Source organism: Pleurodeles waltl, chromosome 9 (assembly GCF_031143425.1).
Source record: "Pleurodeles waltl isolate 20211129_DDA chromosome 9, aPleWal1.hap1.20221129, whole genome shotgun sequence".
Lineage (NCBI taxonomy): Eukaryota > Metazoa > Chordata > Amphibia > Caudata > Salamandridae > Pleurodeles > Pleurodeles waltl.
Genome location: NC_090448.1, coordinates 125,461,862 through 126,038,577, shown reverse-complemented (window position 1 = coordinate 126,038,577; position 576,716 = coordinate 125,461,862). Strand labels below are relative to the sequence as shown.

The window sequence follows — 576,716 nt, the reverse complement described above, 5'->3', positions numbered from 1 at the left end:
ATGGAAGATTTTCAGGGTCACAAAAAGAAGAACATATAAAGGGTGATAACAAATTTTAGTTACAATATAAATCATTTGTTGATGGTACCATACTCATTTTAGGAACTGGGGGGTGTTCCAAGGTGATTTTACCCTGCTGCGATTTCATGACTCATGTCTGAGAGAAAACTTTTTTCTCATTTCTTTTTATAGATTTTTCTATAGAGGGGTTAGAAGGTGCTCCAGAAGATAAAATGAGAGCATATTCACACTAACTTTCTCAGCCATATGAGAATGAAGTCTAAAATTATCTGTAACACATGTACTTCCAACAGAAGCAGCCTGCTAGTTGATTCCCTTGTGTTCTACTGCAGCCTCCCAGAGTGTTATAAAGAACAACTAGAGTGCTAACAGTCTTACCTATGACAAAGTTTGGCACACCTGAAGCCATCTTGATTTAATCAAATTGGTAAAACTTAAAATGTTTAATTTCGAAAGGAACAAAATGAGGGGGTTCATTTTGTCATAGAAATTATGGATAGTGCTGTAGATAGAAAAAAGAGGCCATGTTTTCAGTGAGTACTCAAATATCTTTCTCTTGTATTTCCTTAAAACATTCTGACATGAGGAATGAAACATGCACTTTCAGCACCAGCAGCAGACTGCCAGTTAACTCCCTGGTGATCAGAAATTTTAAAAAAAGGAAAACAACGTTGATAAAAGAATGTTGTTTGGTACTAATGTTCTCAAGTTTTACAGAGTTCTTAGGAACTAATCTATCTATGTTTCTGCAAAGAATTAAAACAAGAATTTGAAATGCAATAGGTTTCGCATTTTCTTGAGTTAGAGCTATTGGCATTGTAAATTCACAACTGGATTTTTCTTGCCACATAAATTGATCAACCCTGCCTCATAATTGTGTCTTTTCCTGAAATATAATTCCAGTGGCCTTGCATATAACTAAAGCACTTTCATTTACCTTCTTCCTCTAGCTTAGAACATAAACAATTATCATATAAACCTTTATCAGAAATAAAATGTTGGCATTAGCCTGCATTGCTCAAAACACCATAACACAAATATCATTTCCGACGGATTGGAGGGTGAAGGGAAAGAGGAAGTCAGAAGTAGAGATGAAGAGGACAAGTGGCATAGTAATGGTATCCTGGGCCACTGAGTAAGCAAGGAAAATGGTTGACAGCAATTTCGGTAGGGAAATATAGCTGTAATTAGAGTTGAGTGGGGTCTGTAGATCTCTGGGCCGCTGTGCCACTGCACCTGTTACTCCATTGATACCTAGGCCTCAGGAGAGAAAGCGGATGGGGCAGAAAAAGAGAAGTGAAAGGAATGCAACAGACAGAAGAAAGAAAGAGAAGGGGTCAGAAAGAAATAAAAGAAAGAAGGGAAAGAAAGAACAGGAAAATGAAAACACAACTAAGAGAAACAATAGAGCAAACATGTGAGACAAAAGAAAAAAAGGGAAGGAAGCTAGCGAACGAAAGATGAAGAAGAAAAGAGGAAAAATAATGAAAGAAGTGTGAAAAGAAAGAGAAAAATGAACATTAGAGAAAAAAGAGAGATGGTGAGAGAAACGACCAGCAAAACAACCAGGACATGTATGTACTGACACATTTCCCACAGACACAGAATGGAAAAACCACTTTGACACTTCGGGCACGACAAGTAACTTGTATCTGGTACACACATAGGGGGAAAAGAGGGATTTACAGTTAAATGTGAATTGACAGATAAAGCTAGGAAAAACACCATAGAAAGGAAGGAAGGAAGGCCTAAAAAAAGTGAAAGGATGTATATCGAGTCAAAGGAAAGAGCAAATAAAAAAGACAAAAACAATGAAGGGAAGAGAAAAGATAGTGACAGAATGAACGCCTAATGAAGAAAAAAGAGGAACGAAACAGGGAAAGAAATTTACAAGTGTTTGCAAGTTTGAAAGAGGAGGTAGCAACAGGAAGAGGTAAATAAAAAAGGGAGAGAAGTAGAAATAAACAGGTGAAAGAAAGAGCAAAACTTAACGTGTGGATTTTAAGAGCTGAAAAGAGAAAAGTGGGTGAGAAAGAAAACATTGAGAGTAAACAGAGTAAAGGAAAGAACGGAGTGAGATAGGTGAAACAGACCCTCCCAAATAAATATGACAGCTAAAAATAGACTTAATTGGCTCCCCCACGTCCTCAAACAGAAGTCAGAGTTTGGAACAGCAGGGGACGTTGCAGAACAGCAGGAGGTGCAGCAGCGGGGTTATATGTGAACCGCAATACAGCAATATTGGGTCCTTAAGATCAGGATTGGGGGTATAGACGGAGCTGTGTCCCGGCCCAGTGCCAGGCAGTGGATCCAGAATGAGAAATGGAGCACTGTGTAATTCCTGGTATTGGAATAATGGGGCACTGCAGGTTAAGGTTGAGGTGCACTGATGAAGTTGTATGTGGGCTGCCGTACTGGAATAGTAACGGGCGCACACGGTTAGAAGTGAGGTATCTTAATGGACCCATGTGTGGAACCTAGTATTGGTGTGACAGTGTTGCTGAATGTTAGACTGGGGGTGTTCTGGTGAAGCTGCAAGTGGGGCCCAGCGTGGGATTTGCATTGCCTCTGAACCACAGAAGCGAGGAGTCCTGAAGGGTGTGTGTGTGAGCCTCAGTACTGAGATGATACGTGCACCGAATGTTAGAATTGATGGATTCTGGTGGAGCTGTGGTGGTTCCCATCAACAGTGGTGCTGGATGTTAGAATTTAGGTGCACTGGCTGATCTGAGTTTTGCTCTTTTAGGTGCAGTATTGGCTTGGCAGTGGGACCAAATATTAGACTTGAGCTGCTGTAACAGAACTGTATATGAGCGGTGTCACGGTATAGGAAAGGAAGTGACCTCACCGGGGTAGAACTGAGATGCACTGATGGAGCTGCATGCGAGGTTCGAGTACTGGAACAGCAGTGTGCACTGAATGTAAGAACTGAGGGGTGGGGTTCTGGCACTGGCACAGCTGATGGCTTGGAGTGTGTAAACTGAGGTGCACTGATGGAGCTGTGCACGAGGTCCCGGTACTGGAACAGCAGTGTGTGTACTGACTGTAAGAACTGAGGTGCTCTGGCAGACAGCATGTGTGGGGTTCTGGCAGTGGCACAGCTGAGGGCCTGGAGTGTGTGAACCGAGTTGCACTAATGGAGCTGCGCATGATGTCCCAGTACTGTAACAGCAGTGTGTGTACTGACTGTAAGAACTGAGGTGCTCTGGAAGACAGTGGGTGTGGGGTTCTGGCACTGGGACAGCTGAGGGCCTGGAGTGTGTGAACTGAGGTGCACTGATGGATCTGTGTGCGAGCTCCCAGTACTGGAACAGCAGTGTGTGTACTGACTGTAAGAATTGAGGAGCTCCAGCAGACAGCATGTGTGGGGTTTTGGCACTGGCACAGCTCAGGGCCTGGAGAATATGAACAGAGGTGCACAGATGGAGCTGTGCGCTAGGTCCCAGTACTGGAACAGCAATGTGTGTATTGAACTGTAAGAACTGAGGTGCTCTGGCCGACACTGTATGTGGGGTTCTGGCACTGTCACAGCTAAGGCCCCAGAGTGTATCACCTGAGGTGCACTGATGGAGCTGCGCATGAGGGATCCTCCGCCCTTGCTCTCAGCACCAGGGACCATAGGCAGGCATACTCTGTAAAGAAAATCCAAGCCAAGGAACGACAGGAGCCAGGCAGCTGAGAGAGGGTGCAGAGACCCACAAAGACCAAATGTGACCAGGATAACAGCCTGATTCATAGCCTTGTTTAAAGCTAAGCTAAACTCAGAGCAAAAATACCTTGGAAATGAAAGCAGAAGCTTACCTGGACAGCAGCAGGAAATGAAGTTTAAAAAAACTCCCTCACAGACCAGATAAACAGGACAAAGTGTAATTATACAGTAGTTGGCCCCTGCTCCCACAAAGAAGAAGGAGGTACAAAGGGGCATGACTGACCACTAGCAAACAAGGATTTTTAAATGACACTAAAATTAAGAAATTGAAGAGCTTGAAGCCCACAGAAGAAGTATACCTAAAAGTATACAAGAGATTATACACTTACGCTTGACCTAAAAAGAAGCGTGCAACTCTCCAATATTGCGTCATAGAGCCATGTTGTCAAATTAAAGTACAGTTCCAGCCCTGCTATTTGCAGTGCTCAAAACAGAAAAATCTGCTGCGCTTATTCCTCTCCTAGAATACAACCATCTTACCATTTTTCCCTAAAATGACAATGCGCTTCACAACTTCCTTAACAGCACATGTTTAACGAGGAACTAAAAAATCTAGAACTAAAATCTAACAGGCAATCTGAAGGAGAAAGAATCAAAGAAAGTTGTCAAATACGAAATATGCAAATACATATCACCATAGTATAAGTACAGTTAATTCTCCATTTGGAACACTCGTGTGGTTTTCGCAAGCCCTTCTCTTGCTATTTGTCATAGTGTTCTGAAGGTTGCATTAGTTGTTCTCACTCTCTTTCTTAGTTTAAAGAAGCTTTATTGAAATGATTTTGGCAAAAGTACATCACAATGAACATGCTTATTACTTAAATGAAAATTACAAACCAAACTGTATGCAACAGTATGAAATACAGCTTAATGGTTAATAAACAGGCAATTCACTATAGAACTAGTGACCAGTAAAAGGAACTAAATAAAAGAGTACCTTAATAATATCGCAATTTATATTTTGTGTTTTTTGGGAAGGAGAGGGGAGAGAAAAAAGAAGAGAGTACAGGAAGAGAGAGAAAAAGATGAGAAAAGGAATACTCAAGTTATACAACCTTACAGAACACAGTTATTTTTATAATAATATCAGTTTCCCTCTGTCACAGATTTCTCTTGCCACAATTTACTTGCGTTTCCCTGAGATATCACTAGATGGCGGCAAATGAAAAGGAAAGTAATTTCGAAAACAGAACACACGACAATAGGCAACAGGACATGTACCTGAAATAATGTATGTTTTGCGATAGTCAGGCCGAATCTATCAGTTTGAGTGAAGAGAAAAAAGTATTCTTTCCTACCAGCCAATACTTACACACCATTTTCACCTAAAGATTTCAGTAAAATGTAACTAAAACCAAAATGGGCTGCTGCCACTACTAGCATACTAGAGATGGAAGACTGGGGAATCTGTCATTCACTTTAGGTCAAACTAGGAGCTCGAAACGATGTTCCATGAAATTTCCATTTAAAATTAAATGTATTGAGACAGTTTAGTCCATATAAAAAGGAAATACTCATCGTCCACATGAAAAGCTACATAAGGTTTTTCCGGGGGACCAGCCTCCTTTGCCTGCTTAGTGCGTGGAGTCTGGCGAACCGTAATCTTGCTACACAGCTCAGGTCACCTCCAAGCAGTGTAAACCGAAAAGCATCTTGTGTAATTTGACTTACTATTTTGTATCCTAGTCGATAATTAATGTTTCAGCTACATATACTCCTCTTAAATGTTTGTTAGCACGTAGTTGCGAAGTTGCCGAATGTCGTTTTGGGATTACTTACCAATAATCTTTATTACTCAGAGTCTAGTTCTTCATCGTCACACTTATCAATAGTGACGTCCCACCATCCCCACGGACAGGCACTGGCAAGAATATAAAACCACACAGAACAATGCGCACTGAAATCTTTAATGCAAACAAAGTATTCACCGATACCATAAAACAGAAATAACCATCCACTTAGACTTCTCAAGGGGGGACAGAAAAGAAACAAACCATGCTCACCAATACTGCGTCACACAGCCATGTTGTAAAAATAAAGTACAATTCCAGCACCTGCTATTTGCAGTGCTCAAGACATCAAAATCAGCTGCGCTCATTCCTCTCCCTGGTATACAACCACCATTCCACTTTCCGCCTAAAATTACCATGAGCTTCACATCTTCCTTAACTGCACATATTTAATGAAGGCTCAAAAAATCTAGGACTAAAAGCTAAGAGGCAATCCGAAGGAGAAAGAAGCAAAGAAAGTTGTCAAATACGAAATATGCAAATACAATTCACCATAGTATATGTACAGTTAATCCTCCATTTGGAACATTTGCATGGTTTTGCAAGCCCTTCTCTTGCTATTTTTTATAGTATTCTGTAGGTTGCATTAGTTGCCCTCACTCTCTTTATTAGTTTAAAGAAGCTTTATTGAAATTATTTTGGCAAAAGTACATCACAATAAACATGCCTATTACTTAAATGAAAATGAGAAACCAAACTTAATGCAGGAGTATGAAATACAGCTTAACGATTAATAAACATGCAATTCACTATAGAAATAGAGACCAATAAAAGGAACTATATAAAGGAGTACCTTAATAAAATCGCAATTTATATTTTGATTTTTTGGGGGGAAGGGCGGAGGTCAAAGGAAAAAAATAGAGTACAGGAAGAGGGAGAATAAGACGAGAAAAGGAATACATAAGTTATACAACCTTACAGATAACAGTTATTTTTACAATATTAGTTGCCCTCTTTGTCACAGATTTGTCTTGACACAATTTACTTGTGTTTCCCTACAGTATCACTAGATGGCGGCACCTGGACAGGAAAGTAATTGCGAAACTCGTACTATCAGAGTGGGGGTTTACAAAGGGCAGTAACAGTGTTGGAAACAGGCCCGGCCCGAGCATCAGGAACAGTAGACCCAAAAGAAGTAGTACAAGCCTGAAGCCTGTAGTAAGTAACAAAAGTGTCAAGAGTTGCCCAAGTAGCTGCCCTGAAATTTACAACAAGGGAAACTCCTTACATTTGGCCCATGTGACCGTAATACCCCTTGCGGAATGACACTGGAAAGCAAATGGAACGAGACCGCCACAAAATTCAGAGGGTAATCAAATGCCAACTTAATACATTCACTATTCATGGAAACAGAAGGCTTACTGCCCTCAGACTGGTGTGTGCTATATGGTTTGTGAAAAATAAACTTTCAGATTGGGAAGATGGTTCTAACTGGGACAATACAAGCTTCTATGGCTTACCAGAAAAGGCTGAGAGAGTAGATATGAACAGTTTCCTAACAGACATCCTACTGAGAGTAGAACACATATCTTCCTCAGAACCTGTACATTTCCAAAGAGTCCATAGGATCACATACAGAACACAACATCAAAGGGCTGGACTTGTCTCATCATCACCTGCTTCTTGCAACATCAATATACATGAGCAATACTTCAAACCGCAAAGAAAAAGAGCAGGCAATTTCTCTTTAAAGTTGGCCCCATACCTATCTCAGTGGACTACTAATATGAGGCAAGTGTCTGGAGCGAAATGTTGGTGGCGCTGCGGCCCAAAGTACGACATTGGGATATTATGTATTGACTACTCAACCCTGCAGTTATCATCATAACTGTACTTAGGAAGACCGCAGACTACCTGATGACCTGGATAACAGTCTGGAAATGCCAGACAACCATGTATTGGAAACTGCCACTAGTCCTGATTCTGAACAGTTGCATGAGGCCCAAGACCCACATTCTCAAAGCCACCCAAGCCCTGAAACCCTGGGATGTCCCAGGTCATCTGACAGCTGGCCTGAATCAGACTGTAGAGACTTTTACAAAGGACATGGGCAGTTCCTGATTACCCCCGAAGGACGGCCATTAGATCCTTTTTGCATGTGTGTATCTATACCATGCCTTACTTCCCTGACATTTTTACCCAAGGTGGATCAGTGTGGGATCCCACCATTGGCAGGTCCTTATTAAATATCCCACCTACTCTGGAACTGCTGAGATGACATGGCCACCAATACTTTTGAGGCTGTTTTCTGGACAATACTACATTTCCTACGATAAACCTGTCCCCACTGTGTACATAGATGATGATGCTAAGGACTGCCCGCATACTAGATGCTTAAAGGATATGCTATGCCACCTTGTTACTGCCAAAGTTATTTTTATGATCAAATAGCTGCAAGCATATCTCCAGATGCTTATGCAGGTTCACCCCACATCTTAAAGTAACTTTGCCAGAGAAGACTGCAGAGCAACCATATTTCTGTATTGAGAAGTTATCTGCTTTTGCTCTTCCTCGCTCCTACAACATAGAATAAGGGAATATGACAGCTGCTATTACCTTGTTCCCTAGACCTACTTACAGTATCATACCTCTTGGTGGGCACTTACTTGTTCAGCAGGGGTGAACTCCTTGTTCAAATGTGATTAAATATCAAGCATTTCCACTCAACCAGTATGTTGGTTGTTCCTCTTTCCCCTGATCTGCAACTCACTACTCCATCTCACCAATTGAACATACTCTGTCGGCTAGGCTACTTTCTAGTCTATCCTACCCAGAGTTGTTGAAATTGTTTTGTCATTGTATTGTGTTTATACTGCTGACAAGCACTTTTTTACAAGGCATCTGACAATACCACTTTCATTCACCAGTCTAGCATCTAAAACCGCCTTTAAACACAGTTCATATTTTGTATAGGTTACCTGTTTTGGGAGGACACAGTCCTGACCACATTGCCCCCATCTTCGCCGACCCTGTATGTTGTTGCCAAGTCACCCGACTAAGGCACTTTTACTCATCTCAGTAACCATTGATGCTTTATCACACTACTGAAAAAATTAAAAAGTACTACATTATCAAACATACTAACATTGCACTTTTGTAAGAGACATTCCTGTCTTAGAAGAAATCATAGAAATTGACTGTATGCTGCTGTGGTGAGCAGTAGTCCCAATAGTACACTCCAAGGGACTCCCAATAATGATTTCATAGCCCAAAAAATATGGGGTAGCCTATCTTTTCCAAACTGCTCTTTGATACAAAATCCTTCACCTATGGTGAGATCATGATGGCAGGTAGGCATTTGTAAAACTGACAACATTCAGCGGATCACTGATGGTGGGGACTGTATACACAACACGTTTTCTGTCATATCAATATTAGTTGGATCTGGACCTGCACCAGTTGTCATCAGAGGGGACTGGAATCTCAGCCAAGATCCCATACCCAGAAACTCTGGGAATAAATAATGTGGGAGTTTTACAGTGACACCGCGTACTCCAACAAGGCCACACATGCACAAATCCAAAACCTCATTTCATGGAATATTAGAGGTTTAAATAACCCTAAAAAATTAGACAACTACATGGCTACCTTGTTAGGCATGACATTTCCATTGTGGTGCCACAAGAAACGCACCTGAGGGATACTGACTCCAGACAGTTCTCTAATAAATGACGAAACAAGTGTTATTTTGCAGCCTACAGCTTCTACTGGGTGGGGGGCATTTTGTTGTGGAGCTCGAAAACCAAAGGGCCTTTAGAGGCTCTGGTGGTAGGTTATGGTCACGTGCGCTTTGAATGACTTATCCACGTATGGGGATATATTACTGAAACCTCTAACATATTTCGCAAAATCAAGGCTTTATGCCAGTAAAATATGAGGCAAATAGCAATTGGGTGGGGATTTTAACTTTATCGCAGATCATCAGAAGGAAAGATCCCGGGAGACAATAGCCCTCTCTAATGACATCCCGGAAGTGCTGAGATATGAAATCGACACGTTAGACCTTAATGACACATGGAGGTAGAAGTATGGGGAGGCGCAGGCATATTCCTTTTATTCTACAGATCATGACTCTGCTTCCAGGATAGATTTCTGACTGTGCAGTACGTAGCCTGTGCGCAGCCAGAAGACTCTTCTGGATTGTAGAGTCCAGCTGGACTCATTCTAGTGTTTCTGCCAGCCACTCTGCTGAGGGCTGGTCTTGCTTGTGTAGCCTACACCCACCCAACACAGGCGTCACCAGTCAGGTGACCCTGCCAATAAAAGGGGCCGGGCGCACGTGCCTGAGGCCAGTTCAGTACTACCCTACCACCATGTCTGCGTCACCTCATTTACGAGCATGAGGGCCTAGGGCCCCACATTACAATGGCGACGAGTGGGATCTGCAACCCCACGTGGTTGCAGACATGAACCTACGACGGAGCAATGGGTGGAGGAAAGAGGAAAAGTGAAGCCGTCGCAGCCCCAGTCCCACTGGAGTAAAAGAAGGGGGTGAGTGATGCTGATAAGCGCGTCCCGCAGCACTGCAAAAACGGCTGCGGGCGCCGAAAATAAAGCGCTACGAAGCGCGCTGGCCTGTTGTCCCCAGCCCAAGAAAACAAAATGCCCTGAGGCCGCACCCGCCCCCCCAAAAGTCGGACGCAGCGCGGCCCGCAGCGTGAGAGAAAGCTGCTGGGTCCGCGCGGTATGTGGGGGAAATGGCGCTGTCGCGCGCCGTGAAAAAAAAACAACAAAAGAAGAGAATGTGCCAAATATGGCCGGGGCCGGTCGCCCCCTGAAAAGAATGCGGTCCGCAGCGTGTCAGGCTGCTGCGGCCGCGTGTGAAAATATGGTGCGATCGAGCACCAAGAATGACAAAGAATGAAGACAATGACCGGGGGCCGTTTCCACTTGTCGTTTTGAAGTGGTGCTGTTGCGCGCCATGCGCCGACAGAGGAAGTGCCCAATTGTGCCGGGCGGTCGCCCCCTTGTCATTTTTAAAGCATGGTGCACTCGCGCACCAAAGAAGATTTGCCCAGGGTCGCCCCCACCTCGAAAATGCCGGCAAAACGGCTGCAGCCCGGAGAACTGCTGCGGCCGCAACGGTGCTACCAGGCACCAGGGAAAAGAAATTAAAATGCCCAGGGGCTCCCCCCTGGTCCTGGCAGTAATTGAAGAAAGTGGTGCAGACACGCACCGAAATAATTTAAAATAATATGGTGCAGACACGCACCAGGTGTCCAGGGCCGCGCCCCCACCTCACAGCAACTGAATGAAGAAGTGAGGTGCTCACACGCACCTAGAAAAGAAAAAAAACAGTACCCGGAGCCCCCAACCCCCTCACTAAAATTCGTGCCATCTGCACGCCTCTTCAAACGAGGCTGTGCAGTTTTAGAAGGAAAAAAAAAGTGGACAGAAGAAAAAAAAAGAGGAAGAGAAAAGGGGAAGATGAGAAAGAAAATATATAAACTTGCACTTACCTGCAGCCCCCACCAGCATGACGGAGTCCTCCCAGCAGCACGCCCTCCTCACCGGCATCTGTTGAAACAAACGAGGCCGGTAACAGGAAAGACCGTCTTGAAGCTAGGAAAAAAAGTGCACTACTGGCATCCAGTGGCCAGAGTTGGTATTGCACCCTATTTCTGTTTTAAAGATAAAGCAAGCTTGGATGAAGGAAAGTTTACAGCAGCACCTTCAGAAAGTGACTGCTCCAAACCAAGAGTGCGCCCGTGGACAGAATTGGCGCAGAAGACGGAAACGGCGAAGAAGAAGGAAGCGACGCTGTAAAAGGGAAGGAGAAGACTGCAGCTGCCCTAGCCAAGCTGCAACAGTGAGAAACGGACGCCAGTGCCACGTGAGATACGAAGAGAGCGCGCATGGTCTGCGCAGCCCCTGGCGGTCGTCCGCCGCCACCGACGAGATAACGCCACATGCCCCAGCAGTGATGGACATCACCGCAGGACAAGAAAGGGACATGCCAGGCGTTGCCACAGGACGCCCAGAAAAAAAAAAGAGACTGACACGTGCGCAGCGTGCACAGAGAGCTGCGCCAGAGAATGTGACGACATAGGTAAAAGTCTGTGAAGATGGAGAGAGTACCCGAGAGCGTGACGTAACGCACGGGAAAAGAGGCCATGTCAGCTGGCCGCGCAGCGATGGAAGATGGCCACTGTTGGCCCATCAGTGAGCAGGTCATCTGAACTGACCGACCCTGCCAGAGCAGATGGCAGGAGTGAGCGCCGTAACAGCGCAGCCTCAAGGCGCAAGAATGGCGCCATCGAGTGAAGAGAAGGAGAAGAGAGAGGTCCACCAAGAGGATCCGGGAACGGACCAGACCGGGTGAGGTCTGCCTGAAGAGCAGATCATGTCCTACCCGCAGGACTCAGCCTGTGAGAGGCTGCGACCGAGCAAGATGCACCAGAGGAGGTGCAGTGATAGGTCCATGTGACGCAGCATGCGACCTGTGGCACAACGCCACATCGCGGACGAAGAGGACGATGTACCAGCAGAGGTGCAGCGCAAGGTCCATGTGCCGCAACATGTGACCTGTGGCACGATGCCACAGCAAGGAGAAGAGAGAGTGGCACGATGCCAACAAGAAATGAGGAGAGGAGTGTGACAGACCGGTCACACCACAGATCAACTCCATCGCAGGTGTGAAAGTGGAAGGAAGTAGAGTGACACAACTGAGGACTCGTGCGAGCAGATGAGGAGGTACCCATCAGTACAAGACAGTCACCGGGGTGAGCAGACGTCACTGAAGACAGCGATGCGGGTGGTCCCCCACGCTTCCCAGTACGACCGACCTGTCACCGGCTGCTTGGCTGTGATGGCATCCCTGACGCCGACTGCACAGGCCACACAAGACCCGCCGTGGCCACTAAGTCCATCAAATGGTCCTTCCACTGACGAAGCCGCCGCCACCTGTTTGATCTGCAAAACGATGAAAAACATCATCATGATGAGGTGCATCGCCCAATCAGCGAAGGAGGAGCACAGCACCACCTGAGTGGAGACAGTCAGCAACAAGAACCGATGCTGACAAGGCATGTCTGGCAACGTAGAAACTTATCATCTGAACACTTGCCATGAGCACTGTGAACCAGACGCCTGCCGGTGAGAGCAGACCAGATCATTTGGACCATCCACCCTTGGGGTTGCACAAGACTAGGACGTGGCCCTGTTGGGAGTTCAGAGAGACTCCTTTGGCGTGGCCGATGTTGGCCCGCACAGCCCACGCAGTCCCGTCGCAATCCAGGGACAAGGGCCTCCAACAAATTCCTGTGAGAGCGGAATATCGCTGAGAGAGAATGCATCTGAGACAGCTCCACGTCAGGCATCCGGAAGCACGGAGGTCTCATATCGAGAGACTGGTCACCTGAAGACTTTGCACTATGGCCAGAGCACCTGAATCCGGATGGCTCGAGCAAGCGGACCCTGCATCAACAACCCTTGTGGCTCCATGCGAGACTAGGATGTGGTCCTGTAGGCTGTTCCTCTGAGACTTCTTTGCTGGGCCTGAGATAGGCAAGCACAGTCCACACAGTTCCGTGGAAGCCCGTGAAAGGGCCTCGAGGAGACTCCTGCTTGATGGAGATCTGGCACGAGAGGGAAGACTGCCGCTTCTCTGCCGCTGGACTCCCAGGTGCCCCAGGCCGTCACGTCATCTGCAGTCTGAGGAGGTAGACAATCTCCAGAGTCAGAATGCCGTCCAGAACTGTGTACAGTGGACTCCCCACTGCTCGAGATGCACCTGCATCAGAAACTGTAAATAGACTTTGACCACATGAGCCCAGGCAGGACCCGATCGACTATATCCAGTGAACTGTGAGGTCGTGGACAAGCAACTGAAGTATCTGGACTTCATCCACACCGTGTTCGTGCCCAGCTGTACCTGGTTAAATTATGGACTCGTGCGGAGGTGTCCGGGTGCTCCCAGCTGCACCATGTCCACTGCAATTCTGCAGTCTGCCTTTTCGAGGCCGAGAGACTGATTGTGGTGCTTTGATATTGTTTCTTTTACAGGTTGGACTTTTGTTTGGTTCCTCAATAAAGTTTGGGAGGGATGTAGAGTCCAGCTGGACTCATTCTAGTGTTTCTGCCAGCCACTCTGCTGAGGGCTGGTCTTGCTTGTGTAGCCTACACCCACCCAACACAGGCGTCACCAGTCAGGTGACCCTGCCAATAAAAGGGGCCGGGCGCACGTGCCTGAGGCCAGTTCAGTACTACCCTACCACCGTGTCTGCGTCACCTCATTTACGAGCATGAGGGCCTAGGGCCCCACATTACATGGATGACGAGCACTGGATAGTCTATAAAACCAATCGCCTGTGAAGCCGCATCTCACGTACTTAGCGTGTAGACTCCTGGGGATTTTGTTCTTGGACGTTAGGGGGCTCCGTATTTAGGGCAAAGGAAGCCCGGTCAATTAGCGAATAATTCTTTTTATGGAATATAGACTAAGTAGACGTGCTCCATATTGTGGCGTAACTTACCTGGAGCCCCCGCAAAGAATAGTGTGGAGGCCCTCCGCACTCACTCATGAGCTCTCAGGGTAGGGTGCTCTGGTGAGGGTGGGGCCCAGGAGCTCAGCCTCACCCAGCACCGCAGGGGCTGCTGGGCCATTTGATACGCCACTGTGCATAGCGAAGTAGACTGGCAAACTGAAGGCAATATTTACTATGTTGTGTGAGCTGGAGAAAAAGCTTACAATTTTGGAAGGCGGGCTCACTAATAACGAGGACGCAGCAGTAAAGGCGGCCAGTTATTTAACACTGCTGGCATTTCGACAAACAGTAAACAGTGAGGCAAGGTTTCTGGAGAAGAAGGAACGGGACCAGTGGCGTAACAAAACCCCCGCAGACCCTGCGGTGCGGGGTGCCTCTGAGCTCCAGGGGCTCCCCTCAGCACAGTACCCTGGCCTGAGAGCTCCTGAGCGAGCTCAGAGGGGGCCCCTTCATGTACTTTGCAGGAGCCTCCCCCCCACCCCCTCAGGTTTCGTTACACCACTGATAGTCTGGCTAGCGGTGTTGCATAGAATGAAAACGAATAGAGAAAATAATGCAGTTATATGTGATGTCTTACACAGGCATGGGCAAGAAGGGTATTTGCTGTTTGGATATTAAACAAGGCTACTGGAATTATGCAACTATGCAGCTGCTTCATTTTCTGGATTTTTTATGAATTTGGCACTTAACTTGTCAACTGCTGCAAAAGCTAGAGATTTTAGCAAAAAAAAAAAATTCTAGCTCAAAGGTTATTAAACTCTCAGCCAGACATGTTGCCCTGCAGTGGAAAGCCCTGTGGAAACGTTGACTAGTCACCTTTCTATTGCTTTTACTGTATTTGTATGTTAAAGTGGAAAAAATGAGGTCAACCCTCAGGTCAGGCAGTGTTAACATGTTAACAAATGAATACAATTATAAAGTGTTAGTATCACAAAATTAGCCAAATTACACTGTGTAATTTGCTGCATAATATAGTCAACCCTGTTGCATAATCTGGTCCTTTTTATGCTGCATAATTCCTATGGCCCTCGTAATAAATTTAAATTACTTGCTGAAGGGTGCGCAGTCAGTGTAAGAGATGTTGTTACCTTTTCAATTAATCTCCTTGGATTTATATAACTGATATTGCCTACTAACTCATCCTTTAGTTTATTGCATATGCAGGGGACACCATGCCTACATTTAACTATGTTAAGCAGGTCTACCAATTTGTAAGTCTGCTTGTGTGTGAAATTTCATTGTCTGCAGCAGCTAATGTGTGACATTTTCAGGCTTCATGTTTGACACTGAGGGACACCTTAGGGAAAACTTTGTCTTTGACTCAACCAAATAATGTTTGACACATGTAGCAGGAATTTTCCCTGAGGCACCTTCAAAGACCCTTTGCGGGTAACTTTCCCTAACTGTGCCAGGAATTATACCAAGCAATACAAATTGACTGCATTCAGGCCTCTAAATATATCCTGATTCCCTTTTTAATTACCTTATGGGTCCCTGCCATTATCATCACTTGCCCAGTGAAATCATATATTTGGTCCCCTTCTTCGCCAAACCATAGACACTGTTTTGGTATCACTGACTGCCTTGTTAAAGGAAGGATTTTTCTTTGGAAACCTAAGTAAAAATCTAAAATTGCCAATGCAGCTGTACATCCCGGTTATGAGAGCTATCAGTATGAAAACAAAAACAGCTTCCATGCTTCATATGTGTACAATTCACCATCTATATGACCTTACACAGTTATCTCACATATTTCCATTTCAGGAGTTATCAGTTGATACATTGCATTCTGGTACTTGTAGTCCTGCCTATAATGTGAAAAGCAAAATTGCATGAACTCAAAAAAGATACATTTGACAAGAGAGAGGATGAGATCTCTGCTTTACAATCCTGCAACTTAATGTGGTTATTTAAATATTGAATTCATTGAATCTTTTTGTGTAATGCAGAGGCAATTCACTTTGTTGACTTTGCAAGTATTTCAGTCAAGCTGGTCACTTTAGTTTTTCAATGCTGTTATTTTATTGGTATATACATGTGCAAATTACTTAAAAAATATATGTAGTGCATATTGCTTTGTTGCTTGTAACTTTTGCTTGACATGTTATTCAAAACATGATGATGGAAACAAGAACTCTATGGTTCCATCCAGATCCTTTAATAGACAAATTGTGAAATCACTTGCAATGACTAGCATTTAATGTCCTGAACAACATTTCCCTCCTTATGAGTATATACTTTAAACCATTAATGTAAGAAGGAGGTATTTTAAGATGTGTTATACAGCTGCCCAATTGACATCTGACTGATAACTTAAGCAAAGATAGAAAAGCCATTTTCAAATGAATACAGATTATTTCATATAAGGTTCTACTTTAAAATTGTGTGCAGGCCTTGGCGGAATTTTAAAATGTGAAGAACAGGCTGGCATTTTTCTATGGGAAAGGTGGCCAGTCTACCTCTGCTCCAATCAGTCCTATTCTGCTTCTTCCCCTCTACATAAAGCAGTGCTCTCTCAAGGGCCTCTCTCTCAGGGCCCCTGCCCACACTTTTCTAAGGTGTCTGGCAGACTCAGACTGAAGAGAAACTAATATGTTCTTATTTTGTTTCTCTTCAATACTAAGTCAGCACAGTGATCTGCGAGCATGATGTACACTGCAGCTACTTTAGAGAGACACACTGAACAGGCAAGCTGGGGGGGTCCTCTTCTTGTAAAGAAGACTGTCCCGCACCATGGTGGGTGTGGGGGTGTCCATTACGCCCCTGCCATATTGATTATCAGTGAATATTGTCAGCCTCAATTGGTCCAAAAGATAACATACTCTGGCAAGAAAGACCATTTCTGTCTACTACTTGTGCAGAAGTGACAACATGGAGCCAGGAAGCATCCACTACATTCTGAATTGAGCAGAGAGCATGCGCTGCTCTCAGTTCCCCTGTGTTATTTCTTAAACATGAGCCATCAACAAACAGTACATAGTTTAGCTCATCAAGATGTTTATCCTTAAAGTCAGGTCTTGGTTTGGTGCATACTTATGTGACATTGATACAGTCATTGTCAATCTCTTCCCTATCAACTTCATTTTCAGGCAATGGTAACAGTATAGCTGGATTATAGGTCTGACATCTTTTCAAAATTACATTTTCAGCCACCAAAATCACTTGGTCATACTTGGTGAGGCTACTATTTGTCTTGTTCTGAGTTTTTGTTCAGGTGAGCAAAATCACTACTGAATGTAGGACCATCACTATACTCTTGCTTCTCTCAATACTAACACTAACCACTGCAACCGCTTTAAGGCAGCCAGGCAGTCCTGAGGTTACAGGGTCAAGGGCGGTCGAAAAAGTAAGTCACAGGTCAACAAGAGCCTCCTTGCATTTGAGTAAGCACTGAGAGAGTATAGCCCTCCCTCTCACTGCAAAACAACATGAACATTTTACTGTAATCTGGCATTCCTATTGCTGGGGCATAACAAAGACTCTCACTCAGCTCTAGTAACACTCTTAAGCAACCTTTATGCCTTGGAAGCAGATCAGGCACATCATTGTGCATCAGCCTCAGTATTGGCTTAGCCGCTTAAGAAAAGCTGGGTATCTACTGTCTATAGTAGTCCACCATTCCCAGAAACATTCTCACTTCTCTCTGCATTTTAGGTTGATTCATTTTCAGAATGGTAGAAATTCTCTCTCTTGTGACACCTTTCTTGTTTCCTTCTCATTGAAATACCCTAGGTACTGAACCTCTTTTTGACAATACAATACTGCAATTTGTCTTGAGGCACTTAGGGCCTGATTCTAACTTTGGAGGACGGTGTTAAACCGTCCCAAAAGTGGCGGATATACCACCTACCATATTACGAGTCCATTATATCCTATGGAACTCGTAATACGGTAGGTGGTATATCCGCCACTTTTGGGACGGTTTAACACCGTCCTCCAAAGTTAGAATCAGGCCCTTAGTGCCCAATCTCAGCCAAATGATTTAGCAGAGCAATCGTATCCTGTTTACAGGCTTCATGACACCATAAGCAGCTCGTCAGTGTAGTGCACATGAATTGAGGCATTTCTACTGACACAAGATTCTTTTTCAAGATCTGATTAAAAATCAAAGGGTTCTCTGTATACCCTTGTGGGACCTACGACCATGCCAAAACTTTATTTTGGAATCAAAATGAAAATAGAAAATGGTGATTCTTATGCAAGGAAATTGAAAAGACAGCATGAGAAAGATTGACCACAGTGACCAATTCACAATCACAGGGGATGTGAAGCAAACTTGTAGCTCGATTCAGTACCACAGGGCAACATGAATAACAATATTGCTCATCCTTCTAAGATCCTGCACTCTGTACTTGCTATTAGGCTTCTACAAGCCCATGATTGGTGAGCTGCACGGGCTCCCCACTGTTCCTCTTCGAATTCCCTGTTGTATCATTGACTCAATCACAGGAGTACTTCCAGCCATTGTCATTTTCCAGACAAGTTATACACCTTTAATAAATGTGATGTCCTGTCTAGAAAAACACACACTTTGGGTTTCACAGTATCTCTTAAATCAGGAAGTAAATCAACTACTGTCCTCATAGGAAACAACATTATTGTTTTTCCTTTTCCATGACTGGTCGTTTTGAATTCACCATCCTCATCATGTGCTTGAAACTCAACACCATCAGGTGTACAGTATATTGTACAATTTACCTTGCACAAAACATCTCCCCCCAACAGGTTTGCAGGACTGGATCCACAGATAACACATTGGTGATCTTCCTCAAATAAGCCTATTTTTACAGGGACTTTCTCTGACAAAGGATTAGTTATTTATTTGTAACACTTAAAACTTGGATCTGTTTTCTAGAGAGGGATAGGCCTGGAAACTCTACTATTCTAACAGCAGATCTGGTAGCACCAGTATCAATCAGAAATTACATTTGGTGGCCATTTACCTTACCTTCTATGAATGGGCCACTCTAGTCTACCTCTAAGACTATGCCAAGCACACAATTTTCCTCCCTCTGTGGAACTGTTTTTGTGAATTGTCAGAGTAGAAACTTTCATTCTCAAACATGGTGTACTGTTGAACTGGATTCTGATTAGGATTTGGGTTTACTCCTGGGGTTTGATTTTCTATCTTTTTTTTTTTATTGAGCAGATGCAAAATGTAAGAATAATACAAAAAATATGATATATTCTTATATTACATCATCCAGAACTTCTATAATACGTAAGTGACTATAGGCGATGCTTATACTACTACTTTTCATAACATATCATATCCTAAATACATCCTCTTCCTCGAAAGTTGGTCCCCAAATATCCCTAAACTTGCGACCTGCACCTATTCTTTGTGCGTAAAGTTTTTCCCTTGCACAAACCACCTTCATTTTTGCCTTCCAGGCTTCAAATGTAGGGTGGGCTGATGATTTCCAAGCTTGTAAAATCAGTGATTTTGCAATCAATGAGGCTTAAAAGAACAGCTGTTTTGCTCGCAACCTTAAATCCGGATGTTCCAAAATACCAAAAAGAGTCCCCAAAGAGTCTGGGACAAGTACACACCGTAGCTTTCTGCTAATCCATAGAAAAACTTTATCCGAAAAATCAATAAGCTTGGGACAAGTAAAACACATATGCAACCAGTCCCCTGATTTATCCTTACAGAGCGGACAATAACCTGAGACAGTTGAGAATACTTTTTTAATTTGAGCTGGAGTGAGTTAAAGCATCCATTTTGTGAAAATAGCCATTCTTTTAAAATTAGCACCCCTAACTGCCTTGTGCGATGTGCTATTAAAATACCTCCACATTTTCGACTCGATCCTACATCCAGTGGACTTTTCCATCTTTGTAAAAAAAAACAGGAAAGTACTTACGTTGCTCCCTGGGTTTTAAGGATCCAATACCAATTGCCTAGTCCCCTCTGGTTCCTGTAGAATGCCTGCGAGATAAGAGAGGGGGGTTGATCAACTAAGGAAGTATGAGAAAGCAAAAGATGGCGAATCTGGAGCTAAGAATATTTTAAGAAGTCAGGAATAGGTGCTCCACTCTGACATTGATCCCAAGTTTTGACTTGGTTGACTATTAAAAAGTCAGAAAAGCTGGTAAACTCGGAATTTGACCATTGGTTTAAATGTGCAGGGATCAAATTTAGGCCCGCTATCCCTGCCTGGGTCAAAGACATTTTGGGAAAAAACCTAGGAATTTGATACTTTTCTCGAAAATGAGAGAGCCTAGCGTAAAGTTTGGTAGGAAGTTTGTATCTAGTGCTTTTGGGTTGCCACAGAAATGTGAGAAAAGGAGCTAACTGGCAACCATTCTCTATTAGCATGACATTAAAATAGAAGCTAGAGTTAGGGAATATGGTTGCTTTAGAAACCAAATCCATAATGCAGAATCATAATATTTTCTAAAGTTTGGAAGGGCCAGTCCTCCATCTTCAACTATAAGAGAAAGAGTCTCCAACTGAGCTCTTGGTTTTTTATTGGCCCATACAAACTGGCATAATAATACATTAAGTTCTTTAAAGGAGGTTTGATGGATTTTGAAGAACATGCTAGAAAAAATAAACAAAAGAAGAGGGAGGATCATCATTTTGACCAGAGCTACACGTCCAAAAATTGATAATGGAGAGGCTTGCCATTTTTTAAGTAAATGTTGCACTTTCTTAACCGTAGGGAGATAAGTTAGACCAAAAAGTTCTGAAACATTGAGGGAGACATAGATACCCAGATATCTTACGGGACGACGAAGATGCTGGACTTGCATCTCTAATGAAAGCACATTCTCAGTGGTGTTAAACAATAGGGCTTCTGATTTGGAGTGGTTAATCCTATACCCTCCCAGTCTGTAAAGGCCATTCTTTTGGCCTGGGTCATGGGAGAAAGAATAGAGGCCTCTTGATGCATAGCCGCCACTAAGGGTTCGATGAACAGCGCAAAAAGCACAGAGGAAAGAGGGCATCCTTGGCGCGTACCCCACTGGACTTGCAGAGCTCCTGCTATACGTGAATTGATAAGAAGTCAACTGCCTGAATTAAGAAATTAGTATTTGTTGCTAGCAGCCTACCCGGGAGAAAGCCACACTGGTCTCCATGAATAAGATCCTGTGCTACTAAAGTCAATCTTTGTGCCAATATCTTAGCTAGAAACTTATAGTCAGAATTTAGTAAACTGATCGGACGATATGAATCCAGTTTCTGGAATGGCTTATCTTTTTTCAGAAAACTAGTCACCGTAGCTCTTGTAAAGGATGCAGTTATGTCCGCCCCCTGAAGGATACTATTATACAAGACAACGAGATACCCGGCGATCTGATCAACAATTATTTTATACCATCCTACCCGCAAGCCTTCCTACTTTGTGAGGCCATTATTGCCTCTTTTACCTCAACGAGTGAAATGGGAGATATAAGATTTGCCCGAGCAGATGAATCCAGACTGGGTAATGTTATTGAATCCAAATACTGCTTAATTTGCTGGACGTTAGATGGAATGGGACAAGCATATATTTTGGAATAATGAGAAACAAAAACCCTTTCAATATCTTCCGAATGGTTTAAGAGCGTACCAGTCCCCTCATCAAAAATAGATTTAAAGGCATTTTTTGTTTACAGACCTGGCCAGAAATGTACCTACGTGCTCACTTTCTTTGTACCAATTCTGAAGACTTTTATGTTGGTTAACTACCTCATGCGATAAGAAGTAGTCGCTCAGCGTAGACTGTGCCCTTCATAATCTTAACAACACCTACGCATTTCGGGAAGACCGAAGGGCACTTTGCTCTTGGTTGAGTTCTAGTTGGAGCATGTTAACTTTTTGCTTACTACATTTAACCAAAAAAGCCTTGTAAGATATAGTTTCTCCTCTTATATGCGCTTTAAGTGTTTCCCAAATAAAGAATGGAGATGCTGAGTCTTTGTTAATCTTGAGAAAGTTAGTAACAGAAGTTTTAAGAATCTGAAGCCATCCTTCGTCTACCAGCAATGATTTAGCAGAGCTCCAACGTGGACTAACTCCCAGCCTGCCAGAAACATTTAGATTGAACTGGGTGTTGAAAGGTCCGAGAACTATTGGCATTTCTATAAGAATTGTTTTGGGGAAGAAGAAATGAGGTTAAAATTAAGTCTATTCTAGAAGCCGTATTATATATATTTTTTAAATACGTATAGTTATGGTCCTGTGGATGGTCAGCCCTCCACGTATCAACCAATGCCAGGTCCAAGATAATTTTACAGAGCCACTGAAAGACTTTAGGTTTATTCTGCTTCTCATTTTTACGAGAAGAATCAATCTGTAGATCTGGAATAACATTGAAGTCTCCTCCAATTATAAAAAGGCCAGGAAGTACACTTAAGACCTTGCAAAGACTCTGGAAAGGAGTAGGATCGTCCCCTATTGGGCCACAAAATCTAGCCAGATGAATATGATTATCTGAAATGAGAGTACTAATCACAACCCAACGTGCCTTTGGATCCCGATAGACCTGATATACCATCCCGGAAAACTCTTTAGACACCGAAATGGCTACCGCTCGAACAGCGGCGTTAGCCGAGGCATAGTAGGCTTGAGCAATAAAATTAGTCCTAAGCCAGTTGAGTAATGCAGTGAACTTCACTTGATTATTAGTGCCATTAATATTACAAGAAATGACTCTTAATTCATCAGATGGCCCCCTTTTACCAAAAGTAGTCATCCTGTGTCACTATCTTGAGTATTTCCCATGTAGGTTCTTTATAGGGATAGTGTTGTCGTCTACTTTGCCCTCTACTCTTTTTCCCCACCCTAGTGCGCCCCCCCCCAACTAGAGGCGGGATCTCCCCTCCCCCTTCCTGGCAGGTCCAACCCGTAATGACCCCACAAAACAGTGCATCACCCCCCACCCCCAATTCCTCACCCACATACCCGACACTAGAGTGCATTGACGTGGCACCCCTAGAGCCCTGATCTTCAAGAGAGCAGCCAGGTGGTGGAACAAAGACTACAGTAAACGAGCAGAAACCAAGTGCAGCGCCGATATCAACCAACTCATGTCAGTGAAATATCCTAAATGGCATTATCACTTCCCCCTCCCCTCGCCTTCCCTCAGCTCCTCCCCACGCATCTCACCTTCCCTGTACCTCTTGCCAAGGCCTATTATCCTTTAAGACCTAATTTTCTAAACAGGTATCCAAATATAAGAACCTGCGGAACCAAGAAAACATAAGTACACAAACATGCAATGTCAGAGCACCAATACATCGATAATATACAAAATATGAAATAGTCCCCAAGACACGATCTGCCATGCTGGTCATATAGACTTTTCCTCATCTTGTTGGCCTGTTTTTCATTTTTATTTCGTAATTTTTTTTCCTTCTCGTTCTTCACGAGCCACCTCCTTGCTTTTTTAAAAGCTCCAAAAAGTTCCTTGTTTCCTGAATGTTCTGGAAGACTTTCACTTGTCTCTTATACAGTACTATACTATATAGAGTTTCGCTATTTGCACGATACCAGCCGGAGCCCCCAATCTTTTGAAACTGTCTATTAATCCAACAAACTCACGACGTCGGTGGGCTGCTGCCACTGACATGTCGAAAACACACAGAAGCTAAAGCCATTGTCCAGCTTAAATTCACGTGCTTTCCTAGCTTGAGAGAGAATTTGCTCCTTGATTCTATAGTCACCAAAATTGACCAAAATGGTACAAGGATTCTTTGAGTTAGCAGGACGAATAAATGGTACCCTATGAGCCCTTATAATTGATGAATCCCCTTCCGTTTTTGCCCTATCCAGAAGGGTTGCTTTACGGATGAGCTTAGAGACCACCTTGGTCACAGATGAGGCTGTTTCGATCTCCTCAGGGACCCCTACAAATCTAAGGTTTGAGCACCGTGATCTGTTCTCCATCTCATCAAGTTTGATTTGGAGGTCCTCTAGTTCAGATTGGATCTGAGATATTGAAGTTTCCACTTGGTTTTCGACATCATCTAAGTCAGAGACCTTCTGGCCCACCTGTGACACTCGAGTCAAGAGAAGAGTTAGATGAGGGTTTAGTTGATTAAGCGGGTCCTTTGTCCCACTGTGAGTCTCTTCCTGAGATAATTTTATAGCTGGAACTCAACTAAGATCTGTCCCATCAGCTCCTCCATTGTTGCAGTGCCATTTGTTGCCCCTACTGTGCTGACCACAATGAGGGGTTTATGCAAAGAACTGGGGGACGATGGCATAATATTAGTTTCGGAGCTAACTGAGATTGGGTCGAATACCCTTGGACAAGACCCACACGACACCAGAAAAGAGGCAATGACAGGAGGTACTCCGATGTTTGTTGCCATTTCTTTGCCTGGAGGAGTTGTTTTCTCAAGCCCTCCCTCATTTAATAAGCCCCCTTCAATCACTTCGAGTGATCCTTGAACATTACTACTGACATTTGAAAACAGCGGACAAGCAGGTTTCGCCATAGGTTTCCCTTTGTGTTGAGGGGATGTCGTAGAGCAGACCAGAGGGAAGTTGCCTAGTAACACTAGAGTTGGTAATAGAGAGGGAGACACACTTGCCGAACCGATTTTAAGGTGTTGGTCAGCAGGCCGCAGTTCTGGTTGCGCAGAGCTTTCCACAGTGCTAGGATCCAGCATGGCTGAGAGACCCGACGAAGAAGGTGAAAGATCCTGGAACCCAGCACAATCTCTTAAAGAACCTGCTAAGTCTTGTTGGTGAGAACTATGTCTATATCTGCCTGTAGCAGGGGTCGGGGTTTAGATTTTGGTCCTTTCGTGTTCTTGCCCACTGTCTATGCTTTAAACCCTCCATCCCGGGTCATACTTTTCAGTGTAAACTGAGGAAAAACTGGGACCCTGAGGTGGAGATGAAGCCAGAACGGAGCCGAGATGAGGCCAAGAAGACTGGAGGGGATGGCAGCCAGAACAATTAACGTGGATACCCTAAGTTCGGGGGACAGAGATAAAACAAAAGGCAGAGGTACCAGGGGGCACCTGGGGCAACAAGCCGCATTTGGGTGAACGCGAACCGCTTCCATCGCACTCCTAGCCCATGCAGGTGAGCTTCAAGATGAGCCCGGCTGGAAACCAGATCCCAATAATGGCCGAAATTTTAGGGGGCAACAAAAGTCTAGGGTATGGTACTTTCTTCTTCAGGGCAGGCTATGTGCACAGCGAAAGTTACAGCTTCACAGCATTATTGGAGCAGTCCTGAGGTCGAGAGGCATTTGATGGCTAACTGTATAATGCCCCCCCTGTCATATATGGCACACATTGTCTCCTTTTTTTTTGCCCTACTGACATCCGCTTATTTCTGCTTCCTTCTGTTTTTTGGTCCTTAAATTGGTGCAGGGCGAAAGTTATCTCCCCAAAGTAGTCCCCAGAGTAATCCTCTCACACTGGTCTCCAAAAATACCCCCAAACTGGTCTGGTGGACTTTCCTGCACTGCCACCCTCAGCCTCTCAGCACACGTTATCACACTCTCCAATACTGTGCCTTCACTTATCTGTGTGTGTCCGAAGTCTGTACATGTTCGTGTCCTCAAAAATTGTTAGACAAACGATGGGGGGGGGGCTGCCTTCCAGAAAAGAAACCGTCTCTGTAGGGAAGAACTCCAGTGTACCTACGCTCCCCCGATGGCCGAGGAGCTGTGCTCCTCCTGCACCTCTTGATGCGCTCAACTGAACATGTTATCCGTGCGAGAAGACCGTTGACTTAAAAATGTGTATACTGGCTTTTGAACAATAAAAGGTTGCATTGGAGGTATATCTCAACCTCGCGGCAGCTCCTAGAATGGGGGGGAATATCGCCAACGCAGCCGCTAGAGATCAATGCGGCACGATCCCTGGCGCGTCTCGTCCGTCCGCCATTAGACTGCTCCGTGCGGGCTTTCAGTCAAGGAGCTTGACAGGAGCTCCATGTGACCGGCTTGCTTGGGGTGGTTTGATTTTCATTGAAACTAGGGCTATTCATTTCTGCATTGGCATTGGAGCTTGTGGAACTCGCATCATTGGGGCTTGTGACTGATTCGGATTTAGCATTCTCTAAACTGACACATTCTGCATTTGAGGCAATTTGACATTTCACATTCACCAACTACTCTATTGGTGTTCTGTTGACATTCCATCTTCCAATGCCCAATCTTATACAATAATAACAAGGAGTTGATCTCTTCAATGCTGCAACATCTACATCAGAATTCGAATCAACTGAAACACCAAGACCTCTGCCTTGAGAAACACAACTTCTACCTTGAATTATGTGACTTCTGCCTGGATAACTAAGACCTTGCATTCCATCACCATTTCCTGCATACAGCTGGTTTTGAAAATCTTTCTGTGCCAACTTTGCCTTAGCAAGCATAAATTTATCTTTAAGCCTTTTCAGCTTCATCACTTGCTCATCACTGCAATATTTAGCATTGCTAGAAATGGGATCTTTGTTTGGCAGTCAGTTTGCACTCTGTCCAAGCAGCGACCCTCACTCTAGCCAGGAAAAGGGAGATACACTCCTGAGACAACCCCTGCTCACCCCCTCGGTAGTTTGGCACAAGCAGTCAGGCTTATCTCAAAGACAATGTGTAAGGTATTTGTACCTACACACACGGTAATACAGTGAAAACACAACAAAATGGACACCACTCCAGTTTAGAAAAATAGGTCATATTTATCTAAATCGAACAAGACCAAAATTACAAAACTCCAACATACACAAGTCAATATATGAATTTTCAAAAGAGTAAGAGTCTCACTCCAAAGGAAACAATGTAAATGTTGATTTTACACAAAGTACCTGGTTTGTGTAAAAAATAAAGCTGCACAGGCAAGAGTGCATCAGAAACGTCAGCGATGCGTCGATTCCGTACTTGCAAGTGAGACCGTGTGTTGTTTCTTCTCTGATAGGGTAGGCAATGCATTGTTTTCCTCTCCTGCAAGAGAACAATGCATCGATTTCTGGACAGGGCACCTCAGATCCACGCGGGTTCACCATGATTTTGGCACCTAGTGATGATGGAGGAGAAATCTAGCTGCACAGTGTTGGAAAACTGAGATGTGTGAGGTTTGCATCATTATCAGCAGCCGCAAGAAGTGTGTTGCGTTCTTTTTCCAGCTGTGATGCGTCGATCTCCCAGCCGCGATGCAAGTGGGGCATCGATTTTAGCCGCGAGCAGGTGGCGCGTTGTTTTTCAGCCGCGTTGCAGGTGGTGCATCAAGCTTTTCCCCACATGTTGTTACGTGCGTGGATTTCAGTCCTTGTTCTGCCAACTTCACCTCCCAAGGTCCCAGGGACTGGATAGGGCACTGTTTGGCAGGGCAGGAGTTTCAGCAGAGAGTCCAGATGCTGGCAGAGGAAATCTTTGATGGTCCTGAGACTTCAAAACAGGAGGCAAGCTCAGTTCAAGCCCTTGGAGATTCTTCACAAGCAGGAATATACCATGAAGTCCAGTCTTTGTCCTCTTTCAGACAGAAGCAGCAACTGCAGGCTAACCCAGAAAAGCACGGTCACAGGCAAAGGGGCAGTACTCCTTGTCCAGCTCTTCAGCTCTTCTCCTTGGCAGAGGTGCCTCTTTATTCCAGAAGTAATAACAAAATCTGGGGTTTTGGGTCCACTACTTATACCCCTTTCTGCCTTTCAAGTAGGCAAACTTCAAAGGAAAATCTCTGTTGGTCACAAGATCCTGCCTTGCCTAAGCCAGGCCCCAGACACACACCAGGGGGTTGAAGACTGCATTGTCAGGGCAGGCACAGCCCATTCAGGTGTAAGTAACCACTCCTCCCTCCCCTCTAGCCCAGATTCAGTTTCTCCTGTCCCTCTAATCTCAGGAGACGCAGCAAAACATGGGGCAAAATCTCATTATAAAAAAGTCCTATCTCTCCTTGGGTAATCAGAGCTGTGAAAACAAATTTCCTTCCCTCTCTTAAAGATTTACATTCTGCGGTGGATTCTAAGCAATCATTTGTAAATTCTGCAACATAGGGATGAACCCTGTTGCAGTCCCTCCACCTACACCTCCTGGAACAGCAAGGATCGGTCAATGATTACCGGTGCAGGTGCAACAGGAATGGCTAAAGTTTAGGCAGGTATTACGTGCAGATTTGGAATAGGAACAGGCTCAACAGGGGCAGGAACAACTGTGGGAGCCACCGTAATATCTGTCTTGGTAGGAATAGTTATAATGGGTAAGGTTGCAGGTAGCCCCTCAACCAGAATTGTATTCGGATCAACAGTGGCAATAGCAACAGTATTACTACTGGTAGTGGTACCAAGTTGATCAATTGACTGGGCAGTATAAGGCTGTGGTGGTAAACACAACAAAGCATCTAAGGGCTCATAACTCGGGTTGCTACCATTGCTAAATGCCTTTGCGGTATCAGCATCTTCAGCTCCCTGTTTTCTTTTCTTTTTAGACTTTTCAGTTGTCAGTACAGAGTACATTCTAGATCCCGCAACTACACAGCTCCTCCATCTTTGCTGTTCTTCACCCATTGTTTAATTTGTAAATGAAAGAATGCCAGTGTGCAAAGCTCTCCTCTGAAACATGCAGCAGCTGCAAATAAATGTGTGAGCACAGAATACTTAGACTGCATAAACCTAAAGCCATCTTAAGCCTCTTTAATCCATTTAAAGCCACTCCACACCCCTACAGATCACTCATGCAGCTACCTGCTTTCTCCCTTTGTGACTCGCTTCCGTATTCCTCTTCCTCCTGTTTCACATTTGTGTGTTTTCCCTCTTTTGCTCACAGGAAATGCCTGATGCAAGAAAAAAAGGGTCAACCCCCAAAAATAAGTGCCCGTGGCCCCCACCGACAACCACCAGCTCAAATTAAGCACTGTCTTCATCCCACTTTCCATCAATATAATTATGCACTACTTTCTTAGCTTTATTCTGATATTTCTCTTTCTCCCTAACATGTGCAGCACACTCCCAAACATTTAAATCTTCATATTGTGGAGGTCTAGGAAGTGGTTTCATATCACACAATTTTTCCCTTAAATTCTCAATAACCCCCAAATGAAATGTGCCATATTGTAGACATCTTAGAGCTCCTTTTTCAGTGATCATATGGGATTGAGGAAGCCACAAACAGTTGTAGCCCTACGTTTGTTGCCATGTAATGACCTGGCACACCTTCCAGTGGAGCTTCCTCACCTTAACAGACAGAAACTAGAACATCACCAAATCCGTAAAGCCTCTAAAACAGTTCATGACTACAAAGATTTAGCTTTGAAATAAGCAAATCTCAATTCAAAATATGCAGGATTTTAATCCAGATCACAATTCAGTTTAGATCTCCACCTGCACCCAATCCCGTTGCAGTTCCTTCTCCATGGACCTATCACAGTGACACTTGCTGACACAACAACCAAACCCAGCACCTCACTTGACACCAACTGACCTAACCCAGCACAGCACTCTCTGACATGATCCTCACTCTCTGTAGCAGTTCACCCGCCTTTACAATTTTTTATGTGCCAATTTCCACAAACACTAAAGCTACACAAATAACAAATCTCCTGCCTGCTCTATGAAAGAATTCAAAGTAACCACTCACACACAAAACAGCTGGAAATAGTACTTACCCTCTTCCACATGCACACACAGATGAATTCTTGCTCCACTGTGATATCACTCTGAATAATGCAGCTTCCCCTCTCAAAAAAAGGGTCTACCGGCACCAATGACTAATACTACATTCACAATAATCAGTTACATGTCCCTATCTCAATTGGAAGGTTGGTGGTACTTTACGAATCAACACAACAAAATTTAGCAGGCAAGCTTTACAACAACATACTTTTTATCTATCTTACCTTATCTTATTTTATTTTATCATGGGATCTTGGACTGCGAGGAGCTCTGTAACAATTTCAACTGCTCAACATCAAACACATGTGCACACTTACACAACTAAACCATGAACATCACCACAATGTAAAACACAATCAAACAATCAATCAACAGCATTTGTAAAGCGCAACATTGTCACCCCTAGGGATATCTGGGTGCTGTGTCTCTGTCGAAGAGTCAGGTATTGAGTCTTTTCCTGAAGTCTGCCAGCGATGGGGCTGTACAGAACTGGAGGGGAAGGACTTTCCAGTTCTTTGCAATGATGTAGCAGTAGGAGCGGCCACTGCTGAGGATGCAACAGATGCAGGGGTGTATGTAAGTGTGAGAGAGGAGGAGCACAGGTGTCTAGAGGGTTGGTGGAAGTTGAGTCAATGTTTGAGGTAGGGAGGTCCTAGGTCGTGGAGGGCTTTGTAGGCGTGCATGAGAATATTGAACTGGTATCTTTTCTGCATGGGGAGCCAGTGGAGGTCTCTCAGATGGGGGGCAATGTGGATTCATTTGTGGAGGTCCAGGATGAGTCTGTCTGCAATGTTCTGAATGGTCTGGAGTCTTCTAAGGAGCTAGGTGAAGATGCCTGCATAGAGGGTGTTGCCATAGTTTAGGCGGCTGGTGATGAGGGCCTGGGTGAAGGTCTTTCTGGTGTTGGTTGGGATCCATCTGACGTTTCTGCAGAAAATGGCAAGTGTATGGAAGCAGGAGGAGGCAACTGCGTGAACTTGTCGTTTTATGGTCATTTGGCTGTCAAGGATGATGCTGCGGTTGCGTGCATGGTCAATTGATGTGGGTCTGAGTTCCACAGGCCACCAGCTGTGGTCCAATGCAGAGATGTTCCTCCTGAAAGAAGATCAGTACTACAGTTTTGTCGGAGTTGACCTGGAGGCAGTTGTCTCTCATCCATCCAGCTACATTGGTCATGGTGCTGCAGAGGTTAGTTTTGGTGTTGGAGGGGTCCTTGGTGAGTGAGAGGATCAGTTGAGTGTCATCTGCTTAGGAGATTATGTTGAGTCCATGGGATCTGATAACTTCTGCGAGTCGTGTCATGTAGATGTTATACAGGGTTAGGCTGAGGGATGATCCTTATGGTATGCCGCATATGATGTTTTTGGGTAGAGAGGTGAAGGCTGGCAATCGGATGCTCTGTGTGCGTTCTGTAAGGAAGGAGGCGAGCCACTTGAGGGCGTCTTGCTGTATCCCTATGTTGTGAAGTCTGCTGATGAGGGGTTTGTAGGAGACTGTGTCGAACGCCGCCAGGAGGTTGAGGAGGATCAGGGCCACTGTTTCTCCATGGTGAGGAGTGTTCTGATGTCGTCAGTGGTGGCGATCAGCGCAGTCTCAGTGTTGTGATTGGCACGGAATCCTGATTGGGAGGCATCTAGTAGTTTGTTTTGTTCCAGGAATTTGGGGAGCTGCTGTTTTATGGATTTCTCAAGAACATTGGCCAGGTAGGGGAGCAGGAATATCAGACGATAATTTTTTAGATCGTTGGAGTCGGCAGAGGCTTTCTTTAGGAGGGGTCTGACGTCTGGGTGTTTCCATCTGTCCAGAAAGGTTGCTGTGGAGATGTTTAGGATGCTTGTGAGTTGCATATTAATTGGGTTCATTGTGATGTTGTACTGGTGGTAAGGACAGGGATCGGTGGGTGCCCCAGGTTGGATGGAAGACATGATGGCTGAGGTGGTCAGGGCTGTGAGTGGTGAACAGACGGTGATGGTTTGGCTCGTGTTGGCTGGTTGGTTCAGGTCATCGGGTATGAGGGTGGCGGGTTGGATGTTGAAATTGTTTTAGATGTTGGTGATCTTGCTGTGGAAGTAGTCTGAGAGAATGTTGCAGAGTTCTTGGGAGGGGTGCGTGGTGTTCTCTACACAACCTTGACACAACACCGTAAGCTAGATATAAACAATTGTGATGCACAGTCCTATTAATACTCACACCTTTACCACTGCAAACACCTCGAGTACCACCAATACCGCTGATCTTCAAAGTTGGGCCATTAACTTTAGGGATATGGTCAATGTAGACTAGGGGCAAACTCAGATATGATATAAATTATCCGGAGCTTTCTAGCTCCTTCTCTCCCATGACATAATCGTCACACTGCTACCACTTGCCAGAGTAGAGATTCTTAAATCTTAATCAATAAGTATGCTGGTCACACAAACCCCACCACAGGTCATATGAGCCTTTGTTTGTCGACGTGAAGAGGTGATTAGAAGCTAGAATTTACATGTGTCACCATAAACTGTAAAAACCATTAGGCTCCACAGGAAAATGGCAGAATTAATGGAAATAGGTTTAAAGGGTTTCAATTAACAATTTTAGTCAGATTAAAATCATTTGGCAATAAGATTTTTAGATCTTAAGTATAATCACTACAAATTTAAATTGTCTTAAAGCCGGTCTTTTAATTATATGAAATACCCAGAATATTCAAAAAGTGAGTTCCACAAAGGAAAACACCTAATCTAATCTAAGAAAAATAAGTTGAAAAAGCCATTTGTTTAGTAAAATAAATGAGCTGTCACCTTCAGAAATACAGGCAAGGGTTTCTGATGAGAGAATGAAAATTCTTAGGCAGTAAGCTTTTGCACTCAAATTATTCCGGAACATAACAGGAAGGACCCCATGATGAAGCATGCCACCAAGGTGCAAGCCTGGTGGGTGAGCGTTACACAAGAAAAAGTAAAGTGTGTTTTTATCTGTAGAGAGTTGAATTGAACCAACTGAGTAGAGATCTATTTTTCTCTAAACATAAATGCGGTCACCCCCAATGTACAGCTCATGAGCAACATGTTGTTCATAGCACCCTAAAATGTTTCTGGCCACATGAGCCAGGCGTCAACATTTTTTTGTCACACTAGGCAGTTATTTATATTCATTTTGAAAGGGAGGATGAGAGTCGTTCCTATTAGTGTTACCTCTGCACCACTACTCCCAGCCACTTGTTCTATGTGGGATAATGTGGCAGAATACAGAGGTACCTGAATCCCAGGACCTAAAGCACAAAGGCTGGATAACCTTTAATGGCATGTGGTTCTAGAACTGCAAGCTTCCTGGTAAGGACATCACAGGAATCATGAACAGGAAGCATACGATGACTGCTAGAGAGCAAAGCATTTTCCTAAGAAGATGAGAGAGACCAAAATAATGCATTGCTCCTCTTGCCTCTTCGCATTAGACCTGCCATTGCCCTTGCCTTGCCAGTGTTAATGCGTGCGTTCTCCTATTGATTGCAGACTATAGAGTGGAATACATGGTCCGAACTGGACAACATAAACACCATTAGGATTTGGACCGTAGTAAAGCTCTTTAGTCAGGGAACCAAGCCCTGCTAGCCAGATTCATGGAAACACCAGAGACAGGGTTACCTGGAGAATTTATTATGTGTACATATTGGGTGCATTATAGAAAAGAGAAAGGTTTGTTTGCTGCTGTATTATAAATGAATGCAAAAGTGGACCCATAAGGACTGTATGGGAACTTTAAAAGTAAATGAGCTGTCTACAAGAGGTGGGCTAACTGGTGTAGGAAAGTACAGCTTGGTCGGTAGGGGCTCCTGCCCCCACTGGACTCTGCTTTGTCTTCTGGACTTGGTCCGCTCTTTCCACAGGTCCTCTTCTTCAGGAATCCACTGTTGGTTTCTTGCAGTCATCTCTGGGTTTTGTAATTCTCTTCTTTACTTCTGAGTGGGTGTTCTGGGGAAATTCTAGTAATTTGCTCCTGCATTCTTGGTTGCTGGGGGGTGTTGTGGTACTTACCTTTGTGCTTTACTGGTACCCCAGCAACCCCATACACACTACACTTACCTGGGTGGGTGTGACACTCTCACATCCCATTGTTTTAGTATATGGTTTGTGCTCCCCCTAGGTCCACTATTCTCCATTGTGTTTTACACTATTTGCACTGTTTTCTAACTACTCGTATGCCTATTTCTGGCAACTAGTGTATATAACATGTGTATTACGTACCTCCTAAGGGAGTATTGCCTCTATAGTAATTTTGTTGTTGTGCTACCATAATAAAGTACCTTTATGTGACACTGAGTGCATTCTTTCATGTGTGTAAGTGCTGTGTGACTACAGTGGTACTTCATGAGCTTTGCATGTCCAGAGATAAGCCTTGGCTGTTCATTCACAGCTACCTCGAGAGACCCTGGCTTCTAGACACTGACTTCACTTCATTAAGAGGGGATACCTGGAACTGGTATAAGGGGTAAGTACCATAGGTACCCATCACACACCAGGCCAGCTTTCTACAACTGAGCATTGTGGAATTTTAAAAAAGACTATTCCCATTGAAGAGCTTGTAAATTCAACTAATTGAATAGTTATTCAAAACTGTAAAGTGATTGCTGTAGCATTTTGGAAAATAGCAAGGAGTGCTAGTTGAGTATTGCTGGAGATGTATTGCAACCTAGAAAGTGTGTAAATTGAGGCATAACCTTCAATGTTAAGTTGAATGATTGGAAATTACGTATGCACTGCTTCCTCTCTTTAATTTGTGTTTCTGGCCTGATGTCTCATGAACTTTGCCACAGACTGAAGCATACTAAAGACGCCAACCCCAAATATACTCTATCTAAATTGTTTGCAAAGGTTCTGCTAGGGCAGCACTTGCTAATGTGGACCTGGGATTGTTCTAGCTACCAATCAGGGTTTCGGGTTGACAACGGGTAAAAGTAACATATTATTAATTATTCAATTGTACATTAACAGTGAAAGTGCTTTTTATGATGCCTTTTGAATCGTGGTCAGTTTGGGAAATGTCAAGCAGAAAGGTTTCTCCACAATTCAATATGAATACCAGGCAGCTTAGAAAGCTGCATTGACCGCCTCACTTACCTGCTGCAGGACCCGTGCTTATTAGTGGATTCTGTAGAATCATGTTATAAAATTCTAAAAGTATGCACTTGGAGGAGGGATAGTGTAATTCCTAAGAGCAGAAATCAATCAAGTCAAGTCAAAGAAGTCTTTATTCGATATTTCATCATAAAACATGCTACACGTGATAATACTTATAAAATTGTCAGTGCTAATGATTATAACAATAAATACAATATTTCATAAAAGCTACTAAGAACGTAATAAATCTATCTAATGCATCATTTGTTAAATATTTTAACATAATAATAAAAAGGAGTACATTACTTTAAAAAGGCTCAGTTCTAAAATTCAGGATAATTTACTTATCTAAAACATGTAGCTGTTTTAGTGATTCAAAACGAATTATCCATGCCCACCCCAGGAATTTGGCCACCCCTATTGCCATAGTAGGTGAAGGATCAGTTTTAAGGATCCTACAAGCAGTCTCGGCCGATTGTGTGCCCAGACTTTTGCATAGGGGTACCAACCACTTCTTCCTTGGGGCAGCATATAATGGACAAACAAAAAACAAATGGCTCACATTTTCCCGCATTTCAGTACACAATGGGCATTTATCTGGGCCACCAGTACCCCAGGTGGAGGTTAAACACCTTAATGGTAATGAGCCCACTCTAACTTGGTGATATAATTTACGGTCCATGGGTTTTGTTATAACATCCCAGTACTTTTCAATTGCAGAGGCATCTTTCACGTGTAAAAATGTTGTTGTAAGGGAACTACCTATAAGGGATGAGTGTCTTGTGCCTACCACCCATTCCCAATATAGTTGTTTCAGCACTTTTTTTGAAGGAAAGGTAGCTGAGTCAGGGTTGTGCCAAAGGGCACCTAGACCCATGGCACAAAGAGTGGTTCTAACACCCTTAAACCAGCCAATCTTAACAGATCCTAGGGTGTCCCTTACCTCGAGACATGCTTTCGCAGATAATAACAGCTCTGGGGTAGACCACAACCTCCGCCAGAAGGCCAAGGGCCGAAATCTGGCTTGGTCTTCCACCGGTTGGAGCCCAAGGTCATAAAGGAGCGGAATACGTGGGGATGACCTCGGAAGACCAACCGCCCCTCTTGTAAATCTGTTTTGGGCAAGCATCAGTCGGTCCAGTTTGCTATAACCCCAAAGCTCTGCCCCATACAAGACTGAGGGAAGAATGTTTGACCCATAGATTTCCATAAGTGGGGACATCGGGCGGTTAAATGATCTTTTATATTCCTTAAGAAGGGCTCCGCCTAGTTGAGCATGTTTAAGTGCTTGGATATCAATCTGGGGTTTCCAACTAAAATTGTCACTAAAATGCACACCCAGATATGTAAATTCATTAGTTTGCTCAAGAATAGCATCACACATTTTGACCCTTGCCACAGTTTGTGTTCGACCTCTTAGTACCATAAATTTTGTTTTAGAAACATTTACTTCTAGCTCATTCTCGTCACAAAATAACTCAAATCTGAGTAGGGCCTGTTGGAGCCCTTGCCTAGTCTTTGATAATAACAAGGTATCATCCGCGAACATGAGCAATGGTACTTTCATTCCCGCTATCTGGGGAGCATCCGTGGGATGTGTTGCAAAATATTTGGTAACCCCGTTAATAAACAGGGAAAACAAAGTGGGAGCCAGGACACATCCTTGTCTAACACCTTTCAAAACATGGAACCTGTCCGTAACCTCGCCAGGCTTACCCCAGCGGACTTGGGCATAGGTGTGTGCATGAAGATTCACTAGGAGTCGCACTAGAGCCCTGGGCATTCCCTGTTCCAGTATGCAATCCCATAATTTAGGCCTAGGAACCAAGTCGAATGCAGATCTTAGATCCACAAAAGCTGCATATAACTTGCCCTTACCCAAAAAAACTGTTTTCCAATATAAGAGGGCAAAACGAAAGGCTTGATCAAGGGTGCTTACATGAGGTCTAAAGCCCGCCTGCAACGGAGTCAAAATATCTGTTGGAGACATGACAGGACAGGAGCATTCTACAAAATTTGAGGTAAAACCCCAGAGTAAAATTCTTTTTGATCCTCCCACTTGTTCACAATATTACAGGCCAACTATGCTATAAAATGCACCAACTGGCACAAAACCTCCCACAATAATCCTTGGGGACAACTCCAGCCAAAGATAAAGTGTTCTTCACACTCTGCCATATTGTGTCCATATTTCTTGGACCATTCCTTGTTGCTAGACCAATATGTTGTTATCCTCTAGATGTACCTGGCATTTCTTGGGGAGAACACACAACTCTTTGATCTTTTAACACTACTAACTTTTGGGCAACAATGAATGTATAATATATTTTTATTTATTATTTGCAACTACATTTTTTCAAATGTCTCTTGGCAGTAGACTCTCCACACCTCCGTGGAAAATCATAGTAAATCCCAACAAGACTGTACCAATGTCTACAACATTTATCTTGTGTCACCATTTTCCAAATACCTATCGGGCAGCCACCTCCCTTGTAGAGTGGTCTTTGATTACTTCAAACTGTGATCAGTTTTTCTAGAGCAAGTTTAGAATTCTTTGTTTACCATTATTTTTGAGAAATCCATTGAAAAGAAATCACACCAGCTCTAAACTGGAATTAAAATTATATAAATTATGACTCCCCTATATTGGATTTTGAAATACACAATTTATCACCAGAGAGCACTTAGTCCTGTTTCACTGTATGTGATCGATTTAGATATTATGCACATTACACAGCTTTTTGATGCTTCTATCACTTGACCAGCCCAGATGTGACCAAAAGTTCTCTTTTGGTTTGGATGTCACTCACTATTTCATCTGACACTCAAATATTGCTCATTGCTCCTAAAGGCTGAGTCACCTGCACTAGACAGTATCTGTACCAGTTTGCTGAGGAACATTTATCTAAAATGATTAAAGCGTTGTTACTGATTTACTGTCAGATATGTCTATCAAAGAAAAGCCATAACCATTGCCTCTTGTCATAATAAAATCTAAACCTCTTCTCATAGTAGTGAGGGTGATTTTTCATGGTCCCTGATCGAAAATATGTATCATTTTTCAATTAATCAATCAATCAATCAATCAATCATAATACATGTAAAGCAGGACTAGTCACCTGCTAGGGTCTCAAGGCGCAGTAAGTGAGAGTTTGTTGATGAACAGAGGGGATCAGGTGAAGAGCCAAGTTTTGAGGACCTTTCTGAATTGCGATAGAGTGGGAGATTTTCTGAGGTGGATGGGAAGAGAGTTCCAGGTCTTGGCGGTGTGGTGGGAGAAGGATCTTCCTCCGGCTGTGGCCTTCCGGATGCGTGGAATGGCGGCGAGTGTGAGGTCAGTGAAGTGGAGCTGTCTAGTGGGCGTGTAGAAGTGGAGTCTTTGGTTGAGGTATTCTGGTCCGGTGTTGTGGAGGGCTTTGTAGGCGTGCATGTGATTCTCTTGTCTATTGGGAGCCAGTGCAGGTCTCTCAGTAGAACAGAGGTGTGGCTGTGTTTGGGGGTGTTCATGATGAGACGGGCGGAGGCGTTCTGGATGCGTTGCAGTCTTTTCTGTATCTTGGTGGTGGTTCCCGCGTAGAGTGCGTTGCCGTAGTCTAGGCGGCTTCTGACGAGGACCTGGGTAACTGTTCTTTTGGATTCGTTGGGATCCATTTGAAGATCTTCCGGAGCATGCACATGGTGTTGAAGCAGGTGGAGGAGACTGCAATGACTTGGCGGTTCATCAAGAGTGCTGAGTCCAGGCGAGGTTGCAGGCCTGGTCGGTGGAGACCGGAGCACTTCCGAGGGCAGTGGGCCACCAGGAGATGTCCCAGGCTGAGGGGTTGTTGCCGATGACAAAGACTTCTGTTTTTTCGGTATTAAGCTTGACGCAGATCTCCTTTATCCAGGTGGCGACTGACCTCATTCCGTTATGGAAGTTGGTTTTGGCTGTGTGCAGGTCGCTGGTGGGGGAGATGATTAGCTGAGTGTCGTCGGCGTATGAGATGATGTTGAGTGCGTGGTTTCTGGCGATGGTGGCTAGGTGGGCCATGTAGAGGTTGAAGAGAGTGGAGCTCAGAGGAGCCTTGAGGGAAGCCGCAGATGATCTTGGTGGCCTCTGAGTACAAGGGGGGAGTCAGACTCTTTGGATCCTGTCAGAGAGGAAGGAGGTGATCCATTTTAGTGCTTTGTCTCAGATGCCGGCGTCGTGGAGACGAGTCTGTAGCATACGGTGGGAGATGGTGTCAAAGGCGGCAGACAGGTCGAGGAGGATGAGAGCTGCGGTCTCACCCCTGTCTAGGACGATGCGGATGTCATCTGTGGCGGCGTGGAGGGCAGTCTTGGTGCTGTGGTTGCTACGGAAGCCTGGCCTTGAGGGGTCCAGGATGTTGTTGAGTTCGATGTGTCTGGTGAGTTGTCCGTTGACAGCCTTTTCGATGACCTTAGCTGGGAAGGGGAGCAGAGAGATGGGCCGGACGTTCTTGTGGTCGTCTGGGTCTGGGGTGGATTTCTTCAGTAAGGGCTTGATTTCGGCGTGTTTCCAGATTTCTGGGAAGGTGGCCGGTTCGAAGAAGCAGTTGATGATGTGCCGGAGTTTGGGTGCGATGATGCTGCTTGCTTGTTGAAGATGTGGTGGGGGAGGGATCGGAGGGAGAGCTGGATTGGATGGAGTTCATGATGTTGAGGGTTTCTTCGGCGGAGATGTTGGCCCAACAAAGCAGGTGGTGGGGATTTGGAGGAGCTTTGTGGTGAATATGCTGGTGGTGGGCATGGAAAGGTCCTGAGTCAGGAAGATGTGGTAGTTGTCTGCTATCTTGCGGTGGAAGTAGGTGGAGATGTTATTGCAGATTTCTTGTGAGGGAGGATATCCGTGGAGTTTGCTCTGGGATTAGTCATTTCACTAATGATCGCGAAGAGTTCCTTGCTGCTGTGTGCATTGTTGTTGATGTGTTCCTGGAAGGCGTTTCTCTAGGTGGTCCTAATGAGATGGTGGTGTGTTTTTATGGCTTTTTTTAAGGCTTTGTGGTTGGTGGGGGTCTTTTCGGTGTGCCATTTTCTTTCGACGCATCTGCAGTTTTGTTTGGACTCCTTGAGGGACGGGGTGAACCAATCGGCTTTCGTTGATATGCGCCTGTTGGAGGGTTTGTTGATGGGGTCTAAGGTGTTGGTGCAGTCTGAGATGCAGTTGATGAGGTTTTGGGCAGCTGTGTTAGTGTCAAGGATGTCTTGGGGAGGTGAGTTGTTGAGGCTGGTGAGTAGCTGGTCCTTGGTGATTTTGTTCCAGCTCCTGCAGGGGGTAGGTGATTGAGGTGTCGGTTGGGGTTTTTGCTGAAGGTAAAGTGGATACCATGGTGGTCAGTCCATTGGAGTTCGGTGATGTGGCTAATGGAGATGCGGTTGCGGGCGGTGAAGATGGGGTCGAGTGTGTGTCCGGCGGAATGGGTTGGCAAGGTGATGAGTTGCTTGAGTTCAAGGTTGGCGAGGTTTTCGAGCAGCGTTGTGGAGTTGTTGTCATTGGGGTTCTCCAGGTGGAAGTTGAGGTCTCCGAGGAGAATGTAGTCCTTGGAAACGAGTGCATGGGTGATGGAGAGGTCAGCGATGGTGTCGCAAAATGTGGGTTGGGGGCCCGGCGGCCTGTAGATGAGGGTGCCCCGCAGATTGGGATTAGGGTTGTTCCAAACTGGTAGTGGAGGAGGTCCATGTTGGTTGTGGAGTCTTCGGTGCTGGTAGAGAGACCCAGGAACTCTTAGTGGACAATGGCAATGCCTCCCCCGGGGCAGTTTGTGCGGTCTAAGCGGATGATCTTGTAGTCACCTGGGATGGCGATGGCAATGTCTGGAGCCGAGGAGGGCTTAAGCCAGGTGTCTGTGAGGAAGGCGACGTCCGGGAATGTGGTGTCCATGAGGTTCCAGAGTTCGATGGCGTGCCTGTGGATGGAGAGAGTGTTGATCAGGATACATCTGTGGTTGTGTTCTGTTTTGTGGGTCCTCGGGTGAGCTTCAGTGACAGAGGCTGGTGAATTTGCAGTGGCGACAGGTGAAGGGTCCCTTTGTGTTGCTTGGTGATGCCTGCATACAGTTGTTGTCGTGTCCCGGGTTGAGAGCGACGAGTGCTGCTGGCGTATAGCGGTGGTGGGCGAGAGGTCCAGGGGTCCTGGCGCTGGTCGCTGCTTCAGGGCGGCTTTGACACGCCAGTGGCACAGTGGCACAGTGGCTGCCATTAAGTAGGGAGGGGAGGACAGTTGAGAGCGGGAACACCGCGAAAAAGGGGAGCGGGCTGCAGGTGCGAGGAGAATGAGAGAGAGGAGGGGGTGGGGCCGCAGGGGCAGCAGCGACGGGGAGAGTGAGAGAGAGGAGAGGGAGAGAGAGATGCAAGAATGAGAGGAGTGAGGAGAAAAACGAGGAAAGGATAGAGGAAAGCGCAGAAAGCAAAAGGCACAAAAACAGCACACAAAAGAAAAAACTGAGGAGAAAAGAGAAAGGAGGCAAAGGGCAGCCCAGCACTCTCCCACTAGACACCAGAGATGAGGCGCAGGCAGAAGCCAACAGGTGGAGGTTGCCTCAAACTTCTGACCAAGGTCAGAGTTCAAGTCAGAACAGGCTTCCACTTACTAGTGGAGCTACGCGGAGGCAGAGCAGTTCACTGACCAGGTCAGTGAGGTTGCTCACTGGCTAATGCTAAATTTTCTAGGAGGAGCGTTTCTAGTTGCCTCTGTGTAATGGGATATAACATTCCCAGTCCTGGGCTTTTCTTTTGCAAATCATTCTCTTCTGGTGTATTTGTCCAATCTGTTTAACTGAAAGGAACCAAAGCCAAAACTTACAGAATGCCCTGCTTTGTTCATTGCTAGCCCATGATACTGAACATGCTGCCCTGGCAACATGAAGAGCGTGTGACTTACCAGCCAGAGCTGTCAACTTTGGAGCTGGGGAACCAGGTTCTAGTCTTGGCATCGGCTTAACATCCTGTGATTCTGGGCAAATCACTTAATCTCCCTGCACCTACTAAGAAATGAATGTGTCCTTGTGTAATGTAACTGGTGCTCCAATACCTTCAGGTTGAGTTTGTGCTATATAAAACAACAAAAAATAAGAGATATTGCTAGTCCCTAGGAACTCACTAGGTAGTATTTTTCATTTTAGATGCCTTATTGAATATATACAATCATACGTCCAATAGAAACAACCACCATAGCTGCACAACAGATCATATTAGCCAGTTCAGTGTCATCTTTACTAAAAGCACTAAGCTTGCCTGGACATACATAGCTCCTAAGTTTCCCACAGTTTTCTATTCATGAATATCTGTTCCAGGCATTTTTTTTTTGTTGCATCCTGTGATTTGTAGTCCTGTTTAGAATGGCTTAAATAAGACTACAAGCCCCGGGATGCAAAGCAAAAGTTTGGATTAGAGTAATTAGCCACACCTAGAACAGGGAATCTTGGCAGGACTGGATTTATAACGTCACTTTTCGCACTATAACAGGTCTGAGGAAGGACAAAAACAGGTCTGGCTGAAAGTCATGCTCGTGGCTTTCCGCTAGCACAAAGAAATTATACAATAAAAACGAATTTACTCTACGAATTTTCATTTCAGCCTACGGGTACCAATGTGCACTATGATAGAAGTGTTAACATTCTTCCTTGTAGTCTGTAGTCAGTTTTCAATATACTCTGCCCAATAAAAAACTCACTGAATCCGAAAATACACAGATCCTGAAATGTATATGTTGCCCTTATAAACCTTAAGTGTCATAGTTGTTGTTTTGTTTTTTCTTAGACTAGCGTGGGACCAAACTCCCAGGACAAAACAAAATCCCATACGAGCGCATTAGTTAGCGGAAAACCGTTTGGCCCAATCAGAAATGACTGTTCATTGAGCGCTTGCTGATTGTGTCTTGCTCTCAGGTGTGTTCTCGATTTTAAAATGAGAACCATGAAGGTTTTTTTCTTTTTTTTGTTCTCTCTTCTGTGGCGAGAGGATAGGATACCTAGGCGGAGCGTCAACGTTTGTTAAAAGGGTGATTTCTTTTCACGATGGAGATTTTTCAACTTATTGGTAGGTGCCCAATTTGGAACAGCATCGAAAAACAGGTTATATTGGCAAACATGTCAAAGACGTTTTTTGTGCAAAAAGTAGTGTGCGTTTCCTAGAGGTGGTTGAATTGTGCGTTTGCAGTGATAAGCAACACAATGTAGTTGTTCTAGGAACATTGCCCTGTTTTGTATCACAAACGTACCCCCCCCCCCCTCCACCCCCATATCCAAGGTCTCTTAGAATGCCTCGTCGATAATCAAAGGGTTTAGTCTGAACCGGAGGTGCTGAAGGGCGGGCCATGACGGGCGCTGTTTCCAGTCCCGAGCTTTCGCATGAAACTAAATGAATTCTGGGTGTTGGCGTCTTATTTTGATTTCATTAAACTATTTATACCAGCACCCTTTCAGCGGCATTCCCAGTCCACCACTTCGAAAAGTCACCAACAATAGGCGTTTTACTTTCTTTGTTGTCTGCTTTGCTTTTGCGATGTAGTCCCCATTCATCCCACGGTACCTTTAAAACAATTATTTGCGGTTAAAAAGGTCGGGATTGGTGACTGTGTGCGCAATGGCCTAGAGTTAGGGCGCCCCCCCCCCCCCCTCTCCCCCCCCCAGGTGGATGTCCCAGCGCACCTCAATGGCTTACATCAGTCTTAGAGGACTATCCCGCCTGTTGCGAGAGGGCCTTTAGCGACCGGTATAGCCTCGGGCAGGAGGGCTACAAGGCTGTTGGACATTACTCACTGAAGGTAGAATATCGTAAATTAAAAAAGGAGAAACTAAGACAAATATTAAATTTTTGGAGTAGAAGTCCTATACCAATCATTACAGGCCCTGCACTACTTCCTAGTCTTCAGTGGAGCTCTGAACATAAACATGTTCTATCACAGCATTTTAGCCCCCTGCCGAGGGATACGCCGGTTGTTAAAGGTCCTGTAGTCTGCAGCTCCTTTATGGAAGATGAGGACCTTTAACAACTAGTATAGCCGGAGGCAGAGGGGCTATAAGTTTCTAGAACTTTCCGCCCAATAAGAGTACACTCTTCTAAGTTAAAAAGAGAGAAACCGAAATGCAAACCTGGGCTTACAATACCAGCCATTGTTAGCCCAGAGCTACTGTATCATCTTCAATGGAGCTCTCAACATTCCAGTGTCCTAAAATGGCACTAGTATTGGTGAGAAACTATTTAGTAGTTGATTTGTTTGTTCTTCTGGCCCTTGGTTGAAGTTTGATACTGGAGGAAATTATATGAAAATCAGAAGCACAGTTTGTGTTCTCAGTCACAGACTTACAGGATAACACAGCAAATGCGTGGCTCAGGGTACCTATGAAGACCAAGGGCCAGATGTGCATAGCTTTTTTTGTGCTCACAAACAACCTGTTTGCGATCGCAAAAAAGCTTTTTTGTGTGTACAAACCCCATTTTTGGATTCACTAACCCATTACCGAATCGCAAAATTGATTTGAGATCCGATGTTAGAAAGGGATGTGCTAAGGACGTCACTTCCTAATAGTGACTTGCAGAGGGATATTAGAATATTTTGCGACTGAAATGCGGTGGCAGATCATTCAGTTTACCACCAACTTCAAGTTTGTGATAGCCCATTCACACCCTTTCCACTTTATTTGTGTGTTAAAAGTTTTTTTTTTTTTTTTTAACACTGCCTGCTCTTAAACAATTTAAGATCTTTTCTATTTGTTTCTGAAACCTTTTCCTTAAAGGCAAATTGGCTGCATTTAAAAAAAAAAAAAAAAAAAAAAAAATCCCTTTATTTAAAAGTAAACAAACATGGGCCACCATCTCTGTGTTTTTAGCAATACCAAATGACTCGCAAATTGCAACCTACCCCATTAATATTGAAGTAGGTCAATTGTGACCCACTAGTAATCGCAAAGATTGTAAAGCTCACTGTTGTGCATAGCGGTTTGCGATTTTCTAATAGCAAATCACAAAAATTATTAGCGAATTGCACACCCAAAGGTACTTACACCTGGCCCCAAGTTCCTTTTTAGATGCCACATTAGCACTTTGATGCAGCTGAATTCTACTCATGAAGCATCATGCTTGCTTTCATCTCACTCAACCTCTGCAAAACTACCATGCAAAGTGTTGCATTGTGTGCCCGTTTGAAAGATGTCCAAATGATTTGATATGAATGAGGTCACCTGAGGATTTATGTAATTCATCCTAAGGATCAGTTGAAAATTATAAAATAAAAACCTTGTTTGTTTGATCAGAAATGGGAACAATGACGTGGCTCCTAGAGAGCAAGTAGCTAAATAGGATTACTAGGGTGTTACCTGGTGCAGTGCGTGAAAACATAACCAGACCAGGCTTGTGGGAGGTAGCGAAAGTAGGCCTCTTAGTACCCCAAGTCCTGCAGAAGATCGTGCATGCTGCACAGCAATAAATTAGTGATCCTCATTCTTCCCCCTTTTATAGAAATGAGATAACATAATTGAAAATATAAAGATTTTGTGCAGATTGAGTGCTATAGGACCCTGCAATTTATTTTGTTCTACTGAGGCGTAAAGTAGTCCATTGCTTGGCTTCAAGTGTTTAGGTTTTGAGCTTGCTTTCCTAATTGCACGCCATTCTAAGTGTTTGTGAATGAAACGGGTTAATCTAACAAGTTCACAATGAATATGTAATTTAAGGTAAAGATATCATGTCAGTATAACCTGAGTGGCTGTACCACTGAGAGGTCAAACACTTGTACAACTGTATGACTAGGAGCTGTATTGTGCTTATGATGGTGCTTCTTAAAGCGCACTTTTAAGTAATTGACATGTCTCGCGAATGTTGCACTGTCAAGCCAGACCTAAAAAGGGTACCTTTCCTGTGACTTATAGGTAATGCACTTTTTATTTCTAGTCTCTATAGAATTTTCCCATCGACTGTGTGATGAGAATAGAGCAAATGTGTAATCAATAAGTAATGAATTTAAATCATGAATAACCGACCCCATAGTTAGTTGCATGTGACATGGCTCCTGTATAAAGATCAAACCAAATGAAAAGCACTTATTGAAATGTAATTAAGTGTCGTTTTTTTTTTTTTTTGTTTTTTTTTAAATTGAATAACGTGCAGCTGATAGCTGTAATCAAGTGGGAGGTGGAAGGAGGGAGTAACATTGACTCGAAATAGTGATATTCAATCAGTGGAGAAGATACATCACCTACATATCCCTGTTTTACATTTCCCTGGCCCAGCTGGGAATAACAAGGGCCTATCATGAGAAAAATAATAGTCTGACAACATTCTTTTTCTTTGACTGCCCTCTATGTATTTCATGGAAACTCTGCAACGTTGCTCTGACTGACTTAAGTCAGTAGTACCTTTCACAAAGTGAGTCCGTTCTGGGCCTGAATACTTGTCCGGGTTTTCCAGACTTCTGCATCTTTTGATTTCTGGTTGCTTACGGTCAGTATCACTCATCTCTACCTGTTCTTGGTCTTTTGGCTCCTCTAGTTATTCCCTCTAATAGTCTCTGGCCTTTTTGATCTTGTCAGAACTCTACACGCATTTTCATTCCTTGCTGATGTGTCTTCGTGATGCACTCACTCCTTCAAGGAACTTGGTTCAGCAGCACACATTCACCTTTGGAGTATGGATTTCTCATTCATGCTTCTCCTGCTTCATCTTAAATTGGCTGTGCACAGGTTTCTGTGAGTTTATTCTCTGTTCTCCAGAGCTTGTTGATGACTTAGACTATGGCTGACACTACGAATTTGCTGTTTCTCTGCTGGAGGTTCTGATGCTGCTTTGGGGCTCTGTTCTGTCTTACTGCTCAGTAAGATTGTTGCTGAGGGCTCTCATGTAGAACCTCTTCTTCCTATGATGCCTCTCAACACCGAGAATCGAGTTGGACTCTGAGACTCGGTGTGGGTTGTCCCCACTTCTGCTTGTTTTGCGCTCTTATGTGAGGCCTGCATCCAGTTCAGCAGGACTGGTCGGTTCTCAGCAATGTTGGTCACAAGGATTACTTGATGAGCTCCCCTCTAGCAGGCTTCCTGACAGGACTTGGGCACTTGCTTCTTCATGAAAACCTGGTCACCTGGGTTCAAATCGTGACGCGGTTTGGATCGTGCTACTGGAGCGGTCAAGTCAACCTGATGATGGATAGAACACACCACATCATCAAGTCTTCTGTAATAGTTGAACTATGTCCTCTGCAATATTCTCAAGTGCAGAAAAGGAATAAATATCATGGTCTTCTCAATCAGGGTTTTGTGTGTGTGGGGGGGGGGGGGGGCGGTGTTTATAGTCCTGTACTTTACAGTTAGGGTTCTGGATCCTCGTAAGTACCAGCAGGAGTGCATCAGGCCGTTTGAGTGGTGGAGGCACATGCTTTTGGCAGTTTAGCTTTAATCGTGGAATTGACCCTCTCTACAACTCCTGATGTTTCCAGCCTATAACTGCAATGAAACTGAGTCAATGTCTAAGACTGTTAATAACAGCTGCACAACCTTATTTTTAAAGTTTCAAGATAAACAGGAATGGCAAACCTCCTGATCAACCCCCTTAAGAATAGATTGGCCATTTTCAGGTGGTTGCATCTCCTAGTCAGATATGCCTCTACCCAGCGTGAAAACAACTGCAAGGATAAACCACAGCAGGGCAGCTCCAAGAAATCTATTTGAATATGGTGGAATCGGCTGTCTGAATTGTGACTCATGCCCACAATGGTCTTTTCACCATCATTGACTTCTTTGACATAAATTCTGCACAGTGGCAGAGCAGTGTGGGTTGGATCTGTACCATTGAAAGGTCTGCAGCATTCAATGCCTGCCAGCATACATTGGACCATGTAGGTGTTGACCCATAGCCAGCAGCATGGAATTGGGCAAAATTGGTTTTTAATCATTAAACGCCCAAATCTCACTGGCATAGCTCACATAACTTGCCTTTCCCCTTTTTTTGGTTTCTATTTCAGGTGAATCATTCTGGCGCTCACTAAAGGTATGCAAAGTGTTCAATAATCAGGGCCAGCTTTAGGGTGGTGGAATCTAGGTAAGACCAGGTGCTTACCTGGATTGGGGGGGCGCTGACCTTAGGGGGGGGGGGCGCTGTGTTTAGCAAGAACTTATGAAACTTGCGATTTAAAAGCACTTGCTGAAAACCTTGTGCGTCCATCCTTCAGGAAACCATTAAAAAGTCAAGATACCTCTTGTGAATAATGTTCCTGCTAGGGAGAGACACAAGTTTTGTACAGCTTTGACTGGCCATAAAGTAGTGTAGCGGGTTAATATGCCTGTTGCAAAGAACAGGTCTGTATTCTATGTGGGCAGCTGAGTTGATTAGTAAAGGCAGCCTTTACAAGCGCTTTAAAATGAATGTATGTGAAGGGGGGGATATGGAGAGGTGAGGGGCACATTTGCCAGGTGGTAGTGAGTGAATCCGAGGAAGTGGTCATGGCTTGGTTGGGGAACAAAAAACGTTGCAAAGAGTGCCACCAGCGCTTAAGCCAGCCCTGTCAATAACTTTTTGGTAATGGTTTCATTTTCATTACATGGTTAATCCAAATAAAGTGTCTTGAGCTCTGTAGCAAGACCTGGCCATCTTACACATAATGATTTCCAGTAGTAACAACATAATTACTATTCCTGTGGGTATCACTTCTATGTCCCTGGTAAACTGGAGTGTATTCAACAAATTCAGAAAGTACAGGCTATTTCCTATGGATTAACCATAGGAGGTCAAGAAACCTCTGTGACCACAGTTGTAAAAAGTCATGCACCGCTCTAAATCTATATTGCTATTATAAATGGTAACCCTCAGTCTGTCAGACATTGCATTGCCTTTTTAAGGCTATCCACTTCGGTACTTGTGCAGAGATTACATAGCACAGGTAAGATGCTTCCACAACATAATTTGTGGTACAAACTGCATTTGCTCCTCTTAAGATACCACGTCTGTCTCTCAAGCAAGAGCCATCTACAAATTGTGAGTGAGATCCGTTCAAGTAGCACATACATAATGTCTGTTTGTTGCACAACTCATTCACATCAACACAGCTCTGCTCAAACTCATCCTCTTCAGAACCACTGTCTGGAATGGGTAAAATGGTAGCTAGATTGAGCCTGTTGCAACATCTTAAAGACATTCTCTGTTGACAAAAGCTTATTTAGTAAAGCAAGTGCTCGTCATGTGTTGAGTTTGAGTGTCGGTTAAAAACGTTTCAGTTGAATGAGGAACCATTAGTGAGTGGGTACCCCATCACAATACCCTCACTATGCTGCATGCTCAAACCAGCAGTGACTACTGATTATTTTAAACAACCAGGAAGCGTGGCAGCAACTCAATCAATCAGATTTGTAAAGCGCACTACTCACCCATGAGGGTCTCAAGGTGCTGGGGGGGGAAGGCGGCGGAGGCGGCATGCTGCTACTGCCTGAACAGCCAGGTCTTGAGAAGTTTCCTGAAGGTAAGGAGGTCTTTGCTCTGGCGCAGGTGGGTGGGAAGAGTGTTCCACGTTTTGTCGGCGAGGTGCAAGAATGATCTACCGCAGGTTGTAGTTCTGCAGCTGCGTAGGACGGTTGCGAGGACAAGGTCAGCGGATCGGAGATGCTGGGTCGGGGTGTAGAAGGAGTAGACTGTTGAGGTATTCTGGTCCGATGTTGTGCAGTGCGTTGAGTGTGGGTGATGAGTTTGAAGGTGATTCTCTTGTTGACTGGGAGCCAGTGCAGGGTTTTCAGGTGGTCTGTGATGTGGCGGGGGTGTCCAAAATGAGGTGTTCTGGATGTGTTGCAGCCTCTTCTGGAATTTGTCCGTGGGTCCTGCGTAGAGGCCATTGCCGTAGTCCAGTTTTCTGCTTACAAGGGCTTGGGTGACTGTTCTTCTGGTTTCGGTGGGTATCCATTTGCACATGTTGCAGAGCATGCGGAGGGTGTTTGAAGCAGGAGGAGTAGATGGTGTTGACTTGCTGAGTTATGGATAGTGAGGGCTTCAGGATGAATCCTAGGTTGCATGCGTGGTCGGTGGGAGTTGAGCAGTTCCGAAAGTGGCAGGCCACCAGGAGTCATCCCATGCAGAGGGGGTGGAGCCGAAGATGAGAAATTCCATCTTGTCGGAATTGAGTTTGAGGCAGCTGCTCTTCATCCATTTGGCAATGGCCTTCATTCCTTCGTGGAGGTAGGTCTTGGCGGAGTCCTTGGTGAGGGAGAGTATCAGCTGGGTGTTCTCAGCGTATGAGTTGATGAGGTTGTGGGATCAGGCAATGTTAGCGAGCGGGGCCATGTAGATGTTGAAGAGGGTCGAAACCCAGGGGTACACCACAGATGATTTTGGTGGCCTCTGAGCAGAATGGGGGAGGGAGGCGGACTCTCTGCGTTCTGCCGGTGAGAAATGAGGTGACCCAGTCCAGGGCTCTGTCGCGGATTCCAGCATTGAGGTGTGAGCGTAGGGTCTGGTGTCAGCTGAAAAATGTTACTAATGTTTTGCTTCCGAGCTTCTGTGCCAATACATAGAACCCACCCATCACATTAACCACAGTACAGGGTCAATTTTTTATGTTGCAGTCTGGCATTCCTAGAGCAGGCACACTACAGAGTACATTTTCGACCTCTAGAAAGATTTATATGTATTCTAGTCACGTTGCCCAGAGACTGGGTCCAGGCACCAAATGGCTAAGGCAAGCAAGTGCCAACTTTCTAAAACTGGCATATTCAAAATTGCAATTACACATCTGGCTTCACTATAAATTAGGATTTTTCATTACAATTCCAGAGACTCTAAACACGAACTGATTACCTGTTCCCATTTGGGCAATACTTGTACAGTGTAAGGTAGCTCCGATGTTACCCTATGGCAGAGCTAGGCCTTGCAGTAGTGAAAAATTAATTTAAGGGATTTTCTCTACCAGAACATGCAAAAATTAAAAGTACATGTGCTACTTTTTAAATACATTGCACCCTGCACTCTGGGCTGACAAGGGGTCTTTCCTACTGGTAACATGTATTCAAAAGGAAGGTTTGGGCCTGGCAAGAGGTTTTCCTTGCCAGGTCATACTGCAAGATTAGTCTGCCTTTTCAGCCTGTGTAGAGGTATAAAGTGCTACTTCAGTGGGACAATCAGTGCTGCAGTCTCACAAGTAGCATTTTGTTTGCAGGGCATATGTAGTGTCACTTTAATAGTTACTGTGTGTGTGTGTAAGTAAATTAAATGTTCCAATTGGTTACAAGCCAATCTAACATATTTAGGGCAAGAGCACAAGCACTTTAGTACTGGGTATCTGTGGGAAAGTGTGCAGAGTCCTAAGGACAGCAAAAAGGAAGTCAGCAAAAATAAGAAGTCTGAAAGCAAGCAGTTATGGTGAAAACGATGCCCAGTCTAAGAGTGCATGAACTTAAACCACAGCTTTATATTGCAATTGCATTTAGCACATCATGTATAAGCAAAGTCGCACAGTGCTAGTCCTCATTCATGTCTCAAATGGTAGTACAGCGATTCAAATTAAGAACAATTCATGACACTACAGTCTGTCAAACTACAAGTTCCAACATGCACCACTGTGTTTATCCTTTATTCACACCCTAACCTAATGCATGTGCAATACCTATTGATATTCACAAAAAATGCTCCACTAACTCGGGCCCACTTGCCATCACTCCGCACGGCATTCTAGGAATCTGGAATGCAGATCAGATCAAGGGTCCATTTAAATCTCTGGGCAAGAGCTGCTGATCCATAAAAAGGTACGGTTTCTAGTCTTCAAATCTAAATTACCTACACAGCTCCAATTTGAACCAAACTGGTGTTAATCCCTTAATGAATTTTCTGGTGCTGGTTGAACCTGTGCCTCAAAGCATTCTAAATGACAGTTTTCAGTTTTGACACTTTCAAGTCAATGAAGTCTTTATTCGATATTTCATCATAAAAGACATGCTACACGTCAAAATACTTATACAATTATCAGTGCTAACGATAAAAACAATAAATACAATATTTCATAAAAGCTACTAAGAACGTATTAAATCTACTAATGCTTCTTTTGTTAAATATTTTAACATATTAAAAAGAAAAAAGAGTACATTACTTTGAAAACTCAGTTCTAAGGTTCAAGATAATTTACTTATCTAAAACATGTAGCTGTTTTAATAGTTCAGAACGAATTATCCATGCCCACCCCAGGAATTTGGCCACCCCTATTGCTATAATAGGTGAAAGATCAGTTGTAAGGATCCTACAAGCAGTCTCGGCCGATTGTGTGCCCAGACTTTTACATAGGGGAACCAACCACTTCTTCCTTGGGGCAGCATATAATGGACAGACAAAGAACAAGTGGCTCACATTTTCCCGCATTTCAGTACACAATGGGCATTTATCTGGGCCTCCCGTGCCCCAGGTTGAGGTTAAACACCTTAATGGTATTGAGCCCACTCTAACTTGGTGATATAATTTGCGGTCCATAGGTTTTGTAATAACATCCCAGTACTTTTCAATTGCTGAGACATCTTTCACGTGTACAAATGTTGTTGTAAGGGAACTACCTATAAGGGATGAGTGTCTTATACCTATCACCCATTCCCAATATAGTTGTTTCAGCTCCTTTTTTGAAGGAAAAGTAGCTGAGTCTGGTTTGTGCCAAAGGGCACCTAGACCCATGGCACAAAGGGTGGTTCTAACACCCTTAAACCAACCAATCTTATCGGATCCTAGGGTGTCCCTTACCTCGAGGCATGCTTTCGCATATAATAACAGCTCTGGGGTAGACCACAACCTCTGCCAGAAGGCCAAGGGCCGAAATCTGGCTTGATCTTCCACCGGTTGGAGCCCAAGGTCATAAAGGAGCGGGATGCGTGGAGATGACCTCGGAAGACCAACCGCCCCTCTTACAAATCTGTTTTGGGCCAGCATCAGTCGGTCCAGATTACTATAACCCCAAAGCTCAGCCCCATACAAGACTGAGGGAAGAATTTTTGACCCATAGATTTCCATAAGTGGGGACATCGGGCGGGTAAATGATCTTTTATATTCCTTAAGAAGGGCACCACCTAATTGAACATGTTTAAGTGCTTGGATATCAATCTGGGGTTTCCAACTAAAATTATCACTAAAATGCACACCCAGATATGTAAATTCATTAGTTTGCTCAAGAATAGCACCACCCATTTTAACCCTTGCCACAGTTTTTGTTCGACCTCTTAGTACCATGAATTTTGTTTTAGAAACATTTACTTCTAGCTCATGCTCGACACAAAATAACTCAAATCTGAGTAGGGCCTGCTGGAGCCCTTGCCTAGTCTTTGATAATAACAAGGTGTCATCCGCGAACATGAGCAATGGTACTTTCATTCCCGCTATCTGGGGAGAATCCGTGGGATGTGTTGCAAAATATTTGGTAACCCTGTTAATAAACAGGGAAAACAAAGTGGGAGCCAGGACACATCCTTGTCTAACACCTTTCAAAACATGGAACCTGTCCGTAACCTCGCCAGGCTTACCCCAGCGGACTTGGGCATAAGTGTGTGCATGAAGATTCATTAAGAGTCACACTAGAGCCCTGGGCATTCCCTGTTCCAGTATGCAATCCCATAATTTAGTCCTAGGGACCAAGTCGAATGCAGATCTTAGATCCACAAAAGCTGCATACAACTTGCCCTTACCCAAAAAAACTGTTTTCCAATATAAAAGGGCAAAGCGAAAGGCTTGATCAAGGGTGCTTACGTGAGGTCTAAAACCCGCCTGCAACGGAGTCAAAATATCTGAGTCTGTTAGCCATTCCTGTATCCTCCCTAAAATGAGGCGCGCTATGATTTTTTGGATCGCATCAATAAGGCTGATCGGCCGGTAATTTGAGGGTACTGAGCGATCACCTTTCTTGTATATAGGAAGGATTTCTGCCCCATACAATGAGTCAGGAATTTTAGCGCCAGCTTCAACTGCATTTGCCAGGTGGAATATATAAGGTACCCACAGGTCCTGGTCTTCCAAAAAAATGTCAGCTGGAATACCATCAGGGCCAGGGGCCCTCCCTTTGGGAAGGTTTTGCAGGCAATTGATAACTTCAGTAACTGAGAACATTAACGGCTCGACGGGCTCAAGACAGTAGGGTATAGTCACTTCTACTGTATGACACTTAAACTGATCCTCAAATTTTTACCCACTGATGATTAGAGACAGATGCTGGGCTATAGTGGGCATCCTGCGAGATACCCCATTTTATGAGGTACCAAAACTGTTGCATATTGCGTTTACCACAGGCTTCTGACAACATAAGCCAGCGTTCCTCGTCCCACTTTTGTTTTGCTTTGCGTTTTGCCTCATTATAGAGTTTTCTACAAGATCTAATCTGGCTATAATTTTTGTTTTTAATAGCCTCGAAGAGAACTCTTTTTGTCTTGCTACACTCTTTATCAAACCAGGCAGTGGATGAGTATTTCTTGGTCCTAGGTTGTTTAGGGATAAATTTAATGAACAACTTTTTGAGTTCCTGAAACAAGTCAGAATGGGTACGTATAAATTCGCTGTTAATCTCGTCCTGTAAGCCACAATTGTTTAAAAGCTCCACAGAACTAGACACTAAGGTTCCTATCGCCCTGCGGGCCCCAGCGTCCACAGCTATTTTGGGCCAGCGTACCCTGCGCGTATCATTGCTCACAATGACCTCTTTTTCTGTTATATTAGGACCGCTGCCCTCAGACCTCTGAAAGCTGGAATCCCTTAAGGTCAAAACCAGCGGGTCATGATCGCTCTCTGGGCGTTCCGTAACTAACATATCAACAACTGCAGACCACTGCCTCACATCGACCAAAATATAGTCGATGCGACTACTGTGTCTGCCGTTGTTGAACGTATGCCTGCCCTTCCTATCTGACTTGACGCTACCATTAACAGCTCTTAGACCCATATCCAGGCATAGCCCCTTGATATAGGTGGCTGAGCTCGACCTCTTAGCAATCGGAGGTATCTCGAGTTGGGGGATACCCCAGGATAGATCCTCATCCTCGGTGAGCGGGCCGTCCTCAATACCCAAAGGCTCAAAACAAGTATTAAAATCCCCCATCACAATCTTGTGGCCATCGGTCGTTGTTCCTGATAGAATGTCGTTCAACAGGAGGAGGGTCGGAGAGACCCTTCCTCCCTGGAGGCCCCTGACATAAATATTAACCAACAGGATGTTTGTACCTTGGTTGGACTTTATCTTTAAGGCAATTATGTCTGGACTATCAATTGTCACTTCTTCAACTCTTACACCCGCACTTTGGCGGACCCAAATGGTAAGACCTCCAACAGGACGCCCTTTCTGGCCCCTAATTGCTGGCTTGCTAAAGTTCAGATACCCCACCCGAAATATCGGTGTGATAGCCCATGTTTCCTGGAATGCAATTATATCGCCCTGATCTATGAAGTCCCTCCAATCAGGAATACACTGGCTGGACTCCAGACCGGCTATATTCCAGGATATATACCTTGATAACATATCAACAGGCTCAGCTAGAGCAGAGGGTGAGTCCATACTAAAATTGGGTAATGCAGACACTGTACCAGCAGGGGTAGTGTCAGGATTATTACTTTGATCTGTGACAATAGCCTTCCAATTTATATCTTCTATGTGGGGGGATTTCAATAAAGTTAAGTTAACTATTTCTTCTCTACCGATGAGTCAATCATTCTCATCTAGGCAGGATAACGGCCCATATCTCCCGGCAGTAATCAAGGGTTCAATGCTTTCTGATGCGAACCAACCCCTTGGAGGGTTAATGACATTTTTGTTAATCTGGGAAGGCACCTTCACCTCGGGATACACCGTAGGATAAAAATCTGGTAGTTCCACGTAACTATTGGTCCATCTGCAAGTTGCGGGCACCAGCCTCTCAAAAATGGGACCACATTAGTACTCCTAAAATTAACAATTACCAGATCACCTGGGATATCTTTAGTCATGTGGCCTAGCCAACCCACCCTTCTAACATTTAGGATTTTACCATCAATGGTAGGGGGGAGGGGTCTATTCCTAGAAAGCCAGAAGGCTACTTTGTTTTTTAAATCATTGTAACCTTCTTTTTTGCCTGAACTAAGTTCTGGGACTCCTGACAATATACATACGAATGGAGCGGCCTCCGGTGGGAGATCAATCCTAACATTATAATTATTGTTGTACTCTCTTGCTTCCTGATGGACTCGAGTTGGTTGTGGCCTACCCTCTAGGGACCCTCAAATCACTGCGGGTACCCTAGGTATAGTGGGCTCCGCCTCCAAACTTGTTTCGTTACATGGGGCTTTGTCTTACACTGCTGCCCGCGGGTATTGCCTGCTCAACACAATTTCCAGATGGTGAATCTAGAGGTACCGTTAGTACATCTGCTGGTGTCGAAGTTGCTTGTACCCTCAGACTATGAACCTCTTGGGTAAGTACTTCAATTTTCAACAATAGTGTGCTAAAAATTTCAGCCATTTTTGTCGCTAACTTATCCTCTACTGTTGCCAGTATATTTTCTATATACTGCCTGTTATGACAGCAACCCACTGGCTTATCAGATCCCCCGTCTAAACCTTTCGTTTTAGTAGTATGGGCTTTTGCTTCGAGGGGCTTTCGAGAATTGCTGACCTTCCCCACTCCTCTTTTGCCCAACGACTTTCTACAAGCCCTAACTGCTCTTACTGGTTGGGGGGGGGGGAGTCTCTGCCATAACCACGGGGCTGAATGGGCTCACGCCAATTATACCCGTTGAGTCTAAGGGATTAGAGTGTATCTGTGCCTCAATAAGTATCATATCCTTATCAGTGTTGGGGCCCAGATCCTCAAAAGTAGACACTATATGTGGGGAGGAACTAGGGAGTGTCTGAATGGGGGAAACCTCCTTTCCCTAAGGAGACTCTGCGATCGCTATTAATCTTTTTAACCACCTTAACCAGGTAGTTATCAAGCGTAGTAGCCCCTAGATTTTTGGCGGAGTAATTAGTTAGCCATCATAGGTTGGTTGCAGTAAATACCACCAGCTATAATTCAGCTATAATTCAGCAACACAAAACACAAAACCGCGTAATCAAGATGTAATACAGCTATTTACAGTTTAGGCAGAGTCCTGTACCCAGTCCAGTCTCTTCAAGCCTCTGAGGGCCCGTCCTTTGCCCTTTGCCCGGGCTTAGCGCGCGTCCCGCAGTGCGGTGTACCTTGTTGCAATTTAAAGGCCCGGGGGGCGTAACAGCACTTTCGCGCCACTTGGCGCACAGGAAACCCAGAGGATTCTGGGTATTGTAGTCCTCCCAGCGTGTTTTAGCAGGCAGCCTACAACGGCGGCTAGTTGCGGTAGACCCAGTCTGACAGCCCTGTGTCCTTGATCGACCAACTGTAGGCTTGAAGAAGGTGACTGTACAGAGAAGTTTTGTCCTGCACTGGATCGAGGCTCAGCAGGCCGCTGTTGTGGAGAGGGTGATTCTCGGATGGTTTCCCACTAGATTACAGAGACGATCAAGTTCAAGATCACGGAGGTCCCGGGTCTCCGCTCCCAGCCCCTCCTGCACCCCCCCAGGAAGGCTTTCTCGCGCTTACACGCGCTCCTCCAGGCCCCCCTTGCTCCTGAGCCCATCCTTCAGGCAGTCGAGGACGTGGATGACACTGGAGTGCAGCGCCTGCACGGCCGCGGTGGCTTCTCTCCTCTCAAAATCCCTCGAAGCGCAACTCGTGGGACCCCGCACAATCCACGGAGGGCGCAGCTAAGGGCGGCGCACAGAGGGACGAGGAGGGCAGAGCCTATCCGTGCACAGGGGGTCCGTGCATACGAGCCCTGGACGCAGTCATGAAGGAGACGTCTTCTGTTCTCCTCAAGATGCGCGTTACTATTCGGGACAAGACAGTTACTCAGCGTGCAAGGGGAGGACTGAGGACTCCTCAGCTTCCTGTCACCGGCCGCATGAACTTTCCCCCGTGCACGCGTGGGGTGGTGGACTGACTGACTACACCGGTGGTTCTGTCAAGCGGCGGCCCACAGGTTGGGGTGACAGTCTGCAGGGGGGGGCGTCTTACCAGGGGCAGGTGGAGGGAACGCCTGGGGCTGACTCCAGGAGTTCTGTGGGGACGACCCCCTGTCTCCCACCACGGGCGCCTCAGGGGGCTCCTCGGGCTCCTCAGGCACGCCTTTCCGCTGCCTGTGCAATTTCTTGCCGCTGCCCTGCAACTTCCTTCGGTGGCGGCGGCAGTAACGGCAGCGTTCGGACTCCGCGGCAGTACGGCAGCGTTCGTTCTCCCTACGGCAGCGTTCGTTCAAACCCATTTAGTCCTATAAAAATGACCCTGCGAAGGATTAAATCTTGAAGATTTATTGTGAGTATAGGTCATACAGGAAAAAAGTATTACTGGTCAAAACTGAAAAACAATCCAAGAGCTCAAAGTTCAGGTCAGCGAAATATAGAGTAGGAGAGCAATCCCGCATGGATTTGCCTCCTAAAATCATTAAGAAAGGACTCTCTGCATATCCAAATAAAGATTTTAAGGGTTCTGAACAACATATTTCATACGTTCAATATAATTTACACAGTTCCTATTAAATAGACCAATCGGAGCTAAACAAGTGAAACAGTTGAAAGATACATTTCTGAAGACTCTCATAATACTACATATGGAGCTTCTCACTGATGCCTCTTGTATCAGAACAAATATTGCTCAATTTTGTATATTTCTGATAAGACAGCTAGGCAAGCATGTACAGTTTTACTGAAATTACATTTTACTATTCTTGCAAAGCTTGTCTTGCCTTTTGAAACTTCATTCTAACAATATTCCTTAAACATGAAAAATATAATTTTGTCCACATGATCCATGCACAATTTTATTATTGTTCCATTTGTTGTGGTCTCTGACAGCCATGGAATCTAGCCTGGAGGTGGGGTTGGGCCATAGGGGGTGTAGGAGGAGTGGTGGTGGGATCTAAAGAGCGCATGTCAGTTTGGCCAGCCAAACCAACATACCCACTTACGTTTCTCACGTGGCTGTGTTGTACAGCCGGGTGGAGAAATGGCACAAACCACCTGTGCTTGAGCGAGCATCACACCAGCCAGCTCAGGCCAATCCCAGTGCTGCTCTCATGCTTGGTGTAGCATGAGCAGTGTCTGGATTGGGAGCCTTTGCTTTGGGCCCTAGTGACTGACTGCTGGGAGGATGAGGAGCCTGTGGCGGCTGGTGCCGGGACTGGAACGGCCAGTACATTTTTTTTTTTTTTTTTTTCCTCACCATACAAACCCCTAGTCTCCCCCCACACACATCTTTTGAATGGCGGCAGCAGACACTGGTTGCAGGACACTTAAAGCAAATCTCGCACAATGGAATATGGTGCCTAAAACTTATGTTAGCTAGTGCTCGAGTTTAGCTGTTACAAAACATTTTTGTTCATGGGAAAACAAAAATGGCAACTGTGCTTCCTTTTTCGCCTCAACATTACTGATCAATATTAGGAAGGAATTTTTAAATGGTCAGAGAATGTACCCTATTTCGGACAAGGCATCTCTACAGCCCCCACACCACTTCTTCCTTGTTTTTTATTGAGTCAAATACGAGAACATTAACTTAAGATTGCCAGGACAGAGATATGAAGTTGTGGATATATAGGCATAAAGAATATTGTACTTATAAATGCATATTAAACATGTAAATGAATTAGGCATATACAGCAATATAGTATCAAAGACTCCGTTTGAATAAAGAAAGGGAGAGGGAGAAGAGCTATAGGGATAGAAAAAGGAATCCAGTGATAGCCATGTGGAGAGAGAGGTAATAGACATTAGTTACAGCAAATGTAAGATGAAATAAGTATAAGAAAAACAGGAAATATATTGACATTTTCAAGAAGGAGAAAAATCTATTTCCTTCGCAGTGCGTGAGATAGTTACTTAATGGTAGCCATAGCTGATGACGTTTGAAGAGTTCCTATTGAATCAAGCTTGTAGCTGTCAAGTCTGATAACATACAGAATTCCATCACTGTCTGAGAGTAATGTTCTCCGAAGATTTCCAGTTAGAAGTAATAAGAGATTGCAATAGAAAGCAAAAGGTCCACCAATTTTCCAAGAGGCCTGAAAGAACTCCAGATATCGTGTATGCCACCCAAAAATAGTAATTCATATGACCTTGGTAAGGAGATCTGAGCTATTGCTGAAATGCGAGACCATATTGAGGACCAAAAAGTAGATAGGGATGGACAAGAAAAAAAACAAGTGAAAGTCAGTACCCTGCTGAGTGTGGCAGTGCCAACCATTGTCATTTTGTGCAAGTTTGAGTTTGTAAAGGCATACAGGCGTGAAGAAAAGTCTATTATAAAAAAAAATAGGGTCTGCGTTGAGGCTTGCAGTGGAATGTATCTTATACCATATTCTATCCCATAAAAAACTTGGTCAAACACCAAGATCTGATTCCCACAATGTCTCAATAGGTGATTTGAGTCTAGGTGAAACAGATGTTCTTAAAAGTTTACAAATTTCAGCTGCCCTAGGATAGTTAGAAGTTACAATCAGGTGTGGAGATGATGCAAGAGAAGAATGATTATGATGTATAAGTTTGAGGGCCTCTTGGACCAGAGTAGAAAGAATGATATATTGGGATTTCATGTGAATAGGGAGATTATAAATTGCTTAGAGAGTAGTAAAACGGATGAGTCTTTATGATATAATTGGGAAATGAGAATACCTTTAGCCATCCAAGCCTTCCAACACAAGGTTTTATCTTGTTTCCGAAGAGAACTATTGTGCCAAATAGGACTGTTAAGGAATTGATTAATGGGGGTGAGATGCAAAATAAAAAAAGGTTTCAGTAAGTTGACTGAATGGGAGATAGTTCTGGGCAACCAGAATATTGGTGGGGTTAGACATAAATATAATATGTTTATGGGAAAAGGGAGAAATAAATGTTTCTTCCAAAGAGAACCATAGCTTTTGAGGGGCATCATTGAGTGTAGATAAATAGGGAAGTATTTGCTTAATGCCAAAAGATTTGTGATAAGTTAAAAAGTCAGGAAAATTAACTCCACCTTGTACTTTAGGAAGTTTTAATTTAGAGAGAGAGATTCGAGATTGTTTACCATTCCACAGGAACTTGGATAGAATTTTATCAATTGAACTAAAAAATAGTTTAGGTATCTTAATAGGAAGTATCATAAGGAAGAATTAAATGATAGGGAGAAGCATCATCTTAATGGTGTCCAAGCGGCCCCACCACGTGAGATATAACAGACCATTTCTGTGTGAGATCTAAAAGCTTTGCAGATAAGATTTCTAAATTAGTCTGTAATGTATCCTTGAGAGTAGTGCAGTACCATACCCCCAGGCATTTAATCTTAGAAGAATTCCAAGATAATCCTGCATCAAGGAATGCAGAGCCAGTGCAATGAGCATTAAGTGGTAAGACCACAGTTTTGTCTCTTACGTTTATAGCCAGATACATCAGAATAGAAGTTGAGCTCATGCAGGAAGAGAAGTGTCCAGGTGAGACGTGAACAAAAGAATATCAGCATATGCCATAAATTTGATGTGTGCATTATTAATTTGAAACCCTGTGAATTGTTCAGATGTTTTTAATTGGTATAGAAAAGGTTCAAGAGCCAAAATAAATAGTAAAGGAGATAATGGGCATCCCTGACGAGTACCCCTTTTAAGAGGGGGGGGAAGATCTGATACCATGTTTTAACCGAGGAACATGGTGAGGAATAAAGAATGGATACTAAGGGGCATATTTATACTCTGTTTGCGCCGGAATTGCTTCATTTTTTTTGACGCAATTCCGACGCAAAACTAACTCCATATTTATACTTTGGCGTTAGACGCGTCTAGCGCCAAAGTCCATGGAGTTTGCGTAATTTTTTAGCGTGGACACCTACTTTGCGTTAATGATATGCAAGGTAGGCGTTCCCGTCTAAAAAGACTCCGAGGCATGTGCGCCGTATTTACACTCCCGGGCAAAACTCACGCCCGGGAGTGGGCGGGTCAAAAAAAATGACGTCCAGCCGCTTTTGCGCCGTTTTTTAGCACCTGGACAAGGCAGGCGTTAAGGGACCTGTGGGCTCGGAAGGAGCCCAGAGGTGCCCTCCCATGCCCCCAGGGACACCCCTTGCCCACCCCAGGAGGACACCCAAGGATGGAGGGACCCATCCCAGGGACATGAAGGTAAGTTCAGGTAAGTTTTTTTTTTTTATTTTTTTTTTTTTTTTGTGGCATAGGGGGGCCTGATTTGTGTCCCCCCTACATGCCAATATGCCCAATGACCATGCCCAGGGGACAGAAGTCCCCTGGGCATGGCCAATCGGGCAAGGGGGCATGACCCCTGTCTTTGCTGAGACAGGAGTCATTTCAATGGGGGTTGGGAGTCAGAAAAAATGGCGCAAATCGGGTTGAGGTGAAAAATTTGCCTCAGCCTGACTTGCCCCATTTTTTGGCGCCCAAGCTCCATATTCCCCTACGCCGGCGCTGCCTGGTGTACGTCATTTTTTTCACGCACACCAGGCAGAGCCGGCGGCTAACGCCGGCTAACGTCATTGAATAAATACAGCGCCCGCATGGTGCTTCAGTATGGCGTTAGCCGGCGCTAATTTTTTGGGCGCAAAACTGCGTTAGCGCAGTTTTGCGTCAAAAAGTATAAATATGGCCCTAAATGTCGGAATTTAGTACCTAGTCCATGCCATTCCAACGCCTTCAACAAGAAACCCCAGTAGACCCTATCGAAGGCCTTTTCCGCATCCAATGATAAAGCTGCCAGAAGAATCTTAAGTAGATGCCTTGTTGATGATATTTAAAAAACGTACGGAAATTATCTGCTACATTTCTATTAGGGATAAAACCAGATTGATGAGAATCAATAAGGTCAGGTATATATGGGAGTAAACGGAGAGCTAAAACTTTGGCATGGTTTACAATCAGTATTAAAGATATGGGTCTATAATTTTTACAGTGAGTCACATCATTATCTTTTTTGGGAATAAGACCAATCATGGCCTCCGTAAATGAGCCAGATGCAGGACCTGACATTATAAAGTGATAAAGTAATTGAAAGAGTTTGGGGAAGAGAGACTTGGCAAACTGAAGAAAGAATTCTACTGTGAGGCCATCTGGGCCTGGAGCCTTACCCTTAGGGAGAGATTATAAAGCTGTACATAGTTAGGTAAGTTGTAGGGGTTGGTCTAAAGATGAGGTCAATCTGCAATGGATCTCTTGGTTTGAGATTAGAGAAATATTGGTTGAGAGATTCAACTGTTGGTGTGTGTTCGGGACTGTACAGGTCCTTATAGTAAGAAGCGAAGCACAATGCTATATCTTTATCTCTAAAGTGTTTAACACCATTATCTGTGATAGATTTAATAGTGGTTTTTTTCTTTTCTTTGTTTCAAATAGCGAGCTAGAAGAGAACCAGCTTTATTGTTACCACCATAATATCTGGCATTTATTTTCAGGAGGGTGCTGCATGCTTGTTCAGGGGTATATTGGTTAAATTCCATTTTAGCTGAGACTAGTGCTTCAAGATGTGATTTAATAGTTTTGGGAGTATAGTATTCATGTTCTAGGGACTTTATATTTTCAAGGATGGAAGTAGATTTTTGTTGGACTTTTTTTTTTTTTTTTTGAGTGAGCGTAACTTATGATGAAACCCCTAGAGGCTGCTTTTTGAATGCATCCCACACAAAATTAAATGATAGTTGATCACTATCGTGGATGTGGCAGTATTCTTCTATAAACTTACTGTAGGAAGCGATAAAAGTAGCATCAGAAATTAGTGTTATACCTCCATGAAGATGTTTTAGAACCATTAAGAAAAAGATCAAGGTCAGTTATCATAGGTGCATGATCTGAGATCAAAATAGCACCGATTTCAGAGTTGACCATATGTTGTAATAAACCTTTACTCAAAGATCTAATCAAGCCTAGAATGGGAATGGTGGGTAGGAGAATAAAGAGTATTCCAAGAGGTCGGGATTGCCGATTCTCCAGGAATCGGAGAGAATGCTATAAAATAAAGTTTTTAAAAGCTTTGTGGGAGGCATGTGGAATGAAACGTGACGTGGAACGTCTGTCCAAAAATGGATCTGGTTGCAGTCACCACCTATTAGTAAAATGTTTGAGGCATGTTCAGAGACAATATGTGAAAGATTCTTCCAAAAAGTTGGATCTGGATGTGTGGGGCTGTATATATTTAGGATAGTAATAGAAATATTGTCAATTGTAAATGTAACAAGTACCCAGCGACCTTCTGTATCTTGATGCTGTGAAATTATGGTGGGTTTGAGAGATTTATGACAGAGTATAATTACCCCATTCTTGTTTGTGGTGGAAGGGGAGTAGAAAATGTCCCCCCTCATTATTATTATTTTTTTTTTGTTTTTTTAAGCTTAATTGCCTCCGTCGTTGAGGTGAGTCTCTAGCAACAAAGCAATGTGGCATTTCAAACGAGATAGGTGAGATAAGACACGCTGACATTTAATGGGGTGTTTAAGCCCCTTAACATTCCAAGTAACAGTTCTAAGTTGCATAACAAGGAGTATTAAACAACTGCTGTAACAAGGAAAAAACTAGGCATATCAATTTTGCAAAAGCAAAGAAATGGGAAAGAAACAAGATAGTAAAGAAGAGGAGGAAGATGACCTCTAGAAGTTGTGTATATACAGGGATGTGGCAATACAGGGCCTGATGTCCATGAAAGCTAAAGAAGACAAGATAGAAAGTAAATACCCTGAAAGGTAGAGGGACAGCTAAGAACCTGAAAAGACGGACAAGAGTGGCTCCAGCACAAGAAAAGTATTAGATATTAAAACATATGAAGGAGAGTTTCATGGAAGAAAACAAAAATATACAAACGAGAATGTACCATTCAGGAGACCAAATAACGTAATACCTACAGTTCAAGTGTGACATGAAGAACAATAAAAATCAAACCTTACCAGTGGAACGTGTAGGAGAACAATTTGGATGGTGAGAAAGGGATACGGTTGGGAAAGGAACATGAGGATTGCACAAAGAACACTATCTAAAAGGGGAGAAAAAAAAATACAGAGAACGAAAGCCATGGATATAAATACTAAACATAACCATTACTATTAAGCTGTCCAGGAAAAAAGGATATTAAAGACAAATTAAGTTATATCTTAAAGTAATTGCAGATGCTCCTAGTTCCATTGCTTCTGTTTTGTGTTGGTTAATAAGTTTGTAGTGCCAAAGGTTCCTCAAACGAGTAAGATTTGTCCTTGAATGTTATTTTGAAAAGGCATGGGTGAAGACCATATGGCATATTCAAGGATTTGAGTTGTGGGTGTAAGTCCAAAAACTGTTTGCGATGTGCAGCTGTAGCAGGCGAGAAGTCTTGTGTGAAAAACACTTTATGACCGGACCATAGCAGAGAGCCCATTTTTTTTGGCTTCAGAGTGTATTTGCATCAAGTCAGTAAATTGGAGAAAGAGAATAATAATGCCTCTAGGATGTGCACAAGGGCCAGTTGAAGTATGTGGACCTAAATGATGTGCCTGTTGGATAGAGAGGGGAGAAGTAGAAGGCAAGCGAAGAATTGAAGGTATTGCTGTTTGAAGGAATGCAATCATGTTAGCCTTCCGAACCTTCTGGAATCCCAAAAAGGCGAAGATTATTTCTCCTATTTCTATTTTCTAAGTTTTCAATAAGCCTTTTAAGTTGGGCTATGTCCTTGGAGATCTGAGGACTGACAGTGTTCAATCGTCAAGGTTACTGACTCTCTCTTCCAGAGTACAAATTTGTTGTTCGTGTTGGGACCATTGCTCCTCAATACGTTGCAAAGAGGCATTAGTGTCCATCATGAAGGGCTTTAATGCACGCAATTCCTCCATGACTTCATCTAGAGTAAGATGTGTAGGTGATTTTTGAGGGAGGATCAAGGTCTTTTTTGGGGGGTGCTTGACGTAGGTGTTAGATGGTTTTTTCGCAATTGCGCCAGCAGCATGAGATGAAAAGGCGCTATCCTTTAAAAAGTCTGTAGCACTATCCATTTTTAAAGCTGATGGTAGAGAAGATTTTGTTGTGTGCGCACCACTTGAAGAGGATTATTAGACTTGGAGGAAGAGGATGATTGGCTGCTCTGAGAATTATGTGGTCTCCCAATAAAAGCCAGCAGCAATTTGTTAATAGGAAGCCAGTAATGTGGAGGTGATGATGAAATTATATTACGATGAGAAGCTGCTGCGAGAAGTTTCCAACGACAGAGCAAAATATATATATATATATATATATATATATATATATATATATATATATATATATATATATATATATATATATAAAAAATCCTAAATTATTCTCTCAGAATAGGCATGACAGAATACCACAAGAATTTACCATGTTATGAAGAGCAATTTAAAGGAGCTCCTTGACGACAAGAGCTGCCAGGAATACTGAAAGTTGAAAACCTCAGCTAAATGTGTTTTGAAGAGAGGTCAGAAGGTAATAAACATTCCATTGCAGAGGAAATTAGACTTGTAGAATGACATCCGGGCAAGCAGTTAAGTCAAATAGAAACATCTCTGTGAAAGTTTAGGTTTGTGCAGAAGCTTATGGAGTGAAAGCAAATGACGCAGATAATTACCTCAGGCCCTCACATGAAGTCTCTGAAATGACTTCAAAACTCCATGTCTCTGTAAGATAAAGGCATATTTATGCAGCGGCAGAGCTCCAGTGCTCAAAAATGCTGAAGAAATTAACCATTTTGAAGTGAAAACATCTCCTCCTTCCAGGAAGTGCTGAAGCCTCACGGAGCTCTAAAGAGCAGCGGCCTTCTTGTGTGACCTCCAGCCACACCCCCCCACACCACTTCTAACCACTCAACTCAGTAAACTTAATCATTAGCTGACTTTTTAATGAAATGATAGTGGCACCTGTGAGCATTGAATCCACTAGGATGTAAAGCAGCAACTACAAAGAATGCGTAGTCATATGAGTGTGTGTGTGTGTGTGTATATGTATATATGTGTATACGTAAAAGACATATTGCGTTCCATGTGAAGAGCTGCCTGATGACATGGGGAGCAGAGCCTTATTCTTGGTATTTCCAAAGTAAAATAGCATTGGTAGAGCCAGAAGCTCCGCACCATGTTTTAAAGGCAAGACCTATTGGCTTTGCTAATGTATGCTTCTCAAATGGAAGGGACATGTTGAATATTGTCAATGCACTTCACTTTTCCAATGTTCTATGATGTGACAGACCAATTTCAGTTAATCCTTGAAGAAACGAACAGTTTGACTCCACTTCATAACTCTAGTACCCCGAAAGGCCTTTGTTTTAGACACCAATACAAACCAGCATTTGCAATGCAACGGGTCTCACATTTCTCAGAGTTAGAGCTATCAGCAGTTGTAAACTCCCAACCAGACTTTTCTTGCCTCATTAAATGGACAGAAAAAACTAGCCCGATCGTGCTGCTAAACCAGCGAGATCATGCTGTGAAAAAACAGAAAAGGTAGTCCACAAACCAGACGGAAAACAGCGAGCCTCGTATGTTTTCAGTACTTGATCGCTGCGCTCGAGGAGGGCTAACCACCGGAAAAGGCATGACATATGCATGCCTTCCACTACTGAAAGCAAGCCGATTTTTAAAAGGCAAGCCCACGAGCCAATGAGAGACACTGACATGGGCGGGGCTCCGAGCTCTCTTCTGACTACTACAGCGTCTCGCAAGCGCATGCTACACAGACTCGACCCTAAAAAGTGCTAATTGAATCAAGTGAGATTGTTTTTGAGATTTAATTTTGTTCTCTCAGTTTGCCAGAATCCTTCTTTCAATGAGTCACTCCCACCTACACACCCTGTGCTTGGGGTCCTGCTTTCCTCTGCTTGCCCTCAGTACCACACTCTATGCAACCTTAAGCTACTTCTTGCCACACTACCTTACTCTGGTACAGCTACCCCCTTTCTCCCTATTCTGGGCATTACTGATGTTTCCCAACATCTTTTGAACACAGAGTAGTCAAAATAATTGATGTTGCCCATTTGGGTGATATTCTGGTTAGAATAGCTTTTTGCATGCCTTTATGACAACTGCTATACCTTCTAATAAATGTGTACCCTACATACATGACTGACTTGGAAAGACATCCAGCAAAGTAAACATTTGGTAGGAATTTGCCAATAAGTGCCTGCTACCAGCGCCCTCCCAGTGACTAACCCATTGTACTACATTATACTCAATGACCGACTGTGCAGCTAAGCTACACATTAAAGTGACTTTATCTGAAGGGAAGCAGAGGTCTCCAACCTTTTCTGTAATAAGAGCTACTAATGTTCAATGAGAATCATGTCAAGCTACTAATATCAGTGTTGCAAAGTGACCACATAAGGTGAGATTAACTTAGTGACTACCCTATATAAGACTGCCATTGGTGATCACGTTAGTGTATGTGGCAAAGATATCTATTTAGTATGCCACATATGGGTAATACAAAACAGCCCTCATTGCAAAGCCCCTGTCACCAAACTTACTATAAGAGTAATAGCTTCCCGAGCTTCACGTTTTATCACTCAAATATCAGCTTTAATTATACTTTGGAAATTCAAAAGTTTTTTTCTCAGAACAGAAGTTTAAGAGTTCTGAAAATACACACATTTTCATTTCGAATATGCTTTTCAATGTTGGTATCCATGTGAAGTCTACCAAGCAAAAGCCTCTAAATGGGGAGACTGGGCTGAACATAGGGAGCAACATCCAGGTAGTCGGAGAGCTACCGGCAGCTCACAAGTTTGTTGTGGAAGCCTGATAAAAGGTTAATGAACATCAGTAATTGAGTACCCTAGTGCTGGTCATCCAAACTGAGCTGTTGAAATGCTGCTAGTACTGGGTTTGAATAGAATCGGATGGCTTCCTTCATAAGGCGGTGATTGAAAATGTGGTCGACACAGAGTAAAGTCTGGCAGGAGTTGGTCCTAGTAGCTTGAAAGCCTGATGCTGTTTAATATCCGTAAATGGGCTACTTCAAAATGTGAATCAGAAGGTAGTATGATAGAAATTGCTGTTTTAGGTGGATCTAGTTACCAAGATCTCTTGTTTCTATTCTAGGTTCAATGTTTCAAACCTCTTCTCAATTGCCTGATAATTCTATGACTCAGGACAAAAATGTGTCCCTTCCTGGAGGAAACCTTCAGTCTGGGTCTTGGGCAGGAACACTTTTGTTTGACGGAAGAGCTGGTGGGTCCAAGATCAGCAAAGAGGATATTGGAGCTCCTTGTGACTTCAAGTAAGTGACCAGTTTTAAGATGAACTGTCTTTCAGATGGAGTACATTGAAGGATCGACATTGACCTTGTAATCCCTGGCAACCTGCAGGAGCTCTTCAGTGCACGATCAGATGCCTGTCCTATAAGCCTTACATTTCGTTGCATGATTGTACATTTTGGACACTACATGAGAGATGGGTCTCATGGAGACTACAAGTAAGCGGTGGCCTAAAATAGCATTTTGTGAAATCGTTTTTTGGCACAACATGCTTGGTTAGTGGGGAGCAAGAAATGAGGTTGAAGGGAGCAATAGTCTGACAAAAAGTGAGTATATTGTATTGCCAAAGTGGTGAAAAAAAAGGCCCCTATCATTCGAGGTTGCTCCAGCCTTTATCCCCTAACCAAAACCTCATACTTGAGAAGAAGAGTCGGAAGAGGGGTGAGGTATAACAATTACAATTTATTTTATTTATGATTTGGAACTGGACTGAGGTCCACATAAAAGAAGAAAGCAGAAAAATCACATTTACCATTTACATCTAGCTGAGAACCACATAAAATTTACAATATTGGTGAGCAGAAGGTCAGATCTGCAATTTACACTTTACATCCAATCGAGTACCAAAAGGTGAGATAAATGAAAAATAGTGAGATGTTGCATCAAAATCCTATGCCACCTGACATGCCTTACAACGAAAGTTTCTTAAAATAAGCTTAAAACAATAAAAAAAAAATATATATATATATATTTTAAAACCAAAACTTTCATTCGGAGGATCAAACAGGGCTTGGAGAAACTCGGGCACTGACAATAGAGAAAACTGAAGACTAATTGAATCTAGCCATTTACGCCGAAATGAGGCAAGAGAAGGGCAGACAAATAATAGATGGTGTAAATCTTGGGAATCCGCCAGACAGAAGTTACTCTTTTGCAGTACCGTACCATTTTGCCAATAGTGTATTCAAAGGGAGCAATTCCTGTCGGGGCAGCGTCCAAAAGCGCCTAACTCTATGAGGGATGTTCCAAGTGAAGTACGGTTGTGTTTTTTTTATTACTAGAGTGTTAACTATATTTGCAAAAAAACTTCTTTTTTTTTTTTTTTTTTTACAGCACCCCAAGTCTTGGCGGAAGCTCAAGGCCCACGTTGCACTCTTCAAAGTCACCCTCAAGAGCAATGGGGAGAGTTCTAGAACTTGGCTGCGATCTAGCTCCAGCATCTCCGGGGCAGTAGAAAAATTCTTACAAAAGGCAAATTTGGGCTTGCTATTATCTAAAAAAAAAAAAAGTTTTCTTCAGAAATTATCTTAGTGTTTTCCTCACTCTTTAAGATTGAGGTAGCCAATCGTATAACCCCCGCTAATCCTTGAGCATACGCGCTTCGAAGTATAAGGCGAACCCTTAACCTGTCCTTCAGCGGTAGCAGGTGCATTTGACTCTGAAGAAAGATCAGGGCAATGTCGTTAGGCAAGACCTTACACGTGATAAGGTCACAATAGGTTTTGCACGATAAGGTGATGCAGGGAGATCCCCAACACCGCACAGCTTACTCCATTTTCTTTTGTATTTGTTTTCTAATGATGCGTTTAATATATTCTGACTTGAATAGGGGCACTGTCCAGAAAATGTGCCAAATTCCCTGTCTTCTTGTGGAAAGGAACAGTGGTGTTAATATAATGGGGGCCAGATGGCTCCTGTGCCCTGGTGCGTTTCTTATTGCCACCTTCATTCACACGCCCAGTGCCACAGCACCACAGCTGCCTTTGATGCCGCAGTAGTATCAGCCTTACTTCTTTTGGAAACCGGCCTGAAGCCAGCACTGTTAGTTGTGCGAGGACCGGGTCACACTGCTTATTGAAATAAAAATAAAAAAATCCTCCAAGGAAAGAACATAGCAATACTAGCATCGAGGCATATAGTGGTATCGCCATGCTCAGCTAGCTCTTCAATAATGGAGGCAGTGGCTTTAAAAGCGATAAATTAATTTTACTGCACAAGTGAGGCCCTGAAGAACTGCAGGCCAGGGGCATATTGCCCCCTACCTTTGCCACGGGAAATCCTGACTGCTGTAGGGATTATTATTAAAGGAACCTGCACCCCCGGACGTCAGGAATATCATGGAAAACATTTATGCGAGATGGCTGACCCGAGAGGATGTTGCTTTTATTTTGCTAGAAAGTCAACCGTGTTTGAAGATACTTCTGTCAGACCGTCGTAAAATTAGTCTGCACCACAATTCCTTTTTATTCTTCATCCTTCAACAAAGAAGTCCTCTCCATTGATCAGCTGTTCTTTAACAGTCCTATGTTGCTTAAGGCAGCTACTTATTTATATTTTATTTTTAAGCAGCTAAATGAGAAATGAAACGCACAAGGTAAACCCAGTGATTACTGAAGCGAGTTTCCTGGCAGTAGACTAGTTTAACTGTAGTTTCCTGCTCAGGCCCACTTACTTTTAAAAGAAGTTCATGCTGGTCCTCCATTTTCAACAAGTCCTTTTAGTAGCAAAATTAGTCCTAGTTGGTGCGTACATTGTTGTAACCTTCAGTTCTGGAGTTGAAGCAAGTTATTCCTGCTAGCTGCAAAAACATGGAGAGCAAACTCTAAAGTATTGGAATATTTCAAGAATACCCCTCAGGAATTTCTTTCAAACGCAGGGGCGGCTCCTCCATGGGGGCGGGGGAGTTCTGAGCAGCGTCCTGATTGGTAGAGGGCAGGCTGGGAGCCTGTGCCTGCAGTTGACGAGGCACAGAGGAGCGGTGCGCGGCGGAGAAGGTTAATTTTTATTTTAATTTTTTTTTATTTTAATTTTTATTTTTTAATTTTTTTAACCCCACCCCTTCCCCCACACACTGCCCTGCCCCTTCACCTTGCAGTGAGCTGCTCCTGCTCAAACCTTCAGATTTTTTTTTTTTGATTTTTTTTTTCCATGGCATTATTGACATAATTCAGGGCATGCATTACACCAACTACTTTTAAATTTCAGAAGCCACTTCTGATTTTGTATCTATTTAGCATTTAATGGTCAAGGCGGTGCTCTGTGGACCTGTGGGAACTGACTTATAAAGGGACGTAATAAGGTAAGTCACTAAACTAATTTAAGGTGGTGCTCAGTTTCCTTCTCTTGACATCCCTAATCTTTCTCTGCTACCCCCTGCCGCAGAGGGTAGCAGAGAGGCAACAGTGAGGCAGTTGCAACTGGGGGTGGGGACCTCATTTGTTCACGGAGTGCCACAGAATGTTATAGATCAGGGTGGACCAGTTAATATTTGGCTGGTAACCCATGGTGTGACCTCAAAATGTGGTCAAAGGTTGCAAAGGTGTCTCGCCCAGTGAACCCTGAACTGGGCAGAGGAGATAAAGGCCTTACTTGTGGCAGAGTGGAGCTGGTCCTTTGGGGGCACACAAACAATACTGATGGTGATACTAACGGGTACATAGCGCGCTTTATAAATTATTGATTGATATGAGAAAGTCTGCCCTGGAACATGAGACCCTGTAGCCCAAGATTTCTGCTTGCTGAGAGCAGATCACTGCAAACCGGCGGACAGGGTGACTGAAATGGAATCTGTTATCCCTGCTACTACAAACAGCAATAAAGGAGGAGGAACACACATCAAGGTGCTGGTAAAGGCTGTGGCAGACCTGGAGAGTAAGCTAGATGATGCTGAGTGGCGCTCCCTCTGCACCAACATATGCCTGGTGGGAGTCCTGCAGAGGGCCCAGGGCCCATGCAGAAGCTGTTTCCCGGGCTGCCCTTGTTGGTGCTGGAGCAGAGAACATTCAACTGGTTTGAAGCAGGAAGGGTGGATGGGGATCCTGGCCTTCCTCCAGCACCTGGGGCCCAGCCAAGGGCAATTGTAGCCCAGTTGTTGTACAAGTGGCAAGGAAACATGGGCCATGGTCGCTGAAGGGTGGGGCAAAGCTGGAACAAGATCACCGGCAACCAGCTCACCACCTTCCTCAGCCAGAACCCCCCCACCAGCTCAACGGACCCCAACGAAGCCGCCAACAACCTCACACAGTGGATCACCAACTGCGCAGACGCCCTCGCACCACTGAAGAAGAACCCCCCCCAGCAGACGCAGCAGCAAGAAAGCCTCCTGGTTCACCGACGAGCTCATCACCTCCAAGAAGAACTGCCGCTCCCTGGAGAACACCTGGCGCACCAACCAGACCACAGACAACATGACGGCCCTCAAACACGCCACCCGCAAACACCACCAACTGATCCGCGCCACAAAGAAGACAGCCTTCAAGGAACGACTGGACAACAACACCCACAACAGCAAGGAACTCTTCAACATCGTCAAAGAGCTCTCCAACCCCGACGCCGGAAACAATGACATCACTCCCTCGCAAGACCTCTGCGACTCCCTCGCAGCCTTCTTCCACGACAAGATCGCCAACATTCACAACAGCTTCGGCCCACCAACCACAAACCCCACCACCGAACCGATGCCCCCCACCTCCACCCTCCGCACCTGGACCCCAGTCAGCACCGAAGACACAACACGCACAATGAACACCATCCACTCCGGATCCCCTACGGACCCCTGCCCACACCACATCTTCAACACGGCCGACCACATCATCGCACCCCACCTCCGTGACATCGTCAACGCCTCCTTCAACACCGCCACCTTCCCGGAGTGCTGGAAACACGCCGAGATCAGTGCCCTGCTGAAGAAACCAACTGCAGACCCCTCCGACCTCAAGAACTACCGCCCCATCTCGCTCCTCCCGTTTCCTGCCAAAGTCATCGAGAAGACCGTCAACAGACAGCTAGCTGCCTTCCTCGAGACCAACGGATCCCTCGACCACTCGCAATCCGGCTTCCGAGCCAACCACAGCACGGAGACCGCCCTCATCGCAGCCACAGACGACATCAGATCCCTAATGGACAATGGGGAAACTGCGGCCCTCATCCTCCTGGACCTCTCCGCAGCGTTCGACACTGTCTGCCACCGCACCCTGGTACAGCGCCTGAACAACACCGGCATCCAGGAGAAGGCCCTGGAGTGGATCACCTCATTCCTCGCCGGAAGAACCCAGAGAGTCCGCCTCCCCCCGTTCAGGTCAGCGGCCACCGAAGTCATCTGCGGAGTTCCACAAGGGTCATCGCTCAGCCCCACCCTCTTCAACGTCTATATGAGCCCCCTCGCAACCATCGCACGTCAACACAACCTCAAGATCATCACCTACGCCGACGACACCCAGCTGATCCTCTCCCTCACCAGCGACCCGGACGCCGCCAGAGCCAGCCTACACGAAGGGATGAAAGACGTCGCCGAATGGATGAAGAACAGCCGCCTGAAACTGAACTCAGACAAGACGGAGGTCCTCATCCTGGGATCATCACCATCCGCCTGGGACGACTCCTGGTGGCCACCCGCCCTGGGAGCCACCCCCAAGCCAACGGACCACGCTTGCAACCTAGGCTTCGTCCTGGACTCCTCCCTCTCGATGACCCGACAAGTCAACGCCGTCTCATCTTCATGCTTCAACACCCTGCGCATGCTTCGAAAGATCTTCCGGTGGATCCCCACCGAGACCAGGAAGACGGTCACCCAGGCCCTCGTCACCAGTCGGCTGGACTACGGGAACGCCCTCTACGCCGGCACCGCCGCCAAACTCCAGAAGAAACTCCAACGGATCCAGAACGCCTCAGCACGACTCATCCTGGACATCCCCCGACACAGCCACATCTCCGAACACCTGAGAGACCTGCACTGGCTCCCCGTCAACAAAAGAATCACGTTCCGACTCCTCACCCACGCACACAAGGCCCTCCACGACCTGGGCCCCAAGTTCCTCAACAGCCGCCTGACCTTCCACAAGCCCACCCGCCAGCTCCGCTCCGCCAGCCTTGCTCTCGCCACCGTCCCCCTTCTCCTACCTGGCAGCCAAGACATGGAACTCCCTCCCCATCCACCTCCGGACAACGCAAGACCATCTCGCCTTCAGGAAGCAACTCAAGACCTGGCTGTTCGAGCAGTAGCGTTCCCCCCCCCCCCCCCCAGTGCCTTGAGACCCTCCGGGTGAGCAGTGCGCTATACAAATGCCTTTGATTGATTGAGTCTAAACATATACCTGAACTAAACAGTGGCAATGCATAAATAAGGGGAATCCTTCCTGAGAGTGATATGTCACCTCTGGCACCTGAACATTACTGGCTCGTGGCCCACTCTGGATTCTCCAGAGGGTCGAGGGGAATGGGAGTAATGGTATAAAGAAACTCTGCATTTGCAGGCTACCAACATGTGGGTGGACCCCTCAGGGCTGTTACGCAGCCAAAAGGAGCAACTGGAACAGCATGGGGTTGTTGGCCTCCTGGTACTTCTCCCCCGGGACTGCAGAGAGACTGGTTGGTGAAGCTAAGCAAATGGATTACAAATATACCTGAAGCCCTGCTACCAGTGGTGGGAAAGAGGGTTAGAACCTCAACCGAACCCTTATGGGGGACATGGACCAAGTGACCAGTTCTGGGATCACCCAGAGGGTGAACACCCAGTTGGGTGACTTCCTAGATGTGACCAGGCTGGCCGACTTATGGAGGGCCCGAAACTGATCAATGATGACAATACGTTTTCAACTCAATACAACCAATATCTAGATTGGACTACCAATTGGTGCTGCACCATGTGGTGGGAAACTTTGGGACCACAGAATACCTCCCCAGGAGCATCTTGGACCGCATCCCAATGGCATCACTCCAGATGGGAATGCCAGACCTCATAGAGGCTGGAGAATGGACCTGTGGGAACTGACTTATAAAGGGAAGTAATAAGGTAAGTCACTAAACTAATTTAAGGAAAATAAAGGGACAGTGAACTCTAACATTATGGTGTGGGACGTGTACAAGACTGTACTGAGAGGGCACCTAACAGCCTATGTAATGGGAGGAAAGAGAAAGGGACTAATCATGCAGAAAGTTGGAGGATAAACTCTCTGGCGGAGTGGAATGTGTTGCGCCCCCCACAGATGAGGGGGCACTCAGGGAGGAATGCCAGAGTCTCTGCCAACAAGAAGCAAGGCAGCCCTTCAGAACGAAGCAGGGAAAAATGTAGGGGTTGGAAAACGAAGTGGGCAAGCTACTGGCCTGGCTGGCCAGAAAGGAGGAGGACCGAAGATGGATACATAGTGCCATCCCCCGGGGGCAATTGGGTGGAGACCCTGTGAGAAACTGCATAGGCCTTCACAGACCACCTGTGCAGTGTTTATGGCTCCAAACAGGGAGCTAACCTTCCAGAGGTAGAGAATTTTGTGACAGACCTCCCAGTTTCCAATTTGGAGGAGGAAGCAAGCAGGTCCGTAAAAATGGGAATGAAGGCTGAAGAAATCTCCCAGGCAGTAACCCAACCAAAGAGCCAGAAAGCACGGGGCGCAAATGGCTTTCCTCTGGAATTCTATAAAAGTGTGAAATCTTTCATAGTGTCCAAGAAAGATGTTTGAGGAAGTCCTGCAGAACTTGATCCTATCCAGGGATTTGAGGCAAGAAGACATAGGCCTTATCCCCAAAGAGGGATAAGCAGCAGGAGATTGCTTCTTGCAGGCTTATTTCTCTGCTGAACATGGAAACAAATGTCCTGGCCAAGGTGATGGCACCCAGACTCATGAGGGTGGTAAACACAATCATCCCTGATTAGTCTGACTTTGTGCCTTGTAGAATAACCAAACCTATTCTTTGATGGTGGTTTGGCTGGATGAGATCAAATTGCCAAGCCTCTGGTGCTCCTTTCACTGGATGCTGAGTAGGTGTTTGATTCAGTGGAGTTGACCTACTTAATGGTAGACCTGTGGAAGATGGGCTTGGGGTGCTGTATCTGAAATGGCTGTCATGGATCCATGTGAATGGGGCATGGTTGAGGGAATTTAGGCTTGGTGATGGCACCAGGCATGGGATATCACTTTCCTGCTTCTGTTCACACTTGTGATTGAGCCCATGGCATTCTGGATCTGGGGTGATTCCCCCTGCTCAGAGGTTTAAAATGGGACCATGAGTGGGCAGACGTAATCTTGCTAAACACACTGAGTTTGCTGTATATGGGAGACCCGGTGTGTTTGATTCACCGGGGTCCATCACATCCTTTGTGTTTGAAGTATGCCAGGATACAAATAAATTGGACTAAACCCATTGCTTACCCCATGATAGGATGGACCCTACCCAGTGAGTGGGGCTGCCTTCTAAGATGGGAACAAACTGGGTTCAAGTATCTGGGCATCTATGTAATCTGGCAGACAAGTCTTTTTTTTTTTTTCTGGGAAAATCTGGGGCACAGCTTACATGACAAAGGGGCAGTCTCACTGGAGATAGCTGTGTTTATGATCTAGGCTATGTGGCCCTCTACAAAATGATCTACCTTCCCAAGTTCTTGGATGCCCACTGAGAATTGCCCTGTCTGGAAACCGTGGGGGTGGGGAGAGTGTGGAGTGGGGCACACCATCCTTAACATGAAGTTGTACTACTGGGTGGATAGCTACAAGAAATGACTGGGCATACAGGACCCTGCAAGAGCCATTGATATACGCACACAGAAGGGCTATGAACCCTGAGGGCTAAATCAGTGGCTGTGTGGGATGGGCAAGTGCAACTCACTGTCAAACCAGACAGCACAGATGGTTACGATATGGTGAAGCAACAGTAGCACTGGGCTGGAAGGACTGAGTGACACTGGAGACTCTGCAGCGCTCACTCTCCTGAAGAAAGTGGAGGGGCACAGGAAATGGGACCTATTGGGCATCTCTAAAGTGGGGGACATCTGGAAGGGAGGTAGGGGAAGTAGCCTGCTCCCTGAGCTTCAGGCCCAATTTGAACTGTTGGGGGGGAGGGATCAATATCTCTCCTGTCAACAGGTGAAACACATCCTGTGAGGAAGGACCTTCTCCACAGTATCGAGGAGGAAACTCCATTACAGTGGAAAGTACTGTTGGCCCCATTACACAAACATTAAGTACTGGAAATCTGTCTCTCTGATCATTATTTTTTTTTAAATTTTATGGATGCCCTATTCAATAAATAGTAGCTTAACCTGGGGAGACTGGAGGGTAACTCGTGGGGGGAGCTGGTCAGTACCCACTAGCAATCCAGGTGGGCTCCTGGATGGTACAGCAGAAGTTGTTGCACAGGGTATACTGTACACACTCCTTTATAAAAATAAAAAACTATTGGACTACTGGGACAAGGTGAAAGGCAGGATATCATCAGTTCTGGATTGTTCCGTTACTTTCACCCCACAATTGATGATGGGTATCTGGGAGAAGAAGGCACTGGATAGATCTAAACTCAGTTCAGTAACGTGACATTGATGGTGGCCAGGAAGGATGGGATCTGGCACTGTGGGGTAGCCAATTTTCCCACAGTGGCAGAATAGTCGGCGAACATGGATTGGCCTATGAGAGCAGCTAAGGTGGTGTACTTTGCTAATGGTTTACCACACAGAGAAGATGTATGGGCCCTGTGGACTGAGACAGCAGATGGCCTGGATATGGAGGAGTCGTAGGTGGACAGCATGAGGGCGATAATGGAGGCAAGATGTATCGTAGTGAGGGGGTGGAGGGAGAACCTTGAACAGCTAGGGAGAAACTGGTATTCAATGCTGTAAGACGTAGCCAGGAACGTGGGGGACCTTACCGGAAGAAGGAAGGGGGTTCAGTGCTGCATTGGATGTGCTGCTTGCTATGACCACTCCATTAAAAATCTTTAAAAAAAAAAAAAAAAAGGCATGTCAAGTTCTGCTCTCCCAGCTTTTAGGGGCAAGCAGAGTTGTGTAACGTGTTCTCTTTTTTTTTTTTTTTTTTTTTTTTTAAACGTATACCAGTGATGGGTACATAAACACATGCTTGTTGCCCCTTTTGGAGTGATTTTATTACTCTAGTATTAGAAAGCAAGATTAGCACAGCCCATCAAGACCATTCCGGATATACTGTCCTACATTGCTTTAATTTGTTAAAAAAAAAAAAAAAAAAAAAGTACCGGGGCTCTTGTCAGTGCCACTGCAGCTTGCACCACACATTACCAGTGCAATGCTGCCATTGATACTAACAACATAATTACTAACCATCACACTTATAGAAGTGTGACATTTTGGGCTATTCCAGGCCCACGAAGCTGTAAGAATGGCTTGGGTGACAAGCAAATCATTTTTACGTATATTGAGTTAATAAACTGTTGTTGTCATCTGTCACTATCCGTGCTGACAAATTACTGCCGTTGCTGAGCACCAGGAACTACTGGCTCAAATTAGTCACTGATCAGTGTATTTTAAGGTCCTTAAAATGGGTCATTTGTATTGTACAGACAATTACTAGAGACTTTTGCTATAATGTAGTTATTACACTAGGTCTCAGTGATCTTGGGTTTCCCTTGTTAACTAATACTATTAACTCTTTTCGCAACACTGAGTAAGTCTACATTATGATCAGACGTTTGACTGATGGATGCCAGACTCCTTGACCTTCAGCACTGTTTAAATTAAATGTGGCTACCATATGACGGTTCAAAGCCCAATGATACAACTTTGTGCTTTTATTTTTATTTTTATTTTTTTTTATTTTATTTTTTTTTCCTCAAAACTTAGGAAGCTCTGGAAAGTTGGAAGCGCAAATTAGATTTTGTTGTATGGGTGGTCTTGGGAGCCCAGTGTTGTAGCAGGAAACATTTCCAGTTGCAGCTCAGGGCTTTGAGGGCTACCACTGTTTGGCAATGTTTCCCTGCTCTGAGAACAAGGTCACCACCTCTTCCCCTGTAGACCCTTCAAAGTTTCATCTTTGAAGCCAAAGGCGATGGATACCACCCCTACCCCCACCCTTCATAGGCAGTGCATTCTGTGTAGGGATATCATAGCTAGCTGTCTGGGATTCAATTTTCCTTTAAATGTTTTTATGTTGCAGAGTCCAACTTTGCGTGCCTTTAGAAAGGTTGAAGTTTCCTGGCACGTGTCCCCACGTTGCAGAAGAGGTTAAAACTTCTCTCGACCTCTAGAGTGGTGTGAAATATAGGATTGTAACTAGCCAAAAGTCCCTAATGTTACAGTTCTTAAAATGCTTTGGCTTTTACAAGTAGTTAACGGCTGACTTTTTTTGGTCACACATGATCTTAAAGGGCCGTTTTACGTAGCCACTTTTAGCAGTTTGTTACTTTTTTATTTTTTTTAAAAGGGGGAAATTCGCCTCAAAATACAAATAAACAGAGGCTGGTAAATGCCTATGGATTTGTTTAGATTGACTGAAAAACGTCTCCTGATGCAGGTGCATTTTCTTGCATCTTCACTAACTTGTTTTGTTCTCTAATGTAACTGACAGATTAAACTACTGATGTCATCTGTGAAATGTTGTCAATCACTGAAGACTGGTAATGCTGGTTAATTGAACTCAAAGGTGACGATAGTGAAGTCAACTGGAAGAAACCTTAGCAGTTCAAGAAAATATACCCTAACGAAAAGCGTAAAGAGGTTTTTTAAAGGTAGAATGTTACACGCTAAAATGTAGGGGTGCAAAGTGTGTTTTAAAATCCCTTTTGTGCAATTGCCAAAAGCTTAAACATTACACTAAGTGCAGATCCTGGCATTCAGCATTATATTTCACCATCGCATCCATTTTGGTCAAACGTGTTATAAACAGTTGCTTGCATTCGGGACATTCACATTGTTCCTGTGCTCCAGAGAAAGGATTTCTTACTAATCTGGTTTAAATATGACCCTATTGTCATTTCGAGAATTGCGTGTAATACCAGAAATTACACACGTTTACACCAGCATAACTAAATTTTCAGCTAGGCTTAATCCCAAATACAGTTCTAAACCAAAGACCAATCCAGTTTTTCCAAAACATACAGATAAAGTAAATATTGCATTAAAACGTATTTATTTTACCAAAGATAAAATTGGTCTTGAGAACTGAAGGGCCACACCGTCAGAAGCCATTAAATCCCACATGTTGAATTGATCAATGCCTAACCTTTTTTGTGTGCTTGTCTATGAAACGAGACAGGTCATATAACTACAGTTTATCCGATTGTTTTCAGTTGTGTAGGATTCTACATCTGTGCTACCATAATCCCTTGCTGGACATCTTGTTTATGGGGTTTTGCGCACACTAAAGTAACTTTGTGCTTATTCTCCATATACTACTATCAATAAAATGACTGGTCAAAGAAGTTTCTGCTTTTAACTTGCTGATGTTTTTTTTTTTTTTCCAGACATGTCGCTCACATTGGGTGGGAATCCCGTTTTGCAACGGTAGGTGCTTGTGAACTAATTCATTAATCACTTTCAGAATGCAGTTGATTAACCCTGAACCGAACCAATGACACTCCTGACAATTGTTCCAGTCTGCCCAGCTTTTGAATGTCTTTTCCCTAATATTTCTGGTAGATCCGGTAGAAACCTGTAGGAGTCTTTAAATGAAACTGAAGGTGGGAGAAATCAGCCTCTCTGGTTCTTGAAAGCAGAACGATGGAATTCTAGATAATACTCCAGTACTTTTAGTTGCAGTCTTATCCTTAGGAAGTCTAGGTGGTCAACACTGCTCAATTAGTCACTTATGAAAGTTTAAATCCAGAAAATCAAAACTGTCAACTACAGGAGATCCAGGAAGGCCGACTTCCATAGACTCAATTGTTTGACTTGAGATGGTGAAAGATGTGGCAACATGTAGTGCAGGAGGATAAAATGTCATGCTGAATGGCATCTTACTGGATTATACAGTGCGCAATCAAAGTCCAATGTGGTACACCTGAATAAGTTGCAGAGGTATTCAGTGAAATGCTAAAATATGCATTGGTACAGAAGTAAAGAAGCATGACTATACGATGTGAGTGAGTAGCGTGAAATTTGCACGTATGTGAGGCCCAGTGCAGTATACTGAGGAAGCTTCTATTTGATGAAACAAAATGTATTCTGGGCTGGTCCATAAAAGTAACGTCTCCAGCCACGCTTGTGTTAATTTGATAGTCTTAATATGTCTTTACTCCCACTAGGAGTTAAGCATCCACTGCACTGAGTTGTAGCCTTCCTAAAGCAGGTTTCAAAGCAAACAAGAGTTGCCCTTTTTCGAGCAATTTCCCCACCACTGACATGGTCCCTACTTTTATTCAGACCCAGACACCGCCTTTGAAGTGCGTACTAGTGGTGAAATCCCGGGCCTCAAGGTTTGCAGCACACTGCGGAGGTTTCTGGAGACCTCGAAATATGGAAATTCAGGAGTTAAACTTACTACGAATAGTTAAAATGCCCCAATTTTAGTTAAAAACAAATTTGATTTCTGACGAATATTTGTGACACCTAGACTTAAACAGAAAAATGTACACACTAAAACAATATCACACTGGATTTTAATTCCTAGGAGTCTGATGGATAACCCATTTAGGATGCGGAAGACACTAGTGATGGAGCCAGCTTGGGTGGGGGGGGGGGGGGGGGGGAAGACTAGTGAGACCAGGAGTATAGCGCCTATTATAGTGGGTGCAGTTGCAACAGGGCCAAATTAACCCAAATAGTTGCTTTATTTTAGTAATCTAACTGCAGTCAAATTAGCCGTTTTGCCTGCTTGCAAAAGGGCCTATGGCATCTTTGCTATGCTACTGAGTGGAAAGTGGTGCCACCCTTGGCTTCCCTATTCCTTGGTATGCCCCAACATCTACAGGACCTCCTCAATCCCAACATCCCACCTTTCACCCCCATATGGGAACCTGCCCGTCTATGAAGATGTTTGTTTTTGTTAAAGCAGACCTACATCTCAAAGACTCGCCCTGTGCTTCACATACTGTGACTGAAGGCATAGGTCAGGCAGCCCCTGCAGCATGAATGGCCTGAGACGTCACTCGGTGAGTATGAATGGAGCCTGTGTGGGCAGGCTCAGGAAGTTTTCCGCCACGTCTAGGGTCAGGATTGTGCAGGAGTGAATGTACCCATGACTGTATACTAGTGTGAGCAAGTGGGTGTATACCTTTGCATGTTCATGTCCGGCCACATTGCTCCAAAGGCCAGCAGCAAGCTTCTTTCCACAGATAGCCCTGCACCGAGTGCAGTCCCACACATTTTTGATGCAAGTCACCTGCAGTCTGTTATGCCCCTCTAGTGAGGGCCTCCCTCAACCTGTTAACCCAGTGCTTAATTTGTAAAAATAAATTAATAAATAGCCAGGGCCCTAATCAGGAGGCTGCTGCAGCTTGCACCACCCATTGCCCCCGCCAGCACCGCCAATGACTGAACTACCACAACTACTAACCATTGCACCAAACAAGTGTGACAATTCAGATGATTCCAGGCCCCTTAAGCAATACAAATGACTCCAGCAGTAGATGTTAGTATTTTTTTTTTTAATGTATATTGAATTAATTATTTAGATTTACAATGCCACCATGTGGCAAGCTCTCATAAGTGCTAGTGTTGACAATGAAGTGCCGGTGCTGAGCACCAGAAACCACCGGATCAAATTCAGCACTGAGATGGACCCTGATCTTTCCTGCCCGAGGCCTCCATACCTCACCATGTCAGTCTTCCCACTGCACCCTGTTTATTCTGAAGGGACCCCTTGATAAAGAAGGGAAGGACACTGATAGACAGAAAACACCCCAACATCTTGCAGTCTGTCCAGCGTTTGAGAATGTCTGCATCCACACAGCAGTATCTCCAATTTGGTTTGGTCATGGCTAAGGGTAAATTGGGTGCACCTAGCCGGGCATGCAGCGAACTTCTGACACTAGTGGGGTGTTAACCATTGATCCAGTGTATGTCTCTGGTCAAGGCTCCTTCGACTCTTGTAAGTGTACAAGGAGAGCTGGTTCAGTGATCTCTTGCAGAAGTCTCAAAAGTAACTGTGCATGGGGGGTGGGCATGGTCAGGTCTGGTGGCTTAGTGAACTAATGCATCCACTGCAGGACCCTGTGTTTGAACTCATGGTCACAGGTTTAAATTCCGGCGGGTCCACTCTGCTTTTCATCCAAGTTCTAAGGTCGATAAAATGAGTACCATTGAGTTGGGTAACAATAAACATCTGTTCAGCGCCAAGATGCCTTCGGGTGAACGAGCGCTTTACAAATACACGTTATGTTTCCTTTAAATGTCTCATCTATATTTATTTTCTCTTTCAATAAAATGCTATGAACCTGAAGATTCAAGAAGCTGTTTGGAGACTGGGAGTGGGTCTCCTGTATGGGGAGGAAGGGTCTTCTGTATAGCCAGTAACCCACTGTATCTTGTCTGGGTTACAGCAAGTCTTCCTTTCTAATTTGTCAAGTGAGATCCATCTGCCTCCTGCACACGAACGTGGGTTGCCAATTTAGTTCCATATAATAGTTGAGAGGCAGGAATCCTTTGTTGCTACTGCAAGATATACATTAAAATGTACACGATTTTCCAAGTTGTATGTACGATTTATTAACGCCACGTGTTTACTGTGGGTGCTGTAAAACAATAGACTGTTCTAAAAAAAAATCCTGGACTCATTTATGGAATTTTGATTATTTTCACAGGATGCTCCTGGAGTATGTATGTAAACAATTCCAGTGCTTGTGGAGATGAGCATCTCCTAACTTTTTCTCCACTGGGAAATTGATTTTCTTTTCCGAGAGACCCTCCCTCCCTTTTCCCTACAGGCTTAGGAAGTTTGGATGTGTTCAATTCTTTCCTACGTACACAAGAACTTGCTCCAGGCTTTCCCTGGGGTACATCTCTGACCAATTCTAGGGTGGGGAAATTTTGGGAGAAGTTTGTGGATGGCCACAAATGTATATGTTGGCAGTCGTTCACAAACTTACGTTAAACATGCTTTTAGCTGTCCCACCCCCACCCCCTCACCCACCCCTTAAGTGGGATTGAATATCGCACTGTTGTGGGGTAATATGAGTGAGTAAATAGATATCGTATTGTTGGGCCAACTTTGAGTGCAAACGGCAGGGCTTAGGACTCCTAGGCCTCAAAACATACATTTTCAATCGCAAATTGCTTAGTGAATCTTGACTTCATTACATGTACTCTTTTTTTTTTTTTAACTCTGCTATATTTCATACAATGAGTTTTATTGCTTATAGCTTGTTCTCAGGGACCCCAAAGCCTCCTGCTGTGAGTATTATGCTGTGTTCCGAAACACACCATAAACTCTTTAATCTTCAGGTCTTTACTCACAATAGAAATGCCTTCCTTCATACTTTATTCGCCACATCACCATAGTTTCCCACGTTGCACTTTGTGTAGACGTTGCTGGATATCCATGCCAGACCCTACATGTTCTGGTTGTGTTGTTTCATGTTGCAATTGCGTTCGTTCAATAAATTGAGTATGCTGCCGAATTCTATCATGGTTTCCCAAATACTCTTCTTGGTCTCCAGTTCTACCTTGGCTCTCAAGCTAGGATCACTACACTGTGGTGCAGTTGTATGCCATGCACTGTGAATCTGAAGTCCCCTTAGCGCAACTGTTCCTGAGCTCGGAAAAACACAAATTTGAGTTTGTGTTCTCAGGATATCTTCCCTGTAACAAGTTTTGTATGTTGTGTTCTCGAGTTTCACAGACTAGCTTGTGCGGGTCAGTGATCTGTCAACTGAATCACAACCGCTTGGTTCAATCCGCTGTTTCCTCGTGTGAAAGTTTGTATATTATTGGATTGCTACAATGCACAAGTGAAGTCGGTGAACTGAGACCATCAGTTTATCGATCATCAGTTCTCTTTTTGTGTGCTATTTGCAATCCATGGTAACGCTTTGCACGGATGGGGCAGGGTGGTACCGATTTCATTACAAGATCAGAGGCTAGCATTGTCTTCTAATGCCACTCCTACAGCAGCTCTTTCAAATAATGCATATTACCATACCAACTGTTCTAGAATGAGAGCAAAACACACTATATAAGCCCACAACTTGGAATGTTCTCTTTTAAATGCTGGAACTGCACAGAGAAGTAATCATTGCAGTATGCGCTTATAAATTGTAGAGAATGAGATTGGTTTGAAGTGAATTATGATTATTTTTTTGGGTGCTTTGACAGCTGACGCTTTATTCTCTTCAGTCTGTGATTACGCCCGAGTTGAGGGTTTCATGTTGTATGCTGGTGATATCTCCAGGTCCCACTCTGTGGATGATGCTGAGCTCCGGCTGCGATAGGACTGGGGTGACCCTGGCATGCGGGGGGATATGGGTGGCAGGCCGTGAGCATGTAGGACTGAGGCAATGCAGTGGAAAGAGTAGTAACCTGTAGGGGCATAAGAGGGGCTTGTCTTGTGACTGATGCTGGGAGAGAAGGTTCCAATGTTTTATTATGGCAGAGAGTTGATGTAAACTGAGGGGACATTTTGTGCGGAGATTAAACCTTCAGGGAGAAAAGACTAGTAGGGGCAGATTGCAGAGAAAACATGTTTAGGAGCAGAGAGCACACGAGCGTGTGAATCTCCTGTGAGAATTAAAGGAGACGGGGACAGGTACTGCAACTGAATAAAGATGAAATAAAATAGTTTGTCCTTTTATATTACAGAAGAAATGGGGCACAGCTGGCGGCTTCAGGATGACGGTATGTTACCAGTAGTGACGGGAGCAAAGGATAACCAATAGAATAGTTCAATCTGTCAAGTGCAGCCCTAAATGTCCTCAAGGCTGATCAGTCTTCCTCTCCTATTGTGCCGAGTGTTGTGGCTCTTGACTGGTCTGGTTTCTTTCGCAATCCAGACCCTGTTAGTATTGCTTCTCCTTTGCTGCGTAGCAGATGATTGTGCCTCTCGCTATATGAATTTCGTACTTCGTCTGGCTTAAAGCAGGGTAATGAAGTCTCCAATACTTTCCTTATGGGGGGAGTGGGGGGGAAACAAAAATAGTGCTGTACAGTTTTATATAAAGGGTTTGTGGATCACCCGGTCGTGTACTACTCTCCAACACCTAGGATGCCTGAAATAAGAGCATATGCTGTGGCTTTAAAAGGTAGTTGGTAACAGCAGGATAAGAGCCTGGACTGTTCTCATGGAGCACCTCCAGCAGTGGCTTTGAACGGGAGTTGCGTTGTTTTTTTTTTCTCATTGTTCTTTGCAACTTTTTTTAGCAGTGCAGAGGAGGTAAGCCCTGGCATCCGTGTTGGAAGTGTCTCCTCCAGAAGTGCAGTTGGAGGTCACGTATACCGTTGTATCTCGCTGTTTCTTGCAGAGTTATCTTCAGGGTCCATTATGAGAATCTAAACTCTACTGAGGCCTGAAAAAAGGGCTTTTCTTATGTCCTCCTCCAATAAGAATCCAAGAATTCCCTATTATAGTATCGTTGACTACTGGTGTGTAAAGAGACCAACAAATAAGTACTCGGAATACCTTTATTTTCAGTTAGTTTCCTGGCGTCCAGAGTTGTTTACCCTTGTATGGCTGGGCATTGTTGAGTGCGCCTCAAACACTGAATCCTCTCCTGGGCTGGAAAGCTTTTGTAGGTGACATTTCATTGTCTTTTTACAGGATGTTATCTATAGAAGCATCTCACCTTGCCATTCCTCATCTTGCGTTGCTCTTCATATTTACATCAATTTAATCTGTATTTTGTGGTGGTGTGAGGGACTGGGGTCTCCATTATTAAACAAGTGTTCACTTTGGGCCTCAACGTCTCATTTAGGGGTGTTGTGTACATAACATGTCTTTTTTTTTTTTTTTCTTTTTTTTTTTTTTCTCATCCTGGATAGTCAACATATTGCATTTTTTGACTTTGGCACTGCCATCTCCTATTTCTGTGTACTCTATTGTTCCTCCAGCCCCCTCTTTTCTGTTTTGGTAGGCGAGGCTGTGAGCTACACCATCAAGTTATTTGCGATGCACAATTATTAATACTGTATAGCGGTCTGCAGATACCCCTAGGCATCTCAAGCCAGGTGCCAGCATATTGGGACCATGGCTGGCTCAATGACGTGCACCTCTAGCATAATATTGGTAATTTCTGGTATTTTGTGACATCCCTGAAACTTTGGTGCTAGCCCCTGATTTAATTTCCACCCATGTTATAATGAAGATTCCACTCGGGTCTGTGGCACTGTTGTACATCCTTTGCATGATGATCCATCTGCCATATTGATGGTGTATTTTATATTCTCATACTTTTTGCATCCATGTCAGTGATGCCCACACTTGGCAAATACAACCCTTTGCATAATAAAGGGTCATCATAATGACCATTCTTGACATATTGGTGTTTCGCTGCAAGATTTTGTCGACCCATGGTGTGGTGGCTCTACAATAAAAATTGTAAATATTAGCGTATTGTTGGCCTTTTTGGTGCAATGGTGTCCATAATTAGCAGGTTGTTACCCTTGCATAGTTACAAGTCTTTGCACCATTGTCCACTCAAATGGTATGGTCCTGTTGGCTGCTCTAGATTATATAGGGTGAAAATACCGGACATGTAATAGACATTAATTTTATGTGATGAGTATACATGTACACCTAAGGCAACCCTTGACCATGCTTCTGCAGGCAGGTCGCTCCCTGCTCCTCCGCCCAGCGCCACCTCACCGTCCGTTCCCTGGTTTGTAAGTATTCCCCTGCCACTGCGTCCCCTGCAGCCCCTCCCGCCTCCCCCCTCCTCCTCACTGTCCATTTTCTGTTTCCGAGGATTCCCCTGCCACTGCGTCCCCTGCAGCCCCTCCTCCTCCTCGTCACCGTTCTTTTTCGGTTTCTTCCAAGGATTCCCCTGCGTCCACTGCGGCCTCCCCTCCCCCACCTTCCCATTTGTCTAGCCTTCCCTCCTCCCAGCTGCCACTCCCTCCCTCCCCCCCATTTATGGCAGGCGTGCCAAAGGCAAGCCCGTCTGTGCCAAGACCGTGCCCAGCGCCTGTCCCCCTGGCCTTCTCAAACAAACCTACTCCCCCTCACCCTCCACTCACTCAACCCAGGCCCTTGCCCCACCTGCACCCTTTCCAGCCCCACACACATTCATGGCCCCTTCACCTGCCTCACCTGTCAGTGACCCCACCCCGACAACAAACACACCACCCCAACACAATGCACACCACCCCACAACCAGAACACACCCGCAACAACACCCTCATGCACCACACCAACACCACCCACCTCAAATACCTGCTCCTCAACACCCGCTCCCTTCACAAACATGCCATAGAACTCTGGGACCTCATCCCATCACACTCACCTAACATCGCCTTCCTCATGGAAACCTGGACCAACCGCTCCTCGGAACCCGACATAGCCATCGCCACCCCCAAGGGATACAAACACCAACGCAAAGACCACCTCAACAGGCCAGGGGGTGGCATCGCCATCCTACACAGGGACACCATCAAAGTCACCACCAGCTCCAAAGACACTATTGACAACACAGAACACATGCACTTCCTAATCCACATTAACAACAACTCCACCCTCGGAGGTACACTAATCTACAGACCACCAGGCCCCGCCTTCTGCGACACCATCGCCGACACAATCAGCTCGCATGCCCTCACCTCCACAGACTATATCCTCCTCAGTGATTTCAACTTCCACTTGGAGAACCTACAAGACCACAACTCCACATCCCTCATAGACAACCTAACCAACCTTGGACTCAAACAACTGATCACTGCACCCACCCAGCAGGACACACGCTTGATGCAATTTTCACCTCAAGCCAACACATAGCCTACACCCACACCACCGAACTCCTCTGGACTGACCACCTCTACGTCCACTTCTCCTTCGCCAAACCCCCCACACACCACCATCAACACACCCTACCGCATGTGGGAAAAGATCCCCACAGAACGCCTGAACTCCCAACTGGCTCACACACCCCCTCCCCCCCCCCCCCCCCCCCCACCACACCAATGACCCCAACACAGGAGCACACAACCTCTAGAAATGGATCACTACCTGCGCAGACACACTAGCCCCCCTCAGAAAACACATCGCCACCCGCAACATCAAGAACGCCCCATGGTTCACTCCCGATCTCCAAGACTCCAAGCTCAAATGCCGCCAAGCGGAGAAAATATGGCCACAAGAACACTCTACAACCAACTTCTCCACCCTCAAAGCCACCATTCGAACCCATCACCAACTCCTACGCACGCCAAAAGAGACCACTACAAGATACGCCTTGACGACAACTCTCAAAACAGCAAAGAACTTCTCACCATCATTAACAAACTAGCCAAAGCCAGCAACATAGACTCTTCTCACACACAGAGCCCCTATGTGACGCCCTCTCCAACCACTTCCACCACAAAATCCTGGACATCAACAGCTTCATACCACACACACCCACCACACACACCCCTCACTCACCCAACTCCACCCCCACTCATGACCCCCCCCACCACACGCACCACCTGGGCCCCCACCACACACGAAGAAACCGAAAAAAACATGAACTCCGGATCCCCCTCGGACCCCTGTCCACATCGCATCTACAACAAAGCCAGCCCAACCATCGCCCCCATACTCCGTGATATAATCAACTCCTCCTTCGACTCTGCCACCTACCCAGACCCCTGGAAGCACGCGGAAATCACTGCTCTCCTAAAAATAAATTTAAAAAAAAGTCAACCCAGAGATCCTCTCCAACTATCGCTCCATCTCCCTCCTCCCTTTCCCCGCCAAGGTCGCTGAGAAACTAGTCAACACCCACCTATCCCACTACCTTGAAGAAAACACTCTTGACCCCTAACAATCCGGGTTCTGCAAGAACCACAGCATGGAAACCGCCCTCATCGCATGCACTGACGACATTAGGACCAAAGGCGAGACAGTCTCACTCATCCTCCTAGACCTCTCCGCAGCCTTTGACACTGTGCCACCACACACTCCGCACACGCCTCCACAACATAGGAATTCGCCACAAATCCATAGACTGGCTCACTTCCTTCCTCACTGACTGGACCCAGAGAGTCTGCCTCCCACCTTTCCAAAAAAAAATCCTTCAAATGGATTCCTCTAGAGACCAGGAAGACAGTCACCCATGCACTCATCAGCAGACTAGACTACGATAACGCCCTCTATGCCGGCACCACACTCAAACTCGCATGCAAACTCCAAAGAATCCAGAATACAGCCACACGTCTCGTCCTTGGCCTCCCCTGCCACAAACGAATCTCACCACACCTCAAAACCCTTCACTGGCTCCCCATAAACAAGAGAATCACATTCAAGATCCTCATCCACGCTTACAAATCCCTCCACCACCGGCCCGACATACCTGAACTTCCACACTCCCACCCGCAACCTCTGATCAGCCAACCTCGCCCTAGCCAGAGTCCCCCGCATCTAACGCACAACCACAGGAGGCAGGTCCTTCTCCTACCTTGCCCCCCCCCCCCCCAAAAAAAACCTGGAACTCTCTCCCCACCAAGCTGTGCAAAACCAAAGACGACCTACTCTTCAGGAAGAACCTCAAAACATGGTTGTTCGAACAATGACCCTCCTGACAAACGTGTATTAAGTGTTATTTTATGGCCGGTTGATGTGCTGTGTGTGTGTGTATATATATATATATATATATATATATATATATACACACACACACACTTCTTAGTATCCCTTACCACATTGTGCAAATTGTATGCAGTAGGAAACCAGATTCTATGTATCTATTTGCCCCAGGTCACTATTTGGCTTAATCTGGGCTTTCCCTTGTTTATGTGATGTCCTAATCTGCCTGTGTGACAGATATTTGGGAATGACGCTTGAATTAGGTCAAAGTAGATGGGTCTTTGTAAAGGCATTATTTTGGCACTTTATGTTAAATAAGCAAAAATGGGAAACTTGTATTTGATCGCGAAGTGTGCATACTTATTTAAACGCACACGCTGGTTTGTCCTTGGTGCTAGTGTCGCGTAGGCTCTCATTCTAATGAGACTAATGGATTTTGAGCAGCAAGATCGTCCACAGTGTGGGAGACTGAGTCTGACCCACAGTGGATGACACTTGTCGCTCCAAATCTGGGCTTTGCTCCGGCTAACTAGCAGTGCCTCTTACCTTCCCAAGAGGTAGACGATTGGGCAGCCGAGCGCATGACATATTGGTACTTCTCAGGGAAGTCGTGGTCACTCAGGTCACAACCGGTTCTCTCATACACAGTGCGGTCTCATATAAATGACAATGAAAGCAGTATACGTTTTAAAGATTGGTTTAATAAAACAACTGCATTTTGGATAGCAAAGCATGAGCTGCGATAACCAGAACTGCACAACAGAACAATATTAGAATAGTGAAGCATTAGAATAATGCTATCATAGTGTCACTAAAATCGATTGGACTATTCCTTATCTAAATCATTTTTTGAGCACAGCATGTTAAGCTCTAATCCTGCCTTTCAGGTTCTCCCGGGAGGACATCAACCCTCATACCTGAGCAAAGGCCTGTGATCTGCGTCAGAATCTGCAGCGGACCATTCAGCATACAGTTGTGGTTCCCTGTCTGGAATCTCCCTCTTGACGTGTACTAGGACTAGAAAGTGTTTTTCTAACTAACACAGCAGATGCTCTAAGAAAATGTCCCTACGTCAGGATATGTATTTTTTACGAATGTTGGAGACTAAACTTCTACCTCGTTTACCGGCAATGTACCAGACTGTATCCTTGACTGAAGCACAGGGTGATCAAGAATGTGTTGTTTGAGAACACAGTGCTGAACTAAGCAAAACAGTTTGATAGAAGAAATTAAAACAAGACCATAAAAACGGGTTATTGTAAAAATAATGCTAAGCTGAATAAAATATATCTAGGTCAAGGTGCACAGCTGCCTAGTGTATTAAACTAACGTCCCAACAACTATACTTAAAAATGGCTACACAACACTAGTACATACTTCCTGCTAGGGACTTTATTCTATTCTGGTGGAGATATTTAATCTTGAAATCAGGACTAGTCTTTCAGGGCTAAGCCTGTAAGATGTAGAATGGTAGTGTTAACAAGTCCCTTTATGATTTATTACACATCAGGACTCGTTTTAGGCCAATGAATCTTTTGACCCAGTTGAGACACACCTTAGGACAAGATAGCTAATCAATGTCAATAAATCAATGTCACCAATATTTATCATGACAATGCATTTCACTTTAGTCAGTCATTAATCAATTCAAAGACGCTACCATGACCTTTCAGCCATGCATAACCACACCTTTAGTAGAATTTTATGAGTTTATTCCCTATTAATTAGTCTAATAGCAAATGCGTTAATCTCAACACCAAGGAACACAATAGCATAGTCACGATATGGCAACTTTAATAAGCTTTCATTAAAGCGAGAATCACAAACATCAGAACATAACACGGCGTGAACATAGATCAATTTAGCAGAGTGTCAATAACGCATCAGTTCAACAAAGCATAATCTCGGTCGTTTATCTATTTGCGTCAGTTTGGTGAACACCTGTCCTAACCACTGATTAGCATTCGCATGTTGGGCTTCATGCAAAACAATTTAGAACACCAATTTGGAAAACATCTAGCTAAGGTCTCTGTCAAAATTAAGCAGTTGGTACCTTGAAAGGAAAAGCAAACAGACAAATCACAATCGCATTGTCATAATTACCCTCCAGTTTAGGTCAGCGCACAGGTTCAGTCTTCGTCCTCAGGACTTCAGTCAAATCGCCATCAGTCAGAACTCGGCTCCGGGGCAAAAGGGCACTTTCCTCATAAGGAGGTAAAGTGAAAAATTGACAATCTAAGGGCTAGGATGGTTTTAAGTAAAGCAATAAGTCACCGAACAGAGTGATGGAGTTTCTGGATAAAATTAATAGCATTCCCTACCTAATTCCAAATGACTCCTCGTGACATGGGTTTTTATCCCTTTTTTGTTGTACATTCCCCCAAAATTCTATTGGTCATCTATTATACCCCACTATCTTTAACCTATAAAAATACACATTAGGTAATCTTACTCTTCACCCCATATTTTACAACTTTTTGATTGGTCTTCATAATTGACGTCTTCAGAGGTGGTACGTCTGGTATGATTTCATCCTTCTGTAATTCTTTGCACATCTTTTGGTCAGCAGTTCCATTGTCTTCACCGGTTTGAATGACCTTGTACATTACAGTAATCTACACTGTTTCAATTTACTTTTAATATTTAGTCTGCAGACAAGGGAAAATGATGGGAACGGATCTAACATGGTTACATTCATCTTCCAAGTTGAAAAAGAATAAGCAGGGTCATTGTCCCCTTGTGAGTCAGCACACTGGAAAATAGAAAAATTCATTTAATATGAGAGCCAGGGCAGCTAAGCTTCGGCTCATGCTAACTTAAGGCCTATGAGGATTTCAATACAGATTTAATAACGCGAATATTAGTATAAACTTTTTAAAACCTATTATAAACATTTTGGTCATTATTATTAGTCTATGTATACATTGGTGGCCACTCATCGTGGTCACTATTCAAGTGCACGTCTAAGCAAAATTACTATTATAGTTTCTATGCGGCATCATCACACACTGATTCATAAACATTTCATGTTCATACATATTATATAAGCTACGCTCTCTGTCCCTCTTCTGACGTTCGTCATCACAAACCGTTCCTTTAACCTTTCACTTTAATTTTTCACTTAATGCATATTGCGCATTTTCAACATCTTGTCCCTTGTGTGAGCTCTCCCAAATTTCATTAAACATTTTCTCCCTTTCACTTTCCTCATTCCTTTGGTTTCTTTGTCCAATTTCTTTAGATTTTATCATTAATTTTGCATGCTCCCCATAATCCTAATAGACAGGCCAGAACAATTAATAGACCCCCTAATATTTTTGCAAGTACCCATTCCAAATATTGCTAAACCAGCTCCCTACTCTGGCAATTCCCTTTCCAAATTTCTCCCACACTCCAGGTTCCTTCAGATCTGCACTATCCTTAGTTAAGTTAGTAAGCATACCTCTTTACTATTATCTGGTATATATGAGCAACAATGACACTCGTTGAGCATCTTGCAGACCCCCCCCCCCCCCCCCACTCTGCTAAAAGAATGTCTAAAGCAAGCTGATTTTGAAGAGTCATACCTCTTTCCACAGCAAGTTCAGTATCCATCAGGAGTATAGCCCCTGTAAAAATTTGTCAGCATGTTATCCACAATAGTAGACAACTTTTGTATCTTTATGGAGTTTAGAAAAACCCCTACTGAAGGAATTATGGCTCCAAATATGTCACCAACGACAGCAGCCGCTGTCTCTCGTTTTTGCCTAGTATGTTGTAATTCAGACATTTTAGGTATTTGCTTTAAATCATCAATCTGGTAAATCTTTGGGAAGACTATCCCCAAATAACATGTCCCATACCATCCCTTAGGGAGACGGTAATAAGCATTAAGTCCATAGATGTAATAGATCCCAGGGATCGCTGGATCCTGTCCATTTAACATGAATGTCCATTTACTCTGAAACAAAAACACGTCTGCATTCACTCGTTCCCACAAATAGTTTCATGCTCAGATTTTGGTGTGTGTGTGTGTATGTATGTATGTATATGTATATATACACACAAAGCCTTCCTACATTTAATGCATCTATAGCTAGTTTGCCTTGCGTCTTTATTGCAGTGTAAGCATAATCATTTGCATATGTGCGTTTCTCTAGCCCCTTTTCTAATCTTTCTTTTAATGCTTGCGTCTCATCGGTGTGATCTAAAAAAAACTTTTCTCTACAGGTGTCAATAAGCAAGTCAGATTGTTGCGGTGTGCATAAGCTGTCCCAAATGTAAGCGTTGGTTCAAAGAAACCTCTCACAAATTTTATACTATGCTCCTTAGCTAGCTTGTTCAGAAACTCAATCGCAGGCACAAAAGAAAACACAACATCCAAATTTGAATAGAAATATTGCACATGCTCTTGATTATAGAATCTTGTTAATAGCAAGCTACAACTTATCCCGTAGGTTAGTGGAAGGCTATGGTAAGTGACCCCTTCTTGCACTGATGAAGGAATCTTTGTGCACACAACAGGTTTTTGCATCCATGGTCTCAACCTACTCATTCAGCAAGCGATAGACATTAGTGGAAAGTTCCCCCTTTGAGTTAGTTCCCTCATGCAAGTGTTTTGCATCCTGCTCAAACTTTTCCCGGGGTGTTAATGTTGTAGTCTCAGGTTTTGAAGCATTATTAGTCACTTTCTTTTCCATCCACGGCATTCCCACAATCCCTCCCACAATTATTATTGCACACACAATACCTAATATAAGACTCCACCAGCCACACACCTTACCCTTCTTGTTACTACCTGTATTATAAGCCATGTCTGTAAAGAATCAGATTGCAAAACAACAATCAACTTGAGGACGAGAATTTTTTTTTTCTTCTTTTTTTTCCTTGATGCAAAAGTCTCTCTGCGTGTATTTACAGCGTTTCACTCACTCCAGGACCCTCTTGTCAAATCAGGTTAGCAGCTTGTCATAATCGGGTTCTCAGTCAAATCAGGTTATCTGTGTCGCATCCGGTAATTTATAAGTCTTCTTTAGTTTTCAGTTTTCCATTTTAACAGTCTTTCTTTTGAGTTATTTCAGGTACCATAGTATTGGCCTGGTACTTCTCGATCAAAACAGAATGCTAAGATTTCTTGTTGCCATTCAGATGTTTCATATGCCCACTCAGGACCTGCGTACCTTCTATTTGCGGTTCTCTTTCTTTTCAATCTGCGTTCACCTTGCAATTCTCCTTCACTCAGATCCTCTATTCGGGATGTATCAGTTTCTTCTGTTATTGTTTCACCTGGTACACTCCTCTCTTTTGCAGCCTGTCTCTCTGGCCAGTTATCTCCTTTATGCGTCTTCCTGTTTGTCCTTTCAGGACGCTGAACAGCACCCTCCTCTTGTAGTATGGTGTTTTTTCTTGATGGACCTGCAACTGGCTCAGGGGATGCCGGTGTACTTTGATCTTTCTACTATTTCGCCGCCTTCTTCCTCTTCTTCTGGATCTGTAACGGGTTCAAGTTCTAACCTGTATCAGTCTGCTTCTGGGAGAACCTCTCCTTGACTTAGTTCTCCTGCTGCCTCTACTGAGATGGGCTCTCCTGCAGTCTCAGTTCTCTTGGCTATTTTCAGGCCCTGAGACTTCCCTCTCTGGAACTGTTGAGACGGAAACTTCAAGTTCTTCATCAGTTGGACAGGTTACCTTCTTTGTATGGCTTGCATGTATCCGGTTTGGAATGCCTGCACATTTTACAGCAGTGGTTGTTGTCAATATTACTTGATATGGCCCCTTCCAGCGCGGCTCCAAACACTACTTTCTCATGTGCTTCTTGACAACCACCCAGTCACTGGCTTGCAGGGTGTGACCTGGATCGCTGATCGGTGGCAGTGTGTTAGCTTCCACCTGGTGAGAAAAAGCTAATCACATCAGCCAAGCCTTTGCAGTAGTCCAGCACCATATCATTCGTGATATTCACAAGAGCATTTGCAGGTACTGCGGGCAGCCTCATAGCTCTGCCAATAAGTATCTTGTGTGTTGATAGCCCTGTCTTCTTATCAGGGGTGTTCCTCATAGACATCAGCACTAAGGGCAATGCATCTGGCCATTTCATATTGGTAGCTGCGCAAATCTTCGCCATTCTCGATTTTAAAGTACCATTCATTTGCTCTACTAGTCCTGATGCTTCGGGGCGGTAGCTGTAATGCAGCTTCTGTTCAATGTCTAATGCGGCACACAAGAGCTTAATCACCTCATTGTCGAAGTGTCTGCCCCTATCTGATTCTATAGAGACTGGAAACCCAAACCTGGGTATTAGTTCCCTAAGCAGCAGCTTTGCAACTGTAAGACTGTCGTTTCTACATGTGGGGTAAGCTTCAATCCAGTGGCTGAAAACACAATCACCAACACGTATCTCAATCCTCCACAAACAGGCATTTCAATTAAATCCATTTGCATCTTGCTAAATGGACCACCAGCTCTCCCTATGTGGCTTAGTTACCACAGTCCCTTTTCCGGCATTCATCTGTTGACAGATGATGCACCTGTGACAGGTAACCTCTGCGGCATGTCTGAACTTTGGGTTAAACCAATCGATTTTGAATGACCTGATCATTGCATCTCTCCCAAGATGAGCCTGTCCATGTTAGAGCCTCGCAAATTGTGACAGAAGACTGGCAAAACTAATTTCCCCTCCTCTGAGACCCAAAAGTCATCAGCCCTTTGTACACATTGCATTCTCTGCCAGGAGCGTTTTTCCTCTTTGCTAGCACGACCCTGTAGTGTTTTTAGCTCATCTAGGGCCAGATGTAGGAAACTAAAAATTTGCGAGTTCGTGCGACTCGCAAAATGTGAGTCTCAAATCGAAATGCAGGCGAAACATCGCCCAAATAGCGACTCTCACCCGGAGTCGCAACGCAGTGTGCAAGGCCGCCGATTGCGAGGTCGCTTTTTGCGACCGTGCAAAAAACAAACTCGCAATTTGCGAGTAGGTGTCGCAAATTGCGAGTTGCACGTAAATTGATTACAGGTGCTGCAGAACACTCCAGAAACCACTCCAGAACACTCTGGAAACACTTTCTAGCACATGATGATGACATCACAGCCAGGAAGTTTACTAATACACCTGGGAGGAGGGAGGACCACACCCTTTTATAACTGCTGAACTGCACACAGGACAAACAGCAGCTGCCATGGAAGGAACTCCAAGGAAGAGAAAATTGAAGTTCTCAGAGAGGGAGCTGGAAGTGCTGACAGACGAATGCTGTCAGCACTATGACGACTTATTTGGGAAGGCAGCCCTAAATGTGCCTGAAGCCACCAAGAGACAGCTGTGGCAGGACATCCAGGACAAAATAAATTCCCTGGGGGTGAGCCACAGGAGCATTGATATAAAAAAAAAAAAAAAGTGGTATGACCTCTGCTCCCGGACCAAAGAGAGGGTGGCTGAAAGGCTCCGGGAGATGAGAGGCACAGGAGGGGGACCATCGTCAGTGCCACCACCCACACCCCTGGAAGAAAGGGTGGAGGAAACCCTGGAGCAGGAGGCAGTATCTGGATTTGGGGACCTGGACACCTCAGAGCCCAGCACATCAACCGGTGAGTACCATGGGACATGCCTGTACCCCTATCAATGCCATACCCCCACCCACCATGTACACAGGTGCATGCTCAACCAAGATAGCTCCATTTCAGGGTAGCAAACACCAGAATGATGCATTATGGGAAATGTAGTCAAGTAGGCAGTTCATAGTCAAATGTTTATTAGGAAGTGTGCAACAGATAGTAGACACTGACAGTGTGTTCCCCATGTCCCACAGGTCTCCCACAAGACACCAGCACTACTCAAATAAGCCAGCCCCATGAGGACACCTCAGGGCCCGTCAGCACTCCCACCTGCACAGCCAACATCATCCCTGCAGTATCCACCCCGGCTGCAACTGTGTCCCAAGAGGCTGCGCCAGCAACAGGCAGGAGTGAGACAGTGGAACAGAGGGCAGACACCGCTGCGCATGCGACGCAGGTCCACGACATCAGGGCTGCAGTCTGCATCCGGCCAACAACCTCCCAGCACCAGTGAGGCACATCTGCTGCGTGGTCAGAGCCTACAAAATAGAATTTTAGGGAGGATTAGTGGTGTGCTGCACCGCTTCGTGCGCAATAACGAGGCCAGCATGCAGCAACTGAACTCCAGGATGGACATGATATGCACGAACACTGGGGACCTTGCCCTAGCCATGAGGGAACTGGCGGGAAGACTACTGGCCCAGGCCGAGGTTGGGCGGCGCAGGGCCCGTCAGCTCATCCACAGACTAGACAGGATGGCCACATCCATCGGCAGGCTGGCTATGAACACCACAGGCCTGTCTAGGAGGACAGTTGGCCTGCAGGTGGAAATGGGCCATTTCGCAGGGGATGTGGCTAGGGGCTTGGGACGTCTCACCCACGTCATAGACTTGATGGAGGCCCGCCATCTGTCCAGGGGCACAGGGGAAACGCCCCAGGACAGTGAGGAGGGCTCAACAGTGAGCAGTGTCTCTGCCACTGACCATAGGGTGCTCAGGAGTACCAGGCAGAGCACAGCAGAGGCACCAGGGACCAGCCAGGCTGGCAGGAGGCGCAGAAGGCCATAGAGATTACCCTGGTCCTGTTGAAGTGGCACATGACGTCAATGTGCCACATGCCTGGTTTGCATTTTCATGCCCATGGACATTCATTACTTGTATATAGTTCTATTTCTGCACTAATTAAATAGTTATTTTGTTCCACTTAACAAATGGTGTTTTTGGTCAATAGGTGAGTATGGTTGGAATTGACACGTACCTTCCAAAGTATTGGTTAGCGATGTGTTCCTGTCTCAGTCTGCCTTGATTAGCTATACTCCGATCCCTATGATGGCGATGTGGTTGTTCTTGCTCTTCATCATCAGGATCTGGGTCTGCAGGGGTGAGAGGTAGCCCACGTCGTGTGGCTATGTTGTGGAGGATGGCGCATGCGACCACAATTTTGAATGCTGTAATGGGGGTATACTGGAGGGCACCTCCACTGCGGTGGAGGCATCGGAATCTTGCTTTCAGGAGTCCAAAGGTGCGCTCTATGATGTTCCTGGTCCTCTTATGTGCATTGTTGTATCGCCTCTCGCATTCATTGCTGGGTGTTAAAAACGGAGTCATGATCCATGGCCTTAGAGCATATGCACTGTCACCTGTTGGGCACAAAAAGTACACTGTTAGAAAGTCCTGGTTGGTGTGCACAGTGACCTGTGTGTATGTCTGCAAGGTGTCTGTAGCTCTACCTAGGAGGTATCCGTCTCCAAATTCCCCACGTTCCAGGCATTGATGTATCCCACTATGTCTAAAAATGTATGAGTCATGGGTACTGCCTGGAAACTTGGCTACAATGTCAGTGATGACATAATGGGCGTCACAAACAACCTGAATATTCAGTGAGTGGGTACACTTTCTGTTGCGGAAAATATGTTCCAGGTTTCCAGGGGGACATATTTGAATGTGTCCCATCTACACATCCTATGACATGGGGAAAGTTTGCAATCCTGTAAAAGTCCAGCTTGGTGCTGTTTATTTCTGCCTCATTCCTTGGTAGGTATATGAAGCGTGCCATGTGCGTGACTAAGGCATCTAGGAAGGCCCTGAGGAATCTTGACACTGCACTTTGGGATACCCCACCTGCCACAGCAATGACCCCCTGATAGCTCCCTGAGGCCAAGAGGTGCAGTGTAGCATAGCACTTGCACATGCGTAGGGATGGCGCAGCCACGCAGAGTCTGGTGTTCTAGCTGTGGTTTCAGTAAACCAATTAATTCTAGTATGGCTGCGCTGCTAAGGCGATATTTATCATATATCTCATCCTCAGTTTGCTGAAAAAGAGTCTGCCTTGTTCTATATATCTTCTGTCTGTGGCCCCTCCTCCTCTGCTGTGCGGCGTGGACTCTCCTCCTCACTGCTATCAGGTATATCTCCACTATCTTGAGTAACCCAGATGCTTTCTGGGTCTCCTTTTATACTTTGGTTGTGGTTACCACCTGCTCTGAGTTAGTGGTAAATGGGACATGCAAACTGGGCTTTTTGCGACTAGTCGCAATTTGCGAGTTGCAATTGCATAAGCTTTGTGACTCGCAATTTGCGACTTGCTATTTGCGGGACGCAAAATGGGGGTGCAAATTTTGCGAGTCGCAAACGGTTTGCATCGCTTTTTGCAAGTCGGAAATGGGGTTTTTGCATCCCATTTCCGACTTTGCATTGTAGCAAATAGCGATTCGGGCCATTTGTGACTCGCAAAACTTTGCTACATCTGGCCCGTAGTGTATCGACCATCCTTAATGCGAGGTTCAGGCATGTCATTTTCAGTTTGCGGTAACAATTCCCACTGATCCTTGAACAATTTACAGTTCAATGCCCAAAACCTCGCGACTTGATCTGCATAGCCGTTTCCCATGGACACAGTCTTGTGACTTAACGTGAGCATTGCATTTCACCACGGCAATTTCTGCATGTAACAAATCCTTAATTTGTTCACCATTTTTCACAGGGGAACCAGAGGTCATGAAGCCTCTCTGTGACCACAATTGGCCAAAATCATGTACAATTCCAAAATCATATCTGCTGTCAGTATAGATAGTGACACTCATATTTTCAGCTGCGTGGCATGCCTTAGTAAGGGCAATTAGCTCTGCCACTTGTGCGGAATACACTTTCTCGAGCCAGGAAGCTTTGATGATACCAGCTATGGTACATACAGCGTAACCAGCTCTCAGCAGTCCAACGGAGTCTCTCAAACAAGATCCATCAACAAACATAATGCAGTCATTTTCCTTTAACTGCGTATCTTGAATATCAGGTCGGGGCTTGGTGCATAGTTCTGTTACCTCAAGACAATCATGCTCCACTTCCTCTTCATTATTAACCTCTGTATTCTCGACAGGAAGTAGGGTTGCCGGGTTCAATACAGTACATGGCTTCAGTGAAACATTAGGTGACCCCAATATAATTGTCTCGTATCTGGTGAGACTGGCATTTGTCATGTGCTGGGTTTTGGTTTGAGTCAACAAAATTTCAACTGAATGCGGAACCATTACTGTTAGGTGATGTCCCATCACTATGCCTTCACACTGTGTGAGGCTTTGACCAACTGCAAGCAGCCCGGTAAGGCTGCTGCGACGGGGTCCAAGGTAGCTGAAAAATATGCTCCAGGACGATTTGCACCTCCATGGACCTGTGTAAGACAGACTAAGAACAAGCATCACGTTCATGACAAAACAGTAGAAACTGCTTCGTATAATCGGGCATACCCAAAGCTGGTGCTCTGCACATGCACTCTCTCAATTCCATGAATAACTCCACCTCTTCCTTGGATAAAGCTATGGTATACAGCTCATCCTTAATCTCTTTGCCCATCCGCTTTATCAATGGTTTTGAGATCATCGAGGTTGGGTATCCACTGGCGACAGTTGTCCACCATTCCCAAAAACATCCTGACATCTCTTGGTTGTCGGAGGGTTCATTTACAAAATAGCAGTCACCCTTTCATTCGATATTCTCCTGGACCCTTTCTCAATCAAGTGTCCTAAGTATTTCACCTCTTTCTGACAGTACTGCAGCTTCGTTTGCGACACTTTGTCCGTTCTTTACCAAATGATTCAGTAAGGCAATTGTCATATTTAGTCATCTTTTGTCCTGGACGCAATCAGCAAATCGTCAATGTACTATACTAGAGTTGAATTGAAAGGCAGTACTAGGGACTCTAAGTCTTTTTTCATCATCTGATTAAAGATGGACGGTGATTCAGAAAACCCTTGAGGAATTCTGCACCAACTGCACACTTTGTCCAGGAATTTGAAACTGAATAAAAACTGGCTGTCCTCATGAAGAGGTATCGAAGAAAGCTTGTGACAGGTCTACAACGGTGAACCATTCGGCATCACACGGGACCTGAAACATAATCACTGCTGGATTGGGCAGTATGGGGCAACACTTTACCACAATCTCGTTTTATTTTTCTTAAGTCCTGCACAATTCGAACCTTCCCACAAGTCTTTATCAGACCCATTATCAGTGAATTACATGGGCTGCTCAACACTTCCTTCAGGACTCCTTGCTTTACAAAGTCCGCAATTATTTGTGCCACCTGGATAAGAACATCTTGTGCCATGTGATATTGTGGCACCTGGGGAAACACTGCATTTGGCTTCCTTTGTACTTTAACTGGTTCTACACCTTTTCAGTCCCACTTCTTTTCCTGTCAAATCCCACACTTTCTCTGTCACCGTTCCCTGTAACTCGGCAGGTAAGTCACTGTAAGCATTGGGAACAATGTAATCAAAGGGTAATCTTCATTTGCAGTTTCTGTCTCTAATTCTGCGACCTGACCGTCTCCTTCATCATCACTGTTTGTCTGCACCTCAATTCCATCACTGGAACATGTAATCGAACATTTCGTCTTGCACAGTAAGTCTCTTCCCAGTAGGGATACTGGACTTGAATCGCAGACTACAAACTTATGCAGTCCCTGGAAGTTGCCAATCTCAACTTGCACTGGATCTGTAATTGGATTTGTCAAGTACTGGTTTGCTACTCCGACCACCCTTATGTACGCCCTGAAAGTGGCAATTTCGGAACTTCTGCACTCCGGAGCGTGTAGCTCCGGTATCAACCAAGAATGAAACCTTGTGACCCATCACCTTTCCCTCTACATGGAGTCCCCTCTGATCTACCTCTAGGGACGCTGCAAGCCTGCACTCTTCACTGTCTGAACTGTCATCCGACAATTTCTCATTCATTCCATCTTCACCACGCAATGGGAATTGCTGTACTGTATTTTGACTCATCACCTGACCTGTGACCTGCTGAGGAAGCATCACCTGTTGCTGTCCCATCAGAGCCATTGGTAATTGCATTTGCTGTCTAGGTACCATGGGAATCTGCTGTTGTACCTGCTGCGCGTTAAACCAGCGCAAATGCAGCATTTGCATTTGCTGCATGGGCTGTAACCCCTGCATCTGTACCATGTTTTGAAAATTCGGGTTTTGATTTCTCAATTTTGGACCTCTCATATTTTGTAGTGTACCAACATTAGTGTTTTGTTGAACAACACCATCCTGCACCATATTTGGGCATTCCCGCTTCCAATGCCCCACTCCCCCGCACGCGTGACATGGTGACATCTTTTTCATCCTTTGCGTGTCATTTTGAACCACAACAGTATTTAAGTCTGGACCGCGAAAACCTCAACCTCTTGGTTGTGCCTGAAACATGCCATTCCCTTGCGGTTGCTGCTGTATCATATGTTGAATTCCATTTCCCTGTATTCCTGCCTGAGCCGCCCTTATTTGCATCACCATCACTTTCTCCTCCAACTTTTTCTGCTTCAGTTCAATCTCGTCACTACAGTATTTCGCATATTGCAATACCTCATCAATCTGCTTCGCTTGCCAACAGATCAAATGATTCTTGATCATCTGGCTAACCTCTGGTTCAGCCCTTCAACAAATCTGAACACGAGATGGTTCATGTCTTTCGGCTCAATGGTCTCAGTACCACTAATGTTTGAATGCCTTCAACAATCTCTCATAGTAAGCATGTATTGATTCCTTAACCTCCTGTGTGGTCGGTCGATTTTCTGCCAATCAGTCACTTTCGGCGACACTTTCTGCTTCAAAAACTCAATCACCTTATGATAGTACTTCATCACTTCCTCAGAGGGTGCTCCGGTCACCTTATCCCTTGCCGGCTCCTTCGTCGGCCAGTCTACCCCTCTCTTGCACTCTAGCCATAAGTCGGGCAGAACAATAATCTCAAACAAGGTATTAAAGTCTTCCTAGAGACACTTTGCAAGCTTCACAAACCTATCTGTTCGTTGGTACCACTCGATCAGTTTCTCCCTCAACCTGGGATAATCATTAGTAAAAGATAGGATGTCTCCTTGGGACCAAAGTACATGAATTAAAACTCCACCAGCTGTTTCTCTCATCAGTAATATCTTTACTGATTCTGAATCTGGTGTGGTTTTAGTTTTACTCTAACCCGGGCTGTCACCTTTCTCCTTGTCTCTTTTCTTAGCCCATCTGCCTTCCCATTTTTCTAATGCTCTCCAGATTTGCGCACTTTGCAATATTTCCTTTAGATGCGATTTCATTCTGGCAGACCTCATATGCTCAATCTTTTGAATCGAAGTCTAACCTGTAACTTCTTTTCAAATGTTTAGTGTTCTCAATATCAATGTTGTACTTGTCTGCCAGGTTTGCTAATTTCTGATGTACCTTGCCTACTTTAGTAATCTTAGGGCACAGATATCTCAATTCCGCTTCTGTGTATGACTCTAATCTGTTTACCCCCATTGTCCCTTCCACTAATTCAGCAGCTTCCACGCCCAGTCTCACAAAGTTCAAGTAATCATCTTTCTCTGACCTTTCTGGTTCTACTGTAGTCTTTTGCGAAGCATAGGTCTTCTCTAACCACTCATTCAACTGTTGTACCGTAAAACCTTGCAGTGAAATGTTCCCTGCATGCATCATGGGCGACTGTGAAGCGTTCGTACTTATTGTCTGTGGGGTTAACACCCCTAGCCCTGCCTGTCTCATTGCTTCCAACGGTGCTTCAACTGGGCTAAGGTCTATCAAAGACCTTGGTTTTTCAACCGCTTGTTCTCCTGGGGCCATTAACTGAGGGGTTCCTATGGACCCTCCTCTTAGCACATCTTGGGCCATTACTCCCTGATCACATACACCAGGCTTACCTTGTGCATACAATAGCACCGGTGGACCAACAGTAATTGGCAATGATATTGCAGCTGTTGTCTGACCTGGTCCTAAACCTTGTGGAGCAGCGACTCCAAAGGTCTGATCCAGTGAAGCCGGGGCAGGTATTAATGGAGGTCCAGCTGCTAGGTTATATCCCGGTATTAGTTGTGGGTGCGGCTGGGGTAGCAATTGCGGAGTTGACTCAATCTGCTCTAACCTAGATTTTGTATATATCTGGTCTGGTGGCACTATCAGATTTGTAGTAGTCTCTAGTACTGGGACGTCTGGATAGATTCTCTGTATCTGTGGTGGAGGTTGCAACTGTATCTGCATGTCTGGCGCAGTGGGTACACGGACACCATTCTGTATCAAAGCTGTATCACTAGTCTGTGCTGTATCAGTAACTCCCTTCTCCTGCGTCTGGTTCCCAGGACCCGTACAGGTGCTCGGGACCTTATCGCTTACCGCATAAGATGGTGGACGATCATGTAATATTCGATCCATAAATTCTTCATCGTCTGAATCATCTTCTTCCCAAGATCTTAGTTTCTTTAGGCTTACTAGCGTCTGTCTGTTTTCCCTATGGCTTTCTTTCCCTGCGTCTCATCTCCCCGTGTTATTGCTGGGAACAATTTTAATCCATCAACTATTCCCAGTCTCCACATTTTGCTCATTATCCCACCTAGCTTCCGCATAAGTTTTTTTTTTTTTTTTTTTTTTTTTTTTTTTTTCCCTGCCCTTTTTATTATTCTTTGGAATTTTTCTTGTCTGTTTAAGGGCCATTAAATCCCAAATCGCTAAAGCCTCATACTGAGCTGGCCTCAGAGGTGGCTTCTGTACACTTAACATCCACCTTAGATTTTCTAGAACTCTCATATTGAACGTCCCATGACCTGGGAAAGCCAAACATCCCTCTTTTTCTGTCAATTTGCACCACTGTTTCATCCATAAACAAGGCGTGACACCTTTTTCCTCCATAACTATGTAAGCCGGAGTTCCCTCAGGCGGTGTAGGCTCCCCTTCACTCGCCATAATGTATGCATCTCCTTTCAGAGCACTCTTAAAAGCCTTGACAAAATTCATTTTTACGTTTTTCTTATTTGTATTTAATCAGAAAGTGACTTTAGTTCCCAGGACACTTCACCCACCTTTCTCAACCTATTGCCTCTCACGGACAGCAGCCAATCCGTGCATGACCCCTCTTGACCCCTCTCGGCAACTGACCTATCTCAGCACGGCACCACTGACGTCACACTCACACACTGCAGCGGACAGTCTTGCGGCTCGTCCGCCCCTCACTGGATTCACACCGAACTAATGCAAAAATTACTGCGAGCACCTTTAACACAATTTGCCGGTTTACTACAGGAAGGGTAACACATTCGCTTTAGAACATTAGAGATTTCACTTAACGCCTCGGCCGCTACTCTCTCCTTCTCAGTTCCCGCACCCACAAGCAGAATTCGACCCACAAATCCTACTCTCGACTTGTCAATGGTTCGTCCTAGTGCACTTTAGAACTTGCCAAATCTCCATCGAAGTTTCACACATACAATTTGACTCACTCGACTTGTCAACCACGCCCGAGTGACCTATTAAACCGCACAAATTACAACATAAACCCAAGTGTCTCCACACTTGTCAATATACTCCGGAGTCTTAGACCACAATGGGTCCGTACATGAACAACCAACCACGTGGATAATTTTGAGCACAAAGCGCCACACATATGAAGTACGCTGACTTCCCTACTCTCATACTGCAGAGTATGCCCACTCCTACTAAAACATTTACCTGGCCTAGATACACTCAAACTTCACAAATCACCTGCAAAATGCATGAGCTGAGCAAGTGCAAATCCTACACCAATCATACTATGATGCCGAGAACATTCCCAACTCACTTAGGTAGGCTCCGAGATTCCAGGAAAGTCATGGTGAATTTAGAAACACATCATACCTCCAATTTGCATTCTCAGTAAAACAATTTAAACAATGATTCTCTGTCCTAGGGCCCCAAAGGGCCAAACTGTCGCTCTGCTACCAGAACTGTTAACGCGTCCCTTTATAATTTATTACACATCAGGACTCGTTTTAGGCCAATGAATCTTTTGACCCAGTTCAGAGACACCTTAGGACGAGATAGCTAATCAATATGTCAATCAAGACATCAATAATGTCCGCAATATTTATCACGACAATGCATTTCACTTTAGTCAGTCATTAATCAATTCAAAGACGCTACCATGACCTTTCAGCCATGAATAACCACACCTTGTTTAGTATTTTATGAGTTTATTCCCTATTAATTACAGTCTAATAGCAAATGCGTTAATCTCAACACCAAGAAACATAATACCATAGTCACGAAATGGCAACTTTGATAAGCTTTCATTAAAGCGAGAATCACAAACATCAGAACATAACACGGCGTGAACATAGATCAATTTAGCAGTGTCAATAACGCGTCAGTTCAACAAAGCATAATCTCGGTCGTTTGTCTATTTGCGTCAGTTTGGTGAACACCTGTCCTAACCACTGATTAGCATTTGCATGTTGGGCTTCATGCAAAACTATTTAGAACACCAATTTGGAAAACATCTAGCTAAGGTCTCTGTCAAAAGCAAGCAGTTGGTACCTAAAAAGGAAAAGCAAACCGACAAATCACAATCGCATTGTCATGATTACCCTCCAAAGTTTAGGTCCGCGCACAGGTTCAGTCTTCGTCCTCAGGACTTCAGTCAAACCGCCATCAGTCAGACAGAACTCCGCTCCGGGGCAAAAGGGCACTTTTCTCATAAGGAGGTAAAGTGAAAAATTGACAATCTAAGGGCTAGGATGTTTTTAAGTAAAGCAATAAGACACCAAACAGAGTGACAGTTTCTGGATAAAATCAATAGCATTCCCTACCTAATTCCAAATGACTCCTCGTGACATGGGTTTTTATCCCTTTTTCGTTGCACATTCCCCCAAAATTCTATTGGTCATCTATTACACCCCCACTATCTTTAAACTATCAAAATACACATTAGGTAATCCTACTTCACCCCATATTTTACAAGTTTTTGATTGGTCTTCATAATTGACATCTTCAGAGGTGGTACGTCCGGTATGATTTCATCCTTCTGTAATTCTTTGCACATCTTTTGGTCAGCAGTTCCATTGTCTTCACCGGTTTGAATGACCTTGTACATTAAATTAATCTACACTGTTTCAATTTACTTTTAACATTTAGGGGGTCATTACAACATTGGCGGTAATAGCCGCTTACCGCCGTGCAGAAGACCGCCAAAACACCGCCGCGGAATTCAGCCACAGCTATTATGACACACATCTCGGAATCCGCCGAAATACAGACACCCACACAAGTCCGCCACACCAAAGGTCAGTGTTAAAGTGGCGAAAACAAAACCTCCACGCCAACAGAAACACGCCCATGCTATTACGACACACGAATCCACGCGGCGGTCTTTCAACCGCGGTATTCCATTGGCGGTACACACCGCTGTGCTCAAAATACACACACATCTCCAAAACACCGCCACATTGGAAAATTCCAAATACACACACCTGATACACATACAAACACCACTACCACACACCCAACACAATATAAAACACACACCCACAAACCCCTACGACCAAAAATTATTGACGAAGGCCAGAGAGCACAGAATAGACAATACCACCACACAGAGGTACACAACACCATCACCCACACAACATCCACGCACAAAACACCACACACCACTACACTCATCACCACATACGCCACATCACACACACCACCCCATGGCACGCCAAAGACACCCCCGCTTTTCCAAGGAGGAGCTCGGGGTCATGGTGGAGGAAATCGTACGGGTAGAGCCACATCTATTTGGATCACAGGTGCAGCACACCTCCATAGCCAGGAAGATGGAGCTATGGCGCAGAATCGTCAACAGGGTCAACGCTGTGGGACAACACCCAAGAAATCGGGAGGACATCAGGAAGAGGTGGAACGACCTACGGGGGAAGGTGCGTTCAGCGGTCTCCGGCACAACATCGCGGTACAGCGGACTGGCGGCGGACACCCACCTCCTCCCCCCCACAACTAACCTGGGAGGAGCAAGTCTTGACCATCATGCATCAAGAGGGCCTCGGAGGAGTCGGTGGAGGAATGGACACTGGTAAGTCAAATCTCAACTATCATATCCCCCACCCTACCTGCATGCTATCACACCCCCACCCACACTCCCTCCCCTATCACTCAAACTCCTCACTAATGTACTAAGAACACAAACCACACATCCCAACAACAAGCCCTGCATGACACAACTAAGCATGGTCACCCCTCACCAAAGCATGCTCACTGCACATACCCAGAACAACCCCCTAACCATCATCACACAAGCCCCCACACAGGAATGCTAGCACTGGGGTACACGCTCTCCCACCAATTGCACACCATGCTACACACATGCCCAGTCCAGACACCGCCATGGCAAAGCACCGCTGAACAGGGCATGCACCGGGGAAGAATGAAATGTCCGCCACATCAAGCATAGTTATCCCATGTGCAGGTGGGACAGGGACAGTACAGGAACTTCCACGGGGAGACTAATCCAGTCTGGGCACCAGTCCCCCTCCAGAACCAGTGGAGGCTGTTATCTACTTTGGAAACTGTGGCTTTGCACTCCCCAGGATGGAATAGTGGGCAACCCACCCACTGTAGAGACTTGAGACTGTGGCTTTGCACTCCCCAGGATGGAACAGTGGGCATGGAGCCCCGTCGTGGATCTGGGTTTGCACTCCTCCGGCTGAGGTGTTACCCCCCCCTCCCCCCTTCCCTTCCCCCTGTGGTGCCTGTAGTCTTTCTATCTGATGCCCCGGCAGTGTTCTCTCCGTGTGTGGACTGGTATCTTTTGTGGGTCTCGCCCATGCATTTTTGGACTAGTGGTGCACGGACATTTATATGTGCGTATCTGCACTACTTCTCAGAATGTATATACTTTTGTATGGTTTGCTAATATATCTGTATATTTTTGAGACATGTATATTGATACATTACAATGTTTGGACAGATTTCGTTTTGTCTTTGCTTTCTTCCGGAGGGGTTGTGGGTTGTTACTGTGCTGTTTGGACATGCATTGGTGTGTTGTAATATGCGAGGGTGGGGGTGTTGCGTGTGTGTCCCCCTAACTTTTGCCTCCCCCCCCCCCCCCCCCCCTTCCGTCATAGGTGCAGTACTCACTGTTGTCGCCGGCGCAGGCGTTGGTCTTCGTAGATGAGTAGGAATGCAAGGGCCGGTAGGATTTGGAGCTCCGGATCCATGGAGTCCTCCTTCCTTGTGGGATGTGTTCAGGTGAGCGTTTCCCATAGAAACTGTTTCCGCCGTGTTTTTATCCACGGAGAATCTGCCCCGGAAAAGGTGGCGGATTGCCGGGTTGTGATACTATGGGCGGTACATTGTCTTCTGCCTGTCTGTTGGCGGTGACCGCCGCGCTACTTGTCTGTACCGCCGTGGTGGGCGGTGTTTTAAAGTGGCTGTCTATGTTGGCGGTTTCCGCCACGGTCATGATTCCCTTTTTTTTGTTTTTCGCCGGCCTGTTTGTGGTATTACCGCCGCTTTAACACCGTCCGCCAGGGTTGTAATGACCCCCTTAGTCTGTAGACGAGGGAAAATGATGGGAACGGATCTAACATTGTTACATTCATCTTCCAAGTTGAAAAAGAATAAGCAGGGTCATGTCCCCTTGTGAGTCAGCACACTGGAAAATAGAAAAATGCATTTAATGAGAGCCAGGGCAGCTAAGCTTCGGCTCATGCTAACTTAAGGCCTATGAGGATTTCAATACAGATTTAATAACGCTAATATTAGTATAAACCTATTTAAACATAATATAACCATTTTGGTCATTATTATTAGTCTATGTATACATTGGTAGCCACTCATCGTGGTCACTATTCAAGCGCACGTCTAAGCAAAATTACTATTAGTTTCTATGCGGCATCATCCCACACTGATTCATAAACATTTCATGTTAATATAGATTATATAAGCTACGCTCTCTCAGTAGTTCTGATGAAAAAGCTCTTCAGATCTACCTGTGCGGTGTGCATACTGAGTTTTTTTTTTTTCTCTCTAACTTTCCAACTCTGTATAGCATTTAGACTGCTAGCCATCAGATAAAACCGACCATCTAAGTGGAAAGAATGGTAAGTAGAAATTAAATTTGCGTATTACTTTTACAAAACGACCCTGCGATATTGCTACAGCTTTAACTGCATCAAACTCTGTCCCTATCATCATTTTTGATGAAGATGTACTGAAATATGCAGTTTTGGCCCAGTGTCTCGCTTTTTTTTGGATGGTGAATTGCAAATCTAAAAAGTGGGGGTCCGGTTTGTTTGCCCCACAAAGTACAGAGCTGTTTCAGGAGTGTCCCTTCAGACGCTATGGCTGTGTAATCCATTTAGGAAGTAATTGTGCACTGTAATATACAATTTAGTTTAATTATAAATGTTTGAGGTCCCCACAACAATTATTGCTGGCTTACTTCTCTCACTTGCTGTCTGCAGTTTGTGTTTTGGGCACATCACTTTGAGAATGGGCCTACAGACCAACAAGAACACTTCATTCTAGGTTGAGTTTCATTTTGTGTGTGTTTGTATATATGCATGAATTCATTCCCTAATGGCACTAGCCACTAGTTAGTTAGGACCTAGTTTCTATAGAAAAGTGTGATTTGTTTTGCTAATATCTTTGGCACTGTTTGATGAATCTTCACAAAATTGTCCCAAAAAATACAACCCTCACTTCAGTTGCTGCCTTAAGTTTCGGGGGTCATCCCTGAGGCGAGGGCCAGGAGGGAGCTAATATGCTTTCCCCATGTGTTTATCAATAGAAATTTTGAACTGGAATAGAGCCTGAGCCACTGGATGGAACTAGACAAACTTCGGCAGGTAGGTAGCTCTTGGTTCAGAATGCACCCTTTTTGTTTGGTGTAAATCCGTTGAGTAGCTTTTGAGAAATGAAGAAAAAAACAAATGTGTGTGATTTAAAAAAAAAAAATATATATATATATATATATATATATATATATATATATATATATATATATATACACTCTGCAAATCCTCCTGGTAAGATATGATTGGGTGCGAACACTTCAACAAGGAAGTGTTGGCAGCCATCTTGGGATTCTGCGTCCCAGGAAAAGATTTAAAAAAAAGAAAAGGGGCCAGGGTAGGTATACCCTGATCTCTTACCTCTGGTGCTGGGGTAGGGGGATGCACCTGAACTCTTCTGCAGAGTGACACCAGAGCTTTTTTTATTTTAATGTATTCTTTTTGCTTTTCAGTGAGTCGCAGTGGATCTGTCATATTAAAACATGACTAACTGTTGGAGCTGCAAAGACAGGAACTGGAGAATCAGGTTTGAGGCCTGGCATTGGCGGGGGTCCCGCACTCGTTAAATAAAGCCCACCCCTGGGGACATCAACATTTTGAATCCAGGGCTCTGCCCACCCCCTTCCCCCACAGCCGCAGGGAGTGCTACGTCTCCAGGGCCAAAGTTAACCAAATGTGGTGGGGGTGGGGGGGTGTAATGCCTCGCCCCTCTGCAGCCCTGGGGACCACCAGCTCCCTGGGGCTATATTTAAATAAGATAAGGTGTCCGTTGTGGACCCCCTGTGTGGCCCTAGAGACTGCCACCCCTTCCAGAGCCAGCTCCTGTTTGCTCTCACTTGGTGGGAGCTTTGACATCTCCTGCCAATTGAGGAGCTGTCAAACAGCTCTTGCTTGCAGAAAGCTACGTTTTCATCTGTTTCCCTGCAAATGTGCATACAGGGAAACCAATGAAAACATGGCTCCTGCAAGCAAGGAGCTGATGTTTAAAGCACCTCGGCTGGTTGAAGATCCTTCACCTACCTTACAGCAAAGAGCTGGAACACCCTGCACCCCAGGGAGTCACAATCTCTACCACAATTCGGGATGGGCCTTAAGATCTGGCGCTCAGAGGAGAAACCCCCATAGTGCCTTGAGACCCTTACGGGTGAGTAGTTTATAAACCCTGATTTGATTCAATTAGAAATTCACCTGTTATAGTTAGTTACATCAAGTAACTATAGCTTGTGCCCTAAGGTAACTAACTCGTGCCCCCATGCACTGGTAATTACCCCTCAAATTACGGCACTGATGACATCAATGTAATATTTTCAGTAAATCATTTGACCAAAAAAAAACTGCATGGCAGGGGTGCGAGTTAAAGTTACTTGAGAACTAGAAGCGGTGAATTTCTATGGTTTTGTACATTTAAAATGTGAGCCTAACTATAATGTCACCGTAACCTTTGTGTGTTTAAGTGAATAAGTGTGTATGTGCATGTGTATACAAATATGGTGGCAGTGGCATCAGTGTAGTTATGGTTAAGTCAGAGATCTCATAGGAAAATATTTTTGTGGCGTCGGTGCCATACAAAACTTTAATAAAAATCTATCCACTTTGAGTTCTTCATTACAAGCTGTTATGTAGATCCATCAATAAGGGGCCAAGAAAGAGTTGTCACTAAAGTTCCACTTCCCAGTTTGATTTCCAGACACATCTTAGCTATTTTTTTTTTTCTGTATCAAAAAACAAACTCACCAAATTTGTCAGAAGGTTGAAGTTTACTCAAGGAAGTGCCTTATCTTGGTTTACACGTAAATCCATTCAGTTAATTTAAAAAATAAACATTAGAAAGGTGCGCCTGTTGGGCATGAAGAAGTTACATTTTAGAGATTTTAACAGTTGGTTCATGGAGGATCCATGATGTCTGCAACATTGACTACTATGGCACTCTGCATTAGGCTGTTAAAGAAATATATATATTCCTCCCCCCCCCCCCCCCCCCCCCCCCCATGGAAGCACTTTTCCTGTCAACTATTTTGGTACTATGGATTTAAAGATGGATCTGCGGTACTGGAATGATTTGATTGGCTGGCTGGAACACTTAGGGAATATGTTGCAGGGTGCAGGTAATCTTTTTGCAGTTACATTTGAAACTGATACTTTTTTTTGGCGGGGGGTGGATCCTCAGATTCCAGAATGACCCTTAGTACAACAGAACTAGCCTCTGCACTACAGTACTTGTAAGTTTCCCATACCTGGTACTGCAAACTCAAGGCATACATCACAGATCCCATTTTAGCCTACTGAAGGGTCTGCTGCACCAGTACCATAAACCATGTTAGGGTTTTTGACGCTTGACAAAGACTACACCCTTTGTTGCCTGTAGTAAACGTTCAATGCACCTAGCCAAAAGGATTGTACAGCAGCTGTGTAAGAAGAGTTGCATAAACGTTTTCCAGAGGTGGTGTTATCAAATGATAGCTGTGCCTAAATCATTGCCTTCCTAAAGTATAACAATTTAATCTAGTTGCTGACCTGATGGAATGCTTTCCATCAAAGTTACAGGTTGATATAATTTCATTCTGTGGGATGTCAGTCCACAATAGTCTACTTTATATCATTTTCAGTGTTGTAGGATCTAGCATACTCAAGGCCCCAGTAGACCAAGGAGTGGCCATCTATCTACACCCTAACCCTGATGTTGGAGTCCTTAAATAGTTGCAGAATGAGAGGTTTCACCAAGAAGCAATGATTGGAATAGAAAACCGTGATTATGAGGTATTTCCATTGGAGTTGGCAGAACTCTGAAGTAGAACAAAATGTTTTACAATAAGTGTTACTGGGGAAACCAATAGATTGGGGTTATGCCTTGCAAAAGAAGCTTCTCCTTAACTTTGCAAGTGGACATCATGCAATGCAAATCCTGGTCTTTAGCATGAGTGGCTTAAAATCATAATGTGATAACCTGGGCTACTAATGATATTTAAAGATGCCATTTCCCAAAAAACAGGCTTTGTATGGTGAGCTTTTGACCAAACTAGAATCTGAGAACAAGCTCTGCTCTGATCACTTTGGAAACTGGGATACAGAAGAAAGACTTGTTTGGTAACGATTAAGGTTGTCAAGTGCTATCAAGGTTGTCAAGTTCTATCAGTGTCCTTGCTTGCAACAAATAAAAAAAAAAAATTTAAAAAAAAAACTTACCTCAAAGTTCCAAACGTTGAGAAACGAGCATCCAACCACTGCGCAGACAGCATTTTGCATCCGAGACCACAGAAGTCTACTCGGAGCAGTGCTGATCAAATATTTCAAAATGGCAATGTCCTAAAAACAGCCATGAGTTTACAGCCTCATCCTGAGCTGAGATAGGTGAAGGAAAGAAAAGTAATCAGTACTTGGTGCAATCAAGATGGGACTACATCGATCTCTTCTCTGGACACCTGAGGGATGATTGAGCATTTGAGAGCAATTTATTCAAATGAGACTGAAGTACAACAGAGGAGAGCAGCAAAGTTGAAAAACGGCGGCGGAGGAAGGCTTGCAAGCTCAGGAACAAGAGAATAATTGAAGATTCAAGATTTTTGCAACCTGTTGTACAAAGTGTGTGTATGTAAGTATACACATGCACACTCGGGAGAAGAAAACAGAAGAGTAATTGATACACTTTTGAACAGTCAACTCAAAATATACCATTGGAGGTTCTTTGACAGTCCTGCACAGTAATTTCAATACAGAAAATTAAAATCAATTACTGAAAAAAGTGAAAGGTCTGTAACTAAAAGAAATGAATGCCAAAAAAAAAGTTGGTTAGAAAAATAAACTATAAACCTGAAATAATAAACAGTTCAATTGAACAAGCAAAACAATGTGCACTGTGGATAGATTGCCCTTGGCATCTAGCACCAGCCCAGTGGCACATCCTTGTTGCAAACAGCCAGGAGCCATGCACAGTTTGGGCAGTGCATGTGGAGGATGGAATGTATGGGCGCAAGGCCTGACCAGAGGATAGTCCCTGCAGCTTAATCGAATGTACACTGTTCAGGCCATGTGTAGGGGTGGCTGGGGAGCGGGGGGGGGGGGGGGGTTGGGGGTTGCAGCTCACTGAAGAGCACCTGGCCTCTGGAGGCCAGGCCATGTGGACTTCACCCCTGCTGCACAGGGATGAAGTGTGTGTATGTATATGGATGTGTATGTATATATGTGTGTGTATATGTGTATATGTATGTGTGTGTAAGATATATATATATAATCACGTTCCGGCCAAAGCATCGAAGCGCTCGAAAGGGAGAGGTGTCGGAAGAAGTTAGCGGGGGAACAGCCAGGTTTTAACAAGCCTCCTGAAAGTCAAGAAATTGTGTTCCTTTCTTATACATAACGGGAGGGAATTCCAGCATTTAGCTGCTTCCACTGTATATGCCTTATCTCCCCATCTAACTTTGCATGTCCGAGGGCCCTGGATCAGATAGGATCTTGAAGATCTAAGTTGACGGTTAGGCTTATACCAACTTAGCCTAGAGGAAAGATAATTCGGACTGCTTCGGCCTTATAAGTCAGACCTAGGGTTTTAAACCGGATTCGATTCGCTACTGGTAACCAGTGCAATAATTTCAGACTGTCACTAGCAGAAGCCAAGCGCGGAAGGTCAAGTATAAGGCGGGCAGCTGTATTCTGGATAAGCTGAAGCTTCTTAAGTGATGTCTTGTCTAAGTTAAGCATTAAAGCATTGCAGTAATCCAGCTTTGACATAACCAATGCTAACATAACTGACTCTCCACTCCCTTTGCAGGTAAGGGAGAATCCTTTTTCAAAATGTTCAGTCTCCAGAAGCAAGTTCTAACTACTTGAGTGACATGCATCTTAAAAGAGTATTATCAAAAAGCACACCCAAATTTATAGTGGTATCAATAGGGGCCGGAAGTGTACCACATTCTGACTGCCACCAACAGGTGTTCCACAGTCATTTGGCTGATCCAAAGCATAGTATTTCAGTTATCGCTATTTAATTTAAGCCAGTTTGAGTCCTCCATCTGACTTCTTGCATGCATTTCCTAAATCGATCGGCCACTTCCTCCCATATGTGTATGTGTGTATGTGTGTGTATATATATATATATATATATATATATATATATATATATATATATGTGTAGATATATATATATATATATATATATATATGTAGATATATATATATATATATATATATGTAGATATATATATATATATATATATGTAGATATATATGTATATGTAGATATATATATATATATGTATATGTAGATATATATATATATATATATGTATGTAGATATATATATATATATATATATATATATATATATATATATATATATATATGTATATGTATGTAGATATATATATATATGTATGTAGATAGATGTGTGTATATATCTCGCTATCTCTATCTCAAAGGTTCTATTAGACTCATTCATAGTTTTACCATTCGGAGCAATCGCTGGTAATAGAACATGAACTTTCATCATAAATAGATCTGAAAGGGTTAGTGTTACATTGTACTTATAATCAACTTTTTTTTAATTGTATTTCTCCGTGTACTTTCGTAATTTACAACATTAATATATAAACATGTAAATAAAGCTGTTCGGACTTTACTCAACACGTAGTCAAATGTTTTTTACTCTAGCGTTTTTTTTTTTTCCCCTCTACAATTCTAGTAGAGAAACGAGTCCCAAGTAGTCCTCTCTGACCTGTTTTAGATATCACCGGCATAATTTATGGCCTTTTAAAGCGCCTTAAGGGTTTGCTTCCTGAAAGAAAACGGAGGAACAGTTTCAGTTCTGTGGTGCTCACATGGCTTTCCCATTTGGTTTAATCCCATAGGTTTTGTACCTTTTTCCTACTTATTTCAATCTACCTGCCTTGAACAAACCTGAGGCAGTCAGTTCTGTGGTATTCTCTCTCCCTTCTAGAAGACTGAATAAAACAACTTTAAATAGACAGTAGTGGTACTCTTCTCTTTCCTGTGCCCCTACCAATTTCACTAATTGGTAATCAGTCGTGACCTGTCCAAGTACTATCAGACTCCTGGTAGGATGTGGGAGTGACTCCCTCCTGAAATGTCTGTCTGCTTTAAAGGGAATTATCTTTTCTGTACATCAGTGTTTCTCACATGGCTAGTGGCATAATCCCTCCATTACCCTGGGAAATGAGTGGAAAGCATGCTATACACTGAGGACCTGTGTGGTGCCTGGTAAAGATGGCCTTTTGGAACCAATTGTGCAGTCATTGGGTGCATGCTGAGAAGAGCTCTTGAGAGGCTTGATTGGGACCATGCAGCTTTGTACACCCGCCCCTTCACCTCTGAGTGCAACAGGGTCCTGGGAGGCAGCGCAGGCAAGGGATCAGACTTCCAGGCAAGTAACTGAGTTGCACTACCACATATTGACTTCAGTGCCTGAGGAAGAGGGTAGGCACTAGTGCTGGCATAGATCAAGGCAGAATGGACAACCTAATACTGGCATGTAGTCTGTATCAGCCCTGCAAGTGAGGCACATTAATTGGGAAAATGTGCCATGCCTACATCAGTTTGCCTCCCACTCGTGTCCTGGACTCTTACCCACCACCTCCCTTTCACCAGCAAGGGCATCCTCCAGTGCAATCAGTAACGTTGGCACAAGTGAAGGGAATGGAGGAGGAGCAGGCTGCGCCATCGCAGGACTATGCGTCGCTTGCACAAGCACAGTTCCATATATGGCCTGTCTTTGCAATGGAGCAATGCCATTTCCAAAAGTGCAAGACTTAATCTGCATACGGGTCATTCATTATAGCAAATGAAAACGCATAGGAAGCTTCATAGTTCTGCACTGCAGTATAAACTCTCCCAACAGTACTTGTCTGCTGCAGCAACAAAATGGTCCCATCACTGCTAGAACAGAGCTCCATATGCCGTGAATAGCAATTCAGGCGACTAGTAGCTGCTGAATATGGGACCAACCAATACCTGCGGAATATGGGATGCAGCTAACCATGGCTGAGAATGCTGACCATTTGCCACTTGAATAATGTAGATATTTGCGTTTTTTTCAGCCTACAGCTCAAACCTCTAAGGTAGCCCACCCACCCCCTCTTCCACCCTCCTCTGCATCCCCAGAGAGAATTTTGAAATCCGAGTAAATGCATAATGTAAGTACTTAACTAGTAAAAGCACAAAACCACTATTTAGATAAACCAAATTCTGGAAGTGACTATTGCTGTCATTGATCAAATCCCTCCTTACTAAACACATTAAAGTTGGAAATCGGCTACTTGTGGGCAGTAAGAGAAGCTCTCTTGCACTACTTGAAATGTGCTGCATATACCTCAGTCCACTGGCGGGGGCGTCATTTTGCATGTTTTGTATAGGGTCTTGAAGTCCGAAAAGGCCATCCCTGCTGTTTTCTCAGTGTTGTGTTAATTGTTCCAGAATAGTACAAGAGCTTCCTTCTGTAATGTATAGTGCTTGTCTGGTTTTGAAATGGATGCCCTTTCGTTTGTGGGTGTTTGCTTGTAAGTAGGCAGAGGATAAGTAAATTAAAGTATGGTCTTTGGGAGAAAGTAGAAGAGAGAAAACCAGTGGCCAGTATCTGGCCCCACGCTCACTGTTGGCACTGTTTTTGTGCATTAGCATCATAGTATTTGTAGGTGGTGGAGGGCCCTTCACAAGGGGTATGTTAAGTATGTAAATGCACATCCACCATTGGAGGTGGTCTCTACAGCACCCATGTGCACACCTCTCGTACGCAAGCTCTTCTTGGATTGACACTACATGCATGCTTTTTCCTTGGTGGTGCATAGACCACACATCTCCTTCACTTCTCCACTGGGCTCCAGCTGTTCACATGATTTAATTGAAAGGTCTCCAATGTACGTGTGACCATGCCCCAATGTATAGGTCATGTATGCACTCTACTCATTTAGTATTGCAGAAGAAACTCCTGTTTTGTGTGCAAGGAGTGGACTGTATAATCTGACCATATTGTCAGTCGTTGTACAGCAGCAGAAAAAGTTGGCTTTTTTTTTTTGCGCCGTTGTGCACCCATTTTGTGGTACCAGATTTGACTATTTTGGCTGGATACGTTTTGCTTCACATAAGATCTTAAATGGATTCAATGAACGGCTAAAGAGGAATGTTACAGTAGTTTGAATTTGGTTCTTTGAATGCTTTGGTTTTTTCTGAAGGAACTGTGACAATAAATGTGATTTATTTTTTTCCAATAGTATATTGTGAATTCAGATACGCAGATTCTCTTCAGCAGAGCTGGCATTGGAGAAGAGCATTTGAAGGATCGAAGAACTTCCAAAAGGATTTTTGAGATTCTTGAAAGAAAAGGAGGAATGGAAGCTGTGCGACAAGAGGCCTTGAGCTTAGGTAGGGGGGTTCTCAAAAGTTGTTTACGTTGAGTTACTTGAACTTAACTGTTCGTTTGTTAAATTTAGCTTCAAATAGCAGGTCTGATCTACAACTTCCATGTTATTAATAAACCTTAATGTTCGTGTACGGGCAGGCTGATGAATGAATAGTGCAGGCTGGTTCGGGCAGTGATGGTTGGAGTTAACTAAAAGGGTGTGAGTTCTTGGGTTGGTTGAAGGAGCAATGTAATGTACAACCAGATGCTTCCATATTGGAGGGGGTAGGGAGGTCCTAGTGTAGGAGGTTTGGACAGCCCTCTGTAGAACAGATAATAGCAGGCCCTAGAGTGAAGGGGCTTGGCTAGAGGGGAAAGGGACTGCAAAGAGGACTGGACACACCTGGTCCCAGCATAAGAGGCGTAATGGCAAAAATTAGAACAAACTATGACCTCGGAAACACCATCCCTTCCACTATGTAAACTGTGTTGGTTGTTTAGTGGAAGGAGAGAACACAATACTCTACATCATATGTACACGTAATCACTAGATATTCATGAAGACCTGCGACTGACATCTGGTGGAAATAGAACTCAGTTCCCGGGATGTTTCTTTTGGTTGGGGGACTGGGAGTCAAAAACAAAGTGCAAAAAGTCTTTTTTTTATATAGGACCATCTGATGTTCATCAGTGGCATAACAAAGGCCCCACGGTGCATGTGGACCTCCCCTGTCGAATGCCACTCAGACCACTGCCTAAACTAGTCAGCTCTTCCAGGTGCCGAGCCTGGTGAATCGAACAGTAGTGTGTGTTTTTTTTTTTTTTTTTTTTTTTTTTTTTCTTTCCTTTGGGTGGCAAACCAACAGTAGCCTGTCATGTGCATCCAAAATAAATGGCTTGGCTGCAATGCTGATCGGTCATGGTCTCCAAGACCTGCGATGTGCTACCTATGGGCTCCAGGTGTGTCTGTGGGCCAAGGAGCAGAGTCGCACTTCCTTCAAATATCTGGGCTGTCTATACAGGTAGGAGTTAGGATCCGGGGGACTCGTGGGCAATTCTATGGGTAATTTTTGTGCCCTCCAGTGTCTAAACTCAGTGTGTGTGATGGGGGACAGCAGATACAAATATATCAAGAGTCACATTTACCTTCATGAGCATATTAACATCCACCTTCTATGCCTGTCGTAAAGAGATCTGTTGGTGAAATATAATCCCCATTCTTGTGGTTCATGGTTTCTGCCTGTAGCCTCCTTTTTCCCAGTCTGGACAAATGCACCTGCAAAAACATCCCTCGCAGCTTAGTAGTAGGAAAGTAATAGGTTATCTCTGAGATTAACTGTTAAAGTACTTTGTGGGAGGAGGTGGAGGGACTTTGCAGAGGTTGTGGCTTTGAAATACTCTACCCTCACCCACCCCCTCAGCTCCCCACCCCCTCAGCTCCCCAACACCTCTACTTTAAATGGGCTCCAGTCAAAGGTTGCAACCAATAACATTTACAGCAGGTGAAAGATACTTTAGCAACAGCCTCTTGTTAATTATTTTGCCATTGTTTCTTGCATCATAGGTAGTTATGCAAGAAATCTGATGGCAAATCTACTCTTGCCTGCAATATGCATGCAATTTAAGTTCTGAAACCAGAATCTGCTCAACTCGCAAAATTTTCAAAAGGAATAATTTACTGTCAAAACTTCACTATCCATAGCCTCAGATCACCCATACTGCTAGCTAGTCTGTGCATGCTGTAGACCAAGCCTGGGAGACGAGGCTTTGTAGGCGTTGCCCATCTGCATTGACTGGCGTGAGCAGTATCCACTCGCTCACAAAGGCAGAGCAGTTGGTGTGTGGATAGTTTGTCCACACTGAGATCAAGAATTCTTTGTCTACAGGGAAACGTGGACGCTTACCCCTTCTTATGGGACACCTACAAAAGTAGCAGAAAGACCTATGCGCTCGGGGCTCTTACTGTCATTGGAAAGTGAAAGTGAATCCTTGGTGTAAAGACTTTGAAACTGGCAAGGGGCAGTGCAACACTACCTGCTAGAAACTTGCAGAAAATGTATCAACTATTCATCTGCACAATCTCTCGTCCCTCTTAGAAGTTGAGTACCACCACCTCGCACAACTGCCCATATTTGCAAGTGCTAGGACTAGAAGTCAAACACCCTAAAGTAGTGATGGGAGGAATGCTTGCAATTTGTATAACCACTGGCAATCGCTTGGTAGCATTCCACCATCTTTCCTTGGCCCTCCATGCCATATCGGATTACACCCAGTCATTTGCAAATCAGTCTTGACCCTACTCCAATAGGAGCAGTTCAGCCTGAACTGCCAAGCTAGGTCCTCTCTGACCTTGAACACAAGCAACCTGCTGCACCAATGGAAAGCTACACCTCTGCCTCTAGAACAGGGTTCCTTGTTCAACTAACTGCATGTTTATTGGTAGATTGTGGATCATGCTCCAGGAGTCCAAGTCCCACAATTCACCTATTTTGATTTTCTGGCCAAAGCTTTATAGTGGGACACATTCTATGGACCTATTAGGTGCATAGTTTGGGTGTCATTCCTGGCTGTAGATTAATGCTGTAAATGGAGAGAACAAACAAACTGCTCTTATTACTTGCATAAAGTTTGCACGTCTCTAGACGACTACTATCCTCAGTGGTACCAAAGTAAATGGCCAAAGGTAGTTCGCCCAATCATAAGGGAGTATGCAACACAAAAAAAATGTTTCAGTAAAACTAAACCTACCCTAGGGTCTTCATTTGGTTTGATAGGCATCATGCCTAGCAGATAACTCATGTTCAAGTTGATGTCCTGGCTCTTGATCAGATACAACTGAAAGTATTGGATTATCTGAGGCAGAACAGTCAAATCTGGAATCAGTTCATAGACTGATCACTGGATCATCAACACACTTGCTTCATCGCCAAAAGAGACTGGGAAGAGGCTTGCATAAAATTATTCCAGGATGCTTGCAACAAAGGCCTGGCTGTCTCAACCCAACTTAATTGGCTGGCAAGGTATTTGAGCAATTTATAGTCTGACGAAATTGGAGCCTGATGTATCAAATGGTCTTACCTAACTAAGTCTGAGGAAGTTGTTGGTACATAAGAGCCTAGCAGTCATGGGCAGTTTAGTTCTGAAAGTGTGGTCTGTGGCTAGCTCATTTGTAAACTTAGACGGCCCACTTCAGGACTTGAGAAAATAAAAAAAAAATATTGAGACCTGAAGGTCGAGTAACTTGAATAATCTACTTGACCATACCTGTAATGTACTTGACCCGTAAACTGGTTTCAAATTGTGTGATCTAGGCAAATGTTTGTTTATTCACCTTTTTCTTCATTCTCATGAGTGTACCTTCAAATATGTGAGCTCAGCATTTCTGCTGTACAACAAACCTATTTGTTTGATTAAATTGACTAAACATGTGCTCCATGTATAAAAGGAATCTAGTCCGCATATAGGGGACACATGATCCATTACTTGCCTCTTAGTTTACTAACAGCATTGTTACCAGGTCAGGAGTATTTATAGGTTAATGTATAAACACTCACTTAATAAATATATTACTAAAGCAGGATGTGTGCCACACACTGTCCTATACAGACTGGAAATGTCCCAAAAAAACCTTCCCACTAACTTGCAGCTTTACTGATGTAACGATGTGTGTTAAAATCTGAAAATTGGGTTTCTTTGCACATCACCAAGTAAAGTGTTCTGATTTGTTTTCATGCTATTAAAATACTTTTTTTCATCACACAAGTACAAACAATGGGCTTTCACGACTACTGAAATTTATTTTGAAATGTTTGTACAGGTAACTTAGCTTTTTAAATGTTGTGTGTTAGGAAAAATCTGACCAATCCTGGAGCTCTGCAGTCAGAAGGGAAATTAATTGTAAGGCAAACTGACTTTTGACCTCAGCCTCTGAACAGAGCAAATGTGACCAGAACAAGATTTAAAGGCGTCTTTATTGCTCCTTCACTTTGACTTGACAGAACACTTGTTTTGTCACCTCACCAGAAGGGGCGAAGAGGTCCTAAAAACAGCTCAACCTCATAAAATCTGACTCCTGCCAAGTTGGGGACCAGATTTTTCAAGGCCTGTGCTTGGGTGCTGTTGTGCCGCCTTCAAAACTCTGGGGTGAATTTCCCTGGTGGTCCAATTAAGGTTTTATTTACAATAATGACCTAAAACAATGTCTAAGAAAGTATCCAGAAACCTGTAGCAGGAAATAGTACTTGTATCTTGATCCACTGTTACTGAAAGTGTGCTTGTTGCTTTTGAAATCCACTTGGTATTTGTATTGACTTGTTTTTGGATCCAATCGTGTAACTATAGTCACTTATGGTAGAGGGTGATATTTAAATTGGTGCATTTCAGCAGAATCACTTGTTAAAGGATTTTGCTTTCATAGATTTTCATTCAAAAGAAGGGGGCAAGGCAGGGACACAGGGGATGAATTACTGGCAGCATTACTTACCTGGGCTTATCTTCAGCTTTGCCTTTTACCCTCCTTTCTAAGTCTAGTCCTTAGAGCCTGTGGTTTGGATATCACAAGGTGGTATGGAATGTCAGCCCATTTGTGTCTCCTCTACCTTGGCCCTTGTCCTTTGACTTCAGGACTTGGTAATTTATGATGCATGTCTTGTAATGCTGTGTTGAAAGGAGCAAATGTTTATGTATGCTTTTTTGGCAAGCCATTTTATTGTTTTATATTAACAGACTGAAAACAAACCTGTCTGGATCAAAATAGTATTGCAAGTTCATGACACTTGCAAATATAACAGTGGTCACATAGCCATCTAGGCAGAGGTGCCAGAGATGCAGGTGTTAACATCAACGTCCTCTCCAGATCCAAATCAATTTCCCTCCGATCTATGGATGTGTCCAAGATCACTTCAAGTATTTCAGAACTTTAAATCAGTCTTAAGAACTGCACATCCTCTCATCTTTATAATAAATTGTCATGGACTGTGAATTGGCCTATGCCAATGCATCTATTCTGCATAGATCCTGGACCCTCTAACGAGGGAATCAAGATGTCTTTCTACCTGGATCAAACAAAAATACATTTAGCGGTAATGTTTCGGTCTCGCCTGCCAGCGGCACATACGCAGTCTCTGCAGGGGTATTTTCTTTGTTAAATAAAGATCTTCAAGCCCACAAATAGCGTGCCATTCACTGGCTTCATTGTCACTATCCTTTACTGCCTCATAACTTGTCGGCAATTGCTAAGCGTCACTTGCTTTTCTTTCTGTGGCGCACCAGCACTGATTCCTTTCTCTTGATTAGTGTCTGTCCGCTGTTTGCACTGTGGTTGAGGAACTACATTATTGCCCATCTGTGGTTCCTGTCCGCACAGACCTTCTGCATGTTGCTTCTTTCCCACCCTCCCCTCATTTAATAAACACCTCCCCTTTTAAATGTATTGGGTTGTAAATAGTTGGGTACATGTGCTTTAAGTCTGGTATGTTGAAGTGTTTGTTGGATTTCACTTGGGAGTTGTGCATACACATGCAGACAAACGCACTCTAGTCTCTGTCTTAAAGAGATTTTGAAGAAAAAGTTATTTTGCAAAATATTAAAATTACCCCTCGCAATCTAGACCATCTAGACTTCTCTCCCTTACTACTGCTCATAAAGCCCCAGCCCTGTTTCTCACATAATGTATTTGAATCAGAATGATTGTTGGAAATATGAAGCACGCACCTCTTCAATCTTACTGAGCAAGGTATGCCCCGTCCTCAGTATTGTTGCTCCACTCATCACCCCTGCCTGTCTTTGTTGCTTGCCCGCAACCCAACAGCTCTGTCCTTGCTGCCCATCCCACCTGAAAGAGCCATAATACACTAAGACCGCAACAGCAAATCTGGCAGAGGCATCACCATCTTCAAGGAAACTAACCACTGCACCATCAGACAACAACCCAATGCCCCTCTTGGAGCACCTCCACTTCTGGCTCCAGACCAATGCAAACACCACTATACAAGGCACCCTTGCATACAGACCCCCAAGATTATGCCCAGCCTTCTGTGATGCGATCATCAACCTCATCGCCCCCCCAGCCCCCACCATTGACTCCGTCAATCTCAATTTCCACCTTAACAACCCAAACACCAACTATACTTCCCCTCAGGGAACCACAGCAACATTGGCCTCACCCAACTGGTCACCAAACCCACACACAATGGACACAATCTTCACTTCTAGCGACATATTTCACCCACGTGACTGAACTCACCTGGACTGACCATGTCCACTTTACCATCTCCAACACTATCAGCACAGAACTAGCCCGCTCCCTCAGTACCTCCTTCACAGCAACATGCAGAGGTCAGACCCTCCACTGACATCCCCCTCCCACCCCCCACCCTCATGACCTCATACTACAGACTAAGCTCCCTGCTCCTCTTCCTGGCAAGTGTTTGAGAGCCACCAATCAACAGCGGACTACCTCGAACAAAACCACCTTCTCTACACCTACATGTAGGCATTCAAAAAAACATCCTTAAGTGGGTCACCTCTTTCATCTCAGGCTGCACGCAGAGAATCTGCCTTCCTCCCTTCACTTCTACACCCAAGAACATAACCTGTGGTGTACCAATGATCCTTCCTCAGCCCAACCCTCTTCAGTCTACAGGCATTTCTCACCCCTCCCACCCCCAACTTTGCAGACATTGTCAGACTCTACGGACTCCATATAGTCTCCTATGCCAATGACACTCGACTAATCCTTGAACTCACTGAAGACCCCCCCCACTACACCGAAGTCAATTTCAACAATGTAGCAACATGGATGAAAAACAGTTTCAAACTAAACAAGGACAAAACGGAAGTCCTGATCTTCGGGAACACATCTGTATGGAATCACAATTGATGACCAGCAGAACTAACACCCTCTCTCCGACCACGCATGAAACCTCTATCATCCTCAACTTCTAACTATCCATGACTTGACAAGTAAACGGTCACCACCTCCTGCTTCTAGATCCTCTGTATTCTCCACTGAATCTTCAAATGGAGCCCTACTGACACTCCCTAGTCAACTGCTGCTTCAACTATGGCAACCCCCTCTATGCCAAAGTGTCCTCCCAGCTACTTAAGACTCCAGACTCTACAGAACACGGAGGTCTGACTCCTCTTCATCCTCCCCAAGCATCACCCAACACCTCAGGAGCATCCACTGGCTCCCCGTCCTGAAGAGATGCCAATTCAGAATCCTCATACTCTCATAGAAGGCTCTCCACAACCTAGTGCTGTCCTACATTAACCATTGACTGAGCTTCTATGTCCCGGCAAGGCAACAACGATCCACCTTGCTAAACCTTGCACACACACCCCATACATCCATTGCAGCTCCAGCAGAGTCCTCTTTCTCCTACACAGCAGCCAAGTAATAGAACAACTTGCCCCTCCACTTCCCTTCCTGGCAGATTTCAGAAGGAGACTTAAGACGTGGCTTTTTGATGGAGACATGGCACCCTCAGCACCCAGAAATCCTTGGGGGTGACAAGTCCTACGCTTTACAAATAATATGACTGACTGATAGGATACTGCGCCAACACTGGCTGTGTCATAGTGCTTTTTCTAATTTTAATTTTATCCATGTTGTACAGCCGCATTACTGTACAACATGACTTGAAGGCATTATCACAGCCAGTACCTCTTGCAAAGGTGTTTGTTGGTTTTGCCAATTGCATTAAGATTTGGGTACAGTCAAGTATACAATGTTTTAAATGTACAGTTAGGCGAATTAACTGTTTTGGTGGTTCCATGTTTAAGGGTAATTATTTAGGGATTCGAATTTATTTTGCAGTAATTAAGTTCAAGGCCCTGCTTGTTTCCATTTTAAATATCTCGCCTTCGCCCAAAGTTAATTTATTTGTGATCTGTAGATGGCAGTGTTCTGCCAGCTAAATGTTTTTTCTGTATTTATTTCACGTCTGGCTGGAGAGCGACGATGTTTGCTTACCTATTGTTCCTAGTTAGTTAACATATAGTGGGCTTGAGCCTTAAATGCATTCAGAGTATCTCTTCACCTCTGGCTCTTGCCTGTCTGTATCACTCTCCAGAGGCTGCTTTTCAAGCTTGCAAATTAAAAGTGCGCTAACTGATAAAGAATAGGTCATCTAATAGATTAATTCTACTTGAAAGGAATCCCTTATTGTATTTCTGTCAATGTGGCAGGCTTTTCTGGGCTCAAACATGCAACCCAGACCTATTGCGTTTGCCAGTGCTTTATTTTACAGGAAGATCTCTTAAGGGAACCGCCTTCTTGTAGTACTCATCTTTAACTATTTTAATTTTCCCTGAACTCTGTTTCACCTTCGTTTTATCTTCCTAAATGTATTTAGATTTTTGCATCCCGAGGTTACTGAACTGGAAATAGCACGTTGTCCTACAGCTTTACACACTACTCCATCCCAGATTCCCAGACTCTTACTAAAGGGCATGTTCATATCCCATGCAGTAAATCTGCTTTGTCAAAATTCAATCTAGGGAAGTAAATGCACGATGTGGGTATATGCAGTGCCTTGCAGGCCTGTATTTTGCTCTTAATGGGCGTTTCCACTGTAAATTTAAATCTTGAGTTAATCTGATTACTAGTGGGCGGCGGGCACGCTCGTATACGAACAATGGGTATTCAGTGTAATTTTGCGTTATCACTAGCTTGTAGGGGGTCACGTGGCACTGCAGAGTGCTACTTGCACAAAGCGATGACTCCACCTCTAATCATGACAATTGCATCAGAATTGTCATAGAAGCAACCCCGTGTGGCTCTGGCAAAGAACAGTGTTCCCTCTCCACCAACGAACTTTTGCTTCCACAAGTATTATAACATAACTGAATCCAACCCCCTTCAGTTTTCGGCCACTTAACACTCACCTAGTTAACACAGCTTTTCTGTACAGGCCCACAACTGTCTGTAAACCCTATGAAGGTGCATTTTGATAAAATGTGATTTTCTTCAGTGGCGTTCATATGGCCTATTACCATATTTGTGACACACGAGGCTCCATTTTATTTTTCCTTTATTAGCAAAAAGATGCATAGTTCCAAATTTCCATGGCAGCCAGCAGTCTGTTCATGATTGGATCTTCGTCAGACTTGTGTAGTAAATGTGCAGGCACTCTTGTGGCCAAGACAAAGGTGGGCAAACGTAACTTTCCTTTCACTCGATTTACAGCGAGCTGTGCTCTTGTTCTTTCCTTCCCAAATTCAGTGAACTACCCCAGTTCCCTGAAGATAACCCTGGGCATCTGGCACATCATTTGCTGAAACACATGTAAGGACTTTGAGGGTACGGGCTTCTTCCCTAACCCGATCCTGTGCAATCTTCAGCAGTAAAGAAGGCCAAACAAAAGATCAGATTTCCTGACTAGTCAATTACTTTCTTCATAATCAGCTCAATTATTAACTGATTATAGATGACCATTTTAATATCCAAATTCCTTACTGTGCCATTCTATTCCCAGATTTTGTAGCTAAACTTCCTCAACCACACGAAGGCCTGACATAGACCTTCACAAGGAATGTTTCCAATAATGGAAAAGATGACCCTGTTGCTTCAACTGGACCAATCCGTGATCCACATGAAGTCCCACATTGAGTTGTCACCCATCACTATCCTCTGTTCAAACAGGCCCTTGAGACAGCTGTCTCTACAGCCCCAGAGTGCATTTTTTTTTTTTTTTTTTTGGTTGGGGGGGGGGGGGGGGGGAAGACTGTGGACATACTGTTAAATAATCTTCATGACCCTGTCACATGTAGTCTCCTTTGCTATCCTGATCCTCGCCATATTTTGTGTACAAGTATGCCCATGGCCACTGGAATTGTGGCAGGGTAGTATTAACTCATGTGGCAGGCTTGACTAATGCACAAGAAAAAGGCAAATTGTGCAGCATAAGGTAGCACATTATTTCATAGCATAACCTCATTTTATTGTTTTTAGATTGTAACTCTTGGAGTATCTTTTGTCTCATTTAGTACAGTATCAAGCAAATGCAGAAAGAAGCAACAAAGACGACCAGATAACCTTAGTGAATGACCTTCTGCTGCACATAGACAAATGTTGTCATGTGTTTAGTAACTTTTGCTACATTTGGGCTAGAATTTTTTATTTTTTTTTGTTAATCTACGGATTGTGGCAAATGCAGAAAACCCATAATTATTTGGAAAAGCTGTGGCATCTCATAATTCCAGTAGCCCCAACTACTGACTACTCTGAACCTAGAAAGGAAGAACTGACACTGAACTTCAAGTCTCATGTCAAACGCCTTCTCAATGTTGAATGACACCTTTGTTTAAATCTCAAATATTTCAAATGAGCCAACCAATGGAATTTGAGTAATACCTTATGAAGCACAATTCTGGACTGCAGGTACTAATCTCTGCATGATCCTTGAAAGCAGTAGACGGGATGTAACTGGAAAGTTACTGATTCATTTCTATGGCATGCGGTCTGTTTACATCACTATTCATATGCCCTACAGACCTTAAGAAGGCCAACCCCCTACTTAAGTGACCCTCATTCTCCTCAACAGCATCCAAGGAACAGCATGCTACTGGATGAACTCTTTTCCTCATAGGAACAATCCAAAGAGTCAGATTGCCACATTTCATGTCCGAGCCTAAGAACTTGACATGTGGAGTCTGCCAGGAATCATACCTCATCCTGACACTGTCCAGGGTCTACCTGGCACATCTTGGCAGCATCATCCGATCCCAAGATATCGGCATCTCCTACGACCATGACAGCAAACTCATCCGCTTCCTGACGGACAAGACCACCAGAACCAACTTCAACTGCATGACTGTAGTAGCAGATTAGATGATCACTAACTACATGAATCTCAATTCCAACAAGACAGAATTACTAGTCTGCAAAAGTAAGATGTCACCATGGGACTCTACCCAGTGGCTGCTGGAGCTAGGATGAAGACCTACCGACCACCCAAGAAACCTGGGAATCATCGTAGACGACAAACTCAACATGATGGCATAAGTCAATGCAGGGAACGCCCTCTGCTTATACATGCTATGAATGATCTTCAGGTGACTGCCACAGAACACCAGACAGACTATCACACATACTCAAGAGCATGCTTGACTACAACGCATGCTATACTAGAATCTCTAAGCAAGTACTAAACAGACTTCTGACCATCAAAAAGCCACTACAAGAAACCTACTATACATCGGTTACCGCACCCACATCACACCTCCGGTCAAGGAGCTTCACTGGCTCATCTCAAGCGCAGCCAGTTTAAACTGCTCACGCACACAAGCCTTGCATATCCCTGGACAAGCATACCTAAACAGCTGCATACTTTCATCAGACTTCCAGACACCTACCCTCTCCCTCGCACTCAATTGCACACACCCTCGCATTTACAAAGACCGAGCAGGAGGTTGCTCACTCTCCTACATCACACCCACAACATGGAACGACCTCCACAAAACAGTCTCCTCCTCGCTTCTTTAACTCCTCAAGAGGCTGAAGACCTGGCTCTTTGAATAACTTTGGAGACTACACACCTGCTGAAGCACCTGGATACTCACGGATGACTATTAGTCCTTACAGTCATAACATAACAACCCCAACCTCTGCTCTAGAAGGCCAGCCCATCTTGAATGAGAAGCACAGGATAAAAACTGCTTCATAGGTTGCAATATATATATATATATATATATATATATATATATATATATATATATATATATATATATATTTTTTTTTTTTTTTTCAGAATAATCTAGGTAACTTACTTTTTTTTTCCCCTGTTGATTTCTTTACTATTTTGGAGCCATGACTCAAATAATTAGCCTTGTTTAGTTTTGTGTACATATTTCTTTTCTTCTGTATATTGCTAATTGTGTTTTTAAAGAAATTGCCATACCAAGTAAGTACTTTTAACTGCATGACATCCTGAACATGGCCAGAGTTCTTGTATTCTATACTCTATATTCTTGGCTTGTATGAACATCCTGTAAAGTTGAGCACTATCTCTTCATGTCTGCCCAGTGCACCAATGAAAGTTGCCACATCTGGCCATGAGCAGTACATAGCATAATTCAGTGGATGATATTTTGACTTGTAGCAACAATGGCCAACTACTCTAACAAAGTTCTTACATTGTATGAAGGGTGTGGAAATTATTTTCCACTTTGCACTACCAACTTAAGTGCTATGTTAATCTTATGCCATCTCCTCCTCAAATAACATACATCAAACCACTTCTAAATACTTAGCTGCAAAGTGAACCCATGCCAATTGTGACTCTTTCCAGTTTGTTCTTTTGGCCAAAAACACTTTATTGGACAGTCCTCTGCATCTACTCCTGACATGTTCTGCTCCCTTGCCTGCTTCAAAATGAGCCCTGTCTTTTGAACTGCACCGCAACCTTCTAAGGCAGTTTATAAACCTAAGTTTGCCATGATGGTCTGAGTTTAACATAAACCCAATGGTCTAACTACAGGATCTTTCAGTCAACCAGTGGAAACGTGGCTCCCCTGGATGCTTGTGCTGCACCACTGAGGTAAGCAGACCATGGATAGTGGCATGTCTTCCTCACTGTTCCCATTGCTGCCCAGTCCGAGATGGCATGGGACAGGCAACCTGTGCCAACACTGGCCTAGACGAAGATTGATCAGTAAACTAAGGCTATCTATCAGTAGCCCTGGGGGTGCTGGAGCCCCACCATCTATGCCCCCTATGTTCTCCCCTCACACTGACATCTCTACTTTCCTTAAGGTGATTCAAGACTTAAAGGAGGTGGTTGAAACTAAGTAGGTGAGATCCAAATGGATGTGTCCTTGTTACACCATGACCGCTGTAATCACTAGTCCGGTGACAGAGGCTTAGACTAGTGTCCACAGTGGTCCACAAAGAGGTGATGGCCACCCTCAAGCTCCAGGTCTTCCAATTACTTTCCAAGACATCGTCACTTTAAGAGTGAGATGAAGATGCAGAAAACCGGTTCCAGAGTAATCACTTTTGGTTTGTTGGATTTCCAGAAGGACACTTTCGGCATGGTGGCAAGGACGTGTTGCTGGAGGATTAGCTGTGGTCCTTAATCCCTGCTGACACTGTCCCTGTGGTTTGTGGTGGAAAGGACATAGGTCCCTGGTGAGACTGCATCCCCTGATTACCCCCAACCACTAAGTATGCATACTCGACCACAGAGACCTGAAGGCTATCGTCAGATAAGCCAGATTACACCGAGACCTGAGTTTTCAAAACATGAAGATCATGGTCTCCCTTGACTCTACCCAGGCAGTCCAGCAGTACGGATGCTCTTTAGGCTGTTAAGCAAAAGCTGTGGGCTCTCATGCATTCGCTTCTTCCTGGCATAGTTAAGTGATATTCAACTCTCCTAACTACTTTTTTGATACCCAGGAGCAGTCCTGGGAATGGTGTGCAGAGAGGCAAATGCTTTGGCTATCTGGTGGACCTAGGGAGGTTGTTTCACTGACTAGGGGAGGCACTCATTTCTGCGATTAGAAGGGGCAGAGCTGCACAGATAATCTAGCCTTCGTATCTTCACATGTTTCTCTACATCATCTTGTTTTGCTATTGGGTTTTACGTTATGGTTGTACTGTTGCAATATAACAATAATTGCTGTTAGGCACCGTGATCTTAGTGTTGGGGGCCATCTGGGAGCTTATGGAGAGCTCTATGTCCCGTTTGATTGTGGCTGTGTGGGGTTAGAGTGACAGGTGCTTCTGGGGTAAAAGTATAGAGTGGTGGAAGTTGAGGGGGGGTTTACATTTGTGACCATGCACTTTGACCATTTTCTCCCACATCAAATGCTCACATTCTGGAGTACAGACTCCGGCACCCCATCAGTGTTGTGTCCCACTGACCTCCTTCTACGATGGCTGGGTCCCACCTGACTGCTTCCTTTGCCAGTTGAAATCCTATCTTGGAATGTCAACAGCCTGCTAGCTCATTATGTGGTTGGGCTTTCCAAGATATGTGACATGATCCCAACCAGCAATTGGTCTCCAAGAAACTCACCTGCTGAGCACGCACTGCCCCTTCTTGAATTGCTTCGGATGTGATAGTGTACCATGCAGGGTTTTCCTGGATAGCGGCCATCTTGCTATACGAGTTTACTATTGGTGGAGGGCAGGCACTTCAAATTCCTTTTGGTCCAAGTTACCCCAGCTACAGCCCACACTACAAGCACTTTGGTCCCTTCTGCTGACCCTTTCCCATGGCATCACGCTGGTGGTGAGTGACTTATATTCTGTTCCTGCCACTTTTGGCCCTTCCCTGCTGGGGGTGGGGGAGGGAGGGTGTTCAAGCACACTCCTGTCTTTGTCCTGGTTGGACTCTATGGGGCTTTGTGATGTATGGAGAATGTGGCACTCCCAGAGCGTGCCTATACCCACGCATCAATGGCCCACAGGACCCTGTTGTGCATTAACCAGATTAGATTCTGGCAACTGATTTCCTCCAACTTGGAGACTGGGACCCTTCTCCAAGGTATATAGGACCATGCCCCCTTTCTTCAGTTTGCCGCCCTCATCACTGCATCCATGCTGTGCATTGACACCTGGTATCTCACTGACCAGGACTGCTCAGACATTATTGAAAGAAAGCTAGTCTTATTTCGAGGTGAACCAGGGCACAATGGGCTTTGCCGGTACTCTGAGTAGCCAGCAATCCATCCCTTAGTGGGTTGATCGAAGGGTTTGTCTGGGGTAAGATGGTGCAAAAACTTTGGCCATTTCCCTAGAGCAGCGGTGTGTTGTCTGCCCTCCACTGACTTAGACCTTAACTATGAACAGTGAGATAAATCCAGAAAGCTCTTGTACAGGCTGGGCACCAAGGTTGTCTCCTCCAGAGTGGTGCTCTTAGAGACAAGGGATGCCTCCATGAGCAGGCTCCAGAGGTGGCACAAATTTTTGCAGACTGTTATGGTACACTTCATACAAGGATGCCCTACCCTGAAAACCACCCGCCCTCCAACTCAAGACCCCCCCCCCCCCCCACCCCAGGTGTCACCTCACCTGAGGGTCTGGGTCTCTGTGAGGACATTGGCTAATTGGCTGATTTACAGTGTGGATCAGGAGGTGCTCTGGCTTCTGACAGATTCCCAGTTTGAGTATCTCCAGCAATTTAGGCCTCTCCTACGTCCCCCCCCCTTCTTAGCACTGTACACAGGCTGTGGACGTTCCCTCAGGGAAGGATGCAGCAACAGTTTTTGTGATAACTAAGCCAGACCAGTCGTTGATAGATGCCAATCACACGGTCCATCTCCCAAGTTAAGATGTCAAAGTTTTTTAGCTAATTGACTGTGCTGTACCCTGATCAATTTGGCTTTATGCCAAACAGAGGCTCTCTGTATCAAATCCAGAGGGTCCAGGTCCACCGATTTGATGCCCCTCTGCGCTACTTAGTCTATTTCAAAAAGGCTTTTGATGCAGTTGATTGGTCCTTCTTGGATGCAGTGTTGTGGAGAACAGGGCTGGGGCCTCATTTTCGTACACTTGTCAGTCTTCTCTATACTAATCCAGCTGCCCAGGTCCGGGTTAACCAGAGCCTTTTACTGCCCTTCCTGATTTGCAGAGATGTCCGCCAAGGCTGTCCCCTCGTCTTTTATTTGCCCTGGCTATTTATCCCTTGACATGCCTCTTTCAGTGCAACGCTTGTGTTTGGAGGGGGTTTGCGGTCCTGGTATGGGGGACACGTGATGAGCACATAGCACTATATGCCAATGACATTTTGATGGTGTTGGCAAACCTGCAGACCTCGGTCTAGGTTGACTGGAAGTTCCAAATTTATTTGGAGAGGCCTCTAAGCTCCCAATAGACAAATCCAAGTCCCTATTGGTTCCGAATGCAGACAGTTGTTCCTGGTGATCTGCGATCCCGACGCGTCTCTTGTCCTTCAAATACTTAGGCATTTTTAGCTTATGCCTTTTAGACCTGGCCTGGAACCTCAACCTGACCCATTGCATAACAGGATGAATTAGAATCTGCAGCAGCTGAGCTGGTCTGGGTAAGTGGCCTGATGTAAAATTGGGGGGGGGGGTGCAGATAGAGCATTCGTGACAGAGATTGGTGGGCCCATCAGGAATGGCCCATAAATCGGGCTCAAGGTCAAATGATTTTAATCATGTATTGCATTACTGTGCAAGATTGTAGATGGTCATGTTGTGCCTTGGTTGTTGCTGCAGAATCAAAAAAATTGGTTATCAAAACAAAAGTTGCAAATTTTACTTCCTTTTATTCTGTTGTCTGCCCCAAAGATTTTACAATTCTGTATTTAATCCACTGTGGTCTAATGGCTTTTTTTTTCCTCCCCCTGTACATATGTGCCTTAAGCATGTGAGCTAACTGCACAACAGCGATGACTGACTGTAATAACACGGACATCAAAACGAATGTTTCTTTGGGATTCTGGAAGAGCAAAGATGTAGGCAAGATTTATGAAACAATAGTTACTTGTAGAGAAACAGTTCCACGTACTTGCTGAGCACACAAGCGATTTCCTGTCATTGTACCTTCTCCCAGGAATGAACATGCCAGGACCATTCATTGTGTGCTTCCTCATTCACAGAAAACTGTTGGATAAGGACTGCATTAGGGATGTGGCATCCTCGGGGGGCAGATAATTTAACAGAACCTGGAGACTTGGTTCATGGATTAAAAAGCAATGATTTTATCATTTCTGGAGCTTACAGGGTCACTCTTGAACATGAAAATGTCAACAGTGCCAAATGTAAGTGCAAATAGGTTCAGCGATAAGATGAACGCCAACTCCTAGAAATCGCCAGTCAACAAGAAATGTCAAGTAGACCCATTAAGCAGGAAAAGGCATTGGGAGGTCTTGGCTAGATCAGATGTTGTACTAACCACCAGTGGAGTCCTAAATAGTAACTGGATATAATGTAAACAAATGTATGGTTAGAGATGGGGTGGTCAGGGCTATAGAAGTGGCAATGTGACATCGGCAAGCTGTGGAGCAGTACTACTGGAGCATTTCTGGAAGACTGGGAATAAGCAAAACCCATATACAGGGAGTGCAGAATTATTAGGCAAATGAGTATTTTGACCACATCATCCTCTTTATGCATGTTGTCTTACTCCAAGCTGTATAGGCTCGAAAGCCTACTACCAATTAAGCATATTAGGTGATGTGCATCTCTGTAATGAGAAGGGGTGTGGTCTAATGACATCAACACCCTATATCAGGTGTGCATAATTATTAGGCAACTTCCTTTCCTTTGGCAAAATGGGTCAAAAGAAGGACTTGACAGGCTCAGAAAAGTCAAAAATAGTGAGATATCTTGCAGAGGGATGCAGCACTCTTAAAATTGCAAAGCTTCTGAAGCGTGATCATCGAACAATCAAGCGTTTCATTCAAAATAGTCAACAGGGTCGCAAGAAGCGTGTGGAAAAACCAAGGCGCAAAATAACTGCCCATGAACTGAGAAAAGTCAAGCGTGCAGCTGCTACGATGCCACTTGCCACCAGTTTGGCCATATTTCAGAGCTGCAACATCACTGGAGTGCCCAAAAGCACAAGGTGTGCAATACTCAGAGACCTGGCCAAGGTAAGAAAGGCTGAAAGACGACAACCACTGAACAAGACACACAAGCTGAAACGTCAAGACTGGGCCAAGAAATATCTCAAGACTGATTTTTCTAAGGTTTTATGGACTGATGAAATGAGAGTGAGTCTTGATGGGCCAGATGGATGGGCCCGTGGCTGGATTGGTAAAGGGCAGAGAGAGCTCCAGTCCGACTCAGACGCCAGCAAGGTGGAGGTGGAGTACTGGTTTGGGCTGGTATCATCAAAGATGAGCTTGTGGGGCCTTTTTGGGTTGAGGATGGAGTCAAGCTCAACTCCCAGTCCTACTGCCAGTTCCTGGAAGACACCTTCTTCAAGCAGTGGTACAGGAAGAAGTCTGCATCCTTCAAGAAAAACATGATTTTCATGCAGGACAATGCTCCATCACACGCGTCCAAGTACTCCACAGCGTGGCTGGCAAGAAAGGGTATAAAAGAAGGAAATCTAATGACATGGCCTCCTTGTTCACCTGATCTGAACCCCATTGAGAACCTGTGGTCCATCAAATGTGAGATTTACAAGGAGGGAAAACAGTACACCTCTCTGAACAGTGTCTGGGAGGCTGTGGTTGCTGCTGCACGCAATGTTGATGGTGAACAGATCAAAACACTGACAGAATCCATGGATGGCAGGCTTTTGAGTGTCCTTGCAAAGAAAGGTGGCTATATTGGTCACTGATTTGTTTTTGTTTTGTTTTTGAATGTCAGAAATGTATATTTGTGAATGTTGAGATGTTATATTGGTTTCACTGGTAATAATAAATAATTGAAATGGGTATATATTTTTTTTGTTAAGTTGCCTAATAATTATGCACAGTGATAGTCACCTGCACACACAGATATCCCCCTAACATAGCTAAAACTAAAAACAAACTAAAAACTACTTCCAAAAATATTCAGCTTTGATATTAATGAGTTTTTTGGGTTCATTGAGAACATGGTTGTTGTTCAATAATAAAATTAATCATCAAAAATACAACTTGCCTAATAATTCTGCACTCCCTGTACAGAAGGAAACAAATGTATGCCCAAGTACTGTGACTGGAACAAACCACACAGAATGAGGCAAGCGTACAGATTTTACTTGAACACATGGTGGGGCCAGTGACTGCACAGGAGGCAACTGTAGGTTGTGACAAGATATTGAGTTTTGGAAATGGGGCAATATCCGGACATGGGCGTGCTGAGAATGAGTGATACTGGAAAGTGTTTCAACTGATTAAAAAGGATCAACCAATTGTTGTTCGTGTCTGTAAATACTGGTCATGTTAAAATTCACATATATGAAGGCATTCTAAATGAGACAGAAGGATATCTATACTGTCATAATTTCTCATTTTATCTACAGTAACCACCTAGCACCAATGGTGTTGCAGAGGGGCTATCAAACAAGATGCACTATTATTTAAGACACCAGCCAAAAGCCTCAACGTCCCAGAGATAACCCACCATATCACAATTGCCTTCACTACAAACTTGGTTTAAATTTAGTTACCTAACCTGGATTAGTCTCAATCACTGGTTTAAGTGCAAATGGATACTGGAGAATGCCACTGGGACATCTGAATATTACCCCATGCTCATTGGGCATTGGCAAGCCATCCATGCACAGACTTGTCAAAAGACATGAGAAATAAAGTTCATCAGTTAATGGGGCCCAATTCCCTCTACGTAGCTCCAGGTAGGTTCTCTACTCCAAGAAAAGCATTTACCTAGCTCTCCTCACTTAAATCAAGCACCAGGCTTTAACATACAAAATAGTCATTGCCTTGATTCCAAAATCCAAGTAACATTAATTTGACTATTCTTACCAATAGATTGGGAGTTACAGTACCCTCCGGTTCCATTCTGCATGTCAGAGCCTGATTCTGTTGATTTTTATAAGGGTAGGGCTTCACTTTTGTGTAGCTCTGACACCTTATTCTTAAATTAACCTACTGTTGGTACCTATGTGAATCACACCCTGACAAGCAAACCACATTGCTCTTATTTACCCCAATACACTTTGCCAGTAAGCTTTTCTCAAATAACTCGGAGCCTTATCTGTAAGTACTTGATCATGCCTAGCTGGCCTGTACCCAATTTGGGTATCAAACCTGACCCATAATGGATCGGCAGGTCCTTGTAGTGAGTCTCCTCCACCATCTTTCTCATACATTAATCTAATGACTAGAACACACAGATTCAAGAACAGCTGAAGTTCTACATAAATTACTTTCAGGACTTGTCTCCTTTCAATTAAGTTTGAGGAAGCCCTGAAAGAATGAGCCTTACTTGAGCCTCTATGGTTGAAACAAACCCAATACAGGGCACAGCTTACTTCACTTTATAGCTACTTCACAGGTTTTGCCAAAACTCCCAATTCTCCAATAAGAGTGAAGCAGTGAATTTAAAAGATCAATGAGATTCAAGGCCTCCTTGTTGTTACTATTCAAAGTTGTGAAAGATATTTTTTTTAAATTCAAAATTATTTCTGCACTTTGGCTTACAAACATGAGGGTTTTTTTTCTCTCTACAGCTTTATCAGATGAATCGAGATCAATTAATTCATCGGAATTGTCCGCTGCAGACAATTCAGGAGATGCGATGAGTGCATCAGTGCTGCCAACTCTTCAGTTAACTCATTGCTCCTCAATTAACTCCCTTCCTCCACCTCAATCATTACCTTCCTTTGATAATGCTGAGGTTGCTTCAGATCATATTCCTCCTCCACCTGCTTTAGAATGTTGTACTTCATATTCTGCCCGGTTTTCTACAGATCCTCCCTGTAACCGTGATGTCATGGATTCTGTCCAAATTCAGCCACCACCGCTTTCAAATTCTCTTGGTTGCCTTGCAGTTGACTCGGTCCCCATGATTCCTCCACCACCACCACCTCCACCTCTTCCATTTGTCAAAAATCAGACCTCTGTTGGTTCTCTGACTCTACCACATCCACCCCCTTTCTCTAATTGTCCACTGGTTGAGCCCCCCAATCCCCTACCACTTGCACCAGCAGAGCAAAATGCTTTCTCCGTTGATAAATGCCTGCATTCAACACACCATTGCAGTATCTGTCTTTCACCACCATCCTCTCCTCCTTACATTCCTTCTTTTCCGGTTGACTCTTCAACTCGGTTTCCATCACCTCTTGATGATTTACAGTCTGATAACCCCAGACTGTTTCCTCGACCTCTAAACCCAACCCAGGCGGAAAGATCGGGGTGTCCAAAAGAAAAGAGTGAGACAGCCAGTGAAAAGCAAATGGACCAGCCTGGATTACTGGAACAGATCCGGCGAGGCATGGTGCTGAAAGCTGTGCATGTGGACGTTAAGGTAAAACTTGATTAACTTTGAGATGGGTATGTTTCTTAGTGTGGCAAAGACACCACATTTAAAGGTCCTTTTAGTTAAGGAATAAGCTAACCAAGGACACTAGTGATTAAGGTACTACATAAATTATGGTGCTGCCCTATAGATCCCAGAAATGCGACGGACTGCATCCATTAATTTGGCTCTGTATGCCAATGCACAGGCTATTTGGCATGCTAGTAATGAAGCCATCCATTCGTCATGATCTACACTGTTGCCTTTCTTTCGTTTGTTGAAATTGAACTTCTGCACGTTTTTGTTGGAAAAAAATTTAATTACACTGACACAGTAGGATATTCACTTCTCTGTGATATTGCATTCACGATTCACAAATGGGCTTTAAGCACTAATCTGCTGGGGATTGTAAATGTCTCGTATGACTGAAGGTAACTTTAGATGAGAAGGATGTGCAGGAACACACTGCAGTCGGGAGTTTTGTCAGGGTTGCATGCTGATTGGTGCTGAGATGCTGATAATACAAGTTAGTGATCAACATTGTTGCAAATTTTTCTGCATACCAGTTGCTTTACTAAAATGAGTTTTTTAGAACAGTGTTTCGCAATCTGTGGTCCGCGGACACCTGGGGGTCTGCAGCACTTACTCGGGTGGGGGAAACTGGGTCCAGGACTCATTACAAAAAACACCAGATTAGTAAAGTGCAAATGCATAAAGTAAAACAGAAACTTAAAACCCACTGTAAATATGAAGGAACCTGAAATCGGATGCTAAAAATTAAGTTTGCATCCTTACCTTGATTTGTGGGAGCAGCAAGTAAAGCAAAATGAATCTAGTATGGACGACTGTCCTCAAATGAAGTATGGCAAATGCTGTACAAACGGAGCATGCTTGGAGCAAAAGAGGCAACATTATATGATAGCATACCTCATATCACTTTGTCTTTTAAAAAATTAATCTAGACTTTTCTTTTGTATTTTTATTTTTATTTTTTACATTTGTCTTCTAAGAAATTCGATATTTGTTTGTAAATCAAATATTTCATAAATCACGTATTTATGCATTTGTTTCTGTGTTTTGAGGTTGAAATAGAAATTTGTTTTAGAGATTCACTGGGGGTGCACAGAAGGCAAAAGATTAGAGAATCTACCAATCAGTTGTGGATGACATCAGCGTAAGCACAGAGGTCTAGGCGTGTAGTGTTTGGCTAAACAATTGGCATTACAAGAAAGCTTTTCGATAGAGGTGTGCTTTTAAAAAGGACTCGCAATTACCCTGTGGCCATGGCAATATAAGCTAGAGACCACTTTTTTTTTTTTCTGCTTTTTTTTTTGTTCCTAAGTTGGCTGAAGCAGCATGGTGACAGTCTATATTCTTGATGACTGATGCATCTTCAGGTTCTCGTTGAGCCAAACCTCGGTCTTTGATTGCCTGTTTTGGGACAGGTAGTACTGGACCTAAAGTATCAGGCCCACGCCGCCAATCCTTAGTCCAAAGTTTGGGCTGGTTACCCAAGCTTCTGCTTGATGCGAACTGTCCAGATATGAAAGGCCTGAAGGCCCAACATTGAGTAGCTGATTTTCATTAACCACTTTAAGGATCAGTCTCTGACTCATAATATTTTACCTGTCCAAGTACCTTCCTACTTTACAAATTTCCTCCCGTTGAACCCCTTGACCACGTGTTTACCGTCTACATACCAAATGCGTGTATTTCTATTTTTTCCCTCCCTCACTGGAATTCCCTACATCACTTCAGTGCCTCTGCCTCCAGCTTGAAAGTATTATGCTGCAAGTGGTCCATATTCCCACCTGCTCAGGTTTGTGCACACAGCCGTAGTACTCAAATAGGTATGTTAAATAAATTACCTTCCTGCTGCCTCACAGCAAATATCATTTCATTTAAGGATGCCGAAGCTAATATGCCACGGTATACTGAAGTCTAACCTGAAGTTTGTTTATCGTAGGTAACTGGAGTGAAGGATACAAGTTCTCGCCCTCCCACTGAAAATAACGGGATTGTTTCAGCACTTATGGATGTGATTCAGAAGAGGCATTTAGCCTGTCAGATTTCCTGTAGGTATTCGTAATTCTACAATGATACGACTTGTGCGTTACTTATTCAATGTCTTTTTTTGTTGTTTTTTTTTCTTTTGTTTAAATTTCCTTTGGATTATCATAATTTAGTGGCGTTATGCCTTGGTCTATATTTACCTGTGTGCAGTAGTGCTGCGTTTTGTGACTATCAGACTGGTGACTGCCACTAGAGAGCTTTCTTCTGAATTATAAGAACTAGGAATAATGGTTCATATCCCACGCCAAAGGCAAACTTTAAAGTAGCTCAACTTTCTTTTGGGTTCTCTCATTGTGTGTTTTTGGAGGATGTGGAAGGACGATACACTTTTCCACATCCAAATGTTAATTATCCCTTACAAATATTGCATTTTTTTTGTTTTGTTTTTGTGGCTAATCAGATAGGCAAGGCAACTGAGGTCAAACTGGGGAACTGGTCAACTGGATTGGGGGGGGGGGGAGGGGTGGAAATCTGATCAGAGGCAATGGCCCTCACACACCCAAAAGTGTCATGCTTAATCGGGCAGCTCCTCATTGGGCTTGCTCTGCAATGCCCAACAGGCCCCTCGAGGGAGATTTTTGCCACATATATTTAAAGTTGGGTGCTGTGAGTGTAGGGTGGTGAAGTGAGTGATTAAAAATGTCTAAGGGGTACCTAATCTATCTCAGTACATTGGGCCCCTTGGCAGGAGTAAAAGGGTGGCTGTCCTTGGGACTAATTATCTTTGACAGCACATAAAATGTGAATCGGGGTCAACCTGTTTCTAGCCTGTGCCTAAACTCGTTTGGGAACCAATGTTCATGTAGAACCCAATCAAAGTCAAAATGTGAGTGATGTACCTACTATGGTCCAGGACACTGAAGATCTGACCAATATGGGGGAAGAGGTGCCCCTTAGGTGTGGGCAGAGGACCGCGCTCTGCTGCAAGAAAATAAAGTGGTCCAATACTTTTGAACTACCTACCTCTGCAGGCTGACAGCTTCCACCTCCCTCTCCCCTTTTCTTTCACTGAAGGAGCAGCACACTGTTTTGGCTATGAAAATTAAGCGTTGCCAGTGAGTGAAGACTCAAATCTTTGTGCTTAAAACAGTGGGCTGGTTTGCCACCTTTGCTCTAGGTGAGGTCTCTCCACATAATTTTATTCCTTACTACTTCAGGCTGCATGGAATTTGTTTCAGAGCTAGAGTGCTCTTCCTTGCTGGCACTAAGGAATGTCTGGAGTGTCAGTGGGAAAACACAGTAGTTGTCACTTAAACTGAGTTTCCCACATTGATTTATAAAAAAAACAAAACAATTGTGCATTTCCCATGTTAATTCCCGTAAGAGCTCTGAACATAACTACAGCCCAAGCTGCTGGATGGAATTACACCAGATTTGGCAGAAAGCTAGATTTTGTTCCACAGATAATGTTTTGGGTTATATGGTGTAAATCTGTTCAGTAGTTTTTTTGAGATATTAAAGGGAAAGTGCATTTGTAGATCTGTGACGACTACGCAAATAATGACTGACTAGTGCACGAAGCTGCAGAACGCTGATTGGCTGCCAACACTTAAAACCAGGAAGTGTTTGGAGCCATCTTGGGACTCTGCTTCAGCCACGTCCCCAAAAAAAAGTGAGGGGGGGGGGAAAGAGGTCAGGGTAGGTACACCCTGACCCCTTAGCTCAGGTACAGGGGGACCCAGCCAGGGCAAAAAACGCTTTTTGATGGCTGAAAATTTACTGCAGGGGCATCTTGAAACAAAGAAGGGTGTATGCCCCCCTTTTTGGGCATTTTGATGCCCCAGGGACTGGCTACTCCCTTGGGCTTTGACTACAATGAAGGAGCTGCACTGCCCACCAACTCTCTTGCAGCCCCAGGCACCACTACCACCTCCCTGGGACTAGTTTACGTTGAAGAGGGGGTCATGTGGCCCCTTGTGGAGCCTCCTCCCCCACCCCCCCGGCTGGCTCCTGCTATATCAAGGAGTGCCAGGGAAATAGCTGTTTGCTGTGACTTGGTGGGAGCTTTGACAGTTTAGCCAAGTCAGAGCAAACACTTCACTTTCTGCCAGTGAGAGCTGTCCAATAACGTGCAGGGAAATGTATAAAAACATTGCTCCCACAAGCAGCTATGTATAGCTGCTCCCTGCTTGTTGGAGCAATGCTGGCTCCCGCAGGATGTGGGAAGCTGGCTAGGACTGGGGGCCTTCAGGCTCCCGCTGCGCTTCTGTAAAGGAATGGACGAGAGGGGGAGAATTATTGCAATGGTCTCTCCATACAATGACTTCAGTCAGACTAGCAAGTTGTTTAGTAAGAATGTTAGTTATGTTTGGATACAGATGGCGGGGGCGTGAGTTAGTTACCTTTGGGCACGAGTGAGTTCCTTGACAACTCTCGCCCTGTCATGCTCCGTTGCTTTTTCTTTTTTTTTTTTTTGTCAAATTTTCCTGCAGATATTACATTGATAATATCAATGATGTTGTTGAAGATATCAGGAGTGCTGCAACTTGTGGGGTAATTAAGAGTACATGGCGAGGGCGGAAGTTAGTTACCTTAGAGTTCTCAAATAACTAACTCATGCCCTAACTATAAAAGGTGAATTTCTATGGTTTTGTATGTTTAAAATGTGAGCCCAACTGAAATGTCCCTGTAACCTTTGTTTTTTGTGTGTGTGTGGGTATGTGTGTGTGTGTGTGGATATGTGTGTGTGTGGATATGTGTGTATGTATACAATAGCTTAATGAAGCTGGCTGCTTTTTATGAAAATACTCAGTTGGAAAGAGCTGAGCTTATCCCATTCCTAACCAAATAGTGAAGTACTTCAGTTTATTCTTGAAGTGATTGTAGGTTAAAAAAAAATGTTTTTGTAACCTTTGTCTTACTATAGTTCTAATGTAAAAATCTGGTGTTTGGCTCACAGTTGCATAGAGTGACATATACAATATATCTTGGGCTGAGGAGGCCAGAGGTCTCTGGAAGCATCGTAGTTCTACTGACTGGTATGCTTTAGTACTCCACCTCCAAGCAGCAGCCAAAGACTATCCACGCCCACTATTAGTGGGCTGGGGCATGCAAAGTTGTCCAGCTCCATGGCCCTTGATGCTGCCCAGACCTGCATCTGTATTGGTCCAACCTATTGTATTGCCTTATGATACCCCCACTCTCACTAGGATTTTGGGCAGCCTTCTAGCTCTTCTCACCTCACTGATATTAGCTGCGTCCTATTCCTCCCCCACCCAGTCAAGTTTTTGGACCGCCTTCTAGCTCTTCTTTCCTAACTCGTAATAGCTGTACCCGACCCCTCTGCGCGCCTTCTTTGATTTCCACATGAGCAGGCATGCAGGCACATTTTGCTATTGTAGGCTTACTAGTTCACTGTGTCTGTTATGGCAATGATCTACTTACCCCCATGATAATGAGTAATCACTTTTTACAACGTGTTCTTTAGGTTTTTTTAAATGATGGCTCCTTTGTTACAGTTCTTATTTGCTATATCCTACGGAGGTAATGATAATGCTAAGCAGGTGATACGATCAGATGATGTAAATGTCTCCGTTGTATCTTCTACACAGTTGTTGGTACCCACAATTGCACCAATATAACTATCAATTGCTAATGGGTAAATATTGCGTTGTTATGCCAGTACCCGTAGGGTTAAAAATGCAAAAAGAAATGAAAAGATGTATTGTGGCTTCAATATTTCGGGCCAGCCCACTTCAAATGACCAAAAAGGTTGAGGTTCAACAAATCAAATTCCAATGCTGGTGCTCTACATTTATATTTATTTTTATATATATATTACATTTACAAAAAAAAAATCTATATCCTGAAGCTGCTACTGCCTCCACGAACAGTGTGAGGGGTTCTGATGATGGGGGGGGAGAAGCAGAAAGGGATGGAGAATCTTCTTGGAGGGACGGTGTCTCATAAGTGTATGTGTAGAAGTAGGCAGTCATCTGTTTGGGGTCTCAGACGTTGCATATGGGCTGAATGGTCACTGTTGTGTTCTCCCGAAACACCCCTGCCATGCTGTATGTCTTTTCCCCAAAACTGCTATTTTGTTCATCATAAAAATGAAAAGAAATGAAAACATAGTTTACAAAAAAAAAAGTGAAATCCTAGCCATAGGCAACAGATCCTTGTTTGAGTTACTAAATGGGTGCACCAAGGGACATTTATCTCTGGCAGTACATCATAAGTCAGAACTAGCAGACCGAGTTTCCTGTATGCCTTTCGTGCATATATATATATATTTTTTTTTTGGGGTGGCGATCAACTGGGGCAGATGCAACTCCTATTAACTTTGTATGAGCATTTTGGATTCCTGTACTTGTATAGGTGTTTCCAAACATGTAGATGATGAACTATGAGTAGTTAATAGGAGAAGAACGTGATTGTATTGTTTCTTCATAGCAACTGACTTTACACTTCAAAAGTGAAAGCTAGTAGTGCTTTATATATGCTGCCATAAAAACTGTACACTGACATCTCCCTTCCGGATACAGAATACTGTAAACAAATGTACTGTCAACTCAACATGGAAAAATAAACAACTTTTCAGCTTACTTAGAACTAATATTTGACATGTGTCCAAATCCACTTTTATTTCCACAGTATAGGCACTAAATGTATGGAAAATTGAACAGTAATGACTAAAGTATTGTTACAGTGTCCGTCCCGTCTTTGAATGCTTATTTATAAGGGGACACAATAGAGGCTCTGATAGACCTTTTGACTACGTTTAGAGTGATTCCACCAAAAGTCCTTACTCCGTCCTAATACAACATTACAATCAAACATCGACAAATATCTTTGGATTCAATGATTGTCATGCACCATGACACATTTAGTCATGAATAACCACTTGTTTTTTCTATTTTTAGTAAAAGTTACAATATTTATTTTCCTAAATTAACAATGCTAATCACGTAAATCAATCTCAAAATCAGCTGGTAGATATACACAAACTCTGGTTGACCAAATCTTCTAAAGAATCTCAGTTTAGCTAACACATTGACTTTCAGGCATTCCAAAATCATGGTACAAATCAACAACAAGAATTGTGCATTTAAAATAGCATACATTTAGATTCAGCAAATGAACAATATAAATTATTTTAATAATAACTTTAGCATCTCCAGTGTTTCCCTATCTACTATTTAGAGCAGAATAGCATGTTTGGGCTTAACACAATTTTTTTTAATCAACAGTTAATTTGGAAAACATCTAACCATGGCTCTAACAAACAGCGGTTTGTACACAGAAACAAAATCTAAAATCTATAACCAAAACACCTCTCCTCAATATGGATCAGCAAGCCGCGATTCTGTCAGTTGGACATCAGTCTGCTCATCTTCAGCAAAGGGCCATGAAAGAGAATGGCTCAGACACAGGTGTTTCTAAGAAATCTGAACCATTTAAGAAGCAATCTCTAAGGGGCAGCATCAATCATTTAGCCATCAGGCTTCAAATTTCAAATTAAGAATAAAGTCATAAGGAACTGCTCAGCTCTTCAATCAGAACCTCTATGGAGGAAATCACAGTAGAAAAGGCGCACTTCTCTGTACTTTCGGGCTAAGTTAGACTCTCCTAAAGAACTTCCCACATTACCATTGGTCAGAAAATCGTTCGTTTACAGTCAGTCCAATAAGAATTAAACCCTAAATCTATGATGTAACTAAACGGTCTTTCACACGATGATTGGTTCCTCTTCTGTTCCCATCGTCAGGCTCATCAGGTAATTTTCTTGTATCCATTTGCACTCTAGTCAGTGTGTCCTTTGTTTCCTGGGAACATCGCTGTCTTGCTCATTAAACTATACAGAGTAACAAGTAGTAATACAGAACATTCTAGCAAGCAGTTCTCATGAGAAAGTTAGAGATGTATTGTTCATAAAGTGTTGACCAAACGTTAAGCAGAATTCTTTATTTCCTGAACATACATTCTCACGATTTTATTCAGGCATTGCAATTTAATAGGAGGTTGTGCAAAACTAGGCCTAAATCTTGCTAACTTAGGCCTACGATTAATAAGCAAATGCATAACATCAACCATTACTATAACCTACAACTACAATTTTCTATATACATACTTTGAAAAATAAATATGCATTCTCTAAAAGCATTACGTATTTCATGACAGCCACTCAAGCGGGCACATTTTCCAAGCCCCCAATATTTTCTTAGTTTAATTCTATGTAGATTCTCAACTCCTAACATAAAATTCATTAGTAATAAATTCAGTGTCCAGTTTCTCCACCTGTGCTTTACCCACTTAGGTGGCAGCTGGATTAGGAGCATTAGCCTGCACTAATAACTATTTTCATTTGCCTAGCTAAATTTAAAACCATGAACTCGATTTATGGTAGTTACCTTTCACCCTGCAGATGCTGAGATTCTGTGACGTGCCCCAAGCATAATTGGTCAACTCTAAAGGATATTTCGATTCAGTAAGTAGGCTAAGGAGAGGCTGGCTCATTTAACGACCTCAAGTGGTTGTGAAGTGTGGTAACTAGAGAATGACTTTGGCTCCTTGTTGTGGATGTAATGTGAGCAGAATGAGTTTGTGAACCCCATTACAATCTAGGTTCTAAAATGTGCTTCAATTACCATACCACCCCCGCATCGTTTTCACACAACAGTCGTATAAATGGGTCAACTTACTTTATATTCAACACTGGCTGTATTTAAGGGTTGGAGCCCAAGAATAAAGTGTACTGTGAGATCATGTGTGAATTGGACAGATCATGGGGCTATGGGAGCACAATGTTTTGTGCACTGTGGCGAAGCTCCATCCCACAGCCCAACAAGACCCCCCAAGGCAGTTTTACTAAGGGTAACTTTCAGCAAGTTTTTGGTTGCTTGGTCTGAGCAGAACAGCAATCCTTGGTGAAGATATATGTAATAAGCCACATAAGCAATACAGCTAAAAGAAATTAGTTAACTATTTTGACACTGCTAACCAGTGCAAGTGCTTGATCTCGCTCCCTAACACATGATGGATTGGATTATAAACAGTTGGCATACCCAATTTACTTGTAAGTCCCTAGTAAAATGGCACCGCCTCTGAGCACTTTCCCACTGCTTACCAGTGCTAAAGCACGTGCTCACTTCTTAAAACGTGGTACCATTGGCTAATCCCGAATTAACACATTCAGTTTACTTATGTGCTTAGTAAAGTGGTACTACCTGTTCGTGGGTCCTGTAACTTAATTGCTACTGATGGGCCTGCATCACTGATTGTGCCACCCACTTAAGTAGCCCTTCAAAAATATCTCGGACCTGCCTTTAAAACTGCCCACACAGGCTCTGCAAACTGCCATTTTAACTTGTCAAAATACACCTTTAGCCAGGCCCAAACCTTCCTTTTTAATACATGTCACCCCTAGGGTAGACCCGAGACTAATTTGGGACTGTAACTGATCCATGCACCATCGCAGTAAGCCTTAGCTTTTGACTTTAACCCGGTTCAGCGTGACCAGATAGGTGTAGATGGAATTTAATTCTTGTAGGCGCTATACTGCAGTTTATTCTTTAAAAGTTCATAAAACCAATTCTACTTATTGGATTTTTGCCATTTTTTTTATTACATTAAGCTCTTTTTTTTTTTAACTTGTGTCGGATCTTCTTGTGTGATGTTTTCACTGTTTTACTGTTTGAAGTGTTGCACAAATACTTTACGCATTGCCTCGAAGTTAAGCCTGACTGCTCTGTGGCAAGCTACCAGGGGAGGGACGATAGGTTATTTTGGAGTTTGCTTGTGCTTTAACTTGTCTAGGGTTGTGGTTGCTGCATGACCAGGGCTTAAACCTTGTAAACCAGTAACCCATTTTCCAACCGAAGTATAGAAGGCTCCTAGGATTCAACAATGGTTATGCTGGAATACTGCACTTTCAGACTGGATTAAAAGAAATGAGAAGATTAAGTTGGTGCTGCAAAGCCTTGGATAAACCAATGCACAATGTTTGAGCGCAGGGACGGTTTACATTTTCCCAGTACCATAAATGCAATGTCTCCAATTGGGCAGCTGGTTCCCTAGAGTATACGAGCTTTGCTTTAGGCACCCTGTGAAGCCATGCCCCTAGCAGGCAAACCATGATTTCTAAGACAGTTTCATGAACTGTCTCCAGTAACCCTCAAACACTCTTTTAGAAGCAGGGATTCGGGATGGAAGACCTGTCCTTGTTTTCCATCAGGAGGGTAAAACTTTATGGGTTTTTTCTCCTGCAAAAGCAGGGAAATCCTGATCTTTGCCTGCACTTCAGGGCATGGGTTGACTTGAAGCGGGCTCCATTACCATGTAAAGAGTACAGTTATAATGCAGGGCACCCATAGTCCTGTCCTTTAATTTCCTGAATGTGTCCCCACCTCCATCTTCCCTTTAGGGCATGTTTGGGGAGTGCCTTGCAGCAGATGAAATATTTTTTAAAAGACTTTTGTACAAATTGCTGAGCTGTTATAAAACCCCAGAGCCTCTCCTTGGTTACTAGGATTATGTTTTCAACAAAGGAAAGCTAGCATCTGTCATGTCTTGTATGTATGTATGATGGAACCTTTTTTGATTCTGAAAGACTCCATTGAAGGACGATGTACGATTTAGAACATAGTGAAGTAAATGCAGGTTTAGAATGATGACCAAGAGGCCAGCACATTGCAGGGCCAGACTATGGGTATGTATGGAACTAAGCCTGATTTCTGGCAGAGGGAGTCAGTCAATCCTTTGAACAGTTGTAATGCTATGTATTTCCTAAAACCACCACCCTTCAATACTGGCAAAAAGCTGAATTTGGTTGATAGATGGACTGCTTGGATAGAGATTCGAGGATTTCATTGATCAGAAATATAAAGATTATCAAATACCACCAGAATCTTGCTGTGATGGTGTAAAGGCCTAAAGAAAATGCTGCAAACTGATGAAGTTGCATACTGGCAAATTTAAAGAAGCCTTGAATCAAGTTCAGCACGGTGCCAAACGTAGATTACATTTTCAGTCAAAGATATTTGGTGAAACCATAGATGAGTTTGTTGAGAGACTGGATATACTCAAATACTGCAGAATCAAAAAGTTTAATGACAAAGATGAAATATGTCTCTTATGGATAGATGTTTGTCAGATTTATTCAGCCAATGAATGCTGACAAACTTAGTCTGAAGCAGGTTCACATTGCTGCCAAAGCTTAAGAGCGTGCTGATCAACAGGCTGCTGACCTGGAGGCTGGAGGTGCCCAAAGAAGTGAGTTAGTAGGCTTTAATATGAAAATCAGAAATACAAAGCTGAAGGACACAAGGTGATGTCTCCATTGAAAAAGATGTTTTGTTTCTGATGTGGATTGTCCTTTCCATACAAACGAAAATGTCCTGCCTTTGGACAGATATGCAGAGGCTGTGGTCAAGAATTATTTTGACTGTTTGCAAGGCAAAAGAAAAAGTGCATCACTGTGAGGACACCAAACTAAGTCATTTGCCATCTGAATCACAGTAGAAAAGTGTCAGTATCGAATGAAAGTAAAGATGACTGCTATTTCTGCATTTACCACAGAAATGCACCCATGTTTGACTTGGCAGCATGTGAAGAGAAGTAACTGTCAAAGAAAGGTTGACTTGAGCAAGCACCCTAGTCATTCAAACATTATCCAAAGATTACACTGAAAATAAACGGTTGAGCAATACCCTTTATCATCAACAGCAGTGCGATTGATAAATATGCCTGAGGAGAAATATAACTAATTGGCTCCACTACCACAACTGATGCCATAAAGAAACAAAAAAAAATGGCCCTATCGATGCCTTTGAAATGTAAAAGGTTCATTCATAGTGAGTATGACACACAAGAAAATATAAGTGCAAGCACCCATTCACACACTTCAAGGTTCAGCATCAAGTGCCTGTCTGCTCATTTTCAGCACAGCTCCTGATATGGGACAGATATCAGTGAATTACAATGTGAATGGTTATCACAAAATAGTAAGTCCGTTCCCTTCATTATTTCATTGGTTAGGAAACTTAAGACTATGAAACTACAGTTCTTTATCAAGGAGGATGTTCATCCTCTTGCTCAAAGACACAGAAGATTAGCATTTCACTTACATTACTTAGGCATGATATCATTGAGCGTGCTTATAGTCCAACGCAATGGGTTTCTCCCATAGTGGTAGTTCCCAAAAAGGACCGAGAAGTAACTGTATGCATCTGCGTGGGTATGTCGAGTGAAAAAGGTAATGGAAAGAACGACATCCAGGTCTGCACATTGCTGACATAAAACAGCTGAAGGGTGTGAAAGTCTTCTCACCTTGACTTTAAATAATCTAGATCAGCAGTTGGAACTCAAGGAGAATTGCAGGTACATTACAACCTTTTTTTAATTTTTTTACATATATTGGTCTATTTTGATACAAAAGACTGTTTTGGTGTGTCATAAGCTGCACAGATTTGTTGAGACCTCATTAGACATCACACAACATGTTGTAAATGCTTTCAACTATAGTGATGATCTATTGGTTTTCAGAGCTACACAGAAGAAACGCGAAAAAGCTTTAAGAAAAGTATGTTTACTTGTTGATTCAAGTTTAATGCTAAATGCTGAGAAATGTGACTTCCAAAAGACACATCTAAAACTCTTTGGCCATATCTTTTCTAATGGGAGGGGCATGACACCCGATCCAGCGAAGGTATAAGTGTTGTCAACTGCTAGCCCCCTTTTCCCCCCTCCCCTCACAAGGTATATCTATGTTGCCTTATTTCCTTGGCATGGCCAGGTACTGTTCAAGATGTATACAAGACTTTGCCACTGTGACATGTGACTTTGCCTCAGCTCCATTGAGAGTTGATGAAGAAAAATTTCATTTCACTGGTCACATGAATGCAAGCAAAGTTTTAAGAGAATTAAACAAGCTATTGAAAATGCTACCGAAATGGCATATTTTGATCTAAAGCTATATATAGAACTTGTTGTTGAACCTAGCCCAGTTGGATTACGCGTCATCCTTGCACAACATAGTGGACTGCCAAATGCTTTAGGACTTATTGTAGCCTATGAAAGTAAACGTTTGTTCCATTCTGAACATGCTTATTCACAACCTTTAAAGGAAAGTTTAACAGTGGAGTGGGCTTGTCAACATGTGTTTCTTTATGGAAAACATTTCACATTTGTGACATGTCATCAAGCATTGCTGACTCTTCTTGGCAATGCAAAAGCCAAGATGCTGCCATGAATTGAATGTTGAGTTCTACAATTGCAAGAGTATAACTACACAATAGTGCATTGTCTAGGAAAAGATCAGAACCCTGCCAACTAATTCTCAAGAGTGCCTATTCAATGTCAAGGTACCACATTTAAAACTGCGGAAGCCTACATAAATTTTATTGTGAAATCCTACATCAGCTGCCTTTTCATTCGAATAAACTGTCACTGCCATGAGTCAAGATAGTGACATGTTGAAATAGGATATTATTACATATCGGTCACGTTAGCCTACTCTACCTCTTACCGGGGACAGCGAGTATCAGAAGTAGAAAAATGTCAAAGATGAACTGTCAGTGACACAAGACGGAATTATCCTGAGAGGTTCAAGAATTGTCATTCCAGAGAGTCTGCGACAGCAGATAATTGAAGTGGCCCATGAAGGACATTGTGGAATAGTTGCCACTAAACAAGCTCTCCAAGATAGTCTGGTGTCCTCATCTCGATGAACAAGTTTAAAAAAAAAAGAAAATAGAAAATGTTAAACCGTCATCTATGTAACTGTCATCAAACGTCAACACCCCTTGAACATGTCAGAGCTGCCAAAGAGTGCTTCCGAAAGGACAGCTGTTGAGTCTTTCAGTCTACTTGACAGGGGACATCACCTGATGGTGATTGTACACAAACTCACTCCCATTAAGTGAAGATCTCTTGTCCATCACTCAGGCCAGAGTCATTGAGCGAATAGATGGTATCTTTTGTGACATGGGGCATTCCTGCAATTTTGAAAACTGACAATGGCCCACCAGACTTCCTCCGGCTGCTTAATGTGAAGCATCAGAAGAGCACACTTCTTTGGATACAGGCCAACAGCCTTGTTGAACATTTCATGAGTATGTTAAAGCTGTTCAGCATGCTACAGTAGAGAAGTTCAACCTCAAGACTGTCCTACATTCTACTTTCCATGCTTACTGTTTGACTCCTCACTCGACCACAGGTGAAAGCCGTGCAACGTTGATATTTGGGAGAGATGTAATTACCAAGTTACCTAATTGGGCCAACACCAGATCAAAAACTGTTAGATATGTACAACAGACTTGGGCTATGCTAACAAACGGCAATGTGCAAAGAACATTATCTTCACACAAGGAGAGTGCTTGTCCGTTAGACACAATGACTTAAATCTCATGCTCCTTTTGATGCTGAGCCAGTTAACATTTTAACCAGCAAAGGGCACTTGGTGACTGCCCAAACATACAGGAAAATCTATCATGCGAGTTTCCTTCAAACATGCGGCTCAATGCTAGTCGGACACTAATGCCAATGTAGAGACTGGCTCACAGAGAAATTTGAGATCATAGACTGCCTTTGCTCCTACATCGCCGAAACAGATTATGGACGCTCTGATAATGATTCCGAATTTCCAAGGACACCCTTCCCGGACTAGTCATCAAAGCACCAAGAAGGCTCCTTCAATTATAATGTGAATGTTAGTGGTTTTTTATTTATTTATTTTAGTCAACAGAATGTGAGATGTCTTGTGAGTATGTATGATGGAACCTTTTTGGATCCTGAAAGACTCTGTAGAATGAGGGGACAAATTTTAGAACATGATGGAGAGAGTTTACAGTTACACGCTGAAAAATAAAGATGTGTAATACATAGCTCCTCATGTTGCAATGATCTTTATGAACATGGGGTGAAAGCTGGAAATGTTTGGTGTCAGCAGGTGGATTTCCTGCAGTCTAAATTATGCAGCTAAAAACTAGACTCTCCTGTACTAGATGAAATCGCAAAATAAAATGGATAGAGTGAAACTTTTCAAACACTCACCCCCCCCCCCAGTCAGATCTGGGTTTAATCCATTGTTTTGCTCGCCACATCACCCCAGTTTGGACCCAGCCATATGCAAATCAGTCTTGACCCTGCTCCCCATGGGATCAGTCCAGCCCAAACTGCCAAGCCAGGTCCTCCCTGGTCCAGAAACCAGCATCCTGGGACTGGTTTCAGAGTATTGTCCCTCATCAGCTAGGCTAGCTTCACTTCAGTGGTCAGCAAGCAAGGAATTCACATCTAAGCGTACCCTAGCCACTTAGGCCGTACATAGCAAAATCATGAAATAAAAAGAACAGTGTTGAAACTTCATGTACTCACCCCCGGTCAGATCTGGGTTTAATCCTTCCAGATCTGTGACTAGGGGTGAGTGTGTGAATTTTCAACACTCCATCCATTTTATTTTGTGGTGTTGTGTACTAGAGGACCCATGTCCTTGCAAATGCCTGAAGCATCGGTGGAAATGTTCAATTGATGTTTATAGTGAAATGGTCTGTAGTGTTTTAATGAGTTGGTGCTAAAAGCACCATTTAGCATGATGTGTAAAGCAAGCAACTATATATTGCATGTGTGCGAGGACGCTGTTCTGACTCCAAGTTACTGTGATCCAGCCCCTCTATTTTTAAAACTAACTTATTATTATTGGTGCAATTTTGAAATATTGGTTTCACTTTTTTATTTTTTTTATATTTTTAGCTGTTTTGTGCTGTGCATACTTTTAATTCCCCCTCTGCCTTCTTGGATCATCATTATTTGACTAGCAGTCTCCTGTTGTGGTGGGAGAGCTTGTCCCTTGCGCTGCCCACTTCCTGGTTGAGAGCAAGGTGGGCAAGCTAGTCCCTCTCCAATTTAGAATGACTATATATTGTGCATGTGTGCACAGGCACGCCCTGGGCATGCCAAAGGCAAGCCTATCTGTGCTTGGACTGTGCCTTGCGAAAGGGCCCCTCTAAAGTCTTTCTTCTGAGTCTGAACCATAACTGTAGGCTCCTTCCTTGTGCTCCTTTTGAGTTTAATAACCTATAGTAGAAATTGTACATGCAATGCCTGTGGCCTTAGGGTTCCTTATCCTTTTGGCGAAGTGGGGAAATTAACTAGTATCTAATCCCTAGCTGAAAGAGCAGTTAGTAAGGGGTGGGGAAACACATGTAGGGAGAACATGTTAATGCTGGGTCCCTGTGCAAGGACAACAGTTTGCACAATTTGTTAACATTTGACCTGGATTGTGTTTTTGTTCCAGAGACCGGTCCTGGCTTGACTGAGACCGTTCCCTTGGGTTATGCTATCCTCAGACTAGATGTGGTGGGCAGACCTGGAGGTGGTCTAGCCATCGTACACAAGTTGAAATATAATTGCCACATTGCACTGCTCCCATGTGCTGGCCTATGAGAAATTTCATTTCTCCATCCAAATTTCTACCACTGAACCATCTTAATATACAGATCTCCGGGCCACAGGTCTTTCTTCCCACCTGAAATTGCTAACCTGATTGAAACATATCTAGGCAAAAAAAAGGTCACTCTTATGGGAGACTTTCTCTTTCATCTAGAGAACCATGGAGTGTGGACTCAAGAACACTGCTGGATACCTTGGCCTCATCTGGACTAACTCTGCTACACATATAGCAGAATATACTCTAAATCTGGTTTTCTCTAATGATGTCAGACTCTGTACAAGAGGTATTACACCTATCATGGTCAGACAGTCATGCAGTAGCTTTCACCCTTGCGTGCTCTTCCACTCTGATTAAATACACTTCACAAACCATCATGACTCTTAAAATAAACTGGAAGGTGGTTTTGGCAGAATCCTTAAGTGCTTTCAGCAGCAAATGTTGGTTTGAGGCTGATGTTGCTGATTTGGGATCTGCCAAACTAGCAGCTTGGCTGAGCTCTGCATCTAAGTTGGCCGTGCCCTTCAGTCAAACCCTGTAGGACGAGACCCACAGCCCCATGGTATACAGAAAGTCTAAGACTTTTGAGGCAGACCTGCCATTGGCAGGAAAGAGGGTGGAGAAAACAGTATGACAACCAAGGCAAACTTTTATATAAGAACACCATTGGAGAGTATAAAAAGGCTATTGAAGAAAAGTCTTCTATATGGAAACCTTAATCCGCAAGCTTATCTAAAGAGCTCTTTAAAGTTATCCACCAGCTTGGATTCCTGCAGGCTTCCTCAGAAATTGAGGGCTCAACTGAGCTCTGTAACAAGTTGGCAGGATACTTTGATTTGAAGGTTACTAATATCTATAAAGAATTTGCACCGGGTAAGTTAGGAGTTTCCAGACACTGGTATCACTGCTGCATTGCAGCAGAGCTGCTACCTCAGTAGGCTGGCAGAGGTATCATTTGATACCTCAGTCCTGCTCCCCTTAACTCTAAATCAGACACTTGCCTCCTTAACCTGAACTTGGGATCTCCGTTTGAGCAGTGTCCCTTAAGGTGACCACTGACAGAACAATTGTCCCACCTGTAACGACTGTTATAAATAAAGCAATTAACTTTGGGTGCTATCCACAGCTGTGGAAAGAGGCAGCGGTTCGGCCTCTTCACAAACCTAACCTTGACCCCATTGACTTGAACTAATGTTTTATCTCCCTGCTCCCTACACAGGCTAAGATTCTGGAAAAGCATCTACTGGCACATGTGGAGCAACAGGGACTGCTGGGCCCACCTCATTTTGGTTTTAGAAGCAATCCTGGTAAGGAAACTGCCCTTTATTTTGGTAACAGATGGCATCAGGTGACTCGTTAATGCAGGGCAGGCTGCAGCTCTGATCCTGTTGGATCTCAGTGTCATTTGGCACCATCTCTCCCACCTTACTTACCAGGTGTCTGCAGGCTTTGGGTATATGGGATCTGGCTTTGAAATTGCTAATCTCTTAGAAGGGGTCTGATTCAAATTTGTTGTCCATCATCTGGGATCCGTCTACTTGTCATGTAGGGTTCCTCTGGGATCCTCCCTGAGCCTTAAGCTATTATACTTGTACATCTCTCCCCTGGCCAGTCATATGTTGATGAGACACAGATCATCATATCAATTTCAAAGGACATGGATGCCACTCGGGCAATCTTCAGTAACTGTATAAAGGAGGTAGCCTTGTGGTTTGCAAGAATTACCTTAAGCTGAATGGTGATAGGACTGTGGTGTTGATGTTTGGGAGCCAATCACGTATGTGGAACCAGAACTTGTGGCCAGATAATCAGGGGACATTACCCACCCCTGAAAAATCAGCAAACACCCAGGAGTTATCATGGGAATTACCTATCTTTTGATCTTCAGGTCAAAGACAGTGGTGACCTGTTTTGGATCATTAGAACCCTAAATAAGATTTTTCCTTTCATCCCTTTCCTGACACAAGTGGCCTTATCACTCATCTAGGACAGACTTTTATAATGCAATATCTAAATGCCAATATGCCAACCCTAGCCAAACTGCAACCGGTGCAAACTGTGGCGGCAAAGCTGACACACATTCTGAAATGTCAGTCTCAAAATATTTGTGTGAACTTCACTGGCTTCCTACACATAAGCTGGTCACATTTAAATCAAATAGTATTGTATATAGAGCACTATATAGTGCCATCCCAGGGGGAATTAAAGCCATGTTCCAGTGGTATCCTCCTTGCAGACTACTTCAATTGGCAGTTCATAATCTAGTTGACATCCCAAAAGTCGGGCGGAAGAGATGGGGAGGCAAAGCAGCTGTCAAGATCTGGAATTCCCTTCCCCTTCACTTAACTGATATGAAACTGTATGCCTCTTTAGGAAGGTCTTAAACCTAGCTTTTCTCACTATAACCTGGCCAGGATAGTGGAGAGTTGTATTCCTTGAATTGGCATTTACTGTCCTGACACCTTTGGTTATTGTTGGCCTTTACAAATTAATCTCATTCATTCAAAGCCAACTCCACTCGAATGACCTCTTTCCTTTTTGGACATTATCCACTGTACTTTTCACCATTTGCTGCTCTTTGGCTATCCCCAGGCTTCCTCCTCCTCCCCTCCCCCACCAATCCAGCTTTGTAAATTACTTTCCCTTATTGTTTTGATGCTGACTCGTATTTTGTTTCTACCCCCTCCCTATCTTGTGCTAATTTCCATCTTCCCAACCCTATTGCGTTTCCTCCTTCGTCACTTCAGCACTCCATTGGTGGTCTTGACACCAAAAGCCCCCTAATTCTAAATCCTTTCCTACCCACACCCTCCCACACTTTTCCCCCAGTTTCTGTGGTCAGTCTGCATCAGATCTGGTCCATTCTCTCACCCACTCCATTTCTCCTGTCCCTTCCCATCTGGATGCCTGCTTGGTCTACTCCCCTGTTCAACTGTTCTTAAACCAGTGTTGTACAGATCCATCTCCGTTCCTAGTCTTACGTTTCATAAAGTATTTCAGCAGGTGTGTGGAATTAAAGCTCTGCTTTCCCTACTGTAATTAACATTGGTTTCATTGTACTTGCATTTTATTTTTGTGTCTTTTGATTTGCTGACCTTTATGTATACAGTTATGCATTGTTTTTATGCCTCATTTTAATTCCTCAGTGGTCCTGGTTCATGTCTAAACTAATGCTTTTTGTGCTCGTTTGGAGAGCAAATGTGGTTTGCTTGAAATTGCATGTACTACACTTGCAATTGTCTGCTTTCAGACACCTTCAAGACAACTCTGCTCATCCGGACTCCTACGTTCACACATCCCACGCATACAGCAACTACACATACGAGCCTCCTCCTCACTTCTTGAATGCCACATGAAGCTGAAGACCTTGTTTTTCGAGTAGTACCATTAGGCCCTGGGTTTAGCGAGGCTCTCACTTGGCCAGCAGCAGAATATAGAGTGGAGGCTCCTTTGATATGGCGGAGTGTCTAGCACACCCCCCCCCCCCCCCGTCAGCAGCTGTTCACCTTTTACTACAAAATGATGATAAACTGTCTTTTTGTAGTAAAAAAAAAAGAGGGGGGGGGCAATTGGGGATGACCGCCCTGGAGGGGAGTGCACAGAGCCCTCCCCTCAGTGAGCATGTATGTTTGGCCAGCTGTCTCAGGCCAGTCAAACACATACGTGTTTTTTTTTTTTTTTTTTTTTTTTTATTTAACCGGCACACATCCCAGACCCTACTACACCCCGCCCCATTTAACCCCAGCGAGCCATGACTGCCAGGATACCCCCTCCTGTATTGGTGCGCTCTAAAAATTGGCATAACATTGTAGGAGTAGAGTTCAACAATTAACTGCTGTGACAGTCTTTCAGGGTGGAACTAATTTACATAGAACATTAGCGCTAAAAGCAGCGGAGATGTTTACTTGATGTGTGAGGGGGATGTTTAATGTCATAGTAAATCCATGAGGTAATGGCGCTTTGTGCCTTTTTTATTTTTTATTTGCATTTGCCTATTCATTAAATATGTTGCATTCTTTTTTCCATTAGATGATGAGTTGGAAAGCGACGAAGGGTGGGACGATTAAAAAAACAAATGAAATAGGAGTATCCAGAGCAGACGGAAATGGAACACGGTTGATGGGTGCTTGAAATTGTGTATAAACACTCCACAGTATGGCCTTTGGAACTGTATTGGATGTCTTCAAGTGCTTCATTCTGGGAATTCTTCCTTCATCGTGGTGTTCTAGCAAATTGATAAACTGGGAGATAAATTTATGTTGACAATAAAATATATATTTTAAGTTTTGTTAAAGGGAGGTCTCAATATTTATACTGTCACTAATTTATTTATACATGGCTCCAGCACTTTAGATTTAGTTTTTGGTCTAATGAACGATTGCATATTTAAAGTTTGACGTTATGTATTTAAAATTATATATTAAACAATAAAAGCATTTCAGTTGGTCTATTGCTTGTATTTTTTTTTTTTAAAGGGAGTACATTGTGTTGATTTGAGTAGTATTAGTGCTGCAGGCTTGCAGCCCTGGGGCTAATTGTATGCCCCTCCCCACCCCACCCCCAGCAGATAAAAGGCTGAGCACGTGCAATAGGATGCACACTGCAGCAACAGGATGCATGCATTTCAGCAGCGTGGATACAACTTTGAGCTGTCTTCCAACTAGAATGTAAATATTACTCTAGCCTGGTTTTTAGTACTATATTTTATTAACTTAAATACAGTTTATAGCACGCAGAACACTTAATACAAACCTGGTGGTAACAGATTACAAATTCTACTCCATTTCTACCTCTCACTAAGCGAACAGCTTAATTCTTTGGCAAACAGTTCGTAACGAGGAACCAGGTATTTAGCCAACAGTAGGGAGCCGAGAACAAAAGACAGGGGAAGAATGGAGGCCGGGTTGAATTCAGGACAATAAGGAACAAGTCAACCGGGGGAGCTACTGGAGGGGAGGGGAGTCAATAAGGCAATTCGCATGATGAGAGGCTGAGTCAGTACTCTTCAGCTATTGGCTGAAGAGGGACAACCGCTGACTGGCAAGAGTGTGGGTCATTCTGAACATCTGCTCTGTCCCAACCTTCTTGGAAGTTCTTCACTGCTGGTCCAAACTATCCTGTCTCCTGCTCTAACAAGCTGTTCTAAGGGTTTCATTGTTGCCAACAGCAATTTGGATCCTGCTCTACACTTCCCGCTTTATATCTGGGTTACAGCAATTTCGGCTTTGGCGCTGCCCTGCCTGCACTGTGTAGCCACTTTTTTTTTTTTCTCCTGGTACCCTATGTAATGGGTTTCACAAGCTGCTATATAGTGTTATTTTGACTGTGAAACCTCATTGCAACCATCATGACTTGGTACCACTGCCACAATTACTAACAATACCACAATTACAAAGAGCATGCTCTTTATAACCACTACATCCTTCAGCACCATGACATTTTCATGTGTTTGCATGTAGGAACATTTTATGTGTAAAGGAGTGATGGAGGTGTGTGCCATCAATCATAAAAAGGAAAACTACTTTCTTTGCCAATGATTCAAATACATATTATTTATATATATATATATATATTTCCAATAAATAATTGGACGGATTCGTAGAAAATAGTGCATTATAAAGCAGTATGTGTCAGGAACATTACTTAAAACTGAAGAGACGTTTGCAGAGGGAAGTTGGCTTTTGGGGGGAGGCATTACCACTGAATTTCTAGTGATGTTAGGCAAATGTACATTTTGATATATAACTGTCCCTTGTTTTGGGCCAAAAATGTAATGGATTTAAAACCTTTTTTAAGTGCTTTATTTGGAAATATGTTTTGTTTAAGCATTACACTGACTCAAATTTTAACTTGTTCGTAGGCCCTTTGCAAGGAATGTAGCTTCAAATTAGTGTGGCTTAATGCACGTTAGATCACTTGATCGATAGTGGATCAAACTGACATACAGATTTATGGCTTAGTGTACCGCCCCCCACTCACCACACCGTTTTTGACCACTCCACATAATGGTTTTTTTCTCATCGCAACTGTAATAGAGTTAAATAAAGCAAACTGGTACATTACTGGTAGGTGCATTGCTTATTAGTATAAATAAGCCCTTTCAAGCAGGTAGTTATGTTCTACACTTTGGCAGTTAGGTTTCAGATTTACCATTCCATAAGACTTACCCCACAATTGCACCCCCCCACCCTGACCACTTCCACCACCCCCCAGCCCCGTATCACTTATGGATGAGTGCCACACTGATCCCGGTAGTTTCCCAATTGTCTGGACCGTTCAAGCTCTAATATAGTCATATATACACATACATGCACCCCTTCAGGCCCCTTCTCCAGGTATCAATATCTTGGACCTTGCTGTTGCTCATTCGCTGGTTATGTCCCTACTGGCTATATATATATAAGACCTAGGGTTTAGAAGGCATTTCTATATTTGGGGAAATCAGTCTTCCTTCTATCACTAGAATAGCTTTATATAGGATTGGTGTTGTATAGATACCTGTGAATGCGGTCATTTAGTTGTACTTTGAGAATACCTCGATTGTGGTCCGCTCCAAGACGATTTGAATGAAAGTACCCCATTTAGCCTATGAATATATGGATTTTTTTATTTATTAGGTACAATAACTCAAATGCTGGACTGTATGGAAACCTCCCTACATATGGCCATTGCTTCATCCCAGTTATTGTCCCCAGGTATGCTGAGCCTAGTAGCTCACATATATCGGTCTCAAAGTGTTTAGCTTGTTACAGGTATGGGTTACATATCTCCTAGAAAGTGTTCCTTTTCATTTTTTCGGTCAATACTTCGGTTTTAAGTGGGGAGTATTCCTAAATAACACCTCACACCATAGCTGCTCTAGGCTTGTCAGATTTTAAGATAATGGAAGTTCTCTGTTAACTTAAATTCTGCTTATATATCAAATAAATTGCATGCATTTTTGTCCTATTTTTGCTAGCTCTCTAAATATTGTGCTTGTCAAAGGAGTTTTATTATCTTACTTTCCAGCCCACATATTTTAGTCCCAATTTCCCACATCAGTGAGTGTGTATATTTGCCCACTACAGCTATAAATTATTTTGTGGCCGTGTCCTTGATAACTGGGTCCTCAGTACAGTGTCAATATCTCCAGGAGCCAATATTGGATAGCCTATATTTTTTTTTACTAAGTGGTCGAGATGTAATTAAAAAAGAGAAGCTTTGGCCTAAAGGTCCTATGGTAGAAACCTAATATTGCCAAGTTATTTTAATTAACCTGTATCTGTACATCTTAACCTGCATGTGAAGGTGAGGAGCAGCTAAATATCCCACTCTTGGGACATTTCTAGCTGTCTATGCATCAAGGATCAGGGGTCCTGCAATTATCCAGGCTGTCTCTGTATATAGTGATATGTAGTCCAGTATTTAATAGTGCCAGTAGCATTCCCTGGTCAAGTCACATCTGGTCTAGCACACGAAAGGCATAAGAACCAGGGCAAATAACACCAGGCAGTCATCGCTACCGCATTTCTCTTCCAGATTAGAGCCCATTCCAAAGATCTTTCCATCCACTGTGATCACCAGAATCGGTTTTGTACATCACAAGCTAAAAACCTGCTAAATAAATATCTTGTAGGATTCTAAAGAGGAAGCACAGTATCTAGGTCGAGATTGGGGAGGACGGCGGGGGTCAAGCTGACCATATTGGTTATTAAATAATTTTATTTGGAGACTGTTTAAGATGTGGAACTTCCTTGGTTGGACTTGCCAATTATTGTTCCAATCTTTAAAATCTTCTTGCAAACTTTAGCTATCCACTTCAAGCGGTCTTGAAACATCTAATTTCACATAGTATTTCCTCATCCAATTGCACCTTACCAATAAAATCCTATAGATTATTCTAGGTTATAAATCATATCTTCACTTATATGCCATCCCCCAGCATCTTTATTACACATATCCACCTGGACCCTTTCTCATCTAATAAGCCAACCGTTTACTTTCCTACTTCAATCCTGCATTCATAAACCTTCTACAATCCGTTATAGACACTACCAGTGTTTGCAGGCCTTTACTTGTATTAGTCTTTCAGCAGGGCAAGGGCTCACCATTCATGTTGACTTGCAGCCACTGTAGAGTACCACTGCCACTAGAATGGTTGACTCTTCCCTAAATGAGTTATCGGTCTGTTCCAATGGGTGAGGCAGGATATTGCTAGTCCCCAGAGTGCTGATACAACCTTCCCACAGTCACACTACAGTCCACTGACGCTTCATTTTCAGTTGGAGCAATAAAGGTGTACCTCCAGAGTCATGGCCAAGGGTTGAGTTTTTAAGTGGTTCTTGAGTTGGAATTGCTGATGTTTATAGCACTGTAGTAAATGCTGCCCGTATGCCTCTGGGTGTTTTCCACCTACCTAGTAGATTTCTGTAAAGGTTTTTGTTCCGGGTGATGGGACACTTGTATGTGTTGCATCCAAAAGTTAGACTTAACCAATCACTAAATCTCAAAAGGGAGGATGTTTTATAAGCCTCGGCTTCACTCGTGATTTTTTTAAACTTGGCAAAGAAATCCATTTAATGGAAGATGAAAACCAATTGAAATTTGCCACTGATCTATTTCACTTGGTATATTTGACCTGGAGTGTCTTCAGGACTGTTTTGGTGTAATTATTTAAAGGGAAGAGTAGTGGGGCAGAACTGTGAAATAGACCGCTTGACCATGTCATTTAACTGTAACGTAAGTGTCGAGGCCAAGTAGGAGTTGATGCTCCAAAATAAACATGCAAATCATGCATTGCATGCATAATGTCCAGTACCTAAACTGCAACTTTGTTGCAATGTAGCAGCAAATGTTCATTTAATAGGTTGTCAATTACACTCTACAGTAATGAGTCTTGTGACCAGTTAAAATGAAAACCTTACATGCTATTCACTCCTGGAAAAATTGACTTAAAGTTAGGTCCTAACCTTTAAGACTTTGTGCTAATCACATTGCTGACGGTCTCAGGGAAGGGAAGCATTTGCATCGATGGGTGACAGTCACGATCCTCACAAATGAACATTAGCAATGTCCACAATGACAGTAGAATGTCGGCGGAACGGAAACGCCTACATCAGTGACAATATGGGAAGAGGCTAAACGTAGTGTGAATTTGACTGATCTGCATACGTATGGTTTTGATCGAATATATAGTGATAATAGAGGAACTTGACTCTATTTGCCTTGAAGAACATTTTGAAACGTGGATTAGATATTGTAATTGTGAGAACAGAGTAAAGACTAGTTTAGTGGAATAAACTTGTTTGGAAGAGAGAGGTACCAATACATTTCAAATGATAATGATCTAATGACGGTTTTGGTCTGAAGGGTTTAGAAAGGTCTGTTGACGAGAAACAGTCTGCAGAAATTAGATAAGGTGTATACATAATTAATGTTATGCATAGATGTCATTTAGTTATGGACCAATAAACTTTAGTGTTCTGTAAACTCTCTGGCTCTAAGAATGTCTATCGAACATATTCTCCAGTGGGATAGGGATGAATCACTCAAGTCTCCTGCCTTCTTTCGAAGTTCAGTAATTAAAATTGCTTCTGCCCCTGTTATCCTGGATTTCCAGCTAGACAGCCCATTTGACAATCACCTTAGTTCTAATTCCATGTTCTTAGTATTTTCTCTGCCTTGTCCATTACTGTCAGCTGTGTTATTAGAAACAATCTTTACAGGATCATGCCGCTCAACAGCTTGTGCCTGCTTGTGAATTTTGCCCAATAACTTGTTTAAAAAATAAAAAAAACTTTGAGGTTGATGTGCACCGCCAGATCTGTTACTGCTGGATCCTAGCTATCCTGATCGTTTTTGTTAGAAGTTGGGTCTCTAGTTGGCAGAGGCATGCACCCTGTCCAAGCAGAGACCAACATCCCAGTCAGGGTAAGTCTGATACACACACTAAATTAACCTGTGCTCACCCTCTGGAGGCTTAGCGCAGCAATAAGACAACGTCCGAGGCAATGTATAAAGTACTTGTGCAGCCCTTAATTACAGTGACGGTGAAAGACACCACAAAAAACTCGACACCAGTTTAGAAAACTACAGAATGTTTGAGTAGAATATGACCAAAAATGACACATGCAATATGTAGAGAGATTAATTTTTAAAGATTAAACTAAATATAATGCTTAGAAGCCACTAGCTGTCAAAAGGTTACTTGAGGTCATGAGAGACCGGTGCTAATCCAAAGTTCAGGCTGACCGCAATGGAGGCTAGGTTTGCTACAGATCCCATGCAGATTCTGCTGAACAAGTACTGTGTATGGAGCAAGCACTGAGGAGCGACTGCATAACCGCATTATTTTGCACAGTCTGGTCACTGTCGTTTAGCCTCAGTCTGGTCCCATGTCTGTGGTGAACTCTGTAGAAATTAATAAAAGGTGTTGTTGAGCTGCGCAGAGTGGTGGTGTCATGCAGGCTGTGGATCTGCTACCGTTGGGCAGCCTCTGCATCAAACGGGTGATGTCTGTTCCAACCAGTGCAGGGGTGAGCATGTGGGGTTTTACAGAAAACTGCTGTAGAACCCACTTCTGAAGCCCAGGATTTGGGGGTGGGAGGGAGGTGAGAGGGAAAGCACCTCAGGCAAGTGTAGGACTCAGATTGCAGAGTCAAGCAGCACCAAGAGAGCTGCAGGCAGTCTTTGTAGTCCCTGACACTGCAGGGAACCGGAGCAAGCCAACAAGCCCTTGGAGAATCTTGGGTTTAAGGATGTAGGTAACAGGTCTCAATCAAGGTAAGAAGCAGCAGGCCTGAAAATCAAGTAGCAAAGTGGAAGTCCCTCCTACAGTACACAGCAAGCATTGCAGTTAGAGTGGCAGTCCTTCCTGGCAGCACAGCAATCCTTCCTAGCAGAATGTCCTTGGTTCCAGGAGAGTTCTGCTTTGGTGAGGTTTGGGGTCCCGCACTTGTATTCAAATGTGCCTTTGAAGTGGGAGAAACTTCAGAGGCATTTGAAGATCACAAGGTTTGTTCCCTGGCTTCAGACACTCTACAGGGTGATATGCAGCCCTGTGTGAGAAGAGAACCACAGCCCTATTTAGGTGTCGACACCTCCCTCCCACCTAGCCCTGGAAGATCAATCAGCCTAGTGATGGGCCATAAGGATGCAAATATCACACCCCAGCTCCTGTGTGTGGCTGTCTAGAGGAAATGCACAAAGGACAGCTGTCATCCACCCCAGACGTGTGTTCAGAGACAGAGGCACGGAATTGTTGAAGTAAAAAGATACCAGCTGTCTAAAAGTGGCTTTTTCAGACTTGCAATTTAAAAAATGGACTACATCATAAGTTGGTATTTTAAGTTGAGTCCAGAGACACCAAACGCAAAATGTCTATCTTTTCCCAATTGGGAGTTGCAGTTAAAGGTTGCTTCAGGGTAACCCCAATATTTACCTATGGGAGATATGGGCCTTGCAGTATTGAAAAAGGAATTGCATGTTTTTTTTATTTTATTTTTTAAATAACTACCTGGACATGTTAAACTTAAAGGTACATAACCAATGTTTTAAATACACTGCACCCTGTCCTTCGGGCTAAGCAGGGCCCATCTCAGAGGTGACATAAGTAATAAGGAGGGGTTGGGACTGGACTGGCAAGTAGGTGCACTTGCCAGGTTGAAATGGTAGTTCAAAACTGCCACACAGGCTCTGCAATGGTAGGCCTGAGACATGTTCACAGGGTTACTGTAGTGGGTGGCACATTCTGTGCTGCAGGTCCACTAATTTTACAGGACCTGGGAACCTATAGCACACTTTACAAGTGACTTACAAGTAAATAAAATATGCCAATTGTGGATAAGCCAATATAACCAAGTTTAGAGTACTGAGCACCTGCACTGGTTAGCAGTGGTAAAGTGCCCAGAATCCTAAAGCCAGCAATAAGGTCAGAAAAACAGGTTAGAAGGCAAAGTGTCAGGGCCCCCTAGCCAAGGCTGCCAGGTCTGACAATTTTGTAATGCCCACATTTCTAATACACGCAGAATGCATTTGATTAATGTAACCTCCAACAGGTAAAGCAAGAAAGTGGAAAAGTGACAGGTACTTATTTCTTTGGCTTATGTCTAGACCTGTTCGGTCCAAACATCTAATCTACAATTCATTTTTTTCCTAGCTTAATGTGTTAAGTTATATAGATCTTTGTTTTTAGTTTGTACGCTGACTACCCTGTATGTCTTCAGTGCTACTCTCAGTGCTGGTATATTCACACCAGTAGAAATCATGGAATAGTTCTTGAGTCCAGCTACTCCTAATCAAGATCAACTAAATCCATAATTCACTGGCAATATACATATTTTATTGAACAAACATGCAATTGTACATGGCATCGAAAAAGTAATTGTTCTGAAGTACTGTATCTAATTTTAGAGCTTTCATTATTGTTTAAGCCCAGTGCCTGCTGAAGGTTAACATTTCATTGAAGTATGTTACTGACTCAATTGTGACATATGCTGGCATAATGCAAACTGGTGTCTACATGTAGACCAAAGGGTCAACAATAATAAAGGTAGTATTGAACGCGGATCATACACATGTACAAATACTTAAAAGAGTGCAATATGAGGATTCTTGAATCTTATGTTTTGTTAAATATCTTAGGTCTTCTAGACCTACCAGGGCTGAATGGTGGGAGAAGCAGATTAAAACAAAGTACATATAAAACTTCTTGAACATCACTGAAGCGTTAGATGACGCATATGAGTATTAATTCTGTTTAGCTCCATTCAAGGTATGTGAAGTGAAGGATGAGAGATTTGCACAGTATCTATCCAGACTTGTAGGATCTTTCCCAGTGTACAGAATGTAACCATGGTACCTTTTGCAGGATCTGCCCAAATAACTATAAGCAATCTACATGACTTAAGCTGTACATCATAAAGCTTAAAATACAGGCATTTACGTGCCCAATGAGAAAATGTGATAGACGCCTTAGATGTTTGCTGGGGGATTTGCCAGTCAATATTAACCCACTGCAAAGGAAGCTTTTCTTTCTTTAAATAGAAGGATGAAAGGTTGGAATACCCTTATGGCTTTCAGATTTGTTAGCCAGAGGATACATTGTCATGCAGTGGATTTGCTACTCACTAATGTACAGGACAGGTTAAAAGGTTTCTCTCAAATGAGTAGTGTACAAAACTTACATCACAGAAATGTGACTGGTGGCAACTCCCACCCCCCCCCAATGGTCTTCCACCTAGAGATGTGCCACTCCACCTCCTCTGCCCTCGCAGCCTATGTCGCCATTGTCTGACCTACCTGCTGGGTCAAACAACACTGAGGCCCTCATTACAAGTTTGGCGGTCTTCTCAGAAGACTGGGGGTGGAGGCTGCCAAAAGACTGCGTGTGTTGGTGGTATCCCGACTGCTGTATTACGAGAGCCGCTTACTGAAGACTGCCCAAAAACAGCCCCAAATCTGACACCGCCTGGCCAACCAAGGGTGGGAGAGAGGTGGTCCCAGCACTGCGGTCATTGCACGGTGGAAAACCATTGGGGGTGCGAACCACTGTGGTCAAAAACCCATCTTGGCCTGAACACCACACCACACCACATTGGACAGTATGAATACCCCACACCTCAGGCTCATACACACACCCACAATCCTTTGCAACTACAACCACAGATGGGCACAGCGAGGACCCACAAACCGATTACTTAGCACAGATACACCATAGGCACATATACACTTCACACACGGCACACAACTATACCATCAGCACTACACACATCACAACTGCACACACACACTACAACGCACGAGCACACAAACACTACAACGTACAAGCACACAAACCTAAGCATCCCACACACCTCCATCTAGACCCAAACACTCCACCCTTGTACATAACCCCCCCCATACCACTTCACTGCCACCATGCCCCCTCAAAAGCAACCACGATTCACAGATGAAGAGTTGAGGGCCATGGTCGTTGAAATCGTCAGTGTAGAGCCACAACTGTTGGGAGCACAGGTCCAGCAAACATCCGTAGCCAGGAAAATGGAGTTATGGCAGAGGATTGTCGACAGGGTAAACTCAGTGGGCAACCATCCACGTAAAGGGAGGACTTCAGGAAGAGGTGGGACGGCCTACGGGGGAAGGTGCATTCCATGGCATCCAGATAACAGATTGCCATCAACAAGAATGGTGGTGGGCTCCTACCTCCTCTTCCGGGGCTCACATCGTGGAAGGAGAAGGTCTTGGCCATCCTGAGGGCCTGAATGGAATAACCGGAGGACTGGACTCCGGTAAGTCACTAACACTCCCCTGGCACCAAGGACTCCTGTACAGCATGCGTCCCCACCACCCTATTACTCCCCAATTCACCCCATCTTACACTTACTCCCCACCCAATCACCTAATGCCCCTATGCATGCCACACCACGGCCACTATCCCCACACAGTCCCTCCCTAGTGCATGGATAGCACTCACAGTGGCAAACACTACAACTCCCACAATGCATTACTCCCTACACAAAAAAGCTGCTATTCCCACTTCACAGTGGAACACCTGTACGTAAAACCATACCTCCAGCTACACCAACTGGATGCTTCGACTGCGTACTACTGCATGGCAATGACAGCAGTGCAATCCACTATCCACACCCCTCAATGGAACATAGAACCAATGTCACAATCCTTCACCCACAAACAATGTCTGCAGTGCTGTATCTGTCATTGCCATCACTGGGAAGCAAGTCAAGCCACTCTATGCATCAGATAACGATATGAACATGTACACCTCCACAATCTATCTCACTCCCGCTCCATCCACAGGTATCCCTACCACTGCCACCCTGTAGAGGATGCCAGAGACAGACAGCCTGCTGCAGGATAAAGGCCCGAGTGAGGACTACTACTCTGGATGTCTGGACATTGACAACTTACCTGGCCCATCTGGGACAACTGGTCAGTCCACCACCAGCCTCACCCTACCCACATCTGAGCTTCCCCCGCCACTCCCTGTGGCAAAAGCTGTACAGCCAACCTGTCCCCAAACCTGTGTCCCAAGGACTGGTAAATCGACAGTGTGTCCCACAGTACAGAGACTACCCCTCACACCCAAGACGTTAAAGGTCTTGGTGTAACTGGGAGTGGGCACATCAACACAGGGTGCCAGGGGCAGTGGGAGGGTACCTGTGGACCAAGGGATGGGGCCCCCAAGGAAAACAACTGGCCTGGAGGCCATCTCCCAAGTCCTGGGAGCATACCAGCAATCCCAGGACAAGATGAGCCAGATATTCTCCACCTTGCATGAGAACCAGAGGCTGCAGAGGGAATACCACCAGAAGGCAATGCAGTAATGGCAGGCTCACAATGCCACCATTGCAGGGGTATTCAAGAAACTAACAACCATCCTGCGTGCATCCTTCACCCACCAGCAGGCCCCCTTCCACTAGCCACATACCAACTGAGTTATCCACTTCTGCCGCAGCTAGTGGAATGGAGGCCCTGCCAGAGGACTCACAGGCCGCTAGCACCCATCCCTCTGTAGCTAAAGAACCCCCACGCAAACTAGGTCATTCATCCATCCAGATATCCTGCATGACATGATGCCAAGACCAAAACCACTGCCAGCAAATGACCCTCTCGTGAACATTCTCCCTTGTGTGCAACTGGCACACCCTGCTGACTGTCCACTGTCATGGCTCCATTTTCCCAAGGCCCTTGGATACTGGACCTGTACTACTTGCAGCTGCGCCAACTGCTCTGATGATGTCATCCACCAGGACCCCACTCATCACCTATTGCTCTTGAGAATCACATCAAACACCATTGAGCACAGCTACTGCTTATGTGTCTTTATTGTGACAAGTAAGAGATTATGTAGTACAGTAAGATGGGCAGAAGGGGGAGCAGTGTGCAGCAAGTTTGATAGTAGAACAGACCTATTCTGAAATCCTGTGTCAAGGGAGCCACAAGTCTAACCAGGAACCAGAGTAGCACCACCTAAGTGACTTGCAAATATACAGAGACAGGGACACCCATCACAGTAGGATTCTATGTTACCCACTCAACACACATGCGGTACATTGTAGTCCTCTTGAGCGGGAATTGGCAAGTGAAATGTTAACACACATAACCATGGCAGAGTCACATTTTCTAAACATTCATTCCCAAAGGTCGATCCCTCACAGATGACATTACACAACTAAAGCCAAATTCAACTGTCAGTATGTTAGGTTGCATATTAGTCTATTGTGTACAGTGAGGATAAGTAGCTATGCTGATAACACTACATTGGTTGGCAGTCCTTTTGCTGTTGACGTAGCATTACTGGGAACATATAACATGCCCAATCCTTTGCAGGTGTGATGCTAGCTAACAGCAAAGTAAACATAGCTCTGACGTTTGAACAGTAACAGCTCCCCTGATGGCACACACCAGGAGGAGCAATGACACAAGGCAGACAGGAGTAAAGTACACATACAATACAGTTTTCACATACCTGAAATTCATTGGAAATATTGGTGGATCAACTCTGTTCTAGAGTCTGCTGCATTCTCATTATATGCCTCCTCATCACTTTCTATGTCACCATCAGCCACTAGTCCAGCTGCCACCTCCTCAACATGAAGTGATGGTATGCGCTGTCTTAGGGGCCAGATTGTGTAGCATGCAGCAGACAACATCGATCTGGCAGATCTTTAGTGGTCTGTAGAGCAGGACACCCCCTGAGATGTGTAGACACTGGAATCTATCCTTCAATAGCCCAAAGGTCCTCTCAGTGTCACGCCTCATCCTGCTGTGGGCCTCATTGAAATAGTTTTCCCCCCTCTGTTGTCGAGTATCTCACTGGTGTCAGCAGTCATGGAAGATTAGGGTAGCCGGAGTCACCTGTGTGCACAAAGGTTGTACCTTTCACAATACTGATAGGGACACAATGTAGAATGTGAAGAGAGGTGACATTATAGATGCACACATACTATTGGATACTTACAAATGAGCCAGGCACTCTCTATAGTTGTGCCATCATGTGTGGGATGTTGCTGTTCCTCAGAAAGGAGGAGTCCTGCACGGATCGAGGAAACTTGGCCGTCACTTGGGAGATACACTGGTCAGTGAGACACACCACCTGGACATTTAAGGAGTATGTTTTTCCTGTTCCTGTACACTTGTTCATTGACCCTGGCAGGAAACAAAGCAATGTGGGTACCATCTATGGCCCCTATCACATGAGGAACATGTCCCATATCATAGTCAGCTTTAACAGTGGGCAAATCCGCACGTTGGGGGAACCTGATATAGCTGTCCAGGTGTTTGAGTAAGGCGCACAGTACATCCTTCAACACAGGTATTATGTATGGCAGGCAAGAGATCCTGCGTCACCTGGGTACACAGTCCCATGATGGTCTGACGGTTCAGACGATACATCTGGATGATGTGCCTCTATTCCAGGGTAGCAAGATTGACTAGGGTCGGGTACACAGGTGCATGTCTCATTCTCACCATAGCACGGTATCATGGAATACGAGAGAGGAAAAGCCACAGGTTGATGTTGACAGTTCACATGCCCCCTAACACTATACACACAATAGTAATGTGTGCATAACGCTGAAGTATGCACAAACCATTTGGGCATGTAGACTGAACGTGTATGCCATCCTAGATTACTGTTGCAGTCCCTGACAAACAGCTTGCTACACACGAAACATGTGACACTTCCATTTAACAACACCCTATTCCCTCAGGTAATAAGGTTATGTAAATATTTAACATAGAGATATGGTTAATCCGTCTATGAGGCAGCAAGTGACTGCACAGGTCCTGTCATTGTCATCAGCCCATCTAACTACGCTGTACATGAATGTCACGTGTAAACCCAGCTTGGATGTGTGAAAATAGTCAATCTATGCACTTGTCACTACAATTTATCCATGATGCAAATATTATTCACCTGCAATACACTGACGACATGTAAAATGGCAGCCGCCTGTCCTGCATGCACAGATGGAAGTTACCTCATTCTGCCAGTGTTAGTCGTATGGCGGTAGGCAAGTGCAACCGCTGTGAAACTCCTCCTTGGATAACATTCTAGCCTATGGGAGGCTGGGGGCAATGATGATCGCCGCAGGTGGTGACGGTCGTGTACGCGGCGGCTGTGACTGCCATTTTCTGTTGCCTAGCTCACTTGACTCCTGACACTCGTGCAATCAAGACCTCCACTGCGAGAGCTTCTGTGTACTGTCTCTGGGAGCCATAATGTCACGTCCTGCAGGAGATACGGCCCCTGGCTTCACCCAGAAGAAGTTGGAGAAGCTAGTGGATGGGGTCCTACCCCTCTATGGACAGTTGTACGGGGCACCAGAGCAGCAGGTGAGTGTAATGTTACATTCCTGCCTGATGGTGGTGTGTGTGAGTGAGGCTGAAAACCATTGTGACGATGCATACGGAGTGGATGCATGCAGGTGGCAAAGGAGTTGGTGGTTTGTGCCGTTAAGACACGTTAGTGTGGGCATGAAATGTGTCTGATGTGTGAAGTTCACTGCTGTTGCTGTGATGCCACTCTACATGTCTTTCTCCTTCTGTCTGTGTCACCCATGCAGGTCAGCGCCCATCAGACGAAGGGGATTTGGTGTGCCAGCGGCAGGCAAGTGTGGACCCTGGGGGTCCGCAGCCGGCAGAGCGCTCTCTGCAGAAAGCAGTGGGAGGACCTGAGGTGCTGGGCCCATAAGACCTCTGAGGCCCAGCTGGGGATGTCCTCCCAACGAGGGAGGGATGCGCATTGGACCCTGACCCCCCTAATGGCCTGCACTATGGCGGTGGCCTACCCTGAGGTGGATGGACACTTGAGGACAGCACAGCAGCCCTAAGGGGGTAAGTACACACTCACACCTTGCTAATGTTAGGCTTCTATGGGTTTGGGTAGCCTACTATTGGGAAGGTGTAGTGTAGACCATTGGTAAATGCACATCACCTATGGATATCAGCCACCCTGGTAGGATTAGTATCAATTATGTGTGTCAATACCATGCAGACAGTGACTTACTAGGGGACTAATTCCATGTTTGGGTTTGTCTGGACACCATGCACATCTTTTGAGAGACCAGCTCCTTCCATCAGCATCCATATACCTGAGGTGTTGGGGCATTGCCAAGCATTGTCATCAGTATTACTCTGTCACTATGGCAGATGCAATTTGTGAGTTCTCAGTCAGCTGTTTTTCACTGAATGCGTAGATGGCTGCAGGGGGCCAAGAAATTACTGACCAAATTTCTAATGGATTTGTGAGCATGCTACCTTACAAGGCAGGAGTCGGTTGAGTAAAGAGTACAGTATATGTCCATGTAAACGACCATGGGAAGTACTATGCAACTGTGCATTGTTAGCCCCTTCAAGTCAATGTGTGCCAATGTTCCCACGTTAGTAGGTTTGTTCAGCATCGATTTTGCTTCACCTATGATTTCCAACAGTTATGTATGTCAATGTAAAGGCATGCCCTGGCAAGGCATAGCAGCAGAAAAATATGTTGTTACTCTAAGTGAATGATGGGTAGGTATTGACCGATTCTACCCTTTCTTTCTCTTCCACCCTCCTTCTTCTCCTCTGTTTTTGTGTGCATCAGCATCATCAGGCGAAGAAGAAAGGGGTACTGGCGGGTGGGGACCCAGGAGATTGACCCCAGCTGAGCCGAGGAGACTGGTGGGACGGAGGGCGAGGGGAGTGCCACGAGGGAGACCAGTTCTTCAACATCCTCTTTGGATTCCTCCTCCGGTGGAAGCTTCCTGGCGGTGGTGGACCCATCTGGGACAAGCCCAGAACCATCCTTGCCCACCACCCTCCTTACCAGCACTGCCCTAACTGTAGCTACCCACCCAGATGCCCGTGCCCGCTCACCCAGGAGGGTGGGAGGGTGGGCATCTCCTTTACCACAGGCACTGTTGCCCCAGTCAGCCCGCTGCCCTCAATGAGGAGGCTATTGACCTTCTGAGGTCTATATCTGTGGGACAGTCCACCATCGTCAATTCCATCCAGAGACTGACATCACAGATGCAGCAGACCAATGCCTACCCGGAAGGCATTCACGGTGCCGTGACTGCCCTGCAGAGATCCTTTCAGGCTTTGGCCTCCTCATTGATGGCAGCCAGTGTCCCTTTGTCTTCCGCCCCCCCAGCTACCTATGCCCAATCCCACACCCCTCTCACCACACCCATCCAGGCATGCAGTCAGACCACCATTCATCCACCTCAACAGACATAGTTCGCAAAGACAAACACAGGCACCAAAAATCCCACCACTCCCAGATCCAGCTACAAGTCCCACTCCCAGATCCAGCTACAAGTCCCACTCCCAGATCCAGCTACAAGTCCCCTCATTCCCACCATCACCACAATAGCAGACCCGCATACATCCACCCCATACACCACATGCGCACTCACCATGACTACCAACACCCTCACATGCAGCACATTCACCTCTCCTGAAGGCACCACCCCAACAGATACTCACACATTCACCCTGGCATTTCCCTGAATGTCCTCCCTCCTTCCAAGACACCTAAACGCCTACACTCACCCATCCAACAGACAACCAGCACACACATGACTTCCACCCACGCACCTGCACCCCAGACATCTACATGTACACACCTCACAAGCACTCCCTCTTCCTTTCACTCTTTTCCCATAACCGCCCTTGTGTCCCTGAAAAAAGATTCCTTTATGTGTTTTCCCTGTTCCCTCATACTGTCCCAGCCTGTGGTTCCCCCAAGTGCCCTGTTACCATCCCCAAACCGAGTCCTTCCACCTCCCAGTCCTCCCATGCCCCCCTTGTACTGCCCGTGCCCCTCCCCCTGCAAAAAATACAACCCCCACCAAACTGGTCAGCCCTCCAAAACCCAAGGGCCCTCCCCTAAAGCCAAAACTAAACCCAAGCCCCCCAAACCTAAACCCAAGTTAAAGGACTCTTTACCCCCCATCCCAAGCCCCCACTTCTGCCCCCCTCACCCGTGAGGTGCCTGCCCATTGATGCCCCTGCCATGTGGAGGCCACTTTGCAGTCAGGAGTCAAGTTGAGACCAGACAGTTTGCCCAGTGTGCCTGGGGAACTCAAAACTTTTGGACTGGCCAGTAGGCCTATATTGTATATAGTTTATTTTCTCTCTTACATATTTACATCAGTATATCTGCACCACAGTACCACTGGTGTGGAGGGTAACAAACTTGTCCTGCCTTTCTTCCACATGTATGTGTTGTATTTGTGTGATTTGGTGGGTGAGTTCTGTTTATGTGATTGTGTAGCAGCATGCGTTGTGTAGGTAACTTGTGCTATGGACTTGTGATGGTGTTGTGTGGTAGTGGTGTGTGTGTGTAGTGATGCATCTGTGATGTGCTTTGTGTTGTTGGGTGGACGTGGCGTGTGATCTGACAGGTTGTTTGGTTGTGTCCTGTTACATGTTGCTGCCAGTATATGTTGTCCTGTGGAGGTGTGCGGTGTGCCTCTCTGCCAATGTGTTTGTGTGATTGCGATGGTGTTGTTGTTGTGTGACTTAGTGATGTTGTGTATGAATGTCAGTGGCTGTGGTGTGTGTGTGTGCGGTGTGGTGTGTGAATGGCATGTGTATGTTCACCGTGGTGTATGTTTGTGTGTATGTAGGTGTGTTTGGGTGTGTGGTCATCGCTAGCCAGGTGTCCCGAGTGTGCTTGGCAGATGTTCTTACGGTTGTTGTCTTCATTGCCGTCACTGGCTCTGAAGTTGTATGGCCAGCAGTAGCAGTGGAAAGACTTCAAGTTCCATGGCGGCTGCAGACATGTCTGTGTTCCTGAAGGTGAGTGTCTCCTTTTGAATTGTTCAATTCCGCCAGGCTTTTCATGGTGGTGCGACCACCCCAGAGATCCTGCCAGTGTGCACCCTTGTAATATGCTCAACGGAAACATGATCTCCGCTGTCCTGGTGATGCCTACCACCGGCTGAGGTGGTTCTCAGCGCTGGCGGTACTGGCAGTGTATTTGCTGTGTTCCTTTCGGATCACCGCCATGTTCATTTTATGGTGGTCTACTCTAATGGCCTCGCGGTGGTGTGACCGCCACAGCCGGCTTGGAGGTCTGGGGACCGCCAAACTTGTAATGAGAGCCTGAATTTAAAACTCTTGCAGAATCTGCCCCGTTCCTTTCAATGATGCAGTTTTACGGTGCTCACAAAACGCAAGAGGCTGTCATTTCTGCCAATGTGGACAAAATACTTCTATCAAGTTCCTTTTTGTGCAGATGCTACAGTTTTGAGGAGTGGATGTTCTAATTACCAATATGCTGGCTATGGGTCTAACAAAAAAGGTGCTTTGCACACCTTTGTGTTTCAGAAGTTCATGACCCCCTGCATTCGCAGCTGGTTATGATAGGTCAACCCTGTGAACTAGCACACATGATGCAGCACCAAGCAAGGAAAACTTTTGTATCCTTCATTTTTAGTTTTTCATGTACTGCATAGCTCAGGAGGCTTCCATTACTAATGCATGTGTAGCACAAAAGGAAACACGCATTGGCAAAGCCAATAGGTCTCGCTACGCAAGAGCTCTTGGCTTTGCCAATGTGTTTTAGCCATGTTGTACACCAGCATGACTGCTGTTCACCATGGCTAAACGTTAATAGCACAGAGGAGAGTGGCATGGAGTGTTGTGGACTGGCAGAGAGTGTTATGTGTTGGAGAGGTATAGAGTGGAGTCGCGTAGAGTGGCATACACGGATGTGGCATAAAGTAGAGTGGACTGGTGTAAAGTGCATTGGCATAGTGTTGCAGAGTATAGTGGTGTAAAGTGCAGTGATATTGAATTCAACAGTGTACAATGCAGTGTCATAGAATACAGTGGTGTAGAGTTGAGTGGTGCAGAGTAGAGTGGCGCATAGAGGAGTGGCATAGAGTGGAGTAGTGCAGAGTAGAGTGAAGTGTTGTAAAGTAGTATAGAGAGCAGTGGCGTAGAGTACAATGATGTGGAGTACAGTGGCATAGAGTGCACTTGTGTAGAGTGCATCGGCGTAGAGTGGCACATAACGGCGTAGAGTGGCATAGAGTAGATTGTTTTGAGTAAATTTAAGTGGTATAGAGTGGAGGCTTGCAGGGTAGAGTGCAATTGCGTAGAGGCAAAGAGTGTAATGGTGTAGAGTGAAATGAAGATTGGATTGGCATAGAGTGCATGGACATAGAGTTGCGTGTTACAGGATAAAGGTGAATGGCATAGAGTGGAGTGCCGTATCGTGGAGTTGTGCAGAGTAGATTGGTGTGGCCTAGACTGGTGTAAAGTCCAGTGGTGTAGTGTAGAGTTACAGAGTGCATTGGTGTAGAGTGGTACAGGGTAGAGTAGAGGGGCACAGGGTTAAGTGGAGTGGTGCCAAGTAAAGTGGCATGGAGTGATGCAGAGTAGAGAGCAGTGATGCAGTGCATAGTAGAGTGGAGTATTCAAGGTGTGTTAGCACACGGCCATTGCAGACAACATATTTTCATTTGCAATGACCATTACATTTCCACAGGCATACAGTTTTACTAATAAAACTATAGTGCACAGAAGAAACCGTTTGGAAATTGCATCACCTTGTGTACTGATTTGTTTTGATCCTAGTAAAGTATTTGTTTCCAACACACCTCAGAAATAACAAAAAATATGCTTCTTTAGTGTTCCTAATTCTGATATCTTCTGAAATACTTACACAGTTCAATTAAATGTTGTGTGCTAGAAAAGAAAACGAATTCCTACCCCCCACTTTATCCAGCAAGATTGTCACATAAATCCTCTCACTATCAAGTCAGAGTGGAAAAATAGAAAACAAGTGCCCTCTGAAGACAGCACCTGATATTTGACCTTGGTCTTTCAATGTACAAAAGTGAGGAAATAAGAACAAGATTTACTGGCCATTTTACACAAAGGGAGCATTTGGAAGGATATTGTAAATAAGGTTTGCGCAAGGGAAGGTGTGTACTCAAGCAGGACAGTCTAAAATAAACAAAGCTAGAAAATGGAAAGCAAGAAAATATGAGTTACAGACCACAAACCCAATGGCAAGCAATGGGCAATGCATTTCTAGGTCAGCTTTCTGAATGTCCCCAAGAAATCTTAGCAAACCAGACAACTGGGCTGTCTGGTAGGCTTCGACCTAAAACGCCAATGGCAAGCAAGGGTTACAGTGTATTCCTAGGTCAGCTTTCTGAATGTCCTCAAGATGTCTTTAGAAAACCAGACAGCTGTGCTGCCTGGTAGACTTCGACCTAAAAAGTTCTTGTCTATCTTTGTGGACTTGTGCGACTGCTTGTCCATTAAAATACTGAAGTGTCATATCTGCCAGTGCAACCTCTCAATGGGTAACTCAAGCTCATTCCGACCAATGTCTTAGTGGTTTACCTTTACCCCTTTCCTCTGTGTAGATTGCATAACAAATTAGATCGGTAGCTGCTACAGAAGACTAACATGAAGAAAAGTATAATGCTTCAGAGAGCAACACGGAACTGATGTCGTAGGTGATCTGTTCTAATGAACACGTCGAGAACATGTCTTGGCAAGAGTGTCATCAAGGCTTAATAAAAAGAAAGGAAAAGAAAAAAATACGAGTCCCAACATTTCTCTTCAGAGTCACAATGAGATGGTTGCCAAACACTAAAGGTGCCTAGACTTGAGTCCACCTCATGCTTCTTGCTTAAGACATCATCAGCTTCCTGTCTTTTTACATCACTCCTATGGGTTCCGTGTTATCTTTTTTTTCCTTTTTCACTGTTGTCATGTCTTTCTTCGTCCTCCCTTTTTGCCATTATTTCTCTTGTGGTGGGTCATAGACTGGTGATGAAATATGATTCCCACTCCCCAAACATGAGTGCGGGTGCGAGTGTCCAGAATAGCAACATAATATTCAGAACGAAACAACTCGCAAACAGGAAGCGGTGGATTCCGATAACCTGATTGCTCCTGCCTGACGGGTTTTGGCTCCTGCATTCACTTCTAAGGATGTTTTTTTACATTAGTCACGCGCCCACAAACGTGTTGTAGTTGTATTATTTACTGAATGATGGCACGATACACACATCAGTGAGAGTTGGAAGGATTTAGTGTGTGCTACCCTGGGAGTAGATGTTGAAATTCTCAGTCCGTGGACCGTGTTGGCCAGTGATCATTTCTCAGCTTCTTCTTTACGTGTCAAGCAGATGAAACTGGTAACTTAAGTAAAATAAACGCGGCCAGTAGCGTAGCAAGGGCGATATGTGCCTTTATGCAAGTAAGGAAAATGGCCCTTCAGACCTCAGCTTTAGGCAGTAAAATACCGACGTATGTGTGGTTCAGAGGGCCCCTCACCCACTGGGTCCTGGTGCCACTGCACCTGTGATGGTGAAGGCTGTGGAAGAGCATGGGGGCAATGGAATGGGGCAATATCGGTGGGATCTTTTGGCACGTTTCCCTCTAACTCCCTGCTCTTTTAGTCACTGCCGGTGTGCTGCATGTCACCAAAGCACTTCACCAGCAAACAATTCATAGGTTCAACCATAGTGCAACAGCAGGGATGCAACTAGACCTGTACTGGGCGGGGGAAGGCGCAAACAGTTTGCATGTTAATCAGTAGCAGTAAAATATTAATGAGCAATTCCATGTTTGTAAACATCTGGCAATAGTTCATGAATAAAAACTAGTTGCAACTTATACTTATGACATTTTAACAAATGGCATAAGAGAATTTCTTGGGAATTTTTGGGTGAGGTGAGTTACCTGAAGGACAAGATTCTTGTTTAAAGGTTTCTAAATTCATTAATCGGACTAGTAGTAGGTGTGATGGACCTAAATAGAAACAGAATTTAAAAAGGTTTTAGAGTAAATATCATGTGAGGAAGAGAGTTTGCTACAGACATTCGTTGGTTCGCCGTGATGTAGCAGACAGGGGTAAAGGCACAATATATAGACTTGGCAATCCTAATACCAACTTCATTTGAGAGGCATAGTACATGATTTTCCGAACAGGAAATAGACATTCCATGAGAGTAACACATGTTCTTGATATTTTCCATTTCAATCCGTGTCCTTCCTGCTAACAGAACCCTCTGCTTCTCTGCTTCTTAAACCATGGTTTAAGTCCTTATGTTTCTAAACGTGATAGTCCCTGTTCTCCTATTGGTTCTCCCTCCAACTCTCACCATATTCAGCTACAGGTACACAGCCAAATTGAAACACTAACGAAAAGCTCATGAGATGTCAGACTGTGGACAGTGAAGAGGAGCCTTTGAAGGGCTCTATCTGTCCTTCTCTAGTATAGTAGGGCCCCTTAGGGGCTCTATCGGACCTTCTCTAGTCTGCCTAAATAGTTTAAGTAGTATATTTAACTCACTTTCATTTTTTGATACTCACTGTTTACTGTCACCAACTTCTTATTTCTTTCCTCTGCTGGCCGCTCTAGCCCTCCTTTACTTCCCATTATTTCTCTTTTTTGCTTTTCTCCCAACACGTTTAGTTAGATACTTGGGATGAACCACCCATCCACCACTGCTGTGGTGTCCAGTGAGAAATCAGTCTCTTGGGGAAAACCACACCACTGCAAATGTTTCTACCTCCATTCATCTGTCTTATCTCCTCATTTACCTTCACTTTGACCATCTTTTCCATCTCTTCGGTTCTCCCACCCTCAGTGTTTTGAGGTGACCTTCTAGTGGCTTATAGAGCTATACAAGCTAGCAACAAAAGATCTTAGGTCAATATGTTTTAACTTTAAAGCACTAATGGGTTTCTTTGTAAGGTGACCTCTGTGCCTCTTTCTTGTTCTATTATTGTTACTCTGGGTATAAATCCCTCTCACTTTGTGCCTCGCACACGCCTGTGCACAGCAGCAGATGGGAAATAAGGTAATGCCTCATAGGAGAATGTAATCTCTTATCCTCCACCAAACATTCCTGATGTTGCTTGCAATGGTGCACTCTGGGAGGCAGAATTCCATGATCTTGTGATAAAGGTTCCTGGTAGGGCATTTGGTCATGGAGATAAAGTTGAGATAGATACATTTGTGCCCTCTTTGTAGGTTGGTTTGTAGGTCCTGTTCAGTTGTTTGAGACACGTTTTGGTATGTTGCCTTTTGGATTTCTTTCTTTTAGCCTTGGAGTAGAGAGAATTCTCTTCATACTGTGTTTTTGAACTCAAGGATTCTAGCTAGATCATTTGGTGGCATGAATACATTAACCTAATTGACTCTGATCAAGAGCCAAATGTGTCAGTTATTTCATAGGGCAAGGCAAGCTTTTCCTTATTTGAGGTACAAGGCAAGATAAAGTGGTACAGATTAGAAAGGAAAATGGTCTGAGTAGGTGATATCAAGATGAGTGAGTATTCCTCGGTCTGCAGTGATAGGTAAGAGCCATTGCTTTGCTTTTAGTGGAAGCGAGATGAATGCTGAGAATACTGTGGAGGTCTACAAGGTTCTCTAGTGCAGTGAATAATTTGCATTTAGGATTGCTGCTTCCACTGATGTAAGCACTCATAAAAATAGTATTTTGATCTTGTTAGACTGAAGGATTTGTGATCTGTTCAGTGAATTCTGATTAGAGCTTTGGTGGGATGTTGGTTATATGTAGGTAGCCTGTGAAGGGTGGTGATGAAGCAAGAACACAGTAGAGCTACTGAAGAGTGTAAAAGGTTGTTGTAGGTGTGTATTTTCAGATGAGGGAGTCTTTCTAGATGATGATACCACCATTCTCTATCAGCTGCCTCCCATCCTAAATCGCAGCATCACCTTTGGTAGTAGGGATTCAATAATAGACTAGGCATAATAATTAAGACAGGTGTTCAGAATAATCAAGCCCACATTCCTTAATGTAATATTCGTGGTCGATTGTCAGAGCACTGATAAATATTGGGTAAGAACGCTGACGCAAAATTCTTAAATTTGTAAACTTGTAAACTCTTTATTCCTCTGTTACTACTCTGTTACTTATTTGATGAATTCATAATGTTGTAGATATTTTTCACTGTTTTTTTAAAAACGCATAATCATTTATTTTTAGTGTGCTACGGGATCGTACATTTTAAAATTTGCATTTCTGCAGGGGAGGAAGGTGGGGAACGAAGGTTTCTCCAGGGCACTTTTCGCTTACTACGAGTTTATTACAGGGGATAAAGGGCCTGTTAGAGCCTGAATTTAACCTGACAGTGTCGGCCATATTTAAGCAATCTTTTTGGTGATTGAGGACGTCAGACCAGTCTTCTTTTCTGGTGCCTTGCCCCCTAGTTCAGCTCATGTGCTAGCAAACTATATTTAGCCAGGATACACCGCGGACGCAAAGCAGGCACTTCTAAGGCAAGACTGTCTGCACCCATCCGTGCATGAAAGGGTCCAGGGGCCAGAGATAGCCCTGACCACAATAAAAACATTTCTGCATACAATATACAGGGGCACAGCTCAGAAGTTACATGCCCAAATCATGCTGTGATTGGGTGGAGGAGTTTCCTCTTCCTTTAGCTGATGGATGGAGCCACAGGTACTGTAGTTGGGAACCTAAGAAATCCTCCAATATTGACCGCACAGACGGTCCTACAGGAACCCTGAAGAGTGACCCTTCGAGGGAGGTGGAAACAGCCACTCATAACCTTTTAAGATGTGGGTTGATCAACATCTGCTCATGTTTGAGCACAGTTTGGAGATAAGGGAAATCATGTGTGGAATCCAGATTGGATTGCTTTTTCCTGACAGTGACCTGGGCCAGAGCTGACTCTGACCCACAGCTCTGCCTATAGGTTATGGTGTAGAGAGACTAGACAGGCAAGATAGGAGACGAGGTGGTGTGGTGATTATTTTTCAAACACAACTTGGGCTGTAGTATAGATTCATTAATGATCACTTCAGATATTTGTGAAGGTGGTTACTTTAAGATCAAAAAAGGGAATTTACTAAGGATAGATGGGCTCCTAGTCTATCGTCCACCTGGACCCAAGAAAAAATTCCTAGAGAATTGGTCCCATATTATTGAACCGTTAACCTCCACGAATCACAGTTTAATTCTAGGAGATTTTAACTTTCACTTGGAGAATAAGGAAGATGGTGACACCATTGCCCTCCTGGACTATATGACCTGTTTTGGTTGGAATCCAGGGATTACCTCAAATACTCATACTAGGGGCCATATACTGGATGGCATTTTCTCCACTCAGGAGTTTATCACAGTAGGGAAGTTGAGGAAGCTGGGCTGGACAGATCAGAGCCTGATACCCTCTGAAGTAAAACACAGGAGAGGGAAGGAATCCAAGCAGACTCTCACTACTCCCAGTAGAAAATGGAACCACATTAAAAAAAAGGCTATCACCCTAGCTTTAGAGAGATGTCAGGAGAAGCTTGAGGGAAGTCTTGGATCGTGAGAGGCAGTCTTTGACTCCTGGGTTAAAGAAGCAATCAATATGGCAGCCCCTTTGAGGGAAATCAAACCTAAATCGAAGAAAAAGGTTTCAGCCCCATGGTATACTGAAGAGCTTAAGGCACTCCAGAGGGCAGTTAGAAGACAGGAAATGAAAGTAAAAATGTATCCTGGACCACTAGAAAGAAGAAAATTCAGAAAACTATGGGGAATATACAAAAGTGCTATAAAACGTGCCAAGTCATGCTATTTCTCCCAGTAAATCAAAAGTTGAGGCAATGCCCTCAAAGAGCTGTTTAAAGTAGTAAAGGCACTAGCCGCCCCTATCTGCTATCAGGAGTTGGAAAACTCACAGAATTTCTGTGACAGTGTAGCTATTTTCTTCAAAGATAAGATCATGAAGATATATGCCGAATTCTCAGCCCCCCCTTCTGACTCTAGGAGTACAGGTCACTGAGTCCAATGATGAAATAGCTTGGAGAGCAATGCTGGCTAAATTTACACCCTTAACTGTGAACATTATCAACTCCCCTCTATCAAGGACTCACTCTGGTTCCCCAAATGATCCCTATACCCCCAGAGTACGGCAAATGGTCAGCGAATTCATAGCAGCGCCATTAGAAAAGATCTACGCAGAAGTTCTGGAATCAGGAAAGTTTCCTACCACTTAGAAAGAGACTGTTATCATGCCCATTAAAAAAAAAAAAAAGCCAAGAGGAGATCCAGAAGATCTTAAAAATATTGCTCTCCTACTGATGCTGGCTAAATTGTTAGAAAAGCATATCAATGAAGAACTTGTTACTTTTCTGCTGGCACATGATCGATTGGCTATCTCCCAACATGGATTCTGGAAACATTATGGAACGGAGTCCACCTTACTTGTTACCACAGATATTATAAGAAAACAGGTGGATCAGGAAGGGGGTGCTATTCGCCCCAGATACTGATACACCGCCTATCCCAGGTAGGCCTGAGAGGCTCAGCTTTGAGGATTCTGGAGACGTTTCTCCAAGAGAGAATATTGTCAGTCAAGTGTGGGGATGGCCGCTCAGCCCCTTACCAGCTCACCAGTGTGGTTCCCCAGGGATCATCTTTGAGTCCAACCCTCTTTGATCTGTATGTTGCCCCTCTGTCTAAACTGGTTCGATCTTTTGACTTCCAGGTGTCCTCAAATGCTGACGACCCCCAAATTATTGTTAGCATTCTAGACAATGTTCACATTACAGCTGACAGGTTTCAAACCTGCATGAGAGAAGTCAATAAGTGGATGTACCAAAACTGGCTAAAAATGAATGGAGACAAAACCGAAGTTATAGTCTTCGGTGTGAATACCACCCTTTGGAATCAAAACTGGTGGCCCGAGACATGTGGGACACTACCTACACCATCACCCCCTGTCAGGAATCTCGGGGTTATTTGCAATTCAGCATTAACTTTTGATGCCCAGGTAAATAAAGGTATTAACACATGCTTCTGGCTAATTAAAATTAGAAAGGAAGTCCTGCCATTTATACCACAGGAACTCAGAGTGACCGTAACCCTGGCTCTTGTTGTGTCCAGAGTGGACTACTGTAATGTCCTATACCTGAATATTAACCAACTATCATTAAAAAAGCTTCAACTTGTTCAAAATTCAGCCGCCTGACTGATGCTCGGGTTATCCAGGATTTCTTCCATTAAGGGGGCATGAGGAAGCTGCACTAGCTTCTAATTAGGAAACGTATAAGACGCTGTGGCCCGTATTTATACTCCGTCTGCGCCGAATTAGCGTAGTTTTTTCCGACGCAAATTCGGCGCAAAACTAACGCCATATTTATACTTTGGCGTTAGACGCGTCTAGCGCCAAAGTATGGGCAAATAGCGTCATTTTTTTGCGTGAACGCCTTCCTTGCGTTAATGAGATGCAAGGAAGGCGTTCCCGTCTAAAAAAATGACGGCGACGCAAATGCATCGTATTTATACTCCCGGGCAAAAATCACGCCCGGGAGTTGGCGGGTCAAAAAACCCCGCATTTGTGCCACTATTTAACGCCTGGGTCAGGGTAGGCGTTAAGGGGCCTGTGGGCTCAAAATGAGCCCACAGGTGCCCTCCCCTGCCCCCAGGGACCCCCCCTGCCACCCCTGCCCACCCCAGGAGGACACCCAAGGATGGAGGGACCCACCCCAGGGACATTCAGGTAAGTTCAGGTAAGTATAATTTTTTATATTTTTTAATTTTTTTTGGTGGCATAGGGGGGCCTTATTTGTGCCCCCCTACATGCCACTATGCCCAATGACCATTCCCAGGGGACATAAGTCCCCTGGGCATGGCCATTGGGCAAGGGGGCATGACTCCTGTCTTTACTAAGACAGGAGTCATTTAAATGGCGTCTGGGCGTCAAAAAAAATGGCGCAAATCGGGTTGAGGCGATTTTTTTGCCTCAACCTGACTTGCCCCATTTTAAGACGCCCTAACGCCATTTTCCCCCTACGCCGGCGCTGCCTGGTCTACGTGGGTTTTTTCCACGCACACCAGGCAGCGCCGGTCTGCTAGCGCCGGCTAACGCCATTCCATAAATATGGCGCTTCAGAATGGCGTTAGACGGCGCTAAATTTTTTTACGCTAAACTGCGTTAGCGCAGTTTAGCGTCAAAAAGTATAAATATGGGCCTGTGTTTGGCGCATAAAGCTCTTCATTCCCAGGGTTCAGGATACTTACAAACTGCAATCAATTGGTTTATAGCTAGTCGCTCACTAAGATCACTAAATCTCAAAATGGAAAGGGGCAAAAAAGTGAAATGGGGGGATAGGACTTTATTAATAGCAGCGGCTAAATTATGGAATTCTCTTCTAATTGAGATGAGAAGAATCTCATCCTTGCTTCCATTTCGCAAGCAACTCAGGACTTGGCTATTTGCCCTTGGATCTTGGAATAGCTCTGGCCTTCTTACCTGTTTAGGGCTTTGATACCACTGGTCTAAATGCGCTCTACAAGAAACATAAATACAAATTAAAGTTGCGTAATTTCAATAAATGTTGAAATGTTTTAATAAAGTTCACAAAATTTTGAATGTGGTCCTGGGATGCACACATGCTTATGTATGTGAAGTGTATTGAGAACTGCTCAGGTACTCAGTTCTAAAGTTACTTTTTAGATAGTGTTAAGCTCTATTATATGTCTAGTTTGTGAATGTTAGAAATGCAGGACTGGGTGCAGTAAATCTTTTTCTACACTGGATGGCCCCTTTAGACTAAAATGTTTTTAAACAAAATGTTCACCTTATTTAACATGATCATACATAAACTTTTCAGACCAAGTGCACAGTAAAAATGGTAAATACTGCCTCATCATTTTAAGAAAAGCACTTCAAATGTGCCTAGACTTAAGTTAAGGTGTGAATTGGAAGAACAAATTGATGTTCAGTGAGCAAACAGAAAAAGCAACATGCTGTATTTCACAAAGCTACCTGTTAGAAATGAGGTCTCTAGTTGGCAGTGGTTTGCACCCTGTCCAAGTAGGGACCCTCACTCTAGTCAGGGTAAGAGAGTCACACAGTTAAGATAACCCCTGCTCAACACCCTGGTAGCTTGGCACAAGCCGTCAGGCTTATCTCAGAGGCAAGGTGTGAAGTATGTGTATACACACACACACACACACACACACACACACACACAGTATCACAGTGAAAACACCACAAAAGTACTCCACACCAGTGTAGTAAAATAGCCAATATTTATCTGAATATAACAAGACCAAAATGAAATCCAACATACACAAGTGAAGATACAATGTTTTAAAGATTAAACCTAAGTATAGCGCTTAGAAACACAAACTCCAACTGGGACTATGACGGTATCTTGACAGTCGTTCCCAATAGTCCGACGCCACTCGTGAGAGTTTGGCCTGCTCATGGAAGTGCACTGACCCAGGTACAGTTTGTCAAAAAGAAGGACTTTGCACAGAGTCTGGAAGGTGAGGAATCTCTGGAGCCTGTCCCGCGTTGGTTCCTTACTGCTACTGGGAAAGTGAGGTGTTGGTTCCTTACTGCTAGGCAGGGGAGATGAGGTGTTGGTTCCTTATGATTGCAGGGGAGGTGATGCGGCGTTGGTTCCTTATGATCTGGTGGGATCAATGAATCCAGCAGGTCAAGATGAGAGGCTTCAACTTTGAGGGGTAGCGATCACACCACAGGGCCACAGGTGCTGTGGTGGAGTTGGGTGTCACAGGCATTGGTGACTCTGCACTCAGGACTCATGCTGTGGAGGGACTTCAGAGGAGCTGCAGTGACGTTGGCCCTGTGGTGTTGGTTGAGGTAGTTACGCTTATCGGGGACCACGGTCCTGGTGCAGCAGGGAGTCGGACAGCGGCGCTGGTTCCGAAGTCGCTCTAGAGTTGATGTGCTTGTTTCAAGACCTCACCCCCAAGGGCAAAGAACTGGATTTGGCATCACTTGGCAAGTCAGGGCTCTCTGCAAGAGAGCCCAGGTGGTGGTAGGTGAAGTCTTTGATGTTCCTGAGACTTCTTAACAGGAGGCAAGCTCAATCCAAGCCCTTGGAGAACCTTTGGAAGCAGGATGTAGAAAGCAAAGTCCAGACATTTTACTACCAGGACAGAAGCAGGAGGCCAGCATAGCAAAGCAACAGGCAGAGTAGCAGTCCCTACTACAGCATCCAGTTCTTCCTGGCAGAATGTCCTCGGTCCAGAATGATTCTAACTTTGTGGGGTCATAGGTCCAGTACTTATATATATTTCTGCCTTTGAAGTAGGCAAACTTCAAAGAGAAGTAGTGTGCAAGATCCTGCCTTTCCTGCCCTAGCCCCAGACACACTTCAGGGGGTAGGAGACTGCTTCGTGTAAAGACAGGCACAGCCCTAGTCAGGTGCATGTGTCTGCTCCTCCCACCACTCTAGCTCAGGAAACCCTATCAGGATATGCAGGGCACACTTCAGCTCCCTTTGTGTGACTGTCTAGAGTGAATTCCAAACAGCCCAACTGTCATCCTGACCTTGATGTGTATGTCACAGCCAGACAGAGGCACAGAATGGTTAAGCAAGAAAATGCCCACTTTCTAAAAGTGCCATTTTCAAACTTAGCATTTAAAAAACAACTTCCCCAAAATATATATCTTTACATTGTGAGTTCAGAGACCCTAAATTCCATATCTTTATCTGCTCCCAATGGGAAATTACACGTATAAGATATTTCAAGGCAATCCCAATGTTACCCTGTGGGAGAGAAAGTTCTTGCAATAGTGAAAAACAAATTTAGCAGTATTTCACTATCGGGCATGTAAACCACACCAGTGCATGTACTACCTTTTAAATACACTGCACCCTGCCCATGGGGCTGCCTTGGGCTTACCTTAGGGGTGACTTGCACGTAGCAAAAGGGACGGTTTGGGCCTGGGAAGTGGGTGCACTTGCCAGGTCGAACTGGCAGTTCAAAATTGCACACAAAGACACTGCACTGGCAAGTCTGAGACATGTTTACAAGGCTCTTCAGGTGGGTGGCACAATCAGTGCTGCAGGCCTGCTAGTAGCATTTAATTTACAGGCCCTGGGCTTACATGATGCACTATTCTAGGGACTTGCTAGTAAATAAATTATGCCAATCATGGATGAAACAGTCACCAATACCATTGAGACAGAGAGCACTTGCTCTTTAGCACTGGTCAGCAGTGGTAAAGTGTCCAGAGTCCTAAAGCCAGCAAAAACGAAATTTAGCACATGATCAAAAGCAGGAGGTCAGAAGCCAAAAAGACAGGGGAAACCACGCCAAGAGCTGACAGGTCTAACACTACCAACAATACAATTTTGGTTATCGTCCAATAAACATGTCAGCATTTGCTTAGCTATCTTGAACATCTAAATTGTGGTTAATTAAATGTATATTTTCTCTAAAGAATGTACATTCAGCTAAACAAATATGTTTTTAATATTTTTACTGCACAATATAAAAGTAATCCAGATTTGCATAAACTCTATCTGACACAATTCAAGAACAGCCAGTTCTTCACAGAACAGCTATGTAATACTGTCCAAAAAATGACATCAGTATCTGTCAGAAGCAGCTGAGAGCGTAGGAAAAATTAAAGCACAGAAGAAAGTAACAATTACGTAATTGCTTCAAATGAGACAGGAAAACCCCCTTTCTCTCATTAGTCTAGGGGTAAAATCACTGTTAGCTTCATTGTCAGAATAAGTGCTACGATCGGATGCCCTCTCCAGTGTATTGGTCACTCCTTCTAACTTGCTTGGGCTCCATGATTAAACACAAGTGGAATCAGTAAGGAACTTCCTAACTACACTCACCCTCCTCAATAGGTAGCAGAGCAGAATACCAGAAGGAAGAAGAAAAGTTTGGATGCATTGGTTCCTTTCTGAAAATCTGCCTCTCCTTCTGCCTTCTCTTGGTCATTCTACTCAGATCATGGAAGAGCAAAATTTGATTGCCTCAAAACTTGAGTTCACCTTGTTTTGCCACAGCATGGGTCTCTTTTTGTAAAGCATAACCCAATTCCATCTTCATAAAAATGTATTATCCAGCATGTTAGCAACCATAAAAGTCAAACAAAGTAAAAAATAATAATTATAATTTTAAAAGATATATAGATATTTACAGAATAATAAAATTCACAAGTGTTGGGGCAACATAATACAGAACTAACTATGATAATTAAAACATTAAAACATTGTTTTCTGCGACCGTACAGTAGCTTTAAAAAAATGCACCAACATTAAAAATCACTTCCTCATTATTTAAAAGTAGTAAAAATCTGAACTCAAATCTGCATTATCTAATTGCAGAACAATACTTCTTTAAAATTGCCGCCAAAAACATTCTAGTATATCGTAATTAAAACGTACAAAAAAACATAAAATGATGCATTGTCTGTTCAGAGACATCATCACATGGGCAGGGCAAAGATTTGAGACTGCGTGTTTGTCCCATTGGAAAACAAAGTAAGTATTTGACAGTATCAGATCTAAAGCGAAGAAGCAGAGAATGTTCCCACCTATTATGAACAAGCCAAATATAATAAGTAAAGTGGTTGAAATCCCTTGAATCCGAATATTTGCCCAAGTTTGCCCTCCCTACAAAACTTCTTAGCCGCTCAGATTCCATAAGCTGATAAAAAATGCCCTCGCCACAGACTTTTTCCTTATGGAAACACATGGGAAAGGATCAGAGCAACAAGACTCCATTCCCAGGCGCTTAAATACAAAGTTAACATAGCTAATTCAAGGGATTTGCAAACACTTATCCAGGGAGAGACAATCCATTATTATTTCTTTAGTTAAAATAGCCTCTGGGTTATTCCAGATTGAGAGACAGAGTACGACTGTTCAAACCCAAATCAGGTCCTCACGATAAAGCAGCTCAAGCTCTTTATGATTAATGTAAGTAGCGGCAGATACAGGGAGAGCTAAGTCTATGAAGGAATCTATTTTCTTCTTTTTGAATAGCATTACAATTCGAAATGCCCCAGACCTCAGCACTATATGTGGCAATCGGTAAACACTGGGATTTATAAATGTGGAGCAATGACATTAGTGAACCGCCTCCTGAGGGTTGGGGAAGGCTACATAAAGCCCCATTAGCCTTGGAAAAAGTTGCAGTGCAATGGGTGGTGTTTAGTGGCCAAGAGCCTTGAGCTGAAAAACGATACTTTAATACAGGAAGGTGCTCTTACTATTCAAGGAGTTAGGACCAATGGTCAATGTAGTAATCGGTTTACACTTAGGGCCACACAACATACTATGGGACTTGGTGAAATTAGTCCTGGGTGTAGCAAAGTCCTCCTTTTTGCCCTGGTCACCCCAAAAGGTTTTGGACAGATTCTGGTGTTTGCTGACTCTTGACAATGCCCTGGGTACTGTTTACCAGTCCCTGGGCCAGTGCTGTGTGTAAAGTGGATATGCAAATTAGGCTAAGTATAATTGGCAGTATCAAACTACCTATACGTTCCTAGTATATGGTACGGCATGTAGGTTTAGGGACCCCAGCATAGGTAGTGCATCCATAGGTGCACTGCTGATGTGCCCAGTGTCATTTTAAAGGCAGGCCTGCCTTGTTGGCCACTTTTAAACTAAACTTATATGCAAATTCGACTTTGGAATTAAAAGTAATTCCAAAGTCTTAAACTACCTTATTAGTCACCCACCCCCTGAGGTATGCCCTAAGTGCCCCTAGGGTTGGGTGTCATGTAGCTATAAGCAAGGACCTTATACAAATTGTTTTATAACCCCTGGTGAGGTAAATAGCCAAATTTGTTTTTCCCTCACTGTAGTGATGGGCTCCATAGGCTAAAATGGGAAGACTTTATTCTAATTAATAGAGTCCCCATAGGAGCCAGATAATTAGTTTGATACCAAACTTGAAATGTTATCATAAATCCAATTTGCCATTGTTGGATATAATATAACTAGTTCAGGAAAAAAGTTTTAAAACTCTACCTGAAAGTTGCCAACTTCAGCTCTGTAGTACCCTTCTCTGATTGGCAAGCCTCTGGTAGCCTGGCAAGGCTGCCTTGATGAGGTGTGAAGTGGACTGGGCTCAACACAAAGGAAGTGCTTGGGGGAGGAGATTTGCCTCAGCAGATGGTGAAACAGGATGGGGGGAGAGCAGACAAACTGGTCTTCGGAGGAGGGAAGGATATTTGGAGCAGCTCGGGACCTCCTCTATTTCCTGCAACCCCAGACAACCAGGTGCCCCTTGATTAGATTAGGAGAGGGAAAAGAGGGGTGTGTTAAGGATTTTTAGCCACACCAGTGGGTGAGCTAAGCATGATCTCACCTCCCAAATTCAGTTTCAGCAATGTTGGATTTTTAAAGAATGTTGCTCCCTGGGATTGATTATTTGCCACACTTCTCAGGAAGTGGTCATCCATGGGGGTAGTGGCCTGCCTGTGATTGGACAGTTGCCCCCTTACTTTTCACCCCAAGAGCAAGGATAAATATGGCAGAGCTGCACCCACACCCCGGATCCCTGTAAGGAATAACATCAGAAGAAAAAGTACTGCCCTGCTGGACCCCTGGCCTGTAACTGGATACTGCACCCTGAAGGTCTGCACCAGCTGCACACTTTGGCTTCACCCCAAGATGGACTTTGCCTGTGCTTCAACTGGTTCAAGAAGGGACTCTCTGATTGCTACAGGTAAACAATAGCTAACCACAGTTCCCTGCATCAAATCCTGAAGAAACTGTCCAGTGGTCATTTTGGAGTTTGAGCCCGGTGCATTCTGGGAGTTAGAGTCCTAGCCCTCAAGTAACAACTCAGAGCTTATGGAACCTTGGGGTGAGCTGTGGACTCCTAGGGGACCGTCAAAGACCTTCCAGAAGAAGTTCCAGCAGTTTGGAGAAGATTGGAGAGATTTTGGTAAAAAGCTCCACAAAAGGACTGACCCGCCGTCGAGAGTGAAGCCGGCTTTTGTTGGCCGCGACCCAGCCTGACTTGTAGGTTCATCCCGCTGAAAAGCTACGGAGCCCCAGACTTCCAGGACCTCACAGGGGGCTCCTGGAAAGGCAATCCGATGATGTGGACTCAAAATCAGCTTGCTGTGGAGGATCATCCGACATCAGAGAGAAAAAGCTCCAAAAAAGTGACAAATTCTAAATGTAAAAAGTTGACCTGGACTTCCCGCACAGCGTATCCGAGGAGGGCTCCAAGGACGTCAGTTTAAGTTTCAGCTTTGGCCCAGACGAAGATTTCCATCCTCAAAAATCATCTAAATCCGAAGGTAGAATTCTTCACCAAGGTTTCCCGTGACGGGTATTCAAAGAAAGCTCCAGGGAGGTCGGATCGGATTGGAGACTTTGTCCTGCTGAACAAAATCTTCAAGAAAAAGACTAAAGGCCTCATTACGAGTTTGGCAGAGGGGATTACTCCATCACAAACATGACAGATATCCCGTCCGCCATATTCTAAGTTTTATAGGATATAATGGAACTTGTAATACGGCGGGCGGGATATCCGTCACATTTGTGATGGAGTTTCCCCTTCGCCAAACTCGTAATGAGGCCCTAAGTCAGAAGATAAACTTTTGACTGAGGCCTCCTGCTTGCTGTAGCCGAACAGCGCTCCATTGTGGTCGGCCTGAAACTTTGACTTTGCCCTGGTCGAGGTGCGACCAGATTCCCGAGTGGCACTTTTAGTTTCTAAGCGTTAAAAAACATTAATTCTTTCAAAATTCATATCTCCGGTTCCCCTCATCTGATTTTATTTGCTTTGGTGTCAAATTAAAGATAAAAATATTTCCTATTTTTATTAATTGGTTTTGTATTTTTAAACTGATTCCTGTGTTTTATTTCATTACTGTTTTGTGATACTTGAATGCTTTACACACTTTATACCTGATTATGGGTTCAGCGGACGGTTCACAACATCCACCAAACTTCCAACGGGGAGGTTGCCGCCATACTTGCTATCTCCCTGCCGAGTCCATTAAGAGTTTCCCCGCTAGGTCAGCGGGCGGAAACCTGAGTTTCCAAGCACTGGCCTAGCGGCAAACCGCCTACAGCATTGTCTCTGGCTTGTAATCGAGCCAGCAGCAATGATGTAGGATGCCCCTGGGGCTGATGCACCTGCTCTTTGCCAGCCTTCCCATGGTGGGGTACTGCCATAAATTGGCTGGTAGAGAACGAGGTCGTAATCCCCAGGGCCACGCTGTCCTGGTGGATTAGGACCCCTGCAACCGCCAGCACCGCCGGAATCTCTAATCCTGCCAGTGCTGGCGGTCTCACTGCGGCACGACCGCCAGAGTTAAAATATGTTGCTCGGATATCGCATTGGTGGCAGTACAATTGCCACCAGCGAGTCTGGTGGTCTAGTGACCGCCACACTCATAATGGGGGTCTTTGTCTCCTAAGTTAAACTTTGTTGCTCATTGCCAAGCTACCAAGGGTTGAACTGTGGTTAATTTATTAAGACCTAACTGGACCTAGTGGGAGTTAGTGGCCTATTGCTAAGTGTAGATACTTACCTGCCCTTACCAATAATCCACTTTCCAACACTGAGGTCAAGCAAGATGTGAAATTAACGAAAGTGAGCAAAGGAAGCGCAGCACTTTCGGAGTCTGGGCCATAAGCACCGCATCGTCTGCATACAAGAGTGCTGGAATTAGCTTTTCCACAATTATTAGGACATCTTGAGTGGCACCTATGAGTGAAAAATGCCAGTAGTTTATTTATAAAATAAACAAAAGAGGGGCCAACAAACAGTCCTCTCTGATGCTGCAGTGGATTTCAATATCTCCAGAAACCTTCCCCTGCTGACTGATACGGACTCTTGCCTTCATTCTCTCATGCAGGTATGCTAAAAAATGTACCAAAATGACTTCAAGTCCCCGGTCAATCAGTGTGTGCCATAATTTATCTCTGCTTGCACAGTCAAATGCCAAGGTCAAGTCTGTGAATGCAAGATACATAGGTGAATGTTTAGCCACTGTATATTTACCTAGCACCAGGTTAAGATTAAAGCATTGTTCTATAGTGGCTAATTTACATCTGAACCCAAAATGACACCCACTTAAAGTAGACCTTGCGTCCATCCACTCCATGATCCTATTGTATATAATCCAGCCCAGTATTTTAGCAGTACTATCTATAAGAGAGATTGGTCTATAACATGACAGGGGCGGGCGGTCACCCTTTTTAAAGATGGGGACTATGATTGATGTTCGCCATAAACAAGGTAGGGTAGTAGGCGGCAGGCCATTAAACATTTTTGTGAGGAGTGGGGCCCAGAAGGAAGCATTAGATTTAATCAAGTCAATGGCTACCCCATCAGGGCTGGGTGCCTTGCTACTTTTACTTATATCGTGATTTTGACCTCTGACAACGTAACAAAAAAACTAATGACAAATCAACTCCAAAGGTTGCAGCTGAGAGCGGTGCTGCATAAATTGCTCTAAAATACTCCTCCCACTTACTACGAGTAGTATGATAAGAGATTGTTGAGTGAGTCCAAATGTTAGTCTTAAATTCAGAAACAGTGGTCCAAAGCAACTTACAACTGCCCTGGTGCGAGGCCTGTAGAAGTGATTCCCATCGCATAGCGACAACTCTATACCGGCGCTTGGTAAGAATTGATTTATATGTCTTATGTAAACCACACACTAAGCCGGCATCCCTAGGCTTGACCATTAATGCAGTGTGATTGGCTCTATTAGCTGCAGAGTACTCGACATTAAACCATCTGGTATTGTCGGAAATTGGTTTTTCAGATATGAGTAAACTCTCCTCAATTTTGCCACATAATTTGATAAATACCTCCACCAGGTGAGTGCCATGAGAAACCCAATTCAACAATCATTGTTCCAGCCCTGTGAGCTCCTGCTTTGGACCCCCCATAGGAAGTCTAGAAGCTTTATGTTCCCTTAATTCAGGACCCCTCTATTTTGAGGACCTCCGATTGTATGACATTCTGCAGAGTGGCTGCCATATCTTCCACTTGTTTCAGGGGTCGAAAGCCCAACACACTGCACCTATTAGCTCTCAGTCTCAGACTCCATGTGTGTCATGACCACAGAATGTTGTCTAGGACAGTGGCATTTGGTTGAGTTTCTTAATGGCACACATATCCAAAGCACTCTACTGCAGTCAGTCTCTTTTCAGGTGTTCAAACTCTGATTTTGGTGCTTGCAATCCTTAAAGCCAAGTCCTTGAAGAGATGTTCCATTTGTAATTACTTCTTGTCTAGACTGACGCACTCAAGCTTTTCAAACGTTTCATAGTGAATGCCTCACATTGGGTCATATAGGCAGCCATTGTCTGCTCTCCTTCTCTGCCATGTCACAGGAGACATTTGGCTTTGAAGATTGCTGCTGACATAAATCATATTTGTCCCAAATAGTTCTAGATGTCTGTTCCTTGGGATGCATAATGTGTTGTTGCTAAAAATGACAAAAGATTTAGAAGTGGCCACAAATGCTAGCTCTGGGTCAAGCAGGCACCTAGTTTTCTACATGGGTTCAAATGACTCCCTTCTCAATATATTTCATTCAAAATGTCCTGGGCTCTACACCTCTTAGCATGTCTCAGACGGTATCGCTAAAGTCTCCCCCTGCATGTACCAATTACCGTTGCCATACCGGTCGATGGAATGCAGGAACCCAGTCGGGCTGGCACACTGGGTACATGGGCCTGAAACCAGCTACACTCGCTTAGGTCTGTAATTGGGTGGAGAAGCTTTCCCAGACTTTTCTGGATTCGCACTGCTGTTGGGCACCCCACTGGGGTGCTGCTGTTTACTGTACCCAACTCCTCGGCACCATTTTGATTAGTCTTCAGTGGGCCAGCGTCCAGGTATTCCTGCGGTCAGGCCCTGGTCGGTAGAATCAGTTTGTAATAAATGATGTATCCATGCTACCCTTTGTTCCTGCACGCAGACTCAACCTATGCCGAGTAATCTAAGGCCTGCTTCTGTGCTATTTGGTCCCAAAGTGGAAGCATCATAGGAGACTCGGAAATGCAGCCCCACACTTACAAACTAACTGAGATTCAGTCTATTCAATATACTCTGAAACAGCATAGTACATTTAGGCCCATATTTATACTTTTTGACGCAAAACTGCGCCATCGCAGTTTTGCGTCAAAAAAATTTGCGCCGTCTAACGCCATTTGGATGCGCCATTCGGGCGTCAAATTTATACTTTGACGTACGGCGGCGCAACCAACAGGTGGGAGTCATTATTTCGTGACACAAACAGCGTCGGTCTGTCGTAAGGCAAACCCACGTAAAAGTGACGCAAATCACTGTGGGTCGATTTACGACAGCGCTATCGTGAATACGCCGTTTTTTTTCACGCTATTGCGTGACATTTTTGCGCGAAAACTGCACTTACAGGAGAGGAGACCCAAAATGGATCCCAGATGCCCCAACAGACCCCAGGAGGATGAGAGCAGACCAGGACCCAGCCAGGAGGAAGCACACAGGAACCAGGACATGTTAAAGAAAAAAAGAAAGTGTCGCTTCAGTGCAGAGGAGCAGGAAATCCTGGTGAAAGAGGTGACGGAACACCAGCACCAACTTTTCATATCCTCAAAATTGCCTCTCAGTAGGAGAGAGGCCATCTGGAAAGAAATTGTGGACAAGATAAACAGTGTGGCTGAAGAACGCCGGACAGTCACCGAGTGTAAGAAACGCTGGCATGACTGTAAACGTAGGACCAAAGAGAAAATGGCCAGGAACAGGAAGGCAGCAATGCAGACTGGAGGGGGGAGTCCAGCACAACAGGAGGCTCTGGACCACATGGAGGAGATGGTCGCAGCCGTCATCCCAGAGGAGATCGTCACAGGGATACAAGGACTGGACAGCGCAGACTACCACGACACTACGCACATGCAGGGTAAGTCGCATGGGGAATTACAATGCAATAATGGGGACTGTAAGCAGGGGGGGGATACCTACTACACAATGCATGTAACTTAGCACATATATGAAGTGGCATGGGGAAAGGGGCACGGCAGGGGGGAATGCCCAGTACTGACCATAGCCGGGGCACGACAAAATACTGCCACCACTACAGTCCTATGGGGACATCCTGTAATTACAACAAGAGAGCCAAGGGAAACCAGTGACAGGTGGGAAGGACACTACCCTGAATCCACATCCAGGCACTTGTTTTGCACAAACTATTCCCCATCAACTAGGTCCCTACCTGTAATGCAGTAGCAAATACAACAACTGCAACTTAACTGCCACCACAGTTGACAATAACACCTCTCATCTCTGGGCAGCTATAGTACCAAATGGCAGGAACCCCACCCTGGAACATACATTCCTAAATTAGGGGGTGAGGATGACATCTGCAACTACTCCTAGAAATAAGACAAAGCTACCAGTACACTTAAATGCCGAATGTCCATAACTGACACATACATAAGCCTAAGTAAACAGCAATAGGAGCCACACAGCACTAACGACACACACATGCTGCATACGTCAGGGTCCCTCACGTGCCTGCCTAACAATGCTACATCACAAATGTCATACTGCTCAGACAACAACATTGACGAGGGGACACAGGCAACTGGTCAATGAAACACATCTGCACAGTCTAACCAAAAAATAGGACATTCATACGATAAACAGGCCAATCCAGTAAGACACACATGAGACCCCATCAGATACAAACATCAACAGTGTTTACATCCATACCACATCCTAACATTGACATACATAGGTCATGCCACCTAACATGTACAGATCATGCAATGTGAATAAAAAGTGTATGGTGCAGGGCCTGTGAGGCAAGTGTGCTGGCAGGGCAGTCACAACACCCACAGTCAGTCAAAGTGTAGCGTGGCAAGTGAAACGTATACTTTGCGCAATAGCCTCAGGCTGGAGGCCTTTGTGCATCTTACCCTGAATGTACTTATACTCATTTGCTCACATCTAAGTGCCTCAGAGCACTTTGCACTAAATGAATCTCATTGCCCTTCCTATCAGTTAATGTAGCAAATAGTCAGTCCTAAGGTGTTGGCAATTAGTCAAATCACCCTGTTTTGCCTACTTCTGCACTGGAGTTTGCCAGAACATATTCACTCTGTGGCCCAGTCAAGGATACCGTCTGGTTCGTTGATGATAGATGTGGTAGGGGTTAAGGTTTGCCATTCCTGCGTAGGGAAACTTTGTCATCACAATGACATATGTCTTTTAAATTCACTTCCTCGTCCCAAGACACGCATGGGGGAGTTTACAAACAGAAAATCACATCTAGATGCTGCCTGCCTTGCTGCTGATGCACAACCAGATCCCAGCCCATTCCTCTGATATGAGGGATGATGTCTCCCCTGTGATTCAGACAGCCAAGCTCCAAACTTAACATGCAGTGCTATATATAGAACAAGCAGAGGGAGAGTAGAAACTGTTAGGCACCATGATAGCTGTGTACCAATGTATTACTCTCCTGCGGACTATTTCAGTTCTAACTGTGTGTATTGTTTTGGTTATTGGGGCTCACACCGAAATTCCTACAAGTCAGTTGTACAATGAAACTTCATATCCAACAAATACTGTCTGTGTCATTTGTGTATGGGAACATACCAGAAAAGATAGAAATGTGTAGGACCTGAGTGACCACCACTTCCCTGAGAAGTCCCAAAGATGTCATGGGCTTGGACTTCTAAACATTCCTCTGTTGTGGGAGACCAGAGGCACTGCTAGTCTGTCTGAGCTAAATACAATATCTGGGTGACAGAGTTATTTACAAGTGGGTCAAACTTAGTCCCCCACACCATTAGCTATCCTGCTGCCTAGAAAGCCAAGAATCACATGTAGGATAATGAGAGCCCACCCAAACAAATGTCCCTCCATAACAATAGTGAAACACCGAGGGAGGAGTAGGACAAAAAAATGCATATTCCAAAATAATTACAAATCAACACCTAGAGATGTCCTGGCAGGCATGTCTGATAGCTCCATATCATATATGTGACACACAGGTGGGCCATAGGCCTACAACAATGCCCTATGACAGACAGCAGATACCAAGACAAAATCAGAGTACAAAGTAAAGGCATCCAAAGGCTTGTATCTTAGTGCTAAATGATCTCAACACAGACACACTAATTGTACCCTGTTTCTTTGCAGAGGAACACGGATCTCCTGCCGATATGCCTGTCCATGAGTTCCCTGATGACATGGATGACGAGAACATCAACCTCACACAAGAGACCATTGACATGGTCCTCGAAAGCCTCCAAACCCCCCCTTCAGTAACAAGGAGGAGCCAAGATGAAGCAGCCACCACAGTAGAACCACCCGCCACCCCAATTGTAAGACCTGCCAGCTCCAACACAGCTGAGGACTCTGACGACACTGGCACCAGCTTCGAAAGAACAGTCGTTGGGGTCCAGCGGGAGCTGGCCAAGGAGGTGCGGGTGGGGATGCAAACTATGGCAGCCAGCCTTGAGGGGGTGCGTTCGTGCATGCTGTCAACTGCTGATCAGGCAGCTGCAATGCAAGCCAGAACATCGCTGTTGGAGGAACTTTTAGTAACACAGAAGGCAATCTGCACAGCTGTCATCCAGTTGACCAAACAACTCCAACAGCAAGCCAGTCAGCGTGTGCACGAATGCAACATCGAACCCCTCAGGGCAGACCTGGCTGCCTACCATCGGGATGTGGCTGCCATTCTGAAAAACCAGCACGCTCTCCTTGCTGCAGTACTGCCCTTCATAACTGGACAGGGATCAGCCCCCGGGATGTCTGCCTCCATGTCTTTTGACACTGAGGTGTGTGTTGCCCCTTCAAAACCAACAACAACAAGGACACACCAGGCAACACACACATCAGAAGAAGAAGACATGGAACAGATAACATTCACACGCAAGAGTACCCGGAAGCCCTAGTCCCTGCACCATGCCCCACTCTGACCAAGGTCCTACGTTTTGACACATGCCAGCCTCACTCCAACTACCCTCAATGACTGTTCGGCAATCTACTGTTTAACTTGTCCACATTGGCTGTAAATGTTTCTCTCCTACCATTTGGCAATTCCTGTTCCTCTGCACCATCTGTGACATCACCCCAGCATGTCAGGAGCATCATCCACACCCTGTAAATAGGATCACCATTTAAGAATGCACCAGAACGGACTCACCTAACATTGTTAATGGACTTTTTGCACTACTCCACCTAAAAATAAATATCACTTGCACACCAATTGTGTCTCTGTGTCATTTCACACTTCAACTGTGCAGTACATAACTCCAAAGTGGCTGTGTGGCAACCATGTTGATTCTCTAGACTACTGTCCTGATTTCATGTCTACTGAAACATCTGTGCAGTGGCCAGGATTGCATCATAGCTTTACTAGACTGAGGAAAATAACTGATGTAGGGACTAAGCACACACAATCATGCTGTGTTGGACAGAATGAGGCCCCATCCATAGCTATTCTAGACAACTAATGGTGGATGAGAAATGTAGGCACCTTGCGATACTAACACAATACATTATGCTGTAAAATGAAAGGAATGATAACCAAATTACACTGCATCAATCACCCTTACAGCGTATACTACCATGAAGGAAAGTCATGCTCAAGCAGTACACACATGATGTAGGTCAGCAATGACAGCAACAAGACAAGAGTGTGAACAAATACTCATCTACAAAGCTCTCCCTGAACTTCACAATGCTGTCCGACCTATCTATTTACCTACAAAATCAACTCTGGAAGCACTCTTTGTGAAGTAGGATACATACCAACCCCAAATCTTGATGATCTATGCACACTACCAATGGTGGCTCTCCCACACGGTGGATACTTACCAAGTTAGCACACGGGTAGCTGGCATGTTAAACCTCAATAGCCTGGGGATAGCGAGCATAGGACACAAATGTCATACTAAAACTTTCTGCTACACTGATGTCAAGGCCATGAAAAGGTAGCACCTAACGCATCTGGTAAAGGGTTAACAATTTTTTTATTTCAAATAAGTAAGAAAAGAGGCAACTAAGGGAAAGATAAACCTACACTAATCTAACCTGACTACTACTAACCCACAACTGTCCCTAACTAACCTAAGCTAAACTTACTCTACACATGTAACGAAACGATCTAAACATCAACCCCCCACCCACCATTATGAGACAAGACACATGCAGGACAACACTTACTAACCTACACACATACTATACTATCCTAAACAAACATATATTTTTTTTTTTTTTTTTTTTTAATCAAACAGGAATCCCAACATTGCCCCCCACCCACCCACCCACACAAAAATATTAGATAGAAAGTATAAGGACCCCCCACCCTCTTACCTAACACTAACTAAGCTAATTACCTATACTTATCCTACAACTAACCCCCCAAACCCAACTAACAGTATGAAAAGAGGAAAGAGGGGAGAGGGGAGGGGTAAAAGTTCAGGAGGGCAAAATAACTAAGGATTTGCCCTCTGAAGTGTGCGCCGGATGGAGCGCACCTTCTTTTTAACCTCCGCCATGTCCTCCGTCAGGTTGTCAACCTTTTGAATTAACCTGTCCAGTTTCCTAGACAATGCCTGGAAGGCTGCAGGGTCAATTGGAGGGTCACTGCTGGTCTGCGTGCCGGTGGAGGTGGAGATTGTTGCTGGAGTGGAGTGGCCACGGGACAGCCCTGCTCCCAACACACGGCTGGGTCCAGGTCTTGAGGAAGATGGCTGGTCCGTCGCTGGGTCCCCTTGGGCAGACCTGGTGGTTATAGGTGGCACCGTTGGTGGAGCCTGTGGTGTGGCATACCACGCCCCGGAGGCCCGTTCCGAATTGTATCTGCGGGCCATCCTCCGATACCCACACTGCACCTGCAGGATGTGCCTGTACCTCATTGCACGGCGCTCAAACTGGTTGCGAGCTGCGGCACTCAGGTTTGCAGCTGTGAAGGGAAAAGGCAAATATTGAGCATAGAATTTACAGTGGGTTGAATACCACAATGGGTAATTTGACCATTACTAGCAATGTATTGGTTGCAGCAATTGTTACAACATATGTCACGGGAAGGCTCAGAGGAAGTACATGTGAATCATGCATACTGAAGGGCATATCACATATAGCATATCCATGTCTCTACATGATGGATGACATCACCCTAAACTACTCCTACAATTCATACCTAAGCCATTATACATTATGGCACCAGCTCGTCCGCATACTGACTTCACTACATATGTCATTCGATGTGATAAGAATCACACTCCTCACTCAATGGCATTTCGAAATAGTTGTGTGCTAAGATTGAACCCCTGGCCATGAATCATATGTCGACACTATGGGCCAGATGTAGGAATTGATGGGAAATCAACTAGCAAATTGCAAAGCTGAACGGTGTCTCTGACACCGTCTGCGAGTCACTATGGGGTCCCGAAATCCCACCTCATGAACATCAATGATGTGGGTTCCAACTTGCACCACCTTAGCAACTATGGGCACTCACGGGGATGGAGGCCTGCTGGGAACAGCAGAACTCCATAGACGTGACTGCTTTTAAATGAAGCAAGTTATTTTTCACCAAGTGTAGGCCCTTTATCTGAAAGGAAAATGAGCTGCGATTTGTTTAAATTCACAACAATTGATTGTTCGTAATTTACACAATAATTATTGCTCCCCTAGACCACTGGCTGTTTTGTGCAGGAGTATTTTGGTCCACTCACAAAGGTGAAGGTTCACAATGAGGACCCCTTCCAGTCAGCAAGTTGGTTAGCAGCCACTTCAAGTGGATGATAACAGCTACTCACTTTGCAACCACGTACTCGCTAGCAAATGGGATTGCCTAACACTGTGATTTGCAAGTAGGGCTGGTAAACTCCTTTATTTTTTTACTTTAGAAAAGCATTTTGCGAATATGTACATGACCACCAAAAACATTTCGGATTAGGAAACAGACGTTTGCAACTCACTAACATCAAATTATGCTATTTGCAATGTGGAGACATTTTGCTACATCTGGACCTAGGTACAAACTCAAGTCACAAAAGGTGTTAAGTACGTGTAACATACTGGTTGCTACAGTCCTAGGTACCCTGTTTCACAGTAACATCCCAGTCTTTGTGGGTGGTGTGGGAAGAACAAACAACAATCCCATGATCAATGCACAACCAGGAGTGTACACAAAGTGCAACAAGCATGTGCCTTCACACACAACACCTATGAAGGGCTAGCAACACGTTGGAGTCAGCCCAACCTTGTCACATCCCAGGTCCACACATGTCAAAATGATATGACTTAGCCAAACATAACATACTATTAGTGAGGCATGTTTTACAACACACACAGAGGAGGTAGAACACCCATTCACATGATTCAACAGAACACCTAGGCCATTGCACTCAAGTCACACACACTTCGAGGTCACCTTGTGGAAGTACATGCCCCCGGAAGATCCGACCTACAGTGTACACAGTCCATCCTCAACTAGGAAGAAGCACTTGTCATCGAAGCCATGTGCCTAAGCTATCTGGGAGACTGTCAGTCTGATATGCTGACTCAGTTAATGGCAAGTTCCTGACCAAGTCTAACATTGACCAGTGTGTTCAAAATGAGTCATGCTATTCCCAATAGTCGCACTAATTGAATGACCTACTGCCCCTCAATCTGAGAGATGACTAGGGATTGCTTTACCGAAACATTATTCCAATTTGATATCACACCAAAACAACAAAGCCAATGAACGGCCAGCACATCATATCATGAATTGTCCTGAACACACAGTAATCCATCATGCTTCATTTCCAAACAATGTAAATAGCACTTAGGCAACACTCACTGTAGGTATCGGGGTCGTCAAAATGGGCTACCTCACCAACGGTGTACGGGGCTGGTCCACCTGTAAAGCATGAAAGGAAGATTATACTCAGACTGGGTGAACAGACAAATAATTTCTGTTACACTGACAGTGTGTGAATATTACATGGTAATGATACACTTTCACACATGCTCATCCTGCCTGGCTGACTTTGTATTCTAGATTATCATTGGATGAGTCTCCTGCTCCAGTGACACACCCTACTACACTCATGCAGTGGCCAGGACAGTCATGTGTCGTCCAAGTTACTCCTCCATTAGTAGGCCCGAACAATCATGTGATCCATACATCTCAGCATGTGCATCCCAGAGAGAAACATTTCACAACTGGTTCCATGAGGACTGCATGACCACTCACAATCAAACAGGCTATGGGGACAGGTTCAACACACAGCAACCAGACACACATGTGACATATGTGTGGACAACATGACTAACTTCATGTGACGTGAAGGCAACACACAGGTGTTGCATCATCATGTGTTTGCAATTTTCGGTCTAGCTATGGCGTCTACATATGTAGGTATGTTGTTTCTACATGACGTACTCACTGGCCATTATGACCAGTAGAGTACAAATTGAGCAGTTCACGTGTTGCTTTTCAGACACAAATGCAACACTACATTCCATGCAGCTACAGCCATCTGGTATGTGTTGCAAAGATAAGGCATCGGCCTGGTAGCATAGGTCTTCATACACACCCGGCAACAAATACACATTTGGACACATATGTATACCTTTGTAGCGCAGCATTTGCATCATTTTGTGACGCAGAGAGGGGGCTACTTAGCAAAATACAAATAGATGTTGCATTTTACTGCTGTTATTGGGTGTACATGTGTAGCAAAAATGGGGATTTATGTGTATGCCCATGGGCCTAGGTTTCCCTAGTATAACACGCAGTCAGCTACTTATTTTGCAGATTGGCTACCAATCATCACATGTTCACGCACACATTCCTATTATTCCCATGTAATTGATTATTACTCACCAACATAGCCACCAATCCGGAGTCCCAGGTGGTCCAGCAGGTCCTGTTCCCTGCTGATCAGATCTGCCCAGCGGTGCTTGAGTTGATGGACATTCCTCATACTCCCGTAGACCCGGACCAGGTGATGGCGCACCTTCTCCCAACGTATTTTCCTCACCTCCGTGTGATACCCCTGTATCACACGGCCCCCAGCCTCCAGCATCAGTGGGAGGAAATGGCTTACGAGCCATATGAAGCCCCCCAATTCGTCCTCACCCATCCTGGACAGGCGAGGCCTACCTGACATGATGCGAGGTGTAAAAAAGTACCAAAGAAAAATGAAAGAAAAAGTGGGAAATGGGGAAAGGTAGAGGTGTGAAAGAAAAAGAAGAAGGAGAAAAATAGCCCAACTAACACCCCAAACTATGCTACCCACAACAGACTCCCACAGACAATACAAACTATCACAGGTATAGACAAAACAACACTAAACAGACTGAGACAATGTTTGACAACAATAAAAGATTGACACAAAGACAAAATACAAGGCACACAGGACACTAAAGCAGTAAAACACAGGACCACACCTTTCACACAACCACACAGTCTAGATAACTCTGAGACTGCAAAGTGAAAGTGAAAGTCAACTCCCAGTACAGATTTGGTAAACAGGATATCCTATTACATCACTTCCTGCATAAAATGGCCGCCGTTTTTATTTTCGCGTAATGCGTCATATTTTCACGCATACACAGATGTGCGTCATATTTTTTTGACGCATTACAGTGCACATGATGCGGAGTGTAAAAATATGCTATGAATATTAATATTTCAAATTGTACACGAGATGACCAACATATTGTGCATGTAGCGTCAATTACACCACGCATACATCATGGGCGTCGTTTTTTTTACACGTACAGTGGTGCACATGATGCGGAGTCAAAAAATATGATATGAATATTAATAATTGATAATGTACATGAGATGACCAACATATTGTGCATATAGCGTCATTTTGACCACGCATACATCATGTGCGTGGTTTTTATTACACGTACAGTGGTGCACATGATGCGGAGTCAAAAAATATGATATGAATATTAATAATTGATAATGTACATGAGATGACCAACATATTGTGCATATAGCGTCATTTTGACCACGCATACATCATGTGCGTGGTTTTTATTACACGTACAGTGGTGCACATGATGCGGAGTCAAAAAAAATGCTATGAATATTAATAATTAATACTGTACATGAAATGAGCAATATATTGTGCATATAGCGTCATTTGGACCACGCATACATCATGTGCGTGGTTTTTATTACACGTACAGTAGTGCACATGATGCAGAGTCAAAAATATTGTGGATGTAAATAATAATTTGAAGGTGAAATATCAAGACACTTTTGGATACATTTGTATCTGACTCTGCATTGTGTGCACTCATGTACATGAACAAATTATGACGGCCATGCTGTATGCGTAGAATATGGAGCAAATTGATCCAAATGTCTTCATGTGTTTAGCTTTGGAAAGGTGATTTGTCATGGTAAAACGGTGCGATGTGAGACACATTTGTGTTTGTATCTGACAAATGTCCGTACTTTTATGTATAGACGGCCTTCACACTGTGATGTTTGGGATACGTTAACTAATGTATTGACCATATTTGACAACATATTTGGTGTAATTGCTGATGGCTATTTTGAAATGAGGTTTTTGACACCATTATGTATTCCGTCTCCAAAATGTCCCCACCTTTATGATGGGGATGCTTTTATCTGTAGTCCTAACAGGGAGTGGGAGAGTCACTTTCAGTTTTTAGGGGGCTGACCATGTCCCATTATGATTTTGTGTTTCATATTAGTGTAGGACTTGTGACATTGAGGCCACATATGTGCCTTATGCATGTGTTTAGTTCACAAGTACATGATTCCTGTATGTTTTGGGGGTGGTAGAGGTGGAGTTAGTCCCCCAGCACCCTAGGATTTGACCATCCAGAATAGCTACTGTATCCATGGAGTATTTTTATCATATCCTGGCAAACCTGCAGCAGCGGGCAAATGTAAGGCCATATGGTATGAATGACTGTTGACCATTCATTCATCTCATTAGCCCATTTGACGTTTGCAGTATTGATGATTTGGAGCTAAGTTGCATACCATTTTCATATGACTAAGGGGGTCATTCTGACCGCGGCGGGCGGCGGTCGCCGCCCGCCAAGCGGTTCCCGCCGAAAGACCGCGGCGGTCATTCTGGCTTTCCCACTGGGCTGGCGGGCAACCGCCAAAAGTCCGCCCGCCAGCCCAGCGGGAAACACCCTTCCCACGAGGACGCCGGCTCAGAATGGAGCCGGCGGAGTGGGAAGGTGCGACGGGTGCAGTTGCACCCGTGGCGAATTTCTGTGTCTGCAAAGCAGACACTGAAATTCTTTGTGGGTCCCTCTTACGGGGGACCCTGCAGTGCCCATGCCATTGCCATGGGCACTGCAGGGGCCCCCAGGGGCCCCGCGGCACCCCCTACCGCCATCCTGTTCCTGGCGGAAGACCCGCCAGGAACAGGATGGCGGTAGGTGGTGTCAGAATCCCCATGGCGGCGGAGCGCGCTCCGCCGCCATGGCAGATTCTCAAGGGCAGCGGGAAGTCCGTTTCTGGCCGCGGCTGAACCGCCGCGGTCAGAATGCCCATCGGTGCACCGCCAGCCTGTTGGCGGTGCTACCGCCGACCTCCGCCAGGGCGGTAATTACCGCCAGGGTCCGAATGACCCCCTAAGTTTGCAAGACTCTCAGCGTTCACGATGTGATAATGCGAAGATTGTTTTGCTTGTCTGTGTCCCTTTCTGCATAAACTGGTTTAGTGTCATGTTACAATCTTCCTGCTAGGTTCAAACTGGGACACAACTGTGATGGTCTACTTTCAAATATTAGGTTGGTTGTATGACATATGTGTACATGTGTGTGGGAATGTGGATCCAGTATGACCTGTCTGTGTGTATGTTGTCACTGTAACTTCAAGGTCTCCTCCTGAGTTAGTGGCAGCTGATGTTGTTGCAATTGTGTATTGCTCACATCATACACTTGAGAGAAGCCATTGATGACATGTTCACGTACACATGGATGGTCCCACCCTGTCTCTGAACCCGTGTGATGTGACTTTCAAATGATCTCCAATTTTGGGCTGGATGAGAGACTGTTTCAGTTGTTTGGATCCAGCATGTCTAATTGTCACATTTGTACTCTTGTTGGGCTCTGTGTATGGTAATGTAACATGTCACATCCTACCCTCTGTGCATACAGTTGTGATGTTTATTTTTGGTGTGATGATTTTTAATGGCATTCTTGATCAATGAGACGACATTCATCTTCAGCTATTTCAAACTAAAGGTGGTCAGAAATGAATAGGCCAAAGCATGATGTGGTGTTTGTGATCTGTGTTTATTTACAAGTGTGGAATACAAGGGATTATAATGACTTAAGTAAAAAAATTGTTCACAAGCTGTTGGCGCCTACGCACTCCTGCTGCGGTGTTAGGTTGTTCCCCCTCCTGTTGCAGGCCAGCATCCTCCTCATCATCATCCTCAGGCATGTCTGGGTCCGGTTCAAGGAGGGGAATGTTCCTTTGTACACAAATATTGTGTAATATGGCACAAGTGAGTATAATTTTGCATACCATCTCTGGGGAGTATAGTAGGCTTCCGCCAGTGATGTCAAGGCAGCGGAACCTTGACTTTAGGATCCCAAAGGTCCTCTCCACAATGCTGCGTGTCCTCTTGTGGGCGTCATTGTATGCCCGCTCAGCAGCAGTATTTGGGTTCCCATATGGTGTCATTATCCAAGGCTGGATGCCATACCCCTGATCAGCTGAAAGAGAAACACAGAATGGTATCAATTAGATGTAGGAGGCACTGTTGTACGTATCTTTGATGGCAGTAGTTGTGTTGTGTTGTCTGTGACTATTTTGTGTACTAATGTGACAACCTATGGTTGTTGGTGGAAAATTTGGCATTGTTTTTTTTCCTTGGCTGAGCAAGTGTTTGTTGTCTAACTGTTTGTCAGCAGGATGTATTGGTTTCTCAAGTACAGTGTGCCCTCCCTTGCATTGTGACTTGTGACACAGGTGTCCGTGTGTCCTCACTGGGGGTGTGATGATAGTTCCATGCAGAGTTGAAACATGAAAGGGTATTAGAAACGTCCATATGAACATAGCCAGGCCATCCCATCCCTTAAAACTTATGCATTGTATTAGTGTACAGGTTATTGTGAGACTTCCAATTTGCAAGGTGACATTTAGGCAACCACAGTCATGAATGTTTTCACACTAAGCTGTGGAATAAATTCAAATGTGTGAGAGGTTCAATGGTGACTTGTGACACATGGCTAGTGATGTGAGTACCTCAGTGTGTTCCTGTCTAGGTGTTGCTATTGTGGTGTATGTGTTGTTTATCCTAGAGGGTTTCTGTGCAGTGAGTATATAAGTAGATTTTTGTCCTTACCAACAAGTAGTCCATTGCCATACCGTCCATCCTGGAAGTGTTGGTTGATGGTGCAGTGACGGAAGATGAATGCATCATGTACACTCCCAGGATATTTAGCCACGATGTTGCTGATCAGTCCTTGGTGATCGACTATGGCCTGCACGTTGATGGAATGTGTGTGCTTCCTGTTGCGGTACAGGTGTTCACTCGCAGCAGGTGGCACAAGGCGTACGTGTGTGCAGTCGATTGCACCAAGGACGTGTGGAAAGCCACTGATGGCGTAGAACCCCTGTTTTGTTTCCTGCTGCTTCTGCAGTGTGTTAGGGAAGCAGATGTGGTGGGGTGTCAGTCCAATGATGGCATCCAGTACTTTAGGCAGGAATGCGGAGAAAGATGGTTGTGAGATTCCACCAACCAGGGCACCAGTTGTCTGAAAGGAGCCACTTGCCAGCATGTGAAGTACGGCAAGCAGCTTTGTTTCTGTTGGGATAGTGCGTGGAGTCACTAAAGTGGGGGCCAATTGCTGTTCAATATTTGTCAGCAGCTGCTGAATGGCCTGCCAGTTCAACCGGTACCTCTGGATGATGTCTCGTTCCCTGAGGCCATGCAGGGTTGTTCTTGGGCGGAATATCCTCTCCTGCCTTCTGCGCTGTCTTTGGGGTCCCTGCTGTTGTTGTTGTGGCTGCTGTTGTTGCTGCAGGGCTCTGCGTCTACGTGCACGTTGAAGAAAAAGCACCTCCATGTCTCCCTGTTGCTGCTCTGCTGCTCTGTTGTTTGTTCTGTGTGTTCTGATTAAGTACAGGTGTGTTTGCCCCATTTTAACGCCTGCCCTGACCCAGGCGTTAAAATGTCACGCTATTCATGCTTTGCGCCATTTTTTTGCGCCGCCTGCCGCTCGGGAGTGATTTTTGCCCTGGAGCATAAATACCACGCACCGCTATGTGCGTCTGTTTTTAGACGGGAACGCCTTCCTTGCATCTCATTAACGCAAGGAAGGCGTTCACGCAAAAAAATGACGCTATTTGCCAATACTTTGGCGCTAGACGCGTCTAACGCCAAAGTATAAATATGGCGTTAGTTTTGCGCCGAATTTGCGTCGAAAAAAACGACGCACATTCGGCGCAAACGGAGTATAAATACGGGCCTTAACCCATAAATGTACAACTGCAGCAATGAATGCAGTTTGACCTATTCATTTATATTTAGAGACCTAAATGTACATTCGGAGGGTGGATGTACTAGATTGCATCTACAGGAGTCAACTAAACATGTTAAAAGTGACCATGTAATAAAAAGCCATATTGATACAGAAAAAAAATGCAGTATTAGACGCAAATTCACGTTGCTATAAACATTGTAAGGACACATCTTCAAACAGAATAACACTTGACGGCGTAACACTTAAATTAATCAACTCAGTCACTATCACCGATTTTTGCCTGTGATGCTTCCTCCGTTACTCCCCATCAAGGTGTTTTTTCCATAAAACTTATTATGGTAAAACTGTTAACTAATTCGGATTGATCACAAGAACTGCACAGCACATTCTATATGCATTGCTGAGGATAAATTAAGACATTTAACACTATAATTTACTAAATGTCCTATTGTCATCTCAATGATATTCATTTTGTCAGAAGGATGAAAGGCTAAGATGCCCCTGCTGAGATTTAAGCTGTGACCTTCAGTTTGCACGTGGGCCCCTGCAGAAGGTGCAGTGCTGGTGCATGAATACATATACCCACATAAAGAGCACTTGGCCACCCTGTGCATTATGGACAATGTTGAATACAACTTAGTAAAATGTTGTAGGTAAGAATTTTTAATCATGGCAATGCAGCCTTCCATCATTCTGACCTAAGTAAATTGAGAACTATCACTCTGTGCAATAGTAACACATGAAACTTCCAGCACTTAATAATGACAGAAGTGGAGTGTGAAGCTTTGAATAGAACTCCAACAGATAGGGTCGGATTGGCAAAATGGGCAGTCATCGAATGAGCAAGTCACTTGGGGCACGGCCTGCAGTGCTTTTTGGTGTTTGCTGGTAGGCGCTTGGAAACTGTTACTGGCAGCATTCAGCATCCTCCAATGTCTCTCTCTCTCTCTACCCCAATCATGACCGCACAATTGAGTGTCCGCATAAAACACTGCACCACACCATTATCTTGTGGCTATTGAAGCATTATTTTCCTATGCTTGATGTTTAGGTTCTGGAGATATACCTGGAATTACTGTCCCTGGAATGGTGGGCCGTTGTCTGTTTTGATCTCTTCAGGGATGCCCAGCAACGCAAATATCTTCTCTAGCACGGGTCTGACATTTCCAAAAGCTGTCGGCCTTACCAGTTCCACTGCCGGGAACTTGTTGTGCCTATCCAATAGGACAGCTGTGAGTCACCCATCCAGGAAACTCCTGAAATCCATGGTTATGGACGACCATGTATGTAGACTGGCTTCCTCTGGAATGACGGGTGCTGTCAGTGGGTCACCACTAGTGATGGCACATGAGTGGCAGTCTCTTACTTTCTCATCAACTAGTTTGTCCATCCCTGGAAACCACACCTTGTCCCTGGGGCGGACCATAGTTTTGGCATTGCCCTGATATCCTTAGTGAGCGAATTCAACAACCTGCACTCAAAGACTGCCAGGGATCACGATCTGGCAGCCTCACAGCCGCCAGACTCCTTCACCCACACTGAGTTCATCACACACTCACCACATCTGGTTTATGGCCATTTGATTTCGGTAGTGAGTTGTCGAGCTCCATATAGATAGTTGCACCATTGACGCTTCTGGAGTGCCTCCTTGGCTTTCTATATATAGATGTCTGCTGTCGTCGCTTCTTGGATTACTGCTAGGGAAAGAGCCTGTGGGCAGGCATTCTCGACCATCATTCTCATGATTGTTTCTGCGCCTTTGTCTTCTTCAGTGTGTGTGGTCATCTCAGGTAGGAGAGGGTGTCATGAGAGGTAGTATGCTGGGTTGTTCGTCCCTGGCCTGTGCACCACTTCAAATGAATACTGTTGCAGTAGAACAGCCCATGTTAAATTGGTGGTGGCCCATTCCTGGTGGTTCAGCGAACAAAGGAACCAGTAGCTTGTGGTCAGTCACCACCACAAACTTCTGACTGCAGGGGTAGAGGTGGAAATGTCTGCATGCCCATCTGATAGCCAGGGCTTCACGCTCTATTAGGGCATATCTGGTTTCAACACAAAAGAGCGCTTGGCTCGCATTGGTGATTATGCATGCTTCTCTTGAAGCAGGACCACTCCTAGACCCACCAGACTAGCATCCACCACCAGTTCAATTCAGCATTTGGGACTGAAGTATGCCATCATGGCATCACGTAAGAGTGCATGTTTCACTTCTCCAAACGCTTTTGCTGCCATGCAACTCTACTCCCATGGACAGTCATGGTTTGTCAGGTTGCAGGACATGCAGCGGCTCTGACAGAGTGGCCAGATTGGGATAAAGGGTCTGCAGTAATTGGCTATCCATAGTAAACTGTGTACTTCAGAAGCATTACGTGGGACTGCTGCTGATTTGATGGCTACCAATTTCCTGGGGGTCAATCTGCTAGCCTTTGCTGGAAAAAAAAAATACGAAGAACTCCACTGAGTTAGTGTAAAAGGAACACTGCTGGCGGTGCAGTCAGGCCATGGTCAACTAGGCATTTCAAGGAGGCTCTCAGCCTCATGTGATGATCTTCCAGGGCAGCCGTGGCCCATCCTTTGCGGCTGAGGTGCCACGCCCTCCCACCTCTTGCCACTCAAGAAGAGTGTCTGTCAGGCTGAGCAAAGGGCAGCCTGACAGACATGCTTCATTTTTTGGTCAGGCAGCCAGGAGCTAGATATGTGCTATTTGCGCAGGCTCCCGGCTGCCTGAGCTGAACTTTGCTGGGCTGAAGAAGTCACAGCCCTGTGGTCGTGACCTCTTCAGCCTCGAGGCCCTGCCCCTGACGAGGGCGACCATCACTGATTGCTTTGGACCTGAGACTTCAGTTTGAAGCCCTGAAGCGCCCAGGGCTGAATGTCAATAAGAGAGTGTGGTGGGGTCAGCAGTCTCACTGACCCCATCCCACTCTGTGACAATTTGGGACTGCTGCCTTCCCCCACTGGCTGACCTTAGGTTAGTCAGTGAGGGAAGGCAGCGGTCCCAACCCTCCTGGGACCTCTGAGGAAGAGCTGAAGGTAAGTGTGTGTTTGTGTCTTTTGTTTTTAATGAATGTTTGGTGCGTGCGTTCATGTATGTTTATATATTTGATAATGAGTGTTGTGAATGGATGTGTGTGTGCGTGCGTTTGTGAATGAATGGATGTGTTTGCATGTGTGTCTGTGTATCCCGCCTGCCCCCCTCCCTCCTAAAATTACCAGCCGCCCCTGTTCCAAGGTGTTGGAGAAGATGAATATGTCATCACTCACATTTATCATTCCAACCAGCCCTGACTGAGTTTTACGAATTGCATACTGGAAACCGGCTGCTGAAGATATTCCAAAATGTAGGCGTCGATACCAGTGGAGAACTATGAGGGTTGAAAATGTGTAGGAGGCTGGACTGGCTTGTAGTGAGTACCAAGGGGTACTTGCACCTTGCACCAGGCCCAGTTATCCCTTATTAGTGTATAGGGTGTCTAGCAGCATAGGCTGATAGATAATGGTAGCTTAGCAGAGCAGCTTAGGCTGAACTAGGAGGCGAGTGAAGCTCCTACAGTACCACTAATGTCACTTGCACAATATCATAAGAAAACACAATACACAGTTATACTAAAAATAAAGGTACTTTATTTTTATGACAATATGCCAAAGTATCTCAGAGTGTACCCTCAGTGAGAGGATAGGAAATATACACAAGATATATGTACACAATACCAAAAATATGCAGTATAGTCTTAGAAAACAGTGCAAACAATGTATAGTTACAATAGGATGCAATGGGGACACATAGGGATAGGGGCAACACAAACCATATACTCCAAAAGTGGAATGCGAACCACGAATGGACCCCAAACCTATGTGACCTTGTAGAGGGTCGCTGGGACTATTAGAAAATAGTGAGGGTTAGAAAAATAGCCTACCCCAAGACCCTGAAAAGTGAGTGCAAAGTGCACTGAAGTTCCCCAAAGGACAAAGAAGTCGTGATAGGGGAATACTGCAGGAAAGACACAAACCAGCAATGCAACAACAATGGATTTCCAGTCGAGGGTACCTATGGAACAAGGGGACCAAGTCCAAAAGTCACAAGCAAGTCGGAGATGGGCAGATGCCCAGGAAATGCCAGCTGTGGGTGCAAAGAAGCTTCTACTGGACAGAAGAAGCTTAGGTTTCTGCAGGAACGACAAGGGCTAGAGACTTTCCCTTTGAAGGACGGATCCCTCACGCCATGGAAAGTTGTGCAGAAGTGTTTTCCCGCCAAAAGACGGCCAACAAGCCTTGCTAGCTGCAAATCGTGCGGTTGGTGTTTTTGGACACTGCTGTGGCCCAGGAAGGACCAGGATGTCGCAAATTGCACTAGGAGATAGAGGGGACGTCGAGCAAGACAAGGAGCCCTCTCAGCAGCAGGTAGCACCCAGAGAAGTGCCAGAAACAGGCACTACAAGGATGTGTGAAACGGTGCTCACCCGAAGTTACACAAAGGAGTCCCACGTCGCCGGAGACCAACTTAGAAAGTCTGCAATGCAGGTTAGAGTGCCGTGGACCCAGGCTTGGCTGTGCACAAAGGATTTCCGCCGGAAGTGCACAGAGGCCGGAGTAGCTGCAAAAGTCGCGGTTCCCAGCAATGCAGTCTGGCGTGGGGAGGCAAGGACTTACCTCCACCAAACTTGGACTGAAGAGTCACTGGACTGTGGGGGTCACTTGGACATAGTTGCTGGATTCGAGGGACCTCGCTCGTCGGGCTGAGAGGAGACCCAAGGGACCGTTAATGCAGCTTTTTGGTGCCTGCGGTTGCAGGGGGAAGATTCTGTCGACCCACGGGAGATTTCTTCAGAGCTTCTAGTGCAGAGAGGAGGCAGACTACCCCCACAGCATGCACCACCAGGAAAACAGTCGAGAAGGCGGCAGGATCAGCGTTACAGAGTTGCAGTAGTCGTCTTTGCTACTATGTTGCAGTTTTGCAGGCTTCCAGCGCGGTCAGCAGTCGATTCCTTGGCAGAAGGTGAAGAGAGAGATGCAGAGGAACTCGGATGAGCTCTTGCATTCGTTATCTCAAGTTTCCCCAGAGACAGAGACCCTAAATAGCCAGAAAAGAGGGTTTGGCTACCTAGGAGAGAGGATAGGCTAGCAATACCTGAAGGAGCCTATCAGAAGGAGTCTCTGACATCACCTGGTGGCACTGGCCACTCAGAGCAGTCCAGTGTGCCAGCAGCACCTCTGTTTCCAAGATGGCAGAGGTCTGGAGCACACTGGAGGAACTCTGGACACCTCCCAGGGGAGGTGAAGGTCAGGGGAGTGGTCACTCCCCTTTCCTTTGTCCAGTTTCACACCAGAGCAGGGCTAAGGGGTCCCTGAACCGGTGTAGACTGGCTTATGCAGAAATGGGCACCAAAAGTGCCCATGAAAGCATTTCCAGAGGCTGGGGGAGGCTACTCCTCCCCTGCCTTCACACCATTTTCCAAAGGGAGAGGGTGTAACACCCTCTCTCAGAGGAAGTCCTTTGTTCTGCCATCCTGGGACAAGCCTGGCTTGACCCCAGGAGGGCAGAAACCTGTCTGAGGGGTTGGCAGCAGCACCAGCTACAGTGAAACCCCAGGAAAGGCAGTTTGGCAGTACCAGGGTCTGTGCTACAGACCACTGGGATCATGGGATTGTGCCAACTATGCCAGGATGGCATAGAGGGGGCAATTCCATGATCATAGACATGTTACATGGCCATATTCGGAGTTACCATTGTGAAGCTACATATAGGTAGTGACCTATATGTAGTGCACGCGTGTAATGGTGTCCCCGCACTCACAAAGTCAGGGGAATTGGCCCTGAACAATGTGGGGGCACCTTGGCTAGTGCCAGGGTGCCCTCACACTAAGTAACTTTGCACCTAACCTTTACCAGGTAAAGGTTAGACATATAGGTGACTTATAAGTTACTTAAGTGCAGTGTAAAATGGCTGTGAAATAACGTGGACGTTATTTCACTCAGGCTGCAGTGGCAGGCCTGTGTAAGAATTGTCAGAGCTCCCTATGGGTGGCAAAAGAAATGCTGCAGCCCATAGGGATCTCCTGGAACCCCAATACCCTGGGTACCTCAGTACCATATACTAGGGAATTATAAGGGTGTTCCAGTAAGCCAATGTAAATTGGTAAAATTGGTCACTAGCCTGTTAGTGACAATTTGAAAGAAATGAGAGAGCATAACCACTGAGGTTCTGGATAGCAGAGCCTCAGTGAGACAGTTAGTCACTACACAGGTAACACATTCAGGCACACTTATGAGCACTGGGGCCCTGGATGACAGGGTCCCAGTGACACATACAACTAAAACAACATATATACAGTGAAAAATGGGGGTAACATGCCAGGCAAGATGGTACTTTCCTACAAAATGTCATGCTATATCGCTCACTGAGTCGAGCATGAGCTGGTGGTTTCCAGCGTTCAAGTCAATCTTGGAGAACCAGTGGCCTCTGTTTCAATCTGTTACTATGTAGTCATCCATAGTTGTGATGTGTCTCTCGTGACAGATTGCCTTGTTAGGTAACCTCATAACTTCACTGAGTTTAATGGCCCCTGGTTGTTTTGGTTTAGGGGCTATCACAAGGGGCGACACCCATGTAGTCAGCCCAGACAATTTCTCTATGACACCCAACTGCTCCACTTCCTTCTCACCAAGCGGGCACAGGTGAAACAACACTCATAGACCTACTGACCGCACCGTCTTGTCAATGTGAGGTCTGACTTTCACTCAACTCAGGCATCCTAGACCCCTGAACAGTTCTGGGAATTCTGCCAATATGTTGTCGGCGTGAGACAGATGTATTCATCAGGCAAAAAAGATCAGGCCTATGTTCTCTGCAGTGTAGCACCCTACTGGCATGCCCGTTTCTTCTCTTGCCACATGGAACCTGTCTCACGTCTTTGTGCCTTCGCTCTCGACAATTACCTTGACTACACCTTTAAGAGGGATGGGGTCCGTGCCTTCATAGGTGTAGATTTTAGGTTTTGTCAGCATGATGGTAGGTCATGGAACCTATTTGTGGAACTGAGACTTATTCATTGCATTCACAGACGCCCCGGTGTCGATGAGGGCTGTGATTTCAATTCCTCCAATTGCACCTTTACACATGGGTGGTGGTCTTTTCCGCTGGTTGTCCCTGCCAATAAACGATGTGGTGAACACCGCTTCACCATCATCATCTTCTGGACAATGGGCAACCATCGCTTGTTGTTCAGAATAACAGTCCTTGCCATCATCGATGGACCACTGATGGAGTGTCGGTCAATGTCAGCCTCAGTAGCTGGAGCTTGATGTTGGGCCGCTGCTATGGTGCACTTTGGCAAAATGGTTGGGGTGGCCACACTTCAGGTAGGGCTTCCCTTGCGCCGGGCACACACTTGGTATGCGGTGCACCATGCCTCGGTTGCTGCAAAATTTGTCACCTTGTTTTGGAGTGGTGGTCTGTTGGAGCCGCGCAGGGTGGTGCTGGATGGCATCAACTTGTTCCTCTTTGATCTTTATGGCTTTCGGAGTTGCTGATGGACTAGCTCCACGTGAGAAAGCAGCTGCCCCCATGTCCTCAGCTCGGCTGTTCGCCAACTCATGGGATCTAGCCAAGATCAGGATGTCTACCAGTGTGATTTTGGGTGGGCGCAGGATTTGGTTTCTCAGGTCGGATGAGCAGCAACCTTGTATAATTTGGGTCCTGATTTCATCAGCTCTGTCAGTTGTTGTGCAGGTGCTCAACCGTGCATAGAATGTGTTGAATGGCTCATCTTGCCTTGCCTCAACTTGAATCTCTCACAGTCAGGATTTAGTTGAGGATCAAAACGTCTATTTAGGGCAGCTACCGCGGCATCAAAGTCATTGTAATTTCTGGCGTTAGGGAGCATTTTGAATAAATCATAAAGTTTGGCACGTCTCAAATGCAGAATCATTGAACTCTTAACTGCGCCATCAGTTTCGTGGATTGCGCAAAAGTAATGTTCCAGGCATCCTATTCACTGCCGCCACCGCTCAGCGGCCATCGCAGGGTCTGGAAGTTGACTAAATGACAGAAGCGCAGCGATTGCTGCATGCGTGCAGCATTGTGGCGGGGAAGACATGTTCTGTGCTCAATGTGGTCACTGTAATAGACGCACGTCTCCCAAGTAATGTTCAGTCAATTAGTCGCTTGTGTTGTGTCTTCTTCTGTTGCTTCCCTTTCTTTCTTGTTTTCTTTTTTTTCTTCCTCTTCTCTACTTCTGCAACACTGCATCTCTATTGCAATTCTCTGGAAACTGTGACCATCTTTTCTTTCTTTTTTTTAATGCTTTATCCTTTCTTATGTGGGGCACAACAGCATGGTACAGCAATACAAATGCCTCTCCCTGCCGCTTGCAACCAATGTGAGCGAGTCTTCCTGCTGGAGAGCGCTTGCATGTGGCAACGTGCATTGACAAGGCTCATACGCAAGTGCAGCGGTATGACGGGCTGCCACGAGGTTGCAGGACAGGCCTCTTCCGCTGCCATGGAGACCGCCGCATGGGCTCACCACTCTTTCCAGGCCGCGCCTTGATGTTCAACTCAATGCCGGGTTTGATTCTAAGCGGCAGGCCCTGCTAGGCCCTGGTGGACTGCAGCACAGCATGACAGGGCAACTCTACTCCGCACTAGGCAACTGGCTGGCAGGCGCCATTCAGCTCTCTGCACATCCCACTGAGAGGTAGGTACTCTCACACACAGAGGGCACGCTGGCCTCATTGCCAATGTAGCGGTTGCAACAGACTACTCGTACTCCCATAGGCCGCGTGGTCTTAGTTGGCAAATAATACACACACATATGCATGTGTATAGGTATATCGTCGACAGACCATGAGCGATTGAAGGCCTAATATTTATACCATAGTGCTGAGCCCAGCCTTCTGGCTGCATGCTCGAAACATTGTATCGTAGAGGCAGGGTGGCCCTCTACATAGCCCACTCAAAACATAGCAAAGTCTTTCACCTGATGCCTCCTGCACCAGACCTTCCCACTCAGGCCACAGTGGGCGGGAGGGGTGTGCAAAGGAAAAGAGGCCTCAGCTGGAAGACCACGTCAGGTGGGTTGGCGGATATTGGCCCATTTTCACCCCAGCCTGGCAAGCTCAAATTTCATTAACCTAACGTCACCTGCCCAGTTTTTCACAGAGCAACCATGTGCTTGCTGAAAAGATATTTGTTTTGTTCAGTCATAGTTTTGACTCATAATCAGTCAGCACAGAGGATTAATGTGCCTGCTGCAAAGCACAACATGTATCTTTCAGATCACCGATTTGAAATGTATGTAGATAGCTTAGTGGGTTACTCTTTTTTGTTACAGAGCTCCTTTTGTTACTTGTAGTTCATGTGCTGTAATCTCTTCACAGTGCCACAGTGAGCTATGACCCAGCATCAAACAAACTGGAAAACATGGACTTAGAAACTCATTGATTTTTCTTTTAATCAATCTTTCTTTATTATGAGATTGCCAAAAGGGTTTTTGGGGTAGTAATAAAGTATTATTAGTACAGACAACCCAACCACGATTTCTATTTTAAACTGTGACTTTGTTTCTCCAGACCAGGGCCCGTATTTATACTTTTTTTAGCGCCGCATTTGCGCCGCTTTTTGGCGCAAAACGGCGCAAACCTACAAAATACAATGGTATTTTGCAAGTTTGCGCCGTTTTTGCGTCAAAAAACGACGCAAATGCGGCGCAAAAAAAGTATAAATACGGGCCCAAGAGCTCTAAATATAAAATGCCAACCAATAATGAAGATATATGACTCCTGCACCTTGTAACACTCATTGTCTCATGTAACATTTCCTAAGTATTAGTTTACACACATGCATGATTCATTGTATGTGTACAGTTTGTGAGAGTGATGCAAGTCACTTTGACACCCTACACAGGGATAAAGAATGCTTTAAAATAATTAAAATGAGAAAATATAAAAAAAAAATTGAAATAGGTGCTGAGCAAGCTAAACACCTTGACTTCAAATCTTAGTTCCTCGTAGGTGTTTGTGAAGTGATAAGCTGAGTGCCTTTCTTTGCATCCATTGCATTGACATCTAGGTATTAGGCTACAGAGAGCTCCCAGCCAAAATGAGGCTCCACAGTTCCTGCTGGTGTCAGGACAGAGTGGCAGGTCGGGGTTGCATGGGGGCGGGGGAGCTGCACAACACGAACACACAAAAAAACACCCAACGGACAAACACAAACAAAAAACAAAAGAACTTGCCTGCCGCATCAACACTCTTCTGCCCCTCTCCACTGCAGCACAGGCTCCCCAACTCCCCTGTGGCCAATCCAGATGCTGCTGGCAGCATGAGAGCAGTACTGGGATTGGCCTGAGCGTCCTGGCTTTGTGCTCCCAGAGAGACTGCAAGGCTGTGCCTGCTGTCTCCAACCCCGCAGCGCAGCTCACCTTGGAGACAACTCAGTGAGCATGTCGGTTTGGCCGTCCTGAAACAGCTGGAAAAGCCCACATGTGCACTGATAGCAGTGAACACCACTCCCCCTCTGTGCGTATCACTGTGGTGGCCCTGTCCGCAAGACTCGGCCTGACCCTCAGATCTTGAAAAATGAAATGATAATAAATCTGTTTTATTATCATTTTATTTTTCAACTTTTGAGGCTGCTGGTCGGGGGGAGGAGCTCCTCCACCATAGCAGAAGGACCGCCACTGAGACTCCATTATAAACAGAGCTGATGGCCCTTTACGTGAGGCATTTGTGTTAGGACTTTCTGGAAATGAAAATATGAAACCTCCCTCACCCCTTGCTGGTTGGTGCTCCCAACAGAAAGCAGACAGCAGCTCCCAACAGAAAGCGGTCAACATGCAGGCATTGCTGAATGTGTCCCGGTGTCTGCAAATCATATTGGAACATATTCAGCATATTTCACTAGGACCTGCCCAGCACCCAAATCTATTCTTTCAATAACCACTGTCAGATCCATGATCCAGCTAGATTCCCCTCATTTCCTGCACTCTGGAACCAACTCAATGGTAGTCATCAGCATGGGTATTATGAAAGGCTATGAGGTTAAACACAGATACCCACAGTGGATGCATTAGCCCACTGCACTGCCAGGCCTTGCTTCTCATCGACTCTGACAGGCTGTGAAGATGTCATGAAGGAGAGGTTTCTCTGTGCTTTAAAGTGTGATAGGTATCTGGCGTGGGTCAAACCAAGAGAGAGCACAAGCCTGCCTGCAACTTGCTCCTTCTTGCCTGGAGGCGGACTTACCTGGCCCACCCATTGCCTCAGTGACCTGGTGCAGTCCAGGCCTGCCACCTATCGATAGCATTGACACCTTACCCGTGGGTTTCTTTTTCTTACACTGCCAGCTCATAATTTGTTGCTGAGCTGGGATCTGCCAAAGCCTTTTATCTACAGCATGTCAGTAATGTGGAGGTCTTAGGCCAGACAGAGCCCTGTGGCCAAAGCTAGGACTTGGCCAGTTTTGGTCAATTTTTCTGATGGTGGGTGAAAGAGCCTGCATGTGCCAGAGCCAGACATCGGTCAGATTTACTGCCTCAGACTGCAGCAAGGGTAGGCATATATTTTATTATAGCTCTAGTGAACAATAGGTTATTATTCACTACGTTTTTTTTAACAAAATGACAAGGTTTAATCAGTGCTTAATTTGTAGATAGAAAAGTGCCGGTGCTCAGATCTCTTTTCTGAAACACGCGGCTGCTGCATCTAAATGTGTGAGCACGGAATACAGAGGCAGCGTAATCCTGAAGCCATCTCGGGCCTCTTTAATCCATTTAAAGCCACTCCCAGCGCTTCAGCTCACTCTTGCAGCTTTCTACTTTCTCCCTTTGTGACGCTTTTTCGTTTTTCCCTTTTTCCGTCTTTCCCATATGTGTCTTTTGCTCTCCGCAAATGCTTGAGGCAGAAGACTAAGCCCCGGCCCTCAAAAATAAGTGCCGGTGCTCCGCACCGGAAACAACAAGCACAAATTAAGCACTGGTTTTAATCATGGAAACTCCTCTGTAGCGAATTAGAAAATGTACAGAATTTCAGAGCCGCTTTTTCTCTCGTTTTTGTGATATTGTGATAGGCTATTTTCCCAGAGATCTCAACATAACCTCTTTTACCCCTTGGCTTTGTAGAAGATTTCTGATTTCAGTGGCATAACGAAACTTGAGGGGACCCCAGTGCAAGGTACATGGAGGTGCCCTTGTGCAGACTCGGTAAGGAGCTACCAGGCCAGGCTACTGTACTTGGTGTGGGGGGTGGGGGGGGAGCTGGAACTTGCTCCCTCGTCCCCCATAGCGCGGATGCCTTTGTTATGCCACTGTGCTTTTATGTGATAATCAGGGTCGCGGTCAGAGTTGATTCGGAGAAGGATTCTCACTAAGGCGTTGACACTGCAAGTAAGTATTCAGTTTTTATCGTTGCATTGATTTCAGTTTGACCAATGTGACTCCTACACATTTCTTCAATTCTAACCAAGCGAAGTTTTGAGAAACGTAGCACTCTTCGATGTGTGGGCCACCTTTTGGGGTGCTCGGGCCTATTTTAAGTCCAAATCCGACCCTGCTGTCAGACCCCCTTCCGTGTTTGGTGTGCACCTGACATAGTGAGCCGAACTTCAACCCAGAACTCAAATGATCCCAAGCCACTTGAGCCTATATCTTTCGCATAGTGTGCCACATAAGTCATATATTTAAGGTCACGACCAGTGACTCTGAGGGTGATAAACCAGCTTTATGAAAATCTGGCACTTCAACTCCTCATCAGGGGTAGCAGCACTATATAAGTACAATTGCAATACAATATAGTGCTTCAATAGCTTTGAATTTGCAGGGGTGTCTGGGTCATGCCTTCCTGGAAGTCCCCGAGCAATCCACCATTTTGCACAAGTCGACTGAATCTTATTGCATTTTCGCGAAGCAATCCCAAGTGAACCTGTGTTGTTGGCAAGCAATATTTATGTATGAATTATATTCCTGGAGTCCAAGATGGCTGTTCTCGTGTAAGCGTCAACGTGGGAAAATGAGTCTTTTCACAAGTAGACTCGAGGTTGTCTACTGTTGTATGCAAGGAAAATGTTCCCAGATACTTATAACTCGTTTTGTATTGCGCATTGTGCCACACTTCTGCCATTTCTTAACGTTGTGAATGTCGTGTTATGGTAACTCCGTTTGATAATGTTCAGCCCAACTAGGGCGAATTTAAGATCAATTGGACTTGCAAACACATCACCTAAAATACGCAGCAGATGTTAGCAGTGAGCGTTAATTCATTTAGCCATTTTGCCAACCGTCAGCTATATTGCGGGAAAAGAAGTACAGCGGATTAAAATTAAACATATAAGTGTGCCCACTTCTTTCACAGACAGTGTTTTCCACATTTTAACCTACGGAGATACTGTAGGTTCACTTGGTGCCAGGAAGTCGAATGCACACCTACCTTTGTCAATGAATTGCACAATTTATCCACAAGGAACTTTATCCCTGCAGCTTCATGGGACAAACACGGACTGCAAAAGAGCTTCTTACGTGGTTTAGCAGGGGGAACTGTTAAGTATACACAGAGCAGTATTTTTACTCTCTTGGGGATTATATTGCAAGCATCTGACACCAGCGCTAAAGAAGTGACCTCTGATCTGACCTTTTGACCAGGAAGAGCAAGAATGTGCACCCTGTTGCGCAGACTGAGCACGTGTACAAACGTGGATATGTGATCTGGTCCAGACAGCAAAGCTTCTTGGGCGCATGAGAACTGCCCGAGCAGTATTGTGTGTTCGTGTTAGAAGGAGGAGACATTCGGTATTATGTGTGTGCTGGTTTTAAAGGGAGAAGTGGTCTTGTCTGATGTGTGGATGTTGATATCAGCACCTGTATCCATCCATCCTATGTGCTAGAATGAGATCCTTAAGCCCCATGATGTGTCCAACCAAGAGTGGGGATTCGCCCTGTTCATGATGAGGGGTTCATGTTACTGTCTGCTAATATTTTTTACTTGAAGTTGCAACCTCTTTATCTCAAAGAGTCTACAGAAAACCCACTACCCTCCAGTATATTTCCATCAATTAATGAATGCCCAAATTCTGATGACTAGTAACAATGGATAATTTTAAATCAAGCATCTGTTTTATTTGTACTCAATATGTGGTTGTGTGTGGCATTTCTCTTCTGCTCTCCAAATGTTGATTACTTTGCAACAGAAAGACCCAAATGAGGCTAAGGTCATCTAAGCTTGTTGAGTAATTGTGAGACTTGACCTTTCTTATAAATTAGGATATAAGTCTGAGAATTGAACTGGAACCTCTGAATTTAACTTGGGCTCGTGTTGGGTTGGCTGAAAGATGTGTATGTTTTCAGTCAGGACAAGTAATTCCTTCTAGTAAATTCTCGTGTGTTTAACAGTTTTTGGGGTGTTTCTTAGCTGTAAAACACACACTCGGTCTCGTCAGGTGTCGAACGCTGAACAATAACTCTATCCTGCAGGGAAATTAAAATAAGTAATCTTCTTTGAAAGAGAGTGGGCACGGTGACTATTACCACTGATACGTGGATGAAGAGAAGGTTGCTTCAAACCAAGGCCACACCGTCGTGTTTACAAATACAGATTGCACGATCTCACAAAACATTCTTCACATGTTATGTCCTTTAAATCCCTCATGAATATATGACCGTGAATTACTTTTTCCCTCCTTTTAGAGGCACCTCTCCTTCCATTCAGTATGTCTCGTTGGATATAAACTTCTCCAAATCTCATGGCTGCCTGGCACACAGAAATCATTTGCTTCTCACAGAGCCCCATCTAATGAACTCCCCTAAGTCAATAATGCACTACAAAGAAGCTGGCGTAAATGCATAGAATGGTTTCTTTTAGCATGCAAGACTACCCCACTAACCAATGGACTGGCCACTGTCTCTGGGCTCCTGGATAGTGTGCTACTCACTGTAAAGCGCTTAATCGCCTCGAAAGGGGTAATAAGCGCTATAAAAACACAATTTCCATTTCAAGCAGAATAAGAGCGTTTATGCCAGAAGTAGGTGAAATCGATTAGTACCTTTCAAGTGGGTGGTGGATGGTAAGTGTGCTGCTAGACGCTGGTGGTATTTACTCTTTTTTTTAAATGAATAATATTGTTCTGACCCTACAAACTGGAGTACTGGCCAGTTAATAATCCCCCTGCCTGCATGCCTGAAGAAACTCTGGATTTATCATATCTCAGTGCGCCATTGCTCATTTCAGAAGTCTTGGCTCTTGACAAAGTCCCAAACTGTTTACATGTGGGAGAAATCGAGACAAGTAACAGCGCACGCTTTCTACCCAAAAGTCCTAAAGTACACACAGAGAGACTCCTCCACAAGGTAATTCACGAGGGCAGGAATGCACATTTTCAGGCAACCTACGGATCGGGTGTGGAACTGAATCCATAAACAGGGCAGCAAAGGGCCTTTTTAACAATGCAACAATTTGCTCTTGGCAGAGATTCGGTAGCTAATTATGCCACACTTAGCACATGGTCATTTAAAATGGGTGCGTGGCCACCTCGGGTTAATGATGAAGCCTGTGCCATGGGTACAACACTCTTTTTTCCCTTTCATCCCATGAACAATGCCAGACATGCACAGCATGAAAAAAATGCATGTTATGTTGGAGGGGAAAGCGCTATGGGTGCCAGATCCATGTTAAGCGGGGATACCGAGGTGGGTTGTGAAGGTTCTGACTTCCGAGACAGACTCCTTAGCTGTGAATTGTATGTAGTTTCCTATAGCTATACAAAAAAATGTGCAGTCTCCTGGTGGCCATATACCAAAAAAGAGGAAATACTAGATCCATTGTGACTTATTCTTGTAATGAGCACAAGTGGCTGAAGCGGGGTAGACCCACAACGACCAATGGCTAACAAGGCCTGACTTAAAGGCTCTTTCTTTATATTTCTGTTGTTTTTGATGACATGAGCTCAGGTAAGAGCTAAAGCTGTGTCCAACCAGCCCTAAAAGGGATAGGCCAAAAGAAACATATCAGAAAGAAGGGAGAGTGTGGCTTGGGTAGGTGCAGAGACTGAGTTTGGGTGGATAACTGTAAACAACGGCTCTGTACTCAGTATGGGTCCTGTGTGTGGAGTGCCTGTGGAGGGGTAAAGCAGAGATGATATGAGCACAGCATGGCCGAGGGCGTGCAGACTATGGCCTGATGACTGCACAGTTTGGCAGGGAGTTGGAAGAGTATTAGTGATGGTCAGAAGGGCCTGGCCCAATCTGGGTAACGTGGCTGATCACCCACAGTTTGGCGTATTACACCAGAGCTTTTTTGTGGATGCATAGAGAATGGCTGAGTGTGTTTAAGGATTGAAGGGGAAAATGCAGAGGGGGGAAGGGTGTAAAGTGAGACCTTGGTTAAGGGATCTCAGAAGGTGGCACAGAACACTTCTCTGGCTAATTTTAGGTAGCAGCTTCTTCGTTTGTAACATTGGTTCCTTGGAGTACAGATGCAAGGGACACCTCCGGCTAACAAAAATATCTTAATTTCAAACACTGGGGATCTGAATAAAATCTTCCCTGCATCACTAATCTTCTGTAATAATAATTGTCACCTTTAAACATAGTATTTAATTTAAAAGTCTGCCTTGGGAATGTGGTGGTGTGATCACTGTTGCTTCAGGACATTCTACACAAATGACTGCAGACTGCATATGCATTCAGACTAAGACAGGATGCACTCAAACTCCAGCACGTGAAATCATTGACCACAAACAAAACTCCCATGTAGATATTTGCTTACATTTGTCTTAAATATTCATCATTAACTTGGCTAGTGTATCTTATCACTAGACTTTCTAAACTCCTGGTAGAAGCCCTGCTGAATTCTTGTAGTTTGTCTTTTTTACACTGTTGACAGGTGTACAGTGAGCTCCTGACAGGCTATAGTAAGTTCTACCTTCTTACATTCTGTCAACTTTAACTTTCTTCTGCATCAAGGGGTCTGCTGGCCCCCGATCTCAAAAACGAGATACCAATTATGCAGGGGCTGGGGCGTGTTTGAAGAATTTGTTCAACACATCTCTTGATTCTGTCCTGCCTTGCTACAGGAGTCGAAAGCACTTTAAGGCCAGAATGGAACAAACTAGGAATGCGTAGGTGCCGGCAGGCAATTATTAACTCCCAACCCCTGACAATTCCATCCTGTACATCCGGTTGGTCAAGTTTGTGTCCCTAGGGCCAAAAAGTTAAGCCTGGCAATGATATAATTTGGTGTGGCCCCAGTCACCAGTTCAAGCACTTAACTGGACCTCCCGCAGCAGCAACTGTATATTATGGCAAACGTTTACAGTCAATTGTCTCAAGGTCAAGGACTTTGTCCCTGTCTGCTCCCTGCTACAGTGCCGTTCACCTGATTTTTGCATAGAGTTCGACCTAGTCTACAAAATCTCTTGGCACTGTGGGGACAGCGTTGTAAATGCGCTTTGCGCTTTATGTAATTACTAAAGATGAGCGACCTGACACGTGCTAGTCCTCACAGGGAGCTTTCGAGCACCGCCATTACCTCCCGTCCCTCCCTCGCCTTCCTTTTAACCAATGAGGCTTCCTGCCTCCCTTCCCCTTTTAAACCCCCCCCACCCCTACCACCTCCTGTTTTTTCTGTCTAGCCCACGCTAGACTTACCTTTCTCTTCCCTCCACGACAGGGCCTGGGGGGCGTCGATTCCTGCACTCCTCGGGGCGCGGGGCTCCTCGTGGTGTGCTCTGGCCAGTCGCATCTTTTACAAGCAGGCGGGGCTGCTCGTGAGACGCGTCCTGGGAGTCGGCTGACGAAGTCAGTCGGCTCTTTGCGGCTGGGGCGTCCATTTCCTCGGCCCGCAGAGCCGCGCAGAGGTGCCGGTGGGCATTTTCGGGCTTCAGGACTGGTAGGACGGGCGTTCTGCCCGCATTTTTAACTAAATTCTTTAATTGTAAGTGCTGTTTGAATCTACCATGCCGAAGGTTCCTGCAAAACGACGCAGGATTGTTTCTTCCTCCTCCTCAGGGGAGGAGGGTGCTGCTGACATTTCAATCCCTGGGGGTCACCGGGTTCCGGGTGGTGGTGCTGCGCCACTCATGTCCAGGGAGGAGGTGCAGGACATGATAGAGGTGGCTGTTTCTAGGGCTCTCCAGGCAGGGATGGCCAGGCCTACCCGGTCTAAAGCTTCACATCCACCTACTACTGCAGAGAGGTCCTCCTCGGATGATGAGGAGGGGGCGGCTCCATCTACTTCCTCTGGGGGGAAATATGTCTCCAGGGAAGAGATGTGGGAGGTGATGGCACATGTACGGGACAATTTAGGTTTTCCAGTGTTTCAGCCTACGAGCTCTGACTCCACTTGTTCCCGCAGTATCGGACGCCTTCTAAGTTTGCCATGCCTTTTCAGGGACCTGTGAGGTATATGGTGTTTCGGGAATGGAAGGATGTGGATAAAGCTCAAGTTCCACGATTCCTTCAGAAACTTTATTTGCTAGAGGGGGAGTATGTACCGCCTTCCTCTGTTCACCTGGATTCAATTTTGGCTACCCTGAATGGCAAGACGGCTGTCAATCCAGAGGATTGTGTGCCTACTGATGCCACGGACCGTGAGGTGGATTCTGGGCTCAAGAGGGCTTTTGCGGCTGAGAATCTGGCCCTGAGAGCAGGTATATATTCTGCTTATGCGGCCCAGTCGTTGGTACAGGACTTTGATAAACTGGCAGTTGCTGTTCAGGAAGGTGCGGAGTGCTCAAAACTTCTGGCTGGTATGGAGCAACAGGCCAGGTTGCTGGCGGACGTATCATCGGATGTGGTCCGTACTTCGGCTCTGGCATCTGGGGCTTTGATTGGGGCCCGTAGGTCCCTCTGGTTGCGGTCATGGAAGGCGGATCCTGGGGAGAAGTCTGCTCTCCTGAGAGCCCTTTGAGGGTCGTAGCTTGTTTGGAGATCAATTGCCTTCAATGCTTTCCAAGGCGTTTAAGGAAAGGAAGCATGCCTTACCTTATAAAGGGGGATCTGCTTCTGGCAAAGGGTGGAAGAAGCATTCTCGTTCTTCTCCCAAGATGGATGCAAAATCTTTTTCTTTCAGGGAACGTCGTTTTCAGCCTCGTTTTTCCCCTAAGAAAGCTGCTCCTTCGAACCGGGGTGGGTTCAAGAAGGGGTCCTGACAATCACTGTGGGCCTGGCATAGGGCAGGTTGGGGGAAGGCTGAGACAAGTTCTTTCCGCTTGGCAGTAGAATGTCAGTGATCATTGGGTGCTGGACATTGTGGCCAATGGTTACGTCATAGATTTCGATGTGGTGCCTCCAGATTCGGGGGTGTGTCCCACTCCTCTGCCTGCGGTTGGGGCACAGAGAGAGGCGTTGTTGGACGGAGTTCGGGACTTACTTTTGAAAGGGGCCATTTCCCGCGTTCCTCTAGAAGAAAGGGGTCAGGGCACTTATTCTGTCTTGTTTCTAGTTCAGAAGGTTTCAGGGGTTTTTTGGCCTGTGCTCAATCTGAAAGGAGTGAATGCTTGGATCAAGACAGTGCATTTCCGCATGCTGTCAATTCAGACTATTTTTCCGATGGTCAGTCAGGGGGATTTTCTGGTGTGGCTGGATCTGCAGGATGCATACCTACATGTGCCTGTGGCAAAGACTTCTCAGCGGTTCCTACAGTTTGCTGTAGGTCTGGAACATTATCAGTTTTGTGTACTGCCTTTCGGCCTCAAGTCTTCTCCCCGGATTTTTACAAAGGTGCTGGCCCCCCTGGTGGCTTTTCTGCATTCAAAAGGGGTGTTTATTCATCCGTATCTGGACGACATCCTAATACATTCACCCTCGCAGGGCCGGTTGCGGAGGCAGGTGGCCCGGGTTCTGGTGGTCCTGCAAAACCACGGGTTTTTGATCAACTGGGGGAGGCAGATTTGGTCCCGTCCCAAGATCTGGTTTTTCTAGGGGCTCGATTTCGGACTCTTCTCGGTTTGGAGACAGTGTCAGAGAAGAGGTTAGGTGTACTCCAGTCCATGGTGAGGGAGGTCGTGTTGCAGTCTGCCCCCCGGGCGCTTCTATGGTTCCGTCAACAAGGTAATTTGGCGCCCGTAATATTTCTGGTTCCTTGGGCACGATTCCATCTTCTTTGCTTGATGACGTGGTTCCTGAGAAGGTGGGCGCCAGGGTCTGGTTCTCTGATGACCGGGATTCCGGGGTCAGGGTTGATTCGCAGGGAGTTGAGATGGTGGTTGGGGTCCAATCATCTTCGGGTATGGGTGTCTTTGTCTCCTCTGAGCCCAGTGGTGGTAACAACGGATGCCAGTCTCTCAGGATGGGGTGGTTGGATGGGGTCAGCACATATTCAGGGATTTTGGACCCCGCTGGAGGCCAATCGATCGTCGAATTGGCGCGAGTTGAAGGCAGTGTTGTTGGCTCTGATTCATTTCCAGGGTCCCTGAAGGGAGTTGCGGTTCTTATTCGGACAAACAACTTAGTAGCCAAGGCTTATGTTAACCGACAGGGGGGGACCAGGTTGAGGGCTTTGTTCAGTCTGGCCAGGAAGACTTTTTTGTGGGCTCAGGAATGGGTTCCTTCTCTCCGGGCTACCTACATTCGGGGGGTGGTCAATGTTCGGGCGGATCTGCTGAGCAGGGTGATTCCTTCCTCACAACTTTTCTCCCTCCGGAGGTCGCTGTTTCTTCATCTTGTTCGTCTCTGGGGTCTTCCGGTGCTGGATGTGTTTGCGTCCCCGGAGAATGCGAAACTCAGTCACTTCTGCTCCCGGTTTTGGTGTCCTCAGGCTTGGGAGGTGGACGGGATGTCGTGTCCTTGGCCTCGGGGCCTTTTGTACACTTTCCCGCCATTTCAGCTGATCCGGTCCTTTCTGTTGAGGGTGAGGCATCTGGGTGCCAGGGTTATCTTGGTTGCGCCCCATTGGCCGAGGGCAAATTGGTTTCCATTGCTGCAGCTGATGGCATACGGTCGGATGTGGCCTCTTCCTCTTTGTCCGTCTCCCCTGGAGTTTCCTTGCTTCTCGATGGGGTCGTTGAGGAGGTTACACTTGACAACCTGGAAGTTGAACGCCGGGGTTTGACAGGTCTGGGGGTACCAGTGGCTTTGAGTTCTACTTTACTGGCTTCAAGGCGGCGTTCCACTTTGATTTCGTTTGGTAGACAGTTGAAGGTTTTTTCTTCTTGGTGCTGCCGGCATAAATTGGATCCTACCTTCACTTCTATTTTTGATGTGATGCAATTTTTACAGGATGGTGCCCAATTGGGATTGTCGGTGGCTTCTCTGCGGGTGCAGTGGACGGCTATTCAGGCGTTTAGGGGTTCTTGGCGTAATCTGCCGGATGAGGGTCATTTGATGCCTAGATTTTTTCAGGGGCCTCTTAATTTGTTTCCTCGCCCTGTACGTTCTTTTCCTTCCTGGGATCTTTCTTTAGTTTTGGATGCGTTGACTGCTGCCCCTTTTGAACCTCTGGGGGACTGTGGCTTGCACCATCTTTCTTTGAAGACGTTCGTTTTGGTGGCCATTACTTCGGCCCACCGTTTAGGGAAATTGGGGGCCATGGCCTGTTCTTTTCCTTTTTGTAAAGTTTTTCAGGATCGGGTGGTTCTTGTTCCGGTTCCTTCTTTTATTTCGAAAGTTAATTCTTCTTTCCATGCTCGCCAGGAGATCATCCTTCCTTCATTTTGTCCGAATCCCTCCTCGGATGAGGAGGTTCGTTTACATTCTTTAGATGTGCGCATGGCGTTGTTGGAGTATCTGCGTGTGGTGGCTCCTTTCCGTAAAGGTGATTTGCTTTTTGTGAATTTCGGTCCGGCCCGGAAGGGTGAGAAGCCTTCCACGGCGTCATTGAGTCGGTGGGTGAGATCTTTGATTCTGTTGGCATATTCATTGAAAAGGGTGGCTCCTCCCCAGGGGATTCAGGGCCGTTCTACGAGGGGTATGGCGGCTACAGTGGCTGAGCTTCAGGGGACTTCGGTGGTGGAGATTTGCAGGGCCGCCACTTGGGCCTCTCCTTCAACGTTTGTTCGGCATTATAGGCTGACGGACTTGGGTAGTTTGGAGTCGGTGTTGGGTCACCGGGTCTTATCCTCTATGAGGTAATAGGGGTAGGGTCTCGGTGGTCTGTGTGCATTATAATAAACTTCTTGCAACTCAGTGTCCGTCTCCTGTGTTTTTCTTGCTATGTCTCATTGGTTAAAAGGAAGGCGAGGGAGGGACGGGAGGTAATGCGTCCATTTCTTATGATAATGGCATTACTCCTAGTCCTACTCCCTTGCCTTCCTTTCCGTTACCTCCCGCCCCCCTGGTACGGACTGTCTGAGTTGCTGCTTGGGCTTATTTTTGTACAGGAGGTGGTAGGGGTGGGTGGGGGTTTAAAAGGGGAAGCCTCATTGGTTAAAAGGAAGGCGAGGGATTAGGACTAGGAGTAATGCCATTATCGTAAGAAATGGACGCATTATTTTCTTTCGTCTTCTTTTGTTCTGAACCTCTCACTTTGTGATCAGCATTATCTGGCATAGGCTGCCTGTGCTTGCATAATTGTCTCATGCTGTCTTTAATGTCGGTTTGCTTGTCGTGGCTTCCAGCATCTTGAGTAAGCGAGGATCTAGCTCCATGAGGGAGGATCACGCTCCTGCACTGTGCCTCTGCCCATAGAAATCTGCCGCTTTCCATACATTGCTGCTTGCACTTCGCTCTTATCAGAATCAGCTCTATCGACAGTAGCAAAATGTAAAAGAGGGGCTAGCTCCTGGTGGAACTGTCAGGCTCTTGTGCCCAGCTCCTGCTGATAAGTCTGCTGCTATTTTTATACTCTACTTTGCACTCTGTTTTCATTAGTCATCGGAGCAGCTTTCGGCTCCAGTGGTGCTGACAAAATGTGAAATGTTTGTAAGTCATTTGTTTTGTATTTTAACCTCTCTCCTATGACTATTGATAATAATGGTGTATCGTCTGCTGTTACAGTGCCTTGTAAATCATCTAATTTGGAGTTTTTCAACATTGATCATGCTATCACAGATTGTAATGGTTTTAAGTAATCTAACAATAAACATATTATTATGAATGAGAAACCAATTTGTCAGGTGTTTGAAAGACCTGTATCCCATATTTTCTCTCTCCCTCACTTGGCCAGTGTGGCATTTTCTACATTGTACGTTGTTATATAATATTCTGTACAATATTTTCATGCTCACCAGCTTTATACGCAAGTCTTCTTTAACATAAACCCGAAAAGGTTTCCAACTTTGGGCAGATTTTAGAAAAGGCACTACATTACATGCAGCGCCACTTTTCTTGTGGACCCTTGCGCCCCTTACCACCACCATGTGTGTAACATATTGAAAATACGGAGCACCATGTTGCAGGGTAGGTGGCAATAGTGTCAGAATTTCTGCTGCTAGTGATGTAGTGTTCAGGGTTAGCACAAAAATGTTGGCGCTAACCCTGAACAGTACATAGCGGCCAATTAAAAACAATAGCATGCCCTCTTTTAACGTCTGCTCTGCGCAGGTGTTAAAAATGCTGAAAAAAATGAGGCAAAGAAATCTTTTAGATTTCTTTGCGCTGTTTTTTGGCCCCCCTAATAGGGAACGACCCGCTTGCGTACATTAAGCCTGGTGCAGGAATAATGTGGCGCAAGGGGTTACAAAGTGGCGCAATGCGTGCATTGCGACACTTTGTAAATATGGCACGGCGATTTTGGCCTTGTTGGGCCAGATTAGCGTAAAAAAAATGAAGCTAATGTGATGCAAGGAGGCGCTAGTGGCTCTTAAATATGCCTCCTGGTTTTTGGAGTTTCCCCTCTTTGCCGATATACATTCCATACTGCAGATTTAAGAGACAAGCTCCAACTCCTTCTTTTCAGCTTTGCTTTTTGAGTTTCCTCTCTTTGCCTAGTATACAGTCCATGTTGCATATTTAAGGGAGAAGCTCCAACGCCTCCTTTCCTCTACCCATCAGCTTTGGAATGCATTTCTTCAGACCATTCCTGGCTGAGCTGTAAGAAGCCAGCCTCTTCTCTGTCAAGAGGTGCAAGGCACAATCTTCACTCCATGCTCCTGACGGTTCTTCTCTCCCGCAAGCCTTCAAGTGACACTAAAAGACTGCTTACTTCCAATATATTATCTCAGCTAATCGTCACAACATTTCTTTGCTCATTGTTAAAGCTCTCATCCTTGCCAAGTAACAGATGGCACAAGAATGTAAACAGGAGATAATAATGCATTTCTCTCTGTAGCCAACCAAAAGACAGGAAAAGATTTTTAGGAAAATAGGAATGGAAAACGATGGACATTAACAATATATGCACATGTGTTGATTGTCTTTATTTGTTCACGGAATGAAGAAGCATTGGCAAAGTCAATAGGTTTCACCTACGTGAGAGCTGGTGGCTTTGCCAATGACTTTTACCAGGTTGTACAGAAGTGTGGAGTGGCACAGAGTGGAGTGGTGCAGAGCAGAGTGGTTTAGAGTGAAGTAGATTGCAGGGCTTAGAGTGGAGTGGCATAGAGTGGTTTAGACTGGCTTAGAGTACAGTGGTGTAGAGTGAAGTGGCATAGAGCAGAGTGCAGTGGGGTAGACGAGAGGTATGGCATAGAGATCAAAATTGGAGTAGAGGGAGTGGCATGGCGTAGAGTGGTGTACAGTGGCGTAAAGTGGCATAGAGTGGAGTGGCATAGAGTGGCTTGGAATGGCACAGAATAGAGTGGCATAGAGTGAAGTGGCATTGAGTAGAGTGGCATTGTGTGGAGTGGGGTAGACTGGCATAGAGTAGCACTGTGTGGAGTGAAGTGGCGTGGAGTTTTGTGGTGTAGAGGAATACAGTGGAGTAGCACAGAGAAGGGTAGAGTTGACTGGCATAGAGTGCAGTGCAGTGTAGAGTGGTGCAGAGTAGATTGTAGTGTCATAGAGTGGTATAGGGTATAGTGATGTAGAATGCAGTGTCATAGAGTGGTGCAGGGTAGAGTAGAGTGGCACATAATGCCCTGGTGTAGAGTGCAGGTGCATAGGGTGCAGTGGCCTAGAGTGCAGTAGCACAGAGTGGTGCAAAATAGTACAGAGTGGTGTGGAGTACAGTGGGGTAGAGTGTAGTGGCATAGAGTAGATAGCAGAGGCGTAGAGTGGTGCCGAGTAGAGTTGCATAGAGCATAGTGGTGTAGAGCGCAGTGGCATAGAGTGGTGCAGAGTAGAGTAGACTGGCATATAGTGCAGTGGTGTAAAGTGGTTTAAAGTAGAGTGGCATAGAGTGCAGTGGCATTGAGTAGAGTGGTGCACAGTAGAGCAGAATGGCATGGAATGGAGTGGTGCAGAGTAGATTGCAGTGGCATAGAATGCAGTGCTGTAAAGTTGTGCAGAGTACAATGGTGTAGAGTGCAGTGGCATCGACTGGTGTACAGTTCAGTGGCATAGAGTAGCGTGATGTAGAGTAGTGTGGTGTAGAGTGGTGGAGAGTACAGTAGAGTGCCGTAGAGTGCAGTGGCATAGGTTGCAGTGGTGACAAGTAGAGAAGAGTGGCGTAGAATGCAGTGGTGTAGAGTGCAGTGACGTAGAGTAGAGTGGTGTGGACTAGAGTGGCTTTAAGTGTTTAGGTTAGAAGGCAGTGGCATAGAGTGGTGTAGAGTAAAGTGGCATATAGCGCACGGCTGTCAAATGCACTGGCATACAGTAGAGTCATGTAGAGTGCAGAGGTATAAAGTAGAGTGGTGCAAAGCAGACCCGAGTGGTGTGGAGTACAGTGAGATAGAGTACAGTGGCATAGAGTATAGTGGTGCTGGATAGAGAGCAGTGGTGTGGAGTCATGCGGAGTAGACTGGCATGAAGTGCAGCGGCATCAACTGGTGTAGAGTGCATTGGTATAGAATAGAGGGTGCAAAGTACAGTACAGTGGCATAGAGTGCTTTGTCATAGAGTGCAGTGGCACAAGTAGAGTACAGTGACATAAAGTGCAGTGGTGTAGAGGGCAGTGGCATAGAATAGAGTTGTGAAGAGTAGAGTGCAGTGGCTTAGAGTGGAGTGGCATAGAGTAGAATAGAGTGGTGTAGAGTGCAGTGGCATAGAGGGGTGCAGAGTAGAGTGGCATAGAGTGCACTGGTGTAAAGTGGTGCAAAGTAGAGTAGAGTGGTGTAGAGAACCGTGGCACATAGAATAATAGTATAGAGTGCAGTAGCATGTAGCACAGAGTAGAGAGGTGCAGAGTAGAGTGGTGTGGCATAAAGTGCAGCAGAGTAGAGTGTAGTGGCATATAGAGTAATGGCTAGAGTGATGCAGAGTAGAATGACAGACTGAAGTGGCATAGAGTGCAGTGGTGTAATGTGGTGTAAAGTAATGAAGATTGCTGGGGCATACAGTGCAGTGGTGTAAAGTAGAATCGTGCAGAGTAGAGTGTAGTGGCACAGAGTAGAGTGGAACAGAGTGGAGTGCAGCTGTGTAGAGTATAGTGGTGTAGAGTAGAGTGGCACAGAGTAGCTTAGAGAGGTGTAGAGTGTAGTGGTGCAGAGTTGAGTTGCATAGAGTGCAGTGACAGAGTGGCATTGAGTGCAGTTTTGTGGAGTCTTGTAAAATACAGTGGCATAGAGTGCAGTGGTGTAAAGTAGAATTGTGCAGAGTAGAGTGCAGTGGCATAGAGTAGAGTGGTGCAGAGTAGAGTGCACTGGTGTAGAGTGCAGTGTCTTAGAGTGGTGCAGAGTAGAACAGAGTGCAGTAGTGTACAGTAAAGTAGTGCAGAATAGAGTAGCATCAACAGCGGTGGTGTGGAGTGGTGAAGAGAGGAGTGCAGTGGCATAGAGTGTAGTAGCACAGAACAGAGTGGCATAGAGTATAGTGGAATATACTGCAGTGATGTAGAGTAGAGTGGTGCAGAGAAGAGTTCAGTGGTATAAGATGCAGTGGCACAGAGTGGTGCAGAGTAGCATGTGTTGAGTGAGTAGAGTGGTGCAGAGCAGAGTGCAGTAATGTTGAGTGCAGTGCTGTAGAGAATTTCCATAGAGTGGAGTGGCATAGAATAAAGTAGTGCAGTAGTATGTATATTGGCCCAGAGAAGAGCAGAGTGGTGTAGAGTGCAGTGGCTTAGAGTAAAGTGGTGTAGACTAGAGTGGCTTATAATACAGTGGTGCGGAGCAGAGTACAGTGGCATAGAGTAGAGTGGTGTAGAGTAGAGTGCAGTAGCATATAGTAGAGTGCAGTGGTGTAGAATAGAGTACAGTGGTATGGAGTGCAGTGGCATAGAGTACAAGCTAGGAGATGGAGGGAAAAGAAGCAACATGGAAGGGGGACAGCTCAGAGGGTGTAGAAGTTATATGGATGGGGACACGGAGACAGACTGAAAACACACTCATATGGAGTGCTTGAATGCAAAAAAGTAGCTTAAAAAATGGAAGCAATGGGTGGACACAAGAAACTTGGTCAATGCTCCAGGGACGGGCCACAAGAAGAGGACATGAAGCCCACATGCCCTGACAAATGAAGCAAAGCAAATGAGAGCAATGCTGAAGCTAATACATGGTAAGCTATGGACAGGCTGTAAGCCCTTTGTGTGTAAATGTGAGAAAGTCCTCCTTTGATCATGTTCACCCCAAGGTTTTCTGACTGATACTGATGGTAACTGACCCTGACCATCCCCTGGACTCTGCTAAACAGGCCCAGGGCCACTGCTCTGAATACAAGGCATATGGTAAAGTGGCACAATTACAACTGACAATGAAAGACACCTATAAGTCCCTAGTAGCTAATAGGGCAAGGGGGTCCAAACTACCTATGAGTCCCTAGTATATGATAGGGCAGGGAAGTACAGAGGGCCAGTAGATTTCCTGTACTGGAGTGTACACTGCTATGGTGTCTGCTGTCATATTTAAAGGCAGCCCTGCCTTGCAGACTGTTTTTAAAAGAAAATGTGTGCAAATTTGACTTTGGAATTTAAGGTACTTCCAAAGTGATAATCTATCTAATTGTTACATATAAGACATCTATAAGGGCTCCCCTAGATGCCTCAGGGGTGGGCTGCCATGTAACTATAAGCAGGAACAGCACAAAATATATTTTATATGCCCTGATGAGGAAAAAAATGCACTTTCATTTTTCCTCATTGCAGATACATAGCTCCATAGGCTAAAATGTGAATATTTTCCATAAGCTTAAGTATTGTTAAGAGGGAACTAATTGTGTCATGAAAGGACTCAAAAGAACTGTAATGATAAATCCAACACTTGCCATTGTTGAATTTATCATAACTAGTATAGAAAATAAGTTATAAGACTTTATTTTCTGTAAGCCAATTTCCAGCCTGGTAGTGGCCTCTCCTCATTTGTCAGCTGTAACATGATTAGCCAGGCTTCTTTGGTGAGGTGATAAGTGGCCTGCACTGAGGAGAGGTTATCTGATAGGGGAGGTTGGCAGGTGCTGTGGCCAGGAGGAGGGCTACATAAATTGAACTGGGCTTCAAAGCAAGCAGAACAAAGAGGAATGTCAGCCAGGCTGCCATCTCACCCTATATCCCACAGATAGATAGCAAGCCCAGGAAAGCAATTTACCGATGTCCAGAGGGGGAGTGTTAATAGAAATGAGCCGCCACACCAGAAGCTTGGTTTAGCTAGGTCTTGCTGCACTGGAGACAAATCGTCCATCTTGGAATTTTAAAGTTCAGTGCTTTATAGGACAAGAAAATTCCACACTTTGGAGGAAGCTGTCATGCTTTTGGGTGGCACTCTGTAGCTCACTGGACCAGGCTGCTCCCCTGCCTGCCCCCAAAGATGATTGAATAAAAGTGGCTGATCTGCTGCCTGAAACCACAAGAAGAAGAAAGACTGCCCTGCTGGAACCCTGCTCTGCAACCCATAGGACTGCACACTGAAGTACTGCTCCTGTTGTACACTGGATCAAACGACATAAGGACTTTGCCCTGCTTCAAAAATAACTCAGAAGTGGACTCCCTGAAAGCAACAGGTTAAAAGGGCTGCCTGGACCAACAGTCACCAAAGTCCCCAGCCTGGAGTGCGTCCAGTAGACCTTTGAAGGATTTGGCCAAGTGCAATTTGGGAATTGTGGTCCTCAACTTCCAAGGACCATCTCAGAGATTCTAGATCCTTGGATTTGTGTTTTCAGCACTTTGATCTCAGGAAGAAGTTCCAGAACTTTGGAGAAGTTTGGAGAAACTTTTGGAAAAAGCTCCATAAGTGGACCCCCTCGCCATCGTGAGTCAAGCCAACTACCTTTAACCACGACCCGGCCAGGATTTCAGGTTCATCCCACTGAAAGCTCCAAGGCTCCAGACTTCCAGGATTTGACCAGAGTCCCGCAGGAAAGTGGTCCGACGACATTGCATTGAAATTGGCTGGTTGAGGAGGACCGCACTTCGTTGAGAAAGAAAAGCTCCAGAAAAGTTTCTAAGTGCGAAGGTAAAATTTTGACTGAGGCCTCCCACTCAGTGTATTAGAGCAGGGCTCTATGAATTTCTAAGCACTAGAAAGCACATTTTTTATTTAATCTTAAAAAATTCATAACTCTGGCTCCCTATATAGGATTTTTTGTTTTGGTGTCATTTTAATGATAAAAATATTTACTATTTATATAAATTGGTTTGGGATTTTTATTGTGTGTTGTGTCTTACTTATTTACTGTATTGGTGTATTTAAATGCTTTACGTACTTGTCTCTTAAGGTAAGTCTGCCTGCTTGTTGCCAAGCTACCAGGGGTTGAGCCAGGGATTGATGTTTTGAGACCTTGACTGGACCTAACATTGGGGTGAGAGCCTTACTGCTAGTGGTAGGTGCGTACTTGCCTCCACTAATAACCAGCCTCCAACAGTAAACAAAAGTCTTGCAGAGTCAGCCCGTGCGCCGTCTAGGAGAAACCTAATAAAAAGTGCATCTCGTAGTTGTGCATCCAGAGCACAGTTGATTGAACACTTCGCATATGCTGACTCCTAATAAAATATTCAGTGTCACTCTTCCTTAGTGAGAGCCTCGAGTCTTAGCAGCTATAGTATCTTGGATTGTGGATAACAGCAACGCAGTAATTAGTGGGGTGGGGAAAATTACAGGATCTTGACCGCACCACATCTTGCTAGAAGGAAAGGTGACTATCTTTCTTGAAAACAAGAGGAGTGACATCTCTCTTGTTTGAGGAGGGAGTGTCTTTGTCTGTGACCATCTCAGGGAGTGAAACCAGTACAGCTCCATGAGAGTTAGGATTGCAGTTTCTAAGGTGGAGGTTCCCACTGTCTGTATTAGTTGGTATTGCAGTTTATAAGGTGAGGGTAACCAGTGTCTGGGGTTACACAAAATAGAGGTCACAATACATTCTCTGCATTACACAGACACACAATCCTGTCATTCCTGGTGGTAAACAGCTACACATAGAAATCACTCGAAAATTAGTGGTAAAGGGCCTTTGATTGGGGCTGGCTCAAGATCAAGGTTAGTAAAGGCAGCTGGCTTTGGCACCAGAATCAGGGAGTTCCTGATTTACGCAATTATAAAAGGATGCTCCTGTGCTAAGGGGTAAGCACCAAAATGACACTTTATCTAAGTCAGCAAATATTCTCTCATCGCCTCTGCTTATGGTATACCCTATTTGAAAATAATCTTATTGGCACTGGTTTAATATGGACATACATGCCACCTAGTTCAGCTCGCTGACTTGTTTAAATGGCAATCTTTCAATTAAGTTCCTCATGAGTCCAAACAAACGAGAATATGCCATGAGATTGGACCCATACAAAGTCCCAGTAGAAGCAAGTTGTACCTTCAACTATGTCTACTGTATACCACACCCCCTTGTACATCCAGCACTTTAATGATTTGCATCTATATTTACACTACTTTAAAAAACATGAATTAATTTTACATACACAAATACATACAATATATCACCTTGAAATAGTGTTCCTTATTGCCAGTGGAACATCTAGAAGACAGCTGCCTAGAAAGCCACTGTAAGGAGGTTACAACATTGCCCTGACAAGGAATACGTTTGAAGCCTGGTTCAGGTGGGAAGGCAAAATGTCACTTTACTGTGAGCAACACAGAGCCTTGTACCGCCAACTGGTAAGACATGCCTTAATGTTTTGAGATTGAAAGGAGCAGTGTGCATCAAAATGCCATGATTTTGTTTTCTTGTTATCCTAAGGTATTTGAAGGTTTTATTTTATATTTCGGCACATGGAATGTTTTGACTTAAAATGGTAGAATTAATCATGGCCACCGAGAAGACCTCTCGCAGCATTCCATTCTATTATATTTTTGCTCATCTGTACCATTACAGATGGGGCCCAACTACTTGCAAATTTCACCTCACCACGAAGGCACGCACTATTCTAAAGTGCCATGTCCCATCCCATGCTTGAATTCCCACTCGGAGAAGTGACCCAGCAGTTCGAGCTTGTTTTCTCTTATCCCTTTTGGGGGGGGAAGCCATGGTTTTCATATAGATCGCACCAGTTTGTAATGGCACACACCAGCAAGCTAATAATTCAAGGGAAAGCTTTTCAGAATTGTCACCAGTGTTTAAGATCAATTCTTATTCTTTCCAGACATCATGTTTTTTTTATTTGTACTTGTATTGCAAGTTTTTGTTTTACTACTTGGTAACATAGATTACTTTTCCGAACAGTGCTGGCCAGTTTTTGCCCGGATTAAGGTTTAAAGGGTAACGCATCAAACGATCAGTCATAGAGAAAGAAGACGGGCAAAAGAACATATGGAATGTATGTCGGAAGGACGACTGGCGGAACAACAAATGCCTGAACAACGAGGTCGGAACAACTACCTCGTTGTTACCACTAATGCCTTTGCCACAATTGCCTTAACAACGATTTTTCGTTGTAAAGGCATTCCTGGTAAAGGCATTAGTGATAGGTATGCATTGCTCCTGCATGAGTCCCTCCCCAACCCCCTACCCCCACCCCTAAAAATTACCACGACTCCCCCACCCCCTTCCTAAAACCACACCAAACCCCCACCCTTGCCCCTAAAACTACCCCAACCCCCCACTTCCTCCCTAATATTACCCCAACCCCCACCCTACCCCCAAAACCTAAAACACCCCAACCCCCACCCCATCCATGAAACCTAAAGTACCCCAACCCCCACCCCTAAAACTACTCTGAGCACCCCACCCTGCCCCTAAACCTAAACCCCACCAACCCCCCCACCCTGCCCCTAAAATTACCCGACCCCCCAAACCAACCCCTAAAACCACCCCAAACCCCACCCCTAACACAACCCCAACCCCCACCCCATCCCTAAAACCTAAATTACCCCAACCCCCACCCCTAAAACCACCCCAACCCCCACCCCTAAAACAACCCCAAACCCCACCCGCCCCTAAAACTAAAAATACCCCGACCCCCACCCCGCCCATAAAACCAAAACCCCAACCCCCCACCCCTGCCCCTAAAACTGAAAATACCCCAACCCCCCACCCCGCCCCTAAATCTAAAACCCCGACCCCCCACCCCTAAAACAGAAAATACCCCGACCCCCCACCCCCACCCCTAAAACTAAAACCCCAACCCCCCCACCCCACCCCAATTACCTGAGTCGTCGCCTTGTCGCGTCGTCCTCCTCAGCCAACTTCCTTGTTTGTGCCTTAACCACGCATGTGCGTTGTTCAGCACATGCGTGGTTAAGGCACAAAACAACAAAGTCGTGGTTAAGGAAAGCGTAGTTCCGCTTTCGTTGCCCACGACTTCGTTGTTCTGGAGTCGGCCTTCAGGGCGTTTCCTGAACATATGTGCACACACACTAGAGAGCAGGAGGGAAGGCAGATAAGCGGGGTAAGTGGGTAACATTCATGAAGTTGTTTGGTAGGTTTGAAAATCCCAACTGGGCAGCTCTCCCCGACCTTTGTATAATCCCCTATTCAGCTGCATGTTGCTTAAAAAGCAGGGTGCAATGACTGGTGCCCTCCTGCAGTTAACGTGTTCCTACCAAGGACTCTTGAACGAGAAAAACGAGACCCAGAGGTCTTTACCCACTGTAGTCCTCCTAGGAGCCAGGGACGTTTCACTGCTTGTGGAACCACCCATTAAGTAAAGGAAAATACCCAGCAGCAGCACATTTCAGGGAAATTTGAGATAAAAAGTAGAAAAGAGAACATGGATGAGAAAAGGTACTCATAATGCTTATTTAAGGAGCAGTCACTGCCACTGGGTTGTTTTGACTGGTGTCTTAAGTAATTGAAAATCTGGAGCCAAGGCCGGCAATCTATTTTTGACGCCCCTCCACCCCATGCCCGCTTCTTTGTTTTTCCTCACTACCAGCTGACAAAAGTTCCCCTCATCACTCCATGGCCCCTCTCTCACATGCCTTTCATTTGTTTTACAGTTCAGGTAAAGGTTGGCTTCACTAACCCACTCAGCTACCCACATAATATACATACCTGTTCTTTGCAGCAGGAATGTTAACCCTCTGCGCTACTTTATGGAGTTAAAACTGTCACTAGACAAAACTCCGATCTCTCTCTCTCTAGCAGGAACATTAATCACAAGAGATATCTTGACATTTTAATTACTCCCTGAAGGTTGGGCGCACTAGTAACTTTTCAGCAGGTGCTTTTAAATCGCACGTTTTGTATGTTAATGCAAAACACAGTGCCCCCCCTGAGGTCAGCGCCCTCCCATCCAGGTCAGCACCCAGTGCGGCTGCAATGCCCTAAAGCCGGCTCTGGCTGGAGCAGTGCTATTTTAACTCTCTAGATAGTGGTAAATGGCTCCTTGTTGCAAGAACTTTCAAGGCCTGTACTACTTTTAGTTGGAAATGTAGTGTAGGAGGCTGGACTGGCTTGTAGTGAGTACCAAGGGGTACTTGCACCTTGCACCAGGCCCAGTTATCCCTTATCAGTGTATAGGGTGTCTAGCAGCTTAGGCTGATAGATAATGGTAGCTTAGCAGAGCAGCTTAGGCTGAACTAGGAGACGTGTGAAGCTACTACAGTACCACTTAGTGTCATATGCACAATATCATAAGAAAACACAATACACAGTTATACTAAAAATAAAGGTACTTTATTTTTATGACAATATGCCAAAGTATCTTAGAGTGTACCCTCAGTGAGAGGATAGGAAATATACACAAGATATATATACACAATAGCAAAAATATGCAGTATAGTCTTAGAAAACAGTGCAAACAATGTATAGTTACAATAGGATGCAATGGGGAAACATAGGGATAGGGGCAACACAAACCATATACTCCAGAAGTGGAATGCGAACCACGAATGGACCCCAAACCTATGTGACCTTGTAGAGGGTTGCTGGGACTATTAGAAAATAGTGAGAGTTAGAAAAATAACCCTCCCCAAGACCCTGAAAAGTGAGTGCAAAGTGCACCAAAGTTCCCCTAAGGACAAAATAGTCGTGTTAGAGGGAAAATGCAAGGAAAACACAAATCAGCAATGCAACAACGATGGATTCCTGACTGAGGGTACCTGTGGAACAAGGGGACCAAGTCCAAAAGTCACAAGCAGCTCGGAGATGGGCAGATGCCCAAGAAATGCCAGCGGTTGGGGCAAAGAAGCTCTTACTAGGCTGAAGAACTGTGAATACTGCAGGAACGACAAGGGCTAGAGACTTCCCCTTTGGAGGATGGATCCCCCACGCCTTGGAGAGTCGTGCAGAAGTGTTTTCCCACCGGATGGACACCAACAAGCCTTGCTACACGCAAATCGTGCGTTTGGCGTTTTTGGACGCTGCTGGGGCCCAGGAGGGACCAGGAGGTCGCAAATTGGACCTGCAGAGAGAGGAGACGTCGAGCAAGACAAAGAGCCCTCACTGAAGCAGGTAGCACCCGGAGAAGTGCCAGAAACAGGCACTACGAGGATGCGTGAAACGGTGCTCGCCGAAGTTGCACAAAGGAGTCCCACGTCGCCGGAGACCAACTTAGAAAGTCGTGCAATGCAGGTTAGAGTGCCGTGGACCCAGGCTTGGCTGTGCACGAAGGATTTCCGCCGGAAGTGCACAGGGGCCGGAGTAGCTTGCAAAGTCGCGGTTCCCAGCAATGCAGCCCAGCGAGGTGAGGCAAGGACTTACCTCCACCAAACTTGGGCTGAAGAGTCACTGGACTGTGGGGGTCACTTGGACGGTGTCGCTGGATTCGAGGGACCTCGCTCGTCGTGCTGAGAGGAGACCCAAGGGACCGGAAATGCAGCTTTTTGGTGCCTGCGGTTGCAGGGGGAAGATTCCGTCGACCCACGGGAGATTTCTTCGGAGCTTCTGGTGCAGAGAGGAGGCAGACTACCCCCACAGCATGCACAAGCAGGAAAACAGTCGAGAAGGCGGCAGGATCAGCGTTACAGAGTTGCAGTAGTCGTCTTTGCTACTATGTTGCAGGTTTGCAGGCTTCCAGCGCGGTCAGCGGTCGATTCCTTATCAGAAGGTGAAGAGGGAGATGCAGAGGAACTCGGCTGAGCTCATGCATTCGTTATCTAAAGTTTCCCCAGAGACAGAGACCCTAAATAGCCAGAAAAGAGGGTTTGGCTACCTAGGAGAGAGGAAAGGCTACTAACACCTGAAGGAGCCTATCACAAGGAGTCTCTGACGTCACCTGGTGGCACTGGCCACTCAGAGCAGTCCAGTGTGCCAGCAGCACCTCTGTTTCCAAGATGGCAGAGGTCTGGAGCACACTGGAGGAGCTCTGGACACCTCCCAGGGGAGGTGCAGGTCAGGGGAGTGGTCACTCCCCTTTCCTTTGTCCAGTTTCGCGCCAGAGCAGGGGCTAAGGGGTCCCTGAACTGGTGTAGACTGGCTTATGCAGAATTGGGCACCTCTGTGCCCAACAAAGCATTTCCAGAGGCTGGGGGAGGCTACTCCTCCCCTGCCTTCACACCATTTTCCAAAGGGAGAGGGTGTCACACCCTCTCTCAGAGGAAGTTCTTTGTTCTGCCATCCTGGGCCAGGCCTGGCTGGACCCCAGGAGGGCAGCTGCCTGTCTGAGGGGTTGGCAGCAGCAGCAGCTGCAGTGAAACCCCAGGAAGGGCAGTCTGGCAGTACCAGGGTCTGTGCTACAGACCACTGGGATCATGGAATTGTACCAACAATGCCAGGATGGCATAGAGGGGGCAATTCCATGATCATAGACATGTTACATGGCCATATTCGGAGTTACCATGGTGAAGCTACATATAGGTAGTGACCTATATGTAGGGCACGCGTGTAATGGTGTCCCCGCACTCACAAAGTTCAGTGAATTGGCTCTGAACAATGTGGGGGCACCTTGGCTAGTGCCAGGGTGCCCTCACACTAAGTAACTTTGCACCTAACCTTTACCAGGTAAAGGTTAGACATATAGGTGACTTATAAGTTACTTAAGTGCAGTGTAAAATGGCTGTGAAATAACGTGGACGTTATTTCACTCAGGCTGCAGTGGCAGGCCTGTGTAAGAATTGTCAGAGCTCCCTATGGGTGGCAAAAGAAATGCTGCAGCCCATAGGGATCTCCTGGAACCCCAATACCCTGGGTACCTCAGTACCATATACTAGGGAATTATAAGGGTGTTCCAGTAAGCCAATGTAAATTGGTAAAAATGGTCACTAGCCTGTCAGTGACAATTTGAAAGTAATGAGAGAGCATAACCACCGAGGTTCTGGTTAGCAGAGCCTCAGTGAGACAGTTAGGCACCACACAGGGAACATATACATGCACACCTATGAGCACTGGGGCCCTGTGTGACAGGGTCCCAGTGACACATACATATAGGCCACAAACCTATGAGCACTGGGGTCCTGACCAGCAGGATCCCAGTGACACATAACAACCATACTGAAAACATGGTGTTTTCACTATGAGCACTGAGGCCTGGCTATCAGGATCCCAGTGAGACAGTGAAAACAGTGACAAACACCCTGACATACACTCACAAACAGGCCAAAAGTGGGGGTAACAAGGCTAGAAAGAGGCTACCTTCTCACACAACCCCCCCCCAAACGAAGGACAATAAGGCTAACCTTGGCCAGTTGAGACTTTATTGTCTAAGTGGTGATAAGTAGAGAGTAGCTCTGCAATAGACTGGTTACTCCCTTTATCATCCACTATATGGTTACTTCCCTGTGGGGATGTAAACCACCCTGTTTGAAGTTTTTTAGCTAAGCAACAATGTGAAGATGTATTTTCAGAGTTTCTATCAGTAAGTTTTAGTTTAGAGCAGTGGGAATTGTCCACTGAACCTATTTGTAGTGATGGAAATGCCAGACAGGGATGCTGTCTCAGAAAAGCCATAGCTGGGCAAAAACTTTGTCCATCTGGCTGGAAGAGAGAACAGGGATGCTGTTTCTCTTGAGTTGGAGCAGGGCAGGGATGCTGTCCTATGAGCTCCACACTAGGGCAGGGATGCTGTCCTAAGTGTTGTGAGGTAGTGCAGGGTTTCTGCACTAAAGTTTCTCTGGGAGGGTTGGAGGGATGCTCCATGTTAACTAAAATGGTGCTGTTTTTCTCACCAATGTTAGTTATCCCACAGAGAGGTACTTCCACCTCAGGGAGTCCAGCTTTTCCAGCTGATGATTCCCTTGGAACAGGTGCCACCCCAGGAGAGGTTTCTCCCACCACAGGAATAGTATCCTGAATGGTAGGGTGGTTAGGGGATACTGTGATACCCTTTTTACCTGTTGATGAAGAGGGATCCTGAGTTTTCAGGCCTTCTCTCCTTTGCTTTTTCATTTCACTTGAAATGAGAGGGAACAATTCCTCAGGGATGCCCAGCATGGCTGCATGGGCATAAAACTCTACATGAGCCCAACCTGCGGCCTCTAGGTCATTACCTAAGAGACAGTCTACAGGTAAGCTAGGTGATACCACCACCTGCTTAGGGCCAGTAACTCCACCCCAACTAAACTGAATTATAGCTAAGGGAAGAAACTTAGTGGAGTTATGGACATCAATAATCTTATACTGTTGTCCAATGATGTGTTGTTCAGGAGGCACTAGGTTTTCAGTCACCAAAGTGAAACTGGCACCTGTGTCCCTGTAGGCCAAGGCCTCAACACCATTTATTGAAACTGTCTGCCTGTACTTATCCATTGTAAGGGGACAAGCAGCCAGTGTGGCAAGGCCAATGCCACTAGGTGTGACAGAAACTGTCTTGGGACTGATTACATCAGTTTCCACTATGGACCCATAAGTGAACCCAACTACACCCTTTGCTTGACTGTTGCCAGCAGTCCCACCACTAGTACCACTACTGCTAGGGGCACTAGAGCTTGATGTATTAGTGGTGGTAGGCTCAGGGGGTTTACCTGGACAGGACTTATCCCCTGGCCTATGGCCTCTATTTTTACACACAAAGCACCAAGGCTTTTTAATGTGTGCAGGTTGGGAAGAAGAGGAAGAATTTGTTTTATCCCCACCCTCTGAAGAGTGTTTAAGATTTGAAGTGGGATCTTTGGTTTTACCCTTATCCCCATGCTTATCTTGAGATTTTTCACCATCTTTCTTCTTATTGCCATCTTTGTCACCCCCTGTATGAACTTTTCTGTTCACCCTTGTTCTGACCCATTTGTCTGCCTTCTTTCCCAATTCTTGGGGAGAGGTCAGATCAGAGTCTACCAGGTACTGGTGCAACAAATCAGATACACAATTATTAAGTATATGCTCTCTCAGGATTGTGTTATACAGGCTTTCATAATCAGTAACTTTACTGCCATGTAACCACCCCTCCAAGGCCTTCACTGAATGGTCAATGAAATCAACCCAGTCTTGTGAAGACTCCTTTTTGGTCTCTCTGAACTTTATCCTGTATTGTTCAGTGGTTAAGCCATAACCATCCAGGAGTGCATTCTTAAGAACTGTAAAATTATTGGCATCATTTTCTTTCACAGTAAGGAGTCTATCCCTACCCTTTCCACTAAATGATAGCCATAGGATAGCAGCCCACTGCTTTTGAGGGACATCCTGTACAACACAGGCCCTCTCAAGTGCAGCAAACCACTTGTTAATGTCATCCCCCTCCTTATAAGGGGGAACTATCTTGTGCAGATTCCTGGAATCATGCTCTTTTGCAGGATGACTATGGGGAATACTGCTGCTGCCACCATGGGTATCTAAACCCAACTTCTGTCTTTCCTTCTCTAATTCTAAAGACTGTCTATCCAAATCCAGCTGTTGCTTCTTGAGCTTCAGTCTGGTTTGTTCCACTCTCAATCTATTGAGCTCCCTTTCTAACAATCTGTCATCAGGGTGGGTGGGAGGGACATTTCTAGATACAGAGGTATGATGGGAATGAACAGAAGGAGACCTGTCTCTTACAGAGGGCACCCTAACAGCTTGGCTAACAGTATAATGTGAGAGCACACCATCAGTATGGTGTGATTCAACCTCTGTACCAACTATGCTAGACTGTCTAGTAATGGGCAGGCTGATAAGTTTCTTTCCTGAACCTTTTCCTGGGGGAGTCCCTGGATCAGATTGAGAACCATTAGCTACTTTTTCTACAGATTGGGCACTTATGGCCTTATCCTGTACTCTAAGCATATTAATTAACAGTTCTAAGGAAGGATTCTTCCCTACACTCAAACCTCTCTCTATGCAGAGACTCCTTGCTCCTTTCCAGCTAAGGTGATCATATGCAAGTTTGGACAGTTCAACTTTTTGGCCTGTGCCAGACATTTTTAGAGAGAGTTAAAGTGATAGACAAAGAGAAAAAAGTTTTCAGAACTTTTTGGAAAGACAGAAAAAACTTTTTAAACTTATAAGAACTTTTTGAAAGTTTAGAAGTACTTTTCAGCACTTAGAAAAGAGTGAAAAGAGGAAATGCAAAACTTTTTGGCTATGTGTATATACACTGACCTTGTTTTGTATATTTTTCTCTCATGAAAAGTACAATGACAAGAGTGGTAAGTAGTCTCAAAGCACTTATCCCACCGCTGCACAACCAATGTAGGAGGCTGGACTGGCTTGTAGTGAGTACCAAGGGGTACTTGCACCTTGCACCAGGCCCAGTTATCCCTTATCAGTGTATAGGGTGTCTAGCAGCTTAGGCTGATAGATAATGGTAGCTTAGCAGAGCAGCTTAGGCTGAACTAGGAGACGTGTGAAGCTACTACAGTACCACTTAGTGTCATATGCACAATATCATAAGAAAACACAATACACAGTTATACTAAAAATAAAGGTACTTTATTTTTATGACAATATGCCAAAGTATCTTAGAGTGTACCCTCAGTGAGAGGATAGGAAATATACACAAGATATATATACACAATAGCAAAAATATGCAGTATAGTCTTAGAAAACAGTGCAAACAATGTATAGTTACAATAGGATGCAATGGGGAAACATAGGGATAGGGGCAACACAAACCATATACTCCAGAAGTGGAATGCGAACCACGAATGGACCCCAAACCTATGTGACCTTGTAGAGGGTTGCTGGGACTATTAGAAAATAGTGAGAGTTAGAAAAATAACCCTCCCCAAGACCCTGAAAAGTGAGTGCAAAGTGCACCAAAGTTCCCCTAAGGACAAAATAGTCGTGTTAGAGGGAAAATGCAAGGAAAACACAAATCAGCAATGCAACAACGATGGATTCCTGACTGAGGGTACCTGTGGAACAAGGGGACCAAGTCCAAAAGTCACAAGCAGCTCGGAGATGGGCAGATGCCCAAGAAATGCCAGCGGTTGGGGCAAAGAAGCTCTTACTAGGCTGAAGAACTGTGAATACTGCAGGAACGACAAGGGCTAGAGACTTCCCCTTTGGAGGATGGATCCCCCACGCCTTGGAGAGTCGTGCAGAAGTGTTTTCCCACCGGATGGACACCAACAAGCCTTGCTACACGCAAATCGTGCGTTTGGCGTTTTTGGACGCTGCTGGGGCCCAGGAGGGACCAGGAGGTCGCAAATTGGACCTGCAGAGAGAGGGGACGTCGAGCAAGACAAAGAGCCCTCACTGAAGCAGGTAGCACCCGGAGAAGTGCCAGAAACAGGCACTACGAGGATGCGTGAAACGGTGCTCGCCGAAGTTGCACAAAGGAGTCCCACGTCGCCGGAGACCAACTTAGAAAGTCGTGCAATGCAGGTTAGAGTGCCGTGGACCCAGGCTTGGCTGTGCACGAAGGATTTCCGCCGGAAGTGCACAGGGGCCGGAGTAGCTTGCAAAGTCGCGGTTCCCAGCAATGCAGCCCAGCGAGGTGAGGCAAGGACTTACCTCCACCAAACTTGGGCTGAAGAGTCACTGGACTGTGGGGGTCACTTGGACGGTGTCGCTGGATTCGAGGGACCTCGCTCGTCGTGCTGAGAGGAGACCCAAGGGACCGGAAATGCAGCTTTTTGGTGCCTGCGGTTGCAGGGGGAAGATTCCGTCGACCCACGGGAGATTTCTTCGGAGCTTCTGGTGCAGAGAGGAGGCAGACTACCCCCACAGCATGCACAAGCAGGAAAACAGTCGAGAAGGCGGCAGGATCAGCGTTACAGAGTTGCAGTAGTCGTCTTTGCTACTATGTTGCAGGTTTGCAGGCTTCCAGCGCGGTCAGCGGTCGATTCCTTATCAGAAGGTGAAGAGGGAGATGCAGAGGAACTCGGCTGAGCTCATGCATTCGTTATCTAAAGTTTCCCCAGAGACAGAGACCCTAAATAGCCAGAAAAGAGGGTTTGGCTACCTAGGAGAGAGGAAAGGCTACTAACACCTGAAGGAGCCTATCACAAGGAGTCTCTGACGTCACCTGGTGGCACTGGCCACTCAGAGCAGTCCAGTGTGCCAGCAGCACCTCTGTTTCCAAGATGGCAGAGGTCTGGAGCACACTGGAGGAGCTCTGGACACCTCCCAGGGGAGGTGCAGGTCAGGGGAGTGGTCACTCCCCTTTCCTTTGTCCAGTTTCGCGCCAGAGCAGGGGCTAAGGGGTCCCTGAACCGGTGTAGACTGGCTTATGCAGAATTGGGCACCTCTGTGCCCAACAAAGCATTTCCAGAGGCTGGGGGAGGCTACTCCTCCCCTGCCTTCACACCATTTTCCAAAGGGAGAGGGTGTCACACCCTCTCTCAGAGGAAGTTCTTTGTTCTGCCATCCTGGGCCAGGCCTGGCTGGACCCCAGGAGGGCAGCTGCCTGTCTGAGGGGTTGGCAGCAGCAGCAGCTGCAGTGAAACCCCAGGAAGGGCAGTCTGGCAGTACCAGGGTCTGTGCTACAGACCACTGGGATCATGGAATTGTACCAACAATGCCAGGATGGCATAGAGGGGGCAATTCCATGATCATAGACATGTTACATGGCCATATTCGGAGTTACCATGGTGAAGCTACATATAGGTAGTGACCTATATGTAGGGCACGCGTGTAATGGTGTCCCCGCACTCACAAAGTTCAGTGAATTGGCTCTGAACAATGTGGGGGCACCTTGGCTAGTGCCAGGGTGCCCTCACACTAAGTAACTTTGCACCTAACCTTTACCAGGTAAAGGTTAGACATATAGGTGACTTATAAGTTACTTAAGTGCAGTGTAAAATGGCTGTGAAATAACGTGGACGTTATTTCACTCAGGCTGCAGTGGCAGGCCTGTGTAAGAATTGTCAGAGCTCCCTATGGGTGGCAAAAGAAATGCTGCAGCCCATAGGGATCTCCTGGAACCCCAATACCCTGGGTACCTCAGTACCATATACTAGGGAATTATAAGGGTGTTCCAGTAAGCCAATGTAAATTGGTAAAAATGGTCACTAGCCTGTCAGTGACAATTTGAAAGTAATGAGAGAGCATAACCACCGAGGTTCTGGTTAGCAGAGCCTCAGTGAGACAGTTAGGCACCACACAGGGAACATATACATGCACACCTATGAGCACTGGGGCCCTGTGTGACAGGGTCCCAGTGACACATACATATAGGCCACAAACCTATGAGCACTGGGGTCCTGACCAGCAGGATCCCAGTGACACATAACAACCATACTGAAAACATGGTGTTTTCACTATGAGCACTGAGGCCTGGCTATCAGGATCCCAGTGAGACAGTGAAAACAGTGACAAACACCCTGACATACACTCACAAACAGGCCAAAAGTGGGGGTAACAAGGCTAGAAAGAGGCTACCTTCTCACATGTAGCACAATTTGTTGACATATCTAGAGTAAATTAAGGAACATCTTAGAATAACATGCAGAATAACATCAGCAAAGTAACATAAAAACAATCATTTACAATGCAATGGGTCTCATGTTTACTCGAGTTAGAGCTATTCGCGTTGTAAATTCCTAACTGGACTTACGAATCGATTCAAAGTGCCTCGGCCGCCATGAGCATGAGCATGAAGGGGAGACACAAAAGGAAAAAGAAGTTCGCTCACAATCAACTGTATCGGCAAACGTGCATTTATCCGCGTAACAGGGTCGATGTCCAAGGCTGTAACAAAACTGCTCCAAGGAGAGACAAACGTATAGCATTTACCAATGATAACAAAGTATTTTTGAAAGGCAAGCCCACAAATGAGTGATAGTGATGGGTGTGTGGTACACGTGGTTAAAAGCCCATAGATAGATTACAACAGGTAAGAGCACTTATGTGCTCGACCTAGACAGAACTCTACACAACTGTAGTACAACACAACAAAATCACATTGCAATAATGCAAGACAAAAACACAGCAGCACAAAATACAACAGATAACATCACCATCAAAACCAAATGCCACTCAACAAATGTACTCAAATCCTCTTGTCACACATTACCACCCCCAGACTCCTGTTCATAATACGGTAGTAAAAGATGTTCGGAGCTATCACGACTTCAACCTACTGCCAAGAACATGAAATAGTATCAGTCAAAAATCTTTTGTGCTTTGTCCTCTAATTCTACCAGCCAAGCATACATCTAACTTTGACCTCCCACCATCTCTAAGGTACTCATTATGAGTGGGCCATCATTACAAATGGAATGATAAATTATGAGTTTGTTTGTAAATATGAGCAGGTCCAACCTGCCCATTTTTTTGGGTGGAAAATGTCTAGTAAATACCAGAACTTCCAGATGTGTGTGGTAAGCACCTCAAATTAGAATGTTATTCTCTAAAATTTTGAGATATATGATAATTATTTCTACTGAAAAATACGGAACATGTCCGTGTTGGTTTTCATTCGGTGCAATAAATATCACATCCAATAATAGTCAACTTGAAATGAGGGCAATGTTCATCTACCCAGAGAAGTAAAACAAGCTTCAGCAATGTAACAGGTCTGAATTGCCTACAGTGCATTCACATAACTGAAGGTAGCTACAGATGCACAGAGGGCACACACACACTCAAAACACAAACTTGTTCATTCACACACACTGTATGTATACATGCACCTCACAGGCAGTGTAAGCAGGTTCCAATGCAGGAAAGGACACTGCCTGTGTGGCGCATATAAATATGGCGTATAGGCAGGGCCACTGGAATTATGCAATTCTGCGGGCCACTGTGTTTCACATAATTATGAATTTGCCGCATGATCCATCATCTATTGCATAAACAGCCGATTTTAACAAAAAAAAACGTTTCTGGCTGAAACGGATCAAATGTTACCAAAAACATGGCAGCACGTGTTCCTGCACACTGGAAGGTCCCAGCAAAGGATGACTGGTCATCATTCAGTTGCTTATTCATGGATTTGGGTGTTAAATTAGTACTAATAAGGTGAAAAATGTACACAGATAGTGATCCCATTTGTAAAGCTGACAAAATAATAGAGTAATTCTATCTCAAAATGTGCTGCATTATGCAGCGTGATTTTCATTTTCTTGCTGCATAATTTAGTCAATCTTTCTGCATAATTTGACTCTACTTAGCCACCTAATTCCAGTAGCCCTTTGTATATATGCATGTAGATTTTTTGTGTTGTGTGTGCATCAGTAAACGTTGCTCTTTGTGCACAGGTCTGTCTCCACATTTATCATACTGTGCATGTTCTGCAGACAACGTTGTGGCAAACCCAATAGGTGTCACCTTTGAAAGAGCTATTGGCTTTGCCAATGTGTTTTAGCCATGATGTATACCAATGTGGCTGCTATTCAGCATGTCTAAAAGTTAGTGGCATAGAAGAGAGTGGTGTGGAGTTTCTTTGATTGGAATGGCAAAAAGTGGAGTGGCATAGATTGGAGTTGCAAAGAATAGAGCACAGTAGAGAGGCAGTGAGTACAGTGGACTGGTGTAGAGTGCATTTGCATAGAGTGTTGCAGAGTATACTGGCATAGAGTTCAGCAGCATAGAATTCAGTGGCGTACAACGCAGCCCCATAGAATGCAGTGGTGTAGATTAGAGTATTGCACAGTAGAGTGCAAGGGAGTAGAGTGCAGTGGTGCAGAGTGGAGTGGTGTATAGTAGAGTGGCATATAGTACAGTTGCTTAGACTGGAGTGGTACAGGATAGAGCATGATGGAATAGAGTGCACTGGTGCAAAGTAGAATATAGTGCTGTAGAGTGCAGTGGGGGTGCAGTGGCATAGAGTGCAGTGACATAGAATGGAGTGCTACAGAGTGCAGTGGTGTAGAGTGTAGTGATGCAGAGTAGAGTGCAATAGTGTTGAGTAGAGTTCCATGGCATAGAGAGCAGTATTGTAGAGTGCAGTGGCATAGAGTGCATTGGAGTAAAGTGCAGGAGCGTGGAGTAGAGAGGTGTTAAGTAGAGTGGCATAGAGTTCAACAGTGTAGAGTAAAGTGCAGCAGAGTAGAGTGCAGTGGTGTGGCATAGAATAGAGTGGACTGGTGTAGAGTGCATCGGCGTAGAGCAGGGGTCTTCAACCTAGGGGGAGGGCACCCCAATGGGGCCTCAAGTGATCCCAGAGGTGCGCCAGGCACTGGACAAAAAAGCATTATACAGATAACAGTGATTTGTTTTAAGCAGAAACATGTTAGTGCATTTTAAAAAAGGTATCCATACTTAACTCCAATGTTTAATTAATTCTAGACATATTTAAACATTGCCATCTTAATAAAATAATTGTGAAAACTTCTGAGGAGGGCCAATGATTTTTATTTTTCAACTCGGGGTCGCAATATAAAAAAGTTTGAAAACCACTGAGTAGAGTGCTGCAGAGTATAGTATTATAGGATGCCACTGCATAGAATTCAGCTGCTTACAATGCAGAGCTCTGGAATGCAATTGCTTGGAATGGTACATAATAGAGCGCAGTGGTGTAGAGTGAAGTGGTGCAGAGTAGAGTGGCTTAGACTGCAGTGGCATACTGTCCAGTGGTGTAGAGTGCGGTGGTTCAGCCTAGAGTGGCAGAGAGTGCAGGGGTATAGAATGGTGCAGAATGGAGTAGCATAGAGTGGAGTAAAGTCGAGTGCAGTGATGTACAGTGGAGTGATACAGAATGCAGTGGCATAGAGTGCAGTGATGCAGAGTAGGGTCTCATAGACTGCAGTGGTGTACAGTAGGATAGAGTGCATTGGTGTAGAGTAGAGAGGCACAGAGTACAGTATTGCAGACTAGAGTGCGGTGTAGAGTGCAGTGGCATAGAATGCAATGGTGCAGAGTAGATTAAAGTGGTGAATAGTGGATTGGCGTAGAGTGCCGGTGCTTGGCATTGAAAAAAGTACAGTGCATTGGCATAGAGTGTATTGGCATAGAGTGCAGTAGCATAGAATACAGTGCTGCAAAGTGGCGTGGAGTGGCATAGAGTGGAGTTGTGCAGAATAGATTGAAGTGGCCTAGACTAGAGTGGTGTAGAGTGCAGTGGTGAAGAGCACAGTGGTGTAGAGGAGAGTGAATTAGAGTGCATGGGCACAGAGTAGAGTGGTGCAGAGTAGAGTAGAGAGGCATAGAGTGAAGCAACGCAGAGTGCAATGGTGTAGGATTAAGGGTCAGATGTAGCAAGCCGTTTGCATGTCGCAAACTGCGAAAAACGCAGTTTGCGCCATGCAAACGGCCTCCGCGATGCTCATTCCCAAATTGCGAGTCAGTACCAACTCGCAATTTGGGAATGCGACTCGCAAATAGGAAGGGGTGTTCCCTTCCTATTTGCGACTCGCATCGCAATTCAGACTTGCTTTGTGACCGCGAATGCGGTCGTAAAGCAACTCGCAGTTACCACCAGTGTCACACTGGTGGTAACTCATTCGCAAAAGGGAAGGGGTCCCCATGGGACCCCTTCCCCTTTGTGAATGTCGACAAAAATATTTTTTCAGAGCAGGTAGTGGTCCTATGGACCACTGCCTACTCTGAAAAAACGAAACCAAATGGTTTTGGTATTTTTTTCATTTTGCAACTCGTTTTCCTTTAAGTAAACCGGCTGCAAAATGAAAAAAAAAACTGCTTTATTTAAAAAGCAGTCACAGACATGGAGGTCTGCTGACTTCAGCAGGCCACCATCTCTGTGAGTGCAGGGACTCGCTATGGGGTCGCAAAAAGCGACCCACCTCATTAATATTAATGAGGTGGGTCTTTGCGACCCATAGCGAGTCGCAGAAGGTGTCTGAGACACCATTCTGCATATGCTTTTGCGAGTCTGAAATTGCGAGTCACACCGACTCGCAATTTCAGACTCGCAAAAGCATATCTTGCTACATCTGGCCCTAAGTTGTGCAGAGTGGAATACAGTGCAGTGATGCAGACTGCAGAAGCATAAAGTGGTGTAAAGTGGAGTGGTGCAGAGTAGAGTGAAGTAGCATAGAGTTGTGGCTCAGAGTGGAATATGAATGGTGTGGTGAAATGCTGCCATTACAGAGAACACATTGTAAATTGAAATGACCATCATTTGGATAGACATAGAGTTTTAATACTAAAATTATAAAGCACACAATGTGTGAAAGTGACATCACCCGGTGTATTGATTTATTTTGATCATATTAAAGTATTTGTTTACAACACCGTTTATGATTATTTTTTAAAACGTGCTTTGTGTGTTCCTAATACTGATATATTCTATAATATTTGGGAAGTTAATGTTAATGTTGTTGTGCTAAATAATAAAATAACTTTTCCTATCCCCAGTATCCAGCAAGATTGTCACCTAAATCTTTGAAGGCAGAGGGGAAAAGTAAACACCAAACTCCCTTGGAAGACAAAGCCTGACAGTTGACCTCTGTCTTTGAACGCACAGCTGTGTTTTAAAATATGTATACTGCACCTTCTGTACCACATGAGGTAAATATAGCACAAATACGCAAAGGTAATTTGGTTAAAGAATGGAAATAAATCCACATTCTACGTTACCATAATTTTATTTTTGCAAACATACTGTTAATATACGATGTTGCATTGGCATTTTAAAACGTGCCTCGCTCATTACAACCAATAAATTTGCGGTATGAATGCATTAAGTTCGTTACTAATCACCGCTGTAGTTTTGCTGCTCTGTGTGTTTCGTACAAGAACATCTTGTATGAACATAATGGGATGAAGGTTTCAGTCGGCATTACCTAACATGACAGTAAGCGGTTTAAATTGTCCAGTGTCTTGCATCCGTCTCTATAATAGATTAAGAAGGAAGGCTTCTGCAGTGGTCAGCAGTAGGTTCCACAACTGTGGTGCGGCTATGACACGGCAATGAGAAGGTTAACTAAATATTACAATAAAATCAAGCTGGAGGATCAACAGCATGTGTGTGCCTTTCAATCTGGTGCACCTACAATTATTATGTCAACGCATTATATTTGCCTCAGTTTCACCTTTGCCTTGGTTTAATCTTTGCCTCGGTTTCATCTTCGCCTCAGTTTCATCTTTCCTCTTCTGCACAAGGTATGGGAATGTTTATGAGAACTCACAAGTATGAAAGCCCACACTGAGGATTAATACAAAGTGATAATGTATGTATTTAGTGAATAATATGGAGGGTTGTAAACAAGTTCAGCGAGCAGGTGAGCTCGCCATGGTCTGGAATAGCAGGAGGGTGTGGCGTGAGGGGATGTGTGTGTGTGTTGGGGGTGGGGAGGTTAGGGTGCTCATGACTGGGGGATAACTCTGCTGTTTCCCACCATTGCCGCCTCAAGGAGCTCCGCACAAACAGCTATTTACATATTTTGCGCCATCATATTATTGAATTCACAAGGCATCAACTCCTTGCCACTTTAAGTTTATTACTCCCTGAGTACAGCTGATTCGAGCCAGAAGATGGCTCAGTGAATGGATGAATGAACGAAGGCTTTAAAATTGTTATGAGTGCACTATATCAAGATCCGCCCCTTCCTTCTCCTCATATGTGTCTGCTCACCTCTTCTTTGTGACATCAAAATAGTGCAGGGAACCAAAACATTGGGTTTTGAGAGAGAGAAAGAGAGGGAAAGACTGATTCCAGCAGACAGGTGGTTGGAATACCTGTAACTGAGTAGTAGGAGGAACAAAGGTGATGCGACTGAACAGGAGCGGAGGGGCTGCAACTTCCCTACCAAACAGGTAGGATACACCTTAAGTAGTAAGTATATATACAATCACAATGAACAAATCAAGCAATTCAGGAATTGGATTTACCCAGTGCAGCCTGCAGGTAGACTGTACCTAGCCTCCTGGCATACCAGGAATCCTTCCCAAGAACTAAATAAGAATTGGCGGACGGTGCAGCAATGGTAGGAAGAAGACTACAAGTAGTAGCCAGAGCAGGAACCACGCAACTAAATTTCATAGTCCAAACAGATAGCGATCGATTGAACCAAGGAAGGGCAAAAACAACATAGGTGTAGGGACAAACGGCATGGTGCGAACTGCAGCGAAAATGAAGGAGCCGTAACATCCATTGTTGACAGATGCCTACTTAAGGCCTTGGAAGGTCTTTATACAACTCTACCTGAATTCAGGGTGGTTCCCCTGCAATGGCAAAGGAGCGCCACCCCAGTAGCTCAAAGCCAGCAGCTGAAAAAAAAAAAAACAATATCTTCTTATTGTTTTATTTTTCAGCTGCTGGCTGAGCCAGCATGTGTAGGGAGGGGCGGGGCTGGGCCTGGCCATGGGAGGGAGGTAGTACGAGGAGTGCAGTGCACGAAGTGCGCATGTCAGTTGGGCCGGCCGCCTTAGGCTGGCCAAACTGAAATGCGCACTTAGGTTTCTCCAACTCGGCTGTGTTGCACAGCCGGGTTGGTGAAACTGCACAGACTCCCGTGCACTGTCTGAGTAGTAGATCAAGCTGTTCAGACCAATCCTGGTGCTGCTCTCATGCTAGGTATAGCATGAGAGCAGCACCAGGATTGTGTGGGGAGCCTGTGCTGGTATCCCAGGGACTGCTGGGACACCAACACCATTGGGAGGGAAGAGGAGCGAGGCGGCCAGTAGCAGACAGGTGAGTTTAAAAAAAAAAATATTTTAATGTTTCTCTCCCACCCCAGTCCTCCCCCTGGCCCGCCTCCCTCTTGAGATTTGTGGCAGCCACCACTGCCTAAATTGATCAGCAAAGGATTTTCACTGTCCCTAGCTCCAGAGTGGCTGGTGTAGTGTACTGAACTATAATGTTCTGAAAGATTTTGGCCTGCATGTGTGTAGATTCTACTGACTTGTTCTCCAATTTCCCTATGAATGATGCTGTTTAGGTTTCTTTTGGAATTGAACATCTGGTGACTCGAGAATATTATTGGCTTAGGCACTATGTAAAAAAGCATTGGCAAAGCTGATAGGTCTTGCACATGACACTTATTGGCTTTGCCAATGCTTGCTATGTCTTCCCAGAAGGGGGCCTTGTGAGTGCAAGCAGGTGGCCATCTTGGAATGGGTTTTTGTTTTCAGAAATATAATTCAAAGGTGGCCATTGGGCATACATGCCCAGCCACAGAAGCCATTTTGGAATTAACTTTCTCGAAACAACAAGAAAAACCATTCCATTATGGCCATCACACATTGACTCACATTGTTGGCCATCTTGGAATGATTTTCAATCCATTTATGGGTGCTGATGCAGAGGCAGGTGGTGACTGAAAAAAAGTGGTCTGGCGGACCAGCAGGTACTTTGAGGGGCAAATAATTTATAAAAATAGATGGAGGAATATTAGACACTCAGGCACTACAAATGAAGCTTCTGTCATCAATAGTGAAAGGATAACATTTATCCAATCAAAAAAACATTGAGGCCAAAGTGCACCATGGGTGAGACTGACACAAAAACTGGAAGGAAAGCCATTGGAGCAGGGAACTGAAATAGTTGTAAAAAAGCCACTGAATCAGGAGCAAGAGGCAGGGACAAGGCCCACTCTCAGTCTCTGTCAGATTGAACTCATCTACTGTACACAATCCAACTGAACCAATCCTCTTTTACATATCTCACCACCCCACTAAAGGCCATATACTTTGCTGGCCAATGACCACATACTGAGGATCAATGGTAAACACAGGGAAAGGGGATTGAGATAAGGGAGAAAACAGAGGCACAGGCAAGGACGTCTAGTATAAACAGGTGCACTGGGTGTCGCCCTTCCAAACCTGGTGGATAAACCAAAGGATTGGAAGAAACACCACATAGCTAGCAATAACTTGTGCTTGCTGGTAGACGTATTGCACAAGAACGCTCTATCTTGAAAAAACTAAAACAACGTGGCAAACTAATTAAAAACGTGCAGTATATAGAAGGGGAATTTCTCCTTGCCCCAACTTGATTTGGCCACACACTTATAGGTCCTGCAACCCGTGCTGTATGCAGATACATGAACAACACGCTCTGAAAAGTGATCGAGGATGCTTGAGGATGTTCATTAAAGAGCCTTGACCCACATAAAATCGACAAGGGTGCATTGTTGAAGACCCTACGCTATATTTTGTGGTTGAAAATAATACTCGATCACACACACACACACTCCTGGCCGCCTCTGCTTTTCATCCTTTAAAGATCAATAAAATTAGTTCTGCTGACTGAAGTTCTAAAAAACAAGTTAGTTACACTACTTTATGGGCATTGAAGATGCAAGCTTTTGATCTATAAATGACAACGCCACTTATTTTCATGTAGCTGCTGCATTAGTTTGCCTATACCTGACTGACTTCTCGATCCAGTGATGCACTCGTGTCGCATTCCAGCCTCACGGCAGGGCCCAGGAATTTCACATTCCAATAAAGAAGTGAGTGTACAATTTATTCAGAATATAGAGCACTCTGAAACTATCCCCTTTGCTCTATATCCTTTCTGTGTCTGGTTCACTGGGCGCAGCTGGCTGTGCCCTGAAAGAAAGCTCTGGCTCCTGAATAAGAGGGGGTATCAATTACAGAGGCATATGCAAGCCTACTAATCAGCCCTTGGCAGAGAAGGCTGGTTGGGCTATACAATAAAGGATAGCATGCTCTGAGACCCATTCCAGAGGAAAATGTCCAATGTTTGTCAAGATATACTATACTATACTATATACATATGCATTATACTTCACTCTAAGAATCCATCTTGTTTCTTTCCTTGGTTACCACTTACTAGCATATACAACCCCATTATTTCATAATAATAATAATTTATTGACGTAAATACCATACATTACTACAATAAGAAATACCTAAATATGTCAGAACACATTTCTGGAGAGAAGAAGTATTAAATCTGAACAAGACATAAATAATAATATACGTTTAATATAAACAATATTGGAATATTGTACTATAAAAGTAATAACATTTTTAATATGTTTAATGAAGAAAGAAACAAAAGAGAAGAGATATATATTATGTAATGCAGAAGTGAGAATCACAAACTTGGGTCATAGCAACCATATGTTCTGTGAGGAATTCAAGGAGGTTCAAAAACTGTTATCAGTTTTGGAGTGAAAAGTCTTTTGTTTTAAAAGGAAAGATGTGAGAGGCAGCCACAGCTTATCTTTTTTAATTATCAGTTAAGTAGTGTTAGCAATTACATGGTCCATTCTATAATCATAGCAAATTAAGTTCCACCAACCAACCACTGAACTGTTTGTGGTATAATTCCAGTTTGATGTTATAATTTGCAGTGCCTTAGCAATAAGTAAATTGATACATTTACCAGTCATAATCTGGGACTGCCATAAGGAAGAGGAACTACCCAAGCAAATATGTAGGTTATTAAAAGGTATGTTGGTAGACAAAATCTTATACATTTTTTCCCAGACTTGCAACCAACATGTTTTAACTAAAGGACAATCAAATTGTGCATAAATCACTGTTTTCCTGGGAACATGGCCAACATTTGTTGTCTGTGTTACTTTGAATACATGAAGATCTATAGGAGTGTAATAAAGTATGTTATAAAAGCAAAATAATGTTTGGATTGTACTTGCTGATTGGGATGTTGTATGGAGTTTTGACCATACTTTTTTCCATGTGTGCAAAGGAAACACTTTGTTAAAATCATGTTCCCATGTTAATCCTGATTTAGATTTTGGTCTCTCAATGTGGGAATTAACGATAATTTGGTATATGAAGGATGCCTTTACCTGTGAGGAAAAGTTGTAAGATTGAGAGGAGGCTTGTGTATGGGAAGGTGAGGGTGAAGGTTGGGAGAACATTTTATGGAGAATGCTTTTGAGGTGTTGATACTGAGCAGCATAGTGGGTGGATATATTAATTTTTGTTGTTGAATATGTTGAAAGTGAAGAGGGTCTTTATCTGAGACGAAATGATCCAAGGTTATAATACCTTTATGTATCCATTCTTTCCAGGAGAGAACTCAATTATTCAATTCACTATCTTTATTGTACCATATAGGGGTTTGTTTGAGATTCTCCTGTGGAGATTTAGAACTGATGAGGAGGGGCATGACAATAAAGATAGAGTGAGTAATTATTGGTGAAAGGAAGTATTTAGGGAATTTCATAAAACAAATTGCATCTGTAAGTAAAAAAGGTGTGATCTGTGAATGTTCTAATTGACTCCATAAGGTGGTATGGTCTTGTGAAGTGTAAGAAATGGATGTCCAGATTTGTTTTAAAGTAAAAGTGAAATGATATTTCTTGAGATTTGGAAAATCAATTCCTCCATCATCTCTAGATTTCTGTAGTTTGGTTAATGAAATACGTGATTTACCTTTGTTACATAAAAAAATGGTAAATAATATATTGACAGCTTTAATACAAACAAGAGGGAGTGTAACTGGAAGCATGGACAAATAAAAAATCTACCTTGGGCAACATCATAATTTTGATTGTGGCTAGTCTTCCCTACCAATATAAATACAAGGGGTACTATCTATTGGACATTTTTAAAATCTTTGACTTAACTAAGATTAATTTGGATAGTGTCTTTAATGGAGTTAGAGTATAAATGCCTAAACATTTGATACTTTTAGGATTCCAAGTAAAACCAGTATTTTTAAACATGTCAGATAAACAATAAATGTTTAATGGCATAACATCTGATTTATCTACACTGAGTTTATAGCTTAAGACATTGGAGTATTCTTGTAACAGATGAAAGAATTCAGGTATAGTATTTTTGGGATTTGAGATGAAAAGCAAAATGTCATCAGCATATGCTGTGAATTTAATCTCTAAATCTTGGTGCTTGAAACCAGAAATAAAAAAGGGTTCAAGGGCTAATATAAATAAAAGAGGTGAGAGTGGAGTGGACATCCTTGACTGGTACCTCTTTGTAATGGAGATATTGAGAATGGTTGTCATTAACAAAAATAGAGGTAGAGGGTGAAGAATATGGTAGGTGGATACATTTGAGAATATGTGGACTGAAGCCATGCCACTTTAGTGCCCCAAACGTAAAGTCCCAACTATCACGATCAAAGGCTTTTTCCACATCCAAAGTTATAACAGCTATGGGATTAGTAGACTTAGTGGTTAAGTGGATATATTAAGAAAAGTTCTTTAGTTATCTGAAAAGTATCTTCCCATTATAAAAAGTGATTGGTGCTTGTCTATTAAGTGTGGGATGAATTGACTGATGCGTAGGGCTCATATTTTTGCAAACATTTTACAGTCAGTGTTTATAAGGGATATAGGTCTGTAGTTTCCACATTTGGATACATCTTTATCCTTTCTAGGAATTTCACATAACATTGCTTTTGAAAAGGTACCCTTTGCTTGACCATGTATTAATAAATATTGAATAAGAAATGATAATTTAGGAATTAAATGGATGCAAATTTAGAATAAAATGAAACTGAAAAACCATCTCTGGTCCAGGGGCTTTATCATGTGGAAGTTTGGTGCTGGCAGTTTTTATTTCTGCCTTGGAGATCTCAGAATCCAAAGTATACAAGTCAACTTTGTGTTCCACTGATTTAGGAATAGATTGGAAGAAAGCATCTAAATCATTCATAGTGGGAGTACTTTCTGGGGTATATAGTGTGGTATAATAATCAATAAAACATTCCAAAAGTTTTGAATCTTTGGTGTGTCTACTTCCGTGTTTATCTGTTATGACAGTGATCCTAGATTTTTGGTTTTTCATTTTTAAATAAGATGCCAATAATCTGCAGTCCTGTTCCTAACCCCCATAAAATTTGGAATTTATTTTACGCAGGGCACCACAAGCTTTTTCCCAAGATTGTTTGTTATATTGTAGTTTAGTTATGATTACTCTGGATAAAGTATCTTTTATTGGAAGAAAAGTATTCATGTCTGAGAGTTATAATCATTTGTGAATAATGGAGAGGATTCCCTAGGGTTTTTTTCTTTTTGGGTGCAACATAGTCTACAACAAAACCCCTAGCTGTGGTATTGAAAGCATCCCAGGCCTCAAACAAAAATCCTAAAAATGTTGCTAGACCTGTAGTTTGAGTAGTTAACTGTAATGTGCTTGACCCGGAAACAGGTCTCAAGTTGTGTGATCCTAGGCAAATATTGTATTTTACAGTCACCCTTTTCTTCATTCTCACATGAGTGCACCTTCAAATATGTGAGTTCAGCATTTCTGCTGCAACAAAATCCTCTTTTGTTTGATGAAATACACTAAATATTTGCTCCATGTATAATACATCTAATCCACATATAGGGCACACATGATCGATGCATGACTTGTCTCTTAGTTTACTAATAGCTTGCCATCAGGGCAGGAGGGTTTCTCAGTTTATGTTTAAACACTCACTTTTAATAAGTACATTGCTAAAGCATGATGTGGTAGTGCATTGTCATTTAAAAACAGTAAATCTCCAAGAAATGACCAAAATCCTTCCCTCTAACTTGCAGCTTTACAGATAAAACTAGTGTATTAGCAGTAATCTGTGAACATTGGGTTTCAGAAAACATATTTATCATTTGCACATCACCAAGTAGTGGTTTGACTTTTTTCATCCTGTTAAAATATTTTTTTCCTCAAATAGAAGTATAAAAATGGTCTTTCACAGCTGCTGAAATATATTTTGAAATGTTTGTAAAGTTGACTGAGTTATATAAATGTTGTGTGTTAGGAAACACATGATACTGCCAGCCTTTCATTTCACACAGTTCAGACAGTTCATCTTTCAAAATCCTGGAACTTGGCAGTCACAAGGAAGAGTATTTGCATTGCAAGAAAACAAACTGGCTTTTGACCTCTGTCTCTGAAAACAGCAAATGTGACAAGAATAAGATTTAAAGGCATCTTAATTGCTAATTCAGTTTCTGACTGAACACCTGTTCTTTGTCCACTCGCCAGAAGGGGCGAGTAGGTTCTACAAATAGCATGACCTCATAAAATATGACTTGTCATAGCGAGTGGTCGAGTAGATTTTTCGATCCCAGCAATCCCATATAAAATTCATCTGACTGTCTGAGGATAGATTATTAGTAAAACATTCTTCAGCAAACACTGTAATTTGTTCAATGAATAACTTATCTTGTAAAAGAGCCTCATTAAAAAAAAGAGATTTGACAATGGGGAGCTGTTTGGGCCTTCTAAATCAAAAATTACTGGGGTATGATCAGATATAAGGATCAACACTGTCTCAGCATGCAAAATTGACTGAAGGATATTTTGTCAAGGAATGTGTAATCCATTCTAGAATATGAGTGATGAACCGGGGAACAAAATGTAAATTCTAATACATCTGGATGTGTGATTCTCCATACATCTATCAATCCTCTGAAGGAAATTGATTGATGGAAAGCTTTCTGCATTTTAGTAGGAGTGTATTGAGTCAAGAACGATGGTCAACAAAGGGGTCCATTAGTTGATTACAATCACCCCCTACCACAAGGTTATCGGATGTACCTATGATAATAGAGAAGAAAAATTAACCCAAAATGAACTTCAACTCCAACAGGACCATAAACATTACATATGGAAAAAGTGTACCATTGATCTTAAGGGTCAATAGAATCAATCTACCTGCATAATCTTTAACCTCTTTTATGACCTGTATTTGTAGGGATTTGTGAAACCAGATTATTACACCATTTTTAGGTTGAGCAGAGCAGCTCGCAAGCGCTGCTTTTCCGACGTGTTAGTATGTATATGGGCTTTTAGCCACACCCACTGCACGCCCATCACTATCACTCATTTATGGGCTTGCCTTTCAAAAAACATTTTTGGGGTTGGTAAATGCTTTACGTTTGTCCCTCCTTGGGACGGTTTAGTTGCCACCTTGGACATCGCACCTGTTACATGGCTTATTGCACTTTTGCCGATGCGTTTGACTGCGAGCGAACTTCTTTATCCTTTTGTGTGCTGCTTCACGCTGATGCTGTGGCGCTTTGAATTGGCTCGCTTATGTGAAACTGTATTACTTTACATTCTCAATTTATGTGGTAAGAAAAGTCCGGTTTGGAGTTTACAACGCTAATAGCAGTGAGAATTTGGTGCCTGTAAAAACAAATTAAAGGTTAAGGGCGCTACACAGTTCAAATCAATTTTTGCTGAGTTCCATAGCATTTCCCTTGTGAGATATAAATTGTTTCAAATCAAATGGGATATCAAAAGTAGTTGTTCTGTCTCTGAAGGTAACTTTGAAGACACAAGGATGAATAAAGCCATATCGTGCATTCATAGATCTCAAGCCTGGTGTTAGGTCTAGAAATTAATGTCTTCTGTTGACAGTCGCCCTGGATACATCCTGACTGAAGAAAATCTTTTTTGCCAGACCATAACATTTGTTTGCGTTATTTAGCACCTGTTAGAACTGTCATCAAATCTGAAAATTGTAGAAAGAGAGCAATAATTCCTCTTGGTTTGGAAGACGTAGATGGTTGTGGTGAACCAATGCGGTGAGGCCGTAGGATATTGAAGGCAGTGGTATCCAGTCACCTAACGATCTTTGGAATGTGGATTTGCAAAAATGTGATCATTTCCTGACCTTCAGAACCTTCCAGAATGCCATATGTGTGTAGATTGTTGCGCCTGTTATGATTTTCTAAATCTTCTGTCTGTTTTTCAAACAGGCTGAGTTCTCTAGTCAAGCTGTCAACCTTGGTTAGGATGTCTTGAACATCACCACCAAAGGTTGTATTAGCTTCAGTTCTTCCATAATATCCTCCAATGTTAGAGGCAAGGCAGATTTAGTGGACGAGGATGGGTCCTTCTTACCTTTCTTGTTGGCATTGCACCTAGATCCCTCACGGCCATTAGTGGTGGAAGAAGAGGAAGTTAGGGTTTTTGAAGCATGTGGGGCCTCCATTTTGGTGCCACTGTTAATAGTTGATACACTAAATTGTTTTATTCTTGTACAATGTCTTCAAAAAATAACGTATAGGTGCCCAGTCAGAGACATATAATGGTAGATCCAAAAATTTCCAAAATCATTGAAATAATGAGGACCAGCATGAGAGGATATGCAATTAAAAAACATATGTATCTTTAAGCAGGATATGACTGAAGGATTTTGATGAAATTAGTAACCAGAGCAATTTAAAGTGTCAACATAAGTGTGGATAGTACCACATTTTCATTTTTTTTTATTTTATATTGATTTTTTTGAGGAATAGAATAAAAAGACATGCTGAACGACGTGCTGAACAAGATCCAAAATGGCCACTTCAATTGTGTGGCAATGGGAGTGGCGGGCAAAAGTAATAAAACTCTGTTAAAAACCAGAGTTATGAAAAAAAACCTCACTCAGCCACTCCTGCTGGTTCGCATGTCTTTGCCGTTTGATCTGTGCTTGTCAGCTGTCATGTAACCAGTCCTGTGCAGAAAAACGTCCTCAGCATCTCGGGGAGGTCGCTAGCTAGCAGTCTCCTTGTCTGCTCCTGCGCGCCATCTACAACCCCATTTTTAAGAGGTCAGATAAATCTTCAAGAAACCAGTACAACGTTTATTTAAATCAAAAATATGACTATCGGAATACTTACCTGTATCCCAATGTCCATTAAAACAATCCTGTAGGAGGCAAAAGAGTATGGCAAAGAAAATGTAGGATCCATGTAGCTATGTCCTAGCCGCATCAACATTGTCTCATCATGGCCTAGCACAGGGTGCTGTGAACCATGAGGAAAGTTATGCTTGTGAATCGAATATGGCTGTCGTCTCTCTAGATCACATGAGAGTTTGTGGCTTGCTGGGAATTGTAGATCTGATAGAGACTTCTAGTTGCAGATTCCTTTCCTTAGAAATTTCCTCCAGGCGTCAGACTGGATACGGAGATTTTTCTTCGAGCAATACCCTTGCGCGTCGGTAGGTGGTGTCGGTCGACTCCGCAGGCGTCGTAGGCATCGTGGTCGCCGTGATGACGTCAGGAGTAGTACATAGATGCCGCCCTCGCGCAGTGACGTCAGTTCTTTTCTTTCCGCGCCACGCCCTGATCCAGAGAGAGCTACCCTAGGCTATCTTTTGGCCGAATTCGACCGTTTTGTCGAGTGTTTTGTGTGTGACTTTGGTGCGTCGAGGATGTCTCAAAAGACCGGGTTCAAGCCATGTGAGGACTGCCATCGGACGATGTCGGTGACGGATCCTCATTGCATTTGTCTGTGGTGCCTCGAGCGCAACCACAACCCGAAGTCGTGCTCTGAGTGTTGGGCCATGCACACGAAGGCTTTGAGGGAGCAGTCCCTAAAGGTAATGGCGGCCCAGCACTTGACTCTGCATAGGTCCCGGTCTCGCTTGAGAGGAAGGTCTCGAGATCGGTCACGGAGTCATCACCACTCGTCTTCTTCTAAATCCTCGGGTCAAGGTAAGAAGAAGAAGAAGCCGAAGAAGTCCCATCGCTCTCCGACTTCGCCTCGTCGCTCGGCCGACGCGACGCAGGAAGAGTGTCCACGCACTAGGCCTCTGTCCTCAGAACCTGCGTCTGGGTCGGCTTCACCCTTCCCTGAGTTTCCTGGAGCCGGAGCGACCCCCGCCCAACTAAAAGAGTTTTAAGAGGCCATGTGCCTCATATTTGGGCGGGTGTACCCGATACGGTGCCTTTGGGCTCAAGGGGTTTGCGCCGGCAGCTTCGGCCCCAGCCACCGAGGTCACCTCCGGATCCATGCGTGGATCCGCACTGGCGCCAGTAGCACCCTCGAGACCTTCCCCAGGTCGATCATCGACACTCCCGACGTTGGTGGTGCCCACTATTGACGTCGACCCGATTCTTATCCCTTACGACTCGGAGTCGGAGCGGCGTCAGCCGACATCGCCTTCGGCTTCGGTGGGGCCTATTAGCCCCAGACCGGATTCGGACCCTTTTTCCTATGGGTACGAATATGGGGAGGAAATGGAGGGGTCCCTGGACCGTTATGAATACCAGGATGACCCTGTTATGGACTGGGCACAGGAACTGGGCGAAGGCAGTGGTCTGGATACGTCTCCTGACGCTGGCATGCTGTCTCCTCCTACTGTGGCTACGGCGGAGGGAGCAACTTATGGTATGGTGGTCAGTAGGGCAGCTGAGCTCCTCGGCCTTGAGCTTCCTACTGTAGAGGTCAGGTCTAATCTCCTGATGGAGGTGCTTCAGCCTGGGGCTTCTACTTCAGAACCCCTTTTACCATTTAATGAAGCCCTCACAGATGTCCTTTTGGGTACATGGTCCAAACCCAACACCGGCGCTCCTGTGAATAGGACTATTGCACGCCGCAATCGGCCCGCTCCGAACAACCCTAAATTCCTGTCCCAACACCCTACGCCTGAGAGTCTTGTTATCCAGGCTTCCTCTTCTTCAGGCACGTTCCCTTCCGCACCCCCGGATCGGGAATCCAAAAGGCTGGAACAATTTGGCAAGAAGTTGTTTTCTTCCTCCAGTCTAGTGCTGCTGTCTGAGAACACCACAAGCCTTTGGGCCGTTATACCCACTCCCTGTGGGATAAGGTTGCGCAAGTCCTGCTGCAGATACCGGAGGAGGCCCGTGCTATTGTCTCCCAAGCAGTGAACGATGGGAGAGATGCTGCAAAGTTCACAATCCGTTGTGTTCTTGACACAACCGACTCTCTGGGCAGATTAGTTGCAACGACAGTGGCCTTACGGCGCCACGCCTGGTTACGCACTTCTGGTTTCTCTGGGCATGTCCAGCAGTCACTCATGGACATGCCTTTTGATGGCACCCGTCTTTTCGGAGACAAAGCGGACTCGACCTTGGGGAGATTCAAGGATTCCTGGTCTACAGCTCGGTCCCTCAGTCTTTCCTCGGCCTCTCGCCCACCTCAGTCCGCTTTTCACCCCTTTCGTGGACATGGAAGGGGCGCCCTGTTGCGTCCTCCATACAGTCACTGTGCCACGCACGCTGGCCAGCTTATGCGTGGCTGAGGACGCGGAATCCCACGTGGCCGTGGGACAGGGAACCAGAGGTCTGTCCAGTCCACCTCTGCCCTGCTGCAGCCTCCAAACCCTCCTAGTCCGTCCCCTCACTCCTGCCCATTTGGTGGCAGGATTCGCCATCACCTGCCCCACTGGGAACATATCACTACCGACCTGTGGGTTTTGCAGATCGTTCAAAAGGGCTACTCCCTCACTTTTGAATCTGCTCCACCACACATGCCACCATCCTTCAATCACCTTCTGGAGGATCATTTGGCACTTCTCTGCCAGGAAGTCTTGGCCAAGGGAACTAGAGAAAAGGTTCCTGTGCCAGAAGTAGGTTGTGGTTGTTATTCCCGCTACTTTCTGATACCAAAGAAGGACAAGGGCTTACGTCCTATCCTAGAACTTTGGGACCTGAACTACTTCCTCAAGAAGGAGAAATTCAAAATGCTCATCCTGGCTCAGGTTCTGTCTGCCCTAGACCCAGGAGACTGGATGGTAGTGTTGGACTTGCAGGATGCTTATTTCCACATCCCCATCCTGCCGGCTCAGAGACGCTACCTACGATTCGTGGTAGGTCACGGGCACTTTCAGTTTACTGTGCTCCCCTTCGGCCTTACCAGCGCCCCTCAGGTGTTCACGAAAGTGATGGCAGTGGTTGTAGCTCATCTGCGCAGGTTAGAGGTCTCACTCTTCCACAACCTCGACGAATGGCTGTTGAATGCGGACTCACCGCAGAAAGTCGTCTCCCACCTTCAGACTTCGGCGAACCTCCTGCACACGCTGGGGTTCACTATCAACGTGACAAAGTCACACCTGACTCCCTCTCAGTCGCTCCCTTTTATCAGGGCAGTTCTGGACACAGTGCAGTATCGAGCTTATCCTCCCGACAAACGAGTCCAAGACATTCAGGCTATGATTCAGAGAGAGATTGACTCTGAGGCTGCTGGGCCTCATGGCCTCCTGCATCCTGCTAGTAACCCATGCCAGATGGCATATGCGGGCTATGCAGTGGGACCTGAAGTTCCAGTGGGTGCAGCATCAGGGGAATCTATCAGACCTGGTCCAGATTTCAGAGGGAACTGCGAAAGACCTGCAATGGTGGCTTTCAAATCCAAATTGGGTCCACGGCAGATCCCTCTCCCTCCCCCAACCAGATCTCTCTATAGTGACAGATGCTTCACTTCTGGGTTGGGGTGGCCACATGGGAGAGGCGGAGATCAGAGGCCTCTGGTCTCTGGCGGAGTCCGGACTCCATGTAAATCTGCTGGAGCTCCGGGTGATCAGGCTTGCGTTGAAAGCATTTCTTCCCTCTCTCAAAGGGAAAGTAGTGCAGGTGTTCACGGACAATACTACTGCCATGTGGTACTCAAACAAACAGGGCGGAGTAGGGTCCTGGACCCTTTTTCAGGAGGCACTACGTCTCTGGACATGGCAGGAACATCAGGGCATTACCCTGATGGTTCAAGATCTAGCGGGATCCCTCAACGCCAGAGCAGACAAGCTCAGCCGTCGATGCACAGCCGATCATGAACGGGGTCTCCATACTGAGGTGGCGCAAGGTCTCTTTCAGCGGTGGGGAGAGCCTTGGTTAGATCTGTTCGCCTCTGCAGAGAACGCGCAAATGTCAGCTGTGTTGGGCGTTGGAGTTTCCAAGGCGGCACTCGCCCGCAGACGCTTTTCATCTCGAGTGGAGCTCCGGCCTCCTTTACACCTTCCTGCCTATCCCCCTTCTGCCCAGAGTTCTCAATAAAATCAAGAACGACCGGGCCCAGGTCATCTTGGTGGCTCCGGACTGGGCTCGAAGAGTGTGGTATCCAGAGCTATTGATCATGTCCATCGATCCTCCACTCAGACTGCCTCTTTCGGCGGATGTTCTGTCACAGCAACAGGGGACGGTTCTTCACCCGAACCTGTCCAACCTCCGCCTTCATGCGTGGAGACTGAACGGCAACAGGTAACAGCTTTTGCCCTTCCACCCGAAGACTGCAATGTTATCTTGGCAGCCAGGCAACCATCGACTAAAACTGTATACATCTGTTGTTGGAATCTGTTCATTCTTTCTTTAGCCCAGAAGGGCTCTGCTTTGGGCACCCTTAAAGGGTATTTATCTGCCATTTCCGCCTTTCTTAAGCTACCTGATCAGCCCTCACTCTTTAAATCTCCTAGTGTGAGTAGGTTCTTAAATGGGCTCACCTACTTATTTCCTCACACTCCATTTATCATGCCTCAGTGGGACCTTAATCTTGTACTCACTTATTTAATGTGTACCCCCTTTGAGCCAATACATAATTGTCCCTTGCGGCTCCTCACCTTCAAAAATGCCTTTTTAGTCGCTATCACCTCTGCTCGCAGGGTGAGTGAGCTTCAGGCCCTTTCCTCAAAACCAAGATACTTGTCTGTACATCCTGACAAAGTAGTGTTACGCACTAGAGCTTCCTTCCTTCCTAAGGTGGTTACACCATTTCATGTAGGCCTGTCCATCAATTTGCCTACCTTCTATGCACCCCCACATCCTTCCCATGAGGAGGAGAGACTCCACCGTCTGGACCCAAAAAGAGCGTTGACGTTCTACCTCAATCGTACTTAAGACTTCCGGGTGGACGCTCAACTCTTCGTTGGCTATGTCGGTGCAAAAAAAGGGAAGGCGGTGCAAAAGCATACCATCTCATGATGGGTGCTCCTTTGCATCAAAATGTGCTATGCTTTGGCCAAAAAGCAACCTCCTGAATGCTTGCGTGCTCATTCCACCAGAGCAACTGCTGCTTCCTCTGCGTTAGCACGTGGAGTTCCTGCCCTGGATATCTGCTAGGCAGCTATGTGGGCATCCCTGCACACGTTTGCTAAGCATTACTGCCTGGATAGTCAGGTCCGTTGAGATGGCTATTTTGGTCATTTGGTCCTGCAGGACTTTCTAGTATGATCTTGGTTCGCAGCCCACCACTGAGGATGGCATTGCTTGGGTATTTATTCTAAGGTAAGGAATCTGCAACCAGAAGTCTCTATCAGATGTACAAGTTACTTACCTTCGGTAACAAAATATCTGGTAGAGGCATATTCTAGTTGCAGATTCCTTACCGCCCACCCATCCTCCCCGCTTTTGAACTGATTTCTAGGGACAAGGATTCCCCCTTTTAGGTCCTTAGCTCTGGCACACCAATCTCAGTGTTCTTAGCGGCTCTGCACTCTGGCGTGGAAAGTCGTTAAAAGAAGCTGACATCACTGCACAAGGGCGCTGTCTATGTACTATTCCCAATGTCATCACAGCGACCACGACACCTTCGATGCCTGCGGAGTCGACCGACTCCACCTACCGACGCACAAGGGTATTGCTCAAAGAAAAATCTCCAGATCCAGTCTGATGCCTGGGGAAAAATTCTACGGTAAGGAATCTGCAACTAGAATATGTCTCTACCAGATATTTTGTTACCGAAGGTAAGTAACTTGTACTTCATTGCCAGCATACTGCCATGCAGTGTATCCTTCTATCCTGCACATTCATCCCAGACAGCACCAGCACTCCATGATGACCATCTGTGTTTCCATCACTGAATGGAACGTAACATGAGAGAGTTTGGAGTACTGGTTACCTTCAACACCAGGATGTAAACAATACTTCCGGCCCTGCTTCTTGATAGTCTGTATTAGGAACAACAGTAATAAGTTGTGAAGAAATGAAATACACGGGTTCTCCACTTCAGTAAATGAGTTTATTCTCAATGACCCCGCTACCATAATATTAATTTCACATGAAGTCCTTCAATAACCTGGATGGTTGTCTCACCCTTACACTGACTCTTTTTATTATGCCCTCACTCTTACACTTTTCTTTTTCTTTTTTTTCCAGTCACTCTTCTCCATTTCGTTCCTTTTCAGCCATTCATTTATTTCTACTTTCGAACATCTCACCATCTTTCTCACATTCCACCAGTTACTGTCCGATAGCTTAACGCAATTTCCCTTCACCTTCAAACAAAATTAATATTGTGGTAGTGGAAGTTAGTCGCTAGTTGCTAGTAGTAGTATATGTTTGTTGTTTATTGTAGGATTGGGGATGTGTTGTATTGTACCTAGAAATGGAAAAGTAATAGAACCCGGCTGTCACCCGGCAACAGGTAGAGGGATTCTAGAAGGGAGAGACGGCAGTTAGGTGGAGGAGTCGTGGATGACAGCCGGGCGGGGTCGTTGAGAATAAACTCATTTACTGAAGTGGAGAACCCGTGTATTTCATTTCTTCACAACTTATTATTGGTGACGAGGGAACCTGTGTACGACCCTGACCCGGTGAAGGATGTGAAGAGCAGCGCTGGAAGTGCCGAAGATTTACTGGTGAAGAGAAAAGCGTCAGCATTCGGAATATCGGCAAGTTCGTTGATTTGATTGTAGGTGAGTGCAAAGCTGCGAAGACTAATATTTAAAAAATATATATAAAAGAGGAAGTAACCAGCGCAGCACAGTCAAAACGTAGCGGTTGCTAAGCAACGCTAGGCAATGCGCGTGCAACGAACTGAGAGGATTAACGCAGCACGGTTAACACGCAGCGGTTGCTAGGCAACGATAGGCGACGCGTGTGCAACGGACTGAGTTGCTTAAAAGTGTAACGCGGAGCAACTATAAATATATATATTTTTTAAAACAAACGTGCAAGTAAAGAAAGGAGATCGCTTTTAGTTTAATTATGGGCAAACTGAATGATACAGTGTAAATAAGTGAAGAACAGCACAGAGACACATTGCGGCTATATTGACAGAGTGTGTGATACAGTGTAAATATGTGAAAAACAGTACAAAGACAGCTTATACAGTTGTATAAGCGTACGAAATACAGTGTAAATAATTAGGAAAATATAACAGGCAGTACAAGGATAAGAAGTATAAGCAAACATGGCAACACACTCCATTATTCCACCACCTGCATTTTTACAACTCACTTGTGAACCCTGCATGGCCTGGGAAGATTGGAAGGACGCTTTCATGACATACTTAGAGGCCTTTGGAGGGGAGATGTATGTTGAAAAAAGAAAGTTGGCGATATTAAAGCATTGTCTGGGGGTGGAAGGAAGGAAGGTTTTGAAAACTTTACCAGTACAAGACACACAAGCAGGAGATTCAGATCATGAGGAAGATGTATATGAAAATGCCATGAAATTGTTGGAGGAAAATTACGGAAGGAAAATCAACATTGTAGTAGAGCGACATAATTTTTTTTCGTGCGCCCAGAAACCGGATGAAACAATTGATCAGTTTGTCAATAGTCTACGAAGACTAGCCATTTCTTGCAAATTTAGAGATATGCATGATGAAATCATTCGGGACCAGTTCATTAACAGGGTGAAGGAGGTGAAGATACAGGAGAAGTTGTTGAGTTTAAAGAATCCGACATTGGATAAGACAGTGGAAGTTGCAAGACATGTGGAAAGCACATCTCGATATGTTAAGGAACTTAACAACACAAGTAATATTAAGGAACAAAACATAGTAGGAGAAGTACGGTATTCTAATAAGTATACAAAGAAATTTGAAGATAACATGGGGAAGAGAAAGGAATGCTTCAGATGTGGAAGTGGTAAACACCTAGCAGAAGCAAAAAATTGTCCAGCCATAAACACGAGGTGTTTCAAATGCAAGAAGATGGGACATTTTGCTAGGGTGTGCAGAATGTCTAACGAAAACAAATTCAGGAAGTCTGTAAATGCAGTAAGAAGAGATGGACAAGAGGATAGTAGCACTAGTGAAGATGAGTTGGAGGTCTTAGTTGTGGAGGAAGGAGCTACAACAGTGTGCACTCAACTTGGAAGTAAAACCAAGGAATATAAACCACCTAAGTGTGTTGTAGAGATAAATGGGAAACAGACACACATGTGGGCGGACTCATGTTCACCATTCACTTTAATCGACGAACAGGTATGGGGTGACTTGAAAGACAACAAACTTAAACCCACGGATGTACTACCGGAAGGGTATAGTGGTGGCAAACTGCCGGTATTAGGTTATTTTGAAGCAGAGCTAAGATTTAAAGATAGAAAAACACAAGGAAAGGTGTATGTTGTGCAACAAGGACGATCATTACTAGGGTGGAAGGAGCAACGTGCGTTGGGCATAGTATTGGACCCCAATCATCCCGAACAAGTGTTGTTAACAAAGGGAAGCAGAGATGGGAAGTGGATAGCTGCTTATCTGGAGCTGTTTAAGGAAAAGTTGGGTTGCCTCAAGGGTTTTCAACACCGGATAATTTTAAGAAAAGACGCTGTGCCAAAGGTGCACAAGGCACGGACAGTACCGTTAGCGCTGAAGGAAAAATTAAAGGAGGAACTTCATAGACTGTGTAAGGTCGGTGTAATTGAACCGATAGAAGTGTCTGAGTGGTTAAGTCCTATAGTAATAGCCAGAAAACCTGACGGCAGAATCCTCATGTGCGTGGACTTGAGGGACCTGAATAACAACATATTGATTGACCGGTACCCATTACCAAGAATACATGAAATTTTGGCTAATGTTCGAGGTGGAAAATATTTTACCACGCTGGATTTATCGAATGCGTACCACCAAGTGTGTTTGTCAAGGGAATCCCGACATTTAACGTCTTTCATTACATCAGAAGGGGCGTTCCAATTTGTTAGGATGCCGTTTGGCTTGGCATCCGCTTCTGCCGTGTTTCAGAGGGTAATGCAAAAATATTTGAACAATGTTAGTAACACACTAGTGTTCCAGGACGATGTACTAATTTGGGGTGATAGTGAACAAGCGCATGATGAGGTACTGGAAAAAGTGTTGAAGAAGTTGGAGAAAGCTGGCCTTACCATCAGTAGGAACAAGTGCAAGTTTGGAGTAGAAGAAGTGGAATATTTGGGACACACACTAAATCAACAAGGGGTTAAACCAAAAAGGAAGTTAATGGACGCCATTGCAAATGCCCCTGCACCACAAAACAAAGATCAACTGAGGTCAGTCCTAGGTTTGGCTGAGTACTACACAAAGTTTGTGGATCACTTTGCTGGGAAAGTACATGTGCTAAGGGAGTTAATGAAAAAAGGCTGCCATTTTCAATGGTCCAGCGAGTGTCAAGAAGCATTCGAAATGATTAAAGAAGCAATTGTGAAGGCCATCACGTTGAAACCTTATGACCCGGACGATGAGACAATAATTGTGGCAGATGCCAGTAATTACGGGTTAGGAGCAGCATTATTGCAAAGACATGAAGGAAGAGAGAGAGTAGTGGCGTTTGCGTCACGCACGTTGAAGGGAGCAGAACCGACGTACTCTACCATTGAGAAAGAGGTCTTGGCATGCTGGTGGAGTGTGCAGCATTTCCGTGTATATGTATGGGGCACGGAGTTTGAGCTGCGAACAGATCACAAACCATTGATTGACATTTTTACCACCAAAGGAGCTAGTAGAGCTACACCAAGAATTGCAAAATGGATGTATAGACTGCAAGAATACACATTTAGAATGAAATATGTACCGGGGATAAAGAACATAAGTGCAGACGGTTGCCGGTGATTGATGATGAGGTGTGTGAAGAACATGAGTGGGTGGTGGCGGACATATCAGAAGCAGGGTGTGCCATAAGTCGAGAGGAATGGGAGAATGCTGTACGGGAAGATATGTCAATGAACAAGATAATGAAGGAGTTACCTTTGGTTAAAAAAAAACGTTTGGATGTTGATATGGGTGAGTTTAAGCAGGTGTGGGAGGAATTGTCGGTTATGGATGGTGCACCCTTTCCCTGACCTGTTCAATATCAACCATTTTTCTTTTACTTTTACCCATCCACGCGGGCACAGCCATGGCACAGGGTATCCTACCTTTCATCAGCATAAACGGGGTCTCACCCGTCACACTATGAGGTGTAGTTCTATAATTCCACAGCATATCCCTGATTTGGGACTTCCATGATGAATTGTTATATAGGGCTAATTGAATAGTTTCTCCCAGTACTCGGTTAAACCGTTCCACCATACCATTTCCCCTGGCATGATACACAGGTGTCCTACAATGCTTGATTCCCCACCTTCTGAGAAAATTCAAGAATTCGCTCGAAGTGAATTGTGGTCCGTTATCACTAATCATTTCTCCAGGACAACCTTCCCTTCTAAATATTTCCTCACAAAATGCAATGACATTACTTGACTTCGCCTCCCTCACAAACGCTACCTCTGGCCATTTAGAATAATAATCCATCATAACTATAGCATACCTATCACGACATCCTAAACATTCAAATGGACCACAAATGTCAATGGCTACTCTGTACCACGCTTTTTCCGGTAACTCTTGCGATTTAATCGTTGTTTCTAACAACACATGCGACTTGTCGCTTGACATACATGCCACACAATTTCTCACATACCTTTCAATTTGCTTATCCATCCCTGGCCACCAAAAATCCACCTGCACCTTCCTTTTCATAGCAGACATGCCTCCATGCCCTTCATGCATCAACCTTAATACTCTTTCTTTCAGACCACCGGCACCACCAATTTGTTTCCTCTTCTCAACAAACAGGTCTGTCTGTCAGCAGACATTTAAAGATGTCTGAAGACCAAAAAATGAGGATGAAAGGCTGAGTTGGTCATGATGGAATTCAGATGTGTCCTGCTGGTCACGCCAACATCAACTTCCAGTGCTTAACTCTTTTGCAATCTCCCTGTTAAGGTTTACTGCAAGCTTTTTCACATTTGGGTGTTTAGGTGGCAGCAGTATTTTGCCCGTTGTAATTTGCTGCAAAGTTTTCGTTATGTAATGTGGGAATGCTGCATTTTGGTAATGCATTACTACTGATTCATTTAAAATCAGAGGAACATTAGGAAAGCAGAGTAATCCAGTTACAGCACACTTTTCATATTTCCTCTCTCGAACAATCTTGTCTAGACATGGACTTTAGGGGTAGATTACAATTTGCTATATCAAAGCAGGATGTGGTTAAGGAAGGTGTCATTACAGATGACAAAGTAAAGCAGTGAGAAAGGGGAAGTGAGGCAATGTCCCTAGGTTATGGGCAGTTTGTATGGATACTGTAGGTCGCATATTAGAGAGTAAGCGTTCGACCTCAGGTATACTTTTAGTATACATTTTTTGGCTTCAAGCTATTTCATTTGTTGGTTGCAGTGTCCTTTAAAACATCTTGCTCACTAATGGCCAGTTCTGCCTTTTTCTCCCTCCTTTTTCTGTTGTAGAGCATGACCAACTACTGTATTATTCCACTTTGGTTTCTTTATCTGTTGCTGTGACAGACTATTTTTGTTATTTCTTTGGTGATCCCCTTTCACTGTGAGTGTTGTAGGCTGGTAGCTGCCTGCGTTTTATTGTAGCATTCCGTTCCTCCCTTCTCCTATGTCGCTGACATATGTTTTGCCTTTATTCCAGTGCTGTCCTTGTTTACCGCTGGCTCCTAAAATAAACTTATTTTACAAATAAAACATCCAGTCATTTAGCTCACTGCTCATGAAAGCCACAATATGCCCTTTCTGGTAGAATGTAGCTAAACCTAGAAGCAATACTGTTGCTTATCCTCGCATCGCATCTCAAGTATCTCTCTCCAGGGCCCCTCCCTGCCCGCACTCACGACATCACACGCAGGGCATCGCTTACCTCCTTTATTGGGCCATAAATCTTCTCAGGTTGCTCTGCTCATTTAAATGAGAGGCAAGAATGCTTGCAAGACTTTCCATTCTGTTAAAATAAAAACAAAACAGTTTTCCAGCCTTATTTTCCATTTTCTGTTCAGACTTTACACAATGACAGGGAGTGCAGTCATCTCATCTCTCTTCAAGGGTTTGTGGTTTCTGATATCAGTAGCCGCCAGTGACCACCAAAACATGGCAGGAAAAGATGAAATTATGAGACAGGGTTGACCAGTTTATGTGGCAAGAAAAGTCCAGTTCTGAATTTAAAATGTCAAACGCTCTAACTCTAGAAAATGCTTATTTTTCTTGCAGCAGGACTTCTGTTCTCAATCCTCGGGTCTTCTTTGTCACTGGTCTTCTTTTGTCCATCAAATCTGATCTGCAGGTCTAGGGATGCCCACTAAATACTGGCTTTAGGGGGAAGTTAGAGGAGTACCTTAGGGTGGCTACACCCACTATGTGACCTCTTCATGAGGGGGGAGGTCACATCCCTAACCCTGATTGGCTAATTTCCTACCAAGCAAGATGGAGGAAACTGAAATGGAGACGTCTACTCACCTGCTACATGAGGGGTGGTGCAGGCAGAGGGTGGCCACTCCTCCTAGTCTTTGTGCATTTTCCCACTGTTGCTCCCATGAAAAGTGGGATTTTGCAACAGAGGTGGCTATCTGCTGCTAGGGGATCCTGTCTCAAGGGCGGCAAGCCCTCTGAAGCTCACAGGCAGGGCAGTGCAAATTCCTGGGGGAGGAGATGTAACACCTCTGCCCAGGAACGGCTTTGTTTCCTGGTCCCAGAGAGCAAAGACCTTCACCCTAGGGATCCAGAATCTTGTCTGGTGGTGGCAGGCTGGTTGGGACCAGCCAGCAACCATGCACGGGCTAGTTAGCTTTGCAGGGGTAACCTCTAAGGTGGCTCATAAATACATTTTGCAAAAAATCCAATAGTGTTACCAGTGTGGATTTGTTGTTCTGAGTTGTTTGATACCAAACAACCCAGAACACAGATTGGCCTTCATGTAGCTGTGAAACTCGTACTGACCAGTGTCCAGCATGTGCGTTTAAAATGGCCTCTGTACACTTGCTATGTTCCCAGGTTTGCAAAGGACACAGTAGGAGCATACTGCTCATGCACCTATGCGCACACATGCATAATAGTGCACTCTGCCTTAGGCTGTAAGTCCTACCGGAGGGATGGCTTATCTATATTGCATGCAGTGTGTAGTGGCCAGGTCAAACAGGCTGTGTGCCAGGTCATAGTTGCAATTTAGGATTGCACCAGGAAACTCAGCCAGCAATGGCAGGGCTGAGTGCACTTGAATGCAGAGTCCCAGAGGGTGGCACAATCTGTGATGCTGCCCTCAGGTGCCTACCCTTAGTACCTCATGCCCTGGGGGACCTAAGTGCCATTTAGTAGGGACTTATAGTGGCCACTACAGGTGTCTACATCTGTTTCAATGAATCACAACAGTTTTGGGGAAAGAGATCTGGCCATGGGAGCCTGTTTAGCAGGGGCCCAGGGTACTCACAACTTTAAAACCACTTCATATACCTGGCAAAAATTGGGGGGCTAACGATGTCGCACCATCATTTTGAGTGGCCTTATGAAATTCTTTTATGTGGACAGTGGGACAGCACTAAAAAGACTGAATATGTTCTCAGTTACTTTTTATTATGTGTTTCCCCATTCCTTGTCCCTTTCTTTCCATTGTAGGTTTGACGCTTGCCCGATTTCCCTATACTATGTCCTCTCATTTCATTCTTGATCCACTCACCTTTACTTCTTTTAATTCAAATCAGAATAATGACTATATTGCATCCTAAGCATGTAAGGGAGGATGTCTTCCACCTAAAGTTAAATAAACAGCGCATTGATACCATCTGAAGCAGTGTGCTTTATATCAAGGCAAAATAATTAATAATAAGACCAATGCCTGGAACCTTCTAGGCACTGCAGAGAAAACAATCTACAAACAAGTACCATTCAGTGACATGAGCAGCTCAGGCGGCATGTCGCATAGGAAGGGGATGGGGTATTAAACAGTTTTCTGCATCTTAATTTAGTTTAAGTTGATCCAAGACCAAGAGGCAAGGAAAGTTCTTTAGCTGTAGAGCCAGATAAGCAAAGAATCTTCCACCTGCACCTGATCCTTTATACTGTTGGACTTTAAGCAGAGCAACAGAGGCTTATCTCATAGATCTTGAAGGGACTTTACAGGACAGATGGGGGATTCAATTTTTTGAGGATGCTTTACATGTAGTTTATTTTGGGGTTTCATGCCACACTTTTTTGATATTGCGTGTAGTGCACTCACTTTTTTGGGGGGTGCTGTGCATATTTAAAAAAAATTAAAATAATTATGGTGAGAGCAATGTATTCCTATGAGGCTGATAACTGCACACCCACTTACCCCTGCATACAGAATGTTGAAGTTAGCAACTCCAGTGAAATAGTCCAGGAGAGACGGGGCAGACAAAAGTCATTATGTGGAAGACAAGTCAAGACAGCAGTACAGGCAAGAGCAAGTCTCCCAGGAGTCAAATACTTTGTAGCAAGCCAGCCAAATATTCTACAAAATTGCAGCTCAGCACACGCCAGGTCAAGATTCAGGAATCATTAAACCTAGCGCCACAGTCCACTATACAAGTTTTGTACAAACAGACATGACTCTAAAAATTACCAGAGGTTCTTTCCTTATAGCAGTAGTGTACCATACTACTGACAGGAAATCTAGCACAGATGCTGCAAACTTTGCAACACTATACATGGTTGGAGTCTGTGTTCCACTATAAAGCCAGACCCTATAGAAAAATAAGTATTGCCTCTAAGAAATAAGTATTGTCTCTTTATTAAGCCTTGCCAGTGAGAGAGAGTAACTTATATAATCTATATTAACATGAAATGTTTATGAATTAATGTGTGATAATGCTGCATAGAAACAATAATAATAATAATTTTTGCTTAAACGTGCACTTGAAATGTGACCACTGGGAGTGGCCGCCAATGTATACGTAGACTAATAATAATGAACAAAATGTTTTATATCACGTTTAAATAAGTTTGTACTAATAACTGCGTTATTGAATCTGTGCTGAAATCCCCATAGGCCTTAAGTTAGCATGAGCCGAAGTTTAGCTGTTTGGCTTTCATATTAATGTATTTTCCTATTTTTCAGTGTGCTGGCTCATAAAAGGACACAACCCTGCCTGTTCTTTTTTTCAAATTAGAAGACAAATGTAACCATGTTAGATCCGTTCTTATACATACTTTTCCCTGCTCATGGAATAAATGTTAAAAAACAAACTGAAACAGTGTAGATTAATGTAATGTACAAGGTCATTCAAACCGGTGAAGACAATGGAACTGCTGACCAAAAGATGTGCAAAGAATTACAGAAAGATGAAATCATACCGGACGTGCCATCTCTGAAGACGTCAATTATGAAGACCAATCAAAGACTTGTAAAATAATATGGGGGGGAAGAATTAGGTTACCTAATGTATTTTCTGATAGGTTAAAGATAGTGGGGTATAACAGATGACCAATAGAATTTTGGGGGAATGTACAATGGAAAAGGGATAAAAACCTGTGTTACGGGGAGTCATTTAGGTGGGTTAGGGAATGCTATTGATTTTATCCAGAAACTCTGTCACTCTGTTTGGTGACTTGTTGGTTTAATTAAAACCATCCTCGCCCTTAGACTTGTCCATTTTACACTTTACCTCCTTATGAGGGAAGTGCCCTTTTTGCCCCGGAGCTGAGTTCTGACTGATGGCGAATTGACTGATGTCCTGAGGACGAATACTGAACCTGTGCGCTGACCTAAACCTTGGAGGGTAATTATGACAATGCATTTGTGATTTGTCTGTTTGCTTTTCCTTTCTAGGTACCAACTGCTTAATTTTGACAGAGACCTTAGTTAGATGTTTTCCAAATTAGTGTTCTAAATTGTTTTGCATGAAGCCCAACATGCGAATGCTAATCAGTGGTTAGAACAGGTGTTCACCAAAACTGACGCAAATACAAACGACCGAGACTATGCTTTGTTGAACTGAAGCGTTATTGACACTCTGTTGAATTTGATCTATGTTCACGCCGTGTTATGTTCTGATGTTTGTGATTCTCGCTTTAATGAAATCTTACCAAAGTTGCCATATCGTGACTACGCTATTATGTTTCTTGGTGTTGAGATTAACTCATCTGCTTTTAGATTGTAATTAATAGGGAATAAAACGTATAAAATTCTACTAAACTGGTGTGGTTATTCATGGCTGTATTGTCATGATAAATATTGAAGACATTATTGACGTATTGATTGACATATTGATTAGCTATCTCGTCCTAAGGTGTCTCTCAACTGGGTCAAAAGACTCATTGGCCTAAAATGAGTCCTGATGTGTAATAAATTATCATAAAGGGATGCGTTATCAGTTCTGGTAGCAGAGCGACGGTTTGGCCCTTTGGGGCCCTAGGACGGAGAATTATTGCTTAGACTGTTTTTCTGAGATAATGCAAATTGGAGGTATGATGTGTTTCTAAATTCACCAATGACTTTCCCGGGATCTCGGAGCCTGCCTAAGTGAGTTGGGAATGTTTTCGGCGTCATAGCATGTATGGTGTAGGGTTTGCGCTTGCTCAGCTTATGCATTTTGCAGGTGAATTGTGAAGTTTGTGTGAATCTAGGCCAGGTAAATGTTGTTTTAGTAGGAGTGGGCGTACTCCGCAGTATAAGAGTAGGGAAGTCAGCGTACTTCATATGAGTGTGGCGCTTTGTGCTCAAATTTATCCACGTGGTTGGTTGTTCATATAGGGACCCGTCGTGGTCTAAGACTCCGGAGTATATTGACAAGTGTAGGAGACACTTGGGTTTATGTTGTAATTTGTGCGGTTTAAGTAGGTCAATCGGACGTGGTTGACAAGTCGAGTTTGAGTCAAATTGTATGTCTGAAACCATCGATGGAGATTTGGCAAGTTCTAAAGTGCACTAAAATGAACCATTGACAAGTCGAGAGTAGGATATGCGGGTCGAATTCTGCTTGCGGGTGCGGGAACTGAGAAGGAGAGAGTAGCGGCCGAGGCTTTAAGTGAAATCTCTGTAAAGTTCTGAAGCGAATGTGCACCCTTCCTGTAGTAAACCAGCAAATTTGTGTTGTTGTTGTTAAGGTGCTCGCAGTAATTTATGCATTAGTTTGGTGTGAATCTAGTGAAGGGCGGACAAGCCACAAGACTTTGTCAGCTGCAGTGTGTGAGTGTGACGTCAGTGGTGCCGTGCTGAGATAGGTCAATTGTCGAGAGGGGTTGCGCACGGATTGGCTGACGTCCGTGAGAGACAATAGCTTGAGAAAGGTGGGTGAAGAGTGTCCTGGGAATTAAAGTCACTTTCTGATTAAATACAGCAAAGGAAAAGACGTAAATATGAACTTTGTCAAAGCTTTTAAGAGTGCTCTGAAAGGAGACACATACATTATGGCGAGTGAAGGGGAGCCTACACCGCCTGAGGGAACTCCAGCTTACATAGTAATGGAGGAAAACGGTGTTGCGCCTTGTTTATGGAGGATGAAAAAAAGAGGGATGTTTGGCGTTCCCAGAACACGGGACGTTCAATACGAGAGTTCTAGAGAATTTAAGGTGGATGTTAAGTGTACAGAAGCCACCTCCGAGGCCAGCTCAGTATGAGGATTTAGCAATTTGGGATCCAATGGCTATAAAACAGAGACAAGAGAAATACCAAAGAAGAATAAAAAGGGCAGAAAAGACTTTAGCGGAAGCCAGGTGGGACAATGAGAGTAAAATGTGGAGACGAGGAATAGTTGATGGATTAAAATTGTTCCCAGCTATAACACAGGGAGATGAGACGCAGGGAAAGAAAGCCACATGTAAAACAGACAAAGACTCTAGTAAGCCTAAAGAAACTAAGAGATCTTGGGAAGAAGAAGATGATTCAGACGATGAAGAATTCCTAAATCAGATATTACATGATCGCCCGCCACCTTATGCAGTAAGCGATAATGTCCCGAGCACTAGCGCGGGTCCTGGGAACCAGACGCAAGAGAAGGGAGTTACTGATACAGTACAGACTAGTGATACGGGTTTGATACAGAATGGTGTCAGTGTACCCACTGCGCCAGACATGGAGATCCAGTTGCAACCTCCACCGCAGATACAGAGAATCTATCCAGACATCCCAGTACTAGAGACTACTACAAATCTGATAGTGCCGCCAGACCCGATATATACAAAATCGAGATTAGTGCAGATTGAGTCAACTCCGCAATTGCTGCCCCAGCCGCAGCCACAACTGATACCAGGGTATAATCCAGCAGCAGGTCCTCCATTAATACCTGCCCCGGCATCAGAAAATCAGACCTTTGGAGTTGCTGCTCCACGAGGTTTGGGACCAGGTCAGACACCAGCTGCAATATCATTGCCAATTACTGTTGGTCCACTGGTGCCATTGTATGCACAAGGTAAGCCTGGTGTATGTGATCAGGGAATAATGATCCAAGATGTAATAAGAAGAGGGTCCATAGGAACCCACCAGTTAATGGCCCCAGGAGAGCAAGCGGTTGAAAAACCAAGGCCTTTGATAGACCTTAGCCCAGTTGAAGCACCGTTGGAGGCAATGAGACAGGCAGGGCTAGGAGTGTTAACCCCACCGACAATAAGTACGAATGCTTCATAGTCACCAATGATGCATGCAGGGAACATTTCATTGCAAGGTTTTACGGTACAACAGTTGAATGAGTGGTTAGAGAAGCCCTTTACTACGCAAAAGACTACAGTAACTGCAGTGGAACCGGAAAGGTTGGGGAGAGATGAGTACCTGAACTTCGTGAGACTGGGTGTGGAAGCGGCTGAATTAGTGGATGGAACAATGGGGGTAAACAGATTAGAGTCATACACAGAAGCAGAATTGAGATATCTGTGCCCTAAGATTACTAAAGAGGTAGGCAAGGTACATCAGAAATTAGCGAACCTGGCAGACAAATACAATATTGATATTGCGAATACTAAACATTTGAAAAGAAGTTACAGGTTAGACTTTGACTCAAAAGACTTCGAGCATATGAGGTCTGCCGGAATGAAAGCGCATTTAAAGGAAATATTGCAAAGTGCGCAAATCTGGGGAGCGTTAGGAAAGGGGGAAGGCAGATGGGCTATGAAAAGAGACAAGGAGAAAGGTGACAGCCCAGGATCGAGTGAAGCTAAAACTACACCAGATTCGGAATCAGTAAAGATGCTACCAATTAGAGAAACCGCTGGCGGGGTTCTAATCCATGCACCGTGGTCCAGGGGAGACATCCTAATGATTATCCCAGGTTGAGGGAGAAACCGATCGAGTGGTACCAACAAACAGATAGGTTTGTGAAGCTTGCGAAGTGTCTCTGGGAAGACCTGAATACCTTGTTTGAGATCATTGTTCCGCCCGACTTATGGCTTGAGTGCAAACAAGGGGTAGACTGGCTGACGCAGGAGCCAGCAAGGGATAAGGTGACCGGAGCACCCTCTGAGAAGGTGATGAAGTACTATCACAAAGTAATTGAGTTTTTAAAGCAGAAAGTGTTGCCAAAAGTGACTGATTGGCAGAAAATAGACCAGACCTCACAAGAGGTTAAAGAATCAATACATGCTTACTATGAGAGGTTGTTGAAGGCATTCAAACATTACAGTGGTAATGAGACCATTGAGCCGAAAGACATGAACCATCTTGTTTTCAGATTCATTGAAGGGTTGAGACCAGAGGTTAGCCGGATGATTAAGAATCATTTGATCTGTTGGCAAGCAAAGCCGATTGATGAGGTGTTGCAGTATGCGAAATACTGTAGTGATGAGATTGAGCTGAAGCAGAAAAAGGTGAAGGAGAAAGTGATGGTGATGCAGATAAGGGCTGTGCAGGCAGGAATACAGGGAAATGGAATTCAGCAGATGATACAGCAGCAACTGCAAGGGAATGGTGTGTTTCAGCACAACCAAGAGGTCGAGGTTTTGTGAATCGCGGTCCAGACTTGAATACTGTTGTGGTTCAAAATGACACACAAGCGATGAAAAAGTTGTCACCATGTCACGCGTGCGGGGGCGTGGGGCATTGGAAGCAGGAATGCCCAAATGTGGTGCAGGATGGTGTCGTTCAACAAAGCACTAATGTCGGTATATTGCAAAATATGAGAGGTCAAAATTGAAAAATCAAAACCCGAACTTTCAAAATAACATGGTCCCGATGCAAGGGTTACAGCCCATGCAGCAAATGCAAATGCTGTATGTTCAATCAGCGCAAATACAGCAAGTACAACAGCAGGTTCCCATGGTACCTAGACAGCAAATGCAACTACCAATGGCTCCAATGGGACAGCAACAGGTGATGCTTCCTCAGCTGGTCACAGGTCAAGTGATGAGCCAAAATAATACAGTACAGCAATTCCCTATGCGTGGTGAAGATGGAATGAATGAGGAATGGTCGGATGACAGTTCAGACAGTGAAGAGTGCAGGCTTGCAGCGTCCCTAGAGGTAGAACAGAGGGGACCCTATGTAGAGGGAAAGGTAATGGGTCATAAGGTTTCATTCTTGGTTGATACCGGAGCTACACGCTCTACAGTCAGAAGTGCAGAGGCTCCGAAATTACCACTTTTGGGACGTACCTAAAGAGTGGTCGGAGTAGCAAATCAGTACTTGACAAATCCAATTACAGATCCAGTGCAAGTTGAGGTTGGCAGCTTCCAGGGACTGCATACGTTTGTAGTCTGTGATTCAAGTCCGGTATCCCTCCTGGGAAGAGACTTACTGTGCAAGACGACATGCGCGATTACCTGTTCCAGTGATGGAATAGAGGTGCAGACAAACAGTGATGATGAAGGGGATGATGGTTAGTTCTCAGAGTTAGAGACCGAAACCGCAAATGAAGACTATCCTTTGATAACATTATTCCCAATGCTTACAGTGACTGACTTACCAGCCGAGTTGCAGGGAACGGTGACAGAGAAAGTGTGGGACTTGACAGGAAAGGAAGTGGGACTGATAAAAGGAGTGGAACCAGTTAAAGTTCAAGTGAAGCCAAATGCAGTTTCCCCAGGTGTCACAATATCACATGGCACAAAATGTTCTTATCCAGGTGGCACAAATAATTGCGGACTTTGTGAAACAGGGAGTCCTGAAGGAGGTATTGAGCAGTCCCTGTAATTCACCGATAATGGGTCTGAAGAAACGTTGTGGGAAGGTTCGAATTGTGCAGGATTTGAGAAAAATAAATGAGATTGTGGTGAAGTGTTGCCCCATAGTGCCAAATCCAGCAGTGATTATGTTTCAGGTTCCGTGCGATGCTGAATGGTTCACCGTTGTAGATTTGTCACAAGCCTTCTTTTCTGTGCCTCTTCATGAGGACAGCCAGTTTTTATTCAGTTTCAAATTCCTGGACAAGGTGTACAGTTGGTGCAGAATTCCTCAAGGGTTTTCTGAGTCACCGTCCATCTTCAATCAGATATTGAAAAAGGACTTAGAATCTTTAGTATTGCCTTTCAATTCGACACTAGTACAGTACATTGACGACTTGCTGATTGCATCCAGGACAAAAGATGACTGTAAATATGACACAATTGCTTTACTCAATCATTTGGGTGAGAACGGACATAAAAGGGGGTCATTCTGACCCTGGCGGTAATTACCGCCATGGCGGAGGTCGGCGGTAGCACCGCCAACAGGCTGGCGGTGCACCGCTGGGCATTCTGACCGCAGCGGTTCAGCCGCGGCCAGAAACGGAAAGTCGGCGGTGTCCCGCCGACTTTCCGCTGCCCTTGAGAATCTGACACCCCCTACCGCCATCCAGTTCCTGGCGGTTCTCCCGGCATGGGCACTGCAGGGGCCCCCGTAAGAGGGCCCCAAAAAGAATTTCAGTGTCTGCCTAGCAGACACTGAAATTCGCAACGGGTGCAACTGCACCCGTCGCACCTTTCCACACCGCCGGCTCAATTCTGAGCCGGCGTCCTCGTGGGAAGGGTGTTTCCCGCTGGGCTGGCGGGCGGACTTTCGGCGGTCGCCTGCCAGCCCAGTGGGAAAGACAGAATGACTGCCACGGTCTTTCGGCGGGAACCGCGTGGCGGGCGGCGACCGCCGTCCGCCGCGGTCAGAATCACCCCCAAAGTGTCACCAAAGAAGCTGCAGTACTGTCAGAAAGAGGTGAAGTACTTAGGACACTTGATTGAGAGAGGGTCCAGGAGAATATCGAAGGAAAGGGTGACAGCCATTTTGCAAATGAACCCCCCGACAACAAAGAGAGATGTCAGGATGTTTTTGTGAATGATGGGCTACTGTCCCCAGTGGATACCAAACTTCTCAATTATCTCAAAACCATTGATAAAGCTAACAGGCAAAGAGATTAAGGATGAACCGTACACCATAACCCTATCCAAAGAAGAGCTTGAGTCATTCATGGAATTGAGAGAATGCATGTGCAGGGCACCAGCTTTGGGAATGCCTGATTACACAAAACCTTTTCTATTGTTTTGTCATGAACGTGATGCTTGTTCTTTGTCTGTCTTAACACAGGTCCATGGAGGTGCAAATCGCCCTGTAGCATATTTTTCAGCTACCTTGGACCCAGTTGCAGCAGCCTTACCGGGTTGTTTGCGCGCAGTTGCAGCAGTTGGTCAAAGCCTCACACAGTGTGAAGGCATAGTGATGGGACATCCCTTGACAGTAGTGGTTCCACATTCAGTTGAAACTTTGTTGACTCGAACTAAAACTCAGCACATAACAAATGCCCAACTTACCAGATATGAGACAATTATTTTGGGGTCACCTAATGTTTCACTAAAGCGATGTACTGTATTAAACCCGGCAACTCTACTTCCTGTTGAAAGTACCGAGATTAATAATGAAGAAGAAGTGGAGCATGATTGTCTTGAGGTAACAGAACTATGTACCAAGCCCCGACCTGATATTCAAGATACGCAGTTAAAGGAAAATGACTGCATTATGTTTGTTGATGGATCCTGTTTGAGAGATTCACTTGGAATGCTGAGAGCTGGTTACGCTGTATGTACCATAGCTGGTATCATTGAAGCTTCCTGGCTTGAGAAAGTGTATTCCGCACGAGCGGCAGAATTAATTGCCCTTACTAAGGCATGCCACGCAGCTGAAAATCTGAGAGTCACTATCTATACTGACAGCAGATACAGATTTGGAATTGTACATGATTTTGGCCAATTATGGTCACAGAGAGGTTTCATGACCTCTTCTGGTTCTCCTGTGAAAACTGGTGAACAAATTAAGGATTTGTTACATGCAATTCAGTTACCTCTTGAAATTGCCGTGGTGAAATGCAATGCTCATGTTAAGTCACAAGACTTTGGGCCTGATTCCAAGCTTGGCGGGCGGCGGGAGCCGCCCGCCAAGCGGGAACCGCCAGAAGACCGTACCGCGGTCAAAAGACCGTGGCGGTCATTCTGGGTTTCCCACTGGGCTGGCGGGCGACTGCCAAAAGGCCGCCTGCCAGCCCAGTGGGAAACACCCTTCCACGAGGAAGCCGGCTCCGAATGGAGCCGGCGGAGTGGAAGGCCCCACGACACCCCATACCGCCATCCTGTTCCTGGCGGCCGAAACCGCCAGGAACAGGATGGCGGTATGGGGGTCGGAATCCCCATGGCGGCGCAGCAAGCTGCGCCGCCATGGAGGATTCCCCTGGGCAGCGGAAAGCCGGCGGTACACCGCCGACTTTCCGTTTCTGGCCGCGGCTGTACCGCCGCGGTCAGAATGCCCAAAGGAGCACCGCCAGCCTGTTGGCGGTGCTCCCGCGGACCACGGCCCTGGCGGTTTTTACCGCCAGGGTCGTAATCAGGCCCTTTGTGTCCATGGGAAACGGCTATGCAGATCAAGTCGCAAGGTTTTGCGCATTGAACTGTATATCGTTCAAGGATCAGTGGGAATTGTTACCGCAAACTGAAAATCACACATGTTTGAACCTTGCATTAAAGGTGGTTGATACACTAGATGAGCTAAAAACACTACAGGGTTGTGCTAGCAAAGAGGAAAAACGCTCCTGGCAGAGTATGCAATGTGTACAAAGAGCTGACGACTTATGGGTCTCAGAGGAGGGGAAACTGGTTTTGCCAAACAGTCTTCTATCACAATTCGCGAGGCTTTACCATGGGCAGGCACATCTTGGGAGAGATGCAATGATCAGGTCATTCAAGATTGACTGGTTTCACCCAAAATTCAGACATGCCGCAGAGGTTACTTGTCACAGATGCATCATCTGTCAACAGATGAATGCGGGAAAAGGGACAGGGGTAACTTTGAGCCACATAGGGAGACCTGGTGGTCCATTTAGCAAGATGCAATTGGATTTCATTGAGATGCCTGTTTGTGGAGGATTGACGTACGTGTTGGTGATTGTGTGTTTTCAGCCACTGGATTGAAGCCTACCAAACACGTAGAAACGACAGTCTCACAGTTGCAAAGCTGCTGCTTAGGGAACTAATACCTAGGTTCGGGTTTCCGGTCTCTATAGAATCAGATAGGGGCAGACACTTTGACAATGAGGTGATTAAGCTCTTGTGTGCCGCATTAGACATTGAACAGAAGCTGCATTGTAGTTACCGCCCTGAAGCATCAGGACTAGTAGAACAAATGAATGGTACTTTGAAATCAAGAATGGTGAAGATGTGCGCAGCTACCAATATGAAATGGCCAGATGCATTGCCCTTAGTGCTGATGTCAATGAGGAACACCCCTGATAAGAAGACAGGACTATCACCCCATGAGATCCTTATGGGTAGAGCTATGAGGCTGCCCGCAGTACCTGCAAATGCTCTTGTGACTATCACGGATGATATGGTGTTGGACTACTGCAAGGTATGGCTGATATGGTTCTCTCTTTTTCTCACCAGGTGGAAGCCAACACATTGCCACCGATCAGTGATCCAGGTCACACTTTGCAAGCCGGTGACTGGGTGGTTGTCAAGAAGCACGTGAGAAAGTCGTGTTTGGAGCCGCGCTCGAAGGGGCCATATCAAGTAATATTGACAACAACCACTGCTGTGAAATGTGCAGGCGTTCCAAACTGGATACATGCCAGTCACACAAAGAAGGTAACATGTCCAACTGATGAGGAACTTGAAGTTTTTGACTCAACTGTTCTAGAGAGGGAAGTCTCAGGGCCTGAAAACAGCCAAGAGAGAGCTGAAACTGCAGGAGAGCCCACTGAGAACAGCCTAGTCCCTCAAACAATAAACGAGTTCGAGAGAGGTGACAATGTGCCTATCTCAGTAGAGGCAGCCGGAGAACTAAATCAAGGAGAGGTTCTCCCAGAAGCAGACAGATACGGGTTAGAGCTTGAACCTGTTACAGATCCAGAAGAAGAAGAAGAAGGGGAAATAGTAGAGAGAGAGCAAAATACACCGGCATCCCCTGAGCCAGTTGCAGGTCCATCAAGAGAAAACACCATAGCACAAGAGGAGGGTGCTGTTCAGCGTCCTGAAAGAACAAGCATGAAAAAGACGCATAAGGGAGATAACTGGCCAGAAAAGCAGGCTGCAAAAGAAAATATTGTACAAGGTGAAACAATAACAGAAGAAACCGATACCACAAGAACAGAAGATCTGAGTGAAGGAGAATTTCAAGGCGAACGCCGATTGAAAAGAAAAAGAACTGCAAATAGAAGATACGCAGGTCCTGAATGGGCATATGCAACAACATCTGAATGGCAACAAGAATTCTTAGCATTCTGTTTTGATCGAGAAGTACCAGGCCAATACTACGGTACCCTGAAATCAATTAAAAGAAAGAGACTGTGTTGAAACTAAAATTTGGAAAAGAAAATAGAAAGCTGAAAAACTAAGAAAGAGACTTATAAATTACCGGATGTGACACTGATAACCTAAATTGACTTTGAAAACCCGATTATGACAAGCTGCTAACCTGATTTGACAAAAGGGTCCTGGAGTGAGTGAAACGCTGTGAATACACGCAGAGAGAAAGAGAATTTAGCATCAAAAAAAAAAAAAAAAAAAGAGTTTTAGATCGTCCTCAATTGATTATTGTTCTACTATCTGATTCTTTACAGACATGGCTTATAATAGAGGTAGTAACAAAAAGGGTAAGGTGTGTGGTTGGTTGAGTCTTATATTAGGTATTCTGTGTGCAATAATAATTGTAGGTGTAATTGTGGGAATGTCATGGTTGGATAAGAAAGTGACTAACAATGCTTCAAAACCTGAGACTACACCGTGGGAGAAGTTTGAGCAGGATGCAAAACACTTGCATGAGGGAACTAATTCAAAAGGGGAGCTTTCTACTATTACTACTAATGTTTTCTATCGCTTGCTGAATGAGTACGTTGAGACCATGGATGCGAAAAACTGTTATGTGTGCACAAAGATTCCTTCATCAGTGCAAGAAGTGGTCACCTATCATAGTCTTCCTTTAACATACGGGATAAGTTGTAGCTTGCTATTAACAAGATTCTATTATCAAGAGCATGTGCAATACTTCTTTTCAAATTTGGATGTAGTGTTTTCTTTTGTGCCTGTGATTGAGTTTCTGAACAAATTAGCTAAAGAGCATAGTATAAAACTAGCTAGAGGTTTCTTTGAACCAACACTTACATTTGGGACAGCTTATGCACACCGCAATAATCTGACTTGCTTATTGACACCTGTAGAGAAAAGCTTCTTAGATCACACCGATGATAGACGCAAAGCACTGAAAGAAAGATTAGAAAAGGGGCTAGAAAAACGCACATATGCAAATGATTATGATTACACTGCAATAAAGACGCAAGGCAAACTAGCTATAGATGCATTACATGTAGGAAGGCTTTGTATATATAGGCCAAAATCTGAACATGACACTTTATTTGTGGGAAGCAGTGAAAGCAGGCATGTGTTTTTGTTTCAGAGTAAATGGACATTCATGTTAAATGGACAGGAGCCAGCGATCCCTGGGATCTATTATATTTGTGGACTTAATGCTTATTACCTTCTCCCTAAGGGATGGTATGGGACATGCTATTTGGGAATAGTTTTCCCAAAGATTTACCAGATTGATGACTTAAAGCAAATACCTAAAATGTCTGAATTACAACATACTAGACAAAAATGAGTTCTGATGTTTGTGATTCTCGCTTTAATGAAATCTTACCAACGTTGCCATATCGTGACTATGCTATTATGTTTCTTGGTGTTGAGATTAACACATCTGCTTTCAGATTGTAATTAATAGGGAATAAAACTTATAAAATTCTACTAAACTGGTGTGGTTATTCATGCCTGCAAGGTCATGGTAGAGTCTTGATTTGATTAATGACTTTGACTAAAGTGAAATGTATTGTCATGTTAAATATTGAAGACATTATTGACGTATTGATTGACATATTGATTAGCTATCTCGTCCTAAGGTGTCTCTCAACTGGGTCAAAAGACTCATTGACCTAAAACGAGTCCTGATTTGTAATAAATTATCATAAATGGACGCGTTATCACCCGCACTAAAAGTGTGGTCGCTGGGCGCTATCCCCCTACCATAGTGTGTGTGGTAAACAGGAGCAAGGTGAGCCTTTTGCATCATAGTGTCGGCAAGCACATGAGGTCTTGATAACAGTGAAATCGACTACTGGGAACGGATCCCTGAAAAGTCAGCCCACTGATGTGTGTAACCAAAGAAGATCTTTGGTCTATCTCATACATCATTCAAACTTGCCCATCATATTATGTAGCACCTTTTAAGGATATTGCCTTCATTTCTGCACATAGCTTGCACCACACAAAACTTGGGCCCGAAATGTAGACCAATATTCCATTGTTTTATTTTTTAAAGCTTTTCCGCAAGATAAATATTGGTTATTTTTAATTACAAAATTGTAGGCCATTACTTCCTAAATTCAGGACACCACACATGAATAATTTAGAAATGTGTTATCAAAAAGGTGCATTGTAAAGAAGAAAGTCTGTCCTTTAGCTGAGTTGGCTTCTTAGTACAGATTTCAAAGAAAAACTGTTGTTAGCTGGTATGGCGCCTGCTTACTTACATAACATAAAAGAATTGTCCTTTAGCAAATCCGGTTTTTGAATTTACGTAAATTACATTCATGTCCACTTCTCAGTTAATGAAGTCAGAAAGTGGTAAGCACTAAAAGTATCTGCCTAAGTGGATCACCTTCCTTCAGCACCACATATCATTTAGTGAATAACTTTCACACACAATCTTGTCATTGGAAAGATAACCAAATCGGAATCCGCCAAAAGAGAAAATGTCATTTTTATGACACTTAACATAGGTGGATTTGGGGAGAACAAATCCCTTACATGTATTTATATAATTAAGGGTTTGAGCCTATATGCTCATAATATGTAAGACTCTGGGGGTCATTACGATCTTGGTGGGTGGCTGCCGCCGCCCGCCAGGCGGTAACCGCTGTGCGGCCACCAATGCGGCAGCACTCACGCGTCCCCCATTATGACATTCCCGCTCAGCCCACCGGGAATGAGGCCGCAACATAGGAGCCGGCTCCTAATGGAGCCGGCGGTCTTGCGGCTGTGCGACGGGTGCAGTTGCACCGGTCGCGCTTTTCACTGTCTGCTATGCAGACAGTGAAAAGCTGGCTGGGGCCCTGTTAGGGGGCCCCTGCACTGCCCATGCCAGTGGCATGGGCAGTGCAGGGGCCCCCAGGGGCCCCAGGACACCCCTTACCGCCAGCCTCTTCCTGGCGGTGCAAACTGCCAGAAACAGGCTGGCGGTAGGGGGGTCATAATCCCCAGGGCAGCGCTGCTTGCAGCGCTGCCCTGGCAGATTATCACCGATAGATAATCAGATTATCACCGCCGGGGCTAAAACGGCGGTAAACCGCCGGCCCTGGCGGTGCGACCACAACGCTACCGCCACGGTCGTAATAAGGGCCTCCGTACCGCCAGCCTGTTGGCGGTACGGACGCCACATTACCTCTGGCGGTCTCTGACCGCCAGGGTCGTAATGACCAACTCTGTCCTGAGTTTTAAAAATCGGACACAATATTTGATTCCAAGTCTCTCACTAATTATGGTTGTACCCGTAATATTACCAAACAAGAATTCTTCTAGTTATAACATACAGGATTGTTGTAGCATGTTTCTTCCCTAGTTGGACTTTTACAGGTCGGTTATGATAAAAATATGTGGCTATAATGTTTGGTAAAACTGTCGCGTGGGCTCTCATTATCCTAAATGAGACTACTGGATTTCTAGATAGCAGGGTCGTTCCTGGTGTGGGGGACTGAGTCTTACCCACTTAGAAGTACCTCTGTCACCTTCAATCCGGTTTTGCTCCGGCTAACTAGCAGTGCCTCATCTCTCCCAAGGGGAAGGGATGATTGGGCAGCCGAGCGCATGACATCTTTAGAACTTCTCAGGGAAGTCGTGGTCACTCAGATCCCAACCAGCTCTCTCATTTACAGTATGATCTCATATGCAAATGACAAAGGCAGTTTGAGTTTTACAGATTGTTTTTAATAAAAACGACTGCATTTTAGATAATAAGGCGTGAGCCGCAATAACCAGAACCATACAACACAGTAGGATTGAAATAGTCACGAGGAGAGTGAAACATAATAACAACGCTATCATAGTGTTAACAGGTTACGTTCTCTCTAAGTACATTTTATTTCGAGCACAGCATGTTAAGCTCTAAGCTTGCCTTTCAGATTCCCTGGGAAGACATCAACCCTCAAACCTGAGCAAAGGCGTGTGATCTGGATCAGCATCTGCAATAGGGCAGTCAGCGTCTAGTTGTGGTTCCCTGGTCCCTCTTTCGTGTATTAGGACAAGGAAGTGTTTTTATAACTAACTTGTCAGTGTGATTATAAAACGTCACTACGCAAGAATGTATCCAAAGACTAAACTCCTACCAGGTCTATCGGCAATGTACCAGACTGTGTCCTTGACTGGAGCACAGAGTGAGCAAGAATGTGTTATTGAGAACTCCAGTGCTGAATTAGGCTAAACAGTGTGATAGAAAAAATAAAACAAGACCGTAGAACTGGCTATTTGAAAAATAACAGTACGAAGCTGAATAAAATGCATTTAGAGCAAAGTGCACAGAGGCTCTATGCTGCGAGCAAAGGAATAAAATACATCCAGGGCAAAGTGCACAAAGGCCTAACGCCCGAAGCAGGATACATAAAAATGACCACACTACAGCCTCCCCTTGTCGGTAGAAAGTGGTTCTAACCAAAACGAAAATAAAAACATGCCCCAGATATAAAAATATACTAAATAAATTTCGACAAGTCCAGAGGACACCAAAGCACAAGACTAAATTTAAATTTGTAAGCATGTGACGTAAAAGCCAAATCGTTACAATGTCAATTTAGAAGAAACCCAATTTCAGATGGAAGCCACAGAAAGCAGGATATCCTCCACTTCGGCAGATGTCAACACCGGAAAATCCACGCCAAATACTATCATGGAGCAGGTGTGCTCCAAAGCCCCAGAACCATCCAAGGCGGCATCCCGTGCAGGGCCTATGAACGAGACAATACCATCTTCCTCCAGGAAGGGAATCTCGTAAACCGCCTCACGAAGCAAAAGCAACTGCGGGGCACATGTCTGGGAATGAGCCCTAATCGGGAACATCAACAGATTAGCATCAACCACTGGGGGGCGCTGCAGTAAGAGACAGAGAACCATTGTATGTTCAAACGAGCACCAAAGGCACCGAAACACGGGTTGCACACAATCCAAAACTGGTCGGAATGACAGAGACCAGCCACACTCCAAATGTCCCAGCAGTGTTGCTCCAAAATACTGCATCATGCACTCACGACACAGCTGCGCCGATGGGAGCGCCCACATTGGATCTTGTTGTGGCGGGACAGCCATTTCAGAAGAACAACAGCAACAGCAAAACACCAGCCAATAAAGCCAAAGTAATCGGAAATCCTCCAAAAATGCTTCCGAAAATAGAATGAATAGCCGAAGGTATCAAACCGAATATGGAAGAGAAGGCATGAGCAAACCCAACACCAACGGCTTTGAAAAAATGTGCAATTCCAGCAGTGCTGGACGCATTAAATATACGTCCCACAAGTTCACCAAAGTGGCTCGGAAAGTTAGTATTTAACAGGGACTGTATTTCTGCTGATGACCTCGGCACCTGAAGTGTGTAGGTCTCGCGTGCAGATGTAAGGGCCACATGCTTTTGAAACAATAGAGCCTTTAGTCGACTCAACTTGTCGAAATTCACCTTGGAAGTAGCAATGTGAGGCCAGATGTCTGCTACCTCCCTTAATTTAGTGGGGGGAAACAACACATTTCCGCAGCACGTAACAGCCTTGGTGACCACGACCACATAAACTATTCCGGCACGCATGCCACAACAGGCTTCACTGCTAAGAAGGACGTAGCTGCCGTTTGAAAGCACCTGGAATGTGTTTTTAATCACGGGGACTGGAACTCCCTTTAGATAGCAAGCCAAGTTCGCAACCGAGGCATTACACGCCCCATGCAAGGACAGCTGCTTACAAACCATTGAATGGCTGACAGAAGTTTCACATTCGCTACCGCTAAGAAAAACCTCCCTCATATCATTTAAACATCTGTATAAAAAGGGAAGCTCCCACACCTCATGTATGTAACTGTCTCCCAATTTCTCATATCTGCCCACCGGAATATGCTTCAAACAAGAAGTGAATTGCAGAGTAGAAATAGGTAAATTTATAACCCTGTGTATCAACCATTCAGCTGATGGAATCTGAGCCACAGTAAAAGGCAACTTTTCCAACTTTTCAATATTCAACATAACATATGTCGCCTCCTTTTTTGCCATCAGCTGTTGTTGACGTGTCAAATTAAAGGAAACAAATATATGTCCTTGGCTCTGATGTGCTACCACGGAACGCGACCCGCCTTCAATGTCTGTAGTGTCCAACCCAAATGCATAATGGACCGCGTTTGACTCTGTCCATGATATAAAGAAGACATATCTGATCTAATAATGTCTATAGCAGAGGAAACAATGTTGTCAATCGTATATACACGGTCAGACAGGGTATGTATTCCATTATCCACAACAGACAATGCTTGTTTCAAATTGTTCTGATCAATCTGCCTCCACCGGTCCGCTGCCTCCTGTTGTGAAAGTTTCCATATCTCATTGTACACTTCATACAAAAAACGTTTCCTCCGGGGCATTCTTGGACCTGACAAAAAATCTTGCAAGTCAGTATAATTAGACAGCAACGTGAGATGTGTCTTAACTGCATCTAGCGTGGAGGATCTCAACCATTGTTGACAAAGTTTCCCCTCACTATATGTAGTAATGATATCAGCATGTTCCGGTGATATGTAATGAGAGTCTGCCCTACTGGTCCTGAAACCCCCCGAGGAGGTGACAAAACATTGATGACACCCATTAGTGTCTATGGGCCACAATAACCACCCGCCTGGACGTGTCAATGAAGTGTTAAGCGTACCATTCTGGACCCAGTCTGTAAGCTCACTAAACGTGACATTAATATATTGCTGCCAATCTTTCATTTTGGAAGGGACAGGAATGCCAGGCATATTCAAGTCTCTAATCGTCGCTAAGCCCAAACAACTAGTCTGTTGTACAGTGTCATTTAAGAAAATCATTTGGACAGGAATGATACATGCCCTAAACAACGTTTCCCTACCCCGTGTTTGCCAATGTTTTGTTCCCCAAACACTTTTCAAATCAACCGTTTTGGACCAGTATTCATACCCTTCATTAGATAGTTGGGAAACAAATGAACTGGAATACAGCAATTTAGTATCAGTCAACAACATTTGCTTATTAGCATGCGGAGATACTTTAAAATAATATGACTTAGCACTTTGTTGATGATGCCCAGAAAAATATGCAAATTTGTCAGAATGAGTTTTAGAACTCCCCTGCGGAGGAGTAGGGCAATGTTCCCATTGTATATACTCAAATATCGATTTAGGGCTACTGGCTTTATGAATAAAGTGGTGTCCATAATAATTGTAACAAAACATGTCACCATAATTAGCTCGAAACTGGTAAGCATCTTCATTTTCATAGACAGTATAATACTGCAATTCTGTCAACATAGAGTCAACTGTCTTCACATCCCAATCATCAGATACAATGCCTGGTATAACTATATCATTCATTGATAACTTTAGAACATACGGTATTTGAATTATCTCAGTGGGACCATATATATCAAACAATACTCTATCCCACACAATCCCATCCGGAATAGGTACAGCAGAAATGTTCACAAAGGACAAGTCTCTTCGAACTTTATGCGATGAAAAATGTGGTTTCAAAACCTCCTCCACCTGCTCAATCTCTGATCGTTCAGGAAGAAAATGACCATGTATGACCAGGAAAAAGGTAACAACAAACCCTAGCCACAGAAAAAAAAGCCATCAGAGTCATAACAAGCCACAGATAGTTCCAAGGAAAAACAAAATACTTATGTTTAAGCCAATACATCAGCTTACGTGGACCCACGTCCGGTGTTGAAGAGGACAAAGAGTCCGACCTGTTATCATTATTGTTATTAAAGCAGCCGGAGGCAGTTCTCGCAAAAGGTGCCACCGTAAACAAAGGAGCAGTTTGTGTCTCTCGTCGTGGTACGCTGTAGATAACACTTTCAGCAACATCAGTAGTCACATCAACTGGATCAAAAGATTCCAAAATATTTGTTGTTAGTGGAACAATTGTAAGATCAGCTTCCACCCTCCCCAAGCTCGGAGAGGAAACAGCGTCGGTGCAAATCACCTGCAGCGGAACATCGTCCCCAGTAGTGAGAGGGATTCGGGAACTACTGGGCGTTCTTCTTGGCCTGCTGTGCAGAATCGGCCACATGTTGTAACTTGACATTGTCGATGGATACAAAGCGATTTCCTTTGGCTCCTTGCAACGGCGGCAAAATCACAGTTCTTGTTCCGTGGATCCCCAGTACAGGGACTGGCGCTCGATACGAAGGGCCAAATTCTTTTTTCACTGCGACCTTTTCACGCACAAGATCCCCAACTCTGGGAATCCAACCAGTAGGCGTTACTGGTTCATCCTTAATTCCTGTGGAGGCAGCACTGGCAGAAGAGTTATCCTCACGGAATTGTTGTAAATCCTGCAAAACAGTGACACAATCATTTATGTCAAATGGTGTTTCCGCCGCCTCCACACCAGGACCATCTAGATCTGGAACAAACATTAGTGTTCCGAACAGGCACTCATATGAAGTACGACCCCCCAGGGACCTTCTAGGCAAGTTATTTAGTGCTCTCTGTACCACATACAGGTGGGTTAGCCAACTACGACCCGTACCTATAACTCTGGCCGTTAAGGATTGCTTTAAATCACGATTTAAACGCTCCACAACAGAATTTCCCTCTGGATGAAATGGAGACGAGAACTGGAGCTGGACCCCCAACGAAGCCATGGTGTCCATGAATGCCTTAGAGGCAAATGCAGGGCCCTGGTCCGAATGGAAAGCCGCAACTGCATATGTATCGACAAAGATGCGCAAATCTTTAATAACAGTTCGAGCGTCAGCCGAGAGCTGTGGCCATACCCACACAAATCTGGAGCACGAATCTACAGCTACCAAAATATATTTGTATGCACTATCTGGTGTCAGCGGACCACAATTATCCAAGTACACACACTGTAATGGTTTATTTGATATTAGAAGGGGCGTCTGCTGCGGGCGTCTAGCCGTGGAAACTTTAATTTGTTGACAGATGTCACAACAAAGGACATACTGCTTCGTCTCTTTATAAAGACCAGGCCACCAATAACGGGCCTGTAACAGTGAAATTGTGGCAGCCACGCCAGCATGTGCAGATGCCGCCCCCTCATGTGCTGTAGAAATTAATTGAGGTCGCACAATTGTATTGGGCATGTCCCGTACACCAACGCCTGGGATTTTAACTTCAGCGTTCAGCATACAACCCATGGAGTAATGATATTTAGACGGAAATCCTTTAGGATATGGCGTGCCATCAGCCATAGCTTTTATGGCTGCCAAAATCTCTGTGTCTGGTTTGGAACTCGAACGAGTTACTGCGGCCACAGTGGCAACAGCCACTGCCCACTTTGCGGCTTCATCAGCCAAAGTATTTCCAGCAACGTGTATTCCAATGCGCTGGTGTCCAAGTGTATGTACACCATGGACCTTAGGAAGCGGCTCCTTCAGATCCGCAACCTTCCCCCACAGTAACCTGTGTTTTATGGTGTTACCCTTGGAATCTCTGAACCCATTTAACCTCCAGTAATGCAAATATTCATTGAAAGACTGAACACAGTAATAGGAATCACAAACAAGCAGTGTAAACTGTGCCGGATCAACATGTTCCAAGGCCAATATTAGAGCTTTCAGCTCAGCCAACTGTGCCGTACAGTCTCCCAAGGTCTGCATATAAGTATGTTGGGGGCAAAACTTCTCCCCCTCCACATAGCCGCTCACTGCCGCACATGCAGCAGAATACTGTTGTTTAGTTCCCACCGCAGGCTGCGCAGAGCCTTCTGTGTACATGACCACCTGATATTGATCAATAGGCAACGTGCCAGCGGGAACCAGGTATTCCATTTCATATTGTAGAAATTCCTGTGTCTGCAGTTTTGGGTCAAAAATGTAATCTACATCAGTGGCTGTCAAAGACGTAGCCCATTGTATACATCGCGGGTGTAGCGCTTTCGCATTAGGAACACTCGCTTTCGTAACAGCCTCTAAGGCTGGAATCGGGGAAACGACAATGATGCGTTGGCCTTGGGCAAGAGGTCGTTCTTTAATCACAGCCATCTGTACAGCGGTGAGAATTTTCTCAGTTTGTGCAAAACGTTGTTCTGCAGCAGAATACAAGTGGGACTTGTATCCTATCGGGACCGTCTCACCCTCATTAAAGGTGACATACGTAAACCCAATGGCCCCAGCTATAACCCTGATGACCAGATGTGTCTTATTGTCCCGTGTATGTAAATGCTTTGCAGCCAGGAGATCAGTTTGCAAGTCTCGAAGAGTATGTGTATGCTCAATCATCCAAAATCTACTCAAACAATTTGGGCGAATCAACTTGTATAATGGTTTTATACGTGTAGCATAATCAGGAATGTAAGTTCTGCCAAAACGACTGGAGTTTCTTAATCGTATTAGGAGGTTGCAACTGAGCACATTTTTCTAAAAAGTGTGGCGCTAAGCTCTTACCCTCATTCGGCAGCTCATATCCCAGGAAAATGACGCTGAGGAAGGCAATTTTCGACTTTTTGAAGTTAAATTTGTAGCCAATTTCAGCAAATCCCACAACAATGCGGGCTACCCACCTAGTAACTCATCATCTGTTAGATATATATCATCAACATATGACAACGCTTCAGGGTCTAACTCGTGCAGAATTTCAGTCCCACGAGACGAAAACAGTCCTGGGCTATTCTTATACCCCTGAGGCAAATGACAAAACTTTTTTCTGAGAGCCAAACGCACTAAAGCTCGTAAAATCCCTACTTTCAGGTGCTATATTCTGGCAGAAGAAACCATTCAAGATATCCAAGGTTGTTTTGTATTTCTTACGCACAATATTATTCATGAGTGCTGCGCTATGTGAATTCTGTATAGCATATGTGCGTGTATGTCCATTTAAATGTCTGTAGTCCACCACTATCCTATAAGAATGGTCCGGTTTAGCAACAGGGAATAAGGGATTATTCATCGGCGAGACACAGGGTTCAATTACTCCCTGGTACTCCAATTGTGTAAGTATTTTCCTTACCGATGCCCTTGCTTCATATTTTATAGGATATTGCGGTTGCGGCTGAGGTTCGCCCTTAATCGGAATTACATGATAAGGTGAATCCCTATCCCACCCCACATGATTTCTATATAAGGCGGGTGCTTGTGCCAGAGCCCATGCAATGCTATAGGACTCTGCGAGTTATTCCGGAACAAGTGGTGAGAATGAAGGTGTAATAACCTCCTCCCCAACCGGACAGTCGCGAACAAAGTCAGGGGGCCAATCCTGTTCGGCCAGCAGAATGTCATATAGTTTGACTACACGATCCCAAAAAATGGCGTTTATAGTGTGCTCAATGTCCCCTTCTAACTGTAAAGTTACTGTATAAACTCTATCGGGATTAGAGACACGCATATCTGCTGTTTCGACTTGTATGAAGTCATCAGTTGCTTTAACCTCCAGATGCTCTAGAAGATTCCGGCGAACTATTGTGACCTCTGCCGCGCTGTCTAACAGTGCCAGTGCCCATGTCTTGTTCCTCAAGAGAACTCTCTTCCTGTGTCGCATGTCTAACTGAGACTGCCGCCACCTTCTTCTTTTTAAACTGCTGTTTTGGTTGGATCGGTTTCTCCTCCTTCTTGACAGAAACCTCCGACGAGCGTTGTGATTCCTGTCTCGGTTTCACATACTCTGTTCTCCGCTCTGACCGCCCACCTATCTCATTTCTTTTTTCCGATAAGTCCTGAAAGGAACGAGATTGGCGTGTATCAGTATATTGATAACTATCAGGCGTCTTCAAATTATCCCTATTTCTGAGATTATACCTAGTCTGCGGGGTCTCCGGTCTCGGAGATTCTCCCCTTTCTTTCTTAGGTGTTTGTTGTTTTTTCTCCCAGCGCTTTTTTGTACCCTCAGGTTGCTGTTGCTTAGTAGCATCTTTACTGCCCTTACCCTGAAACTGTGGTTTCTGTGGTCTAGCCCCCAGGCTATCACGACCGATACTGGAATATGTTTCCGCTATTATTCTTGGCAGCTCCCGCTCCTGAGTGAGTTGCGGGACGTCACGAAGACGCATACGCACCGCTAGTGCCACTGCCTCCCCTTTTAGATTACTCAATATGATGGAAGAAACCGTGGCAAAATTGACTATCATCTGCATCCCTAAATCTAAGGCCGGGGCTGCCCCATATTCATCTTGAATTTGTTTGAGCACTTCCGGTAAATTAGCCAATGTCGGCATACCGTGTGCTGTAGCGTAGAGCGCGGCAAACACTGTGCCCCATGTATTACAATGGTCCTCTGTAGGAACCATACCAAACGGTAAACACATCGTTAATATTCTGTGTTTATCCTGAGGTCCCGTATGGGGAAATACTGCTTCCAGCGTATTAATTTTTTGCGCCAGCCAAAATGGAGTCTCCTCTCTTTTAGCCGGTACTTTGCCCATAAAAGAGTGCACAGTGGCCGGATTGATACCCGGAACTACTGCATGTGGTTGTGCCGGAGCAGCACGCGCTGGGTTTGTGTTTAGTGTCTGCATCACAAATTGAACTAAACGTCTATATGTAGCCATTAATTCTGTATATAAATGACGAACTTCAGCCACCGCCAACTGAGCCACCGCTGGATGTGGTGTATATGTAGCCAATAAAGGCCAGGTAGGACCATCGTTACTTAGTGGACCTAGCCTAACTGATGCTATGGTGTGGGGTAGGGTGCCATCAAGCCAATTATTATGTTCTTGATAAGATAGAGGTATTTCTAAATATGCATATGCCCTGTATTGTCCAGGGACATTAGCAAGAGTGTAATCGTGAAATGTGTGTGAATTTCCATCAACTGCTGGAAATATGACCCAAGAATAAAAAAGTTCTGTTCTATAGGCTGCATGTGCATCCACCACAAACGTGACTGGACCCCCCTGGTTTGTTAGACCATGTGTTAGCAAATGAGCCGTGAGCGGATGTCGCATATTAACTGCTATGTTCATTACTTGGGGATTCGCCATTATGAAAACAGCGCTAGTTCAGAGAAGGCACACCAATATCGGGGTTTTCCTTTTAGAGTTCAAGCTTGAACAACCAACCGCTATTAATAGGATCTACCTATATTGCGGTGGCGGAAGTCCTCAGTGCCACGGACGTCTCCGTAAAGGGAACCGAGGAGTCAATATATATATGAGACCGAGAGAGACAGCCGGACCTAAAAATTAGAGTCAGACCAAACGTTGGCGTCGCCATGTCGCGTGGGCTCTCATTATCCTAAATGAGACTACTGGATTTCTAGGTAGCAGGGTCGTTCCTGGTGTGGGGGACTGAGTCTTACCCACTTAGAAGGACCTCTGTCACCTTCAATCCGGTTTTAGTCCGGCTAACTAGCAGTGCCTCATCTCTCCCAAGGGCAAGGGATGATTGGGCAGCCGAGCGCATGACATCTTTAGAACTTCTCAGGGAAGTCGTGGTCACTCAGATCCCAACCAGCTCTCTCATTTACAGTATGATCTCATATACAAATGACAAAGGCAGTTTGAGTTTTATAGATTGTTTTTAATAAAACGACTGCATTTTAGATAATGAGGCGTGAGCCGCAATAACCAGAACCATACAACACAGTAGGATTGAAATAGTCACGAGGAGAGTGAAACATAAGAACAACGCTATCATAGTGTTAATAGGTTACGTTCTCTCTAAGTACGTTTTATTTTGAGCACAGCATGTGAAGCTCTAAGCTTGCCTTTCAGATTCCCTGGGAAGGCATCAACCTTCATACCTGAGCAAAGGCCTGTGATCTGGATCAGCATCTGCAACAGGGCAGTCAGCGTCTAGTTGCGGTTCCCTGGTCGGAATCTCCCTCTTTCTTGTATTAGGACAAGGAAGTGTTTTTATAATTAACATGTCAGTGTGATCATAAAACATCCCTACGCAAGAATGTATCCAAAGACTAAACTCCTACCACGTCTATCGGCAATGTACCAGACTGTGTCCTTGACTGGAGCACAGAGTGAGCAAGAATGTGTTATTGAGAACTCCAGTGCTGAAGTAGGCTAAACAGTGTGATATAAAAAATAAAACAAGACCGTAGAACTGGCTATCTGAAAAATAACAGTACAAAGCTGAATAAAATGCATTTAGAGCAAAGTGCACAGAGGCTCTATGCTGCGAGCAAAGGAATAAAATACATCTAGGGCAAAGTGCACAAAGGCCTAACGCCTGAAGCAGGATACATAAAAATGACCACACTACAAAACCACAACCACGTGTTATTCCACAGTACAACCTGTGGAAATCAAAACAGGGAGATAAAACAGGCGAGTGGAAAAATGCTACGGCCCTCATTATGAGGTCTGCCTGCGGAGCTCAACTCTGGGTGAGATGCCACCCGGAGCCAGTGGTGCTGGAACAAGTTTTTAGAGTAGAGATGCAGCCTTTAATGTTATATCACTGAAGTCATAGGAACTGTTAAACAACCAAGTGTCACAAATAAAACATGGTAAAAGTGCCATGCCCTTTCAGCAGGAGAGTGGTAAGGGTGTGGTATATAGCTGGTGGTGCATTTTGGATCACTGGTGAGGTACTACACATGTATTTACAGACAGCAAGTTTTTCGATGAAATTAACACTTAGGGCCTCAATACGAAGCTGGCGGTCCTGAGACCGCCAGCCTCATGTTGGCCGTCAAGACCTCCACTGCTGTGGCAGTACAACCTCCACATTAAGATCCTGGTGGTGAGATTGCCAGGGTTCTGCCGTCTCCACCGGGATCGGTGATCCTGATGGGTTGACGGCAGGTGCAGGTCACAATCAACCAGGGCGGTGCTGCATGCAGCGCCGCCCTGCTGATTACAACATGGTTCTCCACCAGCCTTTTCATGAAAATGCTGGTGGAGAACAGGTGCAGGGGCTGCAGGGGCACTTGGCATGGGCAGTGCAATGGTCCCCCTGCCCAGCACCCTTGCAATGTTCTAGCTACTGTGCAGACAGTGAACACTGCGAGGGTGCTGGTGCACCCTGCAGGCGACAGCATTTTCGCCGGCTTGATTACGAGCCGGAGACAATTTTGCTGCCACTTTCCTGCTAGGCTGACTGGCAGGATTCCTCAGTTTCCGCCTGTCAGCCTAACGGGAAAGTCTTAATGGGTCAAACGGGGAGGTAGTGAGTGTGGCAGTAACCTCCCCGTCGGATGTTCAGCGGTCAGGTCTTCCTATCCACCAAAATCTTAATGAGGCCCTAAATATGCATAGCCATGCAGTTTTACTGATAAAACTTATAAAATATAATGTATGGAAATTGGGTTTCAGCAAATATTTAAAATTTGCACCTTGCCAAGTTAAGTGCCTTGATTTGTTACACTTCAGAATTATTGCCACTTAGGTCACTTTTACAAAATCCTCTCACTTTGCAGTTAAGTAAAAGTAAATACCAATTTCTGAATAAGCAGAACATATTCAGAGTCATAGCCTAGGGGTTTACCATCGTCTTGAAAGACAACAAGTGTGACAAGATAAAAACAAAATCTAAAGGCATTTTGATTGCTCAGTCTCCTTCTGAATTTCAGTATGATTATTTCTGGGGGTGATGCAACACCCCCAGAAGCCCTACTTCCAGCACCTATGCCTGGGCTATTACAATGGGCCTAGTCATTATGGATTCAATAGATCTGAGCCTAGAGACACCAGGCCCACTTTTAGAGTTGAACCTGTGAGTGAATGCGCTCGCTTGCAACACTATTGTTTTCAATAAAGACTTTGCAGCCCACACACTGCTCATAATTTGTTGGCTCCAGTTTCAGTCCTCTTTGGTGCCTCATAACTGGCCATCACAGCCCAGATGTCAGTTCTGTTAGTCTCTGTGGTGCAGGGACCAAGCACAGATTAGTTCAACTTAATTCGTGCCCGCCATTATTCCTGACGTGATTGAAGTACTATTTGTTCTTCCTCCATTGCACTCTCCCTGCCTGTTGCTCCATCCATACTGTTCACGTCTTTGAAATTGCTCTCCCCCACTCTGCATGTCTTGTCCCCAAACACTTTCCATCTGCTGTCATTTGCTGCCTCCCATGCACCTGAGACAGTTTGCTTTAGTTTGCATCTCCCTCTGACGCTACCCCTCTCTGTTTCTAGCATCCTTCCACATGGTTTTCTTCTTTCACTTTTTGCCTCATCTCCCGACCTTTTTCTTATTGCCCGTCTCTAAAGAGACCAGGTGTCATCTGGATGCCATGTTTGACTCCGGGCCTTTTCATTTTAGTAATCCTTAATTTCAGGTATGCTAGTAACAGTGTAACTGGGTACATTGACGTTATTTATTAATTACGCGATTGCATAAAATGCGAAGAAGACAGAGTGATGTACATATAGGAAGAGGACAAGCTGCACAGTGCTAAGTTAAGTAGTTAATAATAAGTAGAATAAGTAGTAAATGATAAATGCACAGCATTGAAAATGGTTTCCCTATGAGATGGCGTAATCTTGGAACATTTTCCTTCATCCCTATTTCTATCACACTCCTCTGTCTCCCTCTCTTTCGTATGGCCTCTGTTGTCTGTTGCATTCTTCCTCCTTACATTCTGTCCTATAACACCTCGACCACTCCGCCCCACCTATTCTCAGCTCTACCCTGTCGACCATTGCACTAAAATACTTTATTTTGTCATGAATTGTTCTTCCGGATGTTGTAAGAAGGCCCCCTCTTGTGTCTTGCCTGAGGGTCTATCATCTGTCAACGCGTCAACCCCAGCACTGCCTTTCACACACCTGAAAGGGTACACACAGGTTTTTATAGAAAGTTTTCAAAGGCATTTTAAGTGATTAAATAGGAACTCTAGGTGTCGTTGGCCACAGTGCTACTGGTCGGAAGCAGGTTTGCAATACCAGGGTGAATGAGGGATTGGGGTCGAATCCCAAGGCACATATCTGATAAACAATAGCGAGGACCTCTGGCTAGGGTAACCAGGCATCCTGGATTTGTCAGGACAGTCCTGTTTTTTCACCAGCTGTCCTGGCAGATTTCGGGAAATTTAACTTATGTCCCTGTTTTTAAAGAAGGTGGACTTAAAACAGTGGGAGGGACCTTTTTATGTTTTCCACATCAGAGATAGCTAGGCGCTGTTGTAAAAAAGCAATTCAATTAACAAGCATGATACTGATTTTAAAAATTGGATTTTATTTATGTTATTAGTGCCTCTGCTGTAATTATATGCTGATGAGCGCTGTCATTCTGCGCACTCGGTTGAAGCAAATTTGTAGTTTTTCTATTTTAATGAAATGTCCCGATTTTTTATTTTAAACTTCGGGACACCCTACCTCTGGCGTCATCTGTTAAGTTATTTAATACACTGATTTGCAACGTTTTCTATGAAACCATTATGGGAAAAGTATTTTCACATTATTTTCTTGAGTGGTAGTTTAGACCGTGAAATGGCTTAACATTGTTTATATTTCCCCACTGCTAATTACATTATTGGCCCTGGTCAACTTTCCAAAATAGTTTCCAGTACTGAGAATTTCTATGGGGCATGTGAATATCTCCACCATTGAATGAGGTGACATCTTAATAACCCAGTGGTCTTGAAACATTTTATGCTGAGGCCTCCTTGAGTAAGAAAATGTATGATAACATACCAAATGACTGGGCTGATACTTTTTAAAAACAAATAATGTGTAAAATGTTAAACAGCCTCCTAAGATATCACCTAGGACAGCACATGAGTTTTCCATTGAGAGACCTTTTGTTCTCCTACATGGGGCTCAGAGGCCGCCTATTTCTTGCAATTGGTTGGTTTCCCTGTCACTCCAATTTGCTTGCTTCTTATTTGTCAGCTTGTGTAGTCTTCCTTTCTTTTTGTGTGTTTGTCCCTCCCCTGGAACATGGATAAATTATGTGTGTCCTTCCACTACTTGCATTTTGAAGTGATACATTTTTCTTTTTGTTTAAGCAATCTGCAAGAATGTGTGTGCATATCAGCTGTCTCACTTGTGTACGTTTCTCCCCTTTGTATTCTTGTCCAGCCTCATCCATGATTGTGTGCTTGTCTCAGCCCCCGCCCAGCCCTCTGTTGGCCATGTGCTTGTCCCACCCCCTTTCAACCAGCCTCTGTTGTCTGGCTATGGCTACTTGTCTTCAGCCCCTCCCAGTCTCCCTGTTTACTTGCCCTCAATCCCTCCTGACCACCTACCATTGTCCATCTGCGTCACTGCACTCTATGCCATTTCACTCTATGCTACTGCACTCTGCGCCAATGCATCCAGTGCCAGTGTACTCCACACCACTTTACCCAAAACCAATGCCCTCTATGCCAATCTCCTCTGCACCACTGCACTGTACACCACTGTACTCCACGTATTGCACTCTATGCCACTGCAATCAGTGCTCTGCCACTCTGTGCCCTTCTGTTCTACGCCCCTGTGCTCTATGTCACTGTGCTCTACACCGCTACTCTGTCACTGCACTCTACCTTGCACCACTTTGCTCTACCGTGCACCACTCCTCTCCACTCCGCTCTGAAACAATCTACTCTATACCACTGCATGCTTTTCCACTGCACTCATGCCACTCTAATCCACTCTAATATACGATATGCAACTGTACTCTAAAGCACTGCATTCTACGCCAATTCACTCGACACCACTTTACTCAAGACCAATGCACCCTACGCCACAGTACCTATGCCAACTACTTTGCACCACTGCACTTCACATCATTATACTCTACAACATTCTATTCAGAGCTACTGCACTCTACACCACTGCACGCTATGTCACTCTTCACCATTGCACTCTATGTCACTGCACTCTATGCCACTATGTTCCACTCTGCATCACTGTAGTCCATGTCACTGCTCTCAGCACAACGCTACGGTGCACTGCTCTATGCCACTGCACTGTATGCCACTCTCCTCTGAGTCACTCTAATCTGCGCCTCTGCATTGTACGCCAGTACACTCCACGAAACTCTATCATACACCACTGCACTCTATAACAGTATACTCTGCCAGACTGCACTCTCTGTCACTCTACTCTATGCCATTCTAAACCACTGAACTCTATGCCACTCTACTCTGCATCGCTCCACTCTACTCCACTGCACTCTATGCCTATTCATTCTAAACCACTCTAATCTGCTGTGCACCACACAACACTGTACTCTATTACACTTAACTCAACACCACTTTGCTCTACTCTAAAACAATCTACTTTATTCCACTGCCATCTGCGCCACTGTATTTCACTCTGCGTCACTGTACTCTACGCCACTGCACTCTATGTCAGTCTACTTTGCAACATTGCACTCTACGCCACTATACGTTGACACTGGGCTCTATGCCTCTCTTCTCTACGCCATTGCACTCTATGACACACTATTCTGCAGCACTGCACTCTACTCACTGAACTCTGTGGCACTCTACTCTGTGCACTTTACTCAATGCCACTGCACTCTGCTCTGCACCATCTGCTGCACGCTATGCCAATGCACTATATGGAGGGCCACTGGAATTATGCAATTGTGTGGCAGCGGCGATTTTCACATAAATACAGATTTGCCGTATTTGCAAGATATTCCATCATCAGCCACATAATCTGCAGGTTTTAACAAAACAATTTTGGTTCTAGCTCAAACGGTTCAAAAGTTACCAAAACTGCAGCAACATGTGGTGCTGCGCAGTGAAAATCTTCGCAGAACTCGACTTGTCACCTTTTCGTTGCTTATTGCTACGTTTGGGTATTAAAATGGTCCTAGCGAGGTGCAACCGATGCCCAGTGTTATAAAGTTTAAAAATGGTAAAATAATGAAGCAATATTATTACAAAATGCACTGCATTATGCCACATAATTTGTTTTTTCCTGACACATAATTTACTAAACCCTGCTGCATAATTTGACCCTTTCATGCCGTATAATTCCAGTGGCCCTGACTAAATGCCACTCTAGTCTACTGTGCACCACTGCACTCTGACACTGTGCTCTACACCAGTGCACTTGACCCCACTCTCCTCTACACTCCTGTACTCTACCACAGTCTACTCTGCACCACTGGTCTCTAATCTGCACCACTCTGCCGCCCTGCTGCACTCTTGGTTAATGCACTCTATGCCACTCTAATCTAATGTGCACCACTACACTCTGACACTATACTCCACACCTCTCACCACCCCACTACTCTATGGCAGTTCACTCTAACCCATTCTTCTTTGCACCACAGCACTCTTCATCGCTGTACTCTACACCACTCCAGTCTAGGCCACTGCACTCTGCACCACTCTAATCTACACCGCTCCACACTATGTCACTCAATCCTACACTGCTGCACTCTATTCCACTGCAGTCCATAACAATGCTGTACACCACTTTACTCAAAATCAATACACTCTACGCCACTGCACTCTACGACACTCTACACTGCAGCACTGCACTCTCTGCCACCAAAGTCTATGCTGCTCTACTCTATACCACTGCACCCTACTCTGCGCCACTCTATGGTACTCAAAGACAATGCACTCTATGCCACTATAATCCACTGTGCAGCCCTGCACTCTAAGACACTGTACGCTGCACCTCTCCACTCTGCACTACTCTACTATATGCCAGTGCACTGTACCCCACTCTACTGTGCACCACTGAATTATTTACCACTGTTCTCTAAACCACTCACGTCTAGGCCACTCCACTCTACACCACTCCACAACACTCTATAACAGTACTCTCTACACCACTTTACTCTGAAACAATCTACTCCATGCCACTGCACTCTACTCTACTCCACTCCACTTCACTCTAAGCCACTCCGCTCAAAGCTTCGCCACTCTACTCTACACCACTCTATGCCACTCCGCCCTACCCTGCACCACTATACTCTATCCTGCACCACTCCACTCTACCACAATCTACTCTGAGCCACTGCACTGTATACTACTTTACTCCACCACTGCACTCTGCTCTGTGCCACTCTATGCCTCTGCAGTCTACGCTATGCGACTGTGTTCTAAACCACTGCACTCTAAGCTAATGCACTTTACTCAAATCCAATGCACCAAAATCAGTGCACTATTCGCCACTGCACTTTATACCAATCTACTTTGCTCCACTGTACTTTATGCCACTTCATTCTAGGGCACTCTTGCATTCTACTACACTCCACTCTACGATACTCCACTACATGGTATTCCAATCTGTGATGCTCTTCTCCATTAAACTCTGCTCCACTGACACTACTCAACTCTATGCACTCCAATCTACAGCACTCTACTTCACATTATACCATTCTATGACACTACTCCACTCTATGATGCTCTACGCAACTCCCTGTATGGCACTCAATGCCACTCTACTCCACTCTATTCTATGACACACTACTTGATTCTGCTCCACTCTATGCTACTCCGCTCTATGCCACTCCATTCTACAACACTCCACTCTATGCAACACCTTCTACGCCACTCCACTCTGCTGTACCCACTTCATGACAATTTATGCCACGCCATTCTTCAACCCTGTGCTCAACTTTGACACTGTACTCCACTCTCACCACCCAACTCTGCATCCTTCCACTCTACAACACTCTTCTCCCTTCACGATGTTCCACAACACTCAATAACACTCCACTCCACCATAATCTCCATTACCTCACTAACTGTTAGCCATGCTGAACAGCGCCACTCGGGTGTACAACGTTGCTAAAACATATTAGCAAAGCTAATAGCTCTTGCATGGAGAGACCTATTGGCTTTGTCAATGGTTATTTATTGAATGCGGCTGTTCACTTAGTGAAACCACTGAAGGGACACAGACAAAGGTTGTAAGTGGATCAGAGCTGCCCCTCCCCCTCACCAAAATCCTGAAGCACCAAGGGGAGAAAATACAAGGTTCCCTTGGCCTAACCCTCCTTTGACCTGGCCTGATCCTCCTGACCAGCCATCCACTGCCTCACAACTCTCATTAGCCTTGCCACTGATATTTTCTACCTGCTCTTAGGGTGCAGAAATGTAAGTAGACTTGTACTTAAAATCTGGAAGAAACACTAAAAAAAAGAACCAGTATTCCAGTGCCTATGTGATTAGTCACCTTTCTGGAGACAAATCTTTATTTGCAGGATTCTGGTAAAGGCATACTAGCCAAAGTGTTGTGACAAGGAGGAATCTTACTACCAGGTGGAGCTCAATCACTCAGGATACGGGCCTAATACCTTTTGTTGTCTGGCTCTTGAACCTGTCTTACTATGCTGTGGGCTCATATGTAACTCTCTTTCACTCTGCACTTTTCTCCCAGTTCGGACGCTTCATGGGTTAGTCAGTATGGTAACAGGCTTATTCCAAATGTAGTATAAGGAAACTTGGCAGTTTAGCTTTGATGATGAATCCAGCTCCCATCTCGTATGGCTCCTGAAAGCATGGGAGAGCATGCACACTTGCACACATGCATGCAAGAACACTCTCACACACTCACTCATTCTCCCTCTTCTTCTCCCTCTCCCCCACTCCCTTTCTTTCCCTCTCTCTCTCCCTCTCCTCACCCTACTCCCTATCCCTCTCCATACAAGTGTAAGTCTTCAACTCTTCACTTTTCTTTGGGGAGATCCTCACACATGTAAGTTCACTACTTAGTAGAAGGAGGGGCCTGGGGAGTGGATGGAAAAAGAAGTGTACTTACTACTAATTTGGAGGGGTCTAAGGAGAAAAAAGGAGGGTTTTAAGAGAGTTAAGGAGAGGTTTAGGAAGAAGCATATACCCACCCACAAAAGTGTGTAAACCCATTGCTATTCAGAAACTAACTTCTGTTACTACAAGCAAAAAAGGACCGAAGACAATAGTAGATTACGCCATATCAGAGCTTGAGTAAGTCCAGAAACACACATGGCCAACCACTGGTACAGCAATGCTCTCCCATAGAAAATAATAAATGTAGTGTCTTAAAATAAAACCCCAGGGAAATATTAGCAAATAAGTTAAGTGAAATTATTTAAAATAGTTAAAATATAAATACAAATAAATACATGTTAAGAAACATCTAAAAAACATATTTATTTTTTAATTATACCATATTTAACAACCTTTTTTGATTGTATACATTAATGCACAATTTGTATTGAAATGAAGCTAAACAACTTTCATCACATTTAATAATTATTGCATAGTAAATAAATATTTTTTTACTTTAAGTGGGAGTTTATTTTTTATTAAAACTTTAGAATTTGTGTTTAATTTAATATATTCACATTATTTAATAGTTGGGATTCAAAATGACATGAATAAGGAGGATTATAACATTTGTAAAAACATTTGTGCTGCATTTTAATACATGCAGAAAATTAACTTACATTACTAGTTCACATACAAATATTTTAACTTTTTTTAGTTAAATACATGGTCTTTTAGTTGGGGTGGAGATCTCTCTATTGTAAAATAGAGGGGAAATGTGTAGCATTTTTGAAGCTTTATAATAAATTGATAAACATATTTTTATGTTATTTATTAATGTAAATTAACTTAATAAATTGTATTTAAATGTAGAACAAAATATAAACTCTACATTGTAAATTAAATATTTAATTAATTTAAATATATTAAATTACATTAAAATATTTTTCTCTAGTTGAAATTAAAAATTACATTATAATAGGAATCCAGTGAATGGTGTTGCCTGCGACCATTCTGATGTCATTAGTCACTGATGTCACCACTGACTGAGTACCGATATTGAGCCTAAAGCCCTTCTGCAATTTAACTAATGGGCCATAACTTGTGATGATGCTTTGAGGCTGGTAAGTAGCTATGTTTTATAAATAGTCATTACGTATAGAAGCAGCAATACTGACCTGAAGTTAGCTGTGTCTTTCTATTTAAGTGAGAGTTATTTAATAATGGGCATGCTGTCATAGTTTTAAACTGCGCTGCTCAGTTTGGAAAGCTGGTACTCAAATGTACCTGGAGTGCAAGCGGCAACAACACCTGGATTGACCCTATTTGGAGACTCAAATAAACATTTCCTCACCTCACCACTGGTTTCCAATCTACTGCCTTCTTCCTCGTTCTTTGTACTGTAAAGCCTTTTTTTTTTTTTTTAAATGAAACATTCCCTGTTGCAGACTGTAAGAAATTGGAGTATTAGTTCTGGGGAGTGAGAACCCACCACAAATAATAATCAAAATTCTTGCCCGAGTGAATAAAACAAAATCTCTAAATAAACCTGTGCTGATCCCCATGGAAGCTTGGCACAAGCAGTCAGGCTTAACTTAGAAGCAATGTGTAAAGTATTATGCATTACTCAAACAGGAATGAAGAGAAAACGCAACACAAGAAAATAATATAAATCAACTTTAGAAATTTAGAAAATAGTGTAAATATTAATAAATAAAAGGATACTGATATGACAAAAATATGATTAGTAAAACCAAAAGAGATGATTTTTTAAAGTTTAAATGAGTTTAAAAAATAGTGGCATAAAGCACAAATCGCCAACTGGGTTATCTGGTGGAGCAATACCTGGTCAATGTAAAAAGTAAAGGCCAACCACGATGGAGGATGGGTCGGATACAGGGACCAGATTTGTCCTGGTATAAAGTTACCTTCTGACTTAGAATCTTCATTGGAGAAAAATCGGACATTGACTAGTTGCCGGTGGTGTAGGCTGCAAGCTGAATCTAAAGCAAAGTTAAATGACAGTGGGGTACTGAGGAGCAGGGTTCCAGTGCGGTCGTCAGCAAAGATGGGAAAGCTCCAAGTAGTCAAAGCCCAGTCTGTGCACGGGAAGGTCTTGACATCAATGGGCTCCTGCTCATCTTTGGCCCGATAGATTTCTCTTTGTTTGGACTTAGAAACTTTTCTGGAAGTCAGATTCCTTCAGTGGGGAAATTCAGAAAGTTGAACTTGACCAGCAATTCGATGTTGATGGCTCTGGCTTAAAGCCAGTCCCAATATCCACAAGTTCTCTGCAGGAGACATTGGCAAGAAGTTTCTAAGTCCCAGCTTTTTCAGTTTAGTCAAGAACAGACAATGTAACACCAACCAAGACCTGAGAGGCAGCACTTTAGGGTTAGGACTCACTTCAACAGAAACCAGCAGAAGGGTCCAGGGCAGGGAAAGGGTCACCTGAACAGCTGCAGAGAGAGAAGCCTCTTAAAGCTAGTTGTGTCCATGTAGTGCAGACAGTAGGTCAGCCAACTGACCCTTGGAGCCAGTTCTGGGGTCCTGGGTTCAAGATAAGCATGCCCAATCTTTCTTCAGGTTCTTCAGAAAGCTAGGTAGTACTTTTTCTGATCTTCCATAGGTGGAGGAATATTCTACAGAGGGTACTGGGAGGGACACATTTATGCCCAGTGCCGGCCATTGGGAGTAGGAATCTCAAGACCACTCCTTAACCAATGGGGAAAAAGTACTCAGGGGTGACCCTACCCAAATTTGCATCACTTCCTTTGTGTTTTTCTGAAAACTATCACACGGTGCCCCTCTTTACCTAAATCCAACATGTCTTTCCCTGGTCAGAACTCCCTGTATCCACCCAGAGGTGTGGCTATAATAACGAGCAAACCCTCCTTTGTGGTCACTTCAAACCAGTTCTGGGGCAACCCCCACTCCCACGGGGTGTGAAGCCAAGCTGACTAGGAAGAGAAAGGATGGCAGGCCTAGGTAGGAGTTACATCTGCCAGTGGCAGAGTAGGCATACTTTGAAGCTCAGGAAGCCTCTGAGCACAGCCCTCCTGGCCTTCCTCCTCAAGGAGGAAAAATACCCCTCCCACCCAATTCCTTTGTCCATTGACAGGGGCAAACCACACATCATAACAGGGGAACCATTCAACAGTCTGGTGATACTTGACACCAACAGAAAGGCCTATTTGACTTAGGCAGAAAAATTACAATTTACTAAAATTGTAATTTCATAAATAGTTATATAAAATCTACTTGACCAATAAGTTGGATTTTAAATTACTGAACTATTTTTCTAGCAGCTGCCAAACTGAAGTTAGGCACTGCACGTTGTTACAGTGTAACCTAGTGTTTTCCTGCCAGCCAACCTTGTCACAGTGAAAAATGACCTTGAAGGATTTTTACTACAAGTACAAGTAAAACAATAAATATACATGTCCTAATCTATGTGAATTTAGGGCCTATCTTAAGGGGGACCTATAAGTGTTACAAAAGGAGGATTAGGTCTTGTAAGAGGCTTTTTGTGAGGCTAAAAAGCAGTAGACCTTGAGATATGTTTATAGTGCTATTTTAGTGGGTGACCCAATGAGTGACGCAACACACTAGTAGTATTTAATTTAAAATCCATGGGTACATGTAGTACCATGTACTAGGTCCTACAAGTTAATTAAATGTGCTAATCAGGTGTCTACCAGTTTAATCAAGTTTTTGAGGTGGGGGTTACAAGCACTTTACCACAGGTTAGCAAGAGTAAGGAGTGCAGAGTCCTATGGTCAATAAAAACGAGTTCAGCAAAAGGATGGTCATTTCCAACACAGTGCTCTTTTTATGTGCTGTTATTCAAGTACCTTGCATTTTGATCACCTTCCACACCAACATTTCAAACCAGAGCCAAAACTTACTGCCTGAATGACAATCTTGATTAGCACAAGATCTCCACTGGCAATATTATATTTTTGAATGCTCCACTTTGGATGGGAAGCATTCCCAGACCTAATTAGATCACTATTGTTGATAGTTAATAAAATACATTCAATGATGAAGTCAGATTTTTAATAAATGTTAAGAAAAAGTAAGTTTAAGAATGTTACCTTTTTCCTGCCTGATGTTCCCAGAGGCTAAGAAGTGTGAGGCATTTGCTCTCCCACTTCTGTCACCCAGTAATTAGCACTTGAATATGAGGTAAAAATGTGTGAAATGTCTCATGGGAGAAAATAATATGCTAGTCTGAATGGGCAGCAATACATTCTCTGAACCGACAGAATATGCCGATTGGGGCTATGAGCATCCTTTTTTAAATTATAGTGCCAAACTTTGCTAGAATGTCAAATCCTGCTTGATAGGTCTGCTAGGTTTTTACACATAACTCTAAGGATGGACTTGAAAGGAATGGAAACCAGATATTAAAGAAATGCGTGTCTATTCAGTGCCTGGATGCTGAAGGACCTGCTTTGTCCTAACAGATTTCTATCTCTTTGTTTTTACCACGGTGGGCACACCTGAAAGGAAGAGAAACAGGATGCTAAAATTCTTCTTGTGTATCCAATGTCTGGTTGCTGGAAAACCTGACTTTGTTCTACCAGTCTTTTGTCTCTGGGTTAACTGAGGGTACAGTGACTGTCCAAAACTGGATTTTAGTATGGGAGTAAACTAGGATTACCATAGAACACTCCCCACACACATGTCCAGCTCTCAGCCAAGGTTTAGAGTGGCCAAAGATTTCCAGCATCTTGAGAATAGTTGTAGTGGGTGCTGTTGGTCCCGGGAATTTTTTACCCCATTGGTTAGGGCGTGCCCAGGAGCCATTCCCACCCACTGGCTTGTGCTAGGCACACATGTGGCACCTCCAGGCACCCACTTCAGAAAACTCCTGGACTTGAAAAAGAACTGCGTCTGTTAAACTTTCAGCAATGTCTCCCCTCTTGCTTGTTAGAGGGGTTGAGGGAGTGAATGGGAAGGGTATGGTATGGAGTGTGTTGGTAAGAAAACGATCGAGCGGAGCTGTCGGTCACTCGCATATGGGAGGGGTTTAGGTTTGCGAAACCCTAATCCCGCGTTGTTATTGCTCTAGTAGGAAACATTACAACCTACGTGAAAGCACGACACCGGGTTAACCATTATCCGAAACGTATAGCATTCTATCAAATTTGTGAGAGAACTGGCTCAAGAAGTTTGAAAGCAAGTCTGCAGGATTTGGACATCTGGCTGGTGCTGCATCTTCAAAGTACACATGTGAATGGCCATGGTGTATTGTGCTTGTGGTGTTTAAATATCGCAATTAGGCAAGCTGTCACATAACCCTGCCCTTGCAGTGTGCTAAACGTGGAATGGGGCCTGCAAGTGACCCTCGCTCTCGGCAAGCGTACCCCCCTCTTCTCGGTCAAGCGGTGATGCCTGCATCATAGCAGGAGCTCTTAGGTTCAGAGGGCAGGGAACGTTTGTTTATTTCTGCTCATTGTGGCGCAGAGGCGGCACGCCTCCACTGCCCCCCCCCCCCCCTCTCCACTGAGAGGGAGGCCCTCCCCTAGCACCGCCCCCTTGTATTACTAACCGAGACCAGGGCTGGAGCAAGAGAAACCAAACAAACTACGTCCTTACTGGCTGGGTCCGCGTGTGGCAGGGGAAGCGCTCCGGGTACAGAATGTGGCTGGACAGCACCGCCGGTCCGAGCGAGCAGATCCCAGCAGGGCGTTAACGACTTGTTTATGCCCTGAGCTGAGCTTGTTGCCACCAGGAATGCCAGTGGGGCTTCCCTTTGCATCCCTCTGCGAGAGCTCCGCCTGAGCGCTCCGCTGCCGTCCCGGCTGGCACAGGGCTCCTGTCACCGGTGCAGGATGAAGGACTCCAGCAGTGGCCCCAGCAGGCGGGATTCTCCGGGTAACCCAGGTAGGGGACGGGGCATTCGGGGACTGTGGCGGGGTTGACTTTAAAGGGCGGACTGATGTTGTGCGTGGACAGAAGAGATGAGACAGAATGAAGTAAACAGGCTTTGGTCACGTCCTCACTGGAGACGGCTAGGCTGCCCTGCCTCCTTCCAGGCCTTCACGCCCCCCCCCGGAGGGCACAGGCAGCAGGGTCTGCGCGTCCTTGACCCGGCCAGGCATTCCTGTGTACATTGTCACTCTGTGACGGAGGAGCGGCGCCCGGATCGCTGCCTTGTGGACGTGCGGCTCTGCAGCGCTGTCTGTGCGTCCCGCCCAGCCTCGCCTCTCAGAGAGGGAGTGCGCGCTGTCACCCACACAAACAACAGCCATGTGTTGCTCTCATTCAGCCACCGCTACCCAGCAGCCATCCCTTGAATGTCGTATTGCTGTTTTGAACACATGGATACAGACAAGGCATGTTTCACGTACATTTTCGGCAAATAAGGCACTTTCTGAAATAAAAATACCTTAAGTAATTGTGGTGCGCAGCGTTTTTGCTCGTTATTTCGGCCGCTGTTTTCAGATGCATCTATTTCTTTATGAATGTGCACAGCGGTCAAAGCCCTGGGTGAATCACATAAATTATGTCCTATTTTTAAACCTGGTATACGTCTGTGCCTGTTGTTTTGCCCGGGCCTGCGCTGCGGTCGCACGCACTGGAAGGCCTTCTTCCATGGAGATAAATGTTAAGGGCCTTGTTCACAAAAATGTAGTAATTCCATAGAAGTACTCCTATCTACGGGTGTAGATTTGGAACATTCGTAGTAGTTGTGCAGGTCCCTCATGGTCATTTTCTTCCTGTGAGGAATTCTAAATGAGGTAGAAGTACGCCCCCAGGGATGGGAGCCTCGTGTGATGCACATTTTTCCTCCTATAGAAAATTAAGGAGTGATCCATTCCTCTATCCATCCAGGAAGTGGAATATATTTCTAACTATTTCTGTGTTGGTAATGGGTTTGATCGGAGATTGTGAATGCCCATAAACATAGGATTGTTGCATTTCTCAAATGTCCAAGGAAAACCACTTCTTGGAACACCCACTTCCCAATACTTCAGTGGGATTTAGAACTGCAGGTTTCTTTTCACTTACAGTGGAGGAGTCCGCAGTAGTAAATCCATTTAAGTCTTCTAGGATTTGATTGTGAATTCTTTTTTGTGGAAGTATTTGTGGCTGTAAACATAAGTTTATTGTTGAAAACACCTTCATGAATAGGGCCCTAAGTGTGTCCTAAAAGTTACTGTAACCATTTTGTAAGTGGTTTGCGGGCCCCTAGAGGCCCTGCAAATGACAGACCTTGCACTTTACAAATTAAAACTAGCAACACAAATGCAGTGATTTATCTCCAAATCCACAGTTCCTTTTTCTTTATGTCCATAACATTCGTAGGCTCAGTTGTCATTTCTTGTAATCGCTGCAGACTCATGTACCTAATATCTAAACTGTTTTCTGAAAAAACGCATTTGCCCATCGCTCCTTACCAGAGGCTTTACTTTGAAGGTGGGTGTTTGGGGCGTCACACATTCCTAATAAACACACTACCTACGTGAACGTTTGCTGCAGGGACTCTGACTTGAGTTTGCCAGCACCTGTGTTGATTTTCCCTTTGGCTCATCACAGAAGAGGCTATGCCGCTTTGAACCTAGGAAACCCCCATTTAGAGCAGCACCTCTCTCTCTCTCCCACACACTACGTGCAGAGATAAACAGAGGCAGTTATTCAGCTGTGCTGAGATCTGACACCTCTTACTTGTACTGATACAGATTATCCCTTTAAGGTAAAAACTGCTTCCTCCTTAAGAAAATACATTTACACTATTTTATTATCAGGCAGTGTCAAAATATGTTTGCCAATATTGGAAAGCAGAGCCCAGGGTAGATATCAGTTGTCCGCTGTTCATGTTATTTTAGAGAGGAGGATGATGTGGATAAAACAAGAAGGACTAAAGTACACACTATTTACCCTTATAATTTTATGTTTTACACCAGCAAGTAGTAAATTTAGCAAAGCTTTGATCCCTCATGTATATCGCTTCATCCTTCTCAGCTCCCTTTCCATGATGGCAGTACTGACTCCAAGGTCTCCAGCTGCAAATCTGCATATACACATTCACCTTATTCTTCATCAAATATTGGAAGACACCTTTTCCTATTGGTGGATAGTTGTCCGGTAGAACATGTACAATAACATTTCCCACTTGTTTTTGTGATGTTGCTATTTTCCAGCTTCTCATCATATTTTATTTTTGACCTCCATCTGCAGAATATACTGGTTTGTGATGGGACCTCAAGCTGGAGGTGCACTCGTTGGAATAAAAATTTGCTCTGCAAAGCTAAATAATGACCCCCTGGAGTTAGATTCGTACTATATATCCGATACATGCAAAAAAAAAACAATATCCTTGCATGCGCTCACACAGACACAGACATATCACAGATATTTGTTTGTGCAACAAATGCATTTGGCGACAAAGTTGTCTTACTGCCTGAAAATGTTTACACACAGATCAAAGCAGCTGGCATCTTACATTGTGAGCTGTCTACTTGGAATTCGTAAAATGCAAGGGACAGTTTCCTTCAGGCAGATGTTTCTAATGGCATGTGTACAACTTACCAGTATTCTGCTGATGTTACCAAGCTTTTCCTATATAACACAAAATGAACAGATAGTTTTGAAGAGATTGAAGAAAGTTGATTCATTTTCAAAAAATCAATTTCCTTCGACTCCTTCAACAACCAAAACCTCTACCAACCCATCCATATGCTGGTCATTCAACAACTCTATCCCTGCTTAACACTCACTTCTTCTTAATGGGGTACACTGCAGAGGAAGTTGGGAAATCTCAGACTCAGACCCCCTAAATCTCACTGGCTAATCTACGTCCATGTCCATTATCTGCGTGCTGTAGATGATTGTAAAGATTGAAGAGCCACTCAAAACAGACACGAAAATATTTTAACATTAACCCTATCTTATGCGAAGAACTTTACTAAAAATCTGAAATGTTTGTCTTTGGAATGAAGTGACTGGGTCTTAACAGAAAATGTGTTTCATATAGTGCCCACTCTCCAATGGTTGTTTTTGAGTATATCCTTCATAGAGTTGGGTGTTAATAAGCAGTTTCGTGTTTTGAATAACACATTTCTGCAGATATAATGTATACAGTTATGTTTCATTGTATGCTGATTGGGTAATTCGATAATCAATGTCAGCCTTGTCATTTCTCGCATTGAGGTTGCTCCCACTTTTCGTATGATCTACAAGATACCACCACATTCTTTAATCACCCTTCTGCTTTATCTCTTCACGTCTTTCTTAGTTTTTTGTTAAGTGTTGCTTATTGAAATTGACCAAGTATTTACTTAACAGACCCTATAGTTTGATTTTAGAATCACATCTATCTTGAAACAACCTTTGTAAAAAAAAAAAAAAAACATAGTTTGGGGGATGTTTTGTACTGTAGATTTGATGTTAAAGTTCTCTAGAAATGATATCAAGTGTTGTGGTTGGTTTGTGGTAACTAATTGAATTTGGACAAAACAGGAGTTTTCCGCTTGCCAGGATTAGGAGAGGTGCATGGTGAAATGGCCTGCAATGTATTGTACAAGGTTCCCCACTTTATTGTGGTGATAAGTATAGGCTAATGTCTATAGTACATATGCAGATGCACAGAGTGTAATATGCTCTTTGTTACTATTGTTGGGCGTGGGGAGAAGCATGACTCATGAGCGATGAAGTCTTGAGTGGGACATGTTGCCACCCCAACAATTTAAAAAAAATAGCATATTACTCTGCGTGGATCTGCATACATGGTTTATGGCATGACGCTTTGTCACATGTACAAATTATAATCAAATGTATATAATCGGAACTAGAAAACAAGGGGTTAAAACTACGAACTGAGATAAAATCACACTGAACAAGCCTAGACTATTAGAGAAGTTGTTTTCCTCCCTCAAGTAATTGTAAGTTGCACTCTTAGTAAAGCAGCGTTTTCTTTCTCATGTAAGTTTTGCGGTGCTGTAGATATATTAAGGATGTTGACCTTTGCAGTGTTATTATAAATATTCGTTCATATGCACACAAGTCTTTGGTCAAGGGTGTCTTCCATCCCTTCCTACCCACAGAATGCCTTTCCATGTTTACTGGCGGTCACTGAGAAAGAAGGAAACTCCGACCAATTGGTTTCAAGCTGACCACAGTGACTGCCCATGCCACCGTAGAGGGGCATAGTGAAAGCAGGGTGTCATCCTGCACCAAGGATGAATCAAATGCTCTCCACTCTGTCTTTCCATTTATGAAAGGATGAGGCCTTGTATGATCCTGGCTGTTCCATAACCAGGTCCTTATTTGGTGGGACTAACCCATCTTGTAGGCCACGCTGATTGTCTGCTGGGACTTCTCCTTCATAGGATACAACCAGAGCTCAAGTCGTTTTGGTGTGATCTCTCCTACCTGTTCTTGATTGCAGAGTACATCACCAGTGCATGGGCTGGTCCTGCTATTCCCTTGACCTGTCTAGGGCCCGAAGGAGGTGGTGAAGGTTCCGTTTCCCAAACAGTGTGAAAGTGCGGCTATGGTGGTGTATGGCTCCATCTTCCCTGGCCTGCCAAGGACAAGGTTGTTTATACGTTGTTACTTCCCGGTTCGTGGTAGGTCCTCTACAAGCAGGACCCCCCTCTGTACTTTATAAGTGGGCCTTCCTGCCCTGGGTCCTGGAGTGAGGACCTGGGAGCACGGGTCCTAAATGACTCCCAGTTGCACAAGGCCCTTTGATCTCACCACAACCGTCCCTGGTATGGAAAGGAAGTGTGGGGGGGGCAAGGGACAATGGATCTGATGATTCTCAAAGCTGCAATCCACCAGACTAGGAGATGTGCTGGAACGATGGTGGTGGCAGGCATGGATCCAGGTGCGTGTGTACTGCCATGTTGTCTCAAAGCATAATTTCTGAGATTTAGTCAAATAGCAAAGTCTCACAAATCACTTATTTTCACAGGCCTTGAATTACATCCCAATTGAATGTCAGTGGACTCATCAAATATCCACCGCAACACATAGTCTCTGCACATGTGGTGATAGGAGCACCAGATCTTCAGTCACCCTCACTTATCCCTTCCATGCAAAGTAGTTTGAAGCAGCCACCAGTCTGTCAGTACTATATAAAAAGGATAAGTACAATGATAAATACATACCTTTTGAATCAACAGTCGCATGGCTTCAGACAGTGGAGCCACTGTTGGTTTCCCTAACCTCACTTTCCTCTCTCTGTCTCATCAGGTAAAGGGATGACTACCCGACAGCATCAGCTATTTTATTCTTGTAGGCCCACTGATCTAATATGTTCTCCCTTGAGAAGCCAGGGGTGATCACAATGCTGAGCTTGGACTCTCTTTCTGACCTTCGTACAGAGGACATGGTACTCTCCCCTGCAGAAAGTACATTCCAGACCAGAACGTTGTATGGTTGGAAGACCTTAAATCTGCAAAACTGTGCTCTGTGCACCTAGTTGATGTGCACCAGAAAGAGACCCCGCTTCCACAGTCAGGAAGCAAAGGTACATGGGGGCTGCATTGAGGAGACTTAGAAATAGCCCTGGCCCAGTATTCTCATGGTGATATCTACGAAGGCTATATGCAGAATTAACGTTGTCATTACATAAATCAGAGCCTTTCTTTTGTTGGCCAATAAAACAGTTTGACAAGTGTCTTCATTATTGTATATTCATTGTACCTTTAACTGGCAACTGTATAAGTTATCTAATCTGTATATTCTATCAATTCTACAGCAATAAGTTTACCTGTAGTGTACATGACATTCTTTTTTTATGGAATTCAGGATATTTTGCTCTTACTACAGGAGATCTGCAGAATCCCATAATCAATATTAACATCATACAAAATATGGCAATGGAATTATGATTAATGCGCAACATGGTCCTTTATGTCAAAAACAAAAGAGCTTGCATATTCTGCGATAAAAGCTTTGGTGCAATCCTGTAACCTGTTAATGGTACACTGTATTATTCATGAGCTTTTAGAGCGAGCTGGACTTCTAGTAGCAATTACAGTACCTGAACACAAATAATTAGAATACAAAAGTTATTTTCCTATTCAGTGACTGGTTCTGCCTAATATTATCTTCCAGGACATTTCCAGAGGCAGCATGCTGCTGCAGTAAGACGGTGTGCTTTGTCCGAGGTTCACAGCTTCAAAAAATAGAGAATGGAGGCAGGAACAGCCCTTTCTCTAATGCAGGGTGATGGTTTTCTCAGGTTGCAGAGGCTTGAGAAAAAGTTTACCAAAGACTAACAGAAGGAAAAGAGATAATACATAGTAAAAGCAGAAGGTAATCGAGAATGGGCAAAAGCACTGAAAGGAAAAATTAAAGATAATGGAAAAAAGAGGAGTTGAACTAAGGACAAAGGTTTGGGGAGATCCAGTTACAGATGAAAGAGAAATATTGTCCTTGATATCCAGAATGCTAGATGGGGGTTCTGTATTGCCTATTTCTGTCCCGTATACTTTCCACCACATTCCACTGTAGTCCAAAGCACAAGCTCACCCAGTGCTTTAGGTGGGATGAAGAGGGGAGAGCACTGTAAAAAAAACATAACTATGAATCCTTTCTAAGAGGAATGGCCTGCATAAGTAAGGCTTAAACATGTAAGCTAAAATCCTTTTCCTCACACAACACGCCACCTGAACAGCATTTGGGTGCCTCTCTGAACTTATTGCATAAGGTGAGCTGACAGCCCAGATTTTCCCAGACGGTCCCGGTTTTTGAAGGACTGTCCCAAATGACATCTGAAAAAGTAAATAATCTTGGGTCCTGCAAGCTGAAGTAAAACATGGTAAATGTAAACAGGGATAGCATTGGTGACATAGATTACTTTAAGGGTGTTCTTTGTTTTTGAAGGTAAAAGTAAGGATATGAATATCGGGCCCTATGGTTTTAAGTACTCTGGGGTCTGAGACCTGGCAAGAACCGACCCACTTAAAACCCTGAGCTCACTTGTACCACATTTACGACCATGTAGAGTTCCATCAGGCTTCTGGAAAACCTTCACTTCCAGCTCTGAGATCCTAGCAACCTAATGAATTACAGAATCTACTACAAAACAAATACAATTATTCCCCTAAATCATCAGTCCCTACACCATGACTTACAAATGATACCACCCCTCCACTCAGATGCCTTATTTGCACCACCCCTGCCTACAGCATCAACAGCATATTGTTGTAACTATTAGTGCCAACTGTTCTAGCTGTTAGTGTTAACTTGGAAACAAGGTGCTTAAGAAGTACGAGCTAGCTTTCTGACTCCTGTATCACAACACATTTACAGGGAGTGCAGAATTATTAGGCAAGTTGTATTTTTGAGGATTAATTTTATTATTGAACAACAACCATGTTCTCAATGAACCCAAAAAACTCATTAATATCAAAGCTGAATATTTTTTGAAGTAGTTTTTAGTTTGTTTTTAGTTTTAGCTATGTTAGGGGGATATCTGTGTGTGCAGGTGACTATTACTGTGCATAATTATTAGGCAACTTAACAAAAAAAAATATATACCCATTTCAATTATTTATTATTACCAGTGAAACCAATATAACATCTCAACATTCACAAATATACATTTCTGACATTCAAAAACAAAACAAAAACAAATCAGTGACCAATATAGCCACCTTTCTTTGCAAGGACACTCAAAAGCCTGCCATCCATGGATTCTGTCAGTGTTTTGATCTGTTCACCATCAACATTGCGTGCAGCAGCAACCACAGCCTCCCAGACACTGTTCAGAGAGGTGTACTGTTTTCCCTCCTTGTAAATCTCACATTTGATGATGGACCACAGGTTCTCAAAGGGGTTCAGATCAGGTGAACAAGGAGGCCATGTCATTAGATTTCCTTCTTTTATACCCTTTCTTGCCAGCCACGCTGTGGAGTACTTGGACGCGTGTGATGGAGCATTGTCCTGCATGAAAATCATGTTTTTCTTGAAGGATGCAGACTTCTTCCTGTACCACTGCTTGAAGAAGGTGTCTTCCAGGAACTGGCAGTAGGACTGGGAGTTGAGCTTGACTCCATCCTCAACCCGAAAAGGCCCCACAAGCTCATCTTTGATGATACCAGCCCAAACCAGTACTCCACCTTGCTGGCGTCTGAGTCAGACTGGAGCTCTCTGCCCTTTACCAATCCAGCCACGGGCCCATCCATCTGGCCCATCAAGACTCACTCTCATTTCATCAGTCCATAAAACCTTAGAAAAATCAGTCTTGAGATATTTATTGGCCCAGTCTTGACGTTTCAGCTTGTGTGTCTTGTTCAGTGGTGGTCGTCTTTCAGCCTTTCTTACCTTGGCCATGTCTCTGAGTATTGCACACCTTGTGCTTTTGGGCACTCCAGTGATGTTGCAGCTCTGAAATATGGCCAAACTGGTGGCAAGTGGCATCGTGGCAGCTGCACGCTTGACTTTTCTCAGTTCATGGGCAGTTATTTTGCGCCTTGGTTTTTCCACACGCTTCTTGCGACCCTGTTGACTATTTTGAATGAAACACTTGATTGTTCGATGATCACGCTTCAGAAGCTTTGCAATTTTAAGAGTGCTGCATCCCTCTGCAAGATATCTCACTATTTTTGACTTTTCTGAGCCTGTCAAGTCCTTCTTTTGACCCATTTTGCCAAAGGAAAGGAAGTTGCCTAATAATTATGCACACCTGATATAGGGTGTTGATGTCATTAGACCACACCCCTTCTCATTACAGAGATGCACATCACCTAATATGCTTAATTGGTAGTAGGCTTTCGAGCCTATACAGCTTGGAGTAAGACAACATGCATAAAGAGGATGATGTGGTCAAAATACTCATTTGCCTAATAATTCTGCACTCCCTGTAATGGTCAGTCATGGCACTAGCGTATAGCACAAATCATGGATGTCAAATTTACTCAGTTTTGTCTACTTTGGGATGCAAATGTGTCCCTCTTGATCTCTGGCTAAGCCTACTTTCTCACCAAGTGCAGTGTCTGCTCTTGGACTCCTGTGACCGATTGGTTGCCAGAAAATAGAATGCTCTACTGAAGGGCAAACAAACATGGTCTAACAGCTGCCTGCGACTGGAACGAATTGTTAACCAGAGAATAATAGATTTCTGCACGTCCACATTTGAAATAAGTTACACAGGGCCACCAGTCCACTGAACCCAGAAGCTCACTTGCAAGGACTTAGGAACTTGGATTTTAACTAGGGTCCAATTGCAAATTGTAAAGATCTCTATGGAAACATAAGGGCTCAAAAATAAAGTTCAAATAAGGAAGCAACATAGGCAGGGGTGGCGTGGAAGCAACACTGGGTAAAGCGAGTAGAGGGAGGTAGCATGGGCAGGTGGTAAAGAAGCAACTCTAGAGCCACTGGGGGCTGAAGCAACACGGAGGGTGTGATTGGGCAGGAGCGACACTGAGTGTCCAAAGGGGAGCAAACACGTGAAAGGGAGAGCAACATGAAGGGCAGGGAAGAAAAGCAATTGGGCGAGAATGAGTCAGCAACGTGGACCTGGGAGGAGAGAGAAGCACATTTGGAGAAAGCAACATGGGTGGTAGAAGCACCCAAGGGTGAGGACATCCTAGTGGAAGGGGGATATAACTACCTGTGTGTGCGAGAGCAGCACGGAGAGGGGGATAGAAGCATACTAGAAAGGCAGCTGGAAAACACATGCTATCTTGTGCAGGGCTTAAATAAAAAGAAAAAAGTTACATCTTCAGGCTCTGTATCCATGCCGAAGGGTTACCTGAGCATATTTGGAGTTGATTTGTCTTATTTAAAAAAATAACTAGTACATGGAGTAAAGTGTATCCACCTTACTTAAGATCTTGTGTACGTGTAAGTAGATTCCTGCGGTGAAATTTGGTGCCCTGTAGTTGATATTGTCAGTATCTTGGGCATCATTCAGGACATTTATGAAGGTTGTATCAATTTCTCCTAGTTACCTATAGATGTTTGCCAAAGATAGATATCCGTAAATTAAGATACATTTTTGAGTGCACCATTGTGTCGAACTGCAACATTTGTTACAGATAACATTGAGTGACAGTGAGAGATAAAACATTCATTGTCTATACTTTCAAAGCATCACTGATGATTTGTAAATGCTTAGTTAATTTTTCATGAATGAGATGTGCATTATACTGATTATACAGCAATTGGTCTAGAACGTATTTATGACTATATCAATGGAGTTTGTGTTCTGCAGAATGTAGTTCCAACAGCTTCAAGCTTCTTTTCCTAAATTCAGAGCTACATAACTTTCACTTTTTAAAAACTGTTCGAATTTATGTGTTCAGCAGTGCACAACTGCACTTTATCAACACTTGTGCACTGTCTCTTACTGTACTGATATCATTCTTTTGCTGTGGTTGTAGAATTTACTGGTCATTCGGCTGTACTGTTTGTAGCCTCAGATTTTTGCTTCCATTATTATGGGGTCTGACTCTGTATAGCACCTGCTGTCTTTTGGCTAGGTTTGTGCTATAGCAATACCATATACATAAATATACAAAAAATACTCTTAGATTTGTGAATAATCTTTGTGTCGGGGGATTTAGCACCAGTACCTGCTTCGGAGACACTTTCTTAAGGCCAGGGAGACTTGCTGCTATGGAATCAGAAAATATTGCTTGGTCATGCAGACCTTTTTGGAAAAAGTGAGCTGGGGCATACTGTGTGTTCAGCAGTAGCAAGATGATTCAGCCAAAGTTGTTGTTTATCTCAGTGAGTCACTGTTTGACCTGGCTTTGAGCTCTCTTTATGCTGTTGCTTTCCCTTTTTTTGTAGAAGTGTGAGTTGAAATAGATACAAGTATAGATCCTCAGGAAGCCGAGCACTTGTTTGAATCACAGGGGCTGTTTCTGCCATGAATGTATCCGAGATGACGTAAGGGTCCATCTGTGAAGAGGGTAAGACATTGTGCAGATGATGAGCCTGAAGGAGAGGACATTGCACATGTGGAGGTCATGCACAGATTGTGAGTGCACTGAAAGGGCGTCCAGTTTTATAGAATGCACATATATATGAAATAAGCTTCACCTTTGTAGGCAAAGTACCTCTTTCATAAACTGGTTTTCCTAAGTGCTGCTAGAATGCCTCACAATTCGTCTTTGGTAGATGGCATCACCTTGAGAACTACAGGCTCACTGTTGTGGTCTTTAGCCTCACATTAAGCTCCAACATCTACACCTTACGGGAAGTAGAGTGCCTCACTGTGAGTTGCTTCTTAGTGCAGCAGCTTCAGTACTTTTCTCAGAACTATGGAAGTTTCTTCTCAAACTGAGTTTCAGCTCAAACTGAGCTGTCAAAACTTTCCCTTATTGTGAGCAGGACGCTAGACAGTCCCATTAGTGCAGGAAATGACCACACTCTGAACAGCACCATTTGCCGTACTTTATGCGTCATTCTGTCTGTTCTTGGGGTTTTCTTTTTAGTGCTGGTAGTCCCTAAAACTGAATCCAAGTGATCCCTTTGGAGATCAGGCGTGCCTTTTACTGAATGGTGGTGGCTGCTCCTTGTGAAACCTTTTTTTCTAGGTCTTCAGGCAGGCAGCAGTTATTGAGCAGTAGCCATGATGGGTACTGTTGTTTACTACTCGTGTCCTGTGTTTCATGTGCCACTGTATTGAAATTAGTTTACCACGCCACTCTCTTAGTAGACTTGACTGCCAAAGATCGATGTTTGAGCAGTCACAGCTTACTCCATGAGGTGGAAGGGGGTTTGAACCAGGCATTGTATGACATATAATTAACATATTAGCAGCCTCAATGTACATAATCTCCCTTAATTTATTTCCCTTTACATACCACACAAGCACCAGTCAGCCGTTTTACATGGGCACCAACGCATGAACAGCATCACCATCACAGAGCAGCCCTCCTAGCAGAGGGGCCACACATCTGAAGGCAGGACATGTAATAGTGAATTGTACATACCCTGGTAATGGAAAAACTCCCAAGTCGTTTTTCACTATTGGGAAGCCTGCTCCTCTCCTAGTCCAGCTTTGGGTATTCTTTAAAATACTTTAAATTTAAAGCTGTAATTCCTGATCAGAGAGGAGTAACTACCTCATGTTATACATCATTGGAATGGTAGTGATAAATACTCTTTATTGGTAAAGTTGGATTTCCCATTACTATTTTAGAAATGCCACTTTTAGAAAGTATTAAAAAAAAATGCAAAAACAGATGATCGACAGAATACTGAACAATGAAAACCTTAACACCCAGTCACAGATATGGATTTAATCCATCTTTTTTTTGGACGCCAAGCCATTCCAGTTTGGACCAAGCCATATGCAAATCAGTCTTGACCCTGCTCCCAATGGGAACAGTCCTGCCTAAACTGTCAGGCAAGGTTCTTCCTGGACCGGAAACGAGCATACTGGGACTGGTTTCAGGGTTTTACCCCCTCATCAGCCGGGCTAGCTTAAATGTGGGGGCATAGCGAGCAAGGGATCCACGTCTGGGCATACTGTTCCCACTTAGGGTGACAAATGCAAAAAGAACCAATGATGGACGGAATTCTGAACAATTCCAACATTCACACCCAATCATAGATCTGAGTTTTATCCATAATTTACTGTGCACGCCATTCCATTTCAGTTTGGACCCAGCCATATGCAAATCAGTTTGACCCTGCTCCACATGGGAACAGACCAGCCCGAACTTCCAGGTCAGGTTCTCCCTGGACTAGAAACAAGTGTCCCGGGACCAGTTTCGGGGTATCACTCCTGGTCAGCCAGGCTAGCTTGAATCCAGTGGCCTAGTGAGCAAGGGACCCATGTCTGGGCATTGAGGCAGGTTCCTTTTCGATATGATGGGCTTTCTCCTCTGCTCTTTAGCATATGGCATCAGGTCTTTTCTGACACGTCCACTACTTAGCGGTGTATCCTTGGGTATTCTGGCATAGGAGTTGGAGGGCACATTGCACACTGGAAGTTAGGATTGGCTATGTTCTAAAAGGCACCTGGAATGGACCGTCCCGAACCTCATAGCCTCCAAAAATTCAGGCTTCCTGATTACTGTGCACTTTCTCCCATGGTCATGACTGCTAGCCCAGAAAGTGAAAGCTTCCCCGCAGGTCATTGGCAGTATGTCAGACCAGAGGGCCAGACTAGCTCTGCCTCCTCCTGTGCTCTTTTAAAGAGAGAATGCACCGAAAGCACTACTGAATATTATGAGATGGGAATTGGAGCAGTTTAGAGACCCTGATGTACAAGTACCACATATACGCACAATCCAGGCCGTTCTACTATGGCTCAGCAAACTGGGCCAAGTACACCTTTACCACATTCACTTTTAGTGTAGCTGCATCAAGTAGTCAGAAGCTTCATAGGCAGGTAGTGTGAGGGCCAAAAGCTCAGAACTCAACAGTCGAACCACAAACACAAGAATGCACTGTGCAAAACAATGTTTATGTTAATAATATAAATACAGTACTTTTGATAAGACATCAAAGTATAATACTGCACAAGTCAATCAGTCAGAGATGTAGGGTTTTGATGCCAGCTATGATTCATAGATAAATGATTACACTCTCTATGCTATCGTCTTCCCCAATCCAGAACATTCTCTAGTGTATACAGGACTTCTATCCAAGAGTAGTCAGAGGTATAGATTTGGCAGATGTGTAGCTTACTAGGTCTTTGCTTATGAGAAGTATTTTGTAGATTAGTTCAGCAGTTCATACACAAAATAGGGTAGCTTAGGTAAAAATAGGTGTTTTTGCTACAGAACACGGTATGCTTGTCTAACTCAGTCTCTTGCCTGTGAGGCCCTGTTACTTTCTCAGATTGCTGTGGTCATGGTGTACTGGTGGGCATCCTCCTGGCTAGTGCTTTCAGAGGTGACTTCACTAACATGGGACTGCCTGTGTCGTCACTCATGATCCAACGGATGCCGTTGTCAGTGCCGTCAGGCCTGGACGATTTTGGGTTCTCCTCTGGCTGCAGCAGCCTTTGGGCTGGGATCAGACTTTGGTTTCAGTGGTGACTTTTACTCCTCCACTGGTTTGACTTGGAGTTGAGCTGCTCCAGGCCATCAGATGTTACAGAGGTGCCCACCAGCATTGGGTTACTTTTGTGACTTGATTTCTAAACGCAGTTGACTGACTAGAGGTCCACAATGGGAGGTCAGGAGACCTCTTTCTACATGGGCCGGCTTTGCTTCTAAGGGCAATCAGAAAGTTCTAGGTGTTCCACAAGCCATGTACAGAACTAGCTTCTCCTGGACAGTCTCTCCTCCTGGAGGGACAGGCACGCTCCTTCTCTCTTTAAGCAGGCGAACTGATGTCCAGGTGCTATGTAGACCTTCAGTTTTTCCATCAAGTTGTGCAGACTTCAGGTGGTGTCGTCTTTCCCAATGCAGACCGCTAGTTATGCAGGTACCATCCCTGCTTGCACAGGAACTCTTTGAGAGCTGTGTTGAGCTGTGTCTTTCTTGGTTATGAAAAACATGGAACTGGAAGAAAGTGAGATGGTTTAAATTCACTTCTATACACATTATGATACCATTTTCTGGCTGTTCTTCAGGTATAGCCTTTGTGCAAGGTAATGGCTCTCACAGCAGGTAGCAGTGAGGCTGGCTTCAAGAAGAAGTATTAAAAACAAGAGCACAATGAATTTTGAGATTGCTGCACTGGCTGACATTAGCTTTTCTGAAGCAGTAATTGGGGACAGACAAAATGACAGCCCCAACTTAGAAACCTCCTCACCTTGTACAACATATAGAAACTACAGTCCCATCCCTTAACTGGACCATCTACCAAATGGCAGTGTACAGGAAGATCTAAACAGCAAGCTTGTGATAACAAGGTCCTTGTTCCAACAGCAGCCATGTTTTCATTGCCCTCACTTCTGTGTCTAGATCGATGTCTGCCTGCCAGAAGAGTGCAGCAAGTACACTTCCTCTGTCTCGGGAACCTTGCATCTTGTGCCATGCTAAACCAGGAGCCATCCAAAATCGATCACACTGGTATAGACCCATTCCACGAACAGAGTGTGTAGCATACATGTGCTGCACACTTATTACATATATGCATGCTCAATACGCACTCAATGCGAGGTTCGGCGGTTCACATAGCAGCAGAAAGGTCTTGTCACACCTCTTTACGTGATTCACCCAGCTCATGGACAGTTGTCGTTTGGCCATTATTAGGACATGTTTCACTCTCTAGAATGGGTTTTGGACCACTTACCAAGGGCAGGCGTGGGCCTCTGTACACATCTTAAGTTAATGTGATGTTACGACCATAGTAAATCGGGATACAATTTTGAAATCCAGTTGGGCACTCAAGACAGGGTACACTCCCATCCCAACAAGCAGAATTTACTTGCAATTAATTTAATGGCATTCATTTAAATAATCAGTAGTTATCTTGAAAGTTTGGTACAGCACCAGTACTACTAGGCATATGTTGGACAACCCTGGTTTAAACTTTCAATTGAGTTTTCATTAGTTCCTATGTGGGATTATATCAAACCAAACATAGAAGTCTGTTTTTCATTTTCACAGCAATTTTTTTTAAAGAAGGCTGTCTGTGCACTGTTGCAGTCTCATCTAGCCAGTACTGTACTCCAGGGGCGGCTCCTCCATAAGGGTGGAGGAGCATCACCCTCCTCCCCCACCCACCAACAGCAGCAGCTGCAAAGCTTTTTCACAAAACGATAATAAACTGTGTTTATTATCGTTTTTGGGGAAAGGGGACGGGGATACGGGGGTGACGAGCAACGAGGGGGACTGCCAAGCACTCCCCCTCACTGCACATGTATGTTTGGCCAGCCGTATCTGGCCGGCCAAGCATACATTCGCAGAAGGGTCTCTCCAGCCCAGCAATACAGTTGCTGGGCTGGAGAGAGCCTGCACAGGCTCCCAGTCTGCCGCGAGGAAAACTGTATCTCTCATTACTGACAATATTGTCAGAAGTGTTATGCTCTCCTTTAGTGTTAGGCATGTAATAAACTAGGTTCCGGCTGAGATATGGTAGCCCGTTTGCTAAGCTGCCTGCAGGCAAGTCTCAACAGATCCATGGGTAATATGAATGCTGCTTTGTTTGAAGCTTGAAAACATTTTAGCATGCATGCACTGACAAATGTTTTGGTGATTTTAATAGCTTTCTGGCCTGAGGAGTGTACTTTGTCCTGATTCCACCTCTTTAAGTAAAGAGCAGACTTTGTGCTACAGTGCAAAGCTTAGGTAGGATGGAGAATGGGGCACATTCTGATCTCTGCAACTTATTTCAGACACCCCTTATTTTTTTTCCTGACAACATTATCTTACGAGACTCCAAAAGGCGAACGGGGGCATTGAGAAAGACAGAGTCATTGCAAACGTACCTCACTTAGATATCATGCTGCGTTAAACATGCTGTTGTAATATGGTTGATTTATCACATAGTTAATTACATATCATATGCTCCAAATGTTCCTTCCCTTCACATAGCTTCCCTTGTGCTGCCTTCTGTCCAAATCCCCTGCATTCTAATCTGCCCTCCTGTACCCAACATTCCGATTGTCCCATTCTTGGACCTAGGGGGGGAAAGGAACTACCATTCCTAATTAATTGTGAACTCTAACAACATATTTGTATTACTATGTACTTATCCTATGACTTAACCTATATGATATGTAATTAACTATGTGATATATCAACCATATTACAACACATCTTCCCCCTTAATAAACTAACCAAGATTAACATATTTTGCAAATATTATACGCAACATTCCATGAACATACATGGCATACATTTTCCAAATATTTACATAGGTAATTACACTCTTCTGGTATCGTAGAACGATCTTCAGGTGGTAAGGTCATAGTCCTTGTGCCATATTGGAGGGTTGATTCGTCGATGACTCAATTTTCTTTGGAACTTGCTTACTGGGGAGTCTTTTGCCAACTCTTCCGATAAGGATCCTTCCACGATGTTATCTTTTTTCTCTCCATTGAGTACCGATTGCTTGACAAGTCTGTTCATGCTCCTGGTGTCTGGAGATTCAGATTTTACTAAGATGGGTGGAACACTCACTTCTTTCCCCTCCCCCTAACCAGACAGGAAAAAACTTAGTACACGGTTTTCTACCTTTCAATGCTGTAAACGGGGACACATTAGTGATCGAATTGGGAGTGGTGTGGTATGCCCATAACATATCTCTGATTGCATTTTCTACATTTAAGTGGTTGATGCTGGCTAGTTGAATACGATCTTTAATCATACGATTTGTCCTTTCCGCTAAACCATTAGCTCTAGGACAATAAAGAGCAGTAGTAAGGTGTTTCACTCCCATAGATTCGAGAAACTTCTTCATCACTGAGGAGGTTAATTTAACTCCATTATCTGTGATGAGAATTTCCAGAATGCCCTCCATGGCAAAGGTATCCTTGAGATAATTAACGACCGCATCAGTAGTTATTTGATTAACTAATTTGGTAGTAATCCAATGCGATTGATAATCAACTAGAACTAAACCAAATGTTTTAGTTACTCCCGGAAGATTGATAGGGCCAATGATGTCAAACGCTACTTTTACCCAGGGTTTATCTGGTACCTCAGAATGCACAGGATTTGGACAGAAGGCAGCACAAGGGAAGCTGTGTGAAGGGAAGGAACATTTGGAGCATTGGAGATGGAATAAAGTCTGACTCAATAATTCCTTTTGTCTCTGACTTTATATCACATGCCTGAACTACCGGCAAAGGAATCCAGGTCTTCAACAAGTAGTCATATTTTATGTTACTTGATGAAGCGCTAAGCATGAACTGTCAGTCACCCACATCAGACAGCTTGATCCACGTGGCCTTATTCTAAGTTACACTGCATGTACAGGCCTAATAGCACTTTGGTACAATTAACGTTTTCGAAAATACACATCTATTTTTGTGACTGATTATTACTTGTGACCAATTTTGCCCATGGGTGTGTAGCTACTGCACGGTTTGGCTCACACAGTACCCTCCACTAAATTGGGCGCATAGTATTCTGTAAAGTCCAAAACTAGGAGCAAAAAACATTTGTGCCTGATTTTGTTTCACTTTGCGCATACCTGATACATTAGTAGTGGCTGATCTTTTTAATACCCTCACCAGAAACAGCCAACGGTTAGTAGAAAGCTCTGCACAACAGTGAGACTTTTGTTAGTCGGACAAGTAGTTTTAAGTTCCAGTGCTAATCTACTGCACTTCTGCTCATGTTTATTATTTTTAAGGTCTGGTCTTAGCTAAGACTTTTTAGATTTTTCTAAAATGACATGTCTAATATTCTTACGTATAGAGTCCAACTGATGACAACCTTTGTCATCAGTTGGACTCCTGTTGTGTCCTTTACATTTTCTTCCACCCGCTACAAGGGGCAGTGGGTCAGCTCACATTATCCATTGGCTAACATCACTGTGAGTGACAGCGTTCCCCCTTTCCACATGGTACACATCCACATACAAAGAAGGTCCCTTTTATGCAAGAGACTACTATGGCAATATACGCTTTTAGAGAGCAAAAATATTTTTGCTTTTAGCATTCATTTTTTTTTTGTTGGTTCGGGGGTTACAGCTTCCCCAGTAACAAAGTTTTGCAAATATCAACACAAAATTAGACGAGCATCGACAATGTTAAAAGCCAAACAGCCAACACCATACCTATTGGCTATGCCACGGCTGGCTTATGAAGCAATAATATTAAGTAAAAATGCTGTAAAACGTGCTAATGCGGTGAAGGCACAAAAGTATATTGGAACTGTAAGAACTGCATACTGAATGGTATAAAAACATATTAAAGTACCAACATTAATCCCGCACCCGAGGATCCCATTATTCTGACATGATAATGGAACGACTAAAAGAGGTCAGAACACGAGGATAACAGTAAAATAATTGTAAATGAGGAAATGGTTTTATGGAAGGTGGGGAAGAGGAGTTATTTTCTAGTGGCTAGAGCTGTCTACTTTGGAATATGGGGAACCAGGTTTGAACCTTGCCCTCAATATCCTGGAATTCTGGGCCTTAATCTCCCTGTGCTTAACAATCTTGTAAAAAGAATTTGTAGTGTAGTCTGGTTTCCGTTGTAAAGTGCTCCAATGCCCTGAGTTCAGGTTTGCACTAAACTTCTTTTTTTAAAAAAAAATTTAAAGAGTGGTCTGTCAGTTTAATTGCAGAGTGGTTGCAGTAGTCAATAAGTCCCCGCCCAAGGATTTACTATCTTTTGACTTGAATACCAGCTGAGGTAAATTCAGTGCTATATTTGTAGGTCTGTCCAAATGGGGCCAAAGATGGCAGTACTTTATGTACTGTTGTTTTGGGCCTGTAAACAACACTAAGGCCCTCATTCTGACTTTGGCGGGCGGCGATTGCCGCCCACCAAAATCAGGCCGCCGAAAGACCGCTCCGCGGGCAAAAGACCACGGCGGCCATTCTGGCTTTCCTGCTGGGCCGGCGGGCGACCGCCAAAGGAGCGCCCGCCGGCCCAGCGGGAAAGGCCCTGCAACAATGAAGCCGGCTCCGAATGGAGACGGCGGACTTGCAGGGGTGCTACAGGTGCAGTTGCACCCGTCGCGATTTTCACTGTCTGCAATGCAGACAGTGAAAATCTTTATGGGGCCGTTAGGGGGCCCCTGCACTGCCCATGCCAGTGGCATGGGCAGTGCAGGGGCCCCCAGGGGCCCCTCGACACCCGTTCCCGCCATCCTGTTCCTGGCGGTAAAAACTGCCAGGAACAGGATGGCGGGAAGGGGGTCGGAATCTCAGCCCATGCAGGGGAAATCAGGCGGATTCCCTTTTTTGACCGCGGCTTAACCGCCGCGGTCAGAATGGGCTGGGAAGCACCGCCAGCCTGTTGGCGGGGCCTCCGTGGTCCCCGGCCCTGGCGGTCTTGGACCGCCAGGGTCGGAATGACCCCCTAAGTACCTCTGCTGCTGATAGCAATGGAAATGAAAACACCAAATGGTCACTGCTGTCCTGTGATGTAGTGAAAGGGAGGGGGCAATAAGGAGTTGTGAGCTGTAGAAAGTGGACATTGATTCAAGTTGTGGTTCTTTGGGATATTGTTAGAAAGTGGGTCTCTAGTTGACAGAGGTATACACCCTTGTCCAATTAGGGACCACAAATCCCAATTATACTGTGCTCAGCCTCTGGTGGCTTGGCACGGAGCAGGAAGGCTTAACTTAGAAGGCAATGTGTAAGGTATTTGTGCAATAACTCATACAGTAACACAGTGAAAGCACCATAAAAAGTACTTCACACCAATTTAGGAAAATAGATAATATTTATCTGAATAAAATAAGACCAAAACAACAAAAATCCAATATGCACAAGTCAAGATATCTCTTTTTGAAGGTTTAAATGGGTCTAAGTCCTTAAGAATCAGTGGTTATATTCTTTTAACACACAGTACCTGGGATAAATCAAAAGTATACAAAATAACCATGCATGGGGACCACAGAGGAGGAGGAGCATTGAAAAATAAGGAGCAGTGTCTGATTTTCCGGCCTGGCACAGACTATGTGTTGTTTATTTCCACACTGCGAGGTGATTTGTTGATTTCCAGGAGCGCAGTCCTGGTCCCTCACTGCAATGCAGGGATATTTTAATGCCCAAGGATGATGCGTGAAAATCCTAACGCGCTGGTAGGAAGAAGCAGGTGTTTTGTTGATTTATGCAGCATTACATTGATTTTTCCAATGCATGGAGATTTTCTTCTCTTTGGTGAAGTCTTTGTGACCCTGAAACTTCAGAATAGGAGGCAAGCTCAATCCAAGCCCTTGGAAAGAACTTGTGTGGAAGGCAGAGTCCTTCCAGCAGAGCCAGGGGAAAGCAGGGCAACAAGCAGGGCAGCAGTCATTTTCAGCAAAGCAGTCCAGATAAGTTATTTCGGCAGCCAGGCAGTCCCTCTGACAGAGTCAAGTTGTAGATCCAGAAGTGTCTGATTTGGTGGGGTCAGTTACCCAGTATATATACCCAAAGATGCCTTTAAAATGGGGGAAAAAAGAGTGGTTTTGAAGTGCACCCGTTCCTCTTCCATCCCAGTCCTGTCTGCCAGGATCTTTGTGGGAGGTTATCAGTCCTTTGTGTGAGGACAGGTCACTGGCCTTTGAAGTGTAAGTTAGAGCCCCTCCACACTTCCTGCCCAGGGAGACCCATTCAGTATGCAGATGAATGCAGATGTGACTGAGTGTCCTGTGTTTATGGCTGTCTGGGCGGAATGCACAAGGGGGGCTCTCAACCAGCACAGCCCAGATGTGGAATGGAGACAGGCTTAAGGCACAGATGGCAGTAAGTGCAGAGAAATGCCCACTTGCTAAAAGTGGCATTTCTAAAATGGTAATATTAAATCCAACTCCAGCAGGATTTTCTATTACCATTCTGGCCATACTAAACATGACAGGCCTACTCCTTTCAGGTCGGAATCTACCACTTCAAAGTATATAAGGGCAGATCTAATGCTGGTCTATGAGAGAAGCAGGCCTCACAGTAGTGGAAAACAAATTTGTGAGTTATCCACTACCAGGACATGTAAATCATATATGTACATGTCCAGCTGTTTACTTACATAGCACCCTGCCCTATAGGTTACCTAGGGGCCTAACTTAGGAGTGACTTATATGTAGCAAGAGGAGAGTTTAAGGCAATTAGTTTTAAATGCCAAGTAGAAGTGAAACTGCACACACAGGGCTTGCAATGGCAGGCCTGAGACATAGTTAAGGGGCTATTTATGTTGGTGGTACAATCAGTGCTGCAGGCCCACTAGTATCATTTATTCTACAGGCACTGGGCACCTCTAGTGCATGTTTCTAGAGACTTACAGGTAAATTAAATATACCAATTGGGTAGGAGCCAGTGTTACCATGTTTAGGGGAAAGAGCACATGCCCTTTAGCGCTCGTCAGCAGCAGTAAAGTGTGCAGAGTCCTAAAACCAGCAAATAGGGGGTGAAAAAATGGAGGGAGGCAGGGAAAAAAGTTGGGGGACCCTTCACAGAGGGCTATTTTCCAACAAATATGTTTTGCAATTTATTCACCAGGCATGATAAATACATGGGGCTAGTGTAGGAAAGTCCCCCTTTTTGACATGGTCAACCCCCACTTTTTGCCTGGTACACGATGCAATTTTGACTGAAAGTGCACTGTGGTCCTGCTATCCAGGTCCCTAGTGCCAGTTCAGTTTCCCCAAAACTGTGTAATTGTTTCCCAATTGGCAATACCTTTGGTCCCCCTGTAAGTTCCTAGTTAATGGTACCCCTGGTACCTATGACATGGGTACCAAAGAGGGCTCCCAAGGGCTGCAGCATGTATTGTGCCACCCTCAGGGAGCCCTTACCTAGCACATTCAGACTGCCTTTGCAGGCTGCGTGTCTTAGTGCAGCCAAAAGTGAAAACACGATATGGCACACAGCCTGTCGCCTACCACTGCATGCAATATATGTAAGTCACTCTTACAGTCCTAAAGCCAGGTGGATTATATTACATATGAGGACATATCTGCAGGAACAGTTAAGCCCCTACTATGCCTTTGACTATTCTTAGACGTAGTGAGTGAACAGGGAAGCCATTTTAAGTACATGTGCTGGACACTGTTCATTACGAGTTCCCCAGCTACATGATGGCTTGATTGAAAATAGGGATGTTTGGTATCAAACGTCTCCTATTAATAAATACTCACAGATGCCAGTGATGGATTTATTTATACATGCTCCCTGAGGGCACCTTAGAGGTGCCTCCTGAAATCCTACCAACTACCATTGTGCGGACTGACTAGTTTTAGCCTGCCTGTCACTACCAGATAGGCGGTCAGATACAAGCCCTGCTTTGGAAGAGGTGTTTACACACCTCACCTAGCCAGCTGACCTGCAAATCTGCATCCCAGGTACCGCCCTTGGTATCCAGATCTGGCTTCACTCAAAGGAGAGATGCCAACACCCTTCCTCCCATACCCTCCCCTCCCCACGGTCCATTTGGCACCTGGAGAGGGGGGGAATTTAGTATTCAGAGTGGTTTGTCCCCCATCTCAGGTTAGTCCCACCCTTAGGTGTGATGCCTGATTCGGACACAACATTTTGATGGCTGCCATCTTGGTGTTGGCAGATTTAGGAACTCTGGTGCAGGGTTATGCCCACAGAAAGTAGTTATATAGGGGTGTAGTGACCCCAGGGGTAAGTAGCCCATTGGTTACTACCCTACACTCCCCCAAATTCCCCTGAATTAAGCATTAGGTGGAGCCCCTAGCACCATGTAATCAGATTCTGGCTGACCTATGAAGGACACTCAAGAACCGCAAAAGCAAAGCCTGAGGAAGAAGCGCCTGCCTTGGCCTCAACCCTGTCGGACTGTCTGTTGTTCCTGCCGATTTGTGCCAAAGTCGACTCGTCCTGCAAGCTGCAGTGCCTCTAAAAGCATGGAACGACTGTCTTCCTTCAGTAAAGATCCAGGATCTCCCGTGGAAGGGCCAAGCTGTGTCCCTGCATTTTGCAGGCACCCCAAGAGAACTGAGAGGACTCCAGACCGCAAAAAAACAGAAACAGAAAACACCACTGCTCCCATGCCACCTAGCACGAGTTGCCCCCCAACCATCCAGAGATAGAGCCGATCTTGGACTTCCCACTGTGGACTTCCCTATGCCATTTGCAGATTCTGCCCGCAGGCCCCTTAACTGTGAGTGCTCCCAGTGGAGAAAACCCAGTGCCTCAGGAAACCTCTGCACCCATTGACCTTGGCACCTGGAGAGGAGGACCTAAGGTGTCCCTGAGTATCTCAAGACTTGTACCCACCTGTTGGTTCTCCTCATCTGGACTCCCTGTATAAACCTGCAGCCTCTTTTCAACCAGACCAATCCTCATTGACTAACATTGGGCACCTAACACCGCACTACACCTCTGCATCCGGCTGCCTGAGTACCGCCTGGTGTGACATGTTGGTGTGGTCCTGACCAAGTTGTAAAGTGGTGTGGATCTCCTTATTGAGTCGTGTGTCTCATTTATCAACTGTGTGTGTTTGCAGATGTCTAATACTCCTCTCTGATAAGCCTAAGGCTGCTCGACCACACTAACCTCTAGAGGAGCACCTTGGGATTGCCAGAGCAAGCCCCGTCTGCTAGTAAGGGAACCTCTGGACTCTTTGCATGGTATATCTAATTTTGATATATTATATAAAGAGCCAGCTTGCTACGGGTAGTAAACAGTATTGTGTAAAACTCACTTACAAGGAACCTGACCTATCCACAAATCAATCAATAGATTTTTAGAACTCTACTTGTCATCCATGAGGATATCTGCGAATGGACCCAGTTTTGTTGTTTATTTTGTAAATAATGCTTTCGCTCACATGTAGAGGCACCACTCCTTTAGGTAGTTCAGAAACAGTGACTTGGTGATTGAAGCAAGTTGGGAATAGCCTCAATCAACTTCTCGAGCACTGCAATAACTAGCTCTACTGCCAGAAGTGTTCACAGTACAGACCAAGATCAGTGCTAAAGGCTGGGATGTTTTGGGTGTTCTTTCTTGAATTAAGAATCCAGAAAATAAAGCCACTTAGCCCTTCCCTCCTCTATGATAAAGGCTTAACACCTATTTGGTGGTATGCATTCTGCCAAATTGGGTTAAGCTGTGAAGTACGTGAGCTATTTGACATAGTTTGTGCTCAGTCAGAAATGTTTCAGTGTGTGTGTGTCTTTGTTCGGGTATTTGTAGCATTGCCAAGACATAGTTGGATATAGAGCCCACTGTTATATTGATCGTTTGACTCCTCCCTACATTAATAAATTCAGAGGGTCCAATGAGCAAAGTCATTTTTAATGCAGGCAATCAGCGGGTCTTGATTTTCTTCTGCCATACTTTTCAGGCCTCTGTTGTCACGGATACCTAAATATGTGGGCCTCTTGGGTATACACCTCATTTTATATCTGTGGAAGCATGTCTTAGTGATGATGCAGGACAAGGTGTGTGCCTCACATTCCCCCAAATGAATTTATAGCTTGCAAATTGTGAGAATTCTTGTAATAGGAACAAAAACACAAAGTGAGAAGTCTCTGAAGAGGTCAGGTAAATAGAATATTGGCAGTGTACAAAAATGCTTTAACATGGCCAACTGCCATAGGTGTTCTGTGTAATTCTTTTGAGGTGGTGGAGTGAAAGTGACAAGGGTTCTAGAGCCTCAGAGAACGTTATCTTCAGGAGAGGAAAACACCATAATTGATAGTCATTTTAGGGGAATTATGAAGCCAGCAGACTTTGGAAATGCAGTATTGATTAAGAAGTGGTTCATATGTATGAAGACATACATGGACAAAAGACTTAATCGTATAGTCACGTTCATCCAGGTGTAGGAGGCACTATATATCAGATGGTTTATGGTCCAATCACAGGTTATGGTGCAATCTCAGGTGACTGTCATGTCTGTTGAATAAGCCGTGTCTCTCTAACAGTGAGTCGAGTGCTACATTCTAGTCTTCCATCGTTATTGATTTAAAGAACTGAAATTGTTAACAGTGTAAGGTACTCATTAAGAGCTGGCTGGAGTTTGCAGTGGAGATACTTGAGGGGTGGTATTTAAGTTAGCCAGCTGATAACTCCAATGCTAGCACGGGCCATTACAAGTTTTTCTTCGTAACAGAGAGTAACTGCATGCACCTGGATATACCGGGTGCATTTCCGACCAGTTTTTCACCATGTTAGCCAAAAAAAGAAAATGAGCAGGCAGAGCATGTCAGAGGAATGGCTGATGGGGGAGAGGTCAGGGGTGATGGGCATGCTTGCATAAGAATTATCGTCTAAATGAGAAAATTGTTAAGGAAAGCATGTAACACAAATGTATCAATGGGATAATGATTTATTGCCCTTAACAAACTAAACCTATGATTGATTTATGACCCTCATAAAAGAAGGGCTGACATGCTGTAATTAACCCCTCAATAAACTGCGGCCAATATATTCCAAAAACTACGATCTGTGGGCCGTCTGGAGGGGTTTATACCGGGTGCATTTCCGACCAGTTTTTCACCATGTTAGCCAAAAAAAGAAAATGAGCAGGCAGAGCATGTCAGAGGAATTGCTGATGGGGGAGAGGTCAGGGGTGATAGGCATGCTTGTACCCGTCTAGGGGAGAAGCATTAACTGCTCCCGCCGCTTGTATTGCAGCAGGAAACGAGCAGGTCTGTACAATGCTGCCTCCTACTGCCGTAGCATCTCTGAGAGGCCCGTTGCCACCGGGCCTGGAAATATTGTGTCCGGAGAGTTCTTATTCATTCCTCCAGTGTCAAATCTCTTACCAGTCATTCATGGGTCAACAGTCTCCAGTGAGGTGTTGTGGCGCTATGATACTTCCTTATGGGTTTAGAATTTCAAGAAATCTAGAAAGTCCTTCAATGTATCTGGTTCTGTGCCTTCTGATCTTTTCCCACCCGGTGTGATTATCATGTTTCTTGCATCAAGAAGATCATATTTAGTGTGCCATTGGCACTGTGTGGTACGTGGGACCTGGATCACTCTCCTATTGTGGCTACTATCCAACAAATACAGTATTATTCACTATTGGTGTAATGGTGTAATAAAAAATTGACAGAAAACAGAGACAGTTTCCCCTGTGTTCCTGACACTGAATTTGCTACCTCTGGTGCCCAAGGGCAAGCCTCCACCCCTAAATTCCATGAGCACATCACAGTTTGTATGCAGTGTCAATCCAACGATTACAATCTGGTGCAGAAACCCTGGTTGGAAAGGCCACCATCCCGTAGAAATCAACAACTAGATAAAACACACTTTGCATTTAGTTCGCTGTACCAAAAAAAGAACATAGCCTGTTGTGACACTCACATTTGTTAAATTTCTTTGCAAATCCCAAAGCTATGGAAATAATGGCGTCCCTATATGGCCCTAACAGCTTCCCTATTGCAGAATCTCAACTTTGAAAATGATGGATGTAAAACCTAAATTCAATAGATTATGGTCTGGTATCATTCATTATACACTGGTAGGAAGAAAGGCGATATTAGCTTGTGTGACCTATTTTTTGACCTTCATGCATCATTATTGCTCATGAAAAACACGTAGCAAGAAAGAGGCACCGTTTTTAAAAGTGATACATTTCCTCCTAATGTGAACAAAATCATCTAAAAAATGACATGCATTTCATTGTTCTTTTTACTTCCTTCAGTCTAATAATTCAACAACTTTCTCTTCTGAAGGGGAACACACAATATTTTTCATTTGTTAAAAAGACGGTCCTTATGATAAATTCCCTGATCTAAAGATATTTTTCATCCTCGTGTTTCATAGCACGTACGTACTCCTGTATTTGGTCTTTAAATCTACACACAATACTGCCGGCATACACTTGCGGAACACATTAAAACGCATTTTGCTGCACAATTAATGAACCTCCAAATATTGTGCATTTTCAGCCAATGTTTGGAGAACATGTGCTGTACATGAAGACCGCCCTTGCACAGTGAATGATGATGCATGTTTATAATGTTCCACAAGAGCAAAGCTGTCCATGCGTCTGTTAGAACCTGTTTCTGGAGCACCAGAAGGACGTCCCTGTTTCAGATTGTGAGCAAAAGTATACTTAAAATTCCATGATTGTGAATTATTCTGCATCCAGTCATACATTTGGAGCCTGATTTTTATTTTAGCGGGCGGGTTACACTGTCACAATGATAAGGGATAGCCCGTCCGCCAAAATCTAAATCTCATTATACCCTATGCAATTAAGTTTTCATCGGACAGGATATCTGTCACTGTTGTGACCGAGTAACCCGTCCGCCGAGATCTAAATCCGGCCCTTGGTAGTGTAATCTAACAGGATATTTGGCAATGAATGTACAAGTCATGTTCTTTTTGGGTTTGACTACCAATGTCGAACTCCCAGATCCTGAACCTTCTTTGACCACAAAGAACAGTGTTAATGGGTATCCATGGAGCAGAAAGCACACCAGGGTATCAGAATGCCCAACACTTAAAACAAAATTATGTTGAGCCCACTACCCCCAGCTTCACTGGCAGGGTACATCGTATTGAGCCGCCCAACCTCTACTCTGATGAGATTTAAAACTATAGCCCGGTGTCTCTGCAGTATGACTTTAGTCAAATTAACGCCTGCATATGAACTAGGCCAATTTTCTTTATGATCTAAAATTCAGGTATGTTGTTCATTTGAGGGCATCATTTATTACTTAAGCATACGCCCATTTCCTTTCTTCTGAGCTTGGAGTAACTTACTCAGCAAAATATCTTGCCCGGTTTCTTTGGGTACAAATATACAGTTTGCTGTAAGACTGCTGTGTTTAGATCAACTTAAGACACAATCATTCGTGGCTTATTTGTGTGAAGAACTATAATGCCAATCTATTTTCTACTTTGGAATTTATATTGTAAATATTTATCTTTCTTCCACTTTCTGGAGACATGGAAGCAAGTAACATTATGTCCTCGGGTATAGACAAGAGGCGTGGTGGGACCTATCAATGTGTATTACAGTAACGTCTTTCTAGTTGGTAGGTTGGGGGCAATTAATTCTGAATGAATATTTGTGAAAATCTAAAAAATCATTAGAAGCCTAATAATCGCACAGTTCTCAGAAGTAGATGGATCCCCGACACAGGTATTACACAGCTTTGTTGTATTTTATTCTGTGTTTCAATGCCTAAGACTAATATGATATCATTGACAGAACAACGGTCAGACTGTCTTTGGAAGGTGTTAGGTGCGCTCTCTGCGGCTGAAGGAGCTTTTGAACAATAAGGCAGACCTTGTAGTAAGCATGGCCTTTGGGACCTCAAGATATTACTGCAGGCCCATTGAAGTGTCTCCTTCTTAGGCTTTCACGTTCATGCTGTAGTGTAGTTGAACAGTAAAGTTTTAAAGTTTAAACTACTGAGATACAGCTAAGATAGCTAACTCTTAATAATTGTACTGCCCAGTCATTTTCATAATCTTCTTCAAAATGATATGCCTGTTATTCTCTACTAACATCCTTTATGGAATGTTGAGAGCGGTCCAGCCTATTGGAATGCCTCCCGTTACCCCGCCCACCTTCTTGGCTACAGCTATTGTTACAGGCCTGCAACCGAAGCAGTCTGCGCTACCAGCTCCCATTGTTCCTTTCTTGTGCTGCGGGCACTTGGAGCGCTCCATGAGCAGGAGCTTTCTTTTACCTGAAAGAACGGCTTTGAAAAGAAACAGCTCTATTCCCCCATGGTGCTCCCTCAGCATCTGTGTGCACATTTTTCTGGGTTTTTTTTTGGGGCTGATTGGGCTCACCTTTTCATAACAGCAAGGGGACGACACCCGCACACCCGCGCAGTCAGGTGACTGTAAACTGGAAGATGCTTCTGAAGAACCGGAGAATGCTATAGAAGAACGGAACAGTTGTTTTTTCCTATTTAAGTGGGAGCCAACAGTCTTATTTTCCTTAACTTCAGAGCAATAATGACTGTCAGTTATCTGCTTTATTATGCTGATTCGCCTGCAGCTCAGACAATAGAGTTGTTCATCTGTTCCAGCCATTCCCTCGGTGCTGGGACAGGCCTTCTAAAAAACTAGGTGTCCCAGAACATGCGTGGATGGGCAGCATCCAATAATACTTGCTTGTGGTTTATTCACCAGAGACAGTCGTCTTTCAATTGAAGGCTGTTGCTGGAAGTGCAGCTGATCCTTCTGAACTGAATGAAGGATAGGGGAATGGGCAGAGGTTGCATGCCACTCTCTCCCGAAGGAGTATTCTCCTGGCTGTTGGCCTCTACCTGTTTTGAAATGTTGGCACTTGCACACCACAGGCTGTTCTGATTGAACTTTTACCTATAAGCAAAGTGAACTCAACAGGCTCCTCTCTGCTGTATGGAAGAGTTTGCTGTACCAAACCAGACACACGCCATGCTGGTAACTATGGTATGTGAATGAAGGGGAAGAGGAAGGAGCAATTCAAAAATATGTAGGAGGCCAAGGGGGAGATGGCTACCAGCGAAATCTAGAGATAGGGTAAGGGCAACCCGCTACTTTATGGCTACACATGTACATGGGGACAGGGCTATATTGTAAGGAAGAACAAAACCTAATTAAGAAAAGTAGGTATGTTTTCAGCATTGTCTGAATGGCAAGGTCTTTCACAATGAGGAGGGAAGGGAGCATATTTGCGAAAGTGGAGAAGTTAACAGACGGAACGACTACCCAATGATGAGCACTGAATCTGGGCAAGAGAGAAGAGAACCTGAGTGACTCCCCACCTCAAGGAATAATCACAAACCTTGCCAGCGTCAGACGAACCCTTTAACTCACTAAATTTGCCTGCGATTAACCACTCCCTGGTAACTATGGTACAGAGCAGACAGGAGATGTGTATTGTTTTATGCAGCACCAAAATAGTAATAAAGTCTAAATGCAATAATCACAAATCCCAAAACAAATTAGAATAATAGAGCAAAATGTAATAAATAAAATGACATGGAAATGACAAACATCCAATAAGAGGAACCAGAGCTAATCATTTTGAAAGTTTTAAGTGAAAAGAGTGCCAAGAAGCACAAAGTGCCAATGATAGTCAATGGTTGTGGTAGACCAGGACCAAGACGCAATTTGACTCATAGGTCAGTTACACCAACCAAATTAATCCTTGTCAATTATTGTCCTTCTAACCCTGCAAACAAGACAAACTTCCTGCACCTATACTAAAATTTAAATTGCCCCCTGGGATATGGGTAGGGAATCCATGTGGCAAATATTTGTCAAGGATCCACCACTTCCTGTTTGTTATACATTCCCTGCAAAATTTTAGTGAGGCTGATTTGGAAAAGGATAGGCTGAGAATACATTTATTCTGGGATTATGCCAGTAGATAGTTTTCATGTTCAGCTCTCTCAACTATTGTCACAGATTTTAAATATTTTTTTATGTACGTGTATCTAGTGAAGAGGCTTCATAATGGGCCTAATGTCTTGTCTGGCAGAGCCAGAAGGAAGGGGACCTCCTGCACTGTGCACGAGCTGAAGACGATGGACCACCATTGGTTGGGCAGGCTGGGTAGGCTGAGCTGGCGTAAACCAGTCTAGACTGGATTAGTCTGCTTGCAACAAGAAGTTGAAAGTCATTGTTGAAGAAGCGGTACTTTTTTCATGGGTTTAAGCTGGAAAAAACTGCTTTTTACCACCTCGTGGTCTTAAGATCCAGAAAGAGAGAAGAATCCAGTCGAATGCCCACATTTTTGCAAAGTTTGCAGGGACAGGGCACGGACCTGTTACAGCAGATACCATTCCAAGCGTCAGTGCCTGAAATACTATACAGAACTTCAGATTTTAGATGGTTAAAAGTTCATGGGCATCCATATAAAAGCAGTAGAGATTATCCTCGTCTTCTGGAGCCTTTGGAGAAGTTTGGAAGGGTCGACTGTGTCAAAAGCCACTGAGAGGTTATTAGAAACAAGGGTATGACACAGGTATAGTCCATCATCAACCAGAGAGCTATGGGCTTGCCTGAATCCTGGGCCTGTCTGAATCCTGACTGAGCTGTATCAAATGCTCTAGTCTTTTCAAAGAATAAGAAGAGCTGAGATTCAGTTTTTCCAGGATTTGTAGCCTGGAAGGGGGGAAAAGAGATACATACCAGTTTTTGAAATTGCTTGGCGCACCAGAGGATTTTTGTTAAGGAGAGAATAGCCACTGCCTGGGTTTCATGCCATGATGACCCTGTGCAGAGACGTGAGACAAAGATTAACACATGGCACACACATGTATCGCATTTTTTTGAGGGGCCCCCGCCATAGGCATATTGGTATTTATATAAAGAAAAGCTAGCTAGGAAGCAGAGAAGTAATGTACATTACTTGAGGTATAGGGAGACACTATACGAGAATGTGCTGGCCAGTTGAGGATTATACAAATGTGATTTGCACATTACATTTCACATTTTGACATATAAGGTGGTAAAATTGGTTTGCCCAGTATTACACAATGTGGAGTCCGGCGTAGGAAATCAAACCTGGCTCCCCAGGTTCCAATGTCGGTTTCTCTCGATGCTAGGCCACATCTCCTCCCCGACAAACATGGCAACCTGCCTGGATTTCTCAGGAATGGCCAGCAGGCAGCCTTCCCAAACAGGGATACAGGACAAGACTGAACGCTGTAGGTAACACAATAACATATTATGCCAGAGCGTCTGCTACATCCAGTTCCTTTTTTAACTTAATTGTAGAAAGTAAATCGGTTCGAATTCAAAATAAAGGAAAATGCACCCAAAATTGGCAGGTGGGTCACTTAAAATTGGGGCTGCTCGTTTAAGAACCGCAAAGAGTGACGAAAGCGCCTTTAAACATGCTTCATCAGTCCCACACACCCCCGTCCACAAAATGCTGCAAGTCACAGCATTACAGATGTCCTGGTTGCTTAAACTTGCTGAAGTTTGTGGGCGGTTCACTTCCTTTTTGAAAGAGCCCGCATGTTGCACACAGTCTTCCGATTTTTTCACCGCCCTTGGTTAGCTTCATTGCGAGAAAGGCGACGGGCCTTTCAGCCTTAGATTGAGATAAAATGCCTTCTTATCGGTTGCGGTTGTCTGCCCGATATAATTCATTCAGCAGCATAAGCTGTTGTGTGAGCTGCACGTGTGCGAACTGTGCTGGGTCCGTAGTGCTTTCACTCTACATTTTTTTGTACCTTGGTTGCGTTTATCGCTTTTACAACTGAGAGAGAGTTCCTGGGAGGAAGGTGTGTGCATGCGATCCTCGATTTCTGTTATGGTAACAACATACGAGTTTAGCAGCAGGAAATTCCCCCCTGGGGACGTTGCTGGTAAAAACACCCCGGTTTTGTCAGTATCTTGCGCTATAGTTCATCTGCGGTGTGATTTATGGTCTCGACTGTCAGGTAGACCTGAATCATGTGATGAACTCGTGCAGGTACTATGAGTGCTGCTAAAGGTCAAAGCGGAGCCACATATTTTGTACTTTTTTAGATTTTAAGTGCTTCTGCTTCAATTGATGTACACAGTAACAAGGTGCATGTAATACAATGTGTATTCTAGAAGGTTACTGATGGAACGAATTCTTTGATGAAATGTGGGGCTGATAAATGAGTAAAAACACACGAAATGAGTTAACGTATAAAACATATATCTATACATATTTACAGGTTTATGGAATTAAAACCGGAAGCAAGATTAGCCATTGGGAGAAGAGATTACTTTTTGGAGAAGTAGCCAAGTGACCACAAGCTTGATAACATGAGCTGTCAGTGAAAGCATCCAACATTAGTGTAACTAGGAACCTTGAAACACTGGACATGCATTGGAGCTCGGGGGTCCTGGGCCCTATTACCGATTTGTGTTGGTATCCTGAAAGGCGTGGGACAAAATGAATGTAAAGTGAACGGGATTAGCCAGCCCAAGGCTCGCCTTAGTGTATCAAGGGCCTTTCTACAGATAGTCTGGATGACTCTGCATTCCCAAACATTGTGGATAAAGGTAGTTACTTGTAGTCAGTTACACGTAAACAAGGTATGGGATATTAACATCCCATTTTATGCAGACAGGATCTTGTGCAGTAGACACTGTGAAGATATTTGAAATGAATGAGTCAGAATCTGGTAGACAGTGGGACATGAGGGTGTCTTTCCAGTCCTTCTCAGATGACTCGCTCATGATGCCCCCATGCCACTCATAGAGAAAAAATGGGCCAATAGAGTTGAGAACCGGGATTTGTGGTTGCAAGATATTTTATCTCCCAATTCCTCTATTGTGATCTTCATTTCAAGTGGATTGAGATCTGCATTGCTGCCTACCTCCTTAAGATATGAAGCAATGGCTTGACATATTTAGAGATTGCTGAAGAGGTGAGTTCTGTGAAGCGCAAACTCACTTTGTACGTCCCAGTGAAAATCAAGATTAAATTAGGAGATCACATTTTTCATCTGAGAGATGCTGATGGTCTTTCTTGTAGCAAAGCTCTGAATGGAAGCAAATTGGGCCAAGAAGGAATAAAGCTTAAAATGTGTGAGGGCAGTTGAGTGGAAGACTGATTACAGTCCAGAGGTAAGAGGTTAGTTAGATGAACTGCAGTAGAAATAGAAGTAATTTATGAGCTTTGAAAAGGGGGCATTGAGGTACACATTAGTAATTGGATGAGAAAAGAGGGTTACCTGTTATTTGGCAGGGCAACCACATATTTAAACCATTTTTACTAGAAGGGAAGAAGTGATTGAAGAAGATGAGCAGGCAAGTCAGAAGACAAATGGGCGTGTAAGTGGTTTCATTAGTTGTGGGATGAAATGACCAGACCCAAAGCCCAATGAGCTGGCTGTTGCAAGTATGGAGATCAGTTCTGCAACTGAGTTAGAGGAAAGAAGATGGCTTAAGGAGAGAAAAAAAATGAGGGAATTTTAGGATAGGAGAGTTGTGGAAAGATAGTCCAGGGTAACCCATGTTTTTAACAGTGGATAGTTTAGGAGAGTAGTACAATGAGGCATCACTGGCAATAAGATTATTTAGAGCAATTCAGAGGAATTACCCCATCCCCGAGCAATTAATCATGTGCAGTAGTCTCTGCAAGTGGGCTTTCTGGGGTTATTAAGCTGTGTACTATGCAGAGTTTGTCCAAGTCAAGGGCAGATTTCCTCCACCAACCCAAATTGCAGCAAATTTGTATTCTGAGTGCTTGGATGGATAGAACAATCCATCACTGCATGCAAGGGGTTTTGGATTATAAAGGTTTTTGGGATGCTTCAAATTGAGATGAAGTGTTTTATTGAATACATTGGGCATGTGCTCGATGAGAGGTGAATCAGGTGGCTTTTATTTGGTATAGGTAGTCTGGAATCATGTTGGGAGTAACGTTCCTCTTTATGATGGATATTTCTATTGGTAAGACCAGGGGTGGGGTTCAAATGGAGTGATCAGAAGGGAGAGATAATTGCTGGGAATGGAATTTATAGAGGAGGATACATTTATGGTTAGTTATAGGTGTTTTGCTACACGACTCGGGTTAAGTGAGTACTAGATAGCAAATGATTAGCTATGCATTGGTTGAAGAAAGAGACTTATTAATGTTTCTGATCCAAGTTGAGTCTATTGGGGGCCATGAGAAACAGAGGGAGAGCAGAATGTAGGATAAAGTGCAAGTATTCAAAAAAAATATCTGGAGCACCTGGTCCATAGAATACAGTGATATGAAGCCTAATTTGGACAATGATTTTGATACGTATATGTTCCGTTGTGATTGTAGGAGAGTTATTGGATAGTGACCATGTGAATGTAAGGCATTTGTGTATGAGCATTTCAACACCCACTTCCCTTTTTAAGAATCTTGGTGCGTCGATGATGATGGTATAATTGGCAGTATATTCATTATATAGGGCAGGTGGACTAGTAGTGTTTTTGGGTTCCTTTCCACTTTTGTCAATGGCAGTGAAGTAAAGTGGTGAGGTTTGAGTAGAAGTCAGTTATATTTGTTGTTTTGTTGTGTATAATTGCCATTGGCAACATTATTTGTGAATATGGATCTCAAAACACTGTTCTTCCCTGATCTGACTTAAAAGTGTTGGAAAATGAGTTTTGTTTTTTTCACTGCTCGGAGAAGTAAACCTGGGCTTGAAGCCTGTGCTCAGGGGTGCACCCCCTTTCCTCAGGTCTCCAGAAACTCGAGCATGACAGTGGAATGGTAGTTGATGGTCTGCTCCCTCCACCACTCCTTTCGAGTATAGCTGGCCCAGTAATGGCGGGAGAACGCCTAAGGCTGTTGTCCCTGTCAATCAGTCGCCTGTCCTATCAAGTAGATGACGGTGGATTCCAGGATTCACACGTCAGTTAATCGCTACTATATTATTAGCATGGAATTTGACATTTGCGCTGTTGCAGTAAATGTCTGCATGCATGTTTACTAGTACATTTCTTGTACACTACTTCTTTTAGTGGTCCACGTTTATTTTCACTGGTATGGCATCCCAAAAGGAGTAACAAAATGCATGGTAAACTTTTTCTTATACCTGACTAGGAGTTAGTAATAAGTTTATATTTTGCTGTTCCACATAAAAAGTCAAACTGGACGTGAAACAGTTGACTTTGGAACTGAATGAATTAAGATGTTTTTATTGCAGCATGGAAGCGGCTGTCTGCTGTTGACTGTTGAGACTGATGTTAAGTAGGACTTTCTTTGACCATTGGAATTAAAAGTTTTTAGCAGATACCCCTTTAATCAAAAGGAAGGACTTTATTCACTGGGATCATTCACTGGAACCAATTTTACGTTCCAGTTCCGGTTAAAATTTCAGGAAATGTACAAGGTAACCAACACTTGATGACATTTCCTTATATTCATGTATTAGTCAGATTGATGCGATTCCTGCATGGAGCACATATTGAGGGTGAGGCTTTCTAGTTGCACAATTCACCCTCCTTCAGTTCTAGACAGGCTCATGTCCTGTCTGAGTAATAAATGAGTTTTTCAGTCCTCTGTGTTAACTATCCACTCGCAGGGATGCTCACAGGTAGCTCTTGTGTCAACCTACGCATTTCTCATAATGGGATAATAGAAGCAAAGAAGGAGAACCAACCTCTGAAAACATGGATCACAAACAATACGTGGTGATGATGGTTGGTTTTCTTTATCCAAAATCTACTGATGGAATCTACAGCCAAAATGAATGACAATATTCTAAATCTACATTTCACCCTAGGAATTAGAGACCTAGACATGAGGACTTTTGTAAAAGATGAGAGCAGGTAAAATTAGTGCCACCAACACCACATCACATTCTGCAGAAGTCAACTGACTTGGCTCAAGTGCAGTACACCCTGTATATAATTCAAGCCACAGTTCACATTGGAGAATATCCAATACTTCTGACTGATCCCGGATTGAAAGGGCATAAGAAGGAAATACCTAACCTCAAACATATCCAACACTTCCATGGCTTCCCCTTATGCAAAGACGTACCTGAAATGGAATTTGAATTTTAGAAATAGGGTGCCCAGATGTATAGTAGATATTCTGTGAGTGGACCACTAGTTTGGATCACCAATAGATGAAGTCAGTGGAACCCCCCTACAATTACTATCCAAACCCCATCCAATAATAACCTCAATAAAGTAAGGAAGTAATGAAGGCCTTGAAATACCCAACTCGGTCTCATGACCAAAATGCTGAACTGTATCAAAGAACGGACTTGTGAAACCCACAACAATAGACATAAAGTGTCTGGTAATACAGTATCAAGCAAAATGGAGAAGAATAACACTGCACAAGCCCAGTCTAGTATTATCCATTCCCAGGGACTCATCCTCATACACCGTGCCACCAGGGGTGGCTCCTGTCAGGGCAAAGTGCCAGGGCAGAGGGCACAAAGCAAACAACATTACAAATAAAAAGAATAATAATAATTAAAAAAAACGTACCAAAAAAAAACATACCTGACTCACCACCACACCGCTCCTCTGTCCTCACTCACTGCAGGCACGGGCTCCCAGGCTGCCCTGAGGCCATTCCTAATGCAGCACTCATGCTGCTGGCAGCATGAGAGCTGTGTTGGAATTGGCCTGAGCACCCTGGCTTGGTGCTCCCAGGCAGACTGGGAGTCTGTGCCTTCTGTCTCCAACTCAGGAACACAGTGCCGGGTTGAAGAGAGCCCAGTGCGCGTTTGGCCATCCTGAGACGGCCTGCCGAACACACATGCGCACTCACTCCCCCCTCCTTGCTCGTCATGGCCATAGCCCCAACCCTTGAAAAATAAAAACGATAATAAACTTTGTTTATTATCGTTTTTATTTTTCAATTTGCAGCTGCTGCTGCTGGTTGGGGGTGTGACGCTCCACCACCATAGTGAAGGAGCCCCTATCTCTAAACCCCACTTACCCTCAAAATTCGAAATACACATTACTCTTCGATATATAATACGATGGCTCATAACAAGTAGGATTGTATCTTGGCTTTGTCCAGATAAATGTGGAACGTGATAGTGAGCACACAGCATTTAAAAAGCAGATACTCTTATGCCTTGCATGTACTTCACAAGCTTTATCTGAAACAGGCGTGCTTCACCTGAGTCATTTGCATGGTATATCTTGCAAGTGATGTCACTTCTAGTACGTACCTTTAAGATGCAAATGTGACATGCTTATCCAGGCTCTGTTTCCAAGTAAGCAAGCGGAAAGGAATTGCCTGCTTCGCCCGAGACCCAGGTGACACACGTCCGATCACCTGTTTTCATATGCGTAATAGATAAGCCACCTGATGCACCTTTGCCTATTGCTTGAGGCATGGCAGACATTTTCCAAAACTATGGTGCACCTCCAGGGACCTGGCAGATTGTTTAATCCAGTGGCAGACTAAATACATGATAGGAAAAAAAGAAGTGCACAGGGACATGGCAACAATGATTTCGTAGTCAAGGAGGAAAGCAAAGGGTGCTAGGATAGTAGGACACAATGTCATTGACAGTGTCTACTTTGTTGAAGAAGTAATTGATATTAGTTGATTCTAAGGCCATGTTTAGTGGGGCGGTAAGAGTAGGTGGATGTAGTTTTTCAATGCTTTGTATGAGGAGGTACTTTAATTATCAACAAAAAGATTATTTTATGTAGAAGTCTTTGCAAATTAGATGGTAATGTGTAATGTGTGCAGTGTCATAATGTTGTTGTTTTGACTGTAGCAGTGGTCTTGGGCTTTACATTTTGGCACAGAAAGCGGCTAAGAGTCAGTGAGGGCTTCAAGAGTAGACTTGCGAGTGGTTAGGAGAGTGTCAAAGTCTACCAGTGTCTGGGTCTAAGGAGTTAATAGTCTGTGGATGGTGTTAATCAGAATATTTTCGAATTATATTTTGATGATGGTTGAGCATTTGTTTTATTTAAACGTGAGGGGGTTTTGAGGGTGTAATGTGAAATGGTAGGATAATGAAGTCTGTCCAGCTGGAAGAGATGGGGTTGAAAGCAAGAGGAAGGATGTGAAGACGAGATGTAGGTTGATAGTAAGTTATGAGTAATTTAGGAGGTACGCACAATGGAAGTAAGCACTGGGAGTGTGCTGCTGTGGACGAGGAATGACAACACCTCCGTAGGCCCTGTCATTGTGTGTGATAGAGCTGGAAGAAATTAGCCTGCAGAAGTCATCAATGAATTTATGATTGTAACGGGCAGCTGGTACAACAGATGAGGTATAATGAGCCAGGAAGTATAGGGGCAGCTGAGCCTTGATGTGAGGTACACAATTGGAGGGAGCAGCAAGAGAAAAGAGTTCTGGCTTTTGGTGAGGATTTCTGACAGGTGGCAAGACTATCTGTCACCTGTTTATGTAGACTACATGTGTCAGTGCTATAGTTATCCGGGATGAGTTTGTAGAAGATGGGGCATGATGTGAAGCAAAGCCATTTTATTGGTCGAGCCTGCGTTGCATGCGCTCGCGCATGCGTATCGCAGGGAGACTCTTTTGTATTTAGAAAAGGGCTCGGAGCCATGTCAACTTCACGTCAGTGCTTTTTATTGGTTCGTGGGCTTCCCTAATAAAATCTGCTTGCTTTCATTAGTCGAAGGCACCCATATGTCATGCCTTTTCCGGTGGCAAGCCCTCCTCGAGCGCAGTGACCAAGTACAGAAAACATGCGAGGCTCGCTGTTTTCCATTGGGCTCGTGGACTTTTTTTTCTCTAATTTAGAGCGCGATCTCGCTTGGCAGAAGTCGGGCGCTTTACATACTTGATTTCACTTTTTCGGGTTATGTACATAAATGCACTTTTGCCCGATAAGTGAAAAGTCGGGTTAAGAGTTTACAATGCGATCAGCTCTAACATGAGCAAAACGCGAGACCCGTCACATTGTAAATGCTTGTTTGTGTTGCAACCCGCATCTAACCTGTCGCAAGTGAGGGATTTACAAGCGTCCAGTTCGAGTTTTTGCACTGAATGGTTAGTTAGGAGCATGGGTGAATGGGTTGTAGGTAAAAGTGAGGATGGTTTATGCCAAGAACTCGAAGTAAAGGTCTCTTTTGTGACGTCTGTGTAGCTTAATCCTACATTCCCTTATACATCATCATTGATAGAACTTCCAATTGTGTTCAGGCTGCAGAAGAAATTTCTCTTTTGTATTAATTCATAGTATGCACAAGTCAATGCTTGCATCCCTGCCCTGTGTTTAGTGCCTATGCTTTCACAAGTGGACAGGCATGGACTAACAGTTCATGCTAACCAGTCTCTGGACATAGAGCATGACCTTTAGACATGCCTTGGTTTAGACCCCAACCTGCAGTACCAACAGGGCGTGGACTGCAGCTATGTCCGGTGGGCACTGAACCTAGGGCTCAGCCTTTGAGCATGCCCTAAACCAAGTACCCAGGGTCAGATGACTCCAGTTCATGCTCATTACAAGTGCCTTCACTACTCCATTTTATTTCTTTAATTTTTCTTGTGTTCTCTGACCTGAAAGCGTAGCCCGCAGGCATATATAATACGTTCGTTTTGGCCTGATGCGTTTTCTAGTCGACACTTTATAAAATAGGGTGGCCAAAATGCACCTAGTAGAAATGATTACTACACGTGAGTGTAATCTTATGTTGCACATAATGTTAATTTATTCAAATTTAAAAAAATACCTATAGGGCATGACGGTAAAAAAGAACTTCCAACCAGTGGCGGCGGCAGTTTTAGGAGGGAGGGGAGCAGGCGGAAGGCACACTCACACTCATTCTTACACACACACAAACACACATCCATTAACAACACTCATCAACATTCAAACATGCACGCACGCACCAAACATTAATTTTAAAAGATCACACACCTTCAGCCTCAGAGGTCCCAGGAGGGTTGGGACTGCTCTTCCTTCACTGGCTGACCTTAGGTCAGCCAATGAGGGAAGACAGCAGTCCCAACTTCGTCACAGAGTGGGATGGGGTCAGTGAGACTGCTGACCCCACCCCACTCTGTGACGAGGTGTCACTGATTGACACTCGCCCTTGGTGCTTCAGGGCTTAAACCTGAATCGCCCAGGTCGAAGTCAATGGGTGACGCTTCCCTCATCACCCGGGGGAGGACCTCGAGGCACCTTTGCTGAGCCGAGGAGGTCACGCCCATAGGAGCTGTGACCTCCTCAGCCCAGCAAAGTTCAGCTCAGGCAGCCAGGAGTCTGCGCAAATCACGCATGTCTGCTCCTGGCTGCCTCACCTGAACATGAAGAGTGTCTGTCAGGCTGACCTTTGTTCAGCCTGACCGGCACTCTGCATGAGGGGAAAAAAGGTGGGGGGCATGGCCCCTCTGCCCTAAAGGATGGGCAAAGCCTGCTTCTAACTACCTCTTTATAGCTGTTAATGAGTATTTTAAGTTTGATTTTATTACCAATCCACCGACATCTCCCAAGTTGCTTGTTTAGCACTTTGAAAGGGGTGTCAAATGTGCTTTACAGATCCCCTTGCATTCAGCAATCATATTGCCGAACGGGCAGTACTGATGTTGCCATTCCTGCCTCCTTCAATGACATGCAGTTCACGGACAGCTCCTTTTAAGTACCGGCTAGTCCCTGCAAGGTTGAAAAGTAATTAACAGTATGAGAGAATTGGAAAGGTCTGGAGTTTCGATGCTTAAAAATAGATATTTTCTGAAACGCCAGTCCCTTTGCCAACTCTGACTCTTATTGTGGTAGGGATACATGCACAAAAACAGACTCCTTCAAGCGTATTTCGTTCAGTATTCTGTGACAAACTACCCTTTTACTTGTAAGTTCCAGAAACGCACCATTTTATTTTCCAGAAATTAAAATGTACCTACTAGTGTGGCGCCAGAGAAACGTGCTGCTCATCTATCATCTACATCTGTTCTACTTTCCCTGTGTATCTGTAATGTATTTCCTTAACATCAACCCTTTAGTATTTAGGACATGCATCCCTGTCGTTGTATTTCCTCATTTCGAAGGTGTGACTGCTCAGTGCATTGGGTGTGTCTGAAAATGTTTTTTCCACTATAATGCAATCTAGGAAATTTGATTGTGACAGGTGTGTTTGGAGTGGCTGGCATTTGGAAAGTTCTCCAGCTTTATGAGGAAACAATTAACGCTATAAATACTGAAATAAACACAGTTGAATAGCTCCTAAATCATACCCCAGTGAACTACAAGCATTTACAAAAATATTCGTTTTCTTTGGAGGGGGGGGGGTGTCTTTCATTCTGTGTATGCGTTATGGGGATGTAACATAGGACACACAAAAAGGGCAACACCAGAAACAAACATCTGAGCTTCGAAGGGTTGACCAGATGAAACATGTCTACTAAGTGTGTGTGTCTCCTGAATACCTAAGAGTACTTAAATTGCCCAGTGAAAAAGGCCAGGAGGGTTAAAAAAGATATGTAAGAGGTGAAACAATGAGACGTCAACTGAGAGAAGTTCAGAAATAGAAAAACTCATTAAAGAGAGTCAGTCAAGCAAACAAATATGGCGTTCATGTTGAAGACTTAGCCAGATTTATCCTCCTCAACAAGTAACCAGTTCTGATTTTGCGGCCAGAATCTTGGAAAAGAGGACACTAAGAAAGCAAACCAAGATCTTATAAAGACACAGGTGGAATAAGGTGTGTGCTCAGCAAAGGTAAGGGTGTTCCGTGCATACCACGGACACACAAGAAACGCAGCAGTGTGACTGGGGACAGTTATGCCTAGAGGTACAAAACAGGCCTGATAGGGCCTAGAGGGGAAAAAAAATGACTAAAATGGCAAGAGTGTTTGAGAACATTTAGGCCCTGATTTAGAGTTTGACTCCATCACTTGTGTTACTCCATCACAAACTTGACGGATATCCTGTCTGCCATATTACGAGTTCCATAGGATACAATAGAATTGTAATGCAATGGGTGGGATATCCGTTATATTTGTGATGGAGTAACCACCATCTGCCAAAATCGAACTCATTATCGGAGTTTCAGAGGGGCTTTGGGTCAGCCTTCTTAAGCAATTGCTTTATACAGGTTAGACCCCTTCCTTTATTGCCTCAGTGTTAAGTTGCTCCTATTTGGCTTCAGTCTAGACACGCATTTCCTCTTCACCAGTATGCTGCATTTTGATTGCGTCATGCCCACTTATACAGCCATTGACAATCAGACAAGAGATGTTTTAAAGCATGGGCAAAATGGGCAATTATCAGGCCAACCATTAATCCAAGCCCATCTCCTCCACTGCCTGCCCCCAAGCCACCCTGCCCGCTACTGGTAAACTGATTTTTCTCTCTTTATCACCTCTGTTTTTTTTATCTCAACATCTTCTGTCTGCTTACCGCTATCTCAGACTCGGACACTCTCTACCGAGCATCATATTAAGGATTTTGGAGCCCCAGCCTAGACATGTTTTGGCTGGTTTAGTGTGACCCTGTTTGTCATAATTTAAGTATAATTCAGTGTTTGGGATCCTGCACACTTGAATGAAGCAGAAAATTCAAAGTTGTCCCGACTAAGGGGGGGGGGAGTTTGGGGGACGTTAAAATTATGTGTTGCCCAGGCTCAAAAACTCCTTAAGATGACACTTCATAAGTCTTCTGATCTATAGCAGTTAGTGTAATCCGTAGATGACATTGGCAGTGCGATTCTAGTCTATTCCTCTCACAAGCTTAGAATACAGGGTGCTGGGCAGTTTGTCAAGTCCACCTGACTGCCTGGTCAGTAGGAGGCTCTCCCCCAGAAGTACCATGTCTCAGAACAGGCATGTTGCCTGGATAAACGTGGGGGCCCAGTGCTCCAAGATGGAGAGGTTCAGACAGCATACACTGAATGTGAAGACAGCCCAGACTCCAACCTTCTTTGCTAGCAAGGACGGCCTTGTGAATTGTGGATCTGCTCAGTGTTTTCCCCGTGAGAGACTGCTTTAGGTCTTATGCTGCACCACTGCACAGTGTTATTCGTGGTCATTGTGGTGTTAAATCTTTTACTTGTGTCGAAAATGTTGCACATAAACATACGATAACACCGTCTGCTGTTTCAAAAGGGCATATTTTGAAATCGTGAATTACAACAGATGAGAAAGACAGGAAATGTTTGATGTTGTGTGGGAAACAGTGAAACAACTCCTTTGCCTGGGGTACTTGAAAGTGTATTTGCTCTCTGTGTGGGGTGCTCGGGCTCCCTGCTTCCGAAGGCAAGTGCATCACAGAGCTGGAACATGGACATGTTTTAAAGTTATTGCTATTTGGCTACATGTGCTCCAGTGTTCAGGCTCTTGATATATGGTGCTTGACCTTAGGGACATCTGCATTTTGGGGGCCCTGTTGAGAACAGCCTTGAATTTATGATGCAATTTCAGCTCTTTCATGCCCTCTGTGGCCAGGTCACTGACAGTGCACTGGCTCATTCATCCAAATTCCTAATCTGTTAACATCTAATATTCAGGGATAGTTACATATGTTTTCAATATTGTAACACAGCTGCAGCTCACTAATATTGCTGTAAAATATCTCTGGGACACACTCATTTCTCACATGTGAGATACTGTTTTGATCTAAAAGAAACGTTTAATGGATGTTGCATGAAACATAAACACAACAGTTCCTCAAAATGTCTATAACAGGCTCTCACAGGCTCTCACATATCACCACATTAAAAATAAATTAAAGGAAAAACGGTATTCAAAACAATCTGTTTACGAATTATTCAAGTTCAGGGCCCCCCCGACCCCCGAAAGGCTGGGGCCCTGGGCCATACTCCACATTGCCCATGCTTTAAAACGCCTCTGCTTGGTCTCCTTGATGGAGTGCACACAGTCTGACACATGGAGTTTTTCATAATGTGTGAGCAGTACTCCAACACGGAAATTGGCCTTCTGCAGGAAGTGCTTGAAAGTGAGCTTCCCCTTCGAACAATCGTTGCGCATCCCCCTCACTCCAGGATGGAAGATTCCAAGTTATGCATTGACCTTTCTCTTCTGTAATATAGAAATGGTCAAAGAACATACTTATTTTTGTTTCAGTGTTCATGTTTCTGTTAGCAGTGGCGAATGAAGGGGCTTCTACGACATGCATGTTTATTATGTTGCTATGCTTCTTTAGTGCACACACCGTATTATTTATAATACTATGTTAATGCTTCAGTTATACTTTCTTCAGGAAAAAACGGCCATTTTATTTGCCTTTCGTAATCACTTTCATATTTCTCGATCTACTTTTAATCTTTCAGGTGGTAGACTACAGTAGTCTTCTTTTTCGCCAACTACAGCTAAAGTTAGAACAGTTAGGGCCTGGTTCACAAAGGTAAACTTAAACTTTCATGTAAGTTTACGATTGTTTGCTATTCACAGGAGTATTTTACTAGTCGTATCTTTACGACTGCAGTCTCCGCACATAAAAAGGTAGGATAGTCCTATATTTTTCTGTGCAGAGATTCCGCAGTTGTAAAGATACTACTAGTAAAATACTCCTGTGAATAGGATACAATCATAAACTTACGCAAAGCACAAGTTTACCTTTGTGAATCAAGCCCTTACTGTATGCAACATTCTTTTAAAGCCGGACCTTTTCGCTTTGCCAGTGCTTTCTACATTGTAAGCATGGGCATTCAAGGTGATTTAGAGACCATTGAGTACTACCCCAACACTTCACAATTAATCACTTTTTAATACAACACTCTGAAAGCGATACTAATTAAAATAATGTTGAAATAATAATATTGAAATATTAAAAATTCAAAACAGGTAAAATGGGAAAGAAAGGAATGAGAAATTAAAAAGAAGAAAGAACTGAGGGAACGGTAGATAAAAATAGTGAAACTGAAAAGCAAAGTAACATCAAGCATTTGCAATGTAATAGGTCTTGCATTTGCTTGAGTTAGAGCTATTGATGTCATAATTGCTTAACTGGACTTTTCTAAACACATAAATTGGGCAGCCCTGCCGCATAATTTGGTTCTCTATGCCACATAATTCCAGTGGCCCTGCATATTGGATGTAAATTATAATGAAATGAGGCATGCAAAATAAACTATAACATTGCAAAGAAATGTGGCACACTTACTAAATGTCACTGTTGTAGTGAAAGACGCACTAAGTGCCCACATTGCATTGACACACACTAGAAAAAGGTCCCATTGTAGTGGCCTATTAAATAAATGTCCCCATTGCAGTGGCAGACACACTAAATAAATGTTCTCATTGCAGTGACATTGAACACAGTAAACGCATGTCCCTATCGTAATGAAATGTGGCTCTATAAATGTGTGTATTTAAATATTATGTTTATCAAGTGCTGCGTTCACCCAAAGTCATCCTGGTGCGAGTCCCAAAGGTTTAAAAAACATGCCATCTACATGATGAAAAGAACAAGCCACCGATCACCTGGAAATTGCCACAAACCTAAAAATCCATCTTTTCCCTGCTGATTAGTACTGTGTTCTTTGGATATTTTGGACTGACAGATAACGCTCACAGATGCGCAAGATGCTTTACGAGAGTGAACCAGATTTAATGTATTTTTAAATGATTTTCTGCATCGTCATGCCGACGTACGGACTGGTAGTCTTCTGCGCGTGGTATTTGTATGACAGACAAGTTCAGTCCGCATAGGAGCACGCGACAGCCCTTCACTGCCATCCACCCCTGCGCTGCAGTCAGAGGTATAATGCATTTGTCAGGACAAGCAGCTTAGGAACAGCAAGAAAAGCCCTATTATTGGCTCAATATTGCTGAGTCAATGAATGGCAATGAGGAGTGTTTAACACCAGCGGGCGGGTGCGTAGACTCCGACGGAGGCATCAGTTTAAAGAGCAGAATTGGGTGAGTTCAGAGTGTCTGTTTAAAAAAAAATAAAAAAAAAATAAAGAGATGGCCAATAAAAAGCAGTGCAAGGAAACTCCCTTTCAAAGCAAGCAGTGGCGCAGGAAGGACGGCAGCAATGAAGGAAGGAAGGGGGTGCGAGCAAGGAAGCAATAGATGGCCAGAGATGGCCAACAAAAGGGATCAATCATTGAAGTCTGCTGGGAGGAGGAAGGAGGAGCCATCACACGCTGTAACAGGAGGAAATGTGAATGTAGTGTGACGGCCAACAAAATTGTTCTCTTAGTAAAATCGCCTGGGAGGGAACTAACCACACAAAGGAGGGACATTTAGAAAAATGCACCTATAAAAAGGAAGCATTTAAGACAAGCACAACAAAGAACAAATGATAAGAGTAGACGTGGATAAAGCCCACAGATTCAATACAGCATGTTTTGCAGACAGTGCTGCACGCTGCCCAGGTTCAACCTAAAGAGCTGTCAGGCATGGAGGCTAATGGGTCAGGAAGAAAATGAAGAATGAAACAAAAAAGGGATTGAGGAAAAATGGGAGTACACAAAGAAAAACTCAAAGTGATATAAAATTACAGCTGAGCTGGGAGAAAGAGGAATCTACTTCTCCACATGGCTCCTCAAATTGATGCAGGGAATTAGGCAGAATATGCTGAATGTATTAGAGAAAACCTGCCCATGAACATTGTATAGTTGTGATATTGGATATTTGAAATATAAACACTTGAACGCGTTATACTGTTACTACTGCCTCATCCACAAATGCTAAGATATGTCGTTATATAAAAGCAAAATAAAATTGTGTTTAAAAACATAAGTAATAAAGAAGTAAAGCAATTGAGAAGTCATAAATTAAGATTCCTGGTATACCTACAACGTGGAAAAGGGCTAATGTGATGCAAGGTGAGCGATTTGAACCTACGGACTTTTAGGAATTCATCAAGTGCACATGTTGTAAATAGACTGAAGGAACACCTGTTTCTTAAACACTCTTTTTTCATGTCCTGGCCCAAAGAGCTACATTAACAAGATTGCGTCCTCCTTGCTTGCTCCTCTAGCTGCTACACTTGAACAGAGCGATCATTCTCTGTACTAAGGCCTACGATTACTCATGGATTACACATAAACCCTCATTCTTTATCCCTCGCTCTGCAACCATAACTCATCAACACTCCTCAAATCTAATTCATCATCACTCATTTCTCAACCCTCATTTCTCATCCCTCACTCCAGTCATAGCTCCTCCTTACCCCTCACTTCTACTACAATGTTATCAACCTTCACTTATTAATCCCATGCTGGGATGGAAAAGTCCTTTGCATGTAAAGGGACATGTACCCCTGCCCTGAGTGCCCAACTGGATCCCTAACAATGATTTGTTTTTTGTCATAGGTGAACACGGATCAATAATTTGTGCAATTGAAAGGCCTGTCTCATGGATTGTGGTCTTATTGTACCAGGAGGGGCACCCAGGAGGGGCACCCAAAGTGCTACCTTCATAGTGGTGGAAAGCTACTGCCTTCACCAGCAGTTAAACAGCAGGACTGTGGTGGTGGCAGCATCACATGTAGTGATACGTAGTGGTGAACAGGACCTTTTTATCCTGTTTCACTGGAGTGAGACCTACAGGCTCACTTACCTTTTTAAAAGTTCCGCTGCTGTGTGCTTAACTCACCCTTGGCCTACATCAGGTAGATATGGAGTGCTGAACAGAGCAGAAGGAGTGATTCTACATTGGTTGTACGTGTGCCTGGGTAGGGTACAGTACAAGGATGGAGCAGTACTGTGTAGAGCGTGTAATTAGAACATGTACTGGGTGTATGTATGCCTGACAGAGATTCATTACATGATATAAAATGCTGTGCAGTATGTGCGCGGGGACCCCATGTGGTGGGTGAGTGCTTGGTTGCATGACGTACAATATATGAAGGGTGAAGCGTTAGGCAGCGCACATAGGATAGCAAGTGTGTGTGTGCTGGCAGGGTGTGTGTTTTAGAATAAGCACACTGGTTGTATTTAGGAAAGCTTCAGTACTGAACAGTGCACACAGACTCAGTGTATATGCTGAATGTATGTGTACATATGAGGGTACAATGCATAGAGGCATTAGTGCTGAACAGAAAGTGTGCTATGAATTTACATTCCATTTTGGGAACGCCAGGCCTGCCTGGTAAAGACATGAGAAGAGGAATCCCCCCAGACAGATTTGTGTATTGCTGCATTCCTGTAAGCTGGGTGGGGGCACACTAGAAAGAAGGAAGAGTCTCCCTTCACATCTCAGAAGACTGCTCTTTGATTCAGTGATAGATCATAAGGAAGGAGCCTGGACACATTTCAGGATAGGAGATTGGGCTGATAAGCGAATCATAAAGAGGAGGAATGGGGGGAATGAGTTTAACACTGTGATGCACATATCACTGTGGCTGACATCCAGGAGTAAACTCTGGTCACTCTGATGAATTATGTGGTGGACAATCAGCTTCAGAGTCATGCCTGCTGTGACCTCTTTCATGAAGGAAGATGAAAAGAGAAGTGCCCACTTCATAAGAAGCAGAACCCCAACTTAAAACGTCAAAGAAAGAGACCCTAAATTACATTTGCTGTCTGGAAAAGGACTTTAAGAAGGAGAGGTTGAGTCTCCAAAAAGTTGTCATCTGCCAAGGAGCCAGACAGGCTGTGTGAGAAGGGGAATTTCTGCAAGACTTCTGGTTGTGACCAGGGCTGAGTTCAAAGGCCTGCTGGTTTCCCTACTGGGTAATCTGACATCATCCAGAACACCAAGATCACTTGCCCTGGAGTCTTGAGCACCATTGCCTGCCTGCTTGCCATGACCAGTGTTCCTTGTGAGGGAAAGGAGAGCATTGGAGGTAGTGAGGCCCAATAGGGGGTGTGTGCATGAAGATTCCCTGAGCAAAGTTGTGCACAGATCGAGCCATTGCCTGTGTGCAGTATTGGCTCTGCAACCCTCATATGCCAAGAAAGGGCTCACCATTCTGAGCCCTGAGCACGAAGCACCAAACTGCTGTGCTCCATCACGGTGACCCGGTATGCCAGAGGGTTGTCACTGGTAAACTGAGTTTGGGCCACGTGAGCAGTACTTGATACTGGTGACATTGGCGACAACCCTATTTGCCAGGAGGGGCAGTTGGTACCACTTTGGTCTATGGCAGTGGTTCCCAACCTTTTGACTTCTGTGGACCCCCATTTTACCATGACTGGAACCCAGGGACCCCCACTAAATTATTATTGGAATCCCAGGCCTATATATTGCCGATTATCTTAACCGCAAAACAATACACAAAACATACAGAAACAAGCATTCCATCAAACACAAGTGATAACACATTTTATTTCATTTGCAAACAAATTAAATAATTTGAATAGGAAGGATGGAGCTTTTCTAAATTAATTTGAAGCCACAATCGTCCATACTATATTCTGTTTGACGCACCTGCACTGCTGCTACTCCCACAAATCAATTTGAGGATACTAATTAAATGTTTTGCCTCCAAATTCAAATCCTTGACATTTACACTACATTTTCAAAATGTCAGCTGTACATTTATCAATCTGTTAATATTAGTTAATTTTCTAAGCAGTCATGGACCCCCTGAGGAGGCTTCGCAGACCACTTGGGGTGCTCCGGGCACAGGTTGGGAACAACTGGTGTAGAGTTTTGGCCATCGCCGAGACTGAAGCAGAACTGCTGTGTCCAACAGTTCAAGGGTGCATGCCATGGTCTGCACCTGATAAAAGTCCCGAGGTTCACTGAGACACCAGCAAGGATGTTGCACCCTCATTGGATCTCAGGTTGAGAGCCAGAGGATCACACCAGCACCACCTGTTGCTAAATGGAAGAGCAACTTACCTTCTGTGTCTGCCGAGCGGGAGCAGCTCCAATCTCTAGAAACCAAGGGACAGCATTGCTCAATGGGAAGAGCCTGCATCATCAGGTGCCTCCACATCCATTACGAGAGCCCCATCTTCGCTGTACAGGATCAAGACTTGTGAGCGCCCAGGAAGAGAGCACTCACTGCCCTGCTGAACACTGCTATACCAACAGAATGATTAAGACTAAAACGGGCCCCAGGGGAATTGTTGCTAATGGTGCTGCAGCACCATACAGACTTTTAACAATGTTCCTAAAAGGTCAGAAGAGAAAAGTCTTTAGATGCATTCTTGGATGCGGCCACCAGTGAATGGGAAATAAATCTGAACACGTTGTATGATGGAGGGGGGACATGGATTTGCATGACAACTAGTAGAGTGTGGACCTCAAGGAAGATTGTGTTATTGCCTTTGAATGTTGAATCTCTTTCGATGTGTAGAATTAGAAATAAAATATTACTTTTTCTTTATAAAAGCAAGTATTTGGCAGGACATGGATTTATTTTTCATATTGTTTGAATTTTGAGTTATGAGGCTTGTTCGCTGACTTGTATGTACATCCCCCGCCCGACCTCCCTCTTTGAGGGAGCCTTGACAGCTCGACCACAGCTACTACTGACAGTGAAGTGCAGAAGGGATATTTGGCCAGATGAGCAGGATTCATTGTAGGTCGGGTCCTGGCCATCAGGACTAAAAAGCCTCAACCATCACAGTCTGGCCCAGTAGCCCCTCTGTGTCCTGTGACCATCTGAAAGGGGTTCTGACACCCTTTCTGGCTTATTCTTTAACCCTAACCCTTCATCTCAGACTCCTCATCCTTCTCCCCTGATCCTACACTTACATCATCCCTAATTCCTCACGCAGTGTACATCATTCCTCAGTCCTCATTCCTGTGTCCTCATCTTCTAAAATGGATGTTCTAATGATGACTCTTTTGAGAAAACTGCAGCATCTCTGAACTGTGGAAATAGGTCCTCTCTGACCAGAGGTGCAGCATGTCTTGAAAATCATCCTGCTATAAGTTTGATGGAATAAGTCACTACTTCAGAAAGCTGAACATCTCCGTTGCCTCCACCCTTTGGACCGCCATATAAACACCCATGTGCTTAGATTTCCACTTCTACTATGTTCGCGCTGTAGAAAAACTTGAAATAGCGACCTGTCCACTTTGTTTTGTGAAGAACAAATTTGGGTTTACAAAAACACATAGTTTTGCCGGAAGTGTATTTTATTTGGCAGGTATCTTACCGGTTTTACGTTTCTGCCTGACTCCATTTCTTACAGCGTTCTTAAATTAATGTTTAGTGCCTGAACTTGTGGCTTGGAATTTGAAAGCATAACAATGTCCTGGGCAAGTTTGGTGAGTGGGCGGGGAGCTCCACTGTTCGTGCCCATGCCAAGCCCCCTGTAAGAGAAGCCCAGCCCAATCGAATGAGTCCATAAGTCTAAGCAGTCAGCTTTGTACTGGGAACACTTCAACCGTATTTGCAGAGTGAATAAAAAGACTGTAAACAAAAGCACATGGATTAACTAAACTGGCTCCCCTCCCAGTTTCTCTGCGGGTAGGGCAAACGGACTTGTTTCTCTCGCATTGTGCCAAACTATAATTGGGTAAAAGGTCATTTGAAAAACACAGCTGGGTGATAACCGGATTGTACAGATTTTTCGGTATTTTTTTAGTCCTGCCGAAGAACACAACATGTGCTGCTTTATCATTTCCTGGCTCAGTAGCTTGAAATTCCAAATAGAACATCTTTAGTGATGTGATGCTATTTTTAGGTAGCTTCAAAAAGCAGTAATTATTTGGTAGCACTGTCTTGAAGCACATGTTCAGCGACCACCGTGCATTCATAAAAGGCAGAGCACCTGTTTAATTATAATGTAATTACGCATGTATTTAAAGGGATCCATCTTCTGTAATCTTCATTCGTTGAGAATTGCCTGCGTGTACCAAAATGTGTGTGCATTGTTAAAGGAATACAGAGAATAATATCTATCTGCACATTACTACCTCATTATCTAGGTGGGTCTGCTCCTTTATAATAATCAGCATCCTTTAGATGTAGGTCTACCTGAAACCAGGGAAGATGCTTGTATGTGTCAGAAGGAGCCTGGCAGCCACGGAGAAGTCCCTCTCCCACACTGTCCTGAACCAGTGCTATGCCGAATGTAACATGGGCAGTGAGCTCTGTGGGGTGGTTATAAGTCCAGAAAAAAAGGAAAATAGACTGCCAAGGCGTGAGCCGGCAGATGTAAACTATAATATATCGTATTACGTTTAAAGTATGACTACCACATTGAGAGCCTCAGAGGTGTTCTTAATCTGTTGGATGTCCACTTTTATATCCTTACGTCTCTCCCTAGTCACTCTCTCTACTCCCATTCTCCACATTGTGGTGTAGGAATCCCATGGCTGGATTCATAACTTTCATGAGCTCAAACCATGGATACATTTCTCAAGGTCAGCCTCAAGACATGTAGCAAGTTTAAAATGAGTGTTGTGTGAACTTCTGATTCCTTGTTGGGTGGTTGGTGTCCCACTGGAATCAGGAGAATCTCCCTTTTGATTGATACCTTCTTTAGATTCGAGTGGTCGAGTGGATGAAGGTACCTAGGGACATACAAACTATGCACACAACTTTTCAGGATGCTTAAATACATTTAGGGCGGAAATTTTACCCATTAAAGTTTTCCAAGACAAAGACAGCAATGCCAACTGCTGGGTGAGGTGCAAGGTGGGAGCCAATTGAAGTACATTTCTTAATTATGAGACAAACAAGGAAGGTGGAGAAGCCTGGGGGACTCATCAGACATCAAAGGGGGGGGGGGGGGGGGGGGAACTGGACATCTGTCAGGTTAAAAACACTGTTGAGACTCCAAATCTGGAAGTTACATTACCAACCAGCAGCCTTACGCATATTAAAACTTCTAGTTTCACGTGTCTCTTCATCAGTATGGACCTATAAGTTCCTTCATGGATAATGCTGATGGATAAAAAGCCAGACTCCTCCCCATGCCCCCTTCCTAAAACGTCGCCCTATTATATGGGTCATTTGATAGGTGCATAATGGAGCCTTATTCTCTTAAAAAGTCTTCTGGGCTAGCAGGGAGAATACATGCATCCAGTGATAGGCCCTAACTACTCAGAAAATGATCTGTGACACATTATGACACCATGCAGTGTAGGTTCAAGTTGGGCTCCAATCAAAAGACGCTTTGCATTGCCTTGTGTCGATAATAAAATGATATAACGCTGTACCTGAGTTACTACCATAGTACGATGTGTACTTTTCATTAAAACTGAAATATAATAAATGAATACATGTGTTCACATTTAAATCTTCCTGTCTTCAAATGTCTGCTGTCACAACGTTGGGTAATCAGATTGCAGCAAGAATGGTTGAGACAAAGTGACTCGAGAAGGCCTACAAACACAAGTCCCGGTGTCAGACAGGAAAGACGGGAGTTAGTTAAATGCTTTTATTGCTATACAGCTGAAACGCCCAGGCTTGAGGGCAAGGTTAACATTCCACTGCACAATTGTACTGAACCTACCCACCCCAAAATAAGGTGTAATTTGAGTCTAATATGTGGCCTAGCTGATGCCTGACACTCCACTGTATGACACACCACTTCACTGTTCAACACACCACTCCAGTGTATCCTATGCTAGTCCACTCTACTCCATCCCATGCCACTCTGCTCCACAACATGATACTCCACTCTGTGCTACGTCACTCCACTGGAATCCACTCTATGGCACAGAGTGTAGTAGAGTCTTGTAGGGTGGATTTGTATAGAGTTGAGTAGAGTGTGGCAGAGTGAAGCAGTGTAGAGGGGAATGTCATACAGTGGCATAGAGTTGGATAAAGTGTCATGCAGTGGAGTTATTTTATATTATTGTGATTTGAATAGCACACCAATCACCTGTGAGGATATTCAGGCGCTCCTGAAGCACAGGCAGACGTAAACAGGTAATGCAGTAATTGGGTAGATAGTTCTAAGGTCCTTCACTCCAGAAACAAGGTGTTATCTTTACATGTGTAGCATGTGTAAATTAAGTTCAGCAACAAGTTTGTGTTGTGGATCACACTTTAATAAGGCAAGATTTACGCAAAGAAAGGGAGAGAGTGTTTGTCCTCCAAAAAGTTTCTAGTTATTCCGTAAAAACATGGGGTTGCGATAATAGTTTTGGCAGATTAAACAGAGACAACTCAATCTCAGCCAGATGTTATATATTTCCACCGTACTACTTTGTCCATGTGTGACTTTTTTCATATGCTGATGTAGCATGCTTTTAAAACCTTTTCAATGTGCAATATCAGAGGGGTCACCAGAATTTGGAGAATTTCCACTCCATTGTTATAGGTTGCAGCATTAACTTTACGCCACAAAGTGCCACTATATGCCACTCCACTCTGCTCCACTTTATGCAACTTCACTCTACAAGACTCCACTACATCTGTGCTACCATACTACACTGTACTTTGCTCTGTGCCCCTACACTACAGTACACAACCCTCTACTCCACTCTGTGCCCCTATACTGCCCTGTACAACACTTTCAAACACTCTACGACACACCACTTCACTGCACTGTTCAAAATGCTACTCCAGTTTATTAGACTCTACGCAATACCTCTCCACCCTACAGCCTTCCATGCCACTCTACTGTTTAACATGCCACTCCACTCTGATGCTTTACTCCACTCCATTACACTGTACTGTATGATACTCTCCTCCACTCTACTGTATGACACTTCACCTAACGACACTCCACTTGACGAGACTGGACTCTACGATTTGAAACACGTTTTTTATTTAAAATAAACTGTTAAAATTCAATTAAAAAATTAAAGGTTAAATTTTAATTACAGTTAGGAAAACTGTAGTCTGTCTATATAAAAAACAAACTTAAACTACACACATTAAAAATTCTAAAGTAATAGCTTACACCCTAAATTTATAATTTATGCACCACCTTCACATTACTATATTTGTATTTATTCTTTCCATACAAACCAAACTTAAACTACACAAACATAAGAAATTCTAGGGTTATGATAATACCTTAAATTTATAATTTACACAACACCTTCAAATTATTGTAAATCATGCAACCTCCAACACAGTGTATTGTACTCAGTAGCCACATTACATTAACTATAATGCGCCACTCTACCATGCACCGTGTTCTCACAAATGATGCGATTTGCGATGTCATAAGTGTTGTAAATGCTATCATTTCAGGTGGTGTAAGCGATGTAATATTAAAGAGTATAAGCAGTGCATGTAGAAGGTGTGAGCCTTTGCTTCATGTAAGTCTGAAGACTTTACTAAGATACAGATAGATTTCTTTTCTCTGAAGTATTTTTTTGTATTTATTGCAGTGATTGCATGTACCCAGTGTACAGTTTTTCTTACCTGTACCTGTCCATAAGTGAGGCTGACACCCTAAATTATGTTGGAGCGTAAAAGTTTGATCTTTCATTGCACCTACAGTTTTGTCTGCAGTTTTAATTTGGCAAGACACCCATCAGCATTAAGTATGAAGGAACTTATATGCCCATACTCATAAAGGGAAACGTGAAACTAGAAGTCTCAGCATGCGTAAGGCTGTTGGCTGGGAATAATGACTTCCAGATTTGGAGCCCCAGTAGTGTACCTAACCTGAAAGATGTCTATCCCTTACCAGATGAGTCCCCCCTGGATCCTCAGCTGTCCTTATTTTTCGGATAATTAAAAACGTGCATCAAATAACTTGCACCTGGCACTTCACTGAGCAGTTGACATCCATGTCCTTATCACTGGAGCCAAGATAGGTTTCATATAGGAAATAAGTCGAAGCTTCAGTTATGGAGCAGCTCAGGCCCTCCTGAACGGCAAAGTCTGCCGATGCTCATCATGGAACAATATTATCTGTGGCACCTCCACTACCTAGATGCAAGAGGTTCCTGGAAAGAAACAATCACATAGAGTAGAACAAGTCAAGTGTGGATCCAAGCACAATAAGTAGATAGATTACAATGCAGCAGTTTAATTGAAGAGCTGTGACCAGGGATGGTGCGTGAAGGCTTGCGCTAGACCGGCACGATTCTTTAAACCCAGAGCTGAGGTCCTGCAATGATTTTTTTCATGAACTGGTAGGCAGTGTACAGTTTTGAAGTTGTGAGTTTATGGCGTCCTAGAATAAGACCGGCCCATGTTCAGGGCTCAGTAATGAGGCAGGGTGGTGGGACTCGATAAAACTGTTAAACATGTGAACCTCGTAGAGATACATAGTGCTGCTGTTTAACGAAAACCAATGAGTGACTGTGTGATTCTTATCCACAAATCAAATTGATCCAGATGAGCCATCAAGACCAGGGAACCCTGAAAGCTAAATATGGTTGAGTAGTGGTAGAGTGAAAGCTATGAACAGAGCTGCGGCAAGGTTGAGTTAGATCTCAGCGTTACATTTTGTTTTTGAAAATGGACAAAGACTGCAGTATTTCTTTGGTGCTCCTCAAGCAGGATGCCTCCGAGTTCTAATGATCCTTGATGCAGACCAGGCTGCAGCCTTGTCTTGCCTGGATGAATAAGGTTCAGAGTATTCAGGATCCAACAGGTGCTCACATCGAGGTTTGACCGAAGGGGCATAGGTAGCCTCTGCCCCTCCCAGCTGTGTAATCTCCCAGTACAAAACTCAAAGTGATTAAAAAACAAATAGTGTGGAACGTACTGAAAGGAAAATATGTGGATCCAGAGTAAAGTGGACTTCTCGCCCCAACACAAACTCTAGGCTTTGTTTGGAATGCAGAGGGTTTTGAAGATTTTCAGCATGGTTAATAAAGACCAGAATTCCACCACTATCCAAACTGAGGTTATTAGAATGCAGTGAATCAGGATCTTCTAGTTTATATTTTCTAAACAAATAAAAAAAAGGGACAATACCCTGAGCCAGAGAGGGTACCCGAAGAACCGGGAATTCTCATCTGACTGATTCTGAGAAGCTTTTGTAGGCAGCCAAGTGAAAGCTGCAGTGTTTCAAAGAAAGGGTGTGTTTGGCATTTTTTTTAAATGTTGGCCATGCCAGTCCCCAGAGCAGATTTCTATTGCTGTCACCTTTTTTAGTACATTGGTTAACAGTGACAACAAAGGATGTGGTTTCGTGTTCATGCATCACTTGCCGCACCACTGTGTGGAGTTATGTAAGGCCAGGTTACCTCTTCTAACCAAGAAAGACTCCTTTGTATAAAGCCCTGTGGTTTTCTAGCATAGATAATCTGGGTTTAAGAATCTAGTTTCTCCTGTTTGCACTTTATTAAATGCACGGCTATTTTATAAAAACAAGTAGGCACAGTCAAGGAATGAGGAATCTCGAGACCTAGATTAACAAAAAGCATTTAATTTTCCACTAATTGGGGCATGTAACAGCAACAAACAGATGGGCAAGTAGTTACAGTGCCTACTCACCAAGCCAATGACAGTACTATGACAGGCGGGACTTAGCATATTGGGATCACATGTGAGCTGTGAGGGCATGTTTGATCCTGTTTCTTTTGAAATATAATAAAACGTGGTGTAGACTACATATTTGTATCTTTGAACACTTAAACGTGAATGCAGATCAGGCTCGTATGTGGTTGGCAAGATTGTAAGTTGACTAGTAAGGGCTACAATGTTTGGTAGCTAACGATGTCTGGTTTAATAACTCCCTGAATGTGAGACTCCCAGGCAGAGTCAGATTCTCAAGTTGACTGAGAAGTGATTATGCCACAGCTTGTTGCCTACTTTTTTTTCCAAATGTTTTTATTGTTTTATTTAAACAAGGCATTATACAGTGCAGTGTCTGGTAGCAGTTGTACACAGTTACTACTGTGTGACATACATACCTCGCAGTGTTAATACAGTGGGTCACAAAACTATCGGTAGTGGATCCAGTTCTGGTGATCGGCTATTGAAAATAAATGTGTCCCTCAGCTACCCGGTGACACTGTAGCACCAGAGTGATCGATCGCATCAACATCCCATGCTCACCATGGACCCTAAACCTGACCATGTTTGGTTGGGCACCCTCTAGCCTTGCACACTGTCCATACGAGCGCACAGCCATTGTCCATGCTGTTGCACCATTCCACCACTGATCGAGGGGTTGTGGGTCCCTCCAGTATTTTTCAGTGTCTTCCTTGGTTCAGATAGACCAACTGGATGAGAGTTCGTTCAGCAATTGTTCCCCCATAACTACTACGATCCACAGGAGGATAGTTTTCGGCAACATATCAATGAAATTATCGCGTGTCTCTGTCAGGGTAATATGGCTATGTTTCAAATAGGGTTGATAACTGGATATTCTCAGATCATATGCATTAGGGTGCCCTGAGTAGATCTGCCGTTATAGTGCAGCGGGGGAAGGGGGACAGGGACAGTTTGAGTTTGTGGATTCGTGCAGTAAATTCTTGGAAATAGTGTAGTTGAACGAGCTGTAGTCGGGCAGAGATTGCCAGTGTATGGGCCTCATTTTGGCCTCCCTTCTGTCATCATAGTCTATGGGACCCAGGTCTGTGGTCCATGCCTCTCTGAGTTATCAATCAGTCTAGGGTATCGCCAATAGAATTCAGTAGAGCTGAGTGATATGTTTCACTCCGTGGGGTTTGAGAGTCAGTTTAGTATCAAATGGGCTGGATTATGGGAGTTGCTGTATATGGTGTCACAAGGGGTCTAATGTGTGTTGAAGTTGTAGATAGAGAAAAAACTGTGATTTGTGCATTTGGAATTCTGTCTGTAGTTCCTCAAAGGATCGCATGTCATTCCCTGTCCATATATCCTCCAACCTGGAAATGTGTATATTGTCTCAATTCCTAAATTTGGGAGCTTTAGTACAACTGAGGAGCCATCCACAGGAGGGGGTGAGGTCCTATGTCAGCTTATGGTGTCATTTTAGAGTCTTGCACATAAGGTGTAGCAGGCTGGTATGTTGAAAGGTACTCAATTCTGTACCCTGGATCATCTTTTTCCAAAGATCCAGTCGTTGATAACCATCAGCTGTGCGTCCCAATAGTACAGTTGCATATCTGCCATGCCTATTCCGCCATCGTGCGTAAGATGCCTGCATTTGGCATTCGATATCCTTGGTTTTCCACCCACCATAAAAAGGTGCTAGAATGTGCGGTGTTGAAAAAGGATTTAGGAATATGTTGCAGGAAGTTTTGGAAAATGTATAAGAGCATCAGGAATAGCATCAATTTCATCAATGCAATCTTCCCCATCATCGACAATGGATGTTCTTTCCGATTCTTGAGGTATTTGGCATTCTGTGTTAGGGGTGGATGAATATTGAGTGACCATGTCAACTGCAGGTCTAGTGCTATATATTATCCAAGGTATTTAAAGCTTGTTTACACAATACGTAATTGGGCCTGCAATGGCTTTTCTCCTATGTCCAGGGCCATTGGAATTATTTGGCAGGGGAGGGTCAGATTTTCCAGTGAGGTTGAGTAATTATGCAGCAAGAAAAGGCAAATAACGTGGCATCATGCAGCACATTTTGTGACAGTATTACTTCAATTTTTTGACATTCTTATGCTTGTCTCGGCATTAGTTGTACCTCACTGGTACCAGTTTGACACCTAAATATAGCAATAAACTATAGAAAGGTGACCAGTCAACCTTTGCAAAGGGATTCCACTCAGTGGCTACACGTGTTGCTGCATTTTTACTAACTTTTGAACCGTTTGAGCTAGAAACATTTTTTTGTTCAAATCTGCAGATTATGTATCAGATGTTGGATTATGTGGTGAATGTGACAAATTTAAAGTTGTACAAACATTGTGGCTGCTGCACAATCACATAATTCCAGTGAGCATGCCTATGTTTCCTACTAAAAGGATTACGGCTGACTTAGTCCAATTGACCCGCAAACACGGGGCACCTTCATATAAGTATAATATTTGGAACACCTGGGGGCCTACCACGTGGGGTGTTTGCAGGAATGTAAGTAAGTTGTTCATGCATAAAGACACTCAATCTTCTGCCACATCCTCCCAGTCCAATCCCCACGCAGTGCATCTATTGGTATCCACGGGCCAGGGGGTCGACGGCCAGGGCAAAAAGGAGGGGGATCAAGTACATCCCTGTCGTATCCCGCTCCCTTTAGGGAATGTTTCTGAGAGGGACTTGTTCACACTCACGTTAACCCACGGTTGAACATATAACATCTCTATGTAGGATATTAATTTGGGTTCCATATTCATGCGACTTAGAACTTGGAATAGGAATGGCCAAGCTATAGAGTCACATGCTTTTTCGGAGCTTAGCATTAGTAGAGCGTGAGGACCATGTAGCTCTCTCTCTCTAAATAAAGGTCCCCACAAAGGAGTATGTGTGTTTCTGTGAATGTTGGAGACACAGCATACCACTTTTGCCGGCAACCCTATGTGACTGCAGCCTTGAGGAAAGCACAAACTGAAATGCGTGTCCTGCTAAGAAGTTAATGCTTTCCTAGGTGAAAGAACAACTTGATAGAGAAAAATAAAACAATACCACAAACATAGCTAATGCTAGAAAAATAAAGCAAAGCTGAATAAAATGTAACTGGGCTAAAGTGCACAACGGCAGGTCTAGTTTTGCTAAATTAAGGTGTCTAAAATATCACTAAAATAGCTATACAACAGTTGGTTTTGTGAATTTGTCAAGTGTGGCCTGGCCCTCGGGTTAGAGGCACAGTTTGTGCTCAAGGTCATCAGGGGTCTCCACTGAGGTTGTATTGTTCTAGTCTCATGGAGTGTAGTGGTGAGGAGTCATAAGCTCTTTCCGACTGGTGGTCAGCAGGGACTTTATCAAGGTGCAGGGTAGTTCCCCTGTAATGCACTCTCCCCGGGTTCGCACCAGAGCCTGCCCGACACCTGTGCTTCAATCAGGAGGGCACGTGAAGCTCAAGCCCTGGGCAAGAATCTGTGAGCCAGGACAACTCTCACAGGGGCACTTAGCTCGCTCTCCACAACCTCTCTGGCGCAGGAGCAAACTGGATCCAAATCTGGCACCAGGATGCTCAGGTCGCATGGGCCTCTGAAGTTTGGGCCTTCCAGGCAGGGAGGAGGGGTGGGTGTGCCCAGTCTGGTACCCTTCATGCTAATCAGAAGTGAGGCCTGCTCTATCTTCGGGCCATCCAACAAGGCCAATCCAGCGCTCCGGGGGGTGGGGGTCTCCAAAGTGCTGCTAGGTTCATCAGATGGCCACGTCGCCAAAGGTCACCAAAGGAGAGAAGGGAGAGCCCGGTGGCAGAGCGGGCCTCTCTTTGCCAAAGCTATAAGACATAGTCTTTCTCACAGAACATACCTCCCCCACTCTAGTCGGTTGGTCTGGGCTTCTCCAGATCGATCCGCATCCCCCAGGACCTCACTCTAGGTTGCAGTCACACCACCTTCCTAAGGGCCCGGGCTTGGTCCGGGTCACTACAAACGGGACATGGCCGCTCCAGCAGGAGCCCGGGCTGCGGTGTGTGTTCCAGCTGAGCCTGGCTCCATGTGGCTCTTAGGCTCCAGAGTATCGCAACGGGTGACAGGAGAGACAGAGCCGCACCAGAGATAGCCATGAGGCTTTGGTTAAGGTTTAGTTACAGCGCTGCTAATGAACGAATACAGGGTCTGTGCAGGAGTTACTCAGTTTGCGTCCACCATGTTTGATGGCCAGGCCACACACCCCATTTCCTACTTTTTGACTACATAATTGTAATTGTATGGTATAGCGCTTGCTATCCCAGACGAGGCGTCAAAGTGCTTTTCGGCAAGTAGCACGCTACTCCGGAACCCAAGAGAAATTAGTGGTAGATTAGTATAGGGAAATATGAGTACAGTATTAGTATTATCATGAGTTAATTTGAGCAGAGGATATGTGAGTTTGTTAGTTGGATTGACTAGAGTAATGGAGGCATAGAGGAGTGTTTCCCAGAAATTACTGAGTTCACACGCAGTAGATCTTCTAAGCTACAGAAAGAAAATGCAACTTTATAAAAGAAAAGGAAAATTAGCATTTCTCTCTCATATCTCCCTGCTGAGTTACAAGCTTATTGGTAGGAGTGTTAGGAGTCAAACAAAAGCTATATCTGTAGGTGATTTTGTGGAGCCCCGCCCTAGTCCCTAAAATAAGTGCTAACATTTTTATGTGTACTTTGTTATACAAATACTTATTATGCACTATTTTTCTACATGTGAGTAAGAATGATTGTAAAGGTTATAAACAATTCTGCAAATAATGTACACAAAAGGGCAGGCATGAGATATTTCAGCACATTTCATTACACCTAATCAAAATAGCCTGATCATGTGTATTGTAACTAGCCAATTAACAGTGTAGTGATGTTCGATTTTTATGCTGAGTCATGTAAAGCCGCGCTCTTGGGCCTAAAGTTGGAACCTAATATATCAACCTCGCACTGGTTCCTCCCTGGAGCCCTGCTTTTACCACCGGTATCTTACGTACCTGTTTTTAGATATGGTACTCCATGACGTGAGCAGGTTTTAGCTTGCGCGCGGCTTCTGGTCTTCCCCCAGAGTTTTTAGCGACACCACCTGCTGGCAAGAAGCCCACCTAGATCGGGGCCACATGCTCTTCAATTGAGCGAACACTCGGCTGTGCCCCTCTCATCCATCGTTACCAAAGGTCGGATGCTTGGTTATTCCTCTTTACAATAGATTCATGGGCTTGTGGGATAACGGATTCAGGATCTGACATCCCTGGACCCCACCCATGATGGGAAGAACTGCGATAAGTAAAGCGTGCATTTCACGCTGGTGAAAGCTTTAAAGCTAGTTTTGTGTATGAATATTCTCGCCAAAGCGCTGCTCCTAAAATAAAGGGTAAGGCTGCCATCTGCTGGAGGATGCAGTTTTCCATCTCTCAACTTTTAAAAAAGTGTTTTTTTTTTCCCTCCTACAAAAAAAACAAAAAAACACTGACTTCGCCAGTTAGACTTGGAGCAAAAGAGCGCACCAGATCAGTATAAAACAAGGTGCTAACTAGCACATCGTTGCATATTCGCACCACCCGAGCAGGTAATGTAATTTGGCAGCTGGTTTCCTTGGAGATATGCAGCTTGACTGAGTCATTATTCCCAGACAATGTCCAAATGTAGCGTCTAACGGCAGTGCTTAATTTGAGTCGGTGGTTTTCGGTGCAGGGCACCGCACTTATTTTTGAGGGCCGGCACTTTTTTTCTGCCTAAAGCATTTACCGCGAGCAAAAGACACATATGGAAAAGACAGAGGAAGAGAAAAACGAAAAAGCGTTACACACGGAGAAAGCTGCAATAGTGAGCAGAAAGGGCAGGGAGTGGCTGTAAATGGTTTACGCTGCCTCACTATTCTATGCTCGCACATTGAACTGCAGCAGCCGTGTGTTTCAGATGAGAGCTCGGGCATCGGCACGCTTTTATTTACAAATTAAGAACTGGTCTAAGTGTTTTTATCTAAATGGAAGTGAACTACCAGGGTGCACTTACTCTTCCGATTTCAGACACTTTACTTCTTTTAACAACATACCCTATCTGTAATTGAATACATTATCTTTTTTCATGAAAACGTCCAAATTTCGGTTTGCTCTTAAACTGTGTTCTCAACTTTGTGTCAGGGCTATAACTCATTTTAATTCAAAGGTTTTTCTTTATGTATATTGCATCCAATTATTTTTGTAATGTTTATTTTAGGTCCAAGGACTCGCTTTATCTGTTTTAAATATGTTAGTTTGTACATCACTCAGACCCTTCCGCAGCCATATTTTGACTCCACCTTGAAGAATAAAATTAATGAAAATAATGTTTTTTTAAATCAGTGGCAGGGTATGTGGTGTTAACCCTGTACAAGCAGAACACGAACAGAAAAGTGAGATGTCTCAAGCCTGCTACCCACAATAATATAGTTGCACCCTATAAGCAACACATTTTATAGACTGGTCTTTGTTTCAGAGTTGTTTGCCTGTATGGGGGCCAGGTCTATAGTTTGATGACCACTGGTACCTGTAAACGGTAGTGAGAAATGTAAAATGTTAACATGTAATAAAATCTATGGTAATAGTTTAGGGTCAATAAAACGGTGCTGCTTTCTTGTAATCCCCCCGCCCCCTCGCGATCTCAGCCTGCAGCACACTGCACTATATGAAAATAATTAAAATCTGCGACAGCCGCTCATTTCCCAGCGTGTTCAAATGTGTACCCCTTTCAGAATATGGAACTGTAACAAGTGAACTGTTGAAATGTGATTGAAAACTCGTGTTGCACTTGCAAACATTTATTTTTCTTGTTTCTAAAGGAGGAAAATATGTTTGCCATAAAGACACCCTGTTGAAGAAACACTTTAAAAAAAATATGGTAGTTCCCTCTAAATTCTCCCCTTGAAAATGCATTTGCAAGTAAAATGATGAATGTTTTTCTGGGTAGGAAACATCATCGTGCTAGAAGAATTTCTTGGTCCCCACATCCCTGGGTAAAATCAAAGCACTCTTAGGGCCATATGTACGAAAACATTTTCCCATAGACACAGAATGGGCAAAACTGATTGCTACATCTGGCCCCTGATTCTAAAATTAAGAATGGGATTTTTGCCATTCCAAAATAACTGTTGTGCACCATAAGATGTTTGGTACATAAAAACCGTATAGAATAGAATTTAGAATTAGTAAGATTAAATTCAACAAAAAGATTGTAGTAGCATTGGGCCCGTGGGATACTAAAACCACTGCGAGCGGGTGCCACAGTTCCAACACAACCGTGAATCAGATTACATCAAATGTCCTAAAATTGTCTATTTGCTAGTGCCACAATGTCAATTTGTATAGGCTACCGCTATGCTGTTTGTGTTTGATGATTAACATACTTCTGTGTTGAGCTTTCAATAAAGGATGTTTAACAAAAATGCATAAGCCCATCATGAGGATCAAACTTTGTATTTCCCTTTTGTTGATGTCTTAAAGGCCAAATGTAATATTATAACACTTGTGCTAGCTTCATCCTTTCAGTGTCGTGCACTAAAGATATGGGATACGGATTGCCTCTGCCCCACCCCTTGCTGGAGTGAAAATGCAAGCAACTCAAGTTGCCTTTACACTAGTCCTCCTGCTAGACGTCAGGTACACAATGAGATGTCTTAGAAACAATCGCCACAGGAGCTGATATTCACATCAAGTTACCAGTCCACAGTGCTGCCTAAAATTCAAGGTATGTCTGCAATGAAGAGGTGGTCCTAATTAGGCATCCTTCCCTTTACATGCTTAAGGGGAGCGTTTCTTCCATTCTTTTTGCGCCTTGAAACTGGTTCACCCAAGCGGACCTTCTTGGAAGTTTTTTTAGTGATGGATATGAGATTGTCACTTCTTGTTTCCCCCCCAGTTCCTTGGCTGTTGTACCTAAAGGAAAACCTATATTTACTTCGGCTACTTTGTTGCACCTCAGCCACATTTGAATGATTGATTTTTTTGGGAGTTAAAGGAATACCTTTAAACCACAATGTTTGATCACGTGCATACAATTGATATTTGTGGACATTTGAAATACTATTAATTAGATTGCGTTCATCACTGTGCCTATGCTTCTAGAGTCAAGGATTGCACGTCCCACTCCATTTGGCTCCCAATGACAGTGTACCGAAATAAACACTTTAATATATGTGCAAACCGCAGGATAAGGCACCAAATAATTTTTGACTACTGCTTCATTACCTGTCACGTCAATTTCATTTTGCAGGAAATTATCCCTTTCCTGCTAAAATGAACCCACCCTCTTAAGAACTTCTGTTCCCTGTATGTTGACAATCAATCAATCATTAAATTTATAAAGCGCGCTATGTACCCGTTAGGGTTTCGAGGCGCTTGGGGGGGGAGGAGGGGTGTCGCTGCTATCGTTCGAAGAGCCATGTCTTGAGGAGTCTCCTGAAGGTGAGGAGGTCCTGGGTCTGGCGTAGTGAGGTCGGGAGTGAGTTCCAGGTCTTGGCGGCGAGGTGGGAAAAGGATCTGCCGCCAGAGGTCTTTCGCTGGATTCGGGGGACGATGGCGAAGTTGGCAGAGCGTAGTTGGCGTGAGGGAACGTAGAAGTTGAGTCTGGTGTTCAGGTAGGTGGGTCCGGTGTCGTGTAGTGCCTTGAGTGCGTGGGTGAGGAGTTTAAAGGTGATCCTTTTGTCCACAGGGAGCCAGTGGAGGTCCTTCAGGTGGTGGGAGATGTGACATCGGCGGGGTATGTCGAGGATCAGGCGGGCGGATGCGTTCTGGATGCGTTGGAGTCGTTTGATGTCTTTTGTTGGGATGCCTGTGTAGAGTGCGTTGCCGTAGTCGAGTCTGCTACTGACGAGGGCTTGGGTCACCATCTTTCTGGTTCCTGTTGGAATCCACTTGAAGATCCTGCGGAGCATGCGGAGGGTGTTAAAACAGGAAGAGGAGACAGCGTTGACCTGTTTGGACATGGTGAGAGCAGAGTCGAGGATGAAGCCGAGGTTTCGGGCGTGGCTGGCTGGGGTGGGTGGGGGGCCCAGGGCGGTGGGCCACCAAGAGTCGTTCCAGGCCGAGGGGGTGTGACCAAGGATGAGGACTTCCGTCTTGTCGGAGTTAAGTTTCAGGCGGCTGTTGCTCATCCATTCGGCGATGGATTTCAGTCCCTCGTGGAGGTTGGCTTTGGCGGTGAGAGGATCTTTGGTCAGGGAGAGGATGAGCTGGGTGTCGTCGGCGTAGGAGAGGATGCTGAGGTTGTGCTGGCGGGCCAGTTGTGCGAGGGGGGCCATGTAGACGTTGAACAGCATTGGGCTTAGTGAGGAGCCTTGGGGGACGCCGCAGATGAGGTTGGCGGAAGGGTGAGAGTCGGACTCTCTGGGTTCTTCCGGAGAGAAAAGAGGAGATCCAGTTGAGGGCTTTGTCTTGGATACCGGCTTCGTGGAGTCGATTTAGTAGGGTGCGGTGGCAGACCGTGTCGAAGGCAGTGGAGAGGTCTAGGAGGATGAGGGCTGAGGTTTCGCCGTTGTCTGATGTCATCTGTGGCGGCGAGGAGTGCAGTCTCTGTGCTGTGGTTGCATCTGAAACCGGATTGGGAAGGGTCTAGGATGGAGTTGTCTTCGAGGTAGTGGGAGAGCTGTGCGTTGACGATCTTCTCGATGACTTTCGCTGGGAAAGGGAGGAGGGAGATCGGTCGGAGGTTGTTGAGGTCGTTGAGGTCAGCATTAGGTTTCTTGAGGAGGGGTTGGATTTCTGCGTGCTTCCAGCTGTCCGGGAAGGTAGCGGTGTTGAAGGAAAGGTTGATGATCTTGCGGAGTTTGGGGGCGATGGTGACGTCGGCTTTGTTGAAAACGTGATGTGGGCAGGGGTCAGAGGGAGATCCTGAGTGGATGGAGTTCATGGTCTTTAGGGTTTCGGCGGCGTCTACTTGGGTCCAGGTGGTGATGCGGTTGGCGTGGGAGGAGTTGTTGGGGGTGGGGTCTGGCGGAGGTGTGGTGTTGAAGCTGTCGTGGATGGCTGCGATTTTCTGGTAGAAGAAGGTGGAGAGGTCGTCGCAGAGTTTCTGGGATGGAGGGACGTCGTTGACGTTGGCGTTGGGGTTGGAGAGTTCCTTCACGATGCAGAAGAGTTCCTTGCAGTCGTGAGCGTTGTTGTTAAGGCGTTCTGTGAAGTGGGAGCGTTTGGCGAGTCGTATCAGTTGGTGGTGTTCGCGGTTGGCTTCCTTGAGGGTAGCAAGGTTGTCGGGTGTGCGCTCGAGGATCCATTTCTTCTTGAGTTTCTGGCAGGTGCGTTTGGAGGTGGTCAGTTCATCTGTGAACCAGGCTGGTTTTTTCTTTTCTTGGTTGACGGTGGGTCTCTTGAGTGGTGCTAGGATGTTGGCGCAGTTGAGGATCCATTGTTGGAGGTTGATAGCGGCGGAGTCCGGGTCTGTGAGGTCGGGTGGTGGGTTTTTGGCGAGGGTGCTGGCTAGTTGATCTTCGGTGACTTTTCCCCAGCGGCGGTGAGGCGGTAGAGGGGTGCGGTGGTGTTCGGTGTTTTTCTTGAACGTGAAGTGGACGCAGTGGTGGTCGGTCCAGTGGAGTTCGGAGGTGTGGCTGAATGAGATGTGGTTGCTTGCAGTGAAGAGTGGGTCAAGGGTGTGGCCGGCGATGTGGGTGGGTGTGTTGACCAGTTGACGGAGTCCGAGGTTGGAGAGGTTGGTGGTCAGTGATGCGGTGTTGGCGTCATTGTTGTTCTCCAGGTGGAAGTTAAGGTCTCCCAGGAGGATGTAGTCTGAAGAGGCGAGGGCGTGGGTGCTTGCGAGGTCGGAGATGGTGTCGCTGAAGGGGGCTGTTGGTCCTGGAGGACGGTATATGAGGGTTCCTCTGAGGGTAGTGTTGGGGTCCATGTGAATCTGGATGTGGAGGTGTTCGGCTGTCTTGAGTGTGTCGTCCGTGTGAAAGCTTCGTGCAGGCACAGATTTACAAAGTACTTTGTGCATCTTTTGAACTCAGGTGTACAAAACATCCACTTTTCACACATAAACTCCCAAAGCTGAATGGCAGATTTGGGACTGGGAGAATTTCACGTTCTGTAATTGCATTTGCAGATGCATACGTTCAGCCAGTACTTTGGATCGTTAACATGCACAAAAAGTTTCCACATCGTATCACCCTCTGATTTAGGGTCAATATAAAGTTTCAGAATGCTCCTCTGCAATTACGTGAGCGTAATTACCACCATCGTTCTCTCATTAATCAAAATTTGAAGGGCTGGTCGAGATGTATGACAACGCGTAATTTACTGCACATTTCAATGAAGTCAACACCTGCGGAAACGAGGGTGTGGAAATGTACAGGCAATGTGCTGGGCCTTCAAGCTGGCTAGGTTGGACTCTCCTCGCGGTGAACGTTTAAATTACAGTTGTGGTTTGTGTTTTTTTATTTTTTTATTCAGTAGAATTCATAAATAATTATATAGTTATAGAAGACAACTGTTCAAAGTAATAATCAGTGGGGGTTGTTTCTGTACTAGAGTGTCAACAGGATCCTGTAAAACAGGCTTGCATAATAATTCCTGTACGTGTGCAATGAATTGTTGAAACATGACTTTAAAAGGCCACTCCTGAAAGTATTCAGTGCAGGCTATTCCAGCATTTGCTTATTTCCGCATCTTGATGTTTTATTAGTGATGAGTTGTAAAAGAGAAACAGCCCTTCGTTTTCTCTGTATAATTTGCAGTTGTATTTGGCACCAGGAACCCACTGCTACCTAGAAAGAAGGCGGCAGTACTCTCAACTAAATTACTCATATTAATCAAAGTTCCACCTCTTTTTGCCGTTCATTGTCTTTGGCTATGATACCTAAACACAGGCAACAAAACAAAAAAAACGTAGTTCTCTCTTCGGGTCATTAAGCATTGATAAAGTCAATGGAGGAGACTCGCATTTGAGGTGTAAGTAAGGCTCCCAGTTTTCTGTTTTTACTGATTTTTACAGACAAATGCACACAGAAAACTATTTTTGTCTCTATTTCTTTTTAAATGTGGATAAAAATGGGCGTTCATTACATTTTTGAGTGATTCTAAATGCTGGTATTCACGAGTTCCAGGCCAGTAGTTGTGCAGATTGACAGGCAAGGGAGTCAAAAAAGATAGAACGTTTCTTAATGGGGCTTAAACAGCTCTAGACGTGTACAAGGTTGATACTAAATTGTAAATGTTTCCATGCCTCTGTATTGACTTATCATTAATGGGTAGTCCTGTCATTAAAACCTGTCAGGCGTTCAAGTATTTATTGTATATTTATTGGTTAAATACATCTGGAAATATACTAGTTTCAGCTTAATTTTTCTCAAAACCCCAAAAATATGCATACAGATAGAGTATCAAAAAATAAATATGGATAAATACAGACAGAAATGTAAAAAGAAAAAAAAAAACATACGACTGGAGGCCCTAGTTATAAGACAGTCCAGTTGCCTTTGCCATCTTTTAATAGCAGTGGCCCGACAGCCGTATGAGAAAGAGCCACTGGGCATGCTGAATTGCAGCAGCAGTGGTGACCCAGTGGCAGGATGGGAGAGAGGTGCCAAGTGTACTGAACAGAGGTAGCAGCCAGGTGCCAGGACAGAAAGGAGCTGTCTCGGATATGACAGGAGGGAGCTGCCTTACACGCTGCATCAAAATAAGTCAAAATAGCCTCACCCTGAAGTCTCACAAGATCATGCTTTTTGTAGCTAATGTTGCAAGAATGCTGGGCAGCATACTTGAGATCAAGCTGCCCTGACCTACAAATGGACATGCCACTGGGAAGGGCATCCTCAATTCAGGGTCACACTTTATTGCTGAAAACACATGTGAAAATGTTGCCATCGTCCAGAAAAAGATATTACTTTATGTTTAAACTGCATATGTGAGGTAAGATAAAATACAAAATGATTAGGTGTACTTCTCAGTTGTGTAGCACATCACACTGAAAGTACTGAGGAGGAAAGACACAGTTAAATAGCTAATAGCATGCCTGTGAAACTAAAATACTTCTCTGGGCTAATCCAAGTTGTGGCTGACACTGTGTCAAGTTAATGGCTGCAGGGGGCAGAAACATGTATGTCTGTTTTTTTAGGTCTGGCATTAGCAAGGCCCTTTTGTTTTCTACTAAAGTTATATGTATAATATACTTATAAGGGTTTTCAGCCAGCCCTCTTCATCCATTTGTCTATTAAAGTGTCATTCAGTTTTTTCTTTCACCTACTGCAAATGGCATGAAGCAATGGTTGAGCCCACGTCGGCCATTGGCTAAGTTCATTGTAAGTGACAGTATTCTGTACTTTCACAAGTAGCACATACACAAGGTAGATTCCTTCAGTGTCAGAGACAACAATGGCAACCTGTGTTTTTGAGCTCAATAAACAATTTTAGCAATAAAATTGCTTTAGATTGAGGGCCACACAGCTTTCCCAACTATAACGTTTTGCAAAAACCAAATCCTTGTTGCCAATGCCAGGTCTATTGGCTTTGCCAGTGCTCAGTTGTCTGGTGGTTCTACTATAAGTGCCCTTGATCTGACAGGAACGATACCCAGAATAGTCTAGAAGCTGTTAATGGTCCAGGAAAAATGAAGAAATAAATGTTGTGTACTCAAAGTGCTATCCTTTTGTGAAATTCATGTTGTGTGCTTTCAGTGACCGCAGAATGGTTAAGCATTAGAAAACAAGAAGTTTATTTCAACACAACTTCTGGTTTATATTGTACCAATATTATGTTGTAATTCACTTCCACATACATTTCTGTGAAATATATCCAATGTTATATTTTTCTGTTTACATTTTAGTTACTTGAATAACAACTAAATAGGACACTGACATGACATTTGCAGTCAAAGATAAACCTTTGTGTATATATAGTAACTGTCACTGCAGTAAGTGTTCCTCAGTATCCCAGTAGTTAAACGCTAAGAAAAGTCATTTGTTGCTGGTTTTCTATGGCTGAAATAGCCATAGTTGCAAATAAGGTACTTATAAATCTGTTTCTTTCCATTCCACAGAAAGCCATGTGACTAGTTCTTCTGACTAAAAGGTACCCCGAAACTTAGGCAACTTCTTTAGTTATACAAACACTGCCCATTTTAGAAAGCCCCCTGCTCCTATGAAGTATGACAACAGTGCTAGTAGTAGACAGAACCACATTTGCAGGAAACAGCACCCATGAACATAAGACCCTGGCTGGCAGGATATCCGACCATGCACTTCAGCTAAACATTGAGGAAATGGCTTTGAGTTGACCATCGTGCGGTAAACAGCTGTCCACTTTTTAATATAGGACTTGATCTTTTAAAAGGGCTACATGTTACGTCGATTCTTTCCTATCATTTCTGAACTTAAAGGCTAATTTGATGAATAAAGTGTATTCTGTTTTCTGAACCAGTCTTCTAGTACTATTGAGTGCTGAAGCCAGCTAAGAAATATGCATTAACTTTGGATGGACTTAAATACATTAAACTTCAACTAATCTACTAATATTATCACGTTCTAGCTCCAGTACTGCAAAGACATCTTTTAATGTATGGACTTTATTTTTGTGTTTGATTGTGATAACAATATGCTCAACCACATTCTAGTAATATGGGCCTAGGCTTCCTTGAAACCATGACTTTCTGTGAGTTGTGTGTTTTACTTCGAAGAAGACTTTCCTGTTGGCTGCTGCTTGGTAGATTGAATCAATGAACTTGAGGTTTCTTCTGTATGACAGTGTTTCACAGGCACTCAGAAGGACAACCTGGGCAATCCAAACCAGGTACTAGCACCTCTGGTCCAAACTCAGACAACTCACATTCATCCACCCACAAAGTGTGCTCAGTACCATCACTAGTAAAGCATATACCCCTTTAAAGGCAATCCCTCCCACAGGAGTGGGGGATTGCTTAGATTTAAATAATGATAAACCTGGCACAAATTGCAGCAAATTAGCAAAGCTGAAAATTGCGTTTTCCAACAGCTTATCCCAAAGAAATTGCCTAAAAGGTTTCCTAGGTAATTCTACGAGTAGATAATAAAGTATTCCAGTATTTTAGAGTGCCACAGTGCTCAGAAGTATTATGTTTTGCACTAGTAAATAATACCTCCTCTGCATCCATAGAGATGACTCTACCTTTCCAAACAGCTTAAACCATACCCACTTTACCATGTAGATCTAACCACAGGCAGCATCTTTACAGCCATTCACTTAAAGGGTGCCCAGGAACCAGATTAAAAGTCAGGGGGTGTCTGTGATCTCTTTGGACTATGAAGCACTGTATAAATTATACATATGGAGCAACTGTTCCATATGCTCATTTTATCTACCTCTGAGCATATGAATGTACCTTAACCCTTATTGCTTGTCCTTCTGTCATATAGTAATGATATCATATGAATCCCATAAACACCTTCCTTATAGTGCCTGGATGGCAGTGTGGGAAGCATGCAGTGTACAAACCATACAATATGCAGTGGATCCTTATTTTACTGGGGAAAGTCTTTCAAAAACCACATTAAGTATTATAGTGCTTGGATGGTGGTGTGGGAAGCAGGCAGTGTACAAACCATGCATTATGCAATGGATTCTAATGTTACTGGGAAAAGACCTTCAAAAACCACATTAAAAGTGTCCGATTTAAGATGTGCCACATTCCTTCTTTATACGTGACTGTTAGACTTTTTCATCCTTCGCGTGGTCTCCCTTAACCTTTTGCGTTTGTTTCCCAGGTTGTTGATGTGTGCTGGACTCTGATTTTGCTGTTTGTGTTACTCTGGGCACTTTACCACTGCTAACCAGTGCTAAAGTGCAAGTGCTCCTTTATAAAATGTGTATGTAATTGACTTATCCATGATTGGCATATTTGATTTATTAGTAAGTCTCTAGTACAGTGCACTAGAGGTGCCCAGGGCCTGTGAATCAAATGCTACTGGTGGGCCTGCAGCACTGGTTGTGCCACCCACATAAGTAGCTCTGTAATCATGTCTCAGACCTGCCACTGCAGTGTCTGTGTGTGCCGTTTTAACTGTAAATTCGACTTGTAAATTCCACTTGCCAGGCCTAAACCTTCCCTTTTCATAAATGTCAGACACCCCTAGGGTAGGCCATAGGTAGCCCCAAGGGCAGGGTGCAGTGTATGGTTAAGGTAGGACATATAGTAATGTGGTTTATATGTCCTGACAGTGAAATATTGCTAAACTCGTTTTTCACTGTTGCAAGGCCCGTCCCTCTCATAGGTTAACATGGGGGCTACCTTTAAATCTGATTAAAGTGTAGATTCCCTTTGGGAGCGGATGGATATGTGGAGTTTGGGGTTTCTGAGCTCACAATTTAAAAATACATCTTTTAGTGAAGTTGATTTTGAGATTGTGTGTTTGAAAATGCCACTTTTGGAAATTAAGCATTTTCTTGCTTATACCATTTATGTGACTCTGCCTTTTTGTGGATTCCCTATCTGGGTCAGTTTGACAGTTGGGCTGGTTGCACCTCACACTAGACAGTGACACAAAGGGAGCTGGGGTGTAGTCTGCATTTCCTGATGAGCCATCTGTGCGAGGGGGGGGGAGTGGTCACTCACACCTGAAAGGGCTGTGCCTGCCCTCACACAATGCAGTCTCCAACCCCCTGGTGAGTGTCTGGGGCCTGGCCTGGGCAAGGCAGGATTTCACATTCAAGAGAGACTTTGCTTTGAAGTAGGCCTACTTCAAAGGAGAAATTGGGTATAAGAAGGGCACCCAAAACCACAGACTTTAGAACACTTCTGGAAACCAAGAGGAACCTCTGCCTGGAGAAGAGCTGATCAGCTGAGGAAGAAGAGCTGCCCTGCCTGTGACTGTGCTTTGTGGAGCTATCCTGCAGTAGCTGTTTCTGCCAGAGTAAGAGGGCAAGGACTGGACTTTGTGTGCCTTCCATCTTGTGAAGATCTTCAAGGGCTTGATTTAGAGCTTGCCTCCTGTTGTTTGAAGTCTCAGGGACAGCAAAGACTTCTCTCTGCCAGCACCTGGAGTCTCTGGAGAGGCTCCTACTCTGCCCTGTGGTGCCCATCCAGTTCCCGGGACCCTGAAAGGAGAAGCTGGCAGCCTAAGAGGAAGAAATCCATGCACAGAACGCCGTGCGGGGAATAGATCAACGTGACTCCAATCTGCGGCTGGGAAATCGTTGTGCCGCCGGCTTCGCGGCTGAAAATCGACGCTCGCCTGCAACGCGACCGAAGAATCGATGCACGGCGCTGAGGAAACGACACGCAGCATCGCTGACGGAGGCTGGTGAGATCGCAGCCCACACTGTGTGGTTTTCGGATCATCGTGCAGCTGGATTTCCGATGCAAGTACTGCTGGGTGTATAAAAACAACGCAAGGCCTGCCTGGACCCGAGAGTGCTGACCAGATTGACGCATCGCTCTCCTGCAGAGAGAAGAAATGACGCGCCCGACCCAATGAAAGGAGAAACAACGCAAGATCTCGCTCGTGAGTGAAATCAACACATCGCAACCCCGTTTTGATGCACACGCACCCGTGCTGGGTTATTTTTGATGCACCAAGGTACATTTTCATGCTAACAGTGTTAGTGTTAGTGTGTGTTTAAAACTACATGAAGACTCTTTTTGCTTTTTAATTGATAACTTGACTTGTGTATTGTGGAATTTTGTTGTTTTTGGTCTTGTTTTGTTTGGCGTGATTTTGTCTAAACTTCTGTTGTGTCATTTTGTAGTGATTTCTTAAAGTTACTGTGTGTGTTGGTACAAATACTTTACACCTAGCACTCTGAAGTTAAGCCTACTGCTCGTGCCAAGCTACCAAGGGCGTAAGCAGGGGTTAGCTAAGGGTGATTCGCTTTTAACCCAACTAGAGTAAGGGTCCTTGCTTGGACAGGGGGGTAACCTGACTGCCAACCAAAGACCCCATTTCTAACAGTGACCATACATAAAAGGTAGTAGCTGCCACTCAGTGAATATACTCAGTGTTTACATTGCATGCATTCAAGGAGGCCAGTTCCACAGCCCAGCTATTGAAAATTATCATAGGCTTGGAGCACAGAGCAGACTTGGTCTGATCACCTTTTAAAGGAACTCCCCCTTTGGCCTTGTTCCTTTCTATGTTCACGGAATCCCCTCAGTGACATCAGTATCCTTGTAATGTATGGCAGGGGTATTTTACCAAATATATTTCTTCCATACACTGGCTGTCAGGACTGGACGTTATTTATACTTCCTAAGGTGCTCACCACAACTGGTGTGCAAATGAGTGTGGTAATACTGCAGGGCGCCCCTCCATTTGAGTGGTGGAGTCTCACCCTGCCAAACAAATGCCCCCATAACGGAAAAATAAAATGGTAATAAAGTTTATTTTTCAGGGCCCCATCCTGAATCAAGTGTTAGGACTGGGCTGGGCAATTGCTGCCGAGTGGCAGCAGGGAGCTGTGCACTATGATTAAATTTTGCATCTTCCTTTGGCTGCCCATCTTGCGACGGACAACCAGACATGTGCTCTTTAAACTTCTCTAACCCAGCTGTCTTAAGAGAGCTGGGTTAGAGAAGGCACAAGCCTCCAGCGCTCTGGTGAGCGCTGAGAGAGCCCGCTCCCACCAATCCTTACGCTGCTTTCATGCTGATTACCAGAATGAAAGAAGCGTCAGGATTGGTTAATGGTGTTTTCTGGTCCTGTGCGTTGAAGCTTCCAGGAGCAGGAGGACACCAGAGGAAAACGTCAGAAGGGAAGTGCCTTTTTAGGGTCGAGCCTGCGTCGCATGCGCTCGCGCATGCGTATCGCTAGCGAGACGCTTTAGGTATTAGAAAAGGGCTCGGAGCCCTGTCGATGTCACGTCAGTGTCTTTCATTGGCAAGTTGACTTGCCTGTTAGAATCCACTTCTTTTGATTAGAGGAAGGCATCTATACGTCATGCCTTTTCCGGTGGTTAGCCCTCCTCGAGCGCAGCGACCAAGTACAGAAAACATGCGAGGCTCGCTGGGTTTGTGGACTACTTTTTCTCTGTTTTCGCAGCGCGATCTCGCTGGGCAGAAGTCGAGCACTTCGCATACTATCGACCTTGTTACACAGTTAATTGCACTTTTGCCGATAGGTATTATTAGTGTGAACTGTAGTAGAGCGATCGCGCTGTTTTTTTTTTTTTATGCAAGAAAAATCCGGTTGGGAGTTTACAACTGTGAACAGCTGTAACTCCGACAAATGCAAGACCCTAGTGCATTGCAAATGCTTGTTTCCTATTATTATTGTATTCCCCCTGACCCCCCGGCAAATATAAGCCAGCCGCCACTGACCAATAACCTAGGTGTTGTAATCAATGGTGCCCTGTTGCCCCCATACAGTGTTTTGTCTTCAAAATGAGGCTGAATATGGAATATGTGTTTTTATTCACTGAACTTGTTTGTGCACAGATTCAGATTATTATTGGACTAAGAAAGAGCCATTTAATGCATATATTTGTGTTTCAGCTCATTGAATTATCATTAGCACCACCTGTAGGTGATGAAAGTGTCTGCAGGATAATGTGGAAGTTATTATGTAGCAGGAAAATATTCTTGAGAATGAGTTACTGCTACATGCACAATTGTGCCCATCAAAAGAAGAAAGATAAAAATGTGAGAAATCAAGAGACCCCCAAAGGTTGTAAATCTAACAAATTAAGAACTTGAGAACACTCAAACTCTAATGCAAGTCATCACCAATCATGCCCCTAATTTTGAACCAAACAAAGTTAACAAATGTATTAATGGTAATTAGAACCATCCCCTTGTGCGTGGAGATAAATATAAATCATGTAAGTAGCAATAATCGTTTAAGCAAATAGAAGAACAAGGGAGTGGCCTTCAGCGCTACAACCACAGGTAATACTGTGCAGTGTCCTCTCACAACAATACTTTAAAAGATTGAACATCACATCGTTCACATTAATTATGAAGTTGGAAAACTAAGTCTCGCAATAAAACATTCACAGTATATAATGTAGATGTCAGCGGTTCAGGACTGGAAATCATAATTTCAAAAAAGGTAAGAAGCCAATTCTAAAAACTATCACTAATTATGTATTTTAATGGCACTCGGCCAGTGGCAATAATTAAATAAAACCTTTGTTAAAATGGAATATACCATAACAACTGTCAGCATGTTTAAAGGATCCTGCTTCCTGAGATTCTATCCCCTCCTTACTTGCTGAGAACTAACCCAAGGTATCGAAGAAAGGAAGGAAATTGTAGAATTGGGGTGGTGGAGAGATTACTCATGCATTAAGCTGTAATAGGAAGGTAGTCTAGACAGATATTCATGTGGACACAAGGGGAGGGAACCAAGGTATCAGACAGTGCAACAACTTGGTAAACCATCAAGAGGGTGAGGAAATGACGAAAGCCATGCAAGTAAACTGCCTTTGCATTCTGCACCGGATGAATTGTGGGAGAGGCTGGTGAGGGGCCTAAATGGGTGTCATAAAGTAGTCAATCTTGTGGTCTGTATTGCTGACTTTGACATATTCCACTACGGCATAAGGGAGGCGAACACCCTCCAGTTTTGTATGGGAAGTTAAGAACCTTTCTTTGAAAGTCCTGAGATTAACAGAGCGCATGCTAATGTAATTCCTTTCAGTAAGAAAGATCATACTCCTAAAGCTGAGATATCACATAAATAAGAGACTCGACTATCGCACCCTCAGAGCAGACGTCTATGATCTTTTGATTGGCAGTCAAGGGAGTTGACTGGGGTTCGTAAACTGTACAAACTGTTACCCTGAAGGTCTGAGGGGTCTGAGGTAATATGAAACCACTTGTGCACCATGAGTGGAATCCTGCTATTTACCTTGAAAAGGGTAGTAGTGAGGTCCACAGGAGTACATAACTTAAGGATGTCAACCGTTAGTGATAAAGGTGATATGGGAGCCTTTGGCACCACAAGCCCCCGACGAGAGGATCTTAATAGATACACTTTATAATGGGCACGGCACGGAGAAAAGCAGAGTGGTGGGCAGGAGACCCCTGGAGATCCTGGAGATCCTAAAAAAAGAAAAGAAAAAGAACAAAAATGGAATATACGGGGGGGCTGTATAAATAATGAGAATGAAAGACATAATGGTTAGGGGTGTCGTAAACATGTGGAATATGAAAAGGCTTCATTGTAGAAACAGGGAGGGAGTGCAAAAGGATTGTGCGAGGGTATACAGAAAGATTGAAAACAATATATTTTTTTAAAGAATTTTTAACAGGAAGGAGATTCAGTAGGTTGGCTTCAGCAGAATGGTGATTGCCTCTCATGGCAAAAAGTTAATGGAAACCAGGTTGACGAAAAAAGTTCATTAGAACAATTAAATTTTTCATCTGACACCCATAGATCTGTTGCCACATCGCTCTCGAGATCAGGGATCATATTACACGCCAGTGCTGCATTGCTCAAGAACATGGGGAGGAAGGCAGAATGCCTCCCTCAAGAGAGAGATGTCATAGAAAAATGCCAGCACAGTTTGTCTGGATTCCAGGCAGGTGGGGTGAAGCATGATGACACGTAAGATGGCCTGAAGCCCGTAGCCTTTGTCATTTCATTTCCTGCCCACTACCCCTAAGATATTGAAAAGCTTGGTCATAGCAATAGCTCTACACTGCATTGCATCCCACCCACATTCCCTTTGGTAGACACCTCAGGCGATCAACAAGACACTGAGTTAGGCAGCAGATATCCTGAGTGAAAGATAGAAGCCTCAGACATTCACAGTGAATGCAAGCTTGCCTCACGGGCAGATCAAAGCAATTGTACATTTGCTTTCTTTCCTAGCTTGGAGAGGAGATGGGCTGTGTTCACTTGAAGGAGAAATGTTATAATGAATTCTGATGCCACATACTAATCTCTGTTTCAAACCAAAATATGTAATTTGCATGGCACATTATCCATCAAACTACAGTTGTGAAAGGCATCTAGAAAGTTCCCTTGTAAAAGTCTGAGAATGGCAGGCTACAAAAATGGAGTGCTGAAGCTTACTACTTCTGTCTTGTCTGTGTTGAACTTGAGGCAGTTGGTTTTCATCTTCAGTCATGCAGGTGGAGAAATTGGTCTGGGTGTTTAGCATCTTTTAAGATGCGAGAGTATGAGCTGGGTGTTGTCAGCATACAATATGATGTTGATTCTTTGGGTGTGGATGATGCTGGTGAGTGGGGTCATGTTGGGGTTGAACAGAGTCCAGCTGAGTGAGGATGCTTATGGAGCTTCTTAAATGTGATTGATGGTCTCTTGAGTTGAAGGGGGCCAAGCTGACAGACTGTGTGGCCTATCAGGAAGGAGTGCTTGAGCGTGGATGCCGGCTTTGTGCAGTGATTGGATAAGTGTTGGGTAGGAATCGGTGTGGAAAGATTCGGAAGGATCAAGTAGGATGAGGACCGTGGTGTCACCTCTGTCCATTGTCACCCATATGTCGACTGTGGCAGCGATGAGGGTGGTCTGTATACTGTGGTTTGGCCTGAATCTGTGTTGAGGAGTTTGAAAAGTGATTGTTAGTGAGGTGGGTGGCTAGGAGCTTGTTTATCATCTTTTCGATGATTCTTGCAGGTAGGGTGCCAGGGAGAAAGGCTGGTAGTTGGCTAGCATTTTCGGATCTGCTGAGCATTTCTTGAGGAGAAGGAGTACCATGGCATGTTTCCAGTTGTCCGGGTAGTTGGCTGTGATGATTAAGTCATTCAGGATCAGGATGAGGGCTACGCTGATGGGGTCCAATCTTCTGATGAAGACCTGGTGAGGGCAGGGGTCTGAGGGCGCTACAAAGTGTATGGATTGCATGGTTATGCAGTTTCTTAAGTGGTGATGGTGGGCTAGGTGGTCAGTGTGGTCCTCTATGTGTTCTTGTGAAGGGCAGGGGGGCTGCAAAGTTTGAAGGGTGTAGTTGGGGCTCGATGTTTTTGTAGATGTTGGTGATGTTGCTGAACAATAGGGCAGCTGGGTGCAGAAGTTCTGAAGATTAGGCTGGTGGAGGTTGCTGCCGGATAGGTGAAGTTTTTCACTATGGCAAAGTTTTGCTTGGCACTGTTGGGGCTGCTTTGGTGCAGTCAGTGAGGGCTGAGCGTTTGGTAGTTCTGATTTGCTGATGGTACAGCCTAGGAGCGGATTTGTAGGTGCTCTTGTCTGTGTTGTTTTGACTGTTTCCATTTGCACTCAGGTTGATTGCAGTGGTGTTTGGTGAGCCTGAGCTCTTCTGTGTACCAGCTTGCTTGTGTTCTGTTTCTCGTGGATTTATTGGCTTGAGAGGAGCCGGTGTATCTGTGTAGGTGGTAATTCAGGCTTTAAAGGTGGAGATGCATTAATTGTTTTGTAAAGGCCAGTGGTGTACGAATTCAGAAGACTAGGATGCTTCTGAGATCTTCCTCCAGTCCGGTCGAGAAGATTTGGTTATGGTGTTTCTACAGTGGTAGGGGATGGGTTTGCTGAAGTTCATGAGGGTGTTGAAGGCCCAGGTGAGCGGTGTGAGCTTGTCTAGTGTGATGTTGGTGAAGTTGAGTCCAGTTGGTGTCGGACGGTGTGTATGAGGCCTCCACTCGCTGGGTGAGTCAGATGTTGGACAGGTCCTTAAGGTTGATCGTGTCTGTTGATTAGCTACTTCATCAATTCTCACCCTAATCAGGTGGATGATTGAACAGCAGCATCATACAAAGCACACGTGTTGGCTCCCTGAGAGACAACTTGGACACCACTGAACATGAAATGAAATGAGTAAAGTGAGCTCTGTGGTACATGGTCTACTTCTATGCGTAGTGAGAATATGGAAGTGTAACAGTGCATATGCATACTTACCAATGCATATGCATAATTACCTTTGTAATGTACTCTAGTGTTCTTTGCTGGTGCAATGCCCCACTGTCTTTGCAGAATGTTATTTGTTGAAGCTTACCTCGAGTTCCACTTTTTTGGCTGGGATTCAAAGGCTGCTGGGTTCTGCTGGCTGTCATTTGGAGCTTGGTATCCTTGGAGTCGCTGGCACTTGATGTGGGCTCCCTTTGTGCTATAATAAGTTGGATCTTACAGTGTTACCTGCCTCAGTGTTCCTTCATACAGCATTTGTGGTGACGGGAATTATTTCTTGGAAGTCCACATTGCGGATGTGCTCAGCTGTCCTGGCTTCTGTCGGTACCTAACTGCTGTTACGGCGTCTACCACTGCGATTCATCTGACCCATTGCCTGGATTCCAAGTGGGGTATTTTGACTTGTATCCCGAAATTGGTATCAGCACTGCAAGCCTTCACCACAGCTCAAGGCACATCATATTGATGATTCAGGGCAAGACATCTTATTGGTGGATGCTAAGCAGGAACTGTCATCACGTCTTCACTCACATCAGAGCTGCCATCTTGGATCAGGGTGGCATAATGTCTACATCCACATTGGAGTAGCCTTCTGTTATGGGGATCACAAATACGAACTCACTCGACTCACCAGGTTTGGTACTTTGCTTGAGAAATTTCATGTGATGCACTCCTCGTGATACTGAATCACATTCGAGTGCTTGAACCCAACCACCTCCTCTTCCATTTGATTGCTCATTCCACATTTCATGGATATCACAGGTACTATTTTATTTGGCTCTTGATTTATTTGATATCCTCAGCTATCTGGCTATACTGATTGATGGTTCATTGAAGGCTTTTTGTATCACTTTCTCGCAATGGCTACTCATCAGTTTCTTCATTCTTACAGAATGTCGGTAAGCCACCTATTTCCTAGAAACAATGGTTCTGCATTTTCAAAAATAATTTAGTGGCTATCCATCCCACTAAATTTTAACCTGTAAGAAAAGCAGTGTTATACTTCAGTGGTTTGGGACAAGAGGAGCAAAAGGTATTTGATAACTCACTGGTCTTGTCAGCACCAGGAGATGATGGTGAAGGTTGGAATGTCTATATGGAAGCAATTTTGCAGCTGCATAATAAGTTCTCTGAACAACCCAGTGTATTGCTTGAAAGATTTCATTTCCTTCAGAAGAAAACAGTTACCTGGCGAATGTATTGGAGAATTTATTTCTGGTTTCAGATGTCTGGCTTCTTCTTGTAACATTGGTGATTCGCTTGACACAAGACCAATTTGTCTTTGCCTGCCATTCTAAAATAAAATCCAAGAATGTCTTGTGAGTAGCAAAGACCCCACTTTGCTTGAAGTCGTTGATGTTGCCAAGGCCATAGAACTTTCTATGATTTCAAGCAAGCTTATGTGGAAGTTTTGAATAGTTCCCATCTCGATGTTTATTTGTGCTTGGAAGAACAACCTGTAAATGGTGTGTGTGTATATATATATATATATATATATATATATATTTATATATATATATATATATATATAATGAATATGTATAAAATAATTGCTACAGATGTGGCTAAAATCACATTTAGGGAACCATATAAATTGTACGGCTATGGTCAAATGGTGTAACAAATGTAGACAGTGGGCCACTTTCAAAACGTTTGCAGGGTGGCAAACCATCCTTTAAAATCAACAGTGTCGATGTTGGAATGGATGAATGTATGTCTGACTTATCTAAGGTTCTTCTTTCAGTGCACACTAACTCTTTTTCAGATGACCATGATATAAACAGTCTCAGTGGTAGTGTCAAAGGACCCTGGTGTGAGGTCACGATTGGTAAAATCAATCTCAATATGATGGCTGATTACAGAGCCCCCATTTCAATTGTATCATCTGATTGCTTTTACCAATACTGGAGAACATTCCTCTTCAAGAATCTGATGTGCACCCCAAAGCTTTTGGGGAACAAGACATCGATTTATTGGGGTACTTCCTTGAATCTGTCACCTAACTTGGGAGAACAACGGTTACCAAGGTGTATGTCACTCTGAAAGGCAAGAATTTGGTTGGATGGCGAGACATGGCAAAGATGGGTCTTATGTTAATTCCTGGCTGTGATGCACCAGTGGTAGCAACTGACTTATTCCTAGCTATGTTAGGGTTGAAACATCTGCCAATTGATATGCCACTCTTCCTAGTTGATACCCCATTGTTGGAAACTATTATGTTTTTGCCCACTAGCAACCATGTTCCAGAGGGAACCGTTAACGTTAAGTATTACAGAAATTTGCAGGGGGGGGCGTTTTGTGACAACATTGGGTCTATCAAAGATTTTGAGCATAAAATTAAAGTCCAATGCAATGCCTGTTGTTCTCAAAGTCAGACGGGTTCCCTTGAGTGTTCGTTATAACCTTAAAAATGTGCTACAAAAATTGGTATCTGAATGGGTCATTGACTCGGCAGAATGGGTGAACTTCATTGTTGTAGTTTGAAAAAAATCTGGTGAAATCCGTTTGTATGCGGATCTTTGCATTTTGAACAAAAACATTGTTGTGGATTGCTATCCCCTCCCCAAAGTGCAGGAATTGCTAGCCAAAGTGGGGCAGGCCAAACTATCTTCACTGACTGACTTACATTCAGTCTGCCTCCAGATGCCTTTGGCAGAGAAGTCTCAGGATTTAACCCCTTTCATTGCACCGTTTGGTGCATTTAAATTCCTGCATCTTCCTTTTGGCCTGGCTCGTGCTGCCAGCGTGTTTCAGAGATTCATGACTGTCATCCTGGAAGGTATTATGGGGGTACAAGCTATCCAAGATGATGATCTGATTTTTGCTGAAAATGTTCAGAACCACGGTAAAATATTAGAAAGGGCCCTTAACATTTTCTAAAATGTTGGAATTATGTTGCTGAATGACAAATGTGAATTTTTAGTACAAGAACTAGATTATTTGGGTCATCATATTTCCACTGAGAGAACTGAACCTAATTTTTCCCTGGTACAGGCTTTTCAGGATACAGTCCCTCCCAAATACAAGGATATCCTTTGATACTTTTAGGGCTTAGCAGGTACTATCTCCAATTAATAGAGGGGTATTCCTTTATTGTCCAGCTACTACGCTGTTTACTAAAGAAAGGTGTGAAGTTCATATGGAGCAAAGATGCTGATCAGGTATGTTAAAAAATCAATACTCTAATCACTGCTACTCCTGCACTGGCTTCATTTGATTCAGAAAAACAATGTTTTGTGACTGTGAATGCCATTCAAATTGGTTCTATGGGCAGTCCTCTCACAGTGGGTGGATGGTAAAGAATGGAGCGCGGCCTTTGCATCTCGTAGCCTAAGACAGCCTGAGACCATTTATAGCACTGTGGAGCATGACGCACTTGTGTGCTTCTGGGTGGTGGAGAAGTTTAGAACTTTTTGATGAGGGTACTAATTTTGAGGTTTACCTATTGAATGGCAATGCACTGGCAAAGCGTCAGAGAGGTTGGTTTATCTTTTGGCACATCTCTAGGAATTTTCATTTACCATCAAGTACATCCCAGGAGGCTAAACCAGTATTGCGGTCTGCTTGTCTAGAATGCCGTTGGAATCTCGTATGTTGAATGATCAGGAGGAAGATGTTGATTGTGGGGTGGCGTCTCTGGATGATATGTTAGAGGACAAAGGAGCAGTTTCTAGGTCTGAGTGGTTATAAGCTCTGGATTCGGATCAAGATTTGAAGAATTTGATAAGAATGTGATGAAGTATATCAAGGAGGGTTGGCCTCAAATGAGGTACTTGGAAATTGGTGTTAAAGATGTTGCCAAGGTATCTGAAGAACCAACAATTGTGAATGGGTACCTAATGCATCAGGGACTATGCATCCCTTTGTCTGCTATTTGGGCTAAGCTAATCAGTTTAGCACAAGGGCATTTAGGCATCAGTGGTACATGCACAAATCTAAAGCAGTTCTACTGGTGGCCTTCAATGGACAGCCAAGTAATCAAATAGGTAAATTCCTGTAATATGTGTCTCCATTTGGACAAGCATTTGGAAGACGTTTGAGTCACCTTTGCATGTTGTTCCCTTACCTGAAAATCCTTGGGACAAAGTTGCCCTAGATTTTGTTGGGCCGTTTGAAATTTTGCCTGCTGACAAAAAAACAAAATGTTAGTCCTGGTGCATTACTTCTCAAAGTGGGTGTACTTCGAGTTTGTGGCTAATCCCGACACAGTTACAGTAATAAAATTCCTGTATATAGTCTTTCAAATGGAGGGTGCCCCCTCAGTTCTTGTTACTGACAATGGAACTCACTTTACTTCAGTGTTGATGAAACAGTTCATTGAATTACACCCCATATTCGGGTTGCGTTGTATTCTCCAACCTCGAATGGTCTTGGGGAAAGAATGAATAGGTTTTTCAAAGGAGGGTATTCAGACTGCTTTGAGGACTGGCATTGATGTAGAAGTCCTCCTGATGGAAAAGGTTTGGGCTTATGTAACAACACCCCATAGTATGACAGGAGTTTGTGCCTTCAAACTACTGAAGAAAAGAAACCCTAGGTTCGATGGCATCTGTCGCTGTAGATACGCATGTTCTGCAATAGCTCGCCATCTGGTGTTGGGCCGGAGTGTTACAAGTTGTTTTTCTTCGAAGAAGTCTTTCGAGTCACGGGACCGAGTGACTCCTCCTTTTGTCTCCATTGCGCATGGGCGTCGACTCCATCTTCGATTGTTTTTTTTCCGCCATCGGGTTCGGACGTGTTCCTGTCGCTCCGAGTTTCGGAACGGAAAAAATAGTTAATTTCGGAAGATTTTCGTCGGTATTGTTGCGTTCGGGATCGGCGTACTTAGATTCAACACCGCATCGAAGATCGAAGAGCTCCGGTGCCCTTCGGGGTAGTTTTTCGATCCTCCGTTGGGGCCTGGTCGGCCCGACCGCGTGCTGAGGAACGCCGATGGAACGGACCCCGTTCCGTTTCTGCCCCAAATGCCACAATAAATACCCCTACACAGACCAACACTTGGTCTGCAACCTGTGCCTGTCACCTGAGCACAGCGAAGACACCTGCGAGGCCTGTCGTGCGTTCCGGTCCCGAAAAACACTCCGAGACCGTCGAGCCAGAAGACTTCAAATGGCGTCCGCACCGACAGCCCGACGGGAGTTCGAGGAACAGGAAGAGGAAGGTACCTTCTCGATCCAAGACTCAGACTCCGAAGGATTCGACGATACACAAACCGTGAGTAAGACGTCGAAAACCACACAAAGAAACATTTACAAGGCCCAGGGGACGCCACTGCCACCAGGCCATGGCTCGACCCATAAATTCGGTGACCGACCGTCGGCACCGAAAAAGGCCCAAACAGTGCCGAGATCGTCCGACTCCGGTCGAGACACCGGCACGCAGCCTTCTCGGGACCGAGAAAGTGCTGGAGACAAGCCTCGACACCGAGATGCCGGTGTGGACACGGCTCGACGCCGAGACAGCGGCACCGAAACAGATCGACGCCGAGAGGTTTCGGCCCCGAAAAGGAAAAAAGTCACCTCGGAGCCGAAAAAACACGCAGACAAAGTTTCGATGCCGAAACAAACTGCAAGCGACCCAGCTTCGGGCTCTTATACAGAAGAGCACTCGCTAACCTCCCAAATGCAAAAGCATAGGTTTGAGGAAGAGCTACAAGCAACTGATGCGGACCATACGCAAAAGCGTATCTTCATTCAGCAGGGGACAGGAAAAATAAGCACCCTTCCCCCCATTAGGAGAAAGAGAAGGTTGGAGTTCCAGACGGAACAAGCACCACAACCAAAAGTGGTGAAAAGAGTTACACCACCACCCTCTCCTCCGCCCGTGATTAACGTTCCACCAGCACAAACGCCATCACACTCCCCAGCTCACACCACCATGAGCCAGGGTGACCAAGACCAGGACGCATGGGACCTATACGACGCCCCAGTGTCAGATAACAGCCCAGAGGCATACCCTACAAAACCATCTCCACCAGAAGACAGCACCGCGTACTCTCAGGTGGTGGCTAGAGCAGCACAATTTCACAACGTAAGCCTCCACTCAGAACAGGTCGAGGATGATTTCTTGTTCAACACACTCTCCTCCACCCACAGCTCCTACCAAAGCCTGCCTATGCTCCCTGGTATGCTCCGGCACGCAAAAAACATATTTAAGGACCCGGTCAAAAGTAGGGCAATCACACCAAGGGTGGAAAAAAAGTATAAGCCGCCTCCTACGGACCCGGCTTTCATCACAACACAGCTGCCACCAGACTCTGTTGTTGTAGGAGCAGCTAGGAAAAGGGCCAACTCTCACACTTCTGGAGATGCACCACCCCCAGATAAAGAAAGCCGCAAGTTCGATGCAGCTGGTAAGAGAGTCGCAGCACAAGCTGCAAACCAGTGGCGCATCGCGAACTCCCAGGCACTACTTGCGCGCTATGACAGAGCCCACTGGGACGAGATGCAACATCTCATTGAACATCTGCCCAAAGACTTCCAAAATAGGGCAAAACAAGTGGTTGAGGAGGGACAGACCATCTCCAACAACCAGATCCGTTCCTCCATGGACGCTGCAGATACAGCTGCACGGACAATTAATACATCTGTAACTATCAGAAGGCATGCATGGCTCCGAACGTCTGGATTTAAACCAGAGATTCAACAAGCAGTTCTCAATATGCCTTTTAATGAAAAAGAACTGTTCGGTCCAGAAGTGGACACAGCGATTGAGAAACTCAAAAAAGATACAGACACTGCCAAAGCCATGGGCGCACTCTACTCCCCGCAGAGCAGAGGGAATTACAGCACATTCCGTAAAACGCCCTTTCGAGGGGGGTTTCGGGGTCAAAGCACACAAGCCAGCACCTCACAAGCAACACCGTCCACTTACCAGGGACAGTATAGAGGAGGTTTTCGGGGACAATATAGAGGAGGGCAATTCCCTAGAAATAGAGGGAGATTTCAAAGCCCCAAAACCCCTACTACTAAACAATGACTCACATGTCACTCACCCCCTCCACACAACACCAGTGGGGGGAAGAATAGGTCATCATTACAAAGCATGGGAGGAAATCACTACAGACACTTGGGTTCTAGCAATTATCCAACATGGTTATTGCATAGAATTTCTACAATTCCCTCCAAACATACCACCAAAAGCACAAAATTTAACAACACACCATTCCAATCTCCTGGAGATAGAAGTGCAGGCACTATTGCAAAAGAATGCAATCGAATTAGTGCCAAACACACAAATAAACACAGGAGTTTACTCACTGTACTTTCTGATACCAAAGAAGGACAAAACGCTGAGACCAATCCTAGACCTCAGAGTAGTGAACACTTTCATCAAATCAGACCACTTCCACATGGTCACATTACAAGAAGTATTGCCATTGCTAAAACTGCACGACTACATGGCAACTTTAGACCTCAAGGATGCTTATTTCCATATACCAATACACCCATCGCACAGGAAATACCTAAGGTTTGTATTCAAAGGAATACATTACCAATTCAAGGTACTGCCTTTCGGATTAACAACCGCACCAAGAGTCTTTACCAAATGTCTAGCAGTGGTCGCAGCACACATAAGAAGGCAGCAAATACATGTGTTCCCATATCTAGACGACTGGCTAATCAAAGCCCATTCGTTAATAGAGTGCTCAAATCACACAAATCATATCATACAAACCCTCTTCAAACTAGGGTTCACCGTCAATTTCACAAAATCCAAAATTCTGCCACGCAAGGTACAACAATACCTGGGAGCCATAATAGACACATCAAAAGGAGTAGCCACTCCGAGTCCACAAAGAATTCAAAATTTCAACACCATCATACAACGCATGTATCCAACACAAAAGATACAGGCAAAGATGGTATTACAACTCCTAGGCATGATGTCATCATGCATAGCCATTGTCCCAAACGCAAGACTGCACATGAGGCCCTTACAACAATGCCTAGCATCACAGTGGTCTCAAGCACAGGGTCACCTTCTAGATCTGGTGTTAATAGACCGCCAAACTTACCTCTCGCTTCTGTGGTGGAACAACATAAATTTAAACAAGGGGCGGCCTTTCCAAGACCCAGTGCCACAATACGTAATAACAACAGATGCTTCCATGACAGGGTGGGGAGCACACCTCAATCAACACAGCATACAAGGACAATGGAACGTACATCAAACAAAACTGCATATCAATCACCTAGAACTTCTAGCAGTTTTTCAAGCACTAAAAGCTTTCCAACCAATAATAGTTCACAAATACATTCTCGTCAAAACAGACAACATGACAACAATGTATTATCTAAACAAGCAGGGAGGGACGCACTCCACGCAGTTAAGCCTGCTAGCACAAAAAATTTGGCATTGGGCAATTCACAACCAAATTCGCCTAATTGCACAGTTTATACCAGGGATACAAAATCAACTCGCAGACAATCTCTCTCGAGATCACCAACAGGTCCACGAATGGGAAATTCACCCCCAAATTCTGAACACTTATTTCAAACTCTGGGGAACACCTCAGATAGACTTGTTTGCTACAAGGGAGAACGCAAAATGCCAAAACTTCGCATCCAGGTACCCACACAAACAATCCCAAGGCAATGCCCTATGGATGAACTGGTCAGGGATATTTGCTTACGCTTTTCCTCCTCTCCCTCTCCTTCCTTACCTGGTAAACAAACTCAGTCAAAGCAAACTCAAACTCATATTGATAGCACCAACTTGGGCAAGGCAACCCTGGTACACAACGCTGCTAGACCTATCAGTGGTACCCTGCATCAAATTGCCCAACAGGCCAGATCTGTTGACACAGCACAACCAAAATATCAGACACCCAGATCCAGCATCGCTGAATCTAGCAATCTGGCTCCTGAAATCCTAGAATTCGGGCACTTACAACTTACCCAAGAATGTATGGAAGTCATAAAACAAGCAAGAAGGCCATCCACCAGGCACTGCTATGCAAGTAAATGGAAGAGGTTTGTTTGCTACTGCCATATTAATCAAATACAACCATTACACACAACTCCAGAACATGTAGTGGGTTACTTGCTTCACTTACAAAAATCTAACCTAGCTTTCTCTTCCATTAAGATTCACCTTGCAGCAATATCTGCATACCTGCAGACTACCTATTCAACTTCCCTATATAAAATACCAGTCATTAAAGCATTCATGGAGGGCCTTAGGAGAATTATACCACCAAGAACACCACCTGTTCCTTCATGGAACCTAAATGTTGTCCTAACTAGACTTATGGGTCCACCTTTTGAACCCATGCACTCCTGCGACATACAGTTCCTAACCTGGAAGGTGGCATTTCTCATCGCCATTACTTCCCTGAGAAGAGTAAGCGAGATTCAGGCGTTTACTATACAGGAACCTTTTATACAACTACACAAAAATAAAGTCGTCCTAAGGACCAATCCTAAATTTTTGCCAAAGGTTATTTCACCGTTCCATCTAAATCAAACAGTGGAACTTCCAGTGTTCTTTCCACAGCCAGATACCGTAGCTGAAAGGGCACTACATACATTAGATGTCAAAAGAGCATTAATGTATTACATTGACAGAACAAAGAACATCAGAAAGACTAAACAACTCTTTATTGCATTTCAAAAACCTCATGCAGGAAACCCAATTTCAAAACAAGGTATAGCCAGATGGATAGTTAAATGCATCCAAATCTGCTACCTTAAAGCTAAACGACAGCTGCCCATTACACCAAGGGCACACTCAACCAGAAAGAAAGGTGCTACCATGGCCTTTCTAGGAAACATCCCAATGCAAGAAATATGTAAGGCAGCCACATGGTCTACGCCTCACACATTCACCAAGCACTACTGTGTAGACGTGTTATCCGCACAACAAGCCACAGTAGGTCAAGCTGTATTAAGGACATTATTTCAGACTACTTCCACTCCTACAGGCTGATCCACCGCTTTTGGGAAAATAACTGCTTACTAGTCTATTGCAGAACATGCGTATCTACAGCGACAGATGCCATCGAACTGAAAATGTCACTTACCCAGTGTACATCTGTTCGTGGCATCAGTCGCAGTAGATTCGCATGTGCCCACCCGCCTCCCCGGGAGCCTGTAGCAGTTTGGAAGTTACCTTCAATTATTTATATATGTATCATCTCAACCTTAAATAGGTGCATACTTAGTCACTCCATTGCATGGGCACTATTACTACAATTCAACTCCTACCTCACCCTCTGCGGGGAAAAACAATCGAAGATGGAGTCGACGCCCATGCGCAATGGAGACAAAAGGAGGAGTCACTCGGTCCCGTGACTCGAAAGACTTCTTCGAAGAAAAACAACTTGTAACACTCCGGCCCAACACCAGATGGCGAGCTATTGCAGAACATGCGAATCTACTGCGACTGATGCCACGAACAGATGTACACTGGGTAAGTGACATTTTCAATCTTCTTTGTGTCCTGATTGGTTGGGTGGCAATGTTGCTTTGGGTACCTGGGAGACTGAACTATGCAAAAGAGCAACAGACACTGTTCAGCATCTGTAAAACTGTTCCAAAGAATGTTTCGAGTGAAGGCATAATGTCAAAGAGATGATGTTGTATAATAGTGATTGGGTACATCTTAAGAAACCTTACAAGGTCAGGAAGCGGAAATCCAAATTTATGTCACTGTGCGGAGGAATCCGTCCAAACTCCTTATTTACCTGGAGGATGGGGAGTCCTAAGATCGACCCTGTTGTCCTGCAAAGCGGGGAGAATGTCTGTGATGAGGAAAAGAGGAGGGGGTTAAGCAGGGCAGGACTCCAAAAATGACACCAACAATAACAACGTACTACTATGTTTTGGAACAGGCGGTTGAGGTGGGAAGCCAATCAGAACTGAAGGCAGGCGGAGTCAAAAACACTGGGTCCGCCAGTATCGGAAAAGGTGAGGACAAGTGCTGAAACAGTGGGTGGAGAAGATGTCTGATTTCCAAAGTAGAACAAGGAAGAAGGAAGGAAAATACCCTGGAAGATGATAGGCCTGACCTCGACGAAGCCCGGAAAACTGGACTGAGGACTGGTGGACACGCCAAAGGACGCTGAACAACACGCCGCAACTTAGGAGACTTGCAGCAGAGCGAGTGAGTGATTTGGGGGCAAGGTTTAGAAAACTATCGGGCGGGTAGCCATGATTACTGCTTCACTGTGGCCTTGAGAATTCCCCACTCTGATTACACTGGATCAGATACTCTGTGGAAAGAGCGCGTCAGACATTGTTTTTTTGTGAGTTTCCTTTCTTTCTTTTGGTGGGGCTGTTGTTTTGAGCACATGTTTCACTTCCTCTGGAGTTGAAGAGAGAGCTGCACTCCTGAAGGGGGATAGCAGAACCGGGCACATGCCGTTATTTCACGGGATGTGCACATGAAACACCAAGCCCAATAATATAAGACTGTACCCCACAGGTGGGAAAAGGGGCGAAGCTTGAACAATATCAGGTCACCTCTGGGGTTGGCTTGCACTTGGGATAGGTCTCAGGATCCTCTATATTTTGGAAATATCATGGGTAAGGTAAAGGTTTATACACTATTGCAGTGAGCCTGAATTCTATACTTACCGCTCTGTCTTCCCTCACTTCCCTCAAGGACTCTGGCAGTGCCATCCCAGCCCAAACACCTAGAGGGAAGGAGAAGAAAAACCCAACCGCCTACTCTGTGGAAGAAAGAAGAAGACGAACATTCCAAGATACTTTTTCATTCCCCTGTCCCAAACCCCAGAGACACTTTTCATTCTGGTTCTTTGACTGCAATACATCAAAATTCAGAAACCTACACAGCCTCAACGTACTTATATTCGCCCAGATTCCTGCAGTCACCCAAAAGTACTATCAAGGTTTACAAAGGAGCAGTCTTGATTGACGGAAAAGGCTGATGGCGGAGGCAACACTTGGTGAAATTGTTGACTAACAGTCTAATATTGTATTAACATCTAGACTTATTGAAGGTCAAGTTGCTCATTATCAAGTCAACAGTTCTTGGTGGATTGATACTTCTGGCAGAAATTATGGTTCTTCTGTGGCAGCCTCTTCTACTGCTTCAGATGTGAGGTCCACAGTTGACACTGATAGAACCCCGCATACGGATGTTGTAACAACAAAGTCTGACAATGGAGAATTGGATGATTACTGCAGACCTTATTTTGCAATGTCCAGACCTGCGTGCAAAACGAATCTACCGATCAGATTTAAGTTTTTTTGCATGCATTAGCATCTTTGCTTCCATATCTTTGGTATACAATTGAGTGTGCCTTGTTACTTCTTTTTGTTTTGTTTGATTTTGTAAGGGGGAAGATTATGTTCCAATGCATACGCATACTTACCATTGTAATGTGCTTGTGTGTTCTTTGTTGGTGCTATATGCCTGCTTTTGCAGAATGTTATTTATTGAAGCTCACCTTGAGTTCCATGTTCTTGGCTGAGATTCAGAGGCTGCTGGGTTCCGCTGGCTGTCAGTTGGAGCTTGATGTCCTTGGAGTCGCTGGCATTTGATGTGTTCTCCCTTTCTACTAAAATAAACTGGATTTTACACGTTACCTGCCTTGGCATTCCTTCATACAGCAGGAACGTTCAGTGGCATCCTTACGTGTAAGATTAAGGGAAGTGAGTTTAAGACTTTGTGAAAAATGAAGGTGCTTTCAAAGTTGTTCAGGGATGATTCTGTTGGCCGCATAGCTGTATTTCATTCCTCACTGAAACCACAGATCACTTGTGAAAAGTTGTGAGTGCTCTCAATTGTGTCCTGTGTTTAATATGTAGCCAGTAAAGTGAATGTGGTGTGCTTCGGGAGAGTACCAGAGCTTCAGCACAGTAATAGTCAGGTTGCACATTTTCGGGCTTTGTTAACATTTTCATACTGTCACCAAGTCCAGGTTTTAGCCTGCTTGCTAGGGGGAAGAGAACTCGTGTGTGCTAGTGTCAGGGTGGTTATAGTGGGAGGCATTGGCACAGAATTCTCTGTGGTGCAAGTCACTTATGCGCCACTTTCTAAACACATAAGAATGGCAATGGTTTTCGAGCTTCATGTGGTGTGAATAAGGTATGTGGGTTTTGGGTGTAACATCTCTTGCAATATGTATGTAGAACTTACCCATCTTTGGAAAACTGAAGCCTGTGTTCGAACATGAAGCAGACACTTGATCCAGTGTCTGAACCAACAAGTGTGCAATAAAGGGTTGTGTTGAAAACCTTGCTGGTGTGTAAACTTGGACAAACATGATCCATTTCAATAACTTTCCAGAGGCATGAATTATACCATTGGAAGTGGGGGTCGTCGCAGTCCTACTATCGGTACTATGTTTCAGTCAGGCTTGACAGCACATCTGTCTAATATAATTATTGTTAACAGTAGTTTAAAATCTACAAAGAAGTGACTTTAGCTTCATCCCGAGAAGTATTACTTTCTTACCTGATAGTGGCTATTTGCAATATCGTTCAGCCCGCCAGGAAATTACTCAGTTAGAAAGAATGAGGGACTATTTTACATCTGATTAATACACTCAAGTATCAATCTATGACATTCAACTCTTTAACTCTCATCTGCATTCTACAAATACATCGTTCTTTTTAAGCTTTAATGTGACAATCAGCATTTGTGAATGTAAAGCATGAAAACAGCACTCGTGGAAGCCTCTGTTTACGTTGGCATATTAAAACCGAACCTAAAAGCTTAAACAATGCCTTGCTATGTGTGTCATGTCTACTGCGTAACTACCACTGGAGGTCGCTTGGCAACTTTGGATTTGAACAACCACTCAATATGGCTGTGGCTGCAGTACAGTGAACAGGTGACTGCCGCCGGCCCTCTTTCAACTTTCTCTGTCTGGTTGGTATTTTTCCAAAATTGTTTTTTCTTCGAAATATATTTATAATGCACTCAAAATCTGACATAGATTGGGGACAAATATCATTGAAGAAGCAAGAGATGCGAGGCAGAGCAGTGGACTAGTATATTGAGGATGAGGCTCACACTTGACAACAATATTTACATTCTTTATTTTCTGTATAGCTGTAACTCGTTATATACAGCCATTTGTAAACCAGCATGTTTAGTTTACCGAGAAACCACAAAGCCTTACTTTCCGAGCCACGATGTTTGCATTTTTAGTCCCCATCCTCTGACAGGGCGCTTTCCTACCCTCCACGTCCAATGTGTTTTAACCCATATGATGGACTACAACGTTGGTAAATACCAGCGCCCGTTGCCACACTTTTCTCTTACACCCATGCATGTGTGCAGTTACACCCATGCTGCAACAAAGACTGAGCCTACATCTAAAACAAGAAAACATACAGCTTTTCTTATTAGAGAAACAGAGAAAATAACTGTCACAAATCAAAACTGACTCAGTCTTTGTACTTTGGTGTAGTAAAATATTTTGCTTCAACGTGGTAGTCGGAGGTGTAAATCTAGCATGAAGAGCATTGGGAAATTACAAACGTGGCTTGAAAGGTACGTGTCCATTTTGACTTTTATTCGCAATATGGTGAATGTCTATAGAGTCTTGTGCAGTAAACAATTGATTGCTTTGGTGCTTGCAAAACAGTATGCAAGAGCTGCAATAGAAGTCACCAAATTAAACCTGCTTCTCTTTTCACTTTTTCTATACCGAGTACAGGTATCTCAGTTGGGCACATGTTTATGTAACGGGTGCAGGTAGTACTGCTATCACAATGCCTAGGCTCATGCGGCACTGTTGAACTGAGAAGATACACTGTTATTTACTGTTGACAAGAATAGCTGTGATAGTCCCCAGAGCACAAATATTCACTATTGTAATTATCATTAAGTCTGCGTGTCGGCGCCCTGAATCTCTCCTAAAACAGACCTGCATAGATTTGGCCGGGTGGCAAATTATGTAAATGCACTAATCTTAACTGTTTTGTTCGGATTTTAGAGCTAGATTACAGGTCGGCGCCAGACCAAAGAAATTATCACATTGGCCTAACTTAATCTAATTGTTGTTGTCTTCGGAGTTAAAACAAGGGTTTCGGCTGCGCATTTGCTAGATTGTGGCTCCAGACTGGGAGGGGCGTATATTGTGCCACCACTGCAAGACAGCGGGGTGTATTTTATGCGGTGACAGTGATGCTGCTCATGGTCGCTCCCCGCACTGACTTGCATGTACATTTCTTTGCGGGTCCCTATGACTAGGGCTTTTTAGCCAGTTCCTCCCCGTTCCCTTGCGGTTCATCGCCTTGTGCGCAGATTGAGCGCTACGACAGAATATAATGTCGCATTTCTATTTGTAAGCGGAACAGCCATTTTCGGCCACAGTTGCGGAGTCTTCTGTTTCAGGCCACGGTACTTGTTATTAATTGTTCGTAACATCAGTTGGGTACAGTCTTCCAATGTAGTTTAATAGGAGGAAATACTCCCTGAGATTCAGAAAAACCGCTGTGCCGAGGATAGATCTGTAAACAATCGATTTTCCAGTATTGCTTTTCGTTACTTTTAAACACGATTCCGTTAATCTTTTTAAATGGAAGGAATAAACTACTGCGCGTCCCTTCATGGAACAACGCATAACAATGGTATAACACATATGAAATTATTTTTAAGGTGAAAAAAGACGTAACGTCAGGTGGTAATATTCTAAAGGCACAGTCATTCTGTATCAGACAGGCGACTTAGCCGCATCACTTCGCGTACACCTTCAAGTCGCGCTGTTCGGGTAGAGACACAGAAAAGGGACTACGTTTGCTAACGTCCTTTTTGCAACAGCGGCGGTGCTAGCAAGTTGCGGCCATGCCCAAATGCCGTTTCTGTCGTGTTCAGCGTGGACTTTTGTAGAGACAATTATTTGAAACACAATACTGAGTGATCACTGTCTTTGGGAGAGAACTATTTGAAAAATTATCACGGTAATCTTCTGTTGATGATTTTGCAAACGAAACCTTACGCCTTCAAATAAATTCAGATCCAGTACTGATAGCCCTCACAATGTACAGAACGGGGGAAGTTGTCGTTTGAACCGGGCGGCTGGTGAAAACTCAAGGGTTACATCTCTGAATGGGACGACTTCGCGGCTGACGCCTCTTTGCGCAGCCAGTCCTCTCTCTGTGTCGACGGCCAGGCTCGCGCCGCTGGAGTGGGCTGTCCCTGGAGCTGACACGGCGCCGAGCTGCCTGTAGTAAACAGTCACCCTGCAGCTGCACAGTTGGAGTGTGGCAGCCGGCGGTGCCAGCGGGAGCTCCACAGTCCCAGCGAGGATGGCGGGGTCACCACGGGAGCTCACTCAAAACCCGCTCAAGAAAATATGGATGCCTTACAACAACGGGCTGCCCGGGAAGCACACATTACAGAGGAAGGGTGAGTGGCTTGGGACCTGCCTTGTTCAAGAATGTGTAGCTCCCTGCGGGGTCTCACCCCCGCCCCAGGTGACTTGGGACGCTGTTTCTAACCCAGAGCATTCCACTTTCGAGCCGTTGTCTTCGGGTTACAATTGTAAATGTATATAGCTCTTACCACCCATGATAAAGGCATTGCCTCGCTTTTTTTTTGCGGCGAATAACTCGCCAATGCAGAACCCAAGGTTAGTGATTCGAAGGTTAATATCATGCATTTAGTTTTTTTCTTGTACGTTAGGAGTGTACTCGTAATGCCCTGTGTTCAGTAGAGTTTGGAATGGGATAGAGCGACGGGAGTGAATGTAAAAAGGGGAAGTAGTTAAGTGTTTTGTAAGTAATGGTCGTGCTTGTTAGCTGTATGGTTTAAAAGGAGGGAGTTCAACGTAGTAGCGAGTGGGATGACTCGGAGAGAAAAGAGAGGGGATGGAAAGGACTTTTTTTATAATAGCAAAATGCACATTATTTATATGTACATGTATGTACTCAAGATGCTTGGTAAAGTTTTGCTTGCTTGATTAAACCTCTCTATAAATACCAATATGTATATATAGAATCGGCAGTATTTGCATGGTCAGCTGTCCACATTTATCATGTGCTACATTTTTACGGTTTATCTAATTATATCAGTAAAACCAAATTATACTACAGCTTTAATGCAGTATCACACCAAAGTCCGGAATGGGAAACCGCACCAGTAATGAACTGGAGGAAGGCTGTGATTGTAACTCCTCTGGAAGCTCACCTCACTGAGGAACTAGATTATTTTGGGGCTGCGAGGTCAGCAAATTACCCAAAGCAAGGATGCGAGATCTAGAATACAGAGGGAAGCACAACTCCCAGGCGATGGATGAGTAATTAAGTGAACATGTCTCCCAGGTATGACAAGACAGCTGTTAGTGCCAAAGGAAGTGACTGATAGAAATAAAGCAAGCACAGTTTATTATGAATGGAGGGAGAGGGGTGGAAACATACCACTGGGGATACTGAAAAGTAAACTAAATTAAATAGGAAATAGGGTGGTTAAATGTTCGAGCTGAGTGATGCATTACCAAGTGGCACAGAGAAATCGGCCTTACTGGGGTTGAGTGGTCGAAAGTATATAGTATATATCGATGAGCAGGGTCTCTGAAAAGAGGACACCAAAAGGCCTGTCCCATGAAGTGCAGCTATAAAAGAAAAGTGTGTGTGATCAGAGACTAGTAAACATTAAATGGTTTATAAGTTACTTAAATCCATGGATAATGTTTGAAAAGAGTGTATGTTAACTCATTATTTCTTCATCTCTTGTGGCACAGAACTGTCCGATCACTGCCACTCATGAATTCAGGATATGACATACCTTTTCCTCACACCGCTGCTCCAGAGATTTTTCTTTCATATTCTCATACCTATATGGTTCCCTCTTGAAATGTAAAATATACTCACCCACGTTCATGTCGTTAGGGATGATTTCCTGCTACTTATGGATAAAGTCTGCTCTTGCCTATCCAGTGATTATTTTTTCTGTTGTAATTCCCCAATTGCCGTCAAAACTATGGGCACAGTTCGATCATCATTTGTGGCAGCAACCAGAATCCCTGACTCTTCACTTGAGTGTTTTTTTTGCTTTATTTCTATTTACCAGATATAGCAGGCTCCATAAAGCTTGCTGGTCAGTGGCAAAGATCAACAAGCATAGGCAAAGTCAATAGGTCTCGCATGTGGGAGAGCTATTGCCTCTGGCAATGTGTTCTAGTCATGTTGTACACTAGTGTGGCTGTTTCTGAGCATGGCTAAAAGTTAGTTGTGTGGGGTGGGATGGGGTAGATTGGGGTGAATTGAGGTAGGATTGATTGAGTTGGATTGGGTAGAATGGATTGGGGTAGGGAAGATTTGACTGGGTGGGATAGCCTTGGCTGGAGGTAGACTAGAGTAGAGTATTTTGGGGTAGAGAGATTGGAATGGGGTGGAGTGAGTTAGATTGAACCATAGTGGGGTAGATTTGAGTTGTATGGGCTAGATTGGATGGAGTGGAATGGAGTTTGGTAGGTTGAGGGAGAGTGGAGTGGGGCAAATTGGGTGGATTAGAGTGGAGTAGACTAGAGTGAAGTTGGATAGTGGAGTTTGGACTGGAGTGGGGTAAATTTGGAGTGGATTGGGAAAGAGTGGGGTAGATATGAGTGGGATGGGTTGGATTTGGGGTAAATTGGCATGGAGTAGATTGGGGTGGAGTGGGGCAGACTTTGTTAGAGTGAGTGGAGTAGGGTATATTGGGGTGTGGTGGGGTAGATTGGAGTGGGGTAGATTGGAGTGGGATGGAGAAGCATAGAGTGGAGTGGCGTGTTGTGGAGTGGCATGCTGTTGAGTGGACTGATGGGTCGTAGAATGAAATGGCATAGTGTGGAGCATGCATGGTGTGGTAGTGCAGTTCCATTACAGGCCTGCGCATTATTAATTGAAATGACCATTACATTTGCACCGAAATACAATTTTACTGCACACAAACTATAATGTGTGAAAATGTCATCACTTAGTGTATTGATGTGTTTTGATTGCATTCAAATATTTGTGTCCACAACACATCAGAATTCCAAAAAGGGTGCTTTATTTGTACTAATGATATATTCTGAAACATCAGCACATTCCCTTTTTTTTTTTTTTTGTGTGCTAGGAAAAAAAACACATCCTACACCCTCTCCTCTTGCATGGGTACTCAGCAGGATTGTTACATACATTTTCTCACTTTGAATTTGGAAAAAGAAAAGTAAACAAAGAGTTCCCTCAGAATAACACTTAACTCTTGTCTTTGTACAGCAAACCAGACAAGATAAGAACAAGATTTAAAGTCCTGTTTACAGAAAGCGACTTGATGGAAGTCAACAGTGACTAATGTTGGAGCAACAGTGGGGACGAACTGAAATGGTGCATAAAGTACGGTGCAGCAGCATAGAGTGCAGTGGGGCACATTAGAGTGGCACAGAATATAGTGGCACAGAGTGGTGTGAAGTGGCGTAGATTGCAGTGACCAAGAGTGGAGTGGCATACAATTCAGCGGCATACACTGAAGGGTCATAGAATGCAATGCCATAGACTGTAGATAGATAGTGGTGCATACTAGAGTGCACTGGTGTGGAGTAGAGAAGAGTGTCCCAGAAGGCAGTGGTGTGGCACAGACTAGGTGGTGTCGAATTCAGTGGCTTACAGTTCAGTGTCGTAGAATGCAGTGGCATAGATTAGAATTGTGCAGAGTTGAGTGCTATAGAGTGCAGTAGCGTAGATCGCAGTGGCATAGAGTGCCTATTATCAACATCAATCTTTATTCTGTCATGATATTGACCATAAAAGTACATACATTACAATAAATAATAAAAGAAAATATATTTCAACACTGCATGAAATACTAAAACAGAAATTTCTTTAAAAAAACAAATAATTATTACATGCCATAAGATTTCAATTTTCTAATCACAGCCCTAATCAAATTCAAAATGGAAAAACAGATTTCTGGACTAAACGGAGATTGTAAATATATAAGACCATCCTTATAACTTATAAACTGCTTGTGCTTTAAAATTGGGTGGAGGAACTGCGCCCTAGGCGAGGAATAGAATTTACAAAAAAGCATGAAATTAGCAGTTGATTATAGTGTCACATCATCGCAAGGGCAACAAGAGGCAGAAATCACTCTCAATCCAACTATGGAAAAGGCAACCAGATAATGAATTATATTAAGCCTTAACCTCGTAAGATAAAATCTGTACTGGGTATCCGTGATGCATAAAAATTCACACAAGGAGTTTTAAAAAGCTGTATGTAATGTAATGTAATAATGAACCTTTATTGAGGGATCTTTCAATGTGCCTTTTCCCTCTGTAAGCTAGAAAGCATTTCTTGACCATATCGTTTGCCTGGGTTTTATATCCCATGGAGTATCAAAAAGAGAACACATACCATAGGAATAAAAATTGTGCTTGGCGTAGACCAGCCTTGGGATTGCATAGCAATCCATTATGACTTCACAAATAAAAAACGCTTTACTCCAAATCTTGGCCTTCAACAGCAAAGGGGTCATGCTTGTGAAGTCCTACAGGAACGTGTCCCCCCCCCCCCCCCATTCAAGGTGACTAATAAGTTTTGCCGTGCTAGATGGTTTGGATAAAAGATGACACAGAAACCTATTTTCTACAGCCTGTAATTTCCCAAGAGATGCACAACTACATACACCTTCTCCATACACACCCATGGAAAAACATTTACTCTTGTGTAGACGGATCATTTCCCTAATGGGTTTGCAGCCTAGCCTGTTGGCTAATCTAAATATAAGGTTGCATGCATCCCCCATTTTTTTAGGCTCTTTCGGCAGTAAGTCGCTCCCAAGAGCCAGAGGCATTGAACAGGATACCTAACTAATTAAAACATGGAACTTTCTGAATAGTTGTCCCCGTGATACTAAAACATTTAGGTTTAGCATTTCTGGGACCACTAGTCAGTACAAATTATTTCAAATGATTTACTTTTAATATTAATTTAGTCATAAAATCATTGAATCTGTTACAAAAAATGTTGCAAGCCTCTTGCTGTCAAAAGGATGGCATCATCTGCATATAAAAGCACTGGGACAGTTTGCACGCCAGAACACGGTGGACGTCTTTGCTATACGATTGTAAAAAAAGTGCCTAATGAATAAATATACAATAAAAACAAAAAATTGGCAAACTGCAACCTTGTCTTGCACTTCGCGAGACCCGAACAGGTTTGGAACATTCCCCAGAGAGTATGAAGCACTCTTTCTTAATTCCTTCTTCCACTACGTTGTGGGAGGTACATTACTCTTCAAAGCTCAGCCTGGTCGTATCCAGAATGGCTAACACCGCCCATGTAAACATACAATACAAAAAACGTGAGCTTCTCTGCTAAGATGTAGAGGTTTATAATGGAGATGAGTTTGGCATAAGGCCATTCCCTTCGGGCCTTTGGCTCCAAAGAGATGACGCTCAGCGTGTACACCACATCAGTGGGGTGTCTGAATAAACTGGCCCTAACAAGAAGAGAAGTTGATAGCATCCTATTACCATGTAATTGCTGTGGGGGGAAAACAATAGCATTATGTTACAATGAACCTCCATTCATTAAGTAGCATGTCAACCCGGACTTCGAGATTGTGTTTTATATAAGCTAGTACAACTAATGCTTATAATTATTTCGCAATATTTATTTTTTTAATTCTGTTGCCATGGATAATTAACATCTGAAGGATAAAATTGCAGTTTTTCACACAACCCCTGTGAAGTCTTTTTCAAAGAACTCACGCTTTTGAGAAGTAGAGGAACACACAATGTTTGTAGTTCGCCTATTTGATTCATTTTTCAAGTAATCTGAATGTCAGATGTTTACGCCACTGTCTATTTTCGTTCTTTTTGTGTAATTTAAAATCCGACCTAGAGAAAGAAATCTAGAGTGGCTGCTGCAGCGTTATTTGCGGAAATGCCTTTTCCTTTGGAATGTTTCTTCTTTACAGGATTATATATAATACTTATGTTTTATTCGAAGAACAACAGATGAAGGTAGCACATGACGACGTTATATTCATTGCTGCCAAATACATCTTTTCCTGTGTAGTGCGTTCCTTAGGTTGCAGATTCTGTTCTCATTATTGAGGGCCTGCTATCAACGTTCTGAGACCAAAGACTGAAAATGTGGGTGTTCACTTTGGAGATGTAGGGTGCTGCACCTGTATGTCCATACTAGTCGAGTCATTGATCGGCACATGACTTTATAAATATTAATCTTGGTGCCTTTATCAAGATAAAGCAATCACTGCACGGTCCTGTTGAACATCCGTGCTCGTCTGTTGCCCTTACAGATTTGTGCTGAGCAAATTCCATCGGGGAAAGGACAAGTATTTCAGGCTTGAACTACTGGCTCACAGTGACCCATGGGTACGCGATTTGCTATCACGGTTTTTAGATTTAAGGGTGACAGAGGAGCTTTCTCTCTCTGAGAAGGTTTTGGCGAATTGAGTTATTCGGGCTTTCTATTTTTGCATGGCTAAAGGACGCCTCGGTACTTAAGTTGCATTTTTACCCCTCTGTAAGTGGAACCCTGAGGGCATCGATATGCATTTAAAAAGAAAATCCCAGTTGCCACCCACCCTCGTTGCAACTATAAAAGCGTGTTGAATACGGGTCCTAGACGCCCTCTCCATGGCCACGCTGCCCCACATCTCACTTTGTGGAGTAGTTGGTAGAAACAGCCCACCTGCCCCATTACACCGACTGGTAAAGGTAAAACACCCGAGTCATTGCGAAGCTGCACAGGTTTTTGTTTGAAGCACCCCTTAGCGCCCAGTTCTACGTTCATGCTTTCCAACCTGTAAACTCGACCCCAGCTCATGCCGGCTACTTTTATATATGGGAAATCCTTGGGGGTGGGGGGCTTTGCCTTTATCACTATTAACTGTAGGAAAAGGGGCGACCAGTGAGTGTGGCTGATGAGGGGCTTCGGGTTTTACTGCCAGTAGTGAAGTGCTATTTGTGATTGTAAACGCAGGATGGATTAAAGCCAGTGCTTCTGTAGCTCTCAAACATGTTTCAGTGAAATGTTATGTCGAGGATTTAGTTTTGCAATCAGCTTACAATTTCATTATTTTTCTCCTTCATTTGTGTGCCACCCTCGACTTCTCTAAGCACGAGTAGCGCACCGAATCTTGCCTTTGTGCTATTTAAAATGCCCATTGCGTAATTGTTTCATGTCTGTTGTAGCTGATCTTGCCATTAAGATAACCCGGATAGTTTACAAACTGCAATGCAGAAAGATCACCGTTTTATGAAATGGTCCTAATCAGTGTCTCCTTGGCAGGCCTATCTGCCAGGATGGCTGTGAGTTGAAGGCTCGCCTCCGATAACCGCGATCATCTGGAAGTCAATAGTTTAAATTGCTTTAGCGCTAACCTTACTTATATCATTCCTAGGTGTGTAAATTGAGTGCTGTTTAAGTACCAGTAACAACTTGGTTTTTCAAATACTTAGTGATTGATGCTGGGAAAGGAATCACTATTTAAAAGTCACATTATCATTGTTTCATTTGTTCAGGTAGATCCAAGGAACCCATATCTATTGCTTGCAGAGAGTTTACAGGATAAGTTGTACAGAACCTAAACCCTTGTTCCTTGACACGATGAAGCACATCTGCTGCTTCTTCTGTTACCTCTGGTGGGGACACTTCTGTGCAAGTCTTTCACCTGCCGGCACCCAAAAGAGAATCTTTGGATGTACTTGGTCTGGCACAAGACACATACAGTCTTGCACTCAATTGGACAGGAAGAGAGAGAAGTAAATTGCTTGCTAATGATTCCGTTAATCTAATCGTCATTGGTAGAAATGAAAACGGTTACAGGCCCACAACTCCCAGCCTGGTCTTCGTCGGAAACCAAAGTGAGAATTAATCAGCCAGGAGTTTTCACTGGTTAACCACAGGACACCTTTTTTGAAAAATATTTATTTCTTCTTTATCCCAGGATAGGCTAGTTCGTTCATTCATGGAGATTCCTGGTGGGCTCAGTTAGAGACTTTCCTCCATTCTATACAAGTTTGCAAGTTTAGGTAGACCAAAACTAAATCTAGTCAGTTATGCCTTTGTTCCGCTAAAGGGTCTTTCTGAGTTTTTATCAGGGCTAATAATTTTTCAGGGCAATGCCTACTTGTCTCCCTACCGATGTTATTTTACCATTTCAATCCAGGGCAACATTTGTGAAGTTGTGTGCTCAGTTTGTCTGCTTGCTTCACCCAGCTCCATCATGCAGAAAGACATGGGTGCCATTACCTTAGTTATTAGCTTTTTGCTGAGGGCTAAAAAGGCAGTACTATACCTTGTAATGGGTATTTGTTGAGAATTATTTTTGAGATCCCTGACGCAAGTAATATGTTTTCTTTGTGTTAATCGTTGTTCACTTTAAGCTAACTATTACCTGTCTGTCATTTGACAGTGACAACTGATCTGATGCTGCAGCTTCATAAACCCTGAGCTGGTGAAGTGCATGACGAAGCGTAAACTAATGATTACAACTTATAAAACAAATAGAAACTGCTTTTTCAATTAACTGCAGAAAATCCCTTTTCATAATTGAGGTTTTAGAAGCATGGGTACATTTTTCTGATGTTGTTTTTTCTGTTTAAATGGAGATACTGGCTAAGGGTCAATATTTTCTACCATGCTTAGGTAAGCTCCAGCCTCTGCTTGGTGGAACTTTCATTGCCATCATACAGAATTTACCCTGAGCCGTCGCTAACTTGATCCAGCTATTCTAAGTTCTAAGGTGCTCTGTGGTTGATGAGCAGTTCTCATGCTATTACATGTCATTTATTGTTGTTGTTCCGGGACTTTGGGGATTGTTCAAACATTGGAACAGGTTGTACTGGGGTCTGATTCTATTGGGTTACAAAGGTCAGTCTGTGCTTAATTTAGACGGGGGCTAGGGATTAGGAATTTAGAAGAAGTGTGACCCAATACTATAATATTGAAACTTGTTGAGCCAGCACTATATCTTAGAGGCATTTATTGCACTTTTCAGGAATAGAACTGTAAAATAATCCTCAGCATTGCTAAATAGAAGGTCCTAGTGCCTCCCGGGGCTGAGCTATGAACCCTGCTACTCAAGCTGCTAGTGACACTGTAGAATCTAGCCGAATAGTTTTTGTTAGCATTTGGAAAACTTTAATTGTAAGACATAGTCTCTCCACACCTGCCCAGACTCCTCCGTACCTGAGGTTCTCTAAGTAGTTTACAGAAGCGTACAACAAATGGTCCTTAGTCCATTCAGGGCACTTGTAGCACAGAAATCAGATCACATTACAACTCTGACTTCAAAGGGGGGGAACAGCCTAAACCATGCAGGTGAAGCCACGCTTACCTTTAGCACTCAAGCAGAACAGTGATAGCCTTAACCATAACTAGCTACATGTCTGATATAGCCATGCATATGCCTAAACCACACATACGTGTCGTTAAGGCAGACAGCGGTCTAGTGGTGCAAATAGGCGAAGCTGGAAGGATCAGTAGAGGACGCAGTGAGGTAAGTGGGGCTGGGGCAGGGTTGGAAGGTCTCAAAGTCATAAAAATGTTACCAGACTTGCAGGTCGAGTAGCTTTAACAATCTGCTCGACCTAACTGTAATGTACTTGAGCCGGAAATGGGTCTCAAATTGTGTGATCCTATGCAAATATTGTATTTTACAGTCCACTTTGTCTTCATCCTCACATATTTAGTGCATCTTCAAATATGCAGGTTCAGCATTTCTGCTGTTAAAAAAAAAAAAAAAAAAAAAAAAAAAAGTCCTTTTGTTTGATTAAATACACTAAATGTTTGCTTCATAATAAATCTAGCCCACATATAGGCTACACATGATCCATGCATGACTTGCCCCTTAGTTTACTAATAGCTTTGCCATCAGGGCAGGAGTGGTTCTCAGTTTGTTTAAACACTCACTTTTATTAAGTATATTACTAAAGAATGATGTGGTAGCGCACTGTCATTTACAGACAGTAAATTTCCAAGAAATGGCCTAAAAAATTCCCACTAACTTCCAGATTTACTGATAAAACTATATGGTGTAGTAAGAATAATCTGTGAAAATTGGGTTTCAGAAAAATTATTTAGCATTTGCACATCACCACGTAAAGTGCTCTGACTTATTTTTTTTTTTCATCCTATTAAAATATTTTTTCATCACACAAGTACAAAACATTGTCTTTTACAGCTACTGAAATATATTTTGAAATGTTTAAGTTGACTCAGTTATATAAATGTTGTGTGTTAGGAAGACCTGATACCCACACCTTTAGTTTCACACAGGTATGACAGTTCACCTTACAAATTCCTGGAACTCTGTAGTCACAAGAGAAAGTATTTGCATTGCACGAAGACAAAATTACTTTTGATCTCACTCTCTGAACACAGAGAAAATCTTAATTGCTAATTCAGTTTCTATCTGAACAGAACACCTTTTTCTTTGTCCACTCCCAGAACAGGTAAATAGGTTTTAAAAATAGCTCATCCTCATACAAAATAACCCGCTGTAGCGAGTGGTCGAGTAGATTTTTTGAGTCCGGGTGGGGGAGGGGTAGTTTCTAGGGGCGGGGGGGGTCAAGATGTTGTGTGTGTTTTTTTAAACAGGGTCAAGGTTTTGTGGTCAGGGAGGGGCTTTGGTCAAGTTTTGGTGGGGGAGGTTTTTGGACTGGGGGGTAGTTTTAGACCTCACGGCGGGTGGGGCGGTCAGGGTAGCTTTTTTTTTTTTTGTTCTGTTAAGTTAAGAGGGGATTTTGTATAACACAACCACGCATGCCGTTACCACATGTTCCTTTACTAAGCATACTTTTGCACGGAATTCCATCAATACACCCTCAGAATAATGGAATTATTGGCCTTGCGTCGTTATATTGTCCATTCTCCCTAATCCTCACATACTCCAGCAGCCCATGTTGGAAAATTGTACATATCTCAAGAGGCTAAGGGAACAGGAGCAGGGATGTGGAATTCCTATAGCCCGACGCCCGGGACATCTTGTTTGGGGTCAAGGGCAACAAGTTTTTATGTTTGTTTTGTCCTTGGGACAAGTAGGCCCAACCCCCTGCAGACCAAACCCTTTGGCTGCCTGTTTACAGAGCGTGGAACTCTCTGCAGTTGAGGTAATGTGTTTCCAAAAGATAATGCTGTTCGAACTTGTATTTATGGTTCATTATTTGAAAGTCTTCATTATTAGAGTGAGTGCTGTAAATAAATGTTTTAAGGTCACACTTCACTACTGATGTTGGTTCCAGTACAAAAAAAAATACGTGTACATACATGTTTGAAAAGTTTAGGCTAAGAGGCTAAGTATAATGCTCCCAGAATGCTCTCTGATTATATGCAAATGAAGTGTCATTTAGTAAAATGTGTTGAAGCATGCTAGTATTTCCCAAAAATATTTCTAATGGAAAATCTGTGTAACCATTTTCAACACGATTATAGGAAGCATGAAAATAAACAAACACTGACAAAGCCAACTGATCTGACATATTTGTATAAGTCTTTTAGTTTCATCAATGCGTGTCTTGTTTTGCATTGGCTTTTGTAACACTTTATTGTTGTGGGAGCTACCAGGCCCTCAACATTGTAACAAACACTGGCAAAACCCCCCCAAAAAGTTTTTGAACTCTAAAAGCACACGTTGCCACCAGCGGCATAACAAAGGCCCGCAGCCGCCCTCCAGGGGGCCCTTTCAGCACAGCACCTGCCCTGAGTGAGTCTGGAGAGGGGGCTCCTCCATGTTCTTTGCAAAGGGGCACCCTCCAGTTTCGTTACGTCACTGATTGCCACTGTAGTTCCTGACACTGAACAAAACTACTTTGTGTGGCAATATGCTCCTTGTGGAAGAGCAGAATGCGATCACTCACAGTAAAGCCAGCCGAAAGAGAGAGAAATAGAAGTTTAATAAAAACAAAATGTCTTTGTTCACACCAGACCTAATTAGGGACCAAGACCCACATGTAGGTAGCTTTTTGCATGTCGCAAACAGCGACTTTCGCTGTTTGCGACATGCAAAAAGCACATTGCGATGCACAAACCCAGTTTTGCGATTCAGTAACCTGGTTACCGAATCACAAAACGGGTTTGCGACTCGCAATTAGTAAGGGGTGTTCCCTTCCTAATTGCGACTCGCAGTGCAATGTAGGATTGTTTTGTGACCGCGAACGCGGGCGCAAACCAATCGCAGTTTGCACCCATTTCAAATGGGTGCTAACACTTTCACAAAAGGGAAGGGATCCCCATGGGACCCCTTCCCCATTGTGAATGTCACTGTAAACATTTTTTCAGAGCAGGCAGTGGTCCTGCGGACCACTGCCTGCTCTGAAAAAATGAAACGAAAACGTTTCATTTTTGTTATGCATCTTGTTTTCCTTTAAGGAAAACGGGCTGCATTACAAAAAAAAACTGCTTTATTGAAAAGCAGTCACAGACATGGTGGTCTGCTGTCTCCAGCAGGCCACCATTCGCGAGGGGGTCGCAAATTGCGACCCACCTCATGATTATTCATGAGGTGGGCATTTGCGAAGCCCTTGCAAATCACAGATGGTGTCAAGGACACCATCCTACATTCGGATTTGCGACTCGCAATTTGCAGGTCACAAATCTGAACCTACCTACATGTGGCCCCAAATTTTTAAAGAAAGTCACAAAAGTGCACCCATGGTATATGTTGTACCCCTGTAAAATATTTGTGAACTGTATTTTAGCATGGGTAAATACGATGTGTAGATTTGCTCATGTGAAAATCTATTGAGCATTTGCAAGTTCATTTTCCCTCCAGCCACTTTCTTCCCAACTCTGGAAGAAGTTCTAATTCTGCTATTGTCCGGATTAAATGTCCAACCTTTCTTATTATGGGAAAATATTCGAGAGAAGCTGGTAAAAATCTTTAAAACATGCAGGTTAGTAGGCTTGCAGACTCAAAGGCATTCCAGCCCTGGAACTATTGCTTACTGTTTCCTCCAGCCCCAGTATGCAGATCTGCAGAAAGGTGGCAAAATAAGGAAATTGCTACAGTAGGAATTGAAACTGCAAGTATTCAAGCCCTACTATGGTAGTAGCCCTGGCATAATCAGAGAGGCTATTAATTGCTGCCATAATTTGTCGCCACACTACATGGCACCAAAGGGACAAGTAGATCTTTTTACAGGACAAGTAGATTTGAGAAGCAACCTGTCCCCCGGACAAGTAGATATTTTAATAAATTCCACACCCCTGCAGGAGGGAAGTTTTGTGACCCCGAATGAGAGGAACAAAAAGTATGGAGACCACAAAAGTGCTACTGGAGCCTTTTCCGACAAGGGTATGGGGAGGATCGGGGTTAATCCTATGTTCTCCTTGCTATGCTTGCGTTCCTTTTAAGAGGTCAGCTTGGGAAGGGCAGCATTGCAAATGTATGGCGTGTAAGGGCTGAGCAGAAAGCTTGCTTAATGAGGTGCCCACTTCCAGTGGGCACTCCTCTGCAGGTCTCTGATAGTTGATGTTTCAGCAAACAGCTGATGCTGATGCAACAGCAAACCATGAGATTCACCAATCTTGATCAGGCTCTTTATCCTCAAGTTGAGCCGCAAAGCAGGTCATTTGGAACTTACATCTGGTCCACGAGTAAGGCGCATGTCTTTTGTGCTCAGCACATCGAACCTCCGCTTCCTTGCCGGCACAGCAGCTGAGGTGCATCCGCAGCATCAACTCTGGTCATGTTCATGGCAGTCGCAATGCTACAGGACCCTGTAGTGGCGTCTTCTGATGTCATCAGTTTTTGGGGTAAATGGATGCAAACGTTTAGCGTATTATGGCTCAAACGTGTCTATAGATTACCATCTGTGGTGCTAGGAGGCAGCACTGCAGCCTGATTGATGGACATGTGGGTGTCCATTTGATTTTAAATTACACATTTCCTCGCTTTTTCTCCCAAGAAACAAAGGGGCGAAATTAGGATGAAAATGCTATTTTTTTTTTTTGCCCACCTAAGAGTGGATGTACATATTTCTCATGATTCTATCCCATTTATTACCTGTTTGTGAAGCAGGCTGAAAGGAAGTTCGTTCTGTGCAGCAGCCTCCATTATCATGCCTGTTCTTTTGCAAACATCCTGAATGAGTCATGAGATCCTTGGGTAAAGGTAATGTTTCCAAGAACCCTGCCTTGATACTTGTGCTGCCACATAACAGAAGTGGAACACGGTATCCAGTGAAACTGAGCAGAGTGCACCCGCTGGTAGTTGGTGGTTCTGTTTCCGCTACACTTTAGCTGTTAGCTTGTCATGGATACTGCTATTTGTCTGTTTTTCTGGTTGCACTTGTGAAGATTCATTTAAAGTATACTTTTTTTTTATTTTTATTCTGCTCAGAGCGCAGGTGAATTTTCCTATGTTACCCATTAGCTCGCTGTACCACTAATCTCCTTGTAAAGCTTTGACTGAATATTGACCCGGTATTTATTTTTAGCAGTTTATTTATTTACAGTTTTATGTAGCACCTACCACTCTTGTGGGAGTGTCGGTGTTTTACCATAACTGGCAGAGTTAGTGATATATAGCTTCTAATTTATAATCTTTCTTCAACAGACGTTTCTTTAATAAATGTAAGTTTTTTTTCATACACAGTTAATAACCGATCATAGTGCACTATTTGTCTGTAACACAAAGGTTTTAATTGAATAAATATACAGTATTTCTGCAAGAACCTTTGGAAACACTATTGTTTAAACATTGAATAGCTTATTGTGGAACTTGGAACATTACATTAAACCCTCCTGAGATACTTCACTGGTATGTATGTAAACCATATGTAACTATAAACTGAATTGTACTCCAAGGTGTGCAGCTACAAATCACAGCTGAGATGAGAAGTGCCTTCACAGCCGTTATTCTTAGTAGCAGAATAAAGGGTTATTCACTTGGGTAACTGTGACTCCTTTTATTTTCGGTATTATGAGCCAAAACTGGGATAGCAAGTATTGTTTAAAACAGCAAGTTATTACGTTTGGTACCATTCGTTAAGAGTGTTTTTATTTTCAATCATAATCTTTTAAATTCTTTGATCTTCAGCAAGTAAATGAGTTGCATATTTCTCCATTTGAAATATGTTTAATGTCCACAAGTGGGCGTGGGGGAAAAAAACATTGACAAAAAAGTGTTTGAGACAAATGTGGATAAACCACTTCTAATGACAGCTGTCCAATTCCCAACGCTACATGATTATTAATTGGCCTGCAGGGTGCTGCAAAAGGTGAAATGAAACCCAGACTGGCAGGTTGAACTTTCTGAAAACAGCTACAAATATGAGTGTTGCAGTATAATTGAATTAGTTTGTAGTTTTGCACACCCTGTACCCAGAGCTAATGCGACAGACTGGTTTCAGGACAGTGGTAATGCATTTAAGCCTTGTGACTGAATCGGAGTAATTTCATGTAGTCGCCGCTTTAGAGATGTTTGTCCTCTAGGCTGTGACCATCTCACTAGTAGGGCAGCTGTGCTGGGAAGCTGACTTTTCTTACACGTGCCTCTGGCTTGCTATTGTGCAAGGAATAGAGCCGATGCAGAGGTCAAGCCTAATCAAGCCGTCCAATTAATGCAACATGTCAGCTTTGCAGTTTCTGCCCTGGCAATTGATCCGAGCTGCCGTAATGATCGGGTTTCTCAATGAGTCACGTTTCGCATAAAGGCAGCAAGCTGTGTCCACCAAGAAGCTACAATCAATAATATATGTTTGTTATTTTACAACATATTTTCAAGTGTTTCCGAGCAGCGAATACGAGCTAAGACTTTTTCTTGTAGCTCTGTGAAACAATTCTTGAGTACCAATCAGTTCCCCGGATTGCTAAACTGCGTAGCTTCATATTTCTTAAACAGTCGATTTACCAGACAATTACGTGCTTTAGAACAGTTACAAACAGTAGCCAAAGCCAGTCTTGCAGCACTCCATAAAACCATTCTTCGGAAAACACTAAGCTCTTGAATACTTTGGACTCTTAAGGACATTGAAGTGTGTAACAGGATATTGGGGTTACATTTTTAAATAAAGAGATACCTTTTATTAGTTTGAAGCCTGGGGACATTCAGGAAGCTTACCTGGGAATACATTCTGCCCATTGCTTATTTAACCATTGGCTTTGCGGTCTGTAACTCATCTTTTCTGGCTTTCTCTTTGCTGGCTTTTTGTTTTGGGCTGCTGCTTCAGTTTGTACCCTTCCAATGAGCAAAGCCTTTTTCATCCACACATGCTTCCTTTCTGTAAACAGGCCTGTAGGTCTTGTTCTCATCTTGTCGCATATGCTGTGTATTCAAATACTGAAGTCAAATGTCTGCCTCTGCCTTCCGTGGGAGCCTTTCTTTCTCTGACTTCAAAGTGAGATCTATGTGGTAATCTTGCTGGATACTGGGGAAGGTTTTTTCTTCTAGCACACAACATTGTATGTCTGTGTAAATGTAATGGCTGAAAATGTGTTGTCTGTTGTGACAGTATACTACCACACCATGCATAATCCACTCTACACCACTCCATTCCAATCTGCTCCACTCCATGCCACACCTCTCTACTCTGCACAACCCTTTCACATCACTCCCTGCCACTGCACTTTATGCCACTCTACACCACTGCACTCAGTGCCACTGTACTCTGCTCTAACCCCACTTCACTATGTGCCCTTGCACTTTAGTCCAATCCATTGTACGCCACTCTATTGTACGTCACTCTAATCTGTTCTGCGCTACTGCACTCTGTTCCATGATATGCCACTCTACACCTCTGCACTGCATTCTACTCTGTATTACTGTACTATACACTACTGCACTTTACGCCAACGCACTCTACCTCACTATCCCACTGCACTGTACAGTTCACCCCTCTAATCTATACCTTGTACACTGCTGAATTCTATGCCAGTCTGTGCCACTGCACTCTAGCCTGCGCCACTATACAACGCTCTATGCCATTCTACTCGATACCACTCTGTGCCGCGCCACAGCACTCTACTATGCACCACTCTAATCAACTCCACTACATTCTACAAAGCAGCATTGTACACTGCGGAATTCTATTTCGAGGCACTCTACACCACTATACTATGCAACTCTTGTTTTTTCTTTTGATCCTTGCTATCCAGAGCATTCCCACTGAAATTAACAGCGGTCTCAAATGTGGCATAGCGCCAAAGATGCTCCCTTTGTAATTGGGGGACAAGGTTCAATCAAGTATTGGTGTCTGCTCGCCATCCTATGATTCTGGGCAGTTAACTTAATCTCCCTGTGCCCCCCAAAAACAGAATCTGCACTTGTGTACTATAATTGGTGCTCATGTAAAGTGCTTTGATGCCTGCTGATCGAGTTTGCGCTATATAAAACTGGAAAATAACCGCAGCGATTTTGGAGAACATTTTAAGCCATAAGTCATCGAGCACCAAGATGCAGAGCCTCGTCATCCTTTGTGGCATGGAAAGGTGCTTTCAGTCGTGTATGGTGGTGTCTGTTGAATTTCACCAGGAATTTTTATATACTGGCAAAAAACACATCCACGCTCTCCCTCTCTCTGTTTGGAAAGACTTTGGTCATTTCACAAAGTAAGGTGCTTTATCCCACATACTATACCTACAAATCAGCACTCCTCTCTCCTTCTCTTAAGTCCCTCTATCGCGGCCTGCTATGTTTCAGCCACTGAAAGCTTGGCACAAAGTGTGATTACACAATTAGTGCTTGTAACGTTGATTAAAGGCCACCCCTCCAATTCCAGCTTCTTCTTAGTAACAGCAGCGAAAAGATGTCAGTCATCATAACTCAATTTTGCCCCATGTAAAGCTCCTCATCTGTCACTCTTTAGTGAATGCTTTCAGGAGAAGAACCTTCTCCATATGATATACTCTCCTGGCTACTGACAACTGCAGCCTAATCCACTTTCCTACTTGTATAACCACATTTGTCAAACTTTTGCCCTAGTTCTTCCCTGGGACATCTTAACCCCCCCACAGCTAAAATGTAGTTTTCAGAAAAATGGGGAAAAAGTGTTGCAGAAGAAAGCATATGGTTATTTCCCCCCTGAAAATGGCATCAACAAAGGCTTTGCGGTGCTAAAATCACCAACTTCCCAGCTTTCAGGAACAGGCAGATTTGAATGGAAAAAATACATTTTTCAAAACAATTTTGGCATTTTATTATAGACATACCCCATTTTTACTAAAAAAGAATTTGTGTGTGTGCTTTTAGCCTCCTTCCAGTTAGTGACAGAAATGGGTGTGATCCAATGCTGGATCCCGGACAGCTAAACATGTTTGAAAAGTAGACAATACTATGAATTCAGCAAGGGGCCATTTGTGAAGATCATACAAGGTTTTCCCACAGAAAGTAACAGCTGAAATAAAAAATTAAAAAAATTTGAAGTGAAAGAAAACAGCCATTTCTGTCCACTTTTTCTTCTATAAGTTTTTCCAGTTATGGAAATATATATCGTAAAGTCTTCTGGACTCTTCTGGTTGCGGGATATAAAGGACTTGTAGGTTAATCAAAAAACTCTAGGTACCCAGAGCCAATAAATGAGCCGCACCTTGCAATGGGTTTTCATTGTATACAGGTATACAACAATTCATTTGGTGAAATATAAAGAGTCAAAAAGAGGTATCAAGAAAACCTTTGTATTTCCAAAATGGGCCCAAGATAAGGTGTTGAGGAGCAGTGGTTATTTGCACATTTGTGAATTCCGGGGTCCCCATGCTAGCATGTGAATTACACTGCATTTTACAAGTAGACTTCTTTTTTACACACTGTCTTACATTTGGAAGGAAACAATGTAGCGAAAGACAAGGGGCGATAACACTTGTTCTTCTATCCTGTGTTTCCCCCCAAGTCTCCCAATAAAAATGGTACCTCACTTGTGTTGGTAGACCTAGTGCCCGCGACAGGCAATGCCCCAAGATGCAACATGGACTGTGGATGTTGGTATCTAGCTCAGAAGTTGGCACCTAGCAAAACCTACCAAACCTGTACATTTTTTTAAAACTAGGCACCTAGGGGAATCCAGGATGGGGTGACTTGTGGGGCTCTCACCATGTTCTGTTACCCAGAATCCTTTGCAAACCTCAAAATGTGGCAAAAAAGAACCAACACTTTTCCCTCACGTTTCGTTGACAGAAAGTTCTAGAATCTGAGCAACAGATTTCCTTCCACCCATCATTCCCCCAGATCTCTCGATAAAAATGGTATCTCACTTGTGTGGGTAGGCCTAGTGCCGGTGTCAGGAATGGATCACAGAATGGTCAATGTTAGTCCTTACATGATGGTAATTGTTGACCATGGGGTGAACCATTCCTGATGCAAGCACAAGGTACAAGCACTCGAGTTGGGTAGCATTTTTATCAGGACAGTTTGGGAAACACTGGGTGGTAGGAATTTTGTTGATCCCGGCATATTCTCGTAGTTTGTGTGACAGAACTACAAGAGAAAATAGAGTTTTTATTGAAGATTTCACCTTTCCAGGGTATTCTGGGGAAGACAACTTTGGGGAATCCACACAAGTCACACCTCTGTGGACTTCCCCAGGTGTCTAGTTGAAATGTCTGGGTTTGGTAGGTTTCCCTACATGGCCACCGAGCCCGGGACCAAAAACGCAGGTGCCTGACTTACGAAACCAGCTTGTTATGTGACAGATCATTTTGATTTCTCCACAATATGATTTGGGTGGTGCAATTTGGAGCTGAACTAAATTGGGGAGCTCCCAAGATAGATAGATAGATATTCATTCTCTCTCTCATTCTCTCTCTCATTCTTTCTGTCTCTGGTTCTGGAGTCATCCGGAGTCGGTGTGCCTGGTTTTTATTGGTTTGAAGCCAATTTTCACTCCCAAGGACCCAGGAACCAACTTGGCACCACTTGGCAAGTCGGGGTCCTCGGCAGGAGGAGAACCCAGGGGGTAGAGAGATGATCTTTAATTATATTGGACTTTTGTTGATGAAATTCTTTCAAGGAAATCTAACATGGAATTCTGAGAGGCAGTTGACAGTGGTGTTTTTTTCCTATCGTAATAATGTTGCCATCATACAGTATAAAACATTCTGTAAGCAATAAGTATACTATAACCCTGTCCTGGCAGTTTTACTGCTAGTGTAAAGGTCGAATTGCATGTTATTGCCAGAGTACAGCTTGACTGATGGCCTCATATTTTCTGTTGCAATCACACGAGGAAAATAGCATAACCCACACCTAAGATTTTATCTGACTTGCATCGATATAACCCATTTATAATTAGTCACCTTTAATCCCTGTTTTGCAACTTTGACACATAAGAAAAAAAAACAGCATGATCTAAACCTTGCACCCACCGAGTGACAGATGTGTTATTTATTTTCCCAGTTTAGAATGGTCTGTTAAGTAAGTCTTGTTTAGTGCATTATTGCAAGTCTTCGAACTGTAGAGACTAATATGACCACCTTAAAAATAAAAAAACAAACAAAAAAACTTCACAATCACATAATTTCAGCGACTATTAAAATCTGTCCAAATTTGAGGTTTGTTTTTTTACTGCATATAAGAAAACGTTCATTAGCATATCAGTCATTTGCTACATTCCACCATGCTCATGTATGGTTACATTCTGAGCTATCTTTGCTGCAAATTGTTGGTTTGAACAAGTACTATTACGGTTATCAGTCTTCTTTCTCTACCTATGATTCCATTGTAATCTGTAGAACTGGACTGAATACCACATTAGTTGTGCGTAGCATGGTGAACCGCCTCATTTTTTGTGCTTGTTATCCCATCCTTCCGCTCACAACATTCTCATAGGGTTAGCTACGCTGCATTGTTTTAGAACCAGCAGGTCACCTGAATAAGTTGAGATCTGTTAAAAATGGGGCCTCTAGTTGGCAATCAGTTTACACCCCTTCCTAGTAGGGACTCTCCTTCTAGTCAAGGGAGATATACAGCTCAGATAACCCCTGCTCACCACCCCCATCTACCCCCCTGGTTTCTTGTCACTAGCAGTCAGGCTGGTCTCAGAGGCAATGGTTAAAGTATTCGTACAAACATACACAGTAACACAGTGAAAACACCACAAAAGGACTCCACACCAGTTTAGAAAAATAGGCAATATTTTCCTAAATCAAACAAGACTAAAACTACAAATCTCCAACATACACAAGCAGAGATGTGAATTTTAAAAGATTAAATGCCAATAAAAACACTTGGCCTGGTTGGAGCATTTGTGTTTCTATCACAACATCATTGACTGAGTTGTCCCAACAGTCCAATGCCACTCACGGGAGGGCAGCCAGGTATAGTACCTTTTGGTAACAGGGAAAACAAACCGGTGCACGGAGTCTGGGAGGTGGGACATCGCTGGATCTGTTGTGGCGTCTGCTCCTTACTGCAGAACAGGGGAGATTATGGGGTGTCGGGGCAAGGCGTTGGTTCCTTAGGATACGTCGGGTCAATGAATCTGGTGGGTCAAGACGCAGTGGAGCGATATCTCGGTCATGGTCACGCCATGCGGCTACTGGTGCCGCTGTGGAGTCTGGTGTCATGGACGTTGGTCACGCAGCACTTGAGACTCAAGCTGTCGCAGGACTTCGGCAAGGCTGCGTCGGGCCTGTGGTGTCGGTTGGGGTCGTCGCACTCCAGCAGGGACCACGGTTTCGAGTTGCAGGCATCAGCGCAGAGTCATACAGCGGCACCGGTTCTGGAGTCATCCGGAGTCGGTGTGCCTGGTTTTTATTGGTTTGAAGCCAATTTTCACTCCCAAGGACCCAGGAACCAACTTGGCACCACTTGGCAAGTCGGGGTCCTCGGCAGGAGGAGAACGCAGGGGGGTGACAGGTGAAGTCTTTGATGTCCCCGAGACTTCTTAACAGGAGGCAAGCTCAGTCCAAGCCCTTGGAGAAACTTCACAAGCAGAATTTCAGAAAGCAAAGTCCAGTCCTTTCACTGTTAAGGCAGAAGCAGCAGGAAGGTCCTCCTCCAGTATCAAGCTCTTCTCCTTTGCAGAGGTTCCCCTGGATCCAAAGTAATCTAAAGTTGTGGGGTCAGCAATCCAATACTTGTACTCATTTCTGACTTTGAAGCAGGCAAACGTCAAAGGGACGTCTTTGTAGTGCAGAAGACCGTGCTCTTCCTTTCCCTGCCCCAGACACACTTTAGGGGTTGGAGACTGCATTGTGTGAGGGCAGGCACAGCCCTTTCAAGTGCCGGTGTTGGCTCCTCCCTCCCAGTCTAGCCCAGGAAGACTGTTCAGGATATGCAGGACACAACTCAGCCCCCTCTCTGTCACTGTCGTGAGTGAATTCACAAACAGCCCAACTGTCAGTCTGACCAAGAAGTGTATTCAGCAGCCATTCAGAGGCACAGAATGGTTAGGCAAGAAAATGTCCACTTTCTAAAAATGGCATTTTCGAACTTACAATATAAAAAACAACTTTAACAAAAAGCTGCATTTTAAAAAAGAATTGTGAGTTCAGAGACTCCATATCTCTCTCTGGGAAATTACACTTAAAAGATACTTCAAGGCAATCCCCATGTTAACCTATGGGAGAGATAGGCCTTGCAATAGTGAAAAACGAATTTGGCAGTATTTCACTATCAGAACATGTACAACACACCAGTACATGACCTACCTTTTTAAATACACTGTATCCTGCCTAGGGGGCTACCCAGGGCCTACCCTAGGGATGACTTGCATTTAGTAAAAGGGACAGTTTAGGCCTGGCAAAACTGCACACACAGACACTGCAGTTGCAGACCTGAGGCATGTTTACAGGGCTACTCATGTGGGTGGCACAATCAGTGCTGCAGGCCCACCAGTAACATTTGTTTTACAGGCCCTGGGCACACATGGTGCACTTTACTAGGGACTTACCGGTAAATCATATGTGCCAATCAAGGAAAACCAATTACCAATATCCTTTAGACAAAGAGCAATTGCACTTTAACACTGGTTAGCAGTGGTAAAGTGCCCAGAGTATCAAAACCAGCAAAAACTAATTACAACACAGGGTCCAAAAACAGGAGTTCAGAAGCAAAAAAGGTACAGGGAAACCATGCCAAGAGCTGTAAAGGACTAACAGGATCCCTCTACACTCTTGATGGACTGCAGTTTCTGTCATCGAGTCACATGATTGTTTTGACTTAACAGAAAATCACTGCCACATTTGAGTTGCACCTCTATAACGGTGAAAATTTGTTTTAGTAGCTACCAGTAAGTATGCAGTGCAAGGTGCTACTCATAACGGACCTTAAGGGCACAAAACCCAGTACTGACTCTTCTGACACCCCTATTGTCACCACCTTTACACCATCTACCATTGCCTGCTGCTGTCTGTCAGCAAGTTGGTCCTAAAGTACTTTAGCAAACGAGCTCCCAACCCAAGACTGCCCGAACTGTTCATTACAATTATTGTTAAATGTTTTCTTTCTGGATATTTCTTGTCATGGAAAAATGTAATCCACCTCTACGGCAGTGAAACAGCTACATTGGATGCTGGTTAGAGAATGTATTTAAGGCCCTTTACAACATCTTTAATGCTCTCAGCTGGTTTGGACCACACAGCGTAATAAATAAATTTGACTTTTATCAGCCACCCATAACATTACGTTCCTCCACAGCCAAGAACGTAACCGTTTCAAAATTCAGATATGCCCCTTGGAGAGGAAGGAGTTTTGTGACTGGTGCATCAAAATCCTTAAATCCATGAACAATCGTCTTCTTTTCAGGAAAGCTTTAAAAACTTGGTTATTCAGGTCTAAATGAGCTTGTGCACACAGCCACAATGCGCCACACTTCTTAGTTGGATGCAACAAGCTTCGGTCATAGGCTTCGGCCAATCCGCACCAAGACACCTTCGGATAAACGTGCACTTTAGAAATGAATATAACATAACGTGTATTTCTACTGTAACATTCTGTCCAACTGAATGATTTCCTTTCATTTCCACAATACTGTTGCTATACTGCCTGGTCTTTTCTGTAACTGGCAGATCGCTTCCTTCCATTTATCACCTTTGTGCTAATTTTAAGAGGTGAAAGCTACAGAGACATTTTAAGGCATGGGCAAAGTGGGCTCTGGTCCAGGGCCCCAGCCTTTCAGGGGATCCCCTGATACACCTGGTTCTGTTCTGCAGAGTCTTGCCATGATGACCTTGAAACTGGTGTTTTTAAATACCATTTTCCTTAATTTGTTTTAAGTGGGTGATGTTTGAGAGTCCACTACATACATTTTACAGAGAAATGTTGTTTGTTTCATGGAGCATTCATAAAAAGCGTGTCTTATAGATCAATAAAAAGACCACATGTAAGAGATGGAGGTGTTCACGGAGAATGTTGCAGTAATATTAGTAAGCAGCTCCCGTGTTACAGTATTGAAAACACATGCTATTGCCCCTGAATATTGATGGAAACACATTTAGAATTTGGAAATGGCCCAAAGAGGGCATGAAAGAGCTGAAATTGGATAATAAATTAAAAGCTGTTCCGAACAGGGGCCCCCAAAATCCTTAAACTGTCCCTGGAAAGATGTCTAAAATCCGCAAAAGGAAAATATTCAAAAGCGTTGAAAAAACAAGTAGCTGGCCTTTTGGATTGTGCATATACACAGACACAGAATCCACCAACACATAGGACAAGACCATCAACATAGGTTCACACAGGAAAAGCACTGCATATACTAAGGTCCATGCTCACAGGCTACCACATGCACCTATGCACACCCTGACCAAAATGGCAATCGGTACCAACAATCGTTCTAGACCTAAACACCACGAGACATCCAAGCACCCTTGCACAGTGATGTACTAGCAGCCATGGACACCTTCCGCTGCCAACGGACCTGCTTATCTAAACAGACCTACTGACCTGTTTAGTACCCTTTCCCACCAACCTTCACACAGAGTTGAGGGTACAGCACACAGTATTACTCCGTAACAAGCCAGTCAATGCCTAAAATTGGAATGTTGAAAAGAGGCATGTCAATGGCTGTTCAATCCAAGGTCACTCTTAGTGATTGCTTAGAAATGGGATTGCACATCAGTTTTTGTTCAGCTGATTATTATTTAGTGATGGGTACAATTTCAGAAGTAGCACTTCTACTATCCGTGTAATTCTAGAATTAGATGCCACAAACTGGAATGGAATTGTGAAGGCTCAGGAGTAATATTCCAGCATGTGTTCATTAAAACGGTGGTAAATGTGTATTCAGTTTTCCCAGGAGTGATTGTAAATTATCTCAAATTCTGCTGTATAAAGAAACCTGTCGTACTACTGAAGTAACAGTAACAATTAAGACAAGGTTGGAAACTGCGTTTGGCATGTTTGGGCGGGTTGTTTCTTTGTCGGGGAAATGGAGTAAATTATTCCATCGCCCTGACGGAGGTGCCGCCTGCCAAATTTAAAAATGCCAGCCGAGCTGGTGGTAATTTATAAAACATTGGTGAAGCTGCCATCACGGTGGTCCTGTCCGGGCTGTCTACAGATTGATGCATGCTCCATCAACACAACGGAGCCGTGCACTAAACTGTTTTCCTCTGTTTCTCAAAAAGAAAATCCCAAAGCGGGATTTTCTTTTAAAAACAAAAAAAAAAGAAAATGCTCCTGCTGCCATGGGAGTATTGGGGAGCATTTAGCAATTTTCACTGCAACTTACCACCTCAGCTCAGTGCCTTGAGGCCCTCTGTCAGCACCTTTAGACCCTATGGGTGATTAGCCATGCTTTATAAATCCATGATTGATTGACCGCCATTGTTTTCCTCGTAGTGATGGGTAGTGAAAACTGACCTCTAATTCCACCCATCTAAATTCAGCTGGCACAATTAGGTCTGCCTCCAGTCTCCTTTACTCCGTAGGCCTTGCAGAGGGGATTGATCACGGTGGAGAGTGAGTATTGTCCACGGCGAACACATCTAAGGTTTGACAGAATATAAATTTGGAAGACGGACAACAGTCTTGATGGCATAGAGAGTAACTGTAACGGCAAGAATTAAATTGGGCCCTGTGTCTCATAAACGGATAGACCAGATGAGTTTGCAGTCTTATTCTTGCAACTATTTGACAGCCATGCCATGTCTGGCTCTGATCTAAGGTCATTTTCTGTGCATATTTATTCATTTTTTGTGTTGCCGTACTTTAAAACGGGTGATAGACTGGGGAAAACCAGATCTTCTTATGGTACAACATTGAGGGTAATAAACGTAGGTAATGTGTTACAACAGTATCCCAATCATCGTCTACAGGAGAAGGAAGATGGGAACAGAAGAGTGGGGAGTGATGTGAGAGGAATATAGAAGTATCTTGCTTCCATATGGGTTGAAGAGGTGCGTAAGCAGTGTCGGATCTTCAGTACGTTGATAGGAGTTATAGTTTATCCCATTGGTTGTCGTTTTTAAATGTTTGCCTCGGTACGCTTTCCTGCACTTAGGCAACCTCAGTTTGTCCCAAGTTTAGGTCCCAGATATGTCGCTGTTCGATAATGACATTTCATGGCCCGATGCAGAGCATTCTGCTGAATGCTCAGATTTCTCTGCATTGTCCTTGCTGCCTGGCCTTGTGTTTGGCACATTCAGTGTTCCACATTGTTCAGTAAGAAGCAAGCCTTTGAGGCTTTTGCATTTTGCTTCTAATGTCACAGATATTTTTACTGGTGATTCTGATTAGTAAGCATGTCATTTTAATGTTAGTTTAGGTATTGCAATATGCTGTGAATCTGATTTTACATTTGCACATTAAGCGGCACGAGGCAGGCTTGATATACCTGCGCTATTAACTCCTCTGTTTAAAAATACATTTTCCTGCCGTTCTTGGCTTTTAGGTCCTTTTTGATACCCCAGAACGATATTGGATCACTCGGTGGCAGATTAATGGCAAAGTAATGGCTCATGCATAAAATGCACTGCAAATACCAATTTGCACCTCTAAAGGACCCCACATGCAAAAGGTATGCTTAGCATCAAGAGCAGAGTCCGTGTGATGTCAGGCTCATATCTACCTGCATTCCTTATCCAAATAGAGATGTGCCAAGGAGCACATCTTCAACACCCCCCTTTTAATTTCCTTGCACATGTGCAGGTCTCGCCTACAGAACTGCACAAAGCTGATCGAGGACAGAAATGCCCCTTTCAGCATTACAAGTCTCCTGTGCTCCATTGGTCATGCAAGCTTTTGACAATAAAGGACACAAGTTCACTTCTTCCCCTTTATTCAGTGCATTCATCTGCTTGGGGGCCCTATGAGGCCTGTACGTATTACTGTCCGCCAGGCTCCAGTCACTCAACATGCATGCTCATGCGAGTCAATGGCTATTTGAGTGTTGAATGTGCTCCCTCATCTGTCATCTGAAAGGAGGGCCAGTCAAGAAATAAGCAACAAAGAACTATGTGCTTGTGGTCTAGTCCTCCTGCTCTCCATCTCTACTTTTCTCAAACTTCTATCCATAGGTCTAATTTTTGTATCATGACATGTCCATGCAGGGACTTTCTGCATACTGGTGACTAGAATTTTGTCCCTCTCAAATGTGCAAGCATAGGTGTGAAGCTTAGTCTTTACACAGCTGGCTAATCACTTTCTGCCAAAACCAATTCCTGCTCCTAAAGCCCTAAACTCAATGAATGCTTGAAGATGGGTAGGATTGCTCACTCAAGGTTTGTCTGTTCTCCTTCGTTGCGGTATGTGCATGCAGGGCTGGCTTTTGGCACGAGTGAGCTTGGGCCTGGGCACAGGGTGGCAGTCTTCAAAGGGGCGCAGTAAGTTGTCTGCATTAAGGTCATGCAAACTGCAGCATCTCAGCCCATTAAACTCCTTCCTCGCCCCTCCACCCCCCCAATTCTGGCCAACCAACCACCAGGCAACTAAGCTGTGAGTGAATCAGATGAGTTAGGGGAGGGGCCGAGATATACTGTTCAGACGTCAGTCACTGCTTTGATATAATCACCCACTGAAGACTTGTGAACACAAAATACACTCCCTGCTGCCTCAGATTATTCAAAAGCAGCAGTGAGGGTGCCATTTTGTTTTCCTCCTGTGGTGCAACCCCAGGAAGAGCCACCTCTGTGCACATTGTGTCCTATTTATTATTTTGTGCATGCAGCACAGAAATACGGTAACCATTGACTTCTCATCTGTCTTCTAGAACGGTACTTCTGCGGAAACTAGAAGACTCCAAATATAAATCATTCATCTACTGCAGTAAAATGTATGGATAAACAAATTGAGCCTTTTATTGGTCTTTCCATGCGGCAGCAGGTTTTACAGAATCCTCCCGCATGTTTACTGTGAGGATGTGTGGTATACCATTTCCATGTTAACTTCCACATGGACTGGCAGCACATTCAGCCTCCTAGCTTGGTAGGCATCAAACACACTTTTGGAAAGTTGATATACCGTTTGCATCACATTGCACCGGACCTGACATACCTGGATCTTTCAACAGAAGATAAAATATGTTTTTAACAAATGTAATTATCTGAAACCCACCCTGTCAGAAGTTTAGTTTTTAGTCTTGGTATCCAATCCTTACTTTCCTTTCTTCATATCATTCATTGTAACCTAAATGCAATCATAACCGATCAGGTTCATTATTACGTAAAATATTGTGGAGTGCTATTTGCAGTGCCACATGTCTGTCTGTCTGTCTGGTGGAGTGACCGAGTGTAAGGATATTGTGGGGGAGAGTGAGAGGAAAAGTGGTCTGTGGTGAAGGTAGTCCCTAGACCAGACAGTCTTACGGCAAACAAGGCTTTTGGTGTGAAAGGCTAGCTTTCTAAAAGTATTCTGGAAAAGAGAGCCTTTGAATTATTTAGCATTTTACTTTCTTTTTTTTTTTAAGATCTGCTGATACCCAACAATCCTTGGTTTTAATAAAAATATGTATGCTATGCATATTTACAAAGCCTTTCGGCTAGTTCTCTTTATCCATAGACCTGTTGTGTACACATTGTACATCCACCAACCACATCACATGGCACAGGCTCAGCCCATTTCAGCCATTGGCTCATCTGTCTGTACTCTGCTCAATGCACTGTAAGTATTCCCATCACTGCCGAATACTACTGGTGCAATGAGCGCATTAAAAATAATATTTATTATGGCGTTTTCAGACGGTAAGTACTTTCATACAAAAAGCATTCACAAACAAAATAAGCATTGGAAAGTGAAAGGCAAAGCAGAATGGTTGCTAGCCAGTACCAGACTTACTGGCTTTGCCCGTTTTTTGTATGTTTTCTGCATGACAATGTTTGTCACAAATGTGCTTTTATTTTGGTGCTTGTTTGAGTCAATGGGAGAACTACTAAATCAGTGGTAGTCAGTTTACAGTTGGCGGAGGAAAGTCTGAAGCTCAGTGGTTGTTCAGCGGCTATTTAGTGCATGATTAAGTGGTGGGGGCCTTGGGTTATATAGATGCTGCTAGAAAATGTGAGTTTTAAGAATGTAAGTTGACTGGCTGAGGTTCTGACAGAACTGTGGCACAATAGTCAGGAAATAACTCCTCTTTGAGTGTTAGAAGGAAGATGTGTGTCGTTCAGCAGTGTAACCATATTTGCACACAGCGAAGATAATTGTAGTGGGGCTGATGGCATGTGAAGAAAGAGCCATTTATTACTAAACCCAATATCTTAGAGGCTTGCTTTTGTCTCTGACCTTCCATACCAGAAAATTCTCACTACACAGATTTGCAGTACAGGTGCTGTAAAATGTAGGGTAGCTCTACAGTTTGTAACATCCAGCCTGTGTTCCAAAGCCCCATCCTAATTCGTTTTGACAGTTCTCTGTTATTTTATCAAAGAATACGATGCCCCTAAATGTAGACAATGTATTGTAGGTTAGTTTATCAAAGTTTATCAATATTTGGAAACTAGGGTGATCTTAAAACAAAATTGCTACACTAAGGGGGTGATTCTGATTCTGGCGGGCGGCGGAGGCCGCCCGCCAGAATTCCGCCCCCATTATACCGCTCCGCGGTCAGAAGACCGCGGAGGGTATCATGAGTTTTTCCCTGGGCTGGCGGGCGGTCTCCAAAAGACCGCCCGCCAGCCCAGGGAAAAACTCCCTTCCCACGAGGATGCCGGCTCGTAATCGAGCCGGCGGAGTGGGAAGGTGCGACGGGTGCAGTGGCACCCGTCGCGTATTTCAGTGTCTGCAAGGCAGACACTGAAATACTTTGCGGGGCCCTCTTACGGGGGCCCCTGACGTGCCCATGCCATTGGCATGGGCACGGCAGGGGCCCCCAGGGGCCCCGCGACCCCCCCTACCGCCATCCTGTTCATGGCGGCTTTCCCGCCATGAACAGGATGGCGGTAGGGGGGGTCGCGCTCCGCCGCCATGAAGGATTCCCCCGAGCAGCGGTAAGTCGGCGGGAGCCCGCCGACTTGTCGCTTCTGACCGCGGCTGAACCGCCGCGGTCAGAATGCTCGTGGGAGCACCGCCAGCCTGTTGGCGGTGCTCCCGTGGTCAGAATGACCCCCTAAGTGTTAACTGTTGCTGTTCCTTCATTACAAATTCATCCTGAAAAGTTTGTGAAATAGCTGATGATTAAACACGTTCTGCTTGTCAAGTGTTGCCTCAGTGTAACGTTTGATTGCAAAAACACTTGTAAAAAAATTAAATAGACTTTTACTTGGTGCACTGCCTGAAATATGTTATTCCATCGAGAGTGCCACTTAATTGCAGTATAAAAGTGACTTTAGGAGCCAGGCTTGACTGTCAAGTATTTATAAAGTGACTTAAACAGTCTTTATTTTAATCTACCCACATGATGGGTGGTGTAATTATAATTCTGATCATTGACATGCAACTCATCCAAACAGAATCCTGTTTTATAACTTTAGGCATGTGCTCTTTTATCCAGCCCACTTTATAAACGTTGATTCAAACTTGTGACCGCACATCTCTGCAGCTGGATCCAGCTAGCTTACCAGCCTTCCCACAGAAGTTTCTGTGTGAAAGCAGGAGTCCTAAATAGCTAACTTTGTACCACTAGCATCAAATGAAGTCTCTTTGCAGTACCTGTGAAATGTGACTGATTGTCCTTGTACAAGGGCATCTGGAAATGCACGTTCTTTGCAGTCACATCTTCCGTTTTAAAAACATCATTTTCGAGCATGCTGTGGTTGTTAATCAAAGGCATGATGAATGTGTGTACTTAGGTCAAAAAGGTCTGTTGCAGGAAGTGAATTGTTTACTAGAAGTTTAATCTACACAAATTGGCACTTAATGCTTTCTTCGATGGTGCCAGGCTGCCTTACTTCTCCTGAAGTGTTTGTAAATTCCTAGAAATTAATCGATTGACAAAATTTGCCTATACTATGAGAGAAATAGTAGTACATTTTTCTGAGCATGATCTAGTGGGATACCTATTCACAAACTGCAAGAGCCTTAAATCCTTGACGGCAACACCAGATGAGCTCTGTTCACTCATCTGTGTAGGCTTGTGTTTGGTGCAGTGCAAATACTGTTGTATCTGAAGTTTTTCGCTTAATGTTATGTGTAAATAGGGCTCGAAAAATCTACTCGACCACTCAGTGTGGTGAGTCAGATATCATCAGGTCGAGTTATTTTTTTAATCTACTCGCCCCTTCTGGCAAGTTAACAAAGAACAGGTGTACTGTTAGTCAGATACTGAATTAGCAATTAAGATGCCTTTAACTCTTGTTCTTGTCACATTTGTTCTGTGTTCAGAGACAGAGGTCGAATGTCAGTTTGTCTTCTTGCAATGCAAATACTTTTCCTTGTCAGTGCATAGTTCCAGGGTTTTGTAAGGTGAACTGACTGACCTGGGTGAAATGAAAGGCTGTCATTTCAGGATTTTCCTCATACACAACATTACTTAACTAGGTCAACTTTACAAACGTTAAAAAAAATATTTCAGTAGTGGTGATAGACCATTTGTTGTACTTCTGTGTGATTGAAAAAAAATATTTTATTAGGATGAAAAAAATCAGAACGCTTTACTTGGTGATGTGCAAATGATAAATATGTTTTCTGAAACCCAATTTTCACAGATTATTGTTAATACACCATATAGTTTTATCATTAAAGTTGCAAGTTAGTAGGAAGATTTTTGGACATTTCTTGTAAATTTACTGTCTATAAATTATTTTTTTTTAAAAAACAGTGCGCTTACCACCTCATGCTTTAGTAATACGCTTATTAAAAGTGAGTGTTTAAGCATAAACTGAGAAACACTCCTGCTCTGATGGCAAAGCTATTAGTAAACTAAGAGGCAAGTCACGGATCATGTGTACCCCATTTGTGGGCTGGATTTATTATACATGGAGCAAATGTTTAGTGTATTTAATCACACAATGTTTTTTTTTTTTTACAGAAGAAATGTTGAACTCACATATTTGAAGGTGCAGTCATATGTGAGAATGAAGAAAAAGGCGACTCTGTAAAATGCAATATTTGCCTAGGATCACACAATTTGAGATCCGTTTCTTGGTGAAATACATTACTGTTAGGTCAAGTAGATTAGTCAAGCTACTCAACCTGCTGGTCTAGTAACATTTTTATGATTTTTCGAGGCCTGGTTAAGTACATATTTGCAACCCCTGTCACAAATTTTTAGGTCTTGCTGTATGTTAATTTATGTTTGGGGTCATGTATGTTGGGGAAGTGTAGGGTCACATCTTTGCGTTTTTATGTTAAATGGTGACATTTCTTTGCATTCCACACAACATTTCCAATTTTTAGTTTTGCCTGCAAGATATGTTTTTAAACAAGGGGCTTGGAACCCTCACATTGCTTACTATTTATGAGCTTTATTGTGGCTCTCATTTCCAACCACCGCCCCCCTGGCCTTGTTGCTTATCCCACTATCTCCACTGCCCGCATTGCTTAGGTTAGTCCCCTCTCACCTCACTGCCTTGCTTCTTCCCCCGCAATTCCCAGCCCCCCACCAGCCACATTGCTTATTTAACTCCCACATGCGCAGTGTTGCTTATTCTGTGCTATACATGAGATGTTTTGGCTTTGCCAGAGCTTATTGGTCAAGTGGTCACTTAAATTTTATGTGCAAGCTTAAAAGCTGAAAGCACTTCTTTTACTCAGCAAGAATGTCAATGATATTGTAAGATGTGGACAGATTTTGTGGTCACGTGTCTCACCTTATTGGAGGTTGTCATGAACAGGCCATGGAGTTGCACATTTCACATTTTGATTGGACTTAAGCCCTGGGTGACTAAGGGTTGCATGTTTTACACCATGTTTTGTCGTTTAAAATGTGGGATGTCTGTGGGTCACATGCATAATTTTCTTTTTTTTTTTTTTTTTTTGGTTGCTGTGTCATGGGAAAACGAGTGTTTGCAAGCTTCAAGGATATGGTTAGGTTGTGACAGGGAGGGCTGTGGTGTGGCTTGTTGCATACCTTGGTGGTATTTTGTTTTCTATGTTCGTTTGAAATTGGTAGGCATTGTTCTTTTGGAGGACGATGTTTTAAGTGCTCTCATGTTCAGTGTGGTCTGCAGTCTCATCAATGGTAATGGTGTTTGTGATTTAATATAGAGCCCTGGTTTACTCAAACAATACAATTAATTTTTGTTGCCCACAAGCATGGGGCCATATCATGCGCTTGTTTTGTGCTTGAGTGGTATATAAAGTTCAAACATATAACTCAGAATTACCTTGTGTTAATCCTTGATGTTCAGAAAGAACAGTTCAGAAACAGTGAGCAGGGATTTCTTCTATCGTTTCTGGTTTCTGTTTAAAGTTCATACACGGACTAGTAGAATATTCAAGGTGTATGTAAAAACTTTAGATGCCTCGCAGATAAATAATCAAGAGCTCGGCCAGTCATGATCTGGCCTCAGGTGATTCTTTGTCTTTTTCTCAGAACGTCAAGACCCTGGAAGTAATAATTGAAGCAAAATCCACTTTTGATCCAGAAATCAATTTTGTGGTGTAGGTAACAGACAAGCAGCTATCCATTGGTTGAAGAAACATCTTCCAGATTCTGCAGATTGAACACTGGGTAGAGTTGAGATGAGGCCTAAAGTTCAAACAGCTAAACTCCTGTTTCATGAGCCTGCTAATGTTCATCAACTGTTTGAAAAGTCTTCAAAACTTTGCCACCATGTCTGTTTAAACCTGTTCATGTGAAACTCTCCTGAAAGTCATTCACTGGACCACACTGGATTCAAAATCAAATTCCTGGTAGAAACCTCTTCTCTGTTACATTAAAACTGAGATGTTGATGATTTCTCAAAGAGCAAATTAAAGCGGGCCGAACAATTGGACTTAAGTGTCAAAACACTACTGCTGCCCTCTGGTAAGGGTCTAAAACATTAAAATATACCAGCATTTCTGAACACATCTTAAAATGAAGTTGGTCTGATCGATTTTCCACTGACGATACTGCCAAGGGACAGCAGCAGATGATTTCTGCATAGAAGACAACCCCCACCCTACCATTCCATTGAACTGCAACAGACATTTATCAGCTTTTATTTCAAATGAATTTTATTGATTTTTGCACATAAAAGTAATACTACATGTTAGACATGGGGCCTCTAATTGAGCAGCCAGGCAGCTTCTTTGACAAGGGTGCAGGTGTAGGGCCGGAAGTGTCTGATTTGGTTGGGTCAGAGACCCAGTTTATATACCCCAAAATGTCTTTGAAGTGGGGGAAACTTCAAAGAGTGGTTTTGAAGTGCACAAGTTCTCCTTTCAGCCCAGTCCTGTCTGCCAGGGTCTCTGGGTGGGATTGGGGAGGTGGTATCAGTTCTTTGTTGAGGGCAGGCCACTGGCCTTTGGAATGTAAGTGTGATCCCCTCCATCCTTCCTGCCCATTCAGTATGCAGATGTGACTGAATGTCCTGTGTTTATGGTTGTCTGGATGGAATGTACAAGGGGAGCTGTCAACCAGCACAGACCAGACATGAATTGGAGACAAACTGTAAGGAACAGATGGCAGTTAGTGCAGAGAAATGCCTACTTTCTGAAAGTGGCATTTCTAAAATACTAATATTAAATCTAACTTCACCAGTAAGCAGGATTTTCCATTACCAGTCTGGCAATACCAAACAAGATCTGGCTACTCTTTCCAGATCAGAATCTACCACTTAAGAGTATGAGGGCAGATCTATTGCTAGTCTGAGCGGAGCAGGTCTCACAGTAGTGGAAGAATTTAGGAGTTCTTCACTACCGGGACATGTAAAACACCTAAGGACATGTCCTGCCTTTTACCTACATAGCACCCTTCCCTATAGGTTACCTCAGGCCTACCTTAGGGGTGACTTGTATGTAGAAAAAGGGGAGTTTAAGGCTTGGCAAGTAGTTTTGAATGCCAAGTCGAAGGGGCAGTGAAACTGTGCACACAGGCTTTCCGATGGCAAGCCTGAGACCTGGTTACGGGGCTACTTATGTCGGTGTCACAATCAGTGCTGGAGTCCCACTAGTAGCATTTAATTTACAGGCCATGGGCACAGGTAGTGCACTTTACTAGGGGCTTTTGGGTAGATTCAAAATGCCACTTTGGTGAGAACCAATTTTACCATGTTTAGTGTAGAGAGCATATGCACTTTAGCACTGGACAGCAGTGATAAAGTGTGCCGAGTCCTAAAACCAGCAAAAACAGTGTCAGAAAAGTGGAAGGAGGCAGGCACAAAGTTGGAGGATGACCACCCTAAGGCTGTCAGGTCTAATAGTACATAAAATTAAATAAAAAGCGCCCGGTATAGGAAAAATACATTAAAGGGTATTGATAGAAACAATATAGATGTAGATCTAAGTATAGCATTGAAGATTGTGAATAGTTTGGGTTCGGTCTAAAAGAAAAGGGAAGGTATGGAGACAGTTGAAGTCATCAGCCATGTTGTTGGTTATTTCATATCCTTCATAGTAGGGCGAGTGAGAGAAATTATGTACGTTTTTAGGGGGTGAGTCAAGGATTAGCAGCTTATAGTGGTTTGTTGGAAGCAAAGTAGTTATCTAAGGTTTTCCACATGAGTCTATGTTGTGGCTTCCAGGGGTATGTTGGAAGGTGACGTTATAAGCACTGCATTTATCAGCTTTTTCTTCATCTTTCTGTTCAACAATGTTCTGATGTCGAGATTGCCGGCTTGCACCCCTTCACAAAACATCTACATAGAGAGAGATGTTAATTTTGCTAAGCAATTTTTTTTAAATTGTGATGACAGTGTGGCTACTGTTTGTTTTTAGGTCTTTTTTGCAGAATTCTAAAGAAGTGGTTTAACACTCACACTTATGACAATAGGCAAAGCTGTAATTGAAATGTGTTTTTCGTTATTTGTAAGTTTCACAGCTTCAGAAGTTAATCAGGTTTAGTATTAATGCCAGATTGTTTTTTTCTCTTTCAGTATGCATGACCAATTGCCCTACTCTAATTGTCATGGTAGGTCTTCCAGCCAGAGGAAAAACCTACATCTCCAAAAAGTTAACACGCTATCTAAATTGGATTGGAGTGCCTACCAAAGGTTAGTAGTTTGCAATTTATCCCATCATCAGTTTCAATTATGTATTTCCATTGCCTTTTGTCACAGAATCAACCTCTCCCAAATAATATTGCTGGGTATGTTCTGTGGATCCTCTCTCCAAAACCTCTCCTTTTTATTATGGCTCACATACAGACAGTTGTAGCTTTCTATTGTTCTAAGACCTTTTGTGAACAATACAATTCAGATAGTGAGCTTTGGGTCAGCCGTTAATTCATGATTGGATAGCTTTGTCTACCTCTTTTCCCTGTGATTCAGTGTTTCTCCATATTGTTTGTCCTCCCCATGAGTATTTAGGTCTCACTGCTTTTTTGATGGAGTGGCATTTATACTTTCACTGCTGAAGTCAGACCTTGCATTGTAGTGCATCTGTAGGACTATTGTTGCTCTTTATCAATAATGTAAAGGCTTTGGCGGTACTTTAAGCATCTGTTATTACAAAAAATAATATACTTTATATGTGTTTGTGTGTATGTGTGTGTGTGTGTACATGTGTGTGTATATATATGTATCTATGTGTGTGTGTGTGTATATGTGTATAATATATACACACACACATATATCAGGGGTGTGGAATCTAATAAAATAGCATTTTGTCCATGGGACAGGTTGCTTCATAAATATACCTGTCCTGTACAAAACTCTGCTTGTCCCTTTGGTCCATATAGTCCGGTGACAAATTATGGAAGCAATCTCATCATGCAGGAGCTCTGAGAATAGCCTCTCTGATTATGCCAGGCCTAATACTGTAGTAGGTCTCGAATACTAGCAATTTCAAGCCCTATTATTGCAATTTCCTTATTCTGCCACCTTTCCGCAGATCTTTTGGAACTGGAGGAAGCAGTAAGTAAAATGTTTCAAGTCTGAAATGCCTTTGTGTCCACACAAACCTACTAAAATGCATGTTTTAAGGATTTTCACCAGCTCTTCTCTAATATTTTACCATACTGAGAAAGGTTGGACGTTTGCTCCTGACAAGGGCAGAAGAAGCTGTTCTTCCAGGGTTGGGGGTAAAATGAGGTTGTAAGAAAAGTGAACTTGTAAAACACCCAATAGATTTTTGCATGAGCAAATCAACACATGCATATTTGCTTGTGCTAAAATACAATTCAAAACTATGTTCTGGGAGTAAGATTTCCTGGTCTACTCCTGGAAATTCTTGTGAATTCATGAAACCCACTAATGTTTAGAGATATACTATAGTTGCACTTTTGTGACTTCATTTAAGAATTGGAATCATCTGCAGTCCTTAGAAACAGTACCCACTTCTGCTCTTTACTGGGATCCCACTCGCAGGTCCATCAGTGCACATCAGTTCACACACTCCAAGCCCTCAGCCATGCCAGTAACTCCACTAATGCTGTCTGCCAGAGCACCTCAGTTCTTAGTACACAATGCTGTCCCAGTACGGGACCTCGGACGCAGGTCAATCAATGCACCTCAGTTCACACACTGCAAGCCCTCAGCCGTACCAGTGCCAGGAATCCCACACATGCTGTCTGCCAGAGCAACTCAGATCTTGCAGTCGTACACTGCTGCTCCAGTACTGGGACCTCGGAGCAGATCCAGCATTGCACCTCAGTTCACACACTCCAAGCCCTCAGCCGTGCCAGTGCCAAGAGCCAACACGTGCGGTCGGCCAGAGCGCCTAATTTCTTGCAGTCAGTACACTCTGCTGCTCCAGTACTGGGACCTTCGGCGCAGCTCCATCAGTGCACTCAAAGTAGTTTTCCCCTTCTGTGTCTCTGGGAAATGTCAGTACATACATGCCCGGGCTCTTTTGCTGCTTGTTTCTCTCACCATCTTTTTTTTTTTTTTTCCCTCTAATGTTAATTTTTCTTTATCTTTTCATACTTTTCGTTATGTTTTCCACTTTATATTTCGTTCCCTAGCTTCCTTCCCTTTTTTTCTTTTGTATCACACATTTGCTCTCACGTGTTTGCTCTTTCTTCTCTTAGTTGTGCTTTCATTCTCTTGTTCTTTCTTTCCCGTCTTTCTTTATTTCTTTGCAACTCCTTCTCTTTCTTCCTTTTGTCCGTTGTATCCCTTGTGCTTTTTGTTTTCTGCCCCAGCCACATTCTCTCCTGTGGCCTAGTAATCAGTGGACTAACAGGTGCAGTTGCACCCGGGGCCCAGAGACCTACGGACCTCACTCAACTCTAAACACTGCTCTTTTTCCTACCAAAATTCCAGTCATAGCATGTATCAACACAGTTTACTGAATGATGCTTCAAAGAAATAGTGCCTACAATTTCACAGTAATTTAGCAAAACTTTTTTTTCGTACTTGCTCATTTTTTTGGAACATTATATTTTGAAAGCAAAGAAACATCATTCTTGCTTACAAGCTTCTGCGAACAACCGCATCTAATCAGAGATCATTCTGGGAGCATTACACGTAGCCTCTTATTAAGCTTTTCAAACGTGTGTGTGTACTCCTTCTTCTTCTTTTTTTTTTTTTTTTTTTTTTTTTTTTTTTTTTACTGGCACCACTGTTCGTACTGCAGTGCGATCTTACAACGTTCACTTAGATTGCTCACCCTAATAATAAGGGTTTTGTATTAATGAAGCATATGTACAAGTTCAAACAGTATTAACATATGGACACAAATATTACCTCAACTGCAGACAGTTGCTTTCCCTGCAAACTGGGAACCAAAGGGTTTGTGCTGCAGGGGGTGGGGCCTACTTGTCCCAAGGACAAAATAAACATGAAAACCCTGTTGTCTTTGACTCCAAACAGTATGTCTTGGACGTCAAATTATAGGAATTCCACACCCCTGATACATATGTCGGTGTGTGTGTGTGTGTGTGTGTGTGTGTGTATGTGTGTGTGTGTGTGTGTGTGTGTATATATATATATATATATATATATATATATATAATATTATTAGTTTGCTACTAATTGGTACTATCTTCTATTTCATAGCATTTAATGTTGGCCAGTATCGACGTGAGTTTGTCAAAACCTTCAAATCATTCGAATTCTTCCTGCCAGATAATGAAGAGGGATTGAAAATCCGGAAGTAAGTGCAATATCTCTTAGTAGTACGTGCTGTAAATGTGTGTGTCGTTAGCGGAATGCTTAAAGAACGGAATCATGCCGTTTAAGATATTGATGAATAGGGTGATTTATTTTTTTTTTTTTTTTTTTTTTTTTTCAATTCCTGTTAAAAGATGTTCAATATTGTGTCAAGAAGGAAAAATGCTGGTAAATCTATGATAGTTGATCAGGATAGAAGTTATGTTTTGAAGATTCACAGTTACTCTTTTTAGGTCAAAGCCTACCAGACAGCACAGCTGCCCGGTTTGTATGCAACTTCTTGTGGGCATTCTGAAAGCTTCCCTGGGGTTGCCTTTCGCCCATTGCGTATTATTGGCTTTGTGGTTTGTAACTTAGTTGCTTGCTTTCCTTTGGTGGCTTAAATGTTTTAGCTGTCCCAATTTAGTTTGTCCCTCCTGTGAGCATCCCTTGTGTACTGTATCATTCAGAGTACTCACTTTCTGTAAATAGGCCTTTAAATCTTTGTTCTGGTCACATTTGCTGTGCATTTGAAAACGGAGGTCAAATGGCAGGCTTTGTCTTGGGGGAGTTTGCCGTTTCTCTTCTTTTGAAGCCAGAGAAAGAAAAGTAATTATGTGACAATCCTGCTGAGTATCCATGTGAGAGGAGAAGGTTTAGGTTTGTAGGAGGTTATGTTTTCTAGTACCCAACAAAAATGAACTGTGCTGATGTTTGAGAATATATCAGTGTTAGAACATTTAAAAAACGAAGCACTTTTTTTTTTGTTGTTAATTATGAAGTGTGTTGGAAACAAATATTTGAAAACGATCTAACCCCATCAATACACTAGGTGGTGACATTTTCACACATTATCATTTGTGTGCAGTAAAGCTGCTTGTCGTTGCAAAGGTTATTGTAATTTAAATTGAAAATGTTACCTGTAGTAGCAGTGCACTACCACAACATTGCATTCTCCACACTGCGCCACTCCACTGTCAACAACACCATCTACAATACAGTACTCCACTCTGTGCCTTTCCACTCTACCTCATGCCATGCCAGCCTACGACACTCAACTTATGGCATGCCACTCAACACCACTTTCCCCATTCCACTGCAGTCGAGACCAACCTACCCCACTCCACTCCAGTCTACCTTAGTCTATCCTACTCAGCTCCAGTCTCCTCCAATCACCTTCCACTCTACTCCTGTCTACCCCACGCCAGTCTAATCTACCCCACTCTAGCCTAATCTACCCCACTCTAGCCTAACCAACCCCATTCAAATCTACCCCATTGCACCGCACTCTTTCCCAGTCTACCCCAATCAACTGCAATCCAATTTATCCCAATAAAAGCCAATTTACGCCACTCCACTCAATGTACTACATTCCAATCCAGTCTACCTCAGTTGACCCCACTCCACCCCGCCCCAATCTACCCTATTCCAATCTTACCCACTAAATCCCACCCCACTCTACCCTTCTCTAATCCACCCAATCTCATATACCTCACACCACTCCACCCCAAACCGTTCCAATCCACTCGTCCACAATCTACAGCAATCCACTCAAATGTACACCACTTCTGTCCAATCGAACCCACTCAACTTCAATCTGCCCCGCTTCACCCCACTTCAATCTACCTCACCCATCACAATCTACCCTACTCCAATCTACGTCACTCTACCCCACTACACCCTAGTCTACCTCACTCCACTCATCCTAATTTACCCCACTCCATTCCACCCCTTCCCCCCCCCCCCAATCTACCCCACTCCAATCCAACCTACCCCAGGGTACCCCCCTCCCCACTCTAGTCTACCCCACTCCACCACATGGTATCCCAGTCCAGTCCATTCCAGTGCACTGCTAGAGCACGCATGAAAGCGATGGTCCGTTCTCGAATGGATCTTTTTCAGAGTGTTGGAGAACAAAGGAATTAGCATCAAATCCACATTTACAATTCTGTGAATCCCATTTGGCTACATAAAAGGACCAGGGACTGATATTAAAGTTTTAAAGATTTACTGCAAATTAGTAGTCATGCCAATATATGAACATATCAGAATCAAATTGTAAAGATACAAAATCTGAATCGGCAAGCTGAAACGTTGAAACAAGTTTTGTCTTCTTAGTATAAGGCATATAAAAGTTGGTCATAGCAAAGTAAAAGCTAAGAAATAAGAATTGCAACTCGAAGGAAGGATTCATATATCTCCTTCTAAAAAAAAAAATAGAAATCGAGACACCTAGTTAAGGCTCTAAAATAATGGGATCAGATTTAAGAGTTTCGGGACAGAGCAAGGTAGGTGTCAGCATTGATAGATTTCAGTAGAAGTCTTCAGAAAAATAAAGGATCCAGTGTTCGCATGAAACCATACACCATAATGACAAAGGGTCTAAGAGGTCAGCACCTCTCTGAATCTGAAAAAGGTTTTGCAGTCTCTCTAACAGTGTGCACAATAAATTAACATGGAAAGTTCCAATAGCAGCCGTATCTTCTGAACATGTCATTTGATACCCAATTATTCCTCCTTATGGAGTGGAGTGCACTTTCAGTGTGGAGAGATTCTCCCATTCCACGGACCACTAACTATCAAATCGACCTTGAGCTCCTTCTTCCCAGATGGACAAAGAAAATTAGGCACACTAATTATCCAGTTTGTGCCAAGGTCTTCTCCATCAGCCTTTCATTTAATTTTATTTGAGCTTTATTTCAGTCACCAGAGCCACAAAAGCACAAACATCCAAAAACAATACAAAAAGATCAAATTAAACTTGCTTCAATAAAAAAAAAAAAAAAAAAAAAAAAGATTAAAACGTGTATAATTATAAAACATACAAACAACCCGCAGTGTTAATGCACTTCATCCAAATAATTATACAAACAAAACTGTGAACTAAAACAAGACATACTGGCAATCTAAAAAATAAACCAAGGTACAGGACTGGCTACCCAGCAACTTCAGACTTCATCTTGTATGAGGATATTGGCGGTGGCGTCCCCTGGGCTTTACTGGTTGTTACGTGAGTCTTGTGATTCGACGTCTTACTCACGGTTTTCGGTGTCTGTTCAGGATCGACCTCTTCCGAGTCCTTCTCCCCGATGGAGAAGGCTTCCTCTTCTTCCTCCATGTGTTTTAGTCCTGTCGGCACAGATGCCATCTGTAATCTTCTTGCTCTTCGGTCCCTTAAAGTTTTTCTGGACCGAAATGCTTGGCAGGCCTCACAGGTATCCTCTTTGTGTTCTGGCGATAAAGACAAATTACAGACCAGGTGCTGATCTGTGTAAGGATACTTGTTGTGGCATTTGGGGCAGAAGCGGATTGGGGTCCGTTCCATTATCCTTGAAGACGCACGCGATCAGGCCGACCAGGCCCCGTGGGGAATCGAAAACCCCGAAGGTTCGCCGAAGCTCTTCTGAATTCGGTGTCGATCTGTTGTAGCTAACCCGATACCGAACGCAAACAATACAGTCAAATTTTCCGAGTTTTTCACTAACTTTCCGAACCAAAGCGCGGAGCAAAAAGGAACACGTCCGAACCCGATGGCGGAAAGAAAACAATCTAAGATGGAGTCGACGCCCATGCGCAATGGAGCCGAAATGGGAAGAGTCCCTCGATCTCGTGACTCGAAAGACTTCTTCGAAGAAAAACAACTTGTAACACTCCGAGCCCAACACTAGATGGCGGGATGTGCACAGCATGTGAATCTGCAGCGACTAATGCCACGAACAGATGTACAACTGGGTAAGTGACATTTTTCCTTTTTTTACAATAGTGGGAAAGTTGCTTATACAAAGACAGTTGAAAAGAACTCTCATGCAAAGCCTAAGGACGTCCATGATGTGGTGAATTTCAGGAGTTTTTCGGGTTTGAATTAGCTGAGCCAACACTAACCTTTCAACCGTGGGATTTTTTTCAGTGAATTTCTATGGTTTTAAGTCTCGCCTTGCAGACCGAGTATGCAGTCTGTTGGCGAAACGACCTATTGTCATCTTACAATGGGGCTTGAGCCTACCTATTGCTTACCATTGGTAGGCTGTATTGTCACTCATTTCCTTGTTTTTTATTCATCAGCTTGTGTGGGCTTTACGTCCTCTTCTTGTTTGTCTAACCCTTAGAGCATGGACACATTACTTGTTCACTTTTGAAGCGCTATGTTTTTTTTGCTAAGCACTCCGCAATAGTACATGTGGCTTCCAACAGTCTCCCTAGTTTACTGCTCTTCCTACCACACACTTCTACGACCTATTTTGCTCTTTGGCCCATGCCCATGTGCTTCTGTCTCATCCTTCTCGCTGTTGTGCTCACCCGTGTGTGCTTCTGCACCCCACATTGCTTTCTCTTCTCTGTGCTCTCCCCAACAGCTCCATGTTCCTCTAGCCCGTTTTAATTCCCCCCCCCCCCCCTTGGTATTGCTTCCCCTCAGGCACCCTGTGTCACGTCTGTTGCTTCGCCACCCTCCGTATTGCATCCTTCCTCATCCATACCCCATTATATTTCCCCCACACAGGCCTCAAAACTCTGATTGATTGGTAAATAAAAAGAATAAGGTGCCGTCATTCCGAAGGCATGTGCCTACAAATGGCATGGGAGGTATAGGCTCTGACGAACTTGGTTTTTAATGGTGCACGTTATCCATACTGCCATCTTGAAGTCAGCCAGGACTCATTCTGGGTATATCCTCGTCATACATATTGTGAATGTGAATAAAAAGAAGTTGGGTTTAAACGAGATGTTCAAATCTAAATGTGCTCTGCGCCCACAGAAGCAAGTATTTAAATATTCATTCTTGCACATTAGAGCTATGTTGTCTACAAGACACCACACAGAAAAGTTGGTTGCTATTGCTGTCAAGATTGCCTGTTTCAACCATGTTGTGTTCCTCCCCCCCCCCCCCCTCCCCTGAAGACAGTGTGCCTTACAAGCGCTGAATGACGTCAGACGATACCTCTGTGACGAAGGTGGACAAGTGGCGGTATGTTTTTATATATTTTTTTTTTTATTCATGTACCTCTAGTTTTTAAAAGTTTGATTAATATTCGTTTCTGATCATTTTAGTGTGTGTGTATATATATGTATGTGTGTGTGTGTGTGTATGTGTGTACATATATATATATATATACACAATTGTTTGTTGAATTCGCTTACCTCAATTGTGAGATTAAGTTCTGCAGTAGCTTTTCAATCTAGTGTTAACCAGGATCTTTTAATTGTAATAAAAGTATTAATAACATGTTTACGGGACTGTCAGACAGACTTTTTCATCCACTGCTCTATTGTCATTCATGTTTCTCTTCAGCCTACTATAGCATACAGCAGTGGGTCAGACCACTTCAGTTATTGGCTGCTCTTACTGTGAGTGATGGCATTCTGCTCTTTCACAGGAGCACATCGTAGATCTCTGCTGTGCCCGAGTCTACTATAGCGACATGCTTTTTGAAACCAAAAATATTTTTACTTTTAGCCAGATTTGTTTTTAATATTATTAAAAGCCAAACAGCTCCCCAACAATAACGTTTTTCAAAAACCATAACAAAATAAGCTTTGAAAATGCCAAAAGGCCGGCAGCAAACACCAGACCTATTGGATTTGCCAGTTTCTCAATTTCATTGTTCTCCATTGATATTTAGTTCATTGAGAAATCTTTTTTTACTGTAAACATAAACCTATTTGAGTACAATGAATGTTGGCTGTGGGGCGTTTGATTGTGGTTCAAAATATGTTTAATACTTATTGCACTGTATGATGATAGAAATCTGGGCTGTAGGTCTTTCAGTGCTGCAAGAATGCAGCCCTCTGATTTGCTTTCATTTCCCTGCATATCTGTCCAACAGAGGCATTCTAGATTCACTACCCTGAAGGTTCTCCGTTTGATATTTCATACTGTGGCCTCCGATCATCACTGAGTATCTTTGTACTTCTTGGTTTCACATGTCCATAGTCAGGCGATGCATAGTTTTCAGTGACAAACCATAGGGACCAAGTTGTAGGTGAATCACTACATACAGTTGTGACATGCAATAGAATTTTACACTTAGAGGGTTAACTAGTCCCAGAAGCCTGCTTTGTACAACTGACTTGTGTAATTTGACAATTCGCCCTCAGCCAATGAAAAGATAACCTTCATAACTTATACTACTGCAGCCCGGCTCAACTCTGGGTACCTCTTATGATGTCCTTGTAGACTGACTGTTGCCTTACAATGCTTAGAAAGTGCCTTCGGTAGCTAAACACGGTGTTACAATTTTTAAACCCAGTACATCAAAGGAGTTTTCTAAGGCCCCGGTAGACCTATATAATCCACATAATTGAGGTAATTGACATTCACTCTTATTGTATTAGTTTGCATTGCCGATGTATATGATTGACAACTATTTGCAATAATGCCCACTGAAACGTCAGTTCGACTGCAGCCTCTATTACCTATTGTCAGGGCAACTGGAAATATGCGGCAGGGTAGGAGCAAATTATGTGGTAGGGTTGACTAAATTATGGAGCAGCAAAAGACCAGTAATGTGGCATATTTTGTTACACTAGTACTTCATTATTTAGTCGATTATGTTAAAATGATCTTGACAAATGCTTCACCTCATTGTTTCCAGTTTAACACTCAAATATACAATAAACCACAGAAAGGTGGCAAGTCAGCCTTGCAGAGGGTCTCCCACTGCGCGGCAAAACAAGTCCACCGCAGGGTCTGTAACTTTCAATGCTTTTGAGCTAAAAGCAATTTGTTTGTAATGTGGCAAATCAATATGTATGTGGAAAACGCCGTCCTCGCAACGCGACATAATTCCAGCGGCCCTGTCTGTTGTCAGTAAAGACGTATCAGATGGCATCATGGGAAACATTTTCTCCTAGTTTATTAATTCCTAAATTTAAGAAATGATAATGGTGCAAAAACATATATAAGATCTCTACATTATCAATATGAAAGTGTCACTCTGTAAAATTCCATCTAGTTTGTTTGAATGAATAATGTACTGTTAGAGCAGTCCGTAAAGACGTTGAATTTGTGCTCATTCAAACTGCCATTCAGAGATTCATAGAGCGGCATGATATAATAAATGCATCCTGAAAGAAAGAAATGAATGCGGTCCAGTTTATGGAGGAAAAACACCTAACCTCTAACTCCTTCAGGCTCCCACCATGTGCAGCATTGTTTCACATATCCTCAAATTGGTTTGCTGCTAATCAGGAATGATTGTCTTTCGTTCACGCGCTATGAAAGCGGCCACGCCTCAATCCTTTGTTGGATGGTTTTTGGTTCCCCACTTATCCTTGAGAGCGAGAGATTATTTTTTTTCCTCTCAACAGGACTATTGGTGGGGACACCATATTTCTGCAGTGCTTCCGTGTCTGTTATACTTTGTCCATCATACAGGTAGTTTGGGGAAAGAAAGTGTCCTCTTATGAAAGTTTCAGATAATCAGTGTAGTTTACGGCCATCATCTGGCCTAAATTTAGCAGTCTACATCATGTTCTACAATCCCAAGATAACAAATGAATTGACTGTTTTGAATACATTGGCGCGGTATTGTATACATTAAATTCCTTTAATCTTTATTTAAGATAAGGGTGATATTATGCTTCAAAAACAGCATCGCAAATAACCATATCGCGTCCTGAAATGTGTTGGTTATCAAAGAAGAAGGGTAGCTGACGTCACTAATTAACACACTGAATACTCCTATTTCTCCTAGATTCTGTTCCAGTGCCACTAGGGGTACCCGAATCCACCCTCATTGTGTCGGCAAAGAAATAATAAGAGTGGTGACATTTCTCTCTCTTGCTGCAGTAGCACCAGGACACTCTTAAAGATAGCTCAGAAAAGCATACATGTTTCATCGTGTTATCTGATCCGTGAAATTAATGTTATTTTCATATAAACTAGCTTTAAAATGAAAGAAAAAAACAATGTTAAAGGTACACATTAGAGAACTGACAACCTTTAAGTTTTCGCTCCCTGCAAGGATCCAGGTGAGAACAGACAGGGCGTAGGCTATTTAAAAAGCTGACACCCTTCTTCTTCCGTGGTATGACACATGGCTCATTTTCATAACCGGTTTGCATCTCTGGATGAGGTGGGGCAACGTTGTCATTCTCCTAGGAAAGATCGTAAAGTGAAAAAAACAAACCTTTGAGATTATAATTCCTGCTATGAGCTTGGATGGTGCTTCTTTGCATTGTGTGTGTCGTGCAGCAGAAGGCAATCTGTGTTTCTGCTGATACAGCTGTACCTCCAACCAAGGACGTTGATTGCGCCCCACAGTGCAGTGCAAAACAGCTGCATAAAAGGCTCTGGTGAAGGATGTGATTTGTTATTTAGGGGCATTCTTTTAATAGATGCATCAGTGCATGTACTACCATCATTTGCAACTTGGTATATATAAAATAAAAATGCTTTTCATACGATTTCCCAGTACAGCCATTACCCTCCCAAACAGGTAGTGTGTGACCTGAGCTGCTCAAAATATCCTGTAGACTTTCTGTGTCACCCACTATGGTTCCATGGCGTGCCGTTTGCGTATATGACTAGTGACCAAGCCGCAGTGGTGACGCATGGTGTCTAGCTCCCCTAGGTCTGTGGGCACTTGAGTCTGTGTGCACTTTTGAGGATTTTTTTAAATATGCTTGTCATCTGGTGTTATTAATTCTGCATTGCTTGCTGATTTCAGTTGGTAGACTCTCTAAAGGTGTTTTTTCCAATTCTGGATTGCATAGCCTCCGTTACACTTACTAGTTTTTTTTTTCCTCCCAAAACTTCAACTCACTGTGTGGTCACATCCTCGATCATATTTTCACCCAGGTAGTGCTTGTGCTTGATAATAGCTTGACATCTCCTCTGTTGATTGATCATATTGTGTTGCACAACTATGCATGAGCTTGGAGTCGGACACATCAGTGTAAAAGAGTACAAACCAGGTCTGAGGTTCCACCATGATTAGAAACGGCGTAAACTGGAAGCCAGAAGGTTGAGAAAATCATCTAGGAAAATGAAAAACAAATGGTATTGGCTTAAAGACCAGTGATGTATAGAAGGAGACTGAATAACCTTGCCTGTTGCACTTGGCTGAGTCTTATCTTCAGTTCCTTCCTATATAGGCCTAGTTAGTGATCATTAGAGCCTATATAAAGAGTCTTATTAAAGACTCTGCTTTTCACTTCATTAGTGATTACCCACTCCACCGACTTTTCTCAGAAATAATACATTTGTTAAGATTTGCACAGGAGCCACCTGCAAATCAGCCCATAGCTTAGCAGAACTCTGCTGCCTGGATTTTGATTCCAGAGCAGATGCCCATGTAGGTCAGGCATTCTTGCACAACCTTTTCGGCTTAAATAAGTAGTAGTAGTAATAGTAGTGTTGCCCGTTTTGACTTTGTTCCCCTTGTGTTGTGACTTTTAGCTCTAGTTTAAGGATTAGGGTGAGCTTGACATTCTGTTTACTTATAATTATAGGTCTCCGTCATGGGATTATTTGCTAAATTCATGAACAACTGCAGAATGGTTGTTGGACAATACCAAATTAAGTTGTAGACGACCTTGACTTCTCTAAAAATGAACTGAATGGAGCTGTACAAATGTACCTTTTAGGACCGCTGTGTCCGAACTGGATCCAAAAGCAAATGTGATCTTAAGTATTTACAGACTGATGCCTATCTGGCCATTAATTTTCTATTCTTGCTTTCTAACAAAGTTGTATAATAGTAACATAGATTGGTTGGTCTGGTAAAATTCAGTTTTTTTTTTTTTTTTTTTTTTAAATCAGTTTGCTTGCTTTTGTAAATGCCTTTTAGATAGGGGTGTGCACATTTATTAAAATTGAGTTCTGTTGTGTGTAGTGCTTTAAAAACTTGCATTCAGAGATTATGAATTTAGTAAATACTCTCATGGTGGAGAATTAGGTTTGTAAATAAGTAATGTTTCATTCTTTATTTTCGATAAGCTCATTAAAGATTGTATTCATAAACCTTTTCTTTCTAGTTACGTAACTGTTGTAGTGATCTGTTTTGAGTATTAAACATTTCATGTCATTGTCATCCTGTTTTTTAATATAATTCTGCAATATACCATTTGGTGAGTGTAAAAAAACATAAGTGTATAAATAATACTCTCACAGGCCAATTGGTGCTTTCAGGGGTGATAGTGTTGCCTCTTTGGTCTCCGCCGTTACAGTGCAATATCTTTTGAGTACCATCTTTTGTAGTAGTTTTCATGTGCAGTCTGATGGGCAGTTACTCTTAAACATAGTATGACTTTGACACCTTATGTCAATTGTTGTTTGATCTATTCAGATGTGTGATTTTCTGTGCTGTTTTTTGTTATCCAGGTTTTTGATGCAACAAACACAACCAGAGAAAGGAGAGAAACTATTCTCAAATTTGCAGAACAGCATGGATTTAAGGTAAGACGTGGTGAATTACTAGTGACAAATAAACTCATCATTCACCATAAGTAAAGTTAGTGTGGTGACACATTTTTCTCTATTGAGTTGCTATAAAAAAATGAGTTGTTGATTTTTTTGCAATCCCGAAGTAATAGGAAAACTGTCATGTTAAAACTACTTTTCCTGTTGTAGCCAAGCTAGTGGGAGGCTTTCAGTGAACCTGGTTTTAGCCCCGGCTTTTGACACTGGTGTGACCCTGACCAATACTTTTCTTCATTTTGCCTTCTTTTCTGTGATTAGTAATATCTAAGAGCACAATTAATAAAAACATCTCATTTGTATGGTTTAATAGACCATAATGTGGCTCCATCTATGGCATCAGTACAGGCCTTTTATAGGAGGCATACGACAACTGAACCGACATAAGTCACTAATGAAATTGTCATTGGGGCAGAAGGGTGAAAGAATGTGACACCCAAACAGTGGTCGAATTGCACAATGTTTGATCAGGAAACCAAGTTTCAGCCCCTGGGTCTCCGCTTAACCAAACTGTGTGACCCTAGACAGTTATCTTTCTTCACTGCACCTTCTTTTCCATGATCACCTCTGAGAGCACCTGGAAATAATTAGGTGAACACACTGCGAAAAGCTCTTGTAAATGGTTTAATAGACCGTAACGTTGCTCTGTCTTGAACAGTGAAGGCTAATATTGGCAGCAGAAAACAGCGGATTTTCCCTTTGAGCCAATTATAAAGTCGTCAGGGCAGAAAGGTTTGTGGTTCATTAACTGTAATAGATGCTACTCAGTCTAATATAATCTAATATGCTAAAGTGATATAACCCACAATATACCTATTTAAATGTAAATATTTGTACCTCAGCCTATTCATAAAGGGGCAGACAATGGCAGTTCAAGAAGGGCGGATGGCCCGGGTGGGTTAAGAGCTCTTCTGTTTGACATCTGCGATTCGGCTCTTCCAGACAGGATGCAACACTGGTGAGACCACAGAGAATGCAGATTCTCTATGTTTGGGGAGAGAGAATCTGGCTTTCATTAAAGAGACAAAGGCTAGCATTGTGCATTAATCTTTTATTGCTACTCTAATGCAGCACTTTGAGCAAACTTTAACCATACTCAAAATTCTAGAATCCAAGCCATACTGCAATCTATATAACTGAACTCAGCAGCCATCTTCTTTTTAACAGCTGCTCCGTCGCCAAAATATCTTGAACTGAACTTCCAAATGAATAACAAAAAGATCCAACTTTCTACACCTTCTTGACTATTGAAAGTCTCCATACTTACGGATTCTCTGAAATACAATTATTGAAAATAAATGTAAAATGAAACCCATACTTTTAACAAAAATATAACCACTGGAAAACTCTATAAACACTGTAAATTACTTTAAACCCACTCTCCTCCTGCAATATTATGCCTGGGAAGGGGGGGATATATAATGTTAGCCTCTGTGTCTTAAATTAAATCCAGATTCTCTCTTCACAAACTTGGAGAATCTACATTTCATGCCAAGACCGGAGGCTAGCATTATGCTTGTTAAAAGGTGAGAAAACCGAATGCTTAAAACATGTTCCTTAGGTTTTAAATAAAACCTTACAAACACATCACCATTGGACCAATTTTCTGCTTATAAAATTTCTTTTAAGCACCCTCCTGAAGAAAAAAACCTTACTCACCATTGCACCTCTAATTGAATGTGTGCCACATCTTTGCATATCCTCTCCTGCCTCAATCATGCATAATCTCACCCAGCACGCTATAGTTGCTGAACTCACTGGATTAAAAAGTTTCACATAAGAAATCAATAACTGTCACTCCATCCGTTCTAAGCTCGTCCCTCCTAATTTCATACTCCTTCAAACAACATATTACACACAAACGAGGATGTTCATCAAATCTTGGGTAGAACACAGAAGTAGACATTATCTTAGTTCTCTTTGTAATTTGAAAAATCACTCCATCTGGATTGTGAAAACAATTACTCACCTCCAGTGCTCTTGCATCCGAAACACTGCTAAAAAAAAAATCAAACATAATCATGTTGCCAATTTGCAAGATAACTCAAATATTTATTAGAAGACCAACCTTCCAATTTCTGAAAAAATCAATTCACATTCCATAGACTTTTGTACCAAGGTATTGGCAGCCTTCATAAATTACTATCCTTCATTGCAAAAAATCTTTACCTGGAGAAGAACCTCCTACAAGAGTATGACCTGCTGCCACTTCAGACCTATAACAATTAATAGTCCTGCAACTCATACCCCTTTCAAATAAACCACACACAAAGTTTGATAGTTATATAGAAGATGCCTCCACAGGATCCATGTTCCTTTCCATGCACCAACAAACCCATTCTTCCATGCTCCAATTTAACGTTTTTCCTTGTCCCTGGGGCCCAGGGCTCTTGGAGCAGTTCCTGAGCCTGTTGTGAAAGCACTGCAAACTGCTTTTCTCTCCTGCAATCTTCACAACAAGAAGGCTCAATGCCCCTTCCCCAACCAAAGGAGGAACTTCTTCTTCTGGCCTAAGTAACATTCTCTCTGAAACTGGAATTACAAATGGCTCCTCTGCTCCAAACTCTAACAACCCTGGAAACCAAGATTGTGATGTCCAAAACGGAGTGATCAGAACTATTTGATATCACTGCCTCTTTACCATCAGCAAAACTCTTTCAATCATTGCAAAAGGAGGTAGTGCATGCCCTCAGTCCTTTCCAAACAGGTTGAAATGCATCAACTGCTTCCGCCTGGGGATCTGGTCTCCAGTTGAAATAACAGGGTAGCTAGAATGTCCGCCTCGAGATAAAAAGGTCTACTAATAAAGGACCCCAAACTCTCTGAATCCTCTCAAACAGATGTACATCCAATTTCCAATCACTAAAATCCCTGTAATATCTTGAGTTCCAGTCTGCTATCAAAATCAACAGACCTGGAAAATACTCTGCTTGCAATTCTGTCCTCTGATCCAGGCAGTAATTCCAAATGTCTTTTGCAATCCGAGTTAGATTCCTTGACTTGCTGCCACCTAACTGATTTATATATCCTACTGCCGAAACATTGTCCATCTTTAACAAAACATTGCAATTCCTTAATGTTTCCCCAAAACTTTTAAGTGCCAAAAAACCTGCTTTCACCTCCAAACCATTTACATGATTCCCACGCTCTTCCTAAGACCATCTGCCACCTGTCTCCTGCTGAATCAATCAAGCTCCCCATCTGAAAAGGCTTGCATGTCTCCACTACACAATGTGGACATATTAATCCAAAAAACACTCGACAATTCCAAGCTTCTAAATTGTAACCACCAAATTAAACTCCTCCCTTGCCTCCACTGAAATCTGCTCTTGATCCCAATACCATAAATCCTTTCTTAAGCCTTCCGCCTCCAACCTCTGCAAGGCTCTGTTATGAGGCAGTCCTGGAAAGACCGCCTGAATTGAAGAAGAAAGCAAACCTATAACCCTTGCCAAAGGTCTCAATGTAAAGAACTGCTTTTTCAAAATCTGCTTCACCTCTAATTTTATCCTCTGTACCTTCTTCTCTGATAAACTTGCAGTTGCTTGCACCGAATTCACCTGAAAAATTGAGTCTCCTGACATGGGTGCAGAACCGATTTCTTTATTTTTATTAAGAAGCCCAGAGTCTCCAAAAGTTCTAAAGCCCATTGAAGTTATGCCCTTAACTCCTGTTGATCATGGGACATTAACAGAAAATAGTCCAGATACATAATCATACCTCCGTGACAGGCAGTAGTCCAGATACATAATCATGTCTCACTGTGACAGGCTGCAACCGGGCTCAACACCTTCAAGAAAGATCATAGAGGCTGTAGGGCAGGCAACTGAACTGATAAAGGTCTCACAATCATCTGAATTGTAGATACCCATGACTGTCTTCTACTATTGGTATGGGAAAGTAAGCATCCTTCAAATCCAACTTTACCATCCAATTGTTGTTTTCCAGAATATCTGTTGAGAGATGAATACACCATCTTGAAATGCCTGTACACCAAAAACAAATTCAGATCTCTTAGATTTATAATGAATCACCCTTGCCCTTTTTTCTGACTAAAAAGATGTGCTCACAAACATCATCTTTTCCTCTGACACTCTCTCTATTTCTCCCTTTTTTAACATCTTTTGAATTTCCAAATCCAACAACTTTTGCTTATCCTCCCGAAATATCATCTACCTTGGTTCTATCTTTTTAGCTAAATTTTCCCTGAATTCTAGTTGATCTTTTGTTAAAATCTTCCAATTGCGTACAAAATGTCCTAAGCGACCCCCTATGATTCCTGGAAAAGAACTAGGATTTATCTTCATACTTACCTTGGTTTTTGTTGGTGAATTGTGGCCCTGATTGCAGCCACAGATGACATCTGAGCCCCCTTGGACCGTGGGGAAACAGCAGCCATCATCCTCCTGGACCTGTCTGTCGCATTTGATACCGTCTCCCACCAGATCCTGATCAACAGATTCCACCACATCAGGATTCAAGTAAACACACTCAAATGGATTGCTTCGTACCTCGCCAGCAGAACCTGAAGAATCAGTCTTTCACCGTTCACCTCCGAGCCCAAGAAGAAGATATGTGGAGTCCACCAAGGATAGTCCCTCAGCCGGACCCTCTTCAACGCCGTCACAGTCAGATCGCACGGACTCAACATCTCCTTAGCCGACGACACACAGTTCATCCTCTCACTGTCCGCATATACCTCCACCACAAAAGTTAACTTCCACAGATGTATGATGAACATAGCGGCTTGGATGAAGGACAACTGTCTCAATGTCAACACCGAAAAAACAAAGGTCCTTATCTTTGGGAACAGCATCTTGCCATGGACTAACACATGGTGAACTGCACAGCTCAACAACTCTGCCCTCCTCCCCCACGGACCATGCCCGCATCTTCAGCATCATCCTGGATAGCAAGCTATCCATGAAGAAACAAGTTGACGCAGTCTCATCTTCCTGCTTCCACACCCTTTGCATGCTCTGCAAGATCTTGTGGTGGCTCCCAGAAGACACCAGAAGGGCAGTCCTGCATGTCCTCATCACCAGCAGACTGGACTACGGGAACACTCTACAAAGGAATCTCAACACACCTGCTGAAGAGACTCCAGACAATACAGAACTCAGCGTTAAGACTCCTATTCGACCATCCCAGAACGACCCTCCCGATTCAGAAGAGATTCCAGTTCAAGATGCTGACGCACGCCTTCAAGGCCCTGCACAGCGAAGGACCAGCATACATCAACAAACTCCTCATCTTCCGCCAACCAGACAGACAACTCATTAACTTCCCTCTCCCAGGCAGACACCCCACAGATCCATTGAGACATCAGCAGAGGACACTCCTCCAACAAGGCAGCCAAGGCCTGGAACAATCTCCGCCTGCACCTGGGGACTGCATTGTCACTCTAGCTATTCAGAAGAAAACTAAAGACCTAAATGTTCAAATGATTATTCCTCCATGCAGCAGCATGCAGCTATAGTGCCTAAAGACCCTCACGGGTTATTTGCAGCACTCTATAAATGTTTGATTGTTACTCCTTCCTCTTTGGGGATAGAATCCAGTTGAGAACTGAAACCCCCAAAAGGATCCAGGTCCTTGTGATTGGTACTGGGTCCTTGTAAATGACCCACCAGTTAAATAGTCCCTTACTTCTGGCCTGTTAAAAACACCTCTTACCCCAAAAAAAGACTCAGTGTAAAGAAGATTAAGCTTTAGCCAGACTAGTGAAGGTGAACACACATTTTCCAACACCCTTCACTAAACCTTCTCCAAACAAATACCCTTTAGAATCTTCGCTAGGCTCCTTTTTAACTAATTTGGGACTTCTGCGCATGATAATTGTCTTCCTCCTCTCGGCTATTAAGGCTGCATTTGTATTTCCAAGGAAGCATATGTAGCCTTCTTCTGTATCCACATGAACTGATTTTGCAAGAAGTCCAATAATATCCAGCAATCTGTCTTGACACTGTTGAAGTGCCTTCTCCAGACCCTTTCTGGGATCACTCCCATTTTAAAAAGGAAACTAAAAAGGTCTGTGTCCAAATCTGCGGTCATGCAGGCATTAACCTCAACAGCAAGACATGCGCATTCCGCTCTCTTAACGGCTCTTGATTCTTTTTCAAACGGCCTCCTTATCCGCAGATTAATAAAGTCTGGCACATGTGACATAGGCCACCAATCCGCACTTTTAGGATTGTTTACCATTTCAGGACTAAACATGTCCACACCTTGTGGATCCTTATTTATTCCTTTGTCTTTTCTGATTTTATCAGCCTTATCCTCATCTATATCCTGACCATCATCTTCATAATTATGGTGCGCAAATTTATCATAACTGTCATCATCCTGGACATAAGATACTCTCCTCATCATGTCTAACCTAAATATCCTTTGTGCTGCTGTGGACACCTCCTATGTGCTACGATGGACACCTTCCTCTTCTGTGGTGCTAAGACCTCCTTTCTGACAAGATAACAAAGTATCCTCCACCTCACACAGAGTGTTCTTCCTCTTCATTTTTTCTGACTTCCTAACCTTATCTGAGTTCTCCTGTAAGGACCAAAATTCCTCATCTGAAGGCTCTTTGGTCTTCCTATTTCTCTTCAACAAAGACTCAAACTTCTTTTACTGAGGCTCTCACCTGCCATTGAACCATGTATTTTAATGTAACCTTTGCACTACCTACTCCTGATAGTTCACCTGTTCCACTCATCTTTATCTTTCTTTCTTTCTTTTTTCTTGTTTTACCAAATTTCCTTCTAGTTATTATAAAGTGAGGAATAGCAAACTCTTCCCCTTCAATGTGGAATTACCAACTTTTTTTTTTTTTAATCCTTATAAATATATATATATTTTTTTTACTCCTGACCTAAAAAAAAAATGCATACCGACTCGCTGCAAAGATGTTGAAGAATGACATGAATCCCCCCCAAAGAAATCACATCGCGCTAATGGCTTATTTAAAATGTCCACCATAATAAAAAAAAAAAGCACGGCCTTCAACCCAGTGTGAAGGAAGACTTGAGGAGCCTCAAGCTGAGACCGTTAGTTATGAAAAGCGCTTAATAAACTTAACAGGCAAGAAAAAAATTACCTGTATTTTTTATGAAACTGTTTCTCTTAAAGTTATAACTTATTAAAAATAAGCTGCACAAAGATACCTTACCTAATAATAATCCCAAAGATGAGCATTTCAGTAATAAAACCTCTAAATAGGAAATCCAGCAAACTTAACAATTTACCTATACTAAGACATACTCATCTGTAAACACAAACGCCTTAAAATTCTGCAATTGTAAACAAATTTAAATCAACTAGTAATAAAGCACACAGATACTTAAATGGCAAGGAGCAGCGATGAAAAGAGGAAGATGGCTGCCAATTTCAGAGGTACATAGACTGCAGTGTTGAATTATAGAACTGGAACCTTAAGTATGGTTAAAGTTTGCTTTAAAGCGCTGCAATGGAGTAGCAATAAAAGATGAATGCATAATACTAGCCTCCGTTCGGAACATAAAAGATAGGATTCTGCCAGCACCAGTTCACTACTTGTTCCCTGTTGGTGTTAGTAATTAGGCGAGAGATGCTTGAGTGTTGGGCACACTCTCTCCTGGACTACAGGATCCTGCCGCCTAGACCCAAGCCCGACTTGTCAGTATGAGCATGGCCTGTTTCATAGTGCAGGTTATTTTTTAACCCTTTCCTGTGGTGTGAAACATGCTCTGCATGCGGACAACCTTGTCCTCCCCACGCCTCCCAAAATTACGTCTACCCGTCTCTCTTCTGCCAACATGGGATTTAGAGATGATTTATTCTTTCTTTTGAAATGGATTCTGGTTCTGTGGCACTAAAACTCGAATTTTATATAGAATAGATAAAGAACCTCTAATTTCTGTTTTTGGTGCTTTTTTTCCGCATTTGCCGAAAAGCATGTAAAGTTTAGAGTGCCATAAGCAAATGAAACTGATCAGAAGAAGGTTACAACAAAAATAGTTTTCAACAATTTCTTGAACGATGTACCCATTTCTTGTGGTCCAGAATCGATGTTGAATCTATCAGCTGAATGCTGAGAACTGAGTTGGAGTTTAGCTCTTTACAAAATGGTATTTATGTGGGACTGTATATTCAGTTGCTCACCCACCTACAAACCTAGAGATTTAGCAGTCTTTCCAATGGTTGTAGATATGCTGAGAACAGGTTTTTATTTTGGCCAGATTTGTATTGGGTTGGTGCTAGTGGGGGTGCAATTAGGAGGTATTCTGTTTATATTTAGTTGAATTTCAGATGGAGAGCTGTGGTTTATTCTTTAAATCTTAAAAGGCGATCTTGTGCAAACATCCAGTAGATTGTCGTACTGTGCTTGAACAGCTGAATTTTATTTCATTGTTTTAATAGAAAGAAGCAAAAATAATTCAAGAAAATATTTTTCATTGGCAACTTTTTACTGAAGTCGAAGTGCAGTGAGTGGGCTGGGACGTTTGTCGAAACCATTTTTAAAATATTTCAGTTTGCTTGATTTTTACATTTGTTAATAGTGATGACATTTTTGTATGCTATTTACGTCACTGCTGTTGGATGAATTTACATCATATACGAGGATGAATTTCTGTAGGCTATTGAAAGTGTGACAGCGTAATGCCTGCTTCTGCATTTATGCTTGGACTGTTGGGTCAATTGACTAATGCATCTACTCCACAGATCTTTTTGATCGAATGGTCACAGGTTCAAATTCCAGACTAGGCCTTCCAGCGTAATTAATTAAATGAGTACCATTGAGTGGGAAAATCAAAGTATGCCAAGATTACTCGGGTGCTGGAAGTGCGCTTTACAAATATACGCTATGCTGTATTGTGCACCAGTTGCTCAACTTGCCTTATCTTACTTGCCCCATATCTCAGCACTGATTTGGCACGGGTGGGAATGGGAGGAGATTTTAAAACTATTGGGAGGATGGGAAGTTTTTTTTTTTTTTTGCTGGTTGGTTCTAGCGTGATAGAATTAGACGACCTGCCTGAAAGTCCTTTTACATGCTAACCCACATCTAACCAACGATTTAGGTGATTACTAAACTGTCTGGAAGAGGGTGAGCCTTAGCATGCTGTAAACGGTGCAGCTGACTACCGCCTGCTGATTTCCATACCAAGTGCTATAATTTCTGCACCGCATTTGCACAACATCACCAGTATTTTGGTTGAAGGGAAGATGTCGTCTCCACCAATCATAAGATAGGTATAGAAAGGCATTGAAATTCTGGTAGTTTCAATGCAGTAATCTCTATCATGTTTTGCAAACGTGAATGTGTGGTCGTCGATTGTCGGGACTTCAAACACCATATTAAAGTCACTCTGCATTGCTTTAATAATCCTTTTTCAAGTGACTGCAGTTCATCGAATTAAGAAATCAATGGCTATTTGTTGTAAACTTTATTCACTTCTTAACTGGGGATGTGGTGGACATATGTTTTCTCAACTTACATTTTCTTTAATTACAGACATTCTTCGTTGAGTCTATATGTGTCGACCCAGAAATCATCACTGCAAATATTGTGGTAAGTGCAACGTTTGCTGATTGCTCTATTTCTTCTTTCGTGAACGTACATGTTTTAGTTTTTTGTTCAGAGGAATGGAGAAAGATTTGAGTCGGACTATTGATTCTAAAGCTACCTTAGTGCGCACAGCTTAATGAGGGTCTATGTAAGAGGAAGAAAACTAGTGTTGTATATCCTTTAAGACAACTGTGCTCGCGCTCCATGTAAACCTATTAACACCATATTAAGAGTTTGTACTACGTTTTTCTAGAGCATTTCTGTTTCAAAACGTTATGGATGATAAACAAATGTTTGCATTACAGCTATCTACATGAAAACTAATGACAGTGAAAATAAGTAGCTCCTTATATATTTGAGAAATCATATGTTCTGAACCTGCCACACTAGAGAATCTGGTATTACTCCCAAAATATTTATTCATATTTTGATGTCCGACAAATATTTTAGTGTTCGAATCCCTAGTGGAGCTGCTGTGCTTGGATTTATTGCAGTGGCCTATGGGTTTAGAAAGTTGTGCACAACTAAAAAACTGGAGTGTAATACTGTCTGTAATTGTAAAGAAAGTGGGACCAAATACTACAAGGGCGTTCTGACTTTTTACCACCACAGCAGAAGGATAATCAATCTACACTTGCCCAGCTAACAGTTTCTACAATTGGGAAACAAATAGCATTCGGTCTCAAACTTTGGAAGAAATACAGCAGAATTTGATTAGGGCATGAGCTTGTTACATTTGAAAGATCAGAATTATTAGCCTACCTCTTCAGCCGGGTGAGTTTGGTTATCCTGTATTATCCAGGCAATCCTCCACGGAATAATTAGTTTGCACCTGAATATTCCTGTCCTCTTTGTGCTTAACTTTAGCATGCACTGTTGTCTCCCGAGAATTTCTCCAGTTAAATAAAGACATCTAATTAATTTAGGATTAATAGAACAAATGCACCTAATTTAATTTCAGACCAGTAAATTGAGGACAAAATGTAATATTGAGATTTTACATAAAACTATTTTTCATTGATAGGGTAGGTGTAATTTACTGCAAAAGAATGTAATTGATTTTTTTTAATTCATTTTAAACTGAAATCTCATAAATGTACTCCTGGAATCCCCTTAAATAAGCCTTACTGAACAAATTCAGCGGAAACTTAGGTGGGCAGATCATTAAAAACCTCTGCTTGAAAGCTGTGAAAAGTGAAACAGAAGTATCTCCACATTCTTTCCTTGTTACCAGATTGACAAAAGAGCTCACAAGATATAGCACTCTGCACTGGTGAGAAAGCAGGATTTTGGGAATGCGGCCCTTTCAGCGATATTTGAGCCCTAATCAAGGTGGGGGACAGAGTGACCTGGCAAACCGATATCTGCATGATGGTGTCTTAGCATATAGGGGAGCGGCCTGCATTGGCCTGCCTTTGATATTTAAAGCTGCTAAGTGCAGTAAATCCAAGTGTGTCTAGAAGGGCACAGTTCTGCAGTGCACCTTGGAGTGCTTACCAACTCTGCTTTATCAGTCTTAGCGCAATTTTATACACTTGAGGATCCAGCGTCTTTATCTTGAATGTGGAGTGGTTTCTGAATAGCCTGCAAGCAGTGGACCTGCCTCTTGAATGCTCTGCATCTCTGTCATTGGAGCAAAATAGATATCCAGGCAATGGATGGTCTTCTGGTTTACATGCTGTTTGAAAATGAAAACAAACAGCATTTTGTATCTGTAAAACTTCAAGTGCAGCATATTCAGAGTCCCCAACAGTTTGACTAAGAACCTCCAGGATTGGGAAGAAATAATATTTAGGGTGTGGGTGGTGGCCTAAATGTGTTTTTTGAGATGGATGCAACGGTCCATATTAAAATACCAGACCTAGAGAGGGCCTAACTAGTTTTGTATTTGTTCGGTTCAGGTTGGCATGTAATACTACTTGCACCGAACATGATAAATAAGGTGTGCTATATCGACAGAAAATTGCTTTTGTTCATCCCTCAGTCACTAACTTCTTTGGTCAGGAACCTTGAGCCATTGGCTTCTGATATTGTCAATTACATCTTGGATCAGCCTACAGGTGTATTCTGATGGATACTTCTACCTGAATTTTCCACACATGTAGAATTATCCTATGATTTGTGAGTTTTCCTCACAGAAAGTCCTTTCAGTGCAGTACAGATTTCTCCTTCAGAGCACACGAGCTTCTAGCCCTGCATGGAATTTGAGGGACCTATGTCCATTACTCACCCCCTTGCCTATGGATGTCGTTTATGGGTCGCCAGAGGTCTCAGCTGCGACCCCTGTCTTGTCCCTTGCGACCCCTGGTCTCAGAGGTAGCAAACTCCGTGCCGGGAACACAGGGGTATCCCGTCCTTATGGACATTGGTTGGTGCTGCAATTTCCTTGTTTTTTTTTATCTTTTTTTTTTTTTTTACACTAATAGTGAATACTAACATATTATTCACTATTAGCGTAATACAAATGGAGTACAATTAGCTGGAATGTGACCCTCCTTAGCAGTTGAGGTAACTAAAAAAATGCTTTTAGATGTATGGTTGATGCATGCATGCAAGTGTTTATGTGAGTGTGTGTTTGTGTAAGCATGTGTGAGAGAGTGAATGTAAAGGTGGAATGGCGTGTGATGTCACTAATGCTACCTCTGGCCTTTTGGCGAATTTGACGCTCATGCCTTGCTCCCTCAAATTCCATCTGCTTTTGGTGCCTGGGCTTCGACCAAAACTCCTGATCCTGTGAATTCTGCCTCTGTATGCACCTGAAGGCTGTTGAGGGGTGTGAGGCTGTTACTCATGGCCAGCATCTGAGATGACGGACACAACTGCCTTTAATTGAGGTCACCATCCTCTCGTTCACCAGGTAAGCGAAGGAAGCACAAGAAGCATGTCAAAGATAAGTCTTCCAGACATCCTCTGTCTGCCACAGGATCTTCATCCTCAGAACTGGAGTTGGGCGACATGTAGTGCACAGCCACAGAAACCGCAGACACCGACTCAGTGACATCCTCTGGGCCTCCTACCCCTTCTTTTCCAAAGAGAATTGGGCTAGAAGAGAAGCCCAGAGACTTTAGAAGGAAGAGGAATATTGGCAGAGGATCCATGACCTTTAAGGGTCAGATTCTCGCCCTCTAAATCTTTGTCTGTTTATAGTGTTGAATAACTGGCAGGCCTGTCGTCAACCAGTGGATTAGACACCTCCCGGGATATAGAAATGGAATTTCCAACAAGACATCCTACCCCAAAAGTGATGTCCTTTCACTCAGTGGTCAAAAACCTGCGGATGTGCTGGAACTGTTGATTCCAATGGTGAACATTAAGAAGAATGTCCTCATCGAATGACAGTTGATTTGGTGATGGCAGCCTGAGAGAAGCGTGCCTCAGCAATGGCTGATGGCAATACACTACTGCTCAGCACTAGGAAGCTTCCCTTCTGAACTGCACACCTCCTTGTCAGAAGATGTGATTATACAACCATCCTGCTGCTGTGGCCATTTGACTGCCCAATTCCCTTCTGCTCCTTCTGACAGTGAGTCAAAACTCCTGGAAGAAGAAAACCTTTTTGATTGGCAGTATGGTGCTCAAGTCCATCAATATTACCTGTCTCCTGGCACGATATACCAATGCCTTATGGGACTTGGCCCAATTTATCTTCCACGTCCTGAAAGACATGAGGACCCACTTTCAGGAGGTTGTGACCGATGGACAAAATGCATCCAGTCATGCTATAAAATCTGGCCTGGGCACTGTTGAATCTATGGCATGCACATTGGGTACCTCTGTCTCTCTAAGTTGGCATGCTTGGCTTTGAACCTACAGCTTTTCCATGGATGTACAGGCCAGCTTCATGGATCTCAACTACGATGGACCATGAATGTTTGGGGGTAAGGCTGGTTCTGTTAGAATGCCACAAGATAAGCAAGACCACAGCATGATCCTTGGGTCTCTAACAACCTTAGCCTACCAGGGACCACTGCAAGATTCGGTTTTCAATTATTCTTGAAGGTTTTTTCCTTTTGCCACCACCTGTCCTTTCAGCTCCATGCCAAGCAGTCTCAAATTCTGCTGGTCAAGCACCATAGGAGCTGAGCTAAAGCTAAGGGTTAGTTCTCTCCGTCAAGCCTCCTCTTTCACACCACTATAAAAGAATGTCTTGTTTGCTTCTCCAAACCCATCTAGAGCTTGAAGTAGTGTGCAGGCAGAGAAAGGCTATTAGTTTGAACCAGTTGGTCCTTCAGATCACAGAAAGTGAATACACACTGCGTTTTCTTCAGGCTCTAGTCTCCGCTGCCATCCTCCCTTCTGTAAGATCATCTTTCATTCTTGCAAAAATGGCATCACTCCTCTTGAAAAGAGCCGTGGAGCTAGTTCCAGTTCAGGAAATGGGACAAGGGTATTTCTCCAGTTATTTCCTTACTCCCAAGAAGGACAGCAGCCTATGTCCGATCTATTACCTCAAGGACTTTAATTTCTTCCTCAAGAGGGAGATGTTGAAGATGTTGACCATATCTTGGGTGTTGTAAGCATTGGCAGCTGAGGTCAGGATGGTGTCACTTGATCTGCAGGACATATATTACCACATTCCAGTTCTGCAGTTCCATCCAAAGTACTTGCATTTTGGTGGGGGAGGGGTGACGGAGAGGTGTTTTTACACACTACCAATTTGCACTACCCCCCTTTGTTTTGGCGTGAGCACCTCAAGTCTTCGTCAAGGTGATGGCAGTGGTTGCGACCCATCTCAGAAGATCAGGCATCCAGTCTTCCCATACCTGGACAATTGGCTAATTGCAGAAGCAGGCGATGCATCTTTTGAGGTTGATGGTCTTGTTACTGATCGACTTAGGCTTTTTGATCAGTGAGTCCAAACCTCTGAGTCCTTAAAGCTCATACATTTCTTACGTAGAGTTCTGGACACTACCCTTCTCTGCACCTGCCCCTGCCTCCCTCAAATTTTTAGATATCCAGGAAATGTTACCATGTTTTCCAAGGGCATGTGGGATTCAGTGCAGAAGATCTTATACCTGTTAGGTCTGCCGGCTTCCTGCATTCTCCTAGTCATGCATACATGTTGGTGTATGAGGGATATGCTGCCAGCGAGTGCAGGACTGGAAAGACCTGGCTGAATCTCTGAGTGCTGCCTCAAGTGTATTTTGGTCAGGGAACAAGGTGACTCAACACCATGGCATGGCCTCTCTAATCATGGCTACAGTAGTGATTAATGCTCCCCCACCCCTTTTAGTTTGAGGGGTTTGTTGAGAGGACTGGCCTCCAGTGGGGTAGGTGTTTCACATGAACCTGCTGGAACAGTGGGTAATTCGTCTGGCGCTCAAGGCCTCCTTCGCCTTCAACCAAAATCAGTATATCCAGATCTTGATGCTCAAATGAACCGCTATGTAATATGTGATCAAGAAAGGGGGAGGAGAGCCTGAACTCCTTTACTGAGAGGTGTTGCGGCTGTAGTCTTGGGCACACTGCCAAGGGACCTGGTTAACAGCCATTCTCCTAGTAGTGCCTCAGACTGTCAGAGCAGACAGCCTGAGCCAGTGTTATTTTGCCGATCAAGAGTGGCAACCCCTGCTGCAGGTAGTCTAGTATGTATCCGTCTGGTGAGGCACTCCTGAAGTGGACTTATTGCCTCCTTGGAAAATGCTTCATGCCAGCAGCTCTACATCTTCCAGTATCCATTAAGGGGAGCTTTTAGGGATTTGTTTCAGTTGAGGTGGAACTTTCAGCAGAATTACGTGTTTCCCCCAGGCCCTTTATTCCTTGAGTTCTGAGAAAGATTGGCCAAGACCAAGACCAAGTCATTCCAACTTCCATCTATGGCCTAGGAGGATGTGATAGGAAGACCTTCAACGATTCTCCCTGTGTCCCCTGCTAAAGCAGCCAGTCCGAGACCTTCTCTCCCAGTCAAATGGGGGTGGGAGTTAGGAGGGTTAGCTGCATCCCAATCTCTAAGGCCGCCACATTCATATCTGCATGCATTTAGGTTCCTTTCAGCTGCCACATCGGGTGGTCGACTTAATCCTATCACCTTATCACCCATCCACAAAATGTGCTTATCGCTGGTGGTGGAGCAGCTTTATTTCATGCTGCTTAAACAATAGCATAGACACTCTTCGGGTGTGTGCAATCCAACAGTTTGCACCTTCTCTAGCGTAGGGGGGTGTGCAGTTGGCACTGTAAAGGGGTATTTGGCTGAGTTATCGGCGTCCCTCTGTCTTCCAGACCAGTCAACTCTTTTCTAATCCCCTATTGTGATATGCTTTCTGAAGAGGTTAACTGATTTGTATCCACCAAATAGTTTTTGAGATCCTGTGGACCTTAATCATGATTTTATGTTTTTTGATGAGGTATCCGTTTAAGCCCTTTCACAGCTTCTAGTTGCAAGTGTTAACCTCTAAGATGCTGTTTTTTAGTGGTGTCACCTCCGCAAGATGGGCCAGTGAATTACAGGCCTCAAGTTCCCATCCACCATTCACCTCATTTTTTTCCTGACAGATTGTTGTTGCTAACCAGGGCTGGTTCCTTTTCTAAAGTGGTGACTCCCTTTCACTTAGGCCAGTCCACCACCCTCCCAATTTCTAATTGCCTCCTCCTCACCCCACGAAGACGAGGAGCTGCTTCATAGGTTGAATTGTCAGTGGATGGTCATCTGCTACCTAGACCGAGCCAAGTATATTTAACTGCATGACCAGCTCTTCGTTTTGGTACTTCGGGCCCAAGAAAGGCAAAACATTTCAGAAGTGGACTCTGTCCAGATGGATCATCCTCTGCATCAAGATCTGCTTTATTTGGGCCAAGAAAGAACTTGAGAAAGCTCTGTCTTATTCCTCCAGGGCCAAATCTTCAACCTCTGCCCTTGCCAGTGATGTTCCTGATGCAGAGATCTGCAAGGCGGTGAGCATCCATGCACATCTTTGCTAAGCATTACTGTCTGGATTCCTATGTGTGTACAGATGACAATTTCATCAGATGGGTTCTGAAGGCCTTCATCATTTAACCGTCCACCCACCCCCTTCTCGTGGGAAGGGTATGGTTATATAATATTTTCTACAGGTGAGGAATCTGTGTAGAAGTATCCATCAGAAGAAAACGTTACTTACCTGTTGTAGCTATCTTTTTGATGGATGCTCCGTCTACCTGCAAAATCCACACCATTCCCACCCATCTCCCTGTTAGATAGATGTTTGTAGTGTATGTTAGGTAAAGACCCAATTCAAGTTTGTTACTGCTCTACCAGTCCATCTTCTCGCCTTAAAGACTTGAAAAAAATGGATGGAACCTGACATTGTAACATTGGGGAAGCTACTATGTGGCTTCAGCAGTGTCATCTGACGTCGCTATCTATGTTGATACAAATCCATCCTCTTCTTCCAGTGACTTGAGTTTTGAAGTTCCTGCAGCCCCACTGATTCCTGGGATAATTCTACAGATTAGCAGTCTGCAAGTAGATGGACTATTCACCTGGAAGATCTTTGCCACAGGTAAGTAACTTTTTTTCGTTTAGTCTCACCTTTTCTTTGTTTACTTTTTTTGTATATTCTGCTCTATTGAGGAACTATTTCACATCCGAAGCGTACACTGTCATTACACATTTAATACTTTGCCATTCGTGCCCTTTATGTGCAAACCGATCCCTTTTTATTACTTTTCACTGCATTTGGTTTATTGCTTTTGCCTGTCCCCACTTGCAAGCGTCATATCTATTGCTTTGCAAATACTTGGTAATTTTAGTGTGCAGCTTTTACTCATCTTTTAAGATGTGTTTTAAAAGTTGAAACTTTAGACTTCGGATTTTTCGATATTTTTGTGCAAATTGGAGTTAGTTGAACGCGAGCTTAGGCCCATGCCCTCGAAGTAAACAGTAAGAAATGCTAATCCCACATGGAAGTCACACTACCCATGTCAGTTTCACATTCAACTTTCTACTGGACAGTTCTGCAAATCGTAGACTGTGATCTGTGCATGTAGAGGCAATAGCACACTTGTTAGGGTTGCAACATAATTTATCAGACTTCTGGTATTGCGTGATCTGTGCCAGTCCCTGAAATGTCATCCTTGGTAGGAGCCACGTAGGTGTGCAGCACCTCCACTGTCTCAGAAAAGGAATACCTGTTCTTAAAGGATTCTTTGTTTTTTTTCTTTTAAATCCAATTGTGATTAATAGCTATTCTTGATTAAAAGTTGGCCCTACCGTGCTTCCTTCAGTAAAGATTTTTGTAGTTTTTAGTAAGTTAAAGATAGTGGTGAATTGAGGCTCAGTCTCACAGGGTAAATCAGAAAGGAGTCCTACACCCAAATTGAACCTGCAGCGACTAGGTCAGCCTCCGTCACGTTTTGTTACAGCTTCAAGGGCAGCTAAGCTGATGTTTGTTTATTGCTTGTGCAAGGCAGGAAGTGATTGAGATTGAGGACAGCTATTTTCATTATTAGAAGGTGCATAATATTGACTTGAAAGCGGTTGCACCTAAATTGTAGGCGGTGTCTCAAGCCGTCAGTGTGTTGGGTGCCAATTATCTTATGATTTCACCAGGAAACTGATCACTTTTCATATCCAGTTCTAGTAGCTGGCTGAATGGGGAAAGGCTGCCATATACTTGTTCAAGAGGGAAACCCAAGCACAATTCGTGTTCTGGCAGTTACAGAGGGATTTTGTGCCAAGGCAACAGATGTCTGTTAGCTGTATTAGTGCAAAAGGTTTCTAACATAATTTAGTTGACGAAGAGTACCTCTTTGGACCCCAGGTTTCCCCGAAGGCCAGGAAAGAGGTGGTGGAGTTGAGTATCTTTGGACGATTAACTTGCATGGGTCCTAACACATGACTGCTGATAGGCATTGTTTATAGCCTCTCTGTGCAGATGGTTCCTTCACTGAAGAATCAACAAGTTATGTAGAGTGCTTGGAGAGCCAGTGCACTAGAATTTTAGCAATAGAGTCTTTCAGTTCTGGTAAGACAAGGCTCATGATTGATCTAAACAAAAGTCTGCAAGCTCTGAAGGATTGAAGGGATTTTATTTTCATTAATGGGCAGCACCAATTTCAACTTCAGCAAACAACCGGATCTTCAGTTAGATTTACACTCAAAGTACTGCTCACTACTTTCTGCATTTTCCCCCTCCCCACTTCCAGCTTTCTCAGAACATTCACACACATTGTAACTCTCCCAGAAGCTCACATCTGGAATCTCCTGTTGTCACAAGGCTCTGTTTTAGGACTAGTGACGTCCTGATTTGAAGGCTCACCTAAAAGGAGAAGCCAAGAGATGCATGTGCAGCCTTTATGCTCCCCAACTAAACAAATTCACAGGAATGGGCTAAACTTGCTAGTCTCGTCTAGTGCCTAACTAGAAACACAGTCTCTTTGTAACACGTAGAAGGCTTGTGCTTGCTTTTCTTTTTATTTTTTTTGCATGAGCTGTTACACCAATTTCTTACACATATCTTGGGGGGGAAAAATCACATTGGTGCACAAGCTTATCTTATGGTTGAGTTGTGCGTGTTTTCTGCACTTTTTCAGACGGGTAGCAAACATTGCATTTGAAATCTATAGATTATAATTGGTATGGTACGGATGCACACAACCACACATTTATTTAAACCGTTGGAACATCAGATATTTATTATAGGTTTAGATTTGTATTGTACGTTTTTTTGCAATAATGAGTTCTGTGTCCTCTGTGTGTTGTCCTCTGCTGCATGAACATTATCTCGAGACCTGTGATGCCCTTGGCAGCCTGACTCTGCAGCATTGCAGATGTGCTGTTTCACAGCTCCCTAAATGTGCCCACTCATCTTCCATTAGATGTAAAGCTATTTCAGACTTTGTTATGCACATATACTGCAGTGTGTGGATCAGTAATCTGATTTAAATTTCCCATAGCAAGTGAAGCTAAGCAGTCCAGACTATGCTGATTGCAGCAATGAGGAAGCCACAGAAGACTTCATGAAAAGAATCGAATGTTACAAGAATTCCTATGAAACAATCAGTGAAACCTTGGATAAGTAAGTGTCACAGGAATTATGGTGGGAGCTGGAATGATGACAAGCCATAATCTGGGTGAAGATTGTGATCTTGAGGGGTTGAAAGGGGTCTGGCCCAGAACAATTAGCTTTGTTCTCTTCTGTTGTTGCTAAAAGAATTACCATTTGTGATTGAAATTACTTTATATGTTGTTTATGCAGCATACGCTGTCCTCTTTTTGTTGACAGAGTTTCCCTTTGCTCACCAAAAGTGTAACCTGGCATGTAGTGGTTGGGCTAATTACTCCTATGTTGTAAAACCTATTTATGTACAAGTGTAAGGAGTTATGCCCCTTTCCACTGTGTGTGTGTCTGTGTATATATTGTTAATAACTATACTATTCCTGCCAGTCTAGATGTTCACTGATTCTTGCCATTCTCACACTGTATTTACAAACCATGGGGCCCAGTTTGTGGACTGCTGTGCTCTTAAGTCTGCGGACGTTTTTTCCTCCTTTTTTTGTCTCTGTTTTTTCCTTTCTGGTCTTCTGGACTCAAGCCATGTAGGTTGTACAACAGACAGTTTGCTTCTACTTCCTTTCACGTTTACTGTGTGCCCCTCTGTCTCTTCAGTCCATGCTTACTCCTTTATACAGATGTGGAAGAATTGTTCTAGAATTACTTGTTTCTTACTCCGACGTGAGGGGGGATCAAGCCCCCCCAGGAGACATTTGATTTAATTTTATATTGAAAGAATCCACCAATAAAACCAGTGATGGTAAAATAATCTGTTAATTTAACTATTAGTGTTGTGGCCAAATATTTGGTTAGGGCATGGTTCCCTAAAAATGTTGGGATTATGATAGAGCCCTCCACCACTCGAAACAGAGTCACCATAATTGTTAACCTTTTTCTTTTCATCGGAATCAAGACAAAAAAAAGCATTTAAACAGACTACAGCAATTATTTTGTGGTAGAAACTTTTCTGTAGCACAGGGTAGTGTGAGTTGCATCTGTTTGTTTGTAAAATACTCCTTTGGGGAGGGAGTTACATATATCGTGTGTTCTGGGATCTAGATCTATCAAAGGAATGTAGAGAATGATCCCTGCAACGGAAAACTTTAACCACATATGTTTTTGATACTTCCCTAATTATTTGTATTTAGCCAACCCCAACCCCGAGTGTTAAATTCAGCTTCTGTAACAGTCAGGGTGGGTTTACCATCTTGAATGGCTGTCATGTTTCTGAATCTCGTTCACTTGCATTACATGTTAAGAAATACGGGCTGCTGTGATGTCCCTTAGGTTCCCACGCTCAGTCATTCCATATTGTATTTGATATCGGAGGGTGGCCAAATGCAGGACTCCTAGACACACCAACACGCACCGACCACTTGAAATTTGAGTTATGTTGTAATGGTGCAAATGGTCCTAGGAATATTGGTAGCATACCTCCGAGGTGGGCAGTAGGAGACTGCCATGACTTGAATCCAGTGACACGTTAAGCCTCTTAACTCTGAAGCAATTTCAACCTTGATAGCTACATCCCTCTTCTAGCATCCACTTTGCAGAAGTGTTGAATCACCTGTGGGAATACACAAGTGATTCAACACGGGGTAAAATACCCGGGAGAGACTGTGCATATATGTATGGAAAAAGCAAAAAGAATTTGGATTTACACTTTAAGAAGTTTTATACTATGTTGTCAATATTCTATTCAAATATGGTCCAGTAATTGTCAGTCCATGTCCACCACCCCTTCTAACTCCCTGCTCTTTCGTACGCTATGCTCCGATCGATAGCTTTCTTGGCAGCAGCATTCCTTATGTTTCTGGGCTAGGATTTCACAAGTGACAGATGTGGTGGCAGTAATGCTATCCCAGTGGATCTGCATGGCCAAGTCTTCGCGTTTATAACCTTCTGTTTCAAAGGTCATCCTCCCTGTCAGCAGCAGTCTGCCATCTGTTTATCTTTGGAAGTTGTTAATGTTGTAGTTGTGTAAAGTTCCCTGGCCTTTTATGAACAAGGCAATCTACGGTTAAAGTTCACATTTCAACCCTACGAGCCACGCTGCCTCTGCCCTTGGGATTCTTCCATCAGTGGCTAATAAAGCTCTATCTTTTTTACCTTTAAAGTGGGTATGGAACAACATTTCTTATGACCAGGAAGCAATTGAACGAGGCCAAAAGAATGTGGACAATGCACCATTTTTCAGTACTTTTGCCAAAACAGTCCTCCTTTTAAGCGAAAGCCTACAAGACAACATTTGTTGCTACAGACATACTGGGGCATTCAGAAAGTTGACCTAGAACTACATTGTGCTCTTTGTTTGCAATTGGCTTTGTGGTTTATAACTCACATTTTCTGCCTTTATTTTCCTTAGGCTGTCTAGATTGAGTTTGTCCCTCATTTTGCCCAAACCTTGTCATATTTGCTGTGCTGAGAGAGCTTGGAGGTTACTTTTCTTTCTCTAACTTCAAAGTGACAGTAATTATGTGACAATCCTGCAGAGTATCAATGTTAGAGAAGGAGGTGTAGGATGCCTTGTATTTTTTCTAGCACACAACAGACAACAAACGAACTGTGCTGATGTTTTTAAATTTAGCAGAATTAGTACAAATCAAGCACTTTTTTGTAATTCTGAAGTGTGGTGGAAACAAATATTTGAATACGATCAAAACACATCAATAAACTAAGTGATGACATTTGAACACATTATTATTTGTGTGCACTAAAACCGTATTTCGTTGGAAATGTAATTGTCATTCCAATTGAAAATGTGTTGTCTGTAATGGTAGTGTGCTACCACACCATGCGTGATCCACACTACGCCGCTCCACTCTGACATTCTGCTCCACTCTACGACACTCCATGCCACGCTACTCCATGACACACCCCTCCACTCTGCACCACTCCTCTCCAGCATAGCCCAATCTACCCCATTCCACTTTGCTTCAATCTACCCCACGCCAATCTGTCATCAAACTATACAACTGTCTACCCCACTCTAACCCAATCTACCCCACTCAATCTATCCCGCTCCACTCTACCCTAGTGTAGCCCACTACACTCTACCCCAATATACCACACTCCAATCTACCCTAATCTTCCCACTACACTACACTCTTCCCCAGTCTCACTCCACAATAACCTTGACTCGACTCCAATCTATCAAACCCCAGTCCACCCTACTCCAATGCACTCCCAGTTTGTTCCGATCCAATCTACCCCACTCCTATCTACCACACTCCATTCCACTCTACCCAAACTACCACTCTACCCAAACTACCACACTCCACTTCACTCCAATCTACTACATGCCACCCAAATCTACCTCACTTCAGTCCAGTCTAACCCACTTTACTACACTCCAATCTATTCCACCCTATTACAATCTACCGCACTGCAATCTACCCCACCCCAATCAACCCACACCACTCTTATCCAGCTCCACTCCAGTCTACCCCACTCCAAACAACCCGGCTCCTATTTCATTCCAGTCTACCCCACTCCAATCTACTCCACTCCAACCTACCCAATCTACTCCATTTCATTCTACCCTACTAAATCCACCCATTCTACCCCACTGCAATCTACTTTAATCCACTTCAGTTTGCCCCACTCCACTACAATATATCCCACTTCTCTACCCAGTCTGCCCAATTTTCCCCTACTCCTTTCTACCCTACCCTAATGTAGCTGATCTGTCCTACACCATCTACCCCTCATCAATCTACCACGCTAATCTACCTAACTCCCCAGTCCAATCTACCCCACCCTATCCCACTTTAATGTACCCCATTTTACCCCACTCCAATCTACCCCAATTCACCCCACCCCACTCTTCCCTCACTCCAGTTTATGCCAATCTACCCTATTCCACTCTACCCTAAAACCACGCCACTAACACTAATTTTAAGCCATACTGAACAGCAGCCACACTTGTGTATTTTAATGGCTAAAACGTACTGCCAAAGCCAGTAGTTCTTGCATAGGCAAGACCTATTGGCTTTGCCAGTGATTACTTTTATCATCTTCAGTAATCACCAAGAGACCCTTGACTTAAATGCAACTCCTACTGAAGCACATATATTTCAATAACAATGTGAAGTATTTGTTTTCCTACACTTGTGCCATATTGCTTTGGTTTATATTCACATTTTTTGAAAATGTTTAAAGTTTGCAAGGAGATTCCACTGTGGTAACTCTTCCTGACTGCAGTCTCTTCCCTCTCACTCTTATTCTCCGGCGAATCACAAGACTCTTTGGCCTATATGCCTTTACTTGTTTTCTTTCTGTTTGTCTCAGTGACACAAGTAATTATAGGTTCCACATTATTTCCCATCCTAAAAACCGCACACAATGACAAATCTCCGTTTAACCATATTTCTTTCATACCTTAGGAATTCAGTGGCGTATCATGAATTAAACTCAGTAGGGAAGATGAATAAACCTCAGTAAGGACATCACCAATTAGCCTTAATTATCATTGGAGAACTTAACAAATAGTGCGTGAAAGTCCACATCCTTTCATGGAGTTATCTTTAAAAGGCATTTTTGAGTTGCCCTTTTGGATGGCCAATCCTGTTTTGTCAGCAGACTTAATACAGTAATCTTTACTCTGCCTAGCATTCCTGCTCTTTCTGTCGTTAATTGCTTTCTTATGCATTATACTGGTCACCATCCGTTCGTATGGCAGTCTGCTCACACTTGCTCCACTAGTTGATTACTGCTCTTTCTTATATTTAAAACAGGGAGATGACAGAGCTAGTTTTCCCAGCATCCCCAGTAGTTATCAGGCTGGGAATATCATTTGACTCAACCTAGGTTTGACAAGCACAATTAAGGAGACTATTAAGGACCTGATTTAGAGTTTGGTGGATGGGTTACTCCGTCACAAACATGACTGTTATCCCATCCGCCGTATTGTCCATAGGATATAATGGAATCGTAATACTGTGGAAGGAATATCGGTCACATTTGTGACTGAGTAATCCCACCTGCCAGACTCAAAATCAGACCCTAAATGTTTTTCTGATTTGAACCTGCTCTGAGTCCAGGGTTGGCTACCTCTTCTTGTTTTATGCATAGAAATCGCAGTACATGTTGGTACTTTCATGTGACTACTATGCAGACTCCTTGGGTATAAATTTCTGCTTCTTAACAGGGCAGTGCTTCATTGAAGCGAACCTCAGTTCGTGGCATGTGTGGGTGTACATACCCATGCTGTCCATACTTAAGCCATCTAGTGTTGGGCTTGGATGTGTAAGATGTGTTTTTTTATTTTTTGTTTTTTTTCATATCAGCCTATTCGAGTCACAAGACCCAGTGACTCCATGTGTTGGTGGTAATGTGTGTGGGCATCAGATCCATTGTTAGTATTTTGATTACTTTTTTTCTCCACCATCGGGTTCAGATGTGTCGATATGGGCTCTGGTCGGTTGTGGAAACAATCATGTTTTCTCATCGGTCTTCACTGTTGCGTAATTTTATATCCCATCCTGGTGCTAAGATCTCCTGGAATACCATCACTGAGGTCAAGAATGTCTCTATGATGTAAAAGACTCAATTTCAGTCCTGCCCTACTTGCTACGCCAAGTATCTGAGGACATACCTCCACGAAGTCTGCAATCTGTGTTTATTCCCCGACCAGCACAAAGACTCCTGTTCAGCATGTCTCACGTTCCGGAGTCAAACCCTTTAGAAGCAAAGAGCTTCGGCATGCATGGCACACCTAATGGAGGTGGAAGACACCCTGGATCTCTTTGGAGGTGGAATAAAGGGAGGGTGGGGGGTGGGGGGGGGGGGAAAGAATGTCGAACAGTTAGACACTCCCGTCATCAAAATCGAGGAGCCTTTCTCACTAGAAAGTGTTAACTCTGAGGCGAATATTGAAGAAGCAGACCCTCCGAAAGCCCAGGGTCTGCCAAACACCAAAGTGAGTACTATCACTTCCGTTACTCACCAGAAAGAGGCACCAACCTTGACCTCCCAGGCAACCTCTGAGGCACCACTTCATTCCGACCATGGTCAACGCCACTATTCCGAACTGGACCCTACGCCTGTATCACACCTGGCACCGAAGTCCTCCTTGAAGCCTCCAACATTGACTGCCACCTTGGTGCCGGATCCTAAGATGCAGCTTGTCCACCTTCAGAACCAAAAGGGGTGGATCGGAAGCATTTGGAAATTAAACGCCCTATCCCCAAGCATTTGGAGCAGAGACACTCCAACCTGAAGCTTTCAGATCTGAGGGACACCTACCCGAATCATTGGGAGCAGAGATCGACTTTGGTGCCTTCTGGACATCATACCTCTTCTACCCCATCCGCCTGCAGCTAATTCTTCCACCACTTCAGAGGACTTTGAACAGCAAATCTTTCAGTGAATGCAAGAACATCTCAAAGCCAAGCAGCAACAGATCCATATCTAGCTGAATATGGATCCTATCAAAAACCTCTGCAAGTACTGAAAGACACAGTTTTTTACAAGGGGAAGTTGACTTTTGAAGAAACCCTCAATCCTCCTGTGGGTTAACATGGGGATTGCATTTAAATTCCTCTTAAGTGTAATTTCCCATTGGTAGCAGATAGAGATATAGAGTTTGGTGTATCTGAGCTCACAATTTAAAAATACATCTTTTAATGAAGTTGTTTTTTAGATTGTCAGTTTGAAAATGCCACTTTCAGAAAGTGGGCATTTTCTTGCTTAACCATTCTGTGCCTCTGCTTGGCTGCTGAATCCATGTCTGGGTCAGACTGACAGTTAGTCTGGTTGTGAATTTACTCTAAACAGTGACACAAAGGGAGTCGAGGTGTGCCTTGCATACCCTGATGGGTCTTCCTGGTGCTAGAGTGGGATGAATCTGCTTACACCTGCACTGGGAAGGGCCGTGCCTGTCCTCGCAGAGTGCAGTCTCTGACCCCGTGGCATGTGTCTGGAGCCAGGCCTGGGCAAGGCAGGATCTTTTGAACAACAGAGACTTTCTTTTGATGTTTGCCTACTTCAAAGGCAGATACGGAGTATAAGTAATGGACCCAAAACCCCAGACTTCCAGAACACGTCTGGATCAAGAGAAACCTTTGCCAGGGAGAAGAGCTGAAGAGCTGCAAGGAGCTGTGTGTGCTTTGCTGGGTTGGCCTGCAGTTGCTTCTCCTACTGTGGAGAGGACACAGACTGGACTTTGCTGTGTATCCTGCTTGTGAAGTTTCTCCGAGGGTTCAAGTAGAGCTTGCCTCCTGTTGGTAGTCTCAGGCATATCAAATACTTCAAATTCATCTGCCTACGGCGCTGGGAACTATGTATTTTGTGCTGCAACAGAAGAAAAACCAACACGAGGCCATCAATGACGCCGCTGCCTACACTGTGATCTGATATCACTGCACAAAGCCGTGCCCTACTTCACACCAGAATGCTGGTCTCTCTGCCGCTGGTGTCAATGAGCCACTACTTGCACCTTCACCTGTCAGCCCTCACTTCGCATCACTTTGCATTGCCTCGCTTCACACCGCAGCCTTGGCATCCCTGATGACAACTCTCTACGCTGACACTGATGCTGCTGCCGGCACCATGAACTGGGGACACCGCTCGTGAGGTACACGTAGCACTGTCCATTCCCACACCACAGCCCCGGTCCACCGACGCCAGCGACATCGACTCCAGCATCGTCAGCAGACACCCGTGCCTGCATCAGGACCCGTAGACGCAGCACAGAGGCCACCTTGCGTTGTACCGCAGCCTTGGGCCTACTGACGACCGTGCTTGAGCAACTACGATGCTGCTGTCTGCACAGCAACCTGGAGACACCGTGTGTCGCATCGCACTGCTCCGCTTCACACCACATCCCTGGTCTCACTGACGCCGCAGGATGCCATAACAGCCGTTGCCTGCACAGTGACCTATGGGCACCACACGTCACATCGTCGTGCTTTGCACCGCAGCCCCAACGCCTTCGCCTTCAACTCCCCAATGCTCCTGACTTCATCATCAGCACGGAGTTCGATCTGCAACGCATGTGACTTCAAGGGCCCAATGACCCCTGCACCAACCTCTGGAACGGACAACAGTTAAGGCCAGCGACACCACACTTCGTATCTCATCACAGGGACCACGACGCTCTGCGTTTCCAAGGTACGGTTTGCTGGTCTTCCCGACACCGTAGCTGGCTCATAGTCACATGTTCACAATGCAGCGACAGAGCTATCAACTTCAAGGAGCTGTATTTTTAAGTAATTGTTGCAAAATTCATATCTTTACTACTGTATGTTGGATTTTTCCCATATTGGTCTTGTTTTACACAGATAAATATTGGTTATTTTTCTAAAACCGGTATGGTGTCATTTTGTAGTGTTTTCAATGTATTACTGTGTGTTATGTGCAAATGCTTTACACATTGCCTCTGAGATAAACCTGACTGGTTGTGTCAAGCTACCAAGGAGGTGAGCACATCTTAGATGTGTGACTCCCTTATCCTGAGTAGAAAGAAGAGTCCCTTCTTGGACAGGGTGCAAACCACTGCCAACTAGAAACTCCCATTTCTAACAGAGGGTAATAAAATTCATGCCAGGGGCTAAAGGCTAACGGTGCAGTCTGCTAATTATTGATGCATTGCTAACTCTTTAGGCCTATTATCTCTGAATGACCATGCCCATTCAGATCAGGTGGTGGACCTTGTCCAGCATTTCCTAGAACAGTATCATAAAAAGGGGTAAGAGCTGGTGACGAATGTCAAGATAATCTCCAAAACAAACATTTGCTGCGCATTGGATGCCACAGACACACCGACTCATGGCATAAACACCAACATTTCTCTGTGCCACCACCTGTGGTTGCGCACCTCAAGATTTAAGCCAGAGGTACAGCAGCACCTTTTAAATGTACCCTGTGATGGCCAGCAGCTCTTCGCCCCTCTGGTCGACTAGATGCTAGAAAATATTTTTTTTTAAATGTATTTATATGGCGAAAGTGATGGGTACCCTACAAACCTCTCTATTGGGGCTCCTTCCCCTGTTCCCAATACTGTGGTGCAGCTAAAACACCCACCCCGGAAACCTCTCATGTGTTTTCAAGATCCGTGCGACAGTCACCTTCACAGGACTACTGTAGGGGTGGATACCGGGGTAACAAGGGCAAAGGAAAGGGTACAGCCTCTGAAGAGGCTACCCCTCCAAAACACTGTCTTCTCTCTCCCTCCCCCCACCCCCACCCACCAAATCACACAACACCTGTCATGGAAAGGCTACAGGGATTTCTGCCCTGTTGGACAGAAATTGCCTCTGATTGCTATGTCCTAGACATTATAAAGGAGGGATACTGTCTAGTATACATTCATACACCACCAAACATCCCCCTCCCCCCCACCTGCTGCCTACACAAACGGTTGCTGGAACATTCACATCTTCAGGAGGAGGGTACAGGCCCTTCTTGCCAAGGACCATAGTACTGGTTCCTACACAGCACCACAGAAAGGGGTTTGTATTCTTTGTATTTCCTAAACCCCAAAAAGGATGGCTCCCTCATCCTCGAGCTCAGACCTCTTAACAAATACATTGTGTCAGAGCACTCTCATATGGTGAGTTTACAAGTCGTCATGTCACTACTGCAGCTGAAAGACGTCATAACCGCCCTCGATCTGAAGGACTTCTACTTTCACATCCATCCATCCAGCGCATTGAAGATGCCTGTAGGTTAGGGTGAGTGGACTACACTACCAGGTCTTCACCAAATGTCTGGCTAAAGTGGCAGCTCAACTAAGGAGGAGCAGCATCCACATGTTTCCTTACCTGGCTGATCAAGACCACCGTGCAGCAAGTATGCCTAGCGCACACCCAGACCACAATTCACAACTTGCACAGTCTAGGCTTTACGATTAATCTGACCAAATCGCATCTCCATTCCCTCCAAGTACAGCCCTTTCTTGGGGAAGGCTTTCTCCAGTACAGCAAGAGTGCAAGCGTTTCAAAACTGCTACCTTTTGTTTCTGCCAGATCGCCAAATAACAGTCAGAACTGTGATGAGTTTGCTGGGAATGATGGCATCCTGCTGGGCCATAGTTCCTCATGCCAGACTCCACATCCATCCATTGCATGCAGTAGTCTCTAGCGGAGGGTCTTCTAGAGGATCTAGTGTTAGTTTGGTGCCACACACATGACTCTCTGCAGGGGTGGAAAACACATCCTGTTGCTGGAGGGGTCCTTCTTAGATCTGGTTCTGCATGAGACTATCACCACGCACACCATGTTCATCTGCTGGGGTGTGCATGTCAATCACCTTACCATTCAGGGGAAGTGAACATCTGTACAACAATCCCTCCGCATCAATCACCTTGAGTTTCTGGTTATTCAGCTTGCTCTCCGGGCCTTCCATCCTCTCATACAGGAAAAAACAGTCTTACCCTGAACAAACAACATCACTGCTATGTTTCCCCTACAAAAACAAGAGAGCTTACTCTCAATTTAGTTGTCAACTGTAGCCCAGAACATCTGGTGGTGGGTGATGTATTACAAAGTAAATTTGGTCTTACAACAAATTTCCGGGGTGGACATCGATGTGGCAGAACTTCTCTGCAGGGCGCGTCAACTGGTCCATGAATTGGAACTCCACCCCCAAATCCTACTTTTGTACTTCCAGTACTGGGGGTTTTCACAAATCGACTTGTTTGTCAAGGCTGAAAATGCAAAATGCCTAAACTTCGGTGCCAGGCTACTGCACCCTGAGTCCATTGGTAGTGCCCTATGGGTGAACTGGTCAGGGATATTTGCCTATGCTTTTCAGCCTCTCCCACCCCAAAGTGTTTGTAGTCCAGAGGCTGAGACAAATATCCCTCACTCATCTTTCTGGCACCAACCTTGGCATGTCAACCATGGTACACCACCTTGCTCGAGCTTTCAATATTGCCTCATGTGAAGCTCCCAACAGACCGGACCTTCTCACACAACACTGTGCACTCTGGGGCAGCTCATCCTTGTGATTTGGCTCCTGACGTTTTAGAGTTTGGTTAGCTTAATTTACCAGACTGGAAGAATGCATGCCTATTTTCAAAGAGGCCACCAGGCCCACTACCGGAGCCTACTACGCAGTCAGTTGGAAACAGTTTGTACACTACTGTAGGAAGTTGGCTCTGTATGTGCTATTTCAAAGTAAGGAATAGCATGCACAGAGTCCAAGGGTTCCCCTTAGAGGTAAAATAGTGGTAAAAAGAGATAATACTAATGCTCTATTTTGTGGTAGTGTGGTCGAGCAGTAAGCTTATCCAAGGAGTAGTGTTAAGCATTTGTTGTACATGCACATAGACAATAAATGAGGTACACACACTCAGAGACAAATCCAGCCAATAGGTTTTGTTATAGAAAAATATCTTTTCTTAGTTTATTTTAAGAACCACAGGTTCAAATTTTACATGTAATAGCTCTTTTGAAAGATATTGCAGGTAAGTACTCTAGGAACTTTGAATCATTACTTTAGCATGTATACTTTTTACATAAAACACAATAAGCTGTTTTAAAAGTGGACACAGTGCAATTTTCACAGTTCCTGGGGGAGGTAAGTTATTGTTAGTTTCAACAGGTAAGTAAGGCACTTACAGGTTTCAGTTTTTGGTCCAAGGTAGCCCACCGTTGGGGGTTCAGAGCAACCCCAAAGTTATCACACCAGCAGCTCAGGGCCGGTCAGGTGCAAAGATCAAAGAGGTGCCCAAAACACATAGGCTATAATGGAGAGAAGGGGGTGCCCCGGTTCCAGTCTGCCAGCAGGTAAGTACCCGCGTCTTCGGAGGGCAGACCAGGGGGGTTTTGTAGGGCACCGGGGGACACACAAAGTAGCACAGAAAGTACACCCTCAGCAGCGCGGGGGCGGCCGGGTGCAGTGTGCAAACACGCGTCGGGTTTCCTTCAGGTTTCAATGGGAGACCAAGGGGTCTCTTCAGCGATACAGGCAGGCAAGGGGGGGGCTCCTCGGGGTAGCCACCACCTGGGCAAGGGAGAGGGCCTCCTGGGGGTCACTCCTGCACAGAAGTTCCGTTTCTTTAGGGGCTGGGGGCTGCGGGTGCAGGGTCTTTTCCAGCCGTCGGGAAATGGAGTTCAGACAGTCGCGGTCAGGGGGAGCCTGGGGATTCCCTCTGCAGGCGTCGCTGTGGGGGCTCAGGGGGGACAACTTTGGTTACTCACAGTCGTAGAGTCGCCGGAGGGTCCTCCCTGAGTTGGTTGTTCTCCACCAGTCGAGTCGGGGTCGCCGGGTGCAGTGTTGCAAGTCTCACGCTTCTTGCGGGGATTTGCAGGGGTCTTTAAATCTGCTCCTTGTAACAAAGTTGCAGTTCTTTTGGAGCAGTGCCGCTGTCCTCGGGAGTTTCTTGTCTTTTTCGAAGCAGGGCAGTCCTCAGAGGATTCAGAGGTCGCTGGTCCCTTGGAAAGCGTCGCTGGAGCAGGTTTCTTTGGAAGGCAGGAGACAGGCCGGTAAGTCTGGGGCCAAGGCAGTTGGTGTCTTCTGTTCTTCCTCTGCAGGGGTTTGTCAGCTCGGCAGTCCTTCTTCTTGTAGTTGCAGGAATCTAAAATCTTAGGTTCAGGGAAGCCCTTAAATACTAAATTTAAGGGCGTGTTTAGGCCTGGGGGGTTAGTAGCCAATGGCTACTAGCCCTGAGGGTGGGTACACCCTCTTTGTGTCTCCTCCCAAGGGGAGGGGGTCGCATCCCTAATCCTATTGGGGGAATCCTCCATCTGCAAGATGGAGGATTTCTAAAAGTTAGTCACCTCAGCTCAGGACACCTTAGGGGCTGTCCTGACTGGCCAGTGACTCCTCCTTGTTATTCTCATTATTTTCTCCGGCCTTGACGCCAAAAGTGGGGGCCGGGGCCGGAGGGGGCGGGCAACTCCACTAGCTGGAGTGTCCTGCGGTGCTGTGACAAAGGGGTGAGCCTTTGAGGCGCACCGCCAGGTGTTACAGCTCCTGCCTGGGGGAGGTGTTAGCGTCTCCTCCCAGTGCAGGCTTTGTTACTGGCCTCAGAGTGACAAAGGCACTCTCCCCATGGGGCCAGCAACATGTCTCTAGTGTGGCAGGCTGCTGGAACCAGTCAGCCTACACAGATAGTCGGTTAAGTTTCAGGGGGCACCTCTAAGGTGCCCTCTGTGGTGTATTTTACAATAAAATGTACACTGGCATCAGTGTGCATTTATTGTGCTGAGAAGTTTGATACCAAACTTCCCAGTTTTCAGTGTAGCCATTATGGTGCTGTGGAGTTCGTGTAAAACAGACTCCCAGACCATATACTCTTATGGCTACCCTGCACTTACAATGTCTAAGGTTTTGCTTAGACACTGTAGGGGCACAGTGCTCATGCACTGGTACCCTCACCTATGGTATAGTGCACCCTGCCTTAGGGCTGTAAGGCCTGCTAGAGGGGTGTCTTACCTATGCTGCATAGGCAGTGAGAGGCTGGCATGGCACCCTGAGGGGAGTGCCATGTCGACTTACTCATTTTGTTCTCACTAGCACACACAAGCTGGTAAGCAGTGTGTCTGTGCTGAGTGAGGGGTCTCTAGGGTGGCATAATACATGCTGCAGCCCTTAGAGACCTTCCCTGGCATCAGGGCCCTTGGTACCAGAGGTACCAGTTACAAGGGACTTATCTGGATGCCAGGGTGTGCCAATTGTGGAATCAAAAGTACAGGTTAGGGAAAGAACACTGGTGCTGGGGCCTGGTTAGCAGGCCTCAGCACACTTTCAATTGTAAACATAGCATCAGCAAAGGCAAAAAGTCAGGGGGTAACCATGCCAAGGAGGCATTTCCTTACAACTACTGTCTCCCAAAAAATATAAATCCTTTCACACCATCTGTGCAGGGCACTGTCTGTTACCTCCTTCACCTACAAGGGTCATACCTTGCCTGTACCTCCATTCATTTACATTTGGCTGCTATAGCTGCCTACTTACAGAACAGACAACATCATTGAGTGTCACCAGCGCTGTTGCACTGGACCCCAGACATCATACTAACAAGGGCTCACTTCACTGAAAAATAATCCATCATGCAAACATCCAGGTGTGGGATGGGAGAGGCTGAGGGGGAGACCTGCCCCTCAGTGGACATACTTTCCAACTCTTCAAAGACCTTTCTTCTTTTACACTGCATAAGCTGCCCGAATTCAGGCCAATCACAGATAAGCTCAGTAAACTGGACATTAGATACCAATGAGGCTATCCCTTTGCTCTCCTGTTTCACTGGAAAGGAAAGCAGCACTCCCAGCGCTCTCTAGCTGAGGCAAAGAAACTGCTAGATATTCCTAAAGACACAACTAAAAAAGCTTCATCCCCACCCTAGGGCGATGCTTGGGAGGGGTGATGCTCAGTCTGGAGCACATTGTGATCTCACCAACAGGTCCGGTGGCACAAGGAAAATGAGCAGCAGGAAGCCAAGCAGGACATTATAGCTCATTTGAAAAACACGGAGAAGGACTCCTGTCCACCTGCATCCAGGTAGCAGCAATGTAGGCGTGCCCCCACGCCTACCTACAAAGATGACACTGTTGCGGTTCAGCTTTGGTGTTATCAGGAGATCGTATTCCAGCTAAGACAGGCCACTGGGGAAAAACTCTTGCCGCTTGCCTATATTCACCCTGAGAACGCCTCATCTGACTGACTTTCAGTTGTTGTGACAGAAGACATTCTCTGCGACCTGTCTGCCTTGCTTCGTCTCAGGGTGACTCCTCAAGCGGAATCTGTGCACATCCATACCGACGATGTGGAAGACATTGTTGGGCCCTGTTGGTCCTCTGTTATTTGTTTTCCTTGTTTGTGTCATATTTGTTTCTGGTCATGCGCTCGCGGGGGGCTGGGTGACTATTTGTGTCTTCAGGGGCCTGCATTTCCCGATATCATTCTTAGACTTGCCCAACAGTAGGTCCCCTCCCACCTTGTCCCTGCTCTCAGCTGACTGACTCATTCCAGGCTTGTAGCCACTCAGATGACCCTAGAACAGGTAATGACACTCCTCAGCTGGGCTTCCCCAACCCTCACCTGCCAGGTCCTGCTCTGGGCTCACCCCCTGCTTTCCAACTGCACATGCTCACCTTTACCATGGGAACAGCTCATCAAGTTAAATTGCTCTCCCTTAATGTGCTGGGCATGAATTTGCCCAGCAAATGAAAACAGGTTGGGTGCTACCTTCTCCAACAAGACCAAGATGTTATCCTTCTCCAGGAGACTCATCTCCTGGCGGACGGCAGCCACACATTTCCCATCCGAAGTATGACCTTCGCTTCCAGACCCATGTTTCTACCAAAACGCTGGGACGGCCCTCCTATGCAAGGCGGGTTTCTGCACCACAGTCTTAGACTGTCAAGACAAGGAAGGGCCCTTTTTAAAATTGAATATCTTAAGCGGCTCCAGACCCCTCAATCTGTACATCTCCCACCAAGCACAGGGCCAATAAATTAGGGGAATCCTTTGACACCAACTCCGATGTGGAGGGAGACATTATACTGGGAGTTGACTTCAATCTGGTATGGGACCAATGGTTGGACTGGACCAAGATGTCTTTATTAGTGCACAGGTGCCATGTCCACAGAACTCAAGCGCAACTTAGCGGATTTGGAATTAGTGACATACAAGACTACTCGTTCTACTCTCATGTCCACTTCCTACTCTTGCATTGACTGTTTTTCTCACCCTCTCCCTCCTCTGCGACCTTGATATGGCAGCCATTTCAGATCTCTCCATCTCTGGCCATACATGTTGAGCCAGTATGGTCCAATGCCTTTGTGGTGGTGTCTCCCCCTCTGCACCTTCTTAGAGACCCATTAGATATGGCAGAGATCCAAAGGTGGATAGTAGATTATTTCGTTCTCAACTCCCTTTCAGACACAAAGCTCCATATGCTTTGGGATGGATTCAAGGCTACTATCAGGGAGGTGGTCGCAAAACATGACATTGCTAGAGCGTGGTAAACCAGATTGGTACAGATGAACCTGGTAGCGGGGATTAAGGCTCCCAAAAGGCTTGACCACATGTCGCCTTCCAGATGCAGTAAGCGACAGCCTGCGTTGCCGCAAGGCCACCTGCGAGTGCATAGGACCAATAATGCGGACTTCTGCCTTCTGGCCCTGAAACAGAGATACTGTGAGGGAGGAAACAAGGTTGGCTCTTTACTGGCCGTAAATTACATCATTAACATGCTGGGGCTCACATTGCTAAAATCCGGACAGGGTATGCGACCTGGACAACTACCGAAAAAGTCAAGCAACATGCATTCCACATTTACCATCCAGCCCTGTACATAAGAGACTCAATCCCTTAGCAAGCAGGCAATAGATGCTTATCTGCGGGACTGTGACTAGGACCCAATCGATCCTTGTTGCCCCTATAATGGCCATGGAACTCCATCATATCCTCCATGAGCTCCTGACCTTCAAAATGTCTGGCGCAGATGGATTTCCTGTTAACTTTTACAGTGTATTGCTCCTTAGTCTACTGGATTGGCTGTTGTCACTGTTCAACTCTTTTACTCAGGACACAGGACTCGCGCCCACCAGGGCGGCTGCGGCAATTACTCTCATTCTCAAACTGGGGAAGGACCATACGCTGGGCTCTTTCTCTCGTTGATGGCCCTCTTGAACACTGATTTCAAGATCTTTACAAATATCTAGGCCAGCAGGTTGGACCAATACCTACCCAGCCATATAGATTCTGACCACCTTAGTTTTATCCGCCACAGGCAGGGAACAGATAATACAACAGATTTCACTTCTGGTCGAGACATCCCACTGGCACAAAGCCCAGCTTGCCTTCTCTTGCTTGACACGGAGAAGGCATTTGACAGAATGAGCTGACCCTTCCTCCAGGCAGTCCTGCGTAAGATTGGTCTAAGGCCAGATATGATCACCAAGATCATGGTGTCATACGTCAATCCAGCTACCTCTGTTCAGGTCAATGGATGCAATAAGAGCTCCATACATCTCTCTTGGGGCACCCATCAAGGGTCTCCCCTACTCTTCACCTTGGCAGTTGAGCCCTTAATCATCACCATTAAGCGAATGACAGATGTGTCATGCCTTTTGTAGGGCAAACTCATAAAATAAACCTCTTTGCAGATGCCTACCTGCTTACTCTCACGCAAACCACCACCTCCTTTCCTGCAGGTGTAAGTTTTCAGGCTTCAAGATTAATATGGTGAAATCGTATGCCTTAAATCTGACCCTACCCTGCCAAGACATCCCCGCTCTTCAATGTGTATCCCCTTTTCACTGGGCCCCCCGCTGTACTCATGGACACAATCTAATCGGCCGGAATACCACAGGTCTATAGTGGAGGTCCTCCGGCACTGGAAATGTCTATACATCTCATGGCTGGGTCACATCAGTGTCAGAAAAATTAATGTCCTCCCCAGGATCATTTACCTCTTTCAATTTCTTGAAATGGTAAACTTCCTAGGCTTTCTAACTCCATGTTAATGCTACCCAGGGACAGGGGTGGTCTAGCTTGCCCCATCCTCCTCAAATACTACTGTTTTTCTATTCTGTATTTCTGAGTGGATTGTCCGTGAGAGTGACAAACACTGGCCCCACATGGACAGAGCAGTAGCATGCCGCCCCTTATTGGACCGGACTCCTTAAGCACACCAGACAGAGGAGTGCCGACATAGTTACTCCCACTAAAACAGTTCATGGTATACGAGATAAATTAGCCCTTAAGAGAGGCCTCTCCACTTTTCCTCCTCCCAACACAGCGATTGCCCATAACCCGGATTTCACCTCTGCCCTCAACCCTCACACATTCCCTAGCTGGGCGGCCGGGGAGTGCAGAACCCTGCACGACCTCTTTGTTGGAAGCACCATTGAGTCCTTTGACCAATGCACATCCAACTTCAAACTCCCAGAATCAATGCAACTGCAAAACTGCCAGTTGCACCACTGGGTACTTCCCCCCCGTAATGATCGGAGTCCGCAAAGGCCTACACCCCCTTAGAGAAGCTAGTAAGGGCATATGATGGCCCTTGAGCACTGTTAGCCCGAATCTACCATGTGCTTCAGCATTCTACACGTCCCTGCGCTCATCCATACCAATGGCAAACAAGCACTTCTGAGTGCATCTCCCAAAAACAGTGGGAAACTCTTTGGTGTGACATCCCCAAGACATGTAGAAGCATTCCCCAAGAGACAGCCTACAAACTCATTGCTCAGTTTTACTACACCCGAAACATGCCTCCACACTATCTATCCTGCAGCTTGGGCCCTCTGCTGGCGCTGTGGTGAGGTGGCTGGGGATTTCTGTCACATCTGGTGGCCCTGCTCCCTCATCACTATATACTACTACACACATCAAGGGCACAGTGAGATTTTCCCTCCCTGCCTCATCCACCACTGTTATTCTGTGCATCCTACCCCTCGCTTTGGAAGCAATGACCCATCCTGATTGGAGGCTTGTTAGCCACATGTTGAGTGCTGCCAATACTGATATCGCTTGCTTGGAAAAAGACTACAGCCCCCTCCATTGCCCCAAGATTCACAAGCCTCTGGCATGTTATGGCAGTGGAGCAGCTGTTCTACAAACTGGCCCGCACTGATACCAGATTCACACGTATGTGGCAACCACTACTTAACTAGCCTGGAGCGCACATGCTTCACCCCTCCGAAGCTTAAAGCACTGCAGCTCTTTGAGTAGCCATCCCGTCAGCCATTCTGGCAGTGAAAACGATGCTCACTCTTATTCTGCGACCCTCCCCCACCCCAACCTATACCCCCCCACCCCCCATGCACTACTCCGAAACATTGCCGGACAAGGGGTTCTCTGGGTATTCTTACCTTAGGGAGATAAAAATTTTGTTTATTTGTTCTTTTGTCTGTGCCATCTTTTTCTTGTATGGATATCTCCCGCACAGGATGCACTCCACTTGTACTGACTTTTAATGTGCTGTGACATCTGTACATTCTTGCCTGTGGCAGTGCTCATATGTCATGCTGCTTATGCGTGCTGGATGTCATTTTGAACACGTCTTGTATCCTTTTTATATAAAACCTTTAATAAACGGAATACAACCAAAAGATATCTTGGAACTTTCGTGATACCGGATTCAGACAATAATTTGAGTTCCACAATTAGAATTTTTCGCCCAAACAACCTAGACTTTTTCATACCTGTTCTTATGCTATATACAGAAATAGATTTCTTTACCATTTTCCCAGTCTTTATTACCTAGCAAGCTGTGAGATACGAGAAAGATGGACTTTTGTTTTTTTAACTTCATCTTGTGGCCGCATTCCAGGCACTGGCAATTGAGATGGGTTCCTAGACCGTCTTGCCGTGTTGGGGTTTAAAGAGTTGATTCAGTCGCCACACACAGCAAGGGATTCTGTGGATTTATTTTTCACCATTGAGTTGATATTTGTTACCTAGAATTCTGTTACTACTCTTGTCCGATTTCAGTGGCCTTAAAGTCCCATTATTGTTATTACAACAAGTATAATAGTAATAAATAATAATTCTAAAATGCCACAAATAATAATTATAATTGTAATAAGTAATGGCAAACAGAAAACTTGGCAATTTTTACAAGAAAATGTTTAAAAAAAAAAAAAAAAAAAAAAACATGGATAAAAGATTTGGGACTCTAAATCAATTCTTAAAATATACCATAAACTGTTCTGTTGAACAAACAACTCTACTGGCATAAGGTGACCAGAGTGCAGGATTCCACTCAGAGCGTTTGAAACCTGCACAGTCCCTACTCGACTCCTGGACTTCAGCATCCTCAAATGGTGTAACCTAAGACTTCTAGAATGCCACTTCCAATCACTTTCAGATCAAAATAAAATAGATAAGGGACTTCTTTTGTGGGTACCTTCTAGAACATGTAATAGAGAACACCAGTCAGTGTCTTCGATCAGATTCCATTTATGTCTGAACCAGGCATGGTATGGAAATGGCCTACCTACGTATCATAGACGACTTCCTAGAAGCTGTTCATGTTGGAGTGACAAGGATGTTGATTTTGTTTGACCCCGCCCCCCACCCTCTGTGGCTTCCTGAAGTAGGTCACTCTGTTCTGTGCTGAAGTGCCATTTAGAAGAGATCATCAGTCTTTTCATCCTGCCTATCCCTCACATATGGCTTTAAGTTCCATAGTTATTGGCCCTGGAAAATTGTCCCCTCATTTGCATGATGGATTGGCTGACATAGAGTTGTCTGCCTGCTGCTAATAATTGCCTCAACTATTCAGAAGCAAGCACATTTAAAGATCTTTGTGGCTTAAATTAAAGCTTCGCTGTTTTCCTTGTTTCATTTTTAAAGTTCCTTAGCCAACCTTTCGGGGACCAACACCTCAAAAGGTTACAGTATAGTATGCTCTGCAGAGGTTATCTTCTTTATCCATGTGCTCTGTAGTGGAATGTCTTACCAAGCTCGAGTTCTAAAAAAGCTGAGATCACAGCTTACTGTCATGTGATTGTGTGCAGGAAATTTGTGCACGCATTTTAAAGAGATGAAGACTAACCAGTCGGATAGTAAATGCTCATGGTGATTAGTGTATATAAAGAAAATTTACGGAATTCTCCCACTTACTTTTGAAGAGCCACTGAAGTCAATGTAGTCTATCACATAAAAATATGTTGTCAATTCCTCGGTGCCAGAGCAAAGTCCCCATATTCTAATCCTCGAAAACGTATTAATTGCGGTCATTTGTGCCAAAATGATCTGCATGTGGAATGCTCGCATGGTTTAGGCCGTTAGCCTTAATTGCTAAGTATTTGTGTTAATTTCAAAATGCTAGCCCGCGCTGCCATGTGCCATGATTAATATGGTAATTTATAAAACTGTAAGTGTATCTTAAATAGCTATTTGAAGTCACCAGATATTGCTGTGAAGGCACCTCTTGAATGACATGAACTTAATTGAAGAAACGAGGGGAAAACTAATATTTAGCTTTTTCCAACTTTGAAAGGTCTCTGTCTTATATTAAGATCATGGATGTTGGACGACGTTACCTTGTGAACAGAGTTATGGACCATGTTCAGAGTCGAATTGTGTACTACCTCATGAATATTCATGTAGCTCCTCGTTCAATCTACCTCTGTCGCCACGGAGAAAGTGAATTAAATATAAGAGGCAAAATAGGAGGGGATTCTGGATTGTCCCAACGAGGAAAAGAGGTATGTGAGAGCGTCTTTGGCACAGATCATTATTACATTATTGTGCTATTCTATTTCAAAATTAATCTCCTTACAATGCAAAACCAACTCCCCTAAAGCAGTTCTATTTCTGAATCTAGCATGTCTTTCCATGTTATCTCACTTTAAACAATTTTATTTTCTGGCTTCAAACCTGCTTTATAGTATGAGAAATTTATTGGAACTCGAATAGTTCTTTTTGGCATACATTTAATAGCCTTAATCTTTTTAGAGCACTGGGTCAAAATTTCAATATGTTGAAAGTGATCTAAAATCAAAAATGTGTTGACTATTATGTGGGTCTGATGTGATTTTTTTTTTTTTTTTTTTTAAGTAGATAGTGTAGTTATAAATGTGTTGCAGGGCCCATGGTGGGCTAGAACAGCCCCCTATGATAGCACTCTTGGAAGACAAGCCAAAGTCTCATTGTGCGTAGATACTAAAGATTGCTAAAGTGGAATCATTCACAAGAATATGAAAGCATATTTGATAATACTTGCTTTGAGAAAAGGATAGTTGCTGTTGAATTTTTTAGGGGTTTTCCAAAATATGGAACCAACAGTTTGCCAGGACATGGAAACTAAGATTATTTAAACAGATTAATTGCTGTGCCACTTTGTGTTTTTGTTAATGATTGTTGACTGTTTCTGGTTTGTTGATTTGGTATATTTTCATTTGTGTGACTCCTTGTGTTTACCTCTCGTGACTATGATTAAGACTGTGCAACATTATGGAGGACTAGCAGAAAGTATAAAATAAAGGAAAAAAATATGGGAGCATTCCTCTGTGCCGGGGTCTAAGTAGTGTTCTGCCACCATGGTTTGTGAAGCTTTTGCTCTTAGAATAAACTTGTCAAAAGATTATGCATACAGCAAATTTGCACATTACAAACAGGGCATTAGCTGTGGAAAGGTAGCTAATTAAAAACATTGCATTTATATAAAAACAAGTTAGCTTTTATTATGCCTAAACCATTTGCCTTCAGTTCCGATTGAAGCATTATTGAAGTTAGTCAAGGAAGGCCGTGGTAGTTAAGGTATTTTTGTATTTGACTGTCCACTCATTGTGTGGTAAAATGCGGAATTGCAAGAACCTGTGTGGTGCCAGGAAGCCACATGGTGAGCATTGTTAGCCTTTTCTGTGCGTTTAGCTTGAAATTATTTAACCCTAACAATTTGCAGATGGAAAATAGTATGGGTTACCAGATAGATAAATAGTTACGGTTGCAAGGAAAAAAAATACTAGCATACAAAAAAGTGATGGATAAAATGCTTTTATTAATTTCAGTCACTGGTCATCACTCGGGCCGCATCCAAATCTATCATTATTTAACACACCATGCCACCCGAGTTTGGACCTGGCCATATGCAAATCCATCTCTACCTGCTCCAGTGGGAACAGTCCAGCCAAACTTCCAGGCAGATCCTTGCCAAACTGTAAAACAAGCAACCTAGGACTGGTTTTGCCCACTGTAGGACTCATCAGCCATGTATAGCTTGGTTCCAGAGGCATAGTGTGTATTGGACCCATATCTGGGCATAGCCTACTCACTTATGGTGACACACAGTAGGGTGCAAAAAAGTGATGGACAAAATGCTTGAATTCATCTTAGACACAGGTTATCACTTCAGCCACATACAAATCCATCATCATTTAGCAAACCATGCCACCTAAGTGTCGACCCAACCATATGCAAATCAATCTCGTTCCAATGGGAACAGTTCAGCCGGGACGGCCAGGCCCTCCCGAACCAGTACTGGTTTCACTTTGATTAGGGCTCATCAGACAAGTGTAGCTTGGTTCCAGTGGCAGTGTGCACATGTTCCACGTTCCTGAGTACTTACCGGTGGCTGAGATTAATTCAAGAATTCCATCCATCACTTTGTCTTATACTTTAGTGTGTCACCCTAAGTGGGATGGGTATGCCCAGATCTGGGTCCTGTGATGTGATGCCTTCAATTAGAGTAGACAAATCTCCTGAAGCATTGGTAGGGCATGGCCATTGATTGCTTTTATTTGAGGTTGACATCATTTTCTTACTTCACTGAAAAGGAAACACCCTTTTCATAACTTTAAGCCAACGAGTGATTATCTAGAAAAAGTCAGCATTCATCCAAAACAAGAGAAGAAATTAAGGAAAATCCCCTAAAATGAAGACATTTAAGCAAAAATACGCAAACATGCCCAGTATTTTGCTGTACTGTACCAGTAGAAAGTCTGTGAATGGCCAGGACCTAACCTTATTTGAACACTGGAAAACAATTGTGTCCAGGTGTCTCCAAATTCTTGATGTACCTTGATAGGCAGTTACATTAGTAGGGATGAAGTGGCTTCTAACACTACTATGAACGTTGCTTATCTCATCATTGGATCCTTTAGATAAAGGAAGCTTTCAATCCTGCAACGTGTCAGTCCTGAATTCTCATCAGGTGATCATTTGAAACCTAGTTTGTATCACGTTTTAGATATTGCACTTGCCCTTTGGACTCAATAGCTTACATATTTAGTGGATACAGTAGTTCAGACAAAAAAATGATGTTGGCATGCTGCCTAACTGAATTTCCTCAGAGGTGGGGGGTGAAAGAGTAGCTTTAATTTGTTCAACTTGTTTCATGCAGTGCCTACTCTGATCGTCATTGCACGTACACCACACCAAGATAACGCATCTAACTATTCAGTGCTTTTGTTTTGTTTCGAAATGAAAGGCTGGCTAACAGGGCCGCCGGCAGCAACTGTTGATTATGACATAGCGCCTGAGGACAGCTTCCCCCGTTATGACTTGGATAATGAATGCTAACCTTTCTGTGGAAATATCACAATATGTACCCTAAACACCAGCCGCGAGTGTGACAGTTGCACTTTCATTTGTTCATTAAAACATTCATGACTCTTGGTTCAACAGTCTTGTTGAACTGAAGAGGAAATCTGCAAAAGATATGCACAGTGTTTTGTTTAGTTCTTCTTCCAGACAGGGGTTAAGGCAGATTTGGTCCACTGTTTGTTACATATTAGCACATGGATGCAATCTAGTTGCATTTTATAATTTTAAAATGAATATAGTTACACACCTGTGGTCAGAAACTTTTTCAATTTTTTTATTTTTTTTTAATTTTCCCCAAGAACGGTTCTTGGGCAAGAGCAGAAATAATTGTGAAATCTAGAACTGGGGTTATCATTTATTGGAAAATTTCTGCCATTCCAAGATTTTGGCCATCATATTGAAAAGAGATATCTTCATGAAGTGTTAACCTACTTAGTTGACATCCATTTCTGGATCTCTTAAAAGTAAATATCAAACATAGAGGTGTTAGCATGGTTCTCTGTGACTTGCAGGGAAAAGTCTGATGAAACTGGTTCTGCCAAATCCTTTTCATGTAAGAGGTTTCCTCATGATCTTCACTTTTGAATTCAGATCATCAGGCTGACAAACCCTACCTGATGAAAGCCGTTCATGGTGAAAGCTACTTAGCTACAAGTTGTTCTTCTTCCCACACTTTGCCCCCACCGCGGCCCTTTTTGCATCCCGTTCACCTCTCTTGCTTTTTTTCGTCTTCACCTTTTCATGCTTAGTCCCCATACAAGCATTTTTAGTGGTTCTTTCTTTCTTTAGCTCCCATCACTGCTGCTCCTAGAGTTGTGGCTGACTCCCATTCCCTTTTTTCATAAACCCTTGCCCCGCTGCCTCTCTCCTCATGCCTCATTTCTGGACTTGGCTTTGTTTACTCACCTTCGTCATCTCTTTTTGTGCGTCACGTCTTCGACCACTCCTCTTTGTCCCATCATTCAGACCAAACAGACCACTGCATGATTTATTTCATATGTAGCTCCTTTCCCATGTTTTTTTCCTTCAAATAGCTTTTTCTTACATGTCGTGCAAACTTTTATTTTAAATGTTGTACTCTGGTCCCGGAATTTGATCACTGTTCTGTGTTTATTCCCACACAAAAGTCTTCTTATTTTCGTGGAAGTTCAAGATTAACCACTGCGGGTCATCAAGCTGGTGTTTTCCCTTTTGGTTTTTCACATTAGTGAGGTCGTGCCATATGGTACATGGTCTTTGGTAACAGGAGATTTGCAGTAAAAAGTTAAAAGCATGTACAACAAAAATGGCTTGCAGTGCACCACATGTGCCTGCTGTAATCTGTTCCATGAACCCATCAAAGTTGTTGCAGTAGCTTGTAACTGATAAGAATGTTAATATGCAGCGAACACATCTAGCGCCACTCCGAGCGCAGCTTCCCCCATTATCTGCTTCAAGCAGCGGTTGTCCTTCAAATCCATCAAGGCTATTTACACTTGTGATACATAACGTTTCTAATTGAGCTGAAAAGATAAATTACCTTTTTGTTTTTATTTACTAAATTGAAAGCACATTTTTATGACCGAAGATATTGGTAAATATTTGTTTTAAAATGTTTATATCTTAGCTAATGCGCTTAGAACGGTTTATAAGTGCATTTATCAGCCCTGCTAAATTTCTTTAAGTTTGAGATGGTTAATGCAGTGCTTAAGTTGAAATTGTACAGCATTCCAAAGAATGGTTACTGGCTAAGAAATTCACTTTGGGAGGCAGGCAAGCCAAAATGCGATTTTACATATTTTTTTTTTTTTTTTTTAAATTTTATCCCAGTTTTTAAGGTTTTATGGAAAGCTTTGCAACAAAGTATATATTTTCACTTTGCCAAGGATGTAAAAATCATTGTTTGCCTCAATATGTGGATAAACTTATCTGATGTTAATAAAAATGGTTCTGACAAACATTTGTTCAGTGTATTGTGGATAGACCCGCAGATAATTGTTTTTTTTAGTTTTGCTGGGAAAAATTCAGCATAGTTATAATGCTAGGCACACAAGTAAATCAAGGGCAAAAATCAGAAACTTTTTTAACTTTATTAGTGTAAATAAAATGCACCCTGCTAATGTGTGTTTTTTTTTTTTTTTTTTTTTTTTTTTTTTTTTTTTTCCTGCTGAGGCATACACCTGTCTTGTGCAGTTAGGCGGTTGGAACATGTTTAGCTTGTATTGAACTCTTCCCACTGTTATATTGTGGCCACAAGGAGCAATTCAGGGTTTTCTATCTTTGAAATCAAGCTATTGATTTGATAGCAAGTCAAAGTTGAGACGTTTTCAGTAGTTATCCGACCCCTTTCACGGTCCTCTACTTCTGATTTTACCTCTTACGCAGGCGAGAAATATTTTGGCTGTTTTAAAATGAGCCTATTTTTGTTCCTACAGTAAAAAAAATTTATTGAACTGGAAATCCGATTTTATGTCTTACTTGGAAAGATACCAGAGAACTTGGTAACATTCTCAAAGTTCAGTTTTGAATCAATGTAGCTGTAAGAAGTCCTCTTCTTCCTGTGTTTCAATAGTCTGGAATTCTAAGGCTAACTTCAGAGTTGAAATATAATTTAAGGTCATTGATATAGGTGTTCCTGCACATTGTGTTAGGAGTCCTAAATCAGTGATCTCTTTGAATTCCTTGAGACATGATTTTTTCTTTGAACCGGCAGTATCTACTTAAAAACGCCAGTTGGTGGCTACTTGAACATTTAGGAATGTCTGTGGGTGGATATGTGGCATTGTGCTGGTTTGCCACAAATCTCATGAGAAGCATTGATTACGGTCTCCCTCTGTAAGTTCACGGGACCTTCCTTTTATTTTTATTTTTTTATTTTTTTACCGTTTTAGCCCCATCCTTTCAACATTTGTAAGAGGGACTTCACCAGCCAATGTGCTCTTTTTACTATCAGTTGCAACTGGTACGTGCGGCTGTCATGTAGGAAACGTTCAGAACCCTGTCCTGCAAGTATTACAAATTCTATTGTTGTTAATTACAGGCTTCATGTTTAAGAGGCGTTCACTGCACTGTGTGGCCCCCGCAGCTTTCAGCATAGTATGTCCAAAATGTTATATGACTCTGGCTAAGTCAATGTGTGTTGCAGTTACCTGGTGTCTTATGATTTTTCTTAATGGGCAAAGCTGTTTGTGGCACATCTGCATGCAATCCTGAAGTGATAACACTCATACTACTTACCAATTATCTTAATTAAAAAGAGTCCTAATCTCCATCTATCCTTTACGGATTTGTCTCACCATTTCCTTTGTGTATTTAAAGACTTAGACATTTTGGTTACTGCTTTGGTACATAAAACCGGGACTTCTGATTGAAAACGAGTGTTTAATTGTGCGGCCTCACAAATAGTATTGAGATTTGAAAAAATAATTTTGAATTAAGAAGCAGTGAATGTGGTTTTTCTGTTAGCGGACTCATCCATTTCTGATTTTCGTCTGGGCAGTGAGAGTGAAGAGTAGAGCCAAATATTACCCACATAAAGCAAACATTTACACTACCTTCACCCAGACTTACTTTAGTCCGATTGTTAGCTGTTTTTAGTTTGTGGTCCTTGGAACGTGGATTTTTTTTTTTTTTTACCCGCTTCTCATCATTCGCCTTGCTCTTCATCGCTTGCATGGTCCTCCTCGACGACCTTGTCTTGCATATTATTGAGCTAGTATTTGAAATGCATTCCCAAAAGGCTGGCGTATTTGTATGGTGATTTTCAATGTTCTTGTTGGCTTGACACAGACAAGGCAGCCTTCCATTTAGCATAATAATGCTTTTGTGTACGTGATGTTAGAACACTGCATCATGAAAGCAAACAGTGTCAGTGCTCATGGTGTTAACAGAATTTGATTAGGCTGAAAAATTTTTGAGTGAAAAGCGTGTAGAAAAAAATGTACTAACGGTTACTTTTATTCTTATGAAAGGCTTTTAGAAAATTGCTAACCCAGCTGTAATGAGTCTGAGGAAACAAATATGTGCATAGTCACGGGAGAGTGGCCCTAATGCTCAGCTTTTTTTCTTTTATAGTTTGCAAAATATTTGGCTAAGTTCATTAATGAACAGAGCATCAAAGATCTGAAGGTGTGGACCAGCCAGATGAAAAGGACAATTCAGACTGCAGAGGCGTTGGGAGTCCCTTACGAGCAGTGGAAAGTCTTAAATGAAATTGATGCGGTATGGCAATACAATCTAATATGTATGTCGGAATTATTATCAGTTGAACTAGGACGTTTTTCATCATTACTTCCTGGGATGTGGTTAATGACGACATGATTTGTATTTGTAAACATACTTTACATCAGTGGAAAAAAAATAATACTTGTAGCCAAAGTCTATTTACTCGACTGATGTTGCCGTACAGGTATCCACTTAGTCCTGCAAGTGTTTAGAACCTATTGATAACATGGTTGTAAGACAGCTCTTTGCATTAAATGTAGCTCTTACTGGACATTTGTGCATTGTGCAGGTCACTTTCATATTGAGGCAGACTCGGACTTCAGGATACTGAATTACCAGGTTTGGCTACAATAGTGTGTGCTATTAAAGCTCCAGCAAATATTTCAGTTTGTAATGTGCTCTATATTAACAGTTTTTGTTGATTATAATGTATTCTTATCTGAAGGTCGACATTTATGTCAAAAATAGTAATGACAACCATACACTTCAATTTTCCTAAACATGGCCCTGTATTAACCCTGAGACTCAATTGCCATCAGTCATTAAGTAATTGACCAAAACCCAGTTTAATTGCATGTTTTATTTGTCTTTACAACTACTAGCTTTTTTTTACACACACGTTTTTAACTGAAGACATGTCTAGTTTATAGTAATTTTATGACCTGTGAACTTGTGGTATTTTCTTTTTTTCTTCATCCATTCTTAAGTTACCTCCCTAAAACTTGGCTTGTGTTGTTGACTTCAGCCATCTCTCAAGCACACCTTCCCAGTCTGCCACTTTTCATTAGTTCCTTTCTCTTCCAATAAATTTTTCTTTATATTATCAATGCATGCCTTGTGCCAATAGTTTAATTATTGGGACAGTATATTTTTTTCTTAATGAAAGTTCCTATTAAAACCAAACTTGATCCTTGGATCTTTGTCCTCTTTAACCCATTACTGGTCTTCCAATGCTGAAATTGTAATAAGAAAATGCATGGCTCAGCAGCCCAAATCTCTTCTTGAATGTTGCTGCACTTTCTCCTTTCAATCCAGGTTTGGATCAGAACATCTGGCAAAGTTATCTCATTTGGGATAAGGCCTGGTAGATGATGAAAGAAACTGTTGGAATTTCGCAGCATGAACCTTTTCTGCATTCACACCCTATGTAATAATCTGCCATCTTGTAGTTGAGCCCGAAATGCATCTCTAATTAAAGGTTTTACTTTGGGCTTTCACCAAGGCTGATTTTGGCTGACTTTGGCATCAGCTGTAAGGCCCACAATGCCCCCTTATGTGCCTTTCATTTTAGACCCTTTTTCCCATGGGTTGGTTTGGAGTAGTTTTTTGATGAGTTGCAGAGGAAGTAAAGAAAGTATGGGTGACAGCTTTGTGTCAGTCAAAATAGGTACAAATTAGGCTCAGAGAAAAAAGACAAAAACAGGCTTGTAAAGAGCAGGCTTTTATTGGCCCTCTACCACATCAAATAACGTTTGCTGGGCTGTAGTTTGCAGGGGGGTCTCTCAAAAACTATTTTTAATAATGAGCATAGTCTTTAAATTTTGTTCAAATTGCCAACAGAAATGTGCCTTTGAAACTCGGAGAAAAGTTATTTCTGACATGTTGTGCTAAGATGGAAACCGGAGGGGAAAATGAGACGACATTAAAAAAAAAAACACCTAATGCACATCCATTAACATTACATGATGATTCAGAGTTAGTGAAGATATTGTCTTGTAATATTGAACTTCTTAAATACAGGCAAAACTGTTAAAAGGAAGACTGTCTGACCATAAGACAAAGGTATCCAAGTCTTTCAAAAAGCCAGACTTTGAAAACATAAATAATTAAATAAATGATCAAGGTTGAAAAGGGAGCAGTTGTTATCAAAATTGAAAAGCAACCCGTTGAAAACTCACCCAGCCTGAGAGGTCATTGCCTATTATCAAGAGGAAAAAGAAGGTGCTAAAAAATGAAAAAGAAGCACTCGTTTGAGGATCCATTGGATCCCTATAAGCTGCCACATCAAGAGGCTATTAAATGGCCAAGAGAGGATATGCAGTCCTTAAAACAAGAAATAAGGGTATGATTGTATTATGCAACACCTCAGGAACAACATGAGACAAAAGTACATTTTCATTCTAGATCCTAAGAGAAACACAGCAGGTTATTCAGGAAGAGGACCCGGTAAAGCAATATTATAGCGGTCACCACCAGATGATAGTTGCAGTTTGAGGAGGAACAGAAAGGCTGTGTTTCCTCATTCTGGCATGAAGTCCTATACAAAAGAGAGGTTGGTTGTTACACATGTTACAAGAGCATTGAAGGACGGTTAGGGGGTGGCGTTAAATCCGGCAGATGTAGAGCTGTGAAGCTAAGGATCAACTGTATATCAAATCACCTGTGGACCCAGATTTCACAATAGTATTAGTAATATGTGGATCCTGATTCCACATCTTTAGAATATTTCCCAGACATCAGATCCGGAATATTTTTAGCAGTACCTCTTCATCAATAAGTGGCAATGTTTGGATCTGCATCAACATTGTCTGTGTCAGAAGTGATGTTGCAGTGCTTAGAGGTGCCACCCCAGTGAACTGACATCAGTTTCTCGTAATCCGTGCTAACAGCGTGAATCAGGAGCATCTTGAGCATTTTTTAAACCAACGTTTTTCAGATTTTTGTCAACCTTTTTGACCTTTGTTCCTGCTGTGCTAAAACATCATGTTTCCTGCAAAACCTTAAGGAGTTCAAGTCTTGCGAGGACTGCTCCAGGTAGATTCCCATGTCAGACCCCCACTTGGTTTGCCTTTGGGGCACGGGATTGGTATATGACCCCCAAGGCCTGCGCTGAGTACAGTACGAAGCACCCAAGGGCAATTTGAGAGCGGGCAATGAAGCAATGAAGCTCCTAGTGGTGGTGCAAAAGAAGATTCTATACCGCTCCTGTTCTTGGTTGCACAGAAGATCTCTGGCCGCTCCCAGAGCCGATTCTGTGGTCAGTAGTCTTCCCAATCCAAGAAATCATTGAAGTCGAGTAGGTCTAAAAAGCACAAGAAGTCTTCAAAATGGTCTTTAGCTTCTACTTGTTAACATAATTTTTCCAGGTTCCACACCTGCCCTCCACCTGCGGAGTCTGCTAGTCGATATACTGAGTATCCTGCCCCCAAACGACGCCTGCCAAACTCACTGAATTTTATGTCACCATGCACGCCATCTTTGAGCAACTGGAGTCATGGAGTCAAGAGGTACCCCTGCTGGGTTACTGTCAATGGGTTCTCCCACAATGCCAACTGAGCCCTCTGGATCCGTCCCCAGATCAAGACGGGCGTTGCAATGAGGGCTTCCACCCTGCCCAGCTCTGTCCCTTCCAGCCCCATCCACGGTGCTGCCACTCAGCAACAAGCTGATCATCATTCCTGTTGCCAAACCAGTGGAGCCCTAGTGCTTCTCTTCATCTATGTTGTTGCAGTCCAGGCCTCCTCCGCCCCTGGACTTTCCAACCCTTGACAAACCCTACCATTCTGAAGAGGGAGATGATGATGATGATGATGATGAGGAGGTGTTGGTGTATGGCCCAACTGAGGACCTTGATTACGATGACAGCTGATATGAGGAGCTTGGTGATGCTGGTGGCCTGGATACCTCCCCAGTCTCTTGCCTGATTACCCTCTGGGCCAAGTTTTGGAGAAAGATTCATTTTTTGCAACATAATGCACAGAGCACCAGGGGTTCCTAAACTCCAGTTGCTTGCCCTCGAGGTCAACACCGATCTCTTGACAGATGATTTGTCTGGGACAGGCTCGTCTGAGCCCACGCTCCCCTTTAACAAAGCCCTCACTGACATGCTCCCGAGGGCCTTGGCTGAGCCTTGCACAGGTGCTCCTGTACCCTGTCTGTTGGCACTGCCCCGCCCAGGGCGAGACAGCCTTTTCCTTACAGCACCCTTCCCCTGAGAGCCTGGTCTTGCAGGCCTCAACAAGCGAAGGTTACCCCAGCGGCATTCCCTACCACACCACTGGAAAGGGAATCTAAGAGGTTGGACACCTTTGGGAAGTGCTTCTTTTCCTCCACCAGCCTTGCCCTGCGGTCAGTGAACACTGCTATGCCCTTGGGCCAGCATTTTGACACATTTTGAAATTTGGTTGCGCAGCAGCTTCTCATGATGCCCGAGGAACGCTACGCCATCCCCAACCAGATTTCAGTGCATGCTGGTCAGTACGGTCTGTGTAGAGCCAGGGCTTCTGTCATGCCTGGTTATGGTCCACTACGTTCTCTGTGGATGTTCAGACTTCATTGAGTGACATGCCCTTTTATTGCTCCTAACTATTTACAGACGATGCCAACAAGGCCCTTGATCACTTTTGCGAGAGCAGGATCACTGCCAGATCCCTTGTCTTTCCCTTATGACCCACCAGCAATGGCAGTTCTTTCACTTGGATGTGAAAGGGGCAAAATTGGGTGTCCACAGCATCAGCCATGATACCAACAACTGTTGGCCCATCTCTTGCCTTTTATTGCCAACTGAAATTATTGGGAAAGCTCTGAACAAGCAACTGATGGTTTTATCGAAAATAACAATCTGCTGGATGATACCCAATTTGGGTTCACGGGTAGCCACAGTACGGAGTCGCCACTGATCGTGGCCTCGGAACAATTCAGAGTAATTTTGGATAACAGAGGAAGAGCAGCTCTTATCCTCCTTAATCCGTCTGCAGCCTTTGATACAGTTAGCCGTGATCTCCTGGTTGACTGGTTAGACTTGCAAGCTATGAAAGGGACAGCAATAGCCTTGCAAAAGGTCACTGAGGGCCTCCACTTTGGGGCCGTTCTCTCTGGGCTCTTCGCTCAGCCGTATCTTGTTTAATTTGTATGGGACAACCCATGCCACGCTGAATGAATCATTTGGGTTCTCAGTGGTATCCTATGCAGATGACACACAGATTGTGGTCTCTCTAACACCATTCAGACCACCTATGTCTGCAGTTAGCGACTGGATGGGTTGCCACTGCCCAAAACTGGATTCTTCCAAGACTGAAGTGCTCTTTTTAGGGAACAACCCATCGTTCTGGTCCCCAGATTGGTGGCCACCAGATCTGGGCCTCCTTCCCATACCTGGAAAAAAAAAAGGTGAAGAACCTGGGCGTCGTCATGGATGATAAGCTCACATTTAAAAATCAAGTTATTGCCCTAATTTCTTCCCCTTTCTCAATGCTAAAAATGTTAAAGAAAATCCTGCAGTTCATTCTCTTCGGTTTCCAGAAAACTGCAATCTTTGCTTTAGTGTTGTCCAGATTGGATTACTGTAATGGGCTTTGGGCTTTATCAGAATTTACAAACCGGCCTGCTAAACAAACTGCAAATTTTGCAGAAGTAGCCAACTCCTATTTCGGATCCCTAAGTTCCAATCTGCAAATCAGGCCTTGAAGGCACTGCATTGGCTCCCCAGTAAACACTGCATAATCTTTAAAGACTTATGTATTACTTTTAAGGCTTTGCATGGAACCGGATTTTCTGAGACCGTTTTATCTGGTTTCAACCCTCTAGAACACTTCACTCTGGTTCTCTCAAAAATATATCAGTGCCATCTATCAAGTGCGCCTCTTGGGGGGGTTAGAGTCTTTGTCAGATGCACTTCTCTGCAATGGAATAGCTTTCCTCTGAAGCTCAAATCTGTCACTTCCCTGTTAAGTTTACAAAAGATGCTTAAAACATTTCTCTTTAGCTCTTAGCTGGCTTTTGTATAGACTCGCCCCTTTTCCGGTAGCTTACCCTTTCCGCTCACATAGTGGCAAGACGCCACTTAGGCATTTGTGCGCTCTACATAATTCATCATCATTAGCCATACCCAGCTGAACACTCTGCCCAGTCTTTTTGGGGATGGGGCAGCGGGGCCAAATATGGACTGGGACGCCAGTCACACTGTGTTGCCCTGTCCCTCAGTTCTCTAGTTGCCTCATCCTCCAACCCCCTTTAGCATGCCCTCCATTCAGCACAGCTATCCTCTTGCCAGCAGAATTGAACACCACCTGCCCCAGTGGAAGGTCAGCGGCAAATTCCTTTCCCTTCCCCATCCACTTCACAGTGGTGACTGATGCATCTCTCCTGGGTTGTGGCAGCCATCTTGGAGAAGTGTAGAACAGAGAATTCTGGTCTCGGACTGAGTCCCAGCTTCACATCAATCTTCTGGAGCTGAGGGTTGTTCCCTTGCCATTGAAAGCCTTCATTGCATCTATCAAACTAAGGCTGGTTTAGGTGTTCATGGGACAACACCACTGCCATGTGGTATTGCAAAAAATGGGGCGGGTGGGGTCATGGTACCTGTGCAAGGAGGCTCAGGACCTCTGGATTTAGGTGAAGGTCAGGTAATGCTCCTGGTCGTACAACACCTGTCAGAGTCTCTGAGCGGACAAACTCAATTGTTATTATCTCATGGATCACACCTGGCATGTACATCTGTAGGTAGTGCAACGTCTCTTCTGAGATTGGGAAGAGCCTTGGGCAGATCAATTTGCCACCACAGAGTTTGGGTAATGTCAGCCTTTTTGCGCGCTGGAGGTTTCCTAAGTGACTTTACCTGGATGACTCACTCTGCCTCGAGTGAGGACTCTGGACTCCTGTACGTCTTTCCCTGATACCACTCCTGCTCTGAGTGTCTTGGGCATGGAGATTATGGTATCCCAAGGTCCTGAGCATTTGTACTCTGATCAGACTGCCCCTTCGAGTTGATCTCCGTTCGGATCAACAGGGCAGGGCTCTGCACCCAAACCTGCAAACACTCCACCTTCATGCAATGTAGATTGAGTGGTGACTATTGAGTTTTTTTGGTCTTCCTTCGAAAGATTGTGATGTCTTCTTGGCGGCTAGGCAGCCATCCAGTAAAATTGTCTAGGCCTTCTGTTGAGACAAGTTTGGGGCCAAGTATTCCTCACGCCATATGGACTTCCATTATGCACCTTTTGCTAAGATTTTGTTGTTTGTTCTGTCTTTAGCCAGCAAGACCTTGTTCTGGCCACCATTTAGGGTTTTTTAGCAGCCATCTCTACTTTCTTGCAGCTGTCAGACCGCCTCTCTATTTAAGTCACCTGTTGTGACTTTGTTTTTGAAAGGTTTACACTTTTTTTTTCTTGTCTACTCCTTTTGTGTTGTCCCAATGGGACCTCTATTTGGTCCTTACTTATGTTTTTGTAGACGGGTCTCGGCGACCGCGTCTTCACTCCCTCGTAACCGCCATCATTAATCAAGTTCCCTCGATACAGCTTTGCGTTCCCATAGCAACGAGAGTACGCTACGTCGCGTCACCAGTACCAACTTCCTGGCTTCGGGAGTTGAAAAGAAGACGGACTACGTTTCGGAGGCTGCGAACGCCACGGAGAAGACGCCGACCGGTGGAGTAGCAGAACCAGAGACAGCGATATCGAACACACAGGAGTCCTTCCGCAGAGCTTACGACCAGCCGCCGAGCGCAGCATTCGAAGAGACGCCGAGGATGCGAGATACCCGCCACGACCCCGGAGGGTCGTGGCTTTGGAAGGTATGGTCCCTCCTAGGGGCAAGGGGGTCACCGAGAAACACGGGCACCGGGGAAGGGAAAGAGGGAGGCGGGAGAAAGGGAGGAGAGGGACACTAAGTCACAGAAAGGGGGAGGGTGGAAGACAGAGAAACCGAACGGGCACCAGAAACAAACCCTTCACCGTGGCATATCCTCACCAACCCACCCTGCTTGCTCCCTTCCCCCTTTAGATAAAAATAGCAGTACCCAGATCCCACAGAAGGACTTACCTGTTCTTTCTTTTCCTGTTCCTCTATGGTCCCGAAAACTGCCCGAGGGGTCCCCATCCGACACCGTCACGACAGCCCTACGAAAGGACGTAAGAAGACAGAAGAAATTATAAGAACGAGTGACAGGAAGAATCAATTGTAACCATGTCAGAAACACCAAACAATATAATTTCTCTGTGAATACGTAATAGAGAATAAAAAAATATACGATAAGACCTGTGCCACACTTTTCCGACTCAGTCTCTATATACGCTCGTACACCACAGCCTACCACAGTGGTGTCAGAAGTGGGATTAGGACTCCCTGGTAGGCTAACGAGCAGTATACATCATGAGCGAATCTCCAACCCTTGAGGACATGATCAAACAACTAGCGGAAGGCCAACGACATCTGCAGTTAGTGTGGGAAGCACATCAAAGAGAGGCCAAAGAGGACAGGGAGGCTTTACAATCTGCCTTAAAGAGTCAGGCTACGATTTTAGCCAATAATCAACTGGTACATGAAACCGCATTACAAAAATTAACCTATACAAAGCAGCCAGTAAAGTGCATCCCAACGTCCCTAGTTCGGTCTTACAAAAGTTCCAGGAAGGCGAGGACCCAGATTCCTTTTTTACGAACTTCGAGCGGGTAGCCTCCTCCGCTCAATGGCCAGAAGACCGCTGGGGTCAGTATGTGGCGCCCTTACTTACCGGTTTCCTACAAACAGCATATCAAGCCGCCAATCCTGACGGCACCACTTCCTACAAAGTATTCTTGCACGAGTAGGTCATGATACGGAGTACTATCGGTTAAAGTTCAGGAAAGTAAAGTGGGGTACGAATGAAGACCCTCGCTCCTTCTACTTCCGGGTGAAAGACTTAGCTTTGAAATGGTTGGGACCTATAGGGACAACCAGGGAAGATGTGATTAAGACTATTATTTTGGAACAATACTTGGATTCCTTTCCTCCTGGCACCAAGAATTGGATCAGACAACACCCAAAGGTAGACACTGAGGGCGCTATAGACTTTGCCTGTGCTTACCATTGATCCACGGACGTCAAACTGTTACAACCAAGACCATTCCTAAAGACCACAACACCGCCACCAAAACCAGTTCCCAGATACCTTCCAGAAGAATCCCGGTTCCCTAAACCAGTGGAACATCAAACTATGCAGTCCCCACAATGTTTCCACTGTGGAGAGTGGGGTCATATTGCACGGGTATGTCCTAGGAAAACAGAAGGGCCGGAACCCATGGAGATCTGGGTCACTCGTCGTAGAGTCCTCTGTACCGGAAAAGGAAATGAGAAATGTAAACACGTTGTCAAAATAAATGGGCAGCCCATCACTGCGTTAATAGACTCTGGATGTAGTCAGTCGGTAATCTGGAAAGACCTAATAAATCTTAATAACCTAGCCACAGATCAATGGGTCTCTATCTGTTGTATACATGGAGATAAAGGAAATTACCCACTGGCACTGGTCAAAGTTGAATGGGGTCAATTTCAAGATCTTATCCCAATAGGGGTTATGGATCGATTGATAGAAGATTGTATTATAGGAACTGACTATGTCCGATTCTATAATCTCTTAGATCAGATCCGCGTCCAGACTGCAAATCCAGAGTGGTGGACCGAAGCACCATTCTTCAATTGTAATATTGAATGCTCTCCCAACCGTAAGAAACTCACTCGAACGGAGAAAAGACGAGAGAAAGCACGATATCAGGAAGCCCGAGAAATCAAGGGGGACCATAAGATAGTGGCAGAAATTAGCAGCGCACCCATGTCCTTTCGAGCCAGTCAGAGAGAAGACCCTACCCTTGCACATGCATGGAACTCGGCCAAAACAGAGATCACCAATGAGGTGGGTCCTTATTTTTTAGTTCAAAAAAATCTCCTTTATAGGATAACCACGACTGTCACGGGGGAAACTAAGCAACAACTAGTAGTCCCTGAGCCATATCGAGCCCAAGTACTATTTTTAACCCATAACCAACCAGGGGGAGGCCATTATGGCAGAGAAAAAACAGAAGAATATCTCATGCGGAGATTCTATTGGCCAGGGGTCTATGCCCAGATAAGAAGATATTGTTCACAATGTCCTAGATGCCAACTTACTGAACCGGGAATGCCCAGGAAAGCACCCCTATACCCTTTGCCCATTATTGAGGTCCCTTTTAGCCGGGTGGGTATGGACCTGGTCGGTCCACTACTCCCCTCCTCTAAAGGACACACCTATATCTTGGTTATAGTGGACTACGCGACTAGATACCCCGAAGCAATCCCCTTGTCCAGTATGACAACAAAAACAGTAGCGCAAGCCATGATAACGTTTTTTTCTCGAACAGGTTTCCCTCAGGACATACTGACAGATCAGGGTACGCCTTTTATGTTAAAACTCATGAAACAGATATGTCAGATATTAGGAATTACCCAATTAAAGACCTCGGTATACCACCCCCAAACAGACGGGTTGGTGGAATGCTATAACCGCACTATCAAGACATTGTTAAGAAAAACCGTAGACGATTCTGGTCGCGACTGGGATCAGAAGCTACCCTTGGTCCTTTATGCCATACGAACACACGAACAGTCTTCTACGGGTCACAGCCCGTTTGAATTGGTATTTGGGAGACAACCCCGTTGTCTCCTAGATATGGCAGCAGAGACGTGGGAAGAGGAACAGGAAGAAGGAAAACCTCTGCTTGACTATGTCCACCAACTAAAAACTCAATTACAAACCCTATGGGAGGATGTTCATAGACATTTAAAGACGGCTCAAACACAGCAAAAAACCTACTATGATAAAGGAAGCAAATTACGCTCTTTTCTCCCAAATGAACAGGTCCTCATAATGCGGCCCACGTCTGACCATAAATTGATTGCTAAATGGCAAGGACCCTATAGGGTCATTAGAGCAGTCACTCCCGTTACCTACCTCATAGAGTTAGATACACACCCGAGAAAAACACAGATTTACCATATCAACTTACTAAAACGATGGAGACCTGCAGAGGAGGCAGAGAATCAAACAGCCACTGGTTATTTTATCTCACCTTCCAAAGAACTAGATGTAGAACTATGCCCTTTAATAAAAACAAATCCAGAAGGGAACCCCTGTATCGATATGGCTCTAACCGAAACTGAGAAACACCAGCTATACGAACTTTTAAAACAACATCCGCATTTCTTTTCAGAAATACCGGGTAAAACTCCTCTGATTCACCACAATATCAAAACACCTGCAGGACATATTGTCCGCCTTCGCCCTTATCGCATACCTGAGGCACGAAAGCCTATAATCGAGGAAGAAATTAAAAAAATGTTAGCATTGGGTGTAATTGAACCTTCTAACAGTCCCTGGAATTCTCCTGTAGTACTTGTTCCAAAAGCCGACGGTTCTATTAGATTTTGTATCGATTTTCGCAAACTTAATGATATTTCCCTGTTTGATACGTACCCTATTCCTCGAGTCGATGACATCCTGGAAAAATTAGGGAAAGCCCAATACTTATCCACCCTTGATTTGACAAAGGGGTATTGGCAAATTCCCCTTCCCCTAGACGCCAAAGAAAAGACAGCATTCTCAACCCCATCCGGCCTCTATCAATTCACAGTTTTACCTTTCGGTCTCCACGGCGCTCCTGCGATATTCCAGCGCCTGATGGATCAAGTACTAAAACCATTTCAGGACTTTACCGCAGCATATCTAGACGACATTGTCATTTATAGTGACACTTGGCACGATCACTTACTACATCTTCATAAGATCTTTTCTGCTCTAACAGAGGCCGGACTAACAGCCAATCCCAAGAAATGTGTATTGGGGAACACAGAAATCTCATACTTAGGTTATGTGATAGGGAACGGCACCCTTCAACCGCAAAAAAACAAAGTTGAGGCCATCCTACAAGCAACTAAACCGATAACTAAAAAGGATTTATGATCATTCTTAGGGCTCGTAGGGTACTATCGACGATTTATTCCCAACTATTCGACCATCGCAGCTCCTCTGACTGACCTCCTGACTAAGCACTGCCCCACGAGACTCGCACCATTCACCGAAACCCAGAATCATAGTTTTAAACGGTTAAAAAAATCCCTTACCACGGGTCCGATACTGAAATGTCCTGATTTTACCAAAACTTTCCACCTGTATACTGATGCCTCTGGCGTCGGTCTCGGTGCTGTGCTCACCCAACCCGATGATGAAGGATTCGACCACCCAGTGGTCTTTATAAGTAGAAAACTTCTTCCGAGGGAGACCCACTACCCTACTATTGAAAAAGAATGTCTCGCCATTAAATGGGCGATTGAATCTCTGCAATATTATCTTTTAGGCAGGTCCTTCGTCCTGTACACTGACCATGCCCCTCTTACATGGCTCGCCTCTCACAAGGACTCTAACTCTAGAGTGTTAAGATGGTTCCTAGAACTACCACCGTTTACTTTCCAGGTCCGCCACATTCCTGGCTCACAGCAGGGTCCCGCTGATTACCTATCACGGTTTCCTCCTTCTTCCTCCTCGGTCCTCGAGCAGTCCCGATCATGGGAAGGGGACTGTAGACGGGTCTCGGTGACCGCCTCTTCCCTCCCTCGTAACCGCCATCATTCATCAAGTTCCCTCGATTCAGCTTTGCGTTCCCATAGCAACGAGAGTACGCTACGTCGCTTCACCAGTACCAACTTCCTGGCTTCAGGAGTTGAAAAGAAGACGGACTACGTTTCGGAGGCTGCGAACGCCACGGAGAAGACGCCGACCGGTGGAGTAGCAGAACCAGAGACAGCGATATCGAACACACAGGATTCCTTCCGCGGAGCTAACGACCAGCTGCCGAGCACAGCATTCGAAGAGACGCCGAGGACGCGAGATACCCGCCACGACCCCGGAGGGTCGTGGCTTTGGAAGGTACGGTTCCTCCTAGGGGCAAGGGGGTCACCGAGAAACACGGGCACCGGAGAAGGGAAAGAGGGAGGCGGGAGAAAGGGAGGAGAGGGACACTAAGTCACAGAAACGGGGAGGGTGGAAGACAGAGAAACCGAACGGGCACCAGAAACCAACCCTTCACCGTTGCATATCCTCACCAACCCACCCTGCTTGCTTCCTTCCCCCTTTAGATAAAAATAGCAGTACCCAGATCCCACATAAGGACTTACCTGTTCTTTCTTTTTCCTGTTCCTCTATGGTCCCGAAAACCGCCCGAGGGGTCCCCATCCGACACCGTCACGACAGCCCTACGAAAGGACGTAAGAAGACAGAAGAAATTATAAGAACGAGTGACAGGAAGAATCAATTGTAACCACGTCAGAAACACCGAACAATATAATTTCTCTGTGAATACGTAATAGAGAATAAAAAAATATACGATAAGACCCGTGCCACACTTCTCCGACTCAGTCTCTATATACGCTCGAACACCACACAGCCTACCACAGTGTTCTTTTTTTTTTTTTTTTTTTTTTTTTTTTTTAAAGACTCTTTATAGCTGCTCCCTGTCACTCTTTACCCTAAAACAGTATTCCTGTTGGCCATTACACCGGTCAGGAGGGCCAGTTAACTTTAGACTGGGTTCAGCCTTTATACACCAACTTCCTCCCTGACAAACTGGTCCTTTGGACATGTACTTCTTTCCTTCCGAAGGCGGCCACTCCTTTTCACAATGGTCAGAGCATTACTCTGCCTGCCTTCTATACTCCTCCTCCATCCAAGGAGGAGGAGAGATTTTATAGTTTTGACCCTTTAAGGACTGTCATTCTATATTGATCACACCAAAGATCACAGGATGGGTGATAAGCTGTTAGGTTCACTGGAGCGAAGAAAGGCTAGGCTTGGCAGAAACACATCATCTCCGGATGGATAGTACTCCTGCATAAATATCTGCTATGCACTGACGAAGAAGCAACCCACAGGGTTACCTGTCCTGGACATCTATCAGGTACCAAGTGGACATCATTCCATACATTCAGAAAGAACTACTGCTTGGATGGTCAAGTCCGTTGTGACCTGCATTTCACCTGTTCTGTCCTCCAGGACTTTTTTGGCTGAAGCCAGTTTGCAGGCCTTATCTAAGGTGAGGAACCTGTGGTTAGAAGTCTCTAATAGAGGAACAAGATTAGTGTTGGCTGCAGATACACATGCTATGCACACTCCTGCCACCTAGTGTTGGGTCCGCACTTTGCTACTTGTTTTTCTCTCTAAGTCTTTTATGGTAGACATTGTGTGTTGTATCTCCTCCTCCTCAAGGCATTGCACGTGTTCAGTGGCTCCTTTGGTTAAATTCATTTTTCCGCCATTGGGCATGGATGTATTGCATTGGACCTGTGTACAGACGCCTAACACAGAACAATCGTATCGTGACAAATTCGACCATTACCGCTCAGGATTTTCAACAATATATTGCTTTTCACCCTGGTAATGGAGGCCAAAAAGGACAGGCTTTTTCGCAAGTGCCTTTGGTGGGGGGCCAAATACACTCACTCCAACACCTGCGATGTCTGCATCCTTTGTTGCTGGAACACCGAGAACAGGACTGTGCAGTGTGCAACCTGTTAAAAAATAAGAAAACATTACGGAACAGAAGAGATTGCAGACTGGTCTGCATTGTGGAAATGGCAGTGGAGGCAGAGTTTTCCCCTGAAAAACATCAACTCGAGATCAACAAGGGTGAAGTAAGAGAAAACATGAAGGATGGGGTAGATGTGTAATTGTGAACCCTCACTATGTCGTCGCTTCTGACAAGTCCTACGAGGGAGAGGAGTCGAGGTACAACTTCATATCACCTCGCACGAAGCTCTACTGCCAGGGTTGGGACTCCGGGTGAAATTTACTCTCCGCTCTGTACAATTGACCCACATCACACTAGAAAGATAGTTACAAAGCCTCCATCAAAGCATCAAGGTGCACCATAGTCCTCGAGTTCTGGTTGACACAGTGACAGACCCTCTGAGCCAAGACAGGACAAGATTTTTCTCTATCCCAATCAGACTTTAGGGAAAAGAGAGAAGTAGGAGTTGACAACACCAAATCGATGCTGAGAAAGCCATCCACTTCGAAACACATATTGGCACCGAAACCCACTCGCCCAGCATCTGTGCCGACCAAATACTGGTGGTAACTATGGTGACAAAAAGGGCTGCGTCACAAAGTTCAGGGTATACGCCACCCCCTGACAAAGAAAGTAAGCGGATAGACTCAGCGGGGAAAAGGATTGTGTCCATGCCAACTATTGGAGGATCGCAAACTTGGTAGGCCTCCTCAAACGCTATAACAGGGCAACATGAGATAAGATGGAAGATTTTCAACAGCTTCTCCCAGATCCATACAAAAAGAAAGGGACAGATCTAGTGGCTGAGAGAAAGCAGATCTCCAATGCAATCATCCGCTGTGCATTAGACAGTGTAGACACACCTGCCAGAAGGATCAATTGGTCAGTCATGCTTCGTAGATTTAGCATTTCAGGAGTTAAACCAGAGGTACATCAGCAAATCTTGAATGTCCCATTCATTTAAGAGCACCTCTTCCGTCCGGAAGTTGATACACAACTGGACAAAATTAAGAAAAGACAGTAAGACCGCAAAATCAAGGGGGAGGGCATTACATCATCATCATCATCATCAGTTGTGGCCAGAGGTGACCTCAGACCAAACGGATGATAGACATCTCCCAGAGATATTTTCTGGAGTTCAAACAACCACCTCCAAATATCCCACCAAGAAAGCACAAACTAAAACCACAGCATCTACACCTGCTGAGAGAAGAAGTAAAAACATTATTACAAAAGACCATAGAACCGGTCCCAATCAAAAATCTCGCACAAAGAGTATGCTCCCTGTACTTTCTATTACCCAAAAAGAATGTCGCACACCATCCTATACTGAACTTGCGCCCACTCAAGCAATACATCATTTCTGAACATTTTGACAAGGTGAAATTTCACGATGTGATACCACTACTAAAAGAAGGTAACATCATGGCTGTATTAGACCTGAAGGATGCATACTTTCATATTCCAGTTGATCCGGCACACCCAGATTCCTCTGGTTTGTTTTAAGTTGATGTCTCTATCAGTTCAAAGTGCTACCGTTCAGGGTAACAACGGCCCCACGAGTGTTCACCAAATGCATGCATGCATACATACATGTTGTCCCTTATCTGGACAATTGGCTGGTCAAGAGTTCCAGCAAACACAAATGTCTACAGGACGCGCAAACAACTATCAACCTCTTGAACAAATTGGGATTTACAATAAATGCTACCGTATCTCATCTACAGCCGCTCCAAACACAACCTTATCATGGAGTCATACTCAGTTTGATCACAGAAAATGCTTATCCCATGCCACAGAGGGCTCTCAATCTCCAGAACCAACTGGCTCTCTTTAAGCCACTTTGTCACCTACCAGTCAAAATGGAGATGTGCCTTTTAGGTATGATGGCTTATTACATTATATTTCCACATGCACAACTACATATTACATCCCTACAAGAGTGCTTAGCATCACAATGGCCACAAGCAGGAGTGGTAACATGGAGGATCTAGTGTTTGTAGTGCTGATGGTCCATCAGCACTACAATGATGGAACACGCAACGCACACAAAAGTGAAGAGATTTCAAGGACCCAATCTCCAAGTGCCGATCACCACGGATGCATCACTCATGGGTTAAGGGTGCTCACATGGAGAACATTTTGGTGCAGGGACAGTGGTTGGCACAACAAACATTCCACATCAGTGTTCTAACACTACTAGCGATACGGATGGCTCTCACAGCATTCCTACCCAACATAACAGGGAAGAATGTTCTTCTATGCGCAGGAAATATGAGCTCAATGTACTACATCCAGAAAGAAGGGACACATTCATTGCAGCTGTTTAAACTAGCACAAGTCATAGGGAAATGGGCCATCAGACACAAGATCCACCTTCTAGCACTAGATATACCGAGGGTAGACAAGTCATTGGCTGACCTACTGAGCAGGACACACATCAAGTCCACAAATGGGAAATCCACACTCAAATCATGCAAACATACTTCCAACAACGGGGGGCTCCAATTATAGATCTCTTCGCCACCATAGTAATTGCAAAATGCCCAAACTTTGCATCCAGACACCCACATCCACCATCCAAGGGCATTGCTCTATTGATGAATTGGTCAGTGATGTTTGCAGATGCTTTTCCACCTCTCCCACTCATTCCATATGTGTGCATGAAATTCAGGCAAACATCACTAAAGATGATACTCAGAGCTTCAACATGGGCACAGCAACCATGGTACTCAACATTGCTGGAGCTCCCTCAATTACATCACGAAAAGCTTTTGAACAGTCGACCTTCTCACTAACATTGGTGGGGGCCGAGTCAGACACCCCAGTGGTCAAGAGCTCATTCTTGCAAAGTGGCTTCTGAAGTTGTAGAATTTTGGTACCTACAATTGTTTTGAGAATGTGTAAACATTCTAAAGGAAGCCAGAAGACCGACTACAAGAGCATCTTGTGCAGCAAAAGGGAAATGCTTTGATCACTATTGTGCTATGTACAACATAAATCCCTCAGCACCATCTGAACAACAACTTGTGTTACATCTTCAAAAATCACATTTACCATAGATTTATTTAGCATATACATCTATAGGAGTGCACTTTGCAGCAATTGCTGCATAGATACAAAACAGAAAACATCAATCGCTTTTCCACACACCTGTCATAAAAGCTTTCATAGAAGGACTCGAGTCATTCTGCCACGTACACCTATTATACCGTCATGGGACTTAATAATTGTGTTGAGACAATTAATGTCTGCGCCATTTGAACCTATGCATAAATACCAGCTACAACTCTCACCATAGAAAGTGACTTACCTTGTTGCAGGTGAATCACTAAGAAGAGTAAATACACTAATACAAGCACCGACTATTGAGGAACCTTACTTCCAAGTACTCCAAGACTTGGACCAAGGTTAGACTATGTACAAACCCAAAGTTTCTGCTAAAAGTTGTATCGCCTTTCCACCTAAATCCGACATTGGATTTCACAGGTTTCTTTCCAAACCCAGAAACCGTTGCAGAAAGGGCATTGCATACACTGGATGTTAAATGTGCCCCTATGTACTACGTGGAAAATACAAAAACATTTTTAAAAACACAACTATTTGTCACTTTCTCGGAGCCAAGGAAAGGTAACCCCATCTTTAAAACAGGCATTGCTAGATGAGTAATTAGATGTATACAAATGTGTTAACTCAATACAACTACTCACAACGCCAAGAACTCATTCCACAGAGGGGAAAAAAAGGCGCATCAATGCCTTTTTTGGGAAATATTCTGCTAACAAAAAGCAGCAACATTGACAAATCCACACACTTTTACCACACACTATTTTGTGGATGTTCAGTCCAGGCAATAAGCTCTAGTGGGATTAACAGTTTTATGCACATTATTTCAGGCAAATGCACCGTCCCATAACTAAAGCCACTGCTAGAGGAGTTCTACTTTATAGTCTATGCATAACATGTGCATCTGCAGCCAGCTCATGCTACGTATGGACTGTTACTTACCCTGTAAGCGTCTGTTTGTAGCTTGTAGTGCTGCAGATTCCCATGCATTCTCCCATCTCCCCAGCAGGTTTACATGTTCATCAAGAGATGCCAACTTAGCAGACTATATCATCACTTCCTAAATGGCAAGGAAAAAACATAATCTAACAAAGGAGCCGTTGAACATGCACAATGCCGCATGGAGGAGGAGATTCGTCACACAAAGTTGACCTTAAAAGACTTCCTTAAGAAAAACAAGTTGCAAAGTCTGGACCCAAAACTAGATGGCAGGAGTGTGCATAGCATGTGATTGTGCAGCACTAAAAGCTGTGAGGAGATGCTTACAGGGTAAGTAACAAAATCATTACTCACCTTGGATAATGACTTTACCGGTAGAATCTGTATCTAACCACAGGTTCCACACCGACCATGCCATCCTCCCCGTCCAGCGAACTGGGCTCTTTTTCCCCAAAACATTCCTTTAGATGCTGCTGACTCGTCAACACTGTTAAAAAAAACATTCTAAGTGGCTCCGAGTTTTTGGCATGGAACTAGTCACAAAAGAAACATATGTGAGCCTGCCAGGGTGGCACCTATATAGGCACAGTAACGTCCCTTCCAACACCATGAATGTTGTGACCTATCGGCTTGAAGAGGGTACTCTTCAGAATTTTCTGGATCCAATCTGATGCCTGTGGAATATTCTAAGTTGAAGAATCTGTAGTTAGATTGTCTGTACTAGAAAAGGCATTACTGAGAGCAAGTAACTTGTCTCCCTTTTAGTTGTACGAGAGTGAATGAGTGAGAGATTGAGAATAAGAATATGAGAATATCTTTACCAAATCGGGACATCATCTGAAGGATTGGTGTGTGCTTTTTTTAGTTCGAAGTAGCTGAAATTATGCACATGTATGTGGAGAGACAGTTGGTTTATGATCAAATAGTCATTAATTCTTGAAGCACATAGGTCTCTGTCTGAGATAAATGAATCTTGAAGTTTTTTTTTTTGTTTTTTTTTTTTTAACTACAGATGTCTTACACCCCCAGTTCAATCAATGCTTTTTTTAAAGCAAATATAATATTGGTTTATGTAGACATATTAGTTGAGCCCGGTTTAATTTTTTTGAACTAATTAAAGTCTTTGCCAATTACAATCAGGCTCACGCAGAGGTGAAGATCCCCCTCCTGCCGGTCCATTATATCTAACAAATTTGCAACAGTAACCCTGTGTTGGTATTCCAGCTTTACCCTGTAGGGTTGAAAAAAGCATAACCATAGCTCCTTTATTTGCAACAGAGGCTGAGGCGTAAAACACTAATTGTATCTAATTAATTTTCATATTTGGATCTTGGTGTAGTTAAAAATTGATTTCTTGCAGTAAAACTGCTATAGGTTGTTGGTCCCTAGCCCATCTGAATTTGAAGTTATGTTATTGTTTAGTTTGTAGAGCACGCGGTTATCTGATGATGTACGAATGTGAGAGAAAATGTTTTTCAGTGATGCTGTGCTTATTAGAAGAAGGTTTTTATTTAGCATTTTACAAAGCTTAGAAGTGCGTCATAGTGAACGGCGAGTGGCAGAGCTTTTCAGACCTTGGCTGTAATCACAAGAAGAGGGCATCCAATAGTCTGAGATCTCTGAAACCTCAGGACAAAAACCAGGAAGGATGTAGAGGAGACTTAAGCATGCATTAAACTGAGAGGGGAGTGTCTTGGAAAAACAAAATTACTAAAATTACTGTGTGAAGTAGAATCAATTGCCTTGTGACAAATACATAACACATTAAGAATTCATCTTTGTTCAGTCGGGAGCCAATGCAAAGTTTTTATATGGAACAAGATGCTTGTGTGTTATGGATTGGACAAGAGAAGCTGAGCTGCTGCATTTTGAATGGTTGTAACCTCTGTACTGGCTAGCAAGGAAGCCCCACAGAAAGCATGTTAAAATAATCCAGTCTACTTATAACAATTGTAAGTAGTGGGGATAAGTAGTAAAATTAATTTTAGGATCTCAGGAGGGGGAAACGTGTAGAAGTCAGTTTCCGGATATAAACATCATATGTTAGCATCGGAAGTGAGTGTCAGATACAGGGCTAGGTCCAAGAAAGTGGGGCCACTAAGAAGAGAACTAAACTGTCACTTCTCCAAACACTTTGTCTTATCACAATTCAGCCGTAGTGAGTTTGTGTTCATCCATTCGGCAGTTGCCATTATATAAGATCTAAAATGGTCTTGGAAGTTAATTTTCCATTATTTTTTTTATTCATGACACTTACAATTAAACTTTAAACCTTTAAACTAATTCTCCGAGAACAGTATGCATATTTATTGTATTTATCTAGTGCAAACCTAGCCAAACTGCTGCTGATGGTGGTCAAGCATAAAGACATCAAGTAATATGAGAGGAAGCTGGGTTGTGAACGGTTAATAAATTGTGATGTTATGTGTTTTGGAGAGGTGAGCCTTCCAAAGGAATAGGGAGGGGTGTTCCAGACCCTGTGTGTGTGTGTGTAGATAGAAAAGGCCTTCTGCCCTGTTTTCTTTTTAACACTTCTTAGTCTGCACTGGGATGTTTTTCTGGCCTTTTGTGGGCTAAAAGCCACTCAACAGTGTGAGCTTGTCTGCAAGCTAAGCAGGGATGATGATCATAATGGCTTTGTAAATGATGCAACTTGTTTTGAAGATGGGTTAGACTGCCAAGGGGAGCCAAATGGAGTTCCATCTGGATGGTAGTGATGTGAAACGATGCTCCTAAGGTGTGCAGTGTGTAGTCCAGGAGGCCATGGAGTGCAGTATTACTAACATTAGTATGCAAGAGTATTCAGCCTTAAACAGCAGTCCTGAGATCCCTTTCTGGAAGAAAATGTTTTACATTCTTTAGAAGAGAGAGCTAGTACCAGGGCATCTTTGTATTATTGGCAGTGTGTTTCTTAATGGTGATGTTGGTGTTCAGGGTGAATTCAAGTGACTCTGCCTTCGGAGAAAGTTGGGGTTGAAACCTGTCAAGGTTTGTCATTGAGCCAGGTTCTTACTGTATCTTGTCTTTCTTTGCAAAGAACAGAAATTCTAGGTTTATTGGGTTGAGCTTTAGACACTCTGGTCTGGATGAGGTACAATTGGTGTTTGAGGAGATGGCTGTCTGAAGAAGAGGAGACTTTCAAATAGAGTTGCCTTTCATTGCCATATTGGAGGATCTTGATGCTGGTATCGATGAATAGAGCACAAAGCAGCTTCATGTTAAGGTTGAAGATGTCGAGAGGCAGTATTGAACTTTGTACTCCACAGGTGAAAGGGGTCTTTTGTGAGGTAGAGGCACCCATCTGAACAAACTGGTATTGGTTGGAAGGTAGTAGGAGAACATGTGAAGGTCATTGTCTGGAAATCTCTTTCCCAGATTCTATGGTATGTGTGTGAGGGTGGGATGGTTGACTGTGTCAAAGGCAGCTGATAAAGCAGCAGTTTCAAGAGCCGGGAGTTGTGTAAATGTGTGGTCAAAATGGTGTCATACAAAGTGTTTTGCAGCATGACTCTTCTGGATTTACATGCTGTGCGTTATTCTGCCATCTAGTGGTGGGGACTGGAATTGTCTCCAAAAACGCTGTCCTTCCTTTGTTTTTGTGTTTGTTGTTGTTGGGCGTCAATGTACCTCCATTTGGTGACCCTTGTGATGACTTCCTCCGGAAGCTTCCACCTTTTTTCACCATCTTCATATTCCTTTTTTCCACCGTTGGGTCTGGACGCACGTCGAAAGATCTCCAATACTTGGAAGAAAAATATAGTGAAGATCTGTTGAAAATCACCAAAGAATGAAGATAGGACAGAATTACAGAGTACCAGCACAGATAATCGAGGGGGCAGCAGAGAAGTTTTTTTACAAGTCTTCTGAAAATGAACGGACAGGGGGAATCCCAGGACTGCTTAATGGAGAACACACCTAGTCTTGCAAAAATTGTCATCACAAGTACTCAAAGAAGGACAATCACCTGGTCTGTAACCAGAGCTATCCGGTGGATCATCAAAGTGAGGAATGCAACACCTGCCCCGCCTTCGCACCAGAAATGCTGAGGGTTAGAGTGACGCTGCGATGGGCACATCATACCATGCAAAGCCAACAAACGTCACACTTACTGCGAGATTTGGGCCTAGAGAGTGATGATCCTCATCGTGGCCGAATGAACGGAAGGAGAAGCCGCAGAAGTCAATCTGGAGGTTGTGGAAGTAGAGGCTCAGGGGGTCAAAGCCTCGTGAAAACATGAGGTAAGAGACTCAGCCTCTTCAAGAAAGATGGCGGTGTCGCGTAAAACTGAATCACAGGCCTTCAAGGGAGCGTTGGCCTCAAAGAAAACGTCGACCGGAGCTGCGACCTGAACTGGAGATCCCCTCAGAACCCATCAACTGGAGACGCAGGAGGGGAAAACCCCGAAAAGACAGACGGTGAAAGACTGTCAGAGGGAAAGAGGCCTCGACGGCTAAGCATGAAAGGTCACGACCGGAGCAGCGAAGCTCAGCGACCGAACAATCGAAGAAACAGTCGGCTAAAAAAGAAAAGGCTCAAAGCCAAATTGGCGCTTTTGCAAAAACACAAAGAAGTCAATGACCGCTTAAAGGAATTTTCAATATTCAAGGTTTCTCTTGGAGGAGGAGAAACCACAGGCATGTTTCTTACTAGAGACTCTTTTACTGATTCAGTCAAAAAAACAATATCTACTGATGCTTCCAAGTACCTTAGACCAAGGAAAGGAGGTCTTCAAAGAACCAGCCTCATGCAGAGAAGAAATAGAAGTCCTCAACCAAAGATTCAAGATGCATAAGGGGTTCAGTTCCGGACGAATCTATGATCATGGCTACTGCTAAAAAGAGCCAGCATCCCGTCAACATCAGGCACACCTCCAGACAAGGAGAGTAAATGAATGGATCTTATAGGTAGGAAATTTGAAAAAAGTGCAGCGAACCAATGACGCATCACAAACTCAGATGCTCTGCTGAACTGCTATCCACATCAAAACTGGGATGATGGTGGAGCTGATAAAACATTTCCCAGACATTATAGGAAAGGGTGGCACACTTGGCTGAAGAAGGCAAAAACGTTGCTAACACATGCCTGAAGTCTGCATTCAACATGTCCGACGCATCCAGCCAACAGACGAAAGCTATTTCATTACGTTGTCACTCATGGCTGCAAATATCTGGGTTCAAGCCTGAAGTGCAGGCAAACCTTCTGAATGCCCCGTTCATTGGTGACCAACTCTTTGGGAGCAATGTGGTTTGTGCTCTAAATCAACTAAAAAAGGACAATGAGACTGCCATGTCCATGGGAGCACTGCAGTTTGGAGGGAGCATACGAAGGGGTACAGCACCTTCAAGAAGACTGGCAGGAAGAAGCAACTTCCAAGCCAGCACATAAAGTCAAGCATTCCAGGGAACCAATCAGTTGTCACAACTGCAACAAAGTTGGCAGTACAATCGGGGAAAGAAGCCTTATTTCTGCAGGACCCATGGAAGGGGCCTTCAATAGAGAGGAGGAGCCACCCCCTCAATAAGTAATTTGAAGGTTTTTCAAAAACACCCTCAAACAACATCTCATAGGGAGGAAGACAAAGAACACTCTTTCCTACACGTAACAAAAGTAGGAGGAAGAATAAAGAACCATCTTCAGGAGTGGTGTAAGATCACATCAGACAAATGCATTTTAAACTTAATAAAATTTGGATATCAGATAGAGTTGGTAAGAACACCAACATCGAAAAGACAAGCTCTTTCAAAGGAAGAAACAGCCATCCTAATCATGGGGGTGGAAGAGTTATTAGAGAAAGATGCAATAGAGCGGTTCCAAGATTAGCAATCAACAAAGGAAACTACTTAACATATTTTTCTAATTCCAAAAATGGATGGATCCCTACGACCTAATCTGGACCGGAGATTATTTATAAACAAATTCATAAAAACACAGAAATTCAAAGTGACAATTTTACAGGAAGTCATACCTCGACTACAGATTGGTGTGGTGATTACATGGCAACAAGACTTAAGACGCCTACTTGCACATCCCAATGAATCCAAAAACACAAGAAATACCGCATATTTCAAGGTAAACAGAGTGTTACCACTACAAGGTTCTAGTCTTTGGAACAAAATGAGCACCAAGAGTTTTCAGAGTACCTTGAGTCGGTGGCAGTGCATTTGCGAAGACAAGGCATTCACGTTTATCCATATCTAGATGACAGGCTAATAAGAGCGAACTTGCATACAAAATCAACCTGTTGTCAATGGGAAAAGGAAAGATTCTACATCCAGAACCAGAATCTTTGATAGGGCCAGCATGGCTCCTGAGGACTTGAATTTGGTCATTTAAATTTGCCAAAAAAAAGACAATGGCTGTCCTTGGAGAAGCCAACAACTAGGAAGTGCTACAATGCGAAATGGAAGGGATACACACTGTTGTGTGGCAAACAAGGTCTACTAAAAAAGAATACAAAACAAAATATGGTTTTGAGATATTTAACACACCTTTTTGATTGCAAACTAAACTATGCTTCTTTAAAGGTACATATAGCTGCTATAGTGGCATCTACAAAAGGACACTTGGGAAGATGTTACTCACAGCACCAGTAGTGAAAAGATTTTTAGAAGGTGCAAACAAGTTTGCGCCACCAAAAAAAGGTGTCCGCTCCTGCTTGGAACTTGAATATGGTCCCCACACAGGTAATGAAGAGTCCCTTTGAACCTTTACATAGGGCAAATCTGCAAATGCTCACCTTAAATATTGCCTTTTTGGTGGCTATAACTTCATTGCGCACGATAAGTGAATTGCAAGCGCTCACTCTTCGAGACCATATTTTCAAATACACAAGGACTTACTTGTGTTGAGAACTGATCCTCAATTCTTACCTATGGTAATCTCACAATTCCATGTTAATCAAAGTATGCAAATTCCAAGTTTCTTTCAAAACCCAAAGAATCCATTGGAAAAAGCATTGCACACATTGGATGCAAGACGAGCAATCATGTTCTACATTGCAAAGACAAAACCCTTTAGGAAAATAAAACTGCTCCTTGTTTCTTTTTAAACCGTTTTTTAGGAAGACCTGTAACCAAGAATTCAGTTGCAAGATGGTTAGCACAGACTATTCAAGTATGTCACAAAATTGCAGGGAAACTATTGCAATCATCTCCAGAAGCACACTCGACATGGAAGAAAGGAGAAACTGTTGCCTTCTTGGCAAATACACCGTTACAGGACATCTGTATGTCTGCAGCTTGGTCATCAGTTCACATGTTCACTAGACATTATAGCATAGATGTATAAATGAATAAGAAAGCTCAAGTGGGACAAAGCCTTTTGCAACATCATTTTTCATCTTCATCCCAAGAAGGACAAACCGCTACAAAGTCAATGCACAGCCTGCCAATCCAGAAAAGAGTCACGCTGCAAAAAAGTAAAGTTTCTTACCTGTTGGTGTACTTTTGCAGCTTCAAGAATCTTCTGGAGTCACAAGTGACTCACCCTCCTCTGCCATGAATATAAGAAGGATAAAAAAAAGAATCTGAAGAGGGTGACAAAAGGTGGGAGCTTATACCCGAAAGGAGTGAATTTAAGAGAAGAAGCAGGCTCAGTGCAATTAATGTGCTGTCAGATCTTCTGTATTTTAGGACAGAAAAAGGTTGATGGCATTGCACTGTTCTGTAGAGTGAGGAATAGACGTCGCCTGATGTGATGAGCTGTCTGCATGTTTTGCAGAGGGACTTTAGTATCAACAGGCCATTTGGAGTTCTGTTTTCCGTCCATTTTCTTGTCTGTGGATAGGTTGGTTATTGTCAGCAAGGGCTTCTGAGTACTAGGGTGTTGTGGCCTTTGGTCTGCATTTGTATGTTGTAATTCTGGCATGATTTTTTCACATAGCTTTCCAAACAATTGATGACGTTGTTTAGAATGTTGTCTGTGTTATATGTGGAGTTGAATGAGTGAGATATTATTTCAAGTATTAAGTTGCTAATGAAGACGTTTCTGAAGGTTTTGTCTTCTCGTCTGTGTTGAATGGGATTTGTTGGTATGGCACTGAGCAGGGAGATTAGGATGGTCAAATCAAGGGGGTGTGGGCAGTTTTCATTAAATCCTTGGTGATGCTGAGAAAACAAGGTCAGGAAAGTGGCCTTTGGAATGTGTGGGTTATGTGACATTCTGCACCACGTTAAGCGTACAGATGATTTTGAATAGGGCGTTTCTTTTTATTTTTGAGGTTGTTTTGTCTGGGAGGTTGAAGTCACACACTGTATGTGTGTATGTGGTGTTTCTGAAGCGCAAACCGAACCAAACGTCAGTGGAGCGTTCAAGAGGCAAGCTTAAAGTCTGTGAGTAATAGGAGAGGAAGCACAGTTGATGATGTTTGATTGTGTATGTATGCATGTTGGATTGACGAAATGGTGAGGTGATATGAGGATCCCTCAATCCAGTCCTAACCGGGAGGCCTGTTGATGAGATGGAAGATGGCAGTCAATTTGCTGAGAGTAGGAAATGACATGTCAGCTGCTCCATGGATTTGAGTCTTAATAGCTTCCCTAGGGTTCAGGACAGGAGTAATTCTGGATGATATTGAGGCCTTCTCCCTTCCTTTGTGCGAGCTCCACCGAATGGATGCTGTTGCCTGTGGGAAGAAGAGTGTCTAGGATGTGCAAAGATGTTTGGTGAACTATGTTTGTGATTAAGAGGGCATCAAGTTTGTGATATGTGAGGAGGTCTCCAATGTCAGGTGCATGGAGTACTGGAGAGCGAGCATTAATGAGCATAAATTGGAATGCTTATCCTGTAATTTGATGATGTAAGATAAGGGAGTGTGTACAAAGGACGTTTGTGTTGTGTGAATGCTATATGAGTGGATCATCTGAATCTTACCTTGTAAGTTTCTCTAGAATAGAGCTTCTGTCTCAAGGCCCTTTGTGGCTCTACCAGGTCCAAACAGGTGATGCCCTTGTCTATGTCCGCTCTTTGATGGGGACGCCCTGGCATTTTGATGCCATGAAGAGTTGATTAAAGTAGGGAGAAGGCAGGAAGAGATTCCGCTTCCTGTACAGTTTGATAAATGAGAATGGAGTGGTGTCACTTCCTGTGCAGGTGTTTGATCTGAAATGCAGTCCTCTTGCTTCACGTTTTCTTTTAAAGACAGTTTTGGCAGAAAACCAGTGCAAGAATCCCATGTAGAGGAATGATGGAAAAATAGTACCGGTGGTTAAGAGCATAATATATGCCAAATATGAGTTATAATATATACGTATAACAGACCAACAGCTCCCTAATTTTAAATTGACATACATCTTTCGATTTTTCTTTTCTGTTTTAACCCTCTGCTACATATCTTGCCTATTATTATAACCCCTTTCCAAATGCATGGGCTTTGTCCATTCTGTAGTCATTGGGTATTGTTGCAGAGTGGACTAGAGCCAGCCTCCCCCAGTGGGTACCCACCTGTTTTTCCCCCACTCTTGTCAGTCTTATACTATCATCAAATCTCGAGGGGGGGGGGGGGGGGGGGGGGAACACAATGTCCATTAGTTCTGTATTGCAGTGGGTCTAAACCCCTTTAATTTGTTTGGCCTAAAAGGTTATTTGTCCTTGGAGAACCTGTGACCTCGCTCCATTCTTGATTTTTCTTTTCTGTCCTACTTAAATCTTAAGGTTCAACTTAACTCCATCATGACTGTCTTTACAAAGGAGTATTAAAAAATACCTGCTTGCATCAACTGTCTGAACTTGGTCTATGCTGTGACGTTAGAGCCCCCAGAAAATGTGACTTTGTGGTAGTGTGCGCCAGTAATACACATTACGACAGCTGCACCACTTAGTGTACCCAAGTAAGTTGCTCTTCCAGTGATTGCTATGGGCTCAAAACACTCCTGTACTCAGACGCCAGGTAACCATGCCTGAGGTGAGGTGATACAACTGATTCCTCCACTGACACGTTTTTAGTCCCGATCACCATCAAACTTATGTTTTCATGGGATGGCACCCTCGTATTTGTTAACCCCGGTGCAGAACTATTTTCCTACCACCCTTTCAGAAGTAGTAGTGTTCGGGCCAGATCTTTCTCTTAAAATCTACTGCAGCTGCGGAGACCGGTCTATCCCTGCTCCATTTAGAACACCGTTCACTTTAGATCTCAGTGAATGGCTTCCTTCGCTCTTTTACGTAAAAGATGTTCCTGCCTGGCCTCTACACCAGGTATTGGAAAAGCGCTCAGGCAGTCTGTGTTGTGCAGTGCTCTGTGCAAGTGCTGTCTAGAGGCAGAAGTATCAGAGCTTTACAGATTAGGGCTTCCTTGGAGCTCAGTAATCATGCTTGTGCTTGGTGTATTATTGACATATGCATGGTCTCCATTGTATGCATTTTCTCATAGCTGAAATGCACCAGTGACTCTGAAATCATACTTCCCTAACTATACGTGGACATATCTCCTCCTTTATAGCCCGGAACTGCAATGTGTTTAGTACTACAGGTCATGACTCATGTCATATTGTTTACTGCGCCTTTAAGACCTGCAGATGCAGATGCAGATGCAGCAGGAAGCAGAGTCTGCCGCTGGGCTCCAGCCTGGCGCGCCCTTGGCCTAGTTTCATTGATTTGATATTATCCTGCTCCCTCCATTGTGCACTGTTGGGCAGGCCTGTAACACGGGAACCACGCAGACGCCCCAAGCTTGCGCTGCGTTCTTAAGAAACGTCTTCCTGTTTGCTCGTGCCCTAGAATGTTGGCAAGATATTTCCTCATTGTCCCAGTCGAGTTTCTAAACGTGGTGTAATCTGGACGTGACGAAACGCACGACTCTTGTGTAGAGTGTGTGGCTGCATCTTGAGGTTTCTTCCATGAGCTCCAGCGTTACTGGGGGTTTCATGCCATTGAGTAACGGCACGCCCTGCCAGGCCACAGCACAGATGTTTGTGGAAATAAAGTCAGTTTGCTTATCGGTATTAGGTTTTTGATTCAGTACTAGTACTGCTCGCTGGAGCTCGTCAATATTGGATTTGTTGAAAACCACGTTCTGTTAACTCAGTTTTTACTTCATTCCTTCACCTGTGCCCCAGGGCCTCGAGATTCACCCCCGAAAAGCACATGAAGTGAAAGGATTGTCAAGCCCGTTGCTTTTCGTACGACTTTTAATTGCTCTCCACTCCGCATTTTTCCGGCAGGGTTCTTTTCATGGAAGCCGTCGCGCTCCCGCACGCTCGCCTGCGTTAATCTTTCTTGAGTAGAAAATTAGCGATCAAAGAGCTCTACCTTTCCTGGCTTTTTTTCTCTTTCAAATGATGTATTTTCTGTATTTAATCCATGACTAGACAGAAGAAGCCCCGTGAATAAATGTGTGTGTTCATGCTTTTAAAACCTGACATAATGTGAGATCTCTCGTACTATTTCTGTCACGCACGCTGCATTCAGACCTTCGAGTGCCTCGTTTATAAAGTACATTGTGTCAGAATGACATTCTCCCTTTACTTTACATATATTTGGTTAGGAATGTATTTTATTATTTTGGGGGCTTAGATGTAGTTAGCTCTTTTCATCTCACCGCGCAGGCCACTGCATATACAAGTGCTGAGGGGGGAGAGAGGATGATGAATCCTAGGTAGACTTCCCCACCTAGAAAGGAGTCTAGTGATGTTTGGAAAGCGCACACTGACCAGGAACCGTGTATCTTGGCACTAACGCATATGTCAGGTCACAGTTAGATCGGACCAGATGAGAGTAGACATGTTGGGGGAAAACATTGTAATGAATTTCAAGGTTTACCTGTAAGAAATAGGAAGTCTTGGGCTCTGCAAATATTTGGAACCAGAAAAGGGTGAGCGGTCTTGAAGCTGAGGATCCTAGGGCTACACACTAAGTGAACCGACTATGACTCTAGCATTCAAAGTGTGAATGTTGCAATGATTGAGGCAGTGGGCTCTAAATAAACTATCTATTAATAGGGAGCCAGTTTAAGTCCTTACAATGATAAGTAATACATCTAACGCTAGGCAAGCTGACGAATTATCCTCGTGTTGGAACTCTAGTAAGAGACACAAAGGAATTTCCAGGAACCATGAGTTACAATAGTCAAGCCATTACTGGACCCCTGTTTTACAAGGATAAGACTGAAACAAAAGATTGTTTTTTCTCACTACCTTGACCATCAAAAACGTGTAGAAGTAAGCTGTATTGGTATTTTCTTTGAATGATTCAGGCAGTCAAATATATTACTAGAACAAGTGGCAGGTCAGGGTAGCGAAAGACTACCTAGCGTGTGTCTCCACCAATCCAAGCTGCAAGAAGATTTTCTATTTGTGGCTTACACGAATTAAGTCATTTGCATCCATCCAAGCTGGAATTGAACGCATGCACTCCCTAAATTGATTCTTAAACATAGTACCATTGGCGTATCACTGAAGGATGAATCAAGTATTTTTGCAGTCGGCAAAATATCAGAAGCCCAAGGTGCAAATTAATGCACCATGGCAATTCCAAAGTCTCTCCTGCATCCCAGTACTTATTTGGAGGTGGGATAGTGGTAAGGTATAAGATGTGAAATATGCTATCTTTTTCTGTCTGTTTGTAACCTCACGCCTGTGAACAAGAGAAATGAGATGATCTCATTCCCAGTAGAATCATCTATGTATTAATCCTATTTAGGCATTTTAAAAATTATGCTGTTCAATTACCTGTACCAGTGGACTCTTCCAGATGCTAAAAGAAGTGAAAGGAGCTAGCGGATATGTCCCACGAAGAATCTTTGCATTGTATTCAAATTACTTAATTCCTATTTTTCTATTGCTTTGTAGGAATGATACGGTCCACTGTAGTGAAACATCAGAAACTCATTCACAGTCACTTTAATTAGATTGCATTGGATTGTCATAGTCTACACTGTTTTAGGCTGCAGTGAGCAAAGGAGACTTGATGCACATTAGCCATCATCTAAAGTGACGAGGACGTTCCTGATGCCAGAAGGGTCAGCATCTGCCCTTCAGCATTTTGAAGATTAGTGATAGACTGTGGGCTAGATGAGGTGTTCCATGAGCCTTTCAAGTTATCTAGTCACTTTGGGACACTGCTTTAGCCGGCTGGTCAATAGTACCATAGAGTAGTAGTGGTTTTCTTGAGGAAGGGGTTCATAGTTGCAATTTTGTTAAATAATTTTAGAAGGATTCATTCAGGTGGTTGTAGTATTGTGAAGTTGAGTGAGAGGCATTGTGAATAATTGTCACACGAGGCTAAACTTGGTATTTGGTCCTCTTTGGCAGCTCTGCTAGTTTATTCTTGAATGATGTGTTTGCGTTTATTAAAAGGCTCCCAGCAGTCATTGGCAATGTCTGCAGGTCGTAGCCTGGAGTTAGTTTATTCTAATTCACAAAAGCTGCATTCAGTACATCACTTGTGTCTATTCCTTAATTCTGAGAGTTGTAGGGGTATCCCCTGCCAGTGACTGGCACTGGAATAGCAAGCCAGAGGTAGATTTATATAGGTGCCGGGTGAAGAATAATGCTCAGAGTGAGCAGTAAGGGTGGATGTTGATGTCATAGTGGTGTGAAGAGTACTATAGTCCTTTAGAAAAAGTGACCCTCTGGTTTCCGTCTAAACCTCGCTCACCTGTTTCATATTCCATTAGTTTACCATTCAGATCTTTAATTGTGTGACAACACTAGAGTATGTATATTGTATTTGTTATTGTTATTTTCTGAAATCATTGTGAATGAGTGACGTGCTTCTATTTTCAATTGATTTCACGAGGTTTGCACCGAACCTAGAGCAGGGTGTTTCTAGGGATGAAACAGGAGTGCAGTTGTTAATATTCTTTGAAATGTTTTTCTCCCCTTAGGGTGTGTGTGAGGAAATGCGGTACGAAGAGATTCAAGAAAACTTTCCACTGGAATTTGCATTACGAGATCAAGACAAATACAGATACCGGTATCCGAAAGGAGAGGTTTGTGACAGTCCTTTTTTCCTCGGCATACCCTTGATATGTTTTCCATCCGAGCCAAAAATGTTTCCTTCATTGCGTGCAAGGGAAAGAGAAACCATGTTTTATGGTCTATCAGATGGCAGCAGGGGATATTTTCATATGGTTATGTTCTTTGCAGTTAATTGCCAGTGTTGTATTCATAAAAAAAAAAAAAAAAAAATGGTGCCAAATGCCGTTAAGTGGTCTTAAGAATCTTTAAATTGATTGAGGGAGAAAACCTGAATGTATCTGCTGTAACTGTATTATTTAGTCCTAATGATCAGGTGGTTAAAACAAAAGGGCTTTATTCAAAAGACATGGTTTTCTACCTCCGTTCCCGGTGTTCATTCTAATAAGGGAGAGCTGATGTGTTTGCACTGAAAATCGTGAATCCCATCTGAAATCTGCACATGAGAACCGATTCATCCAGATGGACAAAATCAGGCTGCATCTCAGCAAATATACAGCCTCTTCACTTGATATCTTGCCTTTAATCACGGGGGGTGTTAATGTCTAACGTTCATCAGCTGCACCTCTGTTAGAGTGCAAGGAAAGTACCGTTTCGGATATTTTGTGTTGACTTTTGTTTTTAATAAGTGTGCGTCTGTATTAGCACAGTTTTTCTCACTAGCCTCTTAATGTATTATTGCACCCTTATCTATTTGTGTAATTGAGTTCCATTCCCCCATATGTTTTTTTAATTCTATACATGTTTATTAAATATTTTGGATTGGAGGGCAATAATAAATTATATTGTACATGTAGCTTTGCGTTGCTTCCCATTCACCGTGCTCTGCCCCAGTCATGTAAGCTGGGAATCGGGCTTAGCTTTTTATTTTACTATTTGACCAATTAATTGTTAACACCACAAATAGTTCTCCTTCTTCACCCGCCCCCCCCTCCCCCCCAACTCCCTAGCCCAGCTGGATCTCTATCAGCTATCTGTATGTAAAATAAAACCCACAACCTCTCTCTCAAGAAAGGAAGCTGCATCCCCTCTCTCACACTACAAGTTATCACTTTAGATGTCCAAATTCCCCACTTTCTTGGCACTTAGCATCACGTTTCGTTCCGTAATCTTGAACTTATTTATAATGATTCATCTTACTCAGTCTTTTCCAAAAGCAGCTGTTAGCAATGGAACAAGTCTCTAGCAGGTAAGTCAATGCAGTCTCCTCGAATACTGGTCTAAGAACATTCAAGTGTTCCTTCCCAGATGGATTCCGTGACCAGCCTAGCCATTCCAGAGATGCCTCATCTTTCTTTCGTTTCACTGCTAAAGTCAGTCCCTATGCTTCTTCTCTGATTAAGTCTTTATTACTTGTTGGATATCTGGCCATCTCGAGGCCTCCATCTGATAAGTGATTGTCTGCCTCCCTTTACTACAACTAAAACTGAGAGTCCAGTAGGCCTCCTTGGTTCTATACGGAGTAACGTATCTTGTGATAGATGCAGGATTGGCAGAATTTTGCACATCTGAAAATAACTTAGTTCTGCGCTGTAAATGTTACCAGGGCTCTTTCTCTTGTTTACAGAAATATTGCTTCGATCATATTTCCTTAAAAGTAGTTTTACCGTGAAGCTTATGTACCCTGAGATTACCGTTCTTTTTTTAAGATCTGGGTTTTATATAGGTGGTAAGAAGTATTAGCAATGCCAGAGGTCTGATTTATAAGTGAAATTGCCTCTTCAGTAGCTGGTGAGTGTAGGCACTCAGTCGTTATAACTCATTCATTGTCAGCCGCAACAGATAAGGACATCTACCATTCTGCCTAGGATGGGTACCATTATATTGGAAATGAGCACCGTGTGCACGGAGGATCATCAGGTGCCAGGGTTTCTATCAGAGATGGTCTCCACCTTCCTCTGAGTGCACACTTTTTCCATTTAATGCCTCTCTCCACTTCTTTCAGATCCTGAACTCACATCTCTGCTGGCATGGCACTCCAGTCCACCTCCTGCTTTGAAGTCCCTCCCTCCCACACTGAGCTTCTCTGCTAGCACCTGCACTTTTATATGGTGGGACTGATAGTTCAGGGACGTCAGCAGTCACCCTCCTGCTCCACAAGCAGTGATTGTCCGTGTTGAAGGACTCGCATCCTGTCCCACCATGTGTGTGAGAGCATGATCCTTCTCAGATGGCGAGTGGCATTTGGGACGCAGGGGGACAGTGCAGTCCACAGCCCTGTTCCTTCCTTGTTGACGTAGTGCTTGCTGCACCCACTCTTTTAAACCCAGTCTGCATGCTTGTGTCCTCACAGCTTCCGACGACCTTCAGGTGGAGAGGGAAGGGGGTGGGGGTGCTGCGCAGCCATCGAATCCCGAGGTGGCTGCCGATGGGTGTAGTGCGGCTCTGCCCAAACACCATTCGGCTCCCACTAGCGAGTAGAGTCCTAAGAGAGGGTCATGGCCTTGGTCATCGTGTGGTTTGCCTGTTGCTAGGATGAGCAAGTGAGTTTCGGATTATGGCGCTGCATTAACAGCTGTGCTTAGACGTGCAGCAATAATTCTTTGGATAGCCTACCCCGTATACAGTCATTTAAGTGATTCATGTAGAAGCTCAGTTAGCTTAAATCACCTGAACAGCTGCTGTGATGTTTTCACAAGCGAAGTGAACCATATAACTAAACACTTAGATAAGTTCATTAGTGACCATGTTCATGATTGTGTACCACGAAAAAGTACTTGTAGACTGTGTACTGATTGACTGACAAGAAAGGCATTTGCTGCCCTTACGTTGCCTCCTGACTCCTCGTTGTTCTTGCTTTCAGTCCTACGAAGACCTTGTGCAGAGACTGGAGCCGGTGATCATGGAGCTGGAACGCCAGGAGAACGTGCTGGTTATTTGCCACCAAGCTGTAATGCGATGTCTGCTTGCATACTTCCTGGACAAGCCGGCGGGTAAGTACTTGATTGGTTCAGGGGGTGAAGTATGTGGGCCTCTTGTGGATCATGAAAAAAAACTGAAGGTTGTGATGTAGGATAGGACAAATGTCTTAGTGCCTGATTTAGATATTTTGCCGGTCGAGTTTCTCCGTCACAACTGTGACGGATTTCCCATCTGCTAAAATCTAAATCCCATTACATTCTATAAGATTTAGATTTCAGCGAACGGGATAGCCGTGACCGTTGTCACGGAGTAACTCGTCCGCCAATATCTAAATCCTGCCCTTAGTTCCTTAATTCTTGGCTGTATCCAGGCCCGCAGCGGAGACTTCATTCAAAAGTGTATCTCACGGCAAGGGTTTGATTTCTTTCATACACCTGCTGGTGACCCACCTTCACCTTCCTTTTAATCTCCCCAAAAGTACTTTCGCAATCCCAGAGAGTGATCCATATTATAAATTTGGTGTAAAGACGGCAGCCGCTTCTTTTTCATATTGCTGACGTTTGTGCAAGTATTGTCAGCCCCAACCCCTTTTTAGTGCAATACTAGAACCAGACCCTTTCTTCACTCTTTCTCCCTGTGCAGTTGGTTTCTGCTGGAGGATTAATTTCCCCTCCTTAACTGATCTCCTACATATTCTCTCTTGCACCCTTGCTGTGTCATTCTCCGGCCCCTTGACATCGTTTTGCACTGTGGCCACCGCTGACTGGTTTACGTTTCTTGTTAGGCAGGCATTAGCTGTATATACTTTACCTGCTGTACTGGATGTGGTGCGAGCAGACACCCATTGAGTGTCAGAGGTCCCTCTCCACTACTTCTTTGAACCATGGTCGTCTTAACTGCATCGACTCGTAATCCTGGCTTTGTATACCACCTCCTGCACACCCTTTCCTCTCCCCCCACCCCCCATACACCAACACCCATGCACGTCTGCTGTTCTTAGCAGTTGGGGTTTAAATGTGCTTCAAAAAGCTGTTTGGAGTGTTGGTAGCTCCCTCCCTCCCCTTCTCTGTTGGAGCTTTTCCAAGGGCATGGTCTTTGCCCACCCTTCGATGATGAGGGTAGGTTCCAGAGTGAACAAGAACCAACCTTCCCCATTTGGCACCTACCTGTTGAATCTCGCTCTGTCTAGACCCTCCTCCTCTCCGTTGATCGAGTCCCACTCTTGCTTGGTAGTTGAAAGTGAGCAGGCTGTTAAGTCAGTGACTGAGGGCCTGCAGTGTATCTCTAGGACCACCCACTGTTTTTCTCTTGTAGGAGAGAAGAGAAGAAATACACATGGACATCGGTACCTGTCGAGCCCACCTCTTAAGATACCTGCCCTGCTCAGTCCATGTGGGTGGATACTTTGGTCCACGCCCAGTGTACTTGGACACACATTTGTAATCCAACTGTCCTCTCTCTAACTTTCTGGAGGGTTAGGATAAGTGGGGATTCCAGGGTCCTCGAATAGAATTTTTTTTCTTCAAAGGACACCATGCCATTTCCTCACCCAGGCTTGGATGTAGTAGAGGTATTCCCCATCCTCCTGTCTCTGGCCATCCTGGTCCGGCGATCCTTTATATGTACCATGATGTGGGGGTCATTGGTGTAGTATGTGATGCAATAAGCCATGCTGCATGACTACATCAAGTAGATGATTTGCTCTGATCTCCATTCATTGGTTCTTAACCGCCCTGGTATGATTGTATCTGCTAGTTATTTGTATCATTGTTCCACTTGCTCAATAATTTAAGGAAGCAAAAAACATCAAGTCTGCTTTTGTATTTAAAGAGTTCTAGGTGTGCACGTTTCGTCCGAAATGTAAATGAATCCACATCGAAGCTGCTAAGGTTCACGTGTCTTTCAAAACTCCTTATCCAGAGAGGTGAATTATGTGTTGAAGAAGCAGTTTGAAGTTTGCTGCACACCTGATGGTGCACGATAGCATCCGATGGCACGCGGCTCCTTATCTCTCTTGTTGAGTGTTCCAGTTGCCTGGTCTGCTTTTGCTTTTGCGATATGTAACTTCACTGCAAAGCTTTTGAGTCTCGCAAAGTTCACTTACGCTGATGTTTCAACAAATAACCTTTTCATTGTACACCAGTGTCCGATATTCATACTTTGAATACATTGAAAATAAAGCTATTAATGCGAACTTTGAAGCTTTGGCGCCTCCTGCAGATAAACTGAGGAATTGTTAGAGAACGTGAACGGAAAGCTACAAAGTCAAAACGAGCATATATGTCAGTTGTTCATTATTTCATGTCACCCAGACATGTACCAGTCCTGCGTTTTGTTTTTTACATGTCACTGTTTTCATGATCGTTAGTACAATTACTTTAAGGTGAATCCAGATCTTAACTTCCATAAGGCAGTGGGTTTTATAAGAAAGACTTGAAGTGCAGCAGGCTGTACCTGGGCACCTAGGCCAAGCTGTAATACTATTGTAAACCAGAGAAAGAACAAAAATCACTTGAAACATAAAATTGATAAAATATTTATTTTAGACTGTGTACACTTCTTTTTCTCTGGCAAGGTTATGGACGAGAGCTTTGTTTAGGCAGCAGATTCTAAAGAGCACGAGATGTATTTTTTTGTCAAAATCCCAGTTTCAAAAACTTAGTATATTTTGCATTGTAGAGGATCCGCGAAGCAGACAGTCCTCAAGATAAGATCTGATAGGATGCCACCACATCAACAAAGGAGTAGGGGGCAGGCATTTTATGGATACCATACTCGGTTCCCTGTCATATAAAAAAGTATATTAAAAAAATAATAATAATAATTGGGCCCTAGTCCCACAGGGACTGCCCGCCGCCCCCTTCACAGCCCCAGGCAGGGCCCCAAGCTTGTTTTTTTTTTAATGGCGGCCTTTCACTCTCTTATAAAATAACCCCCCCAAAACACACACACAGGGTGGGCCAGCTGTGGTGTGTTTGGGGGGGAGGGGTGTAATTGGTGGGGTGCAGCAAACTCTTAATACTTCCCTTGCCAACTCCCTCTCTAAGGCACCATATCCCCGAATGAGTGTCTTTGAAAAATGCCATTGCACTATTGTCATGGAGTCACAGGACAGGGAGACAATATGAGGGGTCAGTGTGACAGGATAGGGAACCAAATACTGGGGCAGGATTACAGGATTATATCGAATTCCTTTTATCAGAATAATTTACTGCTCATTGTGCACAGAACTAATGTACATGTCTTTTGTACACTTCTAGAGGAGCTGCCTTACCTGAAGTGCCCGCTTCACACTGTCCTACAACTCACTCCTGTGGCTTATGGTGAGTAGAATGTGTTTAACCAAGTGTCAGTGTACGTTACATTTATTTGTTCATTGTGTTTTTAGCACACATGCTCTTCGGTGACCGTAGCTGGAACACAGGACCAAGCCCAACTTCACTCTTAGCGTATGCCTCCATTTACCACCCCGCAAAATAATGTGCAATTTTAAGGTGGCTGCTTGTTCCTATTTTCTTTTCTTTCATACAAGTAATTGATCTCCTCTCAACTACTCACAACTATTGCTTTAACGGAATTTTCAATCCCTTACTGGGACTGAGTTAGCAATTGGTGAAGAAACCTACTATGCGTATACCTTTGGTAGAAATAATACAAGCGCTAGTCATAGGTGACATAAGGCAGTCCCTGTAAGCTTTTTGTCTTCATTTACTCATTTCCCGAGTATTTTGTTCAGCAGTACAATTTTACATAGTCTGGTTTCTGAAAGGCTGATAAAGATGTCTTATAAGCTTGCTGAAATCATGAGTTCCACTCTTAATATCTAGTTTTGTGACCTTATACTAGCTATCCTTGGACTTTGCAGTGCTGTACTGGGATGAGGAACCCTTGGGTCACACCTAGGGGAGGAGCATGCGCCCTGGGACACGGTGAGGGATAATGTGTCACTGATGCTGCGAGTCCTGCATCCATTAAACACTCGGGGCTTAGTGGGGTTAGACCAGTGATGTCCCTGCTTAGGGGTGAATCTCCTTCAGGGGTCATCACTCTCGGCATGTTACTGGCACACACAATGTATTTTCAGAGAATTTTAATTTCATATTTGAGGCAGAAAAAACATAATGACATACGGTAGATGATTCCCTTTCGTATGTTGAAGTGAAATGATGTGGGTGTGAGCCTGCGTTGATTGCTGCTTCCTTATTGCATGGTAGAGGGGATGTGGGTCTTTGTCACCTGCCTACGCGCCTCCCAAATCCCTGCCTAAGTAATGCGTTTACTGGCTGGTCGGCATGTGCCCTGCGAAGGCGGTGGCAGTTGGGAAGCAGAGGGTCTTTTTGTTGAGGAACAAGCCCCTTTTTTAAACACAACACGGTTCCGGGTACCTGGCAGAGTGAGATCATGGTAAGTGCACGCACAGAGCATGCATTAATTACTCTGTACTTCATGGGCAGTCAAGCTACTCTTGCCAGGCTGTCAATCTGCGACTGGCTGTCCAGTGTCTGTGGCAGCATATTTTAGGTGGGTACAAGAGTCTGCTCCTGTTGTCTCATGTCTTTCATGTTTAATGAAGCCGGCCCCTCACTTTGAGTCTGCCTGTGTCCATCCCATGTCTTTAGCTAATCACTTGAGGGCACTGGGGGGTAACCACCCTTCCCATATTAATCACCAGCTTAGGCCATGTAAATCAGAACAGCAACTCGCATGAGGCCACAGCATGTCCTTATGGAGTAGGATAAGTATGCTGGCGCTCACTGGTACGAGTTGTGCAAATGCTTACACTTTGCATGGGCTCACTCTACACACTTTGCACCACTACTGCAGTCATTCAGTCCTGGTGGTGATGAAGTCTCAGCAGCCAGAAGCAACATTTCATGTAATATTTCCTGTGAATTTAGTTTATAGGCTATACCTGTTGGATGATTTAATTGTAGATTATAGTTTCATTTTTTCAGGTTTTCGAGGCTGAACAAGCACCAATGTTACATTTGCATAAACCACTGTTCCCTACCCTTTGCAAAACACATTCAATAGGTATTATGTGAAATATTTGTAATTGTTCTCTTGGTCACTAGTTATTACCACTTTACTTATCTTGTTTGTGCCCACAATATGCTGATTTCTGCTTAAATTTTGAATATTCTTTTCCATTTGCCTCGCTGGTCACTTTCCTTCTACACTTTTTGCACATATATCCTTAAGTTTACATTTGGGTGTCTTCTTATGCCGTGCAGCTGACAAGTTAAAAACTGAAATTGTCTTTATAGGTTGTAAAGTGGATGTCATCAATCTGAACGTTGAAGCTGTGAACACACACCGAGATAGGCCTGAGGTAAGTGATGAATGTTTCTTTACAATAACAGTTTGCACCCGGACATAGATGAGGGCTGTGATAGTTGGTAAACCTGACAGTTTATGAAAAGCTCAAGCATTCCACTTAGCCTGCTTCGAACATTTATAGCAAGGGTATCTTCTCGAAGGAGCTCAGTCTCTAAAAGTCATAATTATGCATGCTTGAAAGGCAGGGACTCCGTCTGTTTGTAAGTTTCTGGGCAGACACCTTTTTTTAATCCTCAATATTATCCAAAATCATTTATTGACGGTGTGATTCTAGGTTAGATCAATCCACAGCCAGAAGCATTGTTTTTTAAAGAGTTTTTCTGTCCTTTACCGGGACTCCCAAAAAGCTACTGATTGAAGAGTGAAATGCACTTTTGGTGTCCAATTAGAGAGTGTTAACATTCCTCATCATAATGCATATCACAAGCCTGAGCTTGTCCGCTGTGCTGCAAAGTGAAATTGTACTTGCATTCTTATTACAAAGACATCCTCAGTATATTCTGCATAAAAGGAGAAACCGCACTGATTTGCTCCTTGAAATTCCATCATTCAAAAAGCCACACTCGGGAGCAATATCTGCTATTTCAACATCTTACACCCTGAGGGTTCTTGGTTAGGGGCAAATGAAGCCTATTTGATAAGTGTGCATATTGTAAAATCTCATTATTGCACCCTGGCCTGTGCTTTGTTTACAGTATGCCGTTTCAGTGGGATCTGTAGCTTTATCGTGAAGCAGGAGGCCAGCACCTAGGAGAAGGGCACCATATCCTATATTCTCTTATTCTAGGTTCTTTAGGGCTCTCTGGCACCACCCAATTCACCAGGTAATGTTAATCTTGGACTGTCCTCAGAACCACCTTTCCTGCACTTTAGGCAGAGGGAAAATCCGCAAGTATACAGTTCAAATATGTGATCGACTCTACTGTCAGAATCCAAAACGGACCTCCTCTTCATCCCAGCAGTCATTACTGGTGGGTTTTTATCCAGATCCAATGACCTGCCTTCATCCTACTCATCTGTTGACCACCCCTTCACAGCGATGCCTTTCCAGATGCCCTCTTGGGTTCCATCTCTTGACCACCAAAACATGGGCCTCTTCAGTAAACTCACCCCTTAGTTTATTAAGTAGAAATTGCCTCATATCACATGACTCATGTCTAACCTTCAAGCTCTTCATCTCCATCAGCTGGTCTCTGGGCCAACTCACTGTGGGCCATACTCTTGATACAATTATAGTCCTTTCAATAACAGGAAATAGCTCTACTTGGAGTAATCATGACATTAATTCCGATCTCAACCTCTAACCTAAACAGACACGCTGACCATGACTAAAGAAGAGCTTGAATACATTTTGGATCAAACTGTCTGCTGAACGACTAAAGGACCACCTGATGGCTGTCAGTCACAACCAAGAACAAACCCAGCAAAAGATTTTTAATCTGTCAGGTGATAAGGATGCGACTTTGCGAGGGCTAGGAAAATCATACAACTATCAATATCAATTCCTACCCACTCATATTAGAGTACGTTCCTCTCCAATTAGGAACCTGCCGCACTGCAGTTCGTCCATTTGAATTCAAGCTTGTATAAAATGAAGTGTGCCCCAATGGACTAGCGGGATTCAAAGTGTATCTTATGACTTTTAGAGACACTACCAGTTAGTGTGCTGCATTGTTGGTATTATATTTTGGAACAATAGTTCTCCTGTTTGGAGACTGTTGGTGTAGCTGGTCGCTCCCGAATGCTTGGCACCCATCAGCTGTGGAAGTCTTGAGTGAGGATATGAACATTTGGCCAGTAATAGATGTACGGAAGTAAATGTTCACCATATCAACTCTAGCTAGACGTTCTATGTGTAACTCCTTCATTACATGTTTGACTACTAAAGACTACAACTTGTTGTCCACGAGACATAGATTGTTATGACAAACAATAACTCCTGCCAAGAATGCATAGGTCTAGCTATATTGCTTTTGCTTTAGCCTTCTGGATGGCTCTGTCACATCTCTGCCTCATGCTGTTGAAGGGTCGATACTTTCCAATATTTCTTTACTGGAATACACTATAAAGCATGCATCGGTAGTGTGGCACTTCGACATCAGAACCTTTAACCAGTCTTTGGACGTTTAGTCACTTCTGTGCAGTGTATTTTTCTCCAAACCCGCAGAAAATGCAGCTACCTTAACTTCAGCACTCTATAGGAATAGATCCATTTTATGTATGAATCAGAACAAAGCTCTAGGTAATGATATTCCTGAACCTTGTCAAGTTTTATCCCGTTAAAAAGAGACAAACATTCCTAATGACTTTGCTTTGATGAAATTACTACTTGTGTTAGATGGTTGAACATTTCATTTGTGCTGAAGTTTCACATCTAAAATCAAGGTGCGGTCTGTAAAGGCGAGGATCTAATTGGCCGTAGCAGAAACCTAATACCCGAAGGCATTCAGTGAGGTCCTGGTCCTAGCATGATCTTTGATCTAGAGGGCTAAGAGCACTGGGGCCAGTGTACACTTTTGCTTAAGTCTATTCACTGTTGTTGAATGTTTAGGTCTCCAGTTTGAAGCAGATATCCTATTTTTCGAGGTTCCTAATACCAACGAGCTGCCCTAACCTCTCATGCCAGTTAGATATAATTGTGGAAGTACTGCATTCTGCCTTGCAGGAAACTTTCTATTTGATGTAAAATTGTTAACCCTGGATCAAAGCTGATGCACACGAGCCAGTAAAGATTGTGGATGTGCACGACTATCTGTAGTGCGTGCATCAGTTTCCTTGCCATAAGTTATTTAAAATATCAGGAGTAAAGCATTCTTGTTAAAAGTTAAATATTACATGTCAGTTTGTTCCCACGTTCTAGGTGTCAGCACAAATGTATTGTTGAACCACAATTTTCATTCATATATTTTAGTCAATATGTTAAACAAATGCACGGATATACATGCTACTATATTTTCTTGCACGTTCAGTATATTCTGTACTTTAATTATTGTCTTGTGGTCCTCCACAGATTTGCACCGCTTAATGTGTTCTTTCAGGGTCCTTGAACCTATTTTTAAAGTTAAGATTTGCATAATTGATACCATCTCCGTATTCACATGCACAGAAATCAATTAGAATACTATTGTTGATAATGAACATTAGAGTAGATTGTACATAAGAGAGTCCAGGTTTTTAGTGCGACACAGTCGTTGGGGTTAAGATTATCCTTAGAACCTATACCAACCCTCAGCGACTGCAAACTGAGTCACCCTTCTTTTATTTCAGTTCCTTTATTTCCATTCGCTTCTGAACACTCCTTTATCCTGATAAATATTAAATGTTGCTTCTACTGCAAACCCAGAGAATACTGAAGCAGATAAAGTTCTCCCTGTCTTGATTGGACAATACATGCTGCCTTTTCTACATATGTGAGATCTATGACTCCTGTTGAACTAGAGCCATCAGCAATACTAATTCTTTTGATTCATATAAGTACGGATGCTCTTTGTCAGTCACACTAACTTTTTATGTTCTGCTTATGTAGACCTTTTCAAAATCTCATAGAACTGTTCCTATAAGGCTGCAGGGTCCCTCAGTAGGTTGTCCGGGGTTTGTTGGCTGGGCATAAAAAGAAGTAAAATGATGGGCCTTGCCTTTAACCCTTGCGTCACTTGCAGATGTTTAGAGATCACTGCTGTAGAGAATCATCTCAGGTACTGCCCTTAAGTGGTATTGGAAAAACAGGACCATACTCTACGTGTTTTGGACAGACCGAGTGGACCGTGATAGTCTTTATTGGCTGCCAGTATCCATATATTTGTGTTTTCCAGCTCATAACCACTTTCAGGTGGATTCTGCTAAGGTTTCCTATATACAGAGCTTAGTTTTCTAATCCAAGCCTTGATCAGCAGCCACTCCATAAAGGCTTTCTGTGACCTTTCATGACTAAAGGGCATCACCAGCTGGATCCAGGAAGCCCGTATCTCAGGATTCATGTTTTCGAACATGTTAAATATTAAATCGGATAGCAAAACTGTATTGCCTTCAGTTCTGCTCATAGTTCCCCAAAGGGAAGGGAATGTACATACCTATGTGATACTCGTACTAGATAATTGATTTACTTTTTCAGTATCATATGGCAAACTCTGAGGCACTTCTCAGACATTCTTTCTGCTCGTAGACGTGGGAAAGTGAATTGTGATTCAATTGGCTTTATATGAAATCTCGTCAATTTTTCGTCAGCCAGCCTGGCAGAGCGCTTCTAGAGAAAGAACACTGGCTCATAAGCCTTATTGCCATTTCAAAGGAGTGTACCACTGACATTGAACACCCAGAAAAAATCATGGAAAGACCCACATTCTTCAAGATTTATGTCCCATCCAGGTGCTTATTTCAGTATTCTAGCTTGTGCTCAGCTAAGTTTATTTCCCTCTGTTACATAATCTTTTATTAGAAGCTTAATCTATTAGCTTTACATAGATTGTACTGTGCAGATTTGTTTGTGTTATGGCCACAAATGATTGATCTATATATACATACATACATACACATATAATGTGTGCATGGGATGCCATAGCACACTTAAGCCATTATTTTCAGGAAAAAAAGGATCTGGTGTACAGGAAACTGAAAGAACAACTCCGGTGGTTGCAATGTGTGGGGAGCTTAATCATTATCTGAACGTGAAAGCAGGCAAGAAACTTGTTGTTTGTTACACAGAATGTAGACATATCCAGACCTTCAGAGGAAGCCCTTCTCACAGTGCCTGATCACCTGTGACTCCTGTCTTCTCATCTGCCGTGAACCACCGAGGTGCAATTTTACAATATTACTTAAGATAATCATTTCAATCACTCCAGAATACACGCTGCAACCTGAATTTCTAAAATTAATTTTGGCTACGAAAGAAACAATAAAACCATTTCAAACAAATTGTTTACCTCAAAAATCACTGAATCAAATCTAATCTGAGAATTGCAAAACCGAGTTTAAATATTTATTAATTTATTCCTAATCTTTATTACAAGTTTAAAGTTTTAAACGTCGGAGCGTGTTTTGGGGCGGGTACATAGAGAAATTTGTGACAGTCACTCTATCTCACATGCTTTCGTTCCCCTAGGCTTTACATGATATTTGTGGAGCTTGTGCAGGATTCAAATGTTTGTATTCACACACAAAAAAAAAAATTAGCACATACCTTTTTGCTGACTATTCCAAAGACATTTTGTCACTGAAGTGCAAGAGGTCTGTTATCTGAAAATTCATTAGATACTAGGGCGGCCCCAACGCCCAAATCTTTACTGCCTGCAAAATAGACCAATACCTGCTCTATGAAACTCCAGAGGATATTCTGTAACGGTCAATAGTATGATCAGGAAAGCAGAAGCAGAGACAGTACAAAAGCCAAGCTTTTTTTTAAAGAATGTATAAAATATTAAAATCTAATTAGACATGATTCAGTCTGATTTGAGGTAATGTGTGGCATTGATATCACCATTTTGTCAATGGCACTACATCCACAACTCCATGGGGCGCTGAACCCCCCCATGTACTGTCCTTTCCCATTCACAATGGCAGATGGCTGTGGAGCATGGCCTGTGGTCAGGCCATGAGCTCAACTTGTCACAGGTGGCCACCTCCACTACTGTGCACTTCCTTTGTCTCTGTGCAGGAGAGGTCGGCCTCTGAGCCCGCCTCTAGCCAGACCCCGCGCCCAACCTTCTGTGGGGGGCCAGTCCCCTCCATGGGTGTGAGCCGCAGGGTCTGGCCCCTGGCCAGTCTTGCACACAGCACTGTGCGGGGGCTTACCCCTGCTGAACATTCTAAAGGCCAGGCCTCGCACTCAACACTTTGCATGCTTATTCTTAGTAACTAGGCCTGAGTGGAATTTGAGCAAAAATCATTGGTTCCTTTGTAATGGAGCGTAGTCCCCTTGTACTGTCCGATAATGCTTAGTTGGATTCACGTAAACTGTCATAAAGTAACTTAGCCTTCAAAAATAAAACAACAAAGTATTGGCAAAGGCAGTAGTTCACACTTTTATGTGTTAATGCTCACATGTATGCTTAAATGGTGTTCGCAGGGTCAGCACTTTCAAGCTAGGCCTCTTGGCCTTGCCACTGCAGTACCGTTCAGTAGTTTTTTTTAGAAATCTGACCTACTATTGCCCCCTTCCTCTTTAGTCCTTATGACTAAGTTGTACCCCCACATTGCGCGCCATCAGCTTGATTTTGGATAAGTGGTTGTTGTTTTTAAATATCAACATTTCATCAGTCCCCTGAAAAAGAAAGTATATCTGCTGCATGTACACAGTGGTGCTTGGCTCATACTTTTGGAAGAAACTTCAGCATAACTACATGGGAAAGCCACTTGCTCAAGTGGCCATCATACCTTTACCCATACACTTTGGTTTCATTAGTCATTAATAGATCTATGCTTTGTAATCCATTGTTAAAGAAACGCAGCAACTTGATATAATTCTGAAACAATTGTACAAACCGGAGGTAGAAAACACGGTCTGGTAGGTGACAGTTCAAAGACAGCCACGACCGTGTGCAGGGAGCGTTGTGTATTGGCGTAAATCAAACAGGCAATCACCTTTGATGTGCATAGTATTGATTTGGTGGAATCTTGCTTCATTTGTAAACAGACGTTTGTGACCAACAAGATATGAGGACCCTAGTCTCTTAGGTTGGTTAATAGTCAATATTCTGTCGGTAATATTCTCCTGCTACCACTCCACGCATGCTAGTTCGATAAAACATTGTGTTGATTATGTGTCTGTTACCTGCTTACTTTTCGTGTTTAAAGTTGGTTTATATTCATGCCCTTGGCTTGTAAAGGGCTCCTTGCTGCTGTTGGATTTTATTAACTAAATTGATTTTTTTTTTTTACCTTCACTTTAGAATGTGGACGTTCACCGTTCAACAGAAGACGCTTTGCAGACTGTACCAAACCATCTGTGAAGGCCACGTTTACCAGCACATCCTCATTTGCCTGTCTCTACTACTGCGGAATATATTGCTCAGGTGAAAGATCTGGGATGTGGATGGAGTTCACAGCCGAGAAGCTCCAGTGCACAAATAGTCACCGCTCCTGATATGGAGCTTAGAAAAAATATTTGTATTTCTTGATATCCAGGATCGCTGGACACTGGTAGTAATAGTGGAATGTGCAAGGTTGAATTTTTAACAGTATATATATTTTTATGGACCTTGGATCTGCTAAAATGTTTCCGAATGTAAATTTACCGTTCCGGGGGCGTGCATGTTTGTCAATGTTTTGCCTGGTACCTGTGGATCAAAGGGAATTCTGCTCAGCCGCATCTATAGGCCACAAAAGACACATGGCAACAAACGTTAAACGAGGTATCAGAGCTACATGTAGGTAAAATAACTTGTCTGTATCTGTTTATTAATGCCTTAATATTCAGTTTGTTAGCTACCACATTTAGTAAATGTTTCCTAGAAATGGGAAATATCGGTTGAAACTAATTATCTTTTAGCGCTTGATTCCGTTATGTATGAGTTTTAAAACACTGCCTCCAAGCAATCGAAGGGAGTTTTTAGACACATTTACATTTTTACACCCCAGTCAGGCAAACCCTGACTCTACATCATTTTTAATGTCAAGTGATGTCATGAAACTTAAATGGACTGTTTTACGATTTGGGAATCTTCCTATTTTTATTTTTAACATGTAATTGCACTTTCTTTAAAGGGATGGTTTGCTTGCTCTGTTGAATCTAATTTATTTAGGTGCTCTGCACTTTTTCTTATGAATTCATATTGCGATTGTTTCTGGTAAAAGATTCAACTAGAGAGGAGCTTCTTGCAAAACCATTGATGTTTTGCACAACATCTAGACACCCATCTGTAAGTTCCAGCCATTCCTGCATCTCATTTTTGTATTTCCTACTGGATGGTGAAGATTATAAATAAGCATTGTGCTCTTGTCCCAGTCCTTCTGTCAACTTTTTCATGGAATCTTTTGTAAGCTTTCTATGTGTTTTTAACCATTGCACATGCTGATGGTAGTACCTTGTAATCTGCATCAGTGAATTGCAAGTCATTTTCAGCAGTCATTGGCCTGGGATTAAGGCCTTTTTCTGCATTGTTCTACTTAAATGTGAGCCTTGTCTGAAGGGCTTCTACTTGTCCTTTGATGGTGGTTTCAAGGACAATGGATTTAATCACTCACAGGAATATCTTTATGCACTTGGACATTGTATTTTATGTGGGAATGGAAGACATTTTATTGGCGAAAAATTTAATTCTTACTTGTACTATAGTGACCTTGTTTGTTTTCTAAAATAGTTTACCATTCCAGATGTCTCCTGACTCCCCACAATAAACATTTCTAAATGTTTACCCAAGGAATGTTTTGCCTCAGTGACCTCGGCAGTACGTAACATTGGGTGCTCCAAGCCTAATGCCAGATTTCAGAAAGTTGGGTTTACCTCATTCAGCAACTCCATGAAGTTATAAGGTTCACTTCTGAAACATCCATTACATGATCAGATATCTCTTCATTGCACAGTTGGTTATAGGAGCACTTTGCGCTCAGTGGTCTTTTAGGGTTTTATTTCCAATTCTAATCCCTGGCTAGTGTAATACCTGTGCAGTCCATAAAGGTTTTTGATGCTTTTGCTGAAGACAGTAGGCCTCTGACATTATTCTTTGTGTTTTACTAATAGTTATGCCTACCATTGTGACCTTTACAAAATATTTACTTGTCTTTGCTTGTATCTTGAACACAACACCCAGTCCCTGAATCAACTTCAGAATGAACTTTTGGTAAACAGGTCTTTTGCTCCTGACATCATAAAAACTTTTATCTATTCTAAAAAGAATCTCACCTGTCTTTTACCAGCCCTCAAATGGATTACCTTAAATTCACTTTCTGTGAGAAGGGACAGTCCTCCTCCATTCTGAGCATCTACTCCCAGTCTCAGAGGACGTTCAAAATCTGGGAAAACATATTTTGATCCATAGCCCTTTTCAGCCTAATATCCAGAAGTGCTTTCCAATCAGCGCTGTTCAAAAACTGATCCCATGTTCTTGTAGCGGAACAGATTTAGTATAAACAAGATGGTATTACTAAAATCTTATGCTCACTTACTCAGGCATTCATTTTCTTCACTTTCTCTTCCATGGGTAGCAGGAGGCATTCTTTCCTATTTGCATTCTCCAAAAGCACCATTTAGCATTTATTTCTGTGAAAGATGCCCTCCCTTCTTTGTATGGCCTTCCCTTTCCAGCACATTTAGGGAGCTTGCTTTGGTGATGGCATGTTTCTCACTTTACAAAGCCAAGAATGGCCCCTATTTGTTACCTCATTCTTTCCAGCAGATTCCGTTTGCTATCCTTAATCTTATCCACACATCTTTACATTTCAGATCCTTGGTAAATGCTCAGGCCTTAGAGGCATGCGCCATTGTACTTTATTCAATTCGGCTCACCCGCATTACTTTGGATATGAGTGTAACCCTGCTGTAGACAATCACCCATAGGTTCCTCTTAGCGGCCTTCAATACTCATTTAACAAAGTTGGTGGAAAAATACTAGGTCTGATATATATTTTTGGAAAGGTCTACTGGTACCAACTCCAAAAGAACGTTAGTGTGACCACCATTGTAACTCCTTCAGTTGGTCTGTTTTGCAACATCAATTTCTAAAATCGTTGTTTGTGATTTAATCTGACTTAACATTTTGGTTTTCATTGCCAGATATTCTGTGGATGGTAGCTTAGCCCATTCTTGATTGAACCAAGTAAAGGATTTTAAGTGTTAATTGTTTCATATTTGTCCAAATGTGCTCTCCCTTCTTGATTGTTGGACCAGGAAATAAATCTGATCGGTTAGCTTCACCTCGAGCTAGAATAAATATCTCACAGACTTATAAGGGTTTTTCTTTTGTAAGGTTTGCAGTGTGGGCTGGTGTAGGTCACACGTGGTGCTCACTCTTGTCATCTAGAGTCGGGCTTAGGATGATTGTAAAATTGTATCTAAGTTGCTGTAGGAGACCGGTGTAGGCAGGCATTTTCTTTGAAGAAAGAATTGTGTTCAGAGGAGGACCTGGACCACACCACATTTTTGTTCGCAGCATATCTTGAGCATTGAGCGATTAATCCAAAAACACAATCCTCCTGGCAGACCATCTACTTATTTAGTTACTCACCTGCATGAGGTAGTCTTTTTCCTAAGCCTGGGATCTCCGTCAGCTCGAACATCTCAGCCTAATGAAATGCAGATGTCTCTGCTGAAACAATAACAAAAAAACAAGACCTTCCTTACATGTTTGTGCCTGCCTGGAGTGTGATAGACCCTTGTTTTCTGTGCACTTCAACCTTTTAAGGCAGATTCACAAAATCACTTTGAAATACCATAGCTCCGTCTCAGTGCTGTTCAGTTCTGTTGGGCCTGGATCAGTGCATGCTTCCAAGGTCACCACTTCCCTTAAGTAACATTTTGATTGTGAGCTAAGAGGTTTACACTTTCATCAGTTTACTTTTCTTAAGTACATGCGGCTAAAAATCAAGCCAAAGCATATTGTTGATAGAGAATTTAAAATTTGCAGGGATGTCTTGCATCTTTTCCTTTTGTCCCTCCATAGCTTTAGAAAGTGGATTTTAACTCTTCTATCATTTCTCCCTGAATGCAAAATTTGTCAAATCGGATAAACTTGAACTTGGGATACCTTTTATGCAGAGGTTTTCCTACTGTGGTTGTCTCATATTATTATGGCACAGAACTAAGAGGTGACAAGAAAAGATTGCCTCCTATCACGGGAATGACCATTATTGGCACAAAAGGTGGAATAGCAACTTTTCGCTTATAGCATTACTGTTCATTTTTTTATATTTTCCATGCTGCTTGTTATTCCTTCAGCTGGAATCTGGAGCACAGCTGGAAACAACAATACGGGTGTATTTTTCAAAAACTTGTTTTTATGTACAGGGTAATGTGTCTTAGTTACCCTTTTAGGAGGCGGTACGGAGCTGACTATCTGGCTTCTAGGGTGTTGGCCAGCTTCTGTCTTTCCGAGAGGGATTCTGTTTCCACATTGCTGAGGACCGGGCAAGAGTAATATGAGAGATAAAACCATTGCAGCAGTTGTGACTGCACTTCTGATGTACATTTTAGTGCCCTAGACATTCTGCATTTTGTGGAGTTGTCGAGGCATTTTATATGGTACTATTTTGCCTTCCATTTGTTTCTAGGCCCCTGCATTATAAGGCATTAGTTACGAGTGACAGGCTGTTAGCAAGCAGTTGGCTACTACATTGTATTGCTGCACATGTTCTTTTCGTCACACCAAGATACAAATCATTAAAATTGTGGCTGGGTGTTGGAAGTGCTTGGTGATTGAGAGAGCCAAGTATATAGCATTTTATATTTGTTGCTCATTATTTTACATTTCCAGTGTGCATATCTATGCAAATGTTGATAATAGTGACTATGTGCACCGGGCTATGCTATGCTGTTCTTTAGAGACTGTTCTTTAAAGGCATTCTAATTGGTGTTACTGTTTATACAAATTAAAACACTCCATTCTGTGACCACCGCAGGAAAATTGTCAGGTTTATTCCAGCTATATTTTTTATTCTTATGGTGTTAAATGTATACTTTTGTAATGCTTTCGCCAATCTGTATTTGTAGAGCGTTTATCAAGACCCACAGTTAAACCTCCATGGGATATACGGACACGCTAAAGATCTGTAAAAACGTCTGGTGTCATTTTTTGAAAGAATTTGTTTTTTTTGGTTTTTTTTTACGTGTGTTTTAGAACTGTGGTTACCATTTCATGTTTCATTGCGGCCATAACTTTCTTTGAATTGAAACCCATCATCTTTCTTACACTTGTTAGTCTGTTAATGAAAGTATGTAATTTGTGAAGTCGTGAATTGTCTAATTATTTAACCGATGAACTCAGTCAGGCCATAGACCATGTTGATTTCTCTCTGACAAGTCGGTATTTATGTCAGCCATTCTGATTACTATACCCGTAGCACATCATATGCACTGCTTTTTGTCACATGTCTAGCCTCTTGCAGTTTTTCATTTACTTGCCAAGGCTTTCTTCAGTCCCTAGAATTAAGTGGGTGTGGGTTGCTCTTGGCAGGCTGACAGCTCTGTGTAG

At 43.9% G+C, this 576,716-nt stretch overlaps 2 protein-coding genes across 4 annotated transcripts; both read left to right on the top strand.

Moving 5' to 3' along the window:
• The first annotated feature begins 42,534 nt into the window (after nt 1-42,534).
• On the top strand, nt 42,535-162,941 carry LOC138258589 (actin nucleation-promoting factor WASL-like). Its single transcript, XM_069205951.1, has 7 exons — nt 42,535-42,701; nt 68,668-68,845; nt 81,021-81,060; nt 121,024-121,174; nt 141,256-142,052; nt 144,010-144,118; nt 162,529-162,941. Exons 1-7 carry the CDS (start codon nt 42,680-42,682, stop codon nt 162,564-162,566), a joined length of 1,335 nt encoding a protein of 444 aa, XP_069062052.1. The 5' UTR covers nt 42,535-42,679; the 3' UTR covers nt 162,567-162,941.
• A 165,591-nt stretch (nt 162,942-328,532) lies between these two features.
• On the top strand, nt 328,533-576,472 carry PFKFB4 (6-phosphofructo-2-kinase/fructose-2,6-biphosphatase 4). Of its 3 annotated transcripts, XM_069206393.1 has the most exons (15): nt 426,877-427,085; nt 462,938-463,054; nt 466,001-466,097; nt 470,990-471,056; nt 476,415-476,489; nt 486,001-486,057; nt 495,931-496,052; nt 516,934-517,141; nt 524,034-524,180; nt 556,302-556,406; nt 559,196-559,325; nt 562,515-562,577; nt 564,522-564,586; nt 569,296-569,388; nt 571,482-576,149. In XM_069206393.1, exons 1-14 carry the CDS (start codon nt 426,986-426,988, stop codon nt 569,353-569,355), a joined length of 1,413 nt encoding a protein of 470 aa, XP_069062494.1. In that variant the 5' UTR covers nt 426,877-426,985; the 3' UTR covers nt 569,356-569,388; nt 571,482-576,149. The 3 variants fall into 3 exon arrangements, with proteins under 3 accessions (XP_069062495.1, XP_069062494.1, XP_069062493.1); XM_069206394.1 differs by lacking the exons at nt 426,877-427,085; nt 569,296-569,388 and adding an exon at nt 328,533-328,870 and having other exon boundaries at nt 571,482-576,472; XM_069206392.1 differs by lacking the exon at nt 569,296-569,388 and having other exon boundaries at nt 426,880-427,085; nt 571,482-576,472.
• Nucleotides 576,473-576,716: the final 244 nt, after the last annotated feature.

Excerpts from the sequence above, each read along its gene's own strand:
- PFKFB4 (XM_069206392.1), top strand. The coding sequence starts at position 426,986 with ATGGCGGGGTCACCACGGGAGCTCACTCAAAACCCGCTCAAGAAAATA. Across the intron at positions 524,181-556,301 it reads TCTTAAATGAAATTGATGCG|GGTGTGTGTGAGGAAATGCG; the intron begins GTATGGCAATAC and ends TTCTCCCCTTAG. Across the intron at positions 564,587-571,481 it reads CACACCGAGATAGGCCTGAG|AATGTGGACGTTCACCGTTC; the intron begins GTAAGTGATGAA and ends CCTTCACTTTAG.
- LOC138258589 (XM_069205951.1), top strand. The coding sequence starts at position 42,680 with ATGGAGATTTTTCAACTTATTG. Across the intron at positions 121,175-141,255 it reads ACAAGAGGCCTTGAGCTTAG|CTTTATCAGATGAATCGAGA; the intron begins GTAGGGGGGTTC and ends TTCTCTCTACAG. Across the intron at positions 144,119-162,528 it reads TTTAGCCTGTCAGATTTCCT|ATGATGAGTTGGAAAGCGAC; the intron begins GTAGGTATTCGT and ends TTTTTCCATTAG.